Genomic DNA, 576,716 nt, shown 5'->3' on the forward strand with positions numbered 1-576,716 from the left:
GAGCACTGGGGCACCTGAGGCACAGCACAGCCCGGGCCAAATTCAGATTCAGCACAAGCTAATGGGATGCTTTAGTGCTCAGGGTCTCATCTCGGCTTCAGATGTGAAACCAAGCCTTGCAATAAAGCCAAACATAACTTCTGCATCAAAATATACATCTGAGCCAATCTACACTTTGGGTTTCATTCTAGAATGGTGTTTTATTCAAAGAATGTAATCCTTCCTAAATAAACCAACACAAGCTCACATCTCTCCTCTCCCTCTGGCCCACAGATCACAATGTGAGTCATGCTGAAGTACAGAAAATAAGCCCAATCAAGCTGGTAAAACGACTAGATTGGAGATATGAAGGCCTCTAAATTAAGAGTGCTCCGCTGCAGACCCCCAGGCCATTAAAGCTCATGGCTGTTTGCTCCAGCACCACAGTTGCTATGGCAATTCATATAGACAAACCCAGTAACCTGTCAGGATCCAAACAGGTAAAAAACTAGAACTCAAATGATATTCAGAAATAAACAGGAAGCTGATATAGATGCCAAAGAATCGATATTCTCTGTGTCTAATACCATTTCACAGGCAGGCAGCTGCATTCTCTACAAGCTGCACTTTCCCAATGCTTTTGAATATTTCCACCACACAGAGCACATTGCAGCAACTCAGACTTGTGGGGGAAAAAATCAAAAACTCTTGCAAAGAAACCAGGAACAGACAAAAAATGCTTAAATAGACCCAGACAATGCCTGCTTGGAGTCTACTCTAAAAAAAAGGCAGATGGTGTCCTATTAGAAGAGAAAAGAGATATTTTTCAGATTCTTTGACATGATGCTGAGACAAAACCCAGGTACCTTGCCAATGACAAATCTCTAACAGCAGGGAGACAAGCATGTGGCTATGATGGGATCTGCTGTATTTTAGAGATGTCAGGCTGGACCTTGTTCCCATTTAATTAGTGAATCCATCTTGTTCATGTTCCTAGTACTTAAATGGCATTATAATATGCTTCTCAGCAAAAATGGCATTGGAAAAAAAACAAAAACAAAAAACAAAAACATAAGAGAATCATCAGGAGCTGCTTTTACACAATTTCATAATCTTAGTTTTGTCACCTCCAGTAATGAATTCTGTGACATAAATAAGGAATTTACCAAATAGAGACTACAGATTTATCACACTGAAACTTTCTTATGTCACTCACAAGTACCTTTATAAAATGCATAATATTACCCCAACCAACAGGTAAAACAGATACCTAAATGTGCATTTCTAAGAAGGAATTTCAGTATTCTTTTTCCTCACCTAGAGGTGCAAATAATTAAAAATGTGGTGCAGACAGGTAGTCCCTTCTCTCCCTCACCAGGCATCAGAGATCTTCCTCTTCCTGTATGGGGCACCACCAAGGTAGGAGCAGTCAGCTTTTCGAGCATGGAAGTCTGTCAGCTCTCACCAGCTGTCAGAACAGCAATCACAGAATCACTCAGATTGGAAAAGACTTTTAAGATCATTGAATCCAGCTATTGCTGCAGTGCTGCCAAGTCCACCACCAAACCACATCCCCAAGTGCCACATCTCCATGTTTTCCAATACCTCCAGGAGTTGTACCAAGGATTTGACCAAACCAATATCAGTTAACATTGCCTGCAGGAAGAAGGGGCTGTGTCTCCTGCCAGGCACAGCTGCTCCCTGCACTGGCACAGCTCTGTACTGAAACATTTCATCCCTTGCCCTGCTGCACATCTCCCTTCTCAGGGAGCTGCAGACACACCAAGTAAATCAAAGTGATAAGAATTTATGAAACCCAGAGCAGCGCTGGATTTTGGAATGACAACATGATTGTATATGGGTACTAATAAAAGGCAAAGGTTCCCTGAAGCTGCAGGCTATGAAGTGGAGTAGAGCAATGTGATTAAGAGAGAGTTAAGAGGTATTAAACTTGGAAGGAAAAGGCATTCCATAGTGACATGTTAATAGATCCCAGGAAAGATTTGTTAATGGACTAAAAACTGAGAGGCTATTTGTAGGCAGCACTAAGTAAAAAGTAAATCACAATTTCTCCATGGGGGAGGTTCACTTAGAACCTGGAGAACAGCAGGAGATCACTCAGGGTACAGCCAGGGCTGCCTGGTTGGGGCTTGGAGCCTGGGACACAGGGAGGACACAGGGAGGACACAGGGCTGCTTCCAGCCACGCCTGGTTTATCTTCCTTCCCATCACACTGAGCACATGAGTGAATAAAATCTTATTATTTGGGTCTACAAAGGTGGTTAGGGATGCAGTGATTTCCTAAAAACTTGTTCCAGATGTGAAACAGAGTGTGACACAAGATACAGCCAAATAATAGCTAATTTTCAATTAAAACACACTGCGGTTGGGCAATAGCTGAAAATGAAATACGATCTCATCAAAGTCTGAACCTTGTAAGGACACTGAGCCCAGTAAAAAACTCCATCTGGCTGGTATGAGATACTAAAATTTAGTGATAGCAACCCAAAAGCAATCGTAATCAGGGCAGAAAAGAGGGCAGTAAAATGTTTGTCTTGGCCTGATCTTCTTTCTGTGATCTCCTTCCCAAGCTGACATATTGGAAGCAACAAAAGTGACAATATTTCAGAGCACACTCCTCTCAGAAAGGCAGAGAGCTCCAGAACAAGTAATACTAACTCTTCTGGATAATGAAAAGCTGATTTATTCTTACTGCATTATGATAAAAAAATTTGTGATGCCTTGAAATCAGTGGGGGACATTCACCCTTTATCAGTGGGGCAATTTTGTTTCTCCATAGCCTTGTTCAGATGCACCTAAGGTTCTTGGATTTTCTAATACAAACTCTAACCTGCATTTCACAGGCAATGCAAAGTGGAACTTTGGAGAGGACTGGATGTAATTGCACAGCTGTTATTGCACCAACAAACACAGCCCTTTTCTGCAAAAAACTCCCAGTTTGATAACTGGGAGTGGAGTACATGGTGACAAGAATTAATAAAACAGTTGCCTAAATTTTGGGGTTCTTTTCAGACTTGAGGCCCATCAGGATGAGCATCAAACAAGCATCAGCTGATGCTTTAGTCACTCTTTGTGTGTTCAAGTCCTGGCTTGGTCCTAGTGATGGGGTCCTTTCCTGGCCAGGTGTTTTTCTTTTAGAATCCCAAACCCAGGCTGGGCTCTGATGATGCAGGTTCCTTCAGGTAACAGCAGCCAGGAGTTTTGCATTTGGGAGTTCATGAGCTACATAGAGTTGTCAAAAGGCACCAGTGAGCATCACTGTTTGCAGCTGGGACTCACTCTCACGAGTCTTTGCTGGAAAGAAGCTTTGAAAAGAGGGGCAAAATCAGAGCTGTGGGGTGAGCAGGGTGCAGTTCTGGGACCCTGATCTACAGAAAAGCAGGTTGGAGGGAAGGCTGAAAAGAGTGAGACACCCAGGACATCATCAGTCTGTGGAGAAGAGCCTTTCCCAGAATGGAGGTGGGTGTTTGAGTATCATAAAGGGAATGGAGTTTATGTGGTTGTTTCACAGGCACACCTGAGTGGATGTGTTTTGAGGTGGGGATGAACTAGGTGAGTTAGAGAGAGCACAGCCAAAAAGCTGTACCTACTCACTGTGCCTTTCAGGCAGCAAAGCAGTGTGAAAACTGCAAAGTGAGAATTCAGAACTGGGAGAAATATTTGGGGGTTTTTTTTAAGAGTCCTATACCTTTCTGACAAAGTTTTACATGGCAGAAAAATGCTGAACTGTTGGTTTTCTTGGAACACTTATGATTCTAATTACCTTATTGATGCAATGAGTGCATTGTATGTGGTTTTTTTTTCCTAACTTTTTTTTGCCACTCATGTTTTTACCATACAGAATATTAAAATTTAAACAATGTGGGCTGGAACTGTGCTGGGGCTTTTTGCTGGTATAAGTCACAGGGTTTCTTTTTTAGACTATTTCCATATTAATAACTACTTAGCTTTTTCTTCTGATATTTGTTTTCCATGAGGAATATCCACCCTTTCTGGAAGAGAGGGAGTGACATGTTTGTTTGGGTTTTTTTTTTATTATTATTTTTATTTCAGTATATATTTCTTAAGCAAGAATAGTCCTCCTAATATTTACCTTCTGGTGAACACAGTAAATCATGAAGTTATGTATTTATCATCCCTTTTTATTTTTAAAGGTATTATAGAAGGGAAAGCCATTTAGCAAATCAGGTACAAAACTAAGATCTATGCTTTAGGAGCTGCAGGGGAATTGGAAGAAAATTGGCTCTTGTGATGAAGCATTATTCAGTCCATCACACATGTGAAGTACAATTTTGCCCCTGAGGAAAAGAAATGAGTGTTTTTCCCCTTTCTATAGAACTTTGGAATTTGGAGGATTTTCCTGATGTGCATTACTGTACCACCTGGCAGTGCCTCTTGCACTTATATTTGGGATATGCTAAGAATGGCAGGGGCAAATATGTGTCTACTTGCAGACTGAGGCAGGTAGAGGAAAAAGGGTCAGGACTATCTTCAGTTCTGTTTCTCCTACACAACTTCTCTTCATGATGGGAGAATGAGAATTATGTTGTTTGGTTTTGTCCTGGACCAGTTTCAATATTAATTGTTCTTGATGGAGAATTAATAAAACTCAATGGTGGTAGAACTAACCTGTCTGTATGCACAGGAGAAACCCAGAGGTCCTGAGCTTTGTGCACAAACTAAGATATTAGGGAGCCATCAACACTTCCATATCATCATCCCACCATTGTTTGGGCTTTAGGGCTGTGCCTGTGGTTGGGGCTGCCTCGTGCTCCTTAGCAGTGATTTCAAGGTAGACTACATTAGTTATTAAATTATGAACTCAGAGATTAAGTGATCTCTGGTTATTTGGAAGAGTGTATTGCTATAAGCCATTAATAAATATATCCCAAGAGGAATGGGTGCATGGTGGGTCCCCTCCTGGGCAGAGGTTCAGCAAGCACTATTTTCAGTATCTTGGGAGTAATGTCAAGCTTTTGAGGGCATGGAGAGCAGGAGGAAAAGGGGATGTGCTGCAACAACACCTCTTCAGTATTTCCCTTCTTTCACATACCACTTATTACCTTTAGTGTCACCGTGATGCATGAGAGTGACTGTGAGTGATGGTGATTGTGTGCTGTGGGGAGGATGGAGTTTGAATTCTCCTCTTTGACTTTCCAGCACTTCTTTCTGGTACAGAGTAAGATTATTTTCTTGCCTTTTCCTGTTCCTCTTCAGAGCACTCCAAGAATACTAACAGTGTTCTTGTTCCGTGCTTTGCCGAGCACGGGGCTGCGAAATCCAGCTGGCACTTGCACAGAGATTCATATGGAGAACTGTCCTGGCTTCCTCCTCTTAACCCTCTATAAGGCCAGTCTATTTTTCAATATTTAAATTAATAAAATGAAAAGGCCAGAATAGAATTTAGAAACTGCTGTTGCATCTGACTAATGTGTTAAGATCGCAGCTTGAAGATAGAGGGCAAATCATATGAAAATGTTAGTACTGTAAAAGAGAGAACAAGGTTTGGAGAGAAGAAAAAATAATTTAAAGAATATTCTAAGCAAAAGTGCCAGAAGGAAATTGTACATATTTCAGAGAGACAGATTGGGCAAAGAAACCTGGCAAAGCAAATCCTTGTAGCAAAGCTGTTAAAATGGCATTGTCTTAGAGGGGTGAAACTCTGCACTCTGCATTTCCCTGCATGAGTTAACCTGACCCCCAGCCATTGTTTCCTACAGGAGTGGAATAACTTGATAGGCAGCAGGAGGCAAAATTATTTCAAGTCTTTTGGCATTGCTTCCTGTAACCAAAAAAACAAACACGGACATCAGCATGTAAACAGGATGCTCAGCTGTAAGTTAGAGCAAGATGTAGCTTGTTCTACATTCAGCTTTTCTAAAAATAATTCTGCTTTAGTAAATAAGACATTCTGTATGTGTATCCTACTTCAACACATTTCAGATTGCCATCAACAAACTGTAGGATTTTTGTAGAAGGTGTTTGCTAAATAATAAGTAAGGCAAACTGGATTTACTAAATCAGACATTCTCTGTTTTTGTTGCTAAACTTCTGTATGGAATATGCTTTTCTGTATTTAGATAAATGCTGCTAGGGATTTACTGTTCTATTTGCGAATGCGACTGTTCTTGCAGAGCAGTCTTATGCCTGAGATATTGGGATAACCAGGAGGTGGGTGTTCTACTTTTAGTGTAGAGCTACTGTGTTTTTTAGCTTTCTTTTTTCTTTTTTTTAAATGTATTTTGGCAAGCAAGACCATATTTCTAACCAGGCTTTGGGGTTTCTTTTTGTTTTGATTTTTTTTTTTTTTAATTTTGCTGCTGGCAACAATGTGAGCTCTTCAGTTTCTAGATAAAACTGCTGCAGTTTCTCTTGGAAGTCATAATTTGGACATGTAGAGCTGCATCTCATAAAATAAACCATAGTCCCATGGTATCTTGTGTTGACTGGGCATGGGGAAACTGTAGCTCTATGGGGGACCTGTCAGCAGCATTCCTGTGCCTTTGAGCAAGTTACCAACAAGACAGAGCCAGGCTCTTACAGCTCTGTATGGCAGGAAGCTGAGAGGCAAAGGACATAAACTGAAGTCATAGAGGTTTATTATAAATTTAAGGGAAAAACTTTCTCATTGTTAGGCTAGTCAAGCAGATTTTGCCCAGAGATGTTGTTTAGCCTCCAACTGTGGAGATTTTTCAAAATCTGGTTGGATAAAGATCTGGGCTGCTATGGCAGACAGCAGTTTTGGATTATAATCTAGTTGGGGTTTTATATCAAAATCTGATGTATCTGTATAAACTTCCTTTTGACCTACACAGATATAGGAGAGGGGAAAGCTAATTATAGCCCAGGAGCCTGGGGGGTTTCTTCTCTTGACTTTTTACCAAAGATGGTGTTCTTAACATTAGATATGGAGTATGGATATAGTAGGAACAGTGCAACAAGGTTACTTCCTTGAATAACAGAACCCAGATTACATAAATTACACTTGAGAATTTCCAAAATACTGTTGTCATTAGATTGTTGAAAGGTAAGTCGGATAACTTGGCAATAAAGGTTGGAAATGGGGCAAATAATCCACCTTTTTTCCCTATCTAGATGTGGCATATTTTCTAGTGTGCTGTAGAGTTAGTGTCTGGTATTAGCAGTGAGTGATGGTGTTTAGAGGGTGAATTCAAAGCTTGAAAGTTGCAAATATAAGGGAAAGTGTTAATGAGTAAAGGGCAGTTGCCTTTGGCTTGGACTTTTCCTCCCTCCACACATTCACGTCCTGTTATGCTGCAGTTATAAAACAGCTGCTTACTGCACCTGTTTGTGCCTCTAACCCTTTAGCTTCAGGTAGAGAAGGAACAAATCAGTAGGTTCTGAAACTTCTTTCCTGTTCAGAAGTGTATGCACATCATTGCAAACAGAAAGTCCTCAAGAGTTTTAAGTGGTCAGTCTCATCACTAGTAGGGAGTGACTCTAAGTGAACAGGTTCCTTGGTATGGGATTACCTTAGTCGGGATCTTGGTGTAATGTGCACCTTTTCTGCTCCAAGTAGATACATCTGAGGAGTGGGAGATTTTCCACTTCTTGAAATGTAAGTGCTGCACTTGCCCCTATAGCAGAGATTTTGTGGATTTAAATATCCAGATGGTGATACTTGGCAAAAGTCGTATCTTACACGGTTTAATTCACGCTGCAGTTGTTCATTTTGATGCTGGAGACGACTTCAGAGTAGGAAGTGTTTCAAAATGAAAATGTTTGTCCGAGGCCATTCTATTTCAAGTCCATGAACAAAAAGAGGAGGGGGGCTCAAAGGAGAAGCTGTTGGCTGTTAATGGTGGTCTACTGGTGTGACTATTTCAAGTGAATAGACCATTGAGAACAATGGCGATGCTTTCAGTGCAGAATATCTCGTTTTGAACAGCCAGACAGTTTTTAGAATGGCTCTGGCCATGTGCCATCTTCACTTTAAGCACCATACTCCTGGCTGCTACAGAGTATTGTACTAAGAGTTTAAAACTGGGTACTGTAGATGCTGGGAAACACATTCAGTGCACATAGCCTGGGGTTCAATCTGCAGGTTGAGCTGAGGGGCAGGGCCCGAGGGAAGAGGCTGTGAGCTGAGGACATGGGGACCTGTGGTACAGCCAGGTGAGGGGTGGGGACACAGCAGGAGCTGAGGACCCCTGGGCTTTCCCACCCAGAGACTATAAGGGGATAAAATCCCAGTGGTTCCTTTGTTTCACATCCCTCCTTGAAGGCACCAGTCCAATCTGTTGTATAGTTATTGCATCATGATTAAAATGTTTTAAGGATCTGGATGTCTGTGACTCTGCTATGGGAAACCTAGAGTTGAGAAGATGAGGAAATTGGTCTGACTGTGAGTGGAGGAGGTATAGCCAAGAAATTCCAGCTACAGTTCCAGCTCAGGTGGTGAATGACTCCTGGATGGTGGGACAGGCAAGTTTCCTTAACCAGAGATATCAAAATTCTGGTGCTGAATTGTTTTCTCTCAATGCAATGGAAAACACTTTTGTGGGTATATTCTTCAAACAGTCCTGACTTTTGTAAAAGATGTCAAGAAATCCCCAAGAACACATGGTACAAGACTGTCCAGGAAGAGTCAAAGGCCAGAAAACTCTCTGCTAGGAAAAGTTTTCCCAGTCTATACATGTTATGCAGTACTATCTTTAAACTTTATATTCTAAAGATTTCTTCCTTGGCTGGGTGGGGCTCTGAGCACTGTGTGCTCCAAGGTGATGACATGGAGCCTTCAGTATGAAAACTGGCATGTGGCTTGCAACTGAAAATGAAGTCAGATTTTTGAAATTCCAATTCCAGGTTCAAGGTGCTCTGATCACTCAACAGCTCTTAATTGAGAGAGACTGTCCACTTATCAGTGTAAAGCCAAAGAACAGTGCTAGATTCATTTTATTTATTATTAATTTTATGGAGTAATTTTTCCTCTGTGTATGGAGGAAAATCAAATGTGGCACTACAAAGGAAGCTGGTGATGCTGTGTGTTCTGTTGGTTAGATAGGAGAAGAAGATGCTAAAGTGAGTTGAGTATATTTGCTTAAGTAAATATATCTGTTTTCAACACTTACCCACTAACAGAGCATTCATGGTATCCTAACAAGCAAATAAGTTGTGATGCAAATTGTTGTCCCCCAAACTTTGTTAGTCAGAGCTACTGGAGCTCTGCATGAAAGGCAAGGAAGGTCAAACTGCATGAATCTGAATTCCAGATACTATTTGGAAAGGAATGAAGATGTCTGGGGGTAAAAAGTGTATTGCTGTAAAACATATAAAGTGCAAAAGAAAATGGGGTGTACTCTGCCATCCTTAAAACATGAGAGGTAAAACTCATAAATATAGGCTGTATTTTTATGGGCAAGAACAGTACATTTCTTAGTCTGTTGCACAGTCAGCCTTTTGGCATACTAATTGCCAAAATCATAAACATGCACAGCTTCAAGCTGGTTGCTGAAGTTATTCCACCAAATCTTTATACAGAAATTTAAAAAGTAAAAACAACACTAACTTCAGCTACTTCTTCCCAAATTCTCCTCTAATTATACTGTTGTTCTAATAAAGTGCTAAGACTTCCTTACCCCTGCTAGGGATGCTGCTAAACCAAGTTGAAATGCCCATCTTGCTGGGATTATCCTTCAGGCACTGTTTAAATGATGCACCAGCAAATACATCGACTTTAACTTGACATTTGTTGTCCTTGCTGCTTTCCCCTACTAGTTTTGTGAGACATTGAATTTTTCCCTTGGAGTCATGAGTAGGGTTTAAGAAAAAAAATTTAAAAAAAATCTCTCTTTATTCTTAGAAACGACATTTTTGTTGATGAACCATCCATTTTCTTTCACTTATGAACTTTAAATTTATGCTACTTTGACAGCATTTTTACTCTTGAAAGTATCCAGCTCACCATCACACTTCAAAAAAAACCCACAACTGTTCAGAGCCAAATTGTTGTCTTGCTCCATGCACTGATGCTCGGTATGAAAGTGAACCAGAGCAGTGAAAAGCTACTTATTACATGATGGCATCTTCAAGCCTATGTTAGTCTGAAATGGTATTTCACCTCTACTTAAGTTGCTACCCTAGTAGTCTGCAAGTTATGTTTTGCTTAAAAAGAAACTTAATCACCCTTAATTTTAAAATTTTTGGCCATGGGAATTAAAGCTGTTACCAATCCCATGATACCAACTGAAATGGGAATAAAAGAAAATACTAGGTACTGAAGCAGTGCTGCCTCTCACTTGGTCTTTCTTGGACCCCTTCTGACCAGAATTTTCAAAAAAGGCAAGATTTTCCTGTAAAATTGGCATGTATTTCTCTGTATCAGTCTCTGCTAAGGATTTGTTTATCCTGATTGGAATTAAAGCCCATGCACTGACAGAAGGAGTGTGAAGAGATCAGGTGGGATTCAGTCATGTTTTCTGTTTGCTTATAAATTGCAGTTGCAGAAGTGTTTGAAATTAAAAGGTACAATAGCATACTCTTTACAGTGGTCTGCATTAGGACAAGTAAATCAGGTACAAGATGTGCCATAAAGAAAATGCAAGCCCTGGACAAACAAAACCCTCAATTTATCCACTTTAATCTATATTGGGTGTTTTACTGGATGGAGTTTGCTTTTGCTATATGCAACAAATGGCCAGTACTGACAGGTGCAGATAAGATTTTGATAAAATTCTGGTGCCTTCTTAGGTTTTCAATTATCTTTTAGTGTTTGTACTGTTTGACTCCCTTTAACAGAGTTTGTTTGGGTATGTGTCTCAGAAACTGAAGAATTACAGCCACCAAATTAGAGAACAAACTTTACTGTATGGATTTCATAGCAGCCCATGTAAATGTTTTTCCTGTAGAGCTGTAGTGTGGCAGGGGATTAACACATCCTCTGAAGCTATCTTTTAACCAGCAGTGAGATGCCTTCTGTTCTTGTACCTTGTGTAGTCTCTTATGTCAATGCAAAGGGCATGAAACTCAGTGTTAGCATGTATTTGAACGTTTTTTAAGAAGGTTAGGTTGGATCACAAGAGCAGGTAGAGATTTAAATGGAAGTTCCATGAATGCTCTTCCATAAAGGACTTGTGTGTAGCAGAAGCTGCTCTGCTGTGGGTACAGCCACACAACAAGGCAGAAAATACCACAGAAACAGCAAAGAGGGTACAGCCCTTGGTTGCTCTCCAGGCTTTTTAGATATTTAAGTCTGAATTATGGCAGGCACAGGCCTCCTGACAGCAACAGACTCAGGAATGTGCAAACTCCTGCAGATTTAAGCAGGTCTAAGGAAACAACTCCAGTGCAGTGGGATGGACTATCCCTGCTGTGGGTAGTGCTGCTCTGTGAATCAGTAAAAGCTGTGGTGTCCTGGAATGGAAATAGGTGATGACCACATCAGTCTACACTTGGATCTATGCTGAAAGTAACTCTACCACAGGCTGGCAACGTGAGCCATAAGCAGATCTCAGTGCCTGTGCTCAGCACTGCACTGACAGTGGGATGCAGCATGAGTAGAGTGGCAGCTTCCCACCAGACACATCAAGGCTTGAGTCTGTCACTACTCCTGGAGTATGGTTTTGCTCTAATTACAGTTTTTAAAATATTTCAGTTTTTCACACACTGGTTCCCTGGAGAGTTAAGACTGAGATGTCCTTGATTCTGTTGATTTCTGTGAAAATTGTAGCACCATTTTATCAGGTTTTGATTTAATTAGTCTGCTTCAGGGAGAGAATTAACATAGCATGTATAGCCCCTATTTAAGTGTACCCAGAATTGTATAGTAGGGAAGTTTGTGCCAAACAAACAGCTGGGCTCTGTCTGGAAAAGCTTATATTCTGGTGGCACAAACAAAAATACACAATAAATACAAACACAGAACAGCATGTGGCCATTGCAGTTGGTAGTAAATGGAAAGAAATTAAATTCTTCTGTTTCTGTGATGTTTTTCTGCTAAGTGCCTCAGAATTAAAACAACTTGTTACTGTTTCTTTGTATGGACTGTCTCTTGACACACTCCCCTTCTAAAAAGAGCTTCTGTTCCAGTACTTGGACTATTCAGCAGATTTCTTCTTGTAACTTGTACCTTCTTTCCTTATTTTAGAATCTCTTGTGATCATTTTGCTTCCAAGTTATAGTATCTCTCCATCACTGATGGTTCCATATGGTCACTCAATTCATACAGTTAATTTAATTAGATTCCTCTACAGTGAAGCACTGCATGGGCATAAGCTCTAGTGTCTCTCCTGATGGATCACTGGGCAAAGCCCTCACCCATGAGGACTTACATTGGAATGTGGTTTTAATTAGACACTTAAAAAACCTGTCAAAAGCTACATTAAAAAAAGCTATGTTATATATTTCTTTAAAAAGACAATTGTAAAGAGGTGCCTACAAGCTAGTGAAGTTTACATTTGATGAAATGAAAATTAAAAAAAAAAATCGGATTTCTTGCTATTTATAAACAAGAGTAAAAACATTTGAGCTCTTATGCATTATTTGATTATTTTTCTGACAGCAAACTTGGGACAAATCCTTCCCACAACTGTAGAAGCTTTCTTTGTGTCTTGTCAAAGATAAGGTGACTGTGTGGAAAACAATGATGATAGAGATCTGTAATTACTTGTGACTGATGAGCATATCTGACACTGTTTCCTGGTATGCACTGATAATTCTCTTAGGTAAGAGGGAAACTGACAACTTCCTCTGCTAGCAGTAGATATTTTATGTTCAGGATGCTGCTTGTGGTGAGGTTTTGGGCAGGATTGCTATAACACAGTGTGAAAATATTAGGAAAAACAATGCATGTCTGGGGAGCATCTGTTAAATGCTTCTGTCTTTCAGGATGGTGTAGAATGAATGAAGAGAAAATGAGTCCTGGGAGATAGAGAGCTCTTTCAGATGTCAGTCCTCCAATTAACTCTGTAAGGGCACACCAGAGCATCTCTGGGTAAAGGCCATCTGTCTTTTTCTCTTAATATGAATGGTGGCAATATAATTATTTTGAGTGGTGAAAGAAGATTCTCTCTTGGGAGAAATTTGTCTTGATTCAAAAGTACTGATATATGCAAAGTCGGAACTGGACCGAGTAGCAGCTTTATTTTAAGTTGAACATTTAAAATGTATATGATACTTTCAAGTTTCTGAGAACTTTTTGAAAAGTGAACTAGTTTAAATTATGCAGAGGTCTTGGAGCTCAAAAAACTACAAACAAGCTTTCAAATTTAATACTTACCATCAAAACTGCATCTACCTGAGCAGCTTAAATGAAATACTGTGCTCTAGAAGGGTAAGAGAATAATATTTAGTTTAACTGCACTTTATCCTGTGCTTCTCAAAATGATCACTTGCAGGACAATCATTAAAATCACAGGCTATATGTTACTGTCCTTGGAAGCAAATGATACATTGCAAGATTTGTGGGTCTTTGTCTTTTATCAGAGAAAATCGAATGTGTCTATATCAACAGGGGTTCTTTTTAGATTTTTTCTTATTTTGCAAGGCCTGCTGCTTTTAAATAAAACCTTTTGAGTTAATAAAGAACAAAAATGCTGATGTTTGTGCTGGCTTAAGAATTGCTGTTTCCTTTAAGTCTCTTTTCCTGCTATAATGCAGCTCCAGATGAAATCAACCAGTAATTAGGGGTCGTCTCCTATCTTCTCCACAATCTTCAGCAGTTACCTCTTTTGTTCAAAAACAACTGGAGGTCAGGTTATGTGAGGAAACCCCGGGATGAGTTAAACGATCAAGACCCAGAAAAGCCTGGAGTACTGTAGTCTGTAGCGTTCCTCCTCCATTTGGAACAAATTACCTATCCCAGCTTCAGACCTCAGCAGGGGATAATATAAATCGTTTTTTATTTAGTCTTAATGTTGTGTTCACCACCCTGCCTGTGCTCAGAGTATTTGCTGTAAGTGTGAGCCCTGCAGGTTGCCAAAGGGCCACTTGCAATGTGCTGTCTTCTGCTCCTGTTCCAGTTTTGCTGTGTTAGCCATTCTGGATTAGGAGCCTAAACAGAGCATCGAGCATGAGGTGGAGAAACCTGGAGAGGGGGAAGGAAAGTCTGTCTGGAGAATAGCAACGAATGTATTTCATGGTAAAAAGGTGTAAGAGGATCTGAAAGTGCCAGGCTTTGGTGAAAAAAAAAAAAGTAGTTAAAAAGGAGGATATATTCTATAAGCAAGATTAAAGGAAATTAAATTGGAGGATTAAGGCTCAGCTTCTCTACCTATTCTCATTTTCTGTTTCAATTCACAAAAACCTCCAAAAATCCACCAGTGATTATACTTCAAATAATGAAAAAAGGCAAGAAGCATATCTTCTCCATAATCTGTGGCTATAATCTCTCTCATAGAAACTCTTTCTCTTGTGAAATGACTTTGGGTGTTGTGGAGTCCTGCTTATGATGGATGTTGATTATATTCACTCACATCTCTTGAATGAGGGAGTCTGGGATTCTCTGGGTGCTGTGTCCCAACATAAGGATGATCTGGACTTGCTGGAGTGAGTCCCACAAAGATGATCAGAGGCCTGGAGCATCTCTCTATGGGCTCAGGCAAAGTTGGGGCTGTTCAGCCTGAAAAGGTTCTAGGAGACATTGAAACCCCTTCCAGTACCAGGAGAGCTCCACAGACTTTTGGGAATTATGATTTGCAGCTAAAGGACACAGTTTTACTGAGTGGGAGGGGAAAGGTGGAGAGAATCTGCTGCAGGAAAACGTTCATAAGAAATAGGACTTCCTTCTCAGTTCAGTAGGATAGATTTCAAAGTTAAAGAAAATGTGATTAAGTAGGGAGTAATTTCCTTTACAGAAAAAGAAAAAAATCCTGCTCTAGTTTAAGCTTGGACAAAAATTAGAATTTCCTGCTTTTGCTAGTTACTATTTGTAAAGCATGGATCAAGGAATAGAAAAACTTCAGATGCACTGCAGAACCACAGAAGTTCTTTTGTATCAGTATGGACTACTCAAACAGCATTTGAACATGAATCAGACATTCTTCCAATTGTGTAAATCATCTGTGCTTAAAAGCCACTTTTAGGGAGGTATTTCACTGCTTATGGGATGTTGAATAATTAATGGCTTAAGTGTGTTGCATTCCTCCATGTTTAGTTATCCTTTCCTAAGTACTTAGAGAAGTCATGGTAGCCCTTCTAGGACTAATTTTGGTACTTTCTCACTTTAAGACTGCACAACTGTGCACTCCTGTCCTCTAGCTCAGAATACTTGATACAGGGGTAGAAACAGACCCTGAACTAACCTGGAATTACTTTAGGAGGTGCATCGAGGCAGTTCAACACTTAGGATGCCTGACACATGAATATCAGCTCCAGTGAGTTTCCATGATCCATTCAATGCCTTCATTCTTTGGAAGCTACTGCTATTAGCAGATTTTATAGGTAGGTAATGCTCATTTTTGTTGCTTTGTAGTGTTATTTTTTCCAAATTAATTATTTAAAAGGTCATTTTCCAAGGTTGCTAGGTCTGAAATGACTGTTCCTGGCAGCGGCTCCAACTGTCTCTTCATTTCATTAATTTTCTTGCTGAATCGTGGATTTGTTCTGTAAAATACATATATCCAATTAATTTTTCAGTATAAAAGGCAGAAACTGCCCATAAAAGAGAATTTTAGACTTTCAAACTGCATTTAGCAGATGGTTTTAAAGGTATTTAATTTCTTGTTTCCTCAAGTGGGGCTTCTGTTATTTAAATGTGTGGTGCCTTTAGAGTGTGTAAAGAAGCAGGACTTGACATTCCACACGTGCCTACCAGTCCTCTTGGTCTCAGTACCTTCCTTGATTAAATGCTGCAGGAATGGGGGATAAAGGGCAGGACTGTAGGTCCCTTTCAGACCTTTATAATGACAGTTTTAATGCTCTCCTTCTCCTGCACTGGGATAACTAGTCCTGCCAACTACAGTGATCAGTGTCCACCAGCAAGGGACCTTCAGAATGTCAGTCCACCAGCGTGGCAACCAGGCAGGATCTTTCCTATATGGGTTGTAGATGGAACTCTCTTAAAAATTAGATTTTTTTCTTCTTAGTAAAATGAATATAACCCAAAAAAGTAGCATCAAACCCAGCACGGATTAAGGGAGCCACGAGGTGGCACTTCTGCTGCACAGAATGCCTAAAACTCCATCACTTTGCAGGCTGGTAAAAATACAAAAAAGAAACCAACCAACCCAACTTTCACCTGCAGAAGGAAAGTGAATTTATTCTTATGAACAGCCCTTTCAAGTCAAGATTTAAAACCATCACATGGACTCCTCTCAACCTAACCAGGAGCTTGACACAATGATCTTTGTGAATCTCTTCCAACTCAAGTTATTCTGTGATTCTATGTTAGACTTTCTGTAAAGCAAAAACTTAGAAACTGCCTGATTATCCAGTATCTCATATCCATGAAGTCTCTTTTATCTTAATATTCAATTCAATTTTTCCATGCCCTTTTCCAAACTATCTGATATATTTTTTTTATAATGAAAGATGTGCAACAATGCTGGTGTTCTATGGATGTACAGTTTTCATGCACTGTTTCCTTTCAAAAAAGTTTTAAGTTTATATTTGCATGTCCTTTTCTAGTCATGCCACAAAAGTTTTTGCAAAATGCGATTGCATGGATGTTTCTTTTTCTTCATAGGGTATATCTATTTTAGTTTCTCTGAAGATTGGGGCACCACTTGTTTTTTTTTTTTTTTTTTTTTTTTTTTTTTTTTTATGTGTGTGTGATTTCCTGATTGTGTGGTCATGATTCAGTACAAAACCCACCCTTGCCCCTTATCTCAAACTTTTCCCTTTGGCTGCAGCTCTGTACTGTGATCTGGGATGAGGCCAACCCTTAGCAAAAATGTTGGGGGAAGGGAGGAATTCTTACAACAGCAGGAAGACCAGGGTCTGGGCAGCAAAGCTAGCCTGGTTTTAGCAAAAACTTAATGGAATTTTGTATTTGTCTGACTTTTGGCTATTGCTCAGTAATTAAGAGACCTGTCCAGGAATTTCTGACTAAGATGAAGCAGAGTCACAAGATTCCAAACAGATTTCTTAACAAACTCTTAACGAGTTTGGAGCCCTGTGTGAAAGCACGTGGAGTCGGGGCTGGTGCACATTGCCTTTGCAGATGATTTCTCTGCTGCAGTCTCAGCTCACACTTGTGCCAAGTTCGGGACTGGCCAGAAGTAGTTCACAGCTGAAGCAGGGAAATGTAAAACTGTGGTGGTGGCAAATCTGTTTCAAACTTCAGCCTCAGCCTTTGTCACAGAATGGGCATGACTGGTTTAAGCTACACAGCACAAAATCCTCGAGTCCGGAGTGACTAACAAAACCAGTGAATAGCCATGGCTTGTACCTGGGGGTGGTATAGAAAAGAGAAGAATGTAGGAAAGAGCAGAGCTATAACATGTTATTGCAGGAGATGAAAAAATCGTGAATAACTGATGAATCATGCTTTGAGTAAATGCATTTGTACACCTACAAGCTTGATAGATTTCTTTGGACAAAAAAAGTACACCTCTAGCTGCAGCTGTTTTACTTCTGCCTAATGTTGAAAAAAGTACTTTATTTATGAGGATTGTAGATTAGTTTGCCTGCTCTTCAGTTACTACATTTTGCTATTTTTTTTCTAAAATTGTCTTCAGAACTACAGCAGTCCAGCGAGATTTTGCCATTAATACTTTATTAACAATAACCAGTTCTATTATAAGGGCTTGAAATCTGCTTTTCTGTCCACTTATATGTGCACCATATGCCTGGAAGATTGCTGGAAGACTTTGTTTTCTGCCTTTTCTGCAGCAGCTGCTGGGCTAAGATGCCTTTATTTCAATAGTAGTTTTATTCAGTAGGGAAAACATTTTAAGTGTTCTCTTAGTTTTTTTGGTTTTTTTGCTTTCTTTCATAAATGTCTTTCTGGGAAATGTGGCTGGACATATTTCCCCTTCTTAAAATGAACATTACTATCAGTAATTCCCTTAGGGTAAACATACTAACCCTGACTTCAGACAGTGAAATTTATCAGCCTGATGCTTCTCCTGCCTTTGTTGAACAACTGAGCCCTGTACCTTGTGTGGTAGCATCCAGGATTACAGGACAAATTGTAGATTTAGGGACAGAAATAACAGCGAAACGCTTCCAAGCAGAACTAAGTCATTAATCTGGGTCGGGGAAATTTGTTTTACTAAGGAGGCAGTATTGTAATGGCAGCGCGTTGAAGATCAGAGTGTACCTGTTAAGAAGCTTTGTGCCAGCGCTGTAATTGCAGCAGTTCAGACGCGCACACAGCTCTGGCGTGGCTGGATCCGTGTGGGTTCAGCTGCAGAGAGCGGGCAGGGACAAACCCGGGCAGGGACAAACCCGGGCAGGGACAAACCCGGGCAGGGACAAACCCGGGCAGGGACAAACCCGGGCAGGGACAGCCGGGCACGGATAACCGGGCACGGATAAACCCGGGCAGGGATAACCGGGCAGCGCCAGTTCCTCTCACCTCCCCTCCCTGCCCGGGGATGCGATTGCACGGGCACTCTAGACGATGTAGTTCAGAAATTATCCCCCCGAAAGAACAGGCTTGAACACCACCACTACCTGCTAAACGGTACAAAAGGCTGAGAGAAGGGGCTGTTCAGCCACGGAAGCCTCAGAGCCCCTTCTAAAGGGGCTAACAGAGTTGGAAATGGGCTTTTGGTAAAGGATGGAATGATATGACGAAGGAGAACAGCTTTCGGTGGAGAGAGGGTAGATCTAGATTAGATACATGAAGGAAACTCTTCCCTGTGCGGGCGGTGAGAGCCTGGCACAGGTTGCCCAGAGAAGCCGCGGCCGCCCCGTCCCCGGCAGTGCCCGGTGCTGGGCTGGACAGAGCTCCGCACACCCCGTCTAGCGGAACGTGTCCCTGCCCATGACACAAGAGCTGTAACAAGACACTCCTCGCAACCCAACCCTTCCGCGGTCCCGTCCCGTTCCGGCCGCTCCGTCGCGGCCCCGCGGGCGCTCCCCGGGGTGGCCCCTCACGGCCGGGGCCGGGCGCGCTCCGCTTTACGGCTGCTGAAAACTCCCTGGGCGGGCCGGGCCGGGCCGTGCGCGCCGGGCACGGCGCGGGGCAGCGCAGGTAGCGCCGGGCATCGCTCGGGGCGGCGCTGGTAACGCCACGGGCCGCGCAGGTAACGCGGGGCGCAGCACAAGCAAGGCCGGGCATCGCACCGCGCAGGGTAGCGCAAGTATCACCGAGCGCAGCGCAGGTAACGCGGGGCAGAGCTCAGGTAACGCGGGGCACCGCGTAGGGCAGAGCTCAGGTAACGCGGGGCGCAGCGCAGGTGAGCCCGGCTCGGCCGGGCGGGACCCCCGGGCTCCTCACCCCGGCCCCGCTGTCAGCGCGGGGGCGAACTCCGTCCGCTCCGTGCGTGGGTTTTTTTTTTTTTCTAAAAGTAACTCAGAGCTGGGTGAAATGAAAGGATCCGGGGCTGCGTTTGGGGCAGGACAGGTGAATGCGCCGTGCGGATGGTCCCGCTCTCTCTCCATCCCTGGTTCCCGTGCCCGCGTGGAGCTGCTCCGTGTTCTGCTCTTTGCTTTCTGTTCGCTGGGAAACGAGACACCGGCGTGGTGTCGCCGGAGTTTAGAAACTGGACGATGCGCTAGCGCCTTAAAGCTTTTAAATATTGGAACAGAAGCCCCAGAAGCGGTGTCACCTGTTGAGAACTTGCTGCGAGCCGTCGGCAGGATGACAGGCGCGCTCCCCGCGGGCTCTGGGTGTGCTCAGGGCACCAACAGGGCGATCTCGCAAGTTCCAGCCTAGACAGCGTTGTCACTGTCGTCCTTCTGTGCGATCCTCACTCTCTTGGTTTCTCCATCCGCGCAGAGCTCCTTGTCTTGAGTGGTTATTTGTGTCCTGTAACTGAGATGGCCTCGAAATTGTAATTAAAACAAACTCCGTACCGAGTGTGGAGTTGACACTTGGAAAACAGCGCTGAGGCATCTCGCTGACTTCAGCTGAAACGTGCAGCGTTGTTGCTGAGTCATCAGGACAGAAATATTCGAGGAAGAAATAAAGAATTTGGATTTTTAACCCTAATGTGAACAGCCTGTTTCATGTTGGCTTATTTATTACACGGTACATATTTCTTGCATTTACAGGCAAATTTATTTGTCCAGTGGTTAGCATATGGAAAGCATTAGATGACTGAAATTGTAACGATGCCAGTCCTGTATATCAAGCAATAACTGTATGTATTTTGAGAATTTTAATCTAAAGAGCTCTTGTACGAGTCCCAGTACATCCATAATGCAGCATTTATCTCTGCTATCATCAAAATACTAAAGAGTGTCTTCTGAATTTTGGTCATGGGTCACATTCCTAGTCGATGTCTTAACTGTATGATAATCTACCATAAAGTTAATCACCTGAAACAAGCCAAAGAGTGATCTCTTGTAGCTTACCTTTAGCAGGGTATTTTTCAGCTGGAGTTTAATTTAAAAACTCTAGAGCTACATGCACAACATTTTCTTAAATATGCAAAAAATTATCCCACAGAAACACAGGGGTTTTTTTCCAAGTTTCATCAGATATTTCTTGGTTCTAGTGTCTGTCTAAACTTAGCAGAGGTTTACTTTTTTCACATTCTTAAAAATATGAGTTTTCCATTGCTGAAGATGTTGACTGAAACAATACTAACAGAACACCTTGATAATGAAACAACACTTTTATTGGTGATAATGTAAAACTTGTGGGGTTTTTTTGGGGTTGGTTTTGTTTTGTTTGTTTTTTTGCATTGGAAGAGTTTGGTCCAGGTTGTTGATCTGAAGCAGCAGATAAAGTTAAAATGGGAAGAAAGTCAGAATTGTCTCAGTTAAAAGAAAGATGTTCACATGCATGTCACAAGCTGCAGTTTTTTGGTAGCAGCTCCCATAGTCATGCTGCATCATATGACTTCTTGCTCTGTTAATCTTCATAGCTCAAGTCTTTGCCACTGCTGTGGTACATAACCTGCATTATTTTTTTCCCCCTTTTAAAATAACCCCAGGGTATTAATACAAACTAGTCAAAAATAGACCTCCAAAGAGCTTTATCTCCCCCTTACTAAACAGATTTATTTCACAAGTTCTTTGTGATTCACATGTAATTCTCCAGGGAACTTGTGCTGTAGGTCTTCATTATGGTAATCTGTCAAATAGACATTTCTAAATCCTCAGACTTCTCCAGTGACTCTGGATCTTCTACTTTAAATATGATTTTATTGGCCAGGCTAGAATTCTGCAGTATAGAATCACTTGAACGCTGCTTGGGCAGCGTTATGCTTTTTCTTTTTGTTTCATTTTCTTCTTTTCCAGCCCTCTCCTCCCCTGTGATATTTGTTTTGGTGTTTAGATAAATGCATTATAAATACTTTTATAAATGAGTTAATTAGGAATATGCAATGTAATGTGAGGAAGTCATTGATAGATGGCTCTACATTAAAACTTAGTAGGACTGGAATCCTGTTTTGCATTTTTGTGCAAATCATGCTTTGGTTTGCAATTAATCCAGCTATGAAATAGGCATTATCTCCAGCTGTGGGATACAGAGCAGGTACTGATGTGGAAATTGCCTCCAGTAAGTAACTCAGTGTTCTGACTGAGAAAGGAGTTTCTAGCCAGGTGAGGGTCAGTCTCTTCTCCTGAGTAACAAGAAAAAGGACAAGGGGAAACTGCTTGTGTGGTTTGGAAGCACCAAAGGTCACTGTTCATCCTCTAGTACCTGTATAGTTCCAAAAACCTGATAATTGAGTGCACCTGTCACAGCCCAGGCTGAGTGTAGAAAAGCAGTTGTTTTCTTTCAGCCATCTTCTTTTCATGGGATCTGTTGGTTAGTTGGGTTATAGCAGGGAAAAAAATACCAAGAGTGTGTATCTGAAAATGTAATCAAGTAGTATTTAAATCAGTGTTCACCAACACTGCTTCTTCTGGTTTCTTGTACAAGTGTGTCTGCAGTTTTCTCTGGATATCTGAAGCACAGGAATTGAATAAAAATGAGAATATCCTATTATTACTGATCAGTTACTTGTGTCAAAAATCAACAATATGACACTACTGACATGGGTTGTTGACCTCAGCAAGCCTTGACTTTTAATTTAGACTGGTTAACTGTGCAGCATTTCACCTTTATCCAGAGCCAAAGGATTCAGCAGTCACGTGGTTGTTTTGAGATTTCTGCTTGGAAATCAGAGGGATGTGTCTCCCAAACAGGTGTGGGGAGGGGGATGCTGCAGCAGTCATCTGGGAAGTTGAATTGGTAGAATTGTTGAGCCTGTTCTTTAGTTTTCTCTTGATTGTTTGTTTTAGCAAGCAGTTTAACTGTTTTCCATGTAAATACAGCTAAATTTGAGAAGTTGTGCAAAGGCTCCAGTGTGACTCAACCTGTGTGTGACTGGGCAGGAGGTGCACTGTGTCTGTGTTTGGCACTAATGAAATTGCTCCAAGAATCTTCTGTCAAGTTTGGGTCTTGTTACTTCAAGCAAGATATTAGAGTCAAAGAGACTTCAGAGAAGAACTGTAAGAACGAAGAAGGATTGCAAAGAACTCCTGGGGGAGAAGTTCTAAGAGCTCAGTATGTTAAATATTATCAAAGAGAAAGGAGGGGAGGGACTTGATTGCAGTGTTAGAAGCATGTGCCTTGTGAACAGAAATTCTGTGATGAAGCAGAAGATGATGGGATATCTAGATCCTGTGGCTAAAATATGAGCCAGACACATTTGCAGTAGAAATAAAAACTGCATTTTCAGCAAGAGAGTAATTTATTGCACTTTATGGTCGGATATTCATCAAAGGAAAATTTTAATTCAAATGTGGTATTCTTCCTTTAAGATGAACCTAAGTAAAACTTAATTGAGGGCATGTGTCCATGTGTTATATGAGTCACAGCAGATAAAGTATTTTTTCTTGTATCTAAATACCTGCAGCTACATAAAAAGACAATAATAAAATATGGTTAGCTCAGGAGACTGTTGAAATTACAACAGAACTGATGGAGAACTGAAGGCTTAAATGTCTAAAATGCCTGGAAACAATGAATCACAGAATAGTTAGGGTTGGAAGGGATGTCTGGAAATCATCTAGTCCAACCCCCAAAACAACTCTAAAACAAGAATTTGTTTTAACTGTACTGAAGATTGAAAAGTTGGCTTGGTGAATAATTCTTTATCAATGCAAAGATGTCATTACACTCAATTTCTGCATTAGGAGGTCTTGGCCATTTTAAATACTAAATTGACATGCCAGTTGCTAAGACTCCTTATGAGTTCTTGTGAAATTACTGGGAAAATTAAGGTGGTTGTAGCTCAGAATCTGAAAGGAAGGTGAAATTAAAAAAAATTAAAAATCCTGTTGTCATTGAGTAACTTTCATAGAAGAGAACACTTGGGCTGCTGTAGAAAACTGCTGAATACATCAGGGTGGTAACAGAACATACTCTGTGTGTGTGGGAATTATTGGAGGGTTTGCAAGGAGGGATTTGTAGATCCTGCAGAGATTTGGGGGAAATCTGTGTTATAACACATTATCTCCTGCGGTGAAGAGCCAGCAGGAATGTTCTGAGGTTTTTTCCTGTGCTCAGTTTTACATGGCTTTAGCAGTCAATGCTTTCAGGTCTTGGACTTAGTGGAATTGTAGGCAGCTGTGCTGGTTTTGCTGGGGATAGAGTTAATTTTCTTCCTAGTAGCTGGAACGGGGCTGTGCTTTGAATTTATGCTGGAGATGGTACGGATAATAAAAGGATGTTTTGGTTAGCACTAAGTAATTCTTGCACAGAGCCAAGGCATTTTCTGCTCCTCACCCCACCAGGGAGTGGGCTGGGGGTGCACAGGGAGTTGGAAGGGTCAGAGTTGGGATAGCTGATCCCAGTGACCCAGGGAATATTCCAGACTAAATGGTGTTGTGCTCAGCATAAAGCTGGGGAAGCAGAAAATGGGGACATTGAGTGATGACACTCCCCTTGTCATTTTTAGGGATGGTCTGAACACCTGCCTGCCCATGGGGAGTGGAGGACAAATTCCATGTTTGGTTTTGCTTTCATGCACAGCTTTTACTTCACCTGTTAAACTGGCTTTATGTTAGCCCATGGATTTTCTCACTTCTCTGATTCTCCTCCCTTCTCACCGTGGGGGAGTTGCTGTGTGGGGCTGGGTTGCTGGATTGAACCCCCTTGCTGGGAGTTAAACCATGACAACAGCATGAAGAGAAATAAAAGAACGGAGCATCAAAATAGCAAACTCTCCCTTTGACACAGTTTGACAGGATGAGCAGAAGTCAAGCTGAAGCACAAGTCAAATAAGATATGCCTGTCTTGTATAAACTCTTCAGCTTTTTGGAGAACATGTCAGGAATCAGTCCTCAATATGATGAGAGATCATCCAAATAAATGGAAAGGACTGAGCTAAGTGCACATCACTCAGTGAAACCAGTCTTTTTTCTTAAATCCCAGAGAATACTGAAGCAATGACCAGGGGATTGATTAGGCAGTGCAGTTTGGTGAACCAAATCATGTATATGATGAGGACCAGCTGGATATAAAACTGCAGCAAATTACAGCAGGAAAAATCTGCAGCTGGAAGGATTTTTGAGAGTCTGAAGGTGATTGTGCTTCTTGTCTCAAGGGATAATGTGCAAGTATCCAGAAAGTTTCATGATAGATGCTGAAGAGAAAGCTGGGTATGTGTTGTATTGCTCAGTGTTGGAATTAGCTGAAAAAGGGAAGATTTTGGGGCTCAGTCTGCAAATTCTCAGCCACTTACTTTGATTGCACACTTCCTTACGAGTATTTAACAGTTCAGAAACAGCTGGATGATGGGGGATTCTGAATGCTGCAATTACAGAAAACCTGCAGCAGTGAGTATGCAAGACAGAGATGTTTGACCATGCATTATTTTTCTCCTTAATAATAGTAGAAAGTAATTTGTAGGTGAATTAATATTTTCTTTCAGGACTGTATTTAAATTATTATTCTTAAGCTTTTGTACTAAGGCATTTATTTTGATGTTCCAAGTAGTTCTATAAAGGTTCTGCATTTTCTACTTTGTTTCTATTCATTAGAGATTACCTAAATTTGTTTCAAACTTTGTCTTTGCAATTGTTGAAAAAACTTAACTTTCATAAAACATAAGATTTTTTTTTCTTTCTTTGTGCACTTAGGCTGTTAATATGTGTGATATAAGGTATCATGGGCCAAGTTTGTGGTTTTAAAAGATTAACTTTAGTAAAACTGTAATGTGAAGTATCTGTGTAGAATGATGGGTGAGAAATTTTTTGAGAAAAACTTAATTATTTGCAAAAAACCATGTGTATGCTGACAATTTTCAAGTAGACTTGGGTGTATTTATCTACCCATTATAGTTCTTATTTTACAGATGAATATGCTAAGTGCTATTCAGAATTATTTGGCCATATGTTCCTGTTTTTATGGAACTTCATTTTGAGGGCTCCTTATATAAATAAAGTTTTCTCTTCATGATGGAATGTACTAAGAGGGAGAGAAAAGAATGTTATTTCAAATGTTATACCTTTTGCTGAAGAGCAGATGGTGTTTGTATGTGGGGCTTCGAGGAAGTTTTACAAGTGTTTTTTTTTTTGAAACTACTGCTTTATTCCAGATTGTCTAAGACAAATGAGTGTTTTTAGCTCTTGTGGAGCATCCCAGGTTGTGTCACAGCTGATGTCAGCGTGCTCTAAAGCCAGCAGAGATGTGGAGTCACACTGATTTGCCACTGTGTTTGTATAATGTGGATTTTTCCCAAGTGCAGGCAGGAGTTGTTCATCTAAAGTTTATTTTGTGCAGTACTTTGGCAAGAGTGATCCTGAACGAGGTGACACTGAGTGGCCTCAAGTTTCTGCATCTTTATTCATGTTTTTTAAGGCTTGACTCTTCCAGTCTTCAGACACTGGCTTTGGAAGCTGATGGGGAACAGTCCCCTGGTGACAGAGTCAGCTCCTTCAGCACCTTTGGACTGTTCCACAGTTGGTTCTCTGCAGTCAATTTGATGCTTCATTGGCACTAAATTTGATCCAAAATCCCCTGGGAAAAACAGTAGGCAGATGATTAATTTTCCTGTTTGCCTTTTAATATGAAATTTGAAATCCACTGGTCGTGCCAATCGTGAGAAAAAAATGAATTTGTTAGTAAAGTCTCAGAGGAACTTTTAGTTGGGTGCTGCAGGCTGCATTGACACATTAAATTATTAATCATGACTTTTTACTAATGTGTTCCAAGACATTTGCATCTATGAATCACAAACATCACGCTGGGTGAGACTGAAGGCAGGGATTTACATTGTTCTGCTGTCCACATTAGCTAATTGTTTTTCACTATTCCCTTGCTTAGTTGTTGGGGGGTTTTATGACAATATTTGGGCACGTTAAAAAGCATATTTTACACTTGGTGATTAGCTTCAAATAACTTTGTTTTAGTACTATTTTGGTAGGAACAAATCCATATGAGCTCTGGCACAGAAATAACGTCTTGCATGAATATTTGAAATGTAATTAGAGAGCAGCAAAAAATACAGAACTGCTGTAGATACACACCTTGTATCTACAACAAATAAAACATTATGTTTGGGGGCATGGAGAATTGTGTAATCTTCCTGTTGATACTGCAGTTGTTGTGGGAACCACTGCAGAGCATCTGCTGCCTGAAGGAGCTCCCTCTTGGGAGGAAACTGGAACCTTGGGGGTCACCTGTGTGTGAAAATGAATGTATGGTGCCTCTGTCTGAGGCTGAACTGTGGAGTCCTAATAAAATATTACTGGATTTACCCATGGAGAGGATTCTGACAATACCGGTGGAAGAAAATAATGGCTTGATCAGGCTGTTGCTTCCTTTATTAGAGGAAGTTGTGCCCTCATCTCCATTTTATAGGAGATAAATGCAGCCATGTATTAAGGGGGAAAAACCAGAAAAGTGTTGATTAAACAGGCAAGATAGTTACATGATGACAGAAACATGCCTCTGGAATTTTTATTTCAGTAGTGAGACCTTGCACTGCTCTTTCATATGTTTACTGTATCAGCTGACAATAAAGTCTATCTAGTATTATTTACAGAAGTGCTTCCACAGGAGAGGCAGGTGCTGGGATACTCAGAGAAGCCTGGTCTGGTTTTCAGGCCAAAGTTTGGCCCAGAGATGATGTGTGAGCATATGCTCAACATGCTCAAACAGTGCTTACTCAGTGTTTCTGAGCTGCAGGTAACTATACAGAAGTATCTGGTGTTCTCCTGGGACAGAATGAGAACAAACACAAAGATATTTTTAAGTCAAATTGAATTCTTGTTCTCCTACCAGCTAATCACATGTATTAGATGCTTGATGAGTGTCTGCTGTCTGAAAAACAGATACAACATGGGCAAATATGTCTGGCACAAGCCAGATGGTTTGATTTTTGTCTTCATGGCAAGAGTAGGAAAAAATACATGTAGTGAGCATAGAGGCTGTGGAGAATGTGGTGCTTCCAGGGGAAAATAAAAATTACTTCTCTATCCTGATCAGTTACTAAACTATGCAGTTTTAATAAAGAGCTTTTCTTGATTGCCAAGTTGTGGCTTCTTTTCACTTGCTTCATCCACCTACTTGGAATGCTTTGAAAATGACTATTTTGGGACAGTTCTCTTGCTTTCATCCTCAGTCAAAAAGGTTTTATTTTTCCTCCTGTTTCCTAACAGCTGTTTTTCATAAGTGTGTGTGTGTGGATAAACACTAATTTCCCCTGTGGTCTAGCTGGCTTTTCTGCACTGTTAATACTCCACCATAGCAAAAAGTGATTCTGTACACACAGTTCATTCTTGGTGTGTTTTGTATGCCAGCAATTAAGTGTAGATTTAGAAGCTGAGTGGGTGATTAACTCTGAAAGTGTAAATTCACTAACTTTGCATGTGTGTTTTACATGGATTTCAGTATCTAACCAGTTCTTAGGAATACTTCATTTTTTCTAGAGCAAAACATTTGTGTTCTGAAGGGAAAAAAAAAAAAGATTTCAAGGTGGTTTTTAATTTACTCAATAATGAATTTTCAAAGATCCAGAAGTTCAGAACCAGAAATTCCCAAGAGCTAAGATATTGCTGGAACATGTGCTCCAAGGCAGGATACTGTTGTGACACAACTGTGGAGTTCTAGTTTTGTTTGTTTGTTTGTTTGTTTGCTTGTTTCTTGTAAAATTATTATTTTGCTGTTCCATTCTGTTATAAAAATGGGGCATCCTGCTATTTTATTTTTTTGAGTGGTGTAAAGATGTTTTTTGCACATGAGACTTAACAAGTACAGGGAACTGAAATGAAATGCACATTTTCATATATGTAGCAGTTATACACTGATGTATGACAATAAACAGTTTATTTATATATGTGTAATCTTGGTCAGATAAGCTTGTGGCCTCTGAGTTTGTAAATATTTTCCAAAAAGTCTGTAGAGAATATTTATAGGAATTTTTCCCAGTATCTATTCTGAGAGGGATCTGAGATGTATTAAGGGAAATGTGCATTTCTTAGGAAATAGCAAGTTTGAAGAATTATGGAATTGTTATTTCAAGTTATGTGCAAGTAACCTGAGACCTCTTTTTGAATGGGTTTTAGTTTTCTCTTAGACACTCTAGGATTGAAATGTGCTTGTTTTTTAGCTGCTGATAGATCAGGGCTTGGAGTTGTTTGTGTGTGTTTTGTGTCAGAGCAGAGGGACTGGCAGCCTTTGGAAGGGTGGGGTGAAATTCTCTGGTGTTCTCCAGCCTTCCTTCCAGTAAAAGAGTTGTCTTCTAATACTTGAATGGAGAAAGCATTAGTAAATATCAAATTTTAGCTGAATTGTTGTAAGTAATATGCTTGCTCTTGTTGCTATTTCCTAATGCAGATTTTTTTTGTTCGCTGTTTTTTGCTCATCCAAGCATAGATGAGAAACTTGAAAAAAAGACTTAAATCTCGTGGGAAACAGAGGAGTGTGTTTTTGAAAAAAGTACTGATATATAAGGACCACTTTTTACTCTTAGTTTTTCTTATTTGTTTTTTCCTTTATAGAATAAAATATCTTTCTAGATCTACAATCTCTTTTAGGTGGCAAAACCTAAGTAATTTAATCATTTTTCTAGCAGATACTCCGTGTGATTCCATTTTCAAGTTGAATTCCCTATATGTTTTATGGAGACATTTCTTTTACTTTGTTTTGGTTGAAAGGAGTTAAGTAATGACACTTCCTAGAAAGATGAGATAGAAGTGTTACCAAAAAAAAAGGGGAAAAATTTTCTTGACCTTTAGTGCATACTTTATTTAAGTACTGGTTCAAAAGTCTGAATATCCCTAATGTCCTGAGAAGGCATAAAAGTGTCATTGTAAGAGATATATCAAAGTAATTTGTTTTTTGGAATTGAAATAAATGTGACTTAAAGGGAAACTGTCAAGATACTTAGATCTTAAACTACTTTAGTGGGAATTTGATTTTTATTCTGTTAGAGACTTGCATTTTCACTGTGGGTTCTAGAATAAATTAACTAAAAGCTGTAGAAAATCTTCAAAGATTATTATTACTGTGATCTGTAGGGAATATTAATCCATTTATTGTTTATCTCTTGCCTTGGAGGAATTCCATGTAGAAACTTTTATTCAATTATCTTGTGCAATGTGCAGTGTTCTTACCTGCTATGTGAATGTACCTCTGTTTAAATGATTGACTGCTGATTGACACTAAGTTAGACTGGCTTGTGAGGAAAAGTGGCTTGGCAAAAGAACAGAATTTTCTTTGAAATTATATAGAGGAGATTGCCTTACAGTGATTTAAGATGTGCCTCACAAACTACCTTAAAATCCACACTGACCCTTTTTCTGATATTGAGCAGAAACTTGGGTAGATATTTCTCAAATAAAAAGCAATCTGGAAATGGATTAAACCTGAATAATTATTCACTGATGGAAATCAAGATATAGGAACCTCCTAGGGACATTCTGTATGCACCCAGAAGTTCCTGAATGTACACAAGTTAATATAAATATTACCTGAGTCTTTCCTGGTAATCTTTTCTCAATCTGGGCTTTGCTTAAAACCTAATTTCTGATAGTCTACAGGCATTGCCTATAACATGCAGGACTGTGTGATCTCTGTTTCAGAACATTTTTTTTTAATCCTGGCATACTAATCAGATTCTGCAGAGCTCTCTGCCGTATTTTGTTAGTTATTGCAGCAAGTTAAAAATTAAAAGGAAGGGCCAGTGAAAAATAACTTAATCAGGAGTACTTTGTGCAGACTCAGTACTGAGTGTGGTTTATCAGGGCTCCATAATAAGAGCACCAGTATGAAGTAAAGAGGGATTCAGTGTTTATCTAAGATTCTGTTATGATGAGAGATTTCTAGAACTTTTCCAGAGGACATTTTTGAAGATTTCGAATTTTTGTAGTGCTTGTTTTTTTTATGTTCTCACTTGGCTGTGTGAGGTGGACTGGACAGCAGGTTAGACTTTAACAAAATAAATACACATTGCCTAAAATGTGCAAGATTTTGCAATCATTGTAATGAAGTCAAACTGTTGGAAAATGTGTGGGGCTTTTTTTCTAAGATTGGTCTTCCCTTCATGAACTCTAGATTAATATTGGAATTTTTGATTTTAAGTACCCTACTACTAAAATACACACTACAGTTGTTTTTAACAGCCTAGTGTCTTTCTAGGCAATATTTATTCCTCATCCCCAGCCATTAGCCTTTGTTCCTTTTATTTAGGTTTCTTCTGACATTGTTTTAAGCCCCATTTTCCAGGGTGAGGATGTGTGGGTATATTAGACAAAATAAAAGACTTATCAGCATGTACTGATCCAAAAAGCATCAAAAAAATACCAAAAAGGTATCTGAGGTGCTTGACTTTTGGAGTGACTGCTTTAACAAGCTAATTTTGGGAGAATGAAACTTAGATCTGTGGATTTACAGATGACCACCCAGTGCTTAAGTCAGGTCTCTTGCCCAACAAAGCATTAATATTTGTGATTATATACTTTCTTCTGTTAATCCAACAAAGTAATGAAGAATGTTTGCTGAAATCTCACAGACCTCACATCCTTGTGAGGAGATAATTACTTTTTACCCTGAATAAAGATCTGCAGTCAGTGGCAAACTCAGGTGAGTGCTGCACAAATGGCTGAAGCAAAATCTGGAATAGTCAGGGTTGTCCATTTAGTGCTTTAACAGTTTGGGCTGAATTGTGGTGTTTGAAGGTTAAGAACTGATGGGAGCAGCCCCAGCTCTCCCATGTGCGGGGCCCCTTCCACAAATTCCTTGTGCATTTTGGGTGACCTGAGAGCTGCATTTGGATTCTTACAGTGAGTCTGCCACACTGATGTGACAGCACAAAACTCGTGTTGTCCTGCACCAGCAGACATCAAAGAAATCTTTTTATTTAATAGTAAAAGATGCTCTGAGGAGGAGAAAGTGGGTTCTTTGTTGTCTTGTTGCACAGACAGAATATCATTTGTGGAATAGATGGTTGTACAATAATGAGTACCTAAGAGAAGTCTGAGTTATTGGAACACGTTGCCAAAGGGCAAAGCAGGGGTGGGATATGGTTAAAAAAAAAAAAAATCCAGCAAAGGAAGATGGAACATGTTTATATTGCATTCTTTGCTTTCAGAGTAGCTTTCTTTATTGGATTCCTTATGTATAAGTAACAAAGATTCATGAATAGTTTATTTGAATTTGATTTTTCCTGATCTATGCATGAGTTTATTAGCTTTAGGCAGGTGCATAAAGATTCAAGGTTGTTTTTTTTTCTAAAATTCAGCTCCTAGTACTACATCAAATTTTGTTTCCTTTTAACTTGCAGAGGTTGCTAGAGAGCTGTAGCTGCTCACATCTGTAATTCATGTCTGTTCCAGACATGTCAGCTGTTGGACTTTAGTGGACCTGAGGTCAGACTTGATGCAAATTTGGTGTTTTTTAAGAGAATTAATTTAGTGGGAAGAAATGCATGGAAAGACTTGAAGTTTTTGCAATGCTGTATTGAGAAATTCAGCCTTAACTAATGCAGCTCAGTTGTGCCCTTTTTTGTTTTGTGTTGTTCCTGTATCACATGATGTACTTTGACTGGCACGAGTGGTCACTAGCAGAGCTAAATTAGCATTAATCAGCTTATGGAACAAGTCCAGTTTGAGAGGTGGATGAAAAAATGTATAACCCCAAATAACCCTTCTTAAAAAGTAACTTATAATAGCATATTTATATATTACTGAAATATACATTCTCCAGCCTAGTTCTAAGTTAATTGAGAAAAAATATTTTATTAGGATCAGAATTTTTTATCTGAGTGGAAGTTCTGTGGTTCTGCAAAGCCTAGCATGAAGTGGAGCAGGATGGATGCTGTGCAGTCATGCTCCTTACCTGCTGCAGCTTCCCTGGAGGCTGCTGGATGCCCTGAGGATGGAGTTCCCTGTGCTCTCTGCTGATTTCATGGCATTGCTCGATGTGTTAATGGAGCAGCAGATGTTAAAAGCAGCTTTCCATGGGTTGCAAGGCAGGAATCACAGAACCAGGAGCTCTGTCAAAGCTCTTGGGGAGCTCCTGAGCATTAGCTGTTGTTCTCTGGACTGTGTGGCTGCTGGAAGTGTAGTCATGAAGTGAAGGGAAATTGTCTCACTCGAAGAAGGAAAGTTTTTTTGCTATTTTGGGGTTGTTTTTTAAATAGTTTTGTTGTTTTTATTGTCAATTTTGACTTAAATATTTTCTGTTCACAGGGAAAATGTCCAGAATATAAACATCTGAACACAAGTGGGAATGAACTTTGATTTTGAAGACTTGGGCACTATTAAAATGCAGGCACTATTCCTCTGTATGGCCATGGCCAATGCTACTTTTCTTTCCTAAGCTTTCAGTTCCCTGCCTAAAAAATGGGTGATATGCTGTCTTTCTAAAGATGCATCAGAAAATGCAGTAAAAAGCAGTGAATTAGATCTCAGTTAATAGTTTTGTTTAGTCATATGACTTTGGAAGCCTTACCATGTCACTTCATCAAAAAATTATCAGCCAAAATTTTAATCTCTCTGACTGAATGATGAAGCTTATTTTCAATGGAAGTCTTGCCATGTATTTCACTCTTGACACAGTTGCTAGGATAATAAATACTTGAAGATACAGTTAAAAAAGAGAGAGGCAAGATAAATAAACGTGAGCTTGTTTCTTTGTGCACTTGGGTCAGCGATTGCTTCTTACTGAATACATGGCTTGAGTAGGAAGGCTAAAAATGGATAATTAGGAAGCCAATTGTATATTTTTTCAGACTGTTTTAATACCATTTGGGCTGTATCCAGTAGTAAAAACTCAGTGTCTCCAGCTTTGTCTGAACTGTGGTTTTTGATGCATGATGATGCCCTGTGTGGTGACTGATGCTTCTGGTGTGCAGCCTTTAATTCATTCTTCATCTTCCCCTTGCTGTTACCTTCTTGCACAAACTCTGACCAGGAGAGTATTAATGGGAGAACCTTTTCTGATGGTGAGGAAATGGCTCCAGATACTCACAGCATGTCATGTACAATTCCTGGATCAGGGTTGCTGGGGGACAGGTATTTTTAGTCAGAATTGTCATAAAATGGATCTTCTGGCAGGAGGAGGCATTTGGTTCCCCACCAAAGGCAGAGCAACTTAATTGATAGCTCATTTTTGGATCTGTTTATGTTCAGTCAGATATTTGTATTATGGATGTTTTCCTTGTAAACAGGCTATTTGGAGTGAAAAAGAACAGAAAAAAGTCCCCCCACACTTAAGAAATAGGAAGTGTTGCAGGATGATCACTGGGAGGAGCTGTTCATTACAGTTTCCATGCATTGAATCAGTGGCAAGGAAATGGTGAGAGGGTGGGAAGGTGATGTGGAGGCCAAGAGACTTAGTCATGACTGGGAGTACTCTTCGTAGAAAGGGATCAATGGTTTTTGAAAAAAAATGAGATGGAAGGAGCAGTGATCTCAAAGAGAAATACTACTTCACCAAGATTTTGAGCTTCTGTTGTGTATTAAGCATTAAAACAGAAGTGTAGTGGGCCACATCATTCCTGATGGGAATGCAGTGCACAGTTGTCCACCTGTCCATTAATGCACTGGAGAGCCCCTGAGTTCCAAGTGAGGCAAGTACTGTTCCTGCCTTTGGAATACTGACAAGATCTTTTGTCAGTAATCCTGTTACAGAGGTAACCCACCTCACAGAGACAGTTTGTGTTTGAATCTTGATGTGATTGAGTGAAAGGGGAAAATTCATTGTAAAAATTCTCTGCCACTATCTCCATAATCTCTACTTGAGTGAGCATCAGCCAAGTGAGAAAATGAAAGATTATAACCTGCCAAGCATCACTGGCAGACTGAAATGAAAAAATTGCAAGTTAATAACAGTGATGCCGTCAAAAAATTTGCTGGCCAATTTAACATTGCTTTATCCAAGGTCACATCTTGCAACTGATTATTTTTAGCAATTTGCAGATGAAGATTTTCTACTTTTCTTATAGGAAGTGAAGATCAGGGAAACACCAGGTACAGTTTTAAAACTCAAAATTATCAATCTCTTCATATCGAAAGTAAGTGATTTTCCCTGCTTGTTTGCTTAAGACTGGGCACAGAAATTTTTTCCACTGTAATGAAATGGGGCATTTATTCTGTACTTTATGACAGTGATGAAGTCAGTGTGACATGAAACTCACAGTAGAGTGAGGTTGGTGAAAGAATTGAAAACAGGAAAAATGAGAACTTGCTTGAGTTTGTTCTGGAGCACTCTTGCTAATGTTCATGTGATAACTTTTGCATAATGTTTTATGTAAAAGGGATTATGGTAAAAGAGATTGTTTCCTGTTTTTGAGGTTTAAGGATTGTGAACCTATTGCAAGCAACTACACAAGACTTAATGTAGGCTGTGTCCTGTGAAATGACCAAGGCACTATTGGAATCTAAGGTGTGAAAACCATTGGTGAACTCTAGCAGCATGTAATTTCCTCCAGTACAATCTGCACATTCTTCTTGATTTACAGGGTAAACCTTGGTACAGCATTTGCAGAGCATTGTCACACTGTCACTTATTTAAAATAGATCATTCCTGAACAACTGGAATGTATCATTAGTGTGTGGGAACTCTTGCCCTTGGCTTGCAGTGCAGGGGGAAACCCTCTGTTGTTTTCATGTGGTTCTGTGGCCCTTTTAATGAAGGATATAGAGTATTCTGATATGCTGTTTACACAGCAGTTCTAGGGAGATTTTTGGTCTGGTGGCTCAGAAGTCTTGGCTGTGGGTAGTTGTTTATCAGCCACTCAGTGGTTGCAGTGCAGCAAAGACTGCAGTGCTTCTGGAAAGTGAAGGGCATTTCTTGTTGGAAGATTGGTGGACCACCCTCTTCATCACTGCCCTGGTTTTTAACCAAGAAGGTCTTAGCTGTCATTGAAATAATGAAATTACTTGAGCAGCTCCACTCAAGGACTCCCCCAAAGCATTTGTTTTTGTTGCTGTGTGAGCTGTGTAAGCTGGAGCTGCTCTGTTGAGGGAGGATTAACCTGCAGAAGTTTCTGCTGGTTTTTTTTAATGATCTCCATGCTCAAAGCCTGGCTGAAGCCTCAGCCTCCAGAGCTGAGTTTGCTGAGCTCAGTAGAAACAGGAGCTGAATTCCCAGCTGTATTTCCCAGCTCTCTGTGGAAGTTCCCAATTAGATCAGTCATGTCCTGCCAGCCTTCTGAGATCTGACAAGATTGCAGCTTGAACTGTTTAATTTTTCTTGCTGTCATGCAATGCATCATCGTGAGTTAGCTCCATAGCCTAATCTAATGCTCACTGCAATGGAGCTGGGAATGCATCCATCAATACTTATTGCAGTAAGCAAAGAAAAATGAAATATTTTTTTGACAACCTCTGTCCATTTCATTATCTCCTTTTTAATCAGAAAACTGTCTCATAAAGTTTTCATACTTCCTTAAACTTTGTAGCCTGTCTGCTTTTATATACATCAGGCTGATGCCAGTATCTCTCTCTCCTTTCCCAAACAAGGTTCCATCCATACATTAGGTTAATTTGTTGCATTCTTGCAGCAGAAGAAATTCTTTCCTGATGTGTCCAGGCGTCTCTGGATTTAGGAGCAAAAATTTAGGGGATTAGAAGACTTCAAACTTGATGTTTAATTGCCTTGCCTTTTTATTTTTTTTCCTTTCTTCTTCAAAAATAGTTTTGCTTTAGGATATTGGCAATGCAAGAAAAATTGTGAAGCTTTAGTATTGCCATTCTCTAGCATCACTCAGTCTTACCAGACCCTGACAGGGTGTGCTCTGTCCCAGGCCAGACAGAGCTGCAGTTCCTGGATTATGGTCATGTTCAAAGTGAAATTTCCTCACTGAACTCTGATATTTCCCCACTTATATTAAGGCTACTTTCTGTTTCTGCACAAGGGTTTGTCTGTGTGCAATCTCTGTCAGTATACATGCCCTTTTCACCATTTTTAGAGCAATACAATTGAGATTTAAATTCTTTTTCTGTAAAACACTCAATTCTCTAGGGTGGTAATAATTTTCTTTTAATGTTGCAGACATTGAGAGAAACAAATAGGAAGAAGAAAGAAAGAATAGAGAAGATAAATACACACAGCTAGGCATGAATTTTTCTTCACACATTTTGGGGCAGAACTGGATGAGTTGTAAATAACTACCCTTATTTAGAGCTGCAGTGTTGGTTTAGATACTCTGTTCTGCATCTGTTCCACGGGAATGAAATGTCAGGACACAGCTTTGTTCTTTCTTACATACAAACACTTCTAGGGATGCATGGATGGAGGAGAGAGCATCCTGAGCTTGTGGCTTGCAGTTGTAAACTCTCAGTTCTTTGCTGGTTTAGAGGGATGCAGTGAGCTGTTCTCAAAATCAGGCCATTTTTCTTTGCTTTTGTGAAAAGGTAGAGCTTGACTCTCTCATTTTTGCTTTTCAGGAAGCTTAATGCTTTTGGGCTGCCTCCATCCCAATTCTGATAATAGGCTCTACAAGGGAACTTCTGTGCAATGATTCTTTCAGCAAAGAAATTGCAAAAGTGGAACTGACCAAGAGAAGGGTAAAGTTGAAGGAAGCATTTACACAGAGTAGATGAGGGCCACTTGAACACACATTAACTATTTAAAATAAAATTACAAAGCTGCACTTTTTTCCCTGCAAAAATCCTCTAAAATTTTGTACATTGATTAATGAACACTTCTTTTAAAATCTTTTTCCTATGGCAAGTATTTATGTTTGAGGCTTGGCTTGTAATTTTGCAAGAAATGAAAGTTGTTGGTTTTATTTGACCTTCCTGACTTTAAAAGAAATGTAAATACTTGCAGACCATTGCATTTTGTTTTATTCTGAAAACATTTTAAGGTAATGCACCTTGTTTTCATGCTTTGGAAGGTATTTTTCTGGTGGGCCTGTTTATTTCAGAGGCTGGAAATGTAATGATGACAAAGATTTAACATAGATACCCCTTTGAAACTTGTGTCTGATTATTAAAGTGTGTGGAAAGGAGTTCTCTGACCCATTGCAGAATAATTCTTTTGCCAACACAGAGCATAATGCATTCTGATGACACTCATAATTGCAGTACTTCCAGAGTAATTACTCTGGCAGTTCATTTTCATATTGTTGGAATTCATATTTGTGTCTTCTGTTTAATTGAAAACTGCATACTTTGATCTATGCACGTGTGGAAATGCTCATTGGGTTTACCTTGACAGCAAATATGTATTTACTTTGCAGGTAAGCAAACATTTGGGTATCTTACAGGAAAATCCATTTTTATCTCACTTGTGTGTGCTACCACATCCCTGTGCAGCTGGATTTTTCCAAGGGTAGGGTGGATACTGGATGCTCAGGTGTTTATCCAACATATCAGGTTTCAGTGTTTTGAATTGTGCTAGAAACCAGTTTGTAGTCAGATTTTGGCCTCTGTCCTCAGATTAATTTGCAGATATTGCCTCTCTTTAGTTACATGTTACCTGTTTGTACCAGCTAAGGTTCTTCCAGAGAAAAAGGAAATGAGTTTGAGTTTTTGCCACTCCTCACTCTGAGCTATGATGAAACTTGCTCTTTCTTTTGGCAAGGAGATGCTTGAACTTTTTGTATGTAACTGAAAGCACCTGGTTATGAAGTTATGTTATTTTACATTATTAAATCACCTGGTTCTTTAGGCTAAAGAGGGAAGGACATCTCTGGACAGGATGAAGAGTAAAGATAATGTGGTAGTGCTTTGATATAGAATGGGAAGGCAGATTTGGGAGTAGAAATAAATAATAAAATAAAACCAACATAAAAGTTCAAATGGTGATGTCTGTGTGGGTGTGATTTTCCTGTGTTAAAGTCAAACTTGTAAATTGAAACTAAAATAAACACAGCTTTTCCTTTAATGGACTTGGGCATTCTAGAAAATCTTTTTAATAGAGTTCATATTGTATTTTGTGGTTAAATTACCCCAATAAAAATAATTCCTCTGTGTGCTTTCTGGATATGAAGTTTAATCAGACTGTCTTGGAAAGAAGCCTGGGACTAATATGAGAATTTTCTTGATGTGATGTCTGCACATTTTCACAAGATGAGTAAAGGTCATTCCCCTGTTGGATGAGAAAGAACTTTCTAAAGCATGTTGGCAACACTAGATTTTTCTGCATTTTCTTTACAATGGTGATGTCATCAAGGCTAAATTTAAATTCACATCTAAAAGTAGTATCTAGAGGGTAAAACAATTGCTAAATTAGCAGTTGCTCTTTTTCAGTGATTGTAATTCAAAATTGGGCTGGTTGTGGAAGAATTCTTGGTGGAAATCAGTGTTATCATCTGACCTCAGTTTTTCCCAATTTTTTTAATCTTCTAAGAGCTGTCTGCTTTCCAGCTCTGATAATGATATAAAGGAGTGAAGGTTTCCTTGTATGAGCAGACCTGGGAACTGGAGTGAAACTGCAGCTTGTGCATCCAGTGGGTGGTTACTGGATAGGAGCTTATTTTGGTTATTACCAAGCTTGGGTGGCTTGAGCAGCATCTTTTTAGAGTGTAAATATTTTAAAGGCAGTGTTTTTTGCAGCAGTGCATTCTGGGGGCTTTTGTGTGTTCAGGATAAAAATGCAGGTGACCTTGGTTTAGTAAAAGTACAAGAACAAATTCCATTGAATAGAAGCACATCTGAGAAGTTAAACAAAAAAATTCTTTTCTGCAGATTAAGCCTGGTGCCTTTCTCCTCCCTTTTAAACATTTGAACACACTCTTTACATGATGCTTAAGCTTTTAATTCAAAGTTATGAGGTGCTTTAGCCAGGCTTGAGCCTGAGAACAAGACCCAAACCAGGACAATAACAAAATGACACAAAGATTGACTTCACCGTGCTTGCTGGATGAAGTGAAAACTGCTGAAATATAATTCCTATATCCTGGGATTTCACTGCCTGCTGGAACTAATCTCATTAACTTAAAACCACCTGAGGCTTAAGAGACATATACACTGCTGTGAGAAATTATATTTATCTCATCCTAGGGGGAAATCCTTTCCCTCCCCTGGCTTACCTTACTTTTGACTTTGTCATTCTTGAATTACCAGGTCATTTCTCCCCCATGGGAAAGTCGTGGTAGCTCACAGCTATGCAATTACTGTATCTGAAGTTCACTGCTCTATGAATGCTGAGATCACTGTTCGAGGGTTTTCTTCTTAAATAATTTCCTAGAGAAAACAAAGTCTGGAAAAATAATAGGTTAGCAGTTTACTTCAAGTTCCTTCAGAGCTGCAGGAAAAGATTCCAGAACTAAAAACACAGCATAAAGCAAAGAGTATACTGAAAGAATTAAGGTATTTATTGCCTTTGTAAACAAAACACTGAGTTTTCTTTAACCATTAAAGTTTAAGAGATTGATGGCCTCTGATAAGTGGTAATTGGATGCAGGAATTTCCAGTGTGAGGCTGCAGTTTGAAATCCCATGAGTGTCACCAGGCAGGGTTCTGGAGTCGAGTGGTTGATGGCTGCACTCCCATTTGGATTGAGACTAGATCCCAAATTCATTATTAAACCCAGCCAGAAGAAATACTCTGTTTGACATGGGAGGATTTTGGATAAGGCATTTACTGATAATCTTGTTGGACTTTGCAGCAAGGCAAAATGACCTTGTTCAAGTGTCTTTCAATGTGTGCCTACTTCTGAAAAAAAAATGAATAAATCAATTTTGGGTTATCCATTAATCAGCTCAAACAGAAAATGATATTAAGAAAAGAAAGTCATGTAAAGACAGAATGAGGTGAAAGCCAAACCCTGAAGGCCTGGTGTGTGAGATGGGGTGCAGAAAGCTTTATGCAGTGGAAGCTTTTTGTGGTGAGCCTGACCCTTGGGTGCTGCTCCCAGAAGGAGCCCCTGGAGCAGGGAGTTTGTGCTGTGGAGGTGGAAGTTGTCAGTGAAATGGAGGTGCCAGCTTCTGTGACTAAGAGAAATGACCACTGAGCCAAACTGCATGTCATTTTTATGAAATCCCAGCTCAGAAGGTGATTTGTGGATTTGAATGATGGGTCTGTCAAAGTTCACTGTTTGCAGTGGTTTACTGGCCCTAAGTGACCATTTCCCAACCTGCCATTTAAATTGCTCTGTGTTGATAGTGTGTGTAAGGACAACAGTAGATGCAGTTGCAATTGCAGACCAATTATAGTAATTAAAAATGATGATACAAGCCTTTGTTTCTTTCATCTGCATGGGATGAAAGGGACCTGGTCTGTTGATGGGAATGCCCCATTAATCCTCTGTTAATACCCCATATTTAAGGGCCTACAATGAAGTGTGTATGATATTGAAATAGTGAAGTGCATTAATGTCTCTGGATTAGGAGTCCATGTAATTATGTTGCTAATTATGTGTTGTTGTGGTCTTGTCTAAATGTAAGTGAATTTGGTCAAGTGTTTTTGTTTAATTTTGTCGAGTAATGAATAAATCAGTGAAGTAACAAATGGCTGCTGCTATTGTGTTGTTAAGAATAGAGTCTGTAGGGGTGAATGGTTGCTGAACTCTAGTGTACATTCCCTTTTCAGTCCTGCATAAATGAGTACAGCATATTCCAGTTTATTTAGTGATGGACAGGCTGTTAGTTCTTAAAATAGCTAAGGAGTAGGCACCTGACACCTTGAATGATTTATGTGTTTTCTTTGTAAGCTTGTTTCTGTTTTGTAACCTTTAAAATGTGGGTTTTATGAGCGATACCATTAAAATTTATACTCCCTCTAGTATGTGATGTTAGTCATTATTGCTCTGCTGTGCCTCCAGATCACCTGTCTGAATTATAAAGCAACCTTCCTTGGAGCTAAATAGTAATTTTTTTTCCAAATGCGTGCAGACTTCATTATTTTTCATTGGCACTCCTGGACCAGAGCAGAGGCCAGAATCTGGCCTTTCCTGCTTTCCATCCAAGTGGGAAAGGTTACTGAGAGTAACTGTATATTTTTAAGAATGAAATATGAGGGGTCATTTAACTTAAGAGATCTGATATCAATCAGAAGAAACTTCCAGAGCATTTGTTTTGAAGTGTACACTATTTTTTCTTCTTTGTTAACTGAGATTGATATGCTCAGGAGGTGATGTAATGTTGTGCTGGGCTTTGTTACACTCATTTTAAAGAATTTCAGCAAAGAGTGAATCTCAGAGGAAAAAAATGCTGATACTGAAAGTGAATCAGCCCTTGATTCCTTCAGTTGAGACTCTTAAAGATATTATATACCAGGAAAGATTTTGTAAAAGGTTTGAAAGTTATACATTTAGTCTACATCATCAAATTGAAGGAACCCCAAAAGGGTTTCTTCTGGAAACCTCCGCAATACTCTCAAAAAGTTCTGAGTGTTTTCTTGAGCAAATTAATCCAGCAAAAATGGAAGTTTTGCTGAGGTGTGGTTTATCCCCTGGTCCTCTGAAATTTGTCTGGCAAACTGCTCTGTAACTCATGAAGATCACCCATCTTCCATTCAAGGAATAAATAATCTTTATTCAGTTGTGGTATAGAGTAATTATTTGTGAACTTCTCAAACATGACTTACTAGCCAGCTTTCATCCAGAAGTGAGATGGAATTGTTTTCTGATCAGTATGACTGCAGATGTTTTAGTTTTCTCAAATCAAGGCTGTTTGCTTAGAATGAGATGGACTCCAACAATTAACCCAGCACTTCCCAGTCCTCCACCAGTCCCAGTGCCCTGGGGATTCAGCCATGGGCACCCATGCCAGGTGTGACACACCTTTCAGAGAAGGAATTTATCCTAATAGCCAGTCTAAAACTAGCCCTGGCACAGATTGTGGCAGCTTCCTCTTGTCCTTTTGCTTGTTGGTTAGGAGACCAACCCCAGCTTCCTTTCAGGTGATCATGGAGAGTCATCAGGTTCTTTTCTTCCTGGCTGACCACCCTCAACTCTCTAAGCTGCTCCTCAAAGGACTTTTCCTTTTGTGCCTTCACCAGCTTCATCTTTCAGAAGATGCTAGAGTGTGCAAAAGAGCTGGGATTCAGGCTCCTTGTAGCAATGCCTGTATGGGGTTTTTTGTGTGTTTATATTTTCCTTACAAAACCTTATCATTGTAATACAAATGATTTACTGATGTTAACAGAGGATAAAATACTAATTTCAGTGCAGCCTGAGGCTACCATGTTATATTCAGTGCTGTCATCTAGTTTTGTTGAAAGATATGTGATACAGCACTAGAAAATGAGTTTGAACAACAAAAAATGTGTTATTGCTGGAAAACATAAGAATGGAATATGTCAGATAAGAGTTATGTCAGAATAAGTGCACTCAAGCACTGGATCCTCAAGCCAGTGGCCTTTTCCTGCAATAGGTGCTATCACATTGCTTGTTCTTACAGTTACTAAAATTCCTTGTCTGCTTCTCTTCCCAGAATGATTATTCTCATTGTTTGCAAGGCAAGTTCATGTTACAGATTTCCTAATTTGTTTTTGTCATAAAGAAAATGTGAGCATCAGAGGTTCCTGCATTGGACACTTCCAGCATCATAATTCTAGAGCTGGAAGGAAAGCTGAGTTTGCACTCCTAATATCAGCTGGGTTCTGTTTCAAGATTCTTGTGCTCACCACACACACTGCAACTAGACTTTGATTAAAGTAATGCTATCAGGTTGAAGTTTAATTTGCTTCATGCTACTTGCACGTATTTTAAATTGTGAGTGGACTCCATACATAAATGTCAGATGGTGAAGGAGGTGGAAGAAGAGCTGTGATGGTGATTAGAGGAGGCTGAGTTGAGTTTTTCATGGGATTAATGCTTTCCAAATTGAAGGGTAGAGGATTGAAAGTGAAGGGCACACTCCTTGTTGTGGGAAAGTGGTGGAGTGATCCTAATGCAGAATCTCATTAAAGCAACTGTCAGGATTCCTCTATTTTACCATCACCTCCCCTATTCTATAAGAGGCAGCTGTCTTTTGGAGTGAGCATACTGCCAAAGAGGCATTTACAAATAAATGAAAAATGTCACAATTGATTTTGCTCATTTCAGAGGACTCCGTGTCAGCTTTGTCACAAACCCTTTTGTTATTCTCTTTTTCAGGTCTCTTTTCTGAACTTTGGAAATAGCTTTGGTTCTTGGATCCCTTCTGTTGACCCGGGGTAAACTCCCTGGATTATGACTTTTTATTAACATTTGTGCAACAGTTAAATAACATTGACTTTTCAGTGCCTACAAAGGATGAAATGCTAGAAGTTCTTATCAATTACCTTATGAGTGTGTATAGAAACTGCATAGTACAATCCACGCTTGAAAGTACCACTAAAAACCAGATTTATTGTGTAGTTTCTCTTATAGAAGTATTTTCACATTATGGTAATTACTTTGTAAAATGTTGTGTGCCATGGTAGTAGCCACATAAAATATGAATAGCTATGTGGTTTTATTTGTTTCTAAAGAATATGTATTTCTAAGGTTGATGGTGTTCTTTTCTTCCATATTTATAATTTCTCTCTTTCTGTATGTTAGATGGTTATAGTGCATTTTCCTGCTTGTGAGGAGATCTAAAGGTTGTTTTTCTTATGTATTTGCTGGCTGGATAAGTAAACTTGATGTGCTGTATCAGTCTACCCCTTTCAATGCAAAAATGTTACCATAAGATTGGATGTCTGTTGAAATGTCATTATAAGAAATAGTTGAGATTGTTTAGATATGAAGTATCTAAACTACAATTACATCTCACAAAAGTGGCTTAGTTTTTTTTTTTCCTCGAGCGTCAGTTTTTGAGATTGCAATCAAAAATACAGTGCTTTACTAAAATTGCTGTGAAAGAAACTTCATTAACACCCAGAAAAATACCTGTGATCCTTTAAATAGGAGTTGAAGATTTCTGAAGACAGACCTAGTGCTACACTTAAAAGTCATTTTTGTCCTTGCTGCATTTTCTGTGATGTCCAGGAAGTGTAAACTGCAAATAGTAATAGGACAAAGAGATTACCACTTTCCACTAACTTCAACAAATAAACTCACACCATATAGAAAGAATTGGTTTGTGATGGTTTTGTATTTCTAAAGGTTCTTCAACAACAGTTTATGCATATTTTGCAATCTGGCAAACAGTGAAAGATCCCTCTTTCAATGCATGTTTTTAATAGCATATGAAAAAAACCTTGCTGCATTTCATCACTATTGCTATTACCAGATTTTTGTGAATGAGAGAACTGAAGAAAATCACATTGCTGTCACTTTTGTTCTCTCCAAACTCCTGAGAATTTGGGGAAGAATTGGATTCCATTAGGAAAACAGGAATAATTTATGATTTCACCTGCCCTGTGTGCAGGTTTTGCTTTTTTTTTCTCTTTCACCTGGGATTTTAATGTAGCTTGATGAGCTCTTCTTTAGCACTGCAGAAATCTGCTTGCATTGCTGTATGCATATTTGTCAGCTGTTCAAGCATTTTGAATGCATTATATTTCATAACTGATTTTTGCTGTTCTGATAGACCTTTTGCTTAATTAGAATGAAGTGTGTTGAATTTTTTCTAAAAGAAAATTTTCAATGAATATTTTAAATAACTGTTGAATGTCCTGAAAGTTCAGACTTTTTGTTTTTCTTCTTTTAACTAGAAATCAAAACTTGTCAGCTAGAAACTTTCAAAGAACACCCTTAATTTGTACTTTGGACAGTTTTGTTTGCAAAACAACTTTGTAGTACAAAGTTTATGGCAAAGGTCTCTAGGACAGTCTCTAATACTGTATTTTTATTAGTGTGCTGCCCAACCTTGCTGTTCTGTTTGTGTTAGAAAATTTGAAAAAAAAAGTCTGATACGAATCTATAAAGACAGAAACTGAGTTCTGGCAGTGTGGAAGATGATGACACAGTCTCAAGGAATGAACCAGACAGTTCAAGGCTGTTATATTTGTGTAATTAATTAATATTACTGCAAGGAGAGATGGAAGGGAGGAAAACTAGGAAAAAAAATAAAAACTCATCATTATCAGGTCTATTCATTCCCCAAACTCCACCCTCCTGTTTGACTCAGTAAATTGTTTTGAGGTAAACCTAAATGGAAATCGGTAGCATTTCACATCTGAATGAGGCATGCACTGAGGAGTAAAGCAGTGCTGCAAAGGCCAACCCAGAACTCTCTCAAAATGCCTTGGAACACAAATGTTTAAATATGACTTGGCAGATTTGCAGAAGCTTAGACTTCCACTCACCAAATTTTCACTCAACTGCATTTGATCCCATTTGATGTTGCTGATGTTGATATGTCCCAGTTTCTAAGCTGAGCATACTCTGATCCGTGGTTGTGCAGATGGAAATATCTGTGCCCCAGCTGTTGGCATATATGGGCATTAATTCCATATATTAGTCTGAATCATGAGATTGCTCTCGAGTGCTGGGTGTCCCTACAGAAATGTCATGGCTGGCAACATTGCCAAGAGTTAGAAAATAACTTTAGTGGGAGATTGTCTAAGATCTCCACCCAGCAAATAGCAAAACCAGATTAATAAAAGAGAAATATGTGAACACCACTATTGCTTATTCAGTGAACCAAAGGCAGTCCTGTGCTGCTAATACAGGTTTCCTGTAAGCTTATTTTCAGTCAGGAGTAAGTGCACTCAGAGCTCTATCTCTCTGCATCAGTTTCTGTTCTTAAACTGCAAGTGAAAATGTTAAATCTATTAAAATTTAATTTCTACTGATGGTGGCCCATTCCCCAGTGCCCCCTCAGTAATTAGACTTTGCTGTGCATGCTGACAGTTGATCAGTTCCTGGACCCAGAATATTCTTTCACTCTATTTTCTTTCACAGATCTCTCTTCCTTTGTAATTTAATAAAGGTGCTGTATTTCTAAGTCATGAGGATGCTGGTCTCATTTCAGCAGGATGAATCACAGGCCCTTCCAGTGCCCAGTTTTTCATGGAATAAGACAGCTTTTCTGTATGTGAAGCAAAGAACAATTGATGAAGAGGGGAAGATGGGGGAAGTAAGGGATGATAACCTGGTCAAGTACGGAAAGATAAGGTTTGGAGGAGCTACTATTCATGAGTTGGTCACTTAAGTAATTACAATTTCACTTTTATAAAATCTACTTTAAAATCCTGAAGATCATTCCTAGTTGAAATCAGCCCAGTTTTAGCATCTCTTCTGATTTTGACCATGTTATTTCTTAAATTAAATTCCATATTAGTCCATTGACTTCAGAGAGGTCACTCATGCAATAAACAAATTGTTCCTCATCTTTGTATCTGAGGCTCTGCTCTGTGCTGCTGCCCCCTTTTAGCTATTACAAAACAAATATTATCCAACTGGTGTCCTCTGAAGTGTTTTGTGTTGTTGCTTTATAAATTGCAAGTGATGTAATAGAACTCAGAGCAGAAAGGACATGTGGAGAAGATGATGCTAAACAAACAATTTGCAGCTCCTCATTGCCATTGCTGAATGAGTTGGTTTTAGGTAATTTGCTATTCAAACAGGAATAATGAGGTTAAATGTGCTCGACTCATTTTCATTGTGGCACAATGGTCAAGCCTGAACCACTTAATTTGAGGGGGTTGGACAGGGCAAAGAAAATTGCTAATCATGTGCTTAATTGATGATTCTCTCACAATTGCCTCTAGCTGTAACGTGCTCACCATGGTCTGAGATTAACCATTAGAAAATCACTGGGACCATACAGGAACATGCCATGGAAAGGTTTAATGGAGAAATGCTTCAGTTGCTGCCAACTTAGCAGAGCAAAGGCAGTGCAAGCTCTTGTGCTGAACCCCAGAAACCAAAGTTTTGGGTCAAACCCAGACTTGTAATGCCTGTGGTGTGATCATCTTTGCATAGTGTATCAGGGGGGGCTGGGAAGTGCCTTTGCATTTCCTGGGGTCATTATTTTAGCAAGAGCGCTATTGGGAATGTTTTCAGCACAGAAAAACATTAGCAGAACCTAATGCATTTTGAGCTTTCTCTATGAAATTGTAGTGTCTGCTTAAGCAACAAATAACTGTAATTACAGCTGGGGTTGGTGGTTTGGTTTTTTTGGGTTTTTTTGATTGCTTTTTTTTAAACTTTCTAGAGCAAAAGTGTTTCAAATCCCATTCAGAATTGGTTTCCAAGTTCATATGCCTGCATATAGATTGGAATTACTGTAAGAAAAATCAATGAATTGCCATTGTGTTAATAGTATTGGCTCCATTTGATGAGTGTGTCCTTGGGTATTTTTCAGAATTACAGCTATAATTTATGAGTGCTGAATACAATTCCTATGAGTCTTCTGTAGCTCTAGAAACAGGTTATGCAAACTTGTCACCAATAACAGTGGTCTCCACGGGAGTGATGGTTTTGAACAATGTCTTCATATAAAGGAAACAAATACAGCCTTCCATCCCCCACCATCTGTTTTAGGAGCATTCCCTTATTTTCTACTGTTTTGGGGAAGAATTTGGATAAATGTTCTTGAATTAAGTATAATAATTAAGATTTTTAACATGTGTAGAAGCTTGACTTGCATGCAGGAGGTAGATTGTGACGCCTGACATGCTGTACTAAAATGATACATAAGTAGAGCAATGTTTTCATCAACAGAAATGTGTTGCTGTTCAAAGTTGATTCTCTCTGTAGGGTGCCATAAAGTAATTAGAAGACCATAACATGATCCTTCAGTATTGCATTAATTCCTTAGAGGGATGAATTCATCTTTTCTGACTGCAGTAGTGCATGACTGGCCATGGAAATTCCACTGAACTATGAAATCATCTGTAAAACAAAGTACAGTTTTTCTAGAGTGGCAAGTTTATTTTACAAACCTCATAAAAGGCTCATGCTTTTAGTGATTGTTGCTTGTAGCAAACTGGAAGTGAAAGTATTTATCTTAAAATTAAAAATCGACACAGAATGCTGTAAAGAAATTGCCTTGAAGAAAACTGCATGTAAAATATTTGTATTTTGTTAGGACTGGAGACTATTGGAACAGCACAAGGAGAATCTCCTGTTACAGATGAGTTTTTGCAGCTGGTGTAAACTAATCCAGCAATGGCTGCATACTGTAAATTTAGAAGATGAGAATTTTGAGCAGTTTTCTTTTTCCCAGCAGTGGGTGGAGAGCTGGGTTTGTATAGTGAGACAGTGTTATAAATTAGTTTGATTGGGCTTTTCTTGGATTATTTGTTAACTGAGCAATGCTCTAGGCATGAGTTTGTAATAGGGGCTTGTGCTGGCTGGAAGGGACACTGACCATGCACTGCTCAGATGGGGCAAGACTGGAAATGCGTAATTGGTGTGATCAGAAAATATTCTGTGTGCAGCCCCTCTAGGCTGACATGTTGCCCTGCTTCCAGCAGGAATTCCAAAACCCACAAGGACATTATTTTGTCATCTTTTTATTATTCCCCTGTAGAACATCTTTCTGATTGTGCTGTGAAGTGTGTTGCAATTGAGACGTTCTTTCCAGCCCACCAGACTTGTGTGTTTCAGTTTGTGCTCAGCATTAATCCTTTGTGTACTTATGTTTTCAGGTGCAGTGCTGGAAGTGGTCCTTGCTGCCATTCCCAAAATAAAGCCCTTTTCTTGAAGAAATGAGACCTTGAGGTCTAGTTTGCTATGGCAGAGGCTTTGGGAATGTGCAACAAAAATGCAGAAGTCTAATTAAGGAAGCATTGAATTTAAGGCCTGCCTTGACTATTTTTCTCAGGTCAGTGGTTCTGTGATTTTGTGGAGGCTGCATGCCTTAGCATAAAGAAAGGCATGAGTGGTTCCATATGTGCAAATTAGAACTAATGACTCTCTTGTATGACACATGAAGGGAGCCTTTAGTTTCAAGCAAGGGGCATAATCACTGTTTCTTGGTTGCCAGATATCCAGTGTGCAAAGCCAAATTTTCAGTGAAGGTATAGTTCATAATTTCTCACATGGCTATTGAAAAATGAAAGAAAATATGGAAGCTGAAATAGATGCTTTGCACCCTACTGTAGTTAAAGGCAGAGGTGCAATATTTGACATCTCATGGTATTCTTAGTATACTTAATAATTCTTTAGGACTATGCTGTTCTAATTATAGCACATCTGAGTTCAAAGAGAGTGTTTCATGTAGCCTTAGGGCCTATGAAGGAGATAATCTTCTTGGGAGTTCTGACATTTGTTTTAATGGAATCAAGCAGAAATGCTAGGCTGGAGTGACATTTAAATGTAATCAGCAATACTGATCAATCAGGAAATCAAACTGTTCAGCTGTGTACTTGAGACTCCTTTATGTAACATACTGTCAATTGTAAGGGTTTTTTTATATTTCCTTAGAAGGAATAAGGCTCTCCCTCTATGAATAAACCATCACTATGCTGGTGATGTGGATGACAAGGCTCTGATGGATTTCAGCAACATTATGAATCTCACCTGCTGGAGGTTCAGTTTATATGCACAGATACTGCTCAAAGCAGAATGTTTCACCATCCTCAGATGAACACTTTTGATGCTCCAAGGCATCTCAGTGAGTTAGGGAAGAGAGCTCAACTCCACAGAGATAAATGTTTTGCAGTGCTTTTATTCTCACAAAAAGCTGGAGCCAGAACCAAGAAATGGAACAATTTTTGATTAAAAAAATCATCCCAGCTCCCCTCTGCAAGCAAAACACCTGCACAGGAAATAAATGATATTGTAATTAAAGTAACAGAGCTTTCAGCTTCAGTGAGGAGACTGTCCAGTAGTGAAGCTTGCAGAAAATAGAACTGGCAAGCCTCAGCTTTCAGGCATTGTTTAGGGACAGGATTGAGGGCTTTGAAGGGCAGGTCCAGCTTTTTGGGAACCTTCTCTAAGGGTTATGTATTCCTGTTGGAATTCACCTTGGCTCCTCCAAGTCCACCTGTGTCCTCTGTAAAAATCAGATGTCCTAAAACACTGCCCTGGGAGTCACTGACTTGTCACTGCAGACCTGTTGGGTTTGTTGTGAGTTCACTGAGCAATATTTATTACAACCTCTGTATTAGCTGTACAAGATGTTACTCTTACAAAAAATGACTTTTTTTGATAACTATCCTTTATCCTAGATAGAACTACCACCATTTAAGTCAACAGCTATATGGTGGCTATCATTCAGAAAAGGATAGATTGTGTTTTGGAAATATAATTTCATGAGTGCAGTTTCCCTTATGTGAAAGACAATTTTGTTGGTGAATCACTGTAGAACTTTTCCTTCAAGTGTAAGTTGACACTTCTCCACATTCCCTCATTTACAAATGTGTCAAAAAACCAAAATGTCCTGTATTTTTTCCCTCCTTTACAGTGAAACCAGTAAACATCTTCCATTCCTTTTTTGACTTCCTACATTTTATTTTTATTTTTTAAATTTTCTGTGTCTTCACTCACATCTTCATTTATCCATTAGCTGTCTTCCTCTTAATACACAGGAAAATCTGTCTTACATGTTGAGACACAAGTAGAAATAAAACAAAGGCTGGGGCAGAGCTGAAGCCTGACAGAGATGCAGCAGCTGACAGGGGATGTGGCACTTTGCATTTCAGTTATGAATAGTTTGGTGGTTCTGCAATATTTGTAGGAATACATTTGCAATAAGAAGTGAGAGCACCTTATTTGATAGCTTTTATAGTGATATTAGTTCCTTCAACCCAACAGAAGCAGCCTGACATCTTTCTTTTTCCTGTTGTTTTTCATTTGGTTTTTTCCTATACTGAATGGAAATATTCAGAATCAGCTGAAGCTTGACAAATGCAGCTGTGAAGACTTGTCTTCAAGCTATACTGCAGATTTTTCTCTTGCCTTTCTTTGCTCCAAGAAATACCTGTTCAACTGTTTTTATAGTATTTTTATGATAGGCATTTCAGATACCTACTGCTGGATAAACAAAACTGCCTTCCTAGCTTCAGGAGGCAGGGATGTTTTTTCATTTGCTCCTCAGAATTTGTTGCTGTGCAGGATGCAGTTGGATGTCATAGTGGAGAAGATGGCCTGGCATGGAAATGAGAACATAATTAAAATTATTTTTACTTTTCTCAGGATTTGGAACAAAATGTTGCTTAAACCTTTTTCTTAGAGGTATTACACCTAACAAGCTCTCTTGAGAGAGATGGGGTAGAGCAGCAAAGCTATCAACAAAAATACGGAACGGCTGTGTTCCCTGGGGTTTGCTTAAATTTGAAAGTAGATAGGAGCTGTGAAGAAATATAATGCAATCTGGTAAAGAAACTGCAGTATAACTCCAGTGGCCTCAGACACAGTAATGTACCAGTGTAAAGATCTCATATTAACCTGAAAAATAGGTAACAACATAAAACACTCTAAAGTTGCTTAGCTTACATTTGTCCTTGATGCATCATCTTCAATGTCTTGTGGTGTGGAGATCAATTTATGCTGTAAATGCTGTGCAATGGAAATCAGGTCTTTTTACCTGCTGTGGGAAAGGCCCAGTGAGCCTTTTCTGGGCTGCCTGTGTTAGAGTTCAACATGCTGAGTTCAAAATGACCTCTGAGCTAAAACTGCAATCACACGGGGCTGCGTTCCTGGTCTTCATTAATGGCAGGTTGAGGTTTACTAAGCCACTGGAGCCACTTGTGGTGTGAGATTTTTCTGTCCTTGCCTCACAATGAATGTACCTGATAGTCATAACAGTGGTGGTCTAGGATTTGAAGCAAAGTAAGTAATTTTTGAGTGTTTCAAATGTTTGTTTGTTTTTGATAATCTGGAATGCTTGTCAATCCGTGCAATATTTGTTTTATTACAATCTGTTGTTATTTATGAATGCCTTCCATACAGAATCAGCAGTAATGGTTTTGCAGAGATTCTCTTTTTATTTCTGAAATTCCCATTGAGAAGCAGCAATTCTTTTGTTTGTTGTTTTGAGGAGGAGCTTGTGTTCATAGGGTTCATAGTGAAAAGCATGCTTTGTGCAAATCAATGCTTTCCAAGTCTGACATAGAATTTTTTTTGAGAAATCCCATTGAGTTACAGTCTCCATTGTTCTCAATTCACATACACTTGAAAATCTGTGTTCAGGTTGTTGGCGTCTGACATGTTGGGCAATTATGAGAATTGAAGCTTGTAAGAATAGATCTGCATTTTCCATAAGAGCCCTTGAAGTCTTGGAGCCTACAGTTCAACCTGAACATAAAAATTCCTTCAGAAAACTGGTTGTATTTTGTCATTATTATTATTTTTAAGAATTTATTGTAATTTGATTTTTTTTTTTAAGTATTGAGCCATTTCCTTTTACCTTCCAATCTTGGTGGTATTTTCCTTGGAGAAGAACTGTCTGGTGTGAAGGGGGTTACAGTACATCCCCCATTGACATTCTGGTCACATTGTTTTGTGTGCACATACCTGCAGCAGGGATCCTACTACAAACAATTCTGGCTTGTCAGAAAAGGTGTATCTACAACTTGGCTTGAAATGTCTTTCTGTAAAAATCTCACCCAAAGTGTAGGTTTAACCCTCATGTGAAAGGTGGGAAATGTGGATTAGATTTCATATGGTGCCCTTTCATTCCTCCTCTGATGGAAAACTGGTGGAATGAAGTTATTGTCTTGCTCCTTTGTAAGGAAAACTGGTGCCTGAGTGAAGAAGAAACCATTACCAATCCTATAAATATGGAAGAGTTTATTGAGGAGGGCACATATGTATACAAAGGTGTATTTTACATGTTCCTGTAGGCAAAAATTACTTTTTTTTCTTTGCATGTGAGAAATCTGATTGCAGTATTACATTCTGAAACAATAAAGCTTTATAGTGCATTACTTTTGTGTGTAGGACTCCTGTGATTACCATGACTGTATTAAAATGTCATTAATGTCATTAGTGTGTTTAGTAACTACTCTTCTATGATGAGGGATAAAATTAGTTATAAGAGAGAAAATTAGATGTGTTTGAAATATATAATATTTTCTGAATTCTGAAATACTGTCTTTATTTGAAACAACTGTGTGTAAACCTCACTTGATAATGTAATAAAATTCACAGTTCTCATGTCTTAAATATTAGGATCAGTAAAGTTTAATGTGTGTTTGTAAGGATTTTATTTCAGAACAACTCCCTTTGTTGGTGCAGTATTGCATTAGTGTGCTGTGCTGAACAGTTCAATATGAACTTTCCTCTTGCACAGAGCTGTACATGAGGATACAGAAGTTTATTATTTATCATTAGTGTTAGAGGCATTTAGTTGATGTTACAGTTTGTGGTAAGCTGCATTAGAATCAGGTTAATTTTTTATTTATTTCTAAGTTTTGTTTGGCTTGATTTTTTGTATTATGGTTTGACTGAAGCTTGAAAAGATTGTCTCAATAGAAGGTACATGGAAGATAGGAGTAGAAAATGTGAAATTTGGTGTCAAAGCTCTTTTGGCTTTGAAGTTCAATAGAAGTGAACTGTAGAAGCAAGCTGTTACTAAACAGTATCTCCTGCATCCTAAATAATCACAGTAAGGTGTCACTTTTCATCTTCCAGAAAACCCAGGCAGCAAAAGTGCTGATGTTACTGTCTGGGTGTTAATTATCCTGTGGTTCTAATGTAACAGGAGCTGCACGGTTTATTTGAATGAAGCTGTTGCTTTATTTGCTGTTGTTTTCCAGTGACAAAACTCTGGGAGGTTTCTGAGGTGTGTGATGAACCTGGTGAAAGGTGATCTGATGGTCAGTGCCAGCCCAGGGTTTTCTGGAGATGTGCACACCTGGTTCTGCCAGAGCTGCACCTTCCTGGCTTTGCTCTGGCAACTTTCTCTTTTTCTCACTATCAGCACTTTTTTTTTTTTTTTTCCACTACACTCTTGTATCCCTCATGTTTCTAATTAACATTTCAAAATCACTGCCTGTCCTTCATCCTGCATAATCTGTGGTTTTTGCATTCCAGCAGCACACCTGTACTGCAAATGCAACACCAATTAATACTCCTTTCAGTTGTTTTAAGTAAACAGTGTCCATGTATGGGCTTATTCTCAAATCATAATATATTCAGAACTTTTTATCTGACAGACCTTGAGTTCTAAGAGCTGGATTTGGCAAGAGTTTCAAACTCTATTTAGGCTGAGTAAGCAGATATCTTTGTCTAATCAGTTAAACACACCATGCCTCTTTATAGGTCTCTACAGGAATAAAGAGTTAAAAAGTTAAGAAGTGAATAAATATCTCAAAATATATCTGTTTTTCCTTGAAATGTGCTTCACCTAGGAAAATACCCTTAATCTGCAGTTTTCCTGTTTCCTCTTAGATTTCTATATCATATGTGAATACAAATAAAAGCAGAGTTTAAATCACTGGAAATATTTTGCTGCCTTTTGCTTTCAGTTTTACTGTACTGCTTTTTTTTTTTTTTCTCTTGATCATCTAAAATAATTGCTGTAATGAAGTAAGGGATAAGGTAAAGGCAAAGTATAGCTAAATACTAATAAAAGCTTTATGGATTGAAATTCGCTTTTGAAGTTTTCAGAGCCATCTAATTTCCTCAATAAAATGTCCCTACAGTCTATAATCACCCTCATTAAAAAATGAAAATCAGAACTATCCATCTATTCTGAGAAGGAGTAAAGTATGACTTAATTCATGCAGAGAATATCATATATAAACATGTTGATAACATAATGAAAAAGAGGAGCCCTTTTTTTGGCAGAAGACATCAGGTTAACAGCAGCAAAATAAAGGATTTATTTTCAGGTCAGTTCTTGTGCCTGTCTGTAAAGGACTTCCTTTGAATGTTAACTTAGGTTTTCTGTTCCAAGAAAGACTTTTGGTGATATGATGTAAGTACTGTCTTGGCTTCTTGCTCTCAGCTTGGTTAGATCATCTCTGACCATGAGGAAGATGAGAATTTACAGAGAGATGTGGCTCTCCCTGAGAGCTGTGAAAAAAAGAAATTGTCCAAAGTTACTGTGCTGGAAGTTAATGAATAGAACCCTGTAAGTAATTCTCACTACAGGGGGGCAGTGTCACTTTGGTTCCAAAAACTGGTTGGTCTTTAAGCACCTTTGGTGTCCCAGCTGTGTGCTCATGTGATGTAAGGAGTGTCTGGAGTTTTATTTCAGAACATTCAACTGATTTTCTAACTTTAGGCAAACCCCAGTCCCTGCACTTGGAATTTTACAAACATATCAGTGATTTTTTTTTTTCCTTTTTTAAGAAAAGTAATTAATTCTCTGAAAATTCACAGCCCCTCCTTTCAAGAAAACTCTTGACAACCCTCTTGAAATTGCATCTTTGTTATCACTCAAAAGTGAGGCATGAGATGCAATGTTGTGTCTTGACAAGCTGAAGTACAAAACTATTGATCTCTGAGCTGCAGCAGGACTCCTGAGGATAATCTCCAGTACATATTTGGCATTGAGTAGTATTCAACACTTGTTGCTTTTTCTCCACATTATTGTTTCTTTGTGGATAATTTAGCCAGTTTCCAGAACTTCTTTGCAGTTGTGTCTTGCTGAGTTTCCTTTTGCATGGAAGAAAATTTGGGGCCATTTTTTGGCCTCAGAACTGACATGAAGTAATAATTGTCTTTTGAAAGGATTCAGCAAATGCTTGAACTTTCGGGATAAGTTGGAAATTCAACCTATGTATTAAGTGTGTGGAATAAATGGAAAGTGTGTGGAATCTGAAGGTCACAGCTATAAACAGAGAGATCCAAACCAGTAATTAACCAATTTCTGGTTTGCTGTTGGTTTGAATATTGAAATCAAGGTTGTGTATCACTGTGAGAGATGTGATCTAGCTCAGCCAGATGCATGTGGGCTCACTGCAGAAATTGCTGAGTGAAATTCTTTGGCCTGTGCAATGTAGGAGGTCAGTCTGGGTGATCACAGTTGCCCTCTAAAAAGGCTGGTTGTCAGAAATGAAGAGGGATGCATTTGAAAAAGCATGAAACAGGGCATTCAGAAATGAAATGTCAGTAGATAACGTGGGATAAACAGACAATTGTCAATTTATGCAATTAGAAAAACTGATGAAAGAATTGTTGGCATGGAAGCATAATGTAACATTGGTTTATCTTATTGAACAAAAAAACCCCAACCTTTTTTAACACATACATAAAGTTGGCTGTTGCAGTTCTATGAGATTTGCAGAACTGAGGGACTGTCTTTGTCCTTCCTTACATATTTAATGTACAAAATAGGGCTCCATGTATACAGTTTTTATTTGAGCTCCAGTGTGTTTAAATAATCTGGTTGCTTGGGGAAGAGGAAAATTGATGGGATGGGAAAAGGAAGGTTGAGGATTCTGAAAACAGGCAAAACACCACAAAACTTGAATGTGCCTGTGTGCACACTTGCACTTGGTTTGCTTTATGCAATATTGGGTGAAGTCAAGTTGCAATAAAAGGAACCTTTTTTATATTGGTTGTTTCTTTTTCAAAGAGTTTCAATTACCTGTGAATTCAGAACCTATATGGTAATCAGCCTTAGCTAAGGAAAACTTAATTAGGTCCTTAGCATTATTAGTTACACAAAAAATTGCTGAAATCAAGAAAATTGTCAGTGTCTCAATTGACTTGATCAGGAAGAAATAATTTCAAGTAAGTGTAAATGCAAATGCCTTTAAATCAAATGGATATTCTTTAACATGGGGAGTATTTGTCTTACTTTCTGTGTGTTTTCCCTATTCCCCTTTGTTAATTCAGGAGAAAGGTATTGCTTGTCTTAATAGGACATTTCTGATTCTCTTCTCCCTCAAAATATCCATACACAGACCAGGGAGTGACCTAGGAGAATGTAATTTTGTGCATTGATTGGTAACCCTGAATAACACAGTTTAACCTTAGATAACCTGAAATCTTAGATTATGTTTTAGGAATATTTAAACTTTTTAATTAATTAATGGCATAGTTCTGTTTGGCTTGAAAACTGCTGGTCTGTGTCCTGTTCCTTTCCATGGAGCTCCATGTGGGAAGCAGCTGTCTGCTCAAAAACAATCTTAAAGAAATAATGCTTTTATTTGGGTTACCTGTCATTAGCCCCAATCCCCTTTAAATACATCAGAATTTAGTGGTGACTCTTCCCATACCTGGAAATATTTAAACAGAGGCCCATAGGAAGATTGAACAGAGCAAAGCAAATTGAATTTGGTTTAAGAATTCATCCCTTTTTGTCCTACATATCTGATTCATTTTTCTCAAATGCTGTTCATATTGTGTTGCATATTAATTGCATCTTCTATGTTCTTTATCCATAATATACCACTGATAATAACAGAAAATGAATTTTTTAATTCCCAATGATACCTTAATTTAATGTTCGAGTTACCTCTCTTCTTTAACTAATCTTCTGTCCTCTGAACAGATTTGATTAAAATCATTACATTTATTAAGAAGAAATGGGCTAAAATGTATCACTTTGGTCCCACAGGGTATTAAAATTCCTTTCTAAAGTGTGTCTCTTGGTGGATGGCAGATTTTAGGTGAGGAAATGGCTGATTAAAGCTCAGAAATCACTAGGATATTGAAAAGTGGAAGAAATTACTTGGTTTAGTTACTGCTTTCTCATTTTACAGGTAAGCCATTCCTTCTTCCTCTTGTCTCCTGATGCTGTAGCAATAATGAATTTGTGGGATTTGGGTTAGGATGTGGGACACAGTGATTTCAGACTCATCTTTCCTAGTGCTGTGTGCTGGGGGACCTTGCAGTAAATGAGGAAAACTCACCCTGAGCTTTGTCCCTTCTGTGTGACAGAGTCAGTGCCAGGATCCTCAGGGTAGGACAGTGCAGCCCTTGCACTCTGTGTTTGTACCAGACAAAAACCTGCAGATTGTTTACATTTAGATCTCTTGTAATTTGTAACCTCATGCTGATTTTGTTGCTTTGGTTTGGATTAAAGTGTTAGTGGTTTAACCTTCTTAGTTTCTGTTGAATTATGTGATTATCGTGGCCCATTTGATGTTGTGCATATCTGTGTAATTAGGATGTTGTAATCTTCTTTCTTGGTCTCTGATGTTGAGTTAATAATACCTCCTTAGGAAGTCTGATACAATATTGTTAACTGGTTGGGCAGGGAGGAGTTCACTTATCAGTGAACAGAATTTAAGCATAGGTCCTTTTCCAAACCAGCATTATAAAGAAATGCTTTTGAAATATTTGCATTTATTTTTGTGGTTGTCCCTCTCAGTTCTCACTGTATGGATGATTAACTGCATTCAAAACATGATTTGCTGCCTGTACAGTGACAGAACTTTTTTGAAAATCTGAGTTAATGAAATTTAATGCTGTCTGTGCTGGCTTTTTTAGGTCCTTTGAGCACCCATTAAGTAGGTTAGCTGCTCACTTGTAAAGCTCTTTCAGCTGTGAATTAGAAAGCATCTGCCTTTACTGTGTGCACTGTCATCTCACAGTCATTCTAATTTTCTCATATTAATTTTTAATTTTATCTCCTTTTGCTCCCTGGGCCTTAATTCTACAAATTCATTATATTAATTTTGTGATGCCACAACTTGGTGCACCTTCCACTGTCCCAGGGTGCTCCAAGCCCTGTCAAAGCTGGCCTTGGACACATCTGGGGATCAGCAGCCACAGCTTCCCTGGGCACCCTGTGCCAGGCCCTCACCACTCTCACAGAAAATAATTTTTTCCTAATGTCTAATCTAAATCTACTCCTTTTCAATTTGAAGAAGAAATATTGCAAACTAATAACATTCCTAGGTGCTTCATTATCTTCCATATCAAACAATGAATTAACTGCAATGTTCTTTAATAGTATAGATATATAGCCTACTTACATACATTCTGAAAAACACTCCTTGACACTATATGCTTTCATAATAAAAGCTTAGATATTTTTAGGTAGTGGAAAAATCAAGAGTACTTGGCTTAGTCCAGTGCAGGCCCCTATTTTTTTACAAGGTGTTATACAAACAGAGGAGAAATTCCATCATCCATGGAGCTGATTTTATAAGTACACCAGGCAGGCAAAAGGTCTGAACAGGAGCACAGAGGATTCAGACCCACCTACATTTTTTTGGCAGGCCCTTGCAAAGCCCACATGTCTAAATGGGAATTCATTGGGCACTGATGCTGGATGTGAATTAGTCAGGCTGCTATTGCATTATGTTAACATCAGGAGGCCTTTATTGAGAACCTGATTTTTACTCTGCTTTATTGCCAAGAGTCATTCCATAAAAAAGATATTTGTCCAAAATAACTCACATATTAGCCTTGATGAGCTGCAGTAGGCTGATGGAACAGAAAATGATATTGTGAAGTATGTGTAAAGTTATAAACTAAATACATTTATTTGAGGTTGCATGATGGATTTTGGGACTAGATTAACACCTGTGCCTGGCTTTTATCCAAAGTAGTTTGTTTTGTAATTCTTGACTGATGATTTTGAACAATTTTTATGTGAGTTTAAGATGAAACATGAAACAGTTCCTCAGTAGGAATTGTAGAACATTTTTTTCTTGTGATTTTTAGGAAAACATAATTAAAGTGTGGATTTAAAGGTATTTTCTGCATGTGTATATACACTTGTGCAAGCACAGCAGTTAAATATACTAGGGAGTTTACTGAGTATTATACTAAAATCAATATACTTCTGAAATCTGGATTTGGTTTTAAAACAATTTCCCCATGCAGTGTAAATTACAAAAACAGAAATAAGGATTTGGAAACTTTAAAAATTCAACTTGATATGTTTGAGTTGCACATACGACTTAAATCAGTATTTCTAATTCACTGCACCACATCTGGGCTATTCTACTTGGGCATTGCAAGAATTTAAAATTAGAGAATGGTGCAGAAAAGCAGGAACACAGAGGTGAAACAAAAGTTGAAGTTCTAATGGAAATTCTGAGTTCTTTCAATTTCCTTATAAATCTGTCAGGTGTTGCTGCATTCATTCTTACATAATTAAGTAGCTTATAGTGATATTATATTTATTAATGTAGGATATGATTTAGATTAGTGTTTGATACTTTTGTAAGCTGTGGTTCACACAAATCAGCCTTGAGGATGTGAAGACAGTCAGTGTTTCACAATTTTCAGCAGGAAAAAAAGTTGTTTTCACAGCTTTGTTAACATAACTATAAAGCATTGTGCACCCTGTGCTAAATTTTGGCATGAAACTTCTCACCATAGGAGAATATACAAATTTTTAACACCTGATTTAACACTTTTCCCTCCCCCTATGCTTCAGAGGTTGAAAAATGGAACTTGGCAGGCTTACAGTATAATATGTGAGTTAGAACATGCATTTCAGGCCACGTCTATGTGTCTGTTTAAAACGCTGGGAGTGATGGAAACAATTTATTTATGTGTGGAAAAACCACATACTGGATATTAAAAGAGCAAGTCTTGGGACAGTCTGAAAGAATAGGGAGCCACAGGCAAATAAGTGGCTTACCACAAGGAAATGTGCCCTGGAAAGGAGGGATTTAGGAGGGGAAGATGGGATTATCACATGATGAGTAGCAGCTGGTTTGGAGAGGGACTGACACTGAAGCTGAGCCTGACCCTTCAGCGCCTGCCAGAGCGTGGAGGAGCTGAAGCAAAACCCTTGTCTGAAGTTTTGGATGAATTTTGTTGCAGCCCAGGTGTGCAGTCTGGATGCTCCGTGTTGGGGGCAGGCTGGGGTTTGTTTGCAGGATGTTCTCCTGCAGCTCCCAGGCTGGGTTTGGCTGCTAAAGGTGCAGGGGGTGGGAGATGCTCCAGCTGTGTGTGTGTGGTACCCAGGGGCTGTGCTGGGGCACAGGGGTGTCACTGAGCCAGCACAGGCTGAGGGTAAATCAGGTGTGAGCTGGAGCCACAGTTCACAGCAGATCTCAGCCCAGTTCTGGAATCTGAGCAGGGGGGAATCTCCCCCACCCACAGCCATTTATCTGGGGACACTCATGGCATGGAGAGGGAACAGAGGGGCTCTGTGTGGGTCCCTGCATCCCCCTGAGCATTAATTTGCAGCCAGTTATCCATTACATCCTTCATTCCTTTCATTTCTTCTTCAGAATGATCTATTTGGATGAGTGTGGGTGTGCACATGGGGTTTTGGTCTCCTTTGCTCTCTGTAGAAGTAAATTTTGATGCCAAATTTTGTAAAACTTGTTTTTGTTCATGCTGAGATACCTGCATGCCAATATACTTGTTGAAAGAATATTTTCTTAACAAGTCCTGATAATGGAAATACCTGTAAAAGGTATCAGCCTGTATCAGTGTAATTAGAACTTAGATTAAGGTGGGAAAAATATAAGCCACTTTTAAACTCAGATTTCAAACCATGACATGAAAAGACTTGAATTTCCTACTTTGGCAGGGAAGGAGTTTCAACTGTAGTATAATATTCTGATCTTGAGAACAGAGATGCTTCATTGTAAACTAGAACCAGTGCTTCCTTATTGAATGTATAATTGGACTGTTTCAAAATAGTTATTATGGGCTATATTAAATTATACTTTTCAGGCTCACTTTGTTCTTCTTCATAGAATTATGCTTATTTTTATTTTGAAAGCAAATGCTACATCACATTTTTATACAACTTCATGGATTTTGGTGATAATTTTAATATGAAAATGGATGCTGACTATTAAAAATCTGTTAATGAGTAAAAATTAGTTCATATTCCTAAATCATTGCTGAACTGCCAAGTGGTTTGTGATTTTTGGTAATGAAGACTGGGTGCCACTATGTAATCAGAGTCCAGGTGTTGAAAGCAAGGAAACCAGTGCATGGGACTGAGTGCTGTGTGCCTCACATACATCCTCAGAAAGTACCTACCATGTCCCAAAGAAACCTTGAGATTGCCTTAGGTTTTGGTGCTTAAGAAGGAAGTCATGTGTATATTGCATAAGATACAGTTTTTTGTGCTCCTCTTAGTTATTTTTTTATCTTCCAGGTTCATATTTTAAACCTTGCAAGCATGAATCTGAAATATGAAAATACAATCTAAAATCATATCACTCTGTAAATTGGAGTCCAAAGAGAAATGGCCTGTCATTGTGAAAAATCTGCTGAAATATTGAAGAGTTGAGACTCTCTCCCCTTTTTGCACACCTTGCATTTAAAAAATGAGAAAAAAAGAAGGTAATTAGTTTAATTGGGACACTTGACAGACAAGTTTTAAATTAGAAATGTAATTCTTTTGTCAGTCTCAGTAACCTTGCAGTCTCATAAATTAACTGTTCTTAAGTACTAATGACCTAGGAAAGGCAGATGTTGTATCCAGCTGTTAAATGTTTTTTTAATGCTTCCTTTTTTATAGAGACAGTTAATTCCAGGGTAAAGCCTCAAACCATTTCAGGAAAGAAATTTCTGCTGTATTCCTCAGATGACTAACAAGAGCAGTATGTAAAAGCAGTGTGAACATCTGATGGTAACTACTCATTTTGAGCCACCCACCTATCTAGATGTGACAGGACCTCTGTGTTTGTCTGATTCTCTGACTGAAAGCATGGAAATGCATTATATTGAATTACAATAGAGCTATTACTGTAAAAAAAAAAACAAAAAAGCCGACCTTTTTATTTTCACTTAGACATTTTTATTCTTTGGTGTGTTGACAAAGAGAGAAAAAGATGCAAATCTTTGGTCTTAAGTTTAGCCTGTGACAGATTGCAGGCACAGCAGATTTGAAATCTTTATTTCAATACCACATGGTTTTGTAACTAGTTTTCAGTACACTGTACAGACTTTGTCACTAACAAAAACAAAGGTGTGTTTTTACACTGCTTTCATCTCCTACTGCCTTCTTCCCATCCTAGTGTCACATCATCCTCTTGACGTGTTTTCATAATACTCATGTTCATTTTTAGTCTGTGTCTTTTATATTCCTCCTAATTGTGTCAGAAAGCAATCATAAAAATTATTTATTTTTGCTCCATATGGAAGTTTTTGGGTGTTCAGAAAGATTATATGTAGGTTTTAGTGCTGACTTCATTAGCTGGGATCCTGTTCTTATTCAAATCTTCAAATCCTTGTTGGGAGAACCAGTAAAATAACATCAGAGGATTTTTATGTATGTGGAATTATGTAATTTGTTTTGTAATTCTAATGAATATAGAAGCAGTAAAAAACTCCAACCTTTTTCATTAATTATTACACAGGAAAACAAAACATTTAATCTTTTAAAAACTTTCAGGTTGTGGGGGAGCATTGGGAATGATGCCATGTCAAATATTTATCCATCCCTTCCGGACAAAATGTTGTGTGAGGTAAGAAAGAAAATGCAGTTAGAACAGCAGAAAACATTTCTGGCCACATTACACATCGATCATTTTTACAGGGAAAAAAAAAATGTGCCCTGCATTACTTAAAGGTGCTGGGAAGTAGGATGGAGCCTAATTCTGTTACTGGAACAAATCATTTTGCCCTTCCTGTAGCAGGTCAGTGTTTTTGCAGCTGCTTTTTGTCCCTGAATGTACTGGGTTAGGTGGCTGTCACTGGACCTGTAGTGCAGTTTTGTATTTGTCACTCCCAAGAGTGGAGCAGAGCTGAGCAGAGAGGTTTCCTCTGCTGAGAAGGGGCCTCTGAAGGATCCTTTAGGTGAAAATATCCTTTGACTGGGGAAGTGTTTCTGCCCAGCTGAATGGAAAAATAGAGTAATTCAGTGTTTAAAGAAAATAGGTTTGAATAATCAAGGCCTTGTTCTTCTGTATTTGCCAACAGCATGATTGAAATCACATGGAAAGTGATTTCTGACATCAAATTCTACATTTCTGCTGATGTGACATGTTCCTGATAGTCTGAAGAGAGGAGTTAGGGGTGTTTAACATGCAGTGATCAACTTACCTGAGCTGTACAAATGATTTTTTGGCTCATGTCCATGTACTGCACAGCTGGTGTGAAGCTGCTTGGTGTCAGGGGGGAGTCCCCAAGGTCAGGTTTAATGGTCCTCCAGTCTCTGTGTCTCATCTGCCCTTCCTGACCTGGGATTTTAGCCTGCAACTTGCTTCAAGGAGTAAATGAATGAATACAAATGCAGCTGTGTGAGAACAAGAATGCAGCATGGTTCTTGCTTACAATAAACACACTGGGCTGATTAATTCTCCTGACAGTTTCCTTATGCCACTGACCAAAATAACATTGCTCTTATCTGTGTCAATTGTTTCATCAAGCTTATCTCATATCAGGCAGTTCAGCTCTGCCTAAATGAAATATTCTTGATGCTTATGGTTGCATTCAGGATTACTTTTGCAAATCAGTTAGAAACAATGACCTGTTTACCCAGGGGTAAGGTGAAAACCTCCTTTACTTCTTTACATTTAAAATAGGAAAAGTTGGATAAGATGGAGTGTGCATTAACAAGTGGGTGATGCATTAACCAAAAGCTGTCAGACTTCTGAGCTGTGTCTGCCCCTGTGATCAACTACAGTAGAAGATTTTTGGGTCTTAAAAGAGGGTGTTTTATTTATTCAGGATGGAATCCTGCTCTGGTGGGAGATATCCCTGCCCATGGCATGATGCTGGAACTCAATGAGCTCTAAGGACCCTTCCAACCCAACCAGCTGTGAAGTTATTTATGCAGTGACTTTCTTTCATTTGGAGGAAAAGGCTTCTGAAATGTTTTACTGAATTATTTGCTTTGTGAATTATTTCCCCCCAGTGACATTAATCCAGTTTTAAGCATGTGAAACTTCTGTGAAATTGCAGCAGTTTTACTTAGTTTGCTGTAAAAAAAAGTCTTGTATCAGGAAGAAAGCAGGAGGTTGTGGATGCTTTTTGGTCATGATAATAACTTTTATTTAGCTGCAATGAGAAAAGCTCTTGAGCAGTGTTTAATTTTGAACACAATAATCCTTGTGGTTGTCAGTGAAACTAAATACAAGTTATTCACCTGCTTAATGACTAGTATACCTGGAATGTGTTTGTAAGGGGTTGTGTAATACCCAGGTCCATACAGTTTTGTCAGACCATGCTTCTTTGTCATATCATCTGTAATTGAATGTTAAAAATAGAAAACCTGACCTAAATGAAAGGAATTTGTGCAAAAGCCAAAAGTTTGATAGGAATCTCTCTAAACACCCTCAAAATCTGTAAATTGACTAGTTTCCTTAAAACACTGCAGAGTATTCATTGTGAAGATGTAACAAAATTACTTGTTCCTGAGTCTAAAATTTAGAAAAATAATGTTAAAAACAAAAGAATAAACCCAACCCTCAAAAGAAACCTGCAAAAAACCCTGTTATTAATCTTTGATATGGCCACAGTGTTTTAGACAAACAGGCACAATAATTAAAGGCATAATAATCATTTCACTGAGGAGTTGCATCAAAAATACAAAAATCAAAGTACTACCATACTGATGGAGGGCTATATTGAAAGGCATAAAAAAAAGATATATTGGAGGAACTGTCAGGGAAAAGGGTAATTAATCAAGATCCTTGTACACACTAGATTTTTTTAGCTCTATTAGAATCCTATGAACATGACAATAGATGTATTCTTCTGATTAATGACCAATCTGTGCCATTGATCCAGCAGATTGAGTTAGTGTTTATGATTGGCTTTCTGTCTATTAAAATACTGCTATTCATTTTCTATTCAAAGACCTAAATGTCTCAGAGCTTCTGAGATTTTAAGGGCTTTGGGGAGGTAAGTGATTTTGTATGTCTTAGTAAACAAAGAACAAATTTTAAAAATACTAGAAATACTTAGATTTTTTTTTTTTTTTTTTTATGCATTAAAATTGCACACAGTCTCTTCACAGCAGTTGGGCACTATCATGTGCACCACAATATATAAAGGTTATCTCTGACTCACTTTATTCTTGATGTGAATTTGACACTTGAGCATCATAAAACACTTAAACTTTGCAGGATGCATTTACAGATTGTGCAGTTTGCCTCACCACCCTCTGCCTTTCTTACTCCAGAGCTGGTAACACCAATTTCTCAAGGTTTTCATTTAAGTTTCTGACTCATTCAGTGTTGGTCAATAAATGACATAAGTTGTGTGTCAAAAGAAAAGGTTCTCAGCATCACCCTGGAGTGTTTAAGCTGATGGGAGTTTGGCAGGGTTGGTAATTGCAGTGGGAGTGACAGGCACTATTCTCTGCTGGCCCCTCACTGTGGTTTCTGTAAAATACTGGACATAGTGTATAAGACTTTATTCTCCCGTAAATTTATTTTTTAGCATTTATGAAGCTATGTAGCCATCTTTTTGAATCAGTATGAATGTCACTGCTAGGCTAAGGGTAAAGATCACAGAAAAATCAAATATTAAAGCTGTGAGGGTGCAGATTGGCAGGCAGGTGAATGGTGCAGGTGCACCTGGACTGTTCCTGCTCTCTGGAGCTCCTTATCCAGGGTGCTGCATCTGATATTCCTGATTCTCAGCAGGTTTTTAGGCCAAAAGATTGATTTCTACTCCCATAAACCACTCAGAGTATACATTTTTTTTTTTTTTAATTTGAGGTCTCCATATCTCATCTCATAGAAAACAAATGGGATGTAATTCATTACCACCAACAACTTTTTTTTTTTTTTTTTGCCAGTTTCTTGTTAAAATTACTTCTTCTGTTTTAATTTTTACATTAGCCTTCTCTTTGATGTAATAATTAAGTCTTCTTCAGATTAAAAGGAAAAAATCATTGAGGAGCATGTTGGAGAGATTTAAAAAGAGGTAAAAGTGGTTTTGGTGGTTTCTTGTTTGTTTTGTTTTGGGGGATTATATTCTGTTTGTGGTTTGTTTGGTTTTGCTTTTTTAATAATTAGGTGAAGGAAATTATTTTTCTCTAGAGCTGCCTGCATAATAACCTTTGTGGTTAAATAAAGTGTAATTGGTCTATGGATCTGTAGATAATAATCATTGTAACTGCTAGCCTAAAGAAGATGCATTCAGCTTTATGAGTGTGTTATTAATAGGGCAGCATTATTTAGAGTTGTTGGGAAAATCGGTATTGAAGTGCAGTTGCCCTGGACATTAATATCATTAGAACAAAATAATGGTTTCTGGTTGGTAGTGCAAGATGATCTATGACAAAGGAAAACTCCTGACTTGCAGAGAAGAGAGTGCTGCAGGGTACAGCCTCTGCTGAAAGGCAGTGGGAATGAGAAAACCCTGTGAATAATTGACTCCTGAGTCCAAGGATACAGGAATAGGGAAAGGGACAATGAAAAAGGCATTCTGCAGTGACACTCTGACACTGATTTTCATAAATCTGCAGTTGTAGGTTGATGAAATGTTTTATTTTACACACGGGGAGTGCTGCTCTGTGTGCTCTGCAGCACTGGATGTTTATTGTGGTTGGTGATGAGGGAATGCTGAGAGCTTGGGATTTAGCAAGGGAAGTGCTGGCTTCTATAAGGGACAGTGTTGATTCTGGTGCTGCTTTGAAGTTTTAGAGTAGCATCAATTTACAATCTCATTGGGCTGAATCTTCCTGGTGTGTTAGACTAATGCAACTTGCAGCTGGCTGATGGATAGATGGAACCAGAAATATCTCCCAGGTCTCCATTCTGCCACTTGAAAGCTTAAGGTGTAAAAATTTGACTGACTTGCCCAGCTTCTGCCATTGTGGGGCATCCAGTTATGGATCTGTGAGACTGGCTTGGTGTCTTTCATTTTCTAAATTTCCATCCAGTTACTCATTCCAGGACAGATTCAAAGTGTGGTGTTCTGGTAATTGTGTGTCCCTTCTCTCTTAAACTCTGTTGAACTGCTGCTAAGAAGCCTCAAGGGCAGTAAAAAAATAACCAAGCTGAATCAGATCACCCAGGCTGTGTTATCTGCTGCCACCAGCTCACAGGATGAGAATTTTGGGTGATGCCTGCTGGTTTAATGATGATCATTTTTTTATGTGGGCATCAAAACATCTCATCAGTTTTATGCTACAGTACTGCCATGTTTTTTGCATATGTTAAAGTTACTTCAATTTGTGGTGATTTGTTGGAAATTTCAACTGGGTTTCTAGCTTGGCAGTGCTTAAGTGACTGCTTTGCTTTACTCTGCTTCTTGCCCAGGGTTGTGAAATCCAGATGTGCTTGATTGGGCAGTGAGAGACAGGACTGAAATGAAATTGAGCCATTGGGGTCAGCAGGACTGCATGCCAGTACAGTGCTTTTCAAGTCTAAATAGGTCAAAACTTTTGGCAGGTTTAATATTATGGTTTCCTTGAACCCTACATGTTATTTTGAAAGGTTTAAGATCATCTTTTTATGTAATAGGGTGTAAATACCCTTTTCTTTCTGCTGGTGCTGTTGAAACTAACTTTTTGCTAGGATAGATAATCATTAACTTGGATGCTCTTTGTGCACAAGGAAGGAAACACCTGACACACTGCCAGGTTTGCTTTGGCTGCCCAGGAAAACCAAGGAAAATCTCTGGAGAGAAAACCACTTGGTCCCTGACAGGAGGCAGTGTCTGGGAATCCACAATCAATTAAAATCAATTAAAAACAAATCCCCTGCTGCTGTGTTGAGGGGACCTTCCTCCAGGCAGAGGATGAGGAGACAGTGTCAGAGCACTTGCTCACATCTGGCAGGCAGATGTGTGACCCCGGTGGGAAGAGCTGTAACCTCTCTTTGAGGGGGCAGCAGGAGGCACTTTTTCCACTTCCTACATAGAACTGACTCTTAGTTTGTATTTTAATCAGCTCAGTATCCTCTGAAGTATTTAGAGGGTGCATTGCATGGTGATGCTGGTCAGTCACAGGGTGATGTTAAAGGTTTATCTGAATCCTCCTTTGTTCAGTGTCCCAATATATGTCAACGTTTTGCAGGGAGGGCATGCAATTAGAAAGCCTACTATGCTGTGGGCTGAAAATTCCCAAACCTTGGACCCACTCCTGGGGATAAGACTTTTGTTCTGCAGGGGCAGGAACAGCAGCTCAGGGCTCTGTGCTACACCTGGCAAGCTTTTTGGGAGGCATGCCAGTCCCCAGCACAGCTTCCTGCCCATGCACAGGCTGCCAGGCTGTGCTTGGCCAGTACAGGTCCTGGAGGGCCATCCCAGACTCCCATTTTTCACACACTCTGCCAAATAGTGGCTTTTGTGTCACCAGCTGCATGCACAGAGGTTGGTGGTGAGGGATGTGAGCCTTGCTAGGTACTCTAATAAAGATATATTATTTTCTAGCTAAAACTTGGTTATTTTTTTCTTCAATATCTCTGGTATTAAGTAATAGTTGTGTAAGTGGTGTGGATAGATGCAGCCTGCATCTCTCTAAATCTGTCTCTAATCTTGTCTAAAACCATATGCTTGGCAGCTTAAGAGCCACAAGTAGAGGATGCAAATGTTAAACATCAGGGATGTTTATGTGGAGTGCTAAGGCATGATTCACACTGAAATAATTTTGTCATGTATTCCTAGCTAAATATTAGCAAAAATTCATATGACTACCAGAACTTGATAATGTGTGAAAACTGTGGCAAAACCACTTGAGATGCACTTTAGTTACATCTCAAGGAAAAGGTTAGAGAAGACTCATACATCACTGTAAGAAATAAAATGTGTAATTCAGTAAATGTATTTTAGATATGTAAAAAGAATAAACAAAAGCGAATAAATAAAACCCATTAGAAGTAGCTGAAAAAATATTTTGTAGGTGTTTGTTGGGTGAATGTTGTTTAACATTATCTACATTTATTTCCTTTTTTGTCCCTTCATTCTGCCCTTTCAGAAGTTTTTTTTCTAGAATGGTCTAGAAAGTTTTCTTGCAAGACTTTTTCCTTGAAAGCCAAGCACTTGCCATTCTTTCCCTTAAGGAGATTTTTGCACAGTTGAAATGTAACTTACAGCAGTGTTGGAGCATAGTTTATGGCAGGGAAAACAAGTAAAAAGCAGTTCTGGGGAAGCCACCTATGGCAGGCAGGTCTCTTGCAAACTTAATGGGCTTCACTTCAGTCGTGGGTTAATTAATATGTAGATTATTTCTACTTGTACTGCTATCAAAGCAAGTGGGCATTGTGCAGACAGTCATTAGTTACTCAGTTTTTCTCTTTTTTTTTTAAACCGATTTTGTGTTGCTCCTTAATCCATGTTGCATTCATTTAAAAATACAGTACATATATGATCCATACATGTGTAAATAAATGTAAATGCATTTTAATTGACAGAAACCAAATTTATCTGACTGCCTTGCTTGGAGTGGCACTTTGGGGTGTTTTGTAGTGGGTGTACAAAGCAAGCCTGGCACTGCTTCCCTTGGTGTGAGGCTGCACTTGGAGCTGTGTTTTATGTCTCTTGCAAGTGATATGTCTAATTATTTCTGTGGGTTGTTTCCCAAATGGTAAAATAATGTCTGTACTGTTCCCAAACAGTAATAAACTCCATAATTAAAAAAATAAAAACGGGGAGAGTGACAAATTTGTTTTGGAGAGAGAGGAAGTCATATAGGGCAATATATGGTGTGTGAAGTGACTAGGTAATTACAGGAATGGAAAGACAAAAAATATTTGAAATAAATTTATTTGTATTTATCTGCTATGTGAAATTCAGAAGCTAATGAGAAGCTTCTTTACTTTGTAAAAGGAAGAGTGACTTGCTTCAGCTGTCTCTGTCTCCTGAGTTATTTTTCCCAGGGTTGCCATTCCTGTTAATCTTTTTTGTCAATGCTTTCCCAGCTCCATAAAACTCATGTTTTTTTGTGGGCTTGCTGGAAGCCAATAGTAGACTAATATCCTCCTCCCAGAGGTTTACTTCTGGCTGCTTCTGCTGGGGGGTAGAGGTTAGAGATGCAGCTTGTCTAATGTATTTGTAGTTTTTCTTTGAGATGATTACTGCTTGAGCTGACTGAAAGTATGAATCCCAAACTTCCTTTAAAATAAAGCTGAGATAAATGGTGGCTGACGACTTAGGGCTGTTTTTGTTCTGTAGCTGGTGGAGTCCTGAAAGACTTGATGTTTATGACATGAATTTCCACTTTCTTTTACGTGTAAGCTTTCTGTAAAAGCAGCAGATTATGAAAACATACATTTTAAAAAGTGGTGAAATGGTTTTAAATGGCTCCTAAAGTGTTCCTTTTTAAAGGCAAACTATCTTTATATGTTTATAAAGTCTTTTGCAAGCAGAGAGGGATGGGTGGTTCTTTGGGCTTTTTTTCTGCAAAAGAGCTAAGCAAGCTTTTATTCAAATGAAAAGATTGCTATTGAAATCTGTTTAAAGATAAAATCAGAAGTAACTCTGACATGCTAGCTAAATTTTGTAGGACTATTTGCTGCTCTTGAAAGTGTGCTACAGAGACACACACATAAATAGGAGAAAAAAGTGGTTAAGGAATGGGGAATATAAACCTGTAGGCTTTCTTATTAGCTAAAGTGGAAAAATAGAAGTCCCAATTTTTGTCCTTTTTCTTCAGATTTTTTCTTTTCCCCCCCTAAAACCAGAATTTCCATGCAAGAATCCCCACTAATCATCTGACAGACAGCAGCCTGGGAAGTTAGCACTGAAGCAAACAAATCCTTTCCTGTATCATACATTGCTGTGATCTCTGTGTTAAAAAAACCCAAAAACCAACATCTCATTCCTTGAACTTGTGTGTGATAATCTGTAGTGTAATAATGCACAGGTTCAGCTGGTTTGTGTTTTGTGGGGCTTCTTTGAGTGCCCAGTACTTCCCAGTTTATGTATTCAGCATGAGTTTTTCAAAGCAGTGCAAGCAGAAACAGAACTTTAGGGGCTTTACAAGTGCACACAGTATGTGCTTTAGAGATGGACAAAGAAGAATTTGCCACATTGACAAATGAATCTGGAATTTCCTGACTTAGCTGTAAAGATGTGTGTAGCGTGACTCGGACTAAAGATGTTCTAACAAGTTGGACTGACTGGTGTGAATGTTTTTTGTGATGGCTCCACTAAGTTCAGCATCTTTGCATTATTTATAGCCATCTGCTTGATGTGTTGAAGGCTCTGGCTCAATCAGATTACCTTTTAGCAGGAACAGCTCTCAGGAGCAGTGCAAACAGGCATGTGTCTGGCTGCTGCAGAATAAATAAGAGAGTAAATAAAGTCAGCAGTGTCTTCCTGCAGGGCACTTTAACTGCTTTACTTGTGGAGTAGAAAGGACACATAATAAAAATATTTCAGGACAAAATATGTGATGACCTTTGCCCCTACAGTGAGAAAAAGGGATGTTAAGGAATGGAATTATCCATGTATTGAAAATTGATTACAAAACAAACAAACAAAAAACCCGAAAACAACAACAAAACCAGTCCAACAAACCAGTGTGTTACAAATGCCTCTGAGCTGCTGAACTTCCAAAAATCTACAATTTCATTTTGTGGGATGGAGTTATTTATAAACTTAACTGGGGGGAGATGTGGAAGTGATATTGGAAGCAATGAAAAATGGAAACCCCAGCATACTGTGCTGCTGTGACCACAGAAAGTCCTTCAGTCCTATTTCAATCTGTTTCTCATAGCAGCCCTGGGAGAGCAGTGTTCCTCTTCTGCATGATCTGGTTTGGAGAAAAATCTTTGCTCTGAGTCATTTGACTGTGGAAATATGGGATCAGTGAGGGATATTGGATTGACTCCCTCTTAAATGTGGGTGGAGGAAGGAAAAAAACTTTCCTGGTGCTTTTAGAGAACTGTGAGCTGTAAACAAGAGTGTGCAGCCCATATCAGTAATGTCAAGGGAGAATGTTAATTAAGAGATGTGAATGGTTGGTGACAGCGTTGGTATGGAAGAGAAATGCTGAGTCTTGCAAGCTTTTTACAGTGTTCCCACCAAAAACCTCCACCTGGGTGTAGGAATGCCTGTGTCAGCCATTCCTGAGAGCCAGCACCTCAAGGGTGATGTAAAAACTTCAAGTTCCACAGTCAGAGATGAAAATTGCTCTGGGTAAACTGTGGAAACTTAGTGGACATGCACGGGTCAGTATAGTCCTAATTTTTAATTTTTTTTTTTTTTTTTCCTGTTGAATTTAACTTTTTTTAACTGCTCAAGAAAATTGTGTACTAAGAGTCAGCATTATTAGCATTGACACAATGGAGCAATTTCAGTAGTTGGGAGCTTTTTAGCATGTTGATTAATGTTTGTTTATGGGGAAAAAAGTACTAGAAGGGTGTGGAATTATGGAGAAGCTGTCCACTCTGAGGACCATGACTGACTGGAGCACACACATCAGTAACACTCTCATTTGTGATTATGTAATTTGGGGTTTAGCATCTGCCTCTTCCTTAATTGGACAAATTACAACCAATACAAATCATTACGACAATGACAGTAATTACAGATTGATAAATTAGAGGAACAAAGATGGTGCAAATAATTTGTTCTCTCCCCTAAATCATCTCAGTCTGCACTTGCATGGAAACGCTGCCATTTCTTCATCCTCTGGAAGTTGTTTTTCACTTTCAAGCTACTTCTTGATATTTTAAAATCAGCCTGTTATTATCTTAGCATGACATTTGGCCTGCAGTTCCCAGCTAGGGATGGAAAAGGCTATCATTGGGCCTCTCTGCACAAAATAGCTGGGCAGAACATTTCTGTACACGGGCTCTGTTATTCTCACCTTTTGAAGAGCAATTTCTTTGATGACTTGGAGAATATTTGACCTTCAAAGTAAAAGCTGCAGGCAGTACAATGTGCCTTTGTAGTAGTTGTGTAGAGGGTTGAATTTTGTGTGTGTGTGTCTTCCTTGTTAGTTTTGAGAATAATCTCTTCACTTTTCTGTAAATTGCAGTGATCGTTGTTGAACTGGTTAGTCCCACTCAGGCTTGGAACTGAATTGCCAATAGTCAAGAACAGATAATATTTAAGAAAACATCTTTTCTTGAAAAGCTCATGGAATTCTTAAAAGCCTCTTCAGTTATATGTGAGAAAAATCAGGTTGCTTCTGTTTTCTATGAAAGTGATTTTTATATTTTCTGTGTAAGTGATTTTTTTTTTTTTTACCCCAAGAAAAAACCCTCTCTTGTTGTCTCTGAACTTCAAGCTAAAGGACAAAAGCATGTGATGTGTGGATGGAAAACCTGTCCCCAAAGTACCTGTACCCCAAACACCTGCAGGCCTTGGCACACTTGCCAACCAGCAAAAACTTGTAAGCTTTCCTTAATTTGAGGATGACTGCTCAGTAGAGATCAGAACAGTTCTTGATCTCTTTTAGAACTATTCTTATTTATTTTATCTACTATCAGAGGGGGGTCAAGAATGGCTTCAAGAGAATATATATATATATATATATATTTTTCTCAAGTTCGATCTGGAACTTGTGCTTCTAACTTCTTGAGCAAATTTTTTAAAATTTGGCAATAAGTTTAAAAAGAATTGGATGTGTTCTTGAATGCTGTAGGTATCTATGAATGCTCTTGAATGTTTTCCTGTTGAAAAGATTTTTGCACTAACATTCAAAGATTATGCTGAAAGAATAAATATTTAAACTTTGTCCACTCTGATATTCAAATATTTAAGCTGTGCCCACTTCTATCAGCCATTGAGATTACTGATGTGTTCTCTTAATTTTGATCAGAAAATCCAATACACGAGACTGACAGAATTCAAGTGTTGCTTGTGCACACCAAGGGGAGGGATCTCATTGCATACTGAGGCAATAACTGGTTTCTTACTTGAGACCATAGTATTTTCTAAAAAGAGCTATTTCTGTTGAAGCAGGAGAGTATTGATAACAAAATGTTAGAGCAGTAAGTCTGTGCTAAATAGTGATTGGTTATTGTTAAACACTTGTCTGTATTCATACCTACTGTTTTCAATTTAATACTAAGGTTTAAATTTCAAATTTAATCAAAATAATGCAGTTCACCTTAGGATTGTCTTTTCTGTCTGGATACTGTGTACTAACAAATAATTCACATTTGGTTAGTGATTTTTCTAAAATCAGTGAAGTTTTGCTGGATTTGAATCAGCACAAATAAACATATTTCCCTCTCCATCTATTAGCTTGGTCTCTTTCATTCATCATAATGTACTTTTTCACCTTTCCCTTTGTTTCCCCAATTTGATACATCTGTATGAGACTGGGGCAAGAGACTCAAAGCTGAATTTTATGGAGCACATCTGGCTTGCTGTGACTCATGGATACATCTGTAGACAAGGAGCTGAGTTAGTTGTGTGTATTATTTGTATTTGTATTGCTTTGTGGAGCACTGCTGCACTCTGTGGACAAGCAGAGTGGATAATCTGGTGTCTGTTAATGCACTGTGGGTTTTGATGTGCTGCTCACTTAATGCAGAAAACCCTTCAGCTCTGCTTTTCATCGTGGGAATGAATGGATCAAACTAATCAACAGGTTAGAAGAGCTGACCTTTGTAGCAGCTGGGCAACAAATTCCTGAAAAGCACTGCTGGTTTTACCCAGTCCCTCCTGAATAATTTCATGAATTATTTTTATTTCCAATAAATTATGTATAACCAGAGGACCACAAACACTTATTAAAAGAGTGCTGGGATCATTCCCCTCTGCTCACATATGGATTTGATGAGAGCCCAGTATTCCAAAGTACTGTATGTGCTCCTTTCTTTGGATGGGGGAGGATTCTTGTTAGTTTCTATAGGATCGGGTAACCACACACAGTTATTTACTGCTAAATAAAAACATGTAAGTTCTTCCCTAGTACAGAAAAATCTGTTTTCATGTGGCCTTGTCTTTGAAAGAAACACTTTACAGAAAATTAGGAAGGGACTGTGCCAGGGAGTTACTCTCTGCTGTAAACTCAGTTTAAAAATCTGAGCAGTAGTGTCTTTCACAGGCACTAAGTTAGCAGGTGAATTTGTGACTGCCAGAGTGGAGAAGAGAGAAGATGAGCTGCTGAGAAAGGAGAACTGTTTATTTATTTATTTAGGACTATTTGAGTTGTTTATAGAATCATAGAATGTGCTGAGTTGGAAGGGACCATCCAGGGTGACAGAGTCCAACTCCTGGCCCTGCACAGACACCCCAACAATCACACCTGAGTATTTGCCAAATGCTTCTTCAGCTCTGTCAAGCTTGGGGCTGTGACCACTTCCCTGGCAGCTTGTCCAGTGTCCAGCCACCCTCTGGGGAAAGAACTGTTTTTCCTAATATCCATCCTAAACCTGCCCTGACTCAGCCCCATGCCATTCCCTCAGGTTCTGTCACTGCTCAGCAGAGAGCAGAGATCTGCCCCTCTGCTTCCCCTTCTGAGGAAGCTGCAGACTCTGTTTAGTTAGAGATAACACCATTCACAAGTAAGACATTACTAAAATTTCGTGGAGATCACTTTCTTAGAATAATTTTCAGGATCTTTTGTTCTGCTGTGTCTTTTTTTTTTTATTTTGTCTGCGTCTCTTTTTTTCAGTCGAGACACCATTTAATTTGTAAAACACGAGGATGGTATTTATAGAACGAAGTTTCTTAACCTGAAGTCTGGTGATATATTGGTATTTAAAGCAGTGATAATGCTGTTAGTGAGGAGCTTTAATTGCATGATTATAGACCAACAAAATTAGGCACAGCGACGTGCAGTCATGATAACCCAGTGATATGTTAAATTTATAGGTAAGTCTTCCTTTCTCTGCATCTCTATACTGTCAATATAGAAATATATTGCTAAAAGCATGTATTTCAGGGAATTTGGTGTTTGTTCCTGCACTGCCTTCCCAGCCAGTTTGGCTGGATGGGTTTCAGCACATTGATAAGGTTCAGTGTCTCAAAGATGGGTATTTACCTGATTCCACTGGAAAAATCCCTCTCCATATGCAAGTGTCTTTCTTCAAAATGTTAATCTTGGAGGATAGTGTGTGAAATCCATCAGGAGCCCATGGTACACATGGGTTATTTTATGGGATCCCAGCTGTACCTGTGGAGTTGGCTTCACTCATGAGCTACACTGGAACCCCCCCCAGCCATCTGTTTTCCAACCCTTTCTGAAAAAACACCATAGCAAGGCACTCAGATTGCCTGTTAATGAAAGTCTGAAGTTTATGATGACAGGTCAGCTTGTAAACATGGATTTACTGTTCTCTTTTACTGTGTGTCTATGCTAATCCATAGCTACATGCTGTAAACTGAGACCTCCTATGAAATTCTACATGCAAATCAGACATTATTCTGTGTTACTGTGAGAGAGGTTTTTTTGGGATGTGATCTTTCGGATGCATGAGTTACCAGGAGGTGTATGTGACAGGAATAGTACTGATTATAACTACCCTTTCTCTTCAGTGAAGTGTTAACACAGCCCATGGCACTGACTGCTCTAGAGCAACATCCTAGTTTTGTGCAAGGACGAGTCTTATTACAGAGAGTGTGCTCAGCAGCACAGCTGGGAATGATTAAATGCAGCTCAGAGCAACATCTTTGCTCATGACACAGTGATTCAGCACTTGATGTTTCTGAGCAAGGAGCAGGGCTGCAGCCATCCCCTAATTGCTGTCAGCCCCGTGTACAAGCAGTGTTTTCTGTTTGGGTCCTGTGCTTTGTCCATGCTCTGCACTCTCATTCTCCTAGTTAAACCATGGCAAGTTAACTTGCAGGGGTGTTACACCCCGGAGATAACAGTTGAATAGCATCATTCATTAAAACAAAACAAAACAACCTATATGGTCTCTGCTGCTTTTCATTTTGGAACAGGAAAATGATCTTGGCACAGGGCATTTCCTGGGGATTAATGACTGGCTGGGGTTAATGGCCCTTGGCTGTGCTGTGGGCCATCAACTCCTCCCTGCTGGTCATTAATCTGCAGGAAATGCCCTGTGCCAAGATCATTATTGTTGTATTTGGGTTCTTTGAGAGCTGAATTCGGGAACCCACACTGCTCTAATGTGTCAGAGCCTGCTGGGTGTTCTTACATTTAGGCCCTACATGGTTTTGGTGTTTTTTATTCCTGAGCTCATCTGAAGTTTCCAAACATTCTCTTAATGGAAAGATCTGTAACGCTTGAGGTCCTTTAGAAATACTTCAGTGAGCAGCAAGCAAGGTAATGGTGAACTTTGTGGTGAAAATAAAAGTTCTGTGTAGTGAAAATTTTGGGAAAGAGTGTATTTGGGGGCAGTCTGTGCCTTTTAGCCTGGTCTAGAGCAACAGGCAGAGCATTGGACCTGGCATGGCAACCTGACAGGCACTGTGCCTTTCTGCTCTGGTGGGATTGCAGGACTCAGGGTCTGCACAAGCTGGAGACCCCTGCTTAAAGCAAAGATCATTTCCATTTTTAAGAGGTTTTTGCTGTACTGGAAAATTAACAAGAGGTAAACTGATTTTTTCTTCTACCACCTGCCAACAGTGTTCACAGTGTGGTTCTGTTCATTCTCCCCAAATGATTTCAAGTTCAGAATGCACAACTTTTTTTATATAGTAGTTATGTAGTAAGTTTATGATGTTTTCTTGTACTCCATATTGAATTTGGTTTAGGGTTTAATATGAGATTGCAGAATTACAAAAAAAACCAACAACAACAAAAGCCCCCGAAAAAACCACCTTCAAATGGGTCAGTTTAGTGTTGTGGACTGGAAGTGGCAACTCATAACTATTGGCATATTTCTTTATTAAAAAAAAAAAAAAATTATATCAAACCACACAAAACCACCACCTGCATGCCAGCTACCAGTCTTCTATTGATTAAACTATTTGATCATCTTAGATTATAGTAGAAGTAAGGTTATGAAGAAGTGAAGCTTATGCAGAAAGTAGTAAATGCAGTTTTGAGGGACTCAGCTGGTGAGTAAAGTTGGTACTGTGCATTCATCTGACATTCTTAGATGACTATTTTTATGTCAGTGAATTAATGAGTTCACTGAAAAGAGTAAAAAATCAATGATGTGCCCTGATTTTTTTTTTTTTCCTTCTTCTTAAATGCTTTTTCCCCTTGCTCCTTCCTTTCTCTCTGTGACTCAGGCAGGGCTGTGAAGTGTCCTGCTCTTTCCTTCAGAGGCTTTGCAGGCAGCCTGTTGCTGTCCCCCATCCTCAGATGTATCGTGCTGTGAAGCTGCCTGGGGTCAACAGGAAACCTTCAAAAGGTGCATTTCAGATCTTGAAAATGCCACAGTGTGCACGAGGTTTGAAAACAGCTGCAAGCTTAGTAGGGACTGTCATGTCTCTATAGACCTTTTTGATGGGTTGAGTAGAATTTCAGCAAGGAGAGGGAGAGATGTTTCATCAGGAGAAAAGGTCCTGGCTTAGGTCTACATCAAGACTTTTACAGATCTTCAGCTTAAGTGTGAGATTTGATTTTTTGGGATGAAAGTATATTCATAACCCAGTTATTGTGTCTACAAATTAAAAGATTATTTCTGCTGTTGTAGAAGGAAGTAAACAATACTATTACAGCAGCACTTTTTTTCTGGGTGGAATGGCAATTCCTGCTCTGACAATAAGCCTGTAACAAGGAGAAGACAGCTTGCCATTACTAGCTTTCCATGTGCTTTTCAAAAATATATTTTCATGTTCTGTCACATACCTACTGAATATCAGAGATGGTGTAGGCAAGTCAGGAAGTTGATATTGTTGTTGATCCATTTGAGACACTCTGTTAGTGAAAGCAAATAAAAATGCAGTGAAAAGCAGGGGAGAAACTACAAGCCTGCCTTTATTTGCCTAATCTAGGAAGATCTAAAGGAATGAAAAAAAAATTCTGTTTGTAAAGAAACCTTGCCTAAATTCAGAGTATCTTTGTTTTGCTGCTAGTCTGGTAAAGCCATCTTTTATTGCTGTCATACTATAAACTTTAAGCAGAAAATATCTAGTCTATTCTTCAGCCTTCTGAGTTAGTAGGCATCCATTTACTTTGCAAACCTTTACCTACTGTCTCACGAAGACCTTGGAGTTTTTCTTTGGATGTAGGGATGGGATAAAAAGGGCTCCTAGGGGAAAGGCAATAATGAGAAATGGATTTTCCAGCTGCTTGTTTCTCTGCACCCAGCCTTGATAAGGATTGGTCAGAATGGATCCCTGGTACCAAGCAGTGGAGGATCCTCTCTGGCTGTGTTGGCCTCTTTGAGGGATGTGCATCAGTCCTGATGACTTGTGTATGTGCAAATAAATTTACTGAAGTAAACACAGGGATAAGCCAGGCTTTGGATCTGTGCTGGTTTTGGCTGGGGTAGTTAATTTCTATCATGGTGGAGAGTGCTGCTGTTGTGAGACACACCCAAATATTTTACTTGGTAGTGTCAGGTTGTGAAATGAAAGGTGGTTTTTGTTGGTTTTGTGCTCTTCAGATCACTGGTTTTACATAAGGTTAACCAGCTAACAGTTATTTTCTAGTCAGAGACACAAACAAGGCTGAAGAGTTCAGGATGATCTTTGTCTCAGGTAGGGGTCAGGGCTTTACTGTGTGGTTAAAACTGTCAGATATTGAGTAAATGTTAATTAAAATGTTGTGGGCTGCAGACAGCATTTCCATTAAAATTAAATTTAAAAGCAGATTTGCTGGAGCTAGAGCCATCAGGATTCTGATGAATCTGAGCAGTTAAGATGGTCTGATGTACTCAGCAGAATGTCAATATTTGATTGTCACATACCATACTCGTTTAACCTACTATGGCTTTGTGTGTGTTTCCAGAAATTATCCCAGTTTTATCTTACTGTGATGTTTTTCTAGCTGCCCTAAAGTATTTAGAACATGGCAAAAAACGTGGAAGCAGAATGATGCCCATGTTTTATATACTGCATGTAATATTCATTCAGAAGAAGGATGATTTTGTTAGCTGCTATTTTTCATTGTAAAAATTCATGGGTGGTGTACATTTCTTAGCTAGATCTTAGCTGGTATTTGTCTTTGCTTCTAATTTCCTACCTGCCAAACATTTGCATGTGTAACCCCAAGAAAGAGATGGAGGCTGTGATAGTGATTATTAATTGTAAAAAAGTAAGTAGCTGTCAGTAACACTTTAAAAACTTGTTAGCCAGATACTTGTCTATATGTATGTGTTAGTTTTGTTGGCTTCAGCAGAAATTTATCATTCTCTTTGAAATGAGGAACATCTTAGGGGAAAGATGGACTCATAGACTTTACAAACCCCAAGGTACCAGGAGAGCTCAGTTTGCAATCACAGAGAGAAGCAGTCATACCCAAGAGACATCACTACTGGACTAAGAATAATGTTTGCCAATCAGCAATATATAATGAATAATGAACAATATTTGTCATCTCCCTGAAAGTGGGGCATTGAAATACAAGCTGCACAGCTGTTATTGTTTAATTGCAGCTGGATTAATAAAATGTAATTTTTCCAGTCCATTTGCAATATACCACTGGGGAATAGGTTTTATTACCACTTTGGGTGTCTCTTAGTTAATAATTTGTGCCTTTTGAACATCAGTGTTTGGCTTCAAATCCCAGATACAAGTTTATTAAAAATTGTAATAGTTCTTAGAGACCATAAAATGAAATGAAGTGCACAAAATGTGCGTTTCCAGTGCTTGAGTTTAAAACCATTTTTTTACTTGACTAATTTCAGCGTTTCCAGGACTTGAAAGTATTGAATTTAAATAATGGTTAAATACTTAATTTGCTAGACATACAATATTATTTTCAATAGATTGTTTATATTTGTTAGTAATTAAAGATTCAGAATGGCACTGAGAGGATGTGGTCATAATATGTAATTTTTTTAAAATTGCCTAGTGTTTATGCAAAGCAGTGGCAATACAGGGAAAACTGGACTGATACTTGAAGTCAAAAACAAGAACAAGACAGTAGTTAAATAATCTGATTTACAAAATAAAGCTGACTTGGTCCAAAAGAATTGACCTTTTTACAGATAAACTGGCCTTGCTCTGGTTGAATGGGATCTCCTGTTAAAGTCAAGGGTCAATCAGTCCTTGGCTGATTTCCCTTTGCTTATCACTGGCAGTTTCTCTGAGCAAGTGTCAGAGATACAAAGGTGCCTCTGGATGAAAACACTTCCCTAGGAATTCCAACAACTGGAGGAATTTCTCAGTTACCTGTGAAAATCAGCCCTGCTGCATGTCAGGTGCTTGTGTCTCTGCCATCCACATCCAGCAGTCACTCCCATTGAATTATTCTGAAACAGAGAAACAAAACCCTCTCTTATTTTAGGGATGTGGGACTTGTGCTTTCCCTTTGGTTATTTTCAAGTTATTTTCAAGCTGGTGATAGGGTGCAGATGTTGCTGCCTGATGCTGAGAATGTGCTGCTCTTTCTGCTCTTCTCTAGGCAGTCTTTCTCAGTAGATACAAGTAAAAGTTGATATTTTTGGGATGGAAAATGTTGAAAAGGCTCTTCTATAAGTGGGACAAGATTTTTTGACTCTGGTTAAACAGGCATGGTACCTGGTGATTCCAGTCTTGTTCCTTTGACAGCACAGTGCTATAAATATTGGGCAAATATTGCTAGAAGGAAATGGGAAATAAACAGTTCTAGTACAAGCATTTAAAGGAGCTTTCCAAAAGCTGGCTTGCTGTTTTCTGTGTTAAAAAATTCGGGTAAACATTTGGAAAAAGATTTCCAGAACCCTTAATCCAAATTCTGTCAGCATCAGGGGGAAGGCAGAAGAGGAGGAGGCTTAGAAAAGATGATACTCTGAAATATTCAGAGAAACTCAATTTCAGAATTAGATTTTTGCCAGAAAATTGATTCTGTTCCTTGTTACAGCAATGCCTAGAGCACAGATTAGTTAAGTGTGTGCAGCAACCAAGCCCACTTTATCAAAGGTGTTCTGTGATCTTGCAGTCATTGTCCAACACTTGTACATAATTACAAGCAGCCCACCCTACCTTTTTTAAAATGCTGATATTTACCATGATTATTTGGGAGAAATGGAAAAGCAGCTTTGCTGAAGTGTTGCTGTTATGGCCAGCCAATTTTTAGGTTAAATACATGTCTGTTACTCCTTCATCCTTTTAAGATTTTACTCTGAATATTGAAATTGTTCTGTGCCAGGGAAGTCCTCTCCCATCTGTAGTTTAGTCCAATCTTATCCAAAGTAATGGGTCACAGGACAGGATTAACACAGCCCTTATGTGGATGAATTCAGATCAAGACTCAGTGAGAATAGAGAAAGGTGGAGAGCTTTATATTAAATGTAATGTCTCTCCTACCCTCAGATAAATCCTCTTAATTCTGAGCATTGTGGGGAAGAGAGAGATCAAAGATGAGCCTGTCCCTCACTGAAACAGGAATTTGCTTAAAGGTGAGAGCAGAGTAAAAGTATCTATGTTAAACTTGAACTGTAATTGATGCAACTGTGTCAGGGTTTGAAGGATCATGCACTGCAGAAAGCTTCAATAGTAGAGCAGTCCAGCTGTAGTCCTGCTTTTTTTGTTCCTGTTTTTCTTGCTGTGTGATGAGTGAACTTGCTGTGCCTGCATTGCTTTACATGATAGTACTTGTGTGATAAGAATTTAATTTAGTTTTTTTTGATTGTTAAGGAATTTGATCTTGAAAACGAAAACTGAGCAATAAATAGGAACTTCTTGTATTTCTTGTCAGATAATTTTGTCTGAATTTAATATTTGAAAGAGTGAAACAAGGAATGACACAACCTTTAGACATTCCCACATGTCATGTGATTGTCACTAAAACAAGATTTGCCTTATATGAGCACTTGTTATTAAAGTTTGTCCATGGGAATCCTGGCTGAGCCAGGGTTTCTGTTAGACAACTTGACACATGACTTTCTTGGTACTTACAAAAAATCTATGAGGTTTGACTTTTAATCACAGGAGGTAGTACAGACAGATGCTCACTGTTTGTGTTCAGTAATGCCCAAGTGGAAAAGCTGTTGCAGGATCTCCTGTGAATTAATTTTTCCTGGTAATTAATTGTCTGAAAACCTGAGGGGGTAAGCTGGGAGAAATTCTTCATGAGTATTGCAGCACCTGAAGGAGAAGGTTAAATTGTAGAAAGTGCATTAAGCTGCTGACTCTTGATTGTGCCTTCTGAAAATTCTCTCATTTCTATTTTCATAGCCACATCAAGATTGGGGATACTGATTTAAGGCATACTAATAATTTGGATTTGCTTGTGGTGTTAGTCAGATGTGTGTTTTTATTATCTTGAGGCACTGAGGAAATTGGCTGTGAGCATTTATATTAAGCATTGTTCTGGCTCCACATTTTCCAGTGTGCTCATGGCCATGGCATTATACACCTTTGGTGAATACAAAGATGCTCATGAAATGTTAAGGCTGAGTGTATTTAATTTCATGTCAAGAAGGACTCCCTGCCACAGTGTTCAGCTGAGCCATTGTGAATAACTGTCAGTCTCAACACTGACATAAAGCACTTTTGTGTGTGTGTGATGTGAGTATTTGTGGACTCAAAGCCCTTTTTTGTTGATGTATTTTAAAATTCTACAACAACTGGGCTTTCAGCTCTTCAGAACGTGCAGAGCAGTTTGGCTTTTTGCTTCTTGGGTCCTGCTAAAGTGGCCTTCAGCTTGGGGGGGCTGATATCTTCAGACCTTAACAGACCTTAATGGTTCCATTAATATGTTTCAAAATTTATGTATGTACAAAATAAGTGTATATTCCCAAATCATATGCCAGTCTTCTTTCATTGAGCTTTCATATTAATTTCTTGTGTTATATAATATATGTGAGCAACTTTTTATGAAAAACCTTTTGATATTAATAATGTTTTGTAATAGTAAGGCCAGCAGCAAGATAAAAATCAGGAAATGATAAGGCCACAATGAAATGGAAGGAAAAAGCACCATCCTGATGGAAAAAAACTGAATTCTTGTTTAAAACACAAGGTAGAAGTTAGCCAGTCTTCAGGAAGCAGAAAATGCCATTAACCAGCATTTAGGCACTTGCTAATACTGGATGTGATTTCTAATTGCTTCTGTACTTTGTCATTGTTTAACACAATCAAATCAAATTGGCCAGAAAATTTTTCTTGGATCCTCATAGTCCATGACTATGTTTTTACTGTTATTGTTCCAGCTTCTTTTTCATCACCCCAACCTTTACTGCTTCGTTAAGTCTAAAATTAGACTTTGACAATCAGCCTGTTTTATTGGAATTATCAAAAGAAAGAAATGTACATGGCAAAGTTGGAGGGGAGGCTCCAGCATCGTATTTTATTTCATGCTAAGCAGTTCCTTGAGAGTTATCAAAGTCAGGGATCCTTTATTTGTAATTAAATACTCCTCACTTTAAAATCATGACTAATAAATGTCAAGTGCAAGAAGAGGCACTGTTATTCAGTGAAGGTCCTTGGATATGTTTTAGGGTGAAAATGTGTAGGCACGAAGGTTGTTAATTTTTTAAATGTTGTAGGGTTGGTATCATTACAAAATCCTAAAGTTAACCACTTCAGATAAAGCTTAAAAATCACTGAAACATTTGGGGAGCTCTTATACTACAGGAAGCTCTTGACATTTATGGTAATTAAAAGTGAAGGTATCTATTAAATACTTAAGTTATTCATATAAACACCGAGCTGGCGTGCAACTGTAAGAGTTTATGTATCTTAATTAGAGCTGGTCAGAACTGTTCAGTGAAACTGTTTTCTGTCTTTGCTGGTGGCTGGGGTTTTATGTTTTAATGAGACCCAAAACCTTTGAGGAAACATTGACATAAATGCTCTTGGAGTTCCCTGGAATGAGATTTATCATCTTGCAATTGGCAGATCCAGTTTGGTTCCTGCAAGGCAAGGAATTGCAGTGCCTGGAGCATCTCTTTGAGACAGGCTGAGAGAGTTGGGGGTGTTCAGCCTGGAGAAGAGGAGGCTCTGGGGATGCCTTGGAGTCCCTTCCAGTGCCATCAGGAGAGCTGGAGAAGGGCATGGAGTGATGGACAAGGAGGAATAGCAGCAAACTGAAAGAGAGTAGGTTTGGATTGGATGTTAATAAATTCTTGGTTGTGGGGGGGTGAGGCACTGTTCCACAGAGAAGTTGTGTCTGCCCCATCCCTGGAAATGCCCAGGCCAGGCTGGGCAGGGCTTGGACCAACCTGGGATAGAGGAATGTGTCCCTGCCCATGCCAGGGGAAGGAGGTGGGCTCTAAATCCCTTCCAGCCCAAAACATTGTCATTCTCTGATGGTTCTCCCTCCTTTGCTCTTGTGTATGTGTCTTGTAGTCTGTTTTGACATGGATGTTTTGTGCCCTGTGTGGATGTTTTGTTTCTAATGAAGAACAGGAAAATACAAATCTTTCATTTCTCTATGGAGTAGCCCAGTTGATCTTGGCACCAGTGACCTGGCTGATTTGCCTGATGCTGACTTAAAAGCATTAACTCACACATTAGGATTTAAGAGAATCTAGAGCGAATTGGATTTAGAATCAAGTTTTGGAAAGTTACTGTTTCTATTGGGCAGCATCAGCAAAATGTGAGTTCTCAGTACTGTGTTAAAAGTTATAAGAAAGAATTAGGTCTAACCTGTAGAGAAACATTATTGTCACCACTTACTTGATTGTAAATCTCTTTTATTAAAACTTGCAGAGTGCACCCATAACATATTTCTGTCTATTCTTGCCTTGTAACATTTATAACATAAAACTTTCCTGCTCAAAAGTGAGATATTCCCATCTCTAGGATGGGCTTTTTTTTTTTTTTTTTCCCTCTTCTTGAAGGAAAAACAATGTGTGCATTTGGATTGTGCAACAATTAAGGATGCACCAAAAATATCTGGATATAGGTAACACTAAGCTCTACTGTAGAGAATAGCTCTGTTATTGAAGCACAGCCATGGAAGTGGCATTATAATTGGCAAAGCATTTGCTTTCCAGTGATGAAAGGATCCCCTGTAAAATGGTGAAATCTCTTCCCAATTTGTGGTTTTTTTCACACTAGCAGCCCTTTTGGTGGTGATGGAAACAACCAGAATATAATACTGGATTGGCACTTCATTATAACCTCTTAAAAATATTAACACCAAAAAATATTCTTTGGAAACCATATTATTTCAGCTGAAAAATATTTATATACTTTAAAGGCTTTTGTAGAAACATGTTTTGATGCATTTCAGAAGAGATTTTGAGCATGCTGTGTTCAAATTTGATAAATGTGTCACTCTCCTCTGTTTGCAAATGCAAGTCTTTTCAATGTGCTTTTTCATGCATTAGGCTTTTAATACTTACTTTTTCCACACGTGCCCTGGAGGAAAGCATGCAATCCACTGTTACTCGGAGGTAAACTGGATTTCAGTGTAGTCTGTTTCAAATTAAATGAAATTGTTTATTAGTTTTGCAGTTCTGGAGAGCAGAGGCACCCTTGGGTTTTCATTGAGCTGATGAGGGATATGTTAGCCTATACATCCAAAGAGGACTGATGCTAATTGGGCTTTTCTCTTTGATAAAGTCCTTGGTTTCAATGATGATACGCAGGTTAGCTGCATCTTTTAATTAACAAAAAAAAATTAAATTTCTCTGCTGGAATTCCCTAACTGGTGAGTGGTTTCTATATGCAAGTATGCTCTCTTGTGGTAAGCCATTTTATTGAATCCTCCACCAGTTCAGAATTGTAACAAATTCTATTTCAAACGATGATATTTTTAATCCATCATTTTTTTATCATATAATTGTTTCCAGGGTTTACAGTGTGGCTTGCAATGGCAGAGCTCTGGATAGGGAATATGTGACTGTGCATATTTTGCAGTTCTGTTCAGTGCAGTGAGTTGCATCCAGTGCTTGAGCAGCACATGACATTTGTGGAAGCATTCAGGAAATGCAACATTCAGCCTGCTGTGGAATAAAATGCTGTGTGACTGACAGTGATTGTGTGATTCAGGGTGTGATACCTGTACAGCCCCTACACATCAGGTAGTGAAGACAGAGAGGATTCTAGTGCTGAAGCACCTTTATCAAATCCTAGTAACTGTGTTTGTGCTTCTTGCAACAGCTAAAATGCTGTTTAATTGAATCTGAGTCTCAGAAATTCAGTTACTCTGCTGTTGTCCAATAACAAGGAGTGTGGGGGAAAAAAAGGGCAAAACAACCCAAACTTTGCTCTGATGTGGGTGGTGTGACTGTCCAGGTGCATTTCTTTGCTCAGTGTTGCAGCAGGACTTTCACAAGTATACAGATAAATTAAAAAGGCATAAAATCAAATACTTGCCTCCTCTTAAAAACATCAGCAAGACTGTTTTAGTCTTCATGATTAGCTTAATATCAAGGAAGTATAACTTAATAAATGGCTGAGATGCCTGTAATCCTCTGTGTATTTCTCATATGGCAGCTGGGATTTCTATCCAGATTCTTTACTGGCTGAGTAATTTCCATATACATTTCTGTAGTGTTTTGCCTGGGGGTGAGGATAGCCAAATGTCAGCAGAAACATGAGGTTATGTTCAAATGTTCTCAGTCATGCAAGTCGTGGATATTTCCCTTCAAGGAAAATAAGGCTGCAAAGAAGAATTTCAGAAAATGCTTTTTTGAGGGCCATGCAATTCACAGAATCTGCTTAAACCCAGAAACACTGGGCACATTTCTTGTGAGCACAACTGCTGCAGTTGACTTTTGTGGAGGTTTTGGCAGGCTGGAAAGTCCAAGATCACATTGCCATGGCCCCAGAGATGTAATGTGTGCCTCTGTGCGTGAACATTTAATGTCAAAACAATCAATTATGCAGCAGGTGTGGGCTATAGTGGAATGATCTCATTTGGCACAGGACTTGTGTAGGAGAGGAAGAGATGGATGGGATAAGAGCATGCTGGAGTGATACCTTCCATTTGCTGGAGCTTAATTTGGTTGAGGAGATGAGCAGCGTTTTTAAAAAGTTTCTGTTGCATTCATGTTATTTCATTTGTTATTCTTTAATATCAGTTACAGCTTCATTCAGTGAGAACTGACAAGTGTGACCCTGTCTTCCAGTTTTCTTCTGTTTTTATGTAACCTGGAAGAAACAGGGAGTTTAAAAGGTTCAGCATGTGACTCATTGACTCAGCTCTTCATGAGAGCTTAATAGACCCTGTGCAGGAACCTGTGCTAGAAGCTTAATATAAATATTTGATGGAGAAATGGAGTATTATTTTAAAGGCAGAAGTTGGTTAAACAGCATCAGCAGTTTCCAACTATAGGAGGCAGACAGTGAGCTGCACTGTTTACAGTGATAATTGTAGGGAGGTGTGAGATGTGACTCCAGAGTTAGAGATGATGCTGTGTCACTGTGTTCAGACACAGCCATATGCTCCTGGTGCTGGTTTACCCCATCTTGCTGCACATAACAATCCTGTGCAGTCTGTTTTACCTGAAGCACAGGATTAGTCTCAGTTGGGTTTTTTTTTTTTTTTTTTTTTTTTTTTGGTTTTTTTTGGGGGGTTGGTGTTTTGTTTTCTTTTTTTCCTTTTCCATGGGACTGGTTTTCTATATTTAGCAGTCATCATCTCTCTTGCTGTGGATTTCAACTTCCACACTTCTTTCCCCTTTAATGCTTAAGAATCCCATTCAGAAACACTTCATCCATCTTTGATATTGATTCAGCTTCCTGTGGTATATGTGTGTATTAAATATAAGATGGTAGAGTTTTTCTTCTGGTTCTGTAGGCCCTTTTCAAGCTTTTATGCAGCTGGGGGAGATTTTCTGTTTCTTTTTCTCACTGGAGAGTATTGATAATATAAGTAAAGACCAAGGCAACTGCACCATTTATTTTACCCTCACATCAATTTAGACACAGAATTATGCATGGATGAAATAATAATAGTAATGATAAATATATCTGTGTTTAAATTTGATCTGAACAGTGCTCAACTGTGCAGTATTATTATTTTTTTCCCTCCCCACATAGTTCAGTTTTTTAGGCAGGCTGAAGATAACAAATCAGTCATGCAGTGTCCAAGGAATTAAGCAGCACCTCACAGTGAGCCTGGGACCTAGAGATGTGTAAAAAGGCTCTTCTGGATATTCTTGAAAGAGCAGGACCACAGGTAGTTTGCATTCAATAAGGATGAGAGATGCACAGCTTGTTAGGATGGTGCCCCTGTGCTTGCAGAGGAGCTGGAGAAATCAATGGTTTGGAGTATTTTAGGCTCTGCAGTAAGATTTTTTTGGAGTACACTGTTGGCCACGAGTCTTGCTGCTCTCTGGTCTGTTTCTGCTCTTTCCTTTGTCCTTTCCATATTTTCTCTGCTGCTTCTCCCCAGCCCTTCTTGTCCCAGTTGCTGCACTCTGAACTCCATTTCCCCTAAATCTGGCATGCTGTGGTGAGATTTCTTGTTTGTTGGTGGTGAATTAATGAAATCACATTTCAGAAATCTGTGGAAACATCTGCCCCTGGATTGAGAAGTTCAGAATTTCAACCCAGAGGGTCAAAATCTGGCATTTGGAGGCGTTTGGAGCCAGATGCCATGCAGTGATAGCTCAGCAATCCAGCCTAGAGACTGAACTGGCTGTCATGGAAGCTGTGTGAGAATAACTGCTGCTTTATTCCACTCTCTTCCATTCTGTCTTCTTGCCAGTTCTTCCTTTAGTGTCCAGTGTTCAGAACCTGTGTTTATTTTTTCATTCTATTGTTTTTTTTCTGGTGAGATTTTGAGCTCAACAGTTATAGTGTGCATTCTTCTGTATCTAGAAGAATAAATCCAAGAGGATGGAGGAAAAACACCTTTCTGTGGCAGGTTCATGTATGAATTAATAGTAAGGATCACTGAACTTTGGGCAGAAGGTGAATCATGTGGGAGCTGTATTGCTGCTGCAACTGAAATGGTTTTAAGGTCTGAAGACCTATTTTAAATGAGTGATTTATCTTTACTCTACATGCTTATTTCTACCCTTCAAAAGGTGCAAAGAATCCATTATCCTTCTTTGCCACAGTGAATAAAGTTATTTCTGTGCTGGAAATAAACAGGCAATCACCAGAGCTGGAGATAGTTTTTGTTCTGGGTGGGTGATTTTCCAGTAATTAACTAATTCAGCCATATGCAGAATACTGTTGTTCTTAAAAGCCTTCTGAATTTTGTGTGTGCTGGCGAGGTTTTCTGTACATGAACCTTGAAACAAATTGCAAAGCTATCAATTTTCATAGCCACATTTGTCAGTATGGCAGCAGTTCATTCTGAGCTTGATGCTAAGCATGATTATTGTAAGTTATTAACTATGCTTATTGTAAATCACCTGAATCTGCCCAGCTCTGCTGGCAAGGTGGTGTGAGGCTCAGAATGGTGCTGGTACATATATTTATGACATATGCTACTGTTCAGAAATTACCTTTATCTTCAGGTTTTCAAGAAAAAGGATGTAATTTGGTAGCAAGGATAATTTTAGCAGTATTCCTGTCTTGTGAAGAAAATTACTGAGCATCTGGAGTTCCTAATATTTTATTTTTTATCCTTCAAAAACGAGCTGTTTCTGTTCTCTGATCCTTAAAAATCAATCCCTCAGCTGAAAAAACATGTTGAAATAACAGGTTACTCTTGGTGTTTAGAGTAATTTTTAGAGGCTGCAGCAGGAGTCTGGCACCTTTTGCATTTGGTTGCTGCCTGAAAACAAGCCCATCTCCCAGCCCAACCTCTGCCCCAAAAAGCTTAAATTGAAATTTGATGGCAGTGGGTGTAGCTGGAGGAGCACAAGTCAGGGTGTGATGGCTTGAAATTTAGTAGGCACAAAAAAAAAAAAAAAAAAAAAAAAAAAAAAAAAAAGAGGGGAAAAAAAAAAGAGAAAGGAGCAGAAGGTAGAAGAGGAGGGAAGGCATGTGTGACCTTCCTGGAGGAAGAGGAGTCCAGGCTGAGGCTGCACTGAGCAGTCCCTGGCCAGGAACAGCTCCACAGTTTGCTCCTGTGTCTGCAGAAGGTGAAATCACACGTGCAGTGCATCTTAGTGGCCCCTGGAGGTTTCTCTATTGATCTGTGTCTTAATAATGCATAATAGGCAATCAGAGCTTTCCTGGTGTTTCCAGAGACACGCTGTCAGCTGCAGTGGTGAATCACCCTGACCTGCCCTCCAAACAGCCCCTGCCTCCCCCTGCCCCTGGGGCAGCTCCTGACTCACCCAGCAGAGCCAGGCTTGGCCTGGGGACAGTCACAACTCATCATTCTGTGGCCTTTCAGCCAGGCAAAACAGATCTGCAGTTGGCTAAAGAAATTATTTCAGAATAGAGTCGGTACAGGTATTAGGATTATTTTTTGTTTCTGCAAGCATGAACAAGAAGGTTGGTTTTGCATTATTAGCCAGTTTATCTATTCTGCCCTGCTTTGCTCTCCTTTTGAAGATCATTCTTTTGCAGAATGGCTTAGGATGGGATTTTTGGTTTAGATGCTCAGCTAATCAGGATTTTGCAATTTTGATGTTGCCTCTGTCCCACTTATTGGAACATTGGCTTTTAGCAATGCATGCTCTTGAATCAATAGGATCTTTATTGATACTTGTTTGTGGCATAGCTAAGTGTGGCAGCAAACTGCAAACATGCATTGCAGTAGTGCAGTGAGTTTACTTAGAAAGCAAGAAAATGAGATTTCAGAATTATTTATTGTTGGACACCATCTGCAATACTTGTCTGCTGGACTACAGGAATTCATAATCACTGCTGTAAAATAAGTGTTTTACCCTTGGCCTCTGAGAGTATTTAACAGCACAGGCTAATAGAAATTGGTGTAATTGTGTTACTACTGTGTGTAAGTACTCATTGTGCAAACCCATTCTGATTTTGCATTTGACAACATCAGAAGTTAATTGGATTACCAAAATAATGCAACAGCAACAATGGCAGAGAACTCAGCTTTTAGCACTAGTGTAAGTTTGTCTGTTTGTATCATATTATGGCTGTTCCCTTTTATTTACCCTCTCTCTCTTTTTTTTTTTCTCTAGAAAAGGCATAGTTTAGGCATAGTTGTGACTTTTCCCTGTGTTGGTTCTTTAATAATAAAAAAAAGCAAAAGCTACTGGGGCGAAAACTCATTTAATTTGCTCAGGAAGAAGGAGAATTGCAGGCTATTTTAGATATTTTGAGTACAATGTTTAATGTTTTATTTATATCTAGCATAATAAATATGCTGACCAATAATAAGTCAGCAAAACTCAGTGTAGCTGAACTGTTCAAAATGAATCAGCTCCTATTTTTCCCTCTAACCTTGGACAGATGGCAGGCTGCTGGTGCTGTGGCTGACCAGGTGGGTTCCCCTAAACCAGGATTATCTAAGGAGGATGAAGATGCCAATGGGCTGAGGCTGAGAAGCCCAGAGATCTCTCTGGGCACTGGGGATGTAGGTGCCACATCCATGGCACGTCCTAGCCACGAAATTCCAGGCAGAATCAGTTTTTGCACGTTCTCCCCTTGTGAATCCATGGCATTGAGTGCTCCTGGCCCTGGGCAGTGAGGAGGAGGAGGGTCAGCCCTGGTGAGGCTGAGTCTCAGGAGGGGAGGAAGAGCTCTTCTCACTTGTGAAAACATGGCATGGCTTAACTGAAGGGTGGGATGAGGGAGCACAACTTAGGGCTGGGCAGGAATACCCAGCATAATTCAGGATAATGAATTCTGAATTATTACAGTTCTCTTGAGTGCAGTGGGTTTCATTAGCACCCAGCTCTGGGCTGCTGCTGTGTGAGACAGGCCTGGAGGAGCTCATTGCTTACTGCTGGTGCATCTCTACACCTAAAACACTTTATTGGATGAAAATGGACCCAGACTGTCTCCTCTCTCTCTGTTGGCACAGGGGCTGAATTGCTTTGTCCTGGCCTCACACACCCTCTGTGATTCCCTGGACACTGGAGGAGGTTTTACTTGCTGAGTGCTCAAAGTCACCTTTTCCCATGGAATCACCATCAGTTCTGCCATCCCAGCAAGGGCAGAACTGGAGGATGAAGATTCCACAGTGATGAGCACATTTCACACAGCAGCTCAGCCTTTGCTGATGGGCCAAGGATTGTTTTAATTTTTGAAATTTGGCTGGCTGTGTGCTGGGGCAAGATGGAGATGTGCAGTTGAGGTTTTTCCCCTTACTTAAAAAAGAAAAAAACCTTGGGCCCCACAGTGTTTCTGTTGAAATAAAATATATGTATATCATTTCCAATTTATGAAGTCTGCTGATATAAGGAATTTAATAAAAATGCTGGCAGATGATTATCTATACTCATGCTATATAAACCTGCTTTTGGTGAGGTCTAGATCTTAGCAGTAGCAAAATATAAATTATTAGATTAAAATAGCTATAAAGTCTGGAAATTGACTTTTTTTGCTACTTTTTATGATTTAATCTATTTATATAGAGAGACATACCTTCTTTTCCAACTGGGATGAATCTTGATATGAATACAAGGAAAAATAAAATGTATAGTATCTGTATTTTTTTTTAAATTTATGCTGAGGGAGAAAACACAAACCCTTTTGAAGATGAACCTGTTGTCTTTGTTTTCCCACTGAGAAATCTGCATTCCCTCTCATTTGCTTTATTTCTTGTGTCTCAATTCCCTGAGCATGTGAACCTTCATTTTCTTTAAAGGAGAGAAGCTTAAAGATGAAATGTGTTGTGTGTGCCCACTAAACCTGATAAACTGATACTCCTTTCCTGATATAATTTCAGAGGGTGTAAGGGACATATTCCCAAACCTGTTAAAATCAACAGAAGTTCTGCAAACTTTAGTGCCTTTTGGACCAGGCTGAAAGTGAAATGTGTCTCTGAGTATATCACAGCAAGTTTATTTTGTTCTCTGCAGAATGTTTCCTTCCCTTGGTCATCCTGTGTGATGCTGCTTTTAAACTCTGCAGTGAGGCTCTACTCAGTCTGTGGTGGTCTCAGCCAGCAGATACTTCTTTTATCTCAGTATCAAAGAGCAGAATTTGGCTTTAACATTGACAAGAAGCACTTGGAGACAATGGCTGACCTTTTGAAAGTGATGAAAAGGAGACCCCAGGGAATCCCATTAGGAGCAGGGAAGGTAGATAACAGCTCCATCCACCCAACAAAGGTACAACATTCTGCTTATTCTTGGGGGACTTTGTAACTGGAGCCAGTGTCTTTGCCCTTTTCTTTCAGTTCAGAGCAGCCATCTGTGTCCTTTAATTTGAGTGGTAGATATTCAGTTATTTTTATCTGAATATATAAAGGCAGACTGTTGGAGTTCTCATCTCAAAGACAAAGCAAAAGGCTCCTCATGTGGTGGCTCTTCTTTCCTCCAGCCCTGCATCCAGAGATGCAGAGTGGGTGCCACAGGTGACCCCAGGGTTGGTGGTGGCACTGACAATTCTTGATTCCCAGCTGACCCCTGGCTCTCAGAGCAGTGGATCCATCAAACTGCACGTGCTGCTGAGATCTCATTGCACCTATTCATGCATGTAATACAAATATATCCCACTCTACCCCAATATAAGATGTGAGAACTACTATGTCTGGATGCTTTCTGGAAGGTTTGGGTGAATGAAATAGGAAGAGGGAGATAAGCTGGGTTGTTTTAATAGTGTTATTCCTTCATAGAAGCATTTAATTGTATTTTCCTCAGTGTTTGTTTCTGTTTTAATTGGCCAGAATTTCCTAACTGTGAGATGGTGGGATCCTTGGACATCCTTCTTTTCCAGTTCAATGAGCATATGTTTAGGTCTTTTATGTTAATTTCAAAATGATAAAATAGAAAACAATATACTGTATCCTTTAGATATGAGCTGGCCATTTTCAGTAGCAGGACTGGAGATTTGTTGTATTTATTTTGTCTGATTAAAAAAAAAGTGAGTTATGGGAGACCTTATGGAAGTTAGAATGACACAATAATTTCTCTGTCATTCCATGGCTTGAGAACTTGATGGTGATCATAATACTCACTTGTTCTGTTTGCTCAGTTCCTGATTTCAGAGCTTACAGATATGGCAATTGGGAATTTAGGATTGGAGTTTTATAAATATTATTGAAGCTACCCCAAACTTTCAGTGTTCTAGTAAATAAAATTGTGAAAGCACAAGGGAAGGAGAATCCTTTCTGTATTAACTGTTTGATCTGATTGCAAGTCAGAGATCTTGCTATAAATCTTTAATAAAATACCAAGAATTAGAGCAGTGATAAAATAGCATTATTTGCGTAGCATTTAAGTTAATTCAAATATTAATATAATAAATAATATTGTCTATAAACAGCAACATATAATGTATTATATAAAATATTATTTAAAATAGTAACAAAACTGCATTTTCTTAGATATGAGGGTGGTAATTTCAGATTGTTGAAGTGTAGCAGGTCATCAAGTTGCTCCTTTTTTTCTTCACCAAGATGTGAAGACAAAGTTATCTTTTGTGCAGTAATTTTGCTTTCAGTTTCTGTGTCCAGACTTGCAATTGGAAAAGTCCTCTTTCTAGAGACTGGAAAGTGTTCTAGGAAAATGATGGTTTCCTTTAAATTCTTCTTTTCATCATCCAGTGTAACGGGTGCATCTTATTGCCAACACGGGATTGTGCAGAAATTGAAAAGATAAATTTGGATGGAAGGTTTTTTCTGAAATACTTTCCTTCATTGAGAGAGTGGGAGAAATCTGTGGTAGTTATCAAAATTTACTGCAATCATGTTTCTGTGTTTTATGTGTCTCAAAAGTAGAAAAGTAGATGAAAGGAGTCAAAAAGGATCTTTCAAAACTGTTGAAAATCTTTGCTCTCAGTGATGCCTTGGCTATTGTTTTAATTTGCTTTAGTTCTGTGGAAGATCGTAACAGTGGGTGAGTAATTTACAAGAGCAACAAAACCATCCCAACTTCTTGGAAATAACAGAAATGAGCTTTTATTCTTAGACAAAAGACAGTTTAATTGCAGTCAGCTCTTCTGCAAAACAGTAAAAAAAAAAGTCAATCCAAGAAAAAATTGTTTTGTTTTTTTTTCTGGAGTCTTAAAGTGGAACGTAGCTCTGTGTCCTTACCTGCAGCTGGATTTGCAAATTGCTCTTTTAATGGAGATGCTTTGAATGCTGATCCTAATAACAGGAGATGCAGAGAAGCTTCTACCTGCCTGATCTTGATTTGTGAACTGTCTGATTTACAAAGGCTGGGATGGCTGCACAGCTGGCTTGGCTTCATATTTTAGGCCACTGAAGGTGTTTTCTTGGCAGGGATGAGACTGACAGAAGTCATATCTGTTGTTGTACTCCCTGGAGGGATTTCACATCACAGAGCACCTCCCTGGCCACATGGACCTGCCTGCTCAGAGCAGGAGGACAGCAAGAAGGAGATACCTGTGCTGAGGTGTTTGAAAAGTGACTGTCACCAGCTGGAGCCTTGCTGATCCTGGGGATGAGCATTCCTGGAAAGCAGCTGAAGGGGATCCTGACTCCTGCCAAGAAGTAGCAGCTGCCTTTAAACTTTGCCCTAAACCTTCTGCTTGAGTGCACTCTGTGTCTGTGTAACATTTAATTGGCAGGGTGGATTGCTGACTGGCTGAAATATTAAATGGCTTGAGATGCCAATGCAGAAATGAAAAAAAATTAAAAATTAAAAAAAAAGATAAAAAAGCTTATTTGGTTGCTCTGTTACTCTCAAGTATTCACTTCTGCATCACTGTGACTGACAGGTCTTGTTTTGGGCTCTCCATCCCAAAGGTTGCTCTCCTTCCTTCGAGGGCAGAGAAGGGAGAGATGTTCACTGCAGGGGTGGGTGACCATGTTTTGGTGAGGTGCTGGTCACAAGGGTTTACTAGAGGAGAAATCTTCAGTCTTGAGGCAGCAAATGATGACATTAGTTGGAATTAGTTCCTGTTCTGTGCAGTGTTGTCTTGGACTAAGTCTCCCTGCAGGAGGCAGAGCTCTGCCTCTGACATTGGGCACTTTGCACCTGGAAGGCTTGGAACTTAAAAATGCTGCCATTTCCTGGGAATTCAGGGAGCTGCATTTGGGAGTTCACCTCTCTAAAGACCTGAGAATAAAAGCCTCTAACTCTGCTGCTTGTCTCTATCCCTTATCTCTGGTGTCCCTGAGTACTGCAGAGCTTGACCATGTACCCAGACCTGTTGTGTGCTGCAGCTACTCCAAGGTTACAAAAGTGATTTATTCCATATGTGTGGATACCTTGGTCTCTCCTCTACAGGGGTAGGTTTGACAGACCACTCTAACCCCTCTTTCTATCTGTCAGCCTTTCAAGGGAAACTCTTTTGGTTTCCCCATATGACTTGTGAGATGCTCAGGTTTCTGTGTCAATACTGTAGGAGAGGGGGTGTAAATAAGATGGTGAGAAAAGGAGCAGTTTCTGTAGTGTGTCCTTAAGAATCAGCAGACCTACTGATACCTCGAGTGCCATTAATTCTTGATTGGGGCATGCTGAGCTTGTCAGAGGAGCCATCTGCCACCTCATTCTGTGTGTATTCATTTATTTATTTATTAGTAAGGTGAATCCTGACACCTCACATAGAACTGTAAGGGGAATGATGTTTTTTATTCAGCTTCCTGCAGAAGATCTTAGAAAAAGGATGGTTTAACTTCTCTTGTTGATTATTTCTCCTGATACTCTGCATCATGTTGTATTCTCTTTTATATTGTGTTCACTGACTGGTTCCTGACTAATATGTCTTGATATTTGCTACTCAGAGTGACATACAAAGAAGCTGTCATCACCAGCTGTGCAGAAGACATCTGAGAAAACCCACACTAAGTACAAAGAAGGAAATGAAAATGTCTTTTCTGCCCTGTTGAATTTGACTTTTGGTTCTGTTTTTTTGCCATCTTTCTCACTTGGCTCAGTGTGCTTGGCTACCCTGCAAGAGAAACACTTTGCTGGCTGCCTCTTGCATGATCTCCAGGTGCAGGGGCCAATGCCCAGTTTCCTAAAGTGCAGAAATAAGTCAGCTGGTTACATTTCTGTTGCCTTTTTGAAACCTGTAATCTTCAGGCTTTTCTCAGGTTTAAGGCATATCAGGATAGGTTATGTCTGTGTCTGAATTGTTTAGATTGGAAAATAAATGTTCAGCCCTGATCACAAATAATTTACTGTTCTCTTAAGAGGGGAGAATAGGAAGTAAGCTATTACCATAAAAAAATTTTACTGCAATTTTCTTCTGCATAAGCTTAAATTCTGTGTAGAGAGGTTGTCAATTAGTGTGCAGATTTTTTTAATTGGCTATAATAAAAAGCTAATTGGTGTTTTGCTTAAAGAGTGAATTAAGAAAGTGTTGCTATAGAAACTTTACATGTGTATAGTGCTGCTCTACATAACAGTAGATATAATAGTCTAATGACCTTTCTGAGCCAGCTGTAAAGTCAAAGAAAATGTGTTAAATTCAGGCTGGCTGCAGAGATCATTAAGGAGTTTGTGACTTCACCCATTTCATTGCCAGAAAGTGTCTCTGGCATTGTCTCACAGAATGTTTCTCTTGACTCATGTCAAACCACATAACAAATGCTGGTCTCAAAAGACCTGAACTTTTGTAAAATCCAAGTGCTCCAATTGTTAATGTGTAAACTGATCTGTAATCTGTCAAGCATAAAATGTACTGCTGGGAAAAATTCATTTTCCTAATCTGAGAAAATGTGATGATGGATGGAAAGTGGCAACATCTAATCCAAGAGCTGTTGTACCCTTGTATCCCTCCCTCCTCTCCCTGCTCTCTCTATCCACTGAATTCTAAACCTCATGTGAAACACAGGAATTACAATTTTAGGTGAAATTGGATTTCTGCAATTGGAATATTCTCTCCTAGCAAGAAATTCTTATCTTCTCAAATATAAACTTTGTTGAAGAGAGAATAATTTCTTCAGGATTTGTGTACAGGAATTTTTTTCCCTCAGGCTTTCCCACTAAAATTATTTTAGAGTCATTATCTATATCTTTGCTAGCTGTATAAAAGTTATATATAGGTGGCATAACTATAGGTAGTGTAAAACTTTTGAAGCATATGATGGACATAGTCATTACTGCCAAGGAAGGTGGTCACTAATGAAATAAATGGCTCTGGCTGGTAAAACTCAAAACATGACCCTTTATTTTCAGTTCCCCGATCCTGAATCTTCTTGTTACTATGTCAACACACAAATGGTTTTGCTCCTTTTCAACTGTATATCTAGAAGGTGTAAGGGTGTGAGAGCCTGCAGTTATTAGTCATGGTGACAGAAAAAACTTTAAATGTTCTGTATGTCCAAATGTGAGAGACAGGACAAAACTATAATCTGTCAGTGTTTTGTGGGTTTTTTTTCTACTGATTTTCAACTCAATAAACAAAACTACCTCCATTCTGTGTCTGCTAAATTTGCCCCTTCACTTGTTCTTCACACTGGTAAATCACAACCATGTTTGAGTGATTAGTGTATGATTTGACTATTTTTTTTCCTCTTCCCTTCTTTTCCTCTCCAGTAGATACTTAAAAAAAAATTAAAAAAAAAGAGAAATCAATCTTCTAAGTGGATGAATTTAGTAGAATCTCTCAGAATTCAGTGGTATTATAGAGACAGCTCTTTTCTGTACCTCTGGGTCAGGACTGAGTAGTGTCATAACTTAGCAGCTATTCTTCCCTTGATACACATATGTAAGCCCTATTAGTGTTAATGCCTTTTTGAAATGCTTCCCTCATATATTCAATATCTACTACTGTGTCCAAACTCTGAAGTCTTATGAGTTGCATGGCATGTGACTGTCTCTAGAGCTTAATAGAAAGTTGGATTTAATCTCATAGTTCATCTTTTGAGCAGTAAAACTGTAAGAAAGATAAAATGTTGTAATGTGAAGCTTTTATCTGAGACCTGTGAGCAAATAAGTTTTTGTTTTTGTTTTTGTTTTTTTTTTTTGTTTTTTTGGTTTTTTTTTTCTGGACCACAGAAAAGACTGGGATTTTTTGTATTTTTTTTAGTTTCCTTTTGTCTTGCCCAGTCAGACCCTGAATGTAACATGTGCTTACAGGTGTTTTGCAGAAGAGTAGTACAGTAGGAATCAAGGAAATGTGATTTTTGGAACCCAGTAAATCTATCCTTCAGTTCAGATTTTTGCTGCATTACTGCAGTTCATCTTCAACTGCCTTTGTGAAGAGGGGACTGGGTTTTTGAAGGGGGAAACACAAATTTTCTTTAGGACTGGGATTTTTCTCTTAAATTTACTTGACTGTGCAAAGCTTTGAGCATCCCAGTCTAACATTGCTATTCCTGCTTTAACTGTAAAATCAGTAAAATTTATATTAAAGCCAAGTATCTGAGAGATGGAAGTCCTGCTAGTTCAGTGTGTTACTTGTTTATTTGGACTAGTGCTGGTTGTGGAATGGAGTAAAGGTGGGTTCTGCATTCTGGACATTGAAAAGAACTCACAGAATCAATGAGGTTGGAAAAAACCTCTGAGGTCCAACATCACTGAGTGAACCAGACCATGACACTGAGTGCCAAAGTCTTTCCTTAATCAGTCACAGTGCATTTCTCTCTTTTTTTTTTTTTTTTTTTTTTCAATTACTTCTTTACTGATGTGGTTGTGTTTACAGGAAGTTACGACAAAACTTGGTTGCTATTGATCTTTTCCCCCATATTTTTTATAATTTATGGAGTGCAGAAATGGAAGCTTATTAGTGGAGCAATCTGTGGAATCTTTATAATAAGTCTTGATTACGACTAAACTTCAGTGCTATGCACAGAGACTTTAAATATGTACTGAACTATCTTGTTTTTGCTTGAGAAAAGCTCATATTGACAGCTGAAATTCATTAAAGGAGGAGGGAGATTTATATGGGTGATAATGAGGTTGCTACTGGGAAATAGGTGAAGAATTGAAATGATCATAGTATCAGTGTTGTTTATTTTTTGTAATAAGAGCATTTCCTGTTACTGATGGATAACAAAGGCAATTGTTTATTGTCCAGTGTTTTGTAATATAGCAGAAGTGCCACCACAAATTCCCTGCTGAGGAGTCAGCTGCTTCATGAAACAGACCTTACTGGATACATGGACACTGATTTTAACATTTTAGGCGGATATTTTGTTTCTCTAAGTAAGAAAAATATTTCCTAAGTACCATCGTGCTTCAAAATATGTTCTACTTTGCTGTTGTGTCAGGAAAAAGCATCTTCTATTTATATTTACAATTTGAATCACTGCAAATTACCAGTTTTCTGTATTATAAAAAGTGGTGTATTCCTCTTTTGCAGAGAATTAATGTAGAGGCCAGATTGAAAATATGCCTTCGTGACAAAGTCTCTACAAAGCTGATCCCATCTTGGCTTTGAGGTAAATGAAAAAACCCTTTTCTAACTTTTCTTCTCATCATGGTTGTTATTCAGCTTGGAAGAAACGTGAGGATATCGTGTGCTCAGAATAAAGTATTTTAAGGAGTTAAGTTGAAAAACTTAAAATTTTGTCAAAATAAAGTGTAAGCACAAGCCAGTAATTTGAGTGTGGGTTCAGTAATTAAAAGAAATTACAGACAGTGGCATGAATGCTTATGTGTCTTACATACTGCCTTGGCAACTCTCTGGTTTTGTCTGAAAATTGCATATGCATATGAAGGAGAGATCATTCTAATTGAATGGAAAATATGAAATTAAAAAGGCAACAAAGTATAAATAATTAAAAATCAGGTTGCAGCTCTGAGCTTCTGTATGTGGGGAGCTCAGTTGCAAACAAAATCGGAAGAACTGTAATTCGCATTTTTCTTCCTCTCAATTTTCCTTTCATGGTACCATACTCCTGGTATAGGGAGCAAGGCAGTGAAAATGATGAAGGGGTAATTAAATGTCTGTAGGAAAGTAAAAGCCAAACCAGAGACTAATTTTCAGCACTCTACAGCTTTCATTATATATGTATATTCTTTGATTTCTCATGTATATGGAAAATGTATCCTCTAACTGCATATTTTTAGCCTTTCTCCTCCTGAATTGTTTAACTTGCTGTGGCAAGCTTGTTTTGTTTGTGAAATCACTGCAGAAAAAAAATTATTTTAAAAACTTTAAGAACAGTTAGTTGCCTATGAGTACAGCTAAGTATTCTTAATCTCAGCTGAGTGTCCTTTATCATGGTTGCACCTCATTTGAATGTTTAGCATGTCTTGTTCATTCATTGAAATCACTCAGAATGGGTCATTTTCAGTGTTTGGAATGTCTTGATTCTACATGCCCTGCTGTGTCTGTGGATGAAGGCACCAGTGAGGCTGCTGTGCTCAAAAAGCTTTGTTTTCAAGCAAAATTTGCCCCAGATTTAACCAATGCAAGTAGACATCACAGAAACAATCTGCCACTTCATATCCCAGTGCTGGGGTTGTGATCCTGGCACGAGCCATAGACCCACATCCCAGGAGCACAATAAATTGCAAATATTCACTGTCATAGTTTGTTCAGTTGTGTATTTGGTTTAAAGGCCCAGGATTTGCCCTTATGTGTCAAGTACTTCTAGAACCAGGTCAAATTCAGTAGTTGTTGGTTATTTGATGGCAGCATGAGGTGAGACAAGAGTGGACTCGAGCTGAAAGAGCTGTGTCCTCCCCTGTGCCACGGGTGACACTGGGGCTGCCCTGTCAGGAGCTGCTGTGGCTGAAGCCAGCCTGGGGCTGGGAGGAGAGGAATCTTCCCCTTCATTTGAACTGCCCAGCCCTGTCTGGGCTGCAGGGCTGCCCTGCTGGTGCCTGCCAGTGCAATTGAACCTGTGGCTCCAGAGGTGGGGTGTGTTTGCACTGACCCTAGGGACTGGATCAGTACCTCCACTGGTTGAAGTACTGCTTTGTTTTTCTGGAATAAGGTAAAGGTAGCACATTTCTGCTTCTGAGATAAATTGGTTTTTACTTATCTTGACACGGTTTGGAATGGCACTTCTTCATGTTGAATGCCATTCTTCTGGGTTTAAAAAAACTGTCATCTGTTGCTTTATTTTTTTACAGATTCAAAGGGCACTTTAGTACTATCAGCATGAGATCATAATTGTTTAATAATATTGGATGTCCAGCAATGTAAACTTTTAACAGAACCCTCTTCCTAGTACAGCCATACCTTGCAATCATGTTGTACCTTTCACTGCAAAGCAATTATCTGAGTTGTGTGAATTGGCTAAAACCTGTCAGCTGTTAAAACTCAGAATGTTGCTTCTGCTTGGAAAGTCTTGTTTAACTCCCCCCTCCCCTTCCTCCATCTCTGAGAGTGAGGGAGAAAAGAAAGGGAGGCTGATGATGCCTAATGGCTGATGAATACAGCCAAGGATGCAGGAATGGTTGCCTGGCAACCTGGGAGGATGGGCTGAGGTCCCTTGTCACTGCACAGTTGACACTGGCTCATGTCTTGGGCTCATCCAGGCTGACTTCTGAGGGGTTGCACACTTTATCCTCAGTATGTATCCTGGCTGGGCTAGATTTCTATCTTAAGTGTTTTGTCTCTGTGTATTTTGACTTCTAAAAAGGAACACAAGAGGAATAGAAGCAATAGAAGCATTTCATTTAAAGGAAGGAACTGTGTGCTGCCTGTCCCAGGCAGTTATTGTGCCTTCAAGATGACAGCCATGTCTAGGAAGAGATTTGCCTAAAACTGAGAGCTCTTAGACCTAATTCCAGGTAAAGTTCTGTTTTGTAAGTCCAAGAGCCCTCTGAAAATTATCATTAGTGCTGGAAGATAACGAGCTGGGGTTCATGTTATAGTTGCAGCCTTGAGAAGAAGCCTTTTTGTGGTTAAACACAGCTCTGAAGTGACACATCTGCTTCCTTTCCCTTTTTACACAGAAATAATGTCAGGCTGTGAGCACAGTGAGGACTCTGACAGACCTGACCTTGTACAGGTTGTTCTTAAACAATTCAAATGCATTTTGAACATGTGTGGCAGCACGAGGGATCTCTCCTTGTGCTGAAGTAGGGTTGTACATAGGTGGTGCTTCCTTAGGGATGTGGTGGTAATTTGGTGTTCCCTAGAAGACTTTTTTGGGAAACTACACAGACATTACCACATGAACGTGGTTGTCATCAAGTGAATACTGATCCAGTAACTATTTTTCTTTTCTAGGGATATAATTATTAAGGAAAAAGTTGCAACTCACTTGCAGAGGCTTCATTATCTGGTGTATTTTAAACATTTCTAGAGACAGTAATTTTCTTTGCTCTTTTGTTTCTCAGAAACAACTTTGGTGCCTAATGATGAGGTCAAAGCTGTAGGAAACAGGTTCTTATTTTGAACTGTTGGACAAAAGATCTATCTGGCAATTTTGTGCTCATGCCTTACATCAGGCAAAAGTGAGGTTAAAGTGTGTGTATATCTAAAATTGTATCATCTTGGGCATTCTTAAAAAAAATCAAACACCTCCCTCTTACTGGTAAGGGCAATTTTGTCATTTGTCAGATGCTTGCTTCCCTTTTTGCTTGTTGATATCAGGGTTTTTGTTAATAGTTGTTCTTAAGACTGAAACTTTAGAGCATTTTGGCATAGTGTGAAACCTGACCAGCTGTCAAGAAACTGTTTGCATGGAAACCTATTGATGGAATTTGCAAAGAAATCCATTAAATTTACTGCAGGCTTTTTTAATTATTAGACTTGGAATAATAATCTTATTTTATCAGCATTTTCATCTAACTTTTTTTTTCTGCTCAATCCATTCTCCCTCTCTGTCCCCAAGCAAACACACAGAGGCCAGACAGCAGCAGCCAGCTGTGTGGAAATACTTCTTGTAACTGGAGATGCTCAGAAAATCAGGTGAAAGGTTTGAAATGCTTCAATTTGGACAGCCAAAGCCTTGAGGCCATTGTCATTAAAAAAATGGTCTTTCTCCTTCCTTCTCTTGTCAGCTGTGGTGTCTGACTTATTATTTATCTTTTTAATGGTTTGTATTTATATTACAAGCCCTGAGTTTGCTACAGGGTGTTGAGAAATGTTGATGGCTCATGATGATTCATGGGAAGTTTGGATAAACTGCTCTGGACTGTATTTTGTGGTAACTTGTATTTTTTAGGGCAGCCTCCCTCATCACCTGCATGTGTAATTGTCTGTGGATGGAATTGTATTAACCCAAATTTAACCACTAGCATTGAGGGAGCTGCAACTGCACTGGTCTAACAGAAACTTTGGATTCAAAACCTCCAAGATGTGCTTTACTCAGCTGTAGCAATGAAAGAAACAATTAAAATTTTGAGATTAATCTGTGGTCATGTCCAAGGTGTCCAAATTGCTGGCTGCTTACTCTCCTATAGCAGATTCTAAGATAGCAAATTACCTTAAAAATACTTGCAACTGATCCAAGACAATAAATAAGCTTTTTTATTTTCTTTCTTTTTAAAAAAGTGTAGGTAGTTTGGATTATTCTGTCTGTGCCATACATTTGTTGAAAAAAGCCTGACCAACTTCTGTAGTGTTACCAGAAATGTTCTTTTATTTGCAATTCAAATGGAATAATTTTCAACTTTAAATCACTGTTGTCCAGCTTTAGTAAGGAACGTGAGTGGAGTATATTAAATGCTTTCAGCATTCTGTTGAAATGCTGCTGCTGTCTTAGGAAATTTCAGCATTACTTTTCTATTAGAACATTGGTACACTGAAATGTTGGCTAAGGAAACTTACATTGTAATGCTTTAAAACAGCTAGTTTTGACACTTTAAACTTACTTTTGCAAGGGTTTTAATCTTCTTTTACTGACCCATATTGTTGTAATTTTTGTTGGGCTGCTTCCTTTCTTATGGAACTGAAACACAGAAAGTGATTGAAAGTTCAGCCCAGAACAGACAAGAATGAAGATTTTACTTTTTTGTGTGTGTACCATGAGCACTGTATGAAAGTGAGCTTCTAATTTCTTAATTATGGACACAAAATTAACTTCTCATCCTTCATTTTGGCTTCTGTGCTGCTTTGTGTTACATAATATCATGTCCATTTGAGATACAGAGACAATTTATTGATTAAAGCATATGATGCAACAGGAGAAGAAGGGTCTGGCATTTTATATCTAATTTCCTATGTTGCTTCTGTATTTAAAAAATCCATGTGAAAATATAGGAAGCAATGCAATAACTGCATACAAGCAAATACCAACCCAACAGCTGTGTTTTCTAAGCTCTGAAACTGGAATTGGGAAAATAAAACTTTATTGTGGATTTGGGGAGAAATGGGAAAACAGTGTTAATCTAAAAATAATTCCTTTTTATTTTTTTTCCCCTCAGTTGGGGAGAATAAGATTTTGCTGCCTGTACTCTCTCTGGAAAAATAGAGCTCCTTCTGTTTTTTAGCAGTACTGCAAAGCTGATTCAGAGATGCAAACAACAATGAAGAATGTTATTCCACACTAGAAAGGCTTTGTACAAGTGGGGAGTTACTTATGGTAAATAATTGATCTAACAACTAGTTTGGAAAAAAGCAGGAGTTGATTCAGTCTGGAGCACAGCTTAGGTGCAGATTGTGCTGGGTCAGAACCTCTGTGCAGTCCCAGTGCCTGCACATCTGATTTGGCAGCCTGGTAGTTAAACACTAATGAAATGTGTTTTTCTGCAGGCTAATGAGCTGTGCTGGGGCTGCAGGGGCTGCAGGCAGGTGAGGTGTGCCAGGCTGTCACTGGGGAGGGGGAGATGGGGCTGGGCTGGGCTAGGCTGAATGTGTGCCCTGCAGGAGCTGGTTAACATTTTTTAGGTAGCAGGAGACAGAGATGTGGTAGGAAATACTGGATACCTTCCTACTGTGGTGGTGCCATGATGATTTTTTGCCTTTTCTTTTACCCCTTCTGTATTCTCAGTACCCTTAGCATGTATGCTTGTAATTCCTTAAATCTGATATTTTAGTCCTGGTATTCTGTTAGGCCAGAAGACCAAACATCCTCACAGTTGGAGGCTGGACAATCCTATGCTATTGTGAAAACCAAGGTCTTCTCTAAAACATCCTGTAAACTAGGATTAAACCCATCTAGGGGGAACTTTGGGGTAGGGAGATGTCATGCTATTCACTCAAGTCTCTCATTAGGGCATCTTTGTTAGATATGCTGATTTGCAAGATCAGTAAAATGTACATGCCATCTACTGTGTGTGTGCATTTTGGGATTGTTGCACCATTAAAATCCTTGTTACATACCCAGGTAAAACCCTCTTGTCCCTTGGCTCTTGCTTTTAGACTCAGAAGCAGCAGTGGGACTAGTGAAGGGAATGGAGCTTCAGGAGACAACCACACCTGGCACAAGAGGGCAGCAAGTCTGCTGGCTAGAAAAATAATAAATGGATGTGGGGATATCAGGTCAGAGGCTTTTCTGGCCAGTTTGTGTCCATAGGTGTGATCCAAAGTCTGTGCCAGAGAGGCTGTTTGGCCTGGTGGATGATGTGTCAAGGCAGAGTTTGGTTGCTTTTCTCCATTCTGGAGGGAGCTGTTGCCATGCTCTGTTGATGGGCTGTGTGGATTGCAGCTCGTGGCAGTGTGGTCAGTCCAATATTGCTCCTCTGTAGGATACACATTGATATATGTCTTTATATATACATGTATGTGTGTTTTACAGCTCTCCTGTTGTAACAATCTTTAGTAATTGAAGATTGACTCATAGGATTCTTCCTGGCTTTTCTGTATTCGTTGGGTAGAGGATATTTCAGCATTCAAGTCTTCATTGGCTTGAGAATCCATCTCCATATTAAATCCCTGTATTTCATATAGTAAATTTGTTATAAAAGCTTACATATGTGCCTGGAATGCAAGCTGACCTACTTAAACTACAGCCCTTCCCAGCTGTGCTAGATGGATCTAGAGATGTGTGTTCATCTTGCCAAAATCTAAACCCATTTTTAAAAGGTGCTTTTTCTAAGAGAGTAGAGTAAGGATTAAATGGTGGGTTTCTTTTTTTTTTCTCTATTTAGAGCTGATCAGGTTTTGATTTCCTGTATTAGGTTTCTAGACTCTGTGACTCCTAATGTGATGTTAGAATAGTAAGATTTACTTCTTAGTTGTGCAAGTTGGAGTTAATATTAGTATTTATAACGTGAGCTCTCTTGCTGACAAACTTTGTTCATTCCCTAACTCTTCCATTCTCCTTTTTTTTTAAGCTGCTTACTTTTGTCATGCAATTTTTCCTTTGCTTTCAGTTATAACTACAAGATTCATCAAAAATAGGGGTGGTAGAAATAGGTTGTGAAGAGATTTTTAATTCAAAAAACAGCATCTTTAAAAAGCACTGGTTTAATTCTACTGTTTTCCTGAATAACCAAATGGATCAAAGGGCAGGGAAATTGTTTTTATTACATTTTGTATACTCTGAATTACTATCATTTATAGCCCCAGATTAAAAAGTATCATCTTCTGTGCATCAGACCTTTATAGGAGTTTAATTTTTTTATGTACAGAATGGACCAAATTAGAAGGAAACAAGAGAAATTAATCCTTCCTTTCCCTACCTTCTGCAAATCAACTTCAAAATAATGTGTTCTGCAGCTTTGGTTCTGTTCACTCATCCTTCAGCTGCTGACGTCTGAAGCTGCTGAAGCTTGAGTTGTTATTTATTTTCTACAGAACTATATTTTCATTAACTAGAAGTATAAAACATTAGAAGTGAATCAGGAGGCCGTTGCTGATTTTGATTGCTAACATTTTTTAAAATTTTTTTTTTGAGGTTTGGTTGCTAAAGCTCTAGGAGTGAAAACTGAGGAGCAAGAACTGATTAGAAAATGTAATTTAAAGGAACTTCAAAACTTGCATTGTGACAAAGCACCTGTTTTCTATGGAGGGAAAAATATTTCTGTGAGGAAAGTGGTCTTGTTTCAGCCTTCCAAATCAGGATTTTGAGAGTGAAGAAGGAGAGATGTTGAATTTTCTTACAGTCATAAAGGTTACATTTGTGTTACATTTGTCAATCATGTCAGGGCTGTTAAGTCTCAGAGAGACAGAATAATTACTCAGAATTCAGGTATTGTGAAAATAATGTATGCATTATTAACCAAACAACAAAAAATAATGAATCCTTCTTTTTTCTGCATACTAATAAATTCCCTTGGCATGTGATTTTCTCACTCGGCAAGGGATTGGGGAGAACTTGAACAACATGTCAGTCATTTTACTGGATGTGCTTTTGAAAAAGGAGACTGCTCCTTTGTGCAACCATCCCCCAGCAAAGTGGCCAAAGGGGAAAACACTTTCTTTGGGGTCTGGAAGACCTAAATCTTAATTGTGTTCAGTTCACATCAGTGAGTAGCAGGTCAGAGTGGTGTTTTGGAGCCTTTTCTGGTCCCTTTACTAGTTACCTGTGATTAAATAAATAGAAATAAATAGGAACAAATAAATTTTGTTTCTCACTAAGTTCCAAAGAGGTGATGTTTGCATCTGTGTGAAGTTTTACACCACAGCATTCTTGTAACTGGTGAAAAACTGCTTAGCACCGTTGGAGGAATAAAACTTGGACAGGATGAGGAATATGGGATGAGCTGCTCATCCCTGGTGGAGTTCAGTCTTCCCTGGGCTTTGCTCAGTGCTGGCTGTGCAAGTTCTTTGCTGCTGGCACTCCCTCTATCTTTGAGTGCATCATTTGCATAGACACTGAAAAACTTTTCCAGTGTGGGTTTTGAGACTAGTTATCCTTTCCTTTGTGTTTATTTTATTTTAATTGTGGAAGAAAATATTTTTTTCCCTCCCATCTCCTGTTTTAATTGAGGTTGTAACCTAAACAACTGCTTGTAATTTAGAGGCAAACCAAATAATGCTGTTCCTTTTGCTGTACCATTTTTCATGAGATAAATTAAATAGCCATGTTGCTCTTAAAAACAAGCAAATAGCCAGGACTAACAACAAGAAAACCTGAGCAGCAACAGTATAGAAACATCAGAATCTGTGTCTCTCTGGTTTAGTCAGACAGGACTGGCACTGTTCCTTTGCTCCCAGCACTCCTGCCACTATTGGAAGTGAAATATTTGTTACTACCTCATCAAAACTGTCAGCCCATGATGCCAGACAGGTGGTCAGTGCAAGAAACTTTCATGGCTGCTTCTGTCCTGTGATACACTTTAAAACAGATTGTTATCAAGGAGCAAATGTTCACAGAGCCTGGATCAGAGTTATCATAGCAACTGTGGAAAAGAACTCTGCATAGTCACAGTTAATCTGTTTCAGTTCTAGATATTATTTTTATTATCTCTGCAACTGCGTATGTAATAAGTGTGTCTCTATTCATCTTTTGGAAACATTGGAATGATATTCTTTAGGAAGTGTGAATTGCTGTTGCCTTTGTGAGTATCTAGTGTAACAAAGCATGTCACCAATAAAGAATGACAGCAGCACTGTTTGGTGAGATTGCTTTGTTTGCATTAATTCTATAAAATAACAGTATTATTTGGTAAGAGTCCTGAAAGCCTTTGGGCCAGCACATAGAGGAAACCTTTGCTTTTCTGAAGGCTTTCAGTAGTGAGGGCCTCTCTAGCCTTGCAGCCCTAATCTAGGAAACTTGTGACAAAATTAATATTCTCTGCCAACTCTCAGCACTATTGGTGGAGTGTGCTGTTTGTAATGACATGGAATTTAGGCTTGTAGTCATCCATGGTGTCAGCAGGATGATGCAGTGATCTGCTTGCCATGCTTCATGCCCAGTGTAATAACTGAATTTTCTCTTTTTTAGCCCTGATCACTACAATCATCAAATTATGTTTCGTTCACTGACTGTCAAGTGCATTCTTCAGACTAAGAAATATTGTATTTGATGTGCAGTAAATACACAGAATCACTTTCCTTTTCCTTTTCCTTTTTTTTTTTTTTTTTTTTTTTTCCTGGGGAGCAGAACAAAGCCACTGCATTTTCACACTTGGATCTTTCTGGAGAGGGTGAATGAATTAAGAGTTCTTCCTTTGGAAAACAATCCATTTAAATCATTGCACACAACTGAGCACAACAAGCAGTTCTAGGAGAACATGAAAGCAAGAAAGCCTCTTCTCACAGTCAGTCATTGTTGAGAGAGGGAGTGTGAAAAATCTTGAGTTTCTGTCCTTCCTGTGCTATTCCCACTTGTAGGCTTGGTTTCAAGGGAAGGAGTATTTCAGTGCTATCACTCTCATCCCTTGAATTCTTAAAAATATTTAAGAGTTAACAGAAGGTGATGTGAGAAAATGCTAGAACTTAAACTACAAAATTCTTCTGGAGGTGCTAAAAGCCTAAAATCAAAAGCTTACTCTTGAAGGAAGTGCTGGAACTCAGTAGCTAAGGAGAGGAGTTATTTTTATGGCCTTAGACTTCCCTTCTCTTTGGAGTTGGTAGCTCTCTTTATGGGGGTGGGGGGACACCTCATGGAATACAGAAGTGAGGGTAAAAATCATTGTGATTTTTCCCATGCTTAGAAGTAATACTAACATATTAAGTAACATATTTAGTAGTTTTCTTTAGTTATTTAAGCATTTCTCTTTCAAGAGATGGACACTTGGTGCTTGGAGAGTGCAGAAATGCTTTAGATATTTCATCTCTTTTTCCTTAAACATGTCTTTTAAAAATGGAGCAGCTCAAACTTGTTTGTTTATAGAAGCTCAGCACCAAATCTCTGATTTCCCCAAGTTTGTTGGTCAAGTAGGAGTTTCTGAATGTGCTCCTCTGCTGTCCCCATGAAGGGATTGTGCAACTTTGGTATCTGTTTTCTTAATAGGGCTGTGGCTAAAAAGCAGGAATAGAAATAGAAGAGAAAATAGAAATAGAGCCTTTAATAAAGGCTCAGTGCCTGCTCTTGCACAGTTGTTGTCCAGTAAGTGTCCTAACAGAAGCTTTCAGGAAAAACCACTTGGATTTTTCATTCTTGAAGTAAACACAAAGCCACCAAAGTTCTTACTTAGTCGTTTCTCTGCCAAAATAACTTCATTTAGTTTGTGTCCTTAAGCAGAGGAAGCTGCACTAGAGCTGAGCTGGAAACCTCCACCCACCAAACTGATGTTTCAGTGGAATCTTTCACTGGTACTTTGCAGGGAAAACTCAGTGAATTAATTCAAAGATGGGTCTCAGAGCAGCTGGGGAGATTCCCCAGGTGCCTGCTGGAGTCTCACCCTTGCACTGACCCTGAGCTGGCCAGGGGCAGCTTCAGCTCATTGGCAGCAAATGACAGAAGGGTGGACGAGCCTGGTAAATTGTAGGAACCACTGACTGCAAATTTTGGGCCATCAGCTGATTATGGGGGAATGCATAACAATAGCTCAGCTAAGCTAACAGAAATAGAATAATAAATGGCCTAATTTCAAACCTAAGTTCATTTTTCTTCTTTCTTTGCTTTGTTGGTAAAGAGCCTTTTCTGACTGTGCAACAGTCGATTTAACCCAACTAATGTAATAATCAGGCAAAAATAAAGCATGAGCATTTTCCTGTAAACTCCTTCATTTCTGTGAGGCAAGTCAGAACTACTTTGGGAATTCACTGTTCTGATGGCTGAGATTTGGGGTATGTCTGATTTACCTTCTGTAGCAAAATACAGGACATAAATAGCTTTTACTTGGGCTTATGTGATACTTACTTTGAGGGGTGTTACTGCCTGTGGGGATGTTCTCACTCCTAAATGAGATTTTTGTTTGAATTAGCATAGTTTGTTTCAAAAATTTTACTTTAAAAGTACCCAGCCTGAATTATCTTGAAAAACTTATCTTCTAGTTTTTTACCCTCAGTGCTTCTGTTTCAGTACATATAAACAAAACAAAAAGGGAAGAACAAACAATACATTTTAGTTTTAAAAACAGACTTAATTGCTTCTGGATTACAAAAAAATTCTAACAATATTGATTAGACCATTTTGTCTTTATCCCAGATGGATATTAACATGGGGAGAGCTAATTACCTCTTTTAAGTTGCAATTGTTTGTTCCTTTAAAATAATGCTGTGTCTTCTCTTTGATTTTTGTCATTGGCAGTTGCAAATGTAAGTGTTGAAATAAAACTTACTTTGAAGGCAGAGAGACAGGTGTACTTTTTCAACAAATTGATTGCAAATGTATCAGACACCTGTTATTTGATTTACATGGCAGAAAAGAGCAAATATTTTCTTGGAACTCAGCTGGGAGTGTGGCTGGATAAGATTATCTCCTTGTGCTGGAGAGGGAGGATAAGACAAGCAAAACAACCTTTTGTTTTGTTTAGAAGCCCTTTTTGTTAAACAGTCAAAACAATATTGAAATTGCAGTGTTGAAAGAAAGCATTTTCCTTGGGGATAATCTAGGGAAAGGCAGGGGAAGGGTGGGTTGGTTTTGAGGTTCTCTGCCAGGATTTTGCCAAGGGGCTTTGCATGGGCAGCAATCATTGTTCTCTTCGGGAGAGCTGCAAAGTTCCCACCCAGACTCTGGTTTGATAGTTAACATTTGGCTTTCCTGCAAAATGCAAATTCTGAGGCTCTTTAAAAGCAGTTGCAGACTTTCTGTGGCCTTTGGCATTTTGTCCCAAGCACCTGCCAGGAACCAGAGATAGGCTTCACCTTGCTGCCCGTGTGAAAGTGAAAGGAGAGAGGGTGGGGAGCAGGAGAGCCCAAGAGCAGACAAAGCAGCCTTGCCTGAAGCACATGTTAATCAAAGCAGATCAAAGGATATGATGTCAGTTTATAGAGAAACAGGTCAGGCAGGCCCAGGTAGCTCAGGAAGCAGGATCCTGATTATTCCCAGAAGAGAGTCAGGTATAGAGTTACCGTGGTGCAAACTCAGGAGGTCAGGACTTGCACAGCAGCCACATCCCCTCACCTGCTCTCAGAGGAGTTCACAGTTTTGGCAATGGGAGAGAATGAGCCCAGAGCAGCGAGTGCAGCCCAGCCAGGTAAGCACAGCTGTGCTCTCAGGAGCTCTGGGCCATCCTTGCCCTGCCTGAGTCTGGGGGAAGGAGGGAATCCTCATCACTCACCTGCAGTGCACTGTTCAAACAAACACCACTGCTTGCATTTGGGAGGGTGAGGAAAGGTCTGATAAGCATTCGGCACTGCGCTGTCAATAAAGGTTGCTTTAGATTTAAGGTGATCTGTGGGTGTCGGGGTTACTGTTCTGTAGCTTCATTCAACATCCTGCAAATGCTTTTTTTTGGGAAGTGCTTTGCACAACTATTTTGAGCGAATTTTCTGCCTGTTGCACGTGAGCAGGGCATGGCAGATGCAGGATATCGTTTCTCTTTAGTATTCGTGGCTTATTTCAGCTTGTTGTCTTTATGGGTTTTTTTTTCCTTTTGTGGGTTGTGCTGAGGTTACACCAATACATGCATGTAAAACAGCCCTTGTGGGCACTTGTGTGACTAACTGTAAGAACAGAATATTCTGTCCTAGGTATTTTAAATTTTCAGTAGAATCCTGAACACAACACTTCATAAATCTTGCTTAGTCCTTCTTTTGCAACATTAATGTCAAATTTTCGCTTTGAGAAAGAATGTTTTCCCAGTAGTCCTTTTTTCTTTCAACAGGCTGTTTTAACATCCCAGAAAATATTATCTTCCTGGGGAATTATTCCATTATTTTATCTTCTTAGCATTCACTGGGTTTTTTCCCCCTGACATTCAACCCATGCTTTTCTTTTGCTTGACTTTACCAGTTTCTTCCTGGCCTCTTTCTCATGCTTTGCATACAAGAGATACAGCTTTGTATCTGTTTTGTGTTTTGAAGAATCCTTAAACCATTATAAAATTTGCAAAAGCTTTTCTGAGAGCTGGAGTGGTAACTTCCTAGTCAGTGACAAGATGTTACTATTTTTCCCTTGAAGTTATTCTTTGTATGCATGCACACGTGTAATCCAGGGGTTCAAATGCGTGTCTCAGATTTCCGTATTTATAAGGGAATAACTCCATTAATGCTGGAGCAGATTTAGTTCACTGAGAACTTTTATTCCACTGCCCTTTTTTCAATTTCCCCCCCCCCCCCGTATGTTAATAATTACGTAGAAACTATCTAGAAAACGTATGGTGGCAAATTAGTTTTTGATCCAGATTTAAATATTGAATAAAGCACCAGGAATATTTAATGCTGAGCAGGTCTTCACACCATTTCAGGCATGTTAATATAAGAATTGGTATTTTTTCTTTTTTCTTCATTCAGGACCTGACTTGTGCTGCTTAGAAGGTTGTCCAGTCTAACTCCAATCTTATTTTTTGTGCTGTATGTTCACTTCTGCCAATATAATCCACAAACAAAACTGATGGAAAATGTTTTCAAGCATGTTGTGTTTTATTCAGGTCTTTTGGGAACTATGACTATGATTCTGGTTTAATTCATGCCTTTTTTCCATTAATCTAAGTGAGCTTAGTCAAATGGAATTCCTCTTGATTTGCGTTAATAGAAATGGGACAAGAATTAGGGCTGCACAGTAATTCTATTAAAAAAAATAAAATTCTGTGTGCAGACATGCAAACATGCATGCACACCTCAGTTTCATTTTTTCAGTTGCCATCAATCTTAATTTCCATGTGTGCTTGTTTTTAGAACCTGCCCCAAATAATTGGTGATTCAGCTGGTATTTTTTAAGGAAAGAAAGATTAACATTGCTCAAGATTACCTGTCAAAACCACTGCTAGTGAGACAAGTTGGGTTCCTTTCCACGTTATTTATTTTTAGAGAACTTTGGGGGCTTGTGTGAATTACTAAAGGTGCCAGATTGACAGCTCTGGAGGCTGGTTTCACTTATTCATTAGCAAAAGAGATACGACCTGGGCAGCAGGTGCACAAACCTTGCTGTGCTCTACCCATGGCTTCAGTTCTGCTATGAAAAAAAATAAAAAAAAAAGGTTTTGAAGATCCAGGGTTTCCCTCCTTGCCTTTCCCTGCAGCATTTTCTTCTAATGGTGTTGTGATGATTAGGTTGGAGCCCTAAAGACTGTGCAGAGCCCTTTGTTTGATTTCCCCCAGCAGCCAGATGGGGAAGGAGGCTCGGGGCTTACATAAGTCAGTGATTGTCGCCATCTGGTCACTCAGTAAATATAAGGTCACTCTGGCGTCACAGTGTTGCCGTTTTGCAGCCAGTGCAGTAAGGCTGGAGAATAAATGAACTCTTAGTTGGTTCCGTGGTTTTTCTGCTGCTGGAAATGTTCAGAGCCCCGTGACAAGTGAAAAGAGCAGAGCTCTGAACAGTGGGGCTGTGACTGCCAGCCCCAGGGTGGTTCAGCAGCAGAGAGCCCTTCAGAAATGCTCAAACTCACCCAGAGTACCTTGCACTTTGGTGGTGGTTTGGGTTTTTTTGCTGTTTTGTCGTTGCTGGGTTTTTTTTGCTGTTAGAATCACGATCCATTCCCTTCATGCATTGTTTTTTTCAGTCTTCCCATGAATTAAGTACTGTTTGCTGGAGAATGTGACAATATAAGCCCCACACGATGCAATTACTGTAAATTTTAATTTGATGACATTGTACATGAGCTGTAATTGATTTTACACTGTACTGTGTTGCTAGAAGATGGTAGCAGCTTTGCTGGCCTGCTAAGTGTGTGTAATCCATGCTTGCCTCTGGCCCACAGAGGAGAGAGCTGAACTGAGAAGTTCAAGTTAAAGCAGCTTATTCTTTTGGTTCTTGAGAGGCACAAGTGAGCAAGAATGAAAGGAGTCATATAAACATTATTAATAAAACATCCTAAAAAAGTTCAGGTTTTTTTCAGGGCTCCCTTATATGCTGTTTATTAACATAACTTACACATTTTAATAACTGACTTCATTATATATATCCGTATATATATATATATATATAATATAAACATATTATTGAGCAACTGCATTATTTCTAAAAGCAGTTCCCAGCAAGTTCAGGTTCCCTCTGCAATTAATCTGGGCTTTGGATCAGCTCCGAGTGTGTGTTCCTTAGGGTTTGTTCTTGTGTTCTGATGTTGATTTTTAGATCAATATATATGTAGTCTCATGAAATATTTACAGACCAGGTCTAAAAGGAGCAGCTACTACTTTTTGCTGAGAAAGGTGATAGGGAAATATCAAGAGCTTACATAAAGATCCTGGTGTGCTTGCATGGAGCACTGGGAATTGAGAAGGGAGTGTCCCAGAAAGCAAATTTCAGCCTCAAATATCTTTCTTGCTTCTTGGCCACTGGGTGTACCCAGCTTGCTAGGCTACATGAACATTTTTCTTTCGGCTTTGTGCTTTTGAGCAGGACTGAATAAACACTAATGAATGCTGTAATCAGCTGCAGTTATTAACTGAGGGGTTCTCTAACAAAAAGTGGCATTTCTGAAGGTGCATTGTGAAAGTGCTTCCTCTCCCCTTGCTGTTGGATGACCTCAGCCCTGCAAATCGAGGTTTGCTCTCTGGACAGTTACTCACAGAACATCACTGGGTCCCTTTTTGGCTCCTTTTGAATGATAATAGCAAGGGTTTCCTGTGACAGCATTTCTTGCACAGCTTGGCTCTATTCCCCAACCAGGTACAGTAACAATGGGTAATTTAAAATAATTCGTTTTATTGCTGCCTCCTGTAGATTTTTGACTTTCATTTCAAAGTGGTGAATCTAGAGAGCTGGAGAAGTATGTTCTTATCACTATCCTGGTGCTGTGAAAAATACAAGATTTAAATAGTCCCGCAGAGCCATCAGCAGCTGGAACAGCACAGAGCACTCTTTTTACTTCAGCTGAAGTCATTTGAGCATTTTTCAGGGTGCTTTTAACTCTTTGATCACAGGAATACCTGGGATTTTTTAGCTTTAATTTCCCAGTTTATATGTGCTCGCAAACCAGGAGTTGAGATTTCAGCTCTACAGGAATATTATCACTAATACAAGCATATTAAATCTGAGAAAACTGCATAAATTGAAGCATGATAAGAGGGAATCTGTGTGCAATGGTGAGAATTGACCACAGAACTGGATATCAAGCCCAAGACTTTCAGCTCCCAATCTGTTTGGTATTATTGTTGTTTTGCTGTTGCAATCCTTCCCAGTTCTTAAAGGTATGTTGCAGATGATTGCATCCTAATATGTGTGCCTGAAAATGAAACAAGATAGCAACATCTTGCTGCAATAAGTAAAACTGAAATTGAAAACATAGTAGATGTACAGCAAAAGGATGATGTTTACAGTGTGTTTGAAAACTTTTCCTCATAAAGCTGCTTTAAACTTTGATGTTCTGCAAAATGTAGGAATCGGCCCTTGTCAGCAGTAGGGTCTGTCAGAGTCAGTGTTTGCCACTCTAGGGAAGTGAGCCAAGGGAAATTGTTGGTTTTTTCCCCCCAATACATCATTGTTTAGTGTGTGTGGGAAGGGTCATGTTTATTTTGGCTGCTCCTGCACCTCTTTTTCCAAAGTCACTTAGTGGAGAACAGCAAAGAGCGGAGGCTGGCGCAGGGGGAATATCAATGTGGTCTGAGCAGCTCAGGCAGAGGAAACCTGGTTTTATGTAAACTTCTTATGCAGATATGAACTAGTTCATACACTAAAGAGTGCTCTGCATTCATAGCAGGTCCTGACAAGCTCTCTTTTTTCCTCTTCCTTCAAGTAATGGAAGTTTTCTGGAAGTGGCTGGAAATTTTTCTTTTTCTATACAGGGATTTCATTGTATAATCCTAGTGGAAAAGGTGGTGATGATGAGAGGTTAAATTTTATTTGTCTTCTTCCTTTTTTTGGAAAAAAAAAAAAAAAGCATTTCCACTGATCACCGCCTCAGTGGGACAATATCCTAAATGCTGTTGTGTCTTGCAGTGAGTTCTTGAGAAGTGTTTTTTGTAGACAAGTGAGGTTGGGGTTGTTTTTTTTTTTTTTTTTACAATGTCATTTTGATCCAGGTCTTTAGAATTTATTTTCCCTTAGTTTGGCTTTGTGTTGGGGGATTTGTTTGTTTGGTTCTATTTCCCCTCTGCCCCCCCTCAAGGCCTGGTCTCTTAATTAATCTTCTGGTTATGGGATGTATAGAAGTGAGGCTAATAACTGAAAAAATGTTCATTTTGCCTCTAGGCAAATCAGAGAAGCAAAAAAGATGGATTTCATGTACATCAGGCAAGTGGCTAGAAATCATTACAAACCAACAATGGACTTCAGAGAGACTTGTCATCTTCTTCCCTCTTGAGAAAAATGTGCATTCTCTCTGTAAAGTTGTAGCTTTTCACTCAAATTTCAAAATTCTGTGTTTTTTAGAGTCCATTCTCATGTTTCAGTCTGTGGAGAGCCATGGGTACCTTTGGGCCAGCCTGGTACCAAGGGTCAGCTCACTTGGAGTGTTAACTGCAGCTGCTTCTGCCTTCTTCCAGTTTAGTGTTTCTGGTTATATTTTGGTCATACCCTGAAGCTCTTCTTAGCATTCAGGAGAATAAAAAGCATAAGCTAATGTTAACTAAATCCATCCCTGTAGAAACAGTTACAGAAAGTGGAGCTGTGCTTTTTAGCCCAAATGTTACTGTGAATCCATAGTGCTAGGCATAATAGCTGGCTTTGTCAATTTGTATATATATTCATCTTTTTCTTGAAGCAGTGCTTTGAAAAGTGGAATTTCTGCTGTCTGTGTAAGCTCAGGTTTTCTGTGCCTTCATAACAATTAAATTTACCACATTTTATTCATGCTAGCCTTGCAGAGACTGAGTCAGACTGTATTTTGTATTTGTTCTTCTGCTTCATCAGCAGAAATGTTTACCAACTTTCTAGGTTTGCTTTATTTGTGAAAATGCAGTGAAAGTAATGTACTGGTATCAAGAGGGTTTAATTTGGTTTGTGTTGTTATTAGCCTTGATTGAGACACAAGCAACAAATAATCCAGTTACTCTTCCACTGCCCAGGGATGAGTTTTTAGGGCTGACAGCAAACAAATATCTATGTTTTCACTTATAAACCAAGTCAGTTTGACCTGATAGTCTGAAGTTACAGCAAACCCAAGCCATGGCATGGTTGTGCAGAAGGATTATTCTCTCTCCTTATGGGAATGATGTGTATTTGTCCTTGATAACTCTGCTCTCTTCTCCTTTGCTGTCTGTATGCCTTGGGTAGAGGAGGGCATAGGCAGACTCTTTGGGTTATAAATATACAACCACTCCCATACAGTAAATTTGATTTAAATGACCATGTATTGCTCCAGCTCCTGGCAGCACCAGTGACTCTGGGACCTGGCACCCCCTCCATGGAGCCAAGGCACTGCAAGCTCTCAGGGACTGGAAATTCACTTCTCTGGTCTTTCACAAGCATTGTGGCCACCTCCTGTGAACAGGAGCACAGCTTAACTAGCAGATAATTGTACAAACCCTGTCTTCTGCATACCTGAGCAACAAAATGTTTATAACTCCTGCTACCTAATATAGAGAATTCTTTCCTAGTTACTGTTACATGAGAAAAGCATAAAATCCTTTATATTATCCATAAACATAATAACAAATGCTACACTACATAACTTAGACTTAGTCAATAATTCTAGACTTAGCCTGAGGGTTGAAGAGAAAATTATTCCTGTTACAAATTTTAATTATGCCATAAACTCTAGGAAATAGCTATTGATCTTCAGCATCTGGCATCAGAAATGTTGCCTGCTTTTTCTGGTTATTTAGTTTGTCAGTAGCATTGTCATATAGGATAAAAATAAAAAATGTCACATGAGACGAAGATGCACCATATGCAAATGAGAATATTTTGGTTTGTTTATGTACTAAAAATATTTTATTGCTGAAGAGTTTTTTGTTTCTTACCAGATTTTTTTTTTAGCTATCTCCAGAGAAATTTGCATTTGAGATGCAAGAAAGCAAATTCTAATTCTATCAAAGACTCTTTCTCACCATGGGATGCTGTAATGTGTACAGTGTGTTTCTTGTCTTAGAGGTACGTTTAAAATTGGAATTCAATTAGCTTCTCTGTTGTGGAAGAATTATAATTTCAAGGGCCAGATGAGACAAGTGCTGGAACCTTATTTCTGCTTTTTTTTTTCTTAAGCCAGAGCTGTTAGATGATGATTGTTAGTGTAAAAATTTTAAGTCCAGCTTAAAATAGTAACCTAGAAATTCTGAACTGCTCTGAAATCAGTGGCTCTGTGGCACAGTGAGCTCTTACTCAGATATTACAGAGGAGAAGGAAAAGCTATTTATGAAGTTTGAATTTCAGAGCAGGATGTGCTGAGAAAAGAACTAGGAATGCAGACCACCTTTCTAATCCACATAAGGCCTAGAGTCAAGCAAGTTGTTTGATGGTCTGCCTGTGATTCATGAGGTTTGGTTGTAGGTGATCTCCAAAATAGCTGTTTTAGGTGACTGGAAATGCAGTACTCCAGTAGAGCTTGAGTGCAGGTGTCCTTGTAGGCAGGGTAACATAAAGCTCCCTTTCTTCTCCCATATCCAAAATGGTCTTTGAGGAGACACTGCTTTGAGACAGCTGAGAGATCTTCCCTGTCCAGGAGAATTGGAGCTAAAAAGGGGAAAATGAGTTGGAGAGCTCCAAAGAATTGACCCTTGGAAGGACAATTGAGGGCAGCTCACCACAGTGACAGAAACAGCAGAGGCTCTCGGAGTGCCTGGGGCACCAAAAGCACTTTGTGCTTTCCCTCCAAACGTCTGAACAAGGAGGGAATTTGTGTGGTGCTGAGACAGACAAGTGCTGCTGGCTCAGTGCAGAGATAGACTGAGCCCAGTCTTAGTGCCAAGCACTGTGTTGATGCATTGGTATTAAAAGGAAGGATGTTTGTAAAGCTATACCACAGGCTTAGAAGGAGCTAAAGGGGACTCCCAAGAACACCCTTGAGAAATACTGTATTTTTCTCCCAGTTACAGCAAGGGATGGGAGAACCTCTGTCCCTTCCTGCTTGGTAGTTTTACTTAAATTCTCATCCTCTTTTCTTTACCCTGTGGTGAGCCATGTGCTGTCATACATGGCATGTGAAGTTTCTCAAACTTTGTGAACATGGCTGTGACCTCTTATTGAAGAAGTCAACTCAGCAAAGTAGGGCAAAGCTGACATCAGAGGGGCAGCTTGTGGTGGCTGTTGCCAACTCTTCTGCAGGAAATTTCTCCCTCTAAGAATATCTGCCAGTGTTGTATTGATGCTCAAACCCTCCTGGCTGTCTTTACTCAGCTGGCGTTGAACAGAAGGGACACAGACAGATACCAGCGAGGCTCGCAGGCATTGGAGGTGGCCAAGCTGACAGGTTGCACTCCAGCAGGTAAACAGGAGCCTATTAAGACCACACAGAGACAAAATGTGTTGTGTGAGTGTCCAGTGTTTTTGGGATGGACCTCGGTGAGGCAGACAGCTGTGGCTGTTCAAGGACACAGAACAATTGTGCTGTTCCTGAAGGAATTCTGTGGCGAGTTCTGACTTCAGTGTTTTCAGGTGTGACTGGGTGTCTAAATCAAAGCTTGCATCTGTGTTCACTTTACAGAGCAGGGCCAAGGTGGCATCTCCATCTGACTGCAGAGCCCTCTCAGCAAAATGTAAAACACTGCACCATCCCCAATTTTGTGTTCTCTGAAGAGCCCTAGCAGAACTTGAATAATACTTTTTTGTCTGCTTTCATTTTCTAAAAAGAGTGAAATGCATGAAATGTGTGCAGCTTTCACAGGGAAAAAGAATCATTGAAAAATGCCCAGTTCCCTCTAAAAGCTTCCAACAGCTTCTGAACCCAGACCTGCAGTTACCCTTTAGCTGTTTAATTTAGGCCTTGTACTGCAGGAAAGTTCTGGAGTACATTTATGTGTTCTACCATTTATTTTGGTGACAAAGGGAAGCTCAATACCTTGAAAAATGTAAGCTCTAATTTTTATATACTTGGATTTTTCTGTCTATTGTTTCTGGCTGGCAGGTCAGATTTGTACTGCTGCCGTACGCAGCAACTTAAAATTCATGTTGGTGTGTCACTGCAGTTTCTACACTCCAGCCACCACACTAGAAAACTATTAACTTTCAGTTAATGATAACACAAAATGTTCTATAATAAACTGTGAAACAACCTAATCATCTGCAAAAAGTGTAAAGTTTTCATATTAAAAAGCAATTAAACTTTGGGGGGGTTTGTTTGTTTGTTTCTTTTTAACAAATTGTAAGACATGCAATTAATTGCTTTTGCTTTGGAGGGAATTTGTGCTTTCTATAGCATGGTGTCTGCTCTAACAATAGATGTCTGCCACTGAATTTTGGGATGTTTACATGCAGGGAGAGGCCCTTTTTGGGAAGGAGAGAGTAGAGGGGCAGCTTGCACCCATCAAAGCTTGCTGCTGTGTTGTACTCTGCAGTCTCAAAGCCTCAGATGGGCTAAGAAAGAAGGACTTCTCTCAATTTTTGGTTGAACAGATTTTTTCTGTGGGCTTGGGTTGCTCCTTATCTTTGTGTAAATTACTTGCTTCACTTTTTACCCTCAAGTCTCATTTGAGATCTGCAGCAGGAGCAGGGTTAAACTCCATCAATAGTTCTCAAGTGCCTTTATCTTAGGAAGGTAAATACAATATTGATATCACAAGGACTACTGGCAAGTGCCTTTGTGGGTTTAATTGGCTCATTTCTAACAGCAGAGGAGAGTGTTCAAATGAAATGGAAAAAAGGTCTTCTGTGCAAAAGGAAACTTTTCCAAACTGTGGGGTTTGAACGAGCTGAGCTAAAAAACAAGAGGATGTGTAAAACTCTATGAAGGATGGGAAGTGAAAGGCTGGGAAAGGAGTGGAACAAATGTGATAATTTGCCCAGAAAACATTAGTGCTGTAGTTGTGGTCAGTTAGGAAACCTGGCAGCACCAGCCACTTCCCTTTGCACTGATAGAAGCCACAGATCAGGGAGGAGGTTTCCAACCTCCCCAGGGTGTTCCTTGTTTCAAGACAGACTTTTCCAACACCCAGCTGGCCAAACATCCAAAACGCTGCAGGCATTGTGCTAATAATAGGGTTATAAAGCAGGCTGGAATGTGAGAATGGGTGTAATTATGTGTGCTCCTTCCATCCTGTGCCATGTGGAAGATTCAGGGCAGGTTTCCTTCAGTGCCCAGTGCTCAGTAGTGAAGTGAACATTTCTTTTTGTCTTGTGCTTTAAAGTTCAGTGTCACTCTAAGCACACTCCAGAAGTGAAAGGTTCCCTGTATATCACTTCAGTGTTGTTTCTTATTCTGCTTTATGGCATTTCCAGCTCCTTTTATATCTGTTTGCTTCGTCCATCATTGTTTATACACTTAGCTTATTACTGAATTTACCTTTTAAAAACTTAGGGTTTTTTGTCTTTCCAGTACATGGTTGTACTCCTAACCTAGGAAGTTAGTGCTACGTCCACAGGCAATAATCATATTATTTCTCCAGACATTCACCTTGGTCAACAAACCTTTCCTGAATGGAATCTGCAAAGATGGAAGAGGTGTTGTGGGTTTTTTTTCCCCTTTAGATCTACCCAAAAACAGGAGAAAAATCAAACTGATTCTGAGACCAAAAGGAGTCTTGGTGTCTAGATAGTTGTAGCCTCAGGCTATTGTGTTCCCTGGTTTATTTTATTTATGCAAAATTGGCTTTATTTCTGTCTATTGCTCTGTCTTCAATGCAGACCAAAAGGAAACATTTTGCTGGATTTAATGTCTGTGTCCCAGTTCTGTAGTGTGGATGATTCCTGCTGTGCTCCAAATGAATGAGGATAAGGAGGATAAGGTCCAGTAAAACCTGGATTTTGTCTGTCAGCTGTTGGCTTTAAGAAACTTGGATTGTTCCTTTTTTTCCCCACCCCCCGAGTTTGGTGTCAGCTGCAGTCATTTGAACTGGATTGCATCTTTTATAGCAATTACAGCAAAGCTAAAAGATGCAGGAAAGAAAAATCTCCATCATATTTTGAAAGAGATGTTTAAAAAAAAAAAAAAGTGGTTTTCTGCTGTCTGAGAAACAGATGTTTGTTTAAACCCAGTTGTGAACTTGTACTCAGATTTAATTTATTGTTTAATTTTGTACCAGTCTTTAGTAAATAAACTGCCTTGGGAGCAACTGAATCAGAGTTTTCTATATGCTGGAGTCTTGGAATGAGGCTTCTTTCAGCGGAGTTCAGCATCCCAGGAAAAGAAACAAAATTGCTGATGAAGCAGGCTCATGTATATAGATATTTGTCAGGGTTTTAAAAATTCAGCAAGCTCAGTTTGCAGCACAACTCTGGTAAAGTCTGAGTAATTGAGTTCAGTCCAAATCAAATCTGTCTTCTAAAACTTTTTAAAAAGTGGAGTTTGTGTGTTTTCTTTTATTTTTTTTTTTTTTTTTTGGCTGTGGGTCTCTGGCTGTGTTCAGGCATTTCATCCTGGCTGCTCTGAGTGCAGACAGGCTCTAAGTGGAGGTGATGAAACCCAGCTGGTATCTTTAAATTATTTCTGACCAGATGTGAAATAGCACACTGGAATTTTGTGATGGTCATCTTGTTTTCCTTTATGGAAATTCTTAGCTGATAAGCACACACAAATGAATGAGGGTTTGGACTGAACCCAACCTTTAAAACTTTTCCTGACGTGCAGTAAAATACTTCAACAAATTATAGGCATTATAAGCACAAATATACGTGTTTGTAAATTTTTGCTAAATCTATTTAACAAGTTTATCCTGACATTCATAGTCTATTTGAATTCTTCCTCTTAAAAGACTGCAGTAAAATTGTCTGCATTTAATTTAATTCACTTTATCTTGTTTATGTGTCTCATTCAGAACTGAAATAGGGAGTTTCCAGTCCACCACTGACCCATGTCTGGCTTTCCAGGGAAACAAACAAGCAAAAAAGAATAATTTTAAAAAATGACTGTTTCCATCCTGAAATACATTATTAAATATAAAATTTAAGAGTGAAACATTCATTTGAAAAAAAGCAAGTTACAGTTGATTGTATATATTAAAAAAGGTTGTGCTTATCCTATTGGAATGCTTCTGTTTGACAGGCTGTTTATAGCAACCAGTTTTTCTTATTTTCTTTTATTTTACAGCATATATGGGTTAAAAGTTATAATTGGCCATATTTTCTGTTTTGTCTTGGTTTGACTTTGGTATTTGTTTTGGGAAGTGAACATTTATGTCTTTGAATATGCACATCTGTTGTGAAGATGGAAAACTGGTAGAGGCATGATTGCTTAATGTAATAGGAAAAAATTAAAATCCTATATTCCATGGAGCAGAATAGGAGCAGAATGCTGAGATAGCCCATATGAAAAAGCAGAATTTTAAATGTTCCTGGGTTGTTCAGTTATCATTTGTAAACCCCGTAACCATGAGGCATTGCAGCCATTTTAAATTACTAGTATATAAATGTTAAAATTATGCCAAGTATAAAGATAAGCATTTCTATTATGCTTGTGAATTTGGAGATCATCAGTAACTTTCTATTCTTCATAAAGTTCAATTTCATGCAAGAGTAGCTGGTGTTTTCAGCTGCAGTCAGTGATGCTGTTGGGTGGTGAGGGAGAAGGAGTCCAAAGAGAAATAATTTAGAATAGCCTATGTTTGATTTACTAAGGCCATTGTGACAGTGTATCCATATCATGTTATTAAACATGTTATCATATTAGTAATTTTATGTATAATTATAACTGTTTAATTACTGTATTTTGTACACTCAGCTTTGTGCCCATTAGCTCTTAGTCTTAAATCATTAAAGGCAGATTTTAACTTCCATGTTAATATGAATGAACTTTTTTCTTAATAAGGACAGGTTTTTTTTAAAAAAAGCTCAACATCCTGCAGATGTTGCCTTTACCCATTATTAAAGTTTCCCTTTCTCCAATCAAAACTTAATATTCTTAGTCATTCAGTCTTTTTATAATTAACTGAAATTAAGACGTAGTGAAAATGTGTTTTTAACTACTTTATTCATCCTATTTGAAATTATTTTCTTCTTTCCCATAATGAATCAAATTTCTAATGATTTCTTCCTGCTTTCTGTCTGCCTTGCATTTCAGCAGGGAGAGTAAACTGCTAATAGATCATCAGGAATGTCAGGAGCATCAGGGTATGGAAATACCTGGAAATGTTTGTCTCAGTCCATTGGGGATATCATCCCTGCTCAGAAACCCAATAGACTGGCATCCCAAAAACTTCAATCTGCCCAGATCTGTAATGGGACATTGTGTTTATATAGGAGCCCCCTGTTTTCTGCCTGCCTTAGAATGCTGCCCTGGTCCTGCCAGTAAGCAGCAGCAATGTGTTTATTTTGGTAGTAAGTGTTTACAGAAATGCTGGTTTTGTACTGCTGCTGGTTTCCATTCACTGCCCCTGACAGAGGGCTCTGAGTTGGAATGCTCTGCATGGTTAACTGCAAAAATGAGATTTGTAGCTAGTTCTGAAAAAGCCCAGCTGGGAGTTGGATACTACTTTTGATAAGGACTTCCTACTTGCAGAAATAGTAGTTTGTGGGTAGTAAATATAGACAAAAGATCAAAGGAGAAATGCTGTATTCTTAACTAACTTCCTGTGCTTAAATTGCCAAAGACCTGGTCCAGTGGAATTAGATGGTCTCTAACATCCCTTCCAACTCAAACCATTCTACAGTTCCATGATTCTATGATTAATAATGGTTCATGCATTAAAAAAAAAAAAGTGTTAAATTATTTAATTTCTTTTGGTAGGAGCCCAGAGACTGCACAGAAGTTAGAGGGATGATTCAGTCTTCATCCAATACAGTAATTAAACCCAAATTTAAAACAATAATTGGTCATTAATCTTGTCAAAGACGGTTAAAGTTCTGAAAGAAACAACAATAATTTCCTTTTTTTTATGGAGTAAGGATTCCCATCCTTTATGTATTTCTGGTAAAGAATGAAAGGCTTAATAAATGTGGAGAAAAGAGAAAGAAAAAACTTGATGGTAGCTAAGGTTTCTGTGTGATTGCATGGCATTTGCTCTCCAGTTGGGCTCACAGCTGTGAAACATGGTGAACTATAAATATTTGGAATAGCCTGAACTTTCCAAGTTCAATACAACAAGGGAAAAAAAATATTAAGAGCTGCTAATCTTTATTTGGCTGGTTTATTTTCCAAAATGTAATACTTGGGGGAGAAGAGATTGTATTATTCAGATGAGCACAGAACCATGGACAGGTTTGGGTTGGAAGGGACCTTAAAGCTCATCCCATTCCACCCCTGCCTGGCCTTGGACACTTCCCTCCATCCCCATCCAGGCTTGTGCACATCCCTCTGGCTGCCACATCAACAATGAGGAAAGTTTGAGTGTTTTTCACCTGTGTGGTTTTACCCTCTTAACTAAGTCTTAGATAATAGGATGAAAAATGACTGCTTTACTGTTTCCATTGTTGCACATATCACACAAATGGCAAAGCCTTAGCTTGTCATTATTCCTTACAGTTTAATCTTGCTCTTGGCAATATCAGGGTGTAAAAAATATGAAAGCATATTGCAGTCTTAGTCTTCAATTTTTTTTTTCCATTTTTTTCCCCTAGCAGATCCTGAGCAGTATTTGAAGTTTGAAATATCTTTTTTTTTAAATATCTGGTAGAAATGTTGGTGTGTCCTTTCCTTCCTAACTTTTGAGCCATCCTGGCTGTTGTGTTGGAGGGAGGGAAGAGAGAGGGGACTTTGTCAAAGAAGCTTTATAACTTGATTATAGAGATGATTTTTGTACACTGCCTGCATTAGGGGAGCATTAAACACTCATTAGGGCTCTGAAGTGTTACTCATTATGAACCTGGCTGCAGCTGGCATTCAACTTTTATCTTCTATGTTTTGATACAGTAATAAAAGTGTAAATTACAAATGGGAAGATTCTAAGAGCAAGAATAACAAACAAATCTCTTTTACAGTCCCTTTCCCAGGCAAAATATTTTCGTTCTCTTCTCCTGTTCAGAGACAGAAGCTAATCCTACCCAAGGCACTTCTTGAAAGTGCTCACAGAAGAGATTATTCCATAGGGACTCAGCTTGCAGTTGCAGCTCAGAGCTAATGTGACACCATATATTAAAGTGCTCGAGCTCCCCTGAGCTGCAGCCGAGTGGCTCCTTCTGTGGGAAGGACAGGTGTGTAATTGAGAGGATTTTTTTCTGAATCTGAGCCTCAGGTGGCACACCTGGATCCTAGCAGGGATGTCAGTGATCTGCTGCCACGTTAGCCCTGCTCCACGTGTCCCTGCAGGATCCCAGGGTGCTGCACTTTGGAGTCTGTGAGAATGAAAACCCTTTTTTCACCCTCCTCCAGTTTTTTCCTCTTGAGTCATGCTTCGTGTCAGGTTCAGGATTATTTCAGGTTCTGTAAGTACTGCAAGGAGTGAACTGCTCTGTGTTATTTCTAACGATTCAGGGAGCTACTAAAACACAGCCAGTGCTGACATACACCTTGGAAATGTGAAGTTACTACAAACCCTAGCATCTCAAGGCTGTTTTTATTCTAACACCTACTTGGCTGTTCAAAGGTCACTGTGGGGTGTGCCTCTCTTGAGAAGAGTGTTGCTTGCTGGGTACACAACATTACACAGAGTTTTATTCAAGAGGTGCTGATAACAGACTTGATTTGCCAGTTTGCTGGATGCTGGATCATGTTTCCTGCTCTGCAGGCCCTTCAGAGTAGAAATTGGTCTCATTTACTTCAATTTAAATGTTAATGATCCTCTTTTTCTCAAAGCAAAGGGAAATATGCACACTCTGAAAATAGAGATATATTCTCCTGACAATCCCAGTAATAACTTTTTGTCTAAAAATCCTTTAAAATACTTGTTTTACTACTTGGCACTAAACTATTTATTACGTAGAAAACTTCTGAAAGCATTGATCAGAGTTTAAGACTCCTGACCCAATTTGACAATATATGTACCTATATTCAGTAAAATGAATAAAAATTGTTTGTTGTTGGCAGGTTCTTTTTCTAGCTCTGCAATAGTTGCAGAAACTCCCAAGTGCTTTGCAAATTTTGGGTGTGGAAACGTCAATATTTTATCAGCTAAGGGAGGTGCAGAGCTCTGGGTTCTGCCACGCTGGGAGCAGGGCAGGCAGATTTTGGCTGGTCCTTCTGAATTGTTTTGATTTCCAGGCTCTGTCCAGTGCATCAGAACAAAATACAATTGCAGAGGTGATGCTGGAGGGGAATGCTAAAGGGCACCAGGGATGTTTTAAAATCTTCACAGCAGGTCTAAATCTTCTCTACATTAACAGAGCTGATGAGAAATTAAGGATTGTGTTCTTTAAAGTATTGAGAAAATGCTGTTTTTCTCTTCCAGGTGGCTGTTAGTGCCTCCTCTTTTGTTTCCCTTTCCCTTTTTCTCCCCTCTCCCCCAGAAAACAGTGAGGGTCAGTTTGTGGTCTCCAAAGCTGCAATCCCAGCATCCATCCCCTCTTGTCACATCCATGTAATGAAGAACAAAAAGTTACCAAGGAATCATGCTGGATAAATTTAGATGAATGTTAATACCAACACAAATAACACCTGTCAGGGTGCTCCTATGCCTTTCATGCCTCTCCCAATGTTTATGTTGCAACTTCATGATTATTTTGCAAGACAGAGGGAGGATTTTTCCTCTCTCTGATGAACTGGTTTGTAAAGTTCAGACATTTTCAGTTGTGTGCTAATTCACTAAACAGTCTCATGTCTACAGTCTCATATAGTAGTGTAAAGAAAGTTGATTGCTCTAAATAAAGGTGATGTGGGTATTACAGCAAAATGCTTTGTGCATTTTAACCAAAGAAAATACATCTGCTTTCTTTTAAAATGAAAGTTGTTTATGTTAGCAGCTGTGGTTGCCATTAATTTTTATTTTGTTGTTCCAATATTCTTAATAGGCAAAGGTGCTAAAACAGCTATAATTACATCACCACATTTGCTGCTTGGAATATTGTTTATTGGCTTTGGATTAGGTGTCTTAATTACTTGATTGCTGTATTTTGAATTTGGATAAATGTCTCTTCATTTTTGTGGCATTCCAAGTATGATTAATATCTGCAAAACATATTGAAGTCATTAAGCTTTAGTGTTCAAAATTGTCCTTTTTTTTTTTTTTTGTCAAGATGGAAGAAAGTGTCAATAAGAAAATAATTTTCATTTCAAATGAGTGCTCATAAATATGTAAAAATTAAAAAGCGATGAATTGTTTTTATGAATTTTAATGGCTGGCATGGTGGTGCATTATGCCAAGAGAATGAGTGGCATAAATTACAGTAGTTTATTAATTCATATAATTTCTGTAACTCATTTCATATGAGCTGGTCGTGCCTGTGTGCAGCCTAGACAAGTTGTTGTCGCACACATTGTGAGTCTTTTCCCACAACACTGAAACTCATCCACACTAAGCTGGAATGTGGTGGCAATTTTAATATCACTGATCAAAGCTGCAGCACCTCTTTGTAGAGCTGGAGGAGGGGAGGTTTGCTCTGTCTGCTAAGTGGTGTAAGAGAAAGGATGTAACAAGCACTGAGGCATTTTAATGCTGTGTTGGCATTGCTGTGGTTTCCTGTTGCCTTCTAATTACATCAAATTGTTCATTAAATAAATGCTAATGTAGAAAGTAGCTGAGTAAATTATTAAGGCCTTACCTGTTGGTAACATTTCATTCTGCATCTCCCTTGCTGAAAGGGATGTAGGTAAAGGATAAGGTAACAAAGTGGTATTAATGCTGTGTGTATTTAGTTATTTTACAAGCATTGCACATGGTAACAGGGTGAATTAGGGGATGATACAAAGTTTGTAACACAATTTTTAGTAGACATGAGCAGGGAGGAATTCAGTGTTTTCCTTTAAAATCTCAGGTCAGAGCAAATCATGGTGTTCAGGGCAGACCAGGACAGTGGGTATAGGAAGGCAGGTGTTAAATGGAGAGGTCACAGTCATATCTGTTAAAAAAATTTTAAAATTGTAAACCCTCATTCAGGAGTGTGGTTTCAGAAATAGTCAGTAGGCTTTGGGAAGCCCCAGGTGCTGAGCTGGGAGGTAATCGTGGCTCAGTGACTTTCTCCAGCACTGCAGAAGGAGCAGCTTCAAAGCAGAGTCGTGCTGAGCTTCAGCTGGAGAGATGCTCATGGGGAGAGCAGAGAGGGGGAAGCTGAAATCACTGACTTAGAGCTGGCAGAGGTGTTTGCAGCCTGGTGGCCACAGGCTCAGAGGCAGTGGACCCATCCTGGGATTTTTGCTGCACTGGGGTCTGAACTGGCAGGAGAAAACTTGCAGGGTTAAGTAAACTGGAAAATCACTTAGAGCTTAAGTGCCCAAACCCATCCTCAGTGAGATTTGCAGGAAGATTAATTACTAATAATGGGCTGGATGCTAGGTTACTTCCCTACTAACACTTTAATTAACTGCAATTAAAATTGTCAGTTTGGATTGAACTTGGTACTGATGGCTTCCCACAAAGTTCTATCACTTTGTAAAGTAACTGTGCCTTTTTGATCGAAAAAATAACTTCCCATGAAAAAGAAAGACCAGAAAAATTCTTTGTCAAGCTGCTTTTTATTTTATCTCTCTTTAATGACAAAATTAACCTTTGAAAGGTGCCCAACTTTTGCAGCAAGCAGAAGCTCCATTCTCTGGTGTATTCAAATATGCACAAATGGGCACTGCAGAGCAGGGAGCTGGAAATCAAACATCCTGTCACAGCTATGAAAGGTTATCACACACTGTTGTACAAGACCTTTGCAGAAGTTATTTTATTAAAGTATTAACTCAAGACAGTATTTAAGATTTCCTAACTTCAAAGGTAGTTAAAATAATATATTAGATATTGAGTCTAGGCACTGATCTGTGGATTTAAATCAGTAAGTTGCTGAAATCAGAAGACTTAACAAGTTCACTAACTTTAGTTATCCCTCAAGATAAACTGTAATAATTTTTTACAACTGTGAGAAAATGCAGTATATCATTTTTGGTTTATTTAAATAAAACAAAATTATATTGCAAAAAATATCCTTCTCCCAGGATTCCAGCTCCTTCTTTATACCAAAACAGGTCTTCCTCCTTGTCCTCTTAACTTCCTTTGTGCCTAGAAAAATAGGACACAGGAAAAAGAGTCAAATAAAACAAATCTACAAAGAAAATCTGTTCATAAATGGAAAACTTTAATAGATTTTAGAAGTGAGACTGTTCTTTTCATTAGATTTGTGCCTATTTTTGTTTCCTGAAATGTCTAGGACTAATATCAAAGGTTACATGCAGTATCAGTAAATTTGTAGGGTTTGTTTTTAGGAAAGAAAAAGCTCTGCAGCTTGGAGATAAAATATAATGTAGTAGTTGCTAAGGTAACTGCATGCTTTTGTGAATAGTGGAACAAATTAGGTGAGCACAACATCTGTAAATTGTCAACAGGTAGGTCAGAGCAGCCCTGAGCTGCTGAGTTTAACCCCTTTGGACAGTCAGGGAAGCCAAGGCGTGATGGTGATGATGATGAGGAGGATCTGCTGAGCTCCAGAGAAAACTGTCTCTTCTCTGGGAAGCAGAGGCTGGTGCTGGGCTTGGAAGGGGCTGTGGTGAGGCTGGACAAGCTGTTTGCTCTGGTTCCATCTGGAGCCAGAGGTGTTTGTCTCCTCCAGCCCCTGCTCCAGGGCAGAGCAGGAGCCAGGGATGCTGCTCAGGGCATGGCACCCACGTCCTGCCACACCTGCTGCTTGAGCCAGGGCTCCTCAGCTCATCCTGGAGCTGCTTCTAGATCCTTAAAGAGAAATAGAGCTGGTGCCCTTTGAAGCTGGGCACTGCCAGTCTCACACCCCATCCTCCCAGCAGCTGAGTGTGTGAGCAGCTCCCTTGGCTTAACCTCACCCCTGCAGCTCTGGGATTGACCTGCTCTCTGGACTGAACCAGCTGCTGCTGACCAGCAGGGCATGTCTGGAAAATGTACAAGCATAAATTGTACAGAGTGAGAGCCTGATGCTGTTGTGTGATTAGTTTAAAGAGTGATGGCTCGGGACTCCAGTCAAAATGTGGCCTGCATCTACAAGAGAGGTAGATAAGATTTTATTTGGGAGGAGAAGCTGACTGAATTTCTGGCATACTAGAGGCTAAAGACTAAAAATGAAAGCAGTAAGAACAGCAAAGACCTTAATGGCTCCAAGTCCTTTAACAATAAAAATGACTGTTCTCATTGCCATTCATAGCAGGGATTATTTTCCCAGGAGAGTGTCAAACAGGCCAGGTGTGTCTAGATACCAGTGATTTTATGTGCCCATGTTTCTAAGAATCTATTTCTGGGCTGAAAAAAGACAAACTTTTTGTGATGTAATTTTTTTTTAAATTTCCTTACCCTTGACTTCCTGTTGTTTGGCACTTTCTTCCCATTACCAGAAGTTTTGAGTGAGCTGTAGGTCCAGCACCAAACACAGCCCGTGGTTTGGCTAGTACTTACCTGCAGAGCTGCACCTCTTTTGGGTTAGATTTAGCCCAGCTGGGACACAAAATATCTTTACTTGGTAGATCAGACACAACAGCAGGTCAGATTCACAGTTAAAAAAAAAAAAAAAAGAAAAAAAAAGTACAGAGTTTCATAATTTTAAGTCCATAATGGTATTTGCCAATTAGCCATGAGTAACTAGTTGAAGGATTTTATTTGGCTTCTTACAGTTTTGATTTCCAGTTGGAAACACAAATGCAGCTTGTAATTTTCTAGAGGCTTTTAGTTGGTTTTTTAGGGATTTTTGATATTTGTTTTTGTCCTCCTTCCTCCCCCTTGTCCCCCACCCCCCTTGGAAACTCCTGCAATTGCTTTTACTTGAATAATTTTAATGAGTAATTTTTGCAGCATTTTGAGTGTTAGGTTTTGTGTTTAATTGTGTAAATTAACCTTCAAAATAAGACTCTGTGCTGTAGGACATTATTTGTTGAGTCTGCCGAATCAATTCACAAGGTTGGAATAAATAAAAATGAACATTTAATTGGGAAATGGGGCATAGACAGCACTACATGGAGTTTGGGTCTGCTGGTCTGCACACAATATCTAAAATATTCTGCAGAGTGCATCTCCACAGACAGGAAGAAATATATTTTCGAATTAGGCAGGTAGCATTTTGTACAGAATTATTTGGTCTTTGAGTACAGACTGTCCAGATGAATGAAATCTATTTGTCCCAGCTCAGAAATCTCCTCCATTTCATTCCTTCTAGCTCAGTGATTACCAGAATCTCATTTTGGAGACACTTTCAAATCGGAATTGGACCAGGGGATTCTTAAAGATTTTATAAAAGCTACAATTACATTGGTCTGACATGGCTTGCATCCTTTCCCAGGGTGTTTTCCACTTCACCTAACTAACTTTCTGTGCCTCTTGCAGTCAGAATTGCTTTTTACAGTGAGATTTGAGACCATGAAAGAAGCAGTAAGTTGTGTGGGGCTTCATGTAGCTCATCAATTTTCATCCTCACTTTTCCAAAAGTGAGAAGATGCTGAGAGCTTTCCCTTGCAGGGCAGGGCTTTGGACACTCTATTAAAAATACAGACAGATAAAGGAACAAAACCCAGTTTCCTGCATCTCTCATGTTTTGGGGTTTTTTAGGTGGTAAATGCTAATTATGTGCACTTAAATTGTACATCCTGTGTCTCTGTGCTTTGTAGCACAAACTTCCAAACAGCATTTTCAGAATGGGGAGATAAACGTAGTCATAAAATATGCATCTTTATAAATATGTTATTGTTGGCTCTCTCTTTTAAAACACATTTATCTGGAGAATTTATTTTCATGACATCCCTCTTCTCCAAGTGAGAACATTGATTTCTTCTCTCTAGGCTTCCCTCAACATCGATGGTTTTTTTTCCTTGCAGTCCCTGCTTCCCCCAGTTGTTTTGCTGCTCAGAATTTCTCAGTTTCTTTCAGGAGATCTCTTAATTACCACGATCCTTTAGTTGTTCTGCAGCTCCAGCAAGGTCTCTTGAGAGGATAAATGGTGTCAGGTCATGGCAAACACACCTGCATAAGGTCTGCCACCTTTTGGGTGAGTGGTGGTTATTTCTCAAAAGAAATCTCAAAGATTTATTGGAAAAGTGTTTTTGTTCTTGGTCTGTGCCAGGAATTTGGGGACTATCCATAAACCACACTTTTGACCCATTAAACAGAATGGATGATTTTACATATATAAAAAAATAATCCTCTCTATGGACAGTAATTTTTTTTCAGAAGAACTGGATTAAAATAAGAATTTCCTTTTTTGCTTTCTTTTCAGCCCTAAAATCTGTTTGCAGTCTGTCAGTGGGGAAGTGAAGGAGTTGACCAAACACTGGAGTTTAGACATGATAACTAAAACTAATACTCTGGTTTTCATCTACTTTCTTGGATCAAGGAAATAAAACAGGTGGAGCAAACCCACCAGCACTGAAAGTGTGACAGAAAGATCTTATACTGTGGTGATAAATATAAAATATGTGGGTGTGGGATGGATGGAACAGGGAATTTTTTCCATGCCTGATGACAAGGGGCTACCCCAGTGAGGAGAAAGTGTGACAGAGGTGTGTATCCCTCCTTGTGTGTGCAGTTCCTAAAACTGCAGCAAGGTGTTGGATTTCTGTCTGGTTTGGTTTTCTTCCCATGTAGAAGGTCTCAGCTCCTCAAGTTTTGACATTCTTTGGATCAGGCAGATTTTTTTGCTTGTAGAAAGTAAAAGAAAAGGGAAATAAAAAAAAATCTTCATAATCATAGACATGATAATCATAGTGACAAATAGAAAAAAATATCAGTTTTAAGAGAATTCAGACTAATTGTAGATTTTAATCACAAAGAGAATAAATAAAATAAATTCAACAGGCAATTTTGCATTGCTATCAAATGGAACAAATTCTGTGTGGGGGGTGGGGGAACCCTCAGCCTATTATTTCTGTTTCTGAAATTCATGACAGTGATTATAGTTACAAGGGTTTTGATGCAGTGATAAGTGTACAATGGATCTTAATGCATTTGTCCAGGGCATTCAGCTAGCTGAATACTGTATATGTCACTGAAATACACCTCTAATGTGAGGCAACTTTCTTACAATGAGAAAGTGAAGTTTTCTTTGTGATCTATAGAAAAGCAATGTGGTATTTTGTGTGGTTCTTATAAATAAGAACATAATACTGGAGGAAGAACTTCTTTCTAATTTGGACAGTGGGCAGGAATTTCAGAGGATTTAACAGTAACTGTGTCATTTCACACTTAGCTATAAAAGTGGTATTTTCTAACAAAATGTTTTAGATGGAGCCATAGTATTTTTGAAAGGTTGAAGCACGGGGAAAGTTGAATTTGTGCTTGAATATAATGCACTGGAAAAGGGCTGCTCTTGATGTATAAATTGGCTGCTAGTTAGTTTTAGATTAAAGTGCATAAACTCCTTTCTTGATAAAGGTGGTTTGGAGGCATTAAAAGCAATTCTGTTTCTGGAGTGGAATTAATAAATAGAATGGATTCCTTGGAATAATCTGTTCATCTGTCTATTGAAAGGCTGCTATTCTTACTGCTAAGATATATTTAAAAACAGCCCAATAACCTGTGCTAATAGTAAATGACATAACTGAAATCATTGTCCAGAAGATGTTAAGTGTTTGCAAACAAGGTTGGCTCTTGTTTACCACACCTGCTGAATTGGAATCTGAAGCTGGATTCAGGGGGACATGTGCTTTGAATGCAGGAGTGGAGTGTTTGAGAATAAGCTCTTTAAAGTGATTGTTATTGTGGGCACGTGTTGAAGATTTGTGATGCAAATATGTGGAGTGTGGGGCTGAGATTAGAATCAAACCCATGACCAAAGGGCCAAAAGCTGAGGTACTGTAGATCTAAGGGTCATGAACCTGCTGTCTTATGGGGCTTTTATTTGCTTACAGTCCTGAGATTTTAAAGCTGTTCTCATGCCTCTGAATCACTGGCAGGAAAGCTGAAAGGATGGAGCTAAATGTAGAGCAGGGCAGGACTGCAAGGCCTTTGGGGAGTCAGGGATGACAGATTTAAAATGCAATTGTGTTGCTGCTTGTGTTAATTTCTGTGTATTGCTGATGCTGTGGGATGTGTATGAAGCTCAGAGAGGTTTTGGTTGGTAGAAGTCCAACAGAGCTCATACACTAAATTGTACAAAAAGAATAGCTTTTTTAAAGAAAAATTCCTGTGGATAATTTAAAGAACAATCATAAGATAAAAGGATGTGTTATTATTTAAAATGCTTTATGAAACTCAGGATCTTCTCTTACTGCTAAAAATTCAGAAGAGCCCTTTTGACCTTTTACAGTTTAACAGCTGTGAGTGGCAGAGCTATTACATTCATAAACAGTGCATCCCACAATACATCACCTATTTATATTAATACCTTTGTGCCCCAACCTGAGGCACAGCTCTTTTCCATTTAAACATTCACTCTTGGGTGGCTTAGAGAAAAGTTAATGAAATGCAGATTTCATTAGCTGCAGTGGAACATGTAATTTGACTACTGAAATTAATGCTCTTTCTCACTTAAACCCACACCTCTGACCACAAGAATTGAATGTGTTTGATCTCTGAGAGTGCTTCAGGAGGATAATTGGCTGGTGGATTGCAGGGAACATCCTGAGCTGGGTGGCTCTGTGGGTACCAGGTGAGAGGAGCACCTGCCTGGGCACTCAGATCCCTTCCCTCTTGCTGCTGTGGTCCTTGGGACTGGGTAACACAAAATCACCGATTAATTTGGGTTGGAAAGAGCTTGAAGATCATCTTATTCCACCCCCCTGCCCTGGGCAGGGACACCTTCCACGGGGCAGGTTTTCAGACCCCTCTTCAGGTGAGAGCTCACAGCAGGCATTGTCAGAGGGTGCTGATCCCAGCAGGGCTCACCTGGGCACACACACAAGTGTCAGGTGAACTCAGGGGCTGCCCAACAGGGCTCAGAGGAAAAGCAAAGTCAGACTGGTTTTGGTCTTCCTTTACAAAGTGGTTAAGAATTAACTGAATGTGGCCTTCTGATAGGAATAGCAATGGCTGTTTATATACAGGTAAGAAAGAGTTGCATTGTAGAATGTGTTCTTTTGTGGCATTATTTTTTTATTGTTCTCTGGACAACAGACATCTCCCTCTAAGATGCATCTAAGCCCTGTGGCAATCCTTGCTCATTTGTCTTTTATATTCCTACATCCCAATGAAAAGAGGCTTAAGACATAAATCGGTGCTCTGTCTCCTGACTTGCCTTCAGATTTGTGCATTTTTAAGCCATTTAGTCCTTTTTAATGACATGGATTCGTGTGGTGAGGCTCTCTGTAGGTACAATGTTTTTGTGTTTGGCATTAGCCATGGAGTATGTGCTATTTGCAGAAGAAAAGGAGCCCAACAGCAGGTGGAGCAATGAACTATTTACAGCACTGGATTGTGATATCACATGTGCTTCTTTATTTGTACTTACTCCTTCTCCTTTTCCTCACATCGTTCAGATCAATTGTCAAACATCTGCCTGTCAAAAAAAAAAAAAAAAAAAAAAAAAAGTTGCCTTTCTGTTTGGAAGATTAATTGGGCTATTTCAGTCACAGGAAAGTTGCCAGCTCGTGTAAAAATGGGAGGAGAGGGGACACAAATTCCAACAGCTATTGATTAATAACAGATGTATATGCAACGGGATGGAAGATAAACTGCTCTTTCCAGGGATTTGATGGATAGGTTCTTGCTCCTCAGTTTCCTGGGGAACCCTTGCAGGCACTCTGTTGGGCTGCTGAAGGTGTTACCTAATGAATTTCCATTTATTGCATGATAGCAAGCATTGATCAGGTCTCTGTTGCCAGTCAAGCCCCTACTCCTGCTGCTGCCTCTGCCAGCCTTCCTCCAGTAGCAAATAACAGCTTCCAAAGACTGTTTTTCCCTGTTTCTTTTCTTATTCTTTCTGCTATTAAGGACTGACTTGAAATGTACATTCCTAGAAAAGATCAAATCCTAGAAAAATCAGCCCAAAGAACATGCTGTCTTTATCAATTACTTGGTTTAATGTGTAAAGTGTCCAGCAGAGTGTATAATCCAGTGTTTTGGTCAATTAGTAAATCAATATAATCCAAAGCAGATTTATAAACTGCACACAGACAACCTGGGGAAGGGGGTCTTTACAGCTGATAGCATCAGCCAGCATGTCTGGAGTTATAATGACAAAAGGGCTGGGAAGAGAGGCACTAAGTGCTGGATTGCTTTGTAATGCCACTCTGAATAAAAGGCTGCTTTTATACACAAGGAGGAAAAAGCATCCTGGCCTGCTGTAGGGCTTTTGTGCCTGTGTGTGGGTAGATGGATCCCTCTGCTAGACAGAGCACAGGGACAATGCAGAGAAGCAAAAGAGGTTGACAGAGGAAGTAGCAGGGAACTTCATGAAACAGCAATTCCTAATCCACTTGCAGAGCTGTCCTGAAGTGTTGCTCTCTGCACATCATGCACCATACAAGTGGTTCAGGTTTTTGTTCTCCTCTGTCATTTGCATTTGTGCTTTTTGTCTTGTAAAATTAATGTCTGGCATTGTTTTTGCAGGCATTTGAGCTGTGTTCATCTTTGGATGAAATCTGGATTTATTTTTAAAGATTCCCTGTCGCATTTTATCCCTGCAAGTGTCCTGGTATTTCTCTTGAATTTCACACTGGGAATCATACACGACTGCATTTCAGTCCTGCTGCAGACTTCCTCATGTGAAGGCCACAGCACTTGCAGTCTACTGAGCTATCAGGAGCTATATAGTATTGTCCAGCTGCAGCTTGATTTTTTGGTGGGTTGACAGGCATTTCTCTGGTTGTTATCAATAGCAGTTAAAATAAAATGAGTCTCCCTCTGCCTAGAGAAAGTACTGTGCTTTTTTAGTTTGGTGAGCATCACCAGCAAGACCTAGTGGTCTACCCTTTCAATCTGAAAAAACGTTTAAAGGACAAATTTTATCCAGATAGCAAATAGCTGTTTGAAATCCAGCTCTTTACCCTTTGGTGTGGGTTGTGTGTGACATTTTTGCTTCATCCCTTTGGAGTTTTTTTGCTGTTACACACATGAAAACTGAGCTGCTGGGTCACTGCACTCCAGAAGACAGGCATTAAAAAAAGCACCTGCTCAACTTCTAATTGAATTTTTCAACCAAAATCCCACCAGCATCACTTCTGGCAATTGTCTTTCAGCAGGTATTGCTACAGCAGGTGACTGAATTGCAGTGCTCCCTAACTGAAGGGTGTCTGGATAAAGAGAAAATACCATGGGACAGTGTGAAAGTGAATCTCTTGTATGATAAATTACACTTTTTGTCCTTCATCACAAAAGTCAAATTAAATTTTATAAACATTGGTATTAGTTTCTAAATTTTAGCGACTGTACAGCTGAAGGAAATGCCTGCAAGCAGAGTGAAGTTAATTTAATGAAATATTTGAACACATTCCATATCCTCCCCATGGTGCCCCTTAGATGTGGGTACTGGGCATTTGTTGCTGGGAATAGACTTCCCTTCTTCTCCCAGAGAGAAGTTAGCTGGAGTACCCATAACCATCAAATTCTGAGAATTACCTCTTAGTGAAAGTCAAGAACTTCTCCATATATGTGAAAAATATATATGGAATTACATATAATTGTTACATATAATTTATGACACATCACAACCTGCATGGGATTTATTTTTTTATTTATTTTATTTTTGCACAAAATCATTTAGGCTGAAAAGGGTCTCTGAAACCTTCAAGTCCAGCCAAGTCCACATTAAACCATGTCCCTCAGTGTCACAATGCTGCCACATACAGCAGGATAGAATCTCCTTTTTACCCAGAAACTGAGGAAATAATGGTTGTCAGAGTTGAGTCACAGAGGTAAATATTAATGAAAGAACTCCTCTAAGCTACTGTAAAGCCTCCTTGGAAATTCAGTCATATTTCCCTCATTAGCTGGAAGCTCTTTTGTCATTTGTGCAGAAACTTGCACTTCTGGAGGAATGTGACTTTTCCAGTGACAGTTTAAAGGGATCTCTGTGCCATGTGGTCTTCTGTAACTCATTTCTTAAGGATATATCTCTCTCAGTCCCCAAATTCTAAACTATATTTGAGATACATTAGTCGCACTCATCATCATGTTTCAATAAACACATGGATGTTCTAAAACTTCTGGGAAATTTCCAAGTATATATAGAGAAATAGCATTTTTAATGTGCAGAGAAAATAATTGGTTTAATCACCTTGTGTTTTGGGGCTTAGCTGTCTTTGGGTTCCTCCTGAGAGCATCCTCCAGCCTCTGCTGGCAGTCCTTGAGCTTCTCTGCACTGTTCCTTTCTTCCTCAGCACCACCATACCTGCACTTTGAAGTTCCACTCTGTTAACTCAAGACATTGTCTTCTGATCTCTCACAAAGAAATAATAATGGAAATATAAAGGTTTTCCTGATTCCAGCTCCTCGGGCTAAACCACCTGCTCACTGCAATTACCCCAGGCTTTCCATCACTGGGATTTTCCCATGCCACTGCACTTCAAAGGAAAGATATTAAATGTTGCTCTGTTTTAAGGATTAATTGTAGCATTGTATAATGCAGTTGCTGGCTTTTCTTGTCTTGCTCAGAGCTTTGTGTAACTTTGCCTGCTAATTCATTTAGAAGTTTTTATTTGATTCGAGTTTTTCAGAAAATGCCAAGGTAACAAAGGCCAAGTTAAGTATTTTCATCCAGTTTGAACAAAAATCTGTCCTGAATTTGAGTGTTTTCTAAAGGCATTAATGTTTGGGGTTTTTTTTTTATTATTATTATCCTGTTAGATATCTTGTCTTGTAACAATCTGTAGCATTTCTTCTGCTTTTTGGAGATTATCAGCAGAATTTAATTGCTCACAGTTCAAACTCTCCTTCAGGGTGCTTTACCAAAATGCACTTTGTGGGCTGATTGTGGGGGTGTTGGACTAGACCTGTAAGGGTTCCTTCCAACCCAAACTGTTCTATGATTCTGTTCTGTCTGTGCCCTTCACCCTTTGTTTTATTCACACATGATAAGGGAAAACCTCTAAGCTTAGAAAAGTCAGGGTTGTGGGTTTTTTCACTCTGCAACATCTGAAATAACAATAAAGATAAGAATAGAACTGTATTATTTGATTGGTGCAAGTAAACACAGAATATTAAAAAAAGAGGAGTGACAATAATATAGAGAGAGAAAGCAGCAGAAAAATTATAGGTTCAAAAAAAACAAAACCCAAACCCTATCACTGTTAGCAAGTAAAACTCCAAAAACTTTGTGGTGTTTTTACATCCCAAAATCTCATTCTAAGAGGATTAAGTAGAGATAAGATCAGCCATAGAACTGTGTGCAGAGCTGAATCCAGCTGACTGCATTTGTGCCTTTCATTCACTCATCACCAAGAAATGGGTCCAGCTTTCACTTAGTCATAGCTAATTCAGAGTTTAGAAAAAAATCTTCCACCATTTAGGACAAGGGATTTACTGATGAAATGCAAGAGGAAATCCAGATTTAGATTATAATCTCAATTCCCACCAAATGTCATAAATATATGGACAAATCTTCAGTGGAACTTTATCTCAAAAATAACATGAACCTGAGTGCTGAATGAAAAGAACTGACAAGTTCTTGGGTTTGTTTTTCTTATAGTACTCATATTTTTATTTTAATTCTTCTTGTGAAACTACCTGCAACTCACTTTTTTAATTGTTGTGATGAAGGCTTTTTTTTCTTGAATAGATAATTTTGATGTGCAGTGTTCTTTAAGCAATTTGTAATGATATTAGTGATGTACTAGAAAGCTTGATTTTTAAAAAAAAAATATTCAGGATGACTTTTGTAGCTCTAAAGTAGCACGACTTGTAGAGAACAGCTTATTTCTGGAAGGTTGAGTTTGTTGTCTTTAGGATAATTTTGTCTGTGTGCATGTTTCAATAATCTCCTCCAGGGATGGGCCATGCTGGCCCTACCTGGTGCTTCAAAACCTGCATAATTTCTCCCAGAAATAATCCCAGGTATTAGTGTAGCACTGTTATTTTGGGTTTACCCAGGGATGTAGAGGAGCTCTCTGCACCTCAAACCCACCAGGAATTAGGTCAGATTTGCAATTTCTTTCCAAGATGATGATGATGTGGTAGCTTTAAAATATTTCAGGAGTGACACAGTGAACCTGAGCTATCTGAGCCTGAGCAGTTCCTCACTGCTGGGAGATTTATAAGAGATTTTGGTGTGGGACTTGATGAGCTTTCACTTTCCCCTCTTGTTTTTGTCAGTGTGGAGCCTTTCTTATTTGAGTAATTTCATTACTCTCTTTGTGACAAATTAAATTACTAATTTTTGCTATGCCAGGCTTCTAATGGTGCCTAAAAATAAATTCAAGACCAACAGCATAATGTCTTTCAGTAATTGTTAAATATGAGTGAACTGACAAGGCTAAAATAAGAATCAGGCCAATTAAACCTCTCTTTGAAGATAGTGGTGCCTGCAATTAGAGATGCTCAGGAAATGTTTCTCCCCATCCCCACCAGTCCCCACCCTTTTTCTCCCACAGGATGGTGGAAATGAAGGGAGAGCACCCACCCACCCTCCAGCATTGTAGTGCTCACATGGGAATCAGCAGCTTCTCCAGAATGTGAAAGTTCTTAGAGAGGTTTTTAGAAAGCATTTCTGACAAATGTCTTACCCAGTGCTTTCTGGGAAAAAAAAAAAAAAAAAAAAAATCTCAATAATTCACTGTTTGTGGTGGAGGGGGGATGTTAAGTGTCCTATTGAGAATTGAAGACCTGTGATTTGGAAGTGTGGCAATATCAATGCTGCAGGACTTCTGCTCTGTTGTCTCAGCAGTCTGTGGGAGCCTTATTTTAAAAATAAGAGTGATTTGCCTCTTTCAACAGTGTTTATTTCTCATTAACTGGTTAGAAATTATATTATGAAACTTCACTGTGGGTGGACCATAAGGTGGAAGCTGCAGCTTCACCTGCAGCTCAAAGTGGAACATACAGTCTAACTTCAAGTCAGGAGGCTACTTAAAGTAGAGAAAATAAAATAAATAAATAAAGAAAATAAAGTAAATAAATAAAAAAACATTGAGAAACCGAGAAAGTTGTGTGGGGCTAGAGGGAAATACCTGCAAGGAACTTTTGTGCTGTGGGATCCTCAGTTCACCAACTTTTTCTGATAGGCAAAACTCATTTCGTGCCATAAGGTGATTGTAAAAAATTAGTTGTTATTCTTTAAAAATATATCTACATTACTCTATAATCTAGTTTCTCACAACATCAGGCTCTCGTTTTATGTTGAATGCAGGTTTATAAAATGCAGATTATGACCACCACGGATATACTTCTTACTCTTTACTAGGTCTTTCCATCCTTCACTGTTTGCATCCTTTATCTAACCAATTTCTATCTCAAGGACTGTAATTTTCTCTCTGCATGGAAAATTGCAAAACTTGTCCATTTCAAAGATGTTTGGCTTTTGTCTGTTCTGGTGTTGCTTCCTTTCATCCTGACTTTAGGATACCTAGGATTAGTGTTTTAAAACTCTGTATTATGATGCTGAAGGTAGGAGATAATATAAAACTTTGCCTTCAAAAATAAATTACTATTTGTGAAGTGTTGAGGCTTGCACTGAGCATTTGTCAGTTCTCTTTGTTCACCAGTGAGCACAGTTGTATAATGTAAATGTAGCAGGATTTTTTTTTTTTTTTAAGAAACTTTGCACTGACTTTTCTCAGTGTGAACAGATTCCAAAGTCTTCAAGGTTTTGTTGGTCCTACACTTTGTATGTCACAGCAGTTTCTAGTGTCTTGAATGTGGCTTAATTGGCTCCCAGATGTGAGAACAAAATGGACCCTTTTTTTTCATTTATCTGTAGAGAACATGAACATGTGCAATTACATTGCTGGAGTGTATTGATTTGGAGCCCTATAGACTTTTTTTTTTTTTTTTTTTTTAAATCGGAGTTTTATTTTTACAAGCAGTGAGAATTTTGTATGGAATGTATTGGGAATTTGGTGGGGATGTATATTTCCTATTCACTCAGAGGTCTCCAAAACCCAGTGTGACATTGTCTTTACAGTAAATTGTATTTTTACTGAATTCTCTGCATTACAGGCTGAGGAGCTGGATCACAACCTGGTGCTCACAGCAGCAATGCCTGCATGTTAAATTGTCATCTATTGATAATATTTTTTACTGTGGCACCTAAATAAAAGCAACACCTTACAGGAGGTTGCAAAATAAAAAAAAAAGGGGATTTTGATATGACTAAATTAGTAACTAAAATTTATTGATCTAAACGGGTTCCTCAGCATTCGTATGCTTTTTTCCTTAAACTCCTGTTCCATATCCCCTCAATTTAATTGCTAATGTGAAATGTAGCTCTGGGGACAATTTTTAACAGCCATCACAAGCAAGAATGTCATTCCAGAAGTGGTACCTGATATTGCTGTCTTTTCACAGTGGCATTAGTAAAATAGTCTTAATGGGGCAAATATATCTGCAACTCAATATCCCCTTTACCCAATCAGCTACCACTAAAATTCTCCTTACATGTTCACTCTTCTTGCCTTAATTAAAATTCATGGGAATAGAGGAGAGGTGAGTGATACAAAATAATAGATGCCATGGGGCACAAGTGTGTATTATGAACTTGTGTCAAAGCCTTGGGAAATCCTATACATATGAACACCTTCACAAACTGTGTTTATCTAATACAGGCACAGAAGCAAACTACAATTTTCTAGGTTTCAGGGTGTCTACAAGTGGGTCTGTCTGTTCTTCCTGATTCAGTCTGAACTAAGAAATACATCAGAAACCCTCTAGAGTTTGCAGGGTTACTTTGGATGGATAGAGTTGTATGAAATTTCTTGTTGAGACATGAAAGCAGATGAAGTTCAGGTGGTTTTACTCTTCAGAGCCATGTGAATTTCTTACTAGTTCAGGAAAAGTAAGTGAAAGGACTAGTCAGAGTGTCACAGAAGTGATTAAATTGTTCTCCCAGGTTCTGCTGCTACAGTAAGGGAAAGAAACCATTGTTTCAGGAAGAAAGTAGAGCCCAATTACCTAAGGCAATTTACTTTTTACCTCTTTCCCCAGAGGAAAAGTGTTAGAACTGTATACTGGAGAATGGATCCGTCAAGAAAAAAAAAAAAAAAAAAAAAATTAAAATATTTAAATTGGTTATGTGAGGCTTAATTACAGCATTATGTTAGATGCTTTCCAGCATTAGGAGGAACATTCCCCTATGCCCCCTCTCACCTCTGCAGCTCAGGAACCTGCAGAGAACATTATCCCATCACTTTAAATTGTAGTTATATCTTCTAGTTATGGATATAGTGCAATTCCTTCACCTAAAGGAGGTTTTTTTCACTTTTTATCTTCACATTTCATCTCACAGAGGGGTGATCACAGTACAGTAGTGTCAAGGGTGCATTTGGTGAGGTTTTCAGGTATCACAAGTATTTTTGAGATTTTTCAGGTTACTTACAAGCTCTGGCATTTCAAGCAAGGAAGCAGAAGGAAAACCACGCAGCAATGAGTAATTTGCCATTTCCCAATAACATTCCAAGCAGAACTGAGTGGGTTTTGCATGGCTTTCACAATTGCTTTGAAGAGCATTCAAATGTACCTCTCATGTTGAAACAGTCTTGTTCTTAGGTTTCCCACACATCATCCAGTAGAGTGTTCTAAGCAGTCCTCTGCAGGGCATTCCCAGACTCATATGTGAGAATTTCGTGGTTGAACCACTCCTGTTCCTTCCATGCAGCTGCCAAACCAGTTGTTTCAGCTATTGGCTTTCCCTTTTAATCTTTGCTGCCTTGGTTACTCACGTGTGCTAAAGAATGAATGTTATTAACTCGGATGATGACAGAAGCAATGAACAAAAACTTGTTTAAACTGGGCATGTAATTTGAAAATTTTAAGAGGAATCTTCAAGTGGGAGCAAGTTCTTCACTAACAGTGTTGTAGGTTCTGTTAGCTTTGCAATCCTTATTTGAAAGTAGCACTTCTATATTTTCTTCTCAATCCTGTGTCAGAGAAAGACTCTTCTGGATTGATATAAATTTATTACAATAAATAAATAGGGAAACAGGAGGGACTATGAAATATGTGAAGTATGTTTTGGGACAATGCTATGGAGGCATGCAGTCAATGTCTGGTTCAGGAGGATCTGCTGAATAAATGCTGCAAGTTTTCCCATGTACCATAGCCCACAAAAAATCCCCAGTAGAAATGTGAGACCTGTTGCAGAAGACCAGCTGTCACAATGGAATTGCACATTATAATGCCACAGGACAAGGGCAGGAGAAATAAAGAACAGGGACATGATGCTGGATCTTTGCAACAGAAGCACATTGTTAAATAATATTCCAGTTGTCCTATGAATGAATTGTGATGAAGAAGGACAGAGTAGAAACATCAGTTGTCTTTGCCACTCAAGACACACATTTATCCCCATGGCATTGACCATATCTATATAGTTTGAAGTCTAATTCTTAATGAAAAATCCCTTAGGCTCCCTGCAGCTGTGGGAAAGTTTCTCATTATGTTCTGCAGGGCTTAATTTTCCATGCAGGGCTGTTCATGTTTTTAGTTCACAGGGAAAAATATAAAAGCCTTACTGATGAGAGACATTGGAGAAAAAAGACTGCTGGTGAAAATACACTGAGCAAGAGCTATCAATCCTTGTTTGGGAGAGAAAACATGGAAGTTTCAGCAAGTCTCAGATGGCAAAGGAAGCTGCATTCATTTGAATGTTGTTGCAGAGCTTTATTTCCCTCTCAGTCCTCCCACTGTGCCTCAGTGCTTGGGGGTTTTCCCTTTGGAAATCAGTCTAGTAGAAATGGTCCTTTGTCTTTAAGGGGTGGGAGAAGCATTTTTTAGTTCAAGGGTGATAAAGGATGAGCTTACTATTATTTTCTTATTTTCAGCATCTTTTCTCTAATCATGTTTGAGAGTTGATTTTGGCTCAGCTGTCATCGGTGATGGTTGGGTAGAACTGCTGGTGTAGGAACCCAAATCTGAGGGTCTCAGAACTGAAAATACTTGATACTTCCTTCTGAGTTTGATAAGACTCTCCTTACATTCTCTTTCTCTTAATTAACTTGGGTTGCATGATGAGATTGCTTTAACAGTCTTTAAAAACCACCATAAAATAACAGACTTTGGAGTAGCAATCACAGAAATAATAAAGGAATGCAGTAATAACAGTAATTCCTACCATTTTTTTTTTTTAATTGTTAATTAATTTGAAGTGTCAGACAGTATTTTACAAAGCTTAGGTATTAAGTGGACAATTTGTCCTTTGAATATTAGTATTGGTGAATAGTAAGAGTCGTAATAACAAAAAAAAAAAAAAAAAAAAAAAAAAAAAAAAAAAAAAAAAAAGGAAAAAAAAAATCTCTGGATACAGAGATAAAAAGAATAAGGCCAAGGCAGTCAGCTCGTGAAGATCTGCTTCTGCTCTGTTATACTAAGCATGAGACAGAGTTTTAGTGCAATTTAAAAGTAATTAATCTTAAATAAATACATAATGGTAGCATAATCAATGCAAATCTACGTAAATAGGTAGTCATGGTGAATTAGAATGTAGTACTACTGAATGGACTGCTCAAGATTTCATTAGCTAGAAAGACTAAAGAATGTGTTTACTAAGAAAAAATATCCTTTATTCTGTATCAGTTGCTTTAGGTTGCTAATTTGAGAAGCTGATCATTTTGCACCATTAATCATAATAATTAGAGACAGATTTAGTGAGCTTTAGTGCAGTTCTCAGCTAGATTAATAGTTGTGCAATCCAGTGTTTATTAATATAGATGAAGTAAATTAGAAGCATGGCATTATAAAGAGGAGGAAGAAACTTCAGGAACTTTTCCTGGATCATCCCGAAACTCCATTAATTTACAATGACAGGTTGTTCTTCAGTAGTTTGCTTTGTTTTGTTTCAGTCTCTTTTTCCTCTTGCATTAATAATGCTGCCATTCACACTGGAGAAGAATGTGTGTAATGATCTCTAAACCTTGTTTACAGCTACTGAATATCCACAGATTTTGGTATTCAGGTGGAGTAGGGAACTTAGCAGCCATGGGAAGCCTTGCCTTTGTATTTAATACATATTCTTATCTGTGAGATCGTGTTCTTCACTCCCCTGGAGGCTCTGGGCCAGGACTGCCAACACAAGCAGGATTTTGGGTGGAGAGTCCCACCCCGGTGTGGTGGCACAGTTTGTGTGTGAGTGTTGCCATGCCAGGGTTTCCAACAAGAAATGCCATGGACAGAGATGTCTCCTTGCTGCTGCTCTCAGGTAGGGAGGAGGGAGTGTTCTGCTGCTGCCTCTGGCTGTGCTGCTTGTCTTCAGAGAGCACCTGGGACTGATGGAGTGGAGTGTGGAGGAGAGAGCTTTTCCCAGCTCGGAATTTTTCATTCCTTCCCTGAGGCAGGTGCATTCAGGAGTCTGTGTTTTCCCACTCTGGGGTTCACAGGGCAGATTAAGGCTGGTTTGTAACTCAATGTCCCACTGGTGCTGACCCCTCCCTGAGGTTTTGGCATGGGTCAGGGGGTCTGTGAGTGCTCCTGTGCCTGGGAAATGCACATTTCCAGGGGCTTTATTGAACTTGTGTGCTGAGGCCATGTATGTAGTGAAGGGAATACCAACCTTCTTTCTGAGCCATGTATGTGGTGAAGGGGAGTACCTCAGATTTATTTAGGATTGGCATCAGTTTCTCATTATAAACCTAATGTTGCAGCACTTCCAGAAATGAGAGGTTCTCCTGGTGGCCTGCTTGAGCCTTGTTGATTCCATTCCATCCTTTCTGTTTTAAAATTACTTTTTAAAAATTAGGAAGAAAATAATGAGAGGGTTAAAAGACTCCTGATAGCTGAAAACATCTGTAAATTAAAAATCTCTAGGGCATTTAGCAACTGGAGGAAATCTGCATCTGTGCTCATGTGTTCTCTTATGCCCTCCACCAAAACCTACTAACTGACCCACAGGTTCCCAGGAGTTATCAAGATTTTCTTCCAGAGATATTTTTTTTTTCCTTTTCAAAGTATCCCTTCTTTCCTCCTGAAACTGAAGGCTTGTTTTTAACAGGGCAGTTCTTGACCTTCTTTCACCCTTTTGTTTTGGATACACTGGCTTAACTTTGTATTGAAAATCACATTGCAAATCTAAATAGTCACAGAAAACTTCAGAGCTCCCCACGGGGGAAGCCCCACTTGCTGTATTCCTGTATTTGGAGCAGCTGCTCCAAAAACACCAGGCAGCACTTGTGAAGAAGGTAATTTCCTATCCAATCCAGGCTCTTGGTTACAAATCACCTGACAAAAAGATGATGAAGAAGTAGTTTTGGGACATGTGCTCGCCGTCACTCCGGTTATTCCACAGCTACTTTCCAGCCAGCGAGTTGGGAAATAGGACCTGCCTTCCACTGGAAGCTCCTTAGGGTAGGTGGTTTCAGTTTTGCCTCCCTTGATTTGAATAAGACAAACCTGTTTGCATGTGGGAAGGGAGTTCTCTTGGAGCGTGCCTTCACATGCAATTTCTCATACTTTTTTGGATCGTCTTAAAAGAAATCTATACCTGTAGTTGACCTACTTAATCTATGCAATTATTCCACTTTGGGTGTATGCACATCATGTTCTTGTCTCCGTGTTTTTTTTTCCCCCCAGTTTTTGGCAGTCGTTATAATCCTTGTTAAAAATACCATTTGGTTGTTAATGGGAACTTGAGTTGAGTATTTCTATTGTTGAAATTGCTAGCCAGAAGAATGGAGGCAGGAACCAGACAGTGCTTTGCAAAATCACAGCCCATTCAGTGCTTTCTCAGAAATCCTGCTGGATTCATTTAGGTGTTTTTAATAGCAGTGAGTAAGGCAACTGGAGCCCTGCTGAAAGCAAGTGAAATGTCAGGGATTGTGGGTTCTAGGTAAAAATGCACCCATTTCTCAACAGAGCTTGATGCTGCAACATCTCTGTATCTATGAATCTGCCAAGAGATTTCCAAGAGCTGATGGGTATCTTGTGCCTAATTGCCATCTTTTGTGTGATGCCAAATTTTCTCATGTGTTGCTTCCTTCCTGGCTGTATTATAAGATTATTTAATGCTCCAGAGTCTGCAGCCTACATAAATTACATGTTTCTGAGTCAAATTGTCTGTGAGTGGGGTGTATGTAGAGAAGACTCAGCCCTGTAAAACCCTTTTTGCTCTGTGCAGGACCTGGTAACCAGCTAAATATGAGGGATGTAAGTAGTTTTCCTGGAGACACTGAGTCATTTGGTGTTTCTTTTTGGCTTAGTACTGGTAACATACTCTACTATCTGTTCCTTAATCAATATAATTAAATGTCAGCAAATCTCTTTAGCTTTAATCAGACTTTAATTTAACTTAATCAGACTCAGTTTTGTTGAAATTTGCTCTTCTCAGTTGTGTTGAAATGCTTACTAACTTGGAAAAGAATGGCACTTTACTTGCCTCCTGTTATTAAGGCTATACAGGTCACTATGCCAGTGGAACATCAAGAAATGATTGCAGATAAAATTAAAATTAAATACAGAACTTTTTAACCTAGATTAGTAAACTTTTAGCAATATTAACATATGCAGATTACTGTACAATATCTGATACTATTTACTGCTTTGGTTATAAGACTTTCAACCCTGATGTTTTGCTTTACATTTTTCTTGTAAATGTTGCTTTTGTAGAGCTGCTCTAATAAATTCTTCCCTGTGTTTTCCAAAGTATTGCCTTGCCCCTTGGCTATCATAGGGAAACAGCTGTGATTTAAGACATCAGATTTGCTATTAACATCAAGTGGCTGCATAGCAGCCATGAATCATCTTTATGGATGTGCTCTGACTAAATCATAGGACTCATTAGGTGTGGATGGATGGATATCTGAGAAAGTGATATAGGTAATAGGCTGTCTTCTAAGATAATGAAAAAGTTTTCACCTTCACTTTTCTTTCTATTCTTGCCTTGGAAATGGTGGCTTCAATGCAAAGCTTGCAAACACACAGTTGCCAATGAGTCTGTCCCTGTAAATCCTTACAAAAAGGACTGATTCATGTGGTTGGATGGTGATTATTCACAACTGGGACTTCTGTAGCAGTGTTTTATCAAACAAGAACAAATTAAGTTTGGATTCTTTTTTCAAGCTGCAAGTTCTCTGGCATCTGATGGCCAAGGAAGGATTGTCCCTGGTGTTCTCAGAGGAAGGTGGGGCCAGTTACTGGAATGAGTTTTACAGGAATGTGCAGGAAACAAATCTTCCTAATTTCTGTTTTTGCCAAAAGAGCCATTTAAATAGCAGGCATTCCTTCTACACATGGCCTCTGTGGGAGAGTATTTAATCTTTCCTGTGTAATTTATTTATTTCGAGGAAATTATTTTATTCTTCTACAGAAGAAGCAAAGATATAAGGAAATTGCCTCTTGGCCAAGTCATATCTCTTAACCCAGAAAATAAAATTCACCCTCCAAAATGAGCTGGGTTAATCTGCTCTTCTTGATCATGTTTTGCTGTAATCAGATTTTTCATAGCTGCTTTCTAAATACCAATTTTGTTTTGATCAAGCTTTCAATTTATTTGCTGCAAAGAATGGTTATTCAACACCAAAAAACCCACCAAAAATAGCGTGAACATTAACTGCCCTAAGACACAAACTCATTAGAAGCACACAGTCAGATTGATTGGACTGATAGTGATGGTGATGATAATAATAATTGCATTACAGCACTGCCTTAGGATCCTAGCTGTAAATGAGGTTCTTGTTCTTGTAGGTACAAAACTAAGATCTTCTCCAGGTGAAGAAGTGAAATGAGAAGCAGTGAGAGCTTGATTACAAATCTTCCCTTCTTTTTTGTTTACTAAAAAAAAATTATTAAAAAAATAACAAGATCTGCATGGATCCAAGCCAGGTATAGAATCCTTTAAGTAAAGATGTCTATGATCATTAAATCCACCCATTAACCCAGCCCTGCCAAATCCACCAATATGCCAAATTCTGCTCTTTACCACCTTCAAAAGAAGCAAAACATCTGTTGAGCATTCATGTGAAACATTGCCATACAAGAATATGGCACATTCTCCCCTCTGTTTGTGGTAAGCAGCTAATGAAGAAATGAAATAATGAATGATGCAGTTCCATCTGCAGTAGTGCAGGCAGTGGTGGTAATAAGCAGGGAGCACAAATGCCTGTTTGGAGGATGAATTGAGGTTTGTACCAAGCTATTGCTTTTACAGTCAAGCAGATGTCATGGGCTTGCTTTACAGGATATTATGATATATGAAACCAAAGGCTTCTGAGCAGTAAAAATTACTCCTGTCAATTCATCTTGTGTATGGCACTTTGATATATCATTCACAGCTTAATTATATTGTCATAGTCGAGAGATAAAAACAAAAGTCAGGCTGACTCTTGCTTAAACCTCTCTCTGAAATAATAATCGTAGGTGAAGGGGGAAGAAATCCATAAGATCTATATAAAATTCTATTATAATGTATTGTGCCATCAATAACAGGTTCCTTCCATCCAGTTTCACATCGTGCAGTTAGGGAGATATTCATCAGCTCTCACTCACTGCCCAGGAGCACAAACAGCCAACACCAGAGATCCACAGGGAAAAGCCAGAGTGGGAATTGTCCTTTGGACAAGCCTTGGAGTGGCTGGGGTGTGGGATGTGCCAAACCACACTGGAATTAGGGCAGTGGAACCACAACAAAATCCTTCCTTTGTGGGTCTGACTGTGAGAAGTGTCTGATAATTCCATCTGGGAAGAGCTGGCTGTCCAGTCCTGACACAGAGACTGTCACCTGTCCCCAGATAAACTCTTGAGTGGTGGCACCAGAGCCCCTTCACTGCCACCCCTGGCCAAGGGACAGGAGGGGATGAAGTGTTTTTCATTTTGTTACCAAGGAGATGTATGGTTTTTTGGGTTTGCCTGTTACACATGAAAAAGCAAACTCTGTAATCAAAATTAATTGCACTGTGTTGTTTAGGCATGCATCTTCTCAGGTTTAATTGTTATCAAGGACATTGATAAAAGCAAAACCCAAAGGAGTATTCTGTGCTCTCAGACTCCGTGTTGCTTTTGTATATTTTACCTTCATCTAATAAGTTCCTCTTGTGTGAAGCTGTTGGTTACAGTGAATTGCATATGGATTCCTAATAGAGATCTACACTTCATCCAAAAAATCAGTGTGGTTAAATTAGGCTGAAATTTTTCAAAGTGTTGTGTTTGGCATATTGCTGCTGCACCTTGTGTTTCTGGATGATGCTGTAATGCATATACAAATTAAATATAATATTAATGATTACTGCCAGGTGCTGCAAAAAAGTCATTTAAATTACTAGACAAGTAAGTGTAAATTAAGATAAGGGTGCTTAAACAGTTTATTGTCTTATTTGCCACCCATGTTTTATACGCATTAATTCAAACGATGGGTTGAGGCATGCACTTAATTTATTTAACGATTTCCTGCTGTAGCTTTTGCCCATGGGTGGCTTTCAGAGTGACAGCTTGGAAGGCAGAGGAAGGTTGTTTATCTTATAACTCCAAGATGGGAAGTCAAAGGTGTGGACAGGCAGAGGTGCTGGTGATGAGGCAAAGTGGTGTCTGCTCAGTAAAAATGGCTAATGAGGAAGTTTTTCATTGCAAGTGATCACTCTCAAGCACTGTGGATATTTTTTCTGTGGATGCAAAGGTGGGGCTTCTCCCATATTCATCTGCCTGGGGATGTGGCACATGCTGACAGCACAATTTAGATTTATGTGAGCCAGTAGATTAATGAAGCATCAGGAAAAAGTTCAGACATACAATCTTCTGTACTTACTTTGCCACTAAAATATTAGATTGGCTGTCATAAATTACTAATTTGAGCTTTCTAACTGCACCAATTTGGTGCTTCTGCCTTTCTCTTCACTAGTTTAATGAAATTGTGCTTGCTTGCCTCACATATTAAAGAATCCATGTAATAAAACAACAGAAGAGAAGAAGAACCTTACATGATTCCCTGGATACCTGGATGTAAAGAAATGGGTTGGAATCTGATGTTTGCAGATATTTGCTTTGCTAAAACAAATTCTTTCCTTGCTTGTATAATTCATGTAAACAATTTTTTCCCTGATTTTACACATTTAGGGGAAAAAACACACAAAAAAAGTTTAGATTGCTGTAATTCTGTAAGAAAAATGGAGTGCTACAAGCTGCTTGTAGAGTGCATGGCACATCTGTATGTGAGAAAATTTTAGCAAAGCTTCTGAGCAAAGTCAGGAAAGAAACCTTCAGCTTTCAAACAACACAATGTCAACTTTGAAAGAATATGATGATTTTCTTTTTTTTCCCCATGTGGAGGCCCCAGTTTGAATGGAGTCTCTGTGAGCTGATAGTTAATGTGCAATTCGAGGCCCCTGCCCTGGGTGGAAATCCTGTTATTCAGCAGTAACCTGCTGCCCCTGAGGCTCAGTGTCAATTCATGTACAACATCTTTAGGGATGTCTTCTGCTGCACTAAATAAGAATTTGGTTCTCCATTAAAGACTTCTGGAGAACAGCTATATTTCTGAAGAGATTTTTCACATCTGTTCTTATCTTGCTATTTTGATTGTCTAGTGCTGTATCTGTGTGCCAAGGTTCCTTTTTCTTTTCTGTAATAAATTCCTTTATGGTGCTGTTGTTGTTAATGTGGAAGTGCCTGGCTTCACTTGGTGATTCTAATACCTTTTGGGTGAGCTTTGTCCATCTGATTGAGACTTAATAAAATCAGTAAATGTCTCTTTTTTAGTGTGTGGATAATTTGCTTTTTTAAAAGGAAGATGTGGAGTCCAATGCTGTGTAGTGATGGTTGGCATAGTAATATTGTTATTCCTTTAGAAAAGCATTCTCTGGGCAGGAGACCAGAAGCAACAGTTTAGCTGTTATTAATCTCTGGAATATTTAGGCTTCTCTTTTTGGCATGATTTGCTAATAGAGTGTTTCGCCTGAGTAACCAATGTCTTCTGAGGGAAAAAAATAAACAGATTTGTTTATCTGTAGCAGCTCGTTGTGATTTTTCACTTTCTTTCTCTGTTTGTATTTATTATATTTTGTATGTAATGTATAAATATTGATATCTTGGAGAATAATTTCTACAAATAATCTTTTTCTAATGTAGTTGTCCATGTCCTTTTTTTTTTTTTTTTGCCAGATGATATTTTGCTGCTTAGCAGAAATGTCACACTTTCCTTTTGTGTTATAAATTAACATCACAGATATACAATTTTAAGAAATAGTCTTTTCCAAACATTTATGGTATGGTATGGTATTATTAAAGCAATATGGCAACTTGGAACTTCCCAAGCTGATAAAAACACAAGTGTAGCCCTTGCTGGTGAAGCTGAGTTGGTGCTCCAGAGATGTCTGAAAAGGGGGTGAGTGTCTGTCTGTTCAGGGTGCTGATTCCAGTAGCTGGTCCTTGCTTTTCCCCTTGTGTAATGACAATTCTAATGACAAATTCTGCCTGACCTGGTGAAATACAATTGGTGTTCCACGTTGGAAGCTTTGCCAATCCTCCCTGGGGAGGAAGATGAACATGTTAAGATCTCCTTGACATTGTCTCAGCTGTTCCCAGGAGTGAAAAATAAAAGGCTGGATGGGTTTGGGTAGGAGGAGCATTGTTATATTAGTACAGGTTAAGGAATTTTGAGGCTAATTCAGCCTGGAAGAAGTGATTTAATCTCTCTGTATTTTTCCCTTCCTACCCTGACTTCTGCAGGTTTGACTAGTCCTGTGTGTGAAAACAATTTTAAATGTCCTCATATATGTAAGTTAATAATTAAATAATTATCTGAAATGTCTCTGTTCCTATTATATGTTGAGGGTTGTTTGTTGTGACTGGTTTTTAATTTTGTTCTTTAGTTGAACTTTGTAATGTGATCATGTCAAGTTACTTGTTGAAAGTCTTACTGATTTCCTTAGAGTTCCTGCCAGTTTCTAAATGTTAGTGTTAATCTTTTTGATAGTAGGAGCTCCTTTCTCTGCAGCTCCCTGAATAATTACAATTAGACTTTTGTTCAGGTAAGAGTAAGATAAATTCCTGAAGTAATAAGTTGGATTTATGTGTTATTGCATAAGTAATGGATTTAATTACTCTGATGATGAATGAAGTATTTCTCCTACTGTACATAGTTTAAGCAGAAAAGATTAGAACTGGACTAAACTATAAGCCACTGCTGTTAAATATTTCTGTGGAGATAATGCAGGTTCTTGACTTGCTGATTTATTTAATTGGGAACCTGGACTCAATCCTGAGTTTGCCCTGAAAGTTTTCTGTGAGCAAATGATCTCTCTTAATTTGCCTTTTCTAAAGAAAATGAAAAATAATAATCTTCTCTTGGATACAACCTGATATTTAGCAATATTTTCAGATCTTGAAAAGAAAAATAGATTTTTGTTGCCTGCATACACTTTTAAATTACTGTGCTTGTAAATTACTGTGGAATTGCTACAGTAAATTACTGCCCTATAAAATACTGCTTCTCAGTGGCTTGGGAAGGTTTTTTTAGTATACATGCCACACTTAAAAGATACTGTAGCATAAATCAAATTTATTTGAAGGGTATTATTAGTTTTTGTGTACTCTGTGCTGAATAGTAGAGTCTCCTTAGCAATGATTACTCATAAATCCCACAATTATTTAAAGAATAGCCACACGATTAGAGTAGCATTGGCTGTGTTATCCTGTGTTATTACAACAGTATGGAAGCATTTTAATAATAACAAGGGATTTAATTGGTATAGAGACTTATTTGTGGAATGCTAAACACTTTGGTAAGCAAGGCACTTGAGTTGTGCATTACAGGCAGCTGGAGTATTATCAGCTAATTAGGAACTGACAGGGCACACATAGTGTTAGAAAAGGCTGTCCAACTTCTGCACAGTTGTTTTTTAGTATTAAAATGGCTGGAGCAATGATTATAAGTTTTATGTGACTTTAAGCATGGTTTATTACCTTCTGTGAACAGTTTCTAAAATATACTTTCAAGCAGTTTTCAGGGAACAGTGCACAATTAAATTTTGCAGCGAGGGTACTGATATACAGCTCGAAAATAATGTCAAAGTGTTTGCATCTTAATAGAATGACATAAATATTTAATTTGTTTCTAGGAAAAGCTGTTTGTTTATCAGCAGCTGTATTTTGTCAGGTGGTGGGAAACTATGAATTTAGGTTGATTGGTCCAGGTAAAGGAGGAGAAGCATTAATGGGAGTCAGGTACCATGGGGAGTTTTTCATTATTAACCTGCCAGTTTTAAATTCCGTCTGTAACATACTAATCAAATGCTTTTGACAGTTTAAGCTTTATTGTCACCTTTAAAGAAGGAGGATTTCCTCTGAAATCTGGCTGTTTCTTGCCTAGCTGTTAATTATACCTACTGACATACCCTGCTAGTTTCCCCTTCCTTTCAGACCTCCGTTGTCTGCAGACTTCTTTTGCTTCCAGCCTATGGTATTTTATCCTCTCTCCTTGCTGTTCCTCACTTTTCATTGACATTCTTGGCAGAAATGGTGGCCCACACAAGTATTTTATCTTTTGTTCAAGCCTTTGGTTGTTTATGACCAGTCAGCTGTCAAAACCCTGTGTCTGCTGGTGAGCTGCAAAGTTATCCTTGCTGGAGGCTGAGTTTATTTTTCTAAGGAATTAAATATGTTATCATATAGGTGTGGTGTTGTTGAAAGCAGATAAAAATATATTATTAATGCTTCACAGAGGAGGAGGATTGCTGCTAAGCAGGTCAGGGTGGGTTGTCATTTTGTGAATAAATACCATTTTTCTTTGCAGGTGTTTGTGTGAGCTCAGGTGACTGTCCTCACCCAGGGCAGCACAGGGTGACACAGAATCCTTGTCCTCACTCTTTGGGCAGTGCAGATGGACATTTGTGAATGACCTGGATGGAGAAATGTGCTCCACTCTCCTTCCCACTCAGAACTTGGCTGGCTGGAGCCAGCTCCCTAAAATCAGCTGTGCCCAAGAGCTGACTTAAGGAGGCAGAGGGGAGAGCAAGTCCCTTCTCCCTGCTTCCCAAACCAGATGTGGCTTTTTTGGGAAAGGCCCCAAAATCTCTAAAGGTCTGAAATCTGTGTGGCATTGCACCAGAGCTGATGGCTGGGGTTGACATCCTGTACTGGTTGTTTTTTATTTTCAAAAAGGCTTTTTCCACCAGAGCTTGGGCACTTGAAGTGCCTCAGTACCTGCTGTGGTGCTTGAGCCTCACATTAAAATGTGCAATTACTCTTAATTAATAGATATTAATGTAACAGAATGATTTTGTCTTCCAGCATGTTTATTGTACCTTAAAAAAAAAAAAAAAAAATTAACTCCAAATGGTCCCTTTCCATGCTGCTGGCAGGTTTTTTACTGGTTTGTCTGAGCAGTGTCAGGAGCCCCTGAATTCCCCTTGCCTCACCCCAAAAACCTCCTTCACCTCTAAACACGAGTTGGAATGCACCAGGTGCTCATGGAGGGAAATATTTCACAAATATTTCACAAGTACAGCTGAAGGTAAAGGCCTGGCACTGAGATCTTGTGAAATCACACTGCTGGCAGACAAAGGATCTCACCCATTTAATTTTTTTTTTTTTCTTTTCCTCTTCCAGCTGTTGGAGTGCCAGCCTTCCAGGGCATTAGGATACAATTTGCTTATCTAATATCTGTAATTAATGTGTGAGCACAGTAGCTCTGTGAAGATGGAAGATGATGAACAGCAATAAGGCATTTCATTTCTGTAATATATTGTACTCTTCAGCCAGATTACTGTTAACCCCAGATGTTTTATGACTTTTTTGATAATAGCACAGGGTGTTTTTTTCCTGGATATTAATTGGAGTTACATTTTCTAGTGTAGAAGTTCATTCTGTCCTTCATTAAATAAGCTAAAATTGCACTATTTCTCAGTTTATGGTTCGAATAGCTCTTTATTTTTTCGGAGTTGTGTAGGAGGAAATTCAGATTTATTGTCCTGTATGCTGTTAGTCTGGGACAGGTAGAATTAGAGAGGAGAAATATCACAATCTCACAGCTCAGCATAAAGTTAGAAAATAACTCCAAGACCAGTGATTTTTTTTTCCTGTTTTGGTTGAAGAATTTATTAAATGGAAGTACATGAGAGAGTTTTAAAAGAAATTGATTTCCTTACTAACAATGTTTTCTTGCCTGAATAAGAGTTTAATCATGTTGGTGGGAAACAAAATTGATGAACCTTTAACATCAGATGGTACAGAAATAGTGATTAGAAACCATTTGCCTGCAGCTTAGAGGACAAAAATTTAGATTAAGCACAACTGAAACATTAATTTAATCTAATTCTGTTGAAGTCATGAGGAAAATCTGCTGCTGTAAAATTAATCTTACTCCTCATTTCCAGTTATGAAAAGAGTGAAATAATGTCAGTATAATTCTAGTTTAAAAGTCATCAATATACATTCCTGTCCTTTGTACCTGATTCAAGCTTACCTCTCATTTAGGAAATGTCCTCTTCCTCCTGTCACACTGCCTGCTTTCTGCCATTCCTTATCAACAAAACTGTCTAGATTTACCTTCCCAAAGCCAAGAAAGTGAGAGCCCAGCAGTGAAAAACCTGCTTACAAGAGAATTTAACAAAAAACAAAAGAAGTATCTCAGCTGCTTTACTATGCTTGAGCAGGAAAGCAACCGTGGCCTTAAAAAAAACCAAAAACAAACAACAAATTAATTAGTTCAGTCTCCAAACTCAAATTCACTGATACCAAAGTTTTCTGTTGGTGATATCTGTCATCCTGTTAAACAGGAGACCTTTATCATGTATCTGGTTTGGTGCTTTGGTGATTTAAATCCATGGGGAACTTGCTGGCTGAAAAAGCTGTGCCACATATTGCTGTCAGTTAACTTTAGCCAAATAGATGCTATTTTTTTTTTTAAGACATATTCTTAAACATAAAACAAATATATTGCTACATTGCTATAATAGAGCAGTGCAGTTATTGACTGGATTTATTACATAATTCCTTTAAAGGGAAACCAATTATTTGATTGTTCTCACCGACCAAAAAATATCAATTAGCATGCCAGACTAATTAATCTTCTAAAAGGTAACAATCAAATACAGCACATATCCTCCCATAGGAAGACAGTACTTCTAAAGGTCACCATTTAGCTGTGCACCTCCTTTTATTGCACTTTCTCAAGAAAAAAAGGTGGGGGGAGGAAGGGTTGAATGATGAGAACTCAGTTCTCTCTAATGCTTAATAAACTTAACCTTTATCATGGTATTGAACTTGATGATCCTGCATGAAAGAGGAGTGCATGCTGCTTTAGAGGCATTTGTGCTGACTGTTAGTTAATCATTTTTATTTGCTTTATGGATACGACATGGAATATTTATTAAAATTCTTCAGAGCATAGTAAATATGAGGAGAGGTTAAAGCAGCAGAGGAAGAAGGATGGTTCCTCTGAGAAGAGGGGGTGTGTGGTACAAGTGACTGTAGGGGATGCATGTTGACTGCAAAAAGATCTCCTGAGCAGTTGTCCTGTCTGATCCTGGAAATAACTTCTGGAGGAGCAGATAGTGCAAAATATTTATACTGAGTTTTTTTGTTTTGTTTTTTTTGCCTAGGTTTCTCCACTGCAATAAATGGTTAAAGAAATTTGTCGTAATTGAAAAGAAATATTGAATATTTTCTGCCATCATATTAGAAAGTGTGTGGAAAAACAATAATTTTGAAATGGGAAAAAAAAAGAATAAAAATATAATACTTTGCTCAAAGCCCATCAAATTCAAAGCTTTCAAGTTTCATCTCTGATCAGGCATCTTTTATTGCTGCATTGTAAGGAGTTAAGTATCTTTTCTCAAGCAGACTATAATTCTTCATCATACATAGTATGCTGAGTTGCTTTAGGATGTAACTAGGGAATGAATTTTTTTTTATTGCTGATCTTGAAGTAATGCCCAGAAATTCATAGGTTCCATAAGGGTTTCTAAAGATCCATTAAAATCATCCTACCCATGATGGATGGCACCATGCTCTGGTTTACGTCACGCTCCTCATCTGTACTAAAATTAAGCTCTTGTTTCCTTAATTGAATATTAAATTTATTTTATTCCTCAGTAGATTAGACTGTCAGCCAATATAAATCTGACTTTTATTTGCAACAGGTGCTAATCTCACTCAAAATAAGACATGTGCTGTGACTCTTTTCCCAGGAGATTTCAGCACCTTTGCCACACGGTGCTGGTGGTGCCATACATGAAATGTGCCATAAACTGAAATGTGAAACCTGAGTTCCTGCAGGCTGTGGGATGGTGCTGTCTGTGCAGCATTAGGGGTTAGGGTTCTGCAGACAGCCCCTCAGAGTTGGACCATCACTTGGAACTGAGAAGAATATAAAAAGTATGGAATAACTTTCTTCTCATCTCTTGCTTGTGTGTTTTTCTCTGAGAAGGCAAAGCCAAGTGATGCTGAGAAAGCAGAGAAAAGGCACTGGAGGTAACAAGTGTGTTTACCAGGCAGGGATGGAAAAATGACATGACAAAAATAATAAATCCCCTACAATTTTGTGCTTTTTCTGATCTGCCTCTGGTTTCAGATCATTTTTTGTCTTGTTCCCAGCTTGTTTTCCTTCTCCATGATGCTGGTATGTGCAGCAATCAACATCCTAGATCAAGAGTGTGTGCTCACTGCATCAGGGATCATGCCAGCATCCCTGACTTTGGTCTCCTTGGCAGGGCTGGGGGCAGCAGTGCAGAGGAGCCCTTTGTCCCCTCAGCTGTGCAGCAAAGCCACTCACTGCTGAAAGAGCCCAAACAGCTCCCACCTGCAGCTCTTTGAGGATGCTCCATCTCTGAACTTTGTGTCAATCATTTGCAATATTTGACTTGCTTGCCAGTCAGTGCCAGCCTGCCCAGATAATGTGAAGTGGGGCTGGAAAGGCTCCTTCTTGTTAAAGCTTCTTTAGTCACTGACAGTTCTGGTACAGAAAACATCCATCAGTGTCACTAGTGGGAGGAAGCTGTGCTGTCTCTGTCAAATTCCAGTGCTCCTGATTAGTGGGTTTTGTTGTTGTTGTTGTGTTCATATACTCCCCCAGGAAAGCCACAGGATCACTTGTCTGACACTGTGTTGGCTTCCAGGGACATAATGTATAGCTTATTCCCAAAGCTGTAAAGCCTGATGTTTGCTCTCCAGGAACAGCAAGTGTCTTCAGAAGTCAGAAAGCTGCTCCTGGGCTGAGTTTATTTCCCTGAGAAATATATGTACAAAACTTTTTTGCTACCTTGTGCACACCTTTATAGACGAATAAAAATGTTCTGGCAATCGCTGCTTTAATTTTTGTGTGGGCAGCTGTTACATTTATACAAGTATTACTCCTTTTGAGAAATTGCTAGGAGATATAAAAGTTTAAGTTCTCTGCTGGAACATAATTCTGGCTTTCATGAAAGCCTTGCATCTCCCAGCCCATCAGTGTGCTTTGCCTGTCACATGCTTGAGCTTGTCTTGCTGGTTCTCTTACAAATCCAACTCTGCTGCAGTCACCAGCTGACAGCAAGGAATTTATTACTATGAGATTGAATTTAAAATAAAAGAAAAGCAAAATGCAAAGCTTACATCAATTGAGATTTTTCATAGAAACCAGAGGGGATAAATGGTAATGACTGTCTTGAGTGAGGTCATCTGTTAAACAACCCATAAAACAAACTTGGAGTTCTTTTCCAACCTTAATGATTGTATGAATTTATTGAGAGTTAATGTAAATAAACCCGTTTGAGCCTGATCCAGCTATATGCATTTCTGTCCTCTGGTATCATCCAGGAGAGGCTGTTGTCTTCTACACATGTCAGAGCACAAGATTTATGCAAACTGTGTTTTTGCTGTGGTATCTAAAACAACTTTGGTCAAACTTTCTGAATGACAAAAGTATGTGACTTCTGTGTGTGTTAAGTGTGAAACCCTCTGTATTAAAAGGAATTGAAAAGTTCAGTGTTGAGGTTGCCTCCATTAGCTAATAAAGCAATTTTATTGAATACTTGAAAGAGCTAAAATAGTAATTGTGATGCTTGAAATGTTGGGTTTTGCCTACTAGATATTTGGATATTCAGTTAAGTGACTGTATAGTAAATTCTTAAGGTATGTTGTACTCGGTGTAACTCACCATGTCCAGGCTTTCTATAACAGAATTAATGTTTTTTGCTAGAAAAGGGAAATATTTGTCAAAGGGAAAACTCTGAAAAATACAAATAATTTCTTCATGACTTTGTTGTGAGGAGAGGTAAAGCTGTTTGCATGCAGGATATCCTTTCTCATGTGCTGCAAGTATTTTATACACCTCTGGCTGTAAGATGAACAATACCCTTCCATGGCTTGCTACTTCTGTGAATAATCAGGGAACAGTCTCTTTTGCAGTAGGTTTGATTTGATAAGATTTGCTACTGGAATGATATTACAGCTTGCAAATATTTCAGTCAGCTTTAATATAAATTTTTATACCACGCTAGAATGAAGCCGCAGTCTGAAATAATTTTACATCAGGAGCAGTTCTAAATGAAAGTGCTTGCAGATTATTTCCATCACATATGTGCAGGAAAGGATCTGTTTCTGCCTAAATAATATTTAAGTCCATTACCTTAGGAGAAAACAGTCATTTCAAGCATTAGCACCTGAGTGGTGCTGAACTTTAGTGATGGTGATAGGATAATTATCAAAATGCTGCTTCCTCAGGAGAAACCTTGCTCCAAACAAAGCCTGGGAGCCTCACAAAAAGGTTCTGGATGGGCTGATGATGCAGCAGCTTGGCTTGGCTTGCCCAACTTTTGGAAGCAGATATAAAATTATTTAAATATATTTTTGTGTGTATATATGTGCACACACCTATTTCATATATATATATATGTATAAATTTATAAACATGCAATACCCTTTCTTGTAAAGGTGGCAATAGTGTTTTAGTGCTTTTGAAATCACAACCCCAAGTTGCTGCTCCTGCAGGGCAAACCAGCCCAGTTTGGAGTAGTTTTCCTATTTTGTTTTTATAGGTCAGACAATTTGTGAGTGAAGGAAGATTGGCAAATACCAGTCCTTTAAATATCTTGGGATTGATGCTGCCAGTGTTCAGAGGGAGTTGGCTGAGTCGTGATGATAGTCATTGGAAAAATGAGCAAACAGTGCAGCCCCCAGTTATTAAATTACTTGTGAACATGTCTGAGTTGAGATGAAAAAAGATAATATTTCTGCATTTAGGTCTTTATTGCTATGGAATAAATAAGGTTATTGGCCTCAGGATCTTTGGTTTGCATTGAATCACTAAATTTTGATACTGGGGTTTTTGCCTGAGTAGGTCAAGGAAAATAAATCCCTATTTACATTTGCGAATTTTAAAATGTCATTTGATTTATGTAACAATTACTGGGAGAAAAACAATACTTTTTTCTTGGCGGTATTTCTTTGTTTTCTTCTGTGAAAACTGAATTCTTGGAAAAAAAAAATCAACATTAGGAATATCCTGGTTTCCAGGCTCGCTCTTCTAACATTTACTGTTGGCTTCTGCAAAAACATTTCATGCATGTTCTAGAAAGTTTTCTTTAAACTCGGTGTAATGATAGCCCTGAAGGATTTAGTGTGGTGCAAGGCTGCCAGATAACTTGGGCTGCCACTGCAGCAACAGCAAATTTCATCTCTCCAAGGCTTCTGTTCCATGGGGTTGTTACTGGAAAAGAACTAAACAAATATGCAGAACAGAGATTAGTAAAATAGTATGATCAATAGCATCAAAACATCAGATATTTTGGTCTTCTGAAACCTATGCTTGTATACAGGAAAAAAATGACCTTTCAAGTATCTAGCAGCATGTAAATTACCTGTCAGTGGAACATATGCATATGTATTTTGTTGAGATATAGTAGGTACACATGAAATCTGCCAAGAAACTTGTGTTTTTTAGGATGTTTAACTTTTTTGTCCCTTTTTCTAGATGTATATGGAGCAGTTTCAAGTTTTTAATATATAATACATATATTGGGTAATAACAGAGGTTTGAAAATTATGTGAAGCTATCAATAATGTATTTTTAAAAAATATTGTACTTTTGTTCTTCATTAAAGTTTATGGGAATTCTTGGATTTCTGTTAATGATCCCATTATTTTGCAGTGCTTGAAAATTAGGTTTTAAGCGAGAACAGGGGCTTATTTGTATTCCCTAAACCAGAATAACCTTTACATTTTCAGAACTCTTTAGAGTGGTGTTAGCTACTCAGCTTCTATATTAAAAAAAAAATAAAATAATAAACTCAAGAAAAACAACCTCCCAAAAAAACTTCTACTGACTTGAATGTGCCCTGAGTTATTCAAAGCTAAAAAATTGAAAGAAAATATTTTTTTCTTGGACCATTTTTCATCAGAACCAAGGCTGAGGTGAAATTATATATTGGTATATTAAGGTATAATGCACGTTTATGCATTTTGACTTTAGAAGTCTGTTCACAGAAAATGTGGGAATTTTTATATTTGGAATTAAAGTGCTGACAAAGGGTTGAGGAGTCAGACATTAAGTAATCTCAGACCTCTCAGGAGCCCCTGTGAATACTGAATGTTATTAGTTTGGGCATGTGGAAATCTCAGACCTGCAAATTTCTTCTTGGACTGGTGACACTTGGGAGAGAGGTTGGTTTTGTTTTGTTTGTACAAGAGCACAGTGCTTTATGAAATCCATCTGCTGGCTCAGCACAAATTTCAAACTCTGGATCCTTAGACACATTGCCAAAAATTGCAACCTGTGTTGCTGAAATATTCCCTTTCATGAAAGTGGGTATGGGTTCATTACTCCAGCAGCTCTTTTGAAGAAGATCAGTCAGATCAATGGAAAAATATGTGTATAAAGTTGGAAAGGCACATGTAGATGTATAAATCTCATATTTTTGTATGTTTTCCTTAACCCTTTCACTCCTAATTAATAAGTAAGGGATTAATGAGATCTCTTGTGATTTTAGTAACTTGGCATGTTCTGGTTGCTGGTTCATTGTTAATATGGGCAATTCAGGAATCATTATGAAGGAATTCTTGGATACAAGAGGCAGGAAAGTCAACAGATTTCTTCCCAGGGCTGTGCAGGAATTCCTGTATGAACTAAAAAGTTGGTAGTGTAGCCACAGTTCTGTTTGCATCATTTACAAATGGGGGTGCTGCTGCTCTTCCTATTTATCTATTAAAAACCAGATTTGTTTTTCTGCAGTATGACAAGGAAAACTAGAGGAGGTGTAATGCTCTCCTAGTCTGAACATTTCACCAAGTGGCTGCTAAAATGTCAAATGCTATTCCGGCATGCTGTGCAGTAATATAGCATTTTTGGATGTTTGTGCTAGTGCATTGTAAATGTTAACAAAAATAATCATGATGAGCCATTGAAATTTGTTGTACACAGGTAAAAAAAGTCAGGATAAGGAAAGTAACTATAATACTTTTAAGAATTTTTTTAATGTTATTTTTAATATTAGCAGGGTTTGGTTTTAGTTTGGTTTTTTTGTTCCCAACAAGTGTCTCTTTGCTCTGAACTGTGTCCCTTTAAATTCTGAGCCTCTCTGCTGGGCTGCTGCTCCTCCTGAACATGATGCTGCCTTCATCGTGCTTCATCTCGCTGTGCCACCTCTGACCATTAATGCAAATTGGAGGCCAGATAAGAGTTGCTCTGGATTTAAATTGGTGCAACTCACAGCAGAATCTGTCTCCAGTTCATATTAATGACTGCAAGTGGGAGAAGCTGCCTGAGCAGAGAGGAAGCTCTAATGAGACCATGTTCCTTCACCCGTAGCCATATCTCTGCCACCTAATCTCTTTTCTAGACTCTCCAATCAAATTCATTTAATTGTATTTTTCAGTTAAAGTCTGCAAAGTGCAAATATGGGAATAAACAAGGAATCATGTTTGCATGTTCAAGTGTCTTTCTCTTTTAATCCAGTGCTTACATTTTTCTTGGTAATTGCACTGGAATTGCCCTGTGCACGCATGGTTGCTCCAGGGGCAGGGGAAGGATTTTTAATCCCTTTTTTTTTTTTTTTTTTTTTTGGAGCACCTGGGGCATTGCAAGAGTCCACACTCACTTGGGCCTTTTCCTCTAGATAAAAACCAAGGGAATATTTGTTTGTCCATGCTGCTGTTAATAACAGAGTGAGGTTTCTGTGCAAAGGCACTGTCTGCGAGCAAAGCAAACACAGCGTGCTGTGGTGTTTGTGTGCCTGACTGAGGGCAGTATTTATTTCATCCTTGGAGAGCTTGCATGGAGGACAGAATCCCCACTGTGTCAAAAAGGATCTGCAGCAGATACCCTGAACTCCCTTCTTTGATAAAGTACCTTTTGTCAGCAAGTGTGTGTGTTGGAAATTAGCAGTTCCTTCAGCACAAAAACCTTGACATTGAATATAATTGAGGAGGTTAGTGTCGGCATGTTCGTAAGTATTACCTGTCATTTGAAATATGACAGTGCTGTAACTGCAGGACCTTGGGGACTTCAGTGTGCTGGCACTGCCATCTGAGTGCCTTGGAGTCTGTGAGACAGCTTCCCAGCCACTTCGACCCTGAGATAATTAACATGGCCCTGGAGGCGTCTGCCTTTTGCTTTTCTGCACTTGTTGTTTAATAAGATGTTTGTTGCTCTGCTGGGCTTTGATGCAGTGGTGTGCCATTAGGGACACAAGGTCCTTCACATGCTGTCACAGTTGTTGGGTTTAGGTAATGCTGTCTGTGCAGCCATTCCTTTCAATTCCAGCAAATTAAAATATTATCATCAATTAGCCAGCAATGCTGGGTGGCTCGCCCTGTTTCAGAGGGGATGCACGTATTGGTGGTGTGTGACAGCAAGGTGACAGGGAGGGAGAGTATTATACAGCTCAATTGCCAGGGAAAAAGCCAGGTTTTAAGCAATGTCAAATGGTAAAATGATGAAAGGCAGCATGCAGCTCTTCAGGGGAGGGAGGGGTTGTTGCAGCCTTGGGGTGGGAGGTTATCAGCTGTCTGTGGTCAGAGTTGTTTTAATCACTTGCATTAATCAAGATCATCGTGGTTTAGTCCATAAAGTCTTTTTGGTGTTTTACTGAAAGCACAACGTGTTTTTAAGAAGAAAGGAGAGAAAACAAAAACTCAAAAAGTTTGGAGCATCTTTGTGCAGACAAGCTGAGCACAACTGGTTTTACTTTGCCAATGTGTGAAACAATGTTTAAAATGTTGTGAAAAATTCAGCTGTGTTGCTCCAGAGAGCTTCAGGTTAATACTCTGACAGCTCACATGGCTGAGCTGCTTTTTGAATGTTGTAAGAACTCAAAGCAACACTAAATCTAAATCTAAATAATCAGCTGCAATGGATGGCATGGTTGAGCTAGGGTGCTCCCACAAAAGGGCATTTTTAACCACAACAAAAGCTTCACAAAGTCATCTTGTTTCTAGGGAATTGTCTGCTTCAAGGGGAAAAAAAAAAACCTGTAAGATAGTCTCCTTCAGGGTGTTTTTCTTAGTTTTTTAAAACAGTTGTCCTCTTTTGTGTGTTTATTTCTGGAGGAAACAACAAATGAGCATAACTTGGAATGTGCAGTGTCAGAGAGCTATGGTTATAGCATTAAGCTTTTCATTTCATCATGTAAGAACAAATGCAACTGGAAAGGTATCTCATTACACCCATTTAGCTTGAAATACTTCTAATCTGTCTTGCTTGTGGAGAGTATAATTTTTAATTAGAACTGTGAAACAATGCCAGGTAGTGTTGAGCAGTGATTCTGGCTCTTTTAGAGGAATGCTTTGAGTGGAGAAGCTTGGAAAATGCCAGGTAAAGTTGCAGATATTGAAAAGATTAATTCATACACCACAATCCACCCATAAGGACTCACAGTGCAATAACATTGCTTAGTGTATTATTTCCTCTGTCATGCTAATACAGAATGAAAGAAGGAAATACAGTAGTTTTCTTCTAATAATCCAGCATTAGTTCAGGAGTTAAAGCCAAGATGACTGAAAGCTACAATATTCTAAAGACTCATTCTCCAGTTCCTTTACATTATGAATATAAATATCTTCTCAGTTATAGACATTAGGCTTTCATTGTATAGCCCAACATTAGGCATAAAACATATGAGGAAACTGTCTGCATTAGGCTATTGAAAGAGCACTGATTTACAGCTCTGCTGTAACCTCACTTTGCAAATATTAAGGGAACAGTGAAGCAAAAAGGTATTGAGAATTCTGCATAAATACATTCATCTTTACTTTCATGTAGGAGTTTGGCTGACATAGAATTTTTTTTTTTTTTCCTAAACTACAAGTCCAACATTTATTGTTTAGTCGTAGCCTGACAGAAAAATCACAGGAGTATTTGAGCAATTCTTAGTTGATCATTTTCTCCCTTAAAAAAATCCTATATTTGGAGGGGAAGAATAATTTTCTCAATAAAAATGATTAAGTGCAGGATGCTGATCAATTGTGGCTTATATTATACTAATTCTTCCTTGGATTTCAGTCAAGTTTCCAGTTGTGGTAAGAAGCATACTGTACACATAAATATCCTTTTTCACAAAGCCATTTAACTTTTATTTATCAGAAACCTATGAAGTTCTGTCAATTTTCCTAGTGAATGGTAGAAAATAGAAGTAAGTGAGTAAAATTAACAGTAATAAAGTTAGGGAAGCATGAAATTAAAAAAGTGATTGCAGTAATAAGGTATAAAAGATTTTCAGGAAAAATAATACCCTTTTGATTTGGTGAAAAACAATATTAGTACTACCTATTAAAGAAGAATATATTTATATGATCAGTATCACATCAATGAGGTCTGCATACTTTTTGGTTTTACCTACTCTATTCTATTAGATTATCTCAAATTAATGTACTTTACAACTGCTAATCAATTTGTTCTTTTCATTTTAATGATAGGTAAGTATTACCAGCTTGCTTTTGAAAAGGAAAAAAAAAATGGATTGAAACTGAGGCTTATGAGATAACTGGAAGGAATCCATTAAAGAGGCCTTTGCTTTCAGGTTCTTGGAGATGTGTAGCTCAAAAAAAACCCAAAAAAGGTGCAGAGCTCGGTATTTGCTGATGCCTTCAAGTAGCATTCAGGTGCTTCAGTTTGCAAGTTTATACAGTGGGAACTCAATGCAAAATATGTGTGCAGCCCCTGAAACAGCAGCTCCTGCCTCCAAGGAAGAGCATGCTACCGGAAATAAAGGAAATAATTATTTCTGCCCTTTTCCCATTTTTGGCCCACAAATTTTCATGTGCTCTTCACAAATTTCTCCAACAGGGAGGGAAAGAGGAGTGAGTGTGAAGGAATATGAGTCAGGAAGAAGACTGAGGTTACACCTTGCAATGTCATCATTATTCTAAGAGATGGATTTGGGTTTGAATTGTCTTGGGAATGGAGGCTCTGTTAAATTGCTGAGATGATGGACTTGTGCTTAGGTAAAAGAGAAGTGGACAGACTGAGGGAAATTATCTTCTCCATCAGTTCTAGGGCTCTTCCATACATTTGGCATAGCACAGTTTTCTCTTTATAAGGTTCAGCATGTGAATCCTGCCTTGATAGATTTATCCATATCCTCCCTCTCCACGAGTTTTCATAGTTTACAAGTGCAAGGACAAATAAAGCCCAGTAAAATCTTGATGTAAGACTGAGCAGCAGAAGAGCAAGAAAATCGTGTTTGTGCTACACAAACACAATGTTACGTTTTTCTATGCAAATGTGAATAATACCATTTCACCAAAATATTATATTTTAATAACTGGTAACATTTTTTCTTCCAAAGATCTTCATTAAAACACAAGTTCTCAAAAATATAGAGAGAGAAGATATTCAAAGGAGTGTTGTTTCAATACACATTTCAGAGCAATAAATTGGTAGTCAGGTTCCTGTGAGATGCTTTGCTTTCACAGTTCTCCAGTGGGTCGGTTCTTTAGGTGTTAAACAGCTCTCACAGGCCTGGGTAAGCTTGATAAGTCAGAATGGTGAATGACTACTGGAGACATATCTTATTCACAAAACATGCATTTAGTTCTCTGAATTCTTTCCTATTCATCTTTTCATCTCTTGTTTTAGTTTCACATCTTATATAGAAATCTCAGCACATTATCATATATATTTATTATTATTATTACTGAGCTTTGCAGCGACGATCTTTGTTATTTTCTTGATTCTTGCCCTTTTAATAACCTTTAAATACAGGTCCATTTCTTGCGGGCAGAGCAGCTCCCTTGCTGTGAGGGTTTGCAAAGGGACTCTTGTAGAAAGCAGAGCGTGTGCTGGGAAACATTAAATTTCCTGCCTGTTGTTATCCGAGTCGCATCAGCTCAGTGGCACATTGAGCAATGGGCTGTCATGGTCTGTTGTTATGGAACAGCTCCCATGAACCAGCACTGGGTGGATCTTATGTAACAAACCTATCTTTAGGCTGATGTTCAGGGTTTCACATTCAGCAGGGATGGAGCTGATGTTTCCTTTCTGCCTCTGTGTTTTTTTAACGCGCACGAGCAGCACGTGGAAAGTGGAGGCTGTTGCTTTTTCTGCCTGCTGAAAGGAGATAACGTTTCTTCAAATAGCTGTGTTCTGGAAAGAATAAAAGATTCTGGATCTGTGACTTAAATGCTGTAGCCTGCTGCCTTGCAAGAGAAACAGAATTTGTCCTGTGGCACAAAAAAGTGCATCTGGGGAGAGGTTGTTTCAGTTTTGGTGACATTTTTAAGACTCGCTTCAGGGCCCGGATCAGATGTTTCCTAGATACCTATTGGCAAATGCCTCATTTTTGATAGAATTGTTTAGGCTGGAAAAGACATTTTTCATATTATCAAGTCCAACCATTAACCCAGCACTGCCAAGGCCACCACAAATCCGTGTCCCTAAGTGCCACAGCTGCATTTCTTTTAAATCCCTCCAGGAGTGGCACTGCCCCACTTCCCTGGGCAAGCCTGTTCCAGTGCTTAACAACCCTTTCCATGCAGAAATTTTTCCCATATCCCATCTGAGCCCCCTGGCACAACTTGAGGCTGTTTCTTCTTGTCCTGTTGTTTGTGACCTGGGAGAAGAGACTTTCCCCCACCTGGCTGTCACCTCCTTCCAGGTGCCTGCAGAGAGTGAGAAAATCTCTCCTGATCCCCCTTTTCTCCAGGCTGAGCCCCTTTCCCAGCTCCCCCAGACCCTTCCCCAGCTCCATTCCCTTCTCTGGACACACTCCAGCCCCTCTGTGTCTTTCTTGGAGTAAATGACCCAAAACTGAGCATAGGATTTGAGCACTGGAGCTGCTCACCTCAGCAGCAGAGAAATATCACACTCACAGGGTGACCTTTGAGGAAAATCACTAATTTCTTTGTTTGGAGTGCAGAGGGCACAGATCTCACAGAGCAGTTGCTGGTAAATGGAGTATATTATTTCTATATCAGTGTCACACTGTCAGAAAGGGGCACTTTGTTAAGATAATGTGACCTTTAGAACCATCTTTTAGTCTTTTATTTGTTCTCTGGTACTGTGAATCTCTACTTTCAATTCTTAATGTTTTTTTGATGAAGTAGAAATAGTAGAAATAACACAAAATTCAGTTATTCATGTTCTTTCCTTTCAGCTATATTAAATGGGTTTTTTTCCATAAATGGCATAGGTGCCATTTAGTCCGTGAAAAACTTTTGTTTGCTGACTGTAAAATGTACATCTGTTCTAAAATGTAAGTTTGGTAAGCATTTGCATTTTTTATAAAGGAAAGAAACTGATACAAGAATTTGGATCAGCTTCTTTCCTATGGTTTCTATGAAACTGTGGAAAGTTATAAAAAAGTTTTATGGGGATTACTTTTGATATGGTTTTTGAAAATGATACACTTCTGTTCCTGGAATAAGAAGCCTTGCTTTTTTTATTTATTTATTTATTTTTAATTTTTATTTTTTTTTTCTCCAAAGGGAAGGGTATTCATATAATCCAGTTGGAATAAAACCCAATTTTTCATAACATTTTTTTATTACTATTAGCAAACTTTCAGGCCTTCCAAATTGCTCAAAAAAACCCAACCAAAAAACTCCATCTTACAGCTGCTAATGTTTCCTGCTATGGATGTATTACAGGACCTTGAAAAACTGCTGGAGAAGAAGAAAGCACAAATAGGGACAGCATCTCCCCATAAACTTTTTAATAGTATTTTAAGCAGATACTAGACAGATTGTAGATGTGTCAGGTTTGTTAAAGCTAATACTTCAGCTCAGGGAACCCATTTGGCGCTTGAAGTAAATTTCCCAGATGGAACAATATCATTAAAAATTAATTGTATAACCACTGGACCTGTCTTTTAAAGACTTTTGAACTGCTGAGGCTTTCTAATCAGATATTGTTGCTCCAGTTCACCAGTGAAGCGAATCCAATGACTTTCCCAGCGTATGGCCTACTTGTGTTAATGAAAGTACAATTTATTCACTTCAACATATAGGCTCTAAAACTAATCTCCTGCTTGACACATTATTCTCTTCTGCGTGTTTAACTTCTCTTCACTGAAGCAAAATAAAAGTATATAGCAAATCAGGAGGGACACATCAATCAGCCTGGCACCGTTTAAGAGTCAATTAGAGTTGGGGATGGTGGTTGCTGGTGTTTGATGCTGAGCCTGGCTCTTCCCTGCCCTGTGTGAGTTATATCAGGCCTGCTGTTTTTTGTAGGGTCTTTAGCATTCAAGGGAACCTTAAAAGTAACACTTATTTTGTTTTTTTTTTAAGAAGCTTGTTTAGTATTTTTGTCTTTTCTATCTGAGCTTTCTCATGGCTATGTGCCACTATTCACTGCCATGACATCGCTTTTGGATGATAAAGATTCCTCAGAAAACTTAAAGCACTTTTATTTGCTCTCTATCTGTTTGATGGGTGACAAAACAGATCAGCTGGCTCTTACACTTCAAGGTTTTTTTTTATTTTTCTGGGGTTTTTGTTTGCTCATTTTGGACAGATTGAGGGTGATTATCTTCTCCATCAATTGTAGGGCTCTTCCATACAACATTTGCCATAGCACAGTTTTCATAAGGTCCAACATGTGAATCCTGCCTTGAAAGATTTATCCATATCCTCCTCCTCCATGAATTTTCATACTTTATAAGTGCAAGGAACAATAAAGCCCAGTAAAATCTTGGTGTAAGACTGAGCAGCAAGAAAATCGTGCTACACAAACACAATGTTATGACAGTGTTTTTGTTGCTTGTTATACTTTTCTTATTTTGTTGTTTGTTTTGTTTTTTGTTTGTGTTTTTGTTGGGGTTTTGGTGGGTGTTCTTTATGTTTGTTGGGGTTTGTTTTGTTTGTTTTTGTGTTTTTCTGGAGGACAGAGCAGGTTGTTTCTCACCTGGCTGCCCTTCTAGCAAGGGCTTCCCTCAGCCTGTTCCTCACATGCCCAGCTATACAGCACCTTTAGGGCTGTTTGAATTAATTTTTGTAGTCAGAAGCTTAAATATTTAAACCTAGTAGTTCTTACTGCCAGTTTCACTTTCCAATAAGGTATTTGTCATCACGAAAGTAGTTCAGTGGTTGTGTAGTTTTCTAAGAAAACACTAGATAACTTCAATTTATTCTGTATATAGCTATAGAAAATGCAGACACATACATAGTTATGTGCATTTACACTTGTGTTTACTTAATAAAGTGGATAATTTGTGTACAAAACATCAGCCATTCCTACAAAAACCCCAAAAGCAACCAAAAACCCCCAAACAACAACAGCATAGGACATGCAGAGGATTTTCATTAGACTCTGACTTCAGTCTCTTTTTCCAAAACACTGTTGTGTTGGTATTCTGAAAAGTAAGGTAAAGCTTCATTAAACAGCATTCAATTAAAAAAAAGGCAATTGTCTTACATGGTAAATGCACTATTACACTCTGAACTCATATGTCATATTTATTAAAATTTGATTTGAACTCCCTTTTCAAATGACAAGCACAGGACAGAATTATATGGTATTTATTATTGTTTTCATTATGAGGTTTATTTTAATATATTTTTCTGAGTTTATTTAGCATTTCAAACTATACATCATAAACCTAGCTGGAATGGTGCTGGGGATTGTGATGTTTCTACATCCAAGTGACCTTTTGTGATATTTCTATTCTGGTTTTTTAATTTATAGGGGAAAAAATTGTGAGAATTAAAAAAAAAAAAAATCATAGGAAACAGCTATAAATACTTCACTTCTCTTCTTTTATACCATTTACTTACTCAGTAAAAAAAAGGAAAAAGTAAGTGTAACAAAGACAAGGTGACACTCCAGAAAGCTTTGCTGGTTTTCCATTTGCTGTGCATTCTAAAAGAGAAGTTGATCCTAAGATGGAAGTGACTAGATGCTCAATTTGGAGAGACCTTATCTTACTTGTTTACAATATTTAATGCTAAATAATACTTCATATGTTATTTTATAGTATCATAAAATCCAGAACCCAACTTCCATAATCCATTTCCATACGGAGTTTGCTGAGAAATTGAACTAATAAAAAAATAATACAATGAAAGTTTGCATTATGAGCTGCCTAAATCATAAGCCTAGGTTTTTTACTTCCAATTAGTCAGCCAATTATGGCATTTATAGTCAGAATGAAAATAACCCAAAAATTCAACAAGTGATTTTATGATGTTTCTTTTATACATGTCTGTATCCACATATATATAAATTACTACTTGCACATTTTGACTCAGATATTGTGACTCCTGAAGCCATTTGACCTTTCCATAAGGACAAAGCATATTGTTCTATGACAAAGTATTATGTATAAACTCCTATTATTTTGGGATAATTTCTCAACCATTAATTCTGCCTTACACCCAACCCTCCTTTTTTCTGCCCATATCTTAATGTCTCACTAGAAGACATCCCATAATGCCAGCAGGGGCTGGAGCATGCTGAGTCTCAGTGACAGTTTGCTGATTATTCCAAATCATTTGCATTTGCTTCCTTACACTTTTTTGCTTTAATTTATGCCCATAGTGCAGTGGGTGATGCATCTCTGCTGTAATTTCACATTCCTGAGGTCAGGATGACTCAGCTCCACTGAGTTAAAATGCCAATCAAACCTTGTGTACCTCTGTTTATCTCATCCTCTGCCTCTTTGTAGGCAGCAATTCCTTATCTAAAACATGAAGTTGCCAAAAGAACACTCAGGAGAGCCTTTTTTTCTCTTTCAGCCTTCATAGGTGCTAAGTAGACAAAACAATATTGGGCTGGGGTGTTTTTGGGGTTTTTTTTTTTGTTTGTTTGTTTGTTTTTGGGGGGTTTTTTTTTGGGTTTTTTTTTTCCCCTGTAATTCTCTTCTCTCATTTTCATTTAATTGCTCAGTTCAACTCTGGTATTTTGTCTGTATCATGCTGCTCCACATCAATGGCATTCTGTTCTTCTGCATGAAATAAAGAATTAATAAGACCAGCATTTCTTCATTGCTTTCCCACTTCAGAAGTATCAGAGTTCTGCATAGAAGCAAGAGCAGATCTGTGCCTACTTTCTGACCTCTTTGTACCTAAAAACTAAAAGATAACAAAACTAAAGATAAAATTTCTGTTTAGGCATTGCTGTTATTTTTTTTGTCTACAAAGACAACTTATAATTTATCATGCTAATTTTTATTTTTCCATCTTAAATGTTGTATTAGGAGTAAAACATGGTATAGAACTTCTCGTTCATTGCTCTTTCCATCTGCAGAATAGATGGGTGGAAATTCAACAAAAGCTATTGCACTGCAATTAAAAGAGCAGACTGGACATTGTTAATTCCTTTCTTCTTTCTGTTTTTTTGGGTTTTTTTTTTGGAAACATGTTCTAGGATTTGTGTAATTAAATTATTGCCTGCTGTATCACCATCTGCTTACATGATTTTGAAACGTTTCTAACCTCTGTGTGTGTGTGCTCACTTCATGAGTTCTAGGAAGTGCCAAAAAAAGCAGTGAAGGTTTTCAGCAGATGGACTGAGGGACTCACACCTTCCAAGCAGTCAGGATTGATTGTTCTGGGTATAATTAAGAGTATTTTCTTTAAATCTAATTATTTAGTTTCAAAACATAGCAAAGATGTTTTTATTTTCCATAGTCAGATATTCCTTCTGGGAGGAGATTACTCCCAATCATTGCTGTGGATAAGCATTACTTCTAAAATATTCCTGGTAAGGTCATGTATGATTGTTTTTCATTTAGCTCAGTACTTGTATCATTATCTCAACTCAGTCCTTGCACTCTACAGTATGCTGAAGGCAAATCTTGAAAAAGAACTAGATCTGGATGCTCAGAGTAGGCCTGCCAAAAAGTGGGATTTAGATCTCAATGCTTAAATGCTTCAGGTATGTGTCTGTTTTCAACCCTTCATGGTATTTCATGCAAAGCAATTTCATTAATACCTTAATGGTATTTCATTCAAAGCAATTAGAATGTTCAGAGGGTTGGAGTTGGAGCATGTTGTCCAGCAAAAAGCAAGGTATCATTTTAATTTAGAGTTGAAATCTGCTTGGAAGAAGGACAATAAGATCTGGCTCTGGCCAGGTGGTAGGAGAGCGTTCTGCCCAGCCTCAGGTAGGTTATCTGAGTGTGTTTTAGTGGCCATGGATAACTTTGGAAACATCCAAAGATGGTGAGTGAGTTGCAGATGTTTGGGGTGCTGCTGCAGTCCCATCCAGCTGTGCTGGCTCCTGATGGGTTGTGCTGCTCTTGGCTTCCAGAAGGCAGAGCTCCTGGCCAGGAAACTGCCTTTGGGCTCATCTCACTCCACAACTGGTCTTTGTCATTAAAACAGTGGAAGCAAATAGTGAGACATCTTGATAATCACACTTTAAGACTTTAAACAAATAACAAAGCAAACCAGAAAACAACCATCATTATTAGTTCATAATTCAGGATGTGTTGTGGGATGGGAAGCTGCTGCTGGCTCATTTCTTTTGGGGGAGCTGACCAAACAGATTTCCTTTAATGCTGATGAGAGTGAGCAGCCTCTGCAGCCCCCAGGAGGAGCTCATGGTGTCAGGATGAGGGAGGGGATGATCCTCTCAAACACTTGTAGGCAGGGAATTCCATCGACTGCTGCATTCATTAATAATCTTAAGGCTTCAGCTTGGTGACTCAGGTCTAATGGGCTCATTAAGTGAGAGTCCATTCAGGTTTCACTCAGCTGTCTGAGACCTAAATTGTGATAGGGCACTAAGAAGATTTTGCTTACTGCCACGTTGTGTAAGTTTTCCAATTTCTTACTCATTTTGCAGTCATTTTGACCTTGCTAAACCAGATTCAAATTATCTTCAGAGCCATTTAAGTAGCTTTTTTCAGTGCTATATTAAAAAACTCTTAAGCTAATACCCTCTCTACATTTCATTCCCTATATATTTATTTTTCTGGTTCTCATTAATTTAATTAGATTGCAGTCCTTCTTTGCTCTTTTCTGAGAGATTACTCTGCTGGATAAATCCATTGTAACTTTGGTTTATGATAGAGGTGCATCCTCATAGGTGTCTACTTAAATAAAAGTGCCCAGAGTATTCTCCTTTTCCCATAAACAAAATTCCCAATACAGTCAGTAAAATCACTAGTTTTTGATAATCTGCATCTCTAATGAGACAGTTATCTCTTTACTTCAATAGTAGCTACTTCAATGATACATAAAAGTGCTTTAGAACACTGCTGATTTTGTTTTTGAAATCACCCAGCAGCTTAACAACCAGCTTGGGCATAAAATTCAGTTCTCCAGTTCTTTGTAGTAGTCTGTACCATGTAGAAAAGTTTATGGGCATTTTGCCAACTGCCTTTTTATATGTTGAATCCACCTGTTTTGACATTAATCCATAAAAATAAACTCCATATGTAGCCCAGAAAATGTTTTTTGTAGGTCCCAAGTTACAATGGCAATAATTAAAATGATTGCTTTCATGTCCCAGATGGTGACTGTGGTAGATAATTGTATTCTCTGCAATTATTCTGGACTAAGTTTAGCAGAGGAAGGTAAAAATCCAGTATGGTTTTGAAACAACACACAACATTTAATTGGTTTAACTGAAGGCTTAATTATTTCCATGGAAAAAATGGAAATGGATTACAAGTCCAAAATAGATTTATGGAGCATTTATGTGTTACATACAGATGTGGCACAGTGGTCACTGTAGGGTTACTGTCTTTAAATTCAATGTGGTGGGCTTTGTGCATGACCCTGTAATGTTTATATTTAGGAATTTTGTAAAAAAGTCTGGAAATGGGGAATGCTGCTTTTGGCCATATTCAAGAGCAAGCCCTTTGTAATATCTGGCAGAGAAGCTGCAGCCTTTGTATCTGGGTGAAGCAGAGTCATGGCTTGATACTTTTCAAAAGAGACTGAAAAATTGAGTAATTAACCAACATCCTGATAGCCAGTGAGTTTTCATGCAACTGTAATTTTGCTTATGGTATAACAACCTTGGTCGTTCAAGGCTGTATTTGGTAGTGTAAATATTTTGTGATAGAGCAGTGCTTTGTGACTTCCTGAGTTTTGCATCTTCATGCTATTTTTCTAACATTTGGTTTCAAAACAGCTTTACTTTTAAGTGCTATTGAAAATCATTTATTTTTAATAATGCCCCTGCTCATAAATAAATTATAAAAGCTATGAGACATGCTTAATATAGTTCACTGTGCTTCTAAATACCCTTAATACATAAAGAAATTACAGGTATGTCCTGTATCTAAAATAAAAGGAATTCTCTGCATCAGATTTTCAGGCTTGAATTTCTGTTAATGTACAAACAGTTTTCTAATGTCGATTCTTGATTCATTGTGATTATAAATTTAGTCACTCTAAATTTTTCATGAGCTTGGGTGACTTTTCACTAGAGAATTATTTGCCTCTTTCCTTGCTGTAAATCATGAAAAAGCTCTGTACTGTGAAGCTCAATGGACAACATTTCCCTGTAAAAAAGTAGTAGATATAAAGAAAGTGCTGCTTTTTTGATTTGCATGTCCTGATCCTCTTCCTCTTGGGCATCTTCTGACTTCTCTCTTTTTTTTTTTCCCCTGAGCTTGGAATTAGGTCATGTATAAATAAAGCTGATTAAGTTGTTTTGTGAGGGAAATAGTCTCACTAAAGCCCTAAATTTAATAAAAATGCACATTTTTCAGTGAGGAAATATTTATTTCTAAGAGAAATAATTAACATGTAAGGTAAAGCAGAGCATGTTGAGTTTTGAATGACATTTCTGGGGAAACTGAAAAATTTCATTTCCATTTCTTGAAGTCAAAGAAAATATAGATCCTTGTGGAGTTTAGGACCTGTATTCCTATGTCTATATTTACTAGCATGTTTTAAAAATTTGTGTTTCAAAAGGGAAGAAAGGCAGGAGAGACCAGGGCCATATGAGAGTGATTATAGTGATCTAGACAATTTCCCAGGGGCCTGCAGAAAGATATATGGATGATGGTTGGTTATACATTTGTTTATTTTATGAAGTCTTCTCTTCTTCCTTCAAGGAGACATCTATTGTTGGTAGAAAAAAAGGCAGGCAGTTGGGCTGTAATTCATATTTTGATCAAAGTTATCTCTATAATGTTGAAAATACTCATATAGTATTTTGCAGAATTTAATAGTTTATACTGTTCAGAGTCACTGATAGCATGTTTCTTGGGAATCCTTTTCAGAGTCAGTTATGGATTATATTTTCATGAATTTTGCCATGTTATGTTCTTTGGAAATTAGCTTATTGATTCCCTTCAGTTGGAGGGTGACTTTTTGAGAACACCACTGATTTCTTACTAACTCTTGGCTCTGCCCATACAGTGAGAGCTGGTGACCGAGATTAAAATTAGGCTGGGAATAAAATCAACAAAAAGCTTTATAACTTTGAAATTTCCATGAAACTCTCAAATCAAGGGTTTTAAAATGAAGTTGTCTGAAGTAGCACAGGTTTCCATTTGTTTGTGTCACTGGAAAGATGCAGCAGATGAATCCCAAGCTAGGAAGCAATTAAATGTATTAACTGACAGATGAAGGAAGGAAAGCCTGAATCCAGATGGTTTTCCTGCTGAAGGGTTCATAGAATAGGACCTGTGTTAGGTCCTGTACTAAAAGGAGATTAGTATAGTCTCTATATTTAGTCTCTAATAGCACCTGTACTAAAAGGAGAGGTCTGCTGGTGAAGAGCAGGTGCTGCTGTCCTGCTCAGCCTTGCTGTGCTCCTCATCCAGACCTGCAGAGCTCCTGCAGTGGGTCCTGCTGGGAATCCTTGTGTTTCCATCCCACTCCAACCCAGCTGCACTTACTGAGGGGTTTTTGGAGATGTAGCATAGCAATAGCAAGGCAGTGTGCCAGAAGCATGTGAGACCAAGGCTGGGCTGACACAGACCTTATTTTGTGTGTTTTTTCTGTGCTTTCTTACATAAAGGTGCTCCTGAGAATGAAGTTTTGTCCATGTTTTTGTGATGTGGAAATTGCATCAAAAGCTGAAACAAATACAAGACATACAAATGAAATGCTTCATTTGTCAGTAATTCAGCAAACCTGTATCATTCCTGTGCTTCAAGGGTTACAAGTCAAGCAGTTTTTAGCAAGCTGCTAATCTGCTGTGCTTGCTCTATAGTTATAGTTGCTTGCTGTCCCAGGAGTTTCCAGCAAATGCTCATACAATCTGATTAACATGGTTCACATACAAAGGGCGCTGGCCTGGGGACTACCACGTCTCATTAATGGAAATGAATTTTTCATGCCATGGCTGCTATGTCTTGTGTGTTAAGACTTTTCATTCCTTTTTCCAATTCTGTCTCTTTTCTGTATTGTGTTTTTTTAAAAGCATAAATGTCTGTGTGAATTTTAACAACCGGTTATATTACAGGTCTGAGAGTTTTTATTTTTGCATAGTGATGTTATTTTTACTAAGAAACAGATGTATTGGCAGCAGAGGAAAGAAAAGGAGTGCAGTGGCATACATTTGTGTTTATATTGAACCCTTTAGCTCTGATTGAATGCTTGATGAGTTCAGCTTAAGGATGAGGTGACTTGATCTGTTCCTGGCAGCAGCCCTGCTTTGTGTGGGAGGCTGGAGCAGGTGACCCTGTGAGGTCCCTGCCAGCCAACATTTTCATGATTCTGTGAATTGTCAACTTTTCAGTGTAACTTTCCAGAATTAATTCCAGCATTGTAACTGATGTATCATCCCATCTTTTTAAGAGGCTGTAACTTGTTCTACTGTGACATGAATATGGACATGTTCTGGTTTATTGCTGAAAGCAGGGACAGAAGGTTTAGTCTTCTCCTAGCACTGTTCCTTGGGATATTTTGGATTAATGGTGCTTTGTAAAGAAAATGGGAGAGGAAGCAATAATATATATTGAGCCAGTATGCAAAGTGTGCTCTGTGACTGCTCATCCACAGCTGCTTTCCTGTGGCATTTGTTATTTAACATTTTTTGCGGTCAGCAGATTGTAATTTTCTGATTACCATTACTTTCTTTAAAGTTCCCAGACATCACTGGCTGTCTTGTCCAAGGTGTGTACCTGGACATGGGTATCCAGCATCTTACAGGATCATCAGCCCACATTGAGCTGATGGTATAGAGCTGAATTAGCAAAAACCATCAGCCCTCTGTTGATGCACTGTTCCCACTTTAGAAGGGAATTGCTGCAATACCTCTAAGCATCACTTATATGGTTTATAGCCTCCTTTAGCTCAGTGTACTAAGCTATATGTTTCTTGAATATGTCCTCTTTGTTCTTCTCTTAATGCACACTTTGCTTCTCTTCAACTGCTAATGTCTCTAAATCAAAAAGTTCTACAACATAAACAATTTGAACTGTAATAGCTGTGCACAGCCCTGGCCAAGTATAAAGAAGGTTTATGAGAAGTTTTTCCTCTGCAGTCGCTGATCTGTTTATTTTAGATTATAAGGTGTGTATCACACTATTCCCTAAGTGGTCAATAAGTGTTATGGTTGCTTTTTAAGAAATTACTGTGTGAAAAATGTGTATAGACTAACAGTATTAATGAGCTCAGTCTACTGGCAGTCTGTGAGATGTTATGTATAGATGTCTGTCAGCTTGAGTGTGTCAAAAATGACCAGATCAGGCTGAGACTGACAATTGAGGTAGTCTTTAGGATAATTCAGTTTGTTTCTTGCAATGCCCATTTCTCCATACAGCACAGCAAGGCTGAGAGATTTCCCTAAATAATGATTGGGAGACCATCAAAGAGAGGCTGAAGATGAACCATAGGCTAACAGCTGTGCCTCTTCTCCCAAGGATGTGGTCACAGTTGGGTAGGACTCAGCTGAGAACAGCATCAAATCTGGCTGCTTTTGTGGCTTAGTCCCAGAAGGGCTTAAGTAAAAGTGTGAAATTCCTCTGAGGAGCTACTGAAAGCACATATGTTACTGATATGTGAAGCTTTACATGTAAATGTACTTCATCACAGATCTTAAACGTGTGGCTGAAGAGCTGCCAGAAGACAGATATGAAGAGGAAACAGCAGAAAGAAGGGGTGTTTCCTTTATTTTTTATCCTCAGGAATCCACTGAGGATTCCTTTGTTGACCTGAACTAACACATCTCAGATTTTCTTTCTCAGAGAAATCATTTCAGCGTGTAGACATCGGCGGATCAGGGATGCTGAATGTCACACCATGTTGGCTATGTGTGAAAAAACATGTTCTGATAAATTCACAGGAATTGTACACCATGCAAAATTATACCTCCAGGCAGACTCAAATGACCAAACTCTGACATTTCTCAAACTTGACAGCTTATTTCAGTGGAGATTTAGGAAAAAAAAAGGTCAAAGGACAGCAAACATATTACTGCTCTACTCCGCCTATAGCTATAGCAACACTAAATCTTCTAATATTACATCTTGGGGCAAATGAAGGGGTTTTCATTTGGGCCCTAGATGCAGGGGGAAACAAGGTTTAGGAAAAGCTGAGAGAGGTGGTGGTGTTTGGAGAAAGGAGTCTTGGGGGAGACCTTATTCTTCTGTACAACTCTGAAAGGAGGTTTAGCCAGGTAGGGTCGGTTACCTTCTTTCAGGTAACAAATGGTGAGACAGGAATGGCTTTAAGCTGCACCAGAGAAGGTTTAGCTTGGATATAAAGAAACATTTCTTCCCTGAAAGCTCTGGCACTGGCTGCCCAGGGCAGTGGTGGAGCCACCAGCTGTGGAAATATTTAAAACCTTGTATTGTTACACTTGGGGACACTGTAGTGGCATTGGCACTGCTGGGCTCAGTGACCTCAGAGCTCATTTCCAACCTTCCCAGCACTGTGATTCTGCCACATAGCTCATGTGCAGGGATTTTACATCATGGTGGCTGCAGCAAACACCCCCTGGCCTCTCCAGGGACAGGCTGCACAGCTGGACTGGCTCCTGGCACAGCCTGGGGTGGGTGTGTGTGTACCTGGGCAGGTGTGCAGGGCACAGAGGTGTGCATCACAAACACCAAACCTTGGGCTGCACTAGCAGTTGCCACAGCAACATCACTCTGCCTGCTTGAGCTTTAACATTTGAGAGTTCACCCAGAAAATAAATTTGGCGTGATTATGAAGTGCACTTGCTTGTTTTCTGAGTTCTTTGTATGCAGACCATTGAAAAGAGCAGAAAATTATGTTACTGCCTTACTGTTTTCTGCCATAAACCATGCACAGAATCATTAAAGCTGTCATCTATCAAAATATAGTAAAATTCCAATAAAGCTAAATTGTAAATGTTGCCGTCTTCAGCTCCATAGTATATTATTTTTAAGGGTTCTTTGTCATTGTTGAACTTGATAAAACTGAGTAAAACCCCACTGAGCAAGAAATGAGGAAAAAAAAAATCTAGAAAATGTAGTCTTGAAGTAAGGATTTAATTTTTTTATACAAGTACTGACCTATTTTTCTACAGCAAGTTACAATAGCACAGGATGGTAACAGCAGAAACATTTTTGTGTGTATCTATCAGTATTTTGAATATATCATTTAAAGTCTAGTTTTATCTAAAAAATTACTCTTGACGTGAGACATGAGGGCTTCCTATTTCCTCTGTATCTCTGATTTCCATGTGAAATACTGCTCATAGGAAGATTTGTCTTCTGTAACCAGCTAAGTTTGAGAAATTGATCATAAGCTCTGAAAACCGGAGAATTTGGAATAGATTGCCCAGAAAGGGTGTGGAGTCTCCTTCACTGGAGATACCCCAGAACCATCTGGATGGAATCTTGTGCTGTGTCCTCTGGGATGACCCTGCAAGGTTGGACCAGTTTTAGATAAAATTGGATCCCAAATGGTCCAGAGTCCTGAGCTTGTTTGTGGCTTGTGGTTTCTTTTTTTGTTTGGTTTATTTTTTTTAATTTTCCCCAAGCTGAATGTGTTTTCACTGCAAGATTTTGTCAATGATTGTTTAAAATCAGGAATGGAGCCGATACCTATGATGAGTATTGATTCCTGTTTTTCTTGTTTGTAGCTCATCCATAAAAATGACTTTTTGATTTTGGTTTTCTTTTGTTTGTTTTTGTTGTTAGCTGGCTGTTGGTTGTGGTGGTGGTTTTCTTAATTTTTTTTTTTTTTTTTTTCTGGTTTGTGGTTTTTTTGTTCATTCCAAGATGAGGGTTGAAACCACACAGTATTTTGCAATGCTGGTTTGCATCTTTTGAAGTACAACAGACTTCCATTGGCACACTTTATTACAATGTAGTGGCTTCCAAGTGTAGAGTTTCCATATTTTCAAAGTTAAAATTACTTAATTTTTGAAATAATAATTTAAATGGGATTGACTGTAATTAAAGAGGAAAAAAGAGTTTGAAAAATATCAAAGTGAAATGTGCCCAAGCCAAAGACTGGCAATGTAAAAATTTCCAAAGCAGAAATGAGTCATATAAAATTAACTTTTCTGAAGAGCTGCTATGGCCTGTTAGTACAGCTATTGCTGTCAGCATTTTCAAGTTAAACACCATTTACAATGATTTTATTTCTCATCAGATTCAACTGTCAGCTTAAATGCAAATGCCCCAATAATATATTTTTTTTTCTTGGTAAAGCTTTGTATTTTATTTCTTTCAGAGGCAATTTTAATATCTGAGGGAAAGTAGTTCAAAATATATTATTGATGAAACCTTGAAATTGGAAAAACATATCTGTGCAGGCAAACTGGATTAGGTTAGTGTACAGACAGTCCATGAGATGAAAAATGAGGAAAGGGAAAGGCTGACATTCTGGAAGAAGAGCTTTGGGTGGGATGGACAGGAGCTTGGCAGAGTTTTTTGGGAAGGTGGAGGGTTGGGAGGTGGTTTGGGCAGGAGGATTTAGATGTGGGGTCAGGCCTGGTGCAAATGAACAGAGATGTGGAACAGAATTTCTTCCCCTAACACCCAGTTTAAGAACAGTGTGTAAACACATGTGCACAATATATCCCAGCTAACCCTGGAATCCTGATTCTTCATCTGCTTCTTTGCATTTAGAAACACTGAAATCCTATCCAGTCCTACCCAGTGCCCTTCTCAGGGAGAACAGCAGCATCTGAGTGTTGATCCCAGTGGAAAAATGAGTGATTAATTCATTAACTAAGAAACTGGGGTGTGTGTGTGTGTGTGGCTTCTCTCTCCTTGTTTAGCATTGTCATCCTGATGTTTGCAAATGAGCCAAAGAGTGAGAAAACTGAGCTGTTCCCACCAAAATGGGACGGGAAGAGCTGTCCTGGAAGCAGAGCAAAGGCAGCACAGCACGTCCCACAAGACAGGCTCTGTAACAGAGCCATTTACACTGATCTGATTGCACTGCAGTTTTAATAAACCTCCTTGATGCACTCTGCATGTATCACAGGTGCTTTTAGCTCCTCTACACTCAGTGAATATCTCTTTTTGTTTCAGGCAAATAGGTGTTTGTAAACTAAAGGTGTCTGAGAAGGGGAAAGAGCTGTTAGTAATAAATGTCCAGCATGTTAGAGACCAGCTAAGCTGCCCTTTTGTTGCCTGATACTTACTGGGGAAGAAGCAGCTTCCTGCAATCTTTCTGCAAACCCCAGGAATTCAGAGATTTTGAAAAGGCAACAGGCAAATATATCCATGTACCTATGCACATCTGGACGGCCCAGGGTATTATAGCTCAGGTGGCTGATGCATTTGGTTGTAGGCACCTTAACTCTTGTTCCAGCTGGACATCATCATGCACTGTTCTTGTCTTATGATCATCCTTTGTGTTGATATTTGTGGTGTCCTGGTGCACATGGCTGTTTGTGATAGAGTAAAATCAATGAGAGATTTTTTAAGAGGTTCAATGCATCATTCATCTGTGCCAAAAAGGGCTTCTGTGTTTTGCAGACCTTTCTCCAGGCTGATCTCTCTGTTGTTTCTGCTACAACACTGTTCAGTCTTTCAGGTTGCATTCATCTTTAGTGAAATGTGAGCAACTGGTGAGTTTTGTCATTTGTTTTTTTCTGGTGGCTCTATGGAGTGACAAGGTACTGAATTGTCCTGCTGTAACTGAACTGCTTGCCAAGCCCTGTCCCAAAGGTGAGGGAAGGGAGAAATCATAACTGCACAAAATTAAGGCAGTGGTGATAGAAATATCACATTATTATTTTTGAATTACAGGGTAGTGTAATGTTGCTGTTGACAAGGGCATCATAATCTCCTCTGCAAACAAGTTTTGTCAGGGATTTATAACTCCGAAGAAATTTGTCTAGGCCTGAAACTTGGCATCATTTCGTGTAGCAAAGTACTGATTTGTTGTCATATATACTTTAAAGCCCTGCAAGTGCAGTGGATGTTGGGTTCCATGATAAACACAGCTATTGGCCCTTTAAACAGATGATATTATGTCAATTTTGGAGGGTTTTCCTAGGTACAAAAATATTACAAGGACATAGAGGAAAAGCACTCTATATAAGACACTGAGAAGAAAAGAAAAAGGAAAGACTCCTTCAAAACGAGATGAGCCAACAACCCTGGAAGTTTGGATTTTTGACTGTATAAAGAGGCCACAATGCCTTTAGGAGAATCCCTGGGTGAATTTTGCCTTTTCAGTGCTGAGCACTAAGTGGCCTGAGAAGGGCTGACTGTGAGCAGCCCATTAACACTCTCCACACTTCCTGCTGTGCATGAGCCTGCTAATTATCTCAGCAATTTATGAGCTGCATTTAACAACTGCAGCACCAGTCACAATTTACAGGAGCATGTTCATATTGCTTTTTCCTTCTTAAAATGTTCATGTAAACTCAACTTTCTGTTGTGGAGGAATTGGGGGACAGCAGGACCTTTAACGAAGATCATATTATATATTTTCCAGAATCTTCACTAATAAGGGATTGAACCAGGGAAAGTTGTCAAAAGAAGTTTCTGGTGGTTCCATAACAAGATGTTCCTATCAGGCAGGATGTAAATGTATTATTTTTAAGGTCAAAGCACAGGCAGAGAGTTTTGAAATGGGCTCGTTAAGGCAATAACATTCTGATAAAGCTGACTCTCCTGATTTCTTCTGTACTATTAATTGAAAGGATATTTAGCTTTGGTTTGATACCTCTCTATAAACATTCTCCCCACAAATCAGTGGAAGTATAGAAATGTACATCAGCTTTATTGGTTATCATCTTGGCTCTGTCCAGTATTCCACAGTTTATGATCCCCTTTGCTGTCCCTACAGAGTGGCTTTAAAGCTCACTTGGTGCATATTCAGACTTCTGGCATTTTGCAGTTGCTCTTTTATCTTTATAATAAAACATGTATTTAACAACAATTAAATGTTGAAACAGCTTGCTGGCAGATGGGGTGAATTTTCTATCTCCTGAAGTTTTCAAAAATGTCTTTCAGAAATATGTTCATTTTATGGCCTGTGTTATAGAGAAGACTGAACTAGAGTATTGTGGTGTTTTTTCTTGACTTCAATTTTTTTCTCTATTTCTGTTGGGTTTTTTTCCACAACTAATATTACTGTGAATATGTAGAGTTTTCTTTCTCCTTCCAATACCAAGCCAAAACTACATTTTATACATCGTGTTGAAGTCATGCCTACTTCTTTGATCAGCTAAATACCAAATACTCAATAGAACAGGTGATACAGATTGCATGGCACAGATAATCTGTGCCTTAAGAACCAGGAGACCCCTTTGTAAAATAACTTTTGGAATGGTTAAATGCAGTGATCTCAGATATTTCAAGGCAAGCTGTGCTGTGTCCTTGGGCTGAAACAATGAGCTTAGAAATATTAGCGGGAAAAGTGAAGTTAACAACTGCAACTCCTCTTGCATTCTTTGCATTTCTTAACTAAAGGACAGGTGTTTGCTAATAAGATCCCATACTCCAAAGACTGGTCTCAAATATAAAACTTGATTGAATATTGATTTTTATTTTAGGTCATTTAGCCACTTGCTTGTTTGTTGCTGGTTTTGTTTCTTGAGATTTGTTTTGTTTTGTTCTATTATTTTGTTTTTCCCTGAAGTGAAGAAACTGATTTTGGTGCTGAATTGAATTGCTGAGATGCTGTGCTGTGGAATGGGGTTACTACTCATCTGCATAATAACCATTAATAACCATTTCAAGAAATTTCATATGAATTTTTATTATGCATTTATATGTGGATTTAAATAACCTTTATTAATATGCTCCATTGAACAATAACACATTTTTTTTAAATATCATAAATATGAGGAAAACTTAACTACCACAGATAGGCAATGGCCAACATTTATAAGCTCAGCAAGATTAATATTTGCCATGAAACTGCATCTGAAAAACTGGTTTATGGATAGTAATCTGCCAAGGATTTGCTTATTTGGCTAAGAGAGTTTGTTAAATGACTTCAGGAATTCTAGAGCCAAAATTATGTGTTTATGAAAGGCAGTGATGATTTGCTTTGCTTTAAAGGACAAAACATCAGTCTTTAATAAAAAGCAATATGAATTGGAGCTGGAAAGATGAGGTAGTTGGGCAGTGATATTACCTACAGTGATCTCTGTCACTGATGGTTTGCAAATTAATCCCTCCACTAACAGAAGAGGAGACAGAGCAAAAGGGTAGATAAAGAGCTTGAAAACTAGTTATCTCAGTTTTCCAAAGAATGTTAATACATGGTTTGATGTCCAATTGGTGCTTGGCAGGAAGCTCAGTGCAGCAGGAATCTTTTTTAGGGCTGGCATTATTAAATATCTTCCTGAGCAGCCTGGATGGAGAGGCAGAGAGATCCTTCCCAAACCTGAGGGCTGGGCACACAGAGCAGCTTTGCAGCCATTTGTGGACTCTGCTGGAATTTAAAGACTAAATCTGCAGTCGTTATTTAAATAAATAATGCAGGATTTCACATTAGTTTAAGAGGCTTTAGTTCAGCACAATCTAAATCTGGAAGAGTTTGGATTGCAGGGGGAGAATTGATTTGCAAAAGGACTGGAATGGTGGCTTGGAAGGTGTGGCTGTTGCCAGGCTGTCTGACAGTTATAGGTGAGGGATATTTATATGGCTGTAGGGGGAAAATAGGAACTGTAAATTGGTATTGTATAGAGGCAGATAGCCTTTCAGGGCACAATAGGCTGTTTCATTATATGGGAGCTTGCAAGCAGTTTGCTCTCTTCAGAGAGCTTCAAAAAGCTGAATTCCACTTTGCCATTACAGTGGGTTCCTCTATTATGTGGTAATGTTATTTGGAGGTGAGTCTTGGAGAGTGAAAAATGCCTTAAAACATAAAAATGGAGTGGTAATGTAGTGTTGTAGGTGTCAGTCTAGTGCTCATCACTATGAGAGGTTTCATCTCTTTATCTTAATTTTATTCTAGTTGAGAAGTGAGTCTGATGTTTGAAAAGCCCTAAATTACAGATGCTTATGTGTTGGAATGGCTATTGTCAGAGTGTGGGGGAAAAGGCACCCTGTTGCTGCAGCCTGTCAAAAATGATTTGTTGAAAATTGACTTTGAGTGTTTGTATTGGAGGTCAGAGTTCCCATTAGAGGGCTTCTACTTCCATAGAAATATCTCGAAGTGCCACAGTTATGCCTTGCTATTAAAAGAATGATTTTGTTACAAATACTTACCTGGCAGTGCTTTTGATTCGTTAAAATGAGAAAAATAAGTGGAGCAAAACAGCTGGGACAATTTCTAAGTAAATTCATCAGTCATTCAGGAACTATGCATTTAAAATACCTATAAATAATAGAATGCTCCATCTAAATGGAAGCCTTTTATTGATATGTAAGTACAGTGTCACCCTGAAGTTTCTTTTCTAATTTATCATTTCCTTGTGCTTAGAATCAGATCAGGCAATTCATATTATTTCCAGCTTTTCAACTTTATTTTAGCAGCATTATTTTGTACGGTGTGTGAAATGAAATTGTTGCACACAGTTGTTAAGCTTTAAAATTACTTTCAGGCAACAAATAATTGTTTTGGAAACTCTGAGCCTTCGCTCAATTTTTTAATATTATCTCGAGGACTGACAAAATAATTGGATAATTTCAGTGGTTTGCCATTGGCACTTTTAAATTCTTTTTATTCATATGAATGTATTTCCCACGATGATGTTCATGGGATTGCTGATCCTACAGAAGGCAGGACAGTGGAAATGGAGGGAGTGAAATAGTGAGATTTTGGCCTTGTTGTTGGTTTCATTCTCTCAGCTACAAAAACAAATAAATCTGTGTGTAGAAACAAACGTTTGCGTTTGAAATTGTATTTCCACAGATAAGAAGATGGCCTATCACAAGGTGATAGCAGCAGAGCAGAGGGCACAGGGGCACTCTCCTTACCTGGACAGCGATGAGCTGCAGGGCACAGCGCTGGAGCTGGAGTGGGACATGGAGAAGGAGCTGGAGGAGCCTGGCTTGGACCAGCGCCACCTGAGCCAGAGCCAGAGCCCTGAGCTGGACCTGGAGCCCATCCAGCCCTCCTCTTCTCCCAAGGGCAGGTTCCAGAGGCTGCAGGAGGACCCCGACTACATCTCCCACTACACCAGGCAGGCACCGAAGAGCGGCCGCTGCAGCCTGCTGCGGGTGCTGAAAGCCTTTTGCACTGCTTTGATTTTATTTATTTTTGGAGTTGTGATAGGATATTACACCCACAAGAAATGCCCTTCTCCCCCAGCATCTCAAGAACCAAATAATCCTCATATCTACCAGGAAATTCTCAAGGAAATCAAGGCTGAAAACATTCAGCGGATTTACAGGTACGTACCTTGGCAGGTTTTTTTCTCTAAATGCTCTCAGGTACCACTGTTAAATCTTCACCTGATGTTTTTAAATGTGGAATCTTATTTACAAACCTTTTTTAATTTTTTTTTTTTATGTTCAGCTTTATCATGACACTTGGGAGATGTTCGTCAGCATCTACAAAATTCATTTTATAATAATGCAAATTTGGGCTTATCATAATAGTTTTCTGCTTTAATAATGTTCTATTGCTAAATATATTATTATCTTTAATATAAATGAATTGAAAGACACAGATAATTCAAATTGAATTGAAATACAGACAATAGAACAGCTGTCCTAGATCCAGCTGACTGCCAAATAACACATTGAAAAGCAAGGTTGATATGATGTTTTGTAATATTTGGTGCTTTAAAAAATCCCCATTTAATTTTTGGCACAAGAGTGGTCTCTAACTGATGTTTTTTCTCTACATGGTAAATTAAACCTTTATTCTGTATGGGTTTTGGATGGAAAAATTGAGATGGTGATTTCTTTATTTTTTATTCTTTATTACCTTTTTTTTAGGAATGTAAATTTTTGTAAAATACCTGGGTTTGATTTTTTTCATTCTTTTTTCCATGTGGAATCCTTTGCTTTGACAGTCTACATAAGCATGTTTGTATCAGAGTATAATCACTCTTCTGTAGCAGTGGGTATGGTAGAAAATAGATTTTCCTGCCAACTTTTGAAAGTTACTTCTATATGGGGAGGGAAGATGAGCTTATTTTTGGCTTCTGGAATGCAAAGATCCTTTTTCACATTAAAGGTAAAAATGCATTGCAGATTTTTTGATCACTATCAGTTCAGAAGCAGCAGAACACCCATTCCTGAAGACAGAAAAGACTTTTGTCATGGTCATCCAAAGAGATGTTATTGAATAAATCAGAAATACATCAAAAGTCACCACAGGGGTTTTGTAACAATATTTGTCTTTTATTATATTTGCTAAGCCAAATCTTAAATCCTGTAGTGGGTAATACCATGTTTTGAACCAACACTGTTACTAAATTCAAGAGAAAAAGTAAATATAAAGGGTTTCATGTCAGTTTTCATGTACTGAACTGATTGTACTTCATACAAAACTAATTATTTTCATAATGGGAAAGGTACAGGTCATGAAAAATATTGATTTTTAATATAGTAAGATAACTTCTTTGTGTTTCAGAGAGTAAATTGAACTGAATTTTGTCATTAGGCTTCATCACAACCAAAGTACTGGAGTAAGATCAGCCCCAAGATTGTGTATTACACAAATTACAGGAAATTGCTGGCATGTCTGTCAGACTGAGAATAATACTTCAGTACTTTGTGTTTGGGGACTGGGAATCCCTTGGCATTATGTTATTTCAAAGGCTGGTTTAAAACCATCCCTTTGCAAACCCTTCATCACTTGTCAAATGATTTCACCTTGCCATTAGGATACTAGTGAGAATCTGGAATTTAGTAAAATGAATTATATAAATACTTTGAAACGTAAAAGACTTTGGTAGTTGCCATCCTGTAATATAATTGTTAATATTTGTTTGGGTTTCTCTTCTGTTTAATAGCACAATTTCAATAAAAGTAGTTGAATATTAATTCAGCTACCTATCAATTCTGTATATAAATATATAATTAATGCTTTTAGTATACTGCATTACCCACAAGGTTTTTCCTAACCCAGCATTTTGGTCTGAGACAGCTTTTATCCCATGTTGTGATCAGTTTCTTTTCCTCAACATCTGTTTGGCAGAAATCAGAGTGACTGCAATGAAACCTCAATGTGTGTAGGGCTAAGAGTACAGAACATGCAACATATGTTGCTTGGATTAAAAAAAACAAAAACCCCAAACCTGACAAAATCAATATATGTTCTTGGAAAACTTCCTTCAGTAAAGTACCTTGAGTTACTAGGAATAAGTGGCAGATGCTTATCTTGCAATTTCTAAATGTTACTGAGCATGACATTAATTTAATTTTTGTTGTTTACTCCTTAGATCAGGCTCAGATGGTATGGGAGTTTGCTAACAGTCTTGTAAATGAATTAGGAGGAAAAAAAACTGTTTGAGAGACACAGAGGTGCCAATCATGGTGCTGGAGGAGGCATCACCTTAATGTGCTTGAAGGTCTGGGGTGGGAGCTTTCTGCTGGGGTGAAATCTGCTTCTGGTCGATGAAGCTTTGGGGATTTGACCCTTTGCCCTTCTAAAAAACTGGCAGAAGTGCTCCAGGGAACTTGTGTTGGTTTTGTTTGGATTTGGACTGGGTTCTGTGAGAGTTGAATGAAGCCTGTCTACCAGTCCCTTTTAGGAGCAGAAGTGGTTGAGTCCCCATCCCTGGAGGGATTTAAAGGATGTGTAGATGTGGCATTTAGGGACATGGTTTAGGCACCTTGTCACTCAGCAGTGCTGCCTTAACTCAACCTTAGAGGTGTTTTCCAACCTAAACAATTCTGTGCTGGGATACCTGCAGCTTGTGTTCATGGCGTGCTGAATTGGGATATTCAGGTGTTCCTGGCTCCTGGCTGGGCTCCTCTTTTTTCAGTCTCATCCATCTCAGCTCCATGTAAAGGTTTTGTTGTTTTGTTTTTTCCAGCAGGCATACTAGAAATCATTAGGTAAGAAAACTCAGTGTGTTGGCTTTTATTCCTTCAACTTTGCACCTTGTTTCCCATGAAATGGGAATGCTGCAGAATTTCTGTGCAATTTAGCACAGTTGTAATTACTGGTCTTGGCCAAGTTGCTTAATCAAGGTACAGCCTAAGTCAACATTATCTCTGTGAGCCTTTTTGAACAGTTCTCTCCAACCTCTGTAGGGAGGTCCTTTCATTGTTGACAATAAAGGTAGAAATCAGTTCATTCCTGATGTATCAGAGGTTTCAAGATGGGTTGTCAGAGGTTCCTGAAGGGAAAAAGCAATTCCCACAAGAAAAATGAACTTTTTCCTCATGCTGCATTTTAAACTGGGACAGAAAAGAAAAAAGGAATCAATATTGTTAATAGGATTCAGTCAGTAAATCAAACAGTTCAGGAGTGTAAATACTACATTTGTTCATATATATATTTAAAGAGAAACAATCTGCTCCACAGTACAGGCAGATTCAGATCTAGTAAGATCACTCACTATTTTGCAAACATCACTGGGCTGATGGGAATCCAGTAATTATATCTGTTTGTGCCATGGATGTAACTTTTACAGTTTTCTTCTGGAAGATATATGACAAAAATTAAGTTCAAATTTGATGTAACTTTGCTCCTGAAGGTCTTCAGGGTGAGTATGAAAAGGGCATAAATCCCATATCCAAACGAGGTGGAAACTGAAGCATGTTGAATAGTAAGAGTAAAAAACCAGACAGTTGTATTGATGTCAGTGATAACTCTGGTTGTGCATTATTTATCAGATGAGCTAATTGCTCTCATGTTTTTAAAATCCTTATAGCCTTATTGAGCTTTACTCAATAATTACTTTCCAAAACGATACATCTTATTATCAGATCTACAGGTTTTTTTTAGTACATCTTCCCATAATTAAAACTGTGATGAGGGCACAGAGGGAAGAATCTTTGCTTTGCTCTCCAGCCAGTCTACAGAGAAGCTCCTGCATTTCAACTCTTGCTTTTCATCCTGTGTATTCTCACTCAAATGCTTCCTTCACTATCATTTTTTCCCTCCTTGGGCAATAGGGAAGTTTAAATCCCTTCATAATACATCCAGTTGGAACTAACTGTCCTTTACAGGTGTATCTGTTCCTTACTCCAGCTGGTGATATCACCTGCAGAATCTCCCAAAGCCACCTCTGGCAAGAATTGATTTGTCACTGGTGCCTGCTGCTGTCCATAACTTAAGCCTAATTCTTCAAAGGGCGTTGGCAGCAGCTGCTCTTCTGTGTGTCATGGCCAAGGAAAAAATGTGCCAGTGCAGTGAGAAAAGGACTTTTACTTGGTTTTGTTTTGTTTTGTTTTTTTCCTCGTAATTAATACTGTTAAAACTTGAGGCTTCAAACCTTTTTCCCAGGTAAAGCCTGTGAAATACATACATGAGGAGCAAAGAGAGCCTGGAATTTGCAGGAAAATTGGAGTTTTGGGGATTTGGACTGAGTGAAATTTACAGGTTGGTGCTTGGTGAATTGCCTTTGTGGCAGGAATGAGGAATCAGGAGCAGAGGCTGCTCAGGAAGGGTGTGAGGAAAGGAGTGCTCATCTTCATCACATTCATCCCCCTGTACACAAATATTGTTTCTTGTCACACCAACAGCTGAAAAGAGCTGTGCAAAAGGCAAATCTCAGTGGGAACTCATCCTGTTTCCTCTTGGATATCACTTTCAGGTATTTCTTGTGTTCTATCAAAAATGCAATGTTAAATCTAGTTAGGCTGGGTCTGAAGCCAGGGCTGCCTCATCTTTGGAAATGGATGTTGGCATGTTCCCAGGTAGCCAGGAGCTGAGTGCATCTATTTCCTTCCCACTGCAGAATCACTTGGGATTCTCTTCATTCACATGATAATTCTGAATGTGTATTTATAAGTACAAAGCCCCTTTTGAGAGAAGATAAGAGTAATATCAAACAAGGGAAAGTTCCCACTTATCCCCCTGCCACCTCCCACTGAAGAATGGCTCTGGGAACATGGGGAGGTGTCTGTTGTGGAAGAAAGATGCCCTGTGTGACCCAAGTGATAAATTTAGGCTTCAGATAGCCACTTATGTCAAATATGATTTCTTTTTAAACCAAAAAAAGAGGTTATATCTGTACTTCAGAAGTGTTAATAGAAAGGCTTGTCTGTTTTATAGTTTTTCTTAGTTTAATTCTTTTTTATTATTTTGTTTCTTTAGATGAAAAGGATGCATTATATCAATATAATACATGAGAAGGACATGTAAGTTTGATCCTGTTAAGGTCAGCTGCAGCATATGCTTATAATATTCCTTTTCTTTTTTGAAGAAATGTCTTAGGTTATGGTTTACTTACATTGAAAGGACATGTTTCAACTCCCCCACCTGTTTCACTGAGAACAATTTTTCTTTTCAGCTTTCAATTTTGAATTATTTTAACGGTAACCACAAAAATATATCGATTTTTAGATGCTTGATTTGGGAAATCATTTACAGTAAAATCTGATTTTTTTTTTTTTTGTATCATAACTGTATCCTTCGTAAATTAAGTACATAGTGTTGCCTTAAAATAATTTTCCTAAGCAATGCATGTTTGATTTTCTAAGCAGTAAGTGTGATATGTTAATGAATTAGACAATAAACTGTATTATGCCACATCAGCATAATGAGTAATAAGTCCCTTGATAAATTCACTCTCCGTCACAGCCTGGATGAATACCTTTAGTCTGTAAGTGCCTCGTGTTTTCCATGAAAAACTGACACCAGTTTTTGATAGGCTATAAAGTGCAAATTAATTTTGCTCTGATCACTTAGTTTTGAATTGCATAATCTTACTTATTTTAAAGTTAAAGATTACCTTGCTGGAATTGCCTCACAGTCCTCATAACTGGAGTGTGGTTAGGGTTTAGAGAGAGAACCAATTTCCATGGCCATTAGCTGTCTGCTTCTTCACCATCACTGCTTAAAGTGTGGGGCAATTTAGTCCCAATTAGAGCAGCAATTCTGAATGGTGACAAGTGCTGCTTTCCCTAATAGATGATGAAATGAGCTGTGCCAGCCTGGCTGAGGGAGTAGTTTGCTTTTTAAAGGTCTGGCATTCCCCATTCCTGCCTGGTTGGGGTAACACAGGGGTGAAGGATGATGCCTTGAATCTGCCCCAGGACATCCTGCTCTCCCCTCTGCCTCCAGGGGTCTGGTGCTGGTTGAAAAGCTCAGATTTCCAAGGGATCATATCTGTTTCAGGGACAGACTGGAATGGATGGTGAAACATCTGTGGATTTTAAAAATCCATCCATTTTAAGAAACTTTTGGTGAGTGAAAGGTTCTGTACTTGACTTTACCTGAAAACCAGAAATAGTTGACTGGAGATTTCTGAGCAGCTCTGACACTAATGCTGCCTAAAAGGCAGTGTTTAGAAGCTAAAGAGTAATTTATGTTGCCATCTATCATTTTTATAGATTTAACCAAACTATATTTTTCCTAATAGAAAGAACCTGGAGGGAAAAAAAAAAAAAAAAAGCCACACAACCTGCTGAGATGACAAGAAGTTTTCATTGTAGGACATTTGGTGAATACCATAGGGTGAAGAAATTGGACATAGTTGTCCTTCACTGTCCAGTCCTCGCAACTCAATACAAGGAGGATCAGCAATTTTGACTGGTGGTCCCAGGGATGTGTTTACAATGATAGTGAGGAACAAACCTTGCAGAGCAAACCCCCTTAACAATTTAATTAGTGACACATAGACTGTCTCCTAATTGCCTGAACGACTGCAGGAGTTCCTCCTGTCTGCAATGAACTTTCCCAGCATTACAGTGTGGATTTCTCCTCAGAGGAGATCATGGCAGAGGGCATTGCAAAGAGTCCCTAAACTTTCTGCAGCACCAAGCACGGGCAGATTCCTGTTTAGGATGCATCTCTCATCAGCAGGATGTGACTGAAGTCCATGGGTACTCCTGAGATCAGCCTTTCAGTGGAATCTGCAGTTCCATGGTAGGCACTGCAACAATAAGCAATTAGTTTCCTGCCTGTGCACATAAATCAAATTAACAAAGCCCCGAGGGGAAGGAGTTTTCTCAGCCCTTCTTGGTGGTGCTTTGACATGCAGTTCCTACCATCAGCACCTATGACAGCTGTTTGCTGGAAGCCTGATAAGCCAGACTGATGTGAATTTAGCTAACTACAAGTTGCTGTACTGTATTAAGTTACTGTTGATGCAGCATTTGTAATTGAAGGTTTCTGGGGAACATTGCTCAGGATCGATCAGGGATAATGAAATTGATATTGTCTGAATAATAATCAATTTTAATGGTGGTATTCTGCAGTAGTCTTCTGTTAAGGGGCTTCTATTCTCAGTTCAATTCTCTTTGAAAGCTGATGAGTTTCTGGAATGAAACAAATATGGATTGCATTGAAATATTGGAACTTGGAGAGTGTCAGACTTTTCAAAATTAAACAAGTTGGCTTTTTTGACTTTCTAGAGTACAGTTTGTGGACAAGAAGTTAAATAATGTCTCCTGTGTGTATGCCTGATTTTTCTCATTCTCAGTAATGGGTGATGTTTAAATAGATATTTTCAAGTCTCATCCTTCATATAAGCTGGTGTTTCCTTTCTCATCCTTCATGTAAGCCAATGTTTCCTTTGGACACATCCAGTTGCCACAAATTTACATATGTTCCTGTCCAAGGTAAAATACCGACTCATACTCTGCTTGGTTTATGGGTATTTCTTCAAGGCTGAAAAGGCTATAATTTTCCAGTAAGATGGAGTTTTCTCTTTCCATTCTTTTTCTCTTTTTATGGAAACATAAAACTTGAAAAGTGAATTGAGATGTCATTATCAACACAGAGTGTTTGAATAGCTCAGAAGCAAAATTGTTTGGAAATCTTTTTTTCTTGGAGACCTCGTGATTTTTGTTCCTGTTTGGGGAGGGTATGCTGATGGTTCCCCACAAAGCAGTGTCTGGTCCTTGACCAGCTTAATGTCTTTATTTCTCTTTTGTAAGAATTTGTTACTTAACGGTTTAGAGAAGATAACGGAAACAAAAATGAGCATGAAAAATAACAATTTAAGATCTTACTTGCTTTACTTTTTTTAATGGGTGCTCAATCTTCATTAGCCATCTGGCTGATTAATTGTGAGGCTTCAGCAGAAAGGTCACTATTGCTGAAAGGGTCAGGACCCCATCACAGATTGACTTCTCTCCAGGAAATCTGAGAAAGCTCTACAGACAGTAGTTTACAATAATTGTAATATTTTACTGAGATCTGAGTCTAGAGAAAGAAAGTGATTTGGGGTGTCTTTCCTGTGGAAGCTGGGACATGGCTTTGGACCCCTGCAGTAATCCTCTCTTGTAATACAGAACTGATGAAATGGCCAGAATTTTGAAGCACATTACCTTGACTCAGCCCAGTACTGGTGTGATGCTACAGGCAAAATCACATTTTACTGCTGCTTCAGCTGACTGACTGGAGAAGCCCAAGACTTGATCAGAATTTGGAGAGGTGAGACAGTGAGAAGAAAGATCAATAGTTTAGAATATATCAGGAGTCTATGAAAATGTCAGTGTGCCTTTGATGGACATTGTTTTCTTTTTTCCAGCTTTAGCAAGAGCTCAGATATTTACAGTTACAATTGTGGCCAGGCTGGAAGGTGTTCCCAGTGCTTCTGGAATCTGTTTCCTGTCCAAGGCTGTGTGAGCCAGGGCTGGTGCAGGGCAGATTGAGAGCATTTAATTATTGAAATAGTTGGCTGAGTGCTATTTGCAAGTAAAAGGTGGCAGCTCTGGGAAGTCACTTGTTTCGTGGTCATTTGTTAGTAATCGCTATTGAATGCTTTTATTTTTAATAAATGCCAGCCTGGGTGATGAGCCTTGTGATGTGCATTATTAAATAAATAGGCAGGCTTCAGAAAAGGCCATACAGGTCATGAACAAAGTTTCTGTTCCCTGTCAACTATTTAGGGAATGAAGCAAGGAGCTGAATTATTCATAGCATGCTTAGTGCAAGGCAAATGGAACCTGCTGCTGTGTGCTAGCAGTGCAAATAGTGACCTAAAATATACAAATGGTTTTCTTCTCTATTATAATGCCTGTTTTTCTTTACTAATATTTCTGGAAACTACTTAAGAAAATTAAACCCTGAGACAAAAAAAGTTAAATCTGCATGGTTCCTCAGGATCCTAGCACAGACCCTGCAGGGGATATTGTTTCTAAATTATTCAGTTTATGTGCTAAGAAGATAGATAAAGCACGGTATTAATACAGGTATTCATTTTGTTCTTGTAGAAAATGTGGGGGGGGGTTTATATATTTTTTTCTTTATCAACTTTTGTAAAGGCTGTTTCCTACAGACAGAAACATATCTATTTGTGTAGCTGACCATTTCTATATGGGGTTTTGTGCCTATTTGAATACATAGGTGTAATTTTGCATATTAACTGAAGTTCAGTCCTTTACACTTCTCCAAGGTGTCATGTATTCCAGAACCACCATATATTGGAACCACTTCTCCCTGTGGTTGTGGCTGAAGCCTGATTACCTTCTAATCCCAGGGCCAGAAGTACTTCTTGTGTTCATAGTTCCTTTGAAGTGGTAAAAACCTCAAAGTGCCATGATGGCTGTATTGTAAATGCCCAGAGAGTTATTAAGGACACAGTCCTTATATATATAAATAGAGCCTGGGGGGCTTGTCTCGTTCATATTGACAGAAGTATTATATAGAATGTAAGATGAAGTACAGCAGTGTTTCCACATAAAAACAGATACCTGGGGAAGAATCCAGCATTAAATTACAAGTAAAAGTACACAGGACAGAAAAGCTGATTAATGGAGCCAATTCCTTTATGGCTTTGTTCTGTTGTTGGATATTCTTTAGCCAAACCAAACTGTCGTAGGGTTCAACACAAGGCAAAATATGTCTGTGGTGTAGAAAAGGTGAGGTGAGATGATTTAGTGATTTTTAATTTATATTTTTTTGCCTGATCTCTGTGTTTCATCAGCCTTTTCAGAGCTTGTATTGAACCATACCACAATGAATAAAATTTGTGACTAAATTTTGAATTAATGCTTTTCCCCCCTTTCTTCTTGAGCTGCTTTTGCTAGAATGCCATAGAGGGCTTGATATTAATAGTCTGTGCTGATTAACAAACAGAAACAAACCAGAGGATTTGGTCTGTGGTGGCTGCATTTGCTGGGGTGGAGCTGGGTGCTGTCACAGAGCTCCTGGAAGGCACAGGGAGCTGTTCATGACACTGTCAGCAGGCTGGGCATTATCTGGGATTTGCAGCTCTTCGCTAGCAAAACTTTTTTTTTTTTTTTTTCTTTCTTTTTAAGAAGCAGACTCTGTTAAAACAAGAATCATTTGGTATTATTCTGGAAATACAAAGCTAAATAAATTAAATCCTCCTTTAGTCTTGTGGATTTTGAAATTGGTTTTACATGCTTTTGTCGCATCCTGCCTGGATTAATCTAACTCCCTGTTTCCAGCTCTTGCCAGCACTGCCTCAGCAGCCGTGTTCAGATCACAGATTCCTGAGGAGGAAGGAGGCTCATGGAGGGCTGGGTCTCTCCTCTGTCTCTCTCATTTCCTCCTGACTCAGTGTGTCCTGACATTAAAAAGGTTTCTCCGTGTGGGAAACAGTTAATCGGATCAGGGTGAGTCATACTAGGATTAAACGGTGGCGGTAGGATTGGATCCCTTCCCCTCAGTTAACGTAATTAAGACTGACATTAAAGATCAAATTATCCTGTATCAAATTAGGTAAGTGAGAAGCTCTGCAGTGGCATTCCTGCCTTGCTCAGGAGGCTGCAGAGGATGCCCAAGGTGTCCTGGTGCTCAGAGCTCTGGGTCTCCATGGTGGAAGGCTCCTCCTTGCCCAGCTGGGCTCTCTGCCTCCCCAAAATTGGCAGAACTGGTCATTTCCCAGATTGCTTTGGGGGAATGTTGGGATTCTTTCCAGCAGGACTGTGGAATTGTGTGTACCAGATCTAAATGCTTTGCTGCTTGGCTGCCTTTCCTCAGGGAAAGCCCAGGGTTCTCCCAGGGCATCTCAGCTGAGCTGGGCATCCTGTCCCAGCAAAGGGTGTCCCAGCATCTTCTGACTTCTGGGGGGCTTCATGTGATCCTCCTTTGCTGATGTGCTTGGTTTCTCCAAAACAGGTGAATCTATTGGAGGTCTGGACCCCTTTTCATCCTCTTAGACAAGGGCAGCTGGCATTCCTGCAGCACCTGCTAGCATAGGAGGATATTCTTTAATGGTTTCCTTACACACTTGCTCCAAATTCCAAAGAATTCAGAATGTTTACACTGAAATTTTATTGAATAATGCAGTTTACCCCAAAAGAATTAACTTCAGCATTAGTGATCTGCTGGATCTCCTGGTGGATAAAGACATTTTAACACCTTTTCTTTATTCTGTGTTAGACACTGGTTGTTGGCTGCATTATATTGTATGACTCCATTCAGCAGAGGTAGAAAACAGATTTATCTGAAGATGAGTGTTAAGTACTTGTTATGTGCTGTTGTGCCACTCATGAAGAGTGACTTTGGGATAAGAATGGTGATATTCCATCAGTAACTGAAGATCTATTACCCCAAAGCAAAAAATAGTTTCTTATTCCAGGATGAGAGGAAAGCAATTTCATACATAGAGGGATGGCAATAATTGCAATAAGGTTTCCTGTAGCCATACACAAATAGTTTCAGTTCTTTATGTCAGATTGTGATACAGGATGAACATAGTGCCTCGTAAAACTCCTTAAAAGATAACTTTAAAGACCTTAGCAAGAATTGCAGGGGCAGCTATTCCAGAAGCATCAAAACTATATTGTAGTACTGTTTGTATTCCTTTAAAGAGATGACTTGATAGTAATAGAGAATTAGTGTTCCTTGACAGATAGCTAGAAGATGTCTTTATGCTTTTTTTTTTTTTTTTTTTTTTTTTTTTTTTTTTTTTTTTTTGTTACAAACAATGTATTTACTTCTCCTCAGCTGTGAGCACTATTAAACTTTGCTATTAAAGTCTGCCAGAAAAGCTCTTATTTTATTTTGCCCACACCAGTGTTTGAAACCTTGGAAGCATTTGTGTGTGCTCAAGTTTGGTTTGTTGTTATTACAGCTGAGGGGGAGCTGATGGATCTCTGTTAGCACAGGTTTGAGACAGTGTTTGAACCACCCTGGGAATATGTGAGAATACAGCAAAATCAAATGTTTTTTGCTTACAGCATTACTTGAACACTAGCTTTGGGAGAAACCACATTCTCCTGGATATGGAAAATTACAGTGAGTACTTGCTCACAAGTAATGATGTGACTCTGATTTTATGGAATGGAGGAAAGCTCCGTGGAGAGGACCTGGTTTGATCTTGAAGACAATGTATTTTCCCCATTTTCCAGAAGAGTTTCATACCCACTGGAAATATTGTCTCTCACCAGCCTTGAATACATGCAGATGTTGAAGTACAGCATCATAAAGTAGTTATCTCTTTAGCTGAAAGTCTGAATTTTCAGAGAAGGCTTAATTATTTAGGGAAAGCAAAGATGGAACCAAGACAAGAAAAGCTCCTTGATGGTATTCAATTTACCTTTCAAAGTGTGTGTTCTATAATAATGTTTTGATTTAATCAAATTCATTATCTGTATTTTATTTTTCCTTTAAGAAAACCCCCATAAAATCTAAACAAAAGACAGGCATGATTTATTACACAAATATTATTATGCACTGGGAATCAAAAAGTCGGAGCTAATGCTGTTTAGACTTTTCTTAAAGAAATAATCAAATATATTAAATTAGTTTTTTCATTATTATAATGTGAAATTTTTCTCATCATCTTATATTCATAGATCTGAGCAGAAGGGACTAGTTTACTAAATATAGATTCAGCACTTCATTAATTTAGTAATTCAGTAAATTACTATCGTTTCAGTCAGGAAGAACTAAAAAAAAATTCTAAGAAAAATAATTTGGAATTAAAATGAATTATAAATGTCATTTTAAGCAGTATATGGACAATCATGAAAGTGGAGTTGTGTTTCTTAGAGCAGGATAAAGCCACATGTACACATGATTTGAGTAAGGCAAATTGTATATTTTTAAATGTCCCTGAACTGGTTCTCCCTGGTTTTGCCACTAAAAGGGAGACCCTCCAGTTTGCAACTCCCCTTCTAATGGTCTAGATGTATAACTAATTCTTTACTGATTAAGTTCTCTTTTAGAGCAGATTTAAAAATTTCTCATTATTCTTTTTTCAGGTTTCCTAGTGTATATTTATGGAATAGCATGCTTGGATATATATTTTTAACTCATAAATAAATAAAATAATCCTGATTGTACATAGTTTCTCAGAGACAAGCTGCAGCAAGATATAGCTAGGTTATTTATAGCATTGATAGGCACTCGTTTTTTGAAATATATATATATATATATATATGTATTTTTTTTTTTTAAGTACCTCTGTGCATAGAGAGACCAGAATAAGTAAAGACCATGAATGTATGGATTTTAAAAATCTGGTTACTCAGGTGTCAAGGCTGGGAGCTCTCTGGGGTGGTGAGTGATTTTATTTGCTCTCTATACAGTGGCTGGTGTTCTAGAGCCTTCCTCTGTTTCAAGCCATAAAAATGCCAATAACCAGTGGTAACACTGCCTTTGTTTTCCTAAAAATTTATGCCTGCATGTGTAGCTTATGCTCCTTAATTCTGAATGCAGCCTTTGCCATAATTGTAGAAAATGAGAAAATTGTGAGCATAGAGTTGAAGAGAGGGTGAAGCTACTGCTGCTAAGGAAACCTTAATTGCTGAAATTCAAGTTAAAAGGCTGAATATTCAGAATTGTATCAGACTGCAACCCCCCTAGAACTTACTGCTTATGCCATTTAAAAATGATTGGGCACTTCAGTTTAATTTGCTTGAAGGTGAAGAGCTTATGAGACATATTTGAACCTAGAAATAATTCTGACAGCTAATTTTTATATGCATGAAGAAGAAGTTTTATAGTGGAAACCTTGACTTTTAGTGCTGTAGAGCTGTCATAAAGGCCCTAATGATTTCTGACTTAATTATGTATCTGAACACTTAGGCTGATACACATTCACTACCCTTCAGAGATTCATGTCCAAGTACCAAATACTGGATGCAGTCCTTGGCTGTGAAACCTGCTTTGCTTTACCTCTCAGCCTGCACAGCTCTGCTGAGATCTAGCAGACAGCTCCTCTTCTTGTTGGTATTTTACATCTCCTTCAAGCCTCCACTCACACCTCCCTAATTTATAAATAAAGTGCATAAGCAAGTTGGGCCTTGCTTGCTGCTTGTGTAAAATGCTTTGGGGCAACTTGTTAGGAAAAGCCCATCTGTATTTGTAGCAACACCCTCTGTGTGCCCAGCAGTGTGTTGGGTGAGTGGTTCCTAAAATGTCTGAGCAGCCCTAGGGATCCACAGTGGGTTTTGAGGAGGAAAAGCTGGATGTTCAGCAGTGCTGGACTCAGAGATGCTGCAGCAGCAGAGCTGCTCTCCAGGTGCCTCTTCTGGGAAAGGGATGTCCTAGGATGACTGGAGAAACTGAAGAAAGTCTGGCCACGTAGGATAGGGCACCCTCATCTCTCCCTGGTTGTGGAAACAAAATGTTAGAGGAGTCATTAGTAGAAATCGACTCATTCTTCTTACTTGGTATAAACGTGTTGGTTTAATAGTCAAGGAGTGTGAAATAAAAAAGGTTCAGCATCCAAGGGCTTCAGGCACCTTTATGAAAGACTGCTACCCTTTAGCTACAGTTAATTCCATTTTAAATATGTTTATTTTCACTTAGAAAGTTCAGCTGGAGTTTGGATTGCTTCCCTGCTGAAGATAATTTAATTTCAGATTGCAGCAGTTTAGACATACATAGACAGAAGAAAAATTCTTCCATAAAAGCTGCACTGTATGTAAATCATCCTGTTCAGGCAAAGAGTTTGGTGCTAAGATGCCACTTATGTCTTAAGAGTGAATGATTTATGGGTTTGAGATGATATTTTAGGATTCTGCTGCCCATGCCTGTTTTTTAATAGCTCATGTGTCATCCAGCTGGCACACACTCTGTCTGTGTGTGAAAGTCAATGTTAAAGTTAAAAGGACTTAATGAAACTGAATTTTCAGACAGAAGCATGTTGGAACATTACTATTTTTTGTGTCAGACATGCTAAATCTCATCTCAGTTCTCCTTGGGTTGGCAGAAATGTCAGTCCCAGGCTGCAGCGAGCCTGTTTGGGTATGATGCATTATTTGCTGATGCCGTTTTCTTGTTTACACAAGTGGATTTGCATGGCTTGGTGCTCCAAATATTGGACTGCTGAAAACCACCTGCATCTGCTGAGGTATTGAGACTAAAGCTCTGGAGGCTGGCCAGGTTTCTGCAGTGCTTTTGCTTACGTGGTTGACAGTAACATCTGGTAACGCAGATGTTGAGGTCTGGAGAGCCATAATTATTCTGAGAGCAGGGAGAAGTTGTCACACATAGTTATTATCATGCTACTATCACAGGTATTAGTATCAAAGAGATCATTTTGTTCTTTGCTGACAGCATATGTTTTCTCAGCTTTGGAGATGTGCTAGTTTGATGGCATGGAATACGCAGAGTAAAAATTATCTTTGGGTTTTTAAGCAGTTTGAAGGTTAAAGAAGACCAAAGAGACTGTAAATGCAAAATATTTTGTTTCTTCAGAACACCAGTTTCCCTGAAACTGTAATTGCTGCCAGAATATGTTTCACACTGTGCCCTGGAGCTCCTCATAAACAAGTGGGGTGAGGGAATAAGGCAAGTGCCTTAGCTCTGAGCATCTCAGGTGTGTTAGGGTTTTGATTTTACTTTGTTTTGGTTTTGGTTTCTTTTGGGTTATTTGTAAATTTGTGTTTTAAAACCCCAGACACATTTTCAGGCACAGGATTATTGGAAGGAATAAGACAGCTGAGATTTGGGGAATTTTTGTATTTACAGAGGTATTATGGAACTAATATTTGAATCTCTGCTAGGAGAGAGATTTAAACTCCAGCAACAGAATAATTCTTGAAAATTTAATTCGGTTGGTCAGCTTGATATCAGGAATGAATCTCATTTTTTTAAAGATACACCTTTCATTGAAATAGGAAACAATTGTTGTTTCTTGATTCATTTTTACAGTAAATACTGAGTTTTTATTTAAAAGCTTTATATTTGAACATCTGCACACATGGAACTATGCATCCTGTTAAATCCTCCAGTCAGTTTGATGCACAGTACAAATGTTTGCATTAGTGATAATTAAAAATTACTTAGATAATATGAACTTCTAATGTGGTTAGAAACAAAAGTCTACATGAGCCCAATGAAACGTGCTCAAAAATCTCTGCCCTATCTAGGACAAGTTCTTTTTTTTTTTATTCTTACACTTGCATATGACAGGTGTGAAAAGAATTTCAGTAAGAGAGACCAAATGAGTAGGAGTCCCAGGCTAAGGATGTGAAGAGCCATGAAGTTTTCTTAAGATGTTAGTCTGCACAGTCTAAATTACGAGAAGAAATTTTATAATAATCTATATTCAGCATTGGAAATGGATGATTTTTTCCTTTAAAACTCAAGTTTGTTAATATTTGACTGAAAATGAGGATTCTTTATTTGAATATCTAAGCTACATAAAATTGTTCTGGTATTTTCCAGATTTATTGTCTTTCCTGTCCATGTACCTCTGCAAGTGCTCAGGCAGAGGAGAGAGAGATCACAAACAGGTCATCAGGAGCTGTTTCTCACATTGCCTTATTGTGCTGTCCAGACATTTGCTCTTTAACTTCTGTCCTCAGCTCACATTTACATTTGAGGCTGTGCTTAGCCCTGGAAGAGCACTGGGAGCTGCTGGCCATGCTTGACAGTCACCAAGATAATGGAACACTCTTTGTCACCTGGGGTCATATTTGTATTTAGGTGGTTTAACCAAGCCCTCTCTGGCTCCTTTTTTCCCACAGCAGCGCCTGCACACTGCTCTGCTTCCTGCTGCCTTCCACACAGCCATTCCCACCATTTCCCAGGGCAGGGAGGTAATTTTTGTGGCTCAGATTGACTTTGGAGGCAGCACTTTGTTACCCTGCCCCGTGTTGCACAGGGATGGTTACCCTGAGACAGGTTTTGTGACTCAGGCACAGTTTGTTGGTGCAACAAGCATCAGCAATCCAGCCTCGTTTTCTGCCCTCTGGTTTTACTGCTGCTGGATGAAAAGGGCTGTTTGCTTTTATTCTCCTGCTTTATTTGCTGAGCACCATGTCTTTGAACTGTACTCACACAGAGCACTAGGTCAGTGTTTAGTTTCAGGTGTTTTTCAGTTTTCCTGCTGTAACTGCTGGACAAAACCTGGGGTCATTTTAGCTTCTCCCATGGAATGTTTTCCAGGATTGTACAACTCTATGTAACCAAGGGAATTCCCATGCCACCTTGCTAGCTCACCTGTCAACACCTTCTGCCTTGGTCCTTGCAGGTGTTTTTTGCCAGCTTTTTCTCCTGGAAAGGTTGGTGGCCAATTCTTACTCCCTATTAAGAGAACAATTAATTACTTGTGATCCCGACCTTCCTGCTGGGCATCTCCATGAGGAGCTGTGCTCCTGGGAAAATCTGATTTTAGAAAATAACTGGATCTCATCAGAGCTATTTCTGACATGGCACTTAGTCTTCCTAATGATTTTCAAAGTAAAGTAGGAGCTCCTTCCTTGTAAACTTTTCTCTCTGTGCCAGAGACCATTTGAGAGCTGTTTTTAAAGAGTGGATTTTGCCAGCCTTGCTGCAGCAAGTCTGCACATTTATCAGTTAGTTTTCCTCAGGGGTGTAATTGCCAGATGCTCTCTGATGCTCATTAAACTGAAATCAACATCCCTGTAAAATCTATAAAGATGGACTGCAATCCTGCTACTTGAAACAGGTAAACAAACCCTAATGTTAGCAGTGGAGGCATCTCCATTGCAGTGGGCTTTTATGGGGAAAAGAACCCCAAACTAGTGAGAAAAAATTAAAATTTCCAAGGTAACAATATTTTTTTTTCTTACTTACATACTCATAACACTTCATACTTACATCACATTGATGATGTGGAAAACATGAATTTATATTTTCAACAGCAGCAATATATTGGATACAATGGTAAATTCTGTCCTGTGAGCATTAGTGTTGGTATTATGTGTAGGATAAACAAAAGAGTACTATATATTATACCTGTAATTTCAATTTCAGTTAAGGAAGTTCTTAAGTTAAGTTAAGTTCTGAGAGTATGATAGCACAGCAAGCTCTCTTCAAGCCAGTTTTTCACTTTCCTCATTGAAAAAATGTTCTGATTTCAGACAAAAATTGGCTAAGAATCTTAAAACATAATTCAAGGTTAAATTGTATCAACAGGGTACACCTTTGAATTATTGTACTTTTCATGTGAGAAATTAAGAAAATATCGAAACGTGTATTTCATAATTTAAATATGCCAAATTTTGTAAAAGGCACGGACAGCAACCCCTAACCCTGTTAATTAATTAAAAACAGCAGCAACAAAAAGGCAGGAAGGTAAACAGGAGACCTTTTCAACATCATCTGAGCTTTCCCAGTTAAGACTTAGCCCTGCTTCTGAAGATCAATAAACTTCACAGATCAGGCATGTAATTGAAACTGCCTCCTGTTCTGTGCCAGTGCCAAATGCAGCAGAGCATTCTCTGGGAGCTCACAGTCAATAATTACAGCTCACTTAATGGTTGTATTATGCCTTGAGGTGTTTCTGACTCTTCTAAAAAAAAAAAGGGCTTTTTTTGGTCAGGTAAATGCATATTTTCATTAAGCACCTAAAGACATCATTCCTTCTTACATGTTGCTTAGCTGTTCTTCACAATATTTTCATTAAAGGAGGGGAAGAAAGAAGCTTCCATCTACAATTTCTGTGATACATTTGCATAAAAGGGAGGTTTAATTGGGTGGAGAGGGCAAAGATGTTATTAATTAAAAAAAAAAAAAAAAAAAGCAACAAAACCCCAAAAAGCTAACCAAAACAAACAAAAAAGCAGTTAATTTAATCAGCTGTATTCAGGTGAATAACTTGGAAAATTATCAGCAGAACACATATATAATAATCAGATGATGTGCTGTAATTTCAATATGGAAATTTGAAGTTAACATGGTATGGATAAAATCTGTCTAGGTTGTTGCATATCCTCTTCCAGTTTTAATTCTTACCTCTTTATATGAGTGTATATGAGAGTATTATTTTCTTCTGGTTTTAGTGTTAATACCACTTTAAATGAGTACACTTATTTAAAACTTTTTTAAAATTTTCTTTTTCCAATACCTTGTCAGTGGTATTGAATGTATCATATTGGCAAATTTAGGAAATTACAGTCTCTGTGAAAGTTCTCTGAAAAAGTTTATTCCAGGCAAGATTCTTGCTTTTCTCTGGATGACCTCTTAGTCACCAGGAGGGTTTTGGCAATTTTTTTCCCCTGCTACTTGACTCACTTCTGATGATGTTTTTGTATACTTCATGGGCAACAAAAGTAATTTTGTGCTGAATTGAGAGAGAAATGCTCTTTACAACTTTTTGGTGACATACTGATATTCATAAATTATTGCTTCACTCCCTCTTTACTCTGGAGTAATCATTAACATTTTTGGTAGATTTTATAAATTCAATGTGTGGTTTTGGGTGTGGGTTTTGGTTTTTTTTTTTCCCCCATGTGTGTTTTTCAGTTTGTGTTCAGGTGATGCTGAATTGAAATTGTAACAGCTGATTGTTCAGCTCCTCTTCGATCTCCTGGGTTTGGAATTGGACTCTGGATTTAGCTGGAGTGTCAGACAGGAAGACACTAATTTCACCAAGTCCAAGAATAAACACTCTGTGTGTCAGGGCTTTGATGTGATTGACCTTGATTTCCAAGTAATTCTGGGAGCCAGGGGAAGCAATGGTTTTCCCCTTACTTTTCTGCTTGGGGAAAAACTGATAGAAATTTTGAAAAATTACATTTTGGAGAGTGAAAGGGTGAGTAACACCTTTTTAATAGTACTCAGTTGTTATTTCCATTTCAGTTTTTGACTGGCATTGAGGCTTTTGCCCACCTTTTGGATCTGCACTGACTGACTCACTGACACATTCTGACTGTATAAAATTCTCTGGGCTCATAGTCTGCATTTAGTGGAAAGGTCACAATGGAAATCTTCATATAAAAGGAGGAAAAGTTTTGTTCCTTCAGGTTGCAGAGTCCTTGGGCTTGCTCAGCTGCAGTTGTCTATCTGTGGTGGCAATGTGCTGTCAGCACAGGTGTCATAAAAAGTGAGGCCAGACCTGTCAGACACACACACACACCAAGGATATATCTGCCTTTGAAACTATCAGTCTGGAGGAGGCTGATAAGACAACCAAAAGTAATCTTGAGCTGAGAAAAGAGAGCGAGGATTTAAGCTGATAGGGGAGAGGCGAGGTAAATAAGAAAGGAAAGCTTGGGGATGACAGGTTTGTACTTTTGGTGTTAATAAATAAATCCCACCTCACAGAGCAGTGTCTCTCCCTGGTAATCCCAGAGTGGCATCCCAGGAGCCCAGGCTGCTCCTGTGTGGCCCTGTCCCTGTTGGTGGCTCTGTCCTGCTGGCAGCCTGCTCTCTGGGAAAGGGAAGCAAGAATGGGAATTGGGGTCACCCCTCTTGCTGCCTCACCTTGAGTAGCTGCCTGCCTTTCCAAAGGGAAGAGATGCCACAAGACAGGATGGTCATCATGCTTAGCAGCATGGTGATGGTCAGGGAAACCAAACCATTGGTTTGTCATGTCCTGATCTGTCCCTGGAGCTGGGTGGACAGTTTGAGTCACAGCTCTTGGGACAGGGATGTGTGTGACACCAGGATCTCCAAACAACAGGATTTCCCTGGCTGCTGCCTTGCAGATCCTCAATAATGGCTCCATAATGGATGTGTGATGCTCACCTAAGGCTTGTTTGGAGTTTGGGGCAGGGCATCAGGTTGCTTTGTTTGACTAATTGATTTCTATATTTTCCTCCCTACTCCTTCCTTAGTGCTCAAAGTATGTCTCTTAACGTTTCCATTTACTGGATGGTGATGATTCACTGTCTAGTGCTGTCCTATCACACCTGTTAAAAAATTACACCTGTTTCTTGTAGATAAGGCAAGAAACAAATTACTCTGGGATGCCTTTCTCTGACACTCCATTTGTCTTCCAGACTGTGCAAGGGTAGTTACCTTCATGCCAAAATTAATTATGGGCAGCTCTGGAATGCTTAATCTGTCAGAAGCAACAGGAGAAGAAAACATTTTATTCAGTTCCAAAGACTGGGTGAATAAGGAATAGATGGGAGTTTTCCAGACATAAATAGAAGTTTTCTCACTCCTATTTTCAGCCAATTCTGAGTTCTCACTGAAGTTGTAATAATTTTTGCTTTCATCAAAATTGCTTTACTGTGTCTTAAATTAGCAGGGTCACGCTGTAGCAGATGGCTGAAGAATTAAACTGTTTTCCCTTTTCCTGCAGTAACTTTATTCACAATGTATGCAAGGCTTACAACAGAACTGTACACTCCTTGGCATGCCCTCTGTTTCAAGAAAGAAATGCCTTTTGAAAGAATAAATCTTGCATTGCCTGGCTATCATCTACTAATCTAAAGACTGTTGCAGGTAACTACATAAATTACTGTTATATTCTCAGCACAGTTTCAAATGAATGACTTTATTCCTCATAAAACCACTGCTGTATGGCTTTTCCTCTGCTCGCTGTGTCCTGTGCTGCTGGCCCAAGTGCTCCCTCCAGTCAGTGCAGACAGCAACTTTAAACTGAATTTATTTGTTTGGAACGAGTCAAGAGCCACAGGAGGAGTTGTGGCTTTCCCTGCTCGTGGCACATGGTGTGCCCTCCATCTGGTGGCAGGAGTACAGTGGCAAAGGGAAGGGCTGAGAATGCATTTACAGGAAGAAGTAAAAGCCTTTCACTGACTGTTGATTTAACAAGGTAATATCCCTGCAGTCAGAAATTAAATTGTTAGCCTAGGGGTTCTCCAGAATAGCCTTGTTGTTTAGAATAGTTTTCTTTATATTATAGCAAGCGAGAGGGGTTTATCCATCTCTTATTATATCCTTCCCCTCTCCTCACTGTAAATCAAAGCAGGGTTTGCAGTGTTCCAGAGCCCTTTGGTTTTCTCCTCTCTTTACAGAAGCACAGCTCCTGTGGTGTGGCATGCAGCAGCTGTCCAACAAGCATGAAGTGCAGGGGGATGAAATATTACCCCTAATACTGCTTTTATTTTCACTGAGCTCACGTGCCTAGACCAGAGGAGTGCAGCCATTCCTGGCAGCATCCAAAGCCCTGAGTGTGTGGAGCGTGTTCTTGTGGCTCTGTGCCTGCAGGATTCTCTGAGCTGCCACCAGGGCAGGGACCCCAAAGGCAGCAGAGCTGTGACAGTGGTGACATTGCTGTTGGGACCCTGCAGTGGTGGCCCCAAGGCTGCTCCTCACTGGCAGTGCAGGCAAAAATCCAACCACAGACACGTCCCCCTGTGTGACTGTCTCACCACCTTAATTTTTGTTTTTAATATTACACAAAGCAGTATTGTCAACACCACAAGGCAAAATTATTCATCTGCTCTCTATTGTTACTTGCTCAAGCAATGAAAGTAATTATATCTAAATAGGAATGCTTTTTAATTTGTTATCTGACTGCTGAGTGTTCTCGGTTCATTTCTGTTATGTTCTGCTTTGTAATCCTAACAGCTAAAATACTTTCTTAATAAAAGCTGAAAATCTGACACTGTCACAGTATTCCAGGAGCTAAGACTTGAGATTAAATGCAAAACAGATTTGCATGGCTGGAAACTTATTTGTTGCTGCAGGCACTTGTATAGGAATTTGGGAATAAAGCTGGGGAAAAGGCTCCACTGTGAGCCATGCATGACATTTCAAGTATTGTCTGCTTGTCTGAGTAATATCCTATAAAAATCTCCCTGATAGTTGGTCACATTACACGGATATGCCTAAAATGAGAGTTGGAAATACACAATGGGATCCTGGCAGTGTGTTGTGCCTTTTGCTTTCACTCCTCTCCTCCAGTTTCTGTTTCTGAAATTGCTTTGAGCTGCATTTTATGGTTGAAACACTGACTGGACCTCTTTTGGGGGATGTGCTAAACTTGTGCTGGGTATTGTAAGGAATAAAAGCACTGGTACAATCAAGGATCCCAAAACCCTTCTGAGTGATTCAGTTACCATTTCTTCCTGAGTGTGCCTGGATTAGGAGATGGAAAAAAATAATCAGTGTTAAAATTCTTGTGTTACTGATAGTCTTCCATTCTCAAAAATAAGAAGTTACATATTGACTGCTTGTGATTATATGTGTGATGCCACATTTGCAATGCACTTATTAGCTGACAACTGCAGCCTTTCATTGTATTAATGTTTCTAATGATACAGTTGGCAGGAATTATCTGATAATCCAACTTGTTATAATATGAAATCCTTCGTTGGATGTGGATAATCAGATTAAATTCACCTATTAATGTATTTCAGGCTCTTTAAAGCTTTTTATGTAAGTTGCTTTTATGGTTTGGGTGTATTATTTTGCTGTTCTTAGTTATATAAGAAAGATGTCTAAGAATTCAGTAGTTATCTACTGAGGGAGGCTACTTAGAAGAAAATATTTTGTACATCAGTGATCCATCTGGTTTGAGGGTGTGAGCAAAATGCTGATTAGGTTGCTTAATATAATTTTGTTCATTAATGGTTCATAAATATATTTTTGGTAGAAACTAGTGTCTTAGAATTGATCACTTCCTGTGAGTACTGCAAAAGAATTACAGTTGATTTTGCAGCAGATGATTTTTGAAGTGTAAAATGCTTGAATAATGCTGTAATTTCTGGAAGCATTTGATGGGGTTTTGTACTGTGAATGTTTGTGTCATATTATGGAACTGATGAATGTGAAGATAAAATGGCTTTGATTAATTTAAACTTTACCCTTTGTGTGGTACTATAATTTTGGGGGCTTCAGTATGAGGTCACAGCTTTGCTCTGTAATTAACCCAGAGAGAAACAGTTCAATGTATGGAGGTGATCCTGTAATTTTGTCATGTTAGGAGCTTACATTAAGTTTTTGACCTTGATACCTTGTTAGATACAGAATTTTTAATTTTCTTCTTTTTTTTTTTTTCTTTCTTTTTTTTTTTTTAATTTTTTTTTTTTTTTTTAAATTTTATTTTCTGAAAATCCCTCTGTAATCATCTAGTAGCAGCTGAAAAGCTGTTGTGGGTCTCTCTGCCAGGCTGTGGTGAATGAGGCTGGAGCAGCCTGGGGTAGCTGAGTCTCCTGAGGTTTCTGCTGCAGCTGGCAGGAGACAAGTGGAGCTGCAGCTACAAATGTTCAGGGGCAGAGAAAGCAGGTTGTGTTCCAAACATCTTGCTGTCATCAAGAGTTGCACTGAAATCTTCTGGTGTTCTGCAATCTGCCTTAAACAGGAAAAGAGCAGCTGATGCTGAAGCAGGTGTCAGGCTCCTTCCAGTCCCAGCAGCTGATGCTGTGCACACACCAGCACACACATGTACACAAATTAACAGTTATTCCTGGGGGTTTGTGTATATTCTGCATATCCCCCTGATTTCTGAACTAAGAAAATGCAGTTGTAAAAATTTATTTTTTTACAATTATATGTTCTTGTAAGAGACCTGCACATTTATAGGAAGAAAAGTAGATGTTTTCCTCTTGCAGTCAGTCTGGTTTGGGGTTTATCCTTAATCTGGCAGTGTGTGCACACCTGTGTATTAACAGCCATTATTTCATGCATCATTGTTCTGGAATACGAATGGATGGAAGCAGTGTGCCTTTGACTGCCTTAAATGCACTTTTTGCCTTTTCATTTGCCAATGCAGATGTATCTCTGTATTTTAAAAGCAGATCTTGGCTATTGGAAGCTGATTCAATTTTAGGATATTGTCCTCTTCATTACACACAGACGACTTGGTCTCATTTTGTGTCGTCTCCTGGCTATTTACTGGGTTTTTAACCTGGTTGCTGGAGTCCTGCAGTTTATTTTAACTTATTAATAGCACTGCTTTACAAAGGTCAGGCCCATTCAGCTAGAGGGCTTTGATGTGCTGCTTTCATTTCAGGAAGCAGAATAGCCACTGCCTACTGTGGGTGCCCAAAAAATGCTGCAAGAAGGGGCTGTGTTGAATGGTGGCTTGTTCAAAAATAATAATTAGTCTCAGGGAGCAGACTTGCTGCACAAATATTTTTCTATCTAGTGGATTAGCTCAGTTAATAAATACAAAGTGTTTAAATTGTGTGTAAATAATGACCCCAGACTGTTGTGGATGAGGTGGGTTTATTGTTCCATCAGCAGAGCTGAACAAACTGGAGTTTTCAGATGGAGGGAGAGGGAAGGGCTTGGGACAAGGATCCCTTTAGGGGAACTGGAGGTGGGTGAGTTTATTGGGTGGGTTTGCAGTACTGATAAGGCAGCAGATACTGGCAGGCAGAGGATTTGGGCTCTGGAGACTTAGGGCTGAGACCTGAGGGTGTAGAAGAGGATGGACCAAGGTCTCTCTTGTCCTTAGAAATGCCTGATGACTTGCCAGTCTCCCATGGGAAAATGTTCTAACTGAGGAGGAAATATTCTCAACTCTACTTAAGTCTTTAATAAAACTCCTACATAGGTGACCTAATTTTCAGTGCTCATCATTTTTAATTCAAGATTTTATTTATTTATATGTCTAAATATGGATCTGAGATTCTAATGTTAATCATCCATTAAAAGAAGCAAAAAGAAATCTTGGTTATGGCTAATGTGATTAATTCAGTCTTTCCACTTGCTGAGAGATAGACTAAATGCATAGCTAGAGAGGGTAATTTTGTTGATGATTTAAGAAATGCATCCTAGCAATGTAGTGTATAGTAAGCTATAAAGCATTTGTTGTCTTCATATAAATGTGTCATTAAATCACATCCCCTAATATTAGTGGCCAAGGTGAACAGAGGATGATGCAGAGCAAGATTATTCTCATTTTCCATCTCTCAGCTCTGTAAATGCCTTGCATAACATAATTATACAAAATCTTATAATTACTTGCTCCCCCAGAAACCCCTCTAACAATCCAAAGCTTAAATTAGCTGGTATTTGATCCTCCAAAAGAAAGGTGCTGTATTACACATGAGTAACATTGTCAAATAAAATTTAGAACCTGATTATTGAGGTAGAAAAAATATTTTACCCAAATTATACAAATTTGTACCTTGTGCTAGCCTAGAGAACAAACCTGTGGGCACAGACTGCCAAGTCACCTCAAGTGACATCACTTTTATCTCAAACTTTAAAATCAGAATACAAGGTGGGAAAACACTTCCAGCAGCTAGGCTATTCCTCTCCCCACTCACCATCTGGATATTGTGAGTAAATTATTTTTATAAGCCAATGCTTCTGGAGTGTTTCTCTTGTGATATGCAGGCTGAAAGGCTGGGGGAGGCATTCGTGGTCCAGCTCCCCTGTCAAGTTGAATTCTTTCTCTCTTTCTCCACTCAAGGTGTATTTGGCTCATCAGTCATTTTTTCAGTCCCAAGGCTCAAATGCATTATATTATTTGTTTGCTGATCCTGTCAGCTCAGCACACAGAGGAATGTGTTATAGGGGAACAGTGGGCTGGAGCTGACAAGGAACATTTCAGGAGTGAAATGTGGCAATGCAGGAGAGCAGATGTGAGTGAAGCCATCAAAGACTGGGGTAACCAAAGGACAGTTTGCAGTGGGAAGGGAAGGATGGTGAGGAGAGGTGGTGGAAAAGCTCCCAAGAATGGTAAAAAAATGTGTGTGACATGAGGTGACCCTCCTCCACATCCACATCCCAAAGCAAATCACAAAACCTCAGGAAGAAGAGAAGGTATGGGCAGGGTTTGACAGCCTTGGCAGAGCAGAGTTCACTGAGAAATACAGAAGCAAACTTTATCCTAATTGACAGTGAGTTCCACACGTGTGGGTGACTGGAGCCTTTTTGTGCTCCCTCTGTGTCTACCCAGACTCTGCATTGATGCATTTCTGATTGCTGAGGAAATTTGCTGTTACAGTCTGTAGAAAAGATGATCCCACTTCCAGTTCCAAAGAGAAGCTTAACTCTTTTCACTTTCCTAAATCCTGTTGGTGCTCTGGAAGATATTGCTTACATAAATACCACAGCTAATATTGTATTTTGTTGACAAAACTATTAACTTAACTGAAAATATGATTAGCATCTTCCCTTGTGCTCTCTGCTACAATGATTAAAAAAAAAAAAAGTTCCTAAGGCTTAACCACATGTGATACTTGTTTTAATTGGAGATCAGATTTAATAAAATCCACTATTTGTTTCACTCAGTAATGCGTGTGCTTCCAGATTGTATTTTCTTCAGCACCAAGACTCACAATAATGTACTTCTCCTCCTTTTTGCATTCTAACATACCCCAAGTTGCTCAGGTCTCACAGTGATTGTTGCTTGTAGAGTGAAGTTTTAATGCAAAGTAATTTGCTGAAGCATTTAACCAAAATTCAGAAGTGAATGCTGTCCTAGTTTGTCCTTGTGTCTGCTCTAAAGAAGCTGAAGGAGTTGATCTAAATTGATGCATATATATTTTGGTTTAAAAGGAGCTTCCTTGTGTATGGTTTTTCTCATTGTGGTTGGGGGAGAGTTTGCACTTGGGGCAGGGGTGAGTGTGTCTGCTCTGTGGCATTGGATTATTATGGACACTGCTTGTGGGAATGTCTGCAACCAGCAGAGAATGTGCAGAAAAAAAAAACAAACCAGCAGTGATTCTTCATTAAACAGAACAGCTGCTTCAAAATAGCATCCACGTGTGGATTTGCACTTGCACAATTTCAGTCAGTTCATTAAAGTAAATGTGTGCAAAGTCCATAACAAAACCTGTATTTCAGTTTGCTGCTCTGAGGAATAACAGCAGGGGTATTGGAGAGTCATTCACTGTTGTGTTTTTCTCTTTCTGGCAGAATTCTGCCTGCAGAAAAGTGCCAGTGAACAGGCACAGTATGGGCTGTAAATCTGAACCACTTTGGGGTGAGTGGAGGAAGGAGTTGAAGAAGGGACACAATATCCATTAGGCTGCAGTGGAACCACTGGGTTCCTGCATTTGCTAAGGAAGGTAGATTTGTTTTCTGAAAGCTTCCAATAAAACACAAAAATTCAATTTATCTTCAGTTTTCCCAAAACACAGACTTTACAGATACCTCTGTTGTAGTGCCTGTTGCTTCAGGTATAGCCACAACTTTTCAATTTTTTTTTTTTCTGTTCATACAATTTTGATTGTGGCTATACTGCAAAAGTTGTGGTTTGGCATTTTCTTTGCCCCCTGCTTAAAAGATCTGAAACTGCTCTGATTCAGCTTGATTGAATATATTTAGACTTTCAACCCCTTACTAATTTTTTCATTGTGATATTTATCCTTTTTATATGTCAGTGAGTGTGTCACATGTGTTAATGTCACAGTTTTTTAAGAAACTTGGGGGTGAAATGTTGTGTCTGCATAGTCCACGTGGGTAGTTTGTTACCAAGAATAGAGTAGTCATGTCATGCTAATAACAAATAGACCATCTGCCTCCCACAATTCCTCCAGCTACTTGATATTTTAATAGATGACTTTGTCTTCATAGTAGATGTAAGAACCAGTGCAGCACGGCCACACAAATATTTTTTTTTCTGCAATGGAAATAACTTGACTGTGTTCTGTATGTACCCTGTAAAAACCTGCTCAGCTGACAAATCTCTGAATCCTGTTTTGTGTGCTCATGTTTTTCTGTGGCTTCCTTAACACACCCTGTGAAGAGCAAACTCAGACTCATACTTGCAGAAAGTGAGACTTTAAAAAACTGTAGAGAAATTTTCTGTTGTTACATAACAATTCTACTTTTAATTTTTTTTTTTCCCCAAAGATTTAGTTGGCATTGCAGCACTTCTGCTGTCTAGCAACATCCACCCCACTCTGGCCTTTGGGTTGAACCATCACAGCACCACAACATCCATTTTTCCTGGCAGTGAGCACTCCAGGTGATTGTACATCAAATTGTGCTGAACAGCCTGGATTCCAGTTCCTGAATATCTGTGTATTGCTGTTGTCTTGGTCTTTTATTTGTGCTCTGTTTGCCTAAAACCAGGCTGTGGAATTCTTTGGAAACCTGGTGTGGGGCAGATTGAACAATTCTGGAAGCCCAGCACTTCAGCTTAGTTATCTTTTTGAGAACTTTCTGGTTTGGGGATGGGAAAGTGAATGCATTTTTAACAGTGGATTACTTTGAGTATCTGACCTGTTTTATACAGCTCAAGAAGGTGTATTCAGGACCATTCCTCTTGAAAGAAATGAGTGATGAAATGGTGAGACCCCTTTGAGGTCAGCAGAGCTGAAGGAGTCAATGAACTTGCTGGAGAACTGAAATCAGAATAAAGGACAGCAGAAGGATAATAATTGAATTTTATGGAGGCAGATGATAATTGGATACTAATCCCTCATTTCAGTGCAAATGGCATATTCAGAATGGCCTTTTGTGGGACTTCTGCTTCAAGAGCAGTGGGGACAGGCTGGAAAGGGGCCAGAGGAGCTGAGGGAGGGCAGCTGGAGATTTCAGGAGCAGTAGCTCCTGGAAAATGGATGGAAACATTGAGGATATCTGATTTTAAGACAAGATCAGTTGAGAGAAGGCCACGAGAGCAATCCTTAAGTATGTAAAAAAAACCTTGCAGAGAGAATAAGATTAATCTGTTCTCAACATGAGGGGGGGAAAGGAGAAAATGCATTATGCCTAAATACAGCAGGGTGATTATTTAGGATGTACAAGAGGTTTATATCTTTGGAAAAGGGCAGGAAAGCAAATGCCTGGAGTGGCAGTGGGGTGAGCTGAGCCTGCCTCAAACCAAATGATCTCCTGTGGTCTCTTCCCAAGCCTGTCTTTATAAGATTTTATGCTTGCTCCTTTGGAGAGAGCTTTTAGTTTATCCACAAGCAGTTGGATTTGTGGTACAGTGTAAATAACTTCAGGACAGTGTTTTGGTTATCAGTGCTGATTTCCTCAGCTGTACATTAGAACTGAAGGGTCACTTGGAAACTGTCACTGTTTCCAGATAAAAACAAATGCATCTGAAACAGTTCAGCTGGTGAGATGGAGATTATCAGAACTAAGCCATGTGATATGGCATTTGTGATAACACTTTTCTTACATCAGCATGGGGAGATGGTATTTTATCCATTCTCTTTTTTTTTCCCCCTTTTAATCTGAATTTTTCATTTTAACTGAAGAACTCTACTGAACTTTTAAATATTTTTGTAAAATATCTAAGCTGACATATCAGCTGGGAATCTTTGCAGTTCTATTAGAATTGCACTGGTAAATTAACATAAACTGATAAGAAAATGAGGCTGGTTAGAGAAAGGTTACATGGCATCATCTTGTGGCTGTCTTAGGTTTTCCTGTATATAAGGTTAACTTCTTGAAAAATCTTTTAATAATAGGTAGCTTTGCTAAGCATTGCTAAGTTGTTATGGGTTTTTTCTTTGTGTGTGTGTGGGGGGGGGGTTGTTTCTTTTGTTTTGTTTTAATTTATTTTGGGTTACCATGCCCTGTTTAATTCCTCATTGTCCTTTGAGAACTGGGATATTATTTAAAAATGAAATAATACAGTTCCGATAAAGATGTCCAGTGCCATCAGAATGACACATTCAATGTAATTACTTTAGACTTCACACTGTAATCTAATGATTGGCAATTGAAAGGAATAAAATACTGCCAGTTGAGCAGTATTGAGATTTTTTTTTTTTCCATCAGCAGATTTCCTGTATAAAAAGCAAGGTTTCAAGGAGTTTTTTTTTTTTTGATCAATAGGTTTTCTGTGTAGAAAAAGAACCATCCAGTGCTATTCACATTCACACAGAAATGGTCTCTTGCTGGAAGTAAACCTAATTGTCTCTGACAGTAAAAGGAACCACTTGGACTTGATTATGCAGCTGGTCACATTTTATTGAGACACTGACATATTCCCTGTGGTCTGGGAAGAAAAGAAGATTATATGGTTGTGAAGTTTTGCTGGGTCAGTGCTCTGCCAGGCAATGCAGGGTTATATGCAAACATTTCAAGGTGAGGAATTGTCTTTTCTCCATCCTTGTGCTGTGGCTTGACATGGCCCTTGGCACTGGAACCTGCTGGAAAATGCAGGGCACAGCTGCTTGGAGCTGCTGCTTCTTTGAATCAGGAGAAAATAGAGTAAAACCCTTCATTAAATAATTAAATCTATAGGCTTTGGATAAAATTATATATTCCCTTGGCTGTGTTTAAAGCAGAGGCTAAGATATCCTTGTGTGTTCAAAATAAAGGTTTAGGTTAAAGTGTGCAGCTTGTTTAAAATGTTTTGGATGGAATTTTACAAAGGTACAGTTTGTGATGTTATGCATGCACACAATTGTCTGTACCACAGAGGAAAACCTGTCTCTTGTGACTGACATTTAGCTAAGAAAGTTAATAACAAAACTGTAGTTGTGGGCATATTATTGATTGTGAAAGAATATGGCATCATTTTGAGAGATCATCTTTCAAACAAGAGTTCTTTTAATAATAATAAAAGAGATTTCCTGTGTAGATATCTTCATTGTGTACACATTTCGAAAGAACTTTTTTACCAACAGCTCATCTGTTGAAAGCCATTTTTATTAATAAATAGAATAAATGTATGAGGAGATCAGTCCAGTTTGTGTAAGTATTTGAAGTTTTGTGTTAGGGAGAAACAAGGTCTCCTTGCTTTGCTAAAAGGAATGTGTGTCATCCTTGTAACCAAAGGGAACAGTGGAACATGGCATTGACTTCTTTACAACTGAAGTACACAATGTAAAAGTTATTTTCTCTCTCCTCTTTCTGTGGAATGAAATCTTAGGATCTTTGAAACAGTCCATTTGAGGGACTGGAGCTGTCATTCTCCATGTTAAGGGTTCTGTGGTTCATTTACTATTCTTAAAATAGATGGTGATAACCATCTGTGGGTTGTTTGGGGTTTTGGGAGGTTTTTTTTTGTTTGGTTGGTTTTGTTTTGTTTTTTGGTTTTTTTGTTGTTTATTTTGGTGGGTTTTTTTAAACTTGCTTTCAGAATGAGGGGAGATAAATTAATGACACTCTAATCTATCTCTACTCTGTGTAATTGAGCAAGATGTACACAACAGAAAAATGAGTGGTTGAAAAAAAAAATTTAAAAAGGAAAAAAGAAAGACACTTTAATAACTGAAGCCACAAGTGTCAATAGCCTGGTTTCTGTTCCTAGCTCTGCCTCTGCCCACCTGTCCCCCATTGAGTGATTTGCTCATCTCATATTGGCCTTGTGATGTTCTGAAGTGTTTGGAAGATTTGGATGCTGGCTAAATGTCACATAACTGACATCCACATCCAGATGTCTTAAAAAGCTTTGGGAAGCTCACCTATGGCAAACTCATGGCTTTGCAATGTTCAGTGTAGTGGAACAAAGAATTGCTTGTTTTCCAATAAACTGGAATCAGAGAGTGAGGGAATCAGTCATTTTTCAATGCCCTCCACCATCTGCCTTGAATGCAAGTTTGGCTTGCATCATGTTGTTGGAAACTGAGATTTGAACTATTCCCATGAGTGTTATTTTAAAAGTATAAAAGGCATTGGACTGATGTGATGGGTAGGAGCAATAAACTTGGTGGTCCTGTAGTGAAAAAACATAAATGTACAAAATAGCTAAGCTTGGGAACCAGCAGGGGCTGAGATCTGAGTGTTCTTCAATCCCATGGCAAAGAACTTCTCAGGAAAATGAGAGGTTTGCCCTGGAGCAGTTCTGCATGAATTTATACTATAATAGGAAAAGATACATATGATCAGGTACCCCTGTGAAAGTCTAATACCCAGGTGGACTTAAACACAGTGCAAAAATGCTATAAAGTTTTGTTTAAAAGTATTTCTCTGTTTTCTCATAGTATGACTTTCTAAAGAGAGAGCTTATGACACTTTTATTGGAAGTACCTGAAAGACACAGTACACATAATGTTTTTTAAAAAGATAAAAATCCTGAGCAGTTTTTTTATTGTTGTTGTTTTTAATAGAGAACTGCACGAACAAATCTAGAGCTGGCATTCTGTTTTCTGACACTCCATATTTTTCATGATTTCATGAATTGAATGTATTTTGTGTCTGTGAGAGGTAAAAGCTGCCATCAATCATAGTCATTTTTGTTAAAATCATGAATTGTGCTTCTTTATGTTAAAGCATGTTAAAATATATATTGTAAACCTTATGTAAAATTTGTTGTGCAGATGAAACTGCACAAATGTTCCCTTGGGTAGCAGAAGCAGTAAGTTGTTACCCAAGAATAAGCAGGGTTAATTGTTATTATTATTATTGCTAGAAGTGTGTCCAGAATATCCAGATTGTCTGCAGACTGATGGTAGATGTGACAGAGCACATTTCATAAATCAGCTTTTTCTGCAGTAGATGCTGGTGACCTTGCAGTGCATCACCTGAAAAACCTGACATGCTTCAGGATCCTGAGTGCAGCTCTTTGCACCATAACCATGTTTCTCTCACCTCCTGATAAATATTTCTCTTCTCTTGGACCTGAATTTATTTGTTTCTGTATTTTGGGAGCAGCAAATTGGTGGCCATCAGTTCAAGCCATGGGAAATCCAACTGGGCAGGTTGGAGACCAGCCCGGTGGAGTGCCCTAATTAACAGGAACATGTAATTAAAGCTGAAGCAGATGTGGCTTGGGCAGGTGGTATTTCCTGAGAGTTTCCTGAGTGTGCACAGTGTGTGTGATGGACACAAATAACTCCTCTTTGTGCAAGTGTGGGAAGTGCTGGTGCATCTGCTGAGCAGTTGGTGTGTTGGTGCCACAGCTCAGCTCTCAATGGACTGGAACGAGCTCTGAAATCCTCAGCGTGTGAAAACAGCTTTAAAACTCAGCCTGGACAAAGTTTGTGATTTAAAAAAAAATAAAAAAAAAATTTAAAAAAGCCGTTTGCATGAGAGGTTATAAATGTAATAACCCCATGTGATGCATTTCCTGCATTCTTTTGTGATTTTCTGCTCCCAGCTACTGTTGGGAGCTCCGTGTCAGACAAGAGAACACTTTGATCTGGTGCAGCTTTACAAAATATGAGCAGTCATAGCAACTCCCAGGATCTGAGAGCAGCTACTCAGCTGAAAAATCGATCTGTAAAAATTCCAAAATCACATGTGTTGTTAGCTCTTACCTAAAATTACAGTAGTTGCTTTGTGAGCAGTTTTGGTGAACTGGAAGAAAATAGTGGAAATTTACAGTCAAAAGATGGGAATAAGGCACTAGAGCATCTGACTCAGCAAAACTGGAATTCAGGTTATTTTTTCTTAGTAGCCCAGGAAGTGTAGGCCAGTTCCCCATGCTCATGGCAGTACAGGTGGTAAGTCTGAAAAGAAAAGAATTAACCAAACCAACCACACTTCAAGTTTTATGTATTTGTGGGGAATTTTAGTCCCAGTAGATTTTTCAGATTGAATCTGTAGAATCCTTCTGCAATTCCAATTTTTAATGGGGTTTTATAGCAATTTAATAGGGTTATCTGAGAAGTAATTGTGTCATACAGTTAAATTATTCCATCTCTTGGTTGTTGGAGTGACCTGTTGTAATTTTTCACTATCTGTTGAGTGGTGTTTCATGTCCCAGCTGGCTTATTTGCAATACCTTGTTCTCTCCTTTGGCAAACTGTGTCAAAAAGTGCTGTTGTAGCAAATGACTTTCCATTAAGGCACGGCAGGTCTGTGTTCCCCACGGTTACCAAATTGAAAATGAAATTTGTATATTTTGTGCGTGTGTTCATTTATCTTTTATAATCATCTGGCAAAGAATTGCCTTTAGAAGCTGCAGAGGCTGCAGAGCCCCTGGCTTTATTATAGGTATATCATCAACATATTTAAAATTATTTTTCTATGTTTAGGGCTTTGAATCTTCAACAGTGGTGGTCTTTTCATCACATCAAAGTGGGAAATCTCTATCTTACTCGAGTGAAGTAGGGGGAGCTTTCTAGGCTTTAAGTGCAATTTTACCTGTTGTATTTAAAAAAAAAAATTCAGAAACTGAGCATTTTGAGGTGGAGGAAAATGATCAAGAAATGAGTTTATGGCATGTTCTGATACAAGTTAATTCAATACTAATCTGTATTAGAAAGAAAAGGTCAAGAATTTGTGGAAATCTCTGAGAGTATCCAATGAAAGCACAGGAATATTCTGACTGGCATTGTTATATTTATTAATGTTGATTCTGACTTGAGACCAAATCTTCAGTCTGTGGTGGCTCCACTTCCCTGGATTATATAGATTTACAGCAACAGAGATGTGCCCATAAACCTTGTGTTTATTCCCACTGAATGAACCTGAAAAACACCTGAATAAATTATCTTTTTAATGTGACCAAAGGGAGTCAAAAATTTGGCTGAAGTGACCAGAGGCAGTGCTGTAAATGGAAATTGCTTTGGTGTTGGTTCCTCCTGAGCATGCAGCTGCTTGGGGAGCTGGAACCATCCTCATCCCAGGGCTGCTCCTTTCCAGAGCTGCAATCCTGCTGCTGGATTTCAGTCTCTGAGCCCTGCCAGTGCTGGGAAGGAAATAATGCAGCATTTGTGAAGGAGGAATCTGAAGTGCATGTGAAGTGTTGATATTCTTCCAGGCTGAACTGCCAAACTTGACAATTTTCTGAATTTGGCTGGGGTTAGGAAATACTGGTTTTGCATATTTTACTTGTTATACAATTAGTATGTGAAAAAAATAATGAGTTCAATGATCTCTCTCTCTGCAAGTTCATGCAGTCAGCATCAAAGGCAAATGCAAGTCAGCTATTTTAAGTCTGGAAAAAAATCTTTCTGGTTCTGTTCATAAGATTTATCAAAGTAGTCTAATATGTGCTGATTTATTGTAAAATAATGTGTGCTCATAATTTGCAATTTGATTTTAGCATGCTATAAAGACATTATGGAGTAAATAGTGGGATCATTTCTGAAACTTAATCAGATATGTTGTCACAAAAGTTTCAAAGACATGTTGATTTAATTATGAGGTGGAAAGTAACTTCTATTAGTAAGGGAGCAATTTGCTTATTATATATTCTTCTTTCAGTTCTTAATTTCTTTTATTGTGACTGAATACTTCTGGTTGCAATGTGCCCTAACCCTATTGGCCTGAGATAAGTTTCCTTAATTATTTATTCTATTAATGTTTCTATCACCTGAGGGAAATGCAGATATTCTGTTAATGATTGTGTTAATCAAAAAACTTTCTGTATTGCTGCACTGCCCAAGATTATGTCATTACATTAAGCAGGCACAGGAGATGAAATTGGAAACTTGTAATATACTGCAGATTGGATTAAGTCATCTGTGTGATGTAGACTGCTTGAAGACTTATTTCAGATAATTTAAAAACATTAAATCTGCAAGACAGTTATTGTTCCTGACAGGATCCCTGAAGTCCCAGGATAAGGCCAGTGTTGTAAAGATTTTGAACTTTGTGTGTTGACAGCCTGGCTGGAGCAATGCAGCCTGGGATACAGCATACTGCTCTGAACAAATATATTTTATAAAAAACACATTTGTACAAAGATATGTCCATTTTTTTAAAGCCTTTTGCATGTAGGAATAGATCTGCCTGTGTAATTTGATGGTGGGCATTAGGCATTTGAATGGAGTATATAATTTTTGAGCCATTTCTAGGTGTAATGGGTGTTATAATTTCACTGTCTGCCCTTTTAAGACCTTGATGCTGTGTAGGCAGTAAATGTTCATTTTTCAGATGTTCAGCCACAGGATGGGTGGAGAAGGGAGCCCTTGGGCTTGACTTCCATCCTAACCTTTGCTTGCTGGGCTCTCCCTGGGTGGAGTTCCAGTACCTTTAGCCAGGAGCTTCCCACCTGCAGCACTGCATTTTTGGGTATTGCAGGGGTACCTGGAATGCCCCTGGTGGGATTCTCAGATACCTACTGCTTGCTTAAAAATAATATACATTATTTAACCATTTATTTTTGCTGTGTGCAAGACAGCCAGGGTATTTTTTGAAGGTCTGTTGAGGACCTTAAAGCAGTTAAGCTTAGTGGCCTTTTTGTGAAAAAAAGTCTTGTGGACAAGACTTTCAGGCAGTGACAGTATCTCTGGGCTTGGAAATCAATACATCTGTGATCCTTAATCTTCTTTTCAGTCCTGAGCACTTGGTAGACACACAAAAAAACTTCCCCAAAAACTCCAACTTCACAGAATTCAGCAAATATTCCATAAACTTGTTGTGCTGCACGTGGGTAATGCTTTTTATTTGAGTGATAAATTTTATTTGTGCCCTTCTTGGCTTACATGGCTGCTCCACTAAGAAGGGAAAGCTTTCAGTGTTCCTTCAGCAAGCCCATCATGAAGTTATCATGGCAATAGTTTCAGCCAGTGCTGGAAGTGATGCAAACCCAGTGAAACAGCCCAGACCAACCTGAGTTCTCATTGACCCATCAGTGGATGCTGCCAAAATCATTCCCATGTTTGCCTTTTATGCTGGCCAAGCTCAGGTAATCCTTCAGTGCAGGTAGGAAATGTAAAGAACTCACTGACAACCAACACATAATTTGGGGGAACAGTTCCATTCTGCTTAGTAAATTTGCTTTCCTTGATGAATTTAAGCCAAACATGTAATTATAACTATGTAATTACAACTAATTTTCAGCATCATGCCCTCCCTGATGTCCTTGAGATGTTACTTCAGATTGACTTTGTCGTGTCTAAAGATTAGTTAAATTTATGTTCTTTTAGCTATGTGATCAGCAAACAACACATGAATTTTGAAACAGTTGCTATGATAATTTCTGTAGGATTCTTTATTTCATATGGATATGTTTCCTATTTTTTTTTTTATTTTTAATTTTCCATTGTCTGGTACTTGGTATGAAAACATTTCCAAAAAATGAAAGCTGTATGTTTTTTTCCATGTTTGATGATAGGTTTTTTTAATACAGTCATGCACTGATGCATACTAAGGTACAAAATCCTGGTGGGAAATAAACTAAGCCCATGTTTCCTTGTGTGCCTGTTGTTTTTCCCAGGGATTTGTTGGAGCTCCCCAGAGATGGTGATGCTGACATTGCCATGAAGATCCTGGCTCGGTGGCGTTCCCAAGGGCTGCAAGATGTCCAGCTGGTGAATTACTCTGTTCTGCTTGACCTGCCAGGCCCTTCTTCAAACACAGTCACCCTGCAGAGCAGTGGGGAGTGCTTTTATCCAAGTGGGCAGCAGTGCAGCAGAGACCCCAAAACCCTTCACAGCCAGGACCTGCTGTACTCGTACGCAGCTTATTCTGCCAAAGGAACTCTTGAGGTAACCTGGCCATTTGTCTCTGTCACTTGTGGGGAAATAGAGTTAGGAAACACCAGCTTTTGCTGAGCCTGACTGGAAAATTGCACCTAGAATCACAGAATTATTCAGGTAGGAAAACACCTCTAAGATCATCAAATCCAATTGATGATATGCTAAAATGCCCAGCCTTAAAATAAATGTATTTGTGTGGATTATGATGTGGCCAAACATACTTATCTTAATTAACCTTAAATATATGAATACTTCCTAGGATATATAGATATACACACATGTATCTATGTGAAGAAATTTTTTTAAGTGTCTGTGTTCATGAATTGGCACATTTTACTTGTGTGTAAAAGTCTGGAAGCTGTGTCTAGAGTTTCCCTTTATCCTTGCTGATGTATGAGTGCTGCTGGTTTGAGGGATGCCTGTAGGAAGGATAAGATGAGGCTGGTGGGAGTGCTGGGCTCAGACCTGGAGCCTCTGAATTATGGTTGTCGATCTTACATAGTTTCTTCTGTGACAACTCAGTTGACACATCTGCTCTGTTTCCTCTTGAAAACACTGATTTGTAGTTTATCTTATTGGAGTTACTCTAGGAAGTTTTGTCAGCAAAAGGATTCTACCTATTTGGATTTGTTACTTGCCAAGTGAAATAAGATCTGGGATTATCTTGTTTTTTTCCTGTGTACTGCCTTCACTGTCTGTTTTCCTTTAGCTTCTTGCTAAATATTTTGAGAGTGCACACAGGGGCCAACATTTCTGTTTCCTAGGTGAGATAGTGTAAATCTTAATATTTCTAAAATATAAAAAATAACAATTTCACTGCTAATTGCATTATTGTCATCCTCCTCCTTTTAAAAATACCATATTTTTATTCCACTGGTGCTGGGGATTTCCATCTTGGTTTCTTATTTAAAAGACATGAGGCTTAGAACACTCACAGACTATAAAGGAACATTTTGTGAACATTTAATGTTTAAACATGCCTACTCTCCATGCTGAGTCTTGTCAGCCTCTGTTCTGGGGCTCTGTCCACTTTAAATTTGCTGCAGAGTAGCAAAATGAAGAAGAGGTTCTAACTTGTCTGATACACACTTTTATCTTTTCAATGTACTCATATCACTTAAAAACTCCATATTTAATATTATTTTCTCATTGTAACTTTGTAAGAGTAACTGTAATCAGAGAGAAGAATGGTTGTGACCTTTGAGGTTTTATTTCATGAATGTCAATGGGTTGCTAACAAATTCATCAGGCTGAAGGAAATCCAATGTTCCAGGAAAAGCCACTGCTGTTTTTCCCAGCAACACGTGGGAATTCCACTTTAAATTATGTTCCAGGGCACTTTTCTCTTGTGAGTTCAGCAGAAATGGGGCCCACACACACCATCCTTATCACAGGGGCTGGACCTTGGCTTTGGCCAAACTCCAAACTTGCACTGGAGCCAAAGAATTACTCTCTGCATAGTTTCACAGTCAGTTCTTTGAAATACCTCAGCACCTGAAATGTCCTTAGATCTAGAGTATTTGCCTAAAAGGGAAATTTTCCTATTTCTTTAGGCTACAGGTAAGTTGGTAGTGATCTAACCTTCCTTTCAATCCTACACCCTAATCTCTACTATTTAAACTAATGGAAGTAGAAAAACTTTAAATGAGAAGTAGCATGTGGTGGCTGTTGCTGGGTTCAGCCATCAGAAAGTGACTTGATTGCTTGCAGTGGAGCTACAAGTCGCATATTTTGAATATCCTGCAGTGGTTTGTGATTGCAGAATCACGAGGGTTTTCCTGTGAACAGGTATTTTTATAACAGCTACTCATAACCTGAATAATTTTCTTTCAAATGTGGCACATCTTTAGCAGAAAATTCCTATTATGTGTCATTTAATCAGGCTGAATTGCTAATACTGCCTCGATGCTGCTGCTTCATTGTATCTCATTTGTCTGTTTGGTTTGCTAGAAGTTGAAGCAAATAAAACCATTAAGCTATTTCAGTCTGGCTACCAGCAGAGCTATAGCTCCACTTTGATGTTGACAAGGTTATTTGTAGAACAGCAAGCCTCATTTTCTTTGACCACCTGTCATGTCCATTCATCATACGGCCATTGTATATGAGCCATCCAATTTGTGCTTTCTGGTAACAGTCTAAACAGCATTTGTGACTAAAAATGTGAGCATTTGTGATCTGAAATCTACTTCAAAAACCTACTTAGTGCCATTGTGATGGATGGTGCACTTTACTACTTCTCTATATTTCATCAGGCTGTGAAAAGGTGACAGTGTTTACCCATCATGGTGACAGGCAGGGCAGCTTACAGTTCTGGAGAGGGCTGTCGAGTCACTTCTGAAATAGATATTGCAGCAGTTATGTAAATAATATATTGTAGGCTAGGTCAGCCTAAGGAAAGAATGACATACCTGAAATATATTTTTATTAAAACTTAAATATCAGCCACCTTTTATAGAGCTTAAACCTTTTGTCTGCTTGATAAAAACAGGAAAGCTGCTCTGGCCAACAGAGTGCACATATAAATGGAAATTACATTGCTTCAAATTTATGCATTAAAGCAAAGTGCATTGTCAGATGGTATCCAGCCAGTCTCCAAGTGAGGGTGGTGTGGTGAATCTGAATGTGCTGCTCCTGCCTCCTGCAGCATTGGGGTCCAGGAGCTCTGGGGGTGTCCCTGGGGAGTGGAGGGGGCTGTGAAACCCCAAAATCTCAGTTCCACACTGGTTAATGGTGTCAGTAGCCCAAGTGTGACACAGGTAGTGTTGATCACTGAGTGCACCAAAGGAGAAGCAGGGATTTTTTGGGGCTTGCAGGAGCCTGGGTGGCACCTGGGGAGCTGGGCAGATGGTTTCAATCAGTTCTGCTGAGTGCAGCAGCTTCTGGAACAAACACTGTCCACAATGTTTGTCTGCTCCCTGCACTGTTTCTTTAGAAACTGGAAACAATCCTAGCAGATGTAATGGTTGGTGTTTTGGAATAATGTTCAAGGACAGAACTAATTAAAGCACAATGTAAATTGTATTTGCTTTGTATTCACGCATTTTCTGAAATTATGTTTGTGTGACCTGACGTTTTCCTCACTTTCCTTTCACTTTCAATCTATTCACTCTTTACTTTATGGAAGTGTTAAGGAACTTTTTGGCAATCCTAAGTCTGCTTTCATACTTCAGACTGAGGTACTTGGTGTCCTCTGTTATACAACATTGTCTCATAATTCACTACTCTGCCTCTCCTGGAATAATGCACCAAACCCCTGTTGGTTCCTTTGCTGGTTCTCTCTTCTGGTTTGGGGTTTGTTTCCACCCTCATGGGTGCTCTCAGCAGGCCCAGCAAAAATCATGTTTCCTTCCTGGACCTTCCATCCACTGGAAAGAGAGTGTTGGTCCAGGAGCCAGGAGAGGATGGCATGTTCTTGAAATGGAGATGCACGTGCAGGCAGGGATTATTTGAGGGTTTATGGACAGAAATGATCTGTGCTCACCTCCAAGGCAATTCTCCCAACACCTCACTCTGTCTGTTTTGTATTTGTGCCACTGCTCTGCCCCTGTTCCTTCACCACTTTGACTCCTCTGCCACCATCCCCATTCCCAGTTTCTACTGATTCCTCTATTGCAGCATCTGCTGATCTGAGGCTTTGTACTCCCAGCAGCCAGGGGTGTCTTGGATGAGTTTTGGAGGGGCTGCAGGGAGCAGCCAAGTGGGAATGCTGCCTGCCTGCCTCCACCCTCACCATGCAGAGGAGATTCTCTGCATCTGCTGGTCACGTCCCAGTCTGCTCCGGTTCATTTGTTTTGGTGACATTTTCTCAGCTAAATGAGAACCCACTGCAGAGATTAATGCAACCTGAAGCAATCTGGGAAGTACAAGCCCATCTGTTAAGCTCACTCAGTCATCTCCCCACTATTCTTCAGTCTTGGCAAGAGGGGAATAAGGGAAGTAGGACTTGGAGTTTGCTGTCAGATCCTCTTTCACAGGGGAGTTTGCTCACTTCTTACTCAATATCCCATTTTCTTATGGCTGTCTTTAGATGTCTCCTCTCACCATCCATTCTCTTCTTTTCCAGGTCCTTTGCAGGAAGATGGGAACCTTCCTGTCCTCTACTGCCTGTTCCTCTAACCTTTCCCACTCCTGCCAGGAGTGTGTCCTACAGTCCCCTCCCCTCTCTGCTCAGATCTACAGCCCTGTTTGCTGCCAGTACAGGCAGCTCTTTATTTCCAGCTCTGCACCAAAAGGTCTGGAGTTCCTCTGGAGGGGACAGTGCATCAGGAAGTCCTTGACCCCAAATCTTGCTTTCATTTGATTCAGTTTCATTGTGCTGGAAATGTGATTAGTGCACCCTTATTATCTTTTCTCTTCCCTCCAGCTAATCAGTGGTAATTTCCTTAACAATATTTCAAAATTAAGATTGGTGTCAGCGGGTTGGTTTTAGAAAATTTTAAAATCTTCCCAGGTTATTTTTATCCCCAGGCAAAATTTCTAAATGAGCCTTCTGCAGTGTGCTCACTCACACATCTTGAATTCCAAAGGCAGAGAGTGTTTAATTTAGATTAAATAATCACAGCATCTTTTCCTAAGTCTTTCAGTCATTTTTGATGGCACATTGGTGCAAAATACCAAGCTAGAGGGAATTTTGATACATGTGTACATTTAATTCTTTTAGACATGCCAAATTTAGTTCATTATTATCTTTATTAACATTTTTCAAGATTTCTTCTCTGAAGAGACATGCACTAGCTAAAATGAATCCCTAGCAACTGAAATCAGTTTTGCAGATGGTTAGGGCTATAGGTTGAATAACACATACACACAAATGAGAAGTATCATGTGATTTTTGGTAACATTTAGAAGTTTTAGTGCAGCTTTATTTATCTTTTATTTATAGAAGAGTTTCTCCGAAACCTCTTCCACAAATAATCATAATTTAGACCACTGCTCTGCATACCAAGTAGGCACAGCAAATTTTCAAGACAATCTCACTAAGAATATGGATTTTAGAATAGACTTGACCTTTAAGCAGAAAACAACATTCAACATTAACTACAGCATAGCTGCCACTCCATTATAATTACATACAGAAAGCTGTGAAATGCAATGTGAAGGTTATATAATTTAAAATTGCAGGCAAGGGTTCCAAAAGAGATCATTGAAGAGATGTCCTGCAGAACATCCTGTCAGATTTCTGGCATACATCACATAACCATTAATAAATAAAGTTGTACAGTTCCCTAAAAATAATAGTAGTTCATCATGCACAGAGCCCCAACTAATATTGCTGGAAGATTTTTGTGTCATTGAAGGGCAGGGTTTCAAAGATGCAAATGCTGCTGCTGCAGAGCCTTTTGCTGTTTTATAATTGTGAGTCAGTGCTGCCCTGATGTTTTACTAATAAAACATTAGTAATGGCATTTTACTAGTAATGCCATTAATAATAAATGAGGATTTTTAAATGATAAAAAAGCAAAAGGTGAGGCATCTTGGTATCTAGAGACATAACAGATCACTGAGCACTTCCATGCCATTGCACAGAATCAGCTGAAGGCATTTCTTAGGAAAGCCTCTGTGCAATATTAGAGAGGGAGCAATGTCAAACCATAACAATTATTTATATTCCAACTGCATGGTAAAAACTAAGTGGTGCAAACCCTGAGGGCTTGGGAAGAGTATCTGGTGCCTGTTTTAGGTTTTAGTGCAAGCAGAATTCCTACTGAAATAAATGGGAGTGACATTTCTAAGCAGAGTTAAGTTTTCCTGTTAGTGAGAGAGAACAGCAGTGAAACTTGTGCCATTGCATGGGTCTCCAAGGAATATTCTTCTCTTTATTTTTTATGGCATAATCAGGCCCAGTGAGTTGTCATCACCTCTGCAGTTCAGTGGATACCTGGGGTGGTGCCCACCCAGTCAGGCTTTTTTCCACCCACTCTTTATTAATGGTGTTTGGTGCAAACTTCAATGCAAATATACTCAGATCAAGTGGAAACATTTCTGCTAAACCCCAAGATTTTTAAGTAGGTTTTTTTTTTTTTAAGTAGATCCATCTTCTCTCTATCTGTAACTTCTTCACCTTCTTAGCAATATGAACCTACCAATAACATATCTGCTTTTTTCTCTGTTTAAGTTTGTAAAGGCAATATCCTACTCAGACTAGGAATTTTCAAGTAAAAGCTTCTTGTGCTATGAGCTCTTGGGATTGGGTTTTAGGGATCTTTTTCTTTTAAATTTCTCCAGTATTCTGGAGGTTTAAAACTGCCTCAAAGGAATCCTGCTTGCACTGAAAAAAACAACAATTTCCTTCAACAGAGGGACTATTAAGTAAATACCAGCTTTTAAAAAATTGCTGGTATGAGAAAAACATCATAAGAAACAACTACAACTGATATGAGAACAATAACAAAATATTTTTGTATTTATATAATACTCAATTCTTGTCCCTAAAACTACTTACATAACTTTATTGTTTTAAATAAATGTAGTTTTCATGCATGAACAATAAAGAACTGCTTAAAATGCTGCTCAGTTCTCTGGTAGTTATGAGCGACTGTAAAATACAATATTGATTAAACTATTGCTGCTTCTCTTTTTTTTTTTTTTTTTATTTTTCAGGAAAAGAAGCAAGTCTTAAAATTTCTTCAGGAACATTAGCAATAGAAAAGCAGCTGTAGTTGAAGGCAGATTCCATTTTACTGAGCATAAACATGGTGTGTTTGGGAGCCTCTGAGCCTGGCAGTCTCTGGCATTAGGCATCCATGAGGATATGGGTTACAATTGCTGTCATAAAATAGATTTTTAAAAGGCAAAAAATCAATCTTTTGACTTACATCACTTGATTGTTTTTTAAATTGGAGAAAAAAAATAATCTAAGTTATGGTAGAAATAATCATCAGCAGCTATTTTAATTTTCATTGCATGTGATAAATTTTACCAGTTTAAGCCTCAGTAGTGTTTTATCTTAGGAGTTTTTTCTACCTACCAGTACAGCTTCTACAGTCACCACTGGACAACATTGTGTCAAAATCTTAAAAGTCACTTTTTTCTAATGCAATAATATGAGTTATTGGATGCTTTTCTGTGGGAGCCTCTGTCTCATTGTTAAAATATTTTTTAATATTTTGAAATTAAAATAGCACTGAGAATCCAAAACAAATCTGTAGATTTCTTATCTCTCAGTTAGGATGTGGTGATATAAAGTCCAAATATCTTCTAAGATAAGCACATGAAAGAGTGGAGATAAGTTATTACTGAAAAAAAAAAAGCATCATAAGGGTCCTTGAGAGTTTTTAAATTTAACTTAAACCAAGGATAAAGTTGCCCTTATATGAATAATTTGGTGAGAGCTGTAGCATGTCTGACTTCTTTGTTAAAATACTTTGGAATTAAAGAGCAAAGGATGTACCTCTCCAGAGAATGCTTTGAGGAATGCTCTAAACCTTAACTGGGCACAGCCTTGGTAGTAGAAAATACCAAAAAAAAGCAAGACCACTCTTCCTTTTTCTCAGAGGAAGCCCTCTGAAGCAAATAACTTTTGAAACCTTTGAGAGCAGCATGAAAAAAAAGAGTGCTGCTGTGATACAGCTGGTTGAAAATTATATATAGGAGCTGAATTCTTAAAAATATTAAAAAAAAAAGAATAAAAAGGTTAAAAAAACAAACAGACCCAGGCAGTAACCATTGGCAAGTGTAAGTTGGTATCCAGGTGCTGTTGGCAGAAATTCATTGGCTGGGTATGGGAACTGTCAAAATGCCAGAGCCTCATCCCTGGCTGGACTAAAATGTCCTGAGAAAAAGCTTTTGTTCAGAAATTCCCTTTTAAATGTGTTTGGAAATACAGCACTTACGCCTCCACCTACCAACTGCAATCCCAGGAGAGAAGCACCTCTTTTAAAATAAATAAGTAAAAAAATAGTGCAAAGTAAATAAAGCTGAAAATACATTGGTCTTCTCTCTGAGACATCCTTAGGTTTGGTTTTTTTTTTCTGTCTGATGTGCTGTCTCTCCCACTAAATATAAATAAATCTCATGTCTAACCTCATGAAATTAATATTAGTTACAGTGTTTATCTCATTCATTAAGAGGGTCTTAATGTGAATTAATTCTGAGCTCTATGATTTTTATTCTCACAATTATTTCTGGTGTTCCTGAGCTCTGCAGTTCAAAGGGAAGGTGCCTCATCCATCACCAGGTTGTGGCTGGCTCACGAGTAGGTGTGTGTGAGAAAGAAGATACTTCAAGGAATTAATCTTCCTTCCCCTGAATGATGTTACCATATAGAGTTAGCCCTGTCTGCTGCAAGATTCACTGCCTTGAAGGGGCAGACAGGGGTGAAAAGGGATGGAGGAGCTCTGGCAGTGGCTACAATAAGGGAGGAAAAAGCTGCTTAAATATGCAAGGAAGGTCCTGCTGCACTCTCATCCAAGAGGGATGGATCCTCTCCTGCTGCAGGTCAGTGCTTGCCAGGCACATCTTCACCTGGGAAATATTCTAGGGAATGAATTGGTAGGAAAAATCTGGAAATTTTGCATTGTTGGTAAAAGAATTAATGCATTAGTTTTCTAACAAAATACTTTATTCAAGAAAATTTTATCATGTTTCTGCCCATGTCGCCCTTTTACTGCTAAATCTCTTATGTCTTAAGGCTGAAGTAGAACATTATAATCATGTGAAGTCACAAACTAAAATCTAGGATGGGAAGTTGTATCAATATGGACAGTGTTAGGCTCAGGTTTTTGAGGATAGTAACAACTTTTTGAATTGAGATCTTTCCCTGATGATGAACTGAGATCTTAGCTGCTGCTGTAGGGTTGCTCTGCCTGAAGTAAACTTCCACAACTGTTCCATTTGCTCTGCAGGCTGTGTAGATAAATTGTTGGCAGTGTTTCTGAAATAGGTACCAAAAATGTAGAGGCAGTTGAAGAAATGTGGAGGGAACCCCTCCACAGGAGTTAAAAGTAGTGAGCACTGCTAATGGAGACTGTTGTGTGTTCTGTCTTGTGTACTGAATGGAGTCTCTGGTGATTATTAAACTCCAGGAAAGGCACCAGTGAATGCAGGAAGATGGATCATTAGGGAAATCTGTGGTTGAACCAGAATTTATGGGAGCACACCCTGAGCTCCCTGTTTCTGGTTTCTTTTTGTTGATTGTTCAGGATCCAGGGCAGGAAGGATCAGAGCAGGTGACGAGAGGGAATTGAGCACAGATTTCTGTGGTAACTGATAGTTCTCTAACAATGTCCCTGACTGCTTTTCTTGGGAATTGAACCATCAAATGCTATCACTACAGTAATACTGAGTGCTTCTGTACTGCTGGGAAAGAGCCTGACCTGAATTCCAGGATCTGTGGAAGATGAGGGAAGCTCTGTCCAGCTCCAGAGCTCTGGATGGGCTGCACTGATGGCAAAGATTTTGCTTTAAGCAATGAAATTGATTATATGATGTCAGGGCAGGTTGCTCCTTCTTCCCATCAAGCTGTCCAGAAAGTCTCTTCAGACTTCCCTATATGTCTTAGATGATGTAAGCATTTTTCCTTTTTTTTTTTTTTCTTTTGAGGTACAAGATAAGTGGTTCACTGGGACCCCCTCTAAGAAGAATCAGGTTTTGTTCTTTGTGTGGGATTTCTTCTTTCTCTCCAGGTTTTTCCACCCTTGCTGAGAGTGCATGAACTAAGTTCATGAATCCTTATGGGGTTTCTGCCCACACTTAAGAGATTAATACTCAATATATCTGAAGTATGGCACAATTTAGAAGAAGCTTCACCCTAATATTTGGGAAAGATGAACTGCTAATTTTGCCTACTAATAGGCAAAATTTTCAAAATGAAGGTTAACTGTTTCAGAAAGAAAATCCAAATGGTGCTGGCACGTAAAACCTTTAGATTACTGTGCAACATAGGATACACATCAACTCCAAAATCTTGAGTTCACTTTAAAAAACAAAATTGGAAAGCCTTACACAGAAAAGAGTTTTTTCTGCCCTGCACAATTTTATTATCTGTGAGACATGAATGACACATTATCTTGTGAAATAAGTTTGCTTCCAAAATGCTAGGTGGTTGAAAAACCAAACAATTACTCTTGTTTAATCACAGAGATGAGCTATTCTCAGGTACAGCTGCACTTCTGTATCTATGTACTTGTCCTGGTCAATCATTTGACCACTTAAATTTGATATTACTCAGGCACATTCCCTGTTTTTATTGGAGTCCTTTTCTTGTCATCTGAATATATTTTTAGAACTTGTTTTTCCCCGGTCCTTTTTCTAGAGATGTAATTTAGAGACCTATAAATCTGTGAAATGACTCAAAACAAAAGAATTCACAGGAGATGGGAAGGATGTCATTTTCCTTTTCACAACTGCATATTTGCTTCTGCAAACTGTTTGCTCAAATGCTGCTTTAACACTCAGATTTGTGTCTGCATCATTACATGGTTGGGCATCTCCCTGATTGTGTTGAAGTGGATGATGTTTGGTCAAGCAAGAGCTGTAAGTGGTGAAAAATCATTTATTATAATCTAGAAAATGGAGTTCTTTGAAAGTTCAAGTGTTCTCTTGATGCAGGGGATGGCCTCCTCTTGTACACATGAGTGATTATTTTCCTCTTTGAGGTAGGTGCTGTTCTATTGTTCTGTATGTCTGGGATGTCATTTTGGGTCCCCTGTCCTGGCTGTGTCACCTCCCAGCTTACTTGGAGTAGGGAAAGCAGAAAAGGTCTTGGCTCTGTGCAAGCCCTGCTCAACAATAACAAAAACATCTCCATTATCACCCCTGTGTCCAGCACAAATCCAAAACACTGCCCTGAAACTGCACTGTGGAGAAAATTAATTCTACCCCAGCCAAAACCAGCACAGTTCTGAATCATGAATTCTGACTTGGAGGGCTGAAAATGGGAGGATGTTTTCTGGACGTTTTGTTTTGATTCAGCCAAAATGACTCTAAAATTGAAACAAGTGGACAAAGCTGAAGCACCTGTCTCTAAGGAACTAAAATATCAAATGTATTATATGCTATAAAATTAAGTATTTTGGTTTTTCACTGAAAATTTTAAGGCCAAGGTTAAATTGCACCATTTTAATGTCCTGTGCACATATGTAGCTTATGATTTTTTTTTTAAATGCCACATCACAGCTGAGTAATTCTGTTTTGTTTAGTTTATCCTCAGTCTATATAATTTGTAAATGTATATTTGCATGAATAATTACCTCTGAATAAGCTAAACCAAGCAGGCTGGCAAATACAGATTACTCTTTTTTCTTAGGAAAGTATGAGCAATGTGACTTTATGCATTAGGGACTAATGCTACTAAAAGCCTTGCAGTTAACTCTTAAAAAGGGAAGAGATATAAATAATATTAAACACATACAAGAAGGAATAATTAGGGTTTAAAATTTTGTCACTACTGAAGTGGCAAGCAGCACTACTTAATGAAAGTTTGAAATAATATTTCTGATAGTATTTTAGGCATTTTATAATCTCATGTCCTTCAGTTGTTTGTAACAAAAGGCATTCTTCTTAGAGATTCCAAAATAAGTAAATTTTAGTTTAATGTGTCTGAAAATAACAGTGTTTTATGTCAAAAACTTGAAAAGTTAGATTTGTATCTATTATGTAAAACATAGTAAGAAAGTTAGAAAGAAAATACAGTTAAAAACATGAAAAAAACTACCCTAATATGTTGTTTGGATATCTTGCTGGACACCATGAGTTAAGAAGCAATATTTAAATACTAGTTTTGCCTTTGGGGAAACAAAGAATATGACTGGAAACAGAGTTGGGGGTTATGAAAATTAAAACAAGAAAAAAATAAAGTGGAAAAAATAAAAAAAGAGAACTAAGTTGTGTCGGCTGGGATTTATTTGGGGCTCTGTAACCATAAAATACAGAAGAGCTCTCTTCTGTAGGCTGCAAAAGCTTCAATCTTGGTTCAGTCTCCCTCAGAGTTGGTAGGAAAAAAGTCTTGCAATAAACTGTAAGAAGCAGGGAAGCAAACAAGTTTAACCTCAGTGTCTCTCCAGAAATGGTCCTGCAACAGCAGAAGGAGCCTGTGAGAGCAGCTGCAGGAGAGCCTTGTGAGCTGGGACTGGAGGCTGAACATGAAATGTGTCTGTGGCTGAGCTCTGTCTGCAGGGCCAAACTCCATCACACTGAGGTCAAGGGACATCCCTTTTTCCTCTTGTTCTAGGGTAAATTACAGCTTTGGCTGTCACTGTAATGCAGAATGCAATTTTATGAAATATAATCTAGACAGAAAGAGCCTTTTCTGACTGTAAGCTGACAGTGTGAGTCATATTATATTGAAATGTTCCAGAATTCTATCGCAGGAGCAGGAATATTGAAGCAAGGAAAAGAAAGCCTCTATAGAGTAGAGTGCTGGCAACCAAGAAGAAAAGATGTCATGAAGCTGTTGAGGAGCTTGTAGGGAGAACCCATAGCAACACTGAAGTTCTCTTATTTAAATCCTCCCTGACATTGTTGGTCAGAAGCATCTCTTTGTGTTGTAACAGAGAAAAATCATCTTCAGTTAATACAGACAGTTAATTTTGAGCTCAAACAGGGTCTCTGTCACTCTTTTTGCCTGGAACCAGTGAAGGAAAAATGTTGAAAGGCAACTTTGTATTTTAACATTTCTGTAGAAATGCAGTAAGTATATAAAAGATAGTAATGGATGGGTATTTTGTCTCTGTGTGCTCAACAGGACCCTGGTGGTGGCAATCACAGGGAGACAGCTGTGGCTCCCTGATTATTGAAGGATGCTTTTGGCTGGAATGGGACCAGCTATGGTCAGGAAGCATAACAGAGTTTACACCAACAAAGGATTTGGCACAGCTCCCTTATTTCCCCTTCTCTTTCTTCCTTTTCTCTAATTTTAAAGATCAGCTAGTTTTATATTTGCAGCTTTCTTCACATTTATTGGTGTCCAGCTTTGATCTACGACCAGCTTGAGTTTACTTTTCTGCTCTGCTGAATGCTGCCTTCAGCCTCAATTTCAGAGCTGTGCAAATAAATTATGGCGATGTGTTTAATTAAAGTTCGTCTCGTGTCCTGATTGCAGACTGTTGCCTTCTCAGATACAATTTGCAAATTTATTTTGGAGTTTTATTTTAGGCAGGATGACTAGTTGAAGGTTATTTAATTGTGATTGATTGTGCATGGGATGTTTCTGCTGCCTTTATTTTGTGAACGACCTGAAAATAGTAGCTGAATGTTGAAGGACAAATGAAGGGCATTGCCCTGGAGGGGATGTAGTAATTCTGAATAGTCACACAACTGAGGGTTGATGCTTCTGGAATTACATGTGTGCTTTTTGGAGAAATTGTCTTAATTCTAAGGAATGAACAATATTTATTAATATTAAATATTTAGTTTTCTTCAATACTCTGAGTTTCTTTAGGGAATCTATTTCTGAGACCTTTTGGTGAATATGAGAATATGAGTTTGACTGTCTCATTTTCATACCTGCAGCTTCCACAGTGCTGACTTCTCTAACAGTCTGTGCAGAATCCAATCATTAATATGGGTCAGGAGCTTGGTATTTGATAAAAAATGTTCATCATTTGAGGTTACTGCACTATTCCACAGGTAGCATCAAGAGGAGAAGACTTTTCACCACAGCCATTCTGTGTGCTGCTTTGGGTTTGTTTTCTGTTTGTGTTCAAGTTTTTAAGAGCTCAGTTTAAGAGCTGCTTTCCTATTTGCACTCCCTGCAGTGCAGATAATGCATCCTCATTTTGGCCTTTGTGAGAAACCCTTCCTGGGTGTATCCCCTTTGAGCTTTGTGTTGGGTTTTTTGTTTGTTTGTTTTGTTTTGTTTTTGCCTCAGTGGTTTCTTCCTGAGTCTTTTTGCAGCCTTGTGTGCCCCTGGCAAATCAGCCACAATCTGTGTCTCAGGCGGTGTGTTGGATACAGATGTATAATGCTTTTATTAAATCCTTCTCCTCAGTCAAGTGGGCTGATGAGAATGTGATAAGACAAACATATTTCTGCTATTATTTTCAACCTATTTATCTTATTTTTTTAATTGCCTCAGAATTTTCAAGAAAGCAAGGTTTAAAAATAGTATCCAGCGTCTTCAAGACCCCAGCTGCCACCTGCTTCATATAGTTATTCATATTTTTTCCTTGCAAGACCTATTTTCCTCTGTGGCATCCATGACAAGATGAAGTATACTCTTTTACTCTGTTTCATTTTGGAGATAAGTAGAAGAAATTAGGATGAAAATCCATGACTGTCTTGATTGTGGCATTTTCAGTGTTTGCCCTTTCTGTTTTGGGGGGATTCTGTTAGAATTTTTAAGATAGAATGTTTACAACTCACTGAGCATCATCTCGGGACTTAGAAACTAATAACTCGTCTAACATAAAATAATTACTTTTCCTAAAAATGTTTGTTTTATTACCTACCCCTACTTCATTTCATGCATGGGGGAATACTACTGAACTCCACAATGCACATTACAATTTGTTCCTAAATAGTTATATCTTTCAAACAGCATAGCTTGAAACGATTCAAGGAGTAAGTACCTAATTCAGATGGATAAAACAACTCATTCTTTAGCAGCTTCCCAGTTTAAAGGTAAGAGGATTTACTGTGGCATAGCTAAACCAAGTAGACAAGTGCTCTTTTTAGGCACCTGATAAAAGGATGAGTTCTCTTTTGTTTTTGGACAGAATTATCCTACCACAGGAAAGCAGTTTATCAAATATGAGTTGTTGGGGGTGGGGTGTTTCACTTTTCAAAAAGCTGGGATGTGTAAAATGAGGATTATGTCATGGTGTAAGCATTTCTAAAAACAGAAAAGAGAAATAATAGGAAATTTAATCTTTATTCATTTTTGGTGGTATTAGGAATGTTGTGACTGAAACAGGCCTTCATGCATCATAAATGGTCTGTCAGCTTCTGAGTGGATTATTAAGAAGGTAGAAGGTCTGGATTCAATAGGATTCTTCACCATTATTTTGAGGTTGTATTTTTTTCCAATAATTTATTTTATATTAGAAGTAAGGGTCCAAATTAGTTGAGCCCAAAACTGACTATTCTGAGCTAGCGTTGCTGTAGTGTATCTGATGAGATTTCATTCTTGCTACAAATTATTTTGCTCTTTATTACAAATTTTACTTAAGGGTTCAGATGCAGAACAGAGGAAGGGGTAAGATTAATTTGTAGAACTGTTTTCACAATTTAATGTGTACCTATTACTTTCTGGATTGTATTGCCAAAATGTTATGACTTTGTTCTAAACCCTTCCAGTGAGTTACTGACTTCATTTGGCCAGAGATGAGCCATGTGTAGTTTTACTCAAGAGAAGATTTAATTCAATTTTTGTTTGTCATTTTAGCTGGAGGTGGAGGTGATACAAGCTGTGCAGACCTCTGGCTGCTAGGCTATACATGCTGTTTCCAGAATGTGATAACCTCTGAGCTTTGACATATCTGTATTTCATGTGGAAGATGTGAGAGAGAAGCCCACAAAACTCTGTTAAATAACACCCAGCTGCTCCTCCATTATGCAATTTCTTACACATACTCTCAATATATGAATGTACTTAATAGCTTTGGCATTGGGGCTGACTTTTACAACTTGAAGCAAAGCACATGGTTTGCAGAGTTTTTGGGGCAGCAGGGAGCCAACTTCTGTTTTCCACATAATTAAAAAATGAGCTGTGCTTTTGCAGGGCCTCCTGTTCTGCCTCTCTCTTGTTGAGCACGTCTTGCCTGGGTAAGACCAGTGAGCTGCTCTTGAAGATGCAGTTTGCATCCATAAATTAACGAAGAACATCCAAGGGCAGCTGCTAAACGCATTAATAATTGTGCAAACATGTAGTTTTGTTGTTTACAGAGCAGTGGATAACCCCCTGGAGGAGCAGTGAGCCAGAGGGGTGAGCAGAGCAGCAGCACAGGAATGTAGATGGGCAGGCAGCTCATTTCCACACAGGCATGCTGGAGAAGCAAATAGCCTGACACTTCATTATCTTACATATTTGGGTATTGATTTTGCCTCAGGAAAAAAATCTGTGTGCTTTCTCTCATACAAATAATGACAGCCCTGATTTCTGCTTTGGAGGAAAGGTAAGGAAGGCATTGGATCCAGAGGAATTAGGTAGAAGTATCCCTAGAAATCAAACTAATATAACCTCCCATAACCTCTCAAGCCATTAGGCTTCTGGGACACTAATAATTATTGTGTCTAATGACATATGTGCAGGTGAAAATTAAAATAAAGATAAGAGCTACAGAAAGAGGTAACAATGTTATAAACTTAAGCAGCAGATTGGTAAATACCCTTTCTATATCTGAGGTTAATTCTTTAAAACTGGAGTCATGAGATTAAGTAAAACATAAAATATCTTTCCCTAGTATGAAATCTTTACTTGGTTTTATCCTACTTCTCAAATCCTGTGGCCATACATGAAAAAAAAAAAATATTGGCTAGATAGTTTTCAAGTCCTTTGGATATCAAACCACATGTATTTCAGAAGAAACAGTGTGAAGTGTGAGCTTTCCTGTTCTACATTTCATTATTTGTTGTTAAATCTGATGTTTGCCCCTTCAGAAGTGTCTTATGACTTTGGCTGGCCTTTCCACATACTTGGTTTGTGCAGCACTGATGATATTTTACAGACTTGGAAACTTATCTGAGGAATTCAGAAGAATTTAATTAGGTAGGAACCTTGGCAAAGTTTTTGGAGGGTTTCAACTTGAATGTTGAGATGCAAACTCACACAGATAGAGTTTTTTAAGGGTAAATACTTTCCTAAAATAACCATGTTCAGGAATCTACTAAAATTTCACACATCCTACACATCCAGAACAACTGTTGCTAGAATTTAAATAGTTTGTGTAGGGATACCCAAAATCAGAACTGTTGCCTTTGGCAATGAATCCATACTTAAGTTACAAAACTGGACTGAAAGAGAAAATTTTTCCATCTTATACTGTTCCTCTTATTTTAAATTTTAAACACTGATGTAATATTCTTGTGTCTTCTTGTACTTTTGTTTTATGTGAGCACAGTATAGGGATTTAGTGGTTCCAGAATGTCCTCAATGATGTCCTGAGAGCTTCATAACATTCTAAAATAGTAATGTACAAGACTGATTATCCTCTTACTTTGTTTCCACCAGAATTTATTGCTACGAATGTGTGAGAAAAGTGCCCTTGGTCATTCTTAAATTATATATTTAAAAAAATACTTGAAAACTCATCTTGAAATATTTTTCCATTACTGCCAGTGCTTGACATTTAATAATAACTTAGAACTTGTATTATATTTTCTTGCAGAGTTCTAACTGAAGAGCTGAAGATTCTCCTGTTCTAAACACTTTTAGATCAAAACGACTCTCAGTAAATTGAAAAATATGTATTAATATAGAAATATACACATCAGAGCATAGTCTGTTATCATTGTGGTTATCTGAGTATAATGCTTGGATAACTGATGGATTAAAATAAAACACTCTAGTAGTTAGGGGAGATTGCTCAGGAGTCATGTGAGGCCACGAAATAAAACTATATATTGGTGGAGTTCATGTTATCTGTGTATTTTCGGAAGTGACCAGTATAATCACTCATTTCCTGAAAAACTTTATAAGACTCTGAACTTTTTTTAAGAAAATAAACAGAAGCTAATTACTATCCCTTACACAGTTTTAAATAAATTCCTATAGCTAGTGAGGGGGAATTCTTATCAGAATCAGCAACTCCTATAACTACTGGGGAAAAAAATGGGGTGGAGGTAGTTTATCATAGCTGATGAATTGTGAATTAAAACAGCAAAAAAATTATGTGTCAGACTGAACTTTCAAGGTTTTTGCTGTTACAGAAGTTGGGGTAAGGCAAGTGCAGGACTCTGCTCAGGTGCTTGTGCTTATGCAAACAACTTTGTTTCTGTGCCTGGAGCACCCTCAGTGATGTGTGGTTGTAGCTGTAACCTGAATTTTGTCTCCTCTTTGCAGGCAGAGCTTGTTGATGTCCAGTATGGGACCATGGAAGACCTGATTCGGGTTCAAGCCATCACAAACGTGACCAAAAAAATTGCACTTTTGAAGCTGGGACAATCACCTCTGCTCTATAAGGTTAGTTACACCTCAGCTGAATTATTCATTTGGTGGGTCGTTTTTGGGTTTTTTTTCCCGCTTCAAAATATGAAAACAAAGAGTTTCCCATTTTTTCCCCAGTAAGTCAGGACTTACTGACATTCACATTCTTCCTCAATACTCACCATTGTCAATCTGCAGTGACAATGTGTTGTTTATTTTGCTGCTTATCTTGCAGTGTCCCAGTACTCTGTGTGTACCAGAAGGCTTTTGACAAATAAAGAAATCACTGAAAGAAATAATAAAGCAGAAGAGATTGTGTTTGGGGAAGGTGTAAATGGGTGCATGTGTATCCATCTTCTCCAACTCCAGCTCTGAGACAGCACAGAGCAGGAGCTCACTAAACATAATAGACTCAACATATAAACCACATTTAAACTCTAAACATCCAGTAACTGCCTTCTGTTGCAAATACAAACAAAAATGCTGGTTTGACTTTCAGAAAATACAAAAAGTATAGTAGCTCAGTAAATGCTTAAACAATTCATTCCCAATTCACAAAAGCAATTATAAAAGAGCAGTGACTCCAGATCTTGCAATTAAGTAAATAGGGACCTGCTCTGTTGGCCATATAAAGCACAGCCAGGACTTCGACAGAAAATAACCACTTAATGTTTTTTCTATAGAAATAAGATTTGTCTCAATAAAAATGCCATTTTCAACTGAGTAGCTTTAGCTGTTTATTTAAATTATTTAGATGCAATTTAATTATGCCCGTGAAAGGTCAGTTGTCATTGCTGGGACTCGGTTGTTGCCCATCATTTCCAGCAATAGATCTGATCCTGCATTTCACTGCTGACAAAGCCAATGAAACAGCAATCAGGGCTCATAAAGCAGGGATTTGATAAAGATGTAAAGTTTGCTGTAGCAGCAGTGTCTGTGAGATGGAGTTTTTACCAATTTGTGTTCCTGTGAACACTCACTGTTGTGAATTGCCAAGCTGAGCATCCTGAAGAAGGGAAAACCAAAAGGTGCTGAGGACAAGGCACATCTCAGGAGCTTTTTGTGGGGGTTGGCTGTAGCCTGGTGCCAAATCTGTGCTGCTTAATGGCTGAGGTGCATTAGCTGCATTTCTGGTGCTACAAAAGAGTCAGTTTGGCACATTCAGAGTCTGTTCTACAGCACAAACCAAAGTGTGGTGTGATCAGGAGACCAACAAAGGTGTGCTCAGGGTCTGAGGTAAAATTACAACCACCCAAACCTACTCTCCATGTTCTCCTCACACAGGTGTAAAGTTTGCCCTTTTTCCTGAGGTTGTAAACTACCCTTTTTTAGAATATAATTTGTGTCTTTTTGGCAGTGAAGTAATCATAAGCTTTACTTTGCTCGTGACTATCAGAAAAGGTGTAGAAAGATTATCAGAAGTAGATTCTCCTTTCCTAAGGAATATTTGATGTGAAATATTGCCTAAAACTGCAAGTCCTGCTGGTTTAAATGGGCCCAGTATCTCTGCTAAATCCACTCTTTGTATCTTTTTTTTTTCTCCCCTAATGTTTATGTTTCTGTATTACTGAGTCTCACATTTCTGTTTCAGCAGATATTTCCTTCTCCCTATATTTTCCTTATCTCTGCCTTCCATGTGCTTGGTTTTACATCGCATTAGAACAGAGCATTAGTTTATAAGAGAGCTGGGGCTATATATACATATATACTTAGTGGTTTTCTTTCCACTTTTTGTATTTAACTTGTATTTTTCATGTGTTAATTTCCTGTAATTTTTCATTATTATTACTTTATTTTATGCAAGTATCTCACTCTGGATTTGAGTATTATTATTATAGACACTGCACTGAGGTTCCATCTTCATAACAGTTTCTAATTATGTCTCTATTTTTCAGTTGTATCTCCCTTGTACAGTTATGCTTTTTGTCTTTCTCTCTTTACTGCTGTTTTTCGTGTGATTCTTTTTTTTTCTATTTTCCCCTTTTGTGTATTTCATTTGCCTTTAAAAAAATGGACTGTTCTTTCTCTCTGTACTGAGTCCTTTGGAAAAAAACTGAAAGAAATAATAAACTACCGCTGGCAGAAAAAAAATCATCATGAAAAGTGAACAACATTTCTTTTGTCTTTGCATCACATTAAGAGAAAGGATGTGCTGGTAAAAAAGACCTTCATGATCAAAGGGCTAATTTACAGAAAAAAAGTCCAAGTGATGGAAATTTGAATATTTGGAAAAACAGTTGTATAAATGACAGTATTTTTGCAGTGTAGATTCACTTTATAGAATTTGGGTAAGGAACAAAATTGAGGGAGGATTAAGGCTGAAAATAATTTGGAGCTTCTACTTTCAGTCTTTCAGGCTGTGCCCATCTCTCATAACTTTAGTCACTGAAAACAAGAGTTTAGAGCTTGGAGTAATTTGAAATTGGAATGTACAGGGAATCTGGAGTATGCAGAAAAGCCTGAAGTTAATGTGCTGTTAAAATATTCAGTTTAGTCTTAAACATGAGTAATTCTGATTAAATTTCATAAGGTTCATAAATTTAAGCTGCTTTGTGAGAACAAGATTTGCAGAAATCTGACCTGGAGTTATTTTTGCAATGGGATGTGATTTTCAGATTGCACTGGGAGTGTTGTATTTCTGTTGCACTGCATCAGAATGTGGTTTGTGGTCAGGGTGGGAGGGGCAGCAGCTGTGGCAATGAGCCCTGTCCAGAGCCACAGAGACACATCCTGATCCCTTTAGCTGGACCTTTCCAAACAAAGGATGTGTTACCTCAGCCACATCATAAATTGCAGCTATAAAGAGAAAGAACTACTTTATAGGTATCAACAAGAGCATTGACTCTGGGGGGGAAAAACCCAGAACAAAATAACAAACCAAGTAATTTACATTGTTGTGATTAAAAAAAAAAAAAAAAAAAAAAAAAAAAAAGATTAGAAAGTGCTATGTCTTCTATATATCTATATATCTATCTATATCTCTATATATTTCTATATATCTCTATATAGAAATATATATCTCTATATAGATCTATCTATCAATCAGCTGTCTATCTATCTCAGAATAGAACAGGGGTTTGAGGAGAAAGTTTTACCATTCTTAGGGCACTAAGATCAGTTAGTGAGCAAGACTCTATTATAAGATTAATATAAAAAGTGGGGCGAAAGGAATGGTAGGAACACTTCAAGGAGCAAGTAAGAGTACTGCAAAGGCAGAATGCTTTTCAAATGCAGCTGAAAGGTTCAGGAATTTATTCCACCAGCACCTGGAGTGGCAATTTCCTACAGCAAGGCAGACTGAGGCAGTGGGCTGAGCTGTGGGGCACTGGGGAGCTCTCATGTGACAGGGGACTTGGCAGAACCAAGTCCTTTTGGTCTCATTAGCCAGAATAATTCACAGTGCTGAAAAAATGACAGAAGGAAAAAAATTCAAAGTGTTTCAACAACTCCTGAAGGGAATCTTGTGATTAGTCTGAGGCACTTTTAAGATCTGGATTGTTGCTGAATAAAGAGAGGGCTGGATTATGGAAGAAGGAAAATTTTCTTAAGCAGGGAGAAATACAGAGGAGAAGCACAACTTCTGGAGTGAATTGCCATAGAAAGAACACTTGTTTTGTCAGACCCTGAGATTGAAGGTGACTGTCTCCTGGTGTCCTGGCTGGAAGGAAAATTTGTGCTTTGGTGGAACTTGGGTTATTGGGGTGACAGTCCCAGGAGGTCAGAGCAGACTCACGTCCTTGAACCAGGAGGATTTATAAATGTGGCTGGTGAAAGGTGGCCAAGTTTATTACCAGTGATTAAGCAAATCACTCATGTGGTGTAGAGCACCTTCTTGAGAAAGAGCACCTTGAGTTGCCCACTGTGCTTTCAGACAACATATTCCAATAGTATAAAATGTGTGGTGGCAGAAAAATTGGCACAAACACCTCGACAGCACCCAGCTCCTGTGCCCTAGAGCACATCTGAGTGTGTGCCACTGCTCTGAGCACATTACAGAAACCAGAGGAGGCACTTTCAGAGAGAACTGCACAGTGGTTTCAATATCCAGCCTCTGGAAATGCCATTAACAGATTCATTTTTTGAAAAATGTTGTGTGTCTTGATCATAATTTAATCTTTAGGGGTTGCAATTTGTGAAAAAGCCATAATTTTTGTCCTAAATTAACTTTTAATAGAGTAACAAAAGCCCTGAAGGCCAAACCACTTCATCTTTAAAATGTTCACATATTAACATTTTTTCCACATCCATTAAATGAAGATGTTGTTCTACTGTGTAAATATCTATATTTATTTTAATAATTTACTGCCTTCATAAATATTCATAAAATTGCTTTTTAACTGTCATAAAGTTTAGGAATGTGGAGGCTTGGATGTTTATGCAAAGGTTATTGGCAGGCCCTTATAGATAAGGCTTTGCTAAATGGAAAATATGAAAAATTCCCAGAATAAAAGCAATTTGCAAAGTGGCTTCAATTTAATAACTGTGTTAATTTAAAATAAGTTTACTTTGGAAAAAGTAATTTCACTTTTCTACAATGTCTACATTGTTTATTTCCTTCCCTCTGGTGCTTTTTATGGCTAGCACATACAATTGTGAAGATGATAGTTTACATTGTAAATCTCGATTTAACGAGGACCCTCCCTTTTCTTCCATCCCTTCCTCTCTCTCTAGAGAAACACAAATATATGTGTGTGTGTTTATATACATATATACAGCATGTGCCTATAAATATACAAATAAAAACCATGTTAAAAAGCCAAACATTTTTAAGGGAACATAAACACTTTATATGCATTTCATTATTGAGGACACTGGGGTTTTGGTTGGAGTTTTTTGTGGCCTTTTTTGAACAGAATTTTTTGCAAGGCTCCTAAAGTCTTTATATACACACATTTCCCCATATGAGTGCTATGGGACTTTTAATGATATTATATTCCTTCCTAAAGCTCTTCTCAAAAAGTCAAGACACAGATATAGGCAGTATAAATAAAAATTATAGAAACATGTAAAACTATACCTGGGGATCTGGATCTGAAGGGATTATCTAGTAACATCCCCTGGAAGAGCATCCTGGTTTTCAGGTTTTCTTTAATTTGCCATCCTCTTAAAATCTCATCTCAATTCCCCAAATCCTGGGAGTTTCTCTTGATAGTGCAAGCTATCAGGTTGATTCATTCAAATTGTTGGTGCAGAGTTTGCTAATTAGCCAGTTTATATTTGTACAGGGTATGCTAGTTCTTCTTTTGTTTTGAAGGAGGCACTAGTTGCTCTGTGGTCCTTTCTCTTTAGCCTTTTTCTACCCTGAATTTATCAGAGATTCTCTCCTTTGAGTTAGTTGCTTTTATTCTTTATCCTTTTTCTCTTCCCCCAAAGGCTAGATTTAGTGTACTCATGTTCTTAACCTTCCCCTTCCACAAACAGCCCCTGTAATCTGTGAGATATCACACAGTCTGAGGAATTGTGCCTTTGAAAACTACCTAGGCCTGCAAAAAAAACTGCGCAGTAGTCTGTACCAAAAGACTGTTTATGTTATTGAGGTTTCATACTCATCAGTCCTGTGCTTTGAATGATTCTTCCAGTCACCTGTTTGCCTCTTCCTGATTTTTGATTCACAGAATCTTGCATAAGCTATTTTGCTCTTTAGTGAATACTGAGAAGTTTTGTTTGTTTTGAATTGGCCTTTCTTCATCAGAAAGTGAGACATTTGAGAGATTGATCAGTTGTTGATCAGATTGATCAGTTCTATTCCTCCTGCTCTGACTGATAGCAATGCTTTCTTGTTCCTTTTGTGCAGAAGGAACAAGCCATAATAGAGAAGCTTGGAGACATCCTGCCTTCATATCATACATCTGATCTGGGCTGGGTGCACTAAGAAATGCACCCCAGCCCACTGAGGAAATACACCAGCATTTAAAAAACAAATCTTTCTGTACAGATTTATCATCTAATGCTTCATCCTGAAGTGATATTTTAATTCTTTATTTGTAAACTTAGTTTAAACCTAGCTGGGGAAAAAAAATGGAAGGTCACCAATTGTGACCTCAGTGTAAGGTACTGTGGGAAAGAAAATCAAGAAGTCCTACTGACTTGAGAAATCTGTAGTTGATGACTTTAAAAACAGTCATATAGAAAGTCACAAACAGTGTTTTGTACTCCTGATTGGACCCCAGTCACACTGAGTCCTGTGTTCAGTTCCTAGGAGGCTGTTAGTATCCAGAATAATTTTTAGCTGAGCATGTCAATTTTCCTCCAACTTCATCCAGCATTTGAAGGATGATGTACTGTGACCTGTGCCACCTAAAAGTGAAACAGTGCCAGTGCTGTTATAAATCCAATCTGTATCTGTCCACGTGAGTATGAAATAGTTTACCAAAATTTGCTCTCCTATCCCCTTAGTCAAGTGCACTGCAGTAAATTAAAGAGGGAATTCTCACTTCTCTTTTTACAGTATAAATGGGAAAAAGTAATTTGCTCTTGCAAGCAGTAAGAAGAATATAAGGGGTGGGATAGGAGAAAAGCAATTGATGTCTGCAAAGAAGCATAATTATAGCACAACTTGTCAATGTTCTCGAGTAATTAACATTTTGGTTGCATCAGTAAAAGAACTTCTGGTTATTAATTGCTTCCATTTTGTTCACAAACCCCTGGATTTGATTGCATGGAAGGAGAGATGTGCTATTAGCAGAGTAAACGAGGGGAAATGTAAGTTAATGACCAAAAGTAGATATTGATTATTCTGCATTTCTGATGCCACACAATTTACACTGGATGTTTTGAGAAGGCACTGCTGGTTTGTAGACTCATTTGTGTTACAGCTGTAGTTCCTATTCTCTTTTCTGTTCTATGTAGATACAGACATTTCTGAAGTCCTGCTGGTGAATCAAACACTGAATTGTTCCCAATTTGACTTGGAGCATAGTGCTCTTCTCTTCAGTACCCCTAAACGCTTATGTTTCTCTTTGAGAAGTGATTCTAATATTCATGTACTCAATTGGCTGTTCAATTGCACATTCACTGCATGTATTGAATGTATCCTTTGAAAAATTAGTCCAGCTCCCATAATGGATTGCTGTTTCCTTGGGGAAAGGCTGACCAGTGTTAAAGGATGTGGTCTCCTCCTTTTAGTGCAATAAAATTGAGTGAGGCATTAAGTGGTTTCCATTCAAACATGGACAATAGCTGCCTCATAGAGAATTCATTGTGGGGTCTTCTGAAGCCCTTGTCTGATTTCAGAGGTGTGACACTCAAGCATCATTCTCTATTTTATCAAGCCCTTAAAAAGTGAGTAGTAAATGCTATCATCCCATTTATTGTGTGAGTGCTGTGTCCTGATAAATGCTGCAAAGTCAAGTGCAATGGATTTACTGTGAGGCAACTGGAGCAGAGCTGAGCAAAGATATCCATTGCCTCAATTTTTACCCTAAACCCACACATGATCAGCTACTTATGTGCAGGGCAATGGGAAACACCACTCTGTCTTTCCTTCAGAAAATCCAAACCTTTTTAATTTGCTTTTCCTGGAGATATATTGGTCAAACTTCTGCTAGTGGTCTTGGCCCTTGTTGTGTTGCTCATGTAGGGAATTATTTTTTCCTGCCCAAGCTGCAAATTGAGCTGGTCTTTTTGCATTAGCTGAGCTTGGATTTCACAAAAGGGCCATTGACAGACAAATTATCTGGGCTTTTTCCCAGCTCATGTGTTTGCAGCACATTTCAACAGCAGCTGAGAAAGGAGGAAAGTAAAATGGAAGATCCAGGAGCTTTGAGTAGGGATGAGGGGTGAATATAAAAAAAATCTCATCCTGCCAGAACAGATCTTTTGGTTCTTTCAAAGTATCAGTCACTGGACTGGGTGAAGCAATGCCAGAAATTTCCAGAACTGCCCCCTCCAAGAGCTCCAAGGGGAGAGGCAGAGACCAGCATAGTACATACTGCTTATATTTGATATTTTCTGGACTAATGATCATCTTTTTCAGGCAACAAGTGTTGTGCAAGTTCTGCCCTCATTCTGTAGTAGGTTTGACTTGTATGGCATGTTCTATAGTAGCTGCTGGTTTATTATTTTATTAAGAAGAATATGATTCTTCTCTGGCATTTTATGCTCTTTCAAGTCTTTTCTCGTTTCAGAATGCTTCATAATAATCAGTTTATTACATATTTGAGAACTGAGAAACTGGGTTGAAAGGTATAAAGCCACTATTCTTGAATAAATTATTTATCTAAAACATAATTTAAGAGATTATAGATGTAGATAGGTCTATTCCTAGAATCATTGTTTTATTTGACAAACCATGATGTCACAGATTACTCAGCTGAAGATTGATTTTCTTGCCTTGTGGCTCTTCAGGATATAGGGCCAGATCCAGACCTTGCTTTGATTTTTGCAGTGATTCTGTGTGGCTTTAGAGACTCAACTCTGAGAGTTGGTTCACAAAATCACAAAATTGTGATTTCTGCATGAAAATCTGAATTCTACCTTTTCAAACACACCTGTAATTTGCCACATGATCAGAACTCTGAGTAGAAACATGGATGGACTTGCTGGATGCTGAAATCCAACCTTTTCATTTGCATCCATGGAACCATATATTTTACATTATGTAATCAATCTGTGGAAAGTTTTTATTATTTTCCCTGAGATTACTTGAATTGTTCATTTCAGACTGTCTGTAGCTGGATTTTGTAGGGCATAGATGTTTAAAATATATAACTGCATGTCTTCCCTGGAGAGAGAAGAGGTGGCTTTTAGCATTATATTTTTTTTATTTTCTCTTTGCCTGCATAATGCCATGGAGCACCAAACTCAAACTTTCACTCTTAGCCATTTGGGCCTCTTGATGCCTGTGCATAAATTGGAAAGGAAAAACACCAAGTCCATCATTACAAATATAATTGGCACCCTCTTTGCAAGTACAGCAATAACCACTTGGAATATTTTGTTTCAATTGCCAAAACATTAAACTAACCTTCTGTGCAGAAGGCAATTCTTCCACAGTGAACATATTTTCACTTAACAGGAGAAGATTGTGCATTTCAGTATGAGAACTCAGGCATTTTAATTTCCTCTTTAGGTCTCAGTGAATAATTCACAAACAGCATGTGTAACAAAGTTAGACTTATGTTGTTTTCTCTTGATTTAGGCCTAACAAAATGGCAGCTTCCTTTATATGTTATCCTGCTACATTCTCATGTTTTTAAGTGAGTCTGGATTTTATATTTGGCTTCTGGGGTTTTTCTTTGTGTTTTTTGGTTTATTTTTAGTATTGAGCATACTTTTCTGAGAGCATCTCCATATTTGGAGTTGTGCTCATTCAAGGTAATTGACTGTTTTGTTGATTAGTTGTTGTTTTGGTTTTTTAAAGCATTGATTGGGATGCTTCTTGATATATATAATCAATCAGGGTTGTTGCAAATAAAAAGATTCTTGAACTTTCTTATGGTCATTGGGAAAGAAAACAAAAATCACAGTCACTGTAACCTTAAGGTAAAAATTTGGGGGCTGCTTTCCTTGATTGACTTAAGGTGCTGTATAATAACTAGTGCAATTTTTCATTATTTGTTTCAAATTTCACATCACTTGCACACTTCACATTTCTCCAAAAATCAGGCTCTTAATCAGATAAAGCACCCATAACCAAACAAACCCAGCCTCTCACAAAGCTGCCCAGGAAAGCCTTGTGATTGTGAATAATCACAGAATGTGCATGGGCTGACATCTCTCAGTTATGTGTAGATACAGGTAATATTTTAGATGGAGGACAGAATATTTGCATTTTGTGAAGGCTGGAGGAGTGCCTGCACTGAGAGTTTAACCTGTTATTTATCTTTTCCCACTGTCAGTTATTATGCAGACACAAGAATTCTTAGCACACTGCCTCAGAGGTGACCTTGAGGTGACCTACAGAGATCCCCCTTTCAATAAAATGGAAGCATATATTTCACTTCTGAGTCAATCTTGGTTTTCCCTGGAGTGGGAATTGACTATATTGCCTCTTATATCAGTATACAGTTATATGTGATGGCTTTGTGTTATAAAATGTCCACTGGGGAACTGACCTGACAACTCATTTCAGTCAGGCTTCCACTGTAATCTCAGAGGAAAAATGATAACATTTAATCCACTTAACCACCTGGGCATATCCCATTCCTGTTTCTCATATTAGAGAGCATAAGGAAAAAAGGCAAGCCCAAATCTGCTGGTTCAGGCCATTCTTGGATTACAGGCTGAAGAAATCTTTATGAGACATTCAAAATTAATTAATCTGGAGCATCTGTGTAGAAATTACTGTCCCTTACTGTAAGATGCTGCAATATTTCTCAAAAAGGAGAAACAGGGAAGGCATTTGGAATGCATTAGGAGATCTGGGATCTGACCTCTTCTTCCTGCCTAGAACAGTTCCATTCTAAGCAGAATGTAATTTTCTTCTTGGTTTGAAATACCTGTGAGGAGTCCAAGTATATTATTTGACATTGATGGAAGCATCTTTAAAAGAAGATTCTCTAAGCAAAGTGGGGTTGGAAGTGTGGTACAGCATGTGATAAAAGTACAGAAATTTTCTCTACAGAGTATTTAATTAAAATTTTCTTCCTTTTCAGTGCAATTTTATTAATCAAAAAATAGCTAGTTCAGAAAGTTTAAGATATTAGTATTTTAAAGAATGTATATGAAACTATTATACACAGAAATCTACTTTGCTGTGGTATTTGTTACATACAATGGAATCTGTTTGCAAATGCTTTTTGTTTCCATACGTGCTTTTTCTAAAAACCTTAAACTCTTTGGAAGTGCAAAATGAATCTCACAAAAAATGTAATACTTTTAATGAACTCTTCATTTAAATGATAATTTATTCATTTATGTTATTTGCAAGTATATGTGACTGGGTGAACTTTGTGCACACTGTACAGCTTCACTGAAAGTTACAAGGACAAAATCTGACACTGTCATTCAAGTTGCTTTATTTTCTTTGAAGGTGAAGTCATTTCAAGGCATACAGAAATTCAGAAAATAAGATTTGCTTCTGACCTACCAACAGTGCAGAATTGTTCAATACTAGGTGATAGCAGTGGTAACTGGGAAAAGTAGCTTAAATTGCCTATTTCTTCCTTTTTCTGTTGACCAGCAAACAGAAAAAAAAACTACAAGTATGTTATTTAATTTCAAGAAAACCAAAGTTTTCATATTCAGATTAGCCTGATTGTTAATACAACAGATCTTTGTTCTCAGTAAAGAGATAAGCTTGATGCAGTGAGGTTTTCAGAAGAATACAGAAAAAACACTACTTTATGTTCAAGCACATTAAAACTCACTTCATTTAATAGAAAAACCACACTTAAATGTGTTGCACAGTACATTTTACAGAACAATTCCCATTCAGAAAAAGTAGCCATGGGTGGTGTTTGACCAGGTAGAACTGTGCCGTGACAATAAGGTCACTGCCATCACAAGGCACCTTTATTGTTAAAAACCTGTCACCTGAACTGTCATGGTGAGGTGCACACACAGACTCTCATCCAGATTGATCAGCTGCTTAGTCTTCTGTCAGGAAGTTGTTATTGACCAGAAAAAAAGTCTCCTGCTTTCTTTCCCTGTGAGAACATCATGTAAGAAATGCCCTGTGTCAGCCTGACATCCCTCCTTGGCGTGGCTTGTGCTTAAGGGAAGAGGATGGGTTGCCAAGCAAGTAAGAAAAAATACTTTTTCCCCCTGATATCCCTTTCCTAGAAATGGCAATCTTAGGTGTCTTGACTCCCTGAAGTGGAGGATATGTCTGGAGCAATTTAATTATAATCATGACTGCTCTGTGAAATGGGGCATTTCAGTTCTGAGCCTGTTTATCTCTGCAATAGCTTTTGGTGATGAGGTCCCCTATGTATATACTTAAACATTTCTTGATATAGAATTGGACATTGGAAAGCAGGTATATAAAACCCTCCTAATGCTCTACCATTTATTATGAGGTGGGAGAAAAAAGATGCACAAAATATCCCAGCTTCAGCCTAAATCTGAGCAGCCCAGAGGAACTGAAGCAAATTTTTTTTTTTCCTAATATCGAACTAAAACTTCCCTGATGCAATTTGGGGCAGTTTCCTCTCATCACTTGTTACTTGAGAGAGGAGACCAGCAAATAAAGGTCAAGAATCCTGACTTTGAATTGCTTACCAATTAAGGGTTATTGACAATTGAGGGTGTTACTTTGGTGTAAAGCTGATGCAGTTAAATGCAGGCTTAGGCACAAGGATTTCAATAACCAGCAATTTTCTAAAGAGAATGGATAGAGATGCATTTTGCATTAATAAGTGATGCAAAAGTAAACTTGCCCTGTAACCCTGAACTGTCTGCCTTTTCACCTTTTTAGTTGCAAACAATAGTAAATAAAAAATTAGTCACCACTGTCAGTTGCCAAAGAGAAGGAACTGATGGCTGAAGTAGAAATTTCTGTTTGTGGGATTTTTCCCCTCTGTGTCTTTTGCAACCTATTGCAACAGAAAATGCTTGTTCTGAACTTGGAAATATTCCCTGATTTTCCGCAGATTTCTCTCCTGGGCTAAACACCAGGACCTGTTATTGTCATCTTCATTCTGTGTCAGACCATTCATCCTTTACATGGTCCTGTAGGGTAGCTTAGTGTTGAGAGGGAGATTTTATTTAGTTTTTTAGGTTGGAGGCTTTTGGTTTGGCATTTGTTTTGGTTTGTGTTGGTTTTCAGTTTGTTTTTTTCTTTTTTCCCAGAGTGAAGTTGTGTACTCTTTAAAGACTTTTTTTCTGCCAGTTCTGTCTTAGGAGTTACAGTGGTGTAACAGATGTTGATTGATCATGAGTTTTATTGTATTTCTTTTTCATTCATCTTGCAACTGCAGTATTCTGTTTGTCATTTAGAAAGTTTAGTGGAGTTCTAGGAGCTGTAAGTGGTGCTAAATCTTTTCCATGGGCCCATTGGAGGGAACTGTGTTTTTAATGTACAAGGCTTCAAAAGATATTTTCTTTTGGTCTTTTCTTTCCTTCCCCAAAAAATTGCCAGAGAAAGACAGAAATAATGTGCTGTCAGTGACCTAGTTGAGAAGAGTGACAGAGCAAGGGTTTTACTACCACATCTTTCTTAACAATCCTTGGTATGACCTTGTTTTGGTATTGGGATCTTCCTTTCCTAATCACTGCATGAAAAAAATCTTAGTGACAGAAAGTTAGACCTTTTCTTCACATTTTATATTTTTCACTCTATTTTTTAAGACAGGGGAAGGCCATAATTTTGGATTGATGTTTTGGAACTAATTGTAGACTGGTGTTACTGAAGAGGAGCTGGGGGTTGTTGGTTTGGCCTTTTTTTTTTTTCTTTTTTTCCTTAAGTGCTGGTGAATGAATGACTTTGTAGTGCTTTGTGACTGCCAAACTAATCCAGCTGCCTTCCCTGCTCTCATCAAGTGCTTCAACCTTGGACCTCCTTCATGTAGCTCTTTCTACTATTTCATTTTGGTGAAATGGGCTATTTAGTAGGTCACAGGAGGAGGCAGAGCTCTGTTTCACTGATGTGCTGAGTGGAAAGCAGTGAAAAAGAAAGGAGCTAGGAAGACACAAAAGCTGCACATGTTGGCTTTTTCAGCTGTTGTATCTTTTGTGTAGATTGCCTGCAGTTTTGCTGTACCAGAGTTAGACATTAAGTGGTGGTTCAGTTTATTACATATTACACTTTAAATCTTGATGTTCAGTATGAAAGATGCATTCATGATTTGTCCTGTGTAGCACAGTTCATGAATAAGTTATTGTGGAAAAAAAAATCTAGTTTCTGAAAAGTCAGTGAGGAAAAAAAATAATCAAGACTAGTCTAATTTTAAATTTTGGAATTTCTAGGGGAGCTTAGGAGTGGAACTCAGTACTGATAATTTATAAAGAACTTTTATTGCTAAGGTTTGTAATAACTTCTTAAGTATTTATAGTTCTTGAAATGACTTCATGCACTGGGGCACATTCTTTATGATCATTTCTTTTATCACTTCTGGTTTGTGACTGTTTTTCTAATAAGGAAGATAAATAAGTTCATTCTGAGTATTGATTTACTTAAAGGCATGCTAACCAAGTAGTTAAACACTGCTCTTTTCCATAAATGAATCTAAAATATTCATTAACCAATTAATAATATTCAGTTTTCCTAGTTGATATATAGATATGCCTGAGGCTTACATATAGCACACTCTATATCCTTACATGTTTTACTTGGAACCATAAAATTAAATAAAATAACATAACAATGTTATGCAGTCTCAGAAGAGACTGTTATATTATATTCAAGGCATTATTTTAAAAGCATGAAACCTGCTGCAGTGTAATAGACCAGGAAAGGGTTGAGCAGGGACTATATTTTGTACTTAACAAAAAACCAAAGCAAAAGGCTGGAATGTTCCAATACTAGTAATTGGATAGGAATTGTGAGAATAATGAAGTAAATTAATAAGGTATTAGTTCTGCACAGGTCCAGTGAAGGGGGCTATGTTTTAATAATCTAAAAATTGTGCTAATAAGTAATCACTTGGGGCAGCAAATGTGCTTTAATTGCAAATCCCTGACTGATTTCTGTGTGGTTCTGAGAGCATCTGCTGCTGCCTTGGTGGATCCCATGCTTGGAGCTGGCAAAGGCACATTCCTGCTTTTTTCCTGGGGACAGAAGGATGGCTTGGGCTCTTTGCATTTCAACACTGCTAACTTCAGTGTTATATTTATATATATCAGGTACCCCAAGGATATTTACATTTTAGTTGAGAAAAGGCCATAGAGAGAATCAAAGGTTATGAGTTTACATTGCATGTGAGGCACAGTGAGGGGTGTTTATACAAAGTTTATACAATATTCCTCTTGCTCTCTGCTCATCTTCTCCCTTTTTCTTGCTGATGTTTTGAGGGGGGTTGGAATGAGATGAGATTTGAGGTGCCTCCCAGCCCAAACCATCCTGTGACACCATGGTGCATCTCCTGGCTGGGAGCTTGCTGCTGGAGTCAGGAGTGAGAAGGAAAAGTTTGCAGAGAGTTGAGAGCCCCCCAAGGCTGGGAGCAGGAGCCCCAAATGTTTGTGGTGAGCAGAGGGGATGCTGGCACAGTGGAACCACTGCTGCTCTGGGTTTTGTGCCCTGCACAAAATGCAGGAGGGTGAGGAGAACCTGACACCACAATTTCTGGGTGAGAAGTGCCCTGTGCTGGGAACAGTGTTTTAAAATCAGATCTGCTGGTCTTAGTTAATTTTTCTAGTGGTAGGAAAACAAATAAGAAAAAAATGAGAAAAAAAAAAAAGGGGACATTGGCAGATTTGACTCTGGTCTGTGACTGTTGGCAGATCAGTGGATTTTGGATTAAAAGTTGGGTAGAACACATAAAATCCAACAAAGGGTCTAATCAGTTTATTCTTGATGATTTAGCAAGATTATAATTATATCTTTGTGTAATTGTTTTTTGTATGATGGATCTTCAGCTTTATTCTCTCTGTAATAGAGTCTAAACATAGACTGGAATAACCATAAACATAATCAGAAACAACAGTTTCAGTGTGAACAGGGAAATGCTATTGGCTTTCTGGAGGTTGCTCATCTGGACATTCATACAGCCTGTTTCTTTTTAATGTTTACTGAATATTTAATGATACTTATTATGCACACAGTGTTTCTCTACATGCTTATTTAGGAGCAAGTAGTATTTCCTGAAGATGTAGGAATGCAATAGCAATATGAAAGGCTTTGTATTATATACTCATCAAATAATGAAGCTTTTTTTTCTGGACTGTAAGCAATTCAATTATTTTGTTTCTGAAATAAATTAAGTAAAGCTTATTGAGTCCAATCAGCCCTTGTTTCTAGGGAATTGTAGTTCAATTTCATTTTTAATTAGATTGAACATTGTGAATTTCTTAGCAGTGGTAAGCAAGATCTGGCAATAAAATATGCACTCAATTTGTATTAAAAGTTGCTAAAAACTAGTACAGGGAACTGGCAGTATATCTGGCTTATGTTTAATTGTCCAGATACCCTATTGTGAAAAATTCCATTTTTAAAAACTGCTGATGTGTAACAAATTACTTTTCTTTGATAAAACTGTGTAGAAGATGAGCAGGCAGAAAACAGGAAAAAGTATGGGACAGAACATTCAGTTCTTGATAAGCTTAATACCAACATGTAGGAGCAGGATGTTAAATTTTTTTCTGTGCAAGGATTACAGAATTAAACCAAGATGATTTTTGGTTTAGAGGGAATGGGGGGAAGAAGTCTCCAAAGGTTTTTTCTCAACTGCCACAGGTGTCCAGAGGTCAGGTGTGGATTTCCAGTCAAACCAGCACACAACAAGCTTGTGACCAGTGCTCATTGAGACGTCCTTGGGTAGCACTTACCTGACCTTGAAGCAATAAAAGAGAAATGTACTTTAGAATGTAATGGATGTTAAAGTGATGTACAAAGCAGCTCTTGCTCATCACTGCCATACAGCAGCCCCATTGCTCAAAAGCAGATTTTTGGGACTAACAACCTGAAGTTTCTTACCCATCCCTTCTGCTTTTCTTCCCACATTCTGTAGGACATCCAAGAAACACAAAAGGAGACTCTCTCTTCCCTAGAAAATATTTCATAGATATTAAAAAAAAGGGGAAAAAATGAAAATTTAAAATTGTGAAAGCCAGTTTTAATTTGAAAAGTCATTGCAAAGAATGTCTTAAAAAAATCTTAGATCTGCTTGTCAGATTCTTTACACAAATAAATGCACTTTATGTTATTTCTCTGGTAGTAACTACATCAAAGTCTTAAGGTCTTGCCATGATAACAGAGCAACTCTTTGCTTTTGTATTGTTCCTATATATGCCACTGTATGGCAGGAATAGTTTGATAAATTCCATTGCAGAATGTTTTCCCTTTCTAAGACCTTTATGGCAATAGCTTGTCATTTATGAGACCACTGTGTATGCATTTATAGCTGCTTGAAGTTTTATGCAGCTTAATCCCTTTCCCAGCCCTGTTTGTTCAGTATAACAATGATGCCATTCCTCAGGTAAGGACAGTGTTTGAGCTGGAAAGGAAAGATGTGTTTCTTTTCATGGTCCCTATTAAACTGCCTGCATCCTCCATCCCTTTTACAGCCTCAGCACAGCACCTTGAGGGCTGATCAGCAAAAGCCAAAACCTCTTCAGACAGAGTTTTGCCACCAAATTCCTTTGCACATCCCCTTGATCTTGGTGATGGGGAATCCTGGAGCATTATTAAACATCAAGTGCAATATTAAAATACAAGGTGAAGCCAAACCTTACTTGGTTAAAAACTTGCAATTTGGAAGAATGGTATATAAATGAAGATATTTGTTTATAAGTGGGGTTTTTCCACCTTGAGTTTTATTTGTGTTACCAAGCCCTTTTCAAAGAGTAGGTAATAGCAGCATCTGATATACCCTCAGCATCTAAATCTTACTTCTCTACCCAATCTGCTACAGAGATAAAAAGATGTTGTGTCAGTGGGTTCTTCCAACAGTTTAAATGTACCTTTGCTCTTGCTTCATAATTTTATGTGCTGCCAATTAGTGAAATGACATGGGAGATCCTTTCAGAGCATCATGATTTTAATTGGGACTTCAGTAGAAAAGAGTAATTAATGACTATTGACCTGTCCAGTAAAGCTGTGTCTCAGAGTATGAACCATGTCTTTTGGACATTGCACTATGAATTGAAAAAGGCAACAGTTCAAAACTGATTATTGTTATTTGTCTAATTAATGCTGATCATTGCACTGAAGTATAATGACAATAGGAGATTAAAAAAAATAATATATTTGATTTTACTCTGAATAATATGTATTAGGTACATACAGGTATTTTTTCATGTATTTTTGATATACAATTATTGTTTCACAAATTAGTTTTTATTTTTCTTTCCATGCTCCATATGTATAAAATTCTTCATGCATTTTTGTAAGGTTTACCTGGAAGAGACAGAGAAAAGGGGATCACAATTATATAGAGACAACATATAAACAGGATATTGTTTCTTATTTTATGAATGCTCTATGTCCTTGCTTTGCTTTGTTAGCACTGAATGGACTTGTAATAAACAGCAAGATTGTGAATCTGCCTTTAGGAAGGGGTAGAGTTTTGGCCTGAATTCCATGGAGGAGGTTGTATGTTAGAATAACAACATGATCCCAAATTAACTTTGCTGTCAGTAGCTGACACTTAAAAACCTTTGTTGTCTAATGAGCTGTGATGTCATTAACACTGAGACACTCATTGTGTAAAATACAATTTTTGCTATTTTGTGTGCAGCTTTAAGGAGATTTAAGTAGTGTGAACTGCCTTGCCCTTTTAAGTGCTTAAAAAACCCAACTCCTTAAGACTCTTTACGTGCTTGTAGCTAAAGCATGATTTATCTCTTTATTTAGGGTTCTGTTACTTTGCCAGACACAGACATATTTTTGATATAGAAAAACCTTCAAAAGCCTCTGAGAAGTTTCAGTGAGCAGCCTAGTGTTATCTATTAGTGTGATTACCTGTGCACAGGAGTGAGGATACCCTTTCAATAGTGTGAAATCCTTTCACATAAATGACTTCTAAAGATTAGAACTACATTTTTAGGCACTTTTAACTTCAGACATCAAGGTGTGCTTAAAGGGCTTTTTGATATGTAGGCTTTTAAAATATACTAGTATAGAACATGGTACATAATGAGATAGAAGAGAACTCTTAAATACTGTTGTGCAGCTAATTTATATTGTTTTATTTACTATTATGTAAGGATTGAAAGTCTGAAGCCATATGTAGTAGAGTTGAAAGTAGAATTAGATCAAATAAGAAAATGCCACTGGATTTATATTACCCTAGTAACAGTAAGGAACCTATGGTAAAATTAAGAGATCTAGATATTTATTTTTTTTCAGTGCTGAAATTTTATTTCAAAATCTCTCTACAAGTGGTGGAATGTGTTTGGAAATTGCTATGTTTTAAATCAAGTTTTCAAGACATGCTGTTGGTGCTTTGTTTTGAGTAAGAATGGAACCTTCCACGATGACAAAGTCCCTTGCTATATAGAATTGTAAGCCAGTGTATTTTGTACTGAACTTTCTCTTAAATAATGTATCAGTCAATAAAAGAACAGGGTGTTCCATGGATTAGTGAACAGGTTTTTCACAGCTCTGTTTCTTGAGGCTGGATTTTGTGCTGTCTAATCTGTGGACAAGTTTCTGTATTCCTTTACATCTGTCACTCTGTCTCTTGACTCCTTTCATGTTTTTCCCCCTTCCATTAAGGAGTAAGCTCTTTAGTTTTTATTAATGCCTAAAGTTTTTATTATTGCCTTCTCAGTCATGTATTAACAGCATCTGCCTCTTGGCTGCTCAATATCCCATTTTCATTAAATTTGCAGGGAATATACTGAGATACTTCCTCCTGTGAAATAAGTTTTTTGTGCCAGCTAATCAGTGGCTCAGTCATTTCTGTGGATCAGGACACATAAATGGGCAAGCTTAGAAAGTGGACTTGGGCAATATTTATGAGCAATAAGGTTGGTGTAGCTCATAAAGCACAAACTGCACTGCTGATACTGTGAGCACCATGAGGGGGAGAACTGGCTGCACAGTGGGTTCTCAGAAGGTTAGTCCATATTCTGGAACCACTTGCAAATATGGTGAGAAAAATTGTTAATAATAAGAAGCTATTTTAATATGCAATTAGTAGGTTGATATAATCCACAGTTACTTGCATCATCTTTTTTTTTCTTTTTTTCCTGGTGCGTTCATGAGCATTACACTTTAGGAATATTCTGTGTCATGATGCCCCTGGTAGGTTGATCATGCATTGCTATTTTCTAAATTATTTGTAAGCAGAACTGTTGTTGGGAATCAATAAAAGGCGGGAAAATATGCCATGCTTATTTAATTATCTTTAAACATTAGGGTCTTGTTGGATGATAGGTTCTAGAAACAGGATCTCAGCTGTTCAGATGCAGTGAGAGGATAGTGTAGGGAACCCTTTCTTGGCTGTCTCTGCACTCATAGTTACTGTAATCCAGGTGAGACCAAAGCATGATGTGATTTTCTGCTCTCTGCCCATGAAATGACAGCTTAAACTCAACCCCAGATGTGGCTCCCATGCCCAGAACATCAGAGTAGTGCTGCTTCAGTCACTTTATTTGCAGCTGGAGAGTGAGGGTGCTGCTGGAACAGCTCATGCCTCAGTGTGCACATTCTTAATTTTCTGAGGCTCTGGGGTTAGCAGGTAAGCAGTGCAGTGCAGTCCCTGGAGAACAAGGAAGGCTGATTACCTGATTGTTTTTGGGCTGTTTGGTGCTCACAAGGTGCAAGGATGGTCTCAGCCAAGAAGAGACCAGAGGAGATCTCCAGAGAGTCAGACTTTGCACTCAGATGGAAGGTAAATACAGCTTGAGGCCAGTGGCTGATGCATTGCTTCCCTGCTTGTCACCACTCACTGATGGGCAGCTCTTTAGCATTATGCTGAGATGCACAGAGGCTGTTCTCTTTGGTAGCTTTCTTCTGTGTTCAGATCATTAATATAACCCCCAATTTAGTGTTCAACCAGGTGCTCACTGGCCTCAGGAGAACTAAAACACATTAAAGCCACCTATGAGAGGTAGTGGTCCCTGTTTCTTGTTGCTTCCTTTCTTTTTCCTCAGCAAATAGTCATGCTCACCTTGCTTATTTTGGACCCAATACCTGTAAAGCTTGTCTGAAAAGAGACCTGCTCTGTGTTCCTGTGTGTCTGCAGAAGGTAAATGTTTCCTCTGCCACATCTCAGAGATGGTGCAGTTAAAACAGAGAAGCAGCTTTGAATTTTCCCCTTAGAGCCAAACTAACTTCTGTCGACTGTTGCAATCTGTCTTTTCACTGCTTCAGCCATATCATCTTTAAAAGGCAATTTAATGGTGCCTGGTGGTGTGTGGAGTTTACAAGGCTGATCTGTCCCCAGGTACACGACAGAGCCTTTGATAAAGCAGCAAGTGTCTCATATTAGATTAAATTGAGTCCAGAATGTTTTATGGGGTGATTTAATATACTGAATTGAAACAGTCACATTTTTTAAGGTAACTCTAAAAACTGAGGACTTAAGCAGCCATAAATAACTAAAGGGTTAACAGTGGGCACTGGCATCTGTTTTCAAGGGTTCTGCTGTTTCAGTTTATTCTGAGAGGTTTATGGCTTTGGGAGAGGGACAATGCATATATCCAAAGTCATAACGAGCAACTTTTGCTGTTGGATGGTTTTGCAATCTAAAATAATCCATTCGTTTGAATAGATGTGCACTGGTTTACCTGAAGGAATTAATCTACAATCTTCTGCCTTGTAAAAAAAAATATGCAGAGCCTTCTTTGGCTTCTTTGTGCTCAGACAATTTAAAACTGGTAAAGTGTTGAGGTATTTAGGATGAAAATGGAATCAACAATGCACATTTATTGTTGATATAGTTGTGCTGTCACTGTTGTGAAGTTAAAAAGCTGCAATTATAGCTGAAATCTGAAAGCTGTTTTGTAATTTCACGTGTGTGACACAACTCCTTACTAGAGATTGTAGCCATGGCAGCAATGGTTGCTGCATTTTGTGAATAACAGAGGTGTACTTACTTTCTCACACTGAAACTGAGGGATTTAGTAGTGCTTTTTGTGTTTTTAAGTACAAAGTTTTTAAAATTCTCCTTAAAAGAAAAAAAGGCATCTGTATTTCCTGTTTTGTGTGCTATGATACTGGATATTGAGGTAGGAAAAGGCAGCAGTTATTTTAAATTCTGCCTGTTACATCATTTAGCTATGATGTGTCCCTAGTTCTCCCACCCTATTTTTTGTGCAGTCAAATCCTGTCTGAATATCTGAATACAAACATGAATTGAAAACAATAATAAATGAACCTACCATTTCTGAAATCCCTATTCCTGCATTACATTTAAGGTCTGTAATAGATTTTTAAGCATCTGAGCTAATCACCTTCTCTCACTCTCCTATTCATCTGACTAGAGTTGTCTCAAAGAACCCCTTTTCATCTGTGGATTGCTTGTTTGACCAAGATAGGTAGGATTAAGCAACTCACAGGTTCAACTTGAATCTGTTTATCAGAATTCAGGTAAGTGTCAGTCTTAGCAAATCACAATATTAGATATATTTACTTACAGAAATGGCAAACAGTAGTTTGCAATTTTTATAATATTGCAAATAGTAGGCTGCTATTTTTTTTTTTTTTCTGTCTTAGCTGTCGAGTAAAGCAGAACTGAACACCAAATGCTTATGAGGCTCAAACTGAATGCCATATATTCATGTAATTTACATACTTGTAAAGGCACAAGAACTGTGCATAAACATTCCTTAATACCAGCAGCTAGGAGATAAATTGAAAATTATATACATACAGAAGAATAAAATGACTGAACTGAGAAACAGAGGTGTAGTAAAAAGTTCTCAAGTTCCTGTGAAATCAGAGTTGTGTAGAAACATGACCTGCAGTCATTCTTCAGACCATTTGGAGACATTTGGAAAGTCCTCAGTAGAGCAGCTCAGTGAATAGCAAGATAATCCTTAAATACCTGAATTACTTCTGTCTGAAAAATTAATATAGTTTTGTATCAGTGAGTAGTCTTCAGTCAATTCCAAGTATGCAGAGCATTGCACAGAAAGGTCATCTCATTTCATGGGAGTATCTGCCACATTACAGTTCGATTTTGTCTGTTTCAGAATAAAATCCCCTTATTTTTCAGTTCTCTATAAAAGAAAAAAGCTGAGGTTTCCCAGTCAAAAAAGCTGCTGCAGGTTATGGTATTTGGATGCTTTTGTCCTTGACTTTGGGGAAGTTTGCCTGATATTCCAGCCCAGATCTGTAGATTTTTGGAAACTCCAATTGCCAGTTCCATCTCAAGCTTTGGTGTTCTAATGAGAGAAAATAAAAGCTGTTTGTCTGACAGGAGGCAGATCCAAACATTTGGGTGACGAGTTTTAAATTTAATTTTACTTTTTAAAATGTTCTGTAAACTCCTGTTTTCTCTCTTAACTGAAGAGAACTGTGTCCAGAAATCCTGTGGAAGGCTGATGCCAGGGTAGGCAAACATTCAGTATGTGCTGTGTCCTTGAACCAAGCAAGGGCATCTTAATGGTAATAACATGGAAAATAGGGAAGGTCAACTCAGGATGTTTGAGTCACATTATTTTCAAAACTGTGGCATTTTCAGGGGGGTGTTTATATAATGGGAAATCCTGTTAAGATGGTACCAGCACTTTGGCAGTGCAGCTTGGTTCAGAGCACTCTGGGTGAGAATGTGGTGCATGGGGATACCTCAATCTCAGCAGTAATTAAAAAATTAAGTGTTTTGACACTGCTGTTGTTAATGGTCACCTGTGTTGCTTTGTTCCCTCAGCTTTCTCTACTGGAAGATGCAGGGTTTGGTGGTGTTCTCCTTTACACTGATCCTTGTGACTTGCCAAAGACTGCAGAACTTGCTGATAAAGCTTTTATGGTCTCCTTGAACAGTGGAGGAGATCCATCCACGCCTGGGTATGCCAGTATTGGTAAGTACTGCTCAGGGCTGTGTCACTTACTGTGCATTTTAATTCTCTGTAGATTGGAAGTGTGGCAGTTAAAACACTAAACCAAATCCTGCTGGAAATAAAGGCTCTGAGTGAAGAAATGCTGTGTAGTGCAGCTTGGCTTAAAGGGTGGAATCCAGTCTCAGAAGTGCTTTAAACTCTTGGCACAAAGTCTGCACTTTGAAGAGTTATTGTGTTTTGTATTTGAGTATTCACACACTGAACCATTATTACTAACTGCTTATTCTTATCCCATTAATAAAACCCAAAACTCTAAAGTACTGATCCAGTGGTTTCAGAGCATTTTCCACAGGATCTGTCCCCACTGAAAGAATTGTTCCCTTCATTCTGTCTCCCTCTTTCATAGTATCAGAAGTGAAAACTTTTGGTCAGTAGGTGCAAGTGAAGTGTAATTATTATATTTTTAAGTATTAAGCAAAAATAATCTATATTATATGTATGCTACTGTCACTTGAATAAGATGTGTTTATTTGGCCTTGCCTGAATAGACTTGGTTATTAATTATGCTTCTATAAATACATGTATTTTTGAAAGATGGGAAATACAGAATTGATTTCAAGGAACAACACAGTCTCAAGGAACAACATCTTAATTAATTTTATACAAGGAAGTTTTTTTTGAAGCAATGTTAACAATAAATTGAAGCAGCAGCACATTTGACTTGTATGTGCTACTTAAATCTCCATTCTGGCAGTTCAGTGAATGTGTGTTCTGCTTCTCTGCTGCTTTTTCAGCTTTACAGCCCTCTTTACTATTTAACTATTTGGAAATGTTTTAAGCAGCAGTCTATGAGTTTGTGGCAAGGCTTCATCAAGAATGTTTTGTCCGGTTACTGGCTCAGACATCTAAAGTTTGACTTAAATTGGCACTAAACCAACTGAGGCAACGTGGAGATACGTCACGCCTAGAAAGGCAGAAAATAGAAATATTTGCCTGGTTGTCAAAGAAGGGTGTTAGCTATTCACAGCATGAGTGCCTTGACAGCTCAGTGGGAAAGAAATTGCACATTTTCTCAGTGTCTCAGTGTACCTGACCCAGTGTTCTTAAAAGTGCCCTGGGAACTACAGAGGTAAATATAACACTCTTCAAGCTTTATTCTTGCTCATTTCATGGAGCTATTTGAAAAACAGTTTGTGGTGTCTCTGTCTGGCTGACTCCTTAATGTTTTATTTACCCTACATGAAAAGTAAAGCTAATTAAAACAGATACACCAACATGAAGATGCCACTTCAGTGTTTAAACCTTATGTGTTAGTTTTCTGTCAGTAAATGATCTCGTCTGCAGTGTGCATTCCAATCTCCAGTTTGGGGAAGAGAAGCTTAATGATATGGACAGTGGTGATACAAGTGCATTGATGGTTTCTGGTAGAAGCCTTAGTGTGGCTTGTCTGTGGTTTTAAGTGTCTGAGCAACATTCACAAGCAGGAGCAGGTTATCATGTTTAAGATAATTTATATTTTGATCACTGAATGCCATGATGAGCTGGAAAGAGCTCAAAGGAATACTTGGAATACTTGAGAAAACCCTTCTTTTATGGTTTTGTCACTAGAAGGTAGATCAAATGGAAATAATTCCTGTGTTTCTGATGGTGATTTTGCTTCTCTGGGGACTGTGAATTGACTTGCTTAGAGGTAGCTCATGCCTGGGACAACACAAATACATTTGGAGTGCAGGCTCTTCCCTGGGGGATGCACTTGGATGTACAGGAGTTAAACTGCCCATGTGGGGAATAAAAGAGCCAGAGAGCCCAGGCTGCCCCTTTCACTTTGATTCACAGAGTGTGGTAAGCACTACAAGAGATTTTATTGGAAGCTCCTGCTTAAGTTATTGGCATATCTTTGACACCATCTGCACTTCACACTTTGCCAGAAGAGCTGTTACTATCACAATCTCCAGGCTGCTCCTACCAGCATTCTCCCTTTCACTGGGAAATTCCTGGTAGGTTGAGTGATCCAAAGCTAGTCTTGTTCTTGGTGAATAAAAGGTAGGAAACTTGTATTTTTGTGCTGCTGCCTTTGTTTCTCGTGTTCTTTCAGTCTGAAAACAAATTTCTCAGTGGTATTAGAGTACTGGAACTCTTCAGTTTTTTCCTAGAAAAAAAGTCTTCAGGAAATGGTATAATTTACAGATCTTTTCTCAAAGTTGACAACATTTTAAAATGGGATTTATGTAATAGTTCAGAGAGAATTTTGGAGTTCTCATGAGGTTTCAGCTCACATTTTCTGTTTCATGAAGATTAAATGCTGCAGTTCTGCATATGAATCATCTGGAATGTATAGAAATAGCTTGAGGATGGGTTTGAGATGCCAGCTACCTACGCCTGGAATGATTTTATTGATCTCTGTTTAACAAAGGGGAAAAAGTAATGATGAGAAGGGGAAGTGAACAGCACTTATGTGAAAGTTGCTGCAGCTCTGTTTCATAATTTAATTCTTCTGTTCTTAAGACTCTTCCAATCCTAAGTCATATCAGTCCTGAAACAATCATAGGAGCCTTTGAGAGCATCATTTGTGTCTTTGTGATTCTTGACAGCCAAAGACTAGAGTCCTTCATTTGTAGAAATCTTTCTTCTGTGTCCCTGGTTTTGAAATGAAATAGATCTAGGGAGTGGAACTCAAGGAAGTAATCATACAGTATTAAGAAGATGAGGAAGTAAGAGACTTGTGTGGCAAAAATTGAAAATAAAGTTTAGATAATAGTGTAAAACTTGAGTGCCTTCCCCATCTACTTTTCTTTTTCCATTTTGACTTTTTGACTGCTGCACTTCCTTTCACCCACCTTCGTATGGCAGACACATATTAGATTTCTCCATCACTAGATTTCAGAGCTGTTTCAAATTAAATTTGTTTCCCCACAGGAAATGGCTCAGTAAACAAAAATATGGGTAGAATCTATTTGTCAATCCTACTATGTAAATCGAAAAGTGGCATTGTGATAAGCACTGAGAACCCTGCACATGGGATAAGGTGCCTGGTAATAGAATCCCTATCTGTGCAGAGGGGGAAGAGAAATTGCTTCATGAGGAGTTCAGATGGCATCATAGAAAATACTGTGAGCTTACAAATGCTGAAATATAACAGCTGTAAAATACAATCTTATGGTATCAGCTGGGGTTTGAAGTGTGATGTTGTTTTAGGGAATTTCTCTGCAGAGGTTATAGCAGTAAGAAGAAGGGGTGTGTTTGGAAGGCATGCATGGTTCAGGTTAACACCTGGTCATGAGAGCCATATTGCAGGAATTTGGGTGAAAAAATCAGTGACATGGGAAATGCATGGTGTCCCCAGAACTGTGAGTAGTGAACCTTATTCAGACAGAAGAATTGACATGAGCATTCCTCAAACATTGCCTATAGGATTTGATTTCAGAGGAAGGGACAAGGAAGGCAAGGAATTGTTTAGGATTTGTTCCACAGCTGAGGCCATCAGCAAAGTCACTGATGTGTCTGAAAGTGTATTTAAGAAGGGACAAGGTTGCTGGACAGGGAGGGGAGTGAACTGATCCTGGAAAAGGGTAGGGTGACAGTGCTGTTCTAATCTTTTTGGGGCTGTTTCTCACTATCCAAATCTATTTTAGCTGGAGATTGCTGGCACTGTTTTGCCCATGATGGAAATTAGTGAGTGATCTCTCTGTTTTAGCCTGGTCAGTGATCTCTTTCCTCTCACCCTGTGCAGTAGGGATAGTGAGAGCCTGGCTGGGAGCTGGCCAAAGTTCACCCACCACACTCAGCTCAACAAAATTCAAACACCCAAAATGCATCATAAACCCCCTGTGTCATTTACCTCTTTAGACATGTGTAATTCTTGAATTAAGCTTAGCCTATTCTACAGCAGCCAGGAGGATCTGCTGCCCCTGCTTGGAGTGTGGGTGAGTGGGTATTTGCTGGGGTGGGAGTGTGTGCCTGTTTATTTTCACTCAGCCCTGTGGTTCTGTAGGTTTAGGTGTGCCCTGCCTGGTATCTGAGTTTGTCCTTTGTGTCCTTCACTTCAGGATATTTTCCTCCTCTGAAGCTGGCAGCTGAGCAGAAGTTAGCTGGAAAATAGAACGTCGTGTAATGGTTTTAACCATGCATATGCAGCATATGTTCTAAAATGGTTTGTTGTAAATCATCATGACTTTTTACAAGATGTCCTCAGCCCTGGTTTGTCTGTTCTTTTTAAGAACAAAACACAGTGACAATAATGTATTTCTTGTGCTTGCCCCTGTCACTGTAGAAATGATTCTGGGGAAAATTATTTTCTTTTTCAAAATTTGTGTTTGCTTTCTGCTAATAACATCTGATAAATGAAATGAAAAGATAATTTGTTGCAAAATGACAGTTTACAATCAGGCTTCTGTGCACCGTGCTTTGATTTTCCTCAAGGACAGACTAAAGCTGAGGAGAAAGAAAAGCTGAAGTTTGATATTACAATTTAGGTGTGTGTATATAGGTTTACATGTACTCTTGATCATTTTATTTTGGGCTTTCAACATAATTTCAGTGGCTGCCATAAAAAACACACAGAGTTTATCAGAGCAACTATCTGATATACTGTGTTATTTTCTGTATGAACAAAAATCAGTGCTAATGCAATAGAGTGGTAAAGCCTTGGAAAATACTGGCCTTTGAAAAGTGAATGCAGTAATAATTTTCAGCAGATTTTAGTAATATCTGTAGCACTAATGGTTCAAGAGGTATCTAAATCCATGATCTGCCTCTTGAGATTTTTCAGGATATAATACAGCAAGTAAGTTTCTATATAAGTATCAAATTACATGCTCTGAGATTTTTGGATTTGTGGGTTTTAGTTTTTAGTTCTTCCTCCTGTCTGGCTTTCAGTTAGGTTTGCATGTATTTAAAACTGAGAGAATTAGTTGGACATCAAGGTATTTAGACTCACAGATTTGAATGTCTGGACCTCTGTATTGCCTATCAGATATCACTTTATCTTTTACTAAACCACCTATATTATTTTTCTTGGAAGCAAATTTTAATTGAAAACATTGTGATTTTATTAGTTAGAGTATTAGAAGAGAGGAGAAATCATTGGCAACAGTACTGAAATAGATTGCTAGCACTGTTTTTATTATTTGACTTTTGCAAATGCCATCATGAAACATATGGTCAAAACTTCCTTAGTTTCAGGCAGAAAGTTATTAAAAATTTGAATTTGTAAGAGAAATGGAATGTATAAGTGATGAAAACCAGATTATTTGAAGACAACAAATCAGCACTTCCTATGCTGCAAAATTAGCTCAGTGGAAAACTTAATGACTAAATTCTTCCTGATGCCTTATAAGTTGCAGAGGACTTCTCAATGTTTTTGACATTTCAGACAGTTTCAAACTACTACTAAACAGCTGTGACTCACTACAGAATGTTTTCCAGTGAAGCTGCTTTTTCTCTCATCCAGCAAAAATAACATTTTAAATGGAGTCCAGATTAGACTTTTGAAGCTACAAGTGAATTTAGAATATTTAAATCTTTTTGTGCAGTCATGATTGAAATGAATCCTGCCATAACTTCACTGACACACTTCAGCCCAGCTCAATTTGTGCAAGTGAGCTGATTCATTATGTGCTCACAAAACAGCAAACATGGCAGTGAACCCAGCTGGTGGCTTGGAATCTGCTGCTGCAGAGTCTGCTTGAAATCACTTGTCTTTGCACATATTTGGGATGGGAGCTCCTTTTTATGGACCACTCTTTGGCCTGTTCTTTGCTACTTGACACCCTTCTCTGGCATTACTGGGTTTTTTTGTTGGTTTTGTAGGTTCCAAAACTCTGATTGAAGTATTGCAGTAGAAAAACCTCAGTGTGCTATGTCTATTTTTCCTGTGTTTTTAATAGTTGAGTCTAATTGTCACCTTCTTCATTGCAGATGATATACTGTGCATTCTAAACAAATGATACTTGTCAGAATTTAAGATTCCCTCCAAATAAGACTGTTAAGAGAGTGTAGATTTAAAACTGACTGTTAATTTTTTAGTGAAAGGTTAAGTTCAATTAAAAGAAATGCTGGCTTGCAAAATGTTTTTGTTAATTTAAGATGCATTTAGTGGTTTATTAAGTGGTAATTTTGTACGCAGAAAGGAGATTTGAAAAGACATTAATATCTGTTTTAAAGTTTTTAAAAAACAATTTTTGTATGTAAAAGTTGATGAAAAATAGGGAAGAGGTAAAAGAGTTATGTGGTTGAACAATTTTGGACCCAATTCACTGTAATTTCTGCCTTTTTGTGATTGATTTTGTATGTACAAAGCAAGTTTTTGAAGAGGACTGTTCCATTCAAGCATGCTGCTAAAATAATGTGTCAGAGAAAGAGACAGGCAGTTCTGGTAGTTTATTATCTATAGATAATTATTAATGGTGCTGTAATTGCCAGAAACACAACTGTCTCAGAGTGCAAACTCTGGTCAGATTCATCCATAATTCTGTCCAAAAGGAAAAAATGTCAGAAGACAATCCCTCACAGGAAGATAAAGCAGATTTTACATACATATATATATATATATATATATATATATATATATATATATATAAAAAATCATGTTTCCTTTTAAAGCTTACCTTTCTCATACATTTATGTCTGTATCACCATAGTATTTTATCCTCCCAGTGCTGTTGGGATACCACAATGTAATTCTTACATGTTGCAGCCAACACCTGCAAGTACACCTGCACAGTAGAAAAAGCTCCATAAAGTCAGCTGGCTGATTGTTTAAGCAATTAAAGATATAATTAGTTTTATAATTGAATTTTTTTTCCTAGTGCTGTTTGAATACTGAAAGCCAGACTAAACCAAACCATCTTTAACTTAACTTGATCTCTGTTCCAGCCCACTGCTTTACCATATCCAGCAGCTGCATAAAAAAGATAATTGCACCTCTTCCTACTTTCAGACAGGTAGGAACTCCCCCAAAAGAAAAACTAATCATCTTGAAATGGAGATGTGGAAAATACTTCATAGTTGCATAAATGAGTACTATAATATAGTATTCATCTGCAGAGCTCTAAAAGACATGAGTAATTCACTGCTTTTGGGTTTGGACAATTTTCCAAAGCATTTTGCTTGTACTTTTCAAAGATGGTTTTGTTGGGTTTTTTGGGGGTTTTATTTTTGTTGGTTTTTTTTGGTATTTTTTTTAAGCCTTGCAGTGTTTTCCTTTCTGAGACAGAAAAATGTTCTGCCCAGAGGAACTGGGAAAGAGGAAGGGGTTGATTTCAGTGACTGTGTGCTCCAGGGTGGATCGTGGAGCACCTGGGATGTCCCTGATCCTGATGTCAGTAAAGAGGTCACAAGAGAAAGGAATTGCACAATACTTGAGCATGAAAAGGCACCTGAGGATATCATTGAAGGACCAACCACCTGCTCAAAGCAGAGTCACTGAGACCAAGTTTCCTGGGTCATTTCCAGATGGGTTTTGAGCACCTCCAGCACATATACAACCTCTTTAAGCCCCTGATTACTGTCACCATAAAATCGTTTGGGGTTTTTTGTAATATTAAGGGGCTTAAACTGTATTTCAGTTTGTGCCTGTTGCTCCTCCTTCATTCCCTGAACACCACTGGAGAATAATCTGGCCCCAGTCTTCCACACCTCCATCAATTATTTACACACACTGATAAGATTCTCTGCAAGTTTTCTTTGTTCAGGAGTGAACATTTCTGTGTCTCAAATTCTCCTCATAAGTCAGATGCTCCATTCCATTAGTCAGCTTCATACCACTCCCAGTGATCTTCTTGTCCTTCTTATTTTTTGGAAGTTATTTCCAATATTATTTGCTGTGTCACCCTCACAGTAACTCAGGTGTGGCTCTATCCCAGATCCACCTTCTCGAAGGTGACAGAAGTGATATTTGATTTCATCATAACCTCATGAATCCATTCCCATCACCAAGAACTTTCTAAGATCTTTATGACCTCAGTGTGACATCCATGAGCTCCCTCATCACTCAGGGTTCTCAGGCCAGCGAGTGAATTTACATTTTCCTCCACCTAGTGTTCTCTGAAGCTCTTTGTTCCACCCACTGTGCTGCTCAGTGTCACAGCCTACCCTTGCTGCACTTTGGGTGATGAAGGTTGGTGGTAGAATGTAGCCTTGAAAAATTCATTTGGACGGGAAGAAGTGAGGAATCATGTCCAGTGGTGGTCCATGGATGGGTGGAGTTTCCTCTGCCTGGCTGGTATTTAGGGGTGATGTTGTGAACCAGTGTATTCAAGTTCACTCAGCATAACTGGAGGCGTGGGCACTTCATGTTAAGGGGCTTTAGGTGAATTTACTGTTGCTGGCACAAAGTGCAAGGCTCCTTTCTGTAAGAGACTGCATCAGGTTTGATCCAAATGTGTTCTTTCCTCTACAGAAGCAATTTAAAATGCCCTGGTGTTTGCTCTGTGAAAACAGGGAGCTTCATTTCAGGAAGGAGATAGTGCTGCAAAAAAACACTCAGAGATGGCCAAGGGTCAGCTGTGCAATACAAGAGAATTTCATAAAAGTAAAAGAGTGTCTCTGACAAGGAGGCAGGCACAGCTCACTGCCTGCTTTCTTCCATGCTCTTGGATTATCCTGTGTGCAGTGGTGCCAGTCAGAGTTTGCTGTGTGATGGGTACAGTGCAAAGGGAGAAACAGTCAGCTTGTTGGCAGAGGCTCTTGTTTTTCTGACATGTTTTTCATGTGCAAAACCAGGTAATGAGAATGATTTTGATAAACCTGTGAAACTTTGAGAACGATTTCATTTTAAATTAAAAAAAAAGCCTTTGCACAAAGTCTGTGTAACTTCCAGTACTTCTTATATAGTAATTTTGCATAGCTGACAGGTGGGTCTATTGAGTTAATGAAACAAAAAAAAGAGTGAAGCCCCTTGGGTTATTTAATACCTTGTTGAAGTCATAGATCTTTTAGAATAATAATATAATGATTTGCATATTTATTTAAAATATTGAGCTATAGGGACCACCCTTTACAAAATATATAATGAACAAATTAAGCAGCTTGTGCTGCCTAACTTGGAGGAAATTTTTCTTTCTTCTAGCAGATGTCAGCTAAAGCTGACACATGGTGACAGTCTATTCCTCTCTGGTATAATGCTCATAACAAAGGGACTAATTTTAGAATAGCTATCTTACTCAGGTTTTAAAATGCCTAGGTTTGCTGGGTTTTTTTCTTGATTTCCAAGCATCAGTGGTCTTTCAGCTAGTTCAGTGAGTGATTTCTGCCAAGCCTAGTTTAATCCATGTCTGCAAGGGATTTTCAGCAGTGTTTTGCATACTCTGGAAGAACTGAACCACACATTGCCAAGCCTTTGCAGTTGCAACTTGGGCAGTAGTAATTTTTGCATGGTATAAAATCCATTTTCCTTACTGTAGTAGTAAATTAGGTATAAAGGTGATGTAAAACTAAGAATTAATTCCCTTTTAGGTTACTTTGCTGCCTCCCAAAACTGCTGCATTAGATTAGTCTTTGAGTTTTGCTGGTAAGAGACAAAATATTTCTCTGGGCCAGTCGTGGAATGTGCTGCTAATCCCCTGAAAAATGAGATACAACACCTGGCATGGATGTTCTTGAGGAATGTTTCTAAAGTTCCCCTGGAAGGGAATACAGGCTTTGCAGAGACAGCAGGAGTGGAAAATATCTTGAGTTAACATCAGGTAACTTGTGTAAGGAGAGTTGTATAAATGTTATCTGGGTCATTTCATACAGGTATTATTGGGTTTTATTTTTTTGGTTTTTGGTTTTTTTAAAGAGGTGGGGTAGATCACATGAAATTCAGTAGTACCAAAAATATAGGTACTAAATAACCATTGCTGTGTTTGATTGGTTTTACTTTGGGGTCATCTTAGGTCATTAGATGCTCTTAACTCTTGTTTTCATATTAATATTCTGGTTTTGAAGTGCAATCATTACTTTGTGAGCATCAAGATACTGGAGGAAGTGTCCTGCCTAAAAGTGAAGCTTGATTGGTGTCTAATACAAAAATTAAAATAATAAATTCCAAAACAGAACACAAATGAGGAAGACATGCATGGATTTTAAGCAGGTGTCATAACTGCTAGGCATCACTCATTATTTTTATGTAATTTTTCTTTTTTTTAATACAACCTGGTAAAGAGCTCTGCTGAAAGGACTTAGGCAGGAGCAGTAGCCTGGTAAAAAAATGTTTTCCAGAATTTACAGCTTCAGTTTTGTTTTTTCAGTATTTGGCAATTTCATCTTAAACAAAATGCATCTGTGTTTCTAGAGTCTGAGTTTATCCTCTGATTTACCCAGTGGACCTGTAATTGTGAACTCTGAAGCCTTGATTTAGGAATCAGTGCTTTAGGATAAGATTTAGGTACATCTCTCATTTGCTTTGTAAGATGAAAAGTTGAATTGCAAATCCTGTAATAGATTTACAAATCCTAAAGCATATGTAGAAATACTGCAAGAGACTTACAAATTGTAACATAAATCTTGATAAAGTAATTTTTAGCTACACAAATCTATACTCATTTCTAAGTTAAAATCTCTGTGATCCTGGCAGAGATCATTCTTGAATTTTAATGTCTTTTGTGGTTTTGGGTTGGGTTCTTTCTGCTTTGTTTCTGCAGGACTTAGGTTTATTAAAATACTCAGTTGCTCCTTCAACTTCATAGAATAAAAAAAGAAAAAAAAAATTGACAGGAGTTGCCACTCATAGAAGCTGCTGCAAAAACTGTTCCCTGATGGTTCTTTTACAGCAGAAAAGGACGATTGAATTTAGAGGAGAGTGCTGTGATTTTGTGAGATGTTCCTCTCCTGGCCTGCACACCTCACCATGGGTCAGCTTCTGAACAGACATCTTAATGTCTTTCCTTGAGATGAAAAAATTCCTGTCTTTCATTTTTCATTGTTATTTTCTTTGGTTTCATTGTGTGTTGAATATTTGAGTACAGATTTACTATTGGGTGGGCAGACTCTGGAACAGATTGCAGAGGCAGTTTTCTTTGCCAAAGACACCCAAAAAGCTGGTCCTGAGCTCTTCATCTGACACTGCTCTGAGCAGTCTGGGCTGGGTTTTCTCCAGAGATCCTTCCAACCTGAACTGGGATGTTCATTTTAAGTAAAACTCAGCTTTTTTTTTTTTCTTTTCCTTTTGAATCAACCATTATATTGTATTACTTGAATCAACTGATATTATCAGCTATGCTGTATGATTCATTTCCTGATCTTAGCTCTTGATCCATAGTTTCAGGACTTCAGTCTTTGTGAGAACAAAGAAGGAGGTGCTTTGTGTGTTGGTGATATGCAGCCTTTTAAATTAAAATAGGGGAGAACTTGTGGCACCTGTTGAATTGGCAGTGGAAGAAGTGACTGATTCACCTGATTTAACATGTCCATCTAATGCAATTACAACAATGACAAGTATTCATTCCTGTCCCAATCTAAAAGATAAAAATAGCAGTAATTGTCAGAATGGGAAGAAGCAGTGAATGTTTTGTGTGCTTTAGCTTTAAAGAGAGAATTGGATGGATGAAATGTGGGTACTTATATTGTTACAGTCTATACATTGCAGGCATTAAAGAAAATTGTTCAGACAAAAAGATGACAGGATCAAATCTAATTTTAGAGTTTTCATTAAGTGGTTCCTGACATGTGAGATATACATTAGTCAGTTATCTGACATACTCTGCAACTCTTAATGATATTATTTTTTTTCCCTGACTTTAAGGAATTGTCTTTGTAGCTTATAAGAGTTTTTGGGAGTGCTGAAGGAAGTCACACCATCTGATTAGGGGTTGGATCCAGTGTTTTTGGGAAATGATGACAAAGAGAAAAGACTAAAAGAAACGTTGAGGTTGGTATTATCTGCTGCAACATCACAAAAAGTCTTCATGATTCTCAAGACAGGGCTCATGCAAAGCTGCAGGGAGGTTTTTTGGAAGGTCAGTTACAGTGAAGAATTTAATTGTTGGAATTACTCTTTCTTAGTCTCTTTAAAAAAACTTCTAAAGGCTAATGGATAACCTGTGTAGCAAATTGATGTGCATTTTATGCACAGTTTATCTAGGAAGCTTTGCAAGTAAAGAAAAAAACTATTTTGGACCTTCACTGACTTTTTCATGTCATTTTTCTGATGAGTTTAATGCTTAATTATTGGTTGTCACATGTTTAAAAGAATAAATGTTGAGGTTTGGAATTCCTGAGCAGAAGAGATTCAGAGCTAAAATGACCTTCCCAGCTGTAAAGTTAGTTGAAGAGATGCACAGTGATTTCTGGATTCATTCATTTTGCCCATTGGAATATGCTGCTTTTCTTTTGCACTCCTTTTGGATAATTTTCTGCCTGAATGTAAAGATATTAGGGCATTTTAGTGGAAAATACAATAATAATGTTTTGCATTATTAATTAAAAGTTTTACAAATTTATCTTAAAATGCAGATTTTTCCTAAGATGTTTAGACACAATCCTGAGAATTTCATGTTGAAATTCTTATCCTGACAGGAAAAACAAACCTGAAAAACCAAGAAAGGAATAAAGCAGAGGGAATAAAAGAAACTAATATTTAAATAAATACCCATAAAACATCCAGATACAGACCTGAGGCACTAATATGTACTGGACTAGATTTTGATGTGAGCATGTAGAAATGTTCCAAATATGAAAACATGGATTTCCCTTTAGCTAAAAGCTGATGGATTTTTTCATATATCCAGCCTTATTTAAGGTAGAAGAAGGAGTCTTTGGCCTTAAATTTCAGTGATGAAAAGGATGGTTTATTTTTAGCTTCTCCTGAACTGCATTAGTAGAATTTACCAAGCAATATCAGTATGATTTAAGGCTTGAAGGAGCACTTTTGCAGCTGAATTACCTTTTTATTCTAACTGTAATTGTGCCCATGCATTGCATTTCTGACTGGGTGTGGGTGCTAATTTGAGTACTCCTGCCTGTGGTGATTTGAGTGTGAGGCCAATTAGAAGCACAAATGGGTAATTAGTGCTCCAGTGTGTTTAGGTAGTGTAGAGCAATCTCTCCTACTTGTGTTTCAGGCTCTCCCTTCCTTGGTGCTGTCCTTTGTCTCAATGTTTAATCACTCTGGAGGGAGTATTGGAGGAAATACATGTTGCAGTTTCTAATATTGCCTTTTGATTTGCCTTCCCAATGCTGGTAGATAATGATGCTCCAGTTGCTGTGGAGTGATTCCTGAAAAATGCTGATGACTCTTCAGTCCATTGATCTGATTGAGGCTGGTGGCTGTGCAACATCTTGCATGTGCAATTTGCAAAAACTAAGCTTTACTCAGTAAATTGTCCTCAACCAGAGACTGTTAATGTTCTAATTGCAGAGACTGACCTGCTCATCCAGAAAAGAAGTTCAGTTCACAAGGCATCTCTGAACTTCCATGAACTGAGGAGAGGAAGGAAATACCTGACTCCTGTGCAAGGAAACTTCAGTTGTTTCAGAAATGTCAGGGCTGAGAATATCAGGCCAGTGACTTCTGTGTTCCATTGATGGTTTGCTTTCCTTATGCTTCCATCAGTCATTTTCATTGAATTATCATCTAGTGTCTTTTATTGTTGTGTTGATAAAGAAAACAATAATGTTCCCACTGTTATATTCTTGCTATAGATTACATCCCCCCCATCTTTTTTTCAGTTCCTTTGTTGCATTTTATATTTTGTTACATTTTAGTCTGGGGGCTTGCAATTGGAACAATAGTCCAGCTGAGACTTTGTGTGCTTGAATAACTGAGCTGTGAATGTGCCTCATGTAGGGTATTCACACTGCTTATTCGGGATGAAAACTTATTTGTGTGTATGTGAGGAGCCAATTTTGCTTAGAAAACAGGTTATATATATGCTTGGGGATATATATGCCCTTCAAAAACATGTCCACATATTTCTGGGTGTGCTGAGATTTAATAAAAGACGAGCTAGTGGGTGTACTTGTTCTACAGGATATTATTAATACTGGAAATCTTGATAATTAATGAGTGCTTTTAAATGCATTTACAGTTTAGCCATGACAATGTTACAGCATGTCAGGGGCATGTGTTTTTCATATATTTGTACCAACATAGTACTGACAACTTAAGTTCTTTTCTTCCTCTCTGTAATCTTTGTTGCCTTTTACTGCTTTGCTTGAGACAACAAATTGACTCCTTCAAATCTCTACACATTCTATCCAGGAAGCTAAATCAAAAGTATGTTAATTTTGTACTTATAATTTTATTGCCTTTTGTAAAACTTTATTTTAATTTTTTAAGGCAGAAATTTCCACTTTGGAAGGGCTGAGGTGTTTATCAGAAATCCTTTTAGTTGGTCTGGTATGTTCAAGCCCTTGTGTACTCACTGGAACACTGGGGTGCATTTTATAAAAGCCCAAATATTGAAGAGTGAAGTCTTATGCTCCAAATTAACATGAGATTATATGTTCCTTCTTCCAAATCTTGGCTGAAAAACCCAACTGTGTTACATATAAAAAGTGTTTGCAAAGGTTGTTATTGTATTACATGAAAAATTAAAAGGAGTAACTTCTTAGTCAACAAAGATTAATTTGTGAAATAAAAATTTCAGGAAGCACCTGTCATTTCTCTTTTAGGACGAAACAAATGGAGAGGTTCCTAAGACTGGAGATACAGTCTAAAGTTCTGGGCATTTTAAAGATTTTAGGCTTTTGCTGTTGTCTTTAGAGTCAGAATTTTGTTGGAATTTTCCACCTCTGAGTTGCTGCAAGGTCAAGTTTAAGTAGAGATAAAAAATGTCACATCTGTGTAGCTGGTGCAACAACATTTCAGAAAATGATTTGAAGTTGGGTGTTTGGGAATTAATTCAATTTGCCAATGCATGTCTACACATCCTTCTCCACTGTCATTACCCTTGCTTATGTTATTTTCTCTATTATCATAGAGGGCCTGTCTTCCCTTTGTATTAGATTCTATTTCCTGTGAAGATTTAGTAAAATCCCAGTAAAATACAATGGCAGCTCATTATTTTCCCTTTGAAGAAATTGTTGATAAATACACTGCAACAGCTCTGTGTGATTTGTTAGTTTTTAGTCTAATGCTCAAGCACAATTTTTTCTACAGCTGACTGATTTTTGATGCACACATATTTCACCATTAGCAGTATAAAATATTTTGCACTGCATCCATCCATCCATCCATCCATCCATCCATCCATCCATCCATCCATCCATCCATCCATCCATCCATCCATCTCTTGGTGGGGTCTGCAGTATTTCCTTCAGGAAGGGACAATAATCTGTCAGACCTGTCTGAACTCCTTTGGATCTCATTACTACCCAACTGCTAAATTAGCCTCTCTCAGAGCAAGAAAAATTTAAGCTAAATTTTCCCTTCCTTATTCTGTTTTCCTGTTTGTGTTTAAAACTTCTTCCCATGATCATTTGGAAGACATGAGGAGAGCAGGCTCATTTGAGCCTGTCATTAAAAACATTTTGCTATTTATTGTCCATTGCTTGGTGTTGATTGTAGACTAAGCCCCACAGCTGTTTGAAGAGAATCTTCAGTTGGGAATAGGAGAATTCTCTGTGGAGCTGTGCAGCTTTCCCTGCTATTCCTACTACTTTGATCTACATTCACTTTTATAGTCAATGAATATTATTCCTGTTTTGAAGAAATAATACTGTCCTAGAGGTGAACTACTATCCAAACACATATATTTGTTTTGAATGAAAAGATAATTTTCATAGAGTTAAACGTTTTTCTAATGCAAGAGAAGTAATTATTTTTGTTAATCTCAGTTTAACTTTTATACTATACTTGTGCAGAAAATCTTTCTCAGTTATTTTTGTATACTGTATGTTTTTATTCAGAGAACTCAGGTGTTGGAGGAGAGGAAATATCATAGCTAGTAGAGGCTTGCTGGTGCAAGATAAACTCAATCCCCTGCTTTATGAAAGAGGCAGCTGTAGGAATCCACATCTCACATTTTGGGCAGTATTTGAACACCTTGCCATGTTCCTGTTTAGCCACTGGAACTGTTTTTTTCTCTCTAAACTATTCAATAAGAGCCCTGCCTATTTATGAGAAGGGTGTATTTAGCTCTTGACCACATAAGGAGCAGTGATGGTATTAGTCTGTAATAATTTTCATATATGAAAAACATTATTCCATTTCTCCTAGGAATAAAAAAAAAATAGTTTCGGTATCAGCAGCATCTGGTATTTTCTATCAATTAGTAATTGTGTTAATTAATAAGTACATAATGAATGCTTAATGTCTTCTGAGTGTGTGAATTTTAGAACAGATTGTCTGATGAAGGTCTTTCAAAAGCATCAAGCATCAAATGATGTCTGTATTAACTTAGATTTGATTCAAGTCCTTTATATTTCAGTAACATTACTTGGAAAAAAAAAAAGCAAACAGCAACTCTCTGGTAATTCATCCTAATAATGAGCACAGGTAATGCAGGAAAGTATTTTAGCATTGCACATTAGCACTTGATTGCTTGAAACCTTGCTTCAAAATCACACAGATTTAGTGTGAGTAGTATCAATATGTCACTATGCACAGTATTGCAAAACAATTAACAGCTCCAGCTTTACTCAGTGAACCTGCCATCTGAAAGCAACCTGACAAGAAGTTGGGTTTAGGAAGTCACAAACATATTTATAATTGTAATATAACTCACTGCAGTTAATAATTTTAGAAGTACAGTGGAGTTCTTGCCTGAGTATCAACCACAGAGTAATTACATACACATAGAGCACCACATAAAGATATTTAACTCAAGGTTTTGAAATATGATTAGCAACTCAACATCATTTTCAGAAAATAATTTTTATGTCCTTACTTCATTGAAGGTTTAACATACTTTATGAAGAGAAATATTCTTTGAAATATTTCAGGCTAAACAACATACTTTCAGTTGTGTTTTTAGTATCTTGAGGAGAATGTTAATTTGAACATTTCTGCAGTAAGCCATATGCAGGTGTAAAGTGATTGCAGTAAAATTTGGATAGTTTACTGTAATAAATGATGTAATCCTGTGACTGAACACACATTCAGGTTATATGGATCTTCTAAGACAAGATAGGGCAGTAATACCTGGAAAAGAAGCATTAACTTTCTTAATGCATAATAGTTTATGTTTGGTGCTCAGCAAGAGTTATCTGTTATGTGCCATTGAGTCCTCCTGAAGTAAGCAAGGGACACTGTGTTATTGAGAGACTTTGGGTTGAAACTCTCAGAGCCTGACAGCCTCTCAATAGGAAAGGGAGAACAGAGGGAAAAGATCTTACTATGAGGTAAATTAGGGAAACATTTCTTATGTGACATGTAAGAAACCATAGCTATTACAGGGAGGTTATGTAATCTGATTTTTATTTATTTAAAGAAAAGTTCCTTGCAAATTGAATGCAAGAAAGTGACTATTACACGATTTAAGGTAGGTCTGTATGATTTGTCTTTGAAGTTAAATTAATTGGAAACTTGCACTGCTTTTGAAATCTTGGATTTCCTTTCCTGCAGGTGCTCACCATTGTAAAAGCTTTGACAACCATTCCTACAATCATTACTTGAATACAATGCTTTTAAGAGAGTTTTTGGATTAGACTTTGAACTAGAAAAGGCATAAATATGTAGAAAAGTCCCCAACTGACAGTGTATTTTTTATTAGCCAGCCTGTCAAATACCTTGACTCAACTCTGGGCTTTACTTAAAAACTCATTCATATGATCGTAGAGAGTGAAAATCCATTTATGTTAATACAGGTTCTAGCTGCAGATCCACAGAATACAGAACTCTCTCTTCCTCTAGTGCATTTCTAATCCATCTTCTCTGAAAGGAGCAACTTCCCTGGCATTCCTGATTTCTTTATCTTGGTGTCCTAAGCACAGGCATGGACACCTTCCACAATTACAAATCAATATAGGGGAGCTGTGTTCTAACCCTCTGTGTTAGATGCTAAATGCAGAGCTCTCTGGAAGGCTGAATTCTGTAGATGCTGGATTTTTAGTGATGAAAATGTTGCTGGAATTTATTTGGGATTCTCTTTCCACATAACTGAAAGTTACATAAAGTTGAGGTAATTAGAGTAAATTTATCAGTCTTCTTTATCAGAGACTTCTTAGTTCCTTGTCCCAGAAGAGACAGCTTTACTTTCCACAAAGCCAAATTGACTTACCTCTTTAACATAATGTTGTGCATTATCCTTAATTTAAAAAAAAATGGAAATACTAATTTTTAAAGAATTGTCAGAGCAGTTTGAAGAAGGCCAATGGCACAATAACTAATCCATAGTACCTGTAGTTTAATTTCTTCTTGCCATTTCAAGACACATGTACACTGTTCATCAGAAATATTTCTGTGAAATTTTAGGGCAGAATAATCCAATAAATTAGAATTACAAGATTGACTTTGTATGTAACCCAAGCCAAGTAATTGTACCACCCAGCTCATAATTAATTTTAGAGCATGTACTGGAAATTCATTGGTTCTTGATTATCACTGGTGCTTCCGAAAGAATATTTCTAGTATTTTGCATTTCAAACAAATACCTCCAGGCTATTAATTGTAGGTGTGTTCCATATAGAGTGGCTGCATGTGCCAACCTGTGGAATCCTCTGGTGTAGCTTTCACTGTTCTTTTTAAATTTATACAGACAGGAAACACCACAGCTGGAAATATCCTTGGTACAGAACTTCATGGAGCAACACTTGAGCTAATGAGGGGCTTGTATTTATAGAAGTTGCTCTAAAGAGGCACTCAGTTTCAGAAATTAGTCTTAATTATTTCAGACTCTTGATTATTCAGTGGACTATGTGCTTTTCTGATCTGAGGAAATTTCCAGCTGCCTGCTGCCAGCTCTGATTCAGGTAGTTGGCTGTTGAAAGTGTCAAGTTATCTGACCATAATGAAAATATATAATATAAAATAATAAAAATAGAAATAGTTTCTGCTGCAGGGGACAGAGAGGTTCCTGGCAGGTTGTACAAAAGGTGCCATCTGTGTATCTCAGTGTGTTTATGGTTAAGAAATAGGTTGGGGGGATGCACTACAGACTTCATTACCTTGCAGGAATTCTTCCACATCAGTTATGTCCTTCAGGAGCTGCTCTAAATATGGAGTTAAAGAAATTTCATTTTCTCCTTTGTCTCAATGAATTCCCTCTGGAAATACTTCAGGGGAAAGCAGAACCTTTGTCTACTGAGGTTCCTAATGCAAGTTCCACACACACTGAACGTGGCCAATACTTGTCAAAAAAAACCTTACAAATTTATTCCAAAACCTCTGAGTAACATTGCAGGAGATGATTTTAAGAAGCTTTTGATCTAAGTGGAATGACTTTATAATATCAACCCTTGGCATGAGATACGTATCCTTCATAGAACATGGTTTTAGTTTCAGCTTGAGAAATGTGTGTGGCTCCATGCAGAGCCTAAAGAGCTCATCCATATAAAGGACTTCAAGTTAAGGATTGAAGAAAAAAAAAACCACAACAGTAATTGAGTTATTGGTGGTTAGTTACAAAGATTTGTGTTGTGTTGACTTTCTAGGAACAGAAGAAAATTGTTCAATTTTATATTTCAGTAGCCAGAATACTTTTTAGGATGTTTCTAAGCAGTGTTAGAAAAACAGCACTTTTCATAGAGGGAACACACTTAAGCTGGAGGTTAGGTAGCAAAATTTGAAATATTTACTTACCTAGAATAGGAGACAGGAAAGTATTGAATACATTTAAAAGAAAGCATAATTAAACCAATTAATCTAAAGCCATACCTTATTCTGCTCAATAAGCTCTGATGGGAAAATTATTATTTAAACAAATTTGCATACATAAAAAAATCTAATTTTGTCATTAAATTATATAGGTTTATAGATACATGAAGTTTCATCAATACAGGTCTAATACTATCTAATTATATGTACAACAGCATTCTGTAAGGAAGATAAATAATAGCCTGTAGCTAATTCATATTAATATATTAAATAATTAGGGTGATTGATTATTTTAAATTTCCTTTTTCTGTGTTTTCTCTTAGCCCATTAACACTTTCCAAGAGTCAGTCCCACTTTTTCAATCCTACTCATAGCTAGGATTGGATTTTTGTGAGAAATGAATCAAGTAAGGGGCTGTTGTTTTTTAAAGAAGTAGTTTCCTTAATTTCTGCGTTTTCTGTCAAATCAGTGCAAGCATCAGTCCTTTATACATACATGTGTCTACTTATTTAAATGTATTTATCATCTTCTCAGCAGCTGTCACTCAGCACTGGGGACTGTGACTCAGGAAAGTAATGGAACATCTTTCAAGCACCTGCTGCATTCTTCATTCTGAGCTGCAGTTTCACTTAATTTTTAGACATAAACAGGACTCTGAATTGCTTAACCAGATTAAACTGAAATTGAAGAAAAATTAATTTTAATTAAAATAGAGTTGTAGCAAAGCAATGGCTCATGCTTTTTCATATAGTAAATTTTTGCTTGTTTCACAACATTAAATACCTTTTCCGTGTAATTATTGTGTTGCTCTTTGTGCAAAAGCCACAAATGGAGTAAAAGCAAAGTAGAAAAGATCAACTCTACTTACAGCCTAAGTCTTTTTGCCCTCTGATCTGTTATTATTTAAATATTAGGCTTCTCTACTGCAGTTGAGCTGCAGGCAGTGAAGTTGGTAGCTGCTATTGTGTAAAGGGGTACTTGAATTTTTTTCCATACAATGAGCAGTGATGGACAACTCAACTGCAGAGCCTCTTCTGTCTCCCTGACTGAAGTGCCCTTGTGCACCAGGTTTGAGAATGAAGTGCTGACTGCATGGGAGAATCATATTTGGTCTTTAAGTGGCTTTAAATATTTGTTTCTGAGCAGAAAACAGATACTTGAGGGCAAATTGCAACTTTCTTACAGCACTATTGAGAGGAAATAGTTTATTATAAAGCTGCAAATGTTAGTTTGCAGTCTTGCATGAAATACAGTACCTGTGACAATAAAGAATGGTGCTACATGGTGTAGAGGCAATCACAACATGAATCATCTGTCACTTCAACAAAACAGTGCCAATTGAATTTACAAATGTGGCATCTATTTATTTCTACCAGTACTGAAAGGGAGATGAAATGAAATGGAAGTGATGATTACTTGTGACACATTCCTTTTATGAAAATAACTTCTTTAACTCGTGTTGTTGCAACAGACCATGTGTTCTTTTCATTTGTATTTCTTTCAGTGAACCATATTTCTGCCTATTTCTTGGGGCTTTTAGCTATCAATATGATGGAGTTGTGAGCATCTACTACTTGCAGTAGGGATGTGGGGGTGGCTCACCAGATTTGAGTGTCTTTGAGTAACTTCAGGCAAGAAAGACCATGGAACAGAATTATGAGAGTAAATAGAGCATAGCATGGAGGGATAGATTATCAAACATGTTTAGACACAAATGCTGAATGACCTTTCCAGTAGTGATGTAGGAGGGTGATGCTGTGCCTTCCTCATTGCAAAACATGTTGGTGAGTTTTGTGTTAATGCAAACATCAACAGCACATCTGGACTCTGCTGGCAGGTGAGATGGATGTGCCCAGACTGTGCTCTCCAGAAACATCCCTGGCTGAGGGTTCCCTGCTTGATGTGACACAGGGTAGGGTGTGTGTGAGCACACACAAATAATTATTGAACCAGAAGCCTGTATGAGATGATTTTACCATAATACCCCCCCCCACACACACACACATTATGAGTCCCAAATACTTTGACAATTCAGTTCCATTTCTGTACATCTAACTTCAGACATGTCAAGAGTCTTCTTAATAAATGTAGATACTCTGGATCTTTGAAACCTTGAGGTCCCATTCTTCAGAGACAGGTGTAGTCCTTGGAGATGTCAGAGGAGTATAAATTTTAATAGTAAGTTGTTGAAAGGGGAGGATGTTTATTAGAACTGTCCATATTTATGAAGTTGTCAAAATACCAACACTGCAAATATCTGTATGAATTGATGAATAAATGAAACAAGGAATGTTGTGCTTCATGCTAACCTTTAGAATAAGCAAGTCCACTTCTTGGTAGAATTTTTGCACATAGTTTGATTTATGTGTTTTCCATGTTTTTAAGGAAGAGCCAGGACTTCAACTCATGAAAACAATTTACTTGCTGCAAACTCTTTGCTAGTACTCACTGTACTATATTTATATAGTACAGTACAGTATATATATATATAATGTATATATATATATATAGTATAGTACAGTATTTATATTTATTTATATACTGCATTTAAGTACCACACCTTTTATAACAGCAAATAAATTGAGAATAGAATTGTGTTCAGTGGTTTAGCTCAGGTGCAGTTTTATGAAGAGCAAGATTTGCATAGGCATTTCTGTCCTTGTAAATTTTATCTTGTTCTAGGTATCATTTAAATTCCATGGTCAAAATAAAGCCATTGATTTCTTCTCCACTGCTCTTTTGGGATTCTTCTGACCCAAAATATAATCTCTTTGTAGAAATAGGAAAAGGATAGGGGAATGGATTTCCTGCTGTGGCCATGACCTGAGTGAGCTCTGCACATTTAACACTGTGGGAGGGAACAAAGGATGGTTCAGTGTTCTTGGAATCCTGTGGCAAGACCTGGGCTAAGAAGGGAATGTTCTTGAGGGAGCTGTATAGAGATTTTGGCCTTTTTATTCCTCTTTAAAGGAGAAGGGATGTCAAGTGAGTCAGGGTAACACATTTGTGTTCATTACAAACAATGCTTTGGGTCTGCCTAGAGAATGGGAAAAAATCTGTGGAAATTCCCTGCTAATATTTTGCTTCTGAAATGTGGTATTTCTGCAAAATAACACCTGTAGAAGCAGAAAAACTTTATGACATGATGCCTATTTTTCAATAATTTGGTTTTGGTCCATAAAGTTCCTATTGTTTTCTATGTTCATTTTTCATTGTTATAGCACTATATTTTCTTCTTTGTCTTTCCAAGCTTTTTATTCTGTTCTAGCATTTGGTCTTTTGCAGGTCATTCTCTGTTTAAAAACCTGAGATCCCAAACACCACTAACAGGTTCCTCCTGCATTATTTTATATACGAATATAAGCTAACAAAAAATATTTATTTCTCCCCAGAAACAAATCTTGGTGACACTTTTTAAAATTAGTTTTAAGTAACAATTCAAATTGCAATATACTTTTCTGCTGAATGTTACTAGCTGTAATTTGCAATATTCTCCATTGTGTTTGTGGAAATGTTTTTCTTACTATTTAATTTGAAAAATAATCCTAAGTATAATTTTTTTTTAAATTAGGTGTAGGAATATATATTTATCACTGACTCATAATTTAAAACATGGCCTGAAATGCAATATTCTGAAATGATGCTGCTGCTCTACACTTCTTCAACAAGGAATTTTTTTATCAAGCATTGCCTTATTTTCTTACAAATTTTCTTTTCTTCTGATTTCCTGACTCAAATTGTCCTTGAATTTCAGAGAGTTTAACCTAAACGTTAACCAGCTCCTCAACTCTGTTATTTGAACAAAATGATTAATTTTTCATGCTCATCTCAGGTTACACAAGCTCGTTTGAGGATGCAAAGCTCCTTACAAGAGATGGTTCAGAAATCATTTAGGGCCAAGGACTCTGTTTGGAGTTTGGAATGAATATTCCAAATAGAAAATGTGCTGTTGTGCACAAAATAAAATCCAGTTCTCCTGGGTGTTTGTAATCACCTTCTGAAGCTGAATCCAGCAGCAGCACGAGTCAGCATGAGCATAATAAACCATTGCAAATACATGAGCAAGTTATTAAGTAAATTAAATACCAGTGTTTATATCTCTGAGGAGGGCTGCAAATAGATTATGGTTTGTTTGTGTCTGTTCTTTAATCCAACAAATAAACCAATATGTGTTACAGGGATTTCCAGAGATTCAGAATTTTAGGAATTTCTGAGCATAGCTCTTTCTCCTCTCTGTACTATCAGCAGGATTAATAGGGGTCTTGAGAACACCTGTGTCTTCATTTCAGAAAACTGTCATTTGAGATTGATTTACCAGGATATTTCTTTTTCTTCAGTAATTTTAATCAAATTATTACTGGTACATGACCACATATATCTACTTTATCTGATCTTGAGTGTGAAAGATTAATAAAGATGAACTGAGGACTTGGAACCCTTCCACTGCAATCTGACTTTTAAAACCACAGATTCTTCTCTGTATTTCTTTTGATTGGGTGAAAGCCTTTTAGAACAAGATAAAAGCAGATAGATAATAATGTTTTTTTAAACTTCTTGTATGCCTTTGATACATATAGTCAGAATTTAATGTGAAAATTAGCATCACTGCAGTTCTAATTGCACGCTCCACCAAAACAAAGCTAAATGATATTAACATATTTTGCATTGCTAGACATGTATTATTAGTAGATTTATCTTCTTTTACAAATTTTTGACATTATTATCATGCAAGTAAAATTAACACTGCAGCTTCTTTAAACTGCTAAAACAGCAGATGCATATTAATTATTTATCATTTCCAGCCAGAAAATTAGAGGCTTTCTTTTAGTAAATTATTTCCTTGGAGTATGCTATGATGCTTTTAAAAATAGAGAAAAATTATAATATAAAGATTTTTCAATTTTTTTTTTTTTTTTTTTTTTTTTAATCTGTAAGAAGCTTTTGAATTGATGTGCATATAAGTGTCATTCTGTGTCTGGGAATGACTTTGGTTCCTAGAGGACACAGGTATTCCCTGGAATTGTGGCTTGAGAATAGAAGGCTTTGGGTTGAGTGGAGGAATTCCTGCCATGCCTTCCCATCTTACTCTGCTCATTTATTTCAGAGCACTGATTTTTAAAGTGAGCTGATTTAGCTCCTTATATGACTCCTGAAACAACTGTGGTGAAGCCAAAATGTGGTTTCAGTGGTGTCAAACAAATCTGGAAGAATGCATCAGAGATGTTTATTGCTTTAAGAAAAGCATCCTGTAGCACAGATAACATATGCAATTTTATTTCATGTTGTCCTCCAAATATAGACAGACAGCATGTGATTGTGAGTCATTGCAATGTTTACTACATGCTATAAACAAAATAATTGTCATCCTAAACCTGTCACTTCCAGTGTTTTCTTACAGATTTTCTATCTCCATTCAATTCCTTGCAGAGCACTATAGGGCTTTTACTATTTTTAATGACAATAAATCTCATCATTGTGAATAAACAGGAATCTGTGCTTGTTCATAATCAGAACAAGGATGGTATGTGTTACCTGATGTGTGTTCTGGCAGCTGCAAACCTATTTTGCATAAAGGAAGACCCATATTTGACTATATTTAGTCTCTATCATCACTGGAGGAAAGGAAATCTCTATCAGTGCCTCATTTCCACACCTGTTGTTTGTTCCATCTGTAGTGGCCATCACCAAGGTTTAGTTCCTGAGGGAACAAGCTCCAAGACCAGCCTGTTAATGTGGCAGAAGTTCCTTATTTCTTGAAGTGGTTAACACAAAACATAGTTTGCAGGAGGTGCTGTGTGCTCTCCTTGCTGCTGTGACTCCATGGTCCCACTCCCTTGCAGGATTCTCTGCCTTGGCTGCCTGCATCAGGAGGGACAGAATTTTTTATTTTTTTTTTTCTGATGGAGCTGATAACAAATTCCATAATGTGCTTGGCACTTGAATTGAAAATGTCCTGTAATATATCAGTTTTAAAAGCCACCTCTGCCAAGCTTAGTTCATCAGTTTGATTTGTGTTCCCTCCTGCACACACACACAAGCTCCCAGGTTTCAGTTCAAGAACATCCTATAGCTAATAGTCAAGGAAATATATTTTTGGGAGCAGCAAATGAGTACATTTCACACATAGGCTTTCAGGTACAGGATTCCTGAAGTAGTTTTCCCTAAGATAAAGATTTTAAAAAAAAGGAAAGTCCAAGTATGTGTCTAGTATTTAATTATTTGGATTGTGCAGTTATTCTGAATATCAGAGCAATTGCTTCAATTGGATTGAACTCCACTGGATTAATACCTCTACAAATTATAGGAAAATAAAACATACCAAATTATTATCTAAATTAGGATTTGGATAAAATGATTGCAGCAGTTTGTGATCAGCTTTTTACATGGCTGATGGTTCTGAGTGTTTCCAATCTTCTCATTGTTGGTTACTTCTACACTGATTATTTCTTACAGTGGGTTGTACCTATGGCTTTGAATTTAATGACAGTAAGAGGTGCTAAGCAGATGTTCTGCTACCAAGAATACCTCAAATAGAATCAAAAATTAAATACTGAAGTATTGGTTTGAATTCACTATGGATGGCAAACAGTAAGTTTTGCAGAAACGTAAATTTATGATTACTGGATTTTTAATCTTATTTTTTAAAGCATCAAGTTTTTTGTCTTGTGACCCATAAGACTTCTGTCAAGCCTTTTAAATGCCCACCACTACTGTTAAAATGTTTTATTTTTTTGTCACATGGCCAAACCTGCTGTCTGTTGGTGGAAAGTTTATTTCAGTTCAGTAGTGAGCCAGGCACAGGAAAAACTGAGAGTGTCTTGTCCTTTCTCCCCTGTTACATTCCATTGTTAGTAAAACATAAAAACATGTTTTAGCTATTTGTAATATGTGGAGAAATGTGCTTTCCTTTTTACGACTTAGTGGTTACACAATTGTAGGATACTTAAAAAAGGAAAAATTTTACTTCCTGGCAATTGGTGTGGAAATGTTATGTAATGTTGCTCTATTTTGGCCACTTCTATGTCATTTTAATTATCAGCCAGTACAATGAGCTAAGTGGAAAGGCAGATTTAAAATGGTGAGAGTATTGTGAAAAGTTGTTTGGTTTTCTTTTTATTCTTGCCATTTTATTAAATATGCTCGGAAAGGAGCAGAGAAATTAATGAGATGGTTTTGCATCAGTGTGTCAAAGCAGTTTTGCTTTTACACAATACATGTGTTTCTTTTTATTCTATGTATCTTAAAAAGAAACAAGAGTGACAGTATTTTTAAAGTATATTAAGTAAGCATTAAGACAAGAGTGATTTGCAGTGAGAGAGAGGGGAGTGATTTTTTTTTTGTCTTTCATTGTGCTTAAGCACATTTCCTTGTGAGGGAGTGAAAAAGATGACAGCAAGTTCTGGAGGGTTTGGGGTTTTTTGTATTAACTATAGAATATTTAGGTTTATTTTTAAGGATGGCAGAAATCTGTTTAAAGAGACAGTTTTGATTTGCATCCAATCCATTGACAAAACAGAACATAGTGAATATACTCTGTAAAGCAAACCAGGGTTTCTGTAGGATTCTGGTTTTCTTTTTGTATCAGTGGATGTATTATTAGTAGTATTTGGGGAGTTCTTCACAGGTGGTATCGTATCTTCAGTTTTCTTTTAAACTTGTTTTTAATTCCTAATGTCATGAGAATGTGATTTTTAAAATAAAAGGTGTTTTTAAAGAATTCTTTTTAACTATCAGCAATGCTAAGACAAAATTGAAAAACATTTTTTAGATCCTTTTTTGAGAACTGTCAGTCGCTTGTTTCTCTTCTAGGTGATGCTGACTGCCTCTCAGTTCTGTATTTTCTGTAAATCTTCATAAACCTTTCACAGGCACAGCCATCTTCCTCACCCATATCTCCAATCCTACATAGTTCCAAGCACCCCCTGTCCATTTTTGGCCATGCATCCTGAAATGCAAGCTGCCACACAATGCTGCTGTGGTTCATCATCTCATGCTCCATTGCCTCTAAAGCTGCTTTCAAAGGCCTTTCTCCTGGCTGTTGTTAATGTTTTTCTCTTCCTCCATATTTCTACCAGTGAAACAAAGCACTTCAAAACAGGCATATGCTCCACACTGAAATTCCAGTGGATAATTCATAGAGAACTATAAAATAAAGACATAGCAGGAAACTGCTTGTTACCAATTCTGCTCTGTAGGCACCTGCTCTGGGTTCTGCTCTTGGCAACTCTTTTTCTGTGCCAGTTATTTTTTCACTTTTCCTTGCTGGTATTTGAAAGTCTGAAGTTAGGGTCTTTTCCTTGCCATTAGTAAAACCATTATTACTTCCATTTTAAACACCTTGGGGTATTCAGCACCATTTTTTTTTAGAGGAAGAGGTCCCTGATTTAATATGCAAAAAAAACCTTTATGTGACTTTGAGCATCTGGGGAGTGCCTTCCCAGAATTTCCTGTTCATAACTGCTTGCAGAGCAGCACCAGTTTTTCTGGGTCAATATTCTGACTATAACCACTTTCAGCAAGAAATAACATTCTCTTTGTTCAAAGAGAAAATTTAGGAAGGCAAAAAATATGTCAGTGACTTTGTGAGGTGTAGCAGGTGGGTGCATTTTCTAGCAGAGGTTAAGTGGGATGTGTAGGCTTAATTGAAGGCTGCTTTTTTGAGTTAGAAGAGTCTCTCTTAAAAATGAGCATGGGGACAGCATTGTAAACTGCTGAAGTTTTAATCAAGTGGATGCTGCATAGCAAAATTATGGTGATTAGCAGTTGTGGTGTGAGTTCAGTACCCAGAGCCTTGTTGTAGGTGCTGCACAGCTCCTTTCAGCTTCTATCTTTGATTAGATAAAAGCCAGAAAAACCACAGATAACCTGATTTTTCAGAGAAATAGGAACAGATCATTGTGACTGGCTGCAGGACAACCAGTGGGAGCTAACAGCTGTTGAACATTTACCAGCAAAGGTAGGGGGGAAGCCGTGCACGAGTTCAAAGCACAAATAACATAAATGTCTATGACATGTCAGTTTATACATCTTTGGGTTTGTCATGCTTAATACAAGATCAAGTGCTGACAAAGGACAGTGCAGAATGTGCACTGGGAATGGATAAATGTAAGAATGCCTCTTTCACAGGAATGCAATTGCACTAACTGCTCACTTCAGGCAGAACCATCTTATTTGACCAAACACACACTGTTCTGTCTTTTATGCTCTAATTTATTCCCATCACGTGCTGTGAAGTCCTGCTTGGAGTGTCTATTTTCAGCATAAAACTGTTTGTCAAATTTCTATTAAGCTTAAGGTGAAAAATTAATGAGCCATTCACTTCAGATATTTCAAAACTAATAGTGCTGTATTATTAATGCAGCAGAAAGTCAAAGACGTGGGTACGTAATATTATGGCTCGGTGTTCAGTCAGACTATTTTGTCTTTATTTTTGGGGGAACATCATTAAAATAGTGTTTTAGGTCATAGAAGGAATTATTTTGATGAATTCTGTCAGTAAGCTTTTTAGACAGTTTTAGTTGTTAACTTTTTATCTGATCCTGGCAGAAGGTGCCTTGAATAAACACATCATGATGAAATACAATGTTCTATCCAGTCTTCCTTTGAATCTGGAATTTAAACAAAAATTAGCAGAAAGCTGATTCATATAACACAAAACTTCTTAGAGAAATGCAAATAAAAGATTGTTTGCATAACACTGAGGAAGCTGTGGGTGAAGCAATATTTTTGGGCTAGAGAAGTATGTCATTGTGACTAACTCTGATTTCTCAGTCTTCAAAAAAGTAACTGAAACAATGATAAAATTGTAATTTTTACTCAGAACTGAGTGGGCTATGCTGCACAAGTATTACCATTAAATTCAGAAGTCTCAGATCATGTTGTCAGTACCAGTAAATGAAGTGATGGAGCTCTGTGAAATGCTGGGTTGCAGGAGTGTGTCCCAGTCTGAGCAGGGTGGAAACTGGTGCTCAAGGTTTGTGCTTGCATTGAAAAAAGAAAACATAAAACACTGTCACTGCAGAAGTAGGATTTCAGGCCTTGCTTTCTATGCAGAAACTTTAAAAATATTTCCTCTTTTTGTGCTCCTCAAATTAACTTAATAATTGATTACCATATTTTCCTCCTCGCTTTACAGCAAGTTCTCTAGGGATTTTCTGAAGTTAATAGTGGCTCTAGGCCTGGCACAGCTACCTTGTTAGACTTGCAGAGAAAAAGGAATTCTGCTTCTTGGAAGAGTTTCATGCTATAAAACTAAATTTCATTACCAGCAAAATGTCAAATTTAAATTTTCCTTGCAGCATTTGTTGTTCGCACAGATCCTGAGAGTGCTCTGTGCTCTGAAGGGTTTGGAATCCAGCAGAGAAAGTGCCAGCAAAAATCCCCAGGTTCTTTCCAACTATTGGTTTCTTTATGAAGTTGCACTGTACTGTTTCACTGTCACCAGGCCCATGAGTATTTAAACCCTGGGTGATTAGGCTTTAACTATCAGCCCTGGAAATCTCCAGGTTTTTAAATGTGCACTGGAGAGATTGGTCTTGAATGGTTCTCTTTTGAAATCATGATGCACATTGCTTTCCTCAGCCTCCTTAACAAGTGGCAATTAATAAATGCCTGGCAGAGGTAAAGAACTCTAATGTTTTGTTTTATTTTGGGGATTTTTAAGCATTTTTAAATATTAACTCCAACAGTGTTTTTTTTCCCTCTGTTAATAGCTCATCAAGTTTGGTTAGTAGGGAATTTTTTAGAAATCAGGTCTGGTAAAGATGTCAAGAGGTCATCTAATGTAGCACCTTCCCTCAGGGAGGCACCAGCCATATCTGCATCATTCCTGACAGATGTTTGCTTACATTTTTCTCTAAAAAGATTTCAGTTTAAGAGATTTGATCACCTGCCCAGGCAAGTCTTTATGAATTCCTCCTATCAGGAAGTTTTTCTTCCAGATAAATCTGCCTTTCTATAGAATTTTTTTTCCTTTTTTCCCATACTTCAAACTCCATCTTGTATTGTGAAAGGATTAATATTTAAATATGGAGGGGTTTGTTGTAAGTTGTAAATTGTTCTTGAAAATGTATCTTTCACAGGTTATTCAAATTGTAAGTAACTGGAGAGGAGAGATTTTTCTCATCTGAAACGTTTTGAGCTTCATTGCCCCTGTAACACAGTCTGCAGATTGACAAACACTGGACAGAAAATAATGTCTCAATTGCACATCTCTGATGGACTGTTTAGGATTCTTTTTGATTGCAGAAAAAGACTCTCATAGCTTGACCAAATTCATTTTGCTGTCAGTTTACTGAATTGACAACTTTAAGAGATTTTGAACCCACACCAACTTTCATGAGACAAAGCTTTTTTTTTTAAATTGTATTTTGAAGCAGCTTTACCTTTCCACCTAGAAATTGGTCTGATTTTTTCAAACTGAGCACTGATCACCTTGGGTGAACAACATCTTTTGTTTTTCCTTAATTAAATGATATGTTGGTCATTGATAATGAAATGAAAGTTTTGGTCAATTTTTACATTAGGATTAAAGGTACACTATGAAAAGTCTGGTAGTAGTTTCATAGAAATGTAACTGAAAAATGCTGCTGATTGTGGTAGCTCCCTCCCTTTGTGCCTGCAGTCACACAGAATTTAAAGGATGCTTTTGGGTAGTAAAGAACTCGATGTTGACAGGAAATATGGTGTTGGTTTCACAGAGGTCTCGGGGACAGGCCTGGTGTTCTGAATCTCTGGGTGAAGGTTTGGCCAAGATTCAGCAGGGGCAGGGGAGGCTTTGAGGCTGCTGCAGGTTGTGTTAGAGCTGTGCCCTGCCCCTCCTTTTCCATGGTGGGCTTCTCATCTGCCAGAAGGGTCCCTGCTTGCCATGGCAAGAGATGATGCCCATATTAGCCCAGCTGAAATAGCTGAGAAAAACAAGTGGGTTTTCTTTCTGTGTGCAGTTAGGCTTTTCTTTTCCCTCCAGTTCTTTCACTTGGTCTCCCAAAATATCTCATTATCTCATCAGAAACCTTTCCATGATCAAATGTTAGACAGGCACGTGTACAGAAACTCACATTTTTTTCAGTTAAGGGGAGATTTTAATATTTGCATGAAGCTGCTGATATGGAGAGGTTTGCACTCTGCTTAAGATGTTTTCATCTGTAAATGAAGTATTCTGATGCTTTCTGATCCACACCTTTCTCCACTCAATGTATCTGTTTAGTACCTTCTTATTCCAGACCTCCTTCAGTTGTTCAGTTTTTACTTGAATTTGAAAGGTATTGCTGGTCAGTACTTCTGTTTTTCAATGATTCCTTTAACTGCACACCAGTTAAATTTGTTGTATTTAATTCACAGTCTAACTGCTTGGAGTCTTTTAACAGTTTCTTTCTCATGGAACTATTACCCAGACACCATAATATGTACATGTAATTTTGTAGTACATGTTCTTGAAGAAGTTGTTTGGGGTTTTTTTTCAGTGTTATAAGCACAAAACAGCCACTGCTTATCTAAATCAGCTGTTTTAAGCTGTGTGGTAAAGATTTGCATTTTCTGATTTATGAAGGAGATAATTCTAATTTTCATTTACTAAATTGCTCTTCCCTTTCTGTTGTTTAAGATGGGAGCTACAGGCAAAATCGACTGAACCTCACAACACTGTTGGTACAACCAATTTCTGCAGTGCTTGCCAGAAAACTCATTTCCCTACCTGAGGACCCTGCCCAAAAAGACAAGTGTACACCCCTCCAGCTGCCAGCTGCAGGTAATGCTTTCCAAATGCACTTCACCTATGGGATGTTCCTCACAGACTCCAAGTCCACTTCCTACAACTGAGAGAATGTTCATAGCTCTGGCTATGAGTATGTTTTGCTTAGATGTTTTCTAGAACAGTCTGAAAATTGTCCTCCTAAAATCAGATAGATGGAAGTTGTGGTTAAAAAAAATAGTAGAAGGCATTGAGCACTAATTCTTAATATTGACTTAGAACATCCTCTGTGTAGATTCCAGCACTAGGGAGGGTTTGTTAGTGCTGCAGTGTGGTTTATTAGGCCTTGTTGTACTCCTAATAATGTGATTTTAACATTAAGGCAGCAGTAACTGTATTATTCTGTGGGGTTGTTTTTTTCTGTTTCTGGAATAGTAACATTTAAATTCTAAACATGCCTCTGTGTTCCTTAATTTTTATATTCTATAGAATAAATAGTGCATTGTTACCTGAACCTTCAGGCAGCTTTTTCTCCAAGTTTCACCAGGTAAACAAGAATCATGCTAAGAACAAAATACCTTGAGTAGAGCCAGATGGATGTATTCTTAATATCTCCCTAGAAATAATGCTATTATCAAAGTCACCCAGGTTATTGCTTAAAAATATTACTGCTGATATAGGAAGGGGAAAAAACAGTCTTCCAGCAAAGAGCACAGTGTTTTCCTGAAGGAACATCTTCCAGAGAACATTCTAGATGAGGTGCATGTTTAAACGGTAATTCTTCTGTAAACAGTCTTCATTTTTGTTTTGTATCTGTCCATCTTTCACCAAAAATGGTGTATTTCATTTTAATGCCCATTTAAATGAATTGATTTGAAACTGTGGTCTTGGAAAGGAGGAGGCAAATTATTTTAGCCACTGTATCCTGTGCTACACCCAGTGATGATAACAGTAAAAACAAATTTTAAGGGCAAGCAATGTACTGTCATGTGCTGTATCCCCTGTTTATTGCTTTTGGAAAGTTATTGTGGAATAAGAGTACAATACAACAAGTCATAAAAAAGGTTGATTAATTTTATGACTCATGTTAGCATTTGTAGTTACCCATACTAAAAAGGAAGGCAGAAGACCTCATGCTTCATGGCTTAAGCTGTTGTGGTTAGGCAGGACAATTGTGCTCCATGCATGGCTGACTAGATATTTTAAAAATGAAGTTTTAATTTTAAAAATTGTCCCCACAATCAGTAGAAAAGGGAAAAGGCCATTTTGAAAGAAACAAATGCTTAACCATTCCAGGTAGGATGCATGAAGCTTGTTAGTATTGAAGGAATTTTCAACAGCTGAAGTGCCTGGAGCAAAGCCTGAATTTGGGCTGGAAAATGACATTTTAGAAAGATAAAAGGCTGCACAATGTCTGTTTCTCAAAAAGCTGTGTCTGGAGGCTGCAGGGCAGAATCACCCTAAAGGGCAGCTTATTCTACTTTCTCTGTGACAGGTGCAGCATGTCTGTTTTATTTTCCTGAGAAGACAGGAATTCTGAGAGAGGAGAATTTCTGGACAGAATATTTCAAGCCAGCAGTCTAGTGAGAGCCATGTCTGGTTTACTCTGGGTGAACACAACAGCTTGTGTGTGATTTCATGTAAAGTTTCTGGACCACAGTAATCCATGGGGGATTTTTTTCAAGTCTTAATTTATTGAGAGAATAGGGACTATGAGAAGAAGCCTTGTATAATTTTGTAATGTATTATGATATATCTTTCCTTGAAGTAATGGTGAAGCTGTTGATGTTCTGGAGCACAGTGTGCTGATGGTTCAGTGTCAGCCTTTATGGAAGAGATAAAAGACTGGTCTTGTAATAAGAAATGGTGTACAACTATTTAATACTTGTAATTAAAAGAGATAAAGCTGGGGACAGCAATGCATTTGAGAAGAACTAAGGTTGAATTTGCAGTTTTCCTGTTGGTTTGAAGAAGCTTAAGAAAGAGATTTCACTTCTGACGTAGGACTCATCACTTATCTGTCAAAAGAGGTGAATGAGCAATTCAGATGATTGGTTGGCTTAAAATTTGTTAGGATAAAATGATCATCATTCTCTCATCATTATGTTTCAAAAAGCTGAACAGCAGATTCATCAGTAATGATTAAACATTTATATATAGTTTTCTCACATTGCTGCTTTTTTTCCTTAGCCTTGCAGTTTTCAAGAGAGAAAATGTGACAGAGGGAGTGGGAGGATGGAGGCAAACATCCCACACAGATTGAGCACTCAGGACCTACAAAGCAAATAGTGGGAATTGAAGTCAGCTGTTAATTTTGTGTTAGATGGAGTCAGTAATTAGATTTGCTTTTTTGTTTGGTGTGGGACATTATTGTTAATCCTCACTAATCTGAAATTCTGTGCTCTCATGCTCTTATTTTCCCAAAGATAGGCAATTAGAAGGAATTTCAGAGTGAACTTCTGTAGAGAAACTGTAAACTTTTGAAACTTTTTTTTTTTACAAAATCTTACTAGGATATTTGCTAGAAAATTGTGAAGGCTGTTGTAAAACTAAAGCACTCCTATAAACATAAACAAAGCAAGTCCTGCTGTGTACAGTGAACTGCCTTTGCTGTTGTTAAGTCTCCCACTATTTGGGAGATTGCAGTAATGTACAAATTACCCTTTTTCAATTAAACTCTTGAGTAATTAATGTAAATCTATCTAGTGGCAATTAATTTACAAAGTGTTTTTTGACACCAATGGCTATATACTTTGGTTTGAATGGAAATCCTGGAAGCCTGGTATTTAAATTCATTAGTGTTACGTGTGTAATTTTTCCCTTTGGTTTTAAGTGTCAGTTTTCATACTCATCCTGATAATGTCTGAGAAGAGAGAAGATGAGAAAGATCCAGGATCTCAGTAGTGATCAGTCTCCAGGTATCTGGGGCATCATCCTGTTGTGTGGCTCATCCTGTTCTTCCCTTTTTCTCCACATTTGTGCTGCTGGTCACTCTTGGGGACAAGGACTAGGTGAGACCTAGTGTAGCTGAGCAATTAATTGGTAGGAAGTGTAATGCAAGTGATCTCACTTAAACATCCCATTTCTTCCCACTTCCTAATGCCTTTTCCTCTGCAATAGGTGTAATTTTTTATACTTCTAAAATTATCAAGCCAAAGCATGAATAGTTTAAGTAACTTGGATGATATCAAACACTGTGTATAATAGAGCCTGGTATACAAAGACTGCCAGCATTCTGCTGAAGACACTAAAATTACTCAGATCAAAATGCTTTTCTAGGTAGAATCTTTTGATCTTTTGTAACCTTTTTTCAGTCTACAAAATACAGTCACTGATCAATAGTGAATCATCACAGTGACTGCAGTGCAGAGCTCCATTGTAGGCTGCAAACAAATCTACCTCTGACAAAATGGGTGAGCAGAACTGACTGTTACTGAAAGGTTTGTAGCACAACACAATGAATTTTTATCAGATTTTGAACATCTATTTTATGTAGTTCCATGTGTCAGATGTTCAGTATACTGAGTTTATAGTCAACTCTGATCATGTGAAATTTGAATCATTAATTATATGAAATGAATAATTGGAAGAGTCTGTTACTTTCCATATTATACAATTCTCATCCAAGATAAATAAATTTCTCTGCCAAGTGCTGCACTAGTGCAAATCAAGCCTGTCTTCTTTTCAGTCAGAGGAAGGGCATGGAGTGATAAAGGATATACATCTCCTCCTGTTAAACTCCAGCCTTGTGATGATAATATATGTGTTTCTCCTTTGTAGTTTGCTACCTGCCAGAGAAAATAAAGACTACCATATTTAATAAACTCCAGCTCATATCTCACACTGTGATATCAATATGCAAACAATGCCATAATTTCTGGGTATTTGGACTATGGCAAATGTGAATTCAAGGAAGCAAATAAAGAAAGATGCTAGCAGATTGTGTGGCAGTGCATGTTACTATATCTATCAAATCTGGAGTCATTGTACATAACAGTAGAAATATAATAAAGTTCTGCAGATGTCTCTTACTGGCATTTGTAAGAACAAGTTAAATAGGGAACTCTGATCTAATTCAGACATCCTGTATATGAAAACTTACATACATTTATACCAATACTCTCAGATTTTGTTCATGATCACTTTAAATTCTTTTCTTTTTTTAAACAGAAATTCATGAGAAGAATTAAGCATGAACAGTGTGAACCTTTTTATATGTCTTCCCTCTACTCCCACCTGAAGCCTCAAGAGTTTTTCTACCAGATTTGTTAATGATTAAGATATATTTTCAAATTTCTGTTCTGTGCCAGTGTTTTCCTGTGTGATGCTTTGCTTTTGATTTTTATAAAGCAGGTAAAGAATTAAAAGTAGAGTGAGGTTATGAAATTCAGCTGTGCCATCTGAAGCATTTTCAACTCTCTTTGATGTTGACTGTGACACATTTATTCTGTATCACATTAGGCCATCCTAGTTTAGAGCCTCCTTAAAGGACTTTATTCCAGGCATTTCTTATTTCAAAAACTCTTCATCTGAAGAGTTTTATTTCTGGATTCCTCACTGTAGGTCACAAAACATGATCAAATACCAAGGAGTTTATTCATTCAGCTCTTCATACCAAGATTGGGCTTGGAGACTCAAGATCTATTAATATTTGTTCATAGTTCAAAAAGGAGAATATGTTTTCAGTAGGCAATATATTTGATTATTCAAATAGAAAAATATTAGGGATATCATATTTAGATGGTGTATTGTTTATACACAATAAAAAGTGAAGGTTTTTTATTACATCTGTCTAGGACTTCTGACATATTCCTGTACAAATAGTTTTTTACCTTAACAATACTATACATTGCATAGATTCAGTATAGATTTTTGCATATGCAATTTTATAGTATCACACAATGGTTTTTTTTGAGATTATATACATTAATTACTACATACTATTTTATATTTATTCACTTTTCTACATATACCATGTTGCATGCAGTGTTTTTTCTAAGTCCTGTTGTTATACAAATGTGTGTGATTATATTATATATAGTGTCCCCTAAGTCACATGAGCATGGATGTTTGATGATGTTTGGAATCTGGTTCCGTTGTGATTTCAGACAGATTCATTATTCAGGTGTTGATTTCAGCAGGAACTATCTCAGAAACTGCATTACTGCCTTACTTGAAGTTACTTAATGTGCTTTATTTCAGCAGTCTACTGAAGTAACTTTGAGTTCTATGATCCAGGACTATGCTCAGAAAACTGTCTGATGATTGGTGTTTAGCATGATCAGGATTCAGGAATTTAACCAACATGTTTGACAATGAGGCTCAAGCTTATGCTCCTATATTCATGAGCTTGGGAAAGTTAAAAGCAAAAGAAAGAAGCCTAACTCATGTTCTTTTAACATAACTACTGCAAATAAAAGGGGTTTTTGCATCTGAAGCACTAAAATTTTCAGTCAAATGAGAGGAAAAATAGCCATGGATTTCTAAACATAGCCATGTAAATTGGAGAGGAGAAGGTAGCAATTTGGTATGAGACAATTTAAAAATTCCATGTCAGGAAAGAAATGAAAATTTAAAAAGAATGATAGTAAATATGTTTGTGCTCTTCTATTCCAGAAGCAGCTTTTAGCTTACATAAAGACAGTGAATCCTGAGTAATGTTAAGGTAAAGTCTTCTCATAGCTTTCCAGAGAATATATATATTACAAAAAAAAAAAAAAAAAAAAAAAAAAAAAAAAAAAAAAATTGTCAAGATCCTTAAAATACAGCATTAGGACAAGAGGTTTGTTGTCAGAACTGTTTAGAGGGGATTAAATCTTGCTTCTGCTGTATACTCCAAAGAGTAGTTTCAGCCTTTCATCTGGTGTTCTAAGCCTTTAAGCCCAAGTCACTTTAAGCTGACTACTGAGTTACATGACTATTAACTCCAGGATCTGATGTTAGAATATGGGTATTGCCACAAGTTAATTTGCTGTGTCTTTATTGTCAGTTGGAGACTGGATAGCTGATGTTGATTAAGGAAAAACGGTGAAGTCAGTTGTCTTCAAAAGGATTTGTCTTCTTTTTGTCTGAGAAGGGGTCTAAAGGAGCAAACATCTAAAGTGTTGTAGGCAAAGAAAATCAGTTTTGACTTTAAAATCTCTTTTTTTAAAATAAGAGTAAATTGGCTCTAGAATGTTTGTAGGTGAGAAACAGCAGCAAGAAGTAACTTGCATAGTTTAGATTAAATTTAATCCTCTTAATAAACATAGATGGCTTGAGCTGTTTTCACTTGTTTTAAAAGACCCTTCGGGAATCCTCTGGACTGTTTTTTAAATGAAATATTTTTTTTAAAATTCTAAAATAATATCAGTGGATTTATTGAACAAACATGGTTCATTTAGAAGGCATTAATAAATCTTACAGTAACTCACATCAGAATAGCAAAGTTAATTACGTGACAAATCAAAATATTAATGTGCTTTGATTGATTGTTGCAAAGTCATGTCCCAGGGTTTATTTTTAATTATATTTATTAATTTTAATTTTAACTGCTTGGCTTGCTTTTTCCTCACTGGTTTGTTCAAGCAAAACCAGAATTGTCATAGAGAAGCCACATCTGTTGATCTGAAGAGGTTTCAACTGAATAAAAAATAGAATAACTATTGTTAATTCATTATTTAAATGAACACTAGCAGTTAATACCAATGAAGACTAGCGAATTAGAAGACATTGCATCTTATTTTAAGAAAATTTTAAAGCAGATTTATCATATGAGCCAGCAAATGAACCCTGAAGAACAGTAATGATCTGTTGTTTTTGTTTCCCATGTTGCAGTAACTCCCCACTTACATATTCAGGAAACAAAGCCTGGGAAGAAACTGTTAGAAATAGATCTGTGGGAGGATAACAGCCTGGGACATGGAGATCAAAATGATCTGTGGAATATTTTGGTTTTGGTCTGTGGCAGTGGGGATCTGTACATGGATATATAATATATTAATAATAATTAAATAATATTAATGTCCCAGAGATGCCACATGTTCATGGGTGGGCAGAGTCCCCTGCAGGTCTGGGGTCAGGCTCTGCCTCTTGTCACAACTGCTACTTTTTAAGCTGAAGCAGTTTTAGAACATTTTCATTTCTCTGGGATAGAAGTTGTGACCTTTCAGATGAGCTGGATGTTAATAATAAATAACAGTCTGTTATGATGCAAATGGAACATCTGGAAGGTGTCAGCAGCTGCCCATGGTTGGTGGGTTGGTTTCCACTGTCAAAGTGCAGGAACTCAGGTGGTCACTGTGTCCCACCTTCTTTTAATCTATTTAAACTCAGCTATTTGCTCTGCTCTGGCTTTATTCTGTGCTACAGTCTCAACTGGCACATTCCTTACATTTTAGCAGCTTTGGACATGGTTCTGCCTTTGCATTTGCACCATTTCCTCATCTGATGCCAGCCAAGCCCAAGCCCTGGCTGCTGCTGGCTCCTGTTCCCAGGAGCATCACCAGAGGCTCTGGGGAGCTCTGACTGTTCCCATCTGATTTAACACACAAGCTTTTCTCCAGAGGAAAATGTGACATAAACCAGGTGTGGAAGTTGTTGATAGATTGACCTAGGTGAAGGATTAGGTGAGAAAAACCTATAAAGATTAAAACCTTTAAAGATTAAGGGCAATTTTGTTATGTAAATCCTACTCTTAATTTTTTTTTTTCTTCTGTTGTATCCTGGCAGCATTTATTGAGTGAATTCAATGATCTTTTAACTCAAGGATCTCTTTTGAGATTCCATCTTTGAATCATGCTGGTAAAATGGGACTAAGAAAAGAATATTAATACATATTTCATGTTTTAATCTGTGGTTCCTATTCAGGTTTTTTTTTAACCTTCTCATTTTAAGTTTTTTTTTTTTTTTTTAAGTGTGTGGAAGTCATATCTTCAGCCTGTACATTTCTTGGCAGGGTGAATAAGTTTAACATTTTCTTTTTTTTTTTTTTTTTCTTCTTTCACAGGCAAAAAAATGATCAGTCTGAACATTCAGTCTGTCACAACTTACAAGACAATTTCTAATGTCATTGGATATCTAAAAGGAGCTGTATTTCCTGGTAAGTATCCCTGTGGCATTTGTATTGATTACTTGTTTCACAATGGCTGGGAGTCATACCTGGGATCAGGATCCTATTTTCCTACATAATTCACTAATGCAGAGGAAAGAAAAAGACCTTTTTTTAGTCATTTTGTGATGTATGACAAGACAGAATATGAGGGTTAAACAGAGAATGAACTGAAGGGGATATTGTAGTTACAAAAAGCAGATTTTTACACAAGCAGCAGGTGATGCACATGAACCACAGAGACTATCAGTAGTTTGTACCAAGTAACTCTGTTATGCTTGTAATTTTAACACTTGCTGCAGCATTATTTTGTGTCTCAGTCATGCCTTAAGCTAGTTTTATACAATTCTATGAATAATAATTACTGTTCTCTGTGTCTGATGATTGAACAATAGGACTAATGACAATGCAACTGGGACATAAAGCACAGCCCCCCTCTGTACTTTGACACTGTACATAAATAATGCCATAATCAGGATATCATAAGATCATTCTGAGATTATTAGTGAATTTACCTAAAGCTGAAGGGTTTCTGCACTGTGAATGAATGCTGTTGCTGGTTACTGAAATAATGCAAACAATTCCTAGTGTGCAGATGATCATCAAAACATCATCATGCTTGCCTTAATAATCTTTTATTAGCTTATGAAGAAAGGATGGAAATTTATTTACAGTCCCTTAGGAGGTGGGCCAGTCATTTCATATTTTAAGTAATGGAATGAAGGAGGTGGAGAAAATTTCATTCCTGTTGGTGAAATAACGACTCAGTGCCTGCAGAACTTTATACTTCTCACCAGACTTTTTGTTTATTTAAAGCAAGAGAGGAAACAATTAGCAGAGTGAATTTAATTTCTGTGAAGGATTTAATTTCCTCCATGACTTTGAAGTTACAAATCTGCTATTATTAATGTTTTGCAAATAGCTGTCATGAAGTTGGAAAGGCAGAAACTGCCATTTTTAGACATTCTGTCTTCTGAATTGTGAAACAGCAGCAAGAAAAAATAATAAAAAGTATGCTTCAGTTTCTGTTTAACAAGTCTTCTATATGTTCTCTATACCAGAACCTTTAATCTCAATTTTAATCAGAGGCTGCTTTTTGGAGGTTTGCCAATATATGTTGAATTTCAGGAATCTAAGGATATATATAAAAAGTTAAGTCAGTAGCAGTACCCAGATGACAACATTTTATCCCATGGATGTCTGGCTCAACAAGAGCCATAACAACTGTCCTCTAGAATAGGCACAAGTTAAAAGTCTAATGCACTGTAATATTTTGTACAAAATCAATTTCAGACCTTTGTTTCTTTCTCTACTCTTCCTGGTTGACACGACAGTCATTCCTTCTCAACTGCTTTGAATCTTGATATTTTCATGGCATTGACTCTCTGTCATTTTGATGGGGGTTTTGCTCATTTCATACACATGAAATACTCACCTTTATGGTCACAGAAGTGTAGAAAGAAGGCAAAATTTATCTTTAGTGCTTAATGAAAGACTGCAGAGCATCACCAAGGGTGAAATTTATTTCTTTTTGCTTAAAGACCACCTAACACACACATACAGACAAGCACATCTCTCTAATGGTGACCTTAGCTGGCATTTGATCTGAGGAGTAAGAACAAGCATCTGAAGTGTAACTGAGATGTTAAAATATTTAGGAGTAGATGAAATGTGATAGTTGGTAGCATTTTAAAACCCAAAAAACGTAACACTGATTTTATAGCTCTATTGGACATGGCTGAAGATGGGATATATAATAAGAAAAGACAGGATAAGGAGACTCTTTTTAATGATAAATCCCTGTTGTCCAGCCCATCAGTACCCTGAACACTATCCTGTGTTATCACCTTCAAGGGTATCTGATGGCTATTTTTTTCTCTATCTCTAGTTCTTTCTCTTTTTTTCTTTTTTTGCCATGTGATCCTGAGAAAGGACAGCTGCTGCCTCTGCAAGCATGACCATCCTTGCTCCTATGCTTTTCCTGTAGTCATTTGCTTTAGGGTATTGCCTATATTTGAGGGAGAGATGTGCAAAGATGAAGAATTTCAGAGGAGGCACCAGCTGTTATGTTTTGCCCCTGCTCATTCAGCTGGCATCTCCAGCAGTAAGTTGATGCTTCTTCTCCATCAAAATATCCTGCATTATTTTAATGAGACCTATCTCCTCTCACATAGTCTGTTCGCAGCATAAACAGAAATTATTATATGTCAAGCACTGATCCTGTCTGATCCCTCTGTGTTAGTAACACTTCCCTTAATGACCTAGAGGCCACTCATTTTGGTTCCTAATTCCTGTCATTAAATGAGTTGATGATCCTGTGTTTTTTCATTGTCACTGCAACCTATAATTAAACCTTTCAACGTACAAGTTGCAAAATTATGGGGTTTAGATTTCATTTTGTTGCATTGAATTATTATGTAAGTCTAGATTGACACTGTGAATATCTGTTTTTAGAAAGAAATTCTCATTTCCATACCTACACACCCCTCAAGCAGTTGATTGAAAGTATTGTTTTATAGGTACCTAACACATCTTTTCTTTGTAAAGCATTTTCGATTCCTTATTGAACAACATGTTCAAATATTTTGTTGAACAATTCTAGTGAAACTCCAAGTTGATAGAGAATGCTTTCATAATCAAAGTGTTCATTTAATATTGTTTCCAGGCAGCAGTCACTGCAAAACATACCAAGCAGATATTTTAATTTTATAGGCAAATACAAAGTGTGGGCAGCTGTCTCTTGCTGTGATCTGTTGCAATTGTCATCAACTGACAGCAAGTGAATGAATTCACTTGATTAAAGAAAGAAAAAGAAATCTTTTGCACTTCTTGGAGCCCATATGACACTCAGGGATTGTTGTGGGTCTGGCATCTCTGTTCTTCACTGTTGATAACTGTTCTTTTGTTGTCACTTGATATCCTGAAATAGGGAGAGAACACCTTTAAAAGTCTAGATCTGGGCCAGGAGGAAACTTCACAAAATATCAAAGCAAAACCTGTAAACAATCCTTTAAAGAGGGTTGTGAATTCATCTCACACAGAAGGTTAATAGCTCATTCAGAATAACTCAGCTTCAACTTTCTGACAGGCCTCAGTCACACCAGTCAGTCATGTTATTTCATAACACATCATTGGTTCTGGAGTAAAATAAGGGTTTTTTTTTTCTCTTGTGAGTGGTATCATGGCTATTTATAATGCCTTGAGAGAAGAAGACTTAATTTCATTTCTCTGAAAACACAAGTGTGTTAGGTTGCTTTTTTTTTTGTTGCTCTTTTTTTCCATGAGTAACCATAGGCATATTTATTTCAGGTTGAAACTTCTTGCTTTTCATTCTATAAAATTCTTCCAGCATTAACACAGCTGCTAGGTGTGACTTACCATTTCATTATCTCTATCCCTCTGTCATGTCTCCTCTTTAAACCTGCAGTCCAGGTATTTTAATGTCTCCTTCCATGGAAGGCTAAGTCCTGATCTCTAATCTGCTTGCCAGCTGCTCCACTGCTGTTTCTGCCATGTCTTTTTTGAGGTAGGGTGGTGAGCACTGAACACAGTCTTCCAGGTGAGGGAGTGCTAATACTTTGTGTGTTTTCTTTGTTTCCCATTGCACTGCCATACCTTTGGTTTTCTTTTTTTCCTTTTTCCTTTTTTTTTGTTTTTGTTTTTGTTTTTGTTTTGGATGCTGATATGTATTGAAGATCATTTCCTGCTTTTTTTTTTTTTTTTATAACACTCTACTGTGAGCATGATTGTCTGTATGACCTAGTCCTGGCTGTAAAAATGGTCTATATCAGATCTGTAAGGAGAGCAACAAGTAAACAAAGAAGGCAAGGGCATGGGGATTAATTTAGGAAACTTTATACATATTTTTATTTAGAAGTTTATTTTTAACTATTTATGTATAACTATTTGTGTATAACTGTGGTATGATTGTCTTGCATGTCACCATATACATTTTTATTGACAGCTTTGTGTTGCATTAATGACAATACACACTACTAATACAGCTCATTTTTAGAGTTGTTTGGAATTCTTATAATCTGGGTATCCAGAAAAAAATGTTTTTTATTTGTCGTTTTTTTTATTCCTCATTTCAGACAGATACATCATCATTGGCAGCCATCACAGCAGTTTGGAGGGGTATGGTGGGCAGGGCTGGGCCAGCAGCACTGCTGTCATCACAGCCCTGCTCCAAGCCCTGCTGGCCGAGGTGCAGAGGGGCTGGAGACCCGACAGGACCCTGCTCTTCTGCTCCTGGGGAGGAACAGCCCTGGGCAACATCGGCTCCTACGAGTGGGCTGAGGTAAAGCTGCTCTGGGAGCAGCCCTGCACTGAGCACTGCTGCTGCTGAGAGTGCAGGCTGTGTGAAAACACCACCTGCAGCTGCTCTCTGTGCTCCTTCATGTACAGAAATCCAGGGAAACACCCACTGAGGCCATGCCTGGGGATAATGAGGCTGCAGGGTGTTGCCATGGCTGTGCAGGTTGCATCTACAGCACCTTTGGGAGATGATTTCCCTCCCTAATTCAGTATTGTAAAAGGGAATTGCCAGGGTTTGGCAGGGAGAAAAACCTCAAAAAAGAGCATAGGCACAGAAAGAACGTGGAGAGTTTTTTCACTTTCTTGAGTGTTTAATATTTAATAATTTTTCATCTATGGGCTTAGTGTGGGGAGAAGGGAATCAGGAGAGAAAGAAGAGAACCATGATGTGGTTTACATAATTAAATAAACCTTGCAGTGTCTCCATGGCTAGTGCTGATTCACTTCTCACACATTTGTGCTAAGGAGTTGCATACAGACAATTCCTTGGGCTCTTACTTCCAACAGTAGGAATCAACTGGTTGAAAGAAAATACCTCAAAAAATATTGATGATCATACATGTCTAAACTAGACTTCATGTCATAAAAGAGTTGCTACTCCTTTAGGCAGAGAGTTTCATGGCTGCTTTTCCAACTCTAATGGTCCAATGAATTAAAACAGTAGGTAAAATAAAGAGTTAATTGCTTTTTATCATGCATAAGAAGCAGACAGCCCTCAATGAAATTTCATACTTCCAACATGATTATTCTTCAGAAACAAGAGGGGGTGAAAAAATCAAATTGGAAAGATCCAGGCTGGAAGCAAAATTTGTTTAGTTCCACTTCAAGTCAGCTTTGCATCAGATGTAATTGCGTTACACCCCTTCTGTTCAATATAAAGAGGCACTTCATGCAAAGAGGAACTCATTACTGAGAAGGCAAAGGGGATCCTTTTAAAAAAGAGATAATAATTGAAACAGTTTGTACATGCTATTTTTATAGCCTGAAAAATAATAAAATGAAAACACTGGGAAAGTTATGCAATTCAAATCTGAATTTGGTCTCTAAATATTTGAGTCTATTTAAGTGTTGATAATGATTGCTTTTGAAGTTTGTCTTCTGTCAGGCATAAGTTTAAAAGGCCATGATGTTGTTTCACAGTGTGTAATGTTTTCATTTTTGGCCTTACAAGTGTAGTAATTTTTAATTCCTCCCAGACCTGTTTGCATTTTCTATAGATGATGTGTGAAATGGAATTATAACTTTTGCTGTATAGAGAAATAGCACTAAGATATCCTTTGAAGTTCATAAGAGCATATTGTATGAAGCAGTACTTAACTAATACTTGGGGAATCACAGAGGATGGAAATGTAGGGTGCAGTTTTCCCCTAGAAGCAACCAAAATAACAAAACCAGCCTTAATTATAATGATGCATAGTAGTAACCATTTTTTCTGCTTGTGTTGTAGGATCTCAGGAGTGTTCTTCAAAGAAATGCTGTGGCCTATGTCAGCCTCCATAATCCAGTCACAGGCAACTCAACTCTACACCCTGTTGCATCCCCTTCTCTTCAGCAGCTGGCAGCAGAGGTTAGAAATAAAATATTTAGTTTCATATGTAGTTTATGAAGTTACATTGTTAACTTGCTTAAGACCAGTTGACGTTGGACAGCAATAGGTGGTTATTTGTTTAAGAATTTTAACCTCACAAATACACATGAACTGTTTGGTTTTTTTTTTTAAATTAAGCAGGTTAAGTTTTAATTTAAAAAATAATAGATTAAGAGGTTGTAAGGGATAACTTGTTTCACCTGTTTATTAGATGAAGTCTGAGCACACTTGCATGCCCTGCAGCTTTTTTACCTTTTGGCAGCTTTAAAGTAACATATTTGTTATTCCTCAGCACAGAGCACATTTTTCTCATCCCACTCAGGTCTTTCCAGACTGTTTCTCAATTTGCATTTAAACCTGTATATTTACAGAGGTAACATGGCACACAGGGAGAGTGTCACTCCTGCCATAATAAACCCTGTCTAAAGTGAGTATGGCAGGCTCAGTGCTCAGTGATGCCTGTGCAGCTCATCTGGAGTCAGAATATTCCACAGGTGTAAGGCCACACAGGCCTTAAACTGATGACCCTGAGGTTTCTGAATTTATCAATATTTTACATGAATGGACAATAATGTAAGGCACATTCTAAATTACAAAACCAGTTTGAAGGGATATGCATGAAATGGAGCTCAATTTCACTTTCATAAATTATGCTTTTTAGATGTTTTTTTCTGTAAGTTTGCCAAATGAATACTTACTCTGATGTTCCCTTGACTTGCCTTTGAAGTATTTGGTAATAAGCACTCCTCAAAGCTGTATCTTGGATTAAATGCAGTTTAAGACTGATCTGGCTTGGCAATTGTTCAACTAAGTTAGTAAAATGATATCAGTAAATTGCTTCTTAGCAGTCTTAACCACTTCTCCTGTTCAGTGTTTAAGTGGTAATTTCCTCATGGAAAGAATCTGATTTTTTCTGTGTGAGTATAATGAAAAATGTGATGCAACATTGTTTCAGAGCAAAAAAATCAACCTTCCATTTGTGGAAAATTATTTATAATGTTATATATGTGAGTCTGCAGGTGCTATGGACATGTTAACTCACATTTTATTATCAGTTTTAGCAATTGTATTTACAGGAAATACTCTCCTGAAAAGTTCTTACCCTTTTGTTAATCTAGTGGTGTTGGCAGTTCTAGCTCCATTAAAACAAGTATTTGCCATTTAAGGGAGTAAGTTTATTTCATTAGGTCCTTGAGCTATTTGTGTTTTTCACATTTTATTTCTTTGATTCCACAACACAATCCATGGCAGTGATCTGAAAACTAAATTGTCTGCAGCAGTCTCTTTATTATCTATTTATCATTTTATTAAGACTCAATTCTTTCATCTTAATAAATGCCACATTAGTATGAGCATTACAGTCATGCCCTCTGTCCTGAAAAGAAATCAAATTTCTGCTTTATTTCTGTGGTGTTGAATAATATTTTGTAATTCTTGCAATAGCAGTTGTGTTCTGTTCTGCAGTATGGAAAGAAACCCCTCTTAGCAGCCTTGCCTTGCACCTGTTAATTAATAAAACGTGACTAGAATGTAATTTTTTTTAAAGTCCTAGTAAACACCTTCCATCTCACTTCTGATTCTTTAGTTTTGAGAGTGTATCCCTTCTGCATGTTTATCCTAAAGCCCCATTAAAAAAGTAAAGGATAAAATACCTGTGAGCATTTTATCTGTATGGCTTTTCTTTCTGTAGGTTATTATTAATTGTAATTAATATAACTTTCATGCAGTTTGTGACATTAAAAAGATTTATAGGAATTACTGCTTCCAATTGCTGGCTAGATTTCTGAATTTTTGTCAAATGTATTGACAGTGATGGAACAGCCAGCACAAATCCTTGTTTGTTCCCAGGGGTGCTCACAATTTATTTGCCATGTGCCCAGAAGATTTTCTCTGGAAGACTGATCTGCTTATAAAGAATATTGATATTACTTCCAGTACTTGCTAGGAAGACAATGTAATTACAGATTACCTGTAAGTTATGACACAGTGCAAATGGGGTGAGATGTGATTTTTTTTGGAGCTCATCTCATCTTGAAGAAATTGTGAGTCTGTTCACATGAGATTCTTGCTACCAGGTGCAGGTTCCAAAGAGCATAAAAATTCCAGTGAGAGAAAAGGATCATTTTAATTTGTGTGAGCTCTGAATATAGATTAGAACAGAAAAGAAGGTGAAACAGGAATTTAGAATTAATGATATCACTTCATTTTAAAAAGAAAAGATAGTTGGATAAAAGTTTTCCATAATTTGTGAATACATGGAAGATCCTCTACTGTTCCTTTGGATTCAGTGGTAGAATTCATAATTTAATTCCATTTTTAGACCACAACAAAAGAAAGTGCCATGCATTATTTTTCCTTCTACTCCTAAACAGTGTTGTACCATTGTTTGGAGTTAAGGAAGACTGAAATCTCACAATTATTTGGGTTTTGTTCAGTGCTTACTGTCATGCTAAAGTTGTGTGTGAAAGAAAGGGAAAATGTATTGATAGGAAAAATTAATAAATATTAGAAAAGCCTGCAGAGTCTAAGTGTTAGAATTCTAGGGATAACAATGAAAAGCTCTCGTTTGTCCTGTGAAAGAGAGCTCAAGTAATAATCAGATTTAGTGCAGACCACTCTGTGGATGCTGCAAAGAACATAATTTAAAGAGAACTGTAGAGAAATAGCAAACTAAGATGGGTCAATGCACACAGCAGTATTTACTTTCTGTGGTTTTTTTCCCCTAAAATAAAACTTTGGACTGTTGCATCATTGCAGCTTCCACAATATTTTTCCCCCTTAATTTCTGGGAAAAGTAGGGAAGAAGTTTTAGCTGAAATGTGTGGATATTCTGAACTCAAAAAGGAAAAGAAAAATCAGGAAATCTAATAACTTGTTCACTGTGTGAGGTTTGGCAATCAGAGAATAGAATAAGTGCTTGGCTAATTAACAGAGACCATGCTTCTTAAAGAATGTTTTGTATAAAGGGATTATATCTTCATATTGGTTGCAGGTTTCAAAAGGGAGCTACATAAGCAATCTGCAAATAATAATTTTATGTGCCTGTCTCTGGGATTCTGGTTGAAACACCAAATTACACGAAGAAGCAAATTTAAATATTTGGATTAATAAAGCAAAGAGGAATTCAAACAGTTCTGAGACCTTGACATATTTAGTTCAAATATTTTTTTATACAACTAATTAGTGTCCACATTAACAAGAGGGAAGGACTGCCAAGTTATATTTTTGTCTAGTGTTATTTTATATGGAAAATGATGGTTAATTCACTTGCTCAGTTGGTGAATCACCATTTTTTGGCTGAGTGTCATTGGTAAATTGGGTTTGTTTGAGGCTGAGATGCATTCTCTGTAAATAAGGCTAGTAATGATTTTTTCCATAATGGACATGTCACAAAGGAAAAAAAAAAGTTGTCACGAAACATAAATTCATTGCTGTTGTCTTTGAAGTGATTGTGTAACCATCAGACTCCAGGAATGCTGAAATTACTGCTGAGCCCAACAAAAGTTACTGCCCCTGTCTCCCAAGGAAAAGAGTGATTTAAAGCTATTGATGAATGAGTTGATCATTAAAAATGACTGTGCCAAATATTGCTCCATGCTATTTATTAGTATTTGCTTCCACTAATGGAGTAAAAGGCATAAAACATCTCTGCATTTAAAGGTGGTGTTATTGACAGAAAGCTCTTTTTTCTTTTTGAAGTAGAACCAAAGATAAACTGCATAGATGTTACTATCATTATTTCTTGATTTTTTAAAAAATCTTACATTAATGTCAGCATCGATTCTCTTCTTACAACTTCCTTGTGTTTCTCATTTTTTATACTGTCAGCATTAATAGTGGATCTCCTAGGGTCATATATCAGCTGTAAATAAGAAAAAACATGATTATATGATTATTTGAATTGCTTGTTCTATACCTTATAAGAGAGGATTATTGCTTCCCCAAGAGCTTTCAATCTTCACCTGTTATCACTTTTAGTGTTAGATTTGATTGCTGATGTTACTTTTTACATTTGTGTTCAGAACAAAAGAAAATCTCTTGAGAATCAGAAGTTTATGCTGTGAACTTCAATCTCAGGAGTTTCTAACTGTGTTAGAGTGATGCTGTTAATATAATTGGCAATACTTAATTGCCAGACCTATTAAATTAATTAATATGCTCCTTCTCCAATGTGGAAAGTTTCATTTAATGGTGTATTTGATTTGCAGGAAGTTTTTTTTGCATCTTCTAACCACTTTTTCCTTTTGATAAAATTCTGCTTTGTCCACTGTTACACATTTTTTTCACTCTTCTTCCAAATTGAATCATTTTAATAAATAAATACTGATTCAGAGAGTGAGTAATTTAACCTGCTTATATATTTTGTTGTTATGAAAATACTATTGCTGTTAAACATGGAGAAAAGAGTTTATTAGCAAGACATAATGAAATAATGAACCAGTTTTCCAGCTGTGATTTTACTGGAGATTTGGTACAATCCCTTTGTTCCTGATGACTCAAGTTTTCTGCTTCATGTCCTTCCCTGCATTTACATGGATTTGTAGTAAAGGTAAATTATATATATTTTCAGAAAGGTTTTCATGTTTTGAAATGTGTCTACTTTGATAACCATTGTGAATGAAACTGAATTAATCTGAACATTTTATTACCTTTAAGTGTAATACTGGAGGAGGGAAGTTAATTCCTTTTCTGCTGCAGAAATGGGATTTGGTTCAGGGTTTCTCTTGTCCAATCTAGTTAATATTGTCTCATATAATGAGCTGTACTATGTAAGGGAATTGTTTTTCCCTTCCAGACCCTTTAGCCAGACTACAATATTAGAAAAATTAACTTCACTTCTGTCTAAATATTCTTTTATATAATTTCATCTTGATTATTTCCCTTCAGAGCTTTTTCATGATCACAGAAAGATGTTTTATTAGCAGTAGAAAAACCTCTAATGTAGAGAGTTTAAAAGTAAACTTTTAGTTCTCACAAAAGAAGATAGATTGAGAGCTCTGGATATTTTAAAGTTTCTATAAAATTATGGTGATTGGCATATTTTGTTACATAATTTTTTTCACCCCTTTAATTTCAGTGCTGTCACAGTAACAGTTCTTACCTGTGAAAACAAAAGCTTGATTGCTTCAGGGCTGTCAATTGAACTTTTGTATCTCTTGTTTAGGTATGCCTATACAAGAATTACTGAAATTTGGGAAGGAGAAAAAAAGAAATCCTCAAACACCTGACCTGGTTAGTGTCAGTCATCAAAAGGAAAAAAAAAATCTTCAAATTTTAACGTAGGCATATTTATTGGCAAGAAGTTAGAATTCCTTTATGAATTCTTTGAAACCAGGTGTGAGGAAAATCATTCCAAATCCATTTAAAACTGTGAAAGTCTGAATAATCACAAGCATAAACTTGAACTGTTCTGGGGTTTGCCTGGTTTGTGCATTCTTCTTCTGTTTATCACAAGCATATTCTGGTGATGATGCCTTGTCCAGTGTAAAAAAACTGAATTAAAAACTGAGCTAAACAGAGCTAGAAGGGAGATTTTTGTGACACCATGAACAGACAATGTGAAATTTCAAAAACAATTTTGAGCTAATTGAATATATGTAAAAAATACCTGCATTTCCTAAATTATTCCTGAGGTTTTAATTAGTCATGTAGTTGTAATGTAGTTAATTTTTGTTTACTGAGTGAAAGAGCCACAATTCCCATAGTTATTCCTGTCTTGAAGTGCACACTGAATAGGACTTCAATAAATAGAACAGAGGAAATTTTACAGCAGATAATCTCAGATGTCAGGAAAAGCCAAAATACAAGAAATAGTTTTCTTGGAGGTTCTGCAAAAAGCTTTCTTTCAGCAGCTAAAGGTCACCCAGCTCCAACCTCTGGCTCCTGGCAGAGCATTGAAAGGGATTTCAAAACCTGTTTTGTAGCCTTCTATTTTAACACTTTAAATGCTTCAAGTTTTCTTTCAAAAGATGTAGAAGAGCTGCTGACTCCTCTGCTTTGAAACACATCATCCTTGTCTTGATTAGATAATTATTGTGTGTAATTACTTCAAAAAGTCTCAGTGTTCTACCTCAACAAGTAATTCAGCACTAGAAGGGAGACATAAAAACAAACACCCCCTAAAAAATCAAATTGAGAACTAGCTTCCTCTCACTTTAAACATATTCTTTTTTATTTTATTTTAACATAACACTGGTTGTTTTTAACTTTAATTGTATATGTTTTCAAAAAGTTGCACAGTCAATTCTAATTTATTGCTATTGATTTTTTTGCCATAGGCTTTTGAGCACTCCTTGGAAACTGTTGTGCTCAGAATGGAAAAGGAAAACAATATTTATTATTAAGATTAATAAACAGCTCATGGGTTTGTGAGAATAGAGATACAGGTGATCTTTCTGACTTTTCATATATTACCAGTGTCTGTGACAGGAAAGGAAGAGATTTCAGTTTCTTCAGTTCTGGCTAATTAAAGATTCAAAATTACCACCTAATTCTACAATTTGAAATCCAGAAATATGTCCAGACATTTGTGGAAAAGTTTATTTTGTAAAGACAGCAGCACAGACTTTCATTTAACATCTTCAGTGATAATATGGAAATCACTATAAAAACAGAGGTTTAGGATAATTGTTACTCATGGATTTCCAGTTTACACAAACAGACTGATGAATTGTTAGAGGTGTTACATGTCAATGGAGAACCAGCTTGGAATGGAGCTTTTTCTAACAACATTTTTTTGACAGAAACACTAAATTCAGTGTTGGTCAACACCTTCATTATTTATTGGATATAAACTTGCCACTCATATGAAAACAACTGCTCTCAGTGTAAGAATATTCCCTTCTTTTTAAAGAAAATGATAGAGTAGACAATATAAATGTTGTATTTAGCTTCAAACCCACAACTCTCAATTGTGGCAGAAAGGATATTATTAAATACATCTGAGTTCTTGTATCTGATTTCTTCTATAAATACCAATCATGGAGAATGAAACAACCAGGACAATGAAGATCATATTTTGGAGCTTCCAGGCTGTTTATACTTAGAAAATATATATATGTGTGTGTGTGTTTGTGCAAATGCACACTTGATTTTGTATCTATGAATAAAACTGTGAGCTTAGGAAAACTATTCCTATCTAGACAATTATTTGCATATACAATTATAGCAAGAGATACAAACTGTGGCAGGTGGAGTGCACAGAGAAAGATTTAATATTGAGGAAAAAATGAGCTCATGTTTATGGGATTCAATAGCTTTAGTCCATTAAAATATATTGGGTTGCAAAGTAAATTTTTTCCAGACTGCTGACTAGAATCCACACCTTTGAAAATTCATGTAGGTGCTGTATTATTTAGTATTCTCAGGAATACATATGTGTAGCATTCATTAGTCTTCTTTACCAGAGTAAATGTGCTTTAGAATGCACTTCACTGGATTTGTCAATTTGTTTTCTCAATTTGTGCAGTTCAAACATTTCTCCCTTACAGACTGTGTGTGCATTGTTTCAGAAAGCTCCATTTTATTTCATCAAAAGTAACTTTTAAAGATTGGAATTTGGAGGATGAAACCTGAAACATAATGTTATAGTTATTTTTCTTAGATTATATTGTGCAGTAATTGCAGAAGGTTTGAGTTGTCTGTGTTATAGAACTCTGCTAATCAGTTCTGAAATAAAATCATTATCAGCCTTTCTGTTACTGGTGCTTACTGTGCAAAAGCAGTGACATATCCCTGAAACCTTATTAATAAAACTCCACATTTTCTTAACAAAATATTAATTATTTTTAGTTTTCTGGTACTTGACTGTACATAGAAATTACCATATCCCTGTTTGATGCTATACTTAGGTTTTGGAACTATCTCAGATAGTAATCCTAATTTTCAGAGCACAAAGAAATACATAATTTAGATGTATGATGACTTCTGGCTGGCTACTGTGTGTTTTCTTGAAAATTTTTTCAAAGTTCCTTAGACTAGATCAGATTCATGTAAAAACAGAATGTGAAACCAGATTCTGGTTGCAACCACATTTTATTTAAGTAGATGGAATTCTTCTCCAAAACTCTAATATTTCATATTGTTCTTGAAACCAAGTTCAAATGAACTTTGATGGAAACTAGAAAGAAAAAGTCATTTGGCCATATGGAATTCCCTTCTCTAGGTTTTCTCTTCTCCTTTCCTCTCTGCTCTTGTTTTGCTTTACAGAGGCAATACCAAGGATGCTTTCTTGTGCTTTAGGTAGATAAATTTGGAAGAATCCAGTCAGGAAAAGAGTTTTACAGTACCCCAATGCTGTAAAAATAAAATAATTCTACATCTTTTGGATCATTTAATTTATCTTGCAGTGGAGCTTGGAGACCTGTATTTATGGTGCTGACACACTTTAATAAATCTGCTTTGTGATTATCTTCCTGAAAAATTCAATTTCTACAGATACTTGATATCTTAAGTGCAAATCCTGTTATTATACCATTTGCTCAATTCCCATTGAAGTCCAGAAGAGGGTTTTTATATGAAAAATACGATGGTGGTTTATTGACCTTCATGGTCTGTGTGGAGTGGTTGGGAGTGAGTTCCCATTTCAGAGACTGAAAAATAGGTTTTTGTGTGGCTTGAAGGGGGTGATTTCTTCATGCACAGTTGCTGTTCAGAAGTTTCAGGGTTTGCAGGTTTCAGGGCAAGGTAAAGCTTTGTCAGCAATAAATTTCTTTGCCCTTGCTCAGGCTGGTGCCACGAGGGGAGATTTGCCAAATTGTGCCAAGAGAGTTCTTCCAAAGAATTACTGATTTTTGGTGTTCTGTACCATAAAACAATTTCTTCATTTGTGTCTGTTACAATTGAAATTTGATCTTGATTACAGTAATAATTTTAAGCAGTTTCTTGAAATCTACCATCAATTAATGTAACTCACTAAATAGTGAGGCTGGGCCTGTGGTCATGGAAATTCAGTCTTTAAAGTCAGTTTACTTGGAGTCTTGGAGAGTTTGCCTTCCTGTGCTGATGAAAAAATATGGAAGAAGTTCTAATGCAATGTTTTCTGGGGTGCTTTGGAGAAACACAGCTACCAAAGGTGTGTGCAGCAGTTTTTCAATTATTTTTTTTAAACTTTGTAACTCTGTATTTTTAAGCTACTGGACTCTTTAAGCTGCTTGGAATTGCTGATGGCATTCTCATTGCAGTCTGGCCACTTATATAATTCATGCTATGTAATTTTAGCTTTAAATATTTGATTGCTCTGAAATTCTCTTATCAAATGGGAACATACTTGCTTGATTTTTACCTTCCTTAAAAAAGCCATTAAAATTCCTAGCAGTTTGTACTGAATGCTTGCAACAGGTACATCTGACTCAATGAGGCATGGGACTTCAATTTGGTTATAGGAAGGATAAATGTAATTCAGAATCATGTAACAAGCATCAGGAATCAGAGAAAGACTGTCAGTAGATAAAGTTAAATGTAGAAAAAGTGCAGCATAGAAAATTAAATTTACACTATATAATTTTTTACTGCCTTCTTTTGTATCTCCTATCAGTTTGATGTAAATTTTGCAACTAAAATGTGATTTAGTCCTATGAGGTGCCATTTATTATAGAGACTTTACACTGATGGTCATGTTTTTTATTTGAAAATAAGGCAGATACTTAGAAGTATGCAAATACTGCTTAACAGAAACCAAAGTCTTGAACAAGAATTACAGGATTAAGTTTCATGTTTTCTAGCTGTAAACTAAATAAAAAATAACTCCATTTTGCAAACTAGTGCAACATAGAGCAATATATTTAAATATTTTGTTCCAAGCATAGATATTTTTCCATGCTTTGTTTTATAACCACTAGTATAGTAATTTTGCATTTTTTTAGGAAGTCACCATTGAAATACAAAAATTGGTTCGTGCAGTTTTGAAAGGTAGAACTGTAGTTTATTTTTGGCAGCTTGTGTTGCTCACATGAATTGACTTTTTCTAGTTTCAGTAGAAATCTGAATACAATATCACAACTGGGTCTTGGCTAATCTTGCATGACCTGACCTTTTGAAAGTATTGTGTTGGTCACCATTTTCAGTAAAAAAACTTCTCTGTCATGCAGAATACCTGCAGACTTTGTGAAAGAACAGTTTTAAAGTCATGAGATTTATCTTAAAGGCAGATTTTTTTTGTGTGAAAATGCAGTTCTACCTTCCTGCACAGCCTAAAAACCTGTTTACTCTGGGAATTTCCAGGTGTGGTGCTTTTGTGTACAAAAACAGAGAGTGCTTTGGTGGTGGGGGAATTTTAGGTGTCTAATGTTGATTCCCTGGGGTTTTAGTGTTTGAGAATCACTGCACTGCCCACGAGTATCAGAGGGACTCAGATAATCCTGAATTGCTTGTCCCTGATGACTTTCAGTAAACACAATTCTTGAGGGAGTTTTTTTCCTCTGGTGACAAGTTCCTCTCAATGGAATGTGTGTGTGTGTGTACAAGGAACACTTTAATGTGGTAGTCATGAAGAATTCCAACTAGGAGCAATTTCTGAGATTTAAATCTTTCTTTTCTGTGAATGATTCTGCAGTGCTACAGAATTTCACCTGAGTCTTCATATTGCCCTTAAAGGTCATTAAATAATAAGATTTCAGATATTTTCAGTAAGGCTTCATGCATGCTTAAATTAAAAGATGTTTAAGTGGGAAAGCAAAATTGCTAAGAAACTAAGGAACCAACATTTTATTAATGTTTAATCATTTTAATCTTAATAAAGCATAAATTAAATGCATCAAGGTTTAGTCACTCCACCTCACAAGATTTCTTGGTGTAGCTTTAATCAGGTAATCAAATGATTGCATTGTATAAATAGGCAAATACATCACATTAGTGATGTGTAACATTCAGGCTATTTAAACCACAACTACTCTCCATCTATAGCATGCTAATTTTCACCAGCATATTTAGATTTTCTTTTCCTACACAGAGAAAAAAAAGAATGAATATAATTTAGAATTATTTTTATGCACATACTTGAATCATGTCAGTTTGATAAGGCTCAAAATTGGGTAAATGCTATGAATTTAATTTTTATGTAGTTTTTTTGTTCTATGATTTTGGGAGAGACAGGAATATTAAGTACCTTGCTTGCCTTTAGTTGGTTTGAAAAGCACTTTGATGTCTATGGGGCAAAATGCCATATTCAATCTCCTTAATAATTTCATGAGGAGCTGATTTGCATTAATAGCAATATGTATAATCAATCAATAAGACAGAGCAGAACAGGATGTTTACAGCCAAACCTGACAGTCAGCTGGGAGAAAACAGAAGTATGCTTGCCATAGAATTAATGCAATTCCTAGGAACTCCATGTTGTTGTTTTGTTTTTTTTCAATAGCCCTTAGCAGTCATCTAATAATATTTTTTAAGAACCATCAAGCCTTCTGTCTGCAAGGATCTGTTTACTGGAGTGTGACAGGTGTTTATAGATGAGACACACAGACCTGTGAGTCCTTTGCTGTGCAGCTTCTCTGGCCTTTGCTACCTGCTGCTGTTGATTTACATATTTACAGTAAGAAAGAAGCTCATCTCCTACTTTCTGCATTTTCACAAGGTGTGTGATGAATGTAATAAATTCTGTAGCTGCTTCTTTAGATGGTTTCTTACACTTTAAGTCCTTAATTGCACCAGTCCCTGACACAGGTGGTGATTCAGCTCAGAAATAGGGATTGATTATTCATGAAGAATAATCTTCCTTGTTGTAGTTCTGAAGCTGGGATGACTGACATACTGTAAGAATAACTTTTCATTTTTTACTTGCCCTGTTGAAAGCTCCTAAGATGTTTTAATCCACTTTAAAAAGGTGGTGATGTTTTAAGTGAAGCTGGAGTCAAGTAAAGAAAAGTAGTAACCAGAACTAACTAATAAGATCTGCAATGAAGTCCCACTTGATTATACTTCAGATGTATCAGAGCTATTTTAGGACATTACCTCAAATTAAATGTATTTACTTGGCCATATGGTGCTCCTCATTTTCTCAGATTTGTAACATAAACCTGTAAGATGGTGCTAAAACCCAAAATGAGCTCCAGAGAAATAAAATTATTCAATTACAGACAGCATGTGAATCCTTGCACTGGCACAAAGCACTCCTTGAATCCTGGCTCAGCAGTGGCTTGGTTTGCCTCCAGCCTGAAGGGAGGGCTTGAGTGACGCAGTGGAGCCCAGCCTGAGCAGCTGAGTGCTCTAAATACAGCCAGCCTGTGTTTGTCCTGTAAGGCTGACCAGCTGAGGAAATAATTTGGCTACTCTGCAAATGGGGGTTAGTTGTGTGTTGCTAATATCTAGTTGCTAGCATCTATTCTAGATAAATTTTTAAAGATTTTAAAATTAATTTTAATAGTTTTATTAATTGCAGAACATTTAAGTCCATTAGTCCATCAGTTCTGTTGCTAAGATTGCAACATTAAATACTTCTGTGAAAGAAACATTTCATTTGTTTAATGAATACAAAACACACTATATGAACTTTGCAGTTATCAGGGAGTTGAAGAATGCTGGTGTTGTGGAGACTGCATAACAATGAAAACAGATTGGAAATGCACAGCATCTTGCCTGTAAAGTGTTCTCCTATATTGGTGCTGGGTTAAATATTTATTGTTGAACTTGTCATTATGAGAGGCTTGTGTGTCAGAACAGTGCAAATAGAATAAAGCAGTTAAACCCTTAAAGTGCTGAACTATTGAATTGAACAATGCTGTCATAAAAGCATCAATCCTATACCATCAAGGATCACAATCTAAAACCCCCAAAATACCATATTTTATAGTCCTCTTAACCAAAGCTGTAAACATTTCATATATGAACTTCCATGCATAAGAAAAAATAAATTTTCTTAGTTGCTGTAGGAAGACATTTCTTCAGTTCCTGTTGGGCTGGTGGAAATGGGGGTGTGCATATTCAGAATTAACTGTCAAATTAACTGTATTTCACAATTTCACATCATTCAGTGAGCCTTTCAACATTAAAGGGAGAACAGGCTACCCATCATTTGTGAAACTTGCCCAGCTGGGTGGGCAGTATGAAGTGAGGAAATCTGATCTATGCTGCAGTATAGGACACTGGGAGATCCTTAAATGCCTCTAATTCCTGGAAGGAGCAGTGGATCTTGTACACAGGTATATATATATTAAAAAAATAATAAATATGTCTTTTTGACTGGATGTGTGCTGTGCACTGGGTTTGTGTAGGAGAGACTTTATGAGACACAAATGTGGTTATTAAAAACACCTTTTCCAGTGAATTTGTTGTTTGGGTTTCTGCCTTTTCTGTTAGAACTTTTTGAACAGACCTTGAACAACTGTGAATGTATATAAGAATGGCAGGAGCAGAAATGCTCAGCAGATAAAAAAAGAAGTAATGCAACTACCTTTCAAAATTACTTATGAAATGGAAGCTATTTCTTGAAGGTATTTTAAAATAATTTTCTGTGAGACTCTGCAGCCTTTATTTAAACTGGGTAATATGCAATTGCATTCTTCATGGCACCGAAATGAAACTGTAAAGCAATAATTATGCTAATTTTGAAATAGGAAAATACCAAGATTTTTCTCTGTCTAACATTTTCCTGATAACCTCAGAGACTTTAATATACAGAATTTGCTGTATTTTTGTGTTAAAGTATAGCCAATCTTAGGCTATTCTTTCAGAAAGCCTGTAATTTTGTAGGTAGGGATGAGGATGTTATGTTATACTATACGAACTGTTAGCTAAATGCAAATAATCTCCAGTACTTCAATTTCCTAATATTCTTGAAAAGAAACCTAAGTAGCTTATTTGCTGTAATAGATGTTGAAAGCCTTTACACCTACTGTTTATTAAGTGTTTAATTACCTGATAGATTTAAAAGCTACACAAGTGTGTAGCACTCAGTCTGGGCTTGATTTCCAGTTTCCATGTTTATTACAGTTCTGTTGCTAAGATTTCACCATTAAATACTCATGTGAAAGAAATACAAAGATTTCACTGATTAGAATTGCTTTAATAAACCTACACAGAAATTATTACTGACACAGAAGATGTGTGTTAAGTATCTTTAGCCTTTTAGCTCTGTTTTTCTTTTAAGTTCTACTTTGCAATTGTGGGAAATTCTTTACATTGCCTTAGCATTTCATAGATATATGAATATCAGAGATTGAATGTGATAATCTCATTCAGCTTTTTGTTGAGGTAGAGCATGCTATTAACTGAATAAAGGAATGATTCCTTAGGAGCACCATGATGCCTTCTGATCTTGTGGCCAGCATGAGACATCCCATGTGCCTTAATTCTTCTCTTTTCTCTCCTGACATCTTAGTTAGATAAGAATGTCCTTGTCCTCTGAAAGACTCAGCCATGTTGCTTCAAAATTTCACTCTGCCATTTATAAGATGCTTCAACCCAGAGAATGCTGTTTAAATGAGATATTGCTACAAGTCTTTGAGAATCTGACTGCAAATAATTAAGTAGAGCTTTTATTTGTGTTTGTTTCTTTCAGAGCCAGACCTTCAACTGTGTGGAAAAGGCCAGATGTCCAGTATCCAATGTGAGTTCTGTGCAGATACAGGGAGATTCAGATTATTTCATCAACCACCTCGGAGTACCTGCCACGCAGTTTTCCTATGAGGACATCAAAGCATCAGAGGTAGCTATGGCTAAAAATGGACAAACTGAAAATAGCAGGAAGATGGAATTATGTTTTCATAGGTTTTATCCTGTTGTAGTGGAAATTTATCTCCTCTAAGTGCATTTTTTTAGGTCTTCAGAGGCTTACCACAGAGCTCCCAAGTGACTGGTTTTGTAGGGATATAGTATTCAAAGAAACAGATACACATTGCTGATAGTTTTATAGGCTACATGTTATCTAACCCAACTTCTCAGCCTGTTTTCAACATTGAGGAAACAGGTATTGATTGATGTGTACTTTTTTACTGCACAGTAGGATGTGACAGTCTTCAAAATGAACTCTATATCCATTTTTATACCATGAGAAAAATAAGATTCTCTCAGATAAACCTTGGTGGTAAAGGTCTGTGTGCTTGATTGGAGTCTTCCAGACACCACGTTGGTTTTTTTCAGCCTATCATCCTCTGCAAGGTAGGTGGAAGGGAGATGCATTTTATGCTGTTTGGAGTTCAGGTAGGAGGGTTTGTCCTTCCTCCACCTTCACTACTATAGGTTATTTGCAGCTGGACATCTCAAACTCACCCTCATTTGGTCAGCTGAAGATCAGGAAGGCTGGAATTAAGTATTTCAAGACACAAAAGGCAGGAGAAGAGGTGTGTGTTTTCATGCAAATATAATGATGCACTGACTTTGTATTCTCCTCATTTTTCTTCTTTTTTTTCACTGTGCTCATCTCCTGTGTGCACATCTTTCTAAGCTGGGGAGTGAAGCTGAGGCTGGGTTCAGCTGGAATGTTTCCTGACACTGCATTGCTAATAGGCTTCTCTTTCACATAATGCAGAACAAAGCAGGCTGTGCCAAACAGGGAGTGTTGCTGTCGTGTTGTTGTGTAGATTAAAACAGATTAAGTCAAGAATTTGTATAAATAAGGAGACTTCTGTTTTGAAATAGCATGACAACTATGAGTCAAAGTTTTCTATTTCAGATTAAACACAAGGTAAAAGGCTGTAAGGAAAATCTGAGGGCAGGAGATGTGTGAGTTCAATGTTTATGGAAGGTTTGTGGTCCAGAGGAATTTTTTGTTGTCACTCAGCAGCTGTTTCACGTAGATTTCATTCAAGATCTGTGTATATACAATCTATAGAGCACAAGAAGAATCTGCTAAGTTCAGTATATCAAAGTAGTAAATATTTCCCAGCAACATTTGCAGTATGAACACTGAAGGTTCCCTTGGCTATTGTCTACTTTAATCTGAAGTAATTCTTCATATTCAGTTAACCTTGTAAATGTGCATTTTTGTCTCTCAGAATGACTCATCAATGTAATTAAAATCATAAAAGACAGTATTTCTGTATTTGTTTAAACATGACACTCGAAATTTGGTTCTTTGTTAAAAATTCAGTTTTTGTCCTTCTTGAAAAATAATTTCCTAGAAATAAACTTGGTAAGTGTAATCTGCAGTCTTGAAGTAGACATACTGCACTTCTCAGACTGTAGGAGACCTTGACCCTGTGAGATCTGTTTTATGTGAGAAATAAATCTGCTTGGCAAAATGTGTAAATTTCTCTTGGCAAGAGAATGGAACTTTTCCCTAAAAGGGAGGTTACACAGAATGGTTAAATTTGGATTATTTGCTGTATCTTTGTTATTTATTGCACGAGTTGTTAACAGTCCTCTGAAAGATTAGCTCATTGTCTCTCCTGTGTTCTATCAAACAAGCAATCTGTTTATCCTTTACTGTTTATTGCCATTGTTTATTGTGGATTCAGTTTATTGACAGATATTATAAGGGAGACAAATTATTCTGTGCCAACAGCCATATTAATAAACATTTTAGGAATTTCTATTAGGCAGGTTAGGGGCTGATAAAAATCTGCTGGTTTGCAGGGAGGGATTTTTGCTTGTTTGTTTCCATCCAGCTTTTTTAACTAGGCCTCAGCTTTGTCAGCTTCATTGCAAAACAAGATTTGGGCAGACAGGTTCAGGAATGGATGGTTTTGATGTGTTTTTGTAGGCTATCATTGTGCCAGTCTCTTCCACTGCTGTGACCTACTCAGGAATCACTCTTCCTTTGGAATATACATCACTTGTTTATTTTACCCACCTGTCAGCCAGCATGCAGTGTCAGGTAAAACTGATGCTGTTCCACAGCTGAAAAAAAACTGGTTTAGAGTTAAAAAGCCCAAGACCTGTGCTTGTATTGTTCCTCCAGAGCAGCAGCTCCAGGTCAGCTTTAGAAATGCATTTCTTCAGCCAGAGCCATGCCAGTCCACAGAGAGAAGGTTCTAAAAACCTTCCATTGACAAAAACCTGAGGAGTAAATACAAGGAAATAAAAGTTGTAAGAGAAAACATTCAGGCCAGAAGGGTAAGTAAAACTGTCTGGCTTGGAATTACATAATACAGTGAACCACAGCCTGGGGGAGGTTAAATCTGCCTGGCAAATGCCCCTGACCATTGGGTCTGGGAGCCAGTGAAGTGCATTGAGAATTCAGCCACTGCTGTAAAAATGCTCTGGGGAAAATGCAGCTCATTTATTCACCAGCAGAAAACAAGCAGAATTTTAGTCTCAAAGTAAGTAAACTTGGAGGAATTTCAGAAGTGGGAAAAAAAAAAAAAAATGTTGTCCCAATTTCCAAGATTCTTTTTCAGTTGTTGAAGAAAGCTTTCTTCTCTTCCTTACCTCTGGTATACTAGCTTTTCTTCCACATGAGAGTCAAATTCTGATTTGTAATGCATTAGGTGACAAGCTGGTCAGATTTTCCTGATATTGCTGATTATTTTGCTTACAGGAGGACTTTTGCTATTCCAGATAATGATTAGTGTGATCCAAGTGACTATGTAGAGTCTCCAGAGAGAAACCTAAACATTGATTTCAAAGCAGTTTCTCTGCTACTGAAATTCATGATTAGTCTGTTAGTCCTCACCACAGCAGAGAATAGGATTAGAAGCATATTCTGTATGTAGCTGTAAAGCTGACAGCAACAAGGAATGTATCTCCTACTCCTCTTCCTTATTTCCTTAAGATTTTTTATTTGTTTTTTGGTTTTGGTTTTTGTTTTTTGTTTTTTTTTTTGTATGAGCATAATCTCTCTAATTTTCTGTGTTTAATTTTCCTCTTGATGGAACACCTTAAAATGTAACTTGCTCTTCTAGACTTAACATTCTGATGATCTTTTCTCTTTCATGAAAGGGGACAGGGAAAAGTAGTTTTTAAAAGATCTGTGTTTGGGTAGTATTGGGTTTCTTCCCTGAAGGGAAAAGGTCCAAGCCCCTAGTTACAATTTAATTTATTTTGATTACTTCTTTCATAGCACAGTTTGTGGTATGCCTGCTGAAGTCCTGGAGCACAAGTAATCACAGAGAAGAGCCTTGCTGTGACTGCCTAATGTTTGGGTAGTAGAAAAAATATAAACTGGGTTTTCCATGGTTGCAGTCAGAAATTTGATTGTTTCTTCAGTATTGTAACTCAAACTTGTCATTGAACTGTTTGGCATTTTGAGCTCCATCACTTGCAAACTTCAGCTGGTACAGGTGTATTTTGAGCTTTTTTCAAGATGGAAATTAATTGACTGTTAGCATTCATTTCTGTGTCATTGCAGTCAACAGTTTCATGAGGAATCCATTTTTTAAAATTATAGTTGGATGATTTCCCATGTAATCTACATATTATTCATCCTTCTCAGTGCATCCTGTTACAGAATGATTTCTATCTGATAACACAGAAACTTAAATCCCCTCTGTGATAGTGTGGTAGGTTGAATCAACATTAGCATTATCAGTTTGGGAAAAAACCTGCTGTTCTTGTACATTATTAAAAAAAAAAAAAAATTACTTTTTTTTTCTTAATTTATTCATGGACACAAAATCATCATGAACATTCCATAGTGTATGTCCACATTTGGGTATGCAGGACTCACAGAACATTTATTTTTACACCTAGATCATAAAAGTTGTTTTCCGTATCTTCACTCAAACTTAAGTACAGGCAAGAAGTATAAAAATTACCTGTCACATTATTCACAGGCTAGACCAAGGTAGTGTAATACCATGGACCACTAAGCTAATTTAGAAGAAAAATGAAAAGAGGTTTCTTTATAGAAGGCATTTGTATGTAATATATGTAGAAGAGTTTAGAATTTTGACAGTTTGAGATTGTATCCTCTTTAGAGAGAATGCATAATGATTTTTATTTCTGTTGAAATATGCATAACTTTCTGAAGGTAACTTTCAACTTTCATTAGGGCCCTTAAAAGTGATTTTTCACCCACACTGGTGTAAAACAAGAGGGCACTAAATCTTAACCCTTCAGTGAATGTGGCTTCTCAGTTGTTTTTGCCATCAGCCTCTGCACCTCCCTCCCACCCTGTCCTGCCCTCTTTCCTTCCTTTTTATCACTCTTTGGGGAAACTTGCTGCAGTTTCTTGATTTCACTATTTACATGCTCAGACTGACACATCATGCACTTCTCTCTAAAGAAGTCAAAAGCTTTCCAAGATTTCTTTGTTATGAGAAAAGAAACAGAGGAACTGTCCTTGATGGAGAGAACTCAAGAGTCTAGTTTACAAAAAAATAACTCTTGTGTTGCAGGCTGCTTTTGTCTCTTTGATGTGCTTATGTTGGTGTAGAGGGAGGGCTTGGAGTGCTCTTCAGTGCATCTCCCTTGTGTCTCTTCTGAAGTGAGCAGGAAACTGGTGTTTGAACCCCAGACACATTTTGTTTTCAAATGCATCTCTGTATATAATCAACTCTGTGGCTTTGTGGCAGGAAGCAAAGTCTGTGGTATGGTTCATGTCCACAAATCCAGCCTTGTAGCTGTGTGTGCACCCTGAAACCAAGGCTGAGTAGGCTGACCTGTGGTGTTCTTTATTCAGAGCTGGTTTTGTATCACTAGTGTAATCACTGCTCCAACAGTTCCAGTGCTTAAAGTCAGTCCACTTTTATGTTCTGAAGTTCTGGACTCTATATTCTCAATGCATTTATCCCACCCTGATGAATCACAACATTAATCTCATTGTTGCTCCATGTCCAGATTATTTTTTCCTTTACTTTTGGTGCATTCTCCAGTCCCTTTCCAGCCAGGAAAGCATTAGTACACCCATGTACATAGTCTTGATCTTGAGATTTCTGACTGGCTTAGATTATCTACAGCTGACCAGGCCTTTCTGGTAAATGTTCTGCAGTTTATCTTACATCATTATTTATGTCCTCCTTCATTGTCAGCCAGTACTAACTCAGAGCCAAGTATATTTATCAAGAAATTCCATTAGAAGCATCACAGCATCATTTTCTTGGAGGGATCAGGGCAGACCATATGCAAAGGCACAATGTGCTTAATTCATCCTTGGGTGCTCAACAGAGAACTTCAGGGCCTGTGCTTTTGTGTGAATGTCCTGGCAAGAGATTTAGCACTGCTTGTCTGAGTCTGTAATTCCAGACAGAATTTTGGGGGGTTTTTAAACCTCAAACAAAAGCCATGTTTCTCCTCTTGCATGTAGACTAGGAGGGAGTTTGCATCATAGCAGTGTGTTGCTGTGATAATCTGTGATTCAGTAGATTTTCCATCTGAAAATACAGCTCTGCATGGCTCCCCTCATTCCCTGCTCTACTTCTCTTTTCTCCCTGGTACATGTTAAATTTTTTAAGGGAATAACACAGCTGCTAGCTGCCCATGGGGAGTTATTGGAGATGTTTCATGCCTGTTTGAAAGAATCACAGCACCAGCGTGCTTAGGATACCAGGAAGTTTTTGCAAAGGAGCAAATGTGTATCAGCCTCAGGATGGCTGCTTGGGAACCCGGGATTCCCTTCCCTGAGCTGCCTCTGGAGAGGCTGATGCTGCTGCACTTGCTGCTGAGAGAGTTTATTAACTGAGCACAGACCTTCATGGGCAGCAAGGTGCAGCAGTGGGAGTTGTGCCAAGGTGAAGAGAGAGGTTTCATTTGTGTTTGTGGACAAGCAGTGAACTGCCAGTGTGTGACAAGGAAAGATTCCAGGATGCCTTGGGACCACCTGTGTGTCCAAACCACAGCTGCCTTTCTGACTCAGGGATTCTGCTCTCTTTATAATAGCCATGCTTTTCTTTATTCAGACTGAGTTTTCCCCTGACCAATGTGTTTTTTCTGTCTCTAGCATAAATTAGTGTTTTCTAATTTCTCAGTTCAGTCAGGGGTCAGCGTAGTGCTCACCAATAATTCATTAATTCATTAGTCCATCTGTTCATTTGGATGCTAATTGAGTTGAATTTGGTTGTGAGAGCATGGTGAAATTGTTAAGGTTAATGACTCGCTGTTTTACAAGACAAAATGCATTTGATGTTCAATTGATTGCTTGAATTGTTTTATTGAATAATATGAATATTTAGCCACTTAATTTCGTGGAAGAGCATCTTTGTTATTGCACTAATGCTAGTGAAACTGATGATGTCCTCATCAGTTTGGATACATTACTCTGCCCCAAAAAATTGTCTGGCCTCACAAATCCTAGTACATTGATGTCCCAAACATCACACAGTGGATTCAGAAGGGGAAAATTCTTTATGTAAACTTACCTTGCAGTATCAAAATCACACAACTTCTTTACATTCATTCCCACTGCATGAGTAAATGTTGTTTCTGTGAGCTCTGTCCTTGCAGATTCTCCCAGAGGCTCCTCAGTGTCTTGGAATTGACTGAGGATTCTTGGAAGTCAATGGAAAAAAGTCAGCCTGGGAGTTAACAGGATCAATGGGGTATGGGAAAATGTGAAAAATTTGTTTAGACACCAATTAATTGCTTCTGTTTGAAGCATCTAGTTACTGAAAATATGTATTATCTACTGACAGATGTCACTGAATTCTCTGTTCACCCTGGAGAATTAAATGGCCTGTTGCATTCATGGTAATGTTTTACCACTGTCCTGAGTGGCTGAATTAAACTGTACAACTAAAAATCTTCTGGTAGAATATCTGGAATAAGTATCAAAACTTGTTTTGTGCCAGTAGATTTTAGTAGTGTGGCAATCAGTTTTGTCTTTTTGGGGGAAAAAGTCAAGATCACCTGACAATCAAACAGCTGTGGTTTGGGTCAGTGATGTATTCTCACTGGTAAAATTTGCAATATTTGATACATCTTATCATGGACATTGAAGAATTGGTTAATAAGACTTCTGATAAATAAATAGTGTTTTGAAGATATTATTATTTTTAGCAAAAGAAAAATTTTTATTCTTACTGCAAGGTGGTGAGCCTCCCACCTACACAACATCTGTCCAGTTTCTAAAATAGATCTCATCATCCAGTGTAATAAATATCTCTTTGAGCACTAAAAATAAAAGCTGGAAATAAGAAACATTGAATCAGGACATAACAGCATTGATAATATCTGATTTTGAAAGACATTGTCACTGGGATTTATGACTCCAGATCATTAGGGTGATCTTCCTGGAACTTCATGTTTCCACATAATTCGAATTCTCTCAACTGATCATAAAATATTACAAAATTTTTTTGCACCCTTCACACCACACATCCAAGAAAAGCTGTTCTAACTTGTACTGAATCTTACTGAGCTTCCATTTCTAAGTTCTGGAACTTTGGGAAGTTCCTCTATCAGGTTCCACTTGGACCACTCCTGCCTAAACTGCTGATTCTGCTTTCAGTGTAAAAAGCACCAGGGGAAAACTGCAGAAGAAAAAAAGCCAGGCAAGTATCCTGACATCCCAAAAGTTGCTTTCTTTGTGCTGCAGTCTGTGAATTTACAGCTTTACGGTGATTATTCCAATTCACTTACTAACATAAGGAAGAAAACATTAAATTAAAAGAGATGAGAGAAATGTGCTTATATTCTTTTCCTTATGACTGTTGGCTGGGATTTTTCTGGCTGCAGTTGAGTTGAATAATAAAATAACTTGTGCAGCAGTGATTGCAATTCTGCCTCTCCTGTATTCTGTGCACTCTTGTTTGGCAGGTCTTGCTCATTTTGTCCAGCATTGGGTGGCATTGCAAGGTTACTGCACATCTGTACCAGAATAGTCAAACAGAAAATAGGTGTACTTTTGTTTCTTTTCTAAAAGTTCTTCAGTCAGCTGAAATAATGAAAATCAGAAGAAAAGACTCTTGTCAGAAACTCCATCTGACAAACCAGTTTTCCAGAGTGGGGGAATTCTCACTTTGAAGACATATCTTAGGCTGTGGCACTTGCAGAGCTTTGCCTTATAAAAATAATTTTAAAGCATCTATTTTATGTCTTTTGCATCAGTGAAACAAACTTTTACATCATTTTATAATCTTTTGTGGATTTGGGAGGTGATGTTTAATTAGATATCTAGAGCATTTGTTAGAAGGGGTAAAGCCAGCCTGCCAGTGAGATGGAGAGGCAGGAAATCTCTCCTGCAATATATCTGCAGCCCAATGGGCCTTCATTGGTGAGAAATCCTATATACCTGTTATTGTTTCATCAATTCAATTTAACCCATACTTTAGGGAACCACACTTTGGCTTCAGTCAAATTCTACATGAGGCACTTTTTCAGTAAATCTACTTCAGTCTGCAGGACCCTCCCAAAGTAAAAGTAATCCAGATAGCTGATGATAAGCCATTTTTAGTCTGTGAGATACCTTTTCCATTAATCTCTTCTTGGTTTTTCTTACAGTTAAACCTCTGGTTTCAATCACCCTTCCAGGTAGTAAGCAAAAAGGGGAAAGATGCCCTTTTAGCACTTTTAGCCTAGGTGAGGTGAAACAACTCTTTCACAAAGAAATGCAGTTGTATATTTTTTGCCAGGACACTGTTTGCCAATTGCTTGACTTGGGGAAAATGGAAGAAGGAATTAGTGAGAGCCTGAGGTGCAGATTTCAGAGGTGTTTTTGTTCTTCTCACTGCTCTCTCTTACTCTTTTCTCCTGACAGGGCTTTCTCCATCACACTATGACAATTTTTTGGCACTGGTGTTGAACACAGGTGCAGACAAGTCCTGGTGCAGTTGTGATCCCTCTGGGTTACTGGGGGACAGTTTTGGGCACTGCACAATTTCAGAATGTGCCTTATGTGACTTCAGCCTCCCAGCTGAGCCTGTGCCCAGCTTGATTCTGAAATGTGCAGTGTCTGCTTTGTGTGTCAGTGGCCAGACACTGCACATTTGTGTGTGTCCCTCAGTTTTCTGCAATTCTGCTTTTTGTGCTGTTTTACTATAAAAAGGGAAAAAGACTGAAATGGGTTAATAGCTGATGGAGCACACATGGCATGTATTTATATGGGACAGGTAACAGAGCATAGTGTCAGTCCTGATACAGCATAAGGAACCCCTAAATTCTCTTCTTTAAGGCATTTTTCTTTGTCTGTATGAAGAAAATAAACATTTTTCTCTTGGCTTACATGCTTCTTTTGTGTATTTGCCTTGCAGGCTTTAGCAGTGTAGGATTAGCACATTTATACCTCTTGCCTACCTGTACAAATTTCAGAAGGATTTCTGCTCTCACTTGCTTCCTCTCTGTTTGTGCCTTTCCTGGAGTCTTCCTTTGTCTGCTGTGCAATATAAAATTGAATATTGTGAAGTGCTGAAAGGCAATGCTGACCTGAGTATGGACAGTTCTGACAAATATTAACAAGTGTGAAGCAAACTGGATAAATAACTTCAGTCTAAGGATGATTTTTCCAGTTTGAGCATCTTTATTGCTGAGTGGAGAAACCTCTACTGCCTGTTACTTAAAAAAAAAAAACCAAAAAAAACCAACAAAAAAACAAGAAAAAAGCCTCTTGTCATCCCTTTCCTCTCCTTCCCACCCACAAAAAAATATAAAATTCTGGAGATATTTTTGTGTATTATTCAACAGTTAAAAACATAAGGAGGTCTTCTTGTAAAAGCTGGGGAACATTCAGCAGGCAAGAAAAATCCATTTGGGTGTGGAATGAGAGCATATTAAGGAATTATTACTTACATAGTTTGAGTACATAAGTTCACAATTTCTCTAACTGGTAATTTTACTATTTCTCAAATAATAGTCAAGAAAAATGAATCTCTTGTGGATTCAGAACTGCCTAGTAAAAAAATTCACACATATTTACAGAAATAATTCCAGTTCTAAGACAATGTGTGGCAAAATTTGATTTTTTTTTAAACTTTTTTTTTTTTAATGACAGCAAAATAGATCTCTAAAGCATGTCTTGGCATTTATTGTTTTACATTAAATCACCAGAAGTGCTGTGGGATTTTATTCGTGATTTAAAATGCATTGGTTGAAAGTTGGCATATAAATTGAAGGTATGTTATAAGACAGTACACAAGGGATGGCAAATTTAGTGCCTTTAGAAGGTGAAACATTTTGTTCACTTAATTAATTGAAGAAGGATAAGTTAAGTTAGAAAAATGAGTGTAGAAAATCAGAAGTGAATTTTAGTGCAAGTGTCCATCATAAATAAGCAAGACTAAGGCAGATTTGGGGTTTTAAGAGATTTTTGCCTGCATTTTCGATCTCCATTTAATTGATTCATAAATCAATTAATTACTGTCACAAGACCCGAGGGCAGCAGGAAATTGGGTTCAAATTAAAAAGAAAAGGAGGCAATTTGTTTTAAGATTGAAAGTTGAATGTTCAATCGAAGTTTAATCAGAAGTGACCCATTATTTGAAAAGTGGAACATCAATGTCTTTCTAATTTCACAGAATGCTTCATTAAATGAGTATTGAAAAGACCAGGTTAACTGATCATTCCAAAAGGACCACGAGACAAAGGGACAGTCTGAAAACTCATTTTTAAGTACATGTTATGCTTCTTCATTTCTCTTCTGAAGACCTCACAGAGATACCAAATAATTTCATTGGGAATTCAGGAATTATTGGGGTGATCCTTTGTAGATTGTAAAGTTGTTTGATAAAAACTTTATATCAGAAGAGAAAAATGTTCTTATTCCATTTGGATAGCCATGAACTTGAAGAAAAAATAGCAGAACACAATGGAAAGGGAAGGAGAAAATTTTCAAAGCACCAGTGGAAGTTGAGCCTGCTAAATTTGCTGTTTAAAAAAAGCCAAATAATAACACTCACTTGAGAGCTTGGTGAAAGAACAAAGAGTGATTCAGTTTTGGCTCTTGGAGGGTGTTGCTCTTGCTGTTAAATGCTGAGAGGGGCTCTTGGAGCATCATCTGGACTCATCTCTGCTCCCTGGGGCAAAGAGTGGGCTCTGTTAGTTGGAAAGCTTGTGCAGCTTTCTCTGATGAGTGCAGAGCTTGAAAAACAGCAAAAGTTAAGAGAAATAAAGTTGGCCTTTCTAGCAGTTCTTTATGGAAGAGCCTTTTATGAGAAAAAAAAAAAAAAAAAAAGGCACCCACAGCTGTTTTAAACATTTGCTTTTACAAGTGCACAGCAAGATGATTTCAGATGTCAGCAAGTTATTTCAAACAGCAATCCTTTTAAAGATCTTTGCTAACAGGGTCTTGATTCCTTCATGAGCAAAACAACTCATCACTTGTGATATCCAAGTTGTTTGGGTTCATTTGCTGCTTGTTGCTGTTTGTTGAGTTCCTCCAGATGCTGCTGGGTTACCTGGGTCTGGATGGAGTGGGGAGAAGCCAGGTGAGCAGTGCCTCCCTCCTTTCCAGGCAGCTGATCCACCAGGCTTTAGATCCCAAAAAAAAGGATATTAGATGGAGCAATAACCTGACCTTGTGCAGCAAATCTTATTTGGTAGTCCACTGGCTCTCAGTGAGACTCTCAAGAGTGAATATAAATAGTGTAACTCTCTATAAGTTATTGATTGTATGTATGTGGCTGATGGTGAACAGCATTAGCACCTTCACAGCAGAATGAGGTGTTCCTCAGCAGCCCCCCATCAAATGACACCACTCTGTAAACCTGCAACAAAGATGAATAGTTATGAGTTAATGCTGAAGAATGTATTTTATCTTTGTAATAAATGACTTTGTGCATCTTCTCCCTGAGATTAAAAAAAAAAAAAAATGAAAGAAAAAATTACTTCATTTATTTTTGTGATGCTTCTGTGACAGGTTATGCAACTCACAGATGCATCACTGAACACAAAAATTTATGTGATGCAGTTCTAATCATATCTTTTATTTTTAAGGAAATGGTGGGAGTTTAACACCAGAAATAATCTAGAAATGCAAGGAAACACTGATAGAATGTTGATCATAAAGGCATTAATTTGTAGAAAAATGTAACAATTAAATTCACCAGCAATGCAATGTAATTCCTGTTTCAGGCATTTGGACACCTTTGAGGCTCAGAGGTTTGTTTTATATTGTTTTGTCTTTTTTTGCAGTCCACTCCTTGGTATTGGTTTCTTGTTTCCTTGTGACACAAAATATGCAAGTAATATCTTGCTTTTTTTTACAGTACAAGAACAGATGAACATTCTGTACAAACAATATATTAAATTGTCTGGTGTTCAAAGAGTGGTCAACAAAAAGTATATAATTTTAGGGAATAGAAAAAAATCCCTTATTATGTAGATGGCATTACTGGATAGAGAAGTAGGATGGTTGCAGAAAATAAAGGAATATTCCTTGATTTTTGTAGTTACATTTCATCTGAAGACTTAAATCATAACATAGTTAATAAGAAGTCTGATTGCTGCTTAGCTCAGAATAAATCTGTGTGGATTTTTTTTTTTTTTTCTCCCTGTAGGCAAAATTTTTAGCTGCTTTGGAAAGCATAATTACAGAGAACTGCCATTCAGAAATAATAATAAGTTAGGGGGGTTTTGCCTTTTGGGGGGCCTTGGAAACAGTTAATGAGATCAGTGCAGTAAGTTTCATAATCATCAAATTTTAAGAAAGATTTGAAGGGTGTTTCAATCTATCAACAAAATTCAATAACCAATTGAAAGAGGAAATCAATGTGGAATCCTAAAAAGCCCCTTTACTTCTTTCTCACAGAATTCCAGCTTTCTCTCTGAAGCTCTTTTTCCTGCACATGCAACAAAGACTGAAGAGGTGGATCCTTCCTTCAGCCTGCATGAAACCATTGCAAAGGTAAGAGGAGATCTCATTTATACATACTTTTCTCTTGACTTTACTAGTAATTTTGAAATATCATCTATTTTTCCTGTGAATTCTTTGAATATAATTAAAAATTGGGGAGTTCTCTTTGCTGGGATCTGCATTGGGAATATTCTTCACATTGATCAACTTGTGTGATCAAAGCAGTTTCACGTGCAAATGTTTCTTTTTGTGTGATTCTGTTGTATTTTGCCTGTTTCACATTAAACCTCTTGGCATGGGAACAGGGCACTGAGCCCCAATTGATGGCAGGAAATAGCAAATTTGTTGCTGTACATTTTGACAGTGGAGAGGACACTGTGAGGGCACCCTCACACACAGGTTCTTGGTGTTGTGATTATTTCCTACATAGTTAATTTGTGATTTACTAAATAGTGTGTGATAACCATGTATAATCTGGATAATCTGTCATTTAGTATTTGCTGTACAATATTGACCAGTGCAGAAAAATATTTATTAGATACTTGACTGGAAGTATTTTGATTCTCTTTAAATAATTACATATTATTTTAAATAAGGTCATTGAGTTTTACGATTTTCTTTGATAAAACTTGATGGAGATTGCACTAGGATATGACTGGACTTCCATTTTGCTTTTCAGAATGTAGCCCAGGAAGCTTTTATAAAGATGAATAGTATATGCAGCAGTGGAGTGACATCCTCAGCATTTAAAGGAAATGCTATAATTTAATAAGTTAACTAACCACTATTAATGTTGTTCATTAGTCTGAAATCTTCATATTTTCGTTGTGGTAGATGGGACCAAGTCATTTCTTCACAAGATTGTAAATCTCCAGCTTTATAATATCTATTCATTTTTGAAAAAAAGCTAACAAGAAGAACAAAACAAAACAAAAGCAACAGCAACAACAACAAAAAAACCCAAACAAAACAATCAAACAAAGAAAAAAAAATAAAAACCAAAAAATTCAAACCAAAACTAGTGATAAATTATCTTGTCATTAGAATTTCCAGTCCACAGCTAGAAGTTATTGTTCCTCAGTGGGTACTGCCAAAGGACTGTTTTTACACCCCATTGCAATTGCAAATAAAGCAGGTATTCAAAAATTTTAGCTTTTAATTTCAAAATACTTTTCACACAAAACTCGTTTTTTGTATTAAGAGAAATTAAATATTCAAATATAGTATGTTCAACATTTGGTAATTTTAATTGGCTTTTTTTTTTTTTTCTCAGAAAAGGTTTTTGAAAACATTTGAAACTGTAACTTTCCATTCTTATTTTTCACTGCATATCACTCCCAGTCTGCTTTGCCTGTATGGCCACTCAGGCTGGTGGAAAAGCTTGTGTTGATTTCATCTCCATTAGAGAAATATGATTTTAGGGTTTCTTGGTTTTTTTTTTTTCATGTATATGGCCTGATACTAAATAACAGTGTCAAAATTTCAACATAATTTTTTACTTGAGGGTTGATGTAAGTACAAATAATCAGCTAACTCTGCCTTAAGCTCTCTGATATCAGTGGTACCTGAATTTCATGAAAACTTTGAAAAGAAGGAGATTGCTGAATGGGGCAGAAAAAAATGAATGAGGGATATGCAGCTATTAAATAGATGGATCTGTAATCTGAGTGCTTAGAAGGTCTAATTTGTCAGAACAATTGTCAGAACAATTCATATTAAGATCTTGGCACTGAGAAGGTGGATTTAGAGTGGATTGCTGGGAGAACCATGCTGATCTGAAGGATTCAAAGAAATAGAAATCTGTAAGCTTCCTAGTGGCAAAGAACTGAAACATTCAGAGCAGAGTTGTGTGATGCTGTACAAAACTTGGTGGTATATAAGTGAGATTTGCAGACGTTGTAATTTCAATATATTAATGTATATAATATCAAATATTAAAATGGATGGGTGTGCCTGTAAGGCAGAAAAGGGATTTTCCCATCTGAAAAGAAGTCAGATAAAACTCCTTTTTTATCAAATGTACACTCAGAAAAGTATGTGCTATTTTTACTAAATTTCATCAGTGTTACTCAGCACAGTGTTTCATGGTAACCAGTCAATTCAACCAGTAATTAACCAGTTGGGAAATACTTTTATGTCCACAGAGCATCCTCCTGAGACTGGGATCATGCAGTTCTGAAAGTTTGAATGGCAGACCCCTAACAGGGGGTGCCAGTGGAGCCACTGACCCAGGACCAGCCATGAAATAATCTCATGTAGATTTTTACTCTGTCAGGCACCAAAGTCATGAAGGGCATGCCAGAAGTGACATAATTGCTTTTATGATGAGTTATGGGTGCTGACAGATCGCTCTTGAGAAAATTATTGGTGAACCTGATTATTCTACACTTCAATTATGGAATTGCATGAAGTAGAACTACTCTCATGCAATTAGCTTCTCAACATTAAACAAAACAGCAAGAGGGAGGAGTGTTTCCATTTCTAGAGGAAATAAGGGGGTTTTGTAGAACATACTGTGATATTTCCATTTTTAAAAAATATAAACACTTCCAAGGAGATGACAGGCAGGTTTTCTTCCTGAAGCAAATGGAATGAAAAGTATGCAAATGGAATGGAGAGACTACTGGACTGTTGGTAAATTAAAATCATATTTTGACCACAGATAAGGTGCAGCACAAGAATGTTGACTTGAGGCATTTTCTAACAGGATCATACTGTTCTGTTCCTTTGAAGCATGGAAGGGATATATATTTCCATTTCTTGTTGTTTAATCCCATTCATTCTCTAATATAGGGAACACCCATTCAAATTGGCATAACTTTGGTAGTTTCTTTCTCTTTAATCTCTCTAAAAATGAAAATCTGTGTTTTGGTGCATGCTAGCACTGCCAAGTATTTTAATCTTCCTGCATGGTGTCTGCAAATCATCTTGTTTTTTGGTCTGGTTGGTCAGTTGGTTTTTTGTTTATTTGTTTTGGGGGGTGTGTTTGTTTGGTATTTGGGTTTTGTTTGTTGGGTTTTTTTGCTCGCCAAGATAATGCAACATATCTAAATTAACATGAAGGTCTCAAACACTTAAAATCCCAAAGACATTTGGGATTTTGCAGATTTTGAATCCGTAGAATATCTGTGTGGCAGAGTTTTATCAGAGGCATTTCTAGCAGAATATTATTCCTGGTGTAGATACTTCAACAGAGTACATTCACATTCCTGTGTTATTCCTACAATACTGTGCCCTTCTGGGAATCAGATCATTCTTGAAAAAGCTCTGTGGTGTTGTGCCAAGAGCTTCTGCATTGAGGCATCTCTACATCTGTACATTCCACTGAGGTATTTTCTGTTTCCATTTAGAAATTGCCTCTGTGTAGAGACAGATTTGGCAGAATTGTTTGAGCAGCAGAGACACAATATTGCTCCAGTCTGAGTTACAGCACCTAAAGTGTTAAAGAGTTTGTTTGGTGTGTGCAGAACTCATCTGAATTATTGAGAACCAGAAGTCTGCTGCACCTGGAAATGTCTCATACCCAAGGCAGGCCCAAAAACCCTTTGTCCTTGCAAGACCCAGGCAGATATTTGGCAGCCTTCCCCCACATCACTGTGGGGAGTGCTATCTGGAAATTTATCCTTTCTGCTCTGATTTCCATCACAAAAATGTGGCACTTTGGAGTGTCACTTTTCACAGGTAATTTCTGCAGTTAGCTTTCTTCAGTGATGTATTCTGCTGGATGTAATTTTTAAAATTCCTTTCTTCAGTCGCGTGTGCCAGACTTTGCCATCATCTCTCAGTCTCTTCATCAAAGGCACGAGTTCTGCACAGACCAGCAGGACTCTCATGTCTTTTTGGAGGTGAATTATGTTATGATTTTGTTCTTTCAAAACAAATTATTCAAGCCTCCAGTCAACAAGCAGGCTTGTGGACTGGAGTAGGTGTGGGAGATGCTGAGTGAGGTTAACAAAGCAGAACAGGTCTCAGTGTATGAAGAGAGGACCAAGGTGGGGGCCTGATCAATATCAATATTTCACACTCTACTATTGATACTGAATTTTTAGATATGGAGTTTGACCTTGTAATGAATCTACCAGAAATGTCTGGGGTACCATTTGTGTGCTCTGTCACACATGAAAACACAATTTTTGGGCTGAGAAATTGCACTATGACTTGGGGTATCTCTTAATTTTTCTCTTTGTATTCCCATAGCTGGCAGTGTTTTTTCAGAGCTCTCATCTGCCCCAAGGTGATGGAGCACCACAGGTGCAATGCAATGTCCCAGTTGCTGTAGTCACTCCCTAAGTTAAAAAATTTGCTTTTTTCTTTCTGATCCACATCTCATATACTGGTTCTGAGAATCTTACTGGCACTTATGGTCTGATGGTATTTGAGATGTTCAAAGCACAACTCTGTTGTCTGTGGTGACACTGTGAATACAAATAAACCCAATCTTTTTTTGTGTTTGTTTTTGTAGGTGTTTTCCTGCAAAGCAGCACAGGCACCCATATTTCACAGAAATGGTTTCATTTAGCACATATTCTCTTAAGCACACAAGTGAGACTCTTTGCTTTACCTTTAGCTTTTGTGCATGAAAGAACATTTAATCCAGTGCAAGCAGAGGGTGAATACAAACCTGCTGAAAACTCCCTTCTAACCAATGTGTATTTTATTTTGTGGCTATTGTCAGCAGCAAGAAAAACAAGAGAAAATGGTGATAGAACCTTGCACAGTAACTTTGAAGATGCTCTATTAATTGTGGTGAATAGGAAAGTAACAACACTCAAAGGGGAAAAAAAAAGAAAAAAAGCTGTCTGGAGATTTTCTCAGCATTAGATGTGAGAGAGGTGACTTTGCTGCTAAAGACATGAGGTTTTCTGACAGATAGTCATACTGTGTTTGGCCAGGCAGCATATTCTCTATCTGCTCCTGCCTAGCTGGGGGAGATATGCTTGGAATTTTTCAGTAGTTCTTTGTTCCTAAAAGCAAGTAGCCTCAAGGACTCTTGCACTTTATACTTGAACTCTGATGGATAAAGACTAGGTAATAAAAACAAGCTGAAATTGCAGAACTCCTGGTAAAAATTTGATGAACCAGCTGTACCCTCCAACACAGCTCCACTTGGTTGAGTCAGGTATTAAAAAACAGCTCTATTCCCTTACCCTCTGAAATTTTCCATATCTTTTCTGCTGATATGCTAATATGCTTCCTTCAAAATGGAAGAATTATTACAGGACAGAACTAATTACATTTCCTCCTGTGACATATATTCATGAGGTTGCAGGAAGATGTCAAGGCTCTGGTATTACAAGATTGTTTCTGAGCTTTTTTTCTTTTTTTTTTTTTTTTTTTTGGCATTGGAATATAATGCTTTGAGCTTAGAAAGCTCTGACAACTATAAAAATATCAAAACAATCAAGAACTGTGGTTTCAATGAACAAGTGAAAATTCAACAAAAAAACAGAGCAGGCATTAGTAGTATGGTATGTATAGGGTCCCTGAGGATTGTCTGTGAACATTCTTACCTGTTCAGTTCTCTGACTGAAAACAGAATTATTTCTATATTCCTTAAGTATTTTTGATATTGCAATAAAACTGTATGTTCTTTAAAAAAGTTATCATTGGCTTCTGTCAGAATGTTTCTTCACCAGATTGCTCTTCAAAACCATTATTTCCAGAAGTCCTTTTTTGGACCTAAATTTTACTTGGTTACTCTCAAGATTTGTCTGCCAACTATCAATAAAAGGCAAAAAAAATCATTGCATCATTTTTCAACTAGAGTTGGAATTTAAGTGAAGGAAGCAAATATGTCAGCTCCATCTGATCTAATCAAACCACAGGATAAACACATAAACTGATACATAATGTATCATCCTAAATCTTAGGATAGAAAGCCAAGATTGAGATTGTTTGTACATCTCATGGAACACACTTTTTACTGCAAATTACAGCAATCTGAATGAGGAAAAGTAGATAGATAGGAGTGAGAGGAAATATTGTTTAATCCCTATTTTATATAGAAGAAAATGAAATACCAGGAATCAAAAATGGTACTTACAGTAACTAGGTAACTGCTTAATTTCCTCACCTGAATATGAAATGAACTTGTAAAATCTGATCCGTTTGACACTGTAGACAAAGAATGGAACATTTCAAAGCTGGAGTTAGATTTCTGAAGTTGCAATACAACAAGTATTTGGGATTTGCTGAAATTTCAGCTACTGGCTGTGACCAACTGAATATTTCTTTTTCTCTTTACTGAGGCCATGTGAGTGCCTGTGTTAGTTGTTCATGGGATTTACCTGCCTTGGAAAGAAGTTCCATTTTCCACAGCAATTCCTTTCTTTGCAGTGCCTTGTTTTGGCTGAGATCTGACTGCAGCTTTCTCTGCTTTGGTGATGGGCTCACAAAGATGTCTGTGACAGGTGCCTTATTTTTGGGGGGAGGTTTTGTCTGCTGGTTGATGATCATGACTGTACAAAGAGGCCACTGTATATTTATTGCACAAGTTAAATTATTGTTTTCAGTTTGTCCAACAATGGTTTTTTACTGTGCCATGAGAAAAATCTATTGTACATCCTTTGCTTTTATTTCAAAAATATCAGTTTGCTGTGAGGGATGTCAAACAATTGGACAAGTACATGCATTTTTTAAGGAAAGTCAACATTTATGTTTGTACAGTCATACAATAATTTGATTTATATTCAACCACTGAAATCTAACAACTTTAAATCTGAACAAATCTAAAAACACAAATCTGAACTTGCTTCTCTAATAGATAGGAATATGCCTGGGGCTATTTGAATATTCCCTTGCTTCCCACTATCCTGTTCTTGACACACTTAGTTACTGAATTTATCAGACTCTAATTTTATTAATCCATTCTTCAGCATCAGTACCTACCATAGGGCATTTGTTATTAGCACACATGTACTGAATTGGTGGCTTTACAAGGAAGATGAATTTTTCTTTAAAGGAGATGCCAGCATTCTAGAGGAATGGTTCCTTTGGGTACTCTAAAAGTACCTTTGCTGTAGCAGCTCTCTGTAGGAGCTCTTCTTTGTCTAAGATCTTTTGACAAAGATGTCAAATCAGACAGTTCTTTCCCCAGTGTATGCCTCTTAAAACATGAAGTTTCTACTAACAATAATATAGTAACTACTTTTTTTTTTACTTTTTTTTTTTTTTAATTTAGAGTATTCCAATTTACATTTGAATGAATATGAAGTAAATTCAGTGGAATTTCAGTATATGCTCAAGTGACAAGGAGTGAAAATAGCTGCTTTTGTACTAAGAGTTAATTAGCTGGTTTTGCAAACAGCTTGCAGAAAGATCTGGGGAAATACAGCTGCTTAAGTGGATGTTTCTTTGTTTGTTTTAGTTTTTAGACCATACTTGTAACTTCTGTGGGGTACAGTTGAGCAGTGTATTATAGACATGTTTTTCTTTATATTGTTCTGTTGCATAGCTACGATCACATTGCAGATGCTGAAGTTTGCAGATACTGAAGTTTGCTTCATGAGCTCAGTCCTGAATTCAAAACCAAATTATCAAGACTTTGCCTTGTCTTAAGGAATTTTAAAATTGCAGATTATCTTAGGAGACTTAGCCCAATCCATAGTGGTTCTAATCTTGTCTTTAAATGTGGACATTTGTTTTAGCATCTTTTCTGCAACTGTGTTCTTGATGCTGAGCATTTCTTGGGATTGTAGCCATCCAGAGAGGGGAGATAAGACCAAAATTAAACATCTAGACAATGCAAAATAAATGTGTGTACTGGGAAAAAGCTCCTAAGAATCAACATATTATTTCCTGAGCTGAGGGATGGGATGCCTGAAGGAACCTGAAAGTATAAATTAAGCACAAACTAATGTCTACCCTTATTTAAGTTTAGCCCTTGAATCTTGGCCAAGAGCCAAAAGAAACAGCTGAAACTTCAGATTTCAATGTGCAGCACCATGAAATTCTCTACTTACATTTTACATTGTGTGGCACTAATAGGAGTGGCTGGGTCTTCTTCAAATCCCTGCTCTTTGATGCCTCCATTGCAGATGTGCTGTGAAAATCTGATCCCAGTGGCAGATAATCTTCATTTGAAAGTCTTATTCTGAGTGTTTTTTTTAACTGGTTGTGTATGACAAACCTAATGTATTCTCAGTGATAAAAACCTTGAAGATGTTTTTGTGACATTAGTCCTGTGCATGAAATTGTACTCTGCCCTTGTCCTTTATTTTCTTCTATTCTGTCTCCTAATATGTTGATACATAGGCAGTTCAACTGGGTATAAGTAAAAAGCACATTTACATGTTTTTAAATAGATCTCCTGAAATGAAGTATTGCAAAATTAGCATGAAGTCTGTCTTTTCAGTTGGACAACATGAAGAAATTCTGTCAAGTGTAAAAGTTGTGAGACAAAATTAGTGTATACTTAAAAAATTTGATGAGTCAAAAAACAATGTAAATGAAGGTATTGCAAAATCCCACCAAGAACATTCTGTGTGTAAAGCTGGTTTTGTTATGAGTGTAGTCAATAAGAGAGTATTGCCAGTTTACTGAAACACTCAAGTATTAAAGCATTACACCAATTAATGTTAGTTTCAGAACAGATGATGAGCCTTGAACTAGAATTACTAAATTAGAGGTGTCTTTCAGAGATTTGAGGGCTGAAGGCCCTTTATCAGAAAGAGTGGGCATGGTTAAACTGTTTTCTTGTTTCAGTAGGGACAAGAAAAGAAATCATCCTGCAATAACATCAGGGTTTGATTTTCAATCTGTTCAACACCTTTGAGAAGAGAAAGGCTCTGCTGAGCAGCAGGGAATAGTCCCTGTTTCACCTTTGGGAGCCTGAAACCAGATTTCTGTTTGATGGTGGTGTAAAAGCTCTTCATCATCTGCCCCAGACAGGAGGTGTTAACAACACTGGGAGAATTGAACAGGTGATGTAGGAAAGCAGCACCCACATTCCTGAGTCCATTCCTGCTCAAGGTCACTGTGTGGGGCCTTGCAGAAAAGATCTGGATAATGCTGGATTCCCACCTGGATAACAGTCCAACAGAATAGATTCAAGCCTGTGCATTAACATTAATGAGATTTAATTAACCAACAGGAATGATCACCCCACCCACCAGCAGCTCCTTGGGCCAGGGGCTGGGTTTTGTCTGTAGCAAACTAACCATAAAACCAAAGCAGTATAAAAGATATACCTCCCTACAGTGGAAATGGTATTTCTATTTCATAAGCAGAGATCATATGCTGGCTATGAAGCTATTTTTTATTTTAATAACTTCTTGTAAAACTAATGGCTAGGAGTTTCATAAATTGCAGCCTAATTCCAGCCATGCACATATAATATTGATTTTAAAAGGTACAGCATCTCTATCATCTATTGAAATAATTTTAGTTCAAAATTTAAACTAATGATACAAAGTACTGCATTTCGACCTAAAGTGTTTCATGACAAGAATCCAATAGCCAATAAATGAAAAACAACATTTCAGAAGGGTAGATGGGAAGAAGGATGGAAGTTGTTCTGGAGTAATAGAATAGTATATTCTAGTATGCTGCAGCCTTTTCCTCATCTAAAAGTGATATGATTGTAGAAATAGAGAGAAAATACCTTAAAATCAGGTTATCAATAAAACTGTATGTCCTGAATGGTGCTTACTTTGAGAAGTCATTCATAAAAACAGTAGTTTTTTCTTAGTTAAGTGATGATTCTTCAATCTCAGAGAGTGCTTGTCTTTTCCTTAGATGAAAGAATTGTCCATTTATTTTACTGCTGAGACATATCAGTTATAGATGTACATGGATATTGTATAATATTCTGAGACACTGCCAAAATTCTACTTAACCTGTTCTAAATTATCACAGATAAGCAGTAAAATAATCTCCATGTTGCTACCATCAGATGTGATCCATCCACACTTGGGTGTTTCCTTCCTTAGAACAAACTCTGAATGGATGACATTTATTTTTCTTGTGACAAAACAGTTATAATTTCTAAATGGCCAAATAAAAAGCAACACATTTGCATCTGACTGGGGTTTTTTAAAATTTATTCAAAGCAGTTAAATGGTAAAGTTATTCTTCTACTGGCTTATTTGATCTGTGTATACACACAGACTTCATGAAATTGAAATACTTGGAAAAAGATGTTACTAAAGATTATCTACTCAGTGATGTTTTCTATGTTTTTATATGATATGTTAAATGTAACACTTCTTTTTATTATTAGTAATTAAGAATGTACTGACAGTTGCAGACTCTGGCAAACTGGCAGAGTTTTAATCACAGCTTTGCAAAACATCCAAGGCAACAAAATATTCACTGTCTTCTTCTCAAATCAGCTTATTTTTGCAACATATCATTATTCTAAGGGGTGTATTGCTATTTTTTTTAAATAACAACTTTAAAACACAATGGAGAAGATAGCATAATCTTTAATTTTTTTAATTTCCTCTCCAAGGTATTTACTTGAGATACCATTTTGAGGAATCTATTTTTAATAACATCGTGGCATATGAAAAGGTTTTTTTAATCATTCAGATTTCACTTTTTAAAACCGCTTATTGGTGCCCTCTGTTAGATAAATGCACCTGACATAAACAGATGAGCCCAATAATTTGATTATAGTCCTGGTACTTCAGTGGAGTTCACTCTGGCTTCACTCAGTACAGGAGCCATATGAAGGGTTCATATAAAAATTATTTCTCAGTTTTTGAGCTGCTCATGAAGTGTTTGAGCCTCTAAGTGCAGATGCACTCTTGGATTTTTAGTTGCAAACTGAGAGGCAGCAGCTGCAAATCCAACTCTGTATTTCAGAATAAAATGTGTAGTTTTGGCATTGTAAATGCCAGACATGTTGGGAATTCAATTATAAACCATATTCTGGATCCTGTTGGTAATCCCCCAGCACTGTGCTGTGCTTGAGACAGGAATTCAGTCCCAAGGCTTAAAAGGATGCAGAGGAGCACTCTGCAGACAAAAGGCTAAATACTTAGATTTATGCAGCTGAAAAACTTGATTAGATTCAGCAGAATGAGTGCTGTGCTGAGAAGTTTTAAGTGTCATTAAAAAGCAAAATTGATTGAATCAACATGGAGAAAAAGTTTATTTTTAATGTCTTTATTTTCACTTGAAATAATGAGAATATTCCCTTGTATGGGCAGAGCTTGGGGTTCAGCACAGTATGCCCTTTCATTTTTGGGTGCTGTTCTGTCATGAGATGATTTGGGGCATGAGTTTTTAATAGAAAACCTATATGCAACATAAAGAATTATATAAATTGTATTAAAGTAAAACAATTTATTTAAGTACTTAAAGAAAATGTAGCAACTTTCACTGTTACATATCTTGTTTTTAATATAATTTATTGACTTTACCATCGAGGAACATTTTTGGAATTTGTCAGTTCAACGTTTTTCCTGCTTTTTGGAAGTGTCTCAGAGTAAACATAACAAGAACCACTTTCTTCCACCTGTCTTTGCTGCATCACTTCTGATTCCCTGCCTCTTCCCTTCCTGTCACCTATATCCCATCAAATTCTGAGCTGAATGCCAAGTTTTAACACCTGCTGTTGGAATTGGATTTTCCAAAGGCTTTGAAGCTAATGTAATAATTAAGATCATCAGACATCTCCATCAGCTGAACGTTGCTGGCTCTGTGGTTTCCCAGCTCCCCTGAGCCAGTTGGATCTGCCAGGGACTGAGCAGGATTAGGTTTGACCTGACTCAAAAGAAATCATTTGGGTTTGCTGTTGGTTTTGCTGCAGGCTCTGCTTTGTTTGCAGCTCTCAGATCTGGTTTGCCATAAAAGCTGTGGTGCCTGTGGGAAGATGGAGTGGAAGGTGCATGTGGAACATGGCACAGGGGTTACTCCAGAGACAGCATCATGCCTGTCAGGCTTTGAAATTTCAACTGGAAGGGTGTTAAAATTGGCCTGTTAAAATTTGCATGCCAGTCCTATGGCAAGTTGATTCCTAGATCTGCTTAAAATGCATGCCTTAAATTTAAATAGTCCTTTCTGTATGTGTTGTTGGTGTTATTCCAATAGAATTGTAGAAGAATAGTGGCTAAACATGCCATATAATGAAAAATTGCTGCTTTAAAAAAAAAAAACCCTCAACAACTGAGGTACTTTGTGGATGGAGTATGATTTATTTTGAACTCTGAAGGAGAACATGAGAAACAAATTACAAAGCCTTTTATGAAACTCATTATTACATCTGGACTTCAAGAACTCACTGTAGAAGTTCTGATTAGAATTTATAGAACATGATTAAGAGTTAATTTGTAAGGGCTGTGTGTGTAATTTTAAATTCTGATGCTAACATCTGAGCCCCAAAACTGTGATTTAGAAATAAATCTATTGCTTGTACTGGCAAAGTGCATGGGAAAAATCAAAAACTAATCAAAACTTTATTTAGGTTTTATTGGTAAGATTTACATATCTGCTATGGTTTGTATAAATCTGTTGTGGGGTTTGTAAATAGCCTTTCAGATTAGTAAATCCATTTGCACAATATTTGCTGAAAACCTAAGGGATATGCATTACTTGGCATTTAGGAAGTATATGCTTTAGTGAAATTCCTAAAATTGCTTTCCTGTTTTAGTTCTGGCAGTCTTTATGGTGAGTTATTGAAAACTGAGCTCTATGAAAGCAGATTTGCATCTCCCAGTTTTATTAGGGAACCACTGCTTTTATTTACCACTAATAAACTGGTTTCATAATGCAGCTTTAGTGTTGCTCAGTACCTAAAAAAAAATTAGTTCCTGTGCTGTATGTTTAAGAAAGCTGCTTTTCAGTGTTAAATCAAACACAAATCTAGTCAGGTTTAACTTGTAGGGTGGTTTGATGCTCAGACTCCAGTGTTTTTGTTGTGTGTTTTTCCATTTTTGCAAACTGTGTGACTTGCCACAAGCTGCAGTTAAATAATCACAGTTTATCTAATTGGGGAAATTACATGAATAAATGAAAAACTAATATCTTTTTTTTTAACAGAAAGCTGTGTTTTCAAGGGTGCATGGTTTTGGTTAGAATGGCACTGCCAGATGAATTTTCTATAGCCAGGTTATCAGGTACAAAGAAGAGGTTGTGCTATTTAAAGGCTTTTGCTTTCCATTCTGGGGATTCAAGACAAGGACTGTGACCAGGAGGACAAAGCTGGAGCCCAGTCCTGTGAGGAGCAGCTGAGGGCTTTGGGGTTGTGTTGGGAGAAAAGGAGGATGAAGGGCAGCCTCCAGCATGGGATGGTGCTGAGCTGTGCTGGGGAGGTTATCAGAAAGCATTTCTGTACCAGGAGGGTGGGCAGGCATTGGAACAGGTTTCCTAGAGGGGTGCTCACTCCCCAAGCCTGTCAGTGCTCAAAAGGCATCTGTACAATGCCCTTAACAACATCCTGCACCCTGGTCAGCCTTGAGCTGGCCAGGCAGTCACAGAATGATGACTGAAACAGTCCATTCCATTCTGATCTCTGTGGATGCCTTCTGCTGCCTTTCCCTTTAGCACTATTCACAAGCCAGGAAAGGTTTGACAATGGGTTTTACACCAGCTCTGTGGAGTTTCATGATTTATAATCTGATTACCCAGCACACAGAACATGTTTTTAGTCCCTTTCCAAACACCAGCACTAAGCAGAACACGCAAAGCAAAAGGGATGAACTCCTAGTGAGAAAAACATTTTGTATGTCTGCTCCATCACTAGCTTCTATTTAAAATGGCAGCAAAGTGTTAGTTTGCCATGTCAGAGGTCACATTGCATGAGGTGACAGCACAGTACAGAGTGCTGCAAAGCTCCTGGGAATTTCTGCATTGCCCTTCAACTGGTTCATGGGAATTTCCTTGTGGAGGAAAGAGCTGTTATCCTACAGCACTGCTCTGCCCTCAATCAATACTCTTATCTCAGCATAAAAACTAATAATTCATGCAGTCCCCAGTATTAACATTGCCATTCCTAACAGCTCTATTGTACTGTAAAAAGCACAACACGATAATGAATAAGAGATTATAAAATTATATGAGCACATTAAGACAGGTATGTCTGTTGGAATGGAAGATCTGATATGAGGAGCTGTTTAGCAACTGTTGCAAATACAATAAAAACTGAGCTCCATGAAAGACTGTGAATAACAGGAGTGAGTCTTTACTAGATGACTGGAAAGGAAGGATTAAATTTGAATTTAAATGAAACAGCCTGAAGAATATCCTGAGTTAAATCATGAGAATTTTAGAATTAATAATTTTCACATAGCGAAGAAATTCTTTAAGATTGAATATCTGGTCTCCCTGGCCAGTTCAAATTTGAATACCATTTATCTTTTGTGAAACTGTGATCCTAGAGAAAGTACTTCTCAGCTAGGAAAAGAGCACATAATGAGAAATACGTGATGGAATCATTGACTGAACCCCTCTGTACAGCACAGTTTGATTTTGGGGTAATTGCAAGGCAACGTTGGGCCTTTACATAAATACCATCTTTTCTAAAAGTGATGAAGAAAATGGGCCCACAGAAAGACTCTGTCTCAACTGACATGAGCAATATTCTTCTGAACTTGGAATTCCAGCCAGTGCACTGCTTTTGATTGACATATCTAAGGGAAATTTTAAGCTTTTTTCTTCCTTTTTTCTTGAGATAAACTGAGCAAACTTGCAGCTGACAGGATCTCATATGAGATCCTAATGAGGCAAAGAGAATGAAACATTTCTTTTTATGCTGAAGTGCCAAAACTGTAATGACATTGTATCGTGGTTTCAAAAAAAAAAAAATACAAAGATAAAAAATCTTGCTTGTAACTCAGTAGATATTTTGCATAATGTAGTGGACTGAATGCTGAATGTTGAGGAAACGAGTTAATCAGAACTTTTCTGTCTCATCTCTTTTTTTCTCCTTTTCCCACATGAGGTTGGGAATCTTCCATTGGGTTCCCTTTCTCTTGCTGGAATAAAAACTCTGTCCACAGTCAAATCTCACAGGACTGGGGGGAACCAATTGTGTGCAATATGGAATTATTTCTCATTGTGTTCTAATTAACAATTCTTTGTTCCAGGTAAAATATGCTATAGATAATTTTTCAAGTGTTTATCTAAACCAGCCTATCTCAGAAACTCTGTGATCTAAATGCTTCATTTCTATCACTTCATTTTAAAATGAGCATTATCCTAAATTAATAAGTTATTTGCTGTTCCAAAAAGCACTACTGTATCAATGAAACCCAGATAAAAAATAGCTAAATGTGAAAAAAACTAAGTAGTCCAAATACAAAGTTGATTTTACTAAAGTAACAAAAATAAAAATAAAAATAAAAAAAGTAAATAAAATTAGGAATTTCACTTACTCAAAAATGTCATCCTTCACTGGAAAAACAATTATGATTCAGTTTTAAAATAAAATCCATCAATTATTGAAAATTTCTTTTCAAAATTGCCTATTTATCCTTGTTACAGTAAACAGGCAGTGCAAAGTTGGCATGATTCTTCTTTACCCCACTAAGGATATTGTCATATTTCTTTGAAAGGCTCCTCTTCTGCTGATTTTCTATTGAAAATTGGATCACTCCTTCTTGTGTCTAGAGGTTTGAAAGGATGAAACCAAACAGAAATAGTGCAGCATTCTTCTCTAACGTGTCAGAAGTAAACAAACTCACAAAACTCAGTCACAGCAGCAGAGAAGAGCAAGAATGTGTCTGAGATGTCCCTGCCATGGCAGGGGGTGTTACATGATGAGCTCTATACCATATTTTATTATGGTCTATCTTAGAGAGCTTACTTTTTTTTCCAAATTACAGTGTGCTGTTAACAGATAAGATGAATTTCTAATGTGAATATTCAATTTCTGACAAACCTTGGACAGTTGTGTTGTGATTACATAACAGAAAACAGTGGCTACACTGACATATTTTTAAAAACTGAGCTCTAGTTCTGAAATAGAGAGATATATCTGTGCCCCATTTAATACCCTATACATTCAACCTGTCCAGAAACAGGTGATATATTGTTAATAATCTCTTTCTCATCTTCCATTTCTCTGCACAGTAAATTACTGGTGGGTTTTCCTGGTGGACTTTTTAGCAGAGATCAAAACATGCAAATTCATGCAAAATTTTTAAAATAGCGAGCCCTTAGAAAATATTACAGTGCATGAAGTTGTTTCCCAATATATTTTAAACTGGATCAGAAACCAAAGGAAGGAAGTGAGAGTCTTGGTGAGAAGCACAAAAAAAGGAAATGTGTAGGTTTGATCAGTACATTCAATTTTTTCTTTTTTTTTTCCCTGCTTATAGTTCAGCTGTGTACTTTTATTCTGTTCTAACATTTGGAGGGGAGGAAAAAAAGCAGAAATGATAGCAAGAATTTAGTGTTTTTCAGTAAATTGGGTTCTCAGTTATCTTGCTTCTGTAGAGATAGTTACCCAGTAGCTTTGTCCTGGGTTAGGGATTATTTTGCTCCATAGTAAGACACTATTAAATAAACCTAGTGGGCATGCAGCTGGGTAGGTTTTATTTTCTTTCTCTTTTTTCATATGTCACCAAGAAGCATTTTTTGTAGTCTCCTTATATTCTATCATGTTCATTGTGAAACTGTTGGAAGCAGGATGATTCTATTTGCTGTTTGTGCTTTCTTTGCCTTACTATTAAGTTACTATTAAAGTTTACATCTAAGTTAATTGTGAGCATATAGGAAATAAAAACTTGAATTCAATCCGTGTAGGATGAATACATCCTTAGTGCATCACTCAAAAGCTGTGACATATGCTGCTGAAATATGTTTCATTTAATTAAAAACCTTCAAGTTTTTTACATTTCTGCTTGAATTCCTTCACTGGTGTAGATCATAGAAGTAGAGCTGGTCTTGTGGGAATTCTGCAGGAACAACAAAAAATACTTCTTTGCCTTAAAATGCACCCTTTATCTTGTTGAAAGCTATTTATATCCTCATCCTTTTTATTGTATTTAAGGAAAGGGGATTTTAGTGTAACATCTTGGAGCTTTAGAGCTTGTATAAGGAAAGGACATAACTGGCCAAATTAACACTGTCACAGCCCTCACTGCTATACAGCAATAGTCTACAAACCTTGACAGTGATACACATCCTAAACATACCAGGAAAGGCAGTTCACAAACACACACAAATGAGACTGAAATTGCTGTATTGACGGAGATTGAATTTCCAAATTCATATTTGAGGGAACCACACATCACTTCAGATATTACAACCTGGTAGTAATGCCTGTCTCTTTTATTTTCTTACCTACAGCATCTAATGCTGGCTGTAAATGTTCTGTGACACTGCAAAACCTCTCCACTGTCAGGTCAGGAGTGGCTCCTTGGGTGTGCCCAAGGTGCCTGCTAAGCAGAACCCTCAGGAAGCTGCTAAAGAGCATTTTACCTGTTCTTATTCCCCTTTATTTCTTCCTGCTTCCATATTGTCAAGTGTAATCAAAGGTGTGTAAATTGCTTTCAGAGGACTGAAATAAATAATACCTTGCATAATCATGTTTGGCTTCAGTACATTACTTGCAGGTTGTGTTCCAGACCCTCAGATAGTCTCACCTTAATTTTTAAACAGCAACTTCAAAGGGACATAACACATAGAGAACCCTCTTCCAGAATAGCCTACACTGTGAAAGATCGTTTTAATTTAATTTAATTTCCCTGTGAACAGCTTAAGGTGTGAATTTAATTTCTCTGTAAACAGTTTAAGGTGTAAACTTGCTTTTTTTTTTTTTTTTTTTTTTTTTTTTTTTTTTGAGGGTCCACAGTCTTTTTTCAGGTGCTCTGTGCATTTCTGTTGGAGGCTGTTGGCAGGGTATTAACCTGAGGAGAACTCCAGAGTTCAGCTTTTTCTCCATCAGAACACAGGTCTTGTATGTCACTCACAGGAGAAATATGGAAGCAGTCATGAAATATTGGAAAGTAAACAGAAAGGAATACAGTCATTTGATTTACAGGCTGACACTTGTCATTTTCATGAGGAGGCAAAGAAAACAGTGAATTCTCCAAGGTTGTAAGAGTTGAAGAGTACTTTTAAAATTTTTCTGTTCTCAGCTTGGACAGTTCCCTAAATTTTCATAGAAACAACAGTAAACATGTGCTTGTTATTAGGGTAACAATTTCTACTAACTTTGGAATGTTATTTGAACATGTGGAGCAATACAACCTTTTTGGAGGGAAGCTAAGCAATGCTAACACAAGGAAATTGTTTTTCTAACCTGACTTTGTCCTTGTTCATTGATTGAAATATTTCTTAATTTGAAAAAGAAAAAAATGCAGTGACCATTTGTTCTTCTCACTCTTTGCATGAGCAGTTCAGAGCTACTTGAATTTAAGCTAAGCAAAGTTCTATGAACTTCTGATTTTTGGATGTATGATTTTCCTTTACTTTCTGAAAAACAGAACAAATCATTGGGGAGTATATACACTGTTGTAAAATCCTGCAGTCTCCTCTGATCCATAATTGTGTTTCTTGGACTATTTTTGCCATAATTAACTGGGGTGGACTTTCAAGCTTCCATTCTTGTGTGGCTAGGTAAGTAATAAAATTATTGAAGTGTGACTTTGAGAATGAGCAACTAATAACTCTAAATTTACTGCCTGTTCCAATAATCTTAGTTTTCAAAGAGTCTCAAAAGGCAGCCTAAAATCTTGCTTTTAGTGTCCATGTAGGCAATACTTGAGATGATCTTGAGCCATGTGGTTTTAATGGGAAGATTTTTAATGTTAAGAAAGAAGCTCTTTCTCACTTTCAGTTGGGTTGGTTCAGTCCACTGAGCTGTGTTGCTTTTCTTGCTAGGTTTAGTGGTTTTAATTCAAAGCAAGTAATGAAGAGAAAAATGCAAAGCACATCCATTACACTGCTAAACAACCACAGTAATATGTTTAGAAAATGTATTGAGCTGCCTAATCCAAAGCTCATGGAAACTGAATGCAGATTGATAGCAGTGGGATGTAATTAGGCTTTGCTGACTTTTTTTTTAACCCTTGTGAGTTAAATAAAATCACTTTTCCTGAGAAGAAGATGGTGAGGGAAGGGATGACAATACCAGAACCAAGAGCCAAGGTTGCCCTGGTGTCCATTCACATCTTTGAGGCAACAGTTGCTTTTGAAAAGTTATTTCAAAGCTCACATCCATTTTCAGAGGGACTAGGGCAGTGACAGATAAGCAGTGTGTGATCCTGCTGGCTCCATCCCTTTTAGTTACCAGCTTTATTTAGTACTTGCCAGCTCACCTGGGGTAGGGAAAAGCACTCCAGTTAAGCCATACTAGAGGATTCTTTTTAGGGGACTAAAACCCAAAATTAGTTCTAGATTTTTTGGTTGGTTTTTTTTTTTTCAAGTCAAGTTTCAGTCATACTGAGCAGTAAGAGACAAGACTGTGGTAAGAGTTCTGCTGATCTTCAGTGTTTAGAACAATGCTTGTAGGTAGTGCAGATAACTACACAAAGGTTTTTATTTGCATTAGTCTAGACAGTTTGTGACATGCTGCTGACTTTCTTTCCCCTCGAATTCAGAATGCAAATAAAATACCATGGATGAGATACTGTGAACCATTATGATAACTCTTGCTAATTGGAGTTAGATTTCAGGATTTATGATTTATCTCTGCTCATTAGATTAAACTGAAGAACTCTGAGGTCGTTTAGTCCATTTGTGCTGCTACAATATACTCACTTCCTTTCTTCCTAGGTTGTATTTAACTACGAAGAGAAAAGTCTTGTGCTGCTTTATTTGATGAACTGTTCCACAATCCAAAATGACTTCTCACAAAGTTTTTTTCCTTCTCTTGTTCAATAGAAATAGTCTTCCCTTAATTACATCACTTTTGGTTGTTTCTTTTAATTTTTACTTGGAAACTTGAATTTCCTGTAACTACTGTGTTCTTAATTTCTTTGGAAAAAAAGAATCCTTTATTTTGAGATCAAAGAATTCTGATATACATTAGCACTTTAATTATAAGCTGCAGAATGATAACTGGATGAATAGGGTGAAGGCTTTTTTAGACTAGCAGGACTGACAATTAAAAAGGCTTTTGCATGACTTGCAGCATTGCCTTTTTTTTTTTTTTTTTTTTTTTTTTTTGTTAAATATGGCTATTATTGTAAATGAAGATTAATAATCACTAATAGCTACTGGGCTCTTCTAATGCAATATTCTGCACAAATAAACCCTTCAGCTTAGATGGTTCTGCTGGCCCCCTTCATATCCCCTCTTTTGCAAATGTCAGTTGTTACTTAGGCAGAGTAAGCAGAAAATTAACTCTGTCTTCAGTCAAGTTTAACCTCTGTCTCAGGGACATGGGTGCAGATAATTGCTGGAGGACTGGAGGTAAAATAAATATTAACAAACCAGCATAATGTAGTGGTCTAATCTAATATTGTGTCTGGAGTCTGCTGTTCTCAGAGTGGAAAATTTAAACATTTGGGAACAGACAGACACAGTGATGCCTCCAGACTCCCTTGGGACAGCCCTGCTGACTGTGACCCTCTGCAGGACCCAACTAGCAGTGCTTAAAAACTGCAAGATTTAGCATCACTTCCACTTTTCCTGTTTCAAATGTCTTGAGAGGTCAGTATTGATAAAGTGAAATGGAGTTAAAATGGTGTTAGGAAATTTGGAGTTTGTTACTTGTTACCCACTCATTTTGCCTAATGAGGGAACTCTGAAATCTGTCATTTTTTAAAATTTGTCTATCAATGAAAATTTTTTCTTTAAACCTAGTGTTAAATATGCATTCTGATCAATTCTTCATTCCAAAAATGTCCCATATAATTATTATTGGATGAAGCTTGGATGAATCTATTGTTCATTAGATTCAGAATCTTGCAGCTTTATCCTATCCCCAAAAGATCAGAACAGTTCCTGGAAGGCTTTTTAGTTTTTCTGAAAATACAAGTGAAAAACTTTAAAATAGGTTTTCTGGTTTTGATGTATGATGTAGACATAGTGCAATATCTTCTAGAAATTTCACTCTGATATCAAAATTCTTTTGAAGATTATTTTTATGAAGTTTAAAGCTATTCAGAATACATCAAAATGTCCATACACATTTCCTTTCTGCTGGCTGGGGGAGGGGAAATTCTCAGTCTAGAAAGTCTTAATGTATTTTCAAGTATGAAAATTAATATTATCTGTAATTGCATCTGTCTCCAATTTTAACATATAGAAGAGTTTTGAGATGAGTTTTTCTCTGATCTGTGAATGGAAGTGCATTTACACACATGCATGCCTGTATCACTTGGGATGCTCCCACTAATTTATTTGTTCTCTCTGGGTCAGTACCATATTCCACAGCATTTTTTTCAGTTTGAGGGACCTTTTATTTGGAATTCTACTTAATACAGGGGAATTATGCTGAGTGATGAGCATACTGATTACTAAAGAACATTTTAAGATTCTGATAAATTTTCATTCTATAGAATTTTTATAATTCCATCCTTTTCTCCCTGGCCTCATGATCAAACTTTTTCTCTGCATTGCAATTGTCTCTCATCTTGACATATTTGCCTTGCAAGTCTTTTTTCTTCCTGTAATCCATCTATAGTGTTATGTCAAAATGATGTTCCTCAGCTGTGCTTTTAATCTTGCCTTCTTCTCTTTCAGGCATTGCCCAGGCTCCTGTTGATGTTGTACAGCAAATACCAATTTGTTTTCTTTTTTTTTAATTGTTTGCTTTTTTCAGACTCCATCCATTTCACTCTCCAGACTGCTCAATTACTTCCTTTTCATTTTACCTTTCCCTTACTGATCAGATCTTCACCTTTGTTGTCTTATATTTGGGATAGCAAGTAACAATTCCTGCAGTGTTGTAAGATTATATTCTTTTAAAATGTGCTTCTCTGTGTAATATTTGCTGTTTCCATCAGATCATGCTACCTTTGTCCCTTTAATACAGAACCCACCTAAAGAAAAGAAAAGGCCATCATAATTTAATGATTTTAGTAACAGGTGTATGATTATATGCCCAGATGTGCTAATAAATCTCAATTTTACCTTCAGATACTTTGAGCTTTAGAGCTAGGGTTCCTTATGAACTTCAAGGGCCATTCTATGATCTGAATTTCCTTTGTTTTATATAAATATTCTGTAATGGGAAAGATTATTAATTATGTGTTTTTCAGGGACAAGTTACAAGGATGAGGGGATTTCTTTTCAATGTTAAATGGCAGTCTCAGGAGCATGCCAGCTAAATTTAAAATACTTCAGTAAGTTCATCAAACTGACCTGGGATTTCCTAAGACTCAAAGACTTTGTCAGACTTGGCATTTCCCCCAAGCCTGAGGGGAGGTTGCTCAGGCCCAAATACATTCATCTTTAATTAATATTTTATTTTCAAAAGAAAACAAGCAACTTTACCCCACCTTTATTTGTGAAGTTATACTGTTTAATTACAGGTCTCCCTCTGAGGTTTAAATTTTACATTATTCCTGTAAGTCAACTGTTTACTTCTTATTTTAGTCACAATGAAGATTTTATGTTCTGATATTCAAAAAATGGGAAAAAATTCACAGAAATTCTGCCTTTGCATTCTGATACTAGTAAGAAGCTTAAATACTTTTCTGGCTTGGTAAATCCTACATAAGTAAATCCAAGAGCAGAATCTAACCCTAACTGAAGCAATTGCCTAAGAAGGAAATTGTGCCTCTCCCTCAGGGCAAGTCTGTCGTGTTTAATGAACTGTCACTGCTCCACTCCTGGCTGATTACAGTGACCTAAGAGGGAAAATTTGTTGTACCTTTGCATCAAGAGGTGGCAAGAGAGAAAAGAGCAATATTTTCTCTGTATAACTATTAAATATCTCATCTCTGAGCTTGAGAGGATAGGGAGACTTTAATATGTAATGTCATTAATCTTTCCATAATGCCTATTCTGCTGAGAATGCTGAATTGACTGTCCAAGTTTGACAAGTTCCTCAAGGAACTATTTCCTCACCCTATTGTGAATGATTTTCCTCAGGTGTTTCAACTCCTAAATTCAGTTTCTTTCTTTCATTGTCCCTGGTTCTCCCTAAATTCTAAGGACTGGCTGCTGCCTAGCATATATTCTTCTTTCAATATGGCTACTTAGAAAACATAATTGCAAATAAAATTTGGGCTAAACAGAGTATAGTTTGAGGCCCCTCTAATAATTTTTAGAGATTTTTTTTTCCTCATCCTCATCTCATAATCTCCATAGTCAGGTCTGACTTATTTTGAAGGTCATGCAATGCAAAACTGAAGGATGGTGGTATATTAATGCATCTCAGTGTCCTGATACTGTGATCATTAATGTTGAAAAAGTGTATAAATGAAATTGAGATAGATGAGGGAAAGTAGAAAAAAAACCCATATTGTCACAATAATGGAAGAAAAATAATAATGAACATCAAGGAGAATGACTGTTCGGTGCTGAAGCAGATTATATGCATTATTTTAATTAAGAGTGCTTAATAGTACATATGGTTTTCCTTGAATAATAATTGCATACTGATGAAGTATGATTAGAAACTTTTTTTTTTTTTTTTTTTAGTTCAATTAAATCAAATCCATTTCTGTAAAAGGAGAGTGATTAAAAAGATGATATCAAGGTCTAAACTGAAGTCTGTGGTTGAAACTTCCTATTGCAGATTTCTTTATTATTGCATTCCTCTGATGACTATTATCTAGTTTTTAACAATGCCACAAGTTTCTGACTGAGTCCTGTAGATTCAGCAGAAGAAGTGGTTTTACAGATCAAACAGAAACTTGGGATGTACTTGGTTGTCCTTGAATTTGTGGTCCTGGGGTTGTTTCCAGTCCAGGAAGACTCTTGGTTCATGCATGCAAGTTGAAGCATGTGAGGAGATACTCTGATTAATTAGGGCTGTAAGGCAACATACTGTTTTCTGGGCTGATCTGTTTCTGTGGAGTGCTTGTGAACCTGTGATTAGATGCAGACTTGCTCTGCTGCTTTTTTTATCTGTAAGTCATTACTGTCTGCCTTGGAAGGCTCCACGACCAGCAGGGCCCAGCCAACTGTCTGGCAACTGCTAACAAAATTATCAATTATCTTGTTGAGTCCCATCATCTTGTGCTTTGATTATCCTGTGAGTAAGGAGGGCTGCTTGTGCTGACATCCTGATTGGTGTCCCAAACACACACACAAGGCAGGGAAAGGGAATGATGCTCATTAACTGGGAGCAAACACAGGGAAGGTGTCCAGTAGCGTGGGAGATCGTGGTGTCCAGGCTCTTAATCACAGCCTGGTTTGTGTTTTCATGGCAGATCATGGTGTCCAGGCTCTTAATCACAGCCTGGTTTGTGTTTTCATGGCAGATCATGGTGTCCAGGCTCTTAATCACAGCCTGGTTTGTGTTTTCATACCAGTCCACAGGAATCTGCACTGACGCCTCTTGTCTGTTAATCTGAGAGGACTTTCACTTTCTTTACTTCAAACTTCTCTTTATAACAAAAAAAAAAAAAGCCTTTTTTTGTGCTTAAGCATGTGCACTGATATCTAGCTGCATGTTTTACTCTGCAAATGTCTTTATTACACATGCAAGTAAAGAAAAGCAAGCTATGTAGTTTTGGTTTAAGGTAATTAACGTGTCCAAGATGTAATTTCTCCATTTTCATTGGAGATCTTTCAGTCTGATCTGTGGGGATAAATGTTGCTCCATATTTCATTATCTGTTTCTCTTAGTACCAGAACAACTGTTAAATCTGTTTCCCCAGGACTGCCTGTAGCCAGCTTCAGGCAGCCAACATTGCTTCTTTAAAAAGGATCCAGCACTGCTTCCCTCTCCTCTTCCACACCTGAAGAGGGGCAGAGAATGAAAGAATCTAAGAGGTATTTCCTGTTCAGTGATGGTATCTGGGTTTTTGGGAATGCTATGTGCAAATCATTCTGCTTTAAAGCAAACTTTTCAGTATTTGTCACCCTCAGAGTCTGCAGCTGGGAATCTGAACAACCTGGCTTTAACGTTGGAGCTAAAAAAGAATTTACACTGGAGACAATTTTTTAAGTCTCTATAAGAAATCCAGCATATGGGCTTGTAAAGATATAAAGATTTGTATTGTCATAGTGTGGCCTCCTCAGCCCGAGCTCAAGAAATGCAAAGACCACTCTGCTGCATCCCTTTGCATGCTCATAACCATTGCACAATGGGGAAAAGTCTAACTCTTTTTCCTAAGGTTTTAATCTAGTGGCTCTTCTAGAAGTTAATTCAACACTGTTTCATGCAGATACCATGAGAGTTTAACATGCATAAATATGGAACAGATGATTAGAAACCCATGTTGAGATTATTGCTGCTGACATTTGTGTGCTCCACAGCTGACTCCATGGCTTGCTGTGTGAGCAGTAACCCTGTGCAGAAGGTGGCTCTGCCTCAGCTCCACACTAACTGGGTTGAGCACAGGTTCATGTACACAGTGCCAAGCCTAACTCAATAAAGCCATTATCTTGGAAGTGAGTTAATCATCCCTCTGCTCTGCCCCTGAGGTAACAAGAGTGTGAGAACTGCCAAAAATGGGCCAGGCTCTGACTGAGTGAGGAGCAGCATGGTGTGGGGAGAAGGTAGGAGTGGAAAGAAACTCTGCATAATATCAAGGAGATAAAACCCAGGGACTGAGGAATCATTCCTCACTGTAAATTAATGTAATTTACAATACTTTTTTAATAGAATAATGAAAAATCCTGAGTTGGAAGAGATCTACAATTATCATCAAAGTCCAGCTCCTGGGACAACCCCATCAATCAGGTGATATTAGAAAATTCACATCAATAATTTAGATACACAAAAAAATATATATCTCCATAAACTTATACATATCATCTGAAAAGCAGTAATTTCTACATGTACACAAAAAGCAAAGCACAGGTAAGCAGGAGTTTCTTTTTTTGTTCAAGAAACTGAAAGTAGTGGCGTGAATGATCACTCCCAGCTGGAAATGAAATCCATACAAAATGTTCTTGCACTGCTTTAAGTGATGTATGTTACTAAAATGGCCAAAAAATTCAATTTTAAGCAAATTAATCACTTAGAAAGATACTTTTGACTTTAATTTATCAGTGTCTCAGAAACCTCATCATGAATCATGTAAAAAACATAATGTATGATCATGTAAACAGAAATCTGTATTCCAGAGCCAGCCCACCATAGTTCTGGATTATCTTCATATGTAATTTTGGGGATGCCTAGTGCTCTGTGCCACCCTTTGCACAGGATACCTGAAGAGAGGGAAAGTCCATGTTTTATTCACAATCACTTTTATTTCCTAATCATTATTTTCTGTGCTAAGAGTAAATAAAACAATATTAAATTATTTAGGAGGCAGGGGGTGATGAAATAAAGTATTTAATATTTGCAAGGCCTCACGCTTTCCTTGTTCAGAAATAGGTATTTCTTATGAATTACTGTGCTCTGGTTTACCTGCTGTAGCACAGACTCACCATAGTCCTTTCTCAGAGAGCCCTCTACTGTCCTAAAATATGTTCCATCCAGTGTCTCATACCCCAAAAGGGCATTTGATCTACATGCCCTGGTGCCAAGGCACATTTCAGTAAGGGAAAAAAAATAAACAACAAAACAGAATAAAAAAACAAACAACAAGCACATGGTATTACTGAATATTTAAGAAATTTGAATTTTTCAAGTTTGACAACTTTAATGCAAAATGAACGTGTTTATGGCTGGATTTCTGTTTCTTTACCTAATCATGGGAATGTGGTTTTCAGAAAGATACAGGCTCAAAGAACTGTTTGATTTTCCATGTTCCTGCCTCTGATTTTTCGTGTGAATCAGTTAACTTTCTTAGAAGGTGATGAATACAAAAAAAAAAAAACAAAAAACCTGCTGTGTAGACTGATTCTACGGGAAATTTTTCCACAGCAAATTGAGATCCCACTATTAAAAATGCTCATTAATTTATCATCCCTCTCACAACTGCTGCCATTCATCTGCTAACACTAGGTGCTGAAATTGTTATTGCCAGGGAACCACAGATTTCATTTGAATAGACTCAATTTCTCATGTTTAATTAAAGAAGTCTGATAACATTAAGGAAGTTGAGTGGATAGAGGGAACCAGAAGAAAGCATATTCATGAAATTTGCCTGTATTAATAAAAATATTTCTTCAATTTTACAGGAGGGAGGAGGTTGGGAAGGCTGATTATTTTAACATTTGAGCTTACTAATACTGTGTTTCTGAGAGGGGATTTTAATATATGCAGATATTCATTCCTTATTTGCATGGGTGTAGAGGCTGAGGCTGTTGTTTATAATTGGTTTAATGTCAGAAGATCTCAGCAGGTCACTCTGCTCATCAGAATGTGTGGAAAGAGAAACCCTTGATGCAAAAGATGAACACCTGAGATTAGATAGTGCAGCAACCAGTCACAAAAGTTAAACCTTTCCACTCACCTTAAGGAGGGAAGAAGAGGAAAAAAGTGTTATTTTCAACACAGTGTTATTGGTCCCCCTAAAGAGCACAGAATTTTAACATGTATGAAGGGAGAGGTGCCAGGTGTGGGGGCAAATGTGACTTGATTAAAATAATGCTGGTATCAAAGGAAGTTGAGGCTCAGAGCTGCTCAGTCCCAAGGCTGGTTTGGCTGGGGGATGTTGAGTCTGTAGCTGAGAATCTGCACAGATCTACCACACTGCCATGTCACATTACCTCTCCTCTCACATGGTTTTGGTGGATTAGCTGCCATGTGTGTGCTGGCTTCCTCTGGAAGTGCACAGATGTCAGTAAAGTGTTGTTAACATGCATAGAATAAAATTTTAAAAGTGTGTGGTGGAGGCATAGGGCTTGAAATGCAAAGGAGTTTCTGCTGCTCAACTCAGGTTTCAAGTAGCTGTGCCTAATTCTTTCCAGCAGGTAAAGCTGGAGTGTGGCACTGCTAAAGACTGTTTACAGAAGGATAAGCATGGCAGTTTACCTGATTTTTTAAGTTATGTTGCTTGTAACTTGGCATATGAAGAGAGCTGAGATGTCTGTTTAGATTTTAACACTTCTAATGTAACTAAAAATGTCCTAAAGGCTCAGCACTTCCACCCACTGAGGTTTGCATAGCACAGGCTGGATACAACACAGTTTCAAATTTCACTAAACAAAAAACACCCAAAAAACCCCAAGACTAGCATGTAAAGTTCTGTGTTAAAGAAACTGCCTGCACACTGCATGCTGATGTTTATTCTAGCAGATCGATCTCTCTCACGCATAATATTTTCATATCTTCATATCCACTAAATCTGTTTTAATTTTATTCAGCATGCAAGTTTCTGCTGCTATGGCAGAATGGAGGATGGGTGGCCATGCCTGCCTTGTCAGTAAAACCAGACTTTTAGACTAACCCAGCACTTGAGACTGGCCCTGCAAGGCAGGCTCAGGGACAGCCTGGCCCCAAAGCAAAATTGAATCTGGGTAAGAGAGACTGTGTGGAGCCTTTCACATTTATCCAGCCTGGGTTTAAAGTATTCATATTTTTTAAAAAAATTAAATTTGTATGCCGGTAGACATGCTTTATGTTGCTAGTAGGCAGCTTGGATGTTTGAGGAAGAAAGTTGTCTTGAACACTGAGTTTAACTCCCTGAGAAAACAGCTGTGAAATACAAAAAAAAAATACCCAACCTGTGATGAATCCCCCCAAACTCCACTTGATTTCATTTCCTTATTTGCATTGTAAAATAGCTAAAATGGTGAAGTATGTTTATAATTTATATAGAGGAACATATTGTGTGTGTTTAATCCAAGGTTTTTTTAATGTCACAATCCTTTAGAAAGTGTTGTGGAACATCCACTTGATGTTCCTGAAAATTGGCTTTTATAGTCAAATTAAGCTCATAGATAGGTAGAATTGCAAGAATACACAGTTCCTGAAGGAATAGTTTGTAAAACTCTGGAAGAGAAAAGAACCTTCAACATCATTTGGAAATGTCATTTGATACTGGATCATCTTTAACACCAGCATTTTTTTGAAGTTTGTGGTTTTTCTTTTTATCTTTTGGGATCTACACAGTGTCAGAGAAGTAAAGGCAGGGACTGCAGTTATTTCCTTCCTACAAAGATATTTATGCCTTAAGGTAAAAGATCTTGAAATAATGTTGCTTTGGTATAAACCTATTTTAAATATTCAGATTTGTTTTGCAGTATGCATAGAATCACAGAATATTTTGAGTTGGAAGGGACCTTAAAACTCATCTTTGAGCTTTGCCATGAGCAGGGACACCTCCCACTGTCCCAGACTGCTCCAGGCCAAATCCAAATGTCCTGGCCTTGGTCACTTCAGGGATGGAGCAGCCACAGCTTCTCTGGGCACCCTGTGCAGGGCCTCACCTCCCTCACAGAGAACAAAAGTAATATAACTCTACAATTATTATTACATTTTATATTAATACTTATTTTTAAAGTTATTGGAAGTTCATCAAATAAATTGTCATTTACCAAAAAACACCTTTCCCACAGCCAAGTGCAGTGCAAGTATTAGTCATTGTTTTTTTCTTTTAAAATACAAAAATCATTATGGGATAAATAAGCATTTGAACTCTGAGATCTTTTCTTAGACTTGATGATTGTGTAAATGTTACATCAATTATTGTATGCATTGTGTGTGTATCATGTATAATTGCTATTTGAGAAGTTGTCATTAGTGTTTTAACCACTTCAGTATGAGAATAGAATCAATCGTGCTGCTTTAGCTTTTCACTTCTTGAGAAAATTGTTGTCTTTACTCTTTGCTAAATTATTCCTGCATTTAATAATTCAGTAGTCAGTCTGATGCATTTTTCACCTGGGAAAAGGGGGCTGAAGCTTGTCTTTATTTTCCATGTATATTCAGTGTTGCGCTCAGGGGAATGGTATATCCAAAAATAAGACTATAAATAAGAAATCAGTAGCCTTTTCTGTCTTGCTGCTTTATGTGGGTTTGATATATGCTTCTGCAGCATTATTACTTACTCTGTTCAAATCAATGCTCTGAGCTTTCCTTTACATGATTGATTTCTTCCAGATTAGCCCACAAAGTACGTGATTTAATAAACACCACTGCTACCTGTTTGCTAACACACAGATGTCTGCAGTGCTAGACAGAGACTGTAAAATTTCTAAAAGTGCTTCAGTCAGTCATAAGATTTGGATGGTATCACTTTATTTAAGTAGGAAAAAGAAAACAGATTTGGTCTGCTGTAGTTGAAAGCAAACTAAAATTCCTTGGAAGAAACAGAAATAAGGCAAGGATTTATAAAAATTAAGCCAGATTCTGCAGGAGATAATGATGAAAAGGGAAGTTGCTTACTTGGGTGTTGTCCTCTTTAAATGCCACTTTCCTGCTTCCCAAAAGGAGCATTTTTTTCTGTCTTTTCTGTTCTTAAGCATTGTGGTAACAGATTGTAAATTATCAGCAACAAGTTATAACTGTTGATGCCCTTTCTAAAACACCTGTGAATATGTATTTGTATTAGCATTTATTAAAATTTTAGCAGAAATGGGCTGTCAGGGCAGAATTTTAGTGTTTTGAGTGTTACAGTGCTGTCCTGGGGTTCAGTGTGTGTGGGTCCCTGTAGAATACCTGCTTTGTGTTAGGATGTTATTTCAGTGTCACAATTGCTTACCTGCAGCATCTCACAGGGTGCTCGTGTTCAGGGCAGTGTGTCTTGCAAGAGTTCCATGCAGGACATGGAAAGATTTTGTGTGCCATTTGGAAATTTAGATTTTAGATATTTAGATTTATTACAGTTGCTTATGGCTGGACTGTATGGATGTGGTTTAGGTACATCTTGTACAGGTTTTAATTTGCCCTAACAGTTCCATTTTTTGTCTTTCCATAATACCTCTCTGATATCTCTTACACCAATGTTTTTAATGCTTTCCAGACACTTTTTGTGTATAATCACTGGTAGATAAGGTGATGGCCTTTGAGAATTGATGGCCTGAGGAATTGGGAAGTTTCTTCATAGGAAGTTACTGTGCAATACTTTAACACAGCTGTCCAGACACTGTATTTTTTATCTTTAAGTTCACTCTTAGTTCTTTGGTTTTCCTGATAATGGCCTGACATAACATTATTCCTCCCTATATTTTCTCTCTCCATATAAGGTGGGGTTTTTTTAATTTTGTTCCTTCTGTGATATTGTTTTCTCTAGAGGTAGATCTCCCTATTTCACAGCCCATCTGTGCTCAGATGTGGGCTGCAGTCTGATCTACAGCATGTTCCCTTCATCTCTGCACCCAAACCAGTCTGTGGCCAGATCATTTCTCCTGTCATTTCTGAGAAATGTTGTGAGGTTCTATTAATCTATCTCCAGGAAACTTGTATTTCTGATATTACCCTGCTTCCATCTACTTTCCTTGGAGATGCTTTTCCTTTTCAATTCCTGTGCTATTGTTTTTAATATTACTGAGGCTTGTTGTCTTTTCCTTCTGCTTTCTATTGTAAAATTAAAAAGCTACTTTTGGCACAGAAACTGTCATATTGCTTTTGAAGGATAGATATTATTCTTGCTCCCCCAACACCTTGGGAAGAATTGTACAATATGATTCTATTCAGTCCACATTTTTATCAACATGGTCACCATCACCTGCAGCCATCATTCCATTTTAGAGCACAGCCTTACAGGTATTTTTTCCCTTTTTGCAATATCAAGATATGAAGAAGATGAATGAAAGTTTCTTGCATGTTTTTGTCAGTGTGTTTTTATAGCTCCTATGAACAGTGATGGACTTGGCAGCCTGGAGACTGAAATCCTCTGTTTAATCACAGCTAGGTGTAGTTCAGCAGAAAGATGTATTTCTATACACATCCCCTCTAGCATGTCTAAGCCTCAAGCTGGAGAACTGACCTTCTGTAAGCAGAAAAAAGCTCTCAGGCCACTCAGCCCCTGCCTTATCTGAGAATTGTAAAAAGAAGCATTCATGCCATTGAGTTTTTGTGACAGGTGCTGACGTCTAGTCTGGAGTGGACCGAGGGTTCACTTTGGGGAATTTCTTTCCCTGAGTTACTGAGAGAAAACAATGTTCTATCCAGTCTGGAGATTGTACATCTGTGTGCATCAGGCTGCCACGTAACACTACAAAAGACAGTGGGTTTTCAGGTCAGCTTGCATTTAGCCCTAGGCTTGATCTTCTGATCATTAATGTCTCTGATTCTTAATTTTAGTTGTGAAAACTCTCAAAATCCAATAGCTAAGACCAGAGAACTAAGTAAAACTGTGAACTTCATTCCCATGTTTAGAGTATTGAGATATTTTATTTGAAAACAAAGCAAAATGGTTTTTGAGACAATCCTGCAGGATCCTGGGTCCAGAGAAGACACACTGCACAGAATTCTTGAGTGTGGTCATAAATTGTATTCTCTGAGCATTTTGCAATGTTGTATAGAAAGGCAAGGGCTCTGGTCATATTCCTTTTCATAAATATTTTCTTATGGGTTTTTAATCACATTTCCCTGAAAATCCAATGTAATTAAAACATGCTATCCCAAAAAAAGTGCTGCCTATTCTGGCTATTAAATCTGCTGGAAATAATTTGTCTGGGTTTTGGGTCTTTTTGTGTTTTTCAGCTAACAGGACAAGTGACTTTGCAAATTGCCACTGCTCCAGTTTTGCCATTCAACGCCCTCGACGTCGCCTTAGAAGTTCAAAACAGTCTGAAAGGTAATTTTTCATTAGAAGAATATTCTTCTTCATTAATACAGGAGGGGGAAAAGCATAATCTAATCCCTGATACATATTTTCAACACTTGAATAATAGCCAGTGATTTCACAAGTTAAATAAGGTCATTATACAATGCTGAATAAAATGCAGGTTTTGTTGCTAAAGAAAACCATAAAGTTCTTAGATTTCTTCTGATGCTACTTTGTCAATGAAGCAATACAAGTTGCCTGTAGTCTCCTAATACCTTTGAAAAATATTTCTGTTTATAAGTTTATGAAACCCTTGATCTGTTAAATAGAGAAGTAAATGGTATAAAATCACACCCAAACCTCACCTATCCTTTAGCAGATTGTGAGATCATATCTCAAATGTAAAGACTTTTTGCAATCTTGAGGTGCTACCCCTGCATTTCATTCACTCCCTCCACTGTAAAGCACCACTTTTCTGTAGCACATTCTCATAGAAGTACGATACCTTTGCTTTAATCTTTGCCATCCATCATCGTGAAGACGTAGGAGTCAGTAGGCAAGTATTGGTCTGGAATCACTGAGCATCTAAAAAGACAAGTAATTTTAGCTCTGTATTGCCACATAAACATTGGTTTAGTTCAGCCTAAACACAGCAGGGATGATCATCACATGAAAAGTGTGGCTCAGTTGGTATTCCTGTAGAACATGAGATATCTTTTATTGTTCTTCCTTTTTATTTATTTTGAGTAACAGGAAAAGTTGATTTAAACTGACTTTTTTTTTCTCTGACTTCAGTTAGATCATTTATCTCTACCACTTCATTGGAAATAAAATATTTCCTAGGTTGTAGGGCCAGCAGGATAAATTTTCTCCCAGATGTTGAATTGGAGTAATGTTTAATGATTTTTCTCAGGGCTTTCATGTCTTGTCTGTCTCTGACTTGTATAAAAGAACAGTTTATTTTCATTTTGGAAAACATTAAGATAATGGTACTTTTTCAGTTCCTTAACTGAGAAGTTGTACTTATTCTATGTGGCTCATGGGTTTATTCATTCTTCAAAAGATTTTATGTTGTCCAAACTTTCCAGTTCAAGGTTGGAATGTCTTAGTAAGCTGTTTCCTTCTCCAACTCAATGCAAACTGTAATTGTAGAAAAGGTGAATGTAAATCTGCATGACATGTAAAATATTTGTTCACTAGGCTTAATTTTGTGCCTCTGGGATCTGGTTCAACCAATTCCTTGAACACAGATTTTATTGCCTGTTGGACTTTCTCACGTGCTTGAAGTTACATTTTGTGTAAATATACGAGTCACTGTTTTGCAGTCTCCTGGATGTACTCACAAAAGGTTGTGTATACCTTGATACTTGTTCATACAGCATTTATTTACATTTCTAAAGGATTTAACTCTATGATGTGGTGGTGTCTGTACAATTAGCTCTGCTAAATTCCATGGGATTTTACTCAGCATTTCACAGACCATTTCTTACCTTCAGGATGGTGTGGATGGTAAGTTATGTCATCCCCAACACATTCACATGGCTCATGGCCTGTTCCTCAGAGGGATGGGAAGAGGCTGTGAGTGACTTGTTCTCTCCCCTTGCACACCAGAACTTCTGGGAACAAACCACTGCTTTTGGGTTTCCCTGGAAGGAGGGGTTGGGGCTGGAGAATTTCCTTTTTCTCCCTCTGCTGATGGTGTGATGGGGGTTCCAAGACTGAAATCCAGGCCCCCAGGGCTGTTGCCTGTCTATTCACAGATGTGATGTTTTAGACAAATTCATAAATAAGTGACTGCTTAGAATGTTCTCATTAGTTACCTCTTGCAGTTGTGTGGGATTTGTGCCTTCCATACATTTAAAATCAGGACCCGTTTTAACTTGAATCAAATACATGAATATCTTGCTAGGCCTTGTATCCTATGAAAATCCAATTTATCTTTTGAGTTAGGGCACAGACAAGATGTCAAATCTGGTGTGTGAGTGATACAAACAGCGCTTTTAAACACTCCTGTAGAAGTATTTTCTATGTATATGCAAGTAAAAGTGTACAATAATTTGTATAGAAGTGTTTTGTATGTATAATAATATTTTTATCCACAACATATTTTTATTTTCTACTGGAAGCTCTTAGCAGTGTGCTCCTTGTAGCCTGTGGTTAAAATGTAGAGTATGTTACAACAAGTTTCAGGGGTTTATGGTGGAGATTATCTTTAGGATTAAAAGCATTTCTGTACCTTTGCACCTGACTGTCCCAACAATAACAAGTTCAGCCACCCAGCTTACAAAAATAAAGTCAGCCAGGCTGGTGGTGTCCCTCATTTGGGTGCTGTTGAAGCTGATGTCATTTATTGTTGCCAGTCCCTTGGGCTCATGCAAACCTTTCAGGATTGGTGTCTGTGCCCCTGCTCTGAATTGTGGCTGTGCACACCAGGCAGGAGAGGTGAGATCCCCACTTGTGGCTGTCAGCACAGGCTGCTGGAGCAAATTGTGGCATCTCTGGTAGGCACTGGCTGAGAGGGGGAGGCTTATGAAGACAAATTAAGGAGGGATGAGACTTTCTGGTTTTCCAGAAGTGTAAGAGCTGTGATTTAAAGCTCTTTGGCTGATGCAGTGTCAGCTGTGTGTGAATTCCTATCAGTTAGGCCCTTTCTTCTCCCCAGAATGGATGTTTTACAGATGTTACAGCAGCTGAAGTACTTGGGGTGATAATAGTAGGCAGCAGTAGCAGAAATTTCAAATGATCTGGTTTACAGTAAGTCGTTCCCAGGGAAGTCTGCCTGACTTTCCACAGCCCTGTCTTTACCCATATATTTTAAAACATCAGGCTAGATTCTCTGTCCTGAGAAAAATCAATAGAGAAACATATCTCTCTCATTCACTTGATGGCTGCATGCTCATTGCCTACAGCTATCTGCTGTTCTTCAGCTTGGCATCATTTTCCTTGCTTGACTGTATTTCCCTGATCATTTTGGGTGCTTTTCAGAGTTATTCTCTCCTCCTGTCTATAATGTTCAGAAAATTTCCCTCTTTACTGTTCCCACCTTTTGTTCTTGACTGCAACAGAGGTGAAAAATGCAACAAATCTGTATATAAGACAGAAATATCTCTTTTGTCATGAGACACTGGCATCTTATCTTCAGTATCCATTCAAGGTTATTATGTATTAGTACCTTTCTTCAGCCTTTATGAAAGAATAGCCATGGAAAACCACATTTTCCATGGACAAACATTTAGTTCTGAAGGGCAAGGATGAGCATCATGTGTTAGTAGGACATAAGTTTCAGCAGGTCTGTGCAAAGTCATTGAAAACTTCACAGAATCATGGAACAGTTGGGTTGGACCTTCTAAAGGTCATCTAGTCCAGTGCAGTGAGCAGGGAAATCTTCCAGTAGATCAAGATGCTCAGAGCTTCATCCAGCCTGGCACTGAATGTTTCCAGGGTGGGGTATCCACCACCTCCATGGCCAACCCAGTGTTCTGCCATCCTCACTGTAAAAAACCTCTTCCTTACACCTAGTCTAAATCTAGTCTTTTGGTTTAAAACCCTTACCCTTTGTCCTATTTCAAAAGTTTGTCCCAAATTTTTTTATAAAGCCCTCTTTCAGTATTGAAAGAGCACAATATAAAGTCTCTTTGGAGCCTGCATTTCTCCAGGCTCCTGTATTGACATGCACATAGTAAAATGTCACAACATTCCTCTTTAACATAACTTCTTTGAAAAAAGACTTGGAGCACCACCAGATTAGTTTATTTGGGCTACAGCAGTCATGGTAGCAAAACTGAAGCTGATGGCAACACATTCTTTGCACTAAGGATGTCTGTGGATTTGTGTTTCTGCCCCTTTAGGGTACTTCCTACAAAGCTTTCCCATTCAGATTTTCTACTGCCAGGTCTGCTTATCCTATTTTGCAGAGCATGAAAAATTCTCCTGGTGAATGCAGCAGCACATCATAGCTGATTCAGAATTTGCAATCTAATCAAAACCTGAAGCAATTTCCCTTCTCTCTTACATGCAAACACATGTTCACATATATGGTAAGCAGGCATCATGCCCTAAAATGCTGATTTGTCTGTGCACCCTTTCCTATAAATACTTGTAGGCAAGAATTTTCATAACAGAGGGCACAAACACAGTTTAAAAATGTTAAATCTCTAGCTGTGCTTTTCATAAGAGCAATCAGTTACACAGGGAAACCTATTGTATTCAGTGTCTGTAAAAATATCTATTTGGTGTAACGTGTTTCTGAATAGGATCCAGTTACATTTAGCAAATGCAATGAAATTCAACAGTGTAATTCCCTGGTCAAGAGTGCACATGCTCTTGAGTCACTGTTCTATGTTTGCAATTTTATTTTTATAGCAACTAAACAACTAGCTTAGATGATTCATCATGATTCACACTGGAGACAAAAGGAAAAATACAAAATATAATAATGTGGCATTGTTTTCTCTTAAACGAGGTAACACTTGTGCTTGATTTTCCTCTGTAAAAGCATCACAAGGTCCTTGAGACATCATTAGTTAATGGAGGATTTTTTTGAAGAATCATTTGCCCTTCCTTTCCCACCTTTTCAGCCTGAGGAAAGCATAAATCAGTTTCCCTTGGTGTGCAGTTCAGTGTGTTGTGATGCCTAGATGTTCTGTCCCTAGTTGGCTGAGGTAACACTGCCCATACTTGCAGGTTTTGTACTGAAACATTAAAAAATGGTCTGGGTGTGTATTTTCTAACAAGTTCTGGTTTAGAGAATAAAACTGAATTGGTTTAGGGACTGTGGAGAACAAGTGAGAGCATTTATAGGATTTTATGTTAAAAAGGATAGTCTGGTTGGCTTCATTTCCAAATACAGAAGGATGAATTTTCCCTTTATCCCACCTTCCCTGTTGAAAAGGCAAAGCTGACATTTGCAATTGTTTGTATAAGATTCAGAATAAAAACTACAAAAGTTTTATGTTACTTGGAATACAAAGTGCTTTGCTGAAACCAGAGGGTTCTTTCTAACAGGGTGAATTTGAGCATTTTCATATGGACACAAGTCTCAGGGAAAGTTGTGCGTGGTGGCTGCATTATATAAATGGGAATGGGAAGTTCTTCAGCTGCATGGGATGTTTGCCAGAGATTTGAAAATTAAGGATAATGATATTTTGCAAATATCTTATATGTGGAAAGCTTATATGCTTGAAGAATATTTTTCTGAGGCATCAACCTGACTTGATCAGAATTTAAATTACTGCAGACTCAGAGAGATACCAACCATTTATATCAAGATACCAACACTCCTGTCATCCATTCTGCTTAGGGAAAGGTGGATTGATCAAGTGTCATTAGCAAAGGAGCTTTGTCCCAAACCAGGGCAGACATAAACCATCTTCTCTCACTCCTGTTCCCACAGGGAGCTTCTTTTCATTGTTGAAATTCATCTTGATATTTCAGGAAATCTGACAGTTTCCCTCACACCAGCATCTTGTCTCTCCATGTATTCTGGGTTGTTTCATGTTTTGCTAGATTGGAATGTGCTAGTCAGCTGGGCAGGAGTATGTGGGATCTATGAACTCCTTTTCCTTTGCTGGAATGTATCCAATAGCAAATACCTTTCTCCATATGAGAGAGAGAATATATTATATTAAGGCATTTCCTTGGATTTCTTAGTTATACTTGTTTGCTTTTCCATTCCTATTATGTGCTCACCTTTCAGACTCCAACCATGAATAATTGGAGAAATGGATTGGTGTTTGTCCTAATTTAACTAGAATAGAGTTAGTTTTCTTCCTGGTAGCTAGTACTGTGTTTTAGATTTAGGATGAGATGAAGGTTGGTAACTCACTGATATTTCAGTTGTTCCTTGGTTCTGCTTACCCTGAGGACTTTCCAGGTTCCCATGTTTTGCCAGAGAGGAGTTAGAGGAAGCTGGGAGGGAGCATGGCCAGGACAGCTGATCTGAGCTGACCAAAGGGATATTCACACCAGGGAACATCATGCTCAGTTTAAACTGAGGTGGCCAAAGAGGCTGATTGCTGCTGGGGCCAGGCTGAACATGGTCAAGCCAATAAAATTTTTCATCACTTGTCTGTCTTGGGTTTATGTCTCTCTCTTGGTTTTCTCCCTTTTTGATGCTATATTAATATTATTGTTATTAAGATCATCATCATTATATATCAATTATTAAACTGTTCTAATTTCAACCCATTGGTTTTAATTTTTTGATTCTTTCCCCATTCCATCAGGAAAGCCAGTGGGTGTGACTGAGCAGCTGCATTGTACTTACTTGCCAGCTGAAGTTAAAACATGTCAGTGTTCCCCAATTACTATTTGTGATTTTCCATGTGTATCTTAGACAAGGAAGTTGAAAATCCCTTGAACTTGAGTCCTGAAGCACTTTCTTGGCTTAATTATCTCAGGCACTAAGGTGAAGAACTCTCTGAGGTTTGCAGATTCAGGTAGAGCTGCTAGAGCTGCATGGTTTATGTTGATTAAGGCATTATTTGAAAGATCTAAGGATAGTTGGGTTTATTGTCAATAGGTGAAGTCAGTCTTGACCTTAAAGATAATTTCTGCATCCTGGAAATGTTTGTGCTGACTGATACTGCTTTTGACTTTCTGTCAGGTTCAGGCTCTGCTTTCTCTCTGCATGTGCTTGTGAAGATGAAGGCAGTCCATGCACACACTGGGAAAGGAGGCCACTCTTCACCTGCACTGCAGGTGGGAGGAGGCTGCACATTCACAGTGCTCCAATTCACATTTCTCTTTCTGGACTGTGAACAGGGAAATACTGAAATCGTGGTGTGCTCCTACGTGCTGCAGGCTTTTTTGTTCTTTTTCTGTCTGAGTGGGATTGCTAAGAGTTAACACTTAAGTTTAAAAAGTTTTGAAAATATTGACTGGATTAGAATATGCATTAGGATATCAATTAAAGTTGGCTCATTGGCATATGACTTAAGTGATTAAGAGGAGCAATTTCACATACCCTCTACAATTGCTGTTAACTGCTAAGATTCTAAAATGTTGAGTCAAATTCAATTAAACTCTGCATATTATAATATTCTATAGAGCAGTGATTATGGAATCCAAGCACAGGCTTTCAGACTCAAGAGCAACAGCATCAAATGGCATTGAATAAATTCAGTCTCAGAAGGAAACATAGTTCTTGATTTATAACCATTGCTTCCTGCATGCCTGTTTTTCCAATGTTAGATTTCAAGCTGCACCCCAAAAATCATTCCTCAGAGCTTATTAGCTCTTAAAGCATCAGAGCCCAAATTGATCTTTGAGAAGCAGACCAGAGGTTACAGGGAATGATCTACGGCTTCCCTTGACCCGTTCCGTGCTGCTCGCAGGGGGAAAAGTGGCTCAGGTTTTAATTGGGCTATTAATTTTGGCTTTGAAGCTGGGGTAATAAGTGGTGTGTGAATCACTGGTGCCTGTCTCTCTGTCCCTGCTGGCAGGTGATGAGGCAGCTGTCCCCCAGCTGCTGGCAGTGGCCTCGGGGCTCAGGGACACGGCGGAGCTGCTGCAGTCGGACGAGATGCGCCCGGCCAACGACCCCCGGGAGAGAGCTCCTCTCAGGGTCAGGATGCTCAATGATGTGCTGCAAGGCTTGGAGAAAAGCTTCCTGCTTCCGCAGGCTCCTCCAGGACTTTACAGGTATGGCACACTGTGTTCCTAAAGTGGTATCCACTGCTGCTTGGTTTGCAGAACTGTATTTAAAAAGAAACCTCGATGAGAACACAAAGTTAAAACTTTTTTTTTTTTTTCTTATCACATCCTTTCTGCAGAACACATTAATTCATTACAATGCAAGGGGTCATTGGAATGCAGCACTGTAGCATTTCTGTCATGACATTGCTGCTAACGAGACGTGCAGTGTGATGGCAGCGTGGCAGAAACCTGTGTCAGATGGTACAGGAAGCTTTCAGAAGGAAATATTTTGAAGCCTAATGCTGCTTGATAAGCTCCACCTATATTTTATTTAAAACTTTGTACAGTTCATTGAAGATTCAGAATTGTACAAGATACTCCATAGCATTATTTAACATATTTAATTATATAGCAGCGTTCTTGGATGCATTTCAGGGAGTTAAAGGCAGCACATTTGAGTTAATGAGCAGGCCTGAGTCAGTCAATGTTCATAACATCTTGTCTCTGCTTGGAATTACTCTCTGATATGTATTCAGCTGCACTACCCAGGTTGGTTTTAAGATGTCGTAGTCATCCCATCTTTTACTCTCTAAGAAAGAAGTCTGCAGGTCTCTGTCTTTCACCAGAACCAACTAAAGTAGCAAAACTGTTCTTAGATTTTACTTGATGGAAAAAATTATCCAATGTCTCACACAAGTGAATGTGTAAATTGGACATCAAACAGACACATGGTAAAGGTGGGGCAGGAAAACAGAAAGCTCCAGCCACAGGAGGGATTGTTATTAGCAATGGCATAAAACAAATGCAGTAATTTTTTACAAAAGCAAAGGGGAAAAAAGCAAGGTAGTTATGGGGAATTCAAAAGTGTCAGTGAATAAAAGCCCTACAGCTGTAATAAAGCAAATAGAATAATTCCATTTGGGGAGGGGTTAATTTACTTCCTTTCTGCTGTGACTGGATTTATAAGATAAAGAAATAAGCCAAAATGGGATTAGATAAAGTCTAATATTCCAGGTTTAGCAGTGCTGTCTGTCATGGGTGAACTGGTGTGGTGTTGCAAAGGAGCCATAAAACTGTTTAATATTAATGTAATATGTGTGTGTTGCATTGCAGCAGAAACATTCAACATTGTTGAATCTGGCCCAGTTCTTTATTTGTAAAAATAAATTATATCAAAAGTTAAGATTATAAGGGGAGGGTTTTTGAGGATTTCTAATATTTCAATTCTTGCAGTGCTTGCATTATTAATTTTGTTATTTACCAATATGTAATTACTAGATATGCAAACATAATGTAACAAATTTTTCACCTGCTCTCCACAGTACAGAGCAAAAGTACTTTCACACTGGCAAGATAGACACCATGGAAGTGAAAATGTTGTACTTGTTGCCCTCCAATTTAATTAAATTCGATGCAAGATTTAACAGTACAAGATTTCAATGTCTAGGAGAAAACATTGGCTTTGACTTTACTCTGAATAATTTTACCTGACATCATCTGGAATATACAACAGTAAAGGACACCTTGTGTATCATCATTTAGGTGTTCATTTAAAAAGAATACAACCCTTGTATGGTGCCAAGGTGTGTAATTGTTGCCTTTAATGGTGAATCTACACAGATAGAATCAAGGACACTCAGATTGCTGATGTCCTTTGCTGCCATTTAAAATCTGAAATATGTTTGCTTCATTCAAAAATAAAAAGCATCTAACTATAAATCTTGTTTAGATTATTTTTTCAAAAGTCCTTCTGTTAGTTGATGAAGATATGTGAATGTGTTTTGCATTCTGAAGCTATAATTGTGTCCTGAGAACACTAGAAATACTTGAAAAAATTGATACCCTTCTTTTTTTTTTGCTTGTAAAACTTTAAGCTTATTCTTTTTGTCATTTGGTAAAGAAAACAAACAAAAAAAATCAGTCTCACAGCCAGGACCTTGTATGCCATGTTTCATCCCAGTCAGAAGATTGATAGGCAAGTTATAAACCCCTGAAATAGTGGTTTATAATGGAAATGCTGGCAGCCCTTTAACTATAGCAGCACAAGCAGTACAGCAATAAATACTGTGCTTCATCTGTAAACAGAAATTTAGGATGCAGTTTGCAGCCTTGACCTTCAGGCTCCAACTGTGTTTAGATCATTAAGATTCCATAAATACTGTAATTTACAGCCTTCTGAAGGAAGAATTTGTGTGCACAGTAAAGGACGTATTCTTCATAAAAAAATGATTGCTTCCTGTATACCCATTTGGACTCATATTCTCAACCTCAATCAAAGCACTTGACAAATTTGCTGAAGTTTTAGGCATCATTTTTAGCCTTGTGTTTGTCCTAATTCACAGCTCTCTGGATCTGTGCTATGTTTTCTGTCCTGGAACTTGAATTAAAAAGAAAGGTGGGTTTTTTCTTTATTGCAGGAGTGTTGCAACCTTCCTGTGCTTCTCTGCTACAGGGAAGCTGATACATCTTTTATATTTTTTTTCCATAGTTGCACACATATTCCCATAGCTATAGTCTCTTACTCTATATAGGAACTTAAAAGAAATAAATGCTTCATTCCAGTCAATGTCATAGAGCAATAATTGATACATTATGCATCTGTAATAAGAAGTAATATAACCAAGCTTAGTAGCAGAATTCAAATTACTATTTTTTAAATAATTGGTTTAGGATATTTGACTAAATTTAGGTAATCATGATTGACATTGGCAGGGTGTTCAATACAATAAATGCTGTGGTTTTGATGCTCATCCCTCTTACCTGAACTTCCTGACATTGAACTGCAAATCTGACAACAGCACAGGTTCCCCGTGATCTCTATTTCCAACTGAGCTGGAAATACACAAGTACAGCTTTAATCAGGGTGTTTTAGTCTTATCCAGAAATTTAGGCAGAATGAAAAATAATAGGTTGAGGAATATCCTGCTTTGCAAAAGTTACCCTGGGACTTGATTTGGGGTTAGGGGAAAATTGCTGAGTTTTCTTGTATCTGAAATATTTCTTTGATTCCCAGTGGTAAACCTGGATAGATTTTCTATTTCCAGAATAAATGTCTAGGAATAAAATAGGATTGCTATTGGTATTTTTCATTTATCTCTCTATTTTTCTCATAGAATAATCATAATACTGATAATTACTTGGATTTATAATTTGTCATTATTTTAATGGAAAAATCAGTAGTAATCCAGTTTTTTCTTACCTTTAGCCATTTCTTGCTCTCCACTCTTGCAATATATATTTGTGTGGAACATTTCTGTGTATTTTCTGATTATCATATTGTGCTACTAAAGGTAATACTCATAGATTACACAGCAGTGGTATCTACAAGGTTAATGTAAGAACAGAGACTTTTTTACTTTAGGCACTGTATAGGAGGGAAAATATCAAGCATATTGACCTCTCCATGAGATGGTCAGCCTCACCAGAGCCATAAGAAGATTCCATAAATACAGATCATGTCATGCTTTTCCCTCTATAGAAATACCAACCAAAACACTGGGATAGCAAGAGAGCATAGATCTTCCAGGTGTTGATAAATACTGAGCTCAAATCTTGTGTTTGCCTAGGCTCAGTAAGAGGGTTCTCCCTGTTCCTTGTATATTTTGTTGTACTTTTTGTATTTGCTGATCCCCAGAGCTTCTGACAACCTGTCAGCCTGATGTGTCTGTCAGCTCTGTGTGTGCACTCCTCAGGTACTCACAGGGAGCCTCTCCCTGTGTGGAAAGGCAGAGCTCTTCAATGCACAGTAATATTGGAAAAAAAAAAAAAGATAATAAAGCAAAGTTCATGGAATATCAGGCATGGCACAGTCAGTGCAGGGAGATCTCCATTCTCAGGAAAAGTGTCACATTTCTTCAGGTCCAGGTCTCATTTTCAGATAATGATGGGTGCTGCTGGTACTGGATGGATGCAGGATTTCCTAGAATCCCCTGGGATGCTCCCCCAAAATTTTCAAAGCTAAAAGAGTTATTCAAATCACAGTCTTCAGTGCATAAAATTAAAGCCAAAAAGAGACATACAAAGGCTCATTTCTCCTCCACTTAGGTGTGTTCTATTCTTAATGAACCCCTGCCTAAGGATCAGTTATGTCCTGACTGAAAGTTCTTTTGACAGTTTTATAAAAAAATCAAAGTCAAACTGTGTAAAATCTTGCTTTTAAAAGTTTTATCTTAGCATGCCAAGTTTATCCTGTCCATTAAGGCTGTTTGCATCTGCCACCACTATTTATGGAATTGTTACAAGGGTGATTGTGCTTTGACTAATAGATGTAATTGAGTGAATTGAGTAATAAGTAGGTGAAAAGAAAGGATTTTGAAAGCAATCTGTGTCTTCAGCAAAGACCTCCAGCAGTTTTTATTGCACATTTGTACGAGTTAAACTTCTTCCTTTTGCTTCTTTTCATCACAGATACCCAAGTGTGACATTAACACTTCATTGGGCTAAAGAATTACAACAAATGGGTACATTTTAATGCACTGAACAAAATACTGGCAGTAAGCAGAGATGGATTGTGCACCCTGAATTTGACACAATGAAATGAAAGAACAATCAAAAGGTGGTTTTATTACCATTCAAAAAAGGCAACTTGTATTGCTGCTAAACTCGTGCCACTCAAGTGTGTCTTGTTCCTCAAAACAAATATTTTCCTTTCAGATTGAGATTTGTTATGTACATTCCTGACGTGTATTTCGACAGGATTTATTTCTGCTTTGCTGGTAAACAGGAGCAGATTCTCAAGTTTCAAAATACACATGTCCTAAGAGTCTAGTTTCTAGAGATATGTTTAGTAGGAAAATTAAAGGCCTTATTATATCTCCATGTGTAAACAAGCTGCTCATTGGATTTAAAGAGGACAAGCATTAAAGATGCAAATATCCTGCTAATCTTAAACAGTAACGTGGGTAAACATGGAGTGCAATGTCACCTGCAAAATAAAACAAAATCCTAGCCCAGAGTTTCTACTTAAGGCAGTAGTTCTGTCTCATTGTTTAAACTCTGGATATTTGTTTTTTCATTTTGAATTCTTCGTTTATGACTTCAAGTAGAAAACATTCCTGTCTCCTTTGTAGCAATATTTGAGATGTTTTTTGACCAACCTGAACCAAATGCATGGAGCATTTTTATTGTTCTGCTTTGCATTATGTGGAGCAGGGTGTGATTTGATACGGTGTCGATGATCCTTAGTGTGGGAAATACTGAAATAATTCATGTTTCACTGGCAGCAGTAGATAATGTTCTGTCTCTTATTATCTGCCATGTGCAATTTGTAAATACAATGCTAGAATTATGTTGGGGGAGAAGGAAAGAATTGTGTACTGGTTGTAGAATAGTGTACCTCAGCTTTTGCCATTCGGTCAGAATAAATGCATTTTTGTCTTCCAACACAGCAATGATTTCCTGACTTTTGACCCTCGTATTTTGCATCTTTCAAAATTTGCAGCTCCTTTTCTTCTGTGCTTTTTTTCACAGCTTATAAGTGGAGTTATGAACAGTGGCATTACTTGTTTCTCTGTCTAATCCTTCTTTGGTGTTTCTCAGTACTGCAGTTGTTGTTCAGCTCCCTTCTCTCTGATAAGCATTTGATCAAATGTATTTTTTACACCCAAAATGCCTTCCCATTTCCCTCTGCCTTATTCCTTTGAACTCTACAGTGTTTGAGCAGTGTGTTTTTTGCAAATGTAAGTATGGAGCAGCACATTTATCCTAGTACACACCAGTAGCATTTTCTAGGCTGATAATGCTCTTACAAATTCCTGCTATGGTTATTATTTTTCTCATGACTGATAAGGATGCTGAATTATGCCCTTTCTTAATACTGAGGAGGTGCAATAAAGTGAGAGATAGTCATACTCAAAACACCTGATCCATCCAAGTGGCAATTGAGATGTTTTTTCCTTTGGAATCACTGATACATGAAATGGCCACGAATTAATGACTGTATTTGTTGTCTTGTAAATTTTTACTATTTAAAGAGCATTTGCTGCATAAATACTACTGAATTAGCCATCTGCAGAGCTGTAATTATGGCAGACTTTAAAGCTTATTTAAACATGAAACATGAAAATCTTTTCATTACACCTGCAAAAGCAGAAAACCTCTGTAATCAGGGATTATGTCATGTCTTGAAAACAGATTTCTCACTTCCCTGATATGAAGTGAAACATGGTTTTACATATATTAATTTACTTTTCCTCTATGTACTTCTCATGACTTTTCTTCCATCTTTTAAATTAGGCTGATTTATATACTTTCAGAGTTCTCTCAGTACAATGCATCAGGCCCATTATGTTTGTGATCCAATAAATATTACCATATTGTAATTTAACCCAGCGTTAGTTGTCCTGAAGACAAGACTTTGGTCCAGGAAATAATATTCCTCATGCTTCCCATGAATGTCCATGGTCTTGGCCTTGCAAAAAAAAAAAAAAAAAAAAAAAAAAATTCTTATTTTGGTAAAATGCCATTTATTTGAATGTGTCCTTAGCCCATTTCACAGCAGTTGTTCTGCTGACTGTCCCAGCTGTTCTGTTAACTCAGTGCACAGCTCTCATGCCAACTGCAGCAAGTCTTGTGGTTAGGATGCAGCTCCACTCCCTGTCTCTTGCTGGCAGATCTTGCTTGGTCTGCAGTTATGGTGCTAAATAGGGCAAGAATATTTAATTCCAGAAAAAAAAAAATCATCTCTGATCTCAGGAAGCTATACAAAGTTTAGCGTCTGAATAATTTATTAAATATGGCAGAAACTTAATATTTTATACATTATTTTATTTTTATTATAGGCAGTTGAACTGGCAACATTTTTTAGATCCAAGAAATATATGAATCCACATTCTTGATCATGGCAGATAAGAGCCACTCATGCATGGTTGAAATATTAGCCAAGAATATAGTGCAAAAATAAATGGAATTCATTGGGAAAATAGTTAATATGCAATATCCCCCCCACTAACATATTACCCAGGCAATAGAGCTTAGAAATGTGTTGATGAGGTCATTAACAGGAAAATTACCTTAACTGGGACTTAAAAGAAGTGTTAATTTTGTGTGTGTACCTGCCACTGGAGGTAATAATGATATAACTTCAGGCATTTCTTAAAGATGTGTTTTGTATTATGACATAATCTTTTATCCCTCGTTAACTCCTGTGATAATGACCTGTGCTAATGGGCCCGTGTCACTCAGCACAGAGTTATTTAGAGTGACAAACCCAGTCAGGATCAGAACTGCACATCAAGGTCAAGCCAGTTTCCTGCACTAGGAACTGTGTGCTGCTTTGCTTAGGGATGGGATTCCTCCTTAGCAAGAGGATGTTCTACATGATTTCTACATAAAAACCCCAATGAAGCCATCAGAACATCAGCTGTGAGCCATTTGGAAACACTTTTATTGATTCACTTCCCTCAAGTTCTTCAAAATAGTAGCACATCTGTTTTGAATTCGAGTGTTTCAGACTGAGGCATCCTTAAAAGACAGATAGTTTCCTCCAAATTATTCACACAAGCATATGTTTCTTTCATTTGAAAAGCAAGTGTAGCATAAATCATTCAAAGAACAACATGCTTACATTTGTTTGAAATTATTATTTTTTTGAAATTTAACAAAGAATATTTCATACCAGTTGCTGCCAGCAAATAACATTTTAAAATAATAAGTTATATCAAGTTATTATTATAAGTTATATCAATTTTGTTTATTGCATCATCACTCTTGTTCTGAGGAACCACAGAAAAAAGTACTGGTGGATTTTCATGGAATTTTTACATCTCCATGGGGTATCATCAGCTGCAGACAGGGTTTGGAAGCTCTGTGGCAAAGACTCTCACAGTGGCTTCTTCAGGAATTTCTACATAAAGTTGCTGAATTAATTTCTGTAAAACCCAATAAAAATAATGCCTAATTAGAGGACTGCTCTTTAGTGATGATAAACAGTGACTTGCAACTTCTGAAGATCAAATGCATTATATTTGGGGTTATTTTTATTTCCCTTCTGTGAAGTCATTCTGTACTGTTGAAGCTGTAGATTGGATTCTCCTTACCTGCTGATCTGGTTTACTCCAAAACAAGAAAGAAATCAGCTCCTGAACACAGCAAATTTTCACTAGGAGAAAAAATGTGAGTGCATGGTAATGTTGATATTTATTGCAGCCTGATTTTATTCAAACTCTCTTTAAGCTAGTCAGGCTTCTTAGCTCCATTATTCTTATTTGAGGCTGTTCCAGAACATCAGTCCTCTAATGATTTGCTACTTGCCTCAAGTTGCCAGCTTCCATTTGTTCATGGTTATCATACATTATACTAGACACTGTTTGCTATCAAAAGTCACAAAAATTAGGAAGTGATGAATTTACTGTTTATTTAACAAAAGTGAAAAAGTTTGGCTACAGGTTGTCATAGATTCAGTATCTCATTTTTTTCTCAGCCACCTGAGAACACTCTCCTATTATCAGAAAATCAAGCTTAGCATTGTTACCTTTACGTTATGTCAATCTTTTCCATTGGCAGAAAATATGTAAATATCAAAAGAATAGTTTTCTTACATGTTTCTGAACAGAAATGAATGTTTTCTGTGAATGTTGAGTTTTGGTCATAAAAAAGTCCTCAGACAACCTTTCTTGCCCTAAATTCTTTAGCAGACTTTTTGCTTTCTCTTTAGAATTCTGAATGCTTTGGAATCTGGTATTGATGCACTCAAAGCCCTCACAAAGATTTAAAGTTGTCAAGGTGCATCAAGTTGAAACTTTAGGCTAGAGTTAGGTTAGGTTAGGCTTTAGTGATCCTTCAGTGAGATATTTGTGTGTTTCAATGTAATCAAAGAGAAATGTAGGGAAATAAAAGAATTTATCTTGTAACCCACTACTCTTCCAGTTTGGCTTCTCTTTTTCCCTTTATTTGGCTGGCATTCAAGCCAAGCTTGGAGACACTTCCTAGAGCTTGCAAAATCAGGATTAATTTTTTAAAGAAGCCCTACTTAAACCTGACCCCTCAGAAATGTTCTCAAACCTGGAATAATCACCTCGTGTTCCCATGTCCCAACAGGATTCTGTTCATGCACACTTACCACAGCCTCCATTTGCCATAATTGACTCAATTAGAGGTGTCCTGATGCCTGTCTTTTATGCAAGATAAATTTGTACCTAGCAGGGACAGATTTTATCTGCTTCACCACTGTCACATAAGGATGCCTTTGAAATGCCTTTCAGGTGGTTAGACTTTATTTGGGTTTGATATCTCGATTACCTGCAGCTTATCAGCTGCTGATAACATGCAAATACATCCCTTTCAGGCAGACACTCACCTCTGAGTGCACATGATTTTAAATATGTCACTGTCTGGAATATATATTGGTAGAACCATTTGCAGCCTGTAAACCAGAGGACCAAGGGAAGGCTCTTAAAAAAAAAAAGGATGTGTAGGAAACAAAAGTTAGGAACAACATATTACAAACAGATGATCCCTAAAAATGGCGTTGCTGGGTTTGTGGGGGTTTGGGGCAGTGGAGGAGTGGTGGCATTTACAGATGAGCTGTCCTGAGTGGTTGGGTGCCACATCCCCATTTTCCCTGGCCATGTGTGGGTTGTTCCATGGCCCCAGAGCTGGCAACTTCCAGAGCAGCAGGGAATAAACATTATAGAAAAAAAAACAATTTAAAAAGTGTTCCTCTGGATCAGTTCTAATGACATGTAATGACACTTCACCAGGGCATATATTTCCCCCTGGTAAAAGCTTATCTTACATGGCCAGCAGCTATAATTTTATAATTATAAACCATCTGCCACAATGCTGCTGTGAAATAAAATAGGTAAGATAACAAAACTGTGCATGGGTGTCAAAGAGGTTTAAAAAATAAGAAGAGAGGGAAGGAGAAGAACTACTGGAGATCAAAGGATAAGGATCCCAGAGGAAGAAAGGAAACTTTCTGCATGTTCACTGCAAAATTTTCTGAGGTGCAAACTTATGTAAATAAACCAGTATAAATCCCCTTGTGCTGTTTTCTGAGAAGAAGATTTTTTGATAATTGTATGTCCTACAATGAATAACCATTGTATAGAACTGGAATTCCCAACATGTAAATATTTTTATTAGAGTGCATTCATTTATTTACCAAAGTAATAATATTTTATGTTTTCCAAACATGAATGAAAACAGACTCCTCAGTGTAAGAAAAGTGCATTCAAAATTGAACAGTGTCAGGAGAAAGGGAAATGCAGAGAATCCATGTTCTGGTGTGCTTTTTGGTTTTTTTGGGGTTTTTTTTTGTTTTGTTTTTGTTTTTTGGTTTGTTTGGGTTTTTTTTTTTCCCTTGGAGAGCACAAGAACAAACAATTCAGGGAATTACAAAATTGAGTTTGTGAGGATGCTGAAGTCATAGCACATTGTGTTATAACTGGAATAGACAGAGGCTGCCCACAGCATTTATCTCTAAACAATTTGTGATTCTGCAGAGAAAACCAGCACTCATTTCATGTGGGACAGTAGACTTACCATCATGTCCTAATGATTTAATAATTACTTCTCAAAATCTGAAACCTGTGGGCTGTTAGGTAGGAGTCTGTTTGTAAGTGCCTGAATAATTCATCTTGTGTTGCACATTACCTTCAGACAAAATTTTCTTGTAAGCTAAAAAATAATTTTTCGTGACCAGAATACTGTGGTTGGCTTGTTTCATCTTGTACTGTCCAGTTGCTCTAATATTGAAGTTGTGTTAAAGTCAATATATTTCTAGTGTGATCTGACATTCAAGAAGTTGTCAAATTCCATCTGGTCTGATGGCTGTGACAGCAGCTTTGTGGTTATGTAGAACAGCATTTAATGGCATTATTTTGGTCAGGAGTATTTGTGCTCCTGGGCCTGCCAAGGATTTGTAAAAGTTCTAGAAGATGCTCTGTTTATAGTTTCTTTACTTTGCTAAGGCTGTTTGTTTTGTTTGTAGCCCTTTTATCTCTTTCAGTGGTACTGCCTGAAGTTATTAATTGGGTTTCCTACCTCAGTGTTGCACTTCTCAGGTCACTGGGATGTGTCATAGGAACAAGCCCATTAGGATGAGTGATGTGTGTTGTAATTTCATCAGTGCCATCAATAATGTATTGCAGTTTCCTGTTTAGGAGTGTCTTTTTGTTTTGTGGGGGTCAGGCTGACTGTGTGAATTACATTTATAAGATAAAATAGTTAAAGATGAAGGTAGATACTTAAGCAATTAGGCCAGAGGCTGGAATTGTTTTAGAGGTGTAGGCTACAAAACCAATTTGTGTTAAGGAATGTTTAAGTAATTGAATTTCACAGTGTAAATTAAAGTCTCTTGCTATCATTCTGCATGTCGTGGGCACATGGTGATACTTTGTGTCAATGCAATGGCTGGGGTTGATTTTTCAGTCCCTGTGTAATCTTTAATGAAAACACTTTTCTGACTTGTAAAGGCTTGGAAGTAATAAACTGGACTGACCATTTTTTTCATTTGATGAAGCTTCAACAGGGATGAGAAGTGAACTTGTATAAATTGGCTCTCATGAACATGCATAAAGAGAGAAATCATTTTATGTGACAAAGGGCTGGCATGGCTTGCCAAGCAAAGAAAAGTAATTGAAAAATACAAGATCCCAGTGAGAACTCCTAGCAGAAAATTTGAAAAAAAAAACAGGTGCTGTATTATGTTACTTATTATTGTTTGCATACATAAAAATATGAATGAGGTTCTGTCATACTATGTAATCAGCAATTCTGAAGGCATTTCAGAAGTTAAGAGATTATTTTTAAATTATGACAGTAGACTGCTTGTCTCATTCATCAAACTAAGGTCTCATCAGACACTAATTTCCCCTGCATTCAGGTGGGCTGGACTAGCAATACTTGTTTTTACTTGGATCACATGCCTGTGTATTTACTGTGGAATCACCAGTGATTCCAAAATCATAGCAGCAAATGTAAACTGTATTAACTCCCTTACGAGTCAGGGTAAACCATCTTTTTAAGCTTGTGTGCCTTGCTTAGAGCACATTTGATGATGGGACACGAGGTCTGTTCCTATTCACCACAAACATGCTCTCAGCAGTCCCCAGATGTTGCAATGTTCAGACCATCCTGTCTTTAGAGTCCTTTCTGGCAGTCAGTCAGTGTTGCTCTGCTGATGGTTACTGTCCTGTGATATTTTTATAAGTTGACCTAAAGGATTAGAGGGATCCTAACACAGATCAGGGCATTTGGAGTAGAATTCCAGCTCAGTCAAACTCTCCCAGCCACCAGCAGCCAGATCTCTCCTGAGGGTAGAAATGTGATTATCTGTAGCACTGTCCTGGCTGTTGGAGGTGTTTGAGGGGCTGTGAGCAGGCTTCCTTCTCCCTGTGAACTACAGGAGCTATAGAGGAGAGTTCTTCAAAAGCCTGGTTCTGCTTGCACTGATCTCAGCAGAAATCCCTGAACTGAGGGAGCAAAATCAATCCTTGCTTTGAAAAATGCAGTATTTCCCATAGCACAGCCCATCCTTAAAAACCAACCAACCAAGAATTTATCTGGTTCTCAACATACACAGTTTTCATTTACTGTGTCACAGGGACTGCTCTGGGACAGTCCATGAGATAAGTTGAGCCACCTTTGAGTACCTGTTTCTGTCTAAATGGTCAATGTCAGTGGTGTTTAAACTGTTTAAATTGTTTAAACTGTGTCTGCTGCAGTGCTGCATTCATACCCTGTCCCTGCTCTGTTTAGATCTCCAGTTCATTGCATTGCAGACCCCTGCAACTGTCTGGATGTGTTGCTGTCAGAAGACAAAAAACTCATCATTCCTTCTGCACACTGCTGGGTTTGGATGTAATACCCAATATTGGGGGGTAAAAACATGGACTGAAAAATTGCCATAAGAGTACAGGAGTTATTTAATATCTTTTTTTAAAAATGGCCTCTCATTCAAAACATTTTTTAAAGCTGAAAAACATGGCAAAAGATTGTGGGTGTTCTGTGGTGTCATTTTTTTGGCTATTATTTATTAGGCAGAGTTGCAGTTAGGTGATTCACAGAATGGTAAGATGCATTTTTGTCTTCATCTGTCTTCTGTAAATAAACTTGTCAGTTTTAGCACTGATTTGGAGTTGCCATTTGGCCTGTTCTATTGTGCCATTAGGTTACTCACCAAGTGTGAGTTGTCCTGTTTCTTGTTGGTTCCCATGGAACAGCTTCTCCCCTGTCCTGTATCCAGGGATAAATCACTGAAGCTTTCCTATTTCAAATTTCATTTGCTTCTGTTTGCAGTCAAAGGAGTTCCTGGGTGGAGATTTATGATATTTATGTGCTCTTCTAATTAGTGTAATGATTACACCTGTTTTTGGATAACATGTATAGCCTGCTTCAAAGAGTCCCATTAAAATCACTGACTGGCTTTGAATTCTGAGCCTTCCACACCTCATACAGATAACTTTTCCAAGGGATCATGCAATACTCTTGTATCTGTTTTTCTACAAACCATTAAAACTTTTTGCAGATATTACTGGAAAACACAGATTTTGTTTCACAAGGATTTAGCTGTGTGTGCTGTTTCTTTCCTCTAGTATAAGACATTAAAAATGGGTTACTCTTGTTCTGAAACCACAAAGGATTATTGATGAAATAAAGTCTCTGCTGAAGGCAAGGAGAGTTTTAACATTGGCTTCAATGCAGCTGGAATTTCACATCTGAAGTGTGAAATAAATAACATGAGTAGATAGGAAAAGCAAAAACAAAACCTGTGCTGAGGATTCACAGCAATAACCAAACTCTTTTTAGAGGGGAATAAATGGAATTCATCTGAGACACAAAATCCTTCATGAAGGGTGTGATAGGTCTAGGCTCATGCTTTTGAGTAAAATCTTGAATGGTCAAAGAGAATGTGATCCTTCTTTGATGGATTAGTAACTGCTCCAGTGTAAGTACACGCAGTTCAGTGAATAGATTCAGTTTATAGAGGCATAGTAAATATGCATTTGTCTCTCAATCTGCCATGGGTCAGCTTTACTGTGCATTATATTTATCATCTGTAACCTGTGGCTGATACTTGCAGGGTTTCTTGATGGCATCTGGTGGATTATTTTTGACTAAAAATTTTACCATTCTCTCCATTGTTCTCTTTCAGAAATATCCTTTACAGACTGGATGACAGGAGCAGCCAGTTCTCAGTGCTGCTGGAGGCACTGGAGCACTGCAAACTACATCAGTCAAATGAGACCTTTCAAGCAGCCTTGTCAAAGGTGCTCAACAGCATCAATTCAGCTCAGGTTTATTTCAAAGCAGGGCTTGATGTGTTTGAGACTACCTTAGCTGGAAAGAAATGAGAGGATTCTCTGCATTCTAAGACATTTGTTTACAACTTTCAAAACAAAAGTTCAGCTTGGACCAGAATTGCTCTGAGGATCAAACCATTCTCAGCCTTCCCTTCAGCTGGCGCCTAAAGGTACTGCAACACGTGGTTTAAAAAATGTACAACAGTATTTTGCACTGTTCACAATATATCTCAAATGTCTATTCCTGAATGTATGAAACCTAAAGACAGGGAATAACACTTCAGAGATGCTTTTTGGAAGGACATCTGCTGTATTTTTGTAGGTAAAATACGTTTTTATGGCTAAGAGCTCAACCATTCCAAGTACCAAGCACGAACTGTGGTGTGCTGAAGCCCTGGTCCTGAGGCACCCCAGATGGGCACCCAGGGGAGATTTCCTCTGTCACAAAAATCTGACTCAAGTTTCCTAATGTTTTCAGCAAGCTCATCCTCTTCCTTACTCAGTTCAGGGTAAGTAGTTGAAGGATGTGGTGTTTCCATGGGTATCCAGCACCAGAGTGGAAATGCACAGAACACCTTCAGGGGTGCAGTCCAACACCTTTACTCCTGTGGAACAATAAATACCTCAGTTGTGAGAATACAGATAAACTTTTATTCTTCCATTTCTGTATGAAAATAAAGAGTTGTTTTCTCTAATGTTTCTCAGAGAGGAAATTCTTGTGATGATTTCAAATTATTTGGAAAGTGTGAATCGGTAATTACACTTGCACAAAAATGCTTTGAATGTTTATGTTAAATGAAAGAACTGCTTAGTCTTTATAAGGCTAGAGGCCTTACAAATTTTCATCAAACATTCCCAAAACATCCCATTTCAAGGTCTCTAAATTTCCAGAGAGATGTAAAGAAAAGCAAGACCTCCAGTCCTGGGAAAAGTTTTGGGATTCCATCACTCTTGGCCACACCACCAGCTATTCCAGGCTGGACCATTCCATCAGGACTGGCATGTAGGACCTGGATTGTTGTCAAAAAAGCACAAGGAAAACATACATTCCTTCCCTGCTGTAGAAGCAGGAATTCAAGTGTGGAGGCACAAGCTGGTGGAGCATATGCAGAGCTAAAATGCAAATCTGTTTTTCCATTGGTAGAAGGAGCTAATCACACCATTGCCTGTTGGCCAAAGTAGTCTGTGAGTGAAAAGATCAGGAGGTTCAGTGTCCTCTGAGGGGATGCTGTACACATTTGAGACCTGCAAGTCTTAATATAAACAGTTGAAATTGTTAAGCCCTATTTGGGTTTGATAGTCTAATGGTTCTAGGTTTAGAGCTTAAATAATTAATTTTATATAGATATTTAGAATTTGAATATAATTTATTTGATGGAAATGTTAAATGTATTGTTACCCAGTTTGCCATGGAAACTATACAGGAACATTTCAGGTTACAATAAAAATGGAAAAAGTGTCTGTATTAATGTTTAAAAATTGCCTTCAGGAGAATTTCTGAGTGCACAATTTGGTGAAAAACTTTTTCAAGTTCACAACAAGAAATGAGCTGTTTACAGATCTGGGTTTCTGTTACCAAAGGGGTCTCTCCAGCAATGGCCAGGACTGGGTACACACAGCTGTGCTGTTGCTGCATTTCTTCACAAGTTATGATTGAATAGTGGGCAAAAGCCCCCTGGGCCTGACCTGGGGCAGAGCTGAGCTGTTGTACAGCAGCCTCTGCAGTGGGAATTGGTTCAACCCCAGTCAGTGGGACTGCATGGACTCAGACATCATTATCTTCTAGCTTTCCTTGGCATCTGATCAGCAAAAGTTGATGATGATTCTTCTGCTAATACTGGCACCAGGTCTGTTTACTGCAGAGAGAATTTGACTTCTGGAGAGTGACATTGTTTATGATGTAGGCTCACCCCCTAGTTTTTATTATTGTAAGGTTTAAGTGGTTGGAATATCAATTTTTTAATTGTGTGTTTATTTCAGGGATTTGGGGATGCACTGCACGTTATGTGAATTGTATTTGGTATATTGTGACAGTGACCTCTCTTCTAACAGTTCATTAAGTGACATAATTTCCTTAGAGTGCTGCCTCACTGTGGAGCCTTTGATGGTATTAAATGATAAAGGGTCAGGTGCCATCAGGAGACCAAAAAGAGGGATTAAAACCTTTGTTAACTCTACCAGGTGAATTTAATAATTTCTTCCTCATCTTTAGCATGTTCAACCAAACCCACCTCTATTGCAGCCAAAGTGTACTCAGCAATATCAGTGAAATCTGGGGGAAGCAATATCCCTCATGGATGATTTCTCAGCCCTGTAATTAAAAAAAAAAATTGTATCATATTTTCTCACTAATGTCCTTCTGTAACTACTTCTAAAATATCAGACTTCAAAGTACTCCACTAGAAAAGCACTGCTATTGTAAATGTCTGTCTATTCTAGAGAAAATCAGATGTTCTTGTTGGTGAGATGAATCAGATGAGCTATTTAGGGACTTAAATGCATTGATTTCAATGTCATCTCACACTTGTAGATCTTTTGTAGGCTTTTATTTCAGTGTTCAGATCTTACATATAAGTGAGTGTTCAGTGATAATATTTGTACTGTTACAGCTTTGGAAAAAAAAAGCACTTTTGAGCCATATCCTTCCATTGATTTTTAAATCCTACCTATTGACTTCAAGGAATTTATAGCAAGGTCCTAAGTACCCAGTGTGCTTCTAACATAGAGATTTTGTCCAACCAGCTGAGGAACATCAGCTAAAGGCAGGTGTTAATAAATCATAGCAGCTTACCCAGATTGACTTCATTCCTATGTTGTACTGGAATAAACAGAACACCCTTAAAGGCAGAAGTACATTTGCAAATTAGCTTTTCAGAGGCATCAATTGCCAGAGACAGTATAACAAATGCATTGATTGCTATTTAATCTAGAGTTGTGCTCACAGTGACCAGAAAATCCCTGCAGCCTACAATATTTGTATGTTGAGACAGTTGATAATAAAAAGCCAATAAGGTTTTATTAGTATGTATTTTAAAGAGTCCATAAAAAAGCTAAAGTACAATCAAGTCAGATGAATAAAAAGTACATGGAAGCTGGATTTTGAGTACTAACCTTAAAAAAGGCAGTGAATTGTTTTTATCATCCAAGAAAAGTAGTACCTGTGTGAATATGCAAACACACAAATGCCTTATGTCTTGAAAAGGTTGTGCAAACATTAATTTACTTACATAAACATAGATGTAAATAATTACATGAGAAAATTAGTAAGCACTCTACACTGCCTCACCTTTTAGGAAAATATTTCAGTGTAGAGATGTGAAAGGAGGCACTGCAGGCTGAGCTCAGTTCTTGCAACAGTAGGTGGGGAAAGGTTAAATCTCAGGTATTACAGAAGGAACCACTGGAGGTCATTTATTCCAACCTCCCTGCTCAAGCAGGGTCACCTAAGAACAGCCTGCCAGGAGGGGCTGTGTTCAGGTGAGTGCTGAACACCTTCCAGGGATGGAGAGTGCTCAGCCTCTCTGGGCATTCTGTGCCTGTCACCCTCACAGAGAAAGTGCTTCATTCTTCATTTCCTCCAAATTTCTCCCTGTATTTCTGAGTTGTTAAGTTATTGTAATTAGTTTAATTGCAAACATTCAGAAGGTAACCGTAATTTCATTTAGCACAAACTCTCAGACACCATCTCTAGGATTTCACAGGTACAATATGTTAGAAAGTTTGTATGAGGAGATTTGTCCTTCAAGCCATAAAGGTTTTTTTTTTTGTTTTTTAAGTCATAGAAACTAATGTCCTTATCTTTGAAGGTCCTTTTTACAGTCCCTGGTCCCTAGTCATGGGGTTTCTCAATACTTTAGGAGGCTGATGGAGAAAAAAAGATGCTTTAGAAAAGCCAAACTTTTGTGGCTTGTGTTGAGTAGAAAGGAAGGCAAGATAACTGTATGGCTCATCCTGGCTTTAAAAGCTGTTGGATGTTGTAAAAGTGGCTGGTCTGTGTTCTCTCAGGAGCAGTGCAGATGTCCCTGGCAGGCCCTGTGCTGAGAGCTGGTGTCTGTGTCATTCAGCACTGGGCACTACAAGCTCCTTGTGGGAGATGTTCTTCCCCTTTGGTTTTAGCAGTGTCACACCAGTCCCAGAAAAGTGATTGATAGGAAACAAATCTTATTTCAAGTTGTCTGGGACCTGAATTTGGAAAACAGCCAGCCTTGTACAGCACCATTGGTGTTCAAAATTAAGTAAGGTGTTGTATTTGGGAGCTCTGAATCTACAGAATTTGAGATAGGGTCTCCAGTAGCACAACTAAATGTCTCAAATATAGAATACAAACATACTTGTAGTCTATTACATGTTATAATAGTGATTAAAATTACTGGGATACCAATGCACTGATTGTTTTGGGTGGCTTTAACCACCTTGCTGTTTTTTCTTACTCTAACACCATCATCTCCCATCCCCTGAATTCTACTTCTCTCACATCTTTTTTGCAATGTGATGGTTTTTCCCATCCCTCACCACCTTTTTCTCAGCCATTCCCACTGTTTTCTGTCTCCTTTTGCTTCCTTATCACTTCTTAAGCTCCCCTTTAATTTGCCAACCACCAAGTTAATCCCCCTCTTCTCTCTCTCTGATCTCAGTTTTGCCTTTTGTTCCCCATTCAGTTCTCAGCTCACCTCCCTCAAGTTTAAATTATTATTTCTGGTACAGCTGACCATAATAAAGAGCTGAAAGTGGTGGAAAAGTCCTGCTCACATCCAGATGGATAAAGTATAAAGAGACATCATCTGTTAAATTCAAAGTATTCACTTCTGAGTACATGCAAGCAGCAGGTTTTCAGTTACAGCCTGACTGAATGGAAACAGATTTTTTTTCCCTATCTTCTTTCTCTCTAATGTCTGGACCAGGAAATTCCCTCAAAAGTAGCAGTGTAGAAAGGTGATAATCTTGAAAGTTTTGAAATAAACTTTTGAAGTTTATTGAATCCAGTTCTGAAGTTGGATAAGAAATTATAGACAAAGAATCAGAATTGGTACTACCTGTCTACAAAATAAAACAGGCAGTATCTAAGTATGGAACTTCTCTGAGCTTGCAGGAGCCATCCTGAATTCTCTATGTGTTGGCTAAATACCAAACTTATATGTGTAATTATGCTGTCCTACAGTGTTTTACATTATTAAGGATGACAAGGACTAAAGCCACGTGCACAAACCTGTACTTGAACATGCACATTTGAGCCTAGGAAGTGCCTAAGAATAAAGAATACTCATCTGGGAAGCAAAGGCTTTAAAAATACCTTAATTAGACTACATGTTTACTAAACCTCTGGTGCTGTTAAGCTTTTGTTTTTCCTAATTATAATCCCACTGCTGCTGGTTATTTCTACTATTGCTCATACACACCTGTCATAGCTGGAGAAAATGTACACCTGCATGGATTTGCAAAAAACATTATGTTGTCCCTCAGTCTTACTGACCTTATTGGACTGTTTTTTTCAACAGGTTGACTTTACCATAATTACTTACCAGGGTACTACTCCACACAAGCAAGGTCAGCAGCATTTGGCCACTATTCATGGAATTTTCCAAAATATTGGTATTAAAAGATCAATTATTTATGTTTAGTCTGCTTTCTTTAATCTCTCAGCAGAGATTATTACAAGCAAGAAAGTATTTTTGTTTTTAAATTGAGAGGAGTCTCTTGGTCAAGATTAAGTAAACCCACAGGGCAGAATATGAATTTACATAGACAAGTGGTATAATCTAGAATTAACTTTATTATGAATGTTGGATTAATGCACACATACTTTTATGAATTTCACAGGTTAGAATTAATACAAGGGCTTGATTTAAGAAATTTAATCAGAATAAAAGCATGGAACAACAGTGTTGCTGTGTAATTGTAGTGTATGCTTCCTCATCTGCCTAATCCATTTGGTTAAAAAATAATAAGGTTTTATTTAAGCTGCTTCTCTCTGATCTATTTTCCAGCAAGCCTTTGAAAATGAAATCTTGGTCTTTCTTTTTCTTCTAAATGTGTGCTGCCTTTGATGTTTATGGATCAATTCTCACCTTGTCTGATCACTCCTGGATTTTTTGATAGGATTGAGTGGAATTTCAAAGCAAGGTCTTGGGAAGAAGGTCCTTTACTGACTGTTACTATACATTATATTATTTACTAGAGTGTCTGCCTTTACCATGCAGTGCTGTAGGTGTGCCATTGATGCTTTGAGACACCAATTCAAGAGAATATTTATTTTTTCAGTGGTTTTGCAGAGACCTGTTAATTTTCTGCCATTTGAGGCTGTGCTCCCCTGGCCATGCTGGTGACACAGCAGTGCCATACCGAGTGCTCTCAGCACAGGTACAGGGCATGTTGAGGCTTTGAGCTCTCAGTGCATTTCCACTTTTTGGGGAGTTTGCCCCACTTTGCTTTTGTGTAGCAGTGTGAGTGACCCCAGGAGAGGTGGATGGGTCTGACTTTTTGGTGAACTTGCTCCAGAAACTGCTCATGCCCCTATCCTTAAAAAAAATCAACAAAATACTTGGCAAGGGCTTCCCAAAGATTTGGTATTTTCAGCCTGTACACTGAGGATTCTGAAATAGTTTTGGATGCTGCTTTTTTTTTTTAATTTTTTTATGCAGTCTCATTTCATGTTCTCAGCAGCTGAAACATCTTGTAGAGTATGAATCCACTAGAGGGGAAATAAGGAGATCCTTAATATTTTATACTTAGAGCAAATAAGATGAACACAAATTCCCTGTGTTTTCCATTTGCAGTTTACATGAGTTAATATGCAACATACTCTTATCACACATACTGTGATTTGGTATTCTGAGACAAATAGAAAATGAATGTGATTCCTTTTCCAGAGGAACTATATTGAAGTCAGGGAATGTTTCACATCCCAGCATCTTAACTGCTTGCATGCAGTGTGAGCAAGCACAAGTTAAGATACTTGAAACAGATACTTCTGGGGGTTTTAGCAAGGTGTGGAAAATAATATTCTTCTGTGTAAGGGCAGATTTTAGCAGTGCATTTGTACCCAGGTGTGTGGTGATGTCTTGTGTGTCCTCAATACAAACTGGCATTGTTCAGTCAGTAGCACCTTGCAGAGTTTACCTACTCAGATGGAATATCCAAGTATTTCTGCCTTTTGTATGCAAAAGAGCAGCTGTCAAGTTGTGTTACCTTTATCAAGCCTTGACACAGAATTTGAGATGCCTGAGTGATGACTCTGTCATTCCATCTACTGCTACATTTTCACCTAGTGAAATCACGTTGCCAAAAATGATAGCTAGTCAATGCATAATATTAAGTAACTATTATTTTTTTTGACCATGAAATAATATAAGCTTGATGCAGTGATTTCTGGAAACCAATAAATACCATGTAATGTGGAAATGTGCAATGAAAGGTTGATTTTTATAACACTTTATAGAATGTTGAGTCTGAATAAAACAGCTTATTTGCAAAATTAGTTTACTTTGTATCAATTTGTATTTTTATAACATAGTGCAATAAAAAGAGAACATTGGCCATTCATGTGAGTAGATTCTACATACTTTGATTAAGAAGCACATTTTATTTGTTTGTGCTCTGAATATGATTTTTAGAGTTTGTGAGAGTGTTTGTACAGAAGGCACTGTGGGCTGGAATTCAGCAAGAGGCATTTTGTGAGGGAAGAGTGAGTTAGCAATGTTTTTTCCATAGTTATATTGTTGCCAGAAATTAAACTGGAATATGAGGATTTATATAATGTACATTGCACTGAATGGCTTGGAATTATATTCATTTGCTTTTTTGTTTGCTTTTCTTTCTTATTTATAATTGGTTCTGCCAGTAAGTTGTAGCATATGCCTCTCAAGATGCTGAGATCCCAGTAATGGAGATCCCAGGGCATTAAAGCATAATGGGAGGAAAGAAAAAAGCAAGGAAGGAAAAAAAATAGCTATACAGAACCTCAGAAGCTGGGATAGGATAATTTACTGACAGCTAAACTGAAATATCCACATTTTCAGGTGCTGGTATATAGAAAGGCCAGATATTCAAGGTAATTGGTCTTTCAGGTGGGAAGAAATTGTCCCTGTATTTTTTTGAGAACATAGATTTTGAAAACTAGTCAGAGACTTTGGGTCAAACTCACAGTATGCAGGCTGAGACTCTTAAAATATATAAAGGAAAGCTACTGAACATCCTCAGTGTTATCTGAAGAAAAAACCCAGTCTGTTCTGAAAATTTTGATTATATGTAATATTCATATTACATATATACAAATTGAGATGATCAGACTTTTTCCTGAAGTTCAGAGGTCTGGAGATTTTAAGGTGGGTTTTAGCTCATGAAAATACAAATTCTATTTTTTGCTTATACTATATGAGAACTTGGAGGCTTTTGTGTACTTACAGTGCACTTGAGAGGTGTAATGAAATAGTGCCATAGTAAAAAAGTGTGTATTTCCAAATTTTATTTCCAGTTTGCATAGGGTTAGGGTTTTGGCTTTGAAACTGCTTTCTGTTCACCATATTGAAAGGAAAAATACAAGGAATACATTGTTAATATGGCTAGATAGTTAACCTCATTTGATTAATTAACTCCCTACAAAGTGCAAAATTCTGCCTGGAATATCCCATGTAATGTTAAAGACTAATTTGTGAAAAATATTCCTTCAGGATATGTTTCCTTTAAGCCATGTAGACCCATGCCATAAAATAAGAGCCACCTGTTTATCAACAATTTTAGATAAATCAGTGATTTTCAGTTCCTGCTGATTGATCTGTGGAAATCAATACTAATGAAAAATGGCATTGAAACAAAATGGGTTTTGCTTGGGTACCAGTATCTTCCTCTGTGGCTCTGATTAGGAGATCAGACCATTATCCTCTTTCACCAAGGAACTATCTGAGCAGGAATTTTTTTTTTTTAAATATATTTGACACATAAGCATTCCAGGTAGTCAGGCTTGGTATAGAACAGAGAATTTCCCAAGAGAATGGAACTATATATATCCAATCCTTTTCACTGATTTCTTTAACCTTGAGATTGCCATGGCATTAGGAAATGTATTTCTCATCCTGTCACAGCACAGAGATCCGTGTGGGATTACAGTAAGTAGGATCATGTAGTTATGAAGGCATTTGCTTTTTACATGAAGTGCAGGTTTGGTAACCACGAGAGTGAAGTAATAAATAATTTGATGGTGTCACAGTGCAGTGTTTCTGTGCCTGGCTGATGAGCACTGAGGGAGCAGGAAAAGATTCTGTCCAGGTTCTGGTGGCAGCAGCAGTGGGTTGGAAGTGCCAAGTTCCAGAGGTGGGTGGGCACTGGAGAGTTCCCTACAAACACAGAGAGTGTTTATGGGGCAGTTTGCAGGGCACCACAAGTGCAGGATGGAGGACTGGCTCTGTCCCAAACAGCTCTGAGCCTGTTTGCTCAGCTCTGCAGACCAGCAGTTCATCCCATCAGATGAGAGAGGTGCTGGGAGCCAAATGGATTTGGGACTACTGAGTACAAACTGGATCACCATTTCCTTCCCAAAGGTGAGAACTGGAATGGATGGGCTGGATGAGGTAAGCTGGCTGTAAATACCTGAACTCAAAAAGCCTTGAAGCCTTTGTTGAGGCAGATGCCCAAAGGCACCAGAGCAAAGATTTATTTCAGTGACCTTGAGGAGTCCATGGACCTTATTTCTGAAAGCTTCAGTGTCTGTGTGCTGGTGAGGACAGAGGCTCAGGGCTGTGTCTGAGTGCTGGACACCAAGATCACTCCTTGGAGGCTGCCAGCTCACATCAAGGGAAGGGCTGAGCACTGCTTGGAGCTCAGCTCAAACAAAGGAAAGAATTTCTGACACTGCTTGACTGTCCCACTCCAAGAGGAATCCAGTAAGGTTCCCATCCACTGCCTCCAACTCATCTTTGGTGTATCTGAGTGAGGTCAATGCTGTGGGGAATTACCCCTTGGGTCCAGGGTTAGTTTTCCTGCCCAAAAGAGAGCACATCAGAACTAATGCCATGCCAGTGCCTACTCCTTTGTGCATTTGTTGCTCTAACAGCAAGCATTGAACTTAAAATTGGACTGCTCCCTTGCACAGTTACCTGCTTTTCCTTTGCAAAATGGAAATCAGTTTCATACAGTGTCCTGGCTCTGGTAGGAGAGGAAGATGAGCACAGTGCCCCTTCAGAGCTGTGTCTCTGGATCTTCTGCAAGAAGAGGAAAGAACAGGCAGCAGTTAGCTATGAAATCTGAAAATACAGAAATATATGAAACTTAAAACAATAGAAGTGTTCACATGGTTATGCAATTTAGAATGAAAGTTTAAGAGCTAGTATCTGGAGTGAAATAAAATGGATAAATATTATGTCAATATCTAAGAGTAGTCAAAATAGTGAGAAAAGCTTTTGCTTTGACAATATAAAACTGTGGATGTTGTTGCATAACACACAGGGAGAGACTTAGGTTTAAAAACTGGTCTCAGTCCAAGCTGCATGGATATGTGCAGGGTGTAATGTGAGAGAAGGTCACTGCCCTGGGACTATTCAGACATGGAAATGTATAATAGCCTTCAGAAATGAGCTGTTATATTCCAGACTGGAATAGGGCATCCAGAGAAACGAGGGCAAAACAAGGATTTCCATCTGCATCTGCCACAAACAAGTTGACATTTCTAACAGTAATTCTGTGTTTTTCCTCTGAATAATGAAAGACCTCAGTGCAGGAATTCATAGGGGTGGATTTGTCTCCAGCTGGGGTGACAGGCAGGAGTTTGTCAGCGTGGGACTGTGTGTGAAAGATGATCAAATTATGTGAGTGAGTTTCCACATATGTCATGTGTCACTGCTTTTCCTAAAGTGAAAGATCACTGCTTTAACTGGAATGAAGATGCAGAACTATGCTGGGAGACCTTGATGTGCAGGTGTTACTTATACAGCGAGAGTGAAAAATTAGAGAATACCCCCACACATGAAGTTCACTTTTTCAAATTCTAGGTGGATGACCCTCTAATGAGCACTGACTGAGTTCACTTCCAGGACTGTGCCATTCATAAAGCACTTGTCATGCTCTCCTGGCACAACATAATCAGGGCCCTGTGAGTGAGCAATAGCCTTGTATTCATGGCAAGGAAATTTATTATCCTCTATGTAAAATGACAACTTCATTATCATTCACTATTATAAAATAGCAGGGAAAGTAGCAGTTGAAATAAAAAAGCATCTCTTAAAATAATTCTTTTCACAGTAAGAAAATACAATACATAAATTCGTGGCATGTAACACTTTTATTAATTTATGAAGAATTTAACTTGATGTTCCATGGCACACTTCACTGATGCTTCATTCTTAGATTTAGTGGTAACAATTTGCAGTGACTGGTTGCAACATCCCTGGGGTTTTTTAACCAGCTTTGTACCTCCTAACTCTGCATTTTAGATTGGCAGAATTCTGCCTCTCTTGTTTTGCTGGCCATCCAAGAAATTGGTTCTAGGCTCTGCAATTTGATGCAGCTTTTTAAACTGCAGGCACTTAGTTCTGGCCACAATACAGTGCAAAATATTTGACAGATTATTAATTTCTCATGTTTTTGCTTTTATTTCCATGAGGCCTCCACCATCCATGTGCAATTACAAACTGGTCAGGATGAGACAAACTCTTTCCTGTCAGAATAATTATGTTTACCCAACTTTTCTGTCATCTATTAACGTTTCTGTGGAAAAAGCCTTTTCAGAATACATTAACTTCCTTCAGATTGCATGTGCTGATGCCTGTCACTTGATAATCTTATAATAAATGAAAATAAATAACAGACCATGATGGGACCTCACTAAGCAGACACAGAGCAGCTGACATAAGGATCACCCATCACAAGGTGTGATCCTGGTGATGGTCAGAGGGTCCTTCCCAGTACTGGCACTGTTGGAATTAGTAAAGGTAACTGGGAAGGAGAATTAAGTACATTGAGAAAGAGAAACCAAAACCATCAGATTTCCAAAGCAAGAATGGGATCAGCAGGAAGTCAAGAGGGCTAATGGAACTTTTGTTGTTGTTGTTGTTTCCATCATAATATTTTAATAAGTTCTTTTAATAGCTTTTCTGCAGCAGTTTTCTTTGCAGAGAGTTATGGCCAGGCCTCAGCCAACACACTCCAGGGATCTCCAGTCCAACCCACAGAAGGAGCTATTTCCAAGTTTGTAATTACTTTAATAAAATCTCTTAAGAGGGGGCATTGGCTGCTGCTGCAATGCAATCCTTTTTGGAGAAACATGTGTCAGAGAAGGTGTTTGTCATTCCAATACTGTTAGGAGTCAATAATGAGTAATCAATATGATGAAAGCTCAGACAGAAAGTTGTTCTGAACCCATAAGTAAATTTATGAGGGTAAAACTCACTCTTATAAATTTTACATGAAAATAAATTGCTGTGTTGTGTGATGGCCCTGGGGGCTCTCAGCTGGTCAGTGTCTCAGCACCATTATGACCTAAAGGAGGTTTTCTATTTTCCTTGCTGAAGATAGTGGGACTAAGGCAGAGGGAGATTGCTAAAAAAGAGAAATGCAGGAATGCTTGGGGCCCCAGCAGAGAACTGTGATGCTGGACTTTCTTTCTTATGCCTTTGTCAAAGACAGAGATTTTTTGCCAAGATAGATTTCTCTAGTCAGAGAACAGAATACTGGAGGGGTTTTTGTGAGTTTTTTTTTTTTCCAAGAGGATGTAAAAAGACTTAAGAATTCTCTCTCTGACCAATTGTATAACACTTTGGATAAATCTTTATATGCAATAATACTCAAGGACCTAAGTAATACATCATATTTGATCTGACCCGGCATAAATCATTTATTCATGATATATCATTCATAACTTGATTCATTGACTCATTTTTAGACAAGACAAGGTCAGTAGAAAAAAATGATTAAGCTTTTTGCCTGCAGGAGGATGAAGCTTAAACAACAAATTCATCTTCACATCTGACCTCATGAAACTTGACAGAGAAGATTTTAAAAATAGAAGTAGACTTAAAAAGCCAAGTTTTACTCCCAATTACACTAGTTTAAAGTCACAGTCACTCCACTTACAACAGAGCAAATGGGAAAAGGCTCTACAAGAGAGCAGAATCACTGTTTGTACCATCACGGATAAACTCGACTCTGAAAGAGGGCACTTAGACTTCTAAATTTGAAAATCATGTTCCTGAATATTTTAATGGATCAAAGATGACAAGTCAGACTCTGTACCAAATCATATCACTACAGATCTGGTAATATGGCATGAAAATTCAGACCAGTCTGAGCCCCCTAGCAGACTGAGCTACACAGATTCCTTGCTTTTCAGTTATTATTTTTATTTGTGCTACCATTGGAATTTCATTTCAATATACCTGTCCCTTCCTGAAGTGTCCTTGAGAGCAGCATCTTTAGGACAGGTCACTGTTGTAAATAGCACAAGATGCAAGAATATTTCATTTCCCAGCAGGGCATCCATGGTCCCAGCAGCATCTGGTACTTGCCAAGCCTTTCCTCATATTCTAATGCAAATAATTCTAATTCCTGGCAACTTTTGTTGTGGAATAACAATTATAAGAGGAAATACTACCCCACTCCAGGTAAGGTAAAGCAGATCCTTCAAACTAATTGAAATTTTTCCATGTGCTTAAGTGTCCTCAGAACACACCATCATTCCAATAAGTGTTTATGCCTTTATTCTTAAATTAAACAAACTAAAGCAATTTGTCAAAATTGATCTGGATTCCATTTGGTAGAATTCTCAGCTTTTTTGCAGTTCTCAGAGTGATTGAGGGCCTTTATCAACACATGAAATTGAAACACATGCAGGGTGCTAATAGAATTAAAACTTTGGAATTCTTCTATTTGTTTTTAAGTAACAGAGAAGGAAATGCTTAATTGTGAAAGTAGCTGAAATTACCATTTTATGTATCAATGAACCTGCATGCATATGCAAGCAAAAGACAACTAAACTTTAGAAAAGAAATAGACTTTAAGATGGCTGGCAGGGGGTTGTTCACAGAGGAGTTTGGTAAGGTTTCACTTTGATTTTAGCTTTTTAGATTTCAGGTGTTTTATTACAGAGTAGCCCACCAAATGTTCTGATTATGAGTGGGAACTGCAGACTCATTGAGCAGTGTGTTTCTCCTCCATATCAATCTAGAAAACTCTGCTAAATAACCTAGAGCTGTTTGCACATCTCCAGTGCTCAGCAGCCTTTAGAATGTCTCATTTCTTTGCTCATGGATTGTGCTTCAGACAATAGCATAAATCAGAAATACATTAGCTCAAGGCAGGTAGTGCTGTTTTCTTATACCACAGTTCTTAAAAGGAACGTGAGCTGTATTTTCTTATAGGAATAAACATTTTTAATGAATGTAATAGTTTTACAGATAAATTCAGCCTACTGACTAATACAAGTACCACACAGACACAAAAAAACAAAACAAAACAAAAAAAACCCAACAAACCAAATCAACAACTGTGTTTCTGTTCCATTTAAATTCTTCTGCCCTGCCAATCATGATTACCTCAACACATAATGACCCTAAGGAAGAGTAGGGCAGTGGCTCCCAGTACTAACACAATAATTTAGCAATTCCTTGAGAATGTGGGATAAGAGAGCAACACACTGATTTTGCCACAGCAGGAAACAGCCAGCAGGACTCCCTCTTGAAGAGAAAGCAGCTTCCCTGAAGCCTTGAGCCTGAGATTTGAATGCTGTATGTCTTCCTGAATGATTGCCCCTTTGGATAGATCCTAAACTTACCCTGAATTCCGCTTTGTTTTAAGCAGGAGAGAAATAATTTGTTTTTCTGTGTGGTAACTCGCTGTGAATACATTTCTCTTCTGGTGCCATTGAAATTCCTGCAGAAGGTTCCTAATTGGTTCCAAGGACAATTGTGGGTTGGCACTGTTCTAGTGGCACCTTCCCTTGTTTATTTTCTCTTTCTCCTCCATTCAAATGAAGTGTTACACTGATATTTTTATACAGCTTGAATGAAATTCCTGATAAAATTCCACTGGGTTTGGGTGAATAAAACATTTCTGCAATATTGTCTAGTTAAACTTTACTATTATCTCATGATTGCTTTCTCCAGCCTAAAGCCTTTCCTGTGGTATTCTCATTGTCAATGCCTGGGAATGTCTTGGTGAACCAAGGTTGTATTACTTTAGCAAATGTGAGTCTACATTCCAGTTCATTCATATTTTATCCCTTGCAGAATATTTCTATTGTGCTCCCTTTATTCCTGGTAAAATATTTCACTGACTAACTAAAATTAGTTAATTTGTGCTATTTTCCACACAAGGATTTTAGACCAAAGCCGTGCTTGCATAGAATTGAAGATAATATCCTTCTTTTAAAAAAATACCCTTTAACTCGATACATTTTCTTACTTGGACGCACTTAGCTATATATTTATTTTATCTTTATATTTAAAAAAATATTCCAAATTAAGTAGATGCCTGTGTTGATAACCTCAGCACAGAGATGCATGATGGTTCAAGTTCAGGTATTTTCTGTTGTATCTGGCACATAGAGGAAATGAATTTTACAGGTCAGTATTAAATTTATATAAACACAGCATCAAGCACATGAGTGGTTTTTAACATTTTTTTTCAAGAAATAAAGAAATTTTTATTGATTCCCTCTTTCATATTGCATCTCTTGAATGAGTAGAACTATGCTATAAAGATTGGAATATATCAATCACCATGTCTGGCTGTATTTCCCAATTGCTGTTAAGAACAAAAACTATTAATACTAAAACATGGTGCTCCACGAATAAGGTCAAATTCATTCTGCAGCTATAGTGACAATATAATTAATGAGAGATCTGTATATAGCAAGAAAGGAGAATATTGACCCATTAATACACATTTAAAATCAAAGACAATTTATCTCCTGGCAATTCTAGCACGTGTTGAATGTTACAAGATTTTTTTTTCCCTCTAAATGAAGGACAGAAAAGCCATTTACAAACTAAAAGTGGTTGAATCTATCAATGATACTTGAAAGTCTGAAACTTGTGCAGCATAATATGTCAAAGCAGATCAGGAAGAGCACAGAGGGAGAATATCTGGAGCATCTGGAAGGCTACAAAGATCTGTTCAGAATTTCAGGTTGGGTAAGTGCTTTTTCCTGTGCAGTAAATATTATTTTTCCATTGTATGTATGGGGAAATTACCCAGAGCTGTTCATGAGAATTCAGGAAAAAGCCCTCCAAGAAAATATTGCATTTTGCTGAGTTCAGGTTCCTCTGCCATGGTTGTATTTCTCTGTCCTGCAGATGGAAATATCAACTCTTACACTGGTTTATTGTTTTGCTTGACATAAATGTTTGGTTTTTACATTTCTTATTAGTTGACTTTATGATTTGAAAAAGTTTGTGTGAGCTCTTGCTACAAATGGTAAGGAAATCCTTTTCTATGCAATTTATGGGCTATCTTCATTAATACAGAATCAAATTATTTCACATCCAGTCATTTCTTCCAGGGGTGGTGACACCACCACCTCTCTGTATGATAAAGGTATCATACTTTTCAACTTTTCTGCCAAAAGACTCATATCTATGATGTGGCTGTGCCAAATAAAGTAGAGCAAAGTCTCCTGTGCCTACCTCAGAGTTTTTATCATATTGTTCCCTGTGATAAGTTCAATAACACCAGCAAAACCTCCCATCTGTTTTTAAGAATTGTTCTGTACGATCTCTAACTCAAATAAATAACTAAAAAATCTTTCATGTTGAACCAGAAAAAAAAAAGAATATCAAATAACTAAAATAACTGTATTGTCCTAAAGCAATACTGCCACTGTTGGGGGAAGAATGTTTGTGATTTTCTGATATTGTTTATTGAAATTATTTAGGAAAGATATCAGACATCTATGTTAAAGGTCTCTAAATTCTACATTTTTAAGAACTCTTCAATCATCTGCAGAGGATAAAGTTGATAACAAATAAGATATTTCTGTATTTCTTAATCCATGCTGGGAGTATATACAGATGAGAAGTTTTTGCAATTCATAATCCCAATGAAAGGAGAAACACTGGTAATTTGTTTTGGTCTATCTCAGATAAAATGAAAGGGGAAATGAATAGTTTTGATTAATTTCTCCATCATTTTGGATAAGTAATCAAAAATTATAGTCTTCTCTGTGTTAATTTCATATTGAAATTTCTTTGTCAAGTTAAATATTTTCTGACCTCACAAGAATTGAGGTGTGAATGAATGTCAGTGGGAAATAAAACATCAGCTGACTTGGGATCAGTTAAATCATCCAAATTCCAGGGAAGAACTGGCTGATGATGTTTCATTGTAGTTGCTTCCCATGACAAATATGTATATATAGTTCATATAAAGTTTTTAAGTTTTCCTTATCTTTTATCCCATGAAAGTCATTACAATGTATAAATGCAAATTGTTGCTTTTTCATTGGTTGGGGCTTTTACTCTAATATTAATGTAGTATTAAATTTAATGTAATATTAAAAATTATAAACCAGTTTCTCTACTAGGTACCAGAGAAGCCAGAATATTCAGGTGAGAGAAGGAATAAAAGAAAATTCCTTTGTTTGATTTGGTTTTTTTTGTTGTTTCTGATTGTTTTCATGCAATATATCTAATTTAGCCAGCATAGTTTGTTTTCTGGGTTGGCCATTACAGAAAAATAGATAAGTACTGCAAAATTTATATATTTATACATAAAATATTATTTGTTTTATGGAAAATCTATAATATTCTACAGCTCTGTTTGAAATGAACCAAGGTTCATAACATGACCAGCATGCATTTAATAGCAAAATGCAGAGAAAATGCGAATTCCCATTGAAGAAAACCCAGTGCTCTTTCCAGGTGCAGTCTGTGTAGTGATGATGAAATGTATTTTCCATGTATTCTTAAAAATTATCACTCCTTGGTTTCCATCTTTCTGCTGGAACAGTGGCCTCAAAATGGATTCATTTTGTTCCCATGCATAAATTTATTTTTAGCAAGTTTATTATATAGTGCTGACATTTCTGTTGTTGGCAAAATACTTATGTGACATTTTAAAGCCCCATTTTTTCCAAACTGAATAATGACCTATAAGATCTGTGCAAATATTCCAGATCCTTTAAATATTTGTGTTATTTCTAGGGAGAAGCAAAGTTGAAAGCTTTCAAAACGTGGCTTCAATCTGGATTTCTCCTCCAAAAGTCTGGCTGAATTAAATATTAAGTAGTTTTGCCCAGTACATTGGGAAGAAATAGTGAGGTTTTTGTATAAAGATGTTAGAAAGATCTGCCACAGTTGTTTTTCCTCTCTCTAGGCATAATTTGTGTTAAAAAATGAGAATTTAAACTCTGCAAATTAAATGGAAATCAAGAATCTAAATAATCTAAATTCTTTCCCTGGCTGGGAAAGTTCCTGGCTAAACAGACCAAAGAATCAGTTTTCTAAAGGGGGTCAAGATAATCTCAGATTAAAAACGTTATTTATTTGCATGCATGAATTCATAATCTCATGTTGTATGAGGGAAGATGGGTAAAGCAATATCTGTGTGAGAAACTAAGTCCAGTAATTAGCTTTCTTTCCATTTGGCAACAAATAGCTGTGCAGTAATATCAGAAGAACATTACTGAAACTAATTTTCAGTAATGTGACTCCTTGATATTACAAATGCATGAAACCCATTAAATAAAGTTAATTGAATTTTAAAAGGCCACTTACAGCTCACACATCAGGTAGTTTTCTGTAGCACATCATCAGAAATATTTCTTTGTGAGCGAAAAGCACAACAAAAACAGAGACAACAAAACCAAAGCAACTCCCCCTCTGCCCTAGATTGATTATATTTTACTCCCAAATATCCTACTCTCAGTGTGTTGTCACTTCTTGTTGGACAAGTCTGTTCCTGACCCCAGTTACACAGTGAAGTGGCATTTCATAAGAGTGGAGGAGAAAAGGATTTCCATGTCTAGCAAGCAAATCTGGGAAAAAATATTCTCACTGCCCAGATAGTGTCAAGAAGAAATTAGAGAGGGATGAAACAAAACCTGATGAAAGTCAGACTGTAACTTCATCCTGCAGAGAGATGTGAGGACAGTCAATATTTTGCACTAGAACTGTTGGCTAGTGAGGATTAGGAGCAGCCTTGGAGCTGCTGTTCTACACAGGGGAAGAATTCAGCAGATATTTGTGCAGAACTGGGATTTACAGAAGAGCCACTCACTTGCACAGTGAATGTGAACACTGGAAACCAGTCTGAGCTGTTGCAGCTCACCTGGCCAATGGGAGAATCATAAAGCCATAAAATACTCTGAGTTGGAAGGGATGCATAAGGATCATCAAGATGCAACTCCTAACCTGTGGACAGCCCCAAAACCCCCACAGTCTGCTCTTGTGAGAGGATAGGGAACCTTTCTTTTGCCCTGGGGGAAGGCCAGCTTGTCACTGGTGTCATTATTATCAATTCTTCCCCAAGATCTTGGCTCAGCTTGCCAGTGCCCTTGGATTTCAGGAGCTGGGTCAGCATTGTCACAAACCCACATAACCACAACTTAACCCCAATAGCTGCCCTTCAAAGGAAATCCTCTGGAAGCCACAAACCAGTTAAAGATGCAATCACTCTTGGGCTGCGAAGGAGATGAGAAAAATTAATAATCAAAGCTGCATAATGAGCAGAATGGCAACTTACTTATGGAGGGTGCATTTTCATCTCCAGCAAGTGAGGAAGAAATGACTTCTGAGAATACAAATGAGGAAAATAAAATACCTCAAGATCTTGGGGAAGAAATTTTGACTTATCAGATAATGAGCTCGCTTTTAGTGATGAGAATGATAATGATTCCATTACTAATACTGATAACAATAACAATGGCTCTGCATTAGCTTAGCAACATCAAATGGTTTGCATCTGGTGAAAGAAGAAATTGTTAATATAAAAATAAGAAAGACATGAAAAGATACTTTTTTTTTTTTTTGAAGCAGCGTAGACACAATGCCTAACATTAATAATGAATTGTATGAAAAATATATAAAATTTATTGTTGTTACTATCATTTGCAGAAACAAGAGTAAAATTCTCAGGTTTAGGAAACTTGAATTCAAGCCCATCCTATTTCCATCCTTATCAGATACAGGGAAAGAAAACAAGCAAACAAAAAGCCCCAAACACAGACTAAAGACAGTGTTCTTAGTTTTCTAGTGCTGAGAACTTTCTGCTTCTTGAAGATGATCCAGTGACAGTTATTGCAGCCCAGTTAGACTGAAACGTGACCCAAGCAACAGAGCCTTCTCATAGGCACCAATAGGTACTGGAATGAAACCAGGATTATCAAGAAGATTGATAATGAATGAAGTAATTGGGGTAGTTGATTACCAAATATATGACTTAAACTGTTTCATAAATCACAAACTGCCAGATTGAGCCTCAAGGGAAGGTTCTACAGAGTCAACATGAGAAGTTATATTGATACAAAGAATATTATCATCTGCTGACATTTACCTTCCATCCCTTTATCTAAAATCATGCCTCTATTAATTCATAATCTATGATAAGTAAAATATACATCAGAGGACTACTCTATATAATAAACCCTGCATTTTAATTTCCAGCCAAGGTAGTCAAAGCTACAATCTTAATGAAGTTCCAGGTCCCAGTTGGAACTCTGCAGGGAAGGAGTCAGTGATTCCAGTGGCCTTTAATGACAGCACTTCCTCTGCTGATCAGAGAACCCCACCTCATGCCTTGCTTGTAGTTCTCACCAGTACCATTCAGAGAAGAGATTAATTGAATTAAACATGGACTAAAAAGAGTTTTAATTCCCTGGAATCTTCAGCTGCTGCCCTCTGTCACCATGGCTGCAAGAATGCCTTGCCCATTATGTGAGTACTGTGCTACTCATTGAGGGAATTTGGTCCTTAGTGAGCACTTGGAGGCAAGTCAGGGCTGGCTGGTGAAATAACACAAGTATAGGACAATTTTTTGAAGTGAAAAAAGCCCAACCAAACCACAAACCAGGTCAGGTTTTTTCTAATCTATCTCCTCGCTAGTTCATCTTGGCAGACTGCAAGCAAATTTCAAAAAAGAGACCAAGGCATGGCAGAAAAGTGGTATTTTCTCTGCACTGAGTGTTTTCAGCTGCTCTCAAGACATGCTTTGTGTCAATTGTACTTAATATTATACAGCTGTTCTAAGTGGTAGGCTATTAAAAGCCCCTCTGATTTCTCTTTGTTGTAGTTCCAAGATTTCCTGTCCTGAAGGAAATTGGTTTGGATACAAATGTGGAAAAAGTAGTCTAACAGTTCAAAGGATTTTTTTCCAGAAAAGTAGTTACACTTTTGAAGTAGAGTTTCCTGTGAGTGGAAATAAAATTCTTTTTTCTTTTAGTTAAAATATTGGATGGATTCATTGTCAGCCAGTGGATGAAGGTGAGTTGTTACAGTAAGCTTGGCATTCTGGCTCTAAGTGATAGCTAAGTCTTTTCCAGCTTTTCCTTCACAGTCACAGCACCAGGACATTCTCTCACTGCATCTCTGCACTTTGGCTTTTTTGGGGTGGGTTGGCCTTGAGCTGTGGTCAAACACCCAGCCCTCCCCCTCCTCACCAGGCTGGGGTGGGATCACAGGATACAGAATATTTAAAAAATTGAATATTAAATATAGAATATTAAATAAACCCCAAGGATCACTCACAACCCTGTGCCTGAGAGCATTGTCCAAACACTTCTTGGACTCTGCCAAGCTTGGGGCTGTGACAACTTCCTTGGGGAGCTGTCCCAGTGTCCAACCATCCTCTGCTTGAAGAATCTTTCCCTAATGTCCAGCCTAAACCTTCCCTAACTCAGCCCCGTGCCATTCCCTCAGGTCCTGTCACTGCTCAGCAGTGAGCAGAGATCAATGCCTGTCCCTCCTCTTCCTCTCATGAGGAAACTGCAGACCCCAATGAGGTCTCCCCTCCTCACAGGAAAAGTGAGGTTAAAAATTTATGGGTCAAGATAAAGAGACAAGGAGATCACCTAACTATGATTGTTGCACACAAAACAGACTCCAGTCAAGGAAAATTAATATATTACCATTAAAATAGAATTGGATAGTGAGAGATAATGACAAAAATTGAAATAACACCTTCCTCTCACCCCTTATTTTGTAGACTCAACTCCCAGCTCCTGTCCTGCCCATGGATACAGGGAATGGGGAATGGGGCTGAACTCTGACCCATTGAGAGGGAACAGAACTTTGAGAAATACAGTGGCTCTTACAGTTGCTGTATTTCACACTTCCTTTATCTTTCTGTGTTTCCTAAATGAGCTCTGATTTTGATCACAATCTCTTTAGCTGGAAATGGATCTTTCTTCTAAAGAGCATCTGTGTGGGTTGATTGTCATACACAGGGTCAAATAGTTTTGCCTAATTCAAATTTTACATGGAGAAAGAAAGGACTGACCAAAGTATCACAGTGAATAAAGAGACTGTAACTACACAAAATATACAGGAGAGCTTTTAAAAACTTACATTGATTAATAGCTTGTGTAAATTTAAGCAGGACAGTACCAAATGCAACTATGATTTATCAATATTTAACTGTGAGAAGGATAAGCCATAAGTAATCAATAACAACAGACAATTAGGATACTGAGGCAATTAAGGGAATGGCAGTGGATGGCAAATGGCTCTAATAGCCCCACGAGAGAACTCTAATGATGATAATGGTAATGAGCAGCTGCAGCAAACTGCTCAGCCACAGAAATGTGAAAGGCACCTCGTGGTTGTGACAATGATTCCCAAACCCAGTGTCCCAGCCCCTGTGTCCCACCAGGTCCTGCTGCTGGTCCTTGGTGTCCACACACAGCTCAGGGCTCCAAACTCACATCACACATCCTGAAGAAGGTGTTTGCTCCATAGCAGGAGTTTCTTTCCTAGCAGCAAAGGGGTTTGGTGCTGGTCTGATTCTGCTGCTCCCACCTTGGTAATTTTCTGAGTTTTCTTTCACCCCCATAATCTCTGGTTTTCTCTTCCTTTGTCTTCAGTTTCCCAGGCTGACAGCTCACTGTGCTGAGTCACTTTTCCAGCACAGAGATTTTTTTGTTTCTTTGGGAAACTACTTTCCTGAAACCAACCCCCATATTTTCCCATTTCAAAATTCCATATTGACATTTGAATTCCATATTCCAAAGGCAATGTTCCTTTCAAATGGTTCCTGTACCTCTCATTCTGCAGCTGTCCTAACAATGCTGTTCATTCATTATTTTTCCTGTATGCTATTTATTGTGTTAAATCAGCCATTTGTTAGTTCAGCAGTTCTGCTGTGGTTTGTAGATATTCCCGGGCCTTAAAATGATGCAAAATCAGCAATTTGGTTAGTTTCTGTCTCACCACAAGTAATGCCAAATGTATTTTCACAGGGTTGGCAAAAATAAGGCCAAGGCCCATCTTGTCTTTAATGATCCCCTCTCTGCTACCCAGGGACAATATTATGTTAAGGCCTGTCCAGCTCATTGGTTCCCTTCACCTGAAAAAGCAAATTATGAGGGAGCCTATCAGCCTCTCCTGGCTCACTGGTTCCCTTCCCTATGGAAAAAAAGGCATCTGTGTTGTTTTTTGGATTTCCCCTAACATAGCCTCCATCAGGAGAACACTTAAAGAGAATTCACAGGCAAATTCCTCCATTTAGAAAAATCATTTTAGCCTTATTGATCAACAGAAAATTAGCTGCATAACTTGAAAATTCTTCTTTATCCTCTCTGATACCATTTTTGGATTTTTTCCCCCCTGGAAATACATTAGTTTTAGAAAACTTTTTCAAACAAATGGCAAAAATTCATGCCTGTACCCACAGTTTCTGATTCTATTGCACACATATATGGTATTGGATGCTGGTATGGCACAATGGCAGATTTAGATAGGAAAACAATTGAAATGTACTTTATGTTTTACTGATACAGTTACCTTTCAAGGTACTTCAAGGGGAAAAAAAATCTGTAAAAAGGCTAGATACCAATTCATCTGTAACTGATAACTTTGCAATTTTTGTAAAGAATGTAGCCATTGTTGGACTCGGGTTACACATGTAAAGTTACTGTTGTTATGTTGTTGTCATTCTTGCCAACAAAATGTAAGCTTAGTATTAAAAACAAAATGTTATGAGTTTTGAGATACATTTTTATTACATAAACATGCATCAAGGTGGCCAAAGTAACTGTAATTTTAAGCAGAATCTAATTTTTGTTTGTCTTTAAAAGCCCTTGGAATACTTTATGACCATTCAGAAAAGGGTTTTTCAGAACAAGGCCCAGGGGAAGAGTAGCACATCCTTCCTTTCTGTAATGAGCCTGTTCTACCAAACCCATGAGTACCAAACTGATTTCTATACTTATCATAGAAATGGCAATAAACTAGCTCCTATTTTGCAGTTTGAGATAGTTAACTTGCTCAGAATATATTTTACCATGAGGAAAGCATAGCCTGGACAATTTATAGATTAATAACAACAGAAAAAAGTTGGTTATGGTTTAAATGAAGAATGTGTCAGTCCTGCTAAGAAGCAGTACCCTTTTACTGCGAGGTGGGAAATAAGATATTTGTGAAGAAACTGTGTATGTGCACCAAATATTAAATTTTGAAGCATAGCTTTATTTTAACATTTTAACAGTCCTATTTTAACATTAAGCATAAACTAGGGCAGGTTGTTTCAAGAAATTTGTTGAGTACATTGAAAGCTACTGGACAATCTAAATCTTCCTTATATGGCTTAGTGATATCCTGTTTCATTTTAGATACCATTTGAAATATCCAGTGAGTCATTTGTAATAAATAAGTGTGTGGGGAGTAAAACCATTCCTGAGTGGAAACTTGGGAGCATGCCATGGGTTTTGCCACTACAGATGTGATCCTGCTCTGCTCTGGAGTGAAACCTCTGATTAAGTTCCCTATCAAAGATTGCATCAGTAAATCAAAATCACATCGTGCCTACAAACTCTATTTTACTGAAAATGCTACAGGATTAAAATGATCAGATTGTAAAGCATCCAGGTGTTGTGTGGGCTTGTGGGTGATACTCCTTTATCAGCAGCAGGTGCTTCCCTGTGCTGGGATTTCACCTGTACAGGGTCACAGTGCCCTTTTTTATCAGTCCCACACTTTCTGATAACAACTGGAGAGTTACAGCTAATTAGAATTAAAACAGGTCACATGCCTGCCTATTTTTTCCTAAAAATGTTTTGAAGGATTTCTTGTTCTTGCATCCCTCAGTGAAATGCATTTGGCAGAAAGACATTTGAACTTGCAGATAAACACATCTATAATTTTTGTGTATGCCTCTATATATTTATGTGTATATCTATCTATCTATCTATATTTGGAGATATATATATATCTCCATATATATATATATATTTGTAAATAAACATGCGCATCCAATGTTTTTCTTTTGTGATTTGAGTAAGATCTTGAAAAAGCCTGTGAAACCTTTTGAAGTGTTTTTAGGAAGTTTCCAACCAATTTATAGCAGATTCTTTAATAAATTTACATTTTAACATCCCATTAAAGCCTAATTATTTGGAACAACCAAAGAAGAAAACTCAGAATTATAAACAGGGAACGTTTACAGCCCTGATATAAAATGTTTGCTATTTTTATATACTTATTTACAACTGTGTTGTGGCTGAATTAATGAGTTAATTTATTACCTGTATATGAGTATTTATTGCTGGTGTCATTATCATGTAACTGTAATTTTAATTAATTCCTTGACAGTGTGTCTGTGATTTCTGTGTGGAACATTAAATGTCAAATTGGTTTTCTTTGTTGCCTCATTTGTAAGTACTAAAGTATTTATGTACAGTACAAAGAAATTAGTAACAATTACTGTAAGAGATCTATTGCAAATGCTAAATGAAAGCAGAAGTTGAATTTTGGAGTACTTTGTTTGCAAGTTAGATTGAGCATAGAATGTGTTCAAATGCAAAAAAAAAAAAAAATCTATGTATCATTGTAATATGTGTGTCCATGTGTGTGTCTATTTAATGGTTTCTCTTAGATTTTTGAGCACATTTTAAAAGGATATTTTTAGAGTGGTACTGAGGCAGAGATGGGAAGCTGCAGTCACATTATTGGTGATGAAGTGATTTTGTGTGCTCCTTTAATTTATACTTGGATTACTGAGAATCACCTCTTCAGACTGAGTTTATCAAGAGTCCTCACTTTCTAATTATTTTTCAAAGTAAAAATATTATGGGATTCTCAAAACCTCAACATATCAATCAGAATTTTTATAATATTTCTTTTCATTTTAATTACATGTTCTGGCAGCAGAAAAAGTTCCATATATCTGGATAATTACTGGACTAGCCCTGAAAACCCAGATACTGCCCCATACCTTCCCAGCAGAGGCAGGAGCAGTGGTAGCAGTGCTGCTATTAATATTAGTGCTATTAATAGTGGGAGTATGGCCCTGGAACTCTGGTTTTCCTCTTAACCTCATGCTAATTCTCACTGCAAATCTGGTTAGCCACTTTTATGGCAAGGGACCATCAATGAACACAAGAACTGAGAAAGTGTGCCATGCAAGATAAATGATTTTTGGGAAAAAAAAAAAAAAAAAAAAAAAAAAAAAAGTCCATTTTAATTTTTTTTCTATTAGAAATAGTCTACAATACAGTGTAGGCAAAAAATTTTGCTTCTTTCAATTTTGGAATAAAATTTCTCATTCCCCAAGCAGGTCTTGAAAGGACCAGGTGCTGAAATTTTGCAAAACTGCTAAGCTGTGAGTAGTTACTACAGTGTGTTGACAACCTGTAATCCTTGTGAAACCCCTTCCCATTTTTATACTGGCCCAGAATAGAATTTTACAGCCAAAGCTGTTAAATATACTGAAGATATTTTAGCAGAATTCACTTTTTCAGGATGTTGAAGGCATGGATATAAACCTCAAGGGCAAAGCTAAATCTAGTTTTTAGGTACAAGTATTTGGTGGTGAACTATGCTAGGAAACCTCTAATTTTTATTCAGAGTGGTCATCCTTATTTGACTGATTATTCTAACTATATAGATTTTTTTATTATCCAATTAGAATATTGTATTCCTACCACCAGCTGAAATTTAAAATAATAGATATAAAATACAGGTTGGGAAAAGCCATTTAATTAACACAAAAAATGGAAAGCATAAATTGCAAGAAATCTAACCATAATTTTAAGTTGATGAAGTAGCCTGAAGATATATATTTTTTATATTCCATGTTTCAAACCTTAACATAATTAAAATAGGCCAAATCTTTTAATCTCTACATCTACTTTATATTTACACATGTATTGATAAACAATCCAGTAGCTGCCAATGACTTTATGTAATGCTGATTGCAAAAGGAAACCTTATTTTTAACAGCAGAAAAATCCACCCACATGGAATCATTTGAGGGGTCTGGTGTCTTCTCTATTAATGAAGCTTATTTGCATGGTAAACATGCTTATTTTGTCTTTTCCTGCTTTGTTGTCTTCTCAGCCTTTCATTTGCAGATTAAACAGGCAACTGAACATGGGGGGGGGGATTTGTATAAGCTTTTTTTTTTTTTTTCTTAAATAGTATTTTTTGGATCCAGGAGCATTACAGATCAAGAGGCTGATCATTTGTGAAGTCACCATACTGATGTTGGTATTATATTCCAGTATATGGCTAAAAAAGAGGCCAGTGTTAAAGAGGATAATAAGAAATTTCTTCTAAGATTAATGCAGTGGTATAATTAACTAAAAATAATAATGGATTAATGGAGATCTAAATGAAGAATGTTGAGTGCACAGAGTTGCCATGCAGTTACTGCTAGAGCTGATTCCAGTGTAACCACACACTGAAATATTTATTTCATTTTCCAAAACTTTTTTCTTTTCAAAATCTGAGCCACAGCTCTTCCAGGATTTGCTTATCAAGTGGCAATTTCATCTACATGTGTAACTATGAAACTATGTGTATAAGAAAATATGAAACTATGTGTATGTGAAACTATGTATATGTGTATAATATGTGAAAGTGAAACTATGTATATACGTATAATCTGTGTAAAACTATGTGTATGTGAAACTATGTGTATAAATCCTCACATTTGAGCTTCCATAGGTTAAGAATGATCTGATCTGGAGCACAAGATGCTGGCAGCTCTCAGTTACCCCCCAGAACTGTGCACAGGACCTGCAGACAAAAGACAGATCTGCCCTAAAGAGCTTCCAGTCTAAACAGACCTGACAAATAATAGCAGGAAAGGGCTGTTATTCATGTTCTCTCCTTACACCTGGAGAACTGATTCATAGAAGATGTTATGAAAAGCCCATAAAAGTCAGGAAAAGGCTCCCAGTGACTTCAGTGGATCTATGGTGTTACACCAGCCAAGCACTCAGGGACAGCCTTAAATGATTGTCTCACTCTGGGGCCTGTTCCACACAAGGCTTGCAGGATAGGCTGGAAACTGTATTTCTGGTGCCAGTACTGGATGAATTACCCACAAATGCTGTCATTTTGCCAAACAGTAAATCTATTTATGGAGGCTATTCAGCCTTTCAGCAGTTAGACAATCCCATATGTACAGGAACACGCACCTTGCATTTCAGTTAAAGCCCCGAAATCTGATTTGTAACCTATGAAAATCAATTCATTTCTTCAGCAGACTTTGCCTGGTGACCCCAGGGAATTTTAATCATTGATACAAGAATTCCAAAATTGATCTAATGTTTAAGAAAGAATTTCTTCCCTGCTACCACGAAAATACTGGGTTTCTATCATCCTCAGAAATGTCTTACTCATTCACTCTGAATAATACACAGTAAAGTAGGTCATAATCTGGGACATCTGAGATATCAGTTGTAGTGAGTCTAGCATGCAGTAGCCAAGGGCAAGTTTCTCCCCACCAGTGCATTCTTCAACTCAGCCTTGCAGGGTTTGTATTCAGGCTCCTCATGGATTGCAGCAGGAATTCAGCCTGTGCTGGGCTACAGACTGAGCAAGGAGGGAAATGTAAAATCACCTGGGGAGGGGGAAAGAAACACCAATAAAATTGAGGTGGTAATAAGCCATTAAAGAGAGGCTAGCCTACTCCAGCACATCAGAACATCAAACTCAAGTTCTGTTATGGTGGGATTTATTAGCATCACTTGAACATTATTAATTGTGCAAGAAGACAGAACTCATGCTATGCATAACCACACACACGCCATCCTCTTTGTCCCAGAATATTTATCACCTCATATTTTCATTTGGCCAGATGAGAATAGTCTGGAGTAGAAACGGGTGTTGCCAAGGCACCAGTCAAATTTGTGGTTTTGGCCAGAGATACCTCCAGGAATGAGAAATGGGAGGAAATCAAGGTCAAAATGCCTTGTCATTCTCACAGGGCAAGGACACAGATGATGTTTTGGCTTAACAGGGGAAAGAAAAGAGAGAATAACGAAAACCAAGCCAAGGCCACTGGCTCAGATGGATTCAGAGCACTCTGCCCTGTTAAAAATAATTTAATTAAAAAAACTGTTGGAGAAAGAGCTACATGGTTGACAATGGAGGGGAGAAAAAGTACTCTTGCATTTGATCAACAACAAGAGTTCTGTGCTAGCTTCACCACCAAGCTGAGAGGATTAAACATTGAAATAACCTACCTGTCCTTCAAAAATCTTCCATGTCTCCAAAATAGGTATTGTGTGGGGGAAAAAATAATTTAATACAAACCCTTTACTAAAGCTGGCAGCAAATATTTAACTACCCATGCAAGGTAGGAAATTGTAAGTTTAAGGTTGTATCTCTGGACTGTAAATTAGGACTCTCTATGTTGTGTTAGATCACAAGTGACACCAAACCTGAGTGATCTGCAGCTGTGGGTGCAGCCAGAGCTGCCGTGTGCATTCCAGATGCAATCTCAGCCAGGACGTGGAATTGAACTATTGAGGATTTTTAGGACTCTTGGGATTGTTAGGATATTGAGGACTGTTCGAAAAGAAGTGGATCCTTACTACTACTATAATGTTAAATGTTTTTTAAAATAGCAAATATTGTCACCTTGTTTGTCCAGCAAATCTATAAGAAAAGCTTCATCTTGCATGTGACACTCAAGAGAAAACACTACAAATTTTATTTACTTAGAAATTGTTTTTGTTATTGGAGACAGACCAGTGGCAACACATGGGTAAGTATTTTTCAGTTTTAGAGCAGCTCTTTAACATTCTTGTTTAGAAAGAAGCATTCCTGTTCTTCGTTTTTTACACAATGAGAATCTGCCAATTTTTCCTCAGTTCATACTGGGTGTTTCTCCATACCCTGGTCACTGCAGTTGGTCAGAACACCTGCAGACAAAAGCTCTGTTAACTTGTCCTGGCAACTGTGGCTTGCATGTTTCCCTGTTTTTCACATGGTTGCTCATTTTGCTGTGTCTTTGAAGTTAACTTAGGCTTGCTGTTAAAAAAATGTGTGATTTTTCCTTTCCCAAATGCTTTGTTTTCTCATTGACTGACACAAATCTCCCTTAGTTGTCAATGTTCATTAAAAATCCCTGTCTCTTACTCTGGACTTGGGTAAACATTAGTGAGTTGCAGGTTCTTTTTCTTTCCTGCAGTTTAAGCAATTCTCAAAACATGCCATACTTTTCAGTGGCAATGAAAAACCTTTTGCTTCTCACTCTCTAGGAAGAGCTGGATAAAGTCCTGTGAACTCTGATTTTTATGGGTGCTGCTGGTAATTGAGGAATCACTTGATTTGAAGGGGAAATGCCTCAGTTTTACTTGCTGTGTGTCTGGTAGGATGCAATCTCTGGCACCCAGAAAAAAAGGTGCTGTAAGGTTTGACCATTTCTCAATACAGAGTCTCCAAAACTACCTGAGCATATCTGCATTGCAAACAGCATTGATAACCATTCGTGTTAATAATGTGGAATGCTTTGCTGCTAAAGAAAATGCAGCAGAGGCTGGAAACTTGGAATCCTACCAGTTTAGAAATTGTCCTTGCTTTCTACGGGGGAAAAGCCATCTGTAATAATGGGGGAAAAAAAAACCAAACAACCAAACAAAAAAAAAAATCATATTGACATTATATTAATAAGAACTGGAAAATACTGACTGGCATTTTTGGACATTAGGATTTTATAGCTATAGAGGAGAGCTGTGTGTTTCACCCTGAGGGGCTCTGGTGCGGAACCGGGGATGCTCAGGGTGGGATGCAGCTCCCGGGGCAGACCCGCCCTGGGTGGATCCTCCTGGGAAGCGCAGCACAGCCCGGGCTGGGGGAGGCTGCCGAGGATGTGCAATAATCAACAGTGCCATCTTGTGAGCAAAGCCCTGCACATCCACAGGGGAGATCCAGCGATGAAACACGCTTTTCTGTGCTGTTCCCTTCCTTTCTGAGCAGGCACCTGTTCCAAACGGGGATTGTCTCCTGGCTGAACAGACTCCCGTGCTCGCCTTATCCCCTGATCTTGTGGCAGGGTCATCTGGTAGTTTATCCTGTGAATCAATACCTGCTATCAAGCACAGTAGTGCATAGCAGTATCTCACCTCCTTCCATCCTCTGTGACCTTCCTTCCCTGCTTTCCTATTGTCATTCAACAAATAAGAGCATGCAAATCCACCATGAAAGGCGTTTTAGCAAATAATAGTCAATCCTGCTTTATGAAGAATGATTTATGATATAATTTCTGTTACTCGTTATTGGCTCCATTCCTTGGGATGATGAAGGACCTATCTTTATTAACCTCAGCTAGCTGAAAACATTTCATCTATGAGGTTTTTTTAAGAAATGCATCTCGGTAGCTCATGATGGAAGGCATCTGTGCTGACCCATCAGCGCTGCTGTGACTTTCAATATATTATACTTAATAACAGATAAACATCCTCAGCCAGAAACAGAATCCTGCACTGCAGCTTGATTACATCTGCAAAGAACAGTGATTGCCCTGACTATTTGAATACAAAAACAGCGAGTGATGGCAAGCAAACACAATCTGTTTAAAGCCCTGCTGATGAAACACTCTCAGCGCTCAAACCAAGGGTTTGTCATTTTTCCAAGGTGGGGTGTGATCCCCCCCAGGGATTGTAGCAATTGTCCCTAATCTGGGTGGGGAGACACAGGGGCAGTTTCCTCTGGAGCAGCTGAACTTTTCAAAGTAAAAGTGGGGCAAAAATGGCCTAATAAAGGATTGCTGGATCAATGCAGTCACTAGGAACAGCCGCTGTGGATTTTCTTCATGCCAAGGCTGGATGCTGCCTGGAAGATAATGTTTGGACAAATGTAACTATTGTGCTCAAGCAGATTGATTGTGAGTAAAGAACTACCATGATGCATTGCTGTTATTTTCTTTTAAAACCATTTTAAAGAACGAATTGGTACCACTAAATTTGTTTTTAGGGAAAAATACTTAATTGTGAAAAAAGGTATTATAAAATTTAGTAAAAGGCTGAAGCCTTTGATGACAAATTTATTTCTACCTTTGTTCCATTAGTAGCCTCTGTGTTTTGAGGGCCTCTGTGAGTCTCACTGATATTGATTTGATGCTCTGGGTCTGCAACAGGTCAGCCTAGATGGATCTCTTGTACACATCATCTGGGAGGCCACAGCTTGTAGAGTGCAGGTAGCAGCATTCAACTTCAAAGGCTTTCTAGAATTTTAATGGGTAGATATTACAATAACAGGATTTTGTGAGATAGCCAGAATCTTTCTCCTTACGAGGCCCATTAATTTAAAAGAAAACAGTAAGGAAAAAACCAAACCAAACCAAAACCGAAAACATCTAACCCCAATCAAACCAAACCAAAATAACCTATTCAAGTATTTCAGATGTCTTCACCATTTTTCTTGTGAGTAGGATAATGTTATGGTACTATAGTGTTCTGATGTAGAAAGTAGATAGTTTTCTTTGTTAGTGCATAATTGATTTATATACAAACACATACATATACAATATATATTGCTGATGCAATACCCAAAGGGAAAGAAAGTAGCAAAACAGACATTTTAGTGTGTTTGTTGTCAGGAAATGTCATGATTCATCTTTCATGAGCATCTGCAAATATGCATCTGCCAAATCTATTTTACTAAAAGCTTGTTCTCAGCCAAACATATTCTCACCCCAAGAGTACAACATTTTTGATTGACAAGTAGAAAAGAATTAATGATTACTTGAATGTCTCTACACATTCCCACACTCCCATTTTCTGTTGCACAATAGGAACAAGGACCATGATTCACTCTCATGAACACATGGTAGGCATAGCTTTATTGTTTTTCCAGTTCTGTGCCCATCCTTTTGAAGTGACACTGGGAGGACAAACAGGCCCTTACAGGATGAAGGGCAGGGCTCACCCTCACTGGTTAGCTTTGCTTAAAAATTTCCTCTGCTGCTAAAAGTAATCCCAGAGCATTGCATTCTAATCTGCATGAGGCACTACTAATGAAATTAAATTTATGTCACTCTTGCTCTGCTATTAAAAGTGTCCATGGCAGTCCAAGAGTTAAAGCTGTGCTAATTATCAGGGCTCATCAGGCAGCAGAGTTTCCTGTCTCTCTGATTTCATTCAGCTCTTGCTCTCACACCTAGAGAACAAAATTTCCATTATAGATGTCCAATGAAACGGTAACCAATGTTTAAGGCCGAACACAAAAATTGCACTGGGGCATTAAACTAAAGTTCAATATCTTCTAATAAAGACATACTTTGGTATACTGTGACTACCCTTCAGTTTGAGGCTAAATATTGCAGAGCACATGAAGCTGCTCCTGAGCTCCCTGACAGTTCTGAGCCAGTCTGTTGGTTTTCATTAGGAGCAGGGGAGAGAAGGGAGAGCAACTGTTCTTATTTATTTTGGCAAATGGAGATGTCAACATCTTCTGAAATCAGCAAACAGTAAGGCCAAACTGGGGACATTAAACTTCATTTAAGATCATTGAAAGAACTTTTGTCCCATTATTAGGATTAAAGCTCAGGTATTTCAACATGCAGTGCTCCTTTCTAATCTTAAACTCCAGGTTATTTCAATATGGAAATGAAACCATGCCTTCCAAATTGCAATTAAATGTGGATGACATGACATCATAGTTTGCCATGAAGATTATTTTGGGGAAATTTTTTTGATTATAAAGCACAGAAAGATCACCAATTATTTCCAAGTATCATTTTGTAGTATGATAAATTAGACTAAAAAAAATAGCTGTGTTCCAAGAGTATCTGTTGACTTTTCCTTCTTCATCCTTAGTGGTAAATTGACAGCATTTCATTAGTTTACATTGTGTTTCCTTCCTCAACAGCTCCATTTGTAACTTAATCTGCTTTTTGCTGAAGAAAAAAAGTTGATTAACCTCATCTTGTTTCATGTTTAATTGTATAGTTCTCTTATCTCTAAAAGTAGCAAACCTATCAGTAAAATATTTTGGGGTGTGAAATTCCCTGTTGCTGTCCATAAAAGCCATTTAGAAGGATTTTTCCCTTCTTACTCTTTTTTTGGGGGGGGGGTGGACGGTGGTTCTCTTAATTCACATAGACTAAAACAAATATTCAGAACAGCAAAAAACCAACAAAACTCTGTGTGCTTCATTTCTTTTCTAATGTGGGGTGAATTTCTGAATGTTCTTCCTGTGCTGGAAATGCCAATACCTGTTTTGGCTAACTCCCCCCATCCTGCTGCCCACCCCTCTAGGGTGCAGATTAGAGACATGGTCTCCTGTATAAAACAGGATAAGTGACTTAATAAAAAATAAAGTACATAGGAGGCCAGAGTAAATGGAGCATATAATTTTTTCATGAACTGGTCTCTTAAGTTTCATTTTGCAAGGCATCATGATTTTCTACATATTTATGAAAATGTGAGAGAGTGAGCTCGATGCTTAATGTGCAATCTACTTAGCAATTTTAAGTAAGGCTGTATCTTGCTTTCCCTGTCAGAAAACCCAGAAGCTTCTGCAGGCACAACCACAAATGATGGCAAGATCTGTTACGAGTTTCTGTAATGCTGCAAACCTTCCTCCAGAACTACTTGTCCTACAGAACAAGTCTACATGCCAGTTTCTGCTATTTGGTAACATGCAAGCAAAAACATTGTCAAACTGATTCTCAAGAATGGAATGTGATGCTTCAAGAGTAAAAGTTACTTAGGATTGATGTCATTGTGCACACATAAAATAAAGTACAACTCTTAAGAGGGATGGATGAATTTAAACTTTTGAAAAACTTATGAGATAGAAGTGGGGTTTTTTTCCTAACATCCAAATGGTGTTTTCAATCTTGAAAGCTCTAAAGCAGTTTATAAAGATAATTAGGCATAAATGTCCCCATTTCACAGCTGTGCAAACAGAGGGAAACAGTTCTGTAACCTACTTACCAAAATCTTACAGAGGTAAGCAAATCTTGAACCACCAGATTGCAAGCACTGGTTCGTTAACATTGCTTTTTTGTGCCTGCTCCTTTGTAGCTAAATTAATTAATAATGATATATCAAAGCAGCAAAAGTAGACCTAGATCTCAAGCTTGTAAGGTGACCTGTTTCATTTCTGTGTCAAGTTACATTTCTTTGATAAGACATCAGCTTCAGAACAATTCAGTGTATTTCAGTTCTGTGCCTCGTTGCAGGCTTTGAATGCCTCTAACATTTCCAGTTTCATGCCTAGGAAGTTGTGAGGCAGGAGGTTCCTCCTGTAGCACTGTGAGAGCATCCCAGGAATGGTGCAAGGCACTCAGGAAAGGTGCTTGTGCACACACAGGGTTTGCAGTTTTCAAAGTACACATAGATTCCTGCTTTAGCAACATCTCCATGACAACTGCTTTATAATTCATGCCACATAATATATAACTTTGGTATTAAAAAAAAAAAAAAAAAGGCTCTGCCAACATACTAACAAGGCCACGTTCTTGAAAATTAAATGAACCTGAAAGATTTTTTAGCAATCAATTAACCATTAAATAAAGCTTAAGGGACATTAGACAGTAAGAATGACAGTGTTTATGACTTTGATGTGATTCTGAAATCTCATTCTTTGCTTCTCCACCATTCTCACCATTTCAAATCCCTGTAATTGATACTGATGCAACATTTCAGTCAATAGATATAAAAGGGAATGAGGAGCCTGAAATGGCTCTTTGGCATTTAATGAGTAAATACAATCCCACTGAGTTTCGTATTTCAGAATTTTTTGCTAATCAGTCTTTTATTTTACTGAAGGAGTTGAACTATTTGAGGCATATCAACAGGTTTGGGGACTGGCAAACAATAGAATGATGGTGAAGATAATGGATAAAATGTGTCCTAATGCAGTGCAGTGAATTAAAGTTATTAAAATGCCTTTCCCAGTTATTGCTTCAATGCCAAGGTAACCAATCAAATAAAACTGCTGCTGTAAGATTAATAGACATTCTGAAAGGTATGGAGTGCAGTGTGAGTTTAGTTCTGTAAATTTACCAAGACAAGAGAGGTGAAAATAAATTGTGAAAGAAGTTTTTTCTGGCTATATCCTACTTCAGGAGGCAGAAGAAGGAAACAAGGGTAACAGGGGAAAGTATGTTACATTCAATGGATTTTGAGCATCCTATTAGTTGCTCTGGTTTAATTAAATCTTGTTTTGAACTGGTAATTTTATTTTAAATGTCAAGTCTAGGAAATGCTGGGATGCAGGCCTTGACTCATTCATAGCATATAAAGGAGATATGAACCCATCATAAGACTGCTATGTTGCTTTAATGCTGTATTTTGTTTTTGGAATTGTGTGTTATAATGTATAGAATATGTAGTGATTTCTGAACTGAGGAACAGAAACTACACAAGTTATCAATAGGAAGGAATTATTAAATGACAAACGACTTTTGTTGGGTTATAAAATTCAGTTAAAGAAGCACCAAGGCAAAGAAACACATTCTGGAATGAGAAACACAAGTCCAAAATACAAGGATCTCCTCATGAAACAAGTTACTGACTTAAGTTTACAGGTTTTAGCTACCATAAAGACAAGCTTAACTCCCCAGTGAGATCTAATTCAGAAAAAAATCACTTTGCTGGCCAACAGACAGCAGCTGTGAAGAGCTAATCCCAAAGCAGGTTGTGCTTAAATCAGAAACATGTGAGGATTTTGACTGTTTTCTGAGTATCTTTCCTTAGTGCATTTCCTCCAGTGGATGAGAGGAGAATTGAACTAAAACTTCCAGCAACAGTTCAAAACAGGACTGATGTTTCACCCTTTTTTGCAGGGTTCCAGGTATGCAATTTCATTTTGAGATTTATGTGACTCTGGAGCAGAATTTACATTGCTTGGTTTACAGAGAGATGGAATTCTGGTTTGCAAATAGACTAAACCTGGTACTCAAACCTAAGGAATTGAGGCAGTTCTTTATTGCATCTCTTCAGGGGTATACACTACTGTATATTTTGGGGTTTTATTGGTATTGACTGTCATGATCCTCAATTACTGGGGCCTGTGCTTCTGCAGAACACTCAGAATTTAGCAGTGGAGGAGTGGAAGAAGGGGAACATCTTGTACAGCATAAGGGCAGTTTAATTTTCTACAGCTAAAATGATAAAAACTCCCAGTAGAGTTGAGCTGCATTTTTCTTTTAAAGAACAACCACAAAAAAATTAAGCTACTCTTGGTAGGTTCTGCAAGGTCCCTAGTCAAACTTCTGCTCTCTGTTTTAGCAGCAGGTCACGTTAGAAATATTTAAATAAGGAATGAAGGATGCATTTGCACACAATTATTGATGCCAAGGCCAGAGCAAAGATCAGGTTGCAGCTTGTTGTTGCTAATTCCAGCCAGAGCATCAGAGCTGAGTGAGGTTGGCCCTTCCAGAGAGGAAACTTCTCAGTAATAGCACTGTGAATTAGGGAAAACTTTTCTGGTTTAATTATGCTGACCACTGACAAGTATTCCATTTTTTTTTTTTTCTGACCATGTCATTCTGTCTTGCACTTATTCCCCTAACCCTGTGTATTTATTCCTTTCCTTCTGTCTGCAATCCATATAGCTCTGCAATATTTCTTGCCTTGTAGATGCAGTATTTGCTCTGTTAATTCTTCCTTTTTTCTCCTTCTTTGAAGGCCTACTGCTGTGTTGAACCATCTTCCTACATCCCTGTCTTCAACTCTAATCCTCCTCTTAGACTTCCAGACTGTGCTGCAAAACATGCTGGTATTTGGGTCTTGTACAATGCTGAGAATATCAGTGTTTAATAAATGTCAGTATGGGAAAGGCATAGTTGCAGTAAGAAAAATAAATAGCTCAGGGAAAAAAAACCAAGATACTGCTGCCTCTGCAACAGCCACTGGCTGCACTGACTGTAAAATGTGACTAAGAAGTAAATTTTCAATTTTGGTGTGTGCTAAAGAAACCAAACAATGTCACACATGCAAATGTTTATTTTCCATTATCCTGGCAACCCACCCCCAGTATATAGATCCTTGTGGTGCAATGTAAACTCCTTTCAAGATGACATTTAAGAGGAATTTAGTCTGTATAGTGCACTAAGAAACTGAAGCACAGAGGATTTATTCATTTAAGAGAATTATTCATTTAATTTTCACCATTTAGTATTTATATTCATTTACCATTCATTTATTCCCTTCATTTTTATTCATTTATTCATTTATCAAATATTCATTTTAATGGTTTTCATTATCACTATAGTAACTGTAGGGACAGATTTGCAATAATTTTATTCCTTAAATAGGTTTAGTCCTGGAAAACCTACAGAATAGGGTAAGGCTACTTGCTAGTCAGGTTCATTCCCTTTTCTCAGAAATGTTTGTCTCTTTACTTCCCTTGTTTCTTTACAGCTCTCCTTAAGTTCACTTAAATTTCTTTTTATGTTTTATGATAACAGCTTATTTCAGTGATATTAGACCAAATGACTGGCTGATGTGAAGTACTGAAATCTGTGTTACTCCCTGCTTTGGACACTGATTTAGCCTGCTGGTTTCTCTATATATTACTATTTTCTTTTTCTTGTAGAATGGCTTTTCCTCAAAAATTCACCTCTTATTATCTTTTAATGCCATTTCCATTTCTATGTAAATGAGACCCTGCAAGCCAAGGAACAATGACCTTCTAAGCAACAAGTGCTTTGAACTACAGCAAAAGAAAGTCTAAATCTCTGAAAATGTTGGGTTCTGTGTATGGATTTCCATTGCAGCACTGAGAATTCAGGTATTTTTGGTTTTTTTCTTTTCTAAAAAAACAAAGGAAAGAAAAAAAAAAAGAAAAATTCTCTAATGTGAAAGCAAGGACTGGATCATTCCATACCTTTTGTACAAAGCCAGGGCTTTTGAGTTGGAGTTCTAATTCTTTTGTTATAGCTACATGGACTGATCTGTGCTTATGCAGTTGAGCCCTTGAAGTATATTACCAGTCACCTAACAGGATATCTTCCTGTGGGTAGTGAAAGGTTATCCTTGAGAACAGGATATTCTCAGATAAACCCAGCTTGCTCTTGGTGAAGGATTAAGTTGTTTGTGGCTTTTAACCTTCCATCTTCAGTGAGCCCCAATGTCCTCTGTGACTACCTCAGTGCTCCCTTGCATCACAACTTCAAACCAGTGTCAGGATCTCATCTTCCCCATCTAAACATTTCTTCCTTAGTCAAACACTGCATTTGAAACTTAAAGTCAATTGTCTTTTGACAAAAGCTAAATTCAAGGCATTCCCATAATATAATCTTTCACAGCATATCTGTGCTTTGAGTTATGTCAGAAACTTTGGTTCTGTGTCCACAACAGAAACACAGCTGAAATACTTCCTGATTGGTTAGTTAGTACCTATATTTACACTTGCAATTTTTTATTTTTACTATTTGTATCACCAGAATAGAAAGAAAACCCCTATCCTTGTAGAAAGCATTGTGAACTGGGTATTCCCTATAATTCTATATTAAGTAAACCAGACTGCTCCAGATATTAACATTCAGAAGGTTATTTTTGTTGCCAGAGGAGCTAGAAGTAATTTTCTTTACAATGAGATCTTAAGTTTGTAGAATGTGTTGTGACTTTGCAGCAAAAATTCTTCATACCCCAACCTGAGGCTGCAACTCCAATTTTGAGAACCATTGCTCTGGAGGCTTTTTATCAGCTCCAGAAATGTCTTATCTCTGGTTGCTTTTAACTGCATAATAAGAGGTCATTTGAAACAGGTAATGTCTTCTTAAGGGTTTATAATCTAAAGCCCACAGCTGTCAATGAAAGTTCATTGATTTCAGGGACTCTGAATCCAGGTATTTATTCATAATATGAGGTGTTGGCTTAGTAACTTTAGTAGTATTAAGATATGAGGAAATGGACTGCCTATTAAAGCTAGACAGAAATATTCTGGTGGCTTTTACTTTGTCAGATAAAGCCTTGGAATTCCTGCGAATCTAAATATTTTTTGGCAGTCTGCCTCTTTAATTAACCTCTGCCTGAGAAAGCAGAAATCCTTTTTCCAGCTCACCTGTCCAGCTCCTCCCAGCTCCTAAGAATTCCTGCAGCCCTGGAGAGGAAATCCCAGGATTTTTGGAGAGCTGTAGTTCCATCTGTGGCACTACAGCCTGCAGGAGCCTTGGGCTCCTCCTCCTGAGGCTGATTTCTCTGAAAAGGTTAAGCCCAGACACAGCATAAAACATCATTAATATAAATGTCTATTCTTCTAACACACCAAATAATTTTCTCCAAAGAGTTAGAACTTCCTAAAAAAGTTGAGTTTTTAAAATCAGTCAAGGAAACTTGCTTAAAAAATAGCAATGAAGGTGTACATTCAATTAAGAGAAGACATAATTTTTACTTTCTTTCATCTCATCTTCTCATGCAGTGTTTGGACAAATTTTATATTTGAGAGAATTTCACTTGCAGAGTCTGAAGTCAGTGGGAAGAGATCTGATGTGCTTTGCCCCTCTGGTGTGTGCATGTATGTTTTTTCATTAAATCTGAACATTAACCTGATGGCCTTTAGGCACAATACTTTCTGAAAAAACTTAGGCATGCTGATTATTGCTTGCTTTCCAACTCCAGATCCTCTTGCAAACACTACAGGGACCTCATTAAATTCTGCAGCTGTATTACCCTCCTTTATTAACTTCCTTCAAATATCCTGCCATGGTCTAATGTCTTGTCAGCTTCACTCCACTATATACACCTGAAGGAGACTTTATTATTCTTATTTCCTTGCTCTGAAAACTTCATTCACAGCTAGTTTTGACTTCTCAGGATATTTTTTTTAGCTCATCCCTCCATTGTATCAGCCTTTGTAGTCCCTTGATAATATTCTGTGCTTTTTAGGCATGACATGCATTTTTTTAATCATTATTTTAATTTCCTGATTTAAATCTAACTAGGGCAAGAAGCACAGCAGAAATATAGATGGTCTTGTAATCTTTTCCTTTGTCCTAAAAAAAAAAAAAAAAAAAAAAAAAAAAAAAAAAAAAAAAAAAAAGAGAGAGATAGAACTTTCAATAGCATGAAAAAATAGTCTGAAAACCTGGAGCAATCCAGTGAATAAACAGGCAGCCCAATTCACTGGTGCATCCTGAAAGTTGGAGCCACAGCCACTTACTACCTCTTGAATCTGGCCACAAGGGCTTTGCATCAATTCCCCCAATTCTTGCTCCCACTCCAGGCTCTCCTCACCTTCAAGGCAAGCACTCCTATTGCAAGAAAGGTGAAAGATGCTTTTGTGAGGGATTTCTACCTATTATATCCAGGCTTACCCACATATTGACCTGTTCATAAAGATCTCATTCTTAACTTTTTTTACCAGTTTCAAGAGACTTGGTTTTACACACTTCACTGACCATTACTTCTTCATATTATTTCCAATTTCTTTTTGTTGGAGAAAGACTTGTTGGAGAAAGACTTGTCTCTGTTTCATTCTCAGCAACAAATGAACATGCAAACATGTTTCAGTAAAATTAAGGATACTGGAAAAATTAATATTAAACTCCTCTTCATGAAAACTTGGGAATTATATAGGCAGGAAAATTATTTCAAGAAAATAATATGATAAAGGAATGTAACAATTATCTCATGCAGAGCCTGTTCAAGTCAGCATTTAAAGAAGTCTATATGTCTATCTGCAAGTAGTTATGATGCTCAGTGTAATCTGTTAAACAAAGTCAACTGGGCAAGACTAATGCCAAATCAATTACAGTCACTAATGTCTCATACAATTACAGAGCTGAAATATCCTGAATTGAGAGTAACATCATTGCAGGCAGCAATGCATTCATAATATCAACTTCTCAAATTAAGTCTTGTGGTGAAGTACAAAGGAGAATTTACCACGTGTTAATACTTTGCAGTGCTAGTGTTCCCAAAATTTCCTTATTATTCTATTTTATGGTTCATTTTCTTATAGTTGCTACTGTTCCTACCATGCTGAAATGAAACTTGGGTTGTTGTTGAATATTCAGTCTCACTGGTCTAACAGATCTTCATTCTAATCACTTAAAAACTGTTCCTGTTGATTTCAGATAATTTCTTGAATAAATCAGAATTAATTATGGGATGAAGAATTCAGTTTCTCAAATGATTCTTGGGTGTTTATTAGGAAAAAATAGATTCCAATTGCTGAAATTACTCCTACCTACAGAGAGGTATCTGTGTGATTATTTGCACAGATTGATAAGGAGATCAAGGGAAATGCTTTGCTCTGGGATTTCCTTAGATCAATTACTGGGGCAGTTCCAGCTGGCCTGTGTTGTCCTTTACCACCACAGTATCCTCAGCAGTCAGAGGTGCAGTGATGGTACCAATTCTGTGTTCCTTACCTCTGTATCTAAGCTTTAAATATTTAAACTTGATCATGCAATCCTGAGATCACTCAAGACCACCTAATTCCAATTTCCCTGTCATGGGCAGGGACACCTTCCACTATCCCAGGTTGCTCCAACTTGTCCCTGGACACTTCCAGGGATGGAGCAGCCACAGTTTTTTCTGGGAAGCCTCTGCCAGGGCCTCACCACTCTCATAGAGAAGCATTTATTCCTAATATTTAATCTAAATTTACCCTGCAGTAATTGGTCAAAGAGAATGAAAAGAACCACCAAACCCACCTGTCAGGGTAAAACATAAGAAGTTTAAGTCTTTTTCATGGCTGTAAAGAACAAGAATAGAAAGCAGAGTTAGCATTCACTTTTAACAACTCATCCTTACTCTCCCAGGATCCAGGGGAAACACCTGCTGAGTATCCTAGAACTCCAAAAAATGCTGTACAGAACTGACTTCCTTTTCAGCTGTAGGTCCCAGGAAGGTTTTTTTAAATCAGAAAAATTAGCTTTTTAAAGGAATATTTGAAGTTTTTCAGAATTGTTTAGTTGTTTAAAAGTGTTGTGGGAGATGTAAAGGAGGATAACATTTCAACACATTTTTATTAAGCTTAAAATACTTAAAATTCATTATTTACACATATGATTATTTTGCTGTTTGTTAGTTCTGCTGTGGTATACTGAGGATTCTCCTGTATAAATAACTCAGTAAATGTGCACCATAACACAAGCACTGTTTATTTTATAACTTTGAGTTACTTCTGTATGTTTTTATATCCATACCTTTGAACTTACTCTGCTGTGAGGCTAAAGGTCCATGGCCCTCTGTCCTGGTGTCCCTGTGGTTTGGGTGACCCCAATCTGTCAGCTCCATCTCAGAGAATGTGTGAATTGTGTTTAACTCATCCCCAGTGTGGAAGTTCTGGGTTCTCCCACAGCCTGTCAGGAATTCAGCTGATGGAACGTGTGAATCTCAGGAAGGAAGAGAGAAATGTTGGGAAAACATTTGGAGTTTGGTGAGAGGCATTTCCTGACTAAACCCTGCTGTGTTGAAAATGTTTTCCATTCTGGTTCTGCTTCTTAAAAAAAAAAAAAATAAATTTGCAACCAAATGCTGCATAGTAAATAGATGTAAATTGTAATTTATGTCATAAGAGGCTGTGACATGGCAATATCTTTGTTCCCAGGGAACAGAGGGGTTGTGGCCAGAGCAGAGGTTTTCTCAGATCCCAAAAAACAAGGCTGACTTTGTCACTGCTGTGCCATCAGTGCTCATCTACAGCTTTGCTGAGCTCCAGAATTCTGGCTGTGAAAGAAAGCAAAATCTTAACACATTCCCAATTACTGTTATTCTTATCTTCATTTCTGTGAGATATGATTGTCCTGCACTATTGAGTTCTTTTATTTGCTACTTGTCAATAGATTCTGCCCATTATTGTGATAGTAGTTCTCTTCCCTTTTAAGTCAATTTAAAGAAGTAAAAGCTTTTCTGAAGTCAAGGAAATTAAGAATTTTGTTTTATCAAGGCAAGTAAAAAAAGAATTAAGTCATGTATTTATTTTATCCCCAGCTTTGCTTCCAGCAAAATTTTAGATGTGGTAAATACCATAAAAAAAAAAAAAATCCACGTTCCAACACTGCCAACATATGAGACAGCAGCAAAATACAGATTTCTTAGTATCTCAGTGTGTATATAAAATTAGTACAGAGCTCCAGAAAGGTATGAAAGAGCCCTACCCAGGGAGCAAGTGCACTGTGCCAGGCAATTGGAATTATTCTGTGCTATTTCCTGTGCCCTATTTTCACAGACAAACAATTTCTGTCACCAAAAAATTGCATGAAAGTTCAGAAATTTCAAGAGTCCCCGTGGTGCTGTGAGTTTCTTTTTTCTTCCTCTTCTGTTGTTTTTGGTGCTCTTAGCTTCTCCCAACTGATGCAGGCATAAATCACTTGTTTTCCTGAAGGGAGATTTCATTCCCTGAGTGGGATTTCTTTGAATTTCAACATGATCATACTAAAGAAATGCTACCTGCTCCCATTTTCAGTTTCTCAAGGCTATAACCCATTCAGGGTGCAAGACCACTTGTTCCTCAGGTGCCCAGGGATAGGGTATTTGGGACAGCTTAAATGAAAAGTTAAACAAAAAACCTCTCACTATATTTCACAGACTTTGTGCCTTAGATTTCTATGTGTAAATGTAGCTTTGTAGTTTTAATATAAGAATTAATAAATTTCACAAATGAGTAGTATAATATGAGGCCAGGTGTGCAATATATAGATTTAATACCTTCCTATTATAAGATTTCTCACTTCTGGGAAATAACATAGGGGTTAGAGGGGGTGAAAAAAGGTGGAATTTCTGCCCCTGCTACTGTGTTTTTGTCCTCCTTGTCACAACAGTAAATCTGGTTCCCAGGAAGCTCAATCACATCTGGCACTGAACACGTTCCAAGGCTCAAGTGCCAAAAACCAGAGCCCAATCCTTCTTGCACATGGATCTACTGAGATCTATGTACAGAGTACAACTGAGTTTATGGAAAAATTTATAGCAGCTTTAAAGTAAGTGCCTCCTTAACAAGTGCTCTGGAGTGCCATTGTGAGTTCTGGATGTGCAGTCAGAAATCTGCCAGGTGTCCTGGGCACAGGGCTGGGTTGGGCACAGTCACTAACAGCAGCTAGATCCAAGGTTATCCCAAGTGCTGGACAACCACACAATAAATCTGCAATAATTCAAAATCCCTCTCCTCCACAGCTTCACCCCTCAAAGCAGAACCATAAGAAAATGTTGTGGATGAAGTAAGCTCAATAACCCTGCTGTCATCCCCAGCAATGTCTTTACACCTAAGAAGCTGCTCCTACATTGCTGACAAACTAAATTTTCATTTTAGCTTTGATTTAAAAGTAAAATATGATGGTTTGAAAAAAAATAAAATTGGTTGTTGTAGTAAATTCTGTACTCCTAGTCCTAATAGATGCTGGCTTGTGACTGGAGCAATTTTTTGCCTAAAGGTGAAGATTTCATTATGGTACATGCCCATGTTGAACTGTGTTAACCCAGCTCCTCCTGCCCAGTGTGTTACATAAATAAGGCAAGACAGTCTCCCAAATCCTTTATCAGGTGACAGCACACATCATCTGAAAATCCTTTTCTAGCTTGTGGTAATGTGTTTCCCACCTCTACTGCCAGGACAGGAGAGTCCAGAGACTGTAGGGACTCAGCTGAGCTCACTCTGCCAAGCACCAATCTGAAGGGTTTTGTCTCTATTCAAACAAAACCTGCTCTTCAGGTCTGCAACATTATTCTTCCAAAATCTTTTATTTGCAAGCTATAGATGGGGAGAAGTCATATTCATTTTTAGGAGAAGCGTCCCAGTAGAAATTCAAAATGTTTGTAAGAACACCATGTTGTCAAACCCTATTTTAATGTTCTAACCAAGACTTGGCACAACTTCACCTTGCTGTGTGTGATTTTTTTTGTTGTTATTGCCTTCTGACTGGCAACCCCCCAAAAATGTAGTAAATAAATACATGGTGAGGAGTCCACAATGAGTAAGATTCACAGTTGCTTTTCTCCAGCAGTAAAAATCTTGCTACTAAAGTATGATGTACTGATAGTTTGTTGCATCTTTCTTGTTTTTCTATGGCAGGTCTTTAATGTTAACACCTAAGTACTCACAGCATATGATAGGGTTCAAGACAGATATACAGAAATACAAGAAAAATGTGTATGTTTGTATATGCTTTTAAATGAGCTCAAAAATCTCTTTATCATCCTGATATTCCTTAATATCATCTATGCTAGTGTGCTGGCAAGCCATGCAGATGGGCCTCAGAATTTAAATTCTTGTATCACAGAAAAAAAATTGATTTTAGAATGAGCAAAAGCCTACACATGTAAATCCTCTGCTGCTACAGTGGGGAGATCCAGCCAGATTTATTGATTTATTTCTTTCCCAAACCTCACCTTTAAGGAATTTTCTTGAGCCAAAGTGGAAGGGAGATTAGGAGATAAATATGAGGAGTGCTGGTGATCCTTCTGAGAATTTTTACAGTGATGTTCCCACAGGAGCAGGTGAATCCATTCCCTGCCTGGGTTCCAAACTGCATCTCTTTAACCAGCTTGCAAAATTAGCTGATGATAAACTCTTCATTAATTTACTGTAAGGAAACTTTCCCCCATGCCCTGGTGGTGGGAATGTTTCAGTTCCTAAGTACACATTCCAAGCTGCATCTTAAATTAACTTTAAAATTATCCATTTCCTTCCCACCTTTATACAAGCACATAAACAAAAACAGTATTAAGCAGATCATTAATGGCTTTTGCTCTCTGCTGTGTGCTGTAATAACCAACTGCTCCAACTGCACACAAGGAGGGACTTTTGGGACATTTTTTTCCAAAAATATATAGAGGGGTGGAGAATTCTTGTAATTATTTTCTGTAGAAAAGCAATACTTTTTCATAAATATTGTATTGCACTGAAAACATTCTAGAAATAGCCTTGCATGACTAATTTTTTTTCAGCTTTGGAAGGTGTTTAGGGCATAGGATGGAAGGAATTTTAATTTTTTTGAGGTGTGATCCAAAAAGATTTCAACATCCTATTTGATCTGAGAACTATTCTTTCTTTTTAGTTGGTCACTACCACTGCCAGTTGATTAATAAAACTGGAGCTACAAAAATAACAATTAGCATCAATAGTACTCTGCACTGTACATTGCAAACACACATTTTCTCTTACCTTTTACCCATTAAATGATTCCCTCTCTCAGATAAACCCTGCTAATCTAATGAGTTGCTAGATCACACAGTGAATCACAGGGAAAGCTGTGGAAACAAGTTTAAGGGCATGAAGCTACAAATACTCTTGACTATGAGTAACTTTACTCTTGGGAGTATTTCAATTAACTCCAGGAGGGATTATGTAGGGTAATAAGCTCTGAACTTCAGGACTGGTCCCCAAACATATTCAATTGCAGTCTTCACATAAAATCACATAAATCTGTAGTCAGGGACTTTAATAAACATATTTTATGCTATAAATTACTTTCTGAGGAGGATTTTTAGAGGTATAATTTTACAGCATTGACCTCCAATAGACTCATAAAATTCTATCATGTTAAATGTATATTTAATGGCTCCAAACATTTTATATGAGTGATCCAGTGGGCCTGGAGAACTCTAGTACTGCAGCAACCTATTGCATCAGTGAATATTTACAGAGGTTTAAAAAATGCAGATTATTGACTTTATTATTGATGCACAGGAGCCACTATATCTTATCAGGCAATTAAATGCTCTTTCATAAAGTGTTCATTGCATGGAGACTGAATTTATGGAAATGATGAGACTTAATGGCTCCACAGGAATCATTACATCCAGTCTGAAACTCTTTTTGGGATATTTATATTTATTTTCACATTCATGTTCTAGTAATGAGAAATTAAGGAATTTTGGAGTAAATAACAAATACAAGTATGTAGATTAGAGGTTGCTATATTAATTTAAGTAAATCCTAAACAGAAATGGGCTTACATAATTTCTTCCTGCCTTTAAAGGTACCTAGCTAAACCAGCCCAATGAAAAGAGATGGCTGTACTTTGACAACTTTTGTAAATCCAGGATGTGCCAGGTCAAAATTTACAATTTTAATTTTCATTTCTACATCTGATTTACGAACACTTACCCACACTTCATCCCTTTCTAGTAGGGCACAGATTATTCTGACATATATTTTATAGCTAATGAAGGATTTTGGATGTATCCACTATATGGCATTGAACCTGGAAATTGCTCTGCTGTCTTCACTTGAGTCCCTTTATAAATTCAGTCCTAAATTCAGCCTAGTGAGGTCCCTCTGGCTGCCAGTTTTTTCAGTTCTAAGTGTGTGCATTATCCAGATGGATTCCCAGAGATTTAATTTACGTTTTTCAATGACCTGGATATTTAAAGTTATTTGATGTTGGACACAAAGAAGTAGAAAATATGAGAAGTACACCGCAAGAATGTTAGATTTTTTTGCAGGGTTATATTTCCTGGTTGGGGTAACACATCACCCTTCTGGAAATTAAACTTCATCCTTATTGAAAATTTTTGCATCATTAAAACCCCTGAATTGGTACTCTCAGATGCTGAATCCACCAAAGAGAGGCCTCAATTTTTCTCAATTTTTAAGAAGTCTTTTTTTACATCTTTGAGTCACTTTTATACTGGTAGGTTATTTATAAGATAATGCTATTGTTTAGAAGAGGTAGTTTCCTAATAAAGCTGTGAAGAAGCTTTACAGAATAGTGCAAAATTATTTCAGGTCCTTGAAATGTTTGTTTTCAAGTCTTTCATTTTCATGTTTTCAGTTTTTGTTGTTTTTTTTAAATAGAAAATGTTCCAATGCTATAAAATAAAATCTTTTGTAGGATGAGACTCTAGAAAAGTCCCTGAAGTGCTTCACTTTGAGGAGCTTTGTTCATCAAGGTAGAGGGCTTTGTAAGCCACAAGCATTACAATTACCTGGCTTTGCTCTCTTTGAAATCAGTGGCAAAGCTCTTGTAGGCTGCAGAGGCAGCAAGAGTGAAAGGAACTGCTGTGCTTTGGTTTATTGCTCCATTTTCTGATTAACATCTTAAACTGCATTTTGATCATGCAGCTTCCACTGTCAGAGAATGCATGATGGTCTTTTGTTGATCTTCTGAGAGAACAACAGCTCATCTTGATGCTCAGCCAAGGCATCTATCATTGAGCTGTCCCTCTCAGTTACTGTGTGAGAATGCAGCACAGCCTGGCTCAGAGTGTCCCCACTCCATCTGGTGACCTGTCAGAAGAGCTTGTAGACCTCTTTCCTTTCACCACCCAGCAGTGAAATTTCTTTTCTGCACAAAAATGTGTTTTTAACATTTTGGGTCGAATAAATTTAACAGGTCAGATTCAAAGTAAGATTACTATCATTGAAAAAAATTGCTCTGCACCAGTTTAGCCACAATGACTGTCCAAAAGAGGTGTTCTTAAGCAGCAGAAAGTATTGTGTCATTTAACTGTCCCAGAGGTCAATGTCAGAAAATAAAAAAATACATCCTGTTACCCAACATTTGTTTCAATGAGAAGTATGAGCAAGTGCTGAAGTCTAGTTACCATATATCCATTTGACTGTGGAAATGAGCCATTTTGGCATTTATTTCTTTTAATTTTCCTAAACAGATGGTTTATGCAGTTTTTTTTTCCCACCACTGTTTTTTTTCTCATCTAGCTTTCATTAGCTTTTGTTCTCCACATATTATTCAGGCAAGTGTGCTGCACATAATCTAGGATTGTAATTAAACAGGAGTGGGAGCAGGGTAAATGAATGGCAGATCTGAACTTAAGCTCCTGCCAGAGATAATGGTGGATAAGTGAAGGGGTTCACTCTTTCTGCTGCATTCTATGACTCTGTTATGTGTAGGTATTAAACAGAGAGGACCAATATTTCTCTCTGTTTTCCTTCTTTCACTTCTGCCTCTTACTTGTGTCACACAACATCCATCAGTCACACAAAGGCAGTGTCACATGTTTAGTTATTGCTGCCAGAAGTAATACAGAATCAGGCCTGGCTGACATCTAAAAAGCAGATCCTTCCTTATGGCAGGCCAATAAAAGTCACCAACAAAAAAACCTGTGGATTTTAATGGAGAAAAAGCACTAGTGAATAGGCATTAATTGGAAATTAGGGCACAAAAAACAGAGAAGAGGTAAGACAAATCAATTGCTGTACCTATAAGCCTGAGTTGACAATAAACCAACAACAATAGCAGCAAGATGCATTGGACCAAATAATCACAGGTGAAAAGAGTGGGAACTTAGGTGTGAATAAATTAGTTCAACAAAGGTCTACAAACACTAATTCTGCAACTGAATATGAGTGGAGTAACTGTACAAGAGGATTGGAAAAACTATGGAAGAAGAATTTAATATCTTTCTGGTTGGAGATTTGATGATTGACTCTGAGAGCACAAAAAACCAAAAACCATGGTGGTTCTTCCTTGGGCATAGTAGGGTCTGTTCCTGTGTTAATTTTATAATCTTGTGTAAAACCTGGGAGCCTCAGTTCCCTCTCTGCTAGGCACAGATGGTGCACACACCAGCTCCAGGTTTAGCAGATGGACACGTGGGCAGGGAAGGTGATGCAGAGGAGAGAGTTTGATCTCAGTCACCTTGCTGTCAGGTGATTCCATTTTTGATGTGAGGGGGGAGAATTTACTGAGTAATTCTGTGCTTCAGTTCTCCTCTTTACAATGACAAATTATTTTTCAATTGTGTTGAAAGCCATATTCAGGAACTGTACTTCAGCATTCTCTTGCCTTAAGTTCCTGAAGAGCCCTAAATATTTTGTTGGCTCTTCCCAACAGAGGCAGGCACTGGGCAGCTCATGGCTGAACATGAAGGAGGGTATTTAGGAAAGAGTTACAAGGTCATTTACAAAGCCTGTTCTGTTTACTGACATATAAAAACTGGTTAGTATTACCCAGATAATGAACAATTTGTGCCATTTTTGCTCTAAGCACTGCTGCTTATTTAACCTGCACTGTCTGGTGCCTGCACCAGGACACCTTGGAGGGAAGGATGCTGTTCCTTTGAGATTGCTGCACAGCAGCCAGCATTCATGTCACTTGGGAATTTTTCAGCATGAAATTACAATCATATTCCTGCTCTCCACTGGCATCAACAAAAACCATTAACTGTAATAACAGGACTGATTTTGCTCTTATTAGGCATTTATTAAGAGCTAAGTATCTTGATAAAGCAGAATATGCTGTGACTTGACAGCAGAAGTGAAGCTTTCTGGAGAGTGCTCCTGCCATCCATCCTCCTTCCCTGGTGGTGATGAATGTGCACCATGAAGAGATTAAATCATGTGCTTCACTCGAGTAATAAAATGCTCTGTGCACTTTCTCACTAGTCAGATTGTTGATTCTGATCAAGTGGAGGACTTGGCTGATCTTGGGATTCAGCTGATAAGAAAATGGAAATATTTGAAACTCAGAATTCACTGCCAGCTACATCATTTCATACATTCATTTATAATAGCTAAAATATTGTGTGTTCTTAAATTTATTGCTGCTCTTTACAATAAAGAACTGTCCCTGAATTTAAATAGTTGAATTGATTTTTTTTTTTTCTCTAAAATATCCTCAGGCACAAGAGCTCTTCTATCATAGTAACTAATCCTGGCTCACACCTGGGGCTAAGGCACAGGATGGGACAATGCAGTGCTCTACTCAGAGAATTGTCTTTGCACTGCTGTGAAACCTACAGAAACCAGCTGATGTATCAGGGCAGAATTAACAAATGAAAAAAAAAAAAATCACAGATTCAAATTTCAGGTGCATATAAGCAAATATTTTTTCTAGAATATTTTGGTTTTTGTCTAAAATATGGGTTTTGTCTGATCTGAAGCTATTTGGGAATTCAGATTGAATCCTGTTTAATTAAAATCTCTCTAATTATGCTGCTTGTTTTGTGGGATGAAATTTACACTTCCATTTCCCAGAATTCCAAAATTGCTAAATGAATCTGCAATACCATATTCTGGGTACAGATTTTTTCTCTTTCAGTAGGACCCAGCTAACTTTGTGCAATGGAGTGAGCTGGTGCATCAGAAACTAGGAATCTGATTTTCTCCCTTGATAACAAAGAATCTTTACAGCTCTTCAGTGTTGCCTCCTCTTTGTGAGTGTCATGCTCATGGAATATCTTCTACAGGAAGAATTGACCCTGACCCAGTGTGTCTGCAGAACTGAGATATGTAACAGCATAATGGTCAGGGTCATGCACCTACAGAGAGACCTTGTGAGTTTATGTCCTCTCAGGAAAGGGAATGTTCTCAATGACTTTTCTGGAATTTATTGTGTGGTTTAACAAAAAAAACCAAAAAAAACCCCCAAAAAAACAGAAAAAAAAAACAAAAAAAAAAAAAAGGAAGAAAAGAAGTAGTAGATTTAAAAGCCTCAGTTATTGTCAGGTAAAATACAAAAATACAGATATAAGCATTAACTACTGCAATTATTACCTACTGTAGTGCCCATTCACTTCATACACAAACTAATGTTTTCAGGTTTCTTTTGTCTTTATTTTGTGTGGTTTTGGTCTCAATGTAGAAAGCAGCTGATTGCTGAGAAGGGAATAAGCCTTTTATTCAGTGCAATTTGCACACATGTGCTTCCATGCAGAGCTGTTACTTTAGCATTTTACTCTTTTAGGTACTTGCTGTATTCTAAAATAAACCAAGACCAAAACTATATGGCTGTCCTTTCTGATTGCACAAAAGGACACAAGTAATCAATGTATGGATTAAACAACACTATCAATTAATCTTTAAGTTTGGAATGACTTGGCAAAGGTTTTCAGTACCATTCAAGAAAGAATATGGGGCCCTGCAGTTTTCTTAAAGGAATTCTATACATTTCTAAATATGCATGCAGCAGTTTGCTAATCCATGTCCTTGCTTTGCTGTAAATACCTGAAAACTGCATTTCTGAGTTATGTTCAGGTGACCTGGGTATGATCAGATAGTGCCAAAGCTGCCAGGTCTGCAGTCCTTGGGGCTGAGGTAATTCAGAAGGATGCTTGTCTCTATACATTTTAATCATATTGGGAAACAAGTGTACAGTATAGTACACTGGTGAGATGATATTGTTATACAAGTGCATTGTTCTATGATGAGCAGGATGTTCTCTTTGATTCTGGAATCTATTCCATAGGACAGTTGGCATGAACTTGGTTTCAAATGGTTACAAAAGCCCTGGAGGTTCTATTCTTAAACCAGTGGATCTGGGGAAGAGGAATAAAACATTATCTGCCAGGAAAATAACAGGCATCATTTGTCTCTTAGAAAGGAGACAAGTTGGTGAGATTTACATTTAAGGATGAGAAACTCCTTTCAAAACTTTTCTTTACAATACTGTAGTTTGAGAAATATAGAACAATGGAAGCATGTTTACTTTGTGTGGAATTCATGTCATGATGAGGATAATAAGACCCTCCAAGGCAATAATTGCTTCACTGTAGGGTGCTTCTGCATCTCAAATTGCTCAGCATCTGGGTTTTAAATCATTTGTGCTCCTGGTGGGCAAAGCTGCCAGCTAAACAGGCAGGCAGACAAGTAGCATTTTTAAACTTACACAGCATGATCATGGCATGTGTGCATTTAAGGCTGAGCTTATTGTCATCCAGAACTGTTACTTACACCATAGAGACAGACACCAAATAGATTCTGTATGATACAATCTTAATAAATTCTTTTCATTCACAAGGAAACCATTCAGCTTTTGTTATAGATGTGGTTTGGGTATTTCAGCAGACTGTCCAGCAGGAAGGCTTTGTCTGCTGAGCTCAGAAAATGTGCAATAAATTCCACAAGTTATCTGTGCTGTGCTGAGCAGGTGACTGCCACTAAATGCCATGCTGAAATCATGTTATAAGCAGGAAGAGGCTTTGCTGTATTCCTAGAGAATTATGATATTAACATGTAGAGTAGAACTCTGCTTGGTATGAGGCCATTCTGCCTGCAGGAACCACTGAAACTGAACCTGTGCTTCATTTTTACTGGGGGAGAGTTAGACTGGTGGCAAATATTTAGCTTTTGATGTGTCCTTCTCCACTGCAACTTCTAAATTATTGCATGCAGGACATCCTTCCAATCCCAACCTAAGGTACACTGAGTATGTCATGGTGCATTTGGGGAGTTGTGATGCTGATTTTTGAAAACCCTGATTCTAAAAAGAGCATCCTGAGGTGGCTGTTTGGTGGTATCTGGAAGTCCAAACATCTGATCTGCACCTTAGCTATCTGAATTACTGAAGTGTGAGCAGTGAGACTTGCCCTGTTCATACTCTGGCCATCTCTAGTTACGGCTTAACACCTTGTGTTCATATCCCAGCTTGTCACAACTCCCACTGTTGGTGTTTTGGGCAGCTTTTCAAACCCTGCTCTTGCCTATGTCCATCATGTCCCTGTGACAGAGCAGCCTCGTGTGCTGCTGTCTGTGCAGGCTGTAGGTCTCAAATGCACTGCCAATCCAACTGTCCTGAAATTGTGGCTCTGGAGAGACCCTGGCAAAGCTGTAATGTGCCTGACTTTTTTTTTTTTTTCTCCAGTGGCAGCTAATTTGAAGGTTTTTTTTTTTGGTTTTTTTTTTTTTTTTTTTTTTGCTTTTGTTTGTTTGTTTTGTTTTAGTTGGGGCAGGAGAGGGTTGGTTTGGGGTTTTTTTCCCCCTTAGGTTATTTTTAACTTGGATCCATTCCCTGATTCTGATTCACTTTACAGTACACAAATAGTTGTACTGAGGGAGCAGCAAGAATCAGCAGAAGGGGCAGTGACTGCACACAGCAGCTCTTGTAGAGGAAGAAAAACACCTTAAAGTCCTCTCTACTGTGTCCATTTGAAGTGCCCTCATTCGGTGTCTGTTACAGCAGCTTGTTTTTGTTGTGAATTTTCCTCTCTTTGTTGCTACACAGGTTTTCTCCCCTATACAAGATGTTTGTTTCAACTCTGCCAGTACTCATCTGCCACCTCGTTGGTTTTCTGCTGGCTACTGAAGCACTTAGGAAAGAAGCAAAAGTCTCTGCAGACTTCTAAGTCACGTTAGAAAGCAACTAGAAATTAGCAGTAAGATAAACATTACCTGATCTTGAAAAGGCAGAAAGAGTAATCATTTTATTTTAGCCACACAATTCTGGCTCAAAAGCTGCTGACAGTCACACGTGCAGAGTGATTTGGGTTGCCCATCCTGGAGGGGTTTTTCCCCTCTGCACTCAGGGAAAGAGGTTTGCCAAGCCAGCCTATGCCTGTGCTTGGAGCTTTCATGCTTTTCTACAGGGTGGTGTGAATCAGCATTGCTTGGTTAACTTGAAGGTGTTAATTAGGATTGTGGTCTGTGGTTTGGCTCTTTGCTCACAAGCTTCTATGTTGTTTTTTTTTTTCCTTTTCTTCCATGAAGGGAGATTGAAACACTTGGAAGGTGATTCTCTTCTCTGGTGTCATATTTCTCCATGTAATGACATAAACTTCTTAATGTACCTGAATTAATCCTTTTTTAAATTCTTATCTTCAGTTTTGGGAAAGGGTAGAAGTTAGTCATAAGAAATGAAGTTGTTTTACTTCTATGTTTGCTTGATTTCAGAAAAAGATTCACAGTTAGGTCCTGGCCCTTCTTGAGCCAGTAGCACCTTCAGTCATCCTGTGTACCACTACATGGTGAGCATAATCCTGCCTTTCTTCTTACATTTGAGAGTGATATAATGAAGTGGAGATGTTTGTGCACCTAAACCTATGACAAAATTCTCTAGTAAAACACAGATTTGCTGAAAGCTTCAGCATTTCTTTTTTTTTTTTTTTTTGTTGCCTTCTGCTTTGGTAATATATGGATTCTGGGCAGGATGGAGGTTACTTGGCAGCTGTGTGATAAAAAAAAAGTTGTGTTAATGCTAATAATAATAATAATAGTAGTATAATTTTTATGAAAATAAGAGAGAGAAATAACACCTGACAGCTGCTCACCACTCCCTCACCAACACCCAGCCCAGTCCCAAGCTGTGGTCAATGGCTTCTGTCTATACTCTGGTGTTCTGTGGTGTGGGATATTCCTTTGGCCAGTCCCAGTCAGCTCTCCTGGCCATGCTCCCTAAAGGACTCTTGTCCACCTCTCATTGTCAGAACATGGGAAACTGAAAAGTCCTGGGCTTGGGGTGAGCATGAATCAGCAACAACTCAAACATCAATGCTTTATCAGCATAATCCTCATTCAAAACACAGCCTGCACCAGCTAAGAAGAGAATTTACTTTATCCCAGCCAAACCCAGGACCCATCTGAGCTGTTCTTGGAACTCTGCAATTGAATAGTGTCCCTGGAAATAGTTCTAAGAGTGGGGAAAGATCCTCATCTGTGCCAGCCTAGAGCAGAGAAGCTTTTTGTTTGTTTCTGGAGCATGGAGAAGCCTTTCTGTTTCTTCATGTCCATTAAAGTGTTCAGCAGAAAACCAGAATTAGGAGGTATTTTACTTACCCTTTGGCACAAAATGCTATCTCTCAGCAAAGGGGACTTTCATTCAGCCAGATCCACTTGCTTACAGATGTGTACCTGGAGCAGGGACTGAGTTCTAGCAGGTACAGAGCACACAAGGGTGGTACAGACTCCACCAGTTTAGGAAAGTGTCCAGAGACTTACTTAATTCTGCTTTTACCCATATAGGTCTAAGGAAATTATTCAATAAGCAAGGACATGAGGTGAAAACATATGGTCTTTGGTATTTAATAAATGGATTAACAGAGTCCACCATTTAATATTCAGCCTCTGCCTTAGGAGTATAAATTAATAAGCATTAGGTTCTTTTTAATGAGGAATTTTCCCTTTTAAAACCTGAATGAATTATCAAAAAGAGCTTTGGCAGAATTTCAAAGACATTTTCTGACCTTCTAGTATTCTGGCCTGCATGAATTTTTAATAAGATGCTATATATCTGGAAGGCCTATTAGAATTTGTCTGCAGGAAATCTATCTGCCCTGCAGCCCCTCACCCTCTTTTCTTTCTTCTTTCCTTTCTTCCTTTCTTTTTTTTTCTTTTTTTTTTTTGAGAATAAGACAACTAAAACAAAAAAAGGAAAAGTTACTATAATAGCAAGGGATTGTTTAATTTATGAAAATAAAGTTTTAAAAAAGAGTCCTTACTAAGTTAATAAAACTCCACACATGGTTTTTAAATATTAATCATGGCTGGCAAAAATCCTGTGTTTATAGTGCCACTTTCATTTATATTAGTTTTTGTAAAGTATCAACAATGTAAAGTGTTCCAAGTTCTGTTTGAAAGTGCATATTTTAAAGTGCATAACATACATAACTTACAATTAAATGCACATGGCTACGGTTTTGTTTTTTGCTGGTTTCTATCCCAAAAAACCCTTAAGAATTTTTTTTGGCATCTAACACTGTTTGGAAAATAAATGTAACAGACCAAAGCAGATGTTCTAAGTATTTGTAGATTGATTTTCAGCATAATGAAGAAATCTTATTGTCATTACTTGCTTTACTTTTTGTTAATTTTTTTAAAGGGTTGCTCTGTGACATTTTGAAAAGGCAGAAACTGTGTTCCATAAAAGGCTGTAGTTATCTATGCAAATTTTTACTGATGATATTTTGAATTCTAAATTCCACTTCAGAAAAATACTGTATCTGGTAATGTAAACTGAGCTGTTTCACTTCTTGACATCACAGCATCAGCTGGTTCTACAGACAGGGCAGTCTGTTGGTTATTGCCCTGAATTGCTGGAGCAGATTTGGCTCCAGCAGCTCAATTCTAGCTTTGCTCAGTGCCATGGGTTCAACACCTCTCCTGGAGCTACCTGGGGGTTTCACCTTGCCCACCTGCAAGCTGCAGAACAGAAAACACCTGGGAACAGCCCCTGCTCCCACTCATGGTGAATGTGCTCCATGTGGACCAGGGGAGAAACAGCCATTAGGTTTCACTAAACAGATTATTAGAAAGTGGCTCTCTTTATCCTCTAAATAATGGCAGGAACCACTAATAGGATTTCCATGTCACTATTTCTTTTATTCCACTAATTTCAGGGGAAAGTTCCTGTCTGAGTTAATCCATTTGTGCAAAATGCCTCTCCAGGATAAACCCACAGGAACTGTAGCAGTCAGTGGAACTGCACATCAGCTGGACCTGAGCCACTGAGAGTCACTGAACATAAAACTGGGAAATTCAGAGCTGGTTCACACATGCAAATGCTAACTGGTCCCTTGGGTCTGGAGTTCACTGACATTCCATGCCCTGGTTCTCAATTAGGGCCACACAAGAGCAGAAAATGATGCTGAAACACATGGCTTAATAGAAGCTGGTTAATTATTTGCTCATATTACTTTGTCAGGACAGCTTAGCCCTGGAACAGCTCCACTGTGGCTGATTTTCAATAAGGCAGCATTGAGCTGACACAGTATTGTCTTTTCTTTGACAGGACAAGGGGTAATGGTTTAAACTGAATGTGAGTCCATTCAGGTTAAAGATAAGAAAGAAGTTTTTTTACAATGAAGGTGGTGAAACAATGCCACAGGTTTGGTTGGACAGGGCTCTGAGATGTCCCTGCTCCTTGCAGGGGGTTTGGATTAGATGGCCTTTAAAAGATCCCTTTTGTGATGATTTAATTGTTGAGAATAAGGCCTGCAACAGCTCATGCCAGTACTTGTCTGCCCATGTCAGACGTTTACAAGGACACAGAGCAAAGCTGGATGTGCCAGTGCTGTCAGAGGCAGTCAGGGACTGGATCCCTGCAGTACCTTTGTATTTTTTGTGTTGCTGCCATTGGTTCTCTGTCTTTTTTTCATGTCCAATTCTGCAGGTGCAACAGGCAGCCTTTCTGAGCTCATTGCCTACAGGGCAGTGACAGTTCCCTCCCAATTCCCTGGTGGAGGGATGACAGGGAAGTGGGATGCCACTCTCAGCAAAATGTTTTCCACTGGAGTGACAGGTGATTCCTGGGATGTGAAAGTGACTCTCATGGGGGACATTTATGCTTTTTTTTCTTGTTGGGAACTCATGGGTGCAAAAAGAAAAAGGCAATTGGACTGACAGGTGAGAGCTGCACAGTAACAGAGTAGGGAAAGCAGAGAGGATAAGAACAAAGTCTCAGGCTGGTAGGTGGCAGGAGCCCCAAGGCTGAGCACTAATGCAAAGACCTCTGTCTTAGACTTCTTCAGCTAAACCTGTGTTTTGTTGCTGAAGAAAGTATCACCTGCTGTTTCTTTGCTAAGGCTCCATGTAAAATAAGTTGGAGACCATTAATAACAGAGACATGCTTTGGCAAAGGCTCCACATTCAACCCCTAAAGGTTCAAGTTGAATAATGCTTGTACCCCAGAGCTGTGCAGGGCTGCTGTACAGCCTGACACTGCCCAGAGGGAATGGCAGCAAACCCCTGCAGAACTCATGCCAGAACTGGGAAATGCTGGAGGGGTCAATGTGCTCAACGTGTCCAATGGCAGAGGAGCAAGGGAACAGAGTTTTTTGGAGATCAAGCTCCTCAGAACAGCACACCTTGGAGTGGTGTCGTGCAATCATTGTGAACAATCAGTTCTATAATAAAGGTTCCCACAGGCCAGCGGTTTTTGAATTTTTAATTTCATTTTCAAACGTCCTCATGCTGCAGAGTTAAAGGATCAGTGTGCATGAGGAGATGAGGCAGGATCCCTATGCCCTGGTTTCATCCCAGTGAGTTCTGTTAGGGAAAATAATGATGAGATTTTGAAAGACACCTAGAGATGTTAATCACCTAAATGCCATCAACAGTGCTTGAAAATTACTTCCACATGCCTCAATTTGGATAAAGGGATTGTCAATATCTACTCAATTAAGCTGGGTCTCCCTGACAGTGCTATTGACCACAAGGGAGGTGAGTTTGCTACATGATGATAAATGGTGAAATAATTAGCAAACTGTTGTTCTTCAGACAAACTATTATATTTCCCCAGAGAGAAAGAAGTATGGGACCTTTTGTTAAGGAAGAACTTTCTGAGCATGGTATCAGTGGGTTAGAATTTAGAAAAAGGAATAATTCTGTGAACCATCATGCTTATCTTTAAGAACATTAAAATAAAAATACACTCTGCCTTACATCTGCAAGCTTCATAGGACTACATTTTCAAATTATATTTTTTTTCTGAATAAGCCACTGTACTTGCAGAGACTAATTTGCATTTAATGATTTAAATGAACGGGTGTCTGCTCAGATGGGAGAGCATACACCAAAAGGAACTGGGGAGTGGAGAGCACTGACATTTGTGTACTGAGCTAACATTTCTCAGAGGAAGCCAAGTCTATAGCTGAGCAGAAGCAAAATTAAAATCATGTTTTCAGGTGCTCAGTGCAGCTGCTATCTTTGAGTTTGCCTCTGCTTTTGCCTTCTCTGCTGATTTCCTAGCATTTCTTAATATGGCGTGACTTCTGATTTATGCAATGTGACAAAGAGACTAAATTTTTTTCTGAAGTTTAATGTGACTATTGGTTGGCACATTTGAAAGGATAGATAAGGCCAGGTGGAACAAAGAATACTACCTTGAATATCTTGTCTCAGCTGCTCTTCTGCAGGGCAGTGGGAAGAAGCTTTTCCCAAGAGCAGCTTGCCATTCCTTGAGAAATCCAAGCTGGAGCAGCTCAGGCAGGGACCAGACATGGGGCATCAGGGACCAGACATGGGCATCAGGGACTGGAGCTCTCTGGGAAAGTGAGACTTCACTTCCAGTGAGACTGAGTGCAAGAGAAGCAGTCACTGCTGCATGGCAGAGTAGGAGGTTTGTTTTACCATAATTTGACTTGTCAGGGGTCTGAATCTCCTGTACTGAGAGCTGTTCTCTTGGGAGAGGGAGGTGCAGCTTCAGCTGTTTGTTTGGGGGTCATGCCACAGTTTCTCAGAGCCACCTGGGGGGAAGGTCTGTCAGGTGTTCTGGGGAATGCTCAGTGGCTTCACACCAACTCTGTGCTTCAGGTTCAGCTTCACCATCTCTGGTGACTGTCACAGCAACTCCCAGTGCTTTCCTACACACCTCAATCGTTTGATACTGGCAGGATCAAAGGGCATGGTCTAATCCTGTCCAGAACAGTGAGTTGATGGCCACTTGGGTAAATACTGCTCTCAGAAAATCTCCAGACACTCCAGAGTTCATCTGGGCTGTCAGATGAGTGCAGCTATCAGCTGATTTAGAATTCTGGAGTAGGAAAATGAACTATTTCTGGAAAGTATATCAATGACTATATATTAGAAGAATAAATAGTGATCTGAGGAAATTTTTAGCTTTTAAATGCAGGTATTGAGTCCAAATGCTTTGTTCAGCCCTCCTGTTTTCCAGTTTGTTCTGAAATGCTGCAGGAGAACAGTACAGAGAGGTTCTGCCTCCTGTACACACAACAGAAGTGTTCAGTAGATTTTGTACAATGAAGAGCTCACAAAAGTGCATTCAAACACCTGTAATTTCCAAAAAAAAAAGCACTTACAGTGCAAAGACTTGGATGTGTGTTCATGCAAAACATCCAAGGGAGTACAAGACAGATTTTTTGTGTCCAAGTTTATTTCTGTGGCACTCCTAGGCCATAGCATGGCATCTGGAGATGTTTAAGGAAAGATTGGTGTGGCCCTTGCTACCATGGTCTGGTTGACAAGGTGGTGTTCAGTCAGAGCTGGACTCTCTCAGAGGTCTTTTCCAACCTCATTGATTCTGTGATCTCTGCTCTTTTATTGCTGCCTGGTGTGTTTCTCTGAGAGGTTTTGTCTGATGCATCTGTCCACACAATCCTAAGCATCAGTAATGGAGTTATCTTGGTGGAAAAGAGAAAAAGCCTTTTTAAGCATTTACTGTAACATAATATTTGGAGGAAGGGTTAATTTTGTCTGGTAGGATGACTCTTATATCATCTGAGGATGCCATGCATTTTATAGATTTAAAATTAACGATGTATTATATGAATACCACAGAAATTAGATATACCTGAAGGGAGTTGCTTGCCCTGTATAAATAAGGTTACATTAACTATGCATGAAAAACCAAAACCAATTAGCAATAATTGGATATCTGTGTTCTTCGTGCATGTGGTAAGAAGAAACAGCAATTTTGTGGTAGGAGAGGGACTGGGAATGACAAATTTACTTCTAATTGTGACTCAATATGCATCAACTCTGAATGTCCCTCAGACAGTGCAAGTCACCATCCTCCCTGCCTTTCTCCATCTCTCCATCTACAGGGTAATTGAGTACTGTGATTTTTTGGGGATTTTTCTCTCTCTCCACAAATAATGATTTGAATTTCAAAAGGTTTTGCTTTGAAATTGTTATCACCCTCTTTGTTTCTGCTTTTTTGCATATGTTCCGTGATTTTGCTGGCAGGGAAATTCATAAGCAGCAAGTTTTAACTAATTAGAGAATATTAATAGAGGATGAATTTCAAATTCATATATATGGCATTTCACACTATCTATTCTAAGTCATATGCTCTCCTCTCCCAAGCTAATAATATACTGTGTAATTTATGAGGTATGTCAAATGGGCTACTTCACAGATTTTAAATATCAGCTCATAAATTTTGAATAATCATATTCACAAATATTATTTCTAGACATTAATTATAATTAATAATAGATCTGTATACTAATTGTTGACCTCTGGTGGCAAAGACTATGTATATGGAAGAGGAAACTATTTTTCTCAATGATTTTCTGCACAGTTGCTCTAATAGACAATATGACTACAGACTGGAATATCAAAGCTTAAATTAGGTACTGAATATCAAGCACTGGGAAGTAGGAAACTGCATTGTTTGTTATGCACTGTGGTGACAAGCATCCCACTTCTATAAACTTAGTTCCAGCAGTCAACTTCATTGAAGAAACACTAAATTTTCCATAGAAACATAACTGCTTTCTGGAACAGCTCCATGTTACTAAAACAAATGCAGAAATTCACGTCTAAATGACATGCAAGTCATGCAAGTAAATCCATATATGATTGTGTAAATCCTTGAGATTTTTGATAATTCTGGCCTTGACCAAAAAACCCCTCAAGATTAAAAGTATATTTGTATATATTTTCTATATGCAAAGTTAGATATAATTTAAGGATTGGTCTTTTATATGAGAAAACAACTTTCTTCAGGAAACTGGTTTGCTGCTTTATAAAATAGTTTAGGCTGCCTTGCAAGGAGGAGCCCTGTTTTTCAGTTTTGTGCAAGGAGTGCCATTTGCACCAGGAGAAACTATTCCCTTGGCTAAGAATTACCTCTGTGATTTGAATCAGTGGAGCAGGGCTTTGGAAATTTGTTTACATCAAGCACATGATATGATTGAAAAACAGAACTAGACTCTACTTGCCTAAGACTTCTTACAAAAGAGGTTAAATGCATGGGTGACAGAAACCTTGGGTTTGCAGGTTCTTTGTGCTGACCTCAGTCTGTCCATGCATTCTTTCCCTTGTCTCCAAAATGGGGGGAATAGATATTGTGCTGTTTCAAAGGGGGTGGGAGCAATGGCTCTGAGTTATGTGGAGATTCTTTGGTGGCTGGAGGCTGAAAATGCAAAGTTCTGCAGAGTTTGTTTCTTGCTCCCTTCATGCACAGGGAAGTGACTGGGGAAGGTGTCCAGGCTCAGTCTGCTTCTCTGTTAATTCCTGTATTTATCTTCCTTTGAGCTATCTTTGATAGCTTTTTCCCCCCTCTCTGTTCATTTTCTGGCCCTAAAATATGTCTAGGCAGGCGATTTTTGCACTCTGTGTGGTCTGTAAGCTCCACCTATATTTGAATCTTTCCTTATGAATTCTGTTTCATTCAGTGTAAATCCACCCCTAATTACCCTTGTGCCAGTGCTGGCTTTCCACTGGCTTAAGAGTGTGTGTGAGTTTCCCTAACAACTTGCAGTGCAGGTTTCAGGAGACAGCAGTAGTTATATAATCCTCATAAAGAGATGAAAAAGGGCAAGAAATGAACAAAAGGCTCCTGTGTGTCTCCTGTCACTCCTTGCTCCAGCTGTAGCTGCTCTGCCAAATAGTGGCATGGGAAGATTAAAGCAACTTCCATGAAACAGAGCCAGATCCTGAACTGAGCAGGAGGATTTTTGCATGGGATAAGTGTGACTGTAAGGGGAAAAAGATGGAATCTGAAGGCACTCCATAATGGAGTACCAGAGAGGGAAAAAATATTAACCTGCACTAGTGTTCCAGTCTCTCTGTGCTATAAGGAGAATTCATTGTTCCCCTGGACCTGAAAGGAGTTCTTAGCACACCCAGTTGAGTTGAACTGATCTCTAATAATTGTTATTGATCACAGATTTTCTTGGTAGTGGCTATTAACATCTTCCAGCAATAGCAAAAAATCTCTGGTATTTTTCAGAATTAACCAGAGGCTGCACCTTGGCTTCTCTATTATTATGGATATATGGATTGGCTACCCAGCTATTTGGCTTTGAGGTTTTTAAAAGGATTGTTTAGGTCAGCTGCTAACTGCAATTTGTTAATTTTAGGAAATTAACATGTAGCTCAATATTTTTTTCCTTTATTTGGTTGCAAAACAAACAGGGCGTTTTGTTTGTTTCTTTTGTCTTTCTTTTTCTTTTTCTTTTTAACAGAAAAGCCCTGGAGACCTCGGGAACAAATAAATTATATATTTTTTCTAGTACTGCATAGTTTTATTATGTTTATAATTTGTTAGTCGTTCTGTTTCTTACCAGAAGTAGCTGTTGTTTCAGGATTACACAAAATCTATTGGGGATAGAGAAATGAGATATTTACAGAAGCAGACATCTTTCTTCAGTTTCTTTACTGGATTAAAGAAGAAAAATGGTGAAATGAAAAGGAAAATGAAAAGAAATGCTTATTTTTTTCTTGAGATAATATGTTAACACTATTCTGTTATGTGTATTTATCTCCAATCTTTGTGACTCAGAAGATTTTAATATAATAAAACTCTGGTACACCAGAACCAAGAGGTGATAAAAACCCCCATTGTTCTAATTTAATGTATTTGAAAAATTACCTCAAAGACAAAAAATTGCTTCTATTATTGTTTTGGGTTTTTTTTCCCCAATACAGAAAGAGCCTATAACCTTATCAGATTCCTTAGCAGTGCATACTTTGTTTATTATTAAAATAGTCTGTGTATCACTTGGGTTTTTAGGTTCTGAGTACAATTCAACCTGATTTCTGTTACATCAGTGCCAAGCAGGGACAAAAACTTTATTTTTCAAGACCTAGATTAAAAGAAAAAGAAAATTAAATCCCACCACAGTAATTAAAACTCTTTTTGTGAGATTTTTATGTGAAACCTCCATTATCTGCAAAGAATCTGCAACAAGTTTGTCCTGTCCCCCATTTTTGTGTGATTAAAAAAAAAACCAAAACCAACAAACAAAAAATAAGTAAACTTTTAAAACTGAACATAAGATTACAAATTATTTTTTAATTGTTCCATTAAATTAAAAAAATGTGTGGGATAGAATGGGACACACATTAGGTGTAACAAAAACCTGCTGTTTAGACATGGGCAGCACTCATGACATTGTTCACAGAGAATTTTGTGCGACTCCAGTCACTTCACATCTTAATACAATAGTCCTTGATTCTCTGTTTCTCCTAAAATGTGTGACAGTCTACCTTGAATGCACTTGCTAGAGAGGAGAAAAGAAAAAGAGAAGCCAGGCCCACCAGTGGATGCTTCCCATCTTTCTGGTATGGTTACAGCCCAACCTGTGGCTCCAGAAGAAAGAAGATTAGAAGGGCAGTGTAGATGAGGAGTATTGCAATGTACAATCATTTGACTTCATGTTTTTGTTCCCTGGAGTTACCAAACCTCTCTTGAAGCGTTAGATTTGAAGGAAATTGAAAGAACTATCTTTTTTTTTTTGTCCTATCCTGTTGTCTGTTGGAGGAGTTCTTAGTTTGGTTAAGTTCCTGCAAGCTAAAAGTCACTTAGACAATTTCAGTCAAGGACATGCTTAATCAGCTGCACTCAGGTGGGAGGTAACAGCAGCTCTCTTGGGCTTTGTAGTAAGTCTTGGTGTAGATAAGCAACATGGTGCACTGGCAGCTTAAAAGTGTCTCTTGTGTTTGAAGCAAACTCCATGGACTCTAAGCTGTGTTCAGAGTTACTTTGATAAATGCATATCTTAAATTTTCTCAGCCAGGCAAAAGTTTTTAAAACTGGTAGACCACCTTCCCCAAGCCAGGGAAAGTTTCATGTCATTTGCCTCTTCTATTGCCATTTTTTCCCACATCCAAGCTAAAAGAATAAAGCCTATTATACTTCAAGAAATGTATTTTGATTCCTTTTATGTTGTCTTCTTTAAATATGATGTTATATGACAGTATTATTGTAAATCTGAGAGTGATTCTCTTCCCTTTGAAGCTCAGACCTATTCTTCATTTTAATGTGTCTACCAGCTTCACGTGGCCTGCTCTGCAAGGTTCCTGTGAAGATGCAGTACATCTGCTTTTGTGAAATCTGTCATCTTCTTCTCAAATGCAGAGCTGAATACTTCCTGTTCTGGGACTCTAGAATTCAGCCAAAAATTTGTGCTCTTTTTTCTTCTAATTTTTTCATTTATTTTCTTTATCTTTTCTTTTTATTTTTTTTTTCCTTTTAAATTTTTTTTCTATGCTATGTGTGTCTAGAATTCCATAGTTACAACAAGTGTTAGAGAGTAAGTTTCACATGCAAATAATGGCCTTTTCAGGGATAAGTGTTTCAATTGCCAGTGTAAAAAATAGACACTTCCTCACAGCTTTGTGCCCTGCCGTTTGTTATTCCATATCAGCATCTGTGAAGTGCTGTTTAATGCTGCTCAGTGTTGTGTGTGTGGCTCAGCAGCACAATGAGCCAGCTCAGGCTGACAGACCTCACTGTCCTTTAGCTGAAAAGCCAAGGCTTGCTGCAATATCCCTGAAAGAAGCAATCAGTGGATTTACAGAACATCACAGGGCACCAAATTTCACTGCCTGTCCCCTAAAACATGATATTAAATTATGTGTTAAAAAGGATATTAGGGGCATGGTCTTTGGAAGAATCCAACTTGTGTCCTGTCTGAATTAGCATATAGATGAGCTGGAGTCTCAGATGAAGCAGATGAATTTCTAGCACTATGCTGCTTTGTACATTATCAAAATACAGCTTTGTGAATACAGACTTACACACACACACATTTTTGGAGATGTTGCATAGGCAGCAAGGAATGATGCCTGGAAATTCACCTCTGTTTCCATGATTCCTGAGCTTTATCAGAACAGACCTGACACACTGTGCAGCCCTGAATCATACAAAGTGCTTTCCCTGTAAGACAAATCTGTGAGCCTAAGTTCCTCTTCTTGTCCCCTGGACCAGCATTTAACCATTCCTAGCATAGAAACTGTTAAATGCAAATTTTGAAAACTTTGGTAGAATTGCAAGTGTCCTCAGTTACATGACTTCTACATGTTCAGCTAGGACATAATTCTGTGTACCAGTAACCTAGAGCCTGGGTATGACCTAGAAAATACTGGATAAACCCCTTCCAGTTAAACATATGTGAAACCTAAAGACTCATTTATGAAAACAGTAATGTTGTATTTGCAGAATAAAAATAAATAGCACATTTTGGAATTAGGCCTTGCATTATTGACAGAACCTAGAAATGGGGTTGTTGGGCAAAACAATAGCAACAATTGTTTTTGGAGAGGTTAAGCCTGAACTGTTCCTGGCAAAGCATGTAAATAATGAGATATTGCCCCTTTGCTTTGTTGCAAGTTGCTGCCATCCTGGACTGTGCATTTTGAGGAGTGAAGGAGAAATGTGTACACCTCTGTGAATTTTTGTCATAACACTAACACCAGTGGGGCAAAGGTGGCTCTTCAGTGCAATTGGAATCCATAGAAAGAGTTCTTCCCAATTTATTTTGTAGCTGCAAAGAACAGAACATTTTTCTCTCCAGTGAGATCACTATTCAATGGAAATTGAATATAGGAGAGGTTTTTGCAGAAAGGCCTTCTCTTACCTGGCTGTTGCATGTTCTCTTTCAGGCCAGGTATAACCAAAAATTCCTCCCCACATGGAATACTGAAGACTGGATGCTACCCAGAAAGGAGATAGACGAGAGGAGTATTTATTTTTCTGAGCACTGTTGTCAGGAAGAAATCTTTTATTACTAGCTTCACATCATCACAATAAGAGTTTAGAAAGAATTATTAAGTCACTGATGGAAGTGTAATGAATTATTAATACAAGCAGTTTATATAAATGAATGTTTACTTATATTTGAAGTTCTCCTCCTTGAGAATGTGGGTAAATAAGAAAATATCTATGTTGACTCAAGACTAAACCTGAGGGATCTGCTAAGGTCTCAGTGCAGACCACTAGGATTGTTTGCAAGAGTCTTACTGAAATCAGAACTTAGACTGTGTTGGCAAAGGAAAATCTATTTTATTGCAATTACTTTACTTTGTTTACACTAGGGAGGTAAATTTAACTTTGGAACCATCATTTGCATCCTTGCAATATATATTTTCAGGTTAAAAAAAACCCCTTGTTCTTTCTACCTTTTTCTTTTACTGAAAAAGTTATGAACAAAAGAATAATGAATGGGGAAAGGCCAGTTTTTGGGGGGCTTTTTTGCATTTAAAAAAAATTTATCACACCCTTTTATCAAGGATTTAAAATGTGGCTGTGAAAGGACTAATGTCAATGAAGCTGCATTTTGCTACCACATATTTCTCCACATGGAGTCCAGTTGACTCAAAAAACCATCAGTGCCTCATAACAGTTGTAGCAACATAATATTCAAAATATAATTAAAAGCCTAAGACTTTTCTTATATCCTACTGCAAGGCTTGCAAGGAGCAAAGTACCAGGGAGGTTCTCAAGAAAGGGACTCCTTATTGCTAATCATGTTTCAACTGAGCAGGACTTTTCACCTTCCTGGCAGATATTTGAACAAGAAAAGTGGGATATCTGTGTGGGAATTAACAATGGAGAGGAGTTACCATTTGCTTGAGACACACATCAAATTCTCTAAATTCACTGTTGGTGGAATGAGAGCAATGGACATTCCTACCCTGTGCTGGTTTGTTTTTTTTTTAATAGTCAGTTTGTTCAGTCCGTGATCCTTGAAGGTATTTAGGTGACTAACAAGTAGGTCAGAGGAATATATTTCACTCACTTGTAAACTTACTTTGACACTGTGAGGTACAAGTAGAAATAGAATGAAGGTGAGAAAATAGGTGCTACCCATACAAATGTGGACAAAGAGCAAACCTGTGTTTTATGTCTCTCTAAAAAGATGAATTCAGTTATTGTTATTTTCAGCTGTCTTTTTGTTCCAGAAGCACATAGCTGAATTCTGTGTACATAGAAAATATGTTTCTGATCAGGTAAAGGCTCTTAAAAATAGTGAATGGTGTGAGAACAAAAATAGGAGAAATAAGCAGAAATTTGTTTAAATTGTATTGAGGGTGAGTGAGTGAGGTGCTGCTCTGACCAGTGCCCCAGACATCCACTGCACTGACATGTTTTCTCTGAATTTTATAAGGGAGCTTTTTGTGCATTTCCATATATAGTTTGCCCTGTAGATATAAGAAGGTGTTTGTTCCACAAGAAACAATAGCAACCAGAAGTGGAAATTACTGCCAGCTCATCAGATGCAATCGAATAATAATGAAAGCTAATGCAAGACAACATTCAAGGTTATTTTTAAATCTTTGCAAAGGTCAATGTATTCAGTGGCATTCAATTCCAACTGCTAAAAGAGTTGCTGTGTTTAAATATGATGCCCTTGTTGTCTAGGAAATAAAAGATCCTCACTAGGAAGGGTAAACAGGACAAAGCCCTACCTGTGCCTTCTTATCACATAATTTAATGAAACAATTTCAGAAGTATGATTTTAATGAATAGTTTCATTCTCCAGAACCTGTGTACTTTTTCCTCCATCTCAAATTGCAAATTTCATTACTAAAGAAAGAGCAAGGTGCCTCCTTTGTGGACTTATTCTACTCTGGGTAGCTGAAGAAAGCAAAAACTCTCTTGTGACCCTGACTGGTGGAACCTCTGGAAAATCTGGAGATGTTATTAGACAATCATTTAGCCACTGTAAAAAATATTACCATGTAAATGCCATAATGTTTATTGTCTTTTGTAGTCATGACTTCTGGCCTCCTTTTGTTATTGTGCTTGTAGCAGGGAGAAAAGACCTCAGGGCTCAGAAATGGAGAACTAAGGAAAGAAAGTGGGGGGGGAAACAAAACGAAACAACATAGTGGTGGAATTGAGTTTCAGCTAGTTAAAGGTGTCAGCAACACCCCGTTTACTTTGCTAATTGTTGAAGAATATTAAAATTTTGCTTCACAGTATCACATAAAAAATGCTGCCAAGGCATTTTAGAGAGAAGAAATGCCAGCATGGAGCCTTGTGCAAATGCAGAGTCCCTTCCTGTATGCAGGAGGCCAATGGCTCTCAGCATCTGTATTGATGGCAGGAACTGCAGTACAGTAAAGAAAATCAGATATTTGCTGGTTAGGTCATCATACAACCAAAAACCAGAGAGGGAGAGGGAAGCACAGGAGTATAGATATGGGAATTCATAGATATTAATGATAGAAATATTTATTCCCAAGTTAATGACTTATTTTTATTTTTAAAATTAAAGTAATATAGGAGCCATGATGCCTATGATTTATGAGATAGAAGAATTATGTTGGAGGGAATATCAAGATTATTCGGATGTTCATATTCTCTCTCAATACATATTGGGCTACTCATGCAGCATTTCATGTCATTTACTTACAACTCCATTTTTTAAGGGCCAAGAAAAATCATGGCAAAGGTAACAATGTTAAACTCAGAGCAGATAATTCAAAAGTATTATAAGTTTAACAAAGCTCCTTTAGGATAGGAAAAATGTTTTTACATAAATATATAATGTCTTTGTAATGTAACATAGGCAAAGAAATTAATAAATAGTTCCTAGAGACAGCTTTGCATGAATGTTTACCAGACCCTTTTTTCCAATGATAGATAGGTGCTGAAATGCTTTAGGTGCTGAAATGCTTTTGAAGTTGTGGACCTTAAGACCATCTAAAAAGGTCTTTTCATACAATGAATTTTCATACAAAAATGCTGCTCTCTAATAATCAGATAAATCATGTGGATAAAGATTAAGGGCAGAGAGACACCATCCAAGGACAAGCAACAGCTGGATGGTGATGGCCATATCAGGACTGTCATTTTTTCCCAGCCCTATCAGGGGAATTGTTCTGAGTTCAGATTGAAGGGAAAGAGGAAATAAAGGAAGAGGGTTCTGAAATAATCAGCAGAAACAAAAAGCAGTACAGAGGAGACCACTCAGGGCAGATTTTTAATTCAGTGATGTCTGCTAATGTGTACATTGAGCTGTGCTGTGCTTTCCTTTAATTGTGTGGGTGTGGCAAAGAAAGCCTTTTGTTTTGTTTTTTTTAATTTATTACTGACAGCTATTAAAACTTCAGATTAATGTGGAGGTGTGTAGTTTCAGCAGCAATGCACAGATACCAGAGCTGCATTTACTTTAGGAGATTTAGAGTCATAATAATGGCTGTCTTTAAGAACTAATGTTGAAAGTGATGCTGAGTGTGCCACCTTCTGCCACATAGAACTGGAGAAGAGAGTACTAGAGACTGTTTGAAAGCTGATGCAATTTCATTGGTTGCAACAATATTATTATCACCAATTAACTTGGGTCCAAAGAGAATTTTTACAGCATTTTTTAATGTATTCCTCTGCAGGTTTCTTCCCATATCAAGTATGGCATCGTGTCCTTAGAACTTACCAGTAAAGAGAAAATGTTTACAACTTGTCTCTGAACAGCAGTGCATGGATGATGGAGCACTTCTGAAAGAATATCTGTGGAGGAAATAAACCCATTAATTGAACAGAATTACTGCACACCAAAGCTACATGTTTGAGAGGTCTCTACAGTATTCAAATAACTATTGAACCATTTGGCACATCCCTAATAAAAACCTTTATCCATTAGCCCCATTGGTGCACGCTTAGGCAAATTAACTCTTTTATATGTAGATCTAAAGAAAATGGTGTGTTATAATTAAATGATTCTTCTGGGGACAGTAAACCTCTCTTCAAACAGCTTGGATATTAGTGCAGCCGTTTTTCTTTCAGCCCTACTAATCACAGCAAATTTAGCTTGCACAGCCAGAGTCAGGGTGCATGTTACAGGACATTCTGGCAATGGCAATGAACAGATCCCACAAGAGCTGGTGTTTGGTTTAGAAGAGGATTTTATCTGAAGTTAATGTAAATTTATCTGGATTCTTGCTGTTCATGAAATCGTGTTGCTGTGTAAGATGTCTGGTACTTGAGATATGTGTAGGTCAGAGCCCACCCCATAGAAACCCAATTATGACTGACTTTGGGATTGAATGGAAGATCTAGAATAATGGCAACTGGAGTCATCACATTTGAAAACAGAATCTCCTTCCTCCAATTCAGTCAAGCTGTTCTCCCTAGTTTCTAAATTATATGAAACTTATTTGACTGATTGACATTTTGACCATTCCTTTTGATGGATGGAAAAGGCACCAGATACCGAATCATGATGGAGCAGACCTGTAGTTACCTTGATGAATATTTAGGCCAGGATTTCCTGATATGCCTAGCAATGGCTGGGACCTGATACTTTGAACTGTACTTCATTTACTGAAAGTGCTGAATACCTGTTTTTCTGAAAACTGGGCTCTATGGACATGACCTGTTCTGACTTTTAGTTGTAAAGCTAAATGCTCCATGTTTAAATGCTGTAATCTCCTGAGACAACACAAAGCTGCTTCAAAAAATACAAGTGTATGTGTTAGACTTCAGATTTTTGTCTAGGATATAGAAAGCAGTTTTTATATTATTACCAAATTTGAATTTCCATGTATCTGTTGGATATCTACTGGAATTACCAGGATGAAAGATTTATCCATACCTCTTTTTCTTTGCTGTTTTCTATATTTTTTGCTGTCAGGCTTGTGGGTGTGCTCCTTCTGAAGGGGGCAGGTGATTGATTTCCAACATTTCCATTGCAGTTGGTCAGTGGCTGCATATAGCACAAGTCTCTGTTGTTAACTACATCATTTTGTGAGGCAATGAGGATCTATTTTTTGTTTGTTTTGTTTGTTGTTTTTGGGGGGGGGGTTTGGTTTGTTTGGGGTTTGTGGATTTTTTGTTTGTTTGTTTGGTTTTTTGAGGGTTTTTTTGATTATTTTGGGGATTTTGCTTTTTTCTTTTTTTTTTTTTTGTTTGTTTGGTTTTTTTTTTGTGGGTTTTTTTTTTTGTTTGTTTGTTTGTTTGTTTGCTTTGGGTTTTTGTTTGGTTTTTTTTTTTCTTTTTAGGAAAAGAACCTACAGGATGTGCAGGTTCTCTGGTTTGCCTTAAGGTCCAGCTCTGCCTGCATCTTTATGTTCTTCTAGGGATTGGTGAACTCCCACACCAACCACAGTCTCACCCAAATATCTCTTTCCCCAGTCTCACCCAAATATCTGTTTCCCCTGGGCTTTCTGAAGTACTTGCTGCCTTGGAGCATTCAGATATATTTGAGATACTTTTTTATCTGGTGCCTGAGGTCAATTACTTTGAATTTATCAAAGTAGAATGATTAAAATAGGACTTCTGATAGTATGGAATTATAAGTGGGATTAGCAACAAGATATGATTCAAATGTTATGGACACTGCAGTTTTGAATTGCAATAAGCAAAGCAGATTTTTTTTTATATATAGATTATGTGCTGCAGGATATAAAAAGGCAGGCAGTTTATCTCACAGGACCATGAGCTGCCTTCAGTTTGCACATGCAGCTTACATTGGTGAGAGTCCCAATGTATTCTGAGAATTCAGTCCAAGCCTGACAAATATCTTAAGGGGAAGTGTTCAAATACGAGCCGTCCAATCTGTTTGCTGTTCTAAACTGAAAATTAGCACACTTAAAATGGCTAAATTCAGCATGCACGTGGATCTCTCAGGCCTCACCACCCTCACAGGAAGAATTTCTACAAAATGTCTTTATCTAAACCTGCTCTCTGTCTTGAGGCCATTTCCCTTTGTCAGAAGTTCCTCTCTGACTCTCCTGTGTCCCCCTTTGGGTACTGGAAGGTGCTGTGAGCTTCTCCCAGAACTTTCTCCTCTCCAGGTGAGCACCCCCAGCTCTCCCAGCCTGTCTCCACAGCAGTGTCCCATCCCTCAGAGCAGATGTTCCTGTGTTCATTTACATTTTGCCACCACAGGATATTTTAGATTTTTATTCCCACCTGAGAAGGCTGATGCTGCCTTTGCTCCTGGCCAGGCACTGATTAACACTCATACTGTTTTTTTCAGCCTGACTATGCTTTCCAAAGGTGGTAAGACAGAGACATAATTTCCAGGAAAACATCACTCCAGCTGTGATTCAGAGCAGTTTCCTCAGCTGCCAGCATTGGGGTTGTTTAACCTTGAGGCTGCTCCTGCTCTATCAGGGATGCCTCATGTGCAAATGTGCTGCTTTGTCATGCAGAGATCGTTCCTCCAATGTCCCACCTTGCAGACTGCATTAAGTTTTCTAGAAGGTGAAGCATTATTTTCCACATCTCTCCTGGGATGTATTGAAAGCCTGCTGAATTCTGTACAGACTTGGTATTTAGTTTGCTTACCAGTCTCTAGCTATTATCAGATACCGAAGGAAATACATAATGTAGCACACAAAAAAAAATGATGTTTCAGCATTATGTAAAAATCGCTGTTGTTCCACTTATTTGAGATGTTCTTTGAATGCCAGAAAAGGTCTTTTGGCATCTTAAGTAAGTCTTATTCATTTCCACATCCAGAAGTGTTTCCTGGTAGTGGGTGCACCGGATGCTGTCAGGAATCACAGGTGCCAAATTTTAGCATCACAGGTCTGACTTGGGAATGAGCAATTTCAGGCCTAAAGGAGGCTAGAAACATTTGGGATATTCAGAAGCAGAAAACACTTTTTTTTTTTTTTTTTTTTTTTTTTTTTTTTTTTTTTTTTTTCCTTTTTTCATCTCACCAAAGTAGTGGTCAAATTCTCAAGGAAGTTCATATCTCAGGCTCAGGCAGTGACCACATTTTGTCACTTCTCAATTCACTTTGTCCCAGCTGAAGAACAATGAGCCACAGCAGTTTTAATGTTCTTAGAGTGACTTGATGTTCTATGTGAAAAGCAAGAAGCAGTTCTTGTTAATATGGCTGGAAATTTTCTGAAGGCTTTTGCCTCTATTCAAAGAAGAGGTTCATTGAAAATGAAGCATATAGAAACCCACTGAACCTTTGAATTTCTCATCAAGGTAGGTTTCAGGGTCCTTGAAGCTACTGCATTCCCTACCATGTATTTCCCAGCTCTCTGGTTTCCTGCTCCCTCTGATGCTTGCAGGAGAGTAATTGTTGCACTGGTGGGGAATGAGGGACTGAACTCTTTAAAAAAATCTATTCTGCAGTTCATAAAAGTAAAAAAGTAGTTCATAACCTGCCTTCACCTTGACACCCCCAAAATTTTGCACCACATTCATTCTAAATATGAAATTTTACATATGGGGGGGTTATTTGGCACAACCTTAACCTTCTGCACTAATTACAAAGCCGCTTTGATGACTTCTTACAGACTTTTCACTTATAAGCATTTTTCAGGGTAATTAAACTGTTTAAGTAATTCAGCTGATCCTGTGCATAGACTTATTTACAATATAATTAAGACCACTGCAAGAAGAGTGCAAGCAATTAGTGATTTAATCCCAGTGAAAAATTCTTTGAGCTTCAGGTTTGGCTTTTTGTGCTTTTAATCCTTCCACACCTCCCTGTCTCAAAATGATGGTAAAGGAATACACAATGTGCTTAAGATTATCTCAAGGAGAGAATTCTAGTTTGGGAAGCATAATTGCTTTATATTTGCATGGGCTGCAAATGAAATATTTTTTTCTCTGCCCTGAGCAGTGTCACCTTGTCTTTCAACAGGTACTTGGGATTCCTGGTTTCCTCTTCTGACTTAGACATTGATTCACTGTCTGGCCTTAGGTAATCTATTATCACACTTTCAAATTTATGTGCCTGTAGCTACATTCAGATACTTAAATAAGTGGCTTAAGGACTGTCAAAAAGCAAGTAATTTATGGAGTTGTGTAACAATAGAATACAACCCCAGTTCTGCAAAAGCTAAGGATATTTAATTTTATACTGATTAGTGCTGTTCACTTAAACATTTGCCTAACAATGCATAGATGGGACTGGGTGATTTGAAGTCTCACATTTTGAATGTTATGTCACTTTTCCTTCATGTGAAATATTTTCTTTTAAGCAATATCTCTGATTCCACAATTATTCTTTTTTCTGTATTAGCCCAATAACCACCAATTGCAATGTCTGTTGAGTGTGTGTGAGTATAGAAAAGCTGATTACTTAATGAAATGATGCTATGAGAACTGTTTGTAAGAAAAATTAAACAACAGCTTATGAAAGATTCTTCAATGAAAAATACACAAACACTTAGGTTGCACTTACTTCTCTTTAATGAATGACCTCTTGGGAAATAAAGGACACCTATATTAAGTATCCTTTTCCATCCCTTGCTTGGACACTAACAAAAAGCAATTAATGAGATGTCAAATATTCTCCTGCTAAGAAAGAATCCCAGTGCATACATTTCTGACATTTCCATAGCAGAGAAGAAGAATTAGAATATGTATACATTTATATCCATATGGCTTGCAAGTGACTTGAGCTCTATCCTGAAGGTAGGTAAGTGCTGTAGACTAAAGGTGTTGGTGTAGACAGGCAGGAGAAGTTTCTGAAGCAAGATGGAAATAATGCTCATTCCTGTGTGAACCACTTCCAGCCATTCCACCTACTCTGTACCCATTAGAGTACAAGCACCTTGGACTGAAAATTACATATATTCCCTCCTGTAGCTGACATCCCCTCTGCTCCCTTGGTTCATTTTCAAGAATACCTCAGACTTTTCCCAGCTTCAGTAAAAAATTAATTTATACCTTAAAATGATAAGATTTTTTTTAAAATAGATGACTTGATTTAATACTGTGGTTTGTGAAATAGGTTAAATGCAGTTTCCTGGTTTCCTGCATGTTTAAAATTATGACCCTTTCTTTTAAATTGCTTATGATGTTTAATAATCAAATCAAGACATACTTCCACTCTAATTAAAGTTCAGTGGAAATGCAGCAGAGTAATGGACATAAGACAGGCAATCATCTGAAAATTTAACAAGCGTTTTAGGGAAGATGTTTATGACAGATTTTTGTTTCCAGAAGGCAGATACAATTGTTTCCACTGCATCAGTTATCAAGAATTTTAATACTTTGGTGTAGTAAAATTAACCATTAAATGAAGAAAGTTGTATTTTTGTTCCTTTGTAAGGGGTTTCTATATTTATTTACTGTAAACAACAGCTGTATCTTTATTTTAAATTACTCTAGTAGAGCTTATTATTTTTACTTATTATTTACTTATTGTTCCCGAGCATGAGTAAATTTTACAACCCTCAATATTACATTTTTGCTGTTTTGTATGATCTTAATTCCAGTTCCTGTCTGCAAAATCCTCTTAGGCTGGATTCAAACTCATGTTATGTCTTTGTGCATTTGGCCAGGCCAAGCTGGCTGGAATCCATCTGGCTTCATGTGGCTTGTGCCATTCCCAATAGCTGAGTGTCAGGCCCCTCTAGCTTTTCATAATGTGCTTTTTTGGCAGTTCTAGATGGTTCTGAATCCTGGGCTTGCTGCTTCTGGTGCCCTTGGATTATTACCCATACATCATTCCTTTTATTTCCCTTTTTTCCCCATCCCTTTCCTCCTAATTTTTTCACTGACTGCATGATTACAATAACATGGTGAAACACAGTAGGATGGATTTGCTGTTGGTGTGGTTTCAAAAAATTGTGTTAATTGTGAATTTGGCTTATGCAGAAACAAAACAAACAAAACCTTACTTATTGCCTATAAGTTACATATGAAGTCTTTTCTGGAGGTTTTCCAACAAATTAGGCCAAATTCTTTCTATGCTGCCGGAGGTTTCAGGTGTTGGTGTGGTTTTTTTTCTTTGTTTGGTTTGGTTTTTGTTGTTGGTTTTTTATTGTTGTTGTGGGGGTGGTGGTTTTTTTAATCAGATCTGCTTTTCTGAAATTCAGGCTATATGAGGTATATTATACAGGGAATGACAGGAATATTGTTGCCAGGCATTTGTGTGACTACAGATAAAACAAGAATCTCATAGCACTCCCTACTCATCAGTGTGGTTCCAAATAAAATGGTTATATTTTATTGGAGAGTAGGACAAATAATGACAAAACTCATCCATTTTTTAAGGAATATAAAGTAGGATATCTTTGGGGAAAAAAAAAACTTTCACATATTTCTCAGCTCTTAAACATTACATGATTAATAAGAAAAAAAGATTTTTTAATTGATAAAATAAAGTGTTTTAGTTCAAGTTAATACAAAGTTCATTCTTGAAATAATTTGATGAATCTTATTTATCCCAGTTTTAGTAACTGTATTTCATATCAAACCAGTCAAGTAGGATCTGACAGTTATTAATAATGTGAAAGCTGTGTTAAAATAAATAGGAGGAATTAATGTGAAGTGCATATATTTATAATTCTGATTGACTTCCTTTTGCTGAAGTTACTTCACCAGGAATTTTGCTGTAATTCAGGCCTGATGCCTTCAATTTGTCTTATGTTGCAGAAAAGTTGTATTCAGCAGATGGAAGGGCTCTGATGAATGCAGCACTTAGTTTTTCTGCTATCCAATAAAACTGGAATGACACTGTGTGAATCTGGGAGCTCTCGTAATCTGTGAGAAGTCAGGAGAAATTGTATTACAGTAATTGACTTCAGTAGTATTGAGACTTCCTCTAACAATTCCATGGGGCTTCCAGTATTTTTGCAGTCTATTTTAAGGCATGTGCACACTGGTGGAAGTAGTGCTTCTAATCAAAATGGGCTATATTTTATTCAGACCTTGGAGACCGAATAGGTAGAGCTAATTGGCTTATAACTGACCTGCTTAAAAGATGTCAAAATTGGCTGTTGGCTGTTCCTTTATAATATTAGTTTGATTGACTAAGAGTCTGGCAGCAAGATATGAAATATTATGAATCCAATTCATTAAAATTGTCCCCATTTTAGATCATTACATATTTTAAGAACAAATGGAACATACTTGCAGAATATGGATCAGTAAATTACTAACCTGTGAGCCACCTCCTTCTCCTTCTGTTCCCCTCCCCAAAATTAAAAACTCCAGTTGATCACATGAGAATAAGGGGGAAGCATTTTTTTTTTCTCGTGGTGCTATGCAAAATAAATGTGTTTTAAAAAAATAAAGAGGAATATACTGGGCTTGATTTGCTTCCAAGTTATTTGGTTGCCTGTCATGCAAGGACTCAGTCCAAGAGCAATGTGCATGCAGAGCTATCATTGCATCAGAATTCTGCCTCTCTCTCTATGGGGAAGATTTTGTTAGTTTGGATAATAGCTTTATTTCACCTTTTTTTAATCCCTGACTTTTTCTCTGCTAGGCACACAGCTGCCCTTACTCAGGTGACAGATCTCACCCAGTGTGGGTAGGATTCAGTTCTGGATGTGGCAAAACCAGGGCAGGGTTGGATGAGAGGTGCATGTGCTGTTTGCAGGATGAAGAAACTGCACTCCAGGGTGTAAGAGGAAGGGGATTGGGAAGTTGCAGTGCCTTGCACAGACATGTTTTGTACATTTGTATTTCACACCTGCTCTTAAACCCTGCTATCAGCACGGAGGCAGGATTCTTTTAGTTGTAATGATTAGTGGTGAGACTTGGTGCTGGGGTGTTGCCCCACCTGTTCCTCTGAATGCAGGAGGAGTTGGGGTTCTGCTCATCACTCATCTTGCAGCTGATGATTATGCTGGAAATCATCTCATGGAAGTTTGCTTTGGGCCACATTCCAGCTGCTGCATTTTCCAGTGCCCTTGGCTTTCTCCTCTCCTCAGGTCCTTGGCTCCATCCTTTTTAAATGGGTTCACCCAGCTCTGTTGAAAAGCAGCCACAGCCCCTCTGTGCTCCTGCTTTGCTGCTGTGTTACACCCTGTTTCACAAGGGTATTCTTTTGTGTGTACACAGGAAATATTAGTACCTTTTACATTCACCAGTTCCCATCAAGGGTAATTTTAAGCACATCTAGCCATGGGGTTTTCTTGCAAGCTGTGCAGAGCAGGCTGTGTTCTTTGCAAGGTGTTTCACATGTGCCTTGTGCCACAGAGCTCCTACAGGACCTGCAACCCCTCCAGAAACACTGCAGCAGAAGGGATGATGTGCTCTCCACGGGGACAAACCTTCCATGGCATGGCCTGGGTGCCTTTGCAGACCCTGTGCAGGGTGCTGCTCTCAGCTGCTGCTGAGCTTTCCAAAGCCACAGGCACTCTGTGCTCTCCCAGGGAAGCTGCAGCCGTGCTGGGGATGAGCAGGGTGTGTGCCACAGTCAATTTAGGAGGTGAAGGTGCAGCAATCTGTCCTTCAGCCAAAGGCTTCTGGGTTTTTCCTGCAGAATTATGGTACAGACAGAGCTAAAATTGCATTAGGGCACATCTGTTTGCCACCTAAATCTGTTATTACACACAGCACGTCCGATTTATGGTGGTACTATTCCAAGTGAATGTGAGTTATGCATCTTATCCAAGCTTTTGGAGTTCTTCATTAATATAGATTGTTGTTTGTTCGTTTTGGCAAAACTTAGAAAATCCTATAGGGGCCAAAAGCAACTGAAATCCTCATTACCTCTAACAGCAAATGATGCATTCATCATCTTTAAGCCAAAAAACACGGTCCCTTTCTCTTTCTTTATACACAAAATAGCTTTTTCAGGTTCTGAATTTAAGAACAGAAGGCTCAACATAATGAGAACCAGTCTTCTGAAAGAGGCAACATGCTAGGGAGGATTTGCCTTTTATGCTTTTCCTTTATTGTTTTTTGCTAATATTACATTGCAATCCCAAACATCACAAATTTCAGGGATGCTGCTGGATGTTTATGTTCGTCCCTGTGCACCTTAGTAAATATTTTGACAGTTGGTAAATTGAGGATATCATTCCTTCTTTGCAACGTGCTTTATCCACAGCAGTCACCCCTGGCTAAAGTAAAATCTCAGTCATGCTCCATTCCCATCCTTCACTTTTCAGATCTGTTGGTACATAGGTGGCACAGGTAGAAATCTGGCACCCACTGCAAGAGCTTTGTAAATACTATGAGGAAAAAATTACACAACGAAAATAATGATGTCTCTTGACATTACCTGTGGTAATGTCCAAAAGCTTGTTGCTTGTGCTCCACTGTCTAAGTTGAAATGTTTTCCTAATTGTTCTTTTCTACGGTGATTGGGTAAATTGTAACAAAAAGCCACAGCAGCCAGTATGAAGTTGTGCTTATTTTAAAGAAGAAATTATTTCCTGCTCCTTTTCACAGTACAGCTGGGACTTGCTTTGCTTTGGGACTTTGGCTTGAGGTAAATTTTGCACTGAGCCTTGCTGCCAGGCTCTGGGGGACTAGGGAGGAGCCTTTGATAGATGGTGATGAGCAGGAATTTCAGACTGCACATTCTAGTGACTAAATTAGCTGCAATTATGAAAGCAACATAGTTCAAAACAACATAAGGAAATTCTCAGTTCTGTCTAGAACAACTTTTAACAAAGCTGAACTATACTGTCCCTCTTATTTCATCCAGCTTTTCCAGTGCTTTGTTTTCCTGATGAAAATTTAGATTCTTTTTGTCATCTAGTCCAGTAAATGCTGCCTTTTTTACATTGTCAGCAATGGGATATTACTGGATACATGATAGAAAGGGCAGTGACTTACCTCCAGTCTTCCTTCTGTCCATCTAAAGTTCTGGTGTACAACTGCTTCTCTCCATGTAAAAATTAATGTTGTTTTCTATGATTCACACAGACTGAGGACCAAAAATCAGGTAAATTCATCTGTTTGAATTTTATGCTTCCTTGAACCATTTTTATTGACTTGAGGCCTTAATATTAATCATTATTTCAGAGTCTTTCTCTTGTCTAGTTCCTGTCTACTGCTTCTCCTTTCAAGTTTTGTTGAAAGCTCATTTTCTTACCACCTTTTCTCCAGCATCCTGTACATCCTACCTTAACTGTAGTGTCCTCTTTTCATCTCTCTTATGTATTTATGGTTGGAATATGTCCTTTGCTGTACATTAAATCCTTTGGTGCCCCCAAGCCAGCCTTGCTGTGTGAATTTAATGAGGGTTGTGTGGTTATCTTAGCCTGATTTTTCAGCTGTCTGCTGCTGGACTAGTTTATAATTTTCCTGAAGTGGTGGTGGGTAGGGGTGCCCCAAAGGGCACTTTAGAGCAGGATTTCCTTCTCTGAGGGCTGTGGCTCACCTGGTGCAGGGCTGCAGCTGCTTCCCTCTAGTTCTGCATTTAGGTGGCAGGGTGGGACATTTGTAGTGGGAATCATTGTCAGGGAAAGGTTTATTTCTCCTGAGCATCTCCAGGGTGCAGGGAGGAACAGGAATGGAACTAGAAGCATATTTTAGAGCTGTGAGTAGTTCATCCCTTTTACAGACTGAAGAGAGTTTATGAGCAGTGAGGATGGTGATCCTGGCAGTTCCTGTACAGCTGCTTTCAGTGCAGGGTGGAACAGCATTGCTTTCTACTCCTGTGGAGTGATTGCCCCTCCTCAGGAGGAGCTGAGGTTTTCTGCAGCCATGGAAATTGTTCCTGCTTGCAAACTATGGAGGAAGATCAGAACTGAAATTCGAAATTTTATTAATCATCAGGTAATCAAACCTAAATTGGAAAATCCAAAAGTGTAGTCAGGCATTGCAAGAATCTAATTACACATCTTCTCACAGAGTAGGAAAAAACCCCCATAGGATAATTGAACCTTTTTTCTTTACCTGTACGGGTTCTTAAATTCAACTAAACTGGCAACAGATCAAAACAAGTCCTTTCAGGTATTCTACTTGAGTCCTTGACTGTCCCTGGTAAAACAGACCACACTGCTGGGGCAAAATAATTACCAATGTGCTCTGTGACTCCTCGTGCACATCTTGAAGGCAATTCAGGAGATTTCTGTGTGATAATGAGGTACAGTATCTCAGCTTCAGCCAGCCATTGTCAGAATGACATCTGTTGTTAGAACTGGTGGTAAGAGATGATGTGAGGCACTGTACAGCTTTCTTCTCACTGTTTTTAGGTGTAGCAAATATCTACAGCTCCCAGATTTATAGAGCAGCTGTGATCAGAAAATTTACAACAAAAAATGCTGTTCTTTCACCAATGTTTTCCTTCAATGTCCTCTAACAGTATCATGACAGACTGTAGTTAAGCAGTATTTTTAAGCTTTGTTTATGCTTGGTTGTGATATGGGGCACAGTATTGGTATATCATGTTACAATATTGCTAGGCAGCTTAGGTCTGATATATAGAGATGATAAAACATTAGACAAAAACATTGGTGCAATTTGGGTGATTCTAGTGCAGATGCTGAGCCAATATGAAAACTAGCTGAGTACTGTGGGCCTTTTTTGGGGGTGCAAATGGTGGAATGAGATGTCAGGCTATTGGGGAAATAACATTTTTAGCCAAGATACCATTGAGAGGTACTGTGACTATAAAGTAATTGTGGTTCACTGGGAACTCCTAGCTGTCATCAGTTTTAGCAAAAAGAGTGCAGAATGTCCCTGAAAAGTGGAGTGGGAGTCCATGGTCTGCCCCTCACCTGCCATGGACCTGCACTGCAGACACACACAGAATGCTTCAGCTGGGTGACCCAGGATCAGCCCTGCTCAGTAAAGATAACAGCACCCAGAGAAGTGCTCTGGGACCTCTCCAGGCTCTCAAATGGTCACTAAAGACCTGATCTTTCAGGCAATATTGAATTTTTCCCTAATCTCAGTTTCTCTGGTGTTTTAAACTCTGTTTTCATTGTTTTTTACATTGCTGCTCCTTTTTCATGAGATTCCTTTTCTTATCTGACAGGAGGGATATGTGGGAGACAGTTTTATCTGGCACACAGTACTCTGTCTATTGAACTAAGCAACCAGGAGACAAAATAAATAGGCATTTAAAGAGATTTTTGAAATTTTTAAAGGCAATATATTGGTCAGAGGTTAGTTTTGTGATTTCTGTTTTAGTACAGTACATACTTTGGTCCTTCTGTGCCCACTCTCCCTTTCCTCTCATTCTTTTGCAAGCCTCTCCTAACAGCAAAATAATTTTCAAAGCTGTTCTGATAGCACAAGCTGTCCTTTGTGAATACATGGTGCCAGTTATTCAGTCCCTACATGAAGAATTGGGGGTTTTTCCCTCTGCTTTTCTGTGCCCTCATTCAGGTGAGATTTGAATACTAAGGTTTTGCACAGCCTATGGGATGATATTTTGTTTGCTCAGGATTTTCTTTGGCTGTGTTTTCCTTCTTGCTGTACTGGAAGTATTTGCTTGGAAAGTTGCCTTCACTTTAGTGAGCAATCCTGGCACCTGGAAGTGGCACTGCTGGTTCCAGACCACTGGGAAATGGCAATGCTCAATGGCTTCATCTTTGTCAGGCTGAAAGGCTGGTTCATTTAAGTGCAAATTTCCTCCTGAGCAGCTTGACCTCAGCTTACCTGGAGCACTAATATGAACTTTTGCAAGCAAATGTGTATAACTTTTAATAAATCAAAGCACTTGTAAGCCTAAAAACCCAGAGATTCTCAGATTTTTTATTAAAAAAAGAAAAAGAAAAAAGAAAAAAAGCAAGCTTGTTCTTCTTACTCTCTACTGAAATTATCTGGAAAGATAATTACATTCAGCAGAAGTGAGGACATGAAGAGGACACCTGCACTGCTTTTTCTGCTTTTCCTTTCAGGATGGTGGCTTGTCTCTTTTCGTGCCAGTGAGCCAAACTCTATTCTGGACAAAATGAAACGCCAAGGTCAACTGAATGTGAATTTTTTGGTGTTAAATGTCAGACAAAGCATTGCTGATTTCTAGAATCCACATGGAATTGTGAGAATATTTCACTGAAGTGTTCAGGGTGTGTGTGTTGTGGACACAGAGGTTTTGATATGCTCAAATGACAAATGCCCTTCTAGAATAATCTGGTGTGACAACCTGCTCAGTGTGAGCCACTAGAATTTGATAAATTATCCTTTTATCAACCAATATAATTTTTAATTGAACTAGAAAAGAGGATTTTTCAAGGCATCAAACGATGAAGCGTTCCTCTATGCCCAATTTAATAGTCAATTATCCACACAAAATATGTATTCTTTACATCTAAACATAAAAGATGGATGCTTTCAAAATCTGAGTATTGTTCTGCCTTGGCCTAAAGAACTCTTTATGATCAGGAACCCACCTCCTTCTTGCTTTCATTTTATATGTGAAACTGCAGAAGAAATTCTCTTAATATTTCAATTTATCAGAAAAAAATTTGTACAGACCAGGTATGGTGCTACAGGAGCAGTATCTGCATCTTGAAGTGTAGAATGTTTCTTTGTGTTTCCATTACTACACCATGTTTATATTTCCATTTTCATGTCTCAAGGACAATCCATTTTACAGGCACTCCAGTAGCTTGAAGTATTTTGAAGAAAAGAATGGTTATAAAATTCCTGGTGGGAAATTATAATGCAGCTACCATTCTTTCACTATGGAAGCCACAATGCCATCTTAGAGGGATTTGAAAAGAATAGTGTGTTATTTCACTGGCTAGATGTACAATAGTGCTGTGCATAAATCATCACTCCAGTTTTGGGTGTGGTTGGCAGGACCAGGGCTTGTCAGTCTTGGGTGCAACAATTTTTTCAGGAGAAGGTGGGAGAGTCGATCACCCACAAATCTCCAATCCTGACCCATCAGAGCAGAGCTGTGGGACATCCCTGGCTCCATTTGCTCACCTTGGTGGCAGCAAGCTTTGTCTGAGGATCTGTCTCACCAGTTTCTGGGTCACATGGAGATGGATGTGTGAAATTCCTGCAATGCAGCCTCTGCAATAAGAATATTCAGCTTTTTTTTTTTCAGTCTGTTAACCATTTATTGAGAATTCATCTCGTTTGATAATTACTGTGAGTTGAATACAGCAATAAAGATATTTTATTCCAATACAGGTGTTATCTCTGCTTTGCTTTGCCTCACATTTAAAATATCTATAATTAGATTTGGAAAGTGAGTCTTTCATTCTTAAACTTATGGAAAAAAATGCATTTTGCTGTACTTCATAGAATAGTAAGACCAATTAAATTCTTCAAGATAATGGTGCTCTGAACTTGCATCTATTTTTGGAACATTAATTATATTCTGCAATGCTTCCTGTGAAAAATCAGAGACAGATACAAGCATTAGTATGTGTTAATTAAATCTGAGTTAATACTTTTGGTCAGAGCACTACAGTACATACATAGAGGTGTTTGCTGGTTAATATTTTTTGTATTTTTATCCTAGTTGTATTTTCCTATTAATTAAATGACACATATTGATTTTTGCATATGTTAGAAAGGCTTGATTCAATCAGGTCAAAGTTCATTTTTGCCCAGGTTATCCAAGATCAAATTCTGCATTACACAGAGCAAGAAAAATATGTAGTGGCAATAAAGACAGGCTCTTTTTCAGAAATGTTAAACTGAGGGTCTTATTGGCTGTTTTTCTGCAATTTTTCATGAAGTTTTGCTGGCTTATTTGGGTTTTTTTAGAGTTAAATCTCTGAAACTCTCAGTTTTCATCCCAAACTAAACATGCTGTTAGATTGGCCTTTTTTATCTTAAATGTTGCTGAAATTCTTCATTTTCATTTCCTTTTGTAAACTTAATTCACGAGTAGGTTCCCTTTTGCAGCACTTGCACCAAGCAAGTTCACGAGGTTTTTTTTTTTTATATTTGTGCCCTTCATTTCCATTTTTATAAGGACATCATGGAAACTATAGTGTCAGCTAGGAAGCTGAGCATATAGATGAGACTGGGAGCATGAAATATTCATGTTACATCTCCCTGAAAGCCTTGCATTGAAGCAGAAGAGCTTGTTTTCTTTGCCTTTCCCTCATCCCCCATTATTTTACACTGAAAAATTGGCATTATCTCAAAAAAAAAAAAAAAAAAAAAAAAAAAAGTGGGTCAGGAAGACACAGGACATGAGAGTCTTTCTGTTCTTCTGCAGGGCATTGCTTCCAGCAGATATGGGAAGAGAAACTCCTGAAAATCTCTTTGACCACTGCCCTTCACCTGCTCATTTAATCTTCTCTATGTTTTCAGACTCAAATCTATTTTTAATTTGTCTTGAAGTGATTTGTTGTAAAAAAAAATTGCAATTCTGTGTGTGCTGGTAATATTCAATCATGTCAGTCTGAAATTCTCATGAAAATTTTTAAATATTTTGCAAATTGTTGAGTTAGGTGATATTGATTTCTTTTTTTTTCAGGGATAAATTTATTAACATTTAAAAACATAAGTCAGCCTTGAACACAAGGATATTCCATTTAGGAATTATAATAATGGAAATCTGTGTCTTTCTTCATTCTCCTGATATTCTTTAAAAATCAGTTCTTGGTGACTAAATTGTGAATGTGTGCTAGAGAATTTTTTTCCCACTAGAAATGAATTAGTTAATTTTTTTACCAGATTTATTTATTTACTTGTGGGTTCTTGTGAGCATTTTCTGGAATTATATGTGCTATATAATGTGCTTATATGTGCTTATATATGTGCTTATAACATATTTGAAACAATGAATGGAAATATTTTGACATATAAATTAATTCAGATTTCCATTATTTATGAAAAAAATCTCACTGTTTTCTGAGAATCCAAGTAATATGATGCCTGAAAGACCTCCAGATCTAACTACTCTAGGCACTTAAACTTTTTAAGCTATTCCTATAAATAAGCAAACTAGGTTTCTTTTATTGGTACTGTGCAAAACAAAAACAATGAAAATATAGAATTATGTGGTTTACAATAGTTAATTAATTGAGTAAAAAAAGAGGTTCCATTATGGGCATTTTTAGCAGAATCTGCAAATGGACTTGGATTTTCTTTTGACTTATTTGTCCTCTTTTCTCTTGTGTTTGTTAGATGCTGTCAGTCACTATTCATGAATATATGGAGGTGTGTCACTGAGGAATTAGAGGAATTGGTCCAGAATTTTCTATTATCTGTTCCTCACTGGAAAAATTGGGAATTAAAATTGGTTATGTCTGATGTCTAAGAAGTAAACTCACCCTAAGATTGAGGGGAGTATTTTTTTTTTTATGTTTAAAAGTTGTTCCATGGGAGTTTCAGGAGTGCTGGTGCTTTTCTTGTCTTCCTGAGCTGGAGAAAGTGTTCCATGTTGTATTTCTGGGTTTACTGGGAGGAAGGGTGTTCCATGTTGCATTTCTGGGTTTACTGGGAGGAAGGGTGTTCCATGATGCATTTCTGGGTTTACTGGGAGGGTGTTCCATGATGCATTTCTGGGTTTACTGGGAGGAAGGGTGTTCCATGTTGCATTTTTGGGTTTACTGGGAGGAAGGTGTCCATGGTCAGGGATGGGCAGCTGCCCAAACACCAGTGTGGTAAAGCAGGGGGCTCGTGGACTCCTGTCAGAATGATCAGTGACATTGGAGCATCAGGGTGTGGGATGTGCAAAAACTTCTCTTTTTCTGGTATTTACTGATGGATTTATAAAAAAGATAAAATCTATAAAAGAGATCAGCTTTCTGCAGTTTCTACCATAATATTCCTGTTCTGTGTATGCCTTTTTGACATTTGTCTGCAATAAGAGAATATTTCTTTAACTGTTGGTTATTACTACTGATATTCCTATTTTGAAAGTCTGCTTCACTCTTATAATGAAAGACCTATGTTAGTTTTCTCATGCTATGGTCCTAAAGCTAATTTGGTAAAACTTACAAGCTGTTTGAAGCATATTGAGTCCTGCATAGTTTTTGCACAGTCACATTCAAAATGATCTGTCAAATAATCAAATATAACTCACATTAGACCTTAGCAAAGCAGAGGAGAATAATCTGTACAAACTGTGCAGTTACTGATTGCCATCCCCTCACCTCCAAATAAGAAATAATTTACAGCTATCACATGTTCCTTCTAGAGTTGAGTAAACAGGCAAAAAAAGAAACTATCTCCATTTCATCATTAGCTTAATCAAGGCAGTGTATCAGTAACCTGCAGTGAAACTGATTGCTGAAGAGCAGGAGGAGTTGATGGCTGAGTAACAAATGATTTTTGAACCTTAGGCCTTTGGAATTTTAGCCAATTTTAACTAAACTTCCTAAAAACTCTTAAATTCTTTTATATTAGAATTTATAGTATTTTGAAAAGACTACCTGAGAAAACAATTTCGAAAATACTCAAACACCATCATTTCCCTGTTCCTTTTCCTTGCTTGTTCCAGTGTGAAATATGGTTTCTTGAGCCTTGCAGCAAAGGGTAACCTTCAAATTCTTGAGGAATAGAATATCCTCATGGAATCCTTGAGGCTGCAGACCCTCAAGCCTGTTCAGCATGGAGGCAGCAATTCCAGAGTGCTGCTTTGTGTAACAAAATCTCTGGGTCTGCAGCTTTTCACCATGGAGTTGAGAGCCAAAATTTAAAAATCTGAGTAAAGCCAGGGCTTCTGGATTGCCAGCTGGAGCAGAGGAGCAAGAGCCAGGGACATCAGAAGAGAAGGCACAGGAAAAACACAGGAATGTGGGACTCAGTTCACATCCCAACCAGCCAGGTGATTTTGGCTGTTCTTGCATAATTCAATGAATAGATTCACATAATGTGCATGATAATGATAGCAAAACTTTTTTTTTTTGTTTGGGAGTTGTATGGATATTTGTGGTTTAGAGGCAAAAAAGATGGAATAGCAGAAACTCTTCATGGGTCTATAAAAATGTATTCACTATCCAAGTAACTCCTGAGTCATGATTTTATCTGAATTTTGCACTTAAAATCTTTGCTTTTGGATGATGAAAATGGTGAGTAACTGCATTATTCTCTTGGAATTACCACCTTTCTCTTCTTTCTATAATAATCTATTTCCCCACCTTCTTTCAGATACCCTGTGGCCATTTTTGTTTCTCTGTCTATCTCCAGGCTTACTTTTCTATTGTTTCTCTACTTTCCAGAGTTTTAAAGGCCTTGGGTAAAAAAAAAAAAAAAAAAAATAAAAAAAAAAAAAAGATGAAGAAGGCAGATCTGAAATGCTCAAGAGGGTTCACAGCCTGTAAAAAGAGCTGTGAAAATCAAAATTGGTAAAAAAATATGGAAAAGCACAATGCACAGGACCTAGAGGTTTAAAGAAGGCTTAAAAAGAGACTTTCAAAAACAAATTTTCCCTTTGAGAAATATTCTATCAAAATGTTTCAGCTTCTTTTATCTCCAGTGTCTTCTGTGAGTTATGTTTTAACACTGAAATAGTCCCTTGGGCATATATAAACTCAAAATGAACAGGGAACTAACTAGAGATGCAGGATTCTATTTTGTTCTTTAGATGCTCTGGGTTTTTTTCCCCCACTGGGATGGATATGCTGGATTTTTCTAGTTTAGGGATACAGGTAATTCTGGAGTAATGGGTGAAAGTTTTCATTTTCCATGACAGACCTAATTCCTTGCTAGTGTTTTGATGTTTTTAAGCTTTTCTCAGCATCAAGTCCCAACCATTTGCCTCATGTTTTATAAAGCCAAGTTGATAAGATATAAGAGTTCATCAAGATATCAACAGTAAAATAGTGTCAAAATAGCTAAAGCATTTTTGGGGCCAAGCTGCTAGGAATGACAATGACAAGCTCTAAAATTAAAGTTACATAAATGTGAAATATATTGACTAAAGATAAGCATATTTTCAGTGTCATGTGAGATAGTGCAGCCAGGAGTAAATTTTGGGCTGCTTTACTTTTCCTAAGATCCCACTAGGCCAGATTCTGACCTAGATCAGATAAATATCCAATCAGAGTGGAGCAGTAGAAATGGATCAGTTCATAGCCATTGAAGGAGAGATAAGAGTCAAAGATATTGATGCCACTGTAGTTGCACCTGAAACAACTCATTTCAGACTAAATAAAACATTAATACCTTCATGCTCCTCTCTGTTACATGGAATGCTCCAATTATGAGTTTGAGTATCCCCAGGTATGTTTCAGTGCAAAAAATCTGTTTGGCAAAGGGTCCACTGAGGATTCTGTGCTAAGTTATCTAACAAAGAATAATTTAAAATGAGTCAGTGTCTCATATGCATTAGTGCCTTGCTGAACCTGCTGCTGTATTTGGTGAGGTGTGAACAAAGACTGCCTTGATATAGATGATTTTGTTTAACAGTGTTAAAACACTGAGGAAGGATTGCAGCTGCTGGATAGACTGAGGGAGGCTGGTGGTGTGAGGAGACATGTGGGCACTTTTAATTACAGGAGAAGGGATGCCCTACCTGTGATGGAAGGGTTTACTATGAGAATTGCATCTGAGAGTTTCTGGACCTTTACAAATGTTCTCGGTGCTTTTTTGTTCACAGAAGTGATCTATGGTTATTTTTATTGCTGGTTGGATTACAGATAATGTAAAGGCTCTGCACATATATAGAGGCTTAGAATCAGGGATTTATTGTTGGGTGTCCAAATAATGCCTGGATAGACCTTGAATTCAGAGCTGGTCCTGCAAATAAGCCCAGGTAAGGTTGTATTTATATATAAATTTTAAAAAGTGCCATTCTAAAACCACAAGAAAACATTTCTTATTTTCTCCTTTACTTAGACTGTAAAACAAAAAGGCAGTGGTAAAATGCCATGGTTAAAAAATGCTGAGGAGATGACTGAATGACCCTTTTCTAGCTGTTGGATAGAGGTTCCCTAAACACAATCTCATTTAATGGGGTAGGAAGCACTGGATCCCTCAGCCTGTAGGAAATGGGAAATCACAATTATTTATTGGGTCAAACACTTGATTTGCATTCAAATAGGGGTGAAAGAAACCCCATTTCTTTGTCTGCCTGAGTTATTGAAGGCTGAAGTTTTTATTTATGGAAGTTTCTAAAGGTCTCAGCATTGCTCTCATCAATCTGAGCAGGCAGGGTGAGTTCTGCTGCTCTCCTGCCCTGCCAAGCTGGGTACCACACACCCTCTGGCAGCACCTCTCACCACATCCATGGTCTCAGAGGCACCACCAAGATATTCCCTATGAACAAGTAGAAATTCTGGGCAGAAAACACAGACCAGGATCCCTTCACAGATTTATTTCTTTCTCAGAAGTAGCTCACACTCGATTGTGTGTTCGAATTCCTGCTAACAGTTTTCTCAGTTTCTTCACCAAAATGATATATATGTATATGTATGATGTATATGTACTTTAATATTTCCAAAAGCAGACATTAGTGCACGAGGCAGTCAGAGGAGATGGGCAGGCAAATTTCCCTGGAGTGTAAATGACAGCTCAGAGCCAGGAGATGACTTTTGTTCAAGTGAGAGAGTTATTTTCCCACCCTTTAAGCACACAGCCTTAGCTCTGGAAGTGAAGATCAGCTCTGTAAATTAAGCAAAGAATCCCTGAAAGTCACATACCCAGGCAATCCTCCCAATATTACATTCAAGTGTTAGAGTTCAAAGCCACATTGCTCAGGAAGGTAGAATCAAAATGCTTTTCTGCAAAATTACATTGATTCTCCACACTGCGTTCTGATGAACTTCAATAATTTTTTTCCCCTCGAGTGATCACTGATTAATCTAAAAACTGTGAAATTAAGTTGTTTGAACCAGGAATTAAAAATTTCCAGCAATTAAAAACAAAGAAACAAACCAAAACAGCCACCAGCATTAGGAAGTGATTAAACATGACAACAACTGTGATGCTGACATTAGTTGTCCTCGTTCCACAGGGTTTGTAACTTGTATGATGTTTTTGAAGATATTAAATGATAGTTAAACTGTGTTATTATTTGTAAAGCAGCTACTTTTGTATCCTGAGCCCACAGAGTGACTGTTTTGCACAGCAGGAGCCTGTAACATAGCAAGTCTAATCATTGTCATTTTACTGTACAAGAAGAAATTTTAAAAAATTATTGCTTAAATTATAAGATCCAAATGAAGTCAAGGCTTTCCAGCTGGTAACTTTTTCATTTTCTGTCATTCTCTATACTGTGAACCTTGGGCAGTTTCACTACTACTGGCCTATACAAAGTAAAGGAAATTTAAAATTTTACATATTTAATAATTTTTCTCTTAGTTTATATAAGTATAATGAGTTGTCCATAGAGAGGGCACTGGGCACTGGATCTGATTCCCTCCTGAATTACTCTGGCTTGGCTCCAGAACAGCTGTGCTGCAATTGATAACACAGCACTGCTGTGTATTTAATATGGAAAATAATTAGATGAGAAGAATCTAACATTTTGAATAAAGACTTTGCTAATACTTATATATATACTTCTAGCAGTTTGGATTTTAATCAGTACCCCCAGATATGCAGATGAAATCTGTTTTACTTCTGCTACACAGCTTTTGGAGGGTTGTGTGTACTGCAAATATTTCAGAAGCTTTTAGGATGTGACCTACCATAACCTCGTTTTCCTATGCAGTGTTTTGCAGTGTGTGCTCTTATAAAGAATATATTCCATTCTTGTGCCATTTTCTGCAATACTATTACCTTTTTTTTTTTTCTAAATTAATTCCATAAACTTTTCATTTAGCTCCTAGTTCATTCAGATAATTTAAATATCTTCCCCCCTTTAATATACTGACTTTAACTTTCACCCTTAGCAAAATGTCACCTCTATCTGGTTGCATTTCCAGATTACAAAAAAAATTTGTTCAAAATACTGCTTAGTTCTGAGGTTCCAATATTTCCCCTTCTGTTGGCATTTTTCCCTCTCTGCAGTCAATGTCAATGCATTGCTAATTTTGATGTGATAGCATTTTGCACTCCCATTTCCGATTGCAATGCAAAGTGCAAGGCAGCAAGAATTAGGCCTACAGCACACTGGGAGCCTCATGACAGTCAGGAGCTGACAAAATTTGAATTCCACCCCATCTCCTCAATTCACTTTGCACAGGGCATTCCTTTCAAATGCTGTTGGTGAGAGGCAAGACTGTCTTATTCCCAAAGGCAACATCTCCCTGGTGAACCTGACGTGAAATCCAAGTGAGGAGCACAGATAAATAATTCAGCCTGCTATTAAACTGCAATATTTCCCCCCCTCCCTTTTTTTTTTTTTTAATTTTTTTTCCCCCCTTCTTGGCTTGCACTGGGTTATCAGAGTTGTCTGGAAGTGATCACTGCTCTGACCAGAGGTGTGTGTGTGGCTCTGCCTGTTGTCATCAGCTCCCAGTTCGTGGATCACTGGGGATTGACACCACTGGCAAGTGACAGCTTTGGGGAAAGGCTGCATGCAGAACAATGCACTGTGCACAGTGTGCCAGAGAGGCAGGATGGATCAAACAACTACTAGAGTTGCTAGAGGGGAGAGTTTAATGACAAGTTACTGTGACATTTATGACCAGATCGATTATGAAGACTGAAAAAATCTATGGTGTATTTCCAGGGTATTACTGTAGAGCCATCTGATACAGGGGTTGCCATGGCAAGTACAGATTTTCTATTAACCAGGAAGGTGAGTAGTCACATAAAACCCATGAAACTTGTTAGTGAATAAATTGTATACGGGAAGCACCTCTATTGACCCCTATGGAAATTTAATATTTTCAAACAATGCTGTAAAGTCTTTTCCTTGGTTATTTTTAAAAAACAGTCTGGGGTACTGTCAAAACCGAATGCACCATGTCTGGTATTCCCCATGTCTTGAATGACAGCCTAGACAGATTGGAAAATCAGCACTCAGCTAAAAATACTAGTGTGGAGGCAGCAGGGTAAGAAAGTAAGTTACTGAATATTGTTAAATAGGACTGTCTCTACAGCTTTGATACTTGGTAAGGTTAAGATCATCATCACAACCTGAGAACTAAAACAAATCCTATGCACTGTTTAATACTTGATTATATATTTTTTAACATATAAACCTTTCAGGAGACCAGTAAAAACAGGAATTGTTGTTGCAAGCAACAGAAATCTCATCAAGAATCGTCTATATTTCATTCCACCCCCCCAGTGCTGTATGCACTAGATAAGAGTCCCCTTGCTTATGTATCTTAACCACAGAGAAACCAAGGGTAGAAGGAACAGGCTGTCCAGAGAATTTGTGGCTGCCCCATCCCTGGGAGTGTCCAAGGCCAGATTGGACTGGGCTTAGAGCAACCTGGGAGAGTGGAATATGTCCCTGCCCATGGCAGGGAGGGTGGAACAAAATAATCTTTATGGTCCCTTCCAGCCCAAATTATTCTGTAATTCTGTATTTCTATGGGAGGGTAAATTCTGAGGTGTCTTTCTTGGGCCCAGACATGCAGACACAAAACTGTGAGGTGCTGGTTACAGCAGAATGGCAGGAACATTCCTGTGCTTTTGCCATCTTCTGTATAATGGAGTGCTGTTTTCTTTTATGGCAATTTTGGTGTGCAGCAGAACAATGAACTTGTTACTACCAGTAGCACAATGAAGTTGTTACTAAATGCTTTGTTTTCACTGCTTCTCACAGAGCATAAATTGATCAGTAATTGATGAGCTTGGGAAAGTCTAGATGAATACAGAAAATTCATTGATATTTCCCTGGGCAGCTGCCTTGTTTGGTGGCAAGCATTTCTGCAAAGGGTCAGTCCAGCAGGACTGTGGTGCAGCTGTGGAGGCATTAACTGATGTGTATGTTCTTTACATAAAGGGAGGCAAAATCACCAGTTGTGTCCTGCTGTTCCTGCTTCTCATTCATGCAAGAGGATGTCTGCTCTGACTTCTTCCCTGTTTCTGATCCTGGCAGCCCTGCCCTGCTGGCTGCTCCATGTGCAATTGCTCAGGCAGAATAAATTCAGAAACAATGCTGTGTGTGGTGGCCATGCAGCCTTCAGTGAGCTCTGCCTGTCCAGCAGAATGAATCCAATGGAATCACAGCTTTCTCTTATCTAGGGCAGGTAATTTCTTACTCACTTCACCACCTGTATTTTTCTTAGCACTCATCCTTATTAGTAATTTATTTCACCCATATGCTAAGTATCTGCTCTAATAATTAGCAATGTTGTGTATCCATTTAGTACAATACCTTTTAAAATGCAGTGTGTTCATATTTCCTAGTCCACATATCTTCCCCCAAGCAATACCACAGGTGCTTCCTTTAGGCCTCTGTTTTCCTTTGAGCTACAGTGGTTCAGCTCATTAGCCTGTCTCACTTCTTATCAGTCACACTCGCTTCTCATTACTCTGGTTGCAGAGCTACCATAATTAGATTTTATATTTTTAGGCATTCATAACACTGCTTTAGTGTACACTGTGCTATCAGAAGCATTTTAGACAAGCCATAAGACCAAACTAATTAAAATGTTCAGTGGAGACTTTTTAAAGGAGAGTTGCTGTTGCTGCTGACTTGGTGAATTTGGGCACACGCAGCTGTTGGGGCCAGGGAAGGCTGATAGGAGAGGTTACTCCTGCCACAGGATCTCAGCCTGAAGGTTTTGCTTTGAGGCCATCATGTCTGATGTCTCTTAGCAGAAAAAAAACCTACATTTGGTTCTAAAGACTTGGATTTTTCCCCCAAGCTTACCTTCTCAGTCCTGGAAGTTCTCCTCTCTTGCCAAAGGCACTGCAGAGACCTTGAGCATTTAACTTTGCCCAGGTAATCCAAACACTTCTCAGAAACTGCAAATAGGGTGTCCCCACCCTGTTCACAGATTGTGCTTGTTCTGTTCTCTATTATTTTGCAGTCTCCTGCAAGACATTTTCTTGCCAGAGGTAAAATCTCTGCATTTATTTCATTTCCTGAACAGCTGCATTTTCCTCCTCCAGTGAGTTGCTGCTCTCTTGTTCTTCTGGAATAATTTAGTAAATGATGGGCTGAGACTCTTTCATTCTTGCATAGAGGCATCTGTAGATAGATGGACCTTGGTGACAGTAAGGGAAGTTGTGCATACCTGCAAGATATTAATGGAATTACTGCTGCTTTTATTTAAAAGGGAGCTTTTTGCAGGAGCATTTGCCACATACTCAGCAGTATCTCTTGAGATGTAACTTATTTTCTAGTCTCTATGTAGAATGGGATGGTTTTTAGATGGGAGAAATTTTGTGCACAGGAAGCTTTAAATTTGCTGAAATATTTTCTGTGTTGGACAGAATCTGAGTTATTGAATTTCACTGGCTCCTAAAAGAACATGCACAGATGTACTTATATTTATATTTATTTTGTAAGTTAATTTGTATTTATAACTATGTTGCAAACATTCCATCTGAAACAAGAAAAATTACCTGGTGTTTTAATGGCTTGCTCATTTCCCTGGAAACCCAGCTTCGAACATGAAACTTACTTGGAAATTAGTTACAACAGGTGTAATCACTCTCCATCCTTCCATCTGATTTATTCAGTCTCTGCTAGCAGTAGAAATCTTTGCTTTGAGGAAGCAGAAAACTGTGTTCTACCAACATAATCATATTCTTCTGTCATTCAGACACTTATTTTAGAATTAACCAAAAAAGTTAAAGTTCTACTTTACAATAATAACAACTTAAATTACTGGAATCTCTACTGGGAGTAAGTAGCAGTAAATATGAAACAATTATATGACAGTATTTAAAAATGACTACTGCAGTGCAAATTTATATAAATAACTATTGTTCTTTCAGAATCCAAGGCAGTATATTTATTTCCTTCTTCAATAGACTGCTTGCTGCTGGATTTCCATAACTATTAATTTTCGTTTGGCATTAATTATTATTTGTAATATTGTTATTTGGTATTAATTGTGAAAAGTATTGGCTTTTTTAAAACCTTCTTGAAATTTCTTCTATCTGTATTATATCATGTTTTCACACTAGAATTTTCAAGACCATCTGTATAAGGGAGTTTGGGGCCACAGATTCACTAAGGGACATTGTATTTGTTGTTTAGTAGAACAGGAAGTCCAGACTCAAGGGCTCTGGGATATCACACTTTGATATATGTAAATATATATACAAACTACAGGATTGTTTCCACATGATGAATTATTCTGCATGCTTGAACATGCACCAAAAAAAAAAAAAGTGTATTTTTTGTAGTTGTTTTTTTTTATAAGCAAGGTTTTGTCTGCAGGAATCTTCCTGGAAAGAGATTTCTTCGTCAACTGATACTCCTTGTGTTGAATCCATCATTTATTCATCATGCATGTCTGGAAAAAAAGAGAGGTGGACTGAAGGCAAGTCTGTAGATGCTCCAGAGGACTCTCTGGTTTTACACCCTGTTAAGAGATTGATGGTGTGGTTGCTGTAGCAGCACACAGATTGTTTGTGGATAAACAGGTGAATCACACAGATTATGTGAAGACCACTCCCAAGGGTTCCCTTTGATTTGACTCTTCCTGTGTGTTCACGGGGGAGCACTCAGGGAAACCCTGAGCCTGTCTCTGTGGGGTTTATATGCTTAAAGCAGAAAATAAATTGGTGCTGCTCTTTCTGGGCTGGAGCACTGCATCCATGCACTGCCCTCCAGGAAATGTCCACAGAGCAGGTGGATGAGGGAGCATTGTCTGTCAGCTGGGAGCCTCTCCCACACCAGATCAAGGCAGCCAAGACACCTTGCTCCTCCTTTGAACACTTACAAATGTTTACAAATTGCAAAACAACACTCATGTGGCGCAATAGCTCAAATGAAAAGCAGGGGCAGTGACAGAATTTGCCTGCTGGAGCTGAAGCAGTGTCCCTGGACAAAGCAGATCTCCAGCTCCAGCAGCAGGGAGAAGAACAAGTAGATGTTATTTGAAAATTACGATCTCCACCTTCAGTAAAGTGAGCATGTTTGGTGCCTTGCTCCACTTTTCTCATAGATAATAGTGGTATGAAAGCCTTTGGCATTCCTGCTTTCCTCAAGAAAGAAAACATGTTGGGGAAGATTTACAGAACTCTGGCTCAGGAATTGGTCTGCAGCTAGGATAAGTTTGTTCAAATGTAAATATGAAATATTTACAAAAGCAGGCATGTTTAGAAACCAAGAGAAAGGAGTGCAACTGACATCTTGGGCTTGAGTATAAAACCTTTTCTTTCCCTAAGGATAAGAAGTTTGGGGGAATGGATGCAGTCAGGAACAGGTTAGGCATTTTTGTCCAATATTGCTTCAAGAATAAAGAAAACACATCCTTTTAAACTGCCTTTTGCTTCTCCAGTTAGAAACTGGAATATTTCTTTTATGCTTCTTTGTTCTGTATGGCAGATCAAGTGTGTTGACAATTCAGACTGTTCTGTAAATTTAAAGTGAGAGAAGCCCCCAGCACTGCAGGGCTGGGCAGTGTCCTGCTCACATGGGGCTCGCCATTCCCTGTGCATTTGTCCTGGGCTCTCAGAAAAGTTGCATTTCCTCCTTTCTCTCACTGTTCTCTTTTCATATAAAGTGAAGGTGCCTTTTTTTTTACAATCAGATGGTTTGCTTTGTCTAGCAGAAGTAAGAGCTTGCATTGTTATTTCTGCCTTAATAGCTCAGCAGAGGTTTCAGTCTATTTAAAGATTCTTGTAATGATTTCAGGGAATTTTATGTGTATACAGGGGGGATTTATTGATGTATGAAAGCCAATATTAAGTGTCAAAGACATAAAATAAGAAATGTGCCCATGTATGCACGCTTCCTGTGTAAACCTACAACCCGTAATCAGTTGTTAATGATGCTGATTTTTCTATTTTTTTCGTGCCATAAGTGATTCAGAGGCTTTAGAGCCTCACTGAATCCAGCTGTGCCTGTGCACTCATTGTTCATAGCCTGGTGGTGACAGGAACTATCAGTACAATGCCACAAGAGTTTGGGTCAGGGTCTGTGTGCTGGTTCTGGTTCTTCAGCTGAATTCCTCTCAAGTGTTTTGTTTTTTGCAGTCCTCCCTGTATAAGTTGTTTGTTCTTCATTTATACTGAGACCATTGTATTTTCTAAAGCACTGGTCTCTAAAAATATTCTGCTCCTTTAAGCCTCATAGTCCCAAGTGGGACTATGCTTCTGTCCTGCTGAGACAGGAGGGAGCAGGTGGCATTCACCCTGGAGGAGATGTGATCTAGCACAAACAGGAAAAATACAATAAAAAAAGACAAATTAGGGTTGTATAAAGAAGCAATGCAGTAATTATGGCAAACTTGATAGTTGGCATTATCAGCATAGCCTGATGGGATGGAGTGTCTTTTGTCAGCCTTTTTGTTTATCTCTGGAGCACTGGTCCAGCAGTTTGCTGGAATATGTGTGTGTTGCTTAACCCACAGGAGAGGAGGAGGTGTTAAAACAACATGGCTTCTACAAGGCTGTAATTTGGATATCAGAGTAGAAAATGGAGCTGCAGCTGGCATGTTCAGGATGTTCAGGACAATTAAGAAACGTGGCTGTTCATTTATATCCTTGCTGCACTGTTAAGCAACCCCCAGGAAAAGCAATTTTGCATTTCCATATCTGGATTTTGAAAGAGGAGATGGGAATCCAAGCTGTTATCCCTCTGAGAAGAATGTTTCTCGTTTGGTGAAGTGCAGGCATCCTTTCTGATGCAAGGAAAAATTATTGGTGGACAGCAAATAAACCTTAACAAGAAATATCCATTGAAGTGTAAGAGGAAATAGAGAGCTCAAGGAATCTGGCATGAGCACGTACTTTTCAAGCCGATTAAAATCACTGAAAGAACATTTCACTCTCCTACTGGCAAATGAATTGCTTAACCAATGAGGTGATGTATTCATTTTTTCCTTTCCTGTGCAGGGAAAAAACAGTGGAAAATTCTTATGGCCAGGTCTGCCCTCTGACTTTGTAAACCCCAGCTGAGATTCAGAGGACTCAGTAGCTTGTTTCACACCCACTGGATCAATCCAGATGCTCTGTTGTGTTGTCTCTGTTACAGGGGTAGGGCACACTTCACAGTTCTTCTTCTGGGGCTGTTCAGAGTTGAGACCTTTCTGGCTGACAGTCAGAACTCACCCCCAAAGCCAAGGCACAGGTTTGTGCAGGATGGGATGATGCAGCTGTGGGACATGTTGGCTCTCCAGCACAGAGGTGCTTGCTCCCAGGGCCAGCAGCTCACACCTCACCCTGCAGGGTGTTCCTTCCAATGCAGCACAATATTCCTGTTCAAATGTCATGGGGGATAAACAAGAAATGAGAATAATTCAATCTCACCCTGCTGTATCAACCCAGGCTCAATAAACAGTGTTATCAAAGCAGCAGTTCTCTTTCTCAAGGCAGTCCATGGCACTCACAGGCAGAGCAGCAAAGGACAGATCTGTCTCACTAATGGGCCTGGCACAGTTATCACTCAGCAGCTGGAAAATAGCACCTATGTACTATGGATAAATTTAGGCACATAAATGTAACCATTTACTAAGATGCTACTTTCAAAGTTTGGGGTTTTGTTTTGCCTCATTTGTTGAAACACTTTCTGGAGTGTCTGACATCAAATAGAAAATCTTTTCAAGATTCAGTTCTAGGTCAGCAGTGCTACAGAAACCCTCCTTAGGCCTAAACCATTTATAATATATCAAATATGTGTAAATTCTGTAGATAGAAAATACCTTATTTCCATAGTATTTTCTGAAAATATACTGAAAATTCACTTAAAGAATTAATTGAGCCAGAACTCACATGCAAAAAATATGCTTCCTTCTCTGTATTACAAGAAAGCAATTAGTGAACACTGGAGGCAACAGCTTTTGCTAATCAAAAGAGCTGAGTTTAACTTGTGTCTGCTTAAGCAACTCTGTTTTGGAAGAAAAGGAAAAACCAGACATACTACTGGACTATCAATTAAAATTAAAACATGCAATGCAATTAATTCTTTTAAAAGCAAGAATTTTTCATTCATAGTGCAAATGTGTTATGAAAATGACATGGCTAATACAGAGTCCTTGAACACTGCATTATGTGAATGACTTTTAAGATTCAATCTTTCAAGTTCATGCCTGTTGGTATTAAGGTACTTTTTATTTAGATGCTTATAGAACATTGATATCACAGTTTCACCACTCTTTTCCATTTTAATCTTAATATTGATAGGATTTTATATCTTTGCTTCACCATCACATTCTCTTCATGCTTCATAAGAAGAATCTGGTGAACTTTAAACAATGGCTTGAGGGAGAACAGGTCTTTTACAGTTATCACTGCATTTAGCTGGATAAATATTGTCCTTTTTTCCTTTCTTCCCTCTTTTTTTTCCCTTTTACTGTTGTAAGTACTGTACTGTTTATAAGACATAAGGAAAATTCAAATTAATATTTTAAAACATAATTTGTATTTTTCATGTTGCAGATAACAGGCTTTGCATCTTGTCTTGATAGTTGCATTTCAAGCCATAATGGCTCTGATTTAATCTTTAAATGAAACATCTCTACAAGGGATTTATTATTATTCATTTATACATTAGAATTGAGGAAAAAAATTCCCCTGGAATTCGGTGAGATCTAAATGGAATTCTTGGCTTTGCCACAGATTTCTTGCTTGTTCATGGGAATTTGCTACTATTGTACACCTGAGATAAGTCATTTGATTATATAAATATTTAATAATTGTAATAGTTATTACTTTATTGTTATTTCTATCAGAGCAGTCAAAACCCCAAACAAGAGCTTAAATTTTTAATTTCCCTCCAGTCTGTTGACAAAGCTTTTTTCTCCAGCTGAATAAGAGAGCTTGGTTGCTTGGCAAATGCATTTTAAGGGCAGTTGAGTATTTTTCATGGCTGGTTCATCAGTATGAACCAACCATTATATTGACAGACTAGTAAAGATGGCATTTAATGATCATTTTAGCCTTGGGGTGTGAAGGGATGAACTCAAAGAATTCATTTGGTCCTTTACTGTCCTATTCCCATCTGTATTTAAAGTAACCCATCATAGACTTTGCTAATGAAAAAGAAAGATGTAGCAGCCAAAAACCTTAATCTTATTTTCCTATATTCTCCACAAGGATAGAGTTTAGAGAGAAAAGAATGTATAACCTAATGTTTTGCCTGAGATGGGATGTCTGCTTTCCACATTATCACAATGTCAGTGGTATATTTTTCCAGTCTGTTTTCTCTTTCTAATTAAGTTTCCTGTCTCCCTGTCATGCTCCCACCCCCAATACCTTTTTTGTTCATCTCCCTCTCAAAAATACCAAAGGAGCAGGCCAGTTTTGCTCCTGCTGTGAAGTTAAAAAACTCAAGACAGTGTTAAATTGACATGGGCTGTGCTGCTCTGCCAGTCTCTGAAATGTCATTGCCTGGGCAGCCTGCTGGGTTCAGTTCAGCACCATGGTGCCAAGACTGCTAATAAAAAAGAAGAAAGGTTAATGAAGGAGGGAGGGGGTGGAGGATGTTATTATCCAAAATCAAGTTGTCTGCTTTCTATCTCTAAGGTTTGCTCAAGGCCTAAGGTTTTGATTTTTAATTCTTTATTTTCCCCCCTTAGCAGTGTTTTTATTTAGTTCACAGGGTAAGTCACAGTGGATTCACAGAACCCACTCCAGTATCTTGCTTTCAGCATGGTGTCCTTAGTTTCTCCAGCAGTCCTTGAAGTTATGAGTGAGTTATCCTCATCTGGCTCTGTGTGATTGCAAGGCATAAGTGATGTCTTTTGTGGCTTTAGAGGTCCCTGTTTCCAGAAGCAAAAAGCTGAGCATGCCCAGGGTATGCTGTTAGTGGAGATGCCTCTTGTCCCTCCCAGTGTGGTTCCTGTGCCCTGGCTCTGCATGGCTGTGTGTTGGTGCTGGGAGGGTCCTGTCATAGAGGGTCATTTCTCTTTAAATGTTGGGGGCTGTTCAGCATTTTTACCTCCACCAGAAGGATGTGCTGCTGTGAGCAGCCTGTGTGCAGAGCAGGGGCTGATAAACAAAAGCAAAGGCCATTAGACACAGTTTTTTTCTCCTGCCTGTGCACAGTAGCTCCAGTTCATCTCTAAAACACCAAGATGCTGCTCCTACCTGCTCTTACTGATCCTCTCCCTCCTGCCATGCCCTTGAGAGTTGTCAATCTGCTGTTTGTGCATTTCTTCCCACACCAGCCCTAGCTCTCCTACAATTCTTCCATACAAATACCCTCAGATGATGCTCTGAGCTTAGACTGCACCTGGTTCCTTCTTCTGCCTCATGTCTCTGATAATGACCCAACCTTTCTGCACACAGAAAGACATCTGCCCTCATTCTCCACCTCCTACATCCGCTTTTGTCACTGCAGTCACAGCTGGCCTGTCCCTACCAGAAAAAGTGCACATATTAGGATTTTTGTGGGTCTGTGCATCTCAAGCCCATAAGTTTGTTTTTTATGGTGAATTTGCAGTATCAGGGTATTGCTGGTACATTACTGCATAACTTCCAGCTGCAGCTGAGATGGAGACAGTTAAGTGTCTGTCCTAGGGTGAATTTTTATTTTTAGAATTATGAAAAATAACTTACTTTGCAAAGGTAAGGATCTGTCTTACCTCCCATTCCAACCTTCTTTAGTAACCCCCTGAAAAGCAGACAGGGAGGCTGACAGAAAAATTCTCCACAGCAACAAATAACAGGTTGGAATCTGACAGCTAGAAAATATTCTTAGCTGTAAGTCACACTTATGGTAGTAAAGAAATCCAAAAAAGTCCACTTATTTATTTGTTGAAAAGCTGGTCCCAGCTTAGGTCATTGCTGTAGTTATTGCTTTTCTCCACTGTAAACTGTTTGGGTAACTATTTTTTACTGCTTTTTTAACAAGTAAAAAACAAGTCATATCAAAATGTAAACAGTTTAAATTTGTGTGAGACCAGGATAAAAATGTATAAACGGATGTGCATATAAATGCATCAGTGCAGGTACTCACCCAACAGTGTATCCATACTGATTTACCTAGAGATATGCATTATAGAGAGACCAAAAAGATCAGGTCTTGAGGTTTATTAAACTGGAAGTCCTCAAAATTAAAAACAAGAGCTGTCAAAACTGGAACAAATGAAATGGTTCCCAGAATGCTATTCTTTGTTATTTGAGAAATGACAGGAATTTACAGTAGTTGCTACCTGTTTATAAAAGGAGTGAAAGGGTCATGTGAGGAAAGGAAGGGGTTTTTTTAAATTTTCCATTGCCATCAATACATTAAAAGTGGCAAAAATAAATCTCTGTTTAAAAATAACAAGCAAACAACACACCTTACCTGAAGAGTAGAGGGAATTTGTTTGCTGTTTGTTCTTTGATTTTGAGTTTTTTAAATTAAATTCTTTAAACTTGGGCAAAATACCAAAACAAAGTTCAAATTCAGCAGTTACAGGTGTTCTCCAGCTCTCACTTAAGTCAATGTAAATCCTCCTATTGACAATCCCTGTGCATTGCACAGTGCTGGAGGCAGAATACACAATGAGAGGGAAAACCTAATGTAAGTATTGTATGTAGATACACCCAAGTGTTGTATAAAATGATTTTTTAGAGTGTTATGCAATGTAGTAAAAATGTATGACGGTAAAATATAACTAGGGCTACTATATAGAAACACCATAGAAATAAAATAATTTAGAGCAGAAAAATAAAGAAATAAAACCAGATACTATTGACAAGAAAGTAGAATACTGTGGTGAGAAGGAAAAGACCATGCTAAACTCAGTTTTTTGTTGAAAATAATTTAGTATACAGCTTTATATTTTCAGGAATAAAGGGCAGTGTTTTAGAGCCTTCTTCAAAGAACTCCACTATTGAGACCAACTCAAAGGAACTTTGAAACAGAGCAAAACTCCCTTGAAGGCAGGGAGCAAGAGCTCTGATTTGCTTTGGAGAAGCTGAAGGAACAAAACTCTTGCAGAGATCCCTCCCATTCCCCTAATTTTGATGGAGATTGTTCAGTCTGCTCAGAAGGTGACTCCCTGGGGCTCCTTCCTGCAGCCCCCATTATCAGCTGAGTGGGTGAGGGCTGGCACTGCTCAGTGGTGGGTGATTTGTCAGAGGGAGCTGCTCAGGCATGTGCTGGTGAGTGTGTGCAGATACCACATCCTGATCAGGCATTTAATTGTTCTGACTGTGCCCTTATAAACTCCTTACAGCCTGCTCAATAGTTGTTATTCTCATTTGCATCAACAGCAGAAGTTTGCTTGTGCTGATGCTGTGTCCCGATTGCTGCTTCTCAGCTGAAAAATTAAAGGCAGGAGAAAAGATTCCCTTCTCTCCTCATTTTTTACTTTAACCCTTTTGAGTGAAGTGGTGAGAGAGGGGATCAGGTCTCTCTGGTTTTTGATCAGGGACAAACTCGGTTTCAGACATATTTTAAAAATGAAAATTCTGCTTCCTTTATTTTATCTGTTTAGAACACAAAGAGGAATTGTGCTCCACTGATGTTCCCTGTCTATAATTGTAATTAAATTTCTGACAGTGAGCAACTGGCTTTGTATTCATAATTAAAGAAGAAGTTTGCTAGTTCAGCTCTCTGTTTTTCATGGACTTGACTGAATTAGCATGTAGAATAAGAGGCATCACAAGGAAAAGGCATCTCCTCTATTTATGGGAAATGAATCTTGATTTCTTTTAAACATTATTTAAATTACACCCTTCTGGCCATACCTATCTCTGCTCTCATTCTAACCAGCACTTTTAAAAGATGAATGAATTACTATAGTCCCTTGTTTTTATGAACTGCAGTTAAAAGTCCATGAGTTATCTTTATAGAAATGGTGTCTTTTGAAGCTATTCATGAATTGCCCTTTTTTTTCCCTGGGTTATAGGAAGCACTGAATTATTCCAGAAATTCAGAATCCACATCCATTTCTATCATAATTTCTGGGTTTGCTTAGGTTTAATACTTTCCTTGTCAGCTTCTTTTGTCTACTTTAATATGATTTTTATTTACTCTGTAGCAGCAAATACCCAGAACACCTATATTTGATTGAAACTGTACCATCTGTGATCTTCATATGTGTGGGACGTGTCTGGTAAATTGAAGTGTAACACTTTCCTGTTTTGCTGTGGCTGCAGATGGGAATTCCTTTTTGGTGAGCAGTTGATTTTCTCAAGGTGCTGTAGGATCATAGCACTGCAAGGTAGACTTGGTGTCCTCCAAATATGAATCCTGGGTGTTCTCCAAACAAATACCCCTGACTTGAAGCAGCTTTACTTGAAATTTTTTCCCCCCCTACATTTTAAAGAGAACTGAACAGATCTTATGAAAAGTTTTGGTGGAAATTTCCTGACGTTTATCCCTGTTACAGTCCAATATCTACTGCTTAACTGGCAAGAAAATCAGTTTAGTAGAAAACCTGCTGTGTCTCTTTTTTTCATGTGAGGTTAAGGTCGAGAGCAAATGGGGTTTTTTGCATGTGATGTGTAGGGTGGGAGGGTCTGAGCTGCCTCTGGGTGTGCAGAGAACCAGAACTGTGGAAAATCCCATGCTCAGACACTGGGGCTGGCTGCACGTGGGCCAGGGTGGGTTTAGATACCAACACTTCACCCAGCATTTATCCCACTCTGTTTCCACTCTGTTTGCACCAGTGGGTGCAAGTTAATACCCTTATGAATGTTGTTAGTATGTCGACTAAGATCAGAGCAGATCCTAGTGCTTTGTGGTAGAATTCTGTGTCTGGGATTGTAAACCTGAAGCTGGAGGTAAGAATTATGGTATTTTAGGCAGGATTTGCAATGATTTTAGAGAATTTAGGTGGATCTTCACTTTGTGCTTCTATGAGTCAGTGGAGGTGTACCCACCCTAATTCCTGCAGAGTTTTGCTTCATTGTCCTCAATAGTATTAAAACTAGTTAGTAATTTTGGTGAACTTTTTTTACATTGTAGTATTACTGAGCTCTATGTACCGAGTACTATTGATGAAACAAAAGTAAAGAAAACAATAAGGAATTTTGAAAGAATCAAAGGAAGTGTTCCAAATGTTCTCAGAATGCATTAAAAAAGAATGTAATTAGGAAAGGGAGGATGTAGTTGTCTTCCTCCCAGAAAATACATGGAACTGCAGGAGATTTATGGTGGTCATTGGGTTCAAAAGCATAAGATTAATCCCTTCAGGTACCTGTGGATATCTGTACGAAGAAACCTCCTTGCCCTCCACTGAGAGGAAGGTGAAAGAACCAAGATGCTGAGGTCACAAGCTGTATAATCATCACCTTCTAAATAAGAACCTTTACAGATCCTTTGATGATGCTACAGAATGAAAATCTATCATATTTATAGATGTTTCCTCCATCATTCTTAGGGAGGAAAGGGAGTCTGAGAAGGTAAAAAGTACAAGTTCTAATTTTAAAAATCCAGATTTTGCATTTTAAGAGTGCCAGTTGATTTTCAAGTGTTCTGTGGGATTTGACATATGGTTTTATTAGGTTAGCACAATTATCCTGGAACCACTTATGGACAGCACTGACAAATGCAGCTCTTGGGAGTGTGATTACAAGAAGACACTCAATGTTTCTCAAGTGTTGTCTTTAGTACTACTTGAGCAATTGACTTTGCAGAGTAATGAGACATCAGCTCCAGACTATCAAGATTTAGCCAAGTAATTATTTCTTGAGCTCTAGTTCTGTACAAATATTTAGGGACTTTTGCAGTGCAGTCACATTTGAGATTTTAAGGGATGTTCCATGACTGTAACTGCACAGGGATGGGTTTATTTAGCATTTTTCAGGCAGATGTTGGAGCACTTCACCAAGAAGACGTGGTGTTTGTTTAGCAGAAGTGCCAAGCTGGCCAGGAGCCTTGTGGCTGCAGCAGAGCTGTTTTGAGTTCAAGATAATTCACTCTGCCTTTCCCCAGGCTTTGTGAGCTCAGGCTCTGTGCCCTGCTAACAGGGCTCAGCTCTGGAGCTCTCTTGTGCCCAGCTGGATGGGAATGTGAGGAGTTTACATCACACATCATGTGCACTTATCCAGTATCTCTTTCTCTTCCCCATGGCCTCATCCAAATCCCAGTGGGGTGAAAAGATGATTCCCCATTTAGCTCATTAGTCTTTCAATCAGAACGTGGTAGAAGAAGGAATTCACCAGGACTAGGGTATGCTGCTGTCAGGCATTCACACAACCAAGTTTAGGATGTTTGTGCCTACTATGTCACAATTCTCTGATATTTTCTTCCTTGATATAATACTTAATTTTTCCATAATTACTGCTACTACGATTACCACACCAAATATTTTGCCCATGACTAATTTTAATCTGTTTTAAACTACTTGCCTGCAAAGGGCTAATAAATTCTGAATATGCAGCCAGTTTTTACCAAATCTAAAATGGCAGAAGCTGTCTCAGAGTCACTGAGTTTCTAAAACTTATACTACTAGTAATAATAGTAATAGGCAGCCAACGCAGATATAGAGAACAGAATATGTAAACTCAGTGGTTATTTGTGAAGGAATAGAGGCAATGGATTCTTAGTTTCCTGTGACAGGACAGTCAATATAAAGATTCACATAAAAAATAGAGAACTGATGAGGATTTATTCAACATGGAGTAATTCAAAAGCAGAGACTCATAATTTTGCTTTACACAACTCCCTTAATTTGTACATTATCAAGATTTGAGACTGACTTTTGGAGGACATTAATATGGAATGGGTGCAGCTTGGGTTGTTTGCCATATTTAGTAGAGTTTCTGAAATATCTACATACTTCAGCATAAATTCTTCTGATAATTTTAGTAGATATGTGAATAATAAAAAGTATGTTAGGGCAGCGAACAGTCAAAAACAGTTATTTCCAAACTTGTAGAAGGTTTACTTTATATTATTCCATCCATCTTGTCTAATGGCTGAGGCTGACAGGGCTAAACAACATGAATATTTTGCTTTAAATATTTAATTTTGAAAATTCTCTCGATAAGAAGGGTGTGCCCTGTGTTGTCCTGCTCATTGCAAGACACAATTACAATCATAATAACCTAGATCAAGGTGTTCTGAGCCTGACATTCAGAATTGGCATTGCTGAAATCCCTAGCAGGGCACCCTTGATCCAGGAGCTCATCATACCAACTCATGGTGGTTTCCAGTTACCTCAGCCTAACTCAAAAAAAACCCTGGAAGGGATATCCCAGTGCTAACCACAGGAGTTAACCACTGCTCTGAATCAAGAGCAGTGTGACAAACTCTTGCCTGGAGTTAATGTTTATGGCTGGTTTTATAAGCTGCTGGAAAGCAGGAGGTATTGCTACACCCTGAAGTATAATGGTGCTTGTGACTGGTGGCATAATAAACTGCAGAGCCTCCTCCCAACCTTTTGGATTAAGTAATAAAAGAAAATGATTAAGAGTGAAATTCCATCATTTATCTTTTGTTGAATAAAACACTTTCTTTTTCCATCCCAGCTCGCTAACAGCGACAGCCATGAAAATGAATGATTTGGCTTCACCCAAAATGATGGATAATCCAAAATGATGGATAATCCTGCTGGAAGAGTATGACAATGACAGACAGACATCTTCTGAAGGAGAAGGTAATAGAAAAGACTGACACTTTGATAGGCACCATGATGAACAAGCCCTGGGGGGCTGTGAGTTAATAGGTTAATAGAAGTGATCCAGCTCTCCCAGCCTCTTCTATCTCTGTGCTGCTTTTAGAGCTCCTTGAGCAGCAAAATAACATTTTGAGCATTGTGAGATGCATTTTGTAATTCTCAATGTGATTTTTTTATATATTCCTTAATGCTGTGGTGAAACACAGAATTAAACTCCTTCTTTAAGTGAGGTGTAGTGAGAGCCCACCCTGCTCAAACCTCATTAGAGGCAAACCTTTCCTTTTACCTCTTCCATCTCTCAGACACTGCTTGCAGGTAATACAATGTCCTAAGGGTACTGCACATGTTGAGTTTAGTCATCTGGAAATAGATTGTTGGAGCCCTGCTGAAGTTGATGGTGGGACACATTCTGACATGGAATAAACCAGAATTTAGCCCAAATAATTTTATTGAAATGAGCAAAATGGGTGCCTGGTATCTTGGTCAGCTGACAACAGAAATATTTGAATACTATGAAAACAAGAAAGTAAGGTTTATTAAAATTATTTTTAATTTCTTATGGCTTTCTTATTCCCATTTTTTCTCTCATAAAACTGTAATTTTTCTCTGATAACACAAAATAACATTTATCAATGTGTATTTCATTACTCATTGTATGTAATTATTTCTTTCATTATTAATGTCTGTTTAAAGAGGTTAGGACATTTCAAGCCAAACCATCTTGGTTATCAATTAAGCTAACATGCACTCTAAAAGCTTTTTATGTTTTTTGCATTATGGAGTATTTTGGTTTGAACTAAGAATTCCTTATTCTGTTTTTGCAACCAACTACAAGAACAGGTCTTGACATGAGTGGCCAGTACAATTTTACAGTAAAATTATCAATATAAGTCAGACTAACATGAGAATAGTGACATAAGTGAGTAATGTGGTAAATAAACAGAAGAAATATAGTGTCAATAAGCATGCTTTACAACTAAAGGAATTTAAGTCAATATATTTCAGAGCAAAAGAATATGATGCACAGTTAGCAAAGTCTCTCTGAGACTATAATGAAAAATCATAATGAAATGCTTGTCTGTGTTAGTACTAAGAAATAATGTATGGTTCACTCTGTGGGATGGTGGAGGGCAGATCAGCTCCCTGACATGCTGCATTAACTTGGACACACAAAATCCCTCTCTGTACTTATCTTTTCCCTTGCTTATTTATTTTTAGTGCTCCTGGACATGGATTGTCAATATGTCTCCCTACACATGCCACGTTTCTGTATAACCTTAAAAGGATTCATGTAATCCAAATAAGCTTGGGGGGTGTATTTTGTAAACACATGACAAATGCATTTATTGATAGATTTGTAGTCTGGCTTCAGGACACAGCTGGTATAAAACATACAGTACCTGTAGAAAAGGATGTTTTAATTAGTATATCTAAAAGTTTTATTTGAATGCAAAAGTGGTTGCCTTATCTACCAGTTTTTGTGTTGACTTTCTTATTGAAATGCTTTTATTAAGCATATTTATTACTTTCTCTTCATGTACAGGAGTATTTCTGACCTTCTCTAGGACATAACAGGGGTGTTATACTGTTATTTAAAATGACTACATCAGGTGTAACCCCAGATTTAGTGCAGATCAAGCAGGTTTACATCACTCTCAGGTATTACTTGGCTTTCTAGTACATGACTGCAGGCTGCTAAGCAGGAGCATTATGAAGCAAATTTATATGATGGAACAAGATCCTTTAGAATTACAAATCCCATTACCCTGCTGGCCTCTGGCCTGACCCCCCTACACCAAGCCACAGGTTATAGGTATGTTAAAACTAAGTCAAAACAATGTCAGAACAGAATAATTCACAGCACAGAGTGTGTCTTGCTGGAAGGGTGGCTAAATTTCTCCTGTGCTTTTGGAAGTTGTTCCAGTCCCAGACGATGAGAATGAAGCACACAGCAGATTATTAAGTTCAATCTGTTTTATTTCTTCTCATAGGATATAACATATTTTTTAATCTGTGATTCTTATGAATTAATCAGTAGTGCTTGTGGATGGTTCCACAATTAAAAGCCTCTGCTCCAGGGAGTTTACAGAAATAGCACACCCTAAACACAGCACTCCACAAAGTGCCAGACAGGTAATTACAAAAAGGTGATCCAGAACTGAACCTCATGGGTATCATTCCTGCCTCATTTTCTGTCTATCAATGAACTGGTTAATTCTATCTTTCTGTTGTAGAACCCAAAAATGTTTGTGCCAAGGGGCTCTGCAAGCTTGTGTTGCATTATATTAATTAGTGATCCATAAAAAGACAAGGCATCCATCCTTCTGCAGCAAGTCACTCCATGCTTTTGTGCCTTGGCTTTCTCATCTGCAGAATCAAAAGAATGATTCTGAGTTTCCTTTGTAAAATCCCTGAAAGAATTCCAGAGAGAGAGAGGAGGATGCCCCACCTCTGGAGGGTCAGCACGGATGCCCTGGCACACAGGAAACAAAGAAAAATATGATTTCAGCTCATCGCCTTTTCAGCTTGTGCTGGCAGTGACAGCCCTGGCAGGACCATCACAATCCCTGTCTCACAGGCAAAGGAAGGAAATGGAGTGGCTGAACCAGCTCTGTGATTTACTGCTGACAGAAATGTGGAGCTGAGATGTACTTCTGGCTTTATACAGGTATTCAGGGTGTGGTGAATTGCATGTACACTTCAATTGCAGAAGCTTATGGTTTTTTGTGCTGCTTTTAACCTAATAGGTTCATGGCTGGGCCTTGCATCTATGAAGACTATTCAAGTAATAGTAATGAGCTGTAGAGATCTGTGTTTTTACAGAACACTGGCTGCACAACCCGTTGATACTTGAAAACAAAGAAGCTTTTGAAATAAAACCCACTACACCTTTAGTCCAGCACAATTCCCAGATCACAGATTGTCCATTTCTTTCATTTTTAGTATGCCCTCAATGTCAATTACCTTTTTAGTTTACTGCTTTTTTCCCCAGAAAAGCAGAGTTGACATTAAGCTGTGTTCTAAAAGAACAAGCTGATCTGAATGTAAAATTAATACATGAGTATGCATGCACATATATCTATTTTAACTGCAAGGCACATATTTCAAATGTATCAAAAGATTTTGTCATTTACGTATGAAAATTAATTCATAAATCTTTTTTGTATTTACAGCAAGCCTGACAGAGTTTATCAAAAATGAGCTGCCTTACAGAACTATCAATGGATTAATAAAAAGAATCTGATCTAATATTCATGACACAGGAGACAAATGTAAACGGTCAGGCAGCTTTATCTTTTTATTCTTGGTGAAATGTTGTTTTTTTCATAACTTTTCCTTGTAGATTTTGTTTTCTCATTTCATAACTGCTTTAACAAAAGAACTGTGCCATCAATTTTGCTGGATTGCATTATTCATGTGGAGGTAATACACACCAAATTCAGTGCACAAAGGAAAGAAATACAAAAGAGCATTCTATATTATAATTCATACAAACCCAAGAAAACTTTCAAAATCATGCTGCCCTGTTATATTTATGACCCAATAATATTCTTCACCTGTGCAGTTCCTAATGTCCAAACATGTCTTGCTGCCCTGATGCTCAGAGGAAATCTTGGTATCTGTTTGTTTATCCTGATTATCTCTACAACTTGATTTTGCACTGAGATCCAGGCAGCCAATAACTAATCTGGGGAAAGGATCATTCTTACACTCAGGTCTATGACCTGAGCTGCTGATTGCAATGGAAGCTATTAGCCTATTACAGAGGAATGTGGAAATTAAATGTTTTTGTTAGGGGAGTGATTGCACTCGTGCTGGACTCTCCAGATTCTTTTTGAAGGGCATTTTTGTGTTGATGGTGTTAACTTTGGAGTGATCTTGGCATGAGGATTCCTTAGCTTCCTTGGCCTGTCTGAGCCAGAGACCCTGCTCAGCTTCTTGTTCCTATTTTGCTTATTTTGCCTGCTCCCCTGGTTTAGAGGTGAGCCCAGCAGTTCTGGGTTAATGCTTGGACTCAACCTTAAAGACCTTTTCCAACCCTAACCTTTCTCTTTCCAACCTTCCTTAATTTTATTTCTGAGAAACCTCCCATTCTCACCTAGCTGGGTGCTTGGAAATTTATTGAAATCTTTGTTTGGCTACTGCATAATTCACATGAAGGTGCTTAATAGTTTCTGGGCCAGATTCTCATCTGGTGGCAAAGCACGTGGGTGTCAGGCAGGCAGATGCACTGCACAGGGGTCCCCTGCCCCACAGTGGCCACCTCACAGTCACTGCTGCTGTTGGACTATGGGAAATGCAACATTAAGCTTTTTTCTCTGCTCAGGTGGTGTTACCTTCCATTCCAAAGCAATGAGAGTCCTCAATATTGCACATATACCATTTACTTGCTTTCTAATTTAGTGCTATACTAAGGGCAAATTACTTTCCAACAGAAAATGTCAATGGTTTCATAGCAACCAGAGGTACCTGAGAGCTTTCCTTTCATGTTAAATCCCATTATAAGAGCATCAAGCCTGGTGCTTTATCCCTCATGTTGGTGTGAGAGACTGACTGCTGCATCCAAGCAGCAGAGCCAGTCCCTGGAATCTGCTCCTTGTGCATGCTAGAACCAAAATTTAAGAGGCCACCAGCTTGTTCAGTCAAAAGTTGGGTGCTTTATTTTAATTAACTTCAACAATTGCTTCAACAGACAGAAGGCTGTTTTAAATGGGTTTTATCATCAGATCTTTTATTTTGTGGAATGGCTTGATTTTGTGCTCAGAAACTGTGAAATGAGAAGTTACTGCAAAAAAATCAGTCGATATTAACAATCTTCCAGCTGCTTTCCTACCCAAACCAAATGGTAACCAGTACTGCAGTCTGATCCAACACTGACAATTGGAAAGGAAAAAAAAAAAAAAAAGAGAAATCTTGTGTTTTTGCCATGAACTGAGCAAAGACTGTCTGCAAGGGTTTTAAACTGGAGTTCTCCTGGGAAAAGCCAGCTCCTGCTTGATCAGCCTTACCCTGGGGCTGTGCAGTGCTGCAGAAGGCAGGGGAAGCAGAAAGAGATGGGAAACCATTGCACTGTGAGATGGTGGTGGGTGATTTCTTTTGTTCCTTCATTTCCTGGGATGCACAATGACACAAGGTTGTATTTGCCTCAGCTATTGCCTCAAGACAAACATTAATTTTCAGTGATTTCTCCAGTTTTATAGTTCACTCGTGGCTCTCCAGCTGCTGTGTGCAGGTTACTCGGCCTCATTAGGTCCAGCACTATGTGCATTTGAATTTTGCTCCCCAGAAAAATGAGTTCATGTGGGAGGGCTGTCCCTGAACAGGTGCAGAAATTCATCTCAGCACCCAAATTCTCTGCAAATGTGCAAGCAGCAAAAAATGTAGGAGCTTGCAAATGCTTTATTTTGCTGATATACATACTTTTTTCTCAGTTCTTTATCCACATTAGCTGTTTAATTCAGGTTTTTTTGACTGGCTGTTACAGTGCTTAGTAAGTTTTGGGGTCAATTTAATGAAAAAAAAAGGGGGACTGACTTCTGGCTTTGCTTCTTTGGTCAAAAATGAGTTATGGTCTCAATACACAAATCAGAACATAAAGTAAGAAATTTGTCTTTGTTGGGCTTTGTATGGGGAAAGAAATGAGCCTCAGCTGATGTGGGATTTGGTAAAATTAAATATGCCTGCTGGGGAAAGCTGTTATTGGATATTATAACAAAAGATTGATTTCAAAAAGCTCAGACTGTTGTATGAACAATCACTGAAATCAGTATTTTTATACAGCAAGGGCATAAGAATTCCAGTGAGTCACAGTTTCTTCATAGAAACAGGATTGCAAAGTACCTTGAGAAGGATGAGGCAGGTGCCCCAGGGTTGGCATAGTGATGAGCTTTCCTCCTGCTCTACCTGAACAAATGAACAAACTAAATTTGCACATTGCTTGGCATGGCTACACCTTCTGCTGCCTTTTCAGCCATCTTTTTCAGTGTTTCTTTGTGAACATGATTTTATTATCCTAAATGAAAAAACATATTTCATACCCTATCTGGACTATCCCTAAAACTTTAATTTCCTTACCTTCAGCTTGACACAGCTTATAAAAGATAATTGGGCTGCACTTGGGCAGACCCTGTGCACTTGGACGTGCAGAAAATTATTTTCCCCAAATAAAGCACCTCACAGCAGACTGGCTGTGTTGTCTTGTTGTTTGTGCTTTGTGTTCTGAATAAGCCTGAAGTGATCCCTAATTTTTTTGTTTGTTTGTTTTGTTTTGGGTTTTTTGTTTTGTTTTGCTTTTTGTTTTAACTGAGCCAGACTTGAGGAGATACTAATTTGCTTTCACTTAATTGTGTTGTTGGCCATGTGAGGGATAAAACCAAGCATTTAAGTCTTTGAATGGCAGCTGTGCTTAGCTAGAAGTGCAGTTATGGGTTATAAAAGTAGAGTAAGGATCTTTTAAAAATGTTTTATGTGTCGTGTTTGTATGTCACACATCACTTCATTTTTTATAAGCTCAGAATTATAATTGTGGACTGTGACTCATAATCCATAAGAAATATATATAGATATTTAAGATTTCTAACAGAAATGAAGCATGACAGTTGCAGAACTAAAGCTGATTCTTGTAAGAGTAATAAATCCATGGAAATCGTAGAAACACAGATCATTGCACAGACAGAAACCAATATAACAAACCAATAAGCATGAGGATGCCCAAGGAGAAAAGTGATTATGAAAAATAACAAAGAACTTAATGCTAGTCCAAATCCAAAAGAAGGAGAACAAAAGAAAATAAGTATGAAAATTGACTTGAATGTTGGTACTTTGGCAGAAAAAATAATTCCCTCAGGCAGCTGTCCATCTGGTGCCCAGTTTGTGTCCCACAAACCAAGGTCATCTTAACAAATGTGTAACATATTCATGGCTAACAAGATTTGTAACCTGCATTGTTTGTTGTGTTTCTATGATGTTTATTTAATTGACTCTATTCCATTAAAATTAGGCTGAGATTTCATAAGCTTCAGAATTTGTTCTGCTTCTATGAATTCCCCACCTTCTCTCCCAGTAATTTTGTATTTCAACCATTTATGGCAGGAAAAGCTGAAGTGTTCATCTTTCTAAAGAGTATTGGGAAATGATAATTGATTGCCAGTACTGTGACCACCTTCTAAGTCTGCATTAGGCTGTTGGGGAGCAAAGTATTTATTTGGTCATCCCTTCAACTCTTGGGATATTAGAAAGATACCATTATTACCATAATATCAAGTGCAAAAACAACCCTCTATCATAGCCATAATATGTTAAACTGAGTTCTCTTTCTCCTCCCTTTCTAGATCTTTCCAAGATATGAGTTGTTGAAGATGTATGCATGCTTTTCTTGTAAGGAGGCAATGCTTTTTTCCAGTACTATGGAAAGAAATTGAAATGTGTGGGTTGCTTATACAGCTCACTCTGCAGGTTGGTCTATTGGGCTCCAAATCTGACCTATTATTTTTGCTTCCTTCAGTACATTGGCTTGCATTTAATGCCTCATCTCTTTTCCCTCATGATTTCAATGGCAAAATTTGCTCAGTTTTCATTATGGTAAAAATTCCTTTAAGGTTATGGATAAAAACAATTTAAAGTAGTATGGTGATATTAAAGTCTCTAACTGTTACAGATGAATAGCAGAATATTGGGAATGATCCTGCTATCTGTGCTGCAGGAAAAAAAAAAAAAAAAAAAAAAAAAAAAAAGGTATGTGCAAAGTAAAGGTACAAGAAGGTTTTGGAGGGCAGAGAAAATGCATTCCAGTGGGAGATTTCTGTTGAGCTTATAAAAAAAGAAAGTTAAGCCTGTATAAACACCTTTCTGTGAAGAAAACACAAAATACTACAGGATTCTTTAATCTACCAAAGAAACATATAGCAAGAACCAGTAGCTGGGAGCTAAAGCAAGGCAATTTCAAATTAGAAATAAAGCACTTGCTGTTGCTTTTTTCTCTCTGTTTCACAAAGATGGTAATTAAACTTTGGGGCAGTTTTCTACATTGCAGTAGAAAATGGTAAACGTCATCTCTGGAGACTTTCAAATACAGTCTAATACTTTCTGAAAGTTATTTTTTGCCTGAACACAAGTAATGGGGGGCTCAATATCAGAGGTAATTGGTTGGAATATAAGTATCTGAAACAAAAACTCAGTGTAGATGAACTAATCTCTTCTCCTGGCTTTAAATGTATGAAAATATAGATTACATTACTGCAGTGTGTTTGTTTCCTACACCTAATTGCTTTTCTTTCAAGGCTCAGAAATCTTTAGTCACTGCAGCTTGCATCACTAACCTTTAAGAATTCAAAACAATGCTCTTTACTGCTTGCTGAATTGTCACATACTATATGTCTCTAAATCCATCTGAATGTGCAATTTCCAACTTCTGATTAGCACCAGGAGCCCAGTCAAGGATGACAGAACAGCACCAGATTCTGTTGATCTCTACTACAATTACAACACTCAAAAGCTGCATACAGGCCATCCTACAGCTTAAGCCTTTTGAGGAAAAACTGCTTGAAAACATATCACAGGGGTTATTGATGGGAATAGGGTGATTGACAAGAAATTTAGAAAAACCCAAACCTTTCTAGGATGAATTACAGCCCAAATATGTAACCAACAGAAAATGGACTGACTTCAGTGCCAGCCTCTGTGGACAGAATCCCCACGAGTCACTGGGTAGAAAGTGCCACCAGACATTTGCAATAATTCCAATCCCAGAGCAAGATGCTTTCCTGATTCCAAGGACACAGTGCATATATTGGTTTAAATTTTCCCTATTCTCCCTGAGCAAGTCAGAGATTGCAGGGAGTTGGATGTGTGACAGTGAGTGTTCAGACAAGCTGCTGGGGTTAAACCAAACACTATGTCCAACCTGCCCTGTCGAGGGACTCAGGATTATTTTCTGAGGATTGTCAGCCACTGTTGCAGTGATGATTTAATACAAAAACATGTGCATAACTCTGCCCTTATCCCTATTCTTCCTTTTTATGCTCTGCTGCATCTTCCTCCACCAGCTCTTCCTACCAGAATGTGATTCCATTCTTTCAAACATTTTTTGTTTGATTCACTTTATCTCATCGAGTATTTATCTTCTTCCTATTTCTGATTGCCACTGATGTCCTTTCTCCTAGAAGAGATATTCATCTATTCATATATTCACTATTTTTTCAGATTTATTTATATCAGGTTGGTAGAAAAATATAATGAATTGCTGTGACTGTGGAGTGCTCACAGGAATAAATTGTCAAAGACTTAATAAAATTATGCTGTCTTCTAAGCCAGAGTCTTTGTAAACAAAGGCATTATACTAGAATAAAACCTTCCTGTCTAAGCTCTTATGGCAGGTCTCAAGGACCCCAAAATTGAACATGGATAGATCATTGATAATTGGCTTTTCCCAAACCCTGACTGTCTGTAAGGAAGTTTTCATGGTCAGTGCTGCTATCAGCCCTAACTCCAAGCACTCATTGCTGATCCAGATTTTGTCCCAGTCAGGACAAAGTGAAGAAGAGGGAAGTCCCACAGAAATGCCAGCAGTGCCAACACACTTCCCCTTGAAAAGCAGAGCTGTAAATATAAAAAATAAAAAATAAATAATAATTTTTAAAAATCAATCAATTAATCAATCAATCAATCAATCAATCAATCAATCCCTATTAATCTAAACCTTCAATCCCAAACAATCTATTTTGTGGGACTCCTGAAGTTCAGAACAAGTGCCCTCAAGTCCCAGTTGTCTTGCATGTTTGAATTTGTGGGTAGATAGTTCACCTGAGTGTGGAGTTAATTTTTTTAAACTCTTCATTAACTTGAATTCTAACTCACACATCTTTTTGTAAATTGAATGTATTATCTCCTTCTTCCACCACATGCTATTATATAGGTACTTCTTGGGTAAGAAATTGTCTCCATTAGCATTTCTGTCATGCAGAACAAGCATTCTGTCAGTGTTGGCAGCTCTTTTTTAATACAGGTCTCAAATGTGAATTGAATTTTATATAAATTTCATGCTGTGACTTAAATTATCTCCCTTGAAGAATGACTACCTGTAACACTCCTTTTGTTGGAGAGTCCTCAAAGAATCCCAACTATGGGACTCAGTAGCAGAGTTAAAAATCAAGAAGCAGGTTTTAGGTAAAAGAACATTTTATCCAAAGTATTTGTCACAGTAATTTTACTGTTTCCATCATAAGGAGGAAGGCTAGCTATGATTTTTTTTGAGTTCCAGGTATTTCTGATGTTCTACATTTCTAAATATCAGTTCCCAGGTGTGAAACTTGGCACCAAGTTGTTAAATCCTTCTGCTTTTGAAAGCTGCTTCAAAATATCCTTCACATGTAAGGGAGGATAATTTTGGAAATCCAATCAGCAACACATATGGTGTGCTGACTTTATTTTTTATATCTCATATGCCTGCAGAAGACATGGGAGAAACCCAGGAGAATCTTACATGGATTTTTAGTGCTGCCCAGGATTTCCCCCATAGAGAATTTCTGGCATCTCACCACAGACACCCTTTAATAGTTTTGTTCCCTAAAATCCCTCTTTTGAAAACCAACAAGTAACTTCTGTCTCCTCCTTCCTGTAGAGGCAGGAAACTGAAAAAGCAGTTGCAGGTGTGTGCACTAGGAAATGATACGATAGGGGCATTTTGCAAAACGTTTTTTGAAGAGCTTTTATCATGATAACTGGTACAGCATCCAGCACAGAGCCACAATCATGTTCCCTGTTAAAGAGAAATTAACTTAATTCATTTTCATGTTGTGACCTGCAACAGTTTAATTTACCTGAGAGCATTCTTCCTGTCAATACAGGCTGGAGGGAAACATGATAACTTCAGGTTATGTTAAGTGTCTGATTTGTGATGCAGTTTACCTCTGCAATGACTGCACCGTTCAAATTAATTAATGCCAGATCATTATCTTCAGATGGCAGGCAGATGTTGAGGTTATGCTGTTTGTGAACCCTAAGCCTGTCTTTTTTTCCTGTACAGATAACCAGCAGTTGCTATATAAATTGGAGAGCCAAGGTCTAGGCCTTCTGGCAGTCAATTGGTTTTGTAATTATCTTAGTAATAGTTCTCAATTATTATTCAGCAAAGGTCGTCTTTCTTCTGCTAATGGGTCATGGCACCCTCTAGGGACCCAGAGATGGGCCAGTTCTCCTTTTTATCATGTAAATGACTTGCCATCTGTGTGCCACTCAGGTTCATCTAAGGCAGTTCTGAAAACACTGGTTATTAATATCAAAGCTGCAAATTCTGAGAGGATTGTAGAATTGGTTTTAAGCATTTTTAAAGATGGGCTGTGTTTCCTGAAATTTTCAAGACTCTGTTAAACCCTGTGGACACCTTAGTGGCAATTTTCTTCAAGTAATAAAATTATTAAAAATACAAACTTTTATTTTAACTACTGGCATTCTTAGTTAACAAACCCTGATACCCTTTTTTCCACCCCATGCCTGCCTTCATTTGTGTCCCATTGTATTTATTTCTGCCATGTGATTGCCTGGGGGAAGTTAAATTACCAGCCATAGTTATTACACTTGCACAAAACTTCTTTATTCCCTTCCCTAGATCATGTTTACATTGCAGGCTGTGCTGAAAGTGAATAAAATGAAAAAGTTAACAAAACTGGTAAAGTCACCATTTGTTTCTACTCTATTGTAATAACCATGCTGTAATTGGTGCTGTTTCATATAAAATTACCATATAAATTGTGCCATCCAAAGCTGCAACAGAAAGAGCAACAGTATTTACAATAAATGGCAAATCCCCATTAATTATTGATAGCCTAATAAACACACAGTTACAATTCAGTCTTATTATTCATTATTAACAATAACTCTTATTTACTATTCATTGTGTAAGGATCAATTATGATTAACTGTTCTAAAAATGAATGGTCCACGTGCATGTTTCTATTTCCAGGGCCCTTTCCATTGAAGGAAAGGCTTTCCATATTAAAAGGCTCTGCCCAGCAGGACAGAACATGACTGTACCCAAACAGCTCACAGTGTCCTGATTCTGTTGTCTGTGGACCCAGCAGTTTTCCTTTCATAGTAATGAAGCTTTGCTTTACTGCTTAGTAATGTCAGGGACCTCTTTTTAAAATAAACTCATTGTCATAAATCTTGGTGGTCTCAAAGCTTAATTTTGCTGGGGAAGGAGGCTGAATTCCAGGCATTACAGTGACAATGAGTCCTTGTGTCCTGCAGAGTGACCATCAGGTGCTGTGTGAATGAAGAGGTCTTCTCCAGAAATGATCAATTTATTGAACCTTTGTCCTTAGAATATTTTTTATATGGATGCAACCAGCCCAGTCTTTCTAGGCTGCATTGCCAGAGTCAAGACTTTACCCTCTGGTGTTGGTAGTGTCACTGCTGGCTGTAGGAAGGAAAGGACTAGAAGTATTGACAGCCAACATTTCTCCCTTTCCCTGCCAGGCTGTTGATTTTCTGACCTCTCTTCCAAGCATAACTCAACTGCTAATTGTCATTAAGAAATAGCACTAGAGAATAATGATTTCTTACAATGCAGACCAAATGCTTTCTTTGTTTGTGTTTTTATGCTTCTGACCAGCCTTCAGCTGATATTTGGCTTTGTCACTCATTCCAGTTTTTTCATGCAGAGGTAACTCCACCCTATCTCCTGTTAGATGTTAAATGCTGCAAATCCCATCTGTTATGAGATGCACTGAGACAAGAAGTCACTGCCCAACAGTGCTCCTGGAGTGTGCCCTACGTGTGCCACACATGGAGTGCCTTGAAGTTTTCACAGTGTATGAATATGGGGCAGGAGGATAATCACTGCCAAAGTGAGTCCTTCCTTTAAATCTGCCTGGATTTCACACTGATTTATCAGTGGGGGTTTAAAGCACACTGTCTGCAGGCAGCATTCTTGAGTTACCCAGAGTTTCTTGGCACAGAGGAGTTTCTGCATATGCAGTTTTTGTTTGACAAGGGTTCTCCACTGTCTTTCTCCAACTGCCCACTTCAGAATTTAAAATATCTGCAAAATGCTCTGTATTTTTCCATGATGTGCCAATTCTCACCAGCTGTGATTTTCCAATACATTGATGCACTATAAGGCAGCCAACTGACTTGCAAAAGGATATGAGTTTGTGTGCCAAGGAGAATTGAGCATAATGTTTCAACACAATTTCACACAATTTCAAGAGGGAAGATAAGAAATTCAAAATTTATATTAAGTGATATGTATAAATATTTCTTATTTTGTTTCAAACAATGTCTTACTCTGCTGTGTGTATGGCATCTAAGACATACTGGACATTTTTAGCACAAAAGAAATAATTCACTTAGTTTATGGACACAAAGCAGTGTATAAACCATGTAGGTCGATAACTGCTTTGTTTCTATGTGCATTACTCTGTGACATACCTGGAGTTATTCCAGAAATTCATTTCAAGGTAAGTCCTGGCATCAGAATGAAGTTAGAGCAGAAGCCTTGCGTAGCTCTACCAGCATGGGTGCAGTGCAGGAGGAGGGAGGTGTAACAGCACACCTGTGCCTCATGCTCACACCTCTCCTCAAGCTGTGCAAGGCCATTCCAAAGTGTCTCTGCTTAACCACTGCTCCCATTGCCCAGGGGAGCTGTCTCACAACCTTGGCTGCACAAGTCACACCTTCATATTGAGGCACTGACACATCTGAAATTAGAGCAGGATTTGCTCTCTCTTTAGCTGGTCAGTGGCCCTTGCACAGTGTCCTTAGGCAGCTCTCCCAACTCCTCATGAAGTAATTAAATATTGATCCTGCCCCTTTTACAGATGAAAATACTCACACTGTGTTTCAAGGATCTTTTTCATGGTGCCAGATTCACAGACCTGCTGCTCACTGCTCGCCAGTGGGGTTGAGGAGAGAATCAGGGAAGTAACAGGGAGAAAACACATGGGTTGAGATAAAGATGGTTTAGTAGGGAAAATAATAACACACAGTGCAAAGCAAACCATGGAATTCATTCCCCACTTCCTATGTCCAGGCAGGTGTTCAGCTACCCCCAGGAAAGCTGGGCACCATCACCCCTGAGGGTGGTTTTGGGAGACAAACCATCACTGAATCCCTTGGGTCAGCCCTGTCCTCTCCCAAATCCTTGTGTCCCCCAGCTCCCTTGCTGCTGGAGGGGATGAGGTGCAGAAAAGGCCCTGGCAGTGCAAGTGCTGCTCTGCCACAGCTAAAACCCCCCTGTGCTATCAACACAGCACAAATGCAAAACACAGCCCCCTGTTAGCTCTAGGAGGAAAATTAGCTCTATCTCAGGCAAAAGCAGTACACAGTCTGTTACTCCAGTTGATATAATTTTCTAATTAAGGTATAATTAATGTATAATGCAGTAGAAATACTAGATAGGAGTGAAATTGTGACCATCTACTGTTATTGAAAATGTTCTATGAACCCCATTATGCCATTGTAAAATAATTCTCTAAATGTCAGTGATGTGAGGAGCACAAACAAGAAGTTGCTGTTATTAGACATGCTTTTATTATGCAGCCTAACTGAGAGCAATATTGTGCTTCAAAATAAGCAGGGAAGTAAAAAATGAGGGATTTTGATCACAGAGAAATCAGTTTTACCATGTGCTGTAAATACTACTGAGACAGCAGCATGCCTACTTTTCAGAAGCCAGAAAATGAACAAAACGAAGGGAGGAATATCATGAATCGTAATTTGCTGCAAATGTAAACTATTTGATGTATTTAGTCTTTTCTTTTTAATTTTTTTTTCTTTGTTTTGTTTTGTTTTGTTTTTAAGTAAGGTAATATACATATTTTGATCACTTTGCTGGAACCTCAAAACATGGAAATACAGCACCAATGAGACTTGAAAGCTCCATCAAACGCCTGCTGAAAAGTGTCTTTTGTTGGCACAACTGCAAGAGCTTTTGCTATTTTTTTCAACTAACATTTGCAGCATTTCCCACCTAGTGCAGGAAATGGTGGCTGCTTGCATAAACATATATTTAAGGCTTAAAAGAGCCAACTTTGAAGTCAGTCCAACTGTTGGTGTTTATGGAGGAATGAGTGTGTCAGGAGAGAAGCTGCCTGTTCATCAGCTTGCTGAATTTGAATTCAGCAGGACAAGAGTTAAACTTTCACTCCCTTTGCAGCTAAAATAAAGCTCTGGTGCAGAGCACCATCCTCCACCTTGCTTTTTGTGTATGGTATAATTATCAGATTCATTACAATAACTCTTGCATTTAAGTATTATACCTACCCAAGGGAAACCTGGGAGATTTCATATTTGCAAACCCCATTTTTTCCTTCTGTAATAAAACTCTACACTGAACATAGGGTGGCACCAGGCAAACATCAAAATGTCTAATATTTAGTAAATAAAGGATGAAGACTATGATATAATCCTGCAGAGAAATGAAGACTGGTAGATTGAAGGCAACGAAATTAATTAAGCCAAATACATAATTATTTGGCAATTTAATGACTAGATATTCAATGAATATTTGCTTATTTATCAGATTAAACAAGAATTAAATTAGTCTTCATAACAGGGGAATGAGACAAATGTTTTTCTTTAATTTTACATTCCCACTTAAGGTTTTCATACAAGCAGATTTTGATTACCTGGGAATGCAGAACTGTGCAGTCTGTGAGACAATAGCAGCACCAAGGAAGTTATATTTTAGTTTTTTACCACAAAGGTATGTTCAATAACCAGGTCAGCTTTCCTAGGAGAAAAGGAGAAAAGAAAGCAAATAAACCCAGCCTCCCATCCAAACTTAATTTGATGCAGATGAATGAAACATCAGCAGGCTTTTAGCCCTAAGTGAAAAGGGGAACAATGAAAGGCAGTTCTTTTTGCTGGGAGATTTTTTTGGTGTTTTACACTTCTAAGATTTGAAGCCTGCCTGATAAAAATTGGAACTCAAATATAGGTCTTTGTTTTTAGAATTTTGGTTTTTTTTCATTTATATGAACACAGGAAGCTTGGGAATATCTCATTTTATTGCTTTTGTGATTATAGAAAAGAAAAATCTATAACTTTATGTGCTGTATTCCTGTGCCATATACTACATTAATAGCAGCAGAAGGTCATTACCAAGGCTAAATTTTAACCCATTCTCAGTCCTTTGGGCTTGTCTCACTGAGGACAGCCCTATAATGTATAGCATTCATTTGAGTCTAAACCTCTGGTTTTAATGATGGAGTGCTGAATATCAAACATTGTTCAGTACACTCTGATGTGAAATATTTCCCTCTCTGGTAGCTGTATCACACAATAAGTGTTAAAAAACCACAAGGATAAGATGCTTAGGCAGGTGGTTTAGTGGTGGACCTGATCCTGTAAGGTTGATAACAGCACTTGATGACCTTAGAGATCTTTTCCAAGCTTATTGGTTCAATGATTCTTACCTGGAACCTGCACATGCCCCTTCCCAGGAAGCTGAACACAAAACTTGTGTTTTCCCAGCCCCTGTGTGCCTGTGTCTCTACTCCTCCCTCTCTTCCCAGCCCAAGAGGTTTTCCATGGGTGGGATGTAAAGAGGACAGTGGTCCCCAGGGCTGCTACCCTCTGATGGCTCCTCTGCTGTCCCCTCAGAGCAAGGGCAGCCAGCCCTGCCAGCCCCAGGATTTGGGGGAACCCAGGGGGGAAACAGAGAATGTGTCATTAGATGCAGGTGAGAGCTGAGGTGGGGAACTGCAGGAGCAAGAGCTCAGCCAGTGGGAGGGCCAGGAGCTGGAGGGAGAGGAAAAGCACAGAGGGATTATTTTATTCTGAAAGCCCAGTTATTGCATGTACAGAAGGTGTAGTTGGTATCACAACACTTGGATGTGCTCTGGTGTATTTTCTAATATTCATAGTGGGAAAGAATCAATCTAATCCCCGTTCAGTGCTGGCAGTATGGAGGAGCCTCCAGCAGCCAGTGCAAGGGACTGAGGATGGAAACAGCACAAAGCCTTAAAATGCTTATCTAACCCTGTAATGAGCTCATGCACTGCCCCAAGCCTTCCCAGGAAGGCAGGAACACTCAGCACATTGGATGGCACAGCTGGCTGCTCCTGCTGTGGGAGCTCCATAACACTGACAATGGCCTGGGGGAATTCCTCAACCAGCAGTGTGAGTGATAGCAGGGCTAGTGCACGCTCTCTGCTGGATTTGGGGGGTTTTAGTGGTGTAGACGAAGTGTAAAATGGATGTAGGGCTTTTAAAACTTCCCAATAAAGAGAAAACATTGTCTGAAGCCATGGCAGCTGCATATCCACTGGCACAGGAACTAATGCAGTTTCCTTCTCCAGTAGTGCCCTGAAGTATCTTTAGATATTCATATATAAAATGTAAGTACATAACCTGCTGTAAAAAGCTACAGCAGTGCCCTTGGCAAGCTTCCCTGGCCTGTGGAGGGTAATTACATGTGGAACACAAACACAGCTCCAAAATTGTCCTCATTAGATGTCCAGCTTTTCCTCATACAAATGCTGTGAGATCTATCTGTGCTAACAAGAGCATTTGTTGGGTCTTGGAGAATTTTTACTTTGTAACCTAATCAGAGCTCAGTTGGGGAAAAAAAAAAAAAAAAAAAAAAAAAAAGAGAGAAAAAAAAGAGAAGCTACTTTTCCCATCAATTCCAACAAGGTTTTAGGTCCATACACAGCTCCAGTCCCAGACTGCTGTTGGAGGTGAGCAAACCAGAATGATCAGCTTGTTCTGGATGGAAATGGCGAGCTTGGAAATACAGCTTTGTGTTTCAGCCAAAAATCAGAAATGGTCACAGCTGAAATGCCACATCTGGCCCTGGTAACTGCTCACAGCAAATGACACAGCTGTTTAGGAAGGCAGGACTTAAAATCTATTCTTTTCAGGTAAAACTGTGAATGTTCCTGTGTCATTTTCATGACTGCCATGGCTCCTGCAAGTACCATTTAAAAAAAAAAAAAAAAAAAAAAAAAATTCTGCATTTTTAAGATGCTTTCACAATGTTTTGAGATAATTTTGTGATTGGGGCTTTTTAGGCATTTACCTGTGCTTTTAATGGAATTATGAGGTTAAAGCTGTTAGATCACCTTCTTCGTCTGTCCACATCAAATTATTTTTGTCATGGCTAATACTAAGCTAGACAGAAATGTTTATTAGAAATGGCTGGTACTAGAATTATGAGTCCCCCAGTTTTTTTGTTCTGGAAATATAGAAATTCTGATAAAAACTTTAAAGCAGCTAGATTGCTACTGTCCAGGAGGATTTTACTAAGGAGTTTATAAGAGAAGATTATTGAGAAGAGAAAAAACAGATTCAACAAATAATCAACTCAGGTGTGGAGAAATGAGATTCAAGTATCTTTTCTGCAGGCAGATTTTGGCACATATGCAGAGAAAGAAAATATAATTATAAATTACAAAAATTACTGGATAAGAAAATGAGCAATTTGCTACAGATTTACTGTTTGAAAATTGAGGTGCAATATTTGTAGTTAAACATTTATATAAATAAAAGCTGTGTGTATATTTCTGTATGAATTATGAAGGTGACCCTGATTTAGTTCATTCAAAAAAGAAAAAAAAAAAAAAGGAACATTTAAATATGTAAATCATAGATGAGCTAAATTTAGAGAGGGTTATCAAAAATGTCTGTTATCTTTGAACATGAACATATGCTCACTATGCTAATTCTGTAGGATCCTTAGATCAAATGCTGGCACATTTCAGCATTTTGCATTGCTTTAAATTTTTACTTCAGATTTCATAATTTTCTTTATTTTATAAGGTTTTGTTTGCTCCAACCACCAAATGCCAAACTAAGGAGGACCATCTGAAGGGAGAAATTTTCCTGTGTCCCTCTGTTAACCTTGAGATGTTGCATCTTGCTGGACACTGCACTGAAAACAGTCCAAGAAGAATATGAGACCAGAACCTGACCACTCCACAATTTATGAGTAAATTTAATGTATTACAAAGGATAAAATTTATTTAAATTTTCCTTTTAAATGCATGCCTTTTAAGCTGCTAAGATCAGAGAACCCCAAATTTTTAAACAGACTGGTGGCTCAGAATTGCTGGTGTCTATATGTACTTGAAGTTTTTCTTTAAAAGATTATATTTGCCACAAAAGAAAATTATGATTTTACGTATGGAAAAAAATTCTTCATTTCCTGATTGTGCAAGAAACTTTGCTGCAGGTTTATCTCAACTCTGGAGTTCTGTTTTCCTTTAAACAGTTTGGCAAAGCCTCTCTAGCACAGGGTTGGGTTTTTTCAGTCAACTAAGAGCCAGTCAATGCTTTTTGACTCAGGCTGTACTCCAGTCTTGGGTGCTGTAAGAATGTAAAGAGAGCTGGGGGAGATTTGTGAGAAATGACTTGGCATCCTTCCATTCCTGCTAACAGCATTGGAAAAATGATGAATTGTCACTGGAGGTTTTGATATCTCAGTTTTGTTATTTTATTGTCTCTGTTTACAGCATGTATAACTTTGCTCCTGGTTTACTCATGATGTAACACTTAACTAATTAGTTAAATACTATGGTTGCTTGTCCAAGTCTTCACAAAACCAGAATTTAATGAGATTTTATTAATTTTCTTTGTCATATTTTTTTCACTGACAAGAGATATGATGAGAAGGAGAAGATTATACCTTTTGACTGACAGGGAGAAAGAGTAAACTAATGTACATATACTTGGACAAACCCTTTTAAAATATATATTTCTTGGTTAAAATAACAAAATCTAACATATCAAATCCCTGATATTCATAAAAATAAGAATAGTGTATTGAATCTTCTTGACCTAGTCCCACTTTGGAACATGTTTTCAAAATTTTCAAAGTATTTCATTAGAAAATTTTTAGACTTTCCAAATTTTGTTTTAATTTTAAGCTAACTAGGTAATAGTATTTGCAGAGAAAAGTATTCCTATAAAATGAATTATTTTAAGGTTTTAATAATAAAGATAGGTTATTTCATATATTACCCACAGCAATGGGAAATTTCATTCCATTTATTCCTTATTTTTAAAAAGTTATGTGAATGTGATGATGTTAAACAAGTCAGAAAATTACTTCTAATAACAAAGTGTATTATTATTCAGTGGAAGTGCCAAGAAAATAGGTTTTCTAATAAAAAAACCCCAAAACTAAGCAGTAAACAAAGGACATTTAAAAACATTTGCCTGTGGACAATCAGCTGGTTTTGGTGCTTAAATTGCGCCAACAATCCTTGTGCAAATAACAAATGGTGACTCTTTAGACACAACCTATTGAAATAAATTGGAAATATTCTATAAAGACACACAAAAGAGTTAACACTTTACCTTATTAACACTCCCTTAACACCAGGTATTTTGCCCTGATATGAATTGGTCCTTTGATAAAGACAGAACACCAAAAAAAAGGAGAAAGAACTCAGATTAACAGAATAATTTAAAGACATTTATAGCCCATTTTCACAGCCACATTGTGCCAGAAGAGCAAAGCAGCAGGAGTGATATATAGATCATTGATTTTTATCCCTTTCAGAGCAGCCCTTCTTAGTATTTTTAATGAAACATTAAATGATTGTAATGTAAACTGTAACAGAATGGCATAGCTTTATACTTTCTTAATTGGATGCTAATATCCATGTCACTATTTGCATGAAAAATTGTGTACTAAGCCAAAATATCAAGGATTTTAAAACTCATAATCATTCTTCAGCTGATACCATCTGTCAGCTTAATCTTCACCTCCCAGAATTCAACAAAGAGGTTGCCTTCAGGGGAAAGAAAAGAAAAAAAAAATTACAGTTATGAAAGTACAGTAAATTGAGTTTAAACCACGAGCCTGAAATCCCATTTGATTATATAGGACTTATTAGTTATTAATTGTCAAACTTGGAAAATAATTAAGAATTGCTTTTGGGGCATTGTCAGTCATCCTCCCTGAAGGAGGATGGAAAAGAGAAGGAGAAGGGATGGAGAAGGAATAGAGAAGAGGGGGAGAAGGAAAGAAGGGATGGAGAAGAGATGGAGAAGGAATGGAGAAGAGAGGGAGAAAGAATGGAAAAGGGAAGGTGAAGGGATGGAGAGGGAAAGGAGAAGGGATGGAGAGCAGTGCAGAGGCACAGCTGGCACAGCAAACACCTGGATCATGGAGCTGCCTATGAGAGCACCTGGGCAGCTGAAATTCCCTCTCCAGCAGGGAAAGTTTGTGTCCCCTCTGCTCTGCAGTGGAGGGGATGTGAAGGAGTTTGAGCAGTGCTCGTGTTTCCTTCTTCACAGAGCCCAGAAGGGTTTGGATTGCAGGGAACATTAAAAATCCCCTCGTTCCAGTCCCCTGCTGTGGGCAGGGCTCTCCCCCACTAAATCAGGTTTCTCAGAGCCCCACCCAGCCCGGCCCTGATTCTGCTCTGAGCTTGTCACTTTTACAGCACTCCTGCACAGGGCTGCTGTTTAGGACAAGTCACCTTGTGCTTGTCATTTCTGGGACACACATCCCTCAGTGCACCATCAGACAGCCATGAAGGGAGCCAAATCCTCAGAAAAAACAGGGAGGAGGGGAGCTGGAGAGCACATCACCTGCTGCAGCCTGCTCTGAAAGCAGAACATATGTGCAAAGCAAGCACACATCTCCTGGAAGATTATCTCAAATCTCTGCAACCCTGCAGGGGCTGCAGGCCAACGTTTTCATGGAAAAAGGAAAAGGGTTCAAACCTCTCCAGCTGTTTGCAAATCCTTGAACACACAGCTACTTCACTGCCCTGAAGAAATTCCAAAGCCATAGTTCTTTGGGATTTCAGAGGAGCAGCCCTGTGGTGTCTGTCTGCAGGTGACCCACAGGTGGGACCTGGCTCCTCTCCACTGCTCTCCATCCTCCAGGGATGCTCTGCACAGGGCAGAGCAGTGGCTGTGAGCCCACAGAGTCCCTCCACTTCCCTCATGCAATAAGAGGAAAAACAAGTAGGAGTTGTTTCCAAAGTGCCAATCTTAAAAAAAAAAAAAAAAAAAAAAAAAAAAAAATTCAATAAATAGATTTTATTTCATTTCTTTCATATAGTTTAAACCAGAATGAGCATTGAAAAAAAATATGCAAGACATTTTTAACTTATTCAAAAAAAAAAAAATAAATCAAAGTGTTTTAATGTTGAAATGCTTTCAGTTTTTCTTCTTTTTTTTTAATTTTGTTTTTTTTCTCCCCAGGGAGTACTTGCAGCTTTTCATTCTGTTTTGAACAGCTGGAGAAAGGAAAAGGAAGAAGTAAAAATTTGATCTACTGATAGCTGCCCTACTAAGAACCTGCTGCTCTAACCTTGCTTGCTTGCAAAGATGTGCCACAAAAATTACAAAAAACTAAAGCAGGATGTAAGAAGTGTGTGGCCCATTCACAGGAGGTGGTGTTTGCTGGAGTCTCCAAGGCAGAACCTGAGGAATTTTGGCTCCAGTTTTTCCAGCTGGGGTATGAGGTACAGTGGGAGGAGTGTGATCCAAGGAAGACAAAGGGGAGAAGAAATATAATCTTCATATGGAAAAATCTTATTTTGGCATAGAAAATCAAAATTGTTCCAACAAAATTTTCTTCCAGCCTCTGGAATAAATGAGCACTCATGGCCCTCTCCAGCTCCTAACAGGGCAGAAAATATCAGAGATGATCAGAGCTATAGCATCAGGCAGCTCAGCTTTTTTTTCATTAATTCTATTTTCATAATGTCCAAAATAAAATTAAGCATGTGGTTAGTTGAACAGGATGGGCAAGTTGGCATAAGGAGAAATACTGTTGGGTTCTAACTTGCAAAGCAGTCTTTTTTTGTCCCAGGAGCTAGTTTATGTAGGATAAATCTTTGTGCAGAACAGCTTGCAAATGTGAGGTTTCATAAGGTTCTTGTATGTATATGCATATATAAATATACATACATCTATATTTATTTATTGATATAAAAGGCATTGTACTTTCATTGTACTTTTTACTTTGTACTGTACATTTAACTGGCTCCCCACATCTAATATGAATTTTCTGAATTATTTATCTTATGTTTGCTTATCTGTGGTTCCAGAATGACTTGAAGTGATCCTGCTGAGCAAATTTCCTAGAACCAGAGTCCTCAGATTGGGGTAAGTTAATAGCAGAAGACTGTTTCAGAATGCTTTAAAAATGGGATCCCTAATTTTAATTTCTCTCTGTTCCTCCCCACCCTTCATTCAGTAAGCAATTGCAGATTATCAGAGGGAGGAGAGTGTTTCATATATTTCCTTGTAAGTTGTTTTAAAGCTCAAGTAGTTTATCCTACTTCCATTTATTAATACCAGACAGAGTCTAAAGTACACAGAGACACACCACATCTTCATTTAGCAGTGACAGGTTAACCAGGCTTTCTAAAGAATATAAAACTCTGTTCAATCAGTGTCATTCTCCAGGTCTTTGTTTGGTCCATTATGGGGAATGTGAATGAGGAATTAAACTCCCATATCAGATAATAATCAGTCATTCTGATGGGAAAGAATTTCCATAATTTATCTGCCAAGGTGAAATTCCACCCAGGGCAGAGGAGCAGCCAGAGGCAGGGAAACCACTTCAGCTGGCATGAGTCTATTGAAGCCTCAAAAAACACAAAGGCTCCAGGTTGCTCCTTCCAAAGAGACTTTTTTTACTGCAAGACATGGAATCACCTCCCTTCTGGAGAAGTTAATTGTGGTTACACCAAAGGCCAAATTAATTTCATCATCAGCTTACAAATCAAAGTTGGGTCAATAAGGACCTACATACTACTTCAAATAATAAAACCTCTTATAAGGGGAGGAATTATTTGCCCTCCCTTTGAAGCATTTCTCTTGGGAAATTAAATGGAGAAGGGCAGAAAATGACACCACCACCTATTTTAAAAATTCTAAATGTCTTTTCACATTCATAAGCCTTTAAGTCAGAGCTTCTTGGCTTTTCATGTTGTTTCAAAGATGTTTTGAAACTTTTTTTTTGTGAGCATGCTCACCTTACTTTTGGGTTTTATCTACATATTTCTCTAGAAGTCCACTTTAACTCAGAGCCTGGCAAGTAATTTAGCACTTATTTATTGAAACATGTGCATGAGCCTTAAAACCACCAGACAGTTGCAGCACAAACATCTGTCTTTTCAAAAGATAACACCCTGTCAAAATGCCCCAGAGCAAAATCTCTTCCCTTGGTTTGAAGCAGAAGCAGCAGCAGCTACAGTAGTTAGAGAGCAAGTATTTTTGGAAAGATGACAGCTGGGTTGTCAGACATTAATGCTGAATTACACAATGCTTGTATGCTACAGCAGAGATGTAATAAGCAATTATTCTTACATTATCATATATAGGGCTGCCAAAGTACTGTCTGAGAGGCAAGATAAAGGGCTGGAGGTCTGTGCTGGTTCTATTGATGCTGGGGGGTTTCCATCAAATGATGTTAAGTCTATTTTCAGTCTTGTCATCTAAGGAAGCATCAGCTTAAACATCTCTCATGGTAAAAAGATACAAAGAAATGGCATCTTCAAGGCAGAATTATCCCCAGCATAAGAAAAGCAGGCAGGCTAGTCACTGTAACTGCTGCTGATCAGAATTTAGCTTCTTCATCAGCAGATTTAGTACAGAGAGTAAAATCATATTTACTTAATCTTCAGTGTTGGGAGTCTCAACAAATTTCATTGTATTTCTCATATGTCATTTTTACACAGCACTGTTGAAAAGATCACTGCAGACTTCAAAGAAAGTAAGAGGTCTCTGGGTAGTATTTATTTAGATCTTTTCTCATCTGGAAAGAGAAAATAAAAGAACTCCAGTCAGGGAGAAGAATGAGCAAACATATTGAATAGCTTCTTTGTCAAAGAAAACAGCCAAGCAAGCCTAGGGCTGGAAAACAAATGACTGGGGGTGATATGGCACAGGTTTGTGCAATTACAAATAAAGAAATTAAGAGAAAGGATTTTCTCACTGTCTAGAAGAAATAGAAGAACAAATGGACAACAAATGGGCTGTTTGGGTTACAAGGTCCAAACAATCATAAGGTCATTTTCCACCATCCAGTTCAATGGTCAGTTAAGTTAACCTAGTTAGTTAAACAACTAGTCAAATTCATGGCTATGAGCCAGAAATATATTGAAGGCTAAAACTCCAGCAGCAGAATTTATAGAAGAAAAAACCTCCATTGAGGACTTAGTAGCTGTAATTTCTGCCTCAGTTGCAAAGTCTTACCCTTGTAATTTTCCCCCAGGTGTGCTCTGCTGGAGAGTGTCTCATGGCTTAAAGCAGGCCTGACATGGATCTTCTCATGCTCTACATCACAAGGATGGAAATTTAACTCGTTCCAATTGTCAGGAACCCACTGGAGACAGGTGACCCATGCAGATTTATTCTGAAAGCCTCTATATATTTGTGACTGTCAGAAAAAAAGGAAGTGCCCTAGGAAAACAAAGAATATAAAGAGAAAAGTTTTAAGAAAAGTTATTCAAAGGTCTTCTCATTACCTTAAGAAGCCAACTGTTTGAAATAATTGTGTGTTTTTCCAAGAAGCATCATTCGCCTCCTGGCAAAGCTTAGGTAAGGACACTTCTCCAGACATGACTTTGCTAAACCAAGGCAGGGTGTTCTTTTCAGTCAGATTCCTCAAAAATGCTTTTTAACCTTATCTCACACTTCTGGTTTCTTAGATTTCAGCTCAGATTAAACAGTAACTCATTCAGAGAAGATATGAAAATAGTTGAATCCAACACAATTAAATAAATTCACAGTCAAGTCGTGTTAAGAAAGATTAGTGTGTTTCTCCTTCCACTTGGGCCAGTGCCAACTGCCCAGCTGTTTTTGGGAAGAATGACAGACTTCAAGCACAATGACAACTAAGCAGAAGCATTACTTAGACTATCAACTGAACCAAATATGGCCATGCCATCTGAAGTCAGTTTTATGTGGCATTAATAGATAAATATTCTGTAAGTATGTAACAAAATATTGTTTCTCATGTTGAACAGCATCTGATTTCCCTTTCATTTTGGACAGACCAAAACCTGTGAGATTCTGCCCCACATTCACATTCCAAGCTGAGAGAGAATTCTGTGCCATGGGTGTCTGTCCAGCTGGGGAATTCTGTTCCAGCACACCTTTTTTCCAGCTGGGCTCTGACCTCATCCTTCCTCTGGCTGACCCACAGCACAGTCAGCAATGCCAAATACACATTCAAGGGAGCCTCTAATGAATCCCCACTGAAATGCCATCAATTGTGCAAAGTACATGGAATAAATGCTGCTTGCCACACAGGTGAATGTTTTCTGTGGTGGGTATTTATTGGTAAGAAAAACTGACTAGCAGGGTACCTGAATTTTATTCACAGCAACTATTCATAGCACATAGACACATTCTACAGTTGTAGTCACTATTAAGAAAAATCAACAAAAGGCTACAGCATTATCTGAGCTTCTCCAGCAATTTCCTCTCACACATTAGGCATCCCTTACTTTTCCTTTTGTTGTCCAAGGAAGTATTATTTGTATAATGTTCCACTGTGCTTTCAATAGTTCTCCAGACCATTTCTCAGATGAATTAAGAATAAAGTTACCTGCTATTGAACCACTGTTATCCCTTTGTTGCCTCAGATTCTCAGTTTCAGATGTGCCAGGGTTAAAAAAAGTCCTCCCTAACTCTCACAAAGCCCTCCAGGGAGTCACTGTCACATTTAATCTTCCCCTGTCTCCCTGTTTCTCGGGTGTCTTCTGAATAACAGCAGTTTTGTCTATTTTATTTGCTCTTTCTCTTACACACAGCCAGTTGAAGAAAAGTAATTGAAACTATGGCATCTCACCTCGTGGTATCTGTGTAGTTTGAACCGAGGTGTGTCTAGAGATCAAATTTCTGCTTATCAACTGCACAAATGTGATCCAAAGCCTGGAGACATCAGTGAACTCTGCAGGAGTTCACTTGCTGAGCAGCTGCTCATGGCCCATCACAGGAACTGAGATTTGGGGTAGAAATAGCTTTTCACCTCTGCAAACTGAGGAGCTTTTTGCTGCAATTTGCACCTCTGGACCTACCAGTAACACCCAGGTCCCTCTGAATGAGTCTGGCAGCCCAGGCTAAACACAGCAGTGAGGCATCAAACAGCTGTGTGCCTCCTGCCTGGGTTTTGCTGTAAAACAAACTGGTGGTGCTGCAGCAGCTCTGGACCACAGTGGCTGCATCTCTTTCCATGCCATGGTACACACACTTCTCACTCACCATAAGAAAATTCTTCCCATTTTCAACACAGCTATAATTTGCTTTCAGCTATGCAATCTTTTTTTTTTTTTTTTTTTTTTTTTTTTTTTTTTTTTTTTTTTTTTTTTTTAAGTAGAAGCTTGATTTTTTTTTTCATGTTAACTTCTAAAAATAAAAATAATCACCAGTGTTAAGAAAGAAACAGGCCAGTCAGACCTCATCAGACAAGGCAGTGTTTTGTGAGAAAAACCACCTTATTTCCCAGAAAATGAAGGATCTCATGGAAAACATCCCTGAATCTGGAAACAGGTCTGAGCCAGGATTCTCTAAGCTCTAGACTGCCTCCCACCAAGGGGGAATCTCCCAGCCCTGGAAAAGGCTTTGAAGCACTTCTGGCTCCCAGGCAGCTCTTTCCTTGGGGCCAGGTTCCCAAAGGGCTGGGGGCAGCCCTGCCCAGAGCCCCCACCTCAAACCTCACCCTGCTGGGGCTGGGGAATCTCTGCTGCTGACAGCTGGGGTGTCCCAGGGGTGCAGAGCTGGGAAATAACCCAATAGTCCTGGGCACAACTGTCTGAGCTGCCCAGGATTTCAGAGCACCTTGAAAACATTTTACTCCTTCCATGCCTTCATGGATGGAATTGTGGTTGCACCAGCAATTGTCTGATTTGAGGTCTTTTTATAAAACTGCCATGCTGGAGGGAACAATTTTGGACCTTGAATATTGTCAAAGAATTCTATTCCCTAAACATCTCCAGTGCTGAGCTGCTCATGTTTCTAATAGTGTGTGCTTACATCCTCTCCTTGCTTTTCTATTGACAGAGACATTTAAAACCTTAAAGCTGATTTTTTTTTTTTAACCCAATAATTGCATGTTAGGCTTCTGAAAGTCTCTTCTAAGGACTGATGCTTTAATTTCATTCTCAAAACCTCAGTCCTGTTAGGAGGCAGTGATATTTGGATATTAAAAAATGAATTCTGTGATGACTTTGACTACTCCCATCCTCTTTCAGAACCTCACAAATTATAATTTTGTTATTATGCTCTGATGAAAACCTGTCCTTGGTGTGAATGATAAGACAGGTGTTTATCATTTTGAAGATTCTGCTAAAGGTATTTTAAAGCAGTACTTAGCAGTATAAATTAAGTGTTCTCTAATAATCTGTGTGAAATGTTCAAGAATATTTTCAATGCAATTATGAAAATAGACTAGGGAAATTATCACACATTCTCAGGACTGGATTACATTTTTATATCTTATCATAGAGCAGTTAATTTCTGGCCATTTCTTGCAGAAATGAAACCTAACTCCAGTTGCTGGCTCTTTCCAGAGGCAGGACTTTGAACACAGATGGCACATTTGAACACAGAAGTTACAGTGGCATCAGTGTCCCCAGCAGGCCTTTGGATGTTGGCCCCATGGCTTGGGATCACTTTGTGGTGGGAATTTAGTGGTTTCAGGGGGGGAAAAAAATAATCATAGGGAAATACCAGGAAATGGGCACTTAAAAGTTGGAAATTCTCTCGTGCTCCACCTCTTACTGCTGCACTGTCTCTGCAGTATATTTTCTTCTGCTTTTGCCCAGCTCATTCTGTTTTACTGTATCCATTGAAACAGGTTGGAGTGTTTCCCTCACAAAATCATAATGAAGCAGCCACACAACCTTGCTGTTAAATACATTTTTTTAAATTTCCCCTTGATTTGATCTCTCCTATTTACTCAATGTTTCACAATTCTTTGTATTCCCATTCTAAGTATGGCCTTAAAATATCTGCTGGCTCCTTTCCCTGCCTTATGTTTTAGCCAAGCTACATCTAAATTACCTTAAATGTCTTTATCTCATGTGAATGCTTACAGTTCTTTGGCTGGGTTTCTTGTGGGGTGTGTTAATGCTGTGCTTTGCCACTCCTGTCCCCACCAGTGCCCTCTCTCCCATTAGCAGTGGATTTATGGCACTGAGATTCCAAGGGCAGCTGCTGGATCACACCATGAGGATTCCTGCTGAGCTCCTGTTGTGGAAGAGCTGGCAGAGATGGGAAGAAAAGCTGCTTTTAAGGTATGGTAAGATAAAAGAGAGCAGCAGCAGCTCTGTGAGAAGCTCCAGGGTTGCTCTTGCTCCCCTAGGATAGTTGACTGTACACATATTTTGTCTGGTTGCACATTTTTATTTTAAGCATTCCTTTTTTTTTTTTAATAAGAGATAATTTCTTATTAAAGTTGGTCTTTGATCTCCAAGTGGAGGTTTGGGCACAAGTACAATTTGAAATTATTTCTTAACAGCAAAAAATTATAATAGTAGTTGTGTTGCCTTTTTAAAAGTAAGTTTTGTCTCTGCTAGTGAATATCTGCAATTTGTGCTGCTGTTCCTCAGATGAAGGTGTGGATTTTTTACAATGAAGAATTCTACTATGAAAAAACTGGAGAGCTCCTTTAATCTCCTTGGCCTTTCACTTGGGTCATTTTTTCACTACAGATCTAATAACTGAGATGAAACCTATACAGTATTTTGTTCTTTTAACTGACAATGTGTTCAACATAACACAGCTGGTCTTTTTCCTTCTTTCTCATTCATTTTGGGACAGGTGTGGTGGCCAAATGACACTGCCACAGCCCACTGTCCCTAAGGGCAATGAGGCAATGACCTCACTTTCTTTGTCCAGCTGTAAATTTTTAGAAGGTTTGGGAAGATTTATCTTCTTAGAGGGGCTATGAATTTTCATTTCCACTAAAATTTATTCAAACAAAATGAACATAAGTCACTTTTAAACACAAAAGTTTGTTGGGTTTTTTTTAACTGCATAAGTGCAGCTGACTAGACAAGTTTTCTGCCTGAGAATCCAGGTGAGTACATGGTGTGAAATATTGCCACATGCATTTCAGAAAGTCAAAAGTCCCAGTATTGTTGCTGTGCAGCAGAATTGATGGGATTCTTGAGGATATGAGTGGTGAGCAGTTACTCAGGTTAATAACAGAATGTCTGCAGTCCACTAAGGAGCACTGGCAATCACTCAGACACCTGAGCACTGCACAGGGAGGACATTCACAGCAGAAAACCTTCAAATATATTGCTGAAAATACATAACATTTCTGTGAATAAATGAAGCTCAAAGTCATGATCTAACTAACAGAGAAATTAAGTGTGAGTGGGAGATGCATGACTTGAGATCTAATCAGTGGAAACACAGCAAAATGAATGAGAAACTGATGAAACGTGTAAAAAGAGGGATTGGGAAGTGTATTTTGAGTGTATTTTGAAGTGTATTTTGTATTTAAAGAGGGGTGGGTGGCAAACCCAGGCCTAGAACCCTGTCCTGGATATTCCCGAGTGAGCCAGTTTGGTCTTTTGTCAGGATTTGGTGCAGGAGGGAGGAAAGGATCCAAACCCACATTCCTCAATCAGCCCAGGTTCTATTAAGTGGCCTTTCTGTATTTGCAGTTCCCCATGTCTTGATAGATAGTAGTAAATAGTTTTAATTACCTGCAGCCAGATTAATTAAATCTGATATGCATCTTGATAGGAACAGCTTGTCATGGCAGGTAAATGCACAGGGCATCATGAAGTTGACAGTGGCTCTCTAGGCAGCAACTGCTCTTGATGGAAGATCTCCAAACTGCTTAAGATGTGTTTGGAATATTAAAATAGAAATGACTGCTTTGATTCCTGCCTGGCTTCAGGTTGAGCATTAGGTCACATCAAAGTCAAAGTGTATTTTAAATGATCAGTGTTTCTGTGGTGCTGAACATTGTGGGATGATGTGACAAAAGGGAGATTAGGACTAAATTGGCTTCTCTTTAGGATGCTGAAAAGAGAAAGAAAAGCAAGAACTACCTGGGAGTGCAATGATAATGTTCCATAGTCACTTTTCAGTGCATGTCCATCAGAAACAAAAACAAAATTACTTCATTGATATTAAACAGATAATCCAGCCTGCATGCCTGGACTATTATAAACAATAGCAATAAGAAATATTATAATAAAAAATATGTGTAAAAACTAATATTATTCACATATTTGGTTGGAGTTCAGACCATTATTGGCATTGTGAAGTGTGTCCAAGTTTGAGGTTATTTTTCCTTAATTGACCATGATTTCTTTCATCCAACAGCTTGGCAAATGACACTATGGGAAGTTTTAGATAATTAAATAAAAATATATAAATTAATACCCAATATTTCTCCATTTCACTGCTTCAAATGACCTTTAACAAATGCAAAGTAAATTATAACTTTTTTTGTGTTATGAGTAATCCAACAATAAGCATATAGCTCAGCTCTGAAAATATGGCTTTATCTTTGATGTTAGTGATCAAATATTCATTGCCTTGATTATTCAAATAATTAGACATTTTATCAGTTTCCTTGAAAAGCTCAGAAGAGCCAAATCCCTCGAAGGGCTGTTCAATATTTAGTTTACTGTAAGCAGAAAAATCATCAGGCAGGAGGACATTATGACAGGAAAAAATGTGTTTGTTGCAGAAAGTCTCAGATTTTCAAAGTGAATCCTTTACAACCTTTGCTGTGTTGTAGTTACTTCTAAAAAAAAAAAAAAAAAAACAAACAAAAAAAACAAAAAAAAACACCCCCGAAAAAAAAAAAAAAAAAACAAAACCAAAACAAAATTGGAAGCCAGATCCACACCTGAGGATCCCTATCCCAATTGCAGGAGTGTTAATGGAAGCAGAGCCAACCCTTACCCAGCTGAAGGCTCTGCTCAAGCACCCATTCTGCTTTGACTTAAGTGCTGCTTAAAGACAATAATATGAGGAAACTCTGCATTTCACCCTTGCAGAAGAGGTGATGCAAAGCTTCTATTTTTATGCACAAAACTAGATTTAAAGATCATATATAATTAAAACAGGAGATGTAAATTCCTCAGGCTTTTTTTTAATGAACATCAAATATGGCACCAATGAAATCCCAATGTTTTTAAGGTTATAATTTATCAGTGACATGAAAAGAAAAATTAGTATTTAGATCTTTGTTATGCTTAATCATTTCAAGCTTTCTGACTGCTGTGAGGATGTTGAGGAACATTAGAATAAAATCAGCTCAATGCTCATGCATAATGTGTGAGAAGCTTTCTGTTTGTTATAATTTCCACTCTTTCATACTAATTGTCATCAGCAGAGGATGCAGACTGTCATCCTAAAGATAAATACAAAAATAGCTACAGTATTTTTCATTCAATTTATTCATTTATTTCACTCTGGGTGTATGCACCATGTAAAATGTATCTCTGAAGAAAGATAAAGTATTTCAGTGTGTGTGCACTGTAGAAATGAGAGGTGTAGAATGTATGAGTGCCTCTTATTTTTATTGAGAAACAAAATATAAGACTGATTACCATCCCTTTTTGCCACAGTTTTTGGTTATGGCTCCATGCTCCAAATACTTATAGAAGTGTGCAGAAATATATTCTCAAAAAAGTCAGAAGTGGCTTGACTTAAAAAATTAATTATTTTACAATTTCATTCATCTTAAGTATTACCTATAAAAAAAGACTTCACCACAAATGCTTCATAATAAAACACTGTTATACTTGTATATCACTGTAAGTAACACTTTATGGACATAAGTTCATAATGAGTTTAAATGTTTGATTTCACCATCCTGAACTACCCCATTGCAATGAATAATACAAAGAGTTACAAAACCAATGGTTTGGGTTTATTCTTTTTTTTTTAACTTAAGTGTTTGAAGTGCTTTTATGACCATATGAATAGTTAAATAATTTCTGAAGAAAAAGATGTTCTTATCCATAGTCGAGCACTACATATTCAAGAGGCTTTTCTTTTTCTTTCATACTGGATCAGAAATAGAAAGATGCAGTTACAAATAGTCAAGGAGAAAAAGGATGTCTGGGAGCATTAAAAGCAGGCAAGTATTTTCATTTTCATTTTGGTTTTGCATCAAACTAAGACATGACCTAACTATTTTCTTTCCTTCAAGAATGAGTTGCTGCAATATTTTACAGAGAAGCTTTCAGTAGTGAATATGAGCAAGAAATAGAGATACAGAAATATTCTGCTTGAAAGCAGGCAATTAAACATGTAACTTTTTTTAATGGGGAGATGAAAGTTAGCAGAATCCTAAGCAGAAATTTTATATAATTTTATATTTCTTCACACAACAAGATGCAACCTTTACAGTTCTCCAAGAGTTTAGCAAGCTGGATGCATAGTTCTAGAATAGACCTTGTCCTAGAGAAACTGCTGAGCACAGCTTTTATATTGTTGTATTAATGCAATTTATTTGCTGTGAAATGTTCACATTATTGAATCCTATTTTTCTCTCAGCTGGTCATACCAGGGAAAGCAAAGCATCCTGTTTAAATAAATAAACCAGTACCATTGTGCTGGTAAGTCAGAAGATAGCAATTCCATGTAATGGAAATGCAAACACTAATGTAATTTTTATTTCATGGATAAATGGAACTTGCAAAATTGTGGTGCAATGTTTTTCCCCTCTTTTGTTCATCTCATCATTAGGTCATGCACTAACACATCCTTCATCCTCCATATTCCATATGTTTTAGTGCAGTTCAAAAGGGTTTATGAACATTTCTCTTCTGATCTAGTAGCTTGGTGAGCAGAGGTTGAGGTCTCAAATTACTGAAGGTCTCCAAAAGTTATTTCATAGACACGTCCCCTTCTCTGGAGATTACTTGGGTCTCTTTTCATGTTGGAGAGTATTCTCAGTACAACATCCTTTTAGGCAGCTCTCAGCACTCCAAACAATAAGCTACTTACTCACTCTGTCCTCCCTTTATTCTTGCACTCATTGATTTAAGAACAAATGTACAAACTGTCGTAAATTTCCAATAAACATTCTTATTGCCGCATTTCTTTTAGTGGTCTAAAAGATGTTGAATATTTTGCTAATGTTATTTCCTTATTTCTTTTTGTTTGGTTGGTTTTTTCTACAAACACTAAGACGTTTAGAAAGGTCTGGGATTATGAGAGTCAGAAGATTTCAATGTTAGAGGCCCCACATTGGGCGCCAACTGAAGTAATGGTTCCTTTCCCCTCTCTGGTTTTCAGGCTAGCTCTGGAGCAGAAAGGGGTGGAACTACTTCATGGACAAAGGTAAAAAACCAGAAGGAGGCTCTTCCACCCAGGATAACATCCAACACTTTATTTTTGAACCATGTCCAAGGAGAAAGAGAGAGAACAGAGGCATGGCGGGGAATTTCAAACCAAGGGGAGAGGAGGGGAAACTGAGCTGAGCCAGTGGGTTCACACTGATGGGGAGGGGCTAAGGGAGGGCTGAACAACCTCACAGAACTCCAGAAACCATTTTTGTCAGTGCAATATGAAACAATAACAATACAGAGTCATAACAGTGCAATACAACAATAAAGATGGGTAGAGGGAGAACATAATTAGTGAGGGGTGGAGCTGAAGGCTCTGCTGGGCAGATTTCTGAACCACAGTGCAAAGCAGAAGGAGGAACTGAAAGCCTGGGTTTAATGTTTTTCATATTAATCCTCCTTTAGTACTTGTGATATGTGCATTGTCCTTGAAGAGAGGGCCTGTGTAGAGAACATTCCCCCACCTCGTCCAGAGACGTGGGAGACTCAGAGCAGCAGCTGCTTTTTCATGGTGCTTATCCAAGGCAACTGGAGCTGTGAAACTTTTGAGGATCACCTTTCACATTAAATCTGTTTTCTTCAGGAAATAAATTCTCACTTCAGCCTGGCCTGTGCTATATAAGTACACAAATCAAGAAGTGTTTCTGATTGAAAGGGCACGTAGAGATTGCTTCAGGCTACTAATACCATCCTTGTGTGAAACAAAGAGAGATAACCAAGAGAGGGCTCAAAAGTGATAATACAGGCACAAAAAAGCGCTATTTTTTCCAAAACAGCACACCTTCATCACCACTAGCTCAGAGAAATAGTGCTTTTTTTATACTTTAGTGACACAAAGATTCTTGCTAAAAGATGTAAAAGCAGGATTCAGTACCTGTGTTAAAGCTACAGTATTTGAAAATAAGCTGATGAAGAGCTCAAAGATCCGGATGAGAATGGTAAAATAATTTTTATTTCAATTCAAATTTAATGCTGCAATGGAAGAACAAATTTCAAACTACCTTCTAACCAAGGACTTTTATGCTCCTATCCTCAATATCTTTAAATCTGAGCTTCATTTTATCTTCCAGCTAAGTCTGATTCAGTTCCCCTCTAAAGGACAGAAAAACTTTCCATTAGTTTCAGTGTGGGCTAAGTGAAGTGTCATGGACAAGGTGAAAGAGATAAATGAGCATTAACAGAATCAGGCATGAGCATTCCTGAGTCACAAAGGGATGATATGGTAATATATGGTACCCAGTGGGCATGCTGAGCACCTGGAGAATGATTTTCATGAGGATGTGTCCTACCTTCCAGCTGGGACTGTCTCCTCTGAGGTCATAATTGCATAAACACAACTACACCAGACTTACACAAACTACCCTTCAGCAAGACAATGATGAAATGACAGCACAGAAAGTGGGGTACCCAAGTGTTTGCTGGATTCTGCACTGCAGAATGAAGCCTGAACCATTTCAACATCCTCTTGGCCCAGGAGAATATCTATGTATCTGAAAGGTTATTTGAAAATTCAGTTTGTACTCTATATGCTGTAAAAGTATTTCTTTAATTCATCATGGTAGAACCAACTGTGTAATAAGGCACTTCTCCTTTCATACTTTTTAAATAATACTTTCCCAAGCTATAGGTAAAAAGGTCTTGATCTGCAGGAGATAAGGGTAGCAGATTGTCCAGTAATATGGATCATTTTTCTTGCCTGTCTGGAATTTTTATTACAATGCTAGATTCTCTACAGAGCAAAGAAAAAGACAGGGAAAGCATTGACAGCACTCTCCAGTGCCTGCTGAGGTCCTTAGCCTTTAAATATTTCAGGCAGCATCTCTGATTCAGAATGGAAATGGACAAATGAAAACATGAACTGAGTTCTTCAAGGATGGGAGTTGTGGGAAGAGCTAGAGATGAGATTTATCAGGGGATGGAATAGCTTTCTTGTAGAAAGTTATGGCAAATTAGCCTGAATATAGTACTCAGATATATGGCAGGAAGCAATTCCAGAGAGTTATGGCAATAAGCAAAGTAGCCTCCAGGTCTTTTTCATCTGGACAGTTTGGGAATGAGTCTGTGATTGGTTTCTCTCACGGCACAGTCTGCAGCTGGTAAGCAAGGAAGGGAAAAAAGTCAATATTATTTTTTTTAAAGTGTTCCCATTATTTTGCTCTCTGGCCAGTACTCATTACTGTATAAGTCTAGTTTCCCACTTACTCTATAGCACCCTGGAAACAATTTTGATTGTGGGAACAACAACAATAACCTCTTGGAGGTGGTGACAGGAAAGTAGGGCAGAATCAGAAGGGAAAGAAAAACCAAAACTGCTCATCTCATCACTCCCTCCACTGCTATAAGAGCACTCAGCTCAAGAGAACATTTTTTGTCAGGCCATGTTCAATCTGCTGCAGTTTTAAAAGTCTCAAGTGGTAGGGAATATTTTCTCACCACTTACTGGGAAGTTGGAGTGTGTCAGCTCCAACTAATAAATATCTGCTCTGAGGTGACATTTACAAGTCTCCCGCTCCACTGAGCTCAGTGCACAAGGTAACAGCTCACATCCCAAAGTCAGTTCCTTAATTATCTTGTCCTTCCCCCAAAGATTTGTCAGGAATTCTTCTGATGATGCCCCAGACAGATGTGGTACACCAGTGAAGCAGGGTTTGCCTTCAACAAGACTTTTGGGTTCCTGAGGACACCTGGCATGGCAGGAGGAAATGACTCAGCAGTAGTCTCAGTGCTTGTTCCTCCAACCCCCACAAGATTTTCCTTAAAATGCATTTGCTTGAGGGCTATTCAACTTTTTCATCACACATTCAACAGAAAGAAAGAAGTAATATCTTCCCTCGAACAATGTTCTGTATTATTGAAGGCAGTTTGGGGAAAAGATCTTGTATCTAGGACAGGGTAGAATATAAATTAACATGGAAAGGACAAGAGGAAGTTTAACACAGTGTGTGGAATCCAGATTTTTTTCATAATTAAATTCCTGCTTCTTAAAGAGACATAGACTCTTTCTCCTTCACAGATTTTCCACTGAAATGTTTTTAATAGCAGTCACAAGACAGGGAGAGAATAAACCAGGTCCTATGGCTCTTTAATTGCACCTATTCCTCTGTCTCCTTCATGAAACATTATAGGGAACAAATAAATATAAATTGTGGAATGATACCTTCTTTATATGCAGAAATTAATTATAAATCCTTCCAAAGTAAATCCTTATTATCTCATCAAATTACTGTATTAAAAATCATCATAAAAAAATCTTTCCATGTGAGACTCTCAAATATATGAAATTTAAATTAATTCTCAGAAAACCATCCTGAATTAATGTATTAAGCCTATTCCATGGGTGGTTTTAGAGACACTTTGAACATTTTTTTGTTCATATCTTCAATCACCTACAGTGGCACAACAGCAAAACCCTCAAGCCCTCCATCTTTTTGCTGCAACCATGACACAGAAATTAGACAGGAGATTTTGGAACAAAAATACTTAGAGATTTCATTAAAATATTTAATTCCTGAGCATCTAAAGTAAAAAAAAAAAAACAAACAAACAAACAAAAAAAACTACAAAAGACTCAATATGTTGTTTGACCAAGTAACTGTTTAGAGGATAGAGGCAGAAGAGAGCATCTCTATTTACACTGAGAAAGCTATCCAGCATACATAAAATCAAGGTGAAAAATATCTACTAGCACTAATTCACAACACCACCAAAGTGTCTGAAAATGCACCTTCCTAGAAGATTTAATGCTTTATCTAAAGGTAGGCAAGTATTTCAGACAGAGGCCTGGCAGTGTTTTCATTAACTTAAATGATGGAAGACTGTACTCATGTAAAATTTACAGTGTACATTAAACCATCAAGGGAACAACATTCTTGAAGACAGAATTAAGATTCAAAATTATCTTGATAAATTGGAAAGATGGTCAAGATTCAACGAGATGAATTGGGCAAGTGTCAATGTCCTGCTGAGTGTCAGAAGAGAAGAACAGAGCTGACGTGCCTGTGAGCAGTGCAGGACTGGAGTGCAAATCTCATCTCACTCTTTGGTAACACCACTGGCATTTATAAAACATGAGAGGTTATTATTCCTTGGTGCCTGGCACTGGTAAAAGTCTCATCCAGAGAACATCACTCAGGACTAAAGTATCTTGGAAAAAAAAACAAACAAAAAACCTAAACAAAAAGCTATAGATAAATTGATGGGAGTTGAGAAGCATCAGAACAGGAGTTTTAACCAACATCTCTGCATAAAGACAGAGTAAGCTGCAGCTTTTGTTTGTTTGTTTGTTTCCAAAAGAGAGAGACATAGAAAGAGAGGAAGAAGAGAGATGGGAATAATTACAATTTTAGTGAAAGTACATTTTTAGTCTATAGTCCATTGAATATCTAAAGATGCAACTGAAGACAAACCAAGGCTGAAGACTGTGATCAGTTTATTTTGCAGATATATGAGTTTAAAACCAAACAGCCACAAGTGCAAGATAAAAACTTGCTCAAGACTGTTCTGCATCTGTTTTTTCCTTCTGAGAAACACCATGGTACTTGTGCAAAGCAACAAGGAAGGAAAAGAATGGAACTAACATTAATCATACATTATTCTCTACTTCAAATGTCAAAAAAATTATCTACATTATTTACCAGGTCTGATACTTGCCACGACAGTAAAACAAAGACTATTCTTTCCTTTTTCTGACTCAACCTACAAAACCTCTCTCATTACTGAGGACAAGACAGCAGAATTAAGATTGCATCCATCCTCAAACAACAAGCTCCACAAAACTCTTCAGCTGTTATTTGCACATTTCTGGCACACAATATAGGCTGAGAGCTTTTAGGTGCTGGATCCCATGTAATGCTGTTAACAGCAATACATATCTCTGCTGACATATTTTAAGGAATTTTCAGTCACAGTTATTAAGGGCAAGCAGTAAGTATTAGATTTGAAAAAAAATTATTAACATTCCAAGGTAGAGGCTTTTTTTAACTTTTCAAATATTATTTGTATATTTAATAGTATTTGGATGTGGATGAAAATTTTCTACAGATCAAGCAGTAGAAATCCCTTAAAGAACTAGCAATGCTCTTCTGAGCTTTCCTTGCCTACATTTATCCTCTTTCCTTCTCTTATTTCTGTTGCTTTTGCTTTTCTGTTGTCTCTCACAGTCACAGAGCTGGATGATCTCCCATGGCAGGCACAGGCTCTGAGCAAAGCATGCTGAATATTGCAGTGCCTCTATTGAAATGACTCCTAGTAACCAAAAAATACACCTAAAGAATGTCACTGAAGCAGCTGTTGTTCCTCCTGGATCACTGCAGAGCAGACTTGACCATAATACTGGGTTTCTTCAGAGCAATATTTGTGGGCAAAGCACATACTAAAAAGAAAAGCAGATATTTTAAAATAAAAACACAATAAATGTTAAAGCAAACAATCAAAGAATCAATAAACTCTTCTCTCTCAAAAACAGTTTGGGGAACAAACTTCTTGGAAGCCTCCCTGTGTTAGTCAGGTTTCTCCTGAAAGGAGGCCTTGAACAAGGCACAACAATCTTGCTTCATTTCAAAGCTTTCCCTAGAGAAAACACATCACTTGGTCTTGTTAAAGTGTCTAATTCAGCAAGGAAGAAAGTGAGGCCAGGAAGAATGGTAAACAATTCCTTTCACACCAGGTACTGAAATAGAGATCTGCTGTTGAATTAGATAAAGCAGAGCTGCTCACAGGTATCAACCCTCCCCAGGTGTTCAGCCTCTCCTGGGACACAGGCAAAGCCAACGAGGCTGTTCTGTGAACAAAATCACCCCCAGCTCTGGCACTGAGGCTGCCCACTCCTCACCTGAAGAAAAAAGAGCTGGTTTTGCTGGGATGTGTATTCACTCATTTTGAATCGTTTCCAAATCACCTTCTTGACCCTGGAGCATCCTGCTTACCATTCCCACTCCTGTCCTGTGAAAAGATGGGAAAAACATAGTGACTACAGCAAATTCTGTTCTCAGCTCTGTCCAGCATCATTTAAACCTATGGCATGGTGATATTTGGCCCAATGTTTTCACAGTGTTTATTTTCTTCCTCTTGGCCAGCTGGAGCTGCAGTGTCCTCTTCCAGGATTCTCCCCACGTGTTCACCTGCTTCAACCCAAAGTTCAGCTTTTCAGAGAAAGTGCTTACCTTTTTCAGGTCTGCTTTACTGTAGCACCATTCAAATGTGAAGTGAGATAGAGGTGGATAAATAGAGAGTTCAATTGACTGCTTCTATTTCCTTTATTTTGTATCTTCCCCATTTCTGTGGTTTAAAAAAATTGCAAATATCAGCATAAAAAAAAAAGTGATGTGTGTTGAGACAAGGAACCAAGTTCATTTGCTTATCCTTGGAAGAGTGCAGTGATGTTCTTCCAGGTTTAGAGATTATTTACTTTTTGAAATATGTTTTAGAGAGTGCATTATGGTCATATTCACAGTTGGCCTCAGAGAAGGACACGAACTTGGAGCTTGTTCAGGGTAATTTAATCATTTTATACAAAAAAGCAACAGCCAACCATTATGGTCCAAGTCAATACTAAAATGATTTCCCAAAACTCATTTCAGTCACTTCCAGGAATCAACTGGTAGCTTCAAAACACTGACGCTCAACTATAAATTTAATTTTCTCTAAAGTCTGTAATTGAGCTTTATTTTAAATAAAAAATATGGTTTACTGCCATCTCCTTTAATAAAATACCGTGCTTTGGGTGGCATGTCATTGTGTTCCTGGTAACTCCTAATTTTTTAATGTATATCAATATATTTGGTACTGTTGGTACCACCTCATAGTGACAAGAAATACTAAAGCAGCTCATTTTGTAGAGGAAAAACAAACACATGGCATATATTTAATCTGCCTGCCTACCTACCAGATGGAGAAAAGAAGGGCCAAGACACTGATGGAGTAACTGTTTAATCACATCAGCTTGGTGGCTTATTTATAAACACAAACAAGTCCACTCGCACCTTTGGGAACTCACCATGTTTTCTCCCAGCTTCTGAAAGTTCATGGTGGTTAATATTCTGTTTACAGACGAGACAGATAATGTGATGTGATCATGACATAACAAAGAAATAACATCTTTGAGACTACTGGCTCATCTGGATACCTGTATCATAGGTATTTGAGAGCTAAACTGTTCCATTTCATGCACTGAGAATACCTCTGATTAATTTAAAAATTCTCATGTTTTGATGAATTTTTCTTGTAAGTTCCACAAATATATATCACAAGTACCTGATAACTATTCCATACAGAGCAACACTTACTTCAGCAAGACATTCATTCAGGTCCAGCCAATGCATATTTAGACATTTTTTCCTTCAAAGGATAAAGATTTGCTCAATGACAAAAGGTTTGACAGATTTTGTCTCTTTTTCGGGTACTTTAGGTCCTGTTTAAAACAGTGAAATTTTTATGGGATAAAGGGATACCCAGAGGAGCAGAGAATGGCAAATATTTGTCTATTTACCTGTGCTGGACTCTTTGGGTGTTTCACTCAAATCACTTCATCTCTGGATTCAGAAACCTACAGAAACAAAGCCTTTGGCTCTCTTAAATTTCTTAACTTGGATATTCTGGCTGGCAATAGACACAGTGTATGTAAGGATTTGACACTAAATTTTCCCTTCTATAGCTATGGATATGGATAACTATGGACAGGAGGTTACTGGGAGCAAGTGAGCAGCTCCAGAATCTTGCTTGGATTTCTGAGGGACCTCTCAATTTCTTATTCCAACCTCAAAAAAAAAAAAAATTATCCAGTGCTCCTAAGCCTGTGCTCTCAATGAAGACAAATTATTATGACTTTTAATATTCATAGGGACACTACAATTTTTTCTCTTTAAAATAAGTTTGGGGTTTTTTTCTGTTTTTTAGGTTCTTTATGGGTTTTGTACAAAGCTCCCTGTGGTGAGCTCAAGCAAAGTGAGGAGCAAGCAGGATATGCAAGGGTTCTGTCCTCTCTCAAATTCAATAAATGCATCTATAACAGATGGCTAATCACAGACATAACTATTAACCAATCCTAGTAATGCTTAGCTCTTCCAAAAACATCGTGGAGGGGTGTTCTGGCACACTGTGTTCCAGCACTGCAACTGAAGGGAGCCAAACATACTCTGCCCTAGGCTGGTGTAGAGATTGAAAAAAACAGAATATCTGGTGTCCTGGTGGCTTATTTTGATTGTCTCTCTAACTGCAACCCCTTATCAGCCATGGAGCTTTATTCAAGACAAGGGCAAGGGCTGAATAATTGGATTTTCTTGGCAGGTAACCTTTTTTTACTCTGCCAATTAATCCAGAAGAAAAGAAAAAAAAAAGGGTTGCTGATCTGTGAGGAGAAACACCCAAGTGATCAAAGACTGGATTCCCTCTCCCAGCACTCCTGCCAGTGACTGTGAGATGCATATGTGGCCATACTGCTCATGCACCATAAATGGGCACATTATTGGGTTTTTTCATTCATCTGGAAGTTCAGTGTGAGTAATGGAGGTCCTGGATATCCATAAATATGGAACAGATGCCCAATATAATCAAATTTAGCCTGAAAAATTCTGGCTGAAGAAAGGAAACTTATGTGGTAAAGGGATATGAAAATCTTGAAAGCGTGTGCTGTGATGGACAGGCCAGTGCTTTTCCCTGTGCTCTCTGGCCAGACTTAAACCCTTTCCTGCAGCTCCCTGTGTTCCAAAAGATTGTTTCCCCTCTCCTTCTTTTCCTGGTCTCACAGCTTCTGATCTGGGTGCTGTTTACAGAGGGTGATACAGGTGAGCAGCCTCTCAGGCAGGTAGGAAAGCTGGCTGTGGAGTGCAGGTCCCTGGAGGAGCAGAGCAGCCCTTGGATGGCTGCAGAGCAGGTGTGATGCCACACACTGTGTGTGGCAGGAGCTGAGGGATGCTGGGCTGCATCACATCCCCAGCAACATCCACATCCCCAGCTGGATCTGCTCTGGGTGGCTCACATCCCTCTCAGTAAATCCACCCTTCAGTCAGTGGCTTCTGCATCAGGAAGATCTGGGGCTGTTTTGAGGGAGCCAAGGTGCTATTGAAGTAAAGGCAAAACTCTTATTCTCCATGTTCCTGACTCTGGAACAGGGTGAGCCATGGGTGTCCCCTTTCAGGCCTGCCTGGCACAGCTGATGAATAGGATTCCTTCTCTCCAAGAGCTGTTCATTTATGTGCTGCCTGCCCCAGGGAGCAAATCTGAGCCATCCAATTTGTCCACCTCACTGCACAGGGAACCCTGTGCCCTGATAGAGTTTTGTGCTCATTCCTGGCAGCTGGGCTCACAAAGGCAGGAGCTGAAGAGAATAAACCAGAGACTGGCCCTGGCTGAGCCTGACATCAAGAAGAGGAGCTGTGCTTTGGATTCTCTGCTGCTGATCTTCAGCTGATATAAATCAGCTTGATTCTGCTGGCATCAGTGGAAATGAGCTGATTCAGGCCATTTATAGTTTCTTCTTGTTTACTTACTGCATCCCAATGACCTCCAGGCACAAAAGCACCTGACTGAGGACATTAGACACAGAGGCTTTATATCCTTAATGTTTTGTTCAGTTAAAGACTAACAAAGACCAGGACTTTACCTTCTGATGAGAAAGCCAGGCCCCTAAACACTTAGCACTAATAAGGTGCTTTTCAGTTTCTAAGTGCTTTACAAACATTAATTAATTCTTCCTTACAACAACACTTGGTTATTTTCAGTTACCAGAGTGCATGTTTACTAAGTTAGCTCCATTCGTGCACAGCACATTGTTGGCAGCAGGCAGGAGCATAAATTGATCTATAACCACACGCTGTAATTTGCAGCAGATTTGCTTCACCAAACACCATCAGTGCAGCTCCAGAAGCAGTTTGGAGGAGTGACCACTCCTCCCTGTGTCCTATGGTGGGGATAACCTTTACCTTCCCTGCTACACTGAGCAGAAACAGAGAATCTGTTTGCTGCACAATTCCACGGGAACATATGTCAAAGGGGAGCTTCACACAGCTGCAAGAACAGAGCAGCAAATGTTGTGTGTGTCACACAGAAATACCCATTACACCACAGAAATGACACAGAGAACAGGCAGGTTTCTGGTTAGTGAGGTTGCCAAGGTGAAGCAGCAGAATTTCCTGCTTGCAGCAGTTATCAAAGATACAAAATACTCACCTGCATCAGGAAGCTGACAACAGCTAAAGAAAAAAAATCTAACTGAAAAATCAGCCAACCAACCAACATTAAAAAACAACAAAAAAGGAAACACAACATACTACCAACCCGAACATGGCCAAGTTCCACTGGAAAGGAAGATGCCCAGAAGGCAGGAGCTGGAGTCTCACAAACTCACCTCAAAATGAGGGTGGGGAAACAGTGGAACAGATTGCCCAAAGAGGTGCTGTCTGCCCCATCCCTGGAAACAGGCACAGCAGCTTGGACAGGGCTCTGAGACTCCTGGTGTAGGGAAAGGTGACCCTGCTCATTGCAGGAGGCTGAAGTAGATGACATTGAAAGGTCCCTTCCACCCCAAACCATTCTATGATTCTACAATTCTCTGATTCAATGATCCCTGCTCTGTTCAGGTCATCCCAAAGATGGGACCCACATCTTGGCTTTCTAGAAGAACAATCTTAGACACTGAGGTCTCATTTATTTTCTCTCTCCTCTTATACCACAAGCCAAAGGAAAGAAATGCTTTCTGTCAAAGTTCTGTCTGGACCAGTATGTTTCCACTGGAAATGAGGATTTCAGTGTACTGCAACAGATAATAGAACTATTACCATGGGCAAAACCTCTGCAATAGAAAACAAGGTTTTGGGAAGTGTTAAGAGATCAGTTTTTAATTATTTACCCATTATTTCTCCAGGGAACAGAATTCTGACATAAAGTGGTGAAAAAATGATCATAACCATCAGCAGAAACCAGGCACAACCTTCTGCTGTGTCTCCTGCCCAGGTCCTGGTCAGTGAGGGGCTGGTACATGGCAGCAGAGCACCAAATGCTGCATGCAGCCAAATCTCATTTTGTGGAGCATTCAGAGCACACTGCCTGCTGCCAGCACTAAGGTGGCTCCAGCTGCTTCCTTTGCCTTTCTTCAAACCCTTTGCTCTGGGCAATCAAGGACATGGCTTAGCATCATGTGCACAACAGGAATTAAAATTGCAGAGTCAGGAACGAAATCTTTCAGTCTCAGTAACCTGCACCCCAGGAGGGATAAGGAACACAAAACTTTAATGCTCTGAGACATACAGCCTAATTAATTAGCCATCATTCACCTTGCTCATATTTGAAGTGTTTTTTCTGCAGGTGGAGCTGTGCTGGCACACACTGGGAATGTACTGCAGGTCTCTAAACAAAAAGAAGATGTATTAGCAAATAGACTTGTATACCTGTATCCATACCTGGGCTTCTGCAAACACTGCTATTTTCTCACAGCCCTGCTCAGCAATTCTTTCAGCTGCATGAAAGGCCTGAGACTGGTTACTGAGCATTATCTTCAACATGGGTGTTTACAGCTCCCAGCATCTCTCCTGGAAGAGTCTCACTGTAAGTAATACACAAGTATTTACTGGAATCAAGAAGAAAAAATATTCAGCCTATTTTCAGAGTGAATAGTTAAACTGAGCTCTGGGATTCTCTGATGCTTTGGTTGGGAAAAAAACAAAACTCCCTCCTGCTGATGAGTTCTAATTCACCTCTATCTGTGCTGAGTACAAAGAAATGGTGAGGTAATCAGACACACTTCTGTGTCTGCTCTGCAAATACACCCAGCCCTCATTTGAGAAAATGGCACATTGCACACTGCTGCAAATAAAAGATTTGGGATTATATTCATTCATCCCAAAACAAATGCAAAAATAATTTCTTTCCTGAAGTGTTGAGAGACACGAAAGTCATTTTATTTAATGAAATACAAATATCTCTGTCTATGGAAACACAACGCAATTTTAACTTTTAAAATTTTCTGCTTCTGATATATAATTATATTCCTGCTTCTGACTTCAGGAGATTGCATGCAGTCACAATTTTTTCTTCAGGTTAACATATAGTGCAGAAAACAATTAAAACATGTCATATTTTAAAGGATATCGTTTCATTGCTTATAGACACATATAATTTTGCACTGATCCTCTGTAAAATATTTATATCTTAAGATACAATGATTACTGCAACCATAAGTTAAATACCACAGATGTAGGCTAAGCAGTTTTTTGCAGCAAATATGTTGAGAATTACACAAGGGGTGCCAACCAGTAACATGCAGAAGGTGTATAAAATCCCTCCTCCAAGAAGGGACACACAAGGTTAGTGGACCATCTCTTTTAGTAACTATTCTCCATTGTTAGCCAAAACTAGAACTTCTAGAGCAATGTGCCAAATCTCCATGAAAACTGTGGAATTAGATGGGTACAGTTAAAATACCTTTCCAATACTCATCAGGAAAATATGTGGCTCATGCAGTAAAATGAAACATGAAGGAGTTTTATTCCTTTCTGAAATTGGGATTAACAGCCCCTGGTCCCAAACTCATTTTAAATAATTCACCCATGGATGTTATCTTTATTCTAAATATCCCCAAGTTTCAGACTTTTGTTATGCTTTTGGTCCCTGCTACATTCCTGGCAATATGAAACACCAACTAATTTAACACATATCAGAATTATTTTTCTCCATCTTTTGAGTTCACTGAGTATTACCTACCCCCACATGAGAAATGCAGCCAATTAATCCAGTCTCCATAGCAATGACTTGTACAAAAGCCCAATAGCAATTTTCAACAATGTAAACCTGTGATTTCTTTAAGCCATGGAAAATTTCTTTCACCTCTCTTTTTTTTTTCTGTATAGGAACCAAGAGATCACTTCCACTTGCCTCTTATGATTTTGTAGGAAAACAGAGCAGGAAAGAGGGACATAAGAAACATGTTCACTCTTGCACTTCTGCAAATGTGGGTGTTGGATGTGTTTGTAACATAACTTATTGCAGCTGATTGGCACCAAGCCCTGACATGCTCCCTGTCTAATAAAATGTGTTTCTCTTGATACCAAATTCTAATCAGGGCAACTTGCTTGATATATTCTAAATGTAAAATATGTTAAGCATCCTAGACATTGAATATGTGAAAAGGATCATTATTCACAGGCTCCTAATCAAAGCTTTGTTTTGTGTCATTATTTGTTGGGTTTTACATGATTCCTGCTTGCTTGAGTGAAAATGTCTGGTGCTGGAAATTGTCACATTTCTCTCAGAGAAGCAAGGCAAGGAGCAGTGCTGCATTCAGAAAAGCCCAGGCATAATGGCTTGTTTGTTTGTTTGTTTTTGTTTTGGAAAACTCTGCTCTGTTTGTTAGATCGTAAATTATTGATTTATTTGGTGATTTACTTTGCAGCAAATTGAAGTCATATACAAGCTAAATACAGTTTCACTTAAGTTAATTATGATGATGGGGGCTATAAAACTTCAGAAATAGACAATTGCATATACTTGACATATACACTATAAGCCAAAATATATCCCTCTTCCACTCCCACTATAGAGTAAATGTAACTTAAACTACATTTATTTCATTAACAGCTGCAACATCTGTGCCTCTGAAAGCTTTGAGGTGCTATTAAACAATGGCATGGAAATATTTTAGCCTCTCCTGGTTTCCCTGTAGGGAGAAATCACCCCCTCGATGATGTGGCCACAGAGGGTCTAAACCAACAAGTGGGGATGGGGACACCATGACCTCCCTCCTCTTTTCACTGAAAGCCAAAATACAGTTAGTGCTTTCCATGTGAAACATTCACTGAATTACCTCTCTTTTTCTGTACTTGTTGAAGCCATAAATGCTCCTCAGAAAAATAGATGTGGAAGGTATTAAATTCTGGATAGAAAAGCTGGAAGCTTGGCATGAGCTGGTAAGGGCATGGAAGGTGGGCTGCAGTGCACAGAGATCTCACCTGCCCCCCACTGACCACAGCTCAGTCCTGGAGTTTCAGGGTTTTCCCTGACAGAAAGGAGGTTGACTTTTGATATGGATTTTCTAGAAATAAAAACACCACAGCAGAGACCTGCCTCAGGATGCAACACAAGTGATTGCACAAGGAGCAGGGTGCAGATGGTCTGAAGGGAACTCCAAGATGCACAACAGATTTTGGGGTGCTGGCTACCAATTTAGGTATGTTACAGCTAATGTTTAAGATGACTAGGCAGGATACCTATGGCAGCATAAATCTGAAAATCCCAATCCAGCTGTACTCTGAAATCCAGGCTGCTGTGGGTGCCCTACCTGCCCTGATTTCTGAGCCAAGGTGCAAACACCTGTACTGAGGAATAAATTGTATTCCAAAGCTCACATCTGCATCAGGGCTTGGAGAAGGAATGCAGCTCCTATCAGTGAGAGCCAGAAGCACAGAATACACATTCCCACACTCAGACCAGCCTCACAGGACAGGTCTGGGTGCCTTGAGATCCTCCCTCAAGGATTCTGGACTCTCTCTGTGAAATTGAGCACCTGACTAATCTGAAAGGAGATCCTTCCCACCCAGAGCCCTTGCTTAATGAAATCAGTATTCCAGTCAGCTCCATCACTAGAAAAAGCAGCTGCACTATGCAGGGGAACATATTCTGTTTTCCCAGCTCCATGTGCTAGCACTTTGCAAATGAAATTTTCTCTGACTTTTAGGCTATATGAAATCTTGAAATTAAAATTAAATATAATTGTCAGTAAATGGAAAGCTCTACTTTTTGGCCAGCTCTATTTGTATATATAAAACATATTAGATATCCCAAAGTATCTTTCATGCCATCTTGAATTATTTTCCTTTTATTTTTTCTTTTTATTGAGATCTCCAAAGCCAGCTGCTTAGGGGTTTTCAATGCCCAAATTCCCACTCATTATTTCATTTGACACTCAGATCCCTTGAGCAGCACTGAAAAATTGCTAAACCTTAATATCTGAGCTAGACTTCCAAACAACAGCTACAATGAAGAAACTGGTCTTGGCACTAAAAACCAATGAATATGTAAGACAAATTGTATCTGGAGAGAGCAAACACATTAAAACAGGCTACCAGGAGCATCTTTCAAAAGATATCTAATGTAAGAAGCATACTCTTCAATAGCTCAAGGGGCTTATAGTCAATAAATTTAACAGGTTGTGAAAAAAAAAAGTCAAAGCTAAAGTACAGTATGTAAATGGAAGCTGGAGTGTACTCTTCTTTTCAACCTTAGGACAGAGTTAATAGAGGGGAAATGACAAAATACATAAAAAGGAATACACAGGATTTGACAGACTATGTTTTGTTTTTTTTTCTTTTTAACTTCAAGGCAAGCTACCAGACTATTTTGGTTTACAGATAAATCAAACAAAGAACTTTTATCAGTTTGCATAAAAGTCTCATTTTTAGCACAGGAAAGATTAGGCTTCAGAGCCTTATTCTGTATGTGTATGAGGGGGATTACAAGGGAAGTGGTGAAAGTAATGACCTTGCCAGGGATTAGTTTCCACAGTTGCATGGTAAAACAGTTGTGTTTTCTATGCTTATGGATTAAGATATTAATTGACAGTTTCTGTAAACTAGTGAAATTCACAGCTATTTTCAGTAATAGGGTGATGACAGGAGCAGTATCTGACAGTCCCATTGCTGCCTCTTGACATTACCCATGGTGTTGTGATGTTCAGCCTGGGGAACCAGACCCTCAGCCTTGCCAGATTTGTTCCCAGTGGCTCAGTGTTTGTGTGACTAAAAGGGTTTCCTTTTGGAATTCCCTTTATTTTACAGCTGTATGTATGGTTGTGGTAAATGCAAATGTATTGGATACATTTGGTCTTTTTTTTTTTTTTTTTTTTTTCTGTTTCTAAAAATCTCTTGGGAAGAAAACAGGAGCTACAATGTGAGGCTAACAGGACCCTTGTTTTGGTTATCACAAACCCAGTCTCTGCTCTGACTAAATGGTGACTCATTGGAGTGAAAGCTGCTGCTCTGAGGAAGGCAGAGCAGAAAATGCTGTGGAGGCTCCTGAAGCCCAAACCAATGTCTTGGTACAGAAGATAACAGGCAGAAAGCCCCTCTGAGTGAGTGGCTCAGTGTTTCTGAAGACTCTCCAGCTAGTGTAATCTTCCCAAAGATGTTGAAAATAAATTCACCACAAATGGTCAGCTGCTTCTCTCTGTGCCTGTAAAATGTAAAACATTTCCTTTTTACCCTGATGATATAATTTGACTTTGGAGCCTATTTATCATGCAGGATAGTGAAAGAATAGGTCTATTTTGTTTACTTATACAATAATCTCTATTGCAAAATAACTGGATAGAAGAGTAAAGACAATTTGGTTCATGAGAGAAACCTCCCCATGAGGGACAGCACAGCATAAACTTGGTTAGTTTGCCTCAAGCAGTCCCAGCTCACTCTGGTTGGGTTCTGCACACAAAACAAAGCAGTCTTATGGCAAAGAAATGAGGGCTTAAACCAGCCTTTTTATATGTATGTGTATATATATACATATATTTTCTTGTACTAGCAGATTTAGTTAATATATAATTATGCTCAACAGAGAAAGATTTTAAAGTCCTAGTCTCTGACTACCTGAATCATTTCTACCACAGATGCAACATGTTAAGATTTTTCTTGAGCAATATTAACTGTCAAGTCTATTAAGCTGTGTGAAATAGTGCCTGGGCTTCTGCTCTCATTTAATGACAAAGGAAAGTGAGATAAGCAGAGAGAAAAAAGAACTGGACCTGGATGGAGGTTTTTGGAAGTATAGCACAGAAATAGTTTTAGACAGATCTGTGTAAAGCAGCATCAAGCAAAATTGATAATGAAGTCTTCATGATGATAGTGATGGGTGTTTGCACTGCCAGTGCAATCCCAGACTCTGCCTGGACAGCAGAGTGTCCCTGTAAAGCAGTCACTGGCCATGGCAGCAGTCTGTCTTCAGAAACACAGAGCACACACAGTTCAAGCTGCAAAATCCATTCAGAGAACTGAAAAACCAAGGAGGTTAACCTCTGCTGAACTCAGTGTTGCTTGAAATGGTTTAAAAACTAGGCTGTGTCTGCCCTGAAGTTTTGTAGTGGTTGAGATACAAAAACTCTGAGCTTCAGCTTGGACTGTGCAGGCCAGTAATTAGCAAAAAATGAGCTGTCTACCCCTGATCAAGGGAGAGGTTCTGGACATGCACAGGGTATGAATGCAGAGCTTTAAATATGGAAAATTGTTCAGAACTAATCACCCAAGGAACATAACAGGCTAATCAGAAAGTCCTGTAGAAACAGATATCTTTCAACAGACATAAAACAATCCCTTTCATGCAGCTGAGCTGAGAAATTTTTATCTCATGTAGGTAATGAAAAATACCCATCAACTGTGATAGATGTAGTTTTGCATTTGAGAAATTAACTTTTTTTGTAATTACCTTTTCTCCTTGTTGATTCTTCATTTCTTTTATATAGTCATCCAGTGGACAGTTTTGTGAAGACAACCTTAAGAACAGAGATCTCACTGTTTTCTAAAGAAAAGAGAAAACAAAAGGCTTCTAAGTGCTGTATTTACCATACTAAATCCCCACATGATTACACCCACAACTTGACCTCACTGTCTGATTTTAGCAGGAAAAAGCAAAAGGCAAATATACTCTCTATATCCACAAACTGGGAAATAGATAGGAGGATGCTGTGCCTTCAGAAGGCATCAAAAATGGGGAAAGATTAAATGCTTTTGCTTTTCTTTACTGTTGTTTAAAAGACATTGAGGAAATTCTTTTTCTTTTAGTGCACTTTTACCAAGTTTTTTTTTTTTCTTTTTTCCCAGTGGTTTTGGACTGATGAGAGCTTTTTTTAAAATCATACTGACAATTTCATATTCTAGAAGGAATCTGAACATGTTATCATGTGTTCAAAAATACATCCACTTGCATATTACTTAACATTAAATAAAATCTGTCTCATTACACTCTGAACCAAGAAACTTTAAAAACTCTGCATTCTTTTAGATAAAGTAATTTACTTGTCTAATCTATCTAATTCAGTAAAGAAACATTTAATATATGGCCATAATAGTTTCTTTATGCCATACCAATCACAATTTCTAATTATAACTGGGCAAACAGCATTTGAAGTAGATGTGATCTGTCTTTGCTTTGTCTGACCTTTGCCTTTCAGTGACCTGAAAAAAATGTCAATTATTAAATGGAATTATACAAAGGTAGTATTCAGTTAGACAGAAAACTACCTCTCAGACAAATGGTATCATACATAGTAAGCAACTTTAGATGGAGACAGGATATTTAAAACTAGGTAATAAGAATAATTTTAGAATCAATAAGGTCAGAAAAGATCTCCTAGATCATCAAGTTTATCGAGATTTTAAATATAAAAATGTTAAGTTAATGGTAGAAGTACAAACAAACTTACCTTGTCTTTTCTTACAAAGTGGATTCCAGTATCTGCAAACACAAATTTGGAGCAGGTGCTCAGTTCTGTGGCCAGAAGGGCAGCAATGATCAGCTACAGGAAGACAAAACTGCTAAAGTAGTGAGAGTCCCAGTGTGGTGGAGAGCACTGAGCAGCCTCTTGAGCTATTTATGCATCTGACAAACTTTGAGAAAAGTACTGGAATAAACCTCCTGCCTCCCAGGCCCATCACTGACACACAGCTGTGCCCTCACTGAGCACTTAAGACATGCATTTTTATTTCCTGGAGCCCAAAGGTTTTCAGCAGGATGGCAAGGAGATGCTTCACAGGTGAGTGGGTGCAGACCTGTCCTCAGCCCTGCTCACAGGGCCACAATCTGTGTCACCCTCTCTCCAAACCCACACACACTGGGGAGGCCATAAAATCCATTCAGTCCGGGAGACTTCCTTACCAGCTACAAGAACTGAAGCTCTGCAGGTCAAATCTTGATTCTAAATTGGATTCAAGTACCTTTGAAAGTATAAAGTTATGAGAGAGCTCAGCATCATCATTATCATTAGCAGCCACCCCTGAAAGTGCTCCAGAAATGATGCTGACTGTTGCTTGGAAGGAAGTCAGAGAGATATTGCAATTACCAACTATGTTATATCATTTAAGTATATATTTAGCTTAATTGTGGTAAAACTTGATAGTAGTCTGTTGATTCCATAATTACTAGAAAAACTGCAAAAACAAAACACATGTCTAGGGGGACTGGGAATTTGATGTGGTTTATAATCAACAACATTGTTCACAATGACAGATCTGAGTATACAGAAATTATTTCACATTGCAGCACTGGTGCTAACACTTGCTTTTCCACTTGCTTTTCATTACCATTGCAAAGTAGTTTTCCTAGACAGTGCTTATTTTAGTCATGGCAGAAACTAATGAATTTTTCAGACTCGTGTCTGGGTTTTATTATACTCCTATACAATCTTTTATTATACTCCTACAAAATCTGGTTTTTATGTATTGTACTATCAAAGAATGGGCTGAGTATGCCCTTACTTCCCTTTGAATCTTTTTTACAACTTTATAATTCAGAAATTTAAACTTTTCTTGACCCATTATGAACCACTCACCCCTGAGTCTGACCTTTCTTCTCCCTTTGGGTCACTGTGAAAATTATCAGAGCTCCGGGGGCACCCAAAGCCTCTCTTTTTTGGCCCTGTTGTACTAAACAATGTAAAAACAAGGCTGTAAACATCCCCACTCTCAAGAGCCTGCAGTCTGGCATGTTTACAGGACAGATTTTAGCAAAGTAAAGAGATGGCTGAGCTAATTCCTTTCAAGCTAACATTTGTAACTCCAGTCTGTACTAGAACATAAGCACGATCTGAGTTGGTAAGACAAGGGAGCTAAATAAGTGACAGGAAAAGGGAAACTCATAATTCCTCCCTGCACACAGCTGACATGAACCTGGGTATTCTCAGCAAGAGACCCAGCAGAGGAGACAAGGGATTTTGTGTGAGCAGCTGTCAGTTTGAACATCATTTTGCTCTTTCTCAGAAGTTGTCCTTTGAAGAGCCATGAACACCACCAGGGTGATTCCCAGCCCTGTCAGATCAGAGCTGCTGGAGAACCTCTCCATAAGGGGAATCCACTGGTGCACAGGGAGGAACCCAGCACTGAGTGTATTGATTGCCTTTGTGCTGTTGTGTAGAGGAATGTACAGATGTACCAAAATGTGAGAGGGAAACAGAAAGTTTGCTTGGTTGATACAGGAAGGCACCAGCAGCCAACAGACTCTAAACTTTATTCCTTGTTTCTTCTGCTGCTTTCACTCAGTTCATTTTGCTCCATAGATCAATTTCCATATTGGAAAAAAAGACTGGCAAAGTTCTTTTTTTACCTCTGTCTTCCTGTTGCACCCCATAGGGGTCTGTGGAGTGGAAAGATATTGCAAAGTGAAATGTGGGATTGCTTCTGGGGTCTCCTGTTACTGATTAGGTGGAGCCAGCTCTTCCCCTACATCATGAGTGCTGAGCAGGCAGATCCCAACACAAAAGTTGCCTATGATATGAAGGTGTGGAGAGGGCAGACTTAAGTGAAATACTTTCTGTATGCTCTAAATTTGCTTTTTCTCCCTTGTAGAGATAAGGTTTGATTGAGCACCACTTAATGTAGAACAGAGAAAGAAAAGATATTGTAGAAAGGTAGACACTGTGGTGAAGAAAAACTTTGGGAAATTAAGTGCAATTGAAACAGTAAAAACAGTAGAAAATCAAGATTTTCACAAGTAAAACAATGGGTTTTTTCCCTCTTACCATCTGTTTTTACAGATAAGTACTCCTTACCTTCTCCATGCTCCTCTCACAGCCTCACACAACTAGGTCCTGGCTGGCTTTTTCAGTAACACTAAAACAGGAGCAATGGAAAGGCAACAATCCTGGTATTTGATGTTGCAAAAGGAAAATTCAGTTAAAATATTTATTTAACTTGAGGGTGGATAACCCTCCCAACTGGGAACCCCAGAGTGAGTGTTTAAGGCATGGCCCATGTATTTCAGAGTACCAGAGGAAAAACCAGCCACAGGAGAAGCTCCCGGTGAAAGATGGTCACTGCTAGAATAGTCCAGATCTGTTTCAGAGCAGGTTTGGACATCCAGCAATGTCCCTGGGACATTCCAAACAGACAGGGAGATGCCTGAGGAGAGCAGTGAGACCCACCTGCTACTGCTGCAGTTTGAAATCTGCCAAATGCCTAATAAACATGCAAAAACCAATTGTTCAGCTTCTGCAAGCTCTGGGGAGAAGAGCAGAAACCATGTGAAGAAGGATATAAAGAGCATGAAGCAATCCCATAAGAAACCAAACTTTTGCTGTCACTATTTATGGCAGTGATCTCCACTAATTCACAGGAATGATGAGAGCCTTACTACTAGTTAAGGTATTGTGACAAGACAGACAACATTGCAGACCTCAGTTAATTTCAAATTATATAAAAATGTTGGCATTTGCATACTTTAAAACCATACTTCAAGCAGCTTAATAGAAAATTATAGCCTGCTTTTTAGTAGCAAAACCTATAATTTATTTTTCATTAACTGCTCAAGTTCAATTTTGATACTGTAAAGCTAAATACATTTTTTAAGCTTTTACTGGCATCAATCATTTGAATTTTTTTCCAACACGTGGCATATCTTATTCAATGGTGTTGGCTGCTGTGTTTTTAAATAATATTCTGTTTTCTAGAATACCAGGAGGATTGCATTTAGACATCTTTAAAAATGTAGTGACAGCAATTTCAATCAAAAAAATGAGAGGAAAAAAATACAATTAATAACAGCAACTGAAATAAGTTAGAAATAAGGAAGGCAAAAGCAATATTGAACTACTTTGGTTTCATTCATACTGAAGTTTGTGATGTTGTGGGAGACTTGTGTGGGCCTTGTATACAAGTTAATACTGCAGTAGATCACCATTGCCATCTCCTGGTAAATAAACCATATAACTGTATTCTAGATCTTTTTCTAAACAGTCATATATTGTACAACTGTAGAGAGATTACGCCATAAATAGGCAATAAAGGATTTAGGGTATTTACTGTGAGACTATCATTGCATTTTTATTCTTTGCTCATGTAAGACCTTTATAAAGAACTGCATTACAGTTGATAAATAGTGGTATTTGTTCCAATGCACTCTTTATGCTGAAAAGAAATACTGCTAGTTATGACTCTGTAAATTAAGGTGAGACAATGAGTTTTGTTGTGATTGAAACAAATAGCAGAGCTGCCTAAGGAAAACTCCCTATAACCAAAACAAATCTCCACTCAGGGAGGAGGGGATGGCTCCCAGTGTGCTGTGATGGGACTGTGGCACAGAGTTAACCAACAGCACCAAGCCATGGCACCTAGGGACAGCAGGGACAACAGCAAGCTGTCATTTCACTTTCTGGTAATTCTAATACTTTTATTTTCGTACCACTCCCACACTTCCTGCTGTCATTTCCCATTCCACTCCCTCTCTGCCAGTGCTGCTGCCTGCATGTCTTTGTGCAGGTCCCTGAATCTCCTGACACACACAGAGCACATGCTGTCCTGTGTGCAGGTTCCTAAATCTCCTGACACACTCAGCACATGCTGTCCTGTGTGCAGGGAGGGTCCTGCAGCCAGCAGGAGCAGCCCCTCCCAGCAGGGCTGTGTGTGTCACACCAAACCAGCAAACTCTCACCTTCTGCAGCATCCTCACAGCCAGGTGGGGAAGGAAAAGGAGATGTGTCTACAACTCATTACCCTTAAGAGCAGAGAGCAGCACCCAGTGTGATGCTGAGCCCTGATAAATCATCCCTTCAATAAAATCAGTGAACAGAGGGAAATGCTGTCTAACTGGCAATAGATTTCAGGCAAGTTCAGCAAGGAGTGACAGATCAGTCAAAAAGGCTGTGCCTGGCTCTGTTTGTGTATTACTCCTTTCTGCATTAGGGAAAGTGAATTCTCTCACTTGGAGCTGCATTGGTACCAGCATTGCCAATTCATGTGTCAGGGAACAACCCCTGCAAGAAGTGTTTGCTTTTTGCCATGCAAGCTGAAGAAATATTTGCAGAATTCTGGAAGAAACTAGGGCTGAAGGCTTTCTGATTGCACTTTCTGAAGGCAGAGCTGCATCATGAAGAGCATCCACTTAAGAGCAGCCTTTGCAGTGGTGACAATTCAGTTTGAATCTTCCAGCTCAGCACCCACACAGCCAGGACTGCTGTGGATGGGGTCAGCCACAAACACTGGGAAAAAGAAGGATAAATGCAGGCAAGTGCAATGGCATTTAAAGCTGCCATTGTGTCAGAAGGAGTAAAGATTAACAGCAGCTCAGCAAGAGCTGTGAAAAGTTGCTGGCTGTGGAAACTTGGAAGGAAAAGAGCTTTGGAACAAAAGTAAGAGTGTCTTGAGGGACTTTTATTTCTCATCAAACCAGCTCCCTGATGAGGGGACACAGAGCTGGTCTTGGACTCACACAGGCATTTAGAAACCAGAGTCTATGACAGGTTACACTTAATGATCATAATAGCTATTAAAGCCAAAAGGGACTGGAAAACACAAGCTTAATTACTTGACTATCCCAAGGGATCCAGAATCAACAGACAATACTATCTCCAGTCATTGTTATTAGATTATGCCTAGAAACTTTTCCCTGAAGCAACACTGTAATTATGTATTTATTAATTTATCTTTATTTGCTTTAGCTTCTCCTCTTTAGAAATATGCATACTTTCCATTGCAAAGAAATTCAAAACAAATTCATCTCTTTGAAGAAATGGGTGAAAACAACTGAACTCTAAAAACAAAGGTATAGAACTCAAGAATTCATAGCTTCCTTTGGAATTTACAAGGAAAAAATTCTTACTTTTACCTGCATTAGGTAAAAATAGAAGACAGATGAAAATCAGAAGCTCAGATAGATTTCCCTTTCTAGAGAGAGTGGCAGTCAGATCTGCAGCTGAAATGAAATTAAGGACCTGTTCATTCTAAGAGCTTGTGTCTATTCAAGGAAATCTGACCTTAAAACAGGATAGGACAAAAATGAGAAAGGAATGCCATTCCCACTGCTCTCTCCATATTAGGTACATATTGTGTCTTATTTCCATAAGACACATGGCAGACTATGCTTCTGATGCCTCCCATATGATCCAAAAATGAAAGTCAGAGTGCAAGATCATCCCATTCATTCCTCAATCTGCTCCTTTCCAATAAAAAATATTTTACAATATCAATCAGACACCAACAAATGTCCTAGGCAGGGATAGCACGGTGTGGCAAACTTAAGGCACAAACCATGAAGGTTCAATGACTCCAAGGCTGTCCAGGCATCAACAAATGAGAGAAACTCTGTGGTCTTTATGTAATGGTTTAAAACTCTCAATATCAGGAGATGGAAAAAATGTAAGGCAGGTTTTTTGCACAACGTAAGTGAAGACTGCAAGACTGACCTTCCCCTTTCTCTTGAGACTGCATTTTTAGTAATTGTGCTTAAAATATTTTCCTTGAAGAAAAAGAGGGGACAGTATGAAGGGACAGGAACAAAACAATTACAAAGATTTGATGAAACACAGCTCATTGCTGACTATCCATCTTATCTTCATATGCCACATTTTTAAGGATTGGGAGTTTACAAATAGCACTGCATCTTTTCCTTAGCATGCACGGGTGGGAAGACAAAGAGTCAAGCTTTTACATTCCAAAAGAAGAACTATTTTTAGGATAGATAAGTCAGAGGTACATTTGAGAAATGCAGAAAAATGTGTCTTCCTAGAATTGAGTGTACTATCTAGCAGGACCTATATAGCAGGATTATACTCCATGGCTTACAAGAGTATTGATCTGTGTGTACTCCTCAGTGGTGTTACATTCATTTTAGCATTGATCTCTCTTTCATTACACCACTGCATCATGCACTCTCAGTGTCATCTCAGTGCTCCTCTAAAATCTGACTGTCTTCTGTTGCTGTCAAGATGTATGAATGCATTCTGCAGCTTCCAACTCAAAATATCAATTTCAAAGACTTATTCACACACAGACACTCCCCCCCTTTTAAAATAATGCTAAGGACCTTCCATCCCTTAAGCCTCCAAAACAAGTTAAACACAGAATGAAGAAGACATTGGCAAGTGCTTTTTCTTCAAAGGTTTTTTTACTCTGTGCATTGTTTGTGTTACCTTTCAAAGAAGCTTGAAAATACCATTGCTTTTCCTCACAGCTCCTTTCTATTCCATTTGGAAAACATTGATTTTCCTTCCCCCTGTGATTCTTATGCAGCACAAGTAAACATGGCTCTGTTTAATATATGTCCAAGTCTGTGCAGTGCCATCAAATTCACTGTAGCTCTGGGAGAGAAACCAGGCACTTTGTTGGCTTCTAGCTTTGCTACAAGGCAAACTACCACAATTCTTGCATGTCCAGAGAGGTTACTGGTTTGGTTAATTTGCTTATACATGCTTTATTCTTCAAAGCACTTGACTGGGCACCAGGAACTCATGAATTCTGATGTCAGCTTTAATAATACACAGTTGCAATTACAGAGAGACAAGGATGCCTGGATCAAAAGCTCATGGCACATAATGTGCAAAATGCATGAGCAAAAAGCCTTCTTTCCTAATGGATTACCAAAATAATACACATGATCTTGAGCTTATCACTTCAGCTTCTGCACCATTGTTTACTGCACTCTCCTGCTGTAAGTTAGAGATGAGTCTGTTGTCTTCAGGCTGGCAAATTTGAGGACAAAAACCTCAGAAAACCCACTGCAACCCCCTGCAGGAATTGTCCCTTTCCCTGCTGAGTGTGCCTCAGGATTGTATGCTGTTCTGCCAGTTCTCACCATATTTTGTAATTCTGGGTAAAAATATCTTTTCTTGCAGCCATCTAATTATGCCAGCCTGAGGAGCAAATGCAGGGCATCTCAACATCTGTACCTTGGCTATTCCATAATAATAACCCTCATCTTCACTGTGTGATGTCTGTGTGCTATCCTTCACACCTTTGAAACTGATATCATATTTACCCATCTGAGAGGAGAAAAAAGCTTTGTTCTTCCCTTGCATGTATGTTGCAACAGATGAGAACAAGCTGGGAAAAACAGCTATTATTTTAATCTTCATTATTTCCAAGTTTTTCCTCTATAAAATCCCCTTTTCTGCCTTCACACAACTCTTGCTTTTTCTTGTCAGTATTTCACTGTCACCCCATATTCTTACAGCCCACATTAACAGTAATGCCATATTTTACTGCTGCAAGTATAACCCTCAGCACTTTAGCTGCTGCACCACAGACCCCAATCCAGTGTTTAAAGATGGGAATCCTTCCAAGAACATCCTTAGGCACTGGCACTGGATCAGACACTATGAGCAAGGATGGATTTCTCATATCTGTAGGTTAACTTCTGAAAGAAAAGGCTCTATCCAGCGGGAGAGTTACTTACCAATGTAATATTTTATGCATTGAGCTCCAGAGTGTCACAAGCTGACTTTACTATCACAGCAGACAGAGTAATTTCACATAATGAGTTAGTTCTTTAAACTGTTACCTCACTTAACACTGAACCAATTAATCAGGACAAAGAAAAAAAGAAGTCCTGCTTGTGCATTGCTGTACCACAATGCATTACTGCTCCCAGCTCAAAGTCCTTTTCTGACAAAGATTAGATCCCAAGAACCCAGAGAGCTTTTACTTGCTGGCACTGCCCTTTTCTAATTGCTCACAATAGGAGCTGACAGCCAAGCAGTCAGGGAGATATTGTTTTCACAGAAATTGCATATAAAAGATTCAGCAGCTGTGTAAATACATCATTTTTTAGAAAATGGACTATCCTTAAGAAGCATGGAGATGTAACACTGTTCTGAAGTCATAATACCAACACAAAAAAGACTTTCAACTCGACCAGTCACTGCTGTGGGATGGGCTGGCCAGAGGAAGCATTGTCCTGAGCAAAAGAATACAGGCTGGATCCAAAGCTACTGCTTGCTAATACAGTCAGTGGCATTTAAAGGATTCATTCAATATTTTGCTATTTATTTTGAAAGCATTAGAAAAAATATCCTGTGTAAGGACTGAGACTTGTTCTGGCTGGTGTGGTCAGCATTCAGGGCTGTGCATGTCAACCTTATGTCAGCCAACTTACTCCTCTCTCTTTGTTAGGAAAACACCTTTTTCTCTATGTTGTGTCATGAAGATGGTGTAATTGGGGAGGAGGAAAAGAAAGGGGATATCATTTCACCAATGATTCAGTTACAGTCATTCTTCTCTCCCCTCTTATTTCACTGAATATCTGACAATCAAGAAAGGTGCAATTATCTAAAGTGAAGAAACTGCAATATTAACAGAAATGCCATTTTACCACAGAGATTAAACATGAAATTTCAAGGGCTCATTTGTCAATGTGTTGCTTACATGTTACAGGTAATCTCTGGAAATCAGTCGAGTTGTACTACTGGGAAAGACAGTGATTAATGAGATCCTGCCTCTGAGGGAGATACTGCAGGTGAAAAGAAACAAAAGTAGAAGAGACAGGTGACAAGGGCCAATGAGACAAACTCCTAATTGTAACCATGAACTAATTCACAGGGGGTTATAGGGCTATGAGAGATGCAGAAAAAATATTTGGGGAATCTTTGTTCTTTTGTTTCAGAGCAGATAAAAAAAAAGTGGCCAGTTTACATGGTTGTCATAGTAATGTAAGCTGTTATTTAAAATACTTACATATACTCAAAGTATTTCTAATGCTGGGATAACTGCATAGCCAAGGGTCTAAGTAGTTGTGTATTGTTCAAGCAGGTCCTTCCTTGCTCACTGCCCTTTGAAATTTTTAGGAAGTTTGCTGAAGAAGCATAACCACCTCTTTTTCTTCAGCCCAAAGTTTGTCTCTGTTTTTGTCTCAACTTTTTTGCACTCCTTTCACTTTTCAGTCTTCTTCCATTTTAGTTTTAGTACTTGTCCTCCAGCTTAATCCATGGATATTTAATCCCTTGGTTCCACTATTCTCTTCCAGTTTCATAAGGTAAACTTTGCCTTTACTTTATACAGCCCCCTGTACTCTGACATCAGAATGACTTTCAAAAAGTAATTCATTAGCAGCTCTCATAATAATAACTTTCAGTCAAGAATGACTAATTGTAAAGGATTGCCTAGATGGACACAGCAACCCCCTGCATATCCAGAATTAATGGTTGGTGCAATGAAATCCCAACCCTGAGTTTAGATATGTGACATTCTAACAGACACTTAAATAACATTAATTTACTAATTTCCTCATCTTCCACTCCAGAATTTAGTCAGATAAGCTCCTGACAGAAGGCAGGCACATGCAGATGAAAGGATGAGTGAAATGGGACTGTAAAGGCAAAATGAAGTGTAAAGTGAACTTGTCACTATTTCCAAAGTGCCCTCCCTAAAAGGCACAGTTGCTGGTGGCTGCTCTGCCCTCCACACTGTCCCAGACAATTAAACTTCACCCAGACATCACTACTGCAGCCCCAGAAATTTTAGTTAGTCGGAACTATTTTGAACTGGGGAAGATTATCCTAAATCTATTAGGTCTGAGATGATTATTCAATAGATGGAAGCTGAGACATACTCAGATTATCAAAAAAAAGCCAAACAGAACTGAAGAAAAATGTGGAATAATCCAAAGCTCCAGGCACCAGAAGCAAAGAGAAAGATCTTTCTTTTTTCCAAAAAAAAAAAAAAAACCCAAAATAAAAAAAAAAAAAAAAAAAAAAAAAAAAAAAAAAAAAGAAGACTGGTTAGTTATATATATGCAAATATAGCTATATAACAGATTTTAAAGAGAAGCATTTAATCCCATGATAACTGCATCCCATCCCTTTGTTTCTTGCCTCTCCCCTCCCACTTGGAGTGGTGCAGCATAGCTCAAAATCCAGCTGTGTGCAGAGGCAGCAGGTCACACACCCACAGGAGGCATGGCCAGAGCATCAGGAGCTCAGGTTCTTTACCTCCAAAAACCAAAGCAATGTTACAGTGCCCACTGCTCCTGCTGTTTTTAATGTGGTGCTGTCATTTTCATTATAAATTCAGATTTCCTGGTTTTATCATTCAGTCATTAAAAAAACTGCTGAGAGATAAATATTAGCAAGCAGCTCTGCTTACCAAAAAAATTCAGAATTTCTAGAGTGTGGGGAGAGAGAGGGAGTCTCATATTCTGTGTATTCCAGTGGGGCAGTGATTCCAGCATGAGCAGGGCTGTACCAACACTGAGCTTTTGCCAGAAACTTTGTACAATACAGCAGGAGGATGTAACCACACTCTGCAGCCACAGGCACAGTGCAGGGCTCTTCAGTGGAATCCATGGGACTAACTCAGGATGCCAAACTTCTCCCCAGGTGTCAGACAGGATCCTTGCTCTCTGCCTTAGATCTATTCTGAGGCAGAAAGAAAATGTAGCCATATATGTATGGCAAGCATATATAAATATATATGTGACCAGTGTGACCTTCCTGTGACATCCACACTGTACTGCAATAAAAATTGTAAAATGCAAAAATAGTGTGTAGGAAAATTAACAGAAAGACAGAACTAATGAGTTTCAGCATCTCACACACATATCCTGTCATCCCTCACAGATTAGTGATCTCAGCTGCATGAACAGCTC

At 38.2% G+C, this 576,716-nt stretch overlaps 1 protein-coding gene and 1 long non-coding RNA gene across 9 annotated transcripts; both read left to right on the forward strand.

Annotated features, from left to right (window-relative positions):
- The first annotated feature begins 3,375 nt into the window (after positions 1–3,375).
- NAALADL2 (N-acetylated alpha-linked acidic dipeptidase like 2) lies at positions 3,376–404,299 on the forward strand. Of its 7 annotated transcripts, XM_079315502.1 has the most exons (18): positions 18,655–19,130; positions 19,847–20,060; positions 43,508–43,566; positions 102,062–102,140; positions 172,725–172,882; positions 194,036–194,516; positions 232,203–232,473; positions 250,403–250,522; positions 273,844–273,994; positions 306,250–306,393; positions 314,324–314,416; positions 318,520–318,725; positions 320,190–320,309; positions 334,828–334,974; positions 347,824–347,919; positions 380,366–380,459; positions 387,872–388,070; positions 402,160–402,881. In XM_079315502.1, exons 5-18 carry the CDS (start codon positions 172,864–172,866, stop codon positions 402,356–402,358), a joined length of 2,340 nt encoding a protein of 779 aa, XP_079171628.1. In that variant the 5' UTR covers positions 18,655–19,130; positions 19,847–20,060; positions 43,508–43,566; positions 102,062–102,140; positions 172,725–172,863; the 3' UTR covers positions 402,359–402,881. The 7 variants fall into 7 exon arrangements, with proteins under 7 accessions (XP_079171629.1, XP_079171634.1, XP_079171630.1 ...); XM_079315503.1 differs by lacking the exons at positions 18,655–19,130; positions 19,847–20,060 and adding an exon at positions 3,376–3,459; XM_079315504.1 differs by lacking the exons at positions 18,655–19,130; positions 19,847–20,060; positions 43,508–43,566 and adding an exon at positions 3,422–3,459.
- A 73,433-nt stretch (positions 404,300–477,732) lies between these two features.
- On the forward strand, positions 477,733–515,495 carry LOC306806675. Of its 2 annotated transcripts, XR_013775524.1 has the most exons (4): positions 477,733–477,823; positions 478,488–478,547; positions 512,783–512,910; positions 515,166–515,495. It is a non-coding gene; the product is annotated as an uncharacterized lncRNA (long non-coding RNA). The 2 variants fall into 2 exon arrangements; XR_013775525.1 differs by lacking the exons at positions 512,783–512,910; positions 515,166–515,495 and adding an exon at positions 482,515–482,582.
- Positions 515,496–576,716: the final 61,221 nt, after the last annotated feature.

The sequence above is a fragment of the Erithacus rubecula genome, assembly GCF_903797595.1.
Source record: "Erithacus rubecula genome assembly, chromosome: 11".
Taxonomy (NCBI): Eukaryota; Metazoa; Chordata; class Aves; order Passeriformes; family Muscicapidae; genus Erithacus; species Erithacus rubecula.

Excerpts from the sequence above, each read along its gene's own strand:
- NAALADL2 (XM_079315503.1), top strand. Across the intron at positions 250,523-273,843 it reads AATCACCTCTGCTCTATAAG|CTTTCTCTACTGGAAGATGC; the intron begins GTTAGTTACACC and ends TTGTTCCCTCAG. Across the intron at positions 388,071-402,159 it reads GCTCCTCCAGGACTTTACAG|AAATATCCTTTACAGACTGG; the intron begins GTATGGCACACT and ends GTTCTCTTTCAG.